This window comes from Drosophila rhopaloa, unplaced genomic scaffold, assembly GCF_018152115.1.
Source record: "Drosophila rhopaloa isolate 14029-0021.01 unplaced genomic scaffold, ASM1815211v1 contig_170, whole genome shotgun sequence".
Classification (NCBI taxonomy): Eukaryota; Metazoa; Arthropoda; class Insecta; order Diptera; family Drosophilidae; genus Drosophila; species Drosophila rhopaloa.
In genome coordinates this window covers 1-540,686 of record NW_025335051.1, presented here as the reverse complement: position 1 = coordinate 540,686, position 540,686 = coordinate 1, and the positions used below count along the sequence as shown (strand labels likewise).

The window sequence follows — 540,686 nt, the reverse complement described above, 5'->3', positions numbered from 1 at the left end:
ATATAAAATGTCAATAAAAATGTAATAAAATTTGATAAAATTATAAAATTGTAGTTAAAAAGTAAAATTAGGAAATATAAATTGGAAATATAATTGGAAAATGTTGTTGTAATGTTCCTTCTTCTTCTTTTTTTTTTTTTTTTGGGTACCCGTATGGTTGATCAGGCCATACAGAGATAATAAAGTATTTATACGAAAAAAAATAAAAAATCTTAAGCCTATCTTTATGAACAACTTGTTTTTTATTTTTATCGCTCATTAATACTATGTTTTCATTTTCTTTTATTTCTACCACTTTGTAAGGGCCTAAATATTTGTTATCTAATTTATGACCGGTTTCATTTCTTAATAAAACCTGGTCTCCTATCTCTAACTTAAAATCAATAGTGTTTTGTCGTAATTAGATTTTTCTTTTTGTTTATTTTTATCTAGCATAATTCTTGCTCTTTTGTAAGCATTTTCTAGTCTAAATTTTGCTTCTTTAGTATAGTCATCTATGTTATATAAAGGGTCTATTCTATCTGTTGAATTAAAAGATGTACTTAAATTTGGATGTTTGCTAAAAACCAATTCATAGGGGCAATAGTTGTGTGTCATAGAAGGTGTTGTATTGAAACAATAGACGAAGTATTGTAGCCATATGTCCCAATCTGTTTTATCAACGGATATATAGGATCGAATGTATTCGTTAAGTGTTCGGTGACTACGTTCTATTGTTCCTAATGTCTGGTGGTGGTGCGCTGTAGATGTTATGTTTTTTATACCAAGGTATTTACATAAATCTTCAATAATTGAATTTTTATATTCAGTTCCCATGTCCGATATGAACGTCTTCATTGGACCGTACTTTAGAATACAATTTTCAAAAATAGCTTTAGCTACTGATTTTGCGCTTTTGTTTGGTATTGGTATGGCAATTAAATATTTCGTTAAGTCGCATATCAAAGTTACCGCGTATTCATTGCCCTGATCCGATTTTGGTAATGGACCTATCGTATCAACAATTACTCTGTCAAATGCCATAGTTGGAGTCTCTGTTAAAGTTAATGGGGTTTTTGTGTGTTTAGTTATTTTAGATTTCTGGCATTTTGGACATGTCTTTACGTAGTTCGTTATGTCCCTAGACATGTTTTTCAATAGAAATGTTGTCTTATTTTTGACAAGGTTTTGGCTATTCCGGTATGGCCGCCTTGTAGTGGATCGTCATGGTTTTCAGACAGTATAGCTTCTTTTTCTTTCTTATCTTTTATTATGGTCACTGGTTTGAGTAGCGCTACTCTTAATTTTTTTTAATATTTTATTGCCCATTTTTAAACGAATCAACTGAAATATTTTCTAAGATTTTTCACACAGTGCCATTTTAAGTTGGCTGATCTTGTATATACCGGCTTCTTTTTCAAGCCTTTGGAAAAATTGACCTAAATCAAATGTACCATTGGTATATAGATCGCTAACATTTATTCTTGCAATAACTTTTTTACCATGCTTAAAATAGCATTTGAAATTATTTAAATGCAAGGTCACTACTTTCTTTACTTCGTCGTTGTTAAGGACGTCGTATATTTTGGGCATAGAAGCTTTTTCAACACACTGCCTAGGCAGCTGTGCTTGATTTTTCCTGCGCAGGGTTTATTCTGTCTGTACTGATTTCTTGTAGTGACTTGTAAAATTTGCTTTTGTATGTTTTTAGTTCTTTGATGGTTATTCTAGATAACGCATCAGCAACGTAATTGTCCTTTCCCTTAAGATACTCAACTGTAAATTCGTATTCTTCCAAATCTAGTCTTATTCTTGTTAATTTAGAGTTTGGATTAACCATGGAAAAGAGGAATGTTAATGGTCTATGGTCTGTTTTAACTAGGAAATGTCGCCCATAAACGTAAGGTCTAAAATGGTTAATTGCCCAATGTATTGCTAGTAGTTCTTGTTCCGTTGTGCTTTTATTGGATTCTCCTTTAGTAAATGATCTCGATGCATAAGATACAGGAAGCTGTATGCCATTATGTTCTTGTGTAAGGACTGCTCCGCAAGCTTGCTTACTTGCGTCCGTGATTATGCAAAATTCTTTAGAAAAATCGGGGTATTGAAGTAGTGTTGGACTCATTAATTTTTCTTTAAGTAATCAAAAGCACTTTGACACTCTGGTGTCCATTCGAATTTAACACCTTTTTTGCATAATTTAGTTATGTGACGGGAATAATCTGCAAAGTTTTTAATGAATCGACGATAATAATTGCAAAATGCAACAAATCTGCGGGCGCTATCAGCGTCCGTGGGGACTGGGTATTTTCAATGACCTCATATTTTTTGTCATCTGGCATTATACCTTGATCTGTACATTTGTGACCAAGAAAGGTCACTTCATGCATGAAAAATGAGCATTTCTCTGGATGTAGTTTAAGATTGTTTTTTCTGCAAAGTTCAAAGACGTTTGTTAAGTTTTTCAACATATGATTTTCGGAACATCCTACAACTATTAGGTCGTCCATGTAGAGGAATGCCTGGGATGGCTCCAAGCCGGAAAATGCAATTGTCATCATACGCTGGAAAGAATTTGGGGCTATTTTTAAACCATAAGGTAATCGTGTAAAACGATAAGAGCCATAGCTCGTTGAAAATGAAGTTATATTTCTGGACGATTCCTCCAATTCAATTTGGTGGAATCCGGACATAAGATCTAAACAAGAGAAATACTTTGCTCGGCCCAATTGATCAAGTATATCATCGATTCTAGGTAGTGGAAATTTGTCTGCTAAAAGTTTTTTATTAATTTGGCGATAATCAATTACTAAACGCCATCTTTTCTCTTTTGAGTCAGGTAATGGTTTTTTTGGAACAAGTAACAGAGGGCTATTATATTCTGATACTGAGGGCTCTACTATTTTATTTTTTATAAGTTTGTCCACTTCCTTAGTTATTTCCTCTTTATGACATTGTGGACTTCTATAGTTTTTTATATACACGGGTTCATCATCTTTTACTCTTAATTTTTGCTTGTAGAAATTGTTAGTAGATATCGGTTCGGTTTCAAGACCGAATATGTCACTATATTTTGAACAAAGATTTGTTAAGACATTTTTAAATTGAGTCGGAAAATTTTGTTTTAGTTTATTGATGACTTTTTCGTTTCTATTTGTGCCATTTAAATGGACAATATTATAGTTGTCGATAGATTCGTGTTTAATGTTCTTAAGGTTAACTATTTTGTTCTCATTTGTAGTGTTTAAAATTCGGACGAATGTGGTTTGGGGATCGGAAATTGTATTTCCTATGAATATACCATCTTCAATTTCTTGATTTGGTATTAGGAGGGTTTTATTACTTTCGGTTAAATTTATTTTTCTGATTACTTCGGAGCGGGCTGGTATAATTATTTCGTTAGTTTCTATGTTATGAAGAATTGGAATTTTTATTGGAAATTTTAAATTATCAGGTCTTAAAATGAAAAGGTCATTATCTTGATTGAAGTCCAATATACAATTAAATTTCTTTATGAAGTCTATTCCAATTATTCCGTCTACCGGTATTGAAAAGTTATGGGGAACTATATGAAAGTTATGTGGTATTATATAATTGCTTGTTCTTAATTCAATAAATGATAGTCCTATTGTAGTTATTGAGCCTTTGCCTATTCCCGATATTTGTATAGTGTTATTGAAGTCCGTATCAATGAAGTTGTCGGAATTTTCTTTAATGAGAGAAATATCCGCTCCGGTGTCTATCAAAAAGGTGAGTGATTTTTGTGTAAGTTCATGTTTTACTTTTACAAATATATTTAAATTAAGAGTAATAGAGTGAACTGTGTTGTTTTTTATTGTTGACTTCTTAAGGGAGCTTCCTCGTTTTCCGAGTTAGTTTGAGCCATTCTCACAGTGTTATTTCTGCCATTTTGATTGGTGTAGTTTGTGTTGTTGCCTCCATTACCGCGGTTTTGACCCCCGATAGTTTCCTCGGCCTCGGTTATTGTAATTATTATCATAATGATTATAGTTATTATAATTATTTTGGTGATATCCTCGGCCATAGCCTCTTCCTCTATAGTTTCCTCTATAGTTTCCTCTATAGTTATTACCACGGAAGTAATTATTTTTATTTGTATAAAATATGTTGTTTGCATTTCCTGTCATTTCCGTGCTGCAATGAATATATTTTGTAACAGCTTCATTCATTGTTTTGAATGTGCCTGCTTCCAGAATGGTTTTTAATTTGACATTTTCACAATTTTTTATCATTGTAGAAATGGCTTCTTTTGTGCTGAACGTATCTGCATGTTCGGCACTTAATCCTTCGTCAATGTAAGAAGCTTCTAATAGTTTCCGTAGATTGTCTACTTCAGTTGTAAATTGCGTAGCCGTTTTTCCCTTTTGGTATATGTTTAATAATTTCGCTTTTACAACGTCAGAAGAATCGCCCACTATAGTGACCTGGAGTTTACTGATTATGTTATTAATAGTTGTTTCGTTTTGTACTTTGTACAATGTTGTTCCAACTATTTTGGATTTGATTACCTCAACAGCTATGTTTTCGTATGGTCCCTTGGTAAGGCTGACCAATTTCAATGCTGTTAAGAATCTTTGCAGGTGGATTTTTTTTCCATCGAACTCTGGAATTGCCGAGCTGATTTCCTTCATGTAAGCTCTATTGGCAATCGAGTCGTCCGTCATATTGATTATATTATTTTCCAAATTTTCGTATGATATATTTTCTTCGGAATCCGACAGTTCGGTCAGCGTTAATACCGCTGGAATAGTCAGGTTGTGTATGTCCTCGGTTTTTGGGAATTCTGTTTCTTTGTTTGTTTCGACTAAATTTTCCGTATCGGAATCTTTATCTTCTATTTCTTCTAATTTCAATTCCTCCTCAAATGTTAATGGTGTATTAAGGATAGATGGAATTGAAATGTCTAACTTATATTTTTGTTTCATATTTTTAAGATTGTTTTTAAATTTATATAATAATTTTGAGATATCTGTCCAGTGTTTACTGGATAATTTATCTGTTTTTTCGTAAATTATAAGGTGTTCTTTATTAAAGCTGTCTACTAGAACTTTAGCGGGTTTCTGTATGGTTGTTCCCTGAACATTCCGGTTTGGCGAAAGACATTTGTATGACTTGTCGAAATTTTTTCTTATTTCTTTTAATTTATCAGAAATAGTTTTCCAATCCATTAGGCTTTATTTCATAATAATTTTAAAGATTATTATATTGCCAAGCAATGCATTTTTGTCAATGACGGAAAAAACCTTACAGTTTTGTATTGTTGATAATACTATAGCTTTTTGTGTATTATTACAATGTATTAATGGGGAATTACTTAGATTGAATTTTTCCATATATTCAATTTCTAGTTCATACACTGAGATGGGGTTCCAAAGTGTTTCGAGGATAGATCTTACTCTATAATCGAACATGGGTTCCCTTTCCCGTGTTTTTTCTATACATCTGTTTGTGTCCATAATAAAGAATAGATTTGTTAATGTATAGATTTTTTTTATTAGTCTTTTTTGGGCTTTGTGTGTTTGCATGTGCATTCACAGTCTGGTGAGACTAAAGGGACTGGGCAGTCTTCTGGGCATTCCTTCTTAAGTACTGGAAACAATTTCTCTTTCGGAGGAGATTTTTTGTCAACAGTTTCCCCGATGATTCCAATATTTTTGTAACATTGTTCGGGTTCTTGATTTTTGTTTAGCTTAGTGCTTACAAATTTTTTAGCTAGTCTAGCTCTGCGTGAAGTTCACATGCTTGTTCCCATGATGGATTATCAATAGCTATTAATTCTTGTCGAATGGGGGATATTCTTTTAAATGTTTTTTCTTAATCCTCCTTTCCTTTTATTATTTTTAACTTTTTGCTCCATCCTTGTTAGATAGATAATGAATTTAAATGTATATTTTTTTATAGAAAGATGCAAAAAAATGAGTGTTTCCCCAATTGGGAAACAAAAAAAGGATAAATGATTTTAAACCTTGTCCAAGTCGTTAGCCCTTATATAACGTCTTTAATTATTTTATTATGTTTAACGTATAATGCGAGCACGAATTGAGCAACGCTACTAATTGTCAGGATCAAAAGTAGTATCTACATTGACTTAATAGCATCCTTATGGTCATCTACTTCAACATTATTGACAACATTTGCTTTATTTCCCGTAGACTAGGTGTCTTCAGAGCCGAACCAACCCATTGTAATTTTTAATTTTGCATGGGGAGTTAAAAGAATAATAGGAGACAATCTAATATTGTAATTTAAAAAATGTTGTTAAAGTTTATAGGCTTTTTTTTTTTTAATTCTTATATTCTGTTTACTTATTTTACATTTTTATTTTTTTTTTTTATAAAAAAAATTTTTTTTTTTTTCTGAAAAAAAAAATTAATTTTCAAACATATATTCGCATTTGTTTTAATTATTTAATATATTTTACTACTTTTTTTTTACAAAATTCCCTGCCTATTTATAATCTTTTTGGGCCATCTTCTTTTAAAGTTCAAAATAACACAAATATTTTAAAAAAAAAATTGGTTGTACGTTATTATATTATTTTCCATTCTTTTTACAAATTATTTTTCCTGCCTTTCAAAAAAATGTTCTAATTCGGCCGTCTTCTTGTACAGCTCAAACTTACAATTTTATAATATATTTATATATACAAAAAAAAATTGTTCTTCTGCATCCTTGTCCTTAGTATCTTCTCGTCTTCAAGGTCCTGGGCCTTTTTGACTCGGGCGGTGCCGGTGCTGGTCCTTGCACAGGCTATTATTTTTTGATGTTCCGGGCCCTTTGGACTCGGGCGGTACCGGTGCTGGTCCTCGCACAGGCTGTTATTTTTTGATGTTCCGGGCCCTTTGGACTCGGGCGGTACCGGTGCTGGTCCTCGCACAGGTTATTTCCTTTTTATTTTGATGATTTGAATTGTTTTATAATTATTATTTTTTTAGATATTCCTGGCCCTTTGGACTCGGGCGGTGCCGGTGCTGGTCATCGCACAAGCTATTTTATTTGATGTGTCGCAGGATAAAAAGAAGGGTTCCAGGCCGTTTTCCTTTAATCAGGGTGTTTTCTTTTCTCAACGTTAAAGTTTTTCGATATATTTTATCATAATCGTTTCAACTCAGTTTTCATAGCTTTTTGTGTACCATATATTATTCCATTTCATAATCTTGTAGTAACACAACCATAACCATTTTCTTCAATTTTTGTTGATGATTTTTTTCTCCCTTCTTCTCCTTCTTTTTTTTTTTTTAACAATAGTGTTTTTTATTTGTAATAAAATTTTTTTTTTGTTGTTTATTTTTATCACTTTTTAACAGTGTTTTTAATTGCTTGACATAAATCCATGTCACGGTCGCCATGTTAAGATATAATTTATGGTTCCCAGCACTTTAGTTAGAAATATAAACGCACTGGTTTTATTTTAATTTATAATTTATTTTTTATTGATACTTCGTTGTCTTGCCGTCATTTCTAGACTGACTCGCCTATATTCTATTTGGGCTTAGCTCTATGTTGCGCGGTCGGCGCTGTCGGTCAAGCCGGCAGCGACGCAACCGCCTTATATAGCTTACCTTATGTTTATCTCTGAGAACGGTGAGAGGGGGAAAAAGGGTTTTTTGTGCATTATTGGATTTTTTTTTTTGCAGTCGCCAAGCTGTGGGAATAAACTGGCGCGACTTATCACTCGCTGATGGCGTGTGTGGTCAAATTACGTTTGCACTTGAAGAGTGCTGATCCTGCAGACTTGGCTAACATTGTTGCCGATGGTACAGTGTGTACTCTGTATGTATGCACACTACAATACCCTTTTACTCTACGAGGAACGAGTATTAAAATTCAATCCTAGCGATGTTGCCCTTACCTTTGTTTTTCCATTTGTAATTTGCGTTTAGCTCTTAGCTATCCTAAAGTAAGCACAAACTTGCATTCGTAACCCAAAAAATTGCCATCCCAGCCCAAGCTATTGCGTTCCTAGTACCAAACAGTTGCATTGGTAAGCATTTATTATTTAAATTTACTTCATTTTAAAAATTCGGCCAAACACGTCACTGAAATGTCGAAAAACATCTGAAATTCGGTTTTCACTGCAATGCATTTCGACGGTGGACAATCTGTGGCTGCCAAGGATTCAAAATGACATGTTGCACACACTCAAGCGCACTAGAAACCACCGCACAGTGCACTATGGGGTAAATGGCCACTTTATCTGGCATTTAAAATTGCGGGTAAGCCAAACGAGATTTATCACTGTAGTTTTTTTGACCACCCAACCCCCCACAATAATCGATAAAAAATTATTAAAGTATTATTAAATTTGGACACCAATTTTTTGCATAGAAATTAGAATCTTAGAATTTTTCCACTCCCCTTCTGCCCCCAAAATTATGAAAAATAGAATATTGTGAGCAATTTTTATGTTGATAGGAAAAAATTATTATTATGTTTATTATTCGTAATTTTCGTTTTGTACTTCAATGTTCTCCAAAAAAATAGGAGTCTTCAAATTCATTTACTTCGTCATTATCATTTTTGTATTCACCTGAAACAACTGTTTTACTTAAATTGGAAGTGAAACCCTTTTGTTTTTTTTTAGGGGTCTCGACAAGTAAAGGACGAAATTATTGGATCTGATGTATCCATAGCACGGTTGAACACATCAAATTAAAGTTTCTGGTTCTGAAATCAATCCGCCAAATAACTAAAGTATGCTGTGTTTTCTGAGAGTGCTGAATTTTTTTTTTTCCCCTTTTTTTTTTTTTTTTTTTTAAAAAAATAAAGTGAAACATCATTTTTTATTTAACATGTTTGTCATTTATTTGAATCATACTTCTCAATTCTTTGTTGCGGCGAATGTCAGGAGTGCTTCTTCATTTGCCAAAACATCCGTCGGTGGACTGCACTTTTTTTTTTAAAATTTTTTTTTGAGTTGGTTCTGGTGGTGTTGGTGGACAAGAACACGTATGTTTTGAACACGATGAAATCGATCTGCCCAGAGGGCACGATTATTTTGTGGACTGTTGGTGTAATCGGCAACCACGGATATTTATACACAATCAATTCACCAGTTTGATGACAATACATTTTAAACTTATATAAATTGAGTGGCATCTGACAAGACAAACATATTAAAATATCCTTAAATTAAAGATAATTTGTTGATCAAACCCATTAATTTCGGAAAAAGTTTTAAAATTTGAAAATGCGTGACGTGCGGTGTTACCCGTATTTGTATTTCCCTGTTTAGGCTTATCCACTTTTAAAAGGAAATTCTTCCAAAAGATTTGCTGTATATTTGCCTTACGTTCCAACGTCGCATTCTTTTCGCATGGATTAGCAATTCGCCATTTTTTGATGCCCATTTTATATCCAGCATGTAAGACAAACTCAAAAAATAGTAGCCAGCAATGCAAGGGACTCACGCCATATTTTAAATTACACATGATTGGCAAAAACGTAAAGCTTTTTAAATTTTTGTATCCCAGGAAATCTTTTTGGTTTGTCTGGCACATTGGGCATTGTTGAAATGATTTCGTATCAGTCAAAGCTTTCAGTACTTTACCATCAACGGCTGTAATATATGGACTGAATTTCACATCTTGCTTGACAGTAGCTCTTTAATTTCACTTTCTATATCCCTGCTTTCTTTTAATATCACTTCCTTGATTTCTTTAAGAAACTCCAACTTAAGTGGGCGACAGAACCTTATAGACTGTGGGTGAGATTGTTCCACAACAAATTTCCGGCTGAGTCGACCAGTCGAAGAAGCATTACTGTAGTGGCAAAAAGACATGAATCTATTTCAGACGATCTTTTATTATAATTCCCCTGCCCTGGACTCCCTTCGAATCCATGGCTTACGATGAGCTCAGCAGATATGAAGTCGGTGTTTTGATTGACCAACACATTCTGGATTACAACCTCTTGTTGAGCCAAAATGCGAAAAGCCGTCTGAAAAACATAACACAATTTTAACTTCAACACAATATTTTATTGGGAAAGGCACATGTTTTCATATTCAGTCTCTTACAATAAGTTTTTTTTTTATTCTTCAATGGAATTAACAAAATAGGTAAGCAAAATATTAACAATAATGTAACAATCTTCTTACAAAAATAAAAAATAACAGAAACTTTTTGGTAAATATTAATTCCTTCCAAAATCCAAACATTACATTTATTTTTAAAAGGCTATATACATATATCGTACAACGAGATAGAATTGGCTAATATTTATTATACCCGCCAAGAGCCGTTATCTGGTCTTATGACGGAGTAATTTAATATCACTCGCCAATTCTCGAAGAATTTTTTGCCGCTTATTTTCAATTGTTTTTAACAATTTTGCACAGTTTCGTCGAGAAACATTTTCAGGTCTGACCTTTGAACTATATATGTATGTATGTAATCCCGGTCTGTTTTCTTTTACTGGACGGTTTCAGCTGTTTCGCTGTTTTTCCTTTCGAAAAATTAAAGTAAATTAACTGTATCAAGTTATCGTCAGTGCGTTTTCCAGCCATAGTAAAAAATGAAGTTAAACAAATACTTGTCTTGATTCGAAGAAAATTTGAGCAAGAATTAGGTCAAGAAACACTAGAAAAGAGCAATCGGATTTTATTATGCTTTCGGTCCCGTTAGATTTACTTTAGTGCTTTTCAAAACAGTGTTTGCCTTTTGTAAAGAATTTATTGACAGCGTCAAAAGCGAGACATTTCGCATTTTTATTTTATTCATCACTATAGCTAATACTTATATAATATTTCATAAGCAAAATTTAAAAAATTAAACGCCGTTATTTATTTGTATGTGTGTTACACTGACTTGATTGGCCACAAACCACTCTTTGGCGAGCTTACTCGTATGTTTGGGATCGCTGTGCTGTTGGAATGTCCAAACAATTTGGTTGGCCCTCGTAATTATGTGGAAGCATCACGTCGTTTAAAATTTTTATGTATAGATAACGGTCCATGATGGTTTTGATCCAATATACTGGACCAACTCCATAGTATGAATAGCTTGCCCAAATCATAATTGATGAACCACCGTGCTTTACCGTATTTAAGGTAAAAGACATCGCTGAAATGTTGAAAGATCTTCGTAGAATTACAGAAGCTGACTGCTTTTCCTACAAAGCAACAGGCGGAGGTAACATTCGACTTTTACCGAAAGACAGCACCACGTACAGGAAAATTGTTGCCCATTTAGATAGCAATAATATAACATTCAGAACCTATCAGCTAAAGGAGGAGAGAGCGTTCCGTGTAGTTTTAAAAGGAATACACTACTCAACGCCGACAACAGAGATTGTGAAAGCCATCGAGAAGCTAGGGCACAAAGTGCGTGACATCAAAAATGCACTATCAAAATTTAACAAGGCACCGATGTCTATGTTTTTCATCAACCTCGAGCCAGCTACCAATAACAAAGAAGTATATAAAACAAGAGAGAACGCTATAGTCGAGTGCCTCGACTATTAGATACCCGTTACTCAGCTAAACAACTTAATATAAATATGCCTTCTTGTGTTTTTTTTGTTTTTTTTTTTTAACATAATGTGAATTATAGTGACCACAGGAAAAAAAGACAAAAAGTTCAAATTATCAATTTGAATTCGGCGATCTCTTAGTGCTGGCAGCTTTACAGCACGAGCATCAGCACCAGCGCTGCTTTAGCGCAGGCAACTTTTGTCCTGCACCAGCAGCTGTGTTTATGTTTATGTTTTTGAGTGCAATAAATTGACTATAAATATTATGTATATTATATGTATGTATATGTATTACATACATACACACATACGCCATTGTTTGACTCAGACCTCCAATTTGGCTAACTAGAGTTGATTTGCATAGTTCTTGGGATATAGTTCGGTATTGACAAATGAAAACCATCGCAATTTCCTTTAATAGAAAACCTTATCGAGAAATAACGTTGACTCTGTTGAGCACCTTGGCCAGCTGTTCCAAAGTCATCCGTTAGATGGCGCCATGAAAGGCGGAAATGTAGGCGTGGGCGTGGCAAACTTTTATTAGGCCAATCGATAGGTATTGACGAAACAAATATATATCAATTAAAATTTTCATAATATCATCAAAACTGTGGCCACAGCTTGTGGCTTGTGGGCGTCAGAGGGGGCGTGGCACCATTTTGAAACAAACTTGCGCTGCGTAGGAACTCCTAAAATCTACATGCAAAATGCCAATCTTCTAGCTTTTATAGTTTCCGAGATCTCAGCGTTCATACGGACAGACAGACAGAAGGACAGACAGACAGACGGACAGACGGACATGGCTAGATCGACTCGGCTAGTGATCCTGAACAAGAATATATATACCTTTGTAGGGTCGGAAACGCTTCCTTCTAACTGTTACATACTTTTGCACGAATACAATATACCCTTTTACTCTACGAGTAACGGGTATAATTACAAGACTGTGTCATGCTGTAATCACAGTGGAAAAACCAAAAAAGTTTAACGACACTGTGCAATGTTTCCGCTGTCAGGCCCTTGGTCACACAAAAAAATACTGCCGGATGCAATTTACTTGTGTCAAATGTGGTCGAGTTTCGTTGTGAATGGCAATCAGCTTGGTAGAAATCCACGTGTAGCTCCTAAATTATATTTTGTGTTTTTTAAACATCTTCTTGGCTTGTGGGCTTTTCTTGCACACGAAGTTTATCTGCAGTCACTGCTGAGCGGTGACGGTTTTTTATCGCGATTCTTATAACAATAAGCAAGTTTTAAGCTGTTTTGTGCTTTGCCCCTAGCCCTGCGCGTCTGCGCGAGCGAGAGGTTGTCATCGACCTATCTCTCAGACTTACATCGTCCGATATAATGGAGAATTTATCTGCTCAATTGCGCCCCAGTAATGGATGTGATAAGTTTGAGGAGATGAGGAAAGTAGCTGATGCAGACCCTGAAGAAATACGCTGCCAGCTCCGCGCTAAGCGTACAGATGTAACTGCTTTACTCGCAGGTATGCCAACACAAGCAACGACCTCCTCGTTGGTGGCAATCAGCAGCAACGCCACTACAAGTGTAACCTGCACCATCTCCAACGTCCAGGCAAGCTTGGTCTGTACTCCAACATACACTGGGTCTGCAATCGTGGCACCTAGCATTTACCCAACTATGTCTGACAATAATTTAACAAAATGCATCTTTCAAGCAGACAATCGGAGTATTAATAGGAAACGCAAAGGAGTGACTAACTCCCCTTTACCTGTCCTGTCTCCTCCTCCGATTCGCAAAACTAAACGGCAGGCCACTGCGAGTCCCAACGAGGCGGCCTCTACATCCGCTGCACCGACATTCGGAAACAATCGCTTTGCGATTCTGGCTGCTGAAGCGGAAAGTATGGAGCAATACATGTTGGATGACAATGATGAGTCTGATGCCCCCAATGGAGATAGACAGCTTACAAAATCTAACAAGATCCCTGCTATTTGTGTACCGAACGTAAGCGATCCGGTCTTATTGGAACAATCTCTTGACCTTAGCATTGGCTCCAAAAACTACAACATCCGCACTTCCAAATTTGGTGTATCCAGAATATATACAGCCAACTCAGACGCTTTTCGGCTAGCTGTAAAAACACTGACAACTCTTAAGTGGAAATTTTTGCACCATCAGTTAAAAGAAGACAAGGCCTACAGAGTAGTTCTGAAAGGACTCCATACAAACGTTCCGAAATCTCAAATAACACAGGGATTTACTGAATTCGGCTTTGAGGTCCTTAACATATACTGCCCCAAAAAGACTGATTGGAAGAACATCCAGGTGAACGAAGATGATAATGAAGCTACAGTAAATTATAAAACTAGGCAGAATATGTTTTATATCAACCTTAAGCAGGGTGCAAACGTCGCAGAGTCCCTAAAAATTACGCAACTCGGGAGATACAGAGTCACTGTCGAGCGTGCACCCCGTAGAAAAGAATTACTTCAATGTCAAAGATGCCAAATTTTTGGGCATTCTAAAAACTACTGTGTTCAGGACCCTGTTTGTGGTAAATGTAGTGGCTCTCATGTTACTGGTTCCACATTCTGTGTAAGCGATACATGCTTGTGCGTAAACTGTGGCGGTAACCACGTCTCGGCAGATAAAGATTGCCCGGTTAGAATAGAAAAAAATAAAAAACAAAAGCCGAGGCCTAGACTCCCGGTAACAAATGATCCAGGACGCGTATCGCGTGGATTCATACCAGCTCAGGCATTAAGAACGAATATATCGTATGCTGATATAGCTCGACCCAAGGATATGCAAGCAAGGACAGGCTCAACCTCGCAGAGTGACGCAAGCTCTCCTTCAGACCCTAGGCTCACCCTTAAATTCACAGCGTTAGATAATGCCATCCGCGACATTAATAGCAAACTGGACACTCTATTTAAGCTGATGCAGGAAAATGCTGAGTCCAACAAGGCTTTCAGAGAGCTGGTTCACGTTCTCATTGCGCGATTGCCGAAATGATTCAACCAGAATTAAATATCGGATTGTGGAACGCTCGTGGATTAGTCAGAGTATCTGAAGAGCTTCGAATATTCCTCAGCGCTCATAGCATAGATGTAATGCTTGCCACAGAAACTCACATGCGCGATGGTCAGCGCATCTACTTGCCAGGCTATCTTATATACCATGCTTATCACCCTAGTGGCAACAGCAAAGGTGGCTCTGCAGTCATTATAAAGGATTCCCTAAGCCATAATCCCTTGCCCGCCGCCTCTAGCAATGACAGGCAGATAGCGAGCATTCAATTACAGACTGCAGACGGAAATGTGACATTAGCAGCTATATATGGATATATATATTATATCCAGCAAAAAAGATGGATCCAATCAGAATTTGAGTCCTTGCTGGCCGGATTTGGAAGCAAATTTATTGCTGGCGGTGACTATAATGCCAAACATGCATGGTGGGGAAACTCAAGAGCCTGTAGAAGGGGTAAGCAGTTGCAAGATGTCATTGCAAATGGGCATTACCAAGTACTTGCCACGGGTGAACCCACTTTTTACTCATACAACCCCTGATAACACCGACAGCGCTTGATTTTTTCATAATCAACGGATACGCTATAGACAGGCTAGAAGTAAAAACACTCCATGAACTCTCCTCGGACCACACTCCAATCCTGGCCAGATTGCATGCCACACCACTGAAAAAACCACAGCGCACGCAACTCCTTCCCAGAGGTGCTAATACAAATGCATTCAAAGCCTACCTAGAGCAGCTGAGCGAGGTTAACATAGAAGCCCAGGAACCTTCTGACATTGACAATGCCATCAGCCTTTTCATGCGCATGATAAACCAGGCTGCTGAGATAGCTGCACCCGGGAATCGCCAAAATACAGAGACCTCTAGACATCTCCAGCTACCACACAGAATTGCGGCACTTCTCAACCTAAAGCGAAGAGTAAGAAGAGAATATGCAAGAACGGGAGACGCTCGAATGCATCAGATACATAAACGGCTAGCTAACTGTCTAAGCAAGGCGCTCGCCCGAAGAAAACGAGAATCTATTGACAGCTTTTTGGAGAATCTGGGCATAGACGCTAGTTCCAACTACTCGTTGTCGCGTATCACAAAACGGTACAAGGCTCAGCCCACCCCAAAGTCAGCAATTAAAAACCCCTCAGGTGGCTGGTGTCGTACGAGCCTAGAGAAAGCTGAAGCGTTCGCTAACAACCTCGAGCAACGTTTCAAGCCTTACGACTATTCACCTGAAAGCATACGTCGACAAGTTGAAGACTTTCTAGAATCTCCATTTCAAATGAGCCTGCCTGCTAGCCCTGTCACACTGACAGAGGTTAAAGACCTTGTAGCTAAACTTTCACCGAAGAAAACTCCCGGTGAAGACCTGCTCGACAACAGAACGATTCGACTTTTACCGGATCAAGCCTTGCAATTCCTGGTGTCATTATTCAACAGCGTACTAACTCTTGGATACTTCCCGAAAGTTTGGAAATCGGCGAGTATAATCATGATCCCAAAACCAGGTAAATCGCCGACTGACGTGGACTCATACAGGCCCATTAGTCTTCTACCAGGCCTGGGAAAAATCATGGAAAGGCTGATACTGAATAGGCTACTCAGTTACGAGAATGTCACCAGTGCGATCCCGGAATTTCAGTTCGGCTTTCGTCTTCAACATGGAACTCCTGAGCAATTGCACAGAGTTGTCAATTTTGCTTTAGAAGCCCTAGAGAAGCAGGAGTATGCAGTTGCTGCCTTCCTTGACATCCAGCAGGCCTTTGACAGAGTGTGGCACCCTGGGCTCCTGTACAAAGCCAAAAGTCTTTTTACGCCACAGTTGTTCCAGCTCGTGAAAAGCTTCCTGGAAGAACGCACTTTCCACGTATCTGCTGATGGGTACAAGTCGTCAACCAAACCGATCTCTGCCGGAGTTCCCCAAGGTAGCGTCCTCGGCCCTACTCTCTACAGTATTTATGCTTCAGATATGCCTACACCATCTCCAATCACTGAAGTTGCTGAAAAAAACGTGCTAATTGCCACCTACGCTGATGACACTGCTGTCCTGACAAAAAGCAAAAGTATCTTGGCTGCCACATTTGCATTGCAACAGTATCTGGACGCATTTCACCAATGGGCCATGAACTGGAACATTCGAGTAAACGCAGACAAATGTGCCAATGTAACGTTCACCAATTGTCGAAGTAGCTGCCCTGGAGTCAGCCTCAACGGAAGTCCAATCAGAGCCCTTCCTGCATACAAGTACCTTGGTGTCACTTTGGACAAAAAGCTAACATTTGGCAGGCACATTACTTGTATCCAACACTCTTACAGGACCAAAGTTTCTCGGATGGCTTGGCTTCTCGCACCACGCAACAAGCTCGCACTTGGCTGTAAGGTCCAAATTTATAAGTCCATATTAGCGCCAACTCTTTTCTATGGACTCCAGGTTTATGGCATCGCTGCAAAAAGCAACCTCAACAAAATCCGGGTTCTGCAAGCGAAAACACTTCGAAGGATCTCTGGTTTATGCGAACCAGTGACATCGAACGTGATCTCAATGTGCCCAAACTTGGAGACAAGCTGCAGGAACTTGCTCGGAAGTACATGGAAAGGTTAAATGAGCACCCCAACAGCCTAGCCAGGAAACTTGGAACTGCTGCCATTAATAACGCTGACCCTCGAACAAGAGTCAAAAAAAGACTAAAGCGACACCACCCTCCAAACCCCTCCTCGCGCGTTTTTTTTTAAAAACATCACCAAAACACCCACAGCAATATTTCTCCCTAAAATGTCTAGGTTAAATTATTAGTCTTAAGCAACACTGAAGCCCCAATAAAACCGATTATATTAAAGACTGATTAGATTAAGTTGCCAATTGAGTAGCAGTGCGCTAATCAAATAATAAATAAATAATAATAAGCAAATGTGGTCAAGAACATGACACACCCATGTGTGGCAATTGTGGTGAGGAACATACTGCCTCTTATCGTGGATGCAGAATCTACATGGAAGCCAAAAAACGATTTAATCCTAAGACAAAGACAGCGACAACGACTTCACTTTATCGCGCTCCACAGCAAAATGTTACCCCCAACAATTCTACAAACCACAATGAGAATTTCAAACTCAGTTATGCCAATATCGCTAAGAGGGGAGCTTCGCAACCCTGCACCAATACCCTACTCACGGACCAGGGACCTCTACATCAAGAAAATAATCTAGAACAAAGAATAATGAAAAAAATGGAAAGCATGATGAACACAATGTTTAACCAGCTAAAAAACATGATGATGGCCATGTTATCAAACCAATTTAACACACAATGTCCATAAACACACAGATAATTATATGGAATGCGAACGGCTTGATGAAAAGCAAGCCTGAAGTAGAACATTACATTAAAACTAATCAAGTTGACATAATGCTCATTTCTGAAACCCATTTCACCACCAGATCTTACTTCTCCATCCCTGGCTATGACATAATCAATGCGAATCACCCGGGAGACAGAATGCGTGGTGGAGCCTCAATTGTTGTAAAGCGCGGCATACTATATGAAGAACTGGAACCTGTCCAACTTGAATGGATACAATGTGCAAAAATCCACCTTCTAACACCGACAGGTAAAATTGCTATTGCAGCAGCATACTTGCCACCAAGATACACAATAAGTCATGATCAATTAGCTCAACAACTGTCCAATTTAGGACAAAGATGTATTATTGGTGGGGATTTCAATGCTAAGCATACCTGGTGGGGTTCCCGTGTCACCAACCCGAAAGGTAGAATACTCCTTAAATGTATCCAAGAATTGGGCTGCAACGTACATGCAACTGGAGAACCCACTTATTGGCCCACTGACCCCACCAAAATACCAGACATTTTGGACTTCGCTATCAGCAAAGGTATTGACCCTAATATGATACATACTACTGCGTGCTACAGCCTATGTTCAGACCATAGCATGGTAAAAATACTATATAACAACACACATCTAAGGAACCCAGCAGCAATAAGACTCTTAAGAAATAATACGAACATCCACACTTACAAAAGTTGGCTAGAAATACATGTGAACCCCCACCCTGAACTACAATCACCTGATGACATTGATGAAGAAGTAGAAAATCTTACCAGACAAATACACCTTGCAGCAAATATCGCCACTCCGATAGTAGAAGCAAATCAGTCGACAAACCAAAGAACCAGAAGAGACCAATATCTCTGGTCAACAGAGCTGGCAACATTGGTAAGGGAAAAACGCAGATTAAGAAGGGTCTGGCAAACCAGTAGACGTAGAAGCGACAAAACACTATACAACAGGGCATGTAAGGATCTTAATAAAATGCTACTAGACTTAAAAAGCAAATCACTAGAAGCTTACCTTGAAGATCTTGAACCTTGCAGCGCGGAACATAACCTCTGGAACGCCACAAAGTACCTCAAAAGACCCATAAAGAGAATAGCGCCAGTAAAATCGGCATCAGGTGTGTGGTGTCGTTCAAATCAAGAAAAGGCCAATGCATTCGCGGAACATCTAAGCAACAGCTTTAAACCATTCGAATTGTGTGATTCAGAAGATTCAGTTGAGACAATACAATTCCTGGATGTAGCGTGTCAAATGGACTTACCCATATCTAGTATTGACATTGATGAAATTCAAGAGGAAATTAAAAACCTTAAACCATCAAAGTCCCCTGGGTATGACAAAATAGATGCTGCGGCGCTAAAACAACTTCCAATCAACTGCATTATGAACTTAAGAACTATAATGAACAAATGCCTAATACTTGGCCACTTCCCAACCCAATGGAAATGTGCAGAAATCATAGTCATTCCGAAGCCTGGCAAGCCAGATACCGAACTAGCCTCGTACAGACCTATTAGTCTTTTAGCTTTACTCTCAAAAATACTTGAAAAACTATTCCTTAAAAGACTGATGCCAATTTTAGAAGATAAACACATCATACCAGACCACCAGTTTGGTTTTCGCCGAGGACATGGTACAATACAACAATGTCACAGAGTTGTGAATCATATCTTAGACTCATTCGAAAACCGAAAATATTGCGCTGCAGCGTTTTTAGACGTAAAGCAAGCATTTGACAGAGTCTGGCATCAAGGGTTACTTTATAAAATCAAGAAGATCCTGCCTACGCCTTTCTACCTCGTTCTTAAGGCATATCTACAAAACAGACGATTTTACGTAAGATGCAATCATGAAGAGTCGTCGATTCAAGAAATCTGCGCCGGAGTACCCCAAGGCAGTGTTTTGAGCCCAATTTTATACTCAATTTACACAGCCGACATGCCCATGTCTATGGGAAACCAATCAATGACATGCACATACGCAGACGACACGGCATTCCTAGTCTCAGCGGACTCTCTTATAATAGCAGCTCAAGGACTACAACAAGCGATCAACAACCTAGAACCTTGGCTAAAGAGATGGAACATTGTAATAAACGCAGACAAATCCATACATACCACCTTTAGTCTCAGACAAGGTATTTCTCCACCAGTCCTCATAAATAATGCAATCATCCCACAAAGGTCATCTGCTAAATACCTAGGAATGACCCTTGATACAAAATTAACTTGGAGGGAACACATCACAGGAAAAATTAAACTAATAAATAACAAAAAAAGGCAAATGTACTGGCTGCTAAACAGAAAAAGCAAACTATCCATAAAAAACAAACTCCTTATTTATAAATCTATCATCAAACCTGCGTGGACATACGGCATTGAACTGTGGGGCACAGCTGCATACACAAACATTAAAAGACTAGAAAGAGCAGAAAACAAAATTTTAAGACAGATAATTAATGCGCCGTTTTACGTGCGCAACACCACAATAAAAAGAGACCTGGATTTCCCTTCAGTAGTGGAAGAAATCTCAAAGAATAGCAGGAAACATATAGATAAAATGCAAGACCATGAAAATCCTTTAGCTTCCAGCGTTATAATTATCAATGATCAACCTAGACGACTACGCAGATGCCACCCGCTGGACTTACCATTCCGGGTCCCATAATTTCCCGCTCCTCACCAAACCCACAATTCAAACATCACAAATACTCAACTTCATTTCACAACAAATCATTTTCACACTATTAACATAACTTAATTGTTTACACCAAAATCAATGTAATCAACACATTTAATTAAATGCCCTATGGGCAGATGTAAATAAAGAAATATATATACTTTATAGGGTCGGAGATGTCTCCTTCACTGCGTTGCACACTTTTGACCAAAATTATAATACCCTCTGCAAGGGTATAAAAAACTAAACTTTAAATAAGCAAATAACTATCAGTAAATTAAAAACAAGAGAGAACGCTATAGTCGGGTGCCCCGACTATCAGATACCCGTTACTCAGGTAAAGGGAGTGCGAGGGCATAGAGTAATAATGTATAGAGCCGTCATTTGCTCTGCCTGCGCTCTCGAGTGACATTTCCTGTGATGCCACCTAGGCGAAAAACGGAAAAAAAGAGAGTTTTGCAAATGTTCGAATCGAGCCTGAATCCATGCCCATGGTGAATTCTTATTGCTGCACTGGTCGCTCTTATTCCTAAGGATAGGTGCGAGAATTCCCCATACTATTGCTTGTGCTTCGCACATGTTAGAAGTGGTGAGAAACCGAAGTTTGAAGAAGTTAGCTTCGAACATGGCTCTCAGCAGAGCTTTGGCAGAGGCCCGGGCAGAGCAAATGAAACCTCTATATAGTTTCTTACTCTATGGCGAGGGAGATGGAGATAGAAACATTGATCACGCATAACTTTTTAACGAATGGTCCGATTTGAAAAATTTTTTCTACATTTCGATAGGTATTGATAAACACAATAAAACTGCATTTTTACTTTTCCGAAATATTTACATTTTTAAAATCGTATATAAGCGATTGTGGGCGTTAAAGGGGGCGTGGCACCAGTTTGAAACAAACTTGCGCTGCGTAGGAACTCCTAAAATCTACATGCAAAATGCCAATCTTCTAGCTTTTATAGTTTCCGAGATCTCAGCGTTCATACGGAAGGACAGACAGACAGACGAACATGGCTAAATCGACTCGGCTAGTGATCCTGATCAAGAATATATATACTTTATAGGGTCGGAAACGCTTCCTTCTAGCTGTTACATACTTACTCTACGAGTAACGGGTATAAAAAACAACTGTTAAATTTAAAGTTTATTGTTTTTTAATTTCTTTGTATAGCGGCAGACTTGTCTTGCCAAGGTAGTTGATAATATCTTTTAAAGGATAACGATATTTTAATTTTAACTGCTTGTCAACAAACCCAGCTGATTGACAGTACGACCATAGCATGATTAATTCTGATGAGTACTAGGCTTAAGAACATACAGATGGTGTGCATAAAGAAACGTATAATTCTTATTACTTAAGTGATTAGCGCGCACGTACAGTGGCTCACAGCTAATTGGACCCACACATAATTTTCAATATTAAAGAGGTATAAGATCTGAACCATAAGAGATACCGATAAAAATAAAACGCAGAAAGGTTAACTGTTGTTTTAACTTAAAACATATGTTTTCATTTATTTATTATAGCAAGGAACTTCTTTCTTAAACAATAAAAACTAAAAAATACTGCCTTTTTCAACGCCACAGCTTTTTTGACCCTTTTCATCAAATTTATTATAAAATATTGCAAAAAAATATTTTTTTAACTTTTAGTATTTGGTATGTCCGCCCTTTTGGCATAGAGTAAGAAACTATATACATAGAGTAAGAAACATATGGTTTCTTACTCTATGCTATATAGAGGTTTCATTTGCTCTGCCCGGGCCTCTGCCAAAGCTCTGCTGAGAGCCATGTTCGAAGCTAACTTCTTCTAACTTCGGTTTCTCACCACTTCTAACATGTGCGAAGCAATAGTATGGGGAGTTTTCGCACCAATCCTTAGGAATAAGAGCGACCAGTGCAGCAATAAGAATTCACCATGGGCATGGAATGAAGCTCGATTCGAACAAATGAAAAACTCTCTTTTTTTCCGTTTTTCCCCTACGTGGCATCACTGGCAAAGTCACTCGAGAGCGCGGGCAGAGCAAATGTAACCTCTATATGGTTTCTTACTCTATGCTATATAGAGGTTTCATTTGCTCTGCCCGGGCCTCTCCAAAGCTCTGCTGAGAGCCATGTTCGAAGCTAACTTCTTCTAACTTCGGTTTCTCACCACTTCTAACATGTGCGAAGCACAAGCAATAGTATGGGGAGTTTTCGCACCAATCCTTAGGAATAAGAGCGACCAGTGCAGCAATAAGAATTCACCATGGGCATGGAATGAAGCTCAATTCGAACAAATGAAAAACTCTCTTTTTTTCCGTTTTTCCCCTACGTGGCATCACTGGCAAAGTCACTCGAAAGCGCGGGCAGAGCAAATGAAACCTCTATATGGTTTCTTACTCTATGCTATATAGAGGTTTCATTTGCTCTGCCCGGGCCTCTGCCAAAGCTCTGCTGAGAGCCATGTTCGAAGCTAACTTCTTCTAACTTCGGTTTCTCACCACTTCTAACATGTGCGAAGCACAAGCAATAGTATGGGGAGTTTTCGCACCAATCCTTAGGAATAAGAGCGACCAGTGCAGCAATAAGAATTCACCATGGGCATGGAATGAAGCTCGATTCGAACAAATGAAAAACTCTCTTTTTTCTTTTCCCCTACTTGGCATCACTGGCAAAGTCACTCGAGACGCGGGCAGAGCAAATGACGCCTCTATACATTATTACTCTATGCTGAAGTCGGTTGTGGACCAAAAGCATAGAGTAATAATGTATAGAGGCGTCATTTGCTCTGCCCGCGCTCTCGAGTGACTTTGCCAGTGATGCCGCCATAGAGTAATAATGTAATGTAATGTAAGGATTGATGCGAAAACTCCCCATACTATTGCTTGTGCTTCGCACATGTTAGAAGTGGTGAGAAACCGAAGTTAGAAGAAGTTAGCTTCGAACATGGCTCTCAGCAGAGCTTTGGCAGAGGCCCGGGCAGAGCAAATGAAACCTCTATATAGTTTCTTACTCTATGACTTCAGTTGATTGGGAATAGATTCGACCAATTTCTTTGTGGATGCAGAAGCACGAGTGAAACATCGATAACATCGATGTTTTCAAAACATCGAAACCATCGATGGATCGTGACCACCATCGATGTCCACCAACACCACCAGAATCAACGTCAAACGAGCCAAAATGCACATTTTCATTTTTGCAAAACAAACAAAGTGAAGTGCACCCGAGCCGATGCCATTATTGCCACAAGGCAATTTATGGAAAAGGAAAACACTCCTGACACTTGCGACCCCTTAAAGTATTGGGAGGTATGATTTTAAAATAATTACAGTGGCTCACAGCTTATTTGACCCACACCTAATTTTCAACATTAAACAGGTATAACTCCTGAACCATAAGAGATACGCATAAAAATAAAACGCAGAAAGGTTAACTGTTGTTTTAACTTCAAAAATATGTTTTCATTTATTTATTCTAGCAAGGAACTTCTTAATTAAACAATAAAAACTAAAAATACTGCCTTTTTCAATGTCACAGCTTATTTGACCCAGTTCATCAAATTAATTATAAAAAATTGCATAAAAATATTTTTTTAACTTTTAGTATTTGGTATGTCCGCCCTTTTGGTCCACAACCGACTTCAGTCGATTGGGAATAGATTCGACCAATTTTTTTGAGGTTCCTGGGGTGATTTTAGCCCATTCTTCAAGTCATTTTTATTGGAAATATTTTTTTTGAGTCCCGCAAAGCCCACAAATTCTCAATAACATTTAAATCGGGTGACTGACTGGCGGTTTCATTATATGGCGACAATTATAAACCAGCCAATATTAAACAATACCCGACTTATGCTTTGGGTCATTGTCTTGGTTCTCAGCACTTTGGAGTAATTATCCTTATCTGTTATTCGATTCTTGTTTTTGGAAGGGAAATCAAAGAGCGCTTGGATGCTGTGTATGGTGACTATTCTCCTTCGATGGCGACCGTCAAAAATTGGTTTAACGAGTTTCAACGTGGTCGCACGTCGGTTTTTGATGAGCCACGCCCAGGTGCCCCGAAAACGGCTACCACGCAGGATAACGTGACAAAAATCCACGATCTCGTATTGGCAGACCGCCGATTGAAGATACGCGAGATAGCTGAGACAAACAACGTTGACATTGGGGACATTTTTTATGTATATCGATCATTTAAAGGACTTTTGCTGATTTTAGGGACAGTCCTCAAAATTTTCTGGCATATAGCGTCTATTTCGGGGACATTTTAATATACGCAGTGAAGTACGAATTATTTTGGTCCATTTATTTACTGTTATAAAAAGAGGTCTTTTTGCTGCAAAGATTCAATAACCTGTTCTTATATATACTCATTTTAAATAATAGTTTTTAATACTTTTATTTTTTTAATATATATTTATCATTGATTATGGGGACTTCTGATAAAAGTGCGTGTAATGCAATGACTATAAATGTGGAAAGTTTAAATTTATGTTAATATGATATTCTAACCCCATTTCGATGAAAACATGTTGAAAATTCTTAAGTTAAAGCTATATTTAAAAAATTGTACATAATTTTTTTCTGAAAGGTGGCATCTCTGTGCTGTATATATGCATACCGTATCAATGTCTTGTTTGGGGACTTCACAAATAATTAAATTATTTGAAGTAATCTTTAATGGCAACCAAGAGAAACAGATAGTTGGCAAAGTTTTGCTCCACTTTCATAAAAAAAAATTATTTTATTTAATTTTTTGGGTTTGGTTATATACTACCAATTTCCAACAAAGGGTTTTTTTTTATTTTAATTGGCAATACAACAATAATATTCAATAAAAAAAAGTTATTTTTATGTTAATTCCTGATTAATGAGTTTACTTATGTATCGAATAGTATACAAAACATAGCAATTACAAAATTTCAAATTTTTTTTTTTAAATGCAAAGGTTAAAAACCTATAATTTAAATTTTTATCATTTAGAAATTGTTGAAAGTTTGTTAACGATGCGGAAACAAGAACTCCATTAGTATCCATTAAAAAGAGCAAGACCTACTTGCTGCCCTGCGTTTTAATAGAAGAAGGAGGGCTATTATGATACTTTTTCACCATGTCGATGAAAATGTGGAAAATACTTAACATAAGCTATATTTAAGCTAAATTATATGTAATAATAATCTCGGTATCCCACATTCCTCCCATTCATACATACATATACATAATGCAAGAACTGCAAGGGTAGGGGGACGGCAGTTCAGAAAAATCAAAAGTGTTTTTAACAAACAAATACCATAAATAAATTTATGAAATAAATGTATCGATAATATATTATTGTACAATTAAAACGCAGTCATATTGTTTGTTGGTAATGCTTACAGACATACATACATAGGTATGTATGAATTATATTAGGGTGGCCTTCTTTAAGGTCATATGAGCTCAGAATCTTAAATTATAGCTTTCTGTGTTCAATAAATTTGTGCAAAAACAAAAACAAATTATTTAAACACTTAGGAGGTGCGCAACGGACACAAAGTTTGACTACAAATTATTTATACGACACGTAGAATTTTCCTTCATGCTTTAATTAAAGGCAAAAAAGTCCGCCCTAATGTACATATGTATGTACGTAACTTCAAACTAACACATTGTTCAGACAGACGGCGTTTCTGCAACATCCAAATACGCAACTGTGTTTCTAGCAAACAATAACAATATATGTATAAATTAAAATAATAATAAATGTATCGATGATCTAGTAGTTTATAATAAAAACGTAGTCACATTACATGTTCGTAATGCTTTCATACATTTCCGATCCTCGATATAAAAAATTTCTTCTAGGTTTCGGCAGTTATTAATAACCAAACAAAATGGCATTTACACTTTAACAAAAACTGAAAAGATGTGGGCGCCAGGATTTTGTTAATATGCTTTAAGGGAATTTTGGCTGTTAGAGTGTGCGTGTCAAATTGTTTTTAGGTATCGAAGCAAGAAATACATTTCAGTCTAAGTTTTCAGTACAGCTTGGGCGCCACAGTTTTTCGCGGTTTGTGGGCGTTAGAGTAGGCATGGCACACATACGTAGAATTTTTCTTCATTTCCTAATTAAGGGTACCAAAAAGGCAAACAAGTCCGCCCTAATGTACAAAAGTAAACAAAAACTAATACATTGTTCAGACAGACGGCGTTTCTACAACATCCATTTAAATACGCAACTGAGTTTTTAGCAAACAATTACAAAATATATAAATTAAAATAATAATAAATGTATGAATGATCTAGTATTGTATAATGAAAACGTAGTCACATTACATGTTGGTAATGCTTACATACATATGTATATACAGTGGCTCACAGCTTATTTCAACCAGTGCTCAAGTAAAACTTTAAATCGCTGTATTTGCCAAATTTAGAGGGATATTGGAACATTTTAAACCCAGATTTATAGATCTGTATTTTAACTTTTATTTCATCAATTCTTACATTTTTAAATATTTTTTTAATATTTATTTTGATTTTAAGACTCAAATAGCAGGTAAAATGAATGCCACATTTTATTTCAACCAGCCATGAAAAGAATATATTTTTTAAAGATTAAGAACTAAAAATGATAAAATAATATTTTGTATGACCAGCCTCCGTGTAAACAATAATTTAAAGTCTTTTTGGGATTGAGTCGACCAATTTTTAAGTCACTTGGGGACTAATTTTGGCCCATTCTTCGAGTAATGCGTTTTTTAGGTCCGTCTTATTGAAAATTCGAAGCTTTCGAATTTTTCTGTCCAATATAGCCCACCAATTATCAATAACATTATTATCTGGAGACCAGGCTGATGGTTTCATGATATGGGGGCAATTTTAAATGAGCCATGTCGGCAGAGTTCCCGATATGTGCTTGGGATAATTGTCCTGATAAAATCGGAATTTTATCAAACTGCGGAAATGAACTTTGGGTCAACCCTAGCGAAAAGATTAAAAAATTTAATCTTTTGGCGTGCGCTTCTCACTGAACATTATAAGAAATGGAGGGAAAAACTCAAAAAACTCACAAAAGTCGATTCATGTGAGGACAAAATAATATTAATACCATCTGGGGTGCCTCTTGTCAGAGCAAAATGTTTTTTAGGTCCAGAATGTACAAAAAAACACAATAAAAGTGCAGCTATGAACTTTAAATTAGCAAATAATTATCAGTAAATTAAAAAAAACAGCTGTTAAATTTAAATTGTATTGTTTTTTAATTTCTTTGTACATCGGCAGACTTGTCTTGCCAAGGTATTTGATAATATCTTTTAAAGGCTCTTTCCTGCAAATACGATATTTGAATTTTAACTGCTTGTCAACAAACCCAGCTGATTGACAGTACGACCGTAGCACGCTTAAATCTGATGAACTCTCAAAAGTTTGGTCACACTGGAAAGATTAAAGTTTTTTACGCTAGCGTAATTGTTTGTCGATCTGGATACTAGGCTTAACAAATAAATACTATTATTGTACTAACCGGCGTACTAAACGTTAACACGGTGCAACAACTTTTTCGATGTTGCAAATTTTAGCGGCAGTGTGCAATCATTAATTAACAAAAAACGCGCTGCGTTATTGAAAGTAGTATTAGTGTGAATGGGATATTATTGTATATACAAACAAATTATCGAAAGTTTCTCGGACCGGAAAGTACAATGTACATACTCATATATGCACATATCGGATCTGCATTCTCTTGTTAACCGCCTAAGCTTCAAAATGAGTCCCAAAAAGTTATTGCGTGTGCGCGTGAAGAATATTAAGAAAAAAGTTAAAGTGGCTGCAGGTAAGTAATATAAAGTCCAGTCTATATTTATTTTATGTGTCATAAACAAGGTTCTCAAAATAATTATCCAGTTAAATGGAAATAAGTGATCGGAATTAAGACAGTATTTAAATAACATGGCTAAAAAATAATCTATGCGTCAATTCTAAGATGTTCGAAGGGCTAATTAGAAAAAGTAGGACATATAAAATTTCCCTGGAACTGTCGCGCCAAAATGCATCCAAAGCCTTAATATTGTTTTTCACATAGCCAAAGGTTATTATATTTGACATTTTAACGGTCCGATCTGTATGATTTTTTTTTTGTAAGTGTTCATAAAACCGAATACTGCAAAAATTGAGAAGAAATGCGGGATAAACTATTTTATTTTGACTGTGTTTAAGATTCTTAAATTTAAACTAAGAATATCTAAGCACCAAGAAAATTTCAATAAGTTAAAACTAATATTTTAAATTTCGCATCTAAATCTAGAATCCACTGCTAAGAACGCAAAAGGCCCAGGCCCATACTCCGAGCTCTGTAAAAGTAAGTATTTTATACATTATTTGTTTAAATACCAACATTACCTACTAATAGCTGATTAGCTCATTGCCGAAGTTAGCTCTCTATATAACATATTTTCGGTTAATCTATTTTTAAACATAATATAACTCTACTAATTTATAGCACTTCCTTTTTACAGGTCAAAATTCAAACTCTACCGTTAAATATGAACCAAAAGCTACAGTTGGGAATATAGAACTCAGTGGAAGTAAGTATTAAACATACATTATTTTATTATTACCTCTCCTTTGCAAATATATTACGAGTTTGAGGTTTTATTGCCAATACAATAAGTAACTGTTCTGATATCTTAATTTTTGTTTTTGCAGATCCAATTTTAAATTCAACCGCTTTTGATGCAGATCCAGATTCAAACTCGAACGTTTTTGATGAACCAGAACCAGAACTAGTTGGAAATATCGAACACTGTGAAAGTAAGTATTTTATATATGCCTTACACAGAGAGTTTTTGTTTGAGTTTAGAATTTAACAAGGCACCGAATCAAAAACAAAAAATAGCTATTACCAAAACCGAAACCAAATTGAAATTTTGGTAACTTTAATCCCATTTAATTTTGATCCGATCAAATGTAATCGGAAATTTATATTTTATTTATTGTTTTTTTGCTATTTATTTAGTTACTGTTTTAATATATCAATTTTCTTTTTTGCAGATCCAGATTTAAGTTTAACCGTTTTTGATGAACCAGAAGCCACAGATGGGAATGTCGAACACTGTGATAGTAAGTATATAAGCCTTATAACAAAACTATTAATATATTTCTTTTAAAATATATTACACAAAGTTATTCAAAAACCAGAGTGTTTACCGAATTCAACTTAGTTGAAAAAAATATTTTTTTGTTGTAAAAGATTTTTTAAATTGTTAATTTAAAAACGGTACTTATATTAAATTTATTCTTTTTGCAGAACCAGATTTTGAATCCACACTTCCTGAAAACCCAGAATCTTCAAGTATAGAAAATTCTGCTAGTACGTAAAGCTATATTTGTCAATTATATTTTTATGTATATATGTTATATAACTAGTCTACATTTTTCTAATAGTACATGTCCTTAATAGATTGTAGAAAATGTCACGCTAATAATTCATACTAATTTATATTAATATTCTCCAAATCTTAAAAACAGCTTTGCTTTTGTTTTAGATCTTTTGAAATCCTGTTTGTCCCCTTCGAACGGGGATGTCAAAAAAACTTTTTTTCCACCTAATAAAATACACTAATATAAGTAAAACCCATATTTGGCTGGAACAAATTTATGTGACAACCCCGATACAGAGAAGCCACATAAATCTTTGTTTGAGTTATGTGGCACCTTTCAAATTAATAAAATTAAATTTTTAATTAGATTTCACAGATCCAACCTATATACTAAGTTCCACAAATCTCTCTTTAAATAATACCGCGGTATCTCAAAATTTTTCTTATAAGCCTGATGTTCCTTTATATGACGTAAGAGACTTGATTATTCCAACCAAAAAATTGATAGAAAAATCGAAAAAACATTTTTGTATGTTCTGTCAAAAACTGCAAACAAAATTTGCACGCCATTTGCAACTCGTTCATAAGAATGAGAGCTCAGTGAGGAAATTTAATTGTCTTCCAAAAAATGACAAAATAAGGAAACAATTAATTGATGAAATCAGAAAGAAAGGCGACTTCATGTTTAACACAGATAAACAGTTCAACAAAGGCATTTTGATTGTTCCTCGACAGAAACAAAAAAACTCAAAAAACCAAGCTGCTGATTTTGTTTGCTGCAAATTTTGTTGTGGGTTCTTTCCAAAGAACACTTTGCGCAGCCATGTAAAAAACTGCCCTGGTAGTAGTCACAAAAAAGGAACTCGTGATTTACTTAAGAATGGTCGTGCCAAAACAGGATTTGTCCATCACTCTGCTGTCGATGTTCTACGGGAAAAAGTATTGCCGGTGTTAAATGATGACGAAATTTCACGAAACCTACTTTACGATGAGCTTATAATATTATATGCAAATGAACAATGCTTCCGCCACAATGAACTTCAATATGACATGATTAGAGCGAATATAAGGTTGCTTAGCAGATTGGTTATGGAATTAAAGAAAAATTCTGAAGACATTCGAGAGCTCAAAGACGCCATTGCACCGAAACATTTAGACGTTCTTGTATGCTGCATTCGTTCTGTTGCGAAATGGGATTCAACCACTCAATTTTTTAAAACGCCTTCGGTAGCGACTAACCTCACCGCGTTAATAAAAAAATGCGCCTACAGACTACTGGCACAAAGCATAAAAACACAGAATGACGATCAAAAAAAATCAGTAAAAGATTTTTTAGTTTTATGGGAAACTGAAATTCCGATTTTTATAAACAAAAAAGCTTGTGAGGATCAGTCGAAAATCAAACGTTCAGCACGAACCATTCTTCCATGTAAGGAAGATATTAAAAAGCTTTTTGATTATGTCAGAAACAACTCAGAAAAAGCTCTTCACGTATTAAAAAATAAATTTGATTTAAATGCCTGGAACTCTTTGATTCAAAGTACACTTATCGCCCTGCAAATTTTTAATCGACGACGAGCTGGTGAAATTGAACGACTCACTATTGAGAATTATAACACTGGCCACGCCATTGAGGAAAATATGGACCTTGAAAATTTCGCATCCCTATCAAAGGAATCACAAGAGATTGCCAATAAATATACAAGACTAACAATTCGCGGAAAGCTGAATAGAACGGTTCCAGTGCTTCTTACGCCTTTTGATAAATTTTGTATAGAGACTATTTTAAAGTATAGAAAAAAGGCTGGCGTAAAAGAAACAAACATCTATATATTCAGCGTTGCCCATTGTAAGCCCTTAGCAAAACCTTATGTAAGGGCGTGTCCCATTTTAAAAATGTTTGCGGAAAGGTGTGGAGCTAGATGTCCAATGGCTTTAAGAGGTACTATGCTCAGAAAACATTTAGCTACGTATACCTCTCTGTTAAATGTAGAAGATATGCAAATAGACAGACTTGCAAACTTTATGGGACACCACAAGGATATACACAAGAGCATATACCGCATACCTGTATCAGTAGCAGAAATTACAGAGGTGTCAAAAATGCTAATGGCAGCTTTGGGAAACGACGATCCAGAGGATGAATCTATTCCTGTTCCGTTAACAAATAGTGAGTAATGTTAATGGGTGCCAGTGGCTTACATATTTATTAACATTTATGATCATAACTTCTTTTTAACGGTGATAATTGTTTGTGGTTGATCTGGCTCTAATCAAGAACAATATCTTGCAATACAATTTTTTGTGCAACAAAAAAAATGTGATTTATGTTAAGACTAAAATTAATTAATTATTTACAAGAATAAAGCACATATTTTTTGACCAGTATGTTCGAGTATAAAGAATGAAATTAATTATTTACTTTAAATATAATCTATGTAAAAATTAATTTATTAAAATAAGAATTATTTTGTATTATGTTTTTTGTAAGCACTATAAATATAGTTGTTTATATTTTGTAGATGATTTCGAACGGTTGAATCAATTATACAAAAAAAATAAAAAAAATAAATGGGGATGATGTTTTTTTTTTTTTAAAAAATTAAAAAAAAAAAAAAATTTTTTTTATTTTTATTTTAATTTTTTTTAATATTTATTTTAATTAATTATTTTTTATATTTTTTATTTTTTTTTAAAAATTTATAAAAATTTTTTAATATTTTTTTTTTATTTTTTTTTTTTTTTTATTATTCAAAAAAAAGGGGGAATTGTTAAAATTAAAGACTTGTCCATCGTTTTTGGGTCCAGCTAACAATTTTAAATTTAATTCTTTTAAAAAAATTTTGTTGTTTTTTTTTGTAATAACCCCCTTTTTAAGAAAAGAACCCCCCAAAAGATAATTTTTTTTTTACAAACAAAGAAAAGGGAAGGGGGGAAAAAGGGGGTTTCTTTTAAAAAAAAAAATATAAACTTTAAGTTACATTATAAAGAATGTTATTCATGAATGTTATTTTTATTTTTATGATTTAAAAACTTAATAAATTGTGCGGCGGTGATCTTGATTTCATTTTTCAAAATAAAAACTTAACGAGGACGGAAGCTAACTTCGGCAAGCCGAAGTTTTAATACCCTTGCAGACTTTGACGAAATTGCTAAAAGTGAAAAAGTAGCGAAAGGAATAAGGTATACATAAGTAAACTAGATTTGCATCGTTTCAAGTCAATTGCTTTTATACTGCAAAAATGTCATATACAAAAGGGATACTTTCGCAGCCTTTAACAATTTTTCCTATCTCCTTTAAGATATAGACTTCCGAGCGGCAAGCGCTTTTACCCTAATCAAGATATGCGTAAATAAATAAGAATTGGAAAATTTTATGTTAGTAGCTTACACACTGCGCGAAATATTCTGATAATCATCAAATTTGGACCGATTTCACCCTATTGTTCCTATGGGAGCTATAGGATATAGACGTCCGATCGGCACGCGCTTTCACCTTGATCAATGTATGCATAAAAAAATAGGATTTGGAAAGATTCATGTCAATAGCTTGTATACTGCGTGAAATATCCTAAAAATCATTAAATTTTAACCGATTTTACCCTTTTGTTCCTATGGGAGCTATAGGATATAGACGTCCGATCGTCACGCGCTTTTACTCTGATCAAGGTACGCATAAAAAAATAAGATTTGGAAAGATTTATGTCAATAGCTTTTACACTGCGCGAAATATCTTCCATTCTTGCAAGTTATATCCGATTGTTCCTATGGGAGCTATAGGATATAGACATCCGATCGGGTTTTCAAACTTGATCTGCGTACACTTGTTTTAGGACGACTGTGAAAGTTTCAGATCGCTAGCTTTTAAACTGAGCTCGCAAACGGTATTGAAACAGACGGACAGACGGCCAGACGGACGGACGGACAGACGGACAGACGGACATGGCTATATCGACTCCCCTATTGATCCTGATCAAGAATATATATACTTTATAGGGTCGGAAACGTCTCCTTCACTGCGTTACAAACTTCTGACCAAAATTATAATACCCCCTGCAAGGGTATAAAAATTAAAAACTTAAAACTAAATTTAACTTAACAATAAATTAACAATAAATTAAAATTAAATTATACCAGCAACACACACGAATAAACCCCGTCAAAGCGTTCAAGCCGTTGAGCTTTGTGAAAAGGGCAGGGGGGCAGTCATCATCTCTATATATAAAACTGTTCATTGAAAACCAAGAATCAACGCACAGCCTAAACCAATTTCTATAAAAAAAAATCTGAACGCTAAACGCGTTAATCAATCGATGCGATTTTTGGCCAAAATTTAGTCCTCTACATAATAAAGATTCCATTTAATTTAATATTCGATATTTTAATGTTTACTATTTTTTATCGATCTTTGAAAATCTAAGAATCTTCCTCATTTTTTCCAAACGGCAAAAAAACACTGATCTAAGTCAATTAGCAATATGAAAATTAATCGAGGGAATCCTGATGCATTAAGGATTCATATGGTGGTTTTACTGAAGCTCTAGATCAATTCTAAAAAAAGTTACATTAGCCTAAAGTAGGAATAATAATTCCAACAAATTATACACAAGCATTGAACACCGAATGCATTCTCTCGCACTGTCTCACTCTCTCTCTCTCTCTCTCTGATTCTGTGTAGTACAATAATTGTGCGGCGGCTGATCTTGATTTCTTTTTAAAACTTAAAATTAAAAACTTAACTGAATTAAACTTAACAATAAATTAACAATAAATTAAAATTAAATTATACCAGCAACACACACGAATAAACCCCGTCAAAGCGTTCAAGCCGCTGGGCTTTGTGAAAAGGGCAGGGGGCAGTCGTCATCTCTATATATAAAGCTATCAGTAAAAAAACTGGGAATCAACGCACTGCCAAAACCACTGGTTAACAATATTAATATGCATTTTTATTACATTCTAATAACTTTAAACTGATTTGCTAAGATTTATTGGGGCTCCCCAAGTGGCCCCAATCGATTCCAATTGGAAAAAAGGTCAATTTTCCTTTCAAAAATTCTGGACGCTAAACCGTTTTAGCAATCGAATCCGTGTTTTCGCCTAAAAAAGGTTAAGACATTATAAATGTTTAAAAAATTTGACCGCTTAGATTTAAGGCTTTTTACTATTTTTAACACCCGTTCTGAAATTACAATTTAGCCAAAAATATCTTCAAACTTCGAAAAATGGCACTTCTAAACTGAGTATCAAAAATTCCTTCGGTGAAGTTTTTCCTTAAGCTTTAACGATTCATTTGATGGTTTCACCAAAGCTCTAGCTATCTTCTAAACAAAGAAACTAAGCAAAAAGTCGATCTTTTATCGAATTTAAGTGTCTCCATAAGCATCATACGTTTTCTGCCTGTATATTGCTATCTCTCTCTGCATTTTCATACAAATTGTCAACAAATGATTCCATCTCCCTCCCTCTCTCTCTGCCTTGCATTTCCGTACGCTTCCTTAAAAATATAAAATGAGCTTTAATACGGTTTTAATATCTGTAGACATTAGTTTATAGTTATTGGTGACCCAAAAGATTGCAAAGACTTCAAAATGGTCATTAACGCTGATAAAAAGCCAGCAAATGCTCATAGAGGTCGTTATAATGCACCTCAAACAAATGAAGTGGGTTTGGTATTAGTTGATCAACAATTTCCAAGTCGGGACATTTTTATTGAGAGTCATAATAGCAAAGTGAACTTTACCGATCTTATGACTGTCTACAATATCCATTAATTTTTTGCCACGGATATGATGGATATTCCATAAATATTCCCCAACGGGATCCGTTAACAAAAAATTATCTAAAGAAGACTGTATCTGCATTAAGCTTTTACAGTTATCGAATAATTCTTAGGGAGACTGAAGTCAATCACTTGCATTATTATAGAGCTCTGTTTAATCAATTTTTGGTTGATATGAGTGCAAAAATGGAAACAGAACGGTTTAATTATATTCGAGCAAATCAAAAAAGTTGGGAGCAGAAAGTTACATATGTATGTACATCTTCAAGACGCTATAGGTAGGGGAGATGCAGATATGACTCAACTTGGTCAGATGGTGATTTTACCTTCCACTTTTACAGGCTCTCCTCGATATATGCATGAAAAGACCCAGGATGCTATGACTTATGTTCGACATAATGGCCGACCTGATATTTTAATAACATTTACCTGTAACCCTAAATGGGAGGAAATAACGAATGAGTTGTTTCCAGGCCAAAAACCTCAGAATCGTCATGACCTGATATCTCGAGTCTTTCATTTAAAAGTTAAAACATAAAGTAGGAATAATAATTCCAACAAATTATACACAAGCATTGAACACCGAATGCATTCTCTCGCACTGTCTCGCTCTCTCTCTCTCTCTGACTCTGTGTAGTACAATAATTGTGCGGCGGCTGATCTTGATTTCTTTTTAAAACTTAAAATTAAAAACTTAAAACTGAATTAAAATTAACAATAAATTAAAATTAAATTATACCAGCAACACACACGAATAAACCCCGTCAAAGCGTTCAAGCCGTTGGGCTTTGTGAAAAGGGCAGGGGGGCAGTCATCCCTAAAGATTATAAAATGAAAGACCGATTTTTAAGGGGATACGGCCACAGCCCAAACCGTAAGAGCAAGAGCAGCCAAATTTTTTCACAGTATTCCATTGGGGGCGTGGGCGCCCACTAAGATGCTATATGTCCCCCCAGTGGCCCCAAACAGCTCCAACATCCATTATTCTGAGCAAAAAAAAGTTGATGTATTTAAGCTTAACTTCTAAACTGGTTGGAATTTCGATATTTGGTTTTTTCCGAATTTTAGGTTTTGAAAAGGCCTAATTAGAAATCTAAAAGAAATTTTGATATCCCCCATAATTTGGGGGCTACATTTAAAATTAACTTTTCGATTTAAAAAATCTAAACCGCTGCTCCGATCAAGATGATTTTTCGCTCAATAGTTATTCTATGGCCCAAATGCTTAAGTTTAATTTTTCAAGTTTTTAACATTTTTTTAAGTATTTTTAACGAAATTATTTAGATTTTCTAAGTCATTGCGTTGTATTTTGCGGGAGCCTGTCGAGAGAACGAAACCCAGAAGCCAAGAGAGCGACGGCCGAGAGAGCAACAGCCAAGAAAACTGATGAGGGGGAGGGGTAGTGCAGCAGGGAAAGGGGAGGGGAAAGAGGCAATTTAAGTTAAATTTGTTTAGGAATTTAAAAACTTAAACTGCTGCTCCGATCAATATGATTTTCGATCAATAGTCAGTCCTGTGGATCAAATGCTTAGGTTTTATTTTTCATTTTGTAGCAGAAGTAAGAGCCTTATTTAATTTCCACCATGGAAGAAAATAGAAAATTATTACAAATTCTGTAAGCAAAGCCAAAATGTTTCCAAGTTAATCTTAAGATTCGAACTTTTGACCAAATACGTATGTACATATGTATATTTGGATATGTTTTGATTTGCTTATATGTACAATACATGTACATACATACAATGTGTGTGTATGTTTCTATTCGAAATAATAATGTGCTTAAATACAAATAAAATATTTATTATACCCGTTTAAAAAACCCAGAGCCAAGAGAGCGACGGCCGAGAGCAACAGCCAAGAAAACTGATGAGGGGAGGGTAGTGCTGCAAAGAAAGGGGAGGGGAAAGAGGCAATTTAAGTTAAATTTGTTTAGGAATTTAAAAACTTAAACTGCTGCTCCGATCAATATGATTTTCGATCAATAGTCAGTCCTGTGGATCAAATGCTTAGGTTTTATTTTTCATTTTGTAGCAGAAGTAAGAGCCTTATTTAATTTCCACCATGGAAGAAAATAGAAAATTACTACAAATTCTGTAAGCAAAGCCAAAATGTTTCCAAGTTAATCTTAAGATTCGAACTTTTGACCAAATACGTATGTACATATGTATATTTGGATATGTTTTGATTTGCTTATATGTACAATACATGTACATACATACAATGTGTGTATGTTTCTATTCGAAAGTAGATAATGTGCTTAAATACAAATAAAATGATTTATTATACCCGTTTATCGATCAAATGTGGAATCTGAAAATAATACGTTACTTTGCTGTTTTTGTATTGGATGCCAATCTTTTACTGTGTGTACAAAGGTTTTCGTTTCATTCAAAACAAGAAATTTGAAAACAACAAATTCCAATTTACAAACAAGTATACATATTTGTGCGCAAATTAAAATTGCATTGATAACATTGTAACTGATAAAAAGTATACAAGCTCACGACTTTTACTTGGATCACTTTCATCCCTAAAGATTATAAAATGAAAGACCGATTTTTAAGGGGATACGGCCACAGCCCAAACCGTAAGAGCAAGAGCAGCCAAATTTTTCACAGTATTCCATTGGGGGCGTGGGCGCCCACTAAGATCCGATATGTCCCCCCAGTGGCCCCAAACAGCTCCAACATCCATTATTCTGAGCAAAAAAAGTTGATGTATTTAAGCTTAACTTCTAAACTGGTTGGAATTTCGATATTTGGTTTTTTCCGAATTTTAGGTTTTTAAAAGGCCTAATTAGAAATCTAAAAGAAATTTTGATATCCCCCATAATTTGGGGGCTACATTTAAAATTAACTTTTCGATTTAAAAAATCTAAACCGCTGCTCCGATCAAGATGATTTTTCGCTCAATAGTTATTCTATGGCCCAAATGCTTAAGTTTAATTTTTCAAGTTTTTAACATTTTTTTAAGTATTTTTAACGAATTTATTTAGATTTTCTAAGTCATTGCGTTGTATTTTGCGGGAGCCTGTCGAGAGAACGAAACCCAGAAGCCAAGAGAGCGACGGCCGAGAGAGCAACAGCCAAGAAAACTGATGAGGGGAGGGGTAGTGCTGCAGGGAAAGGGGAGGGGAAAGAAGCAATTTAAGTTAAATTTGTTTAGGATTTTAAAAACTTAAACTGCTGCTCCGATCAATATGATTTTCGATCAATAGTCAGTCCTGTGGATCAAATGCTTAGGTTTTATTTTTCATTTTGTAGCAGAAGTAAGAGCCTTATTTAATTTCCACCATGGAAGAAAATAGAAAATTACTACAAATTCTGTAAGCAAAGCCAAAATGTTTCCAAGTTAAATATTAATCTTAAGATTCGAACTTTTGACCAAATACGTATGTACATATGTATATTTGGATATGTTTTGATTTGCTTATATGTACAATACATGTACATACATACAATGTGTGTATGTTTCTATTCGAAAGTAGATAATGTGCTTAAATACAAATAAAATGATTTATTATACCCGTTTATCGATCAAATGTGGAATCTGAAAATAATACGTTACTTTGCTGTTTTTGTATTGGATGCCAATCTTTTACTGTGTGTACAAAGGTTTTCGTTTCATTCAAAACAAGAAATTTGAAAACAACAAATTCCAATTTACAAACAAGTATACATATTTGTGCGCAAATTAAAATTGCATTGATAACATTGTAACTGATAAAAAGTATACAAGCTCACGACTTTTACTTGGATCACTTTCATCCCTAAAGATTATAAAATGAAAGACCGATTTTTAAGGGGATACGGCCACAGCCCAAACCGTAAGAGCAAGAGCAGCCAAATTTTTTCACAGTATTCCATTGGGGGCGTGGGCGCCCACTAAGATCCGATATGTCCCCCCAGTGGCCCCAAACAGCTCCAACATCCATTATTCTGAGCAAAAAAAGTTGATGTATTTAAGCTTAACTTCTAAACTGGTTGGAATTTCGATATTTGGTTTTTTCCGAATTTTAGGTTTTGAAAAGGCCTAATTAGAAATCTAAAAGAAATTTTGATATCCCCCATAATTTGGGGGCTACATTTAAAATTAACTTTTCGATTTAAAAAATCTAAACCGCTGCTCCGATCAAGATGATTTTTCGCTCAATAGTTATTCTATGGCCCAAATGCTTAAGTTTAATTTTTCAAGTTTTTAACATTTTTTTAAGTATTTTTAACGAATTTATTTAGATTTTCTAAGTCATTGCGTTGTATTTTGCGGGAGCCTGTCGAGAGAACGAAACCCAGAAGCCAAGAGAGCGACGGCCGAGAGAGCAACAGCCAAGAAAACTGATGAGGGGGAGGGGTAGTGCTGCAGGGAAAGGGGGAGGGGAAAGAGGCAATTTAAGTTAAATTTGTTTAGGATTTTAAAAACTTAAACTGCTGCTCCGATCAATATGATTTTCGATCAATAGTCAGTCCTGTGGATCAAATGCTTAGGTTTTATTTTTCATTTTGTAGCAGAAGTAAGAGCCTTATTTAATTTCCACCATGGAAGAAAATAGAAAATTACTACAAATTCTGTAAGCAAAGCCAAAATGTTTCCAAGTTAAATATTAATCTTAAGATTCGAACTTTTGACCAAATACGTATGTACATATGTATATTTGGATATGTTTTGATTTGCTTATATGTACAATACATGTACATACATACAATGTGTGTATGTTTCTATTCGAAAGTAGATAATGTGCTTAAATACAAATAAAATGATTTATTATACCCGTTTATCGATCAAATGTGGAATCTGAAAATAATACGTTACTTTGCTGTTTTTGTATTGGATGCCAATCTTTTACTGTGTGTACAAAGGTTTTCGTTTCATTCAAAACAAGAAATTTGAAAACAACAAATTCCAATTTACAAACAAGTATACATATTTGTGCGCAAATTAAAATTGCATTGATAACATTGTAACTGATAAAAAGTATACAAGCTCACGACTTTTACTTGGATCACTTTCATCCCTAAAGATTATAAAATGAAAGACCGATTTTTAAGGGGATACGGCCACAGCCCAAACCGTAAGAGCAAGAGCAGCCAAATTTTTTCACAGTATTCCATTGGGGGCGTGGGCGCCCACTAAGATCCGATATGTCCCCCCAGTGGCCCCAAACAGCTCCAACATCCATTATTCTGAGCAAAAAAAGTTGATGTATTTAAGCTTAACTTCTAAACTGGTTGGAATTTCGATATTTGGTTTTTTCCGAATTTTAGGTTTTGAAAAGGCCTAATTAGAAATCTAAAAGAAATTTTGATATCCCCCATAATTTGGGGGCTACATTTAAAATTAACTTTTCGATTTAAAAAATCTAAACCGCTGCTCCGATCAAGATGATTTTTCGCTCAATAGTTATTCTATGGCCCAAATGCTTAAGTTTAATTTTTCAAGTTTTTAACATTTTTTTAAGTATTTTTAACGAATTTATTTAGATTTTCTAAGTCATTGCGTTGTATTTTGCGGGAGCCTGTCGAGAGAACGAAACCCAGAAGCCAAGAGAGCGACGGCCGAGAGAGCAACAGCCAAGAAAACTGATGAGGGGGAGGGGTAGTGCTGCAGGGAAAGGGGAGGGGAAAGAGGCAATTTAAGTTAAATTTGTTTAGGATTTTAAAAACTTAAACTGCTGCTCCGATCAATATGATTTTCGATCAATAGTCAGTCCTGTGGATCAAATGCTTAGGTTTTATTTTTCATTTTGTAGCAGAAGTAAGAGCCTTATTTAATTTCCACCATGGAAGAAAATAGAAAATTACTACAAATTCTGTAAGCAAAGCCAAAATGTTTCCAAGTTAAATATTAATCTTAAGATTCGAACTTTTGACCAAATACGTATGTACATATGTATATTTGGATATGTTTTGATTTGCTTATATGTACAATACATGTACATACATACAATGTGTGTGTATGTTTCTATTCGAAAGTAGATAATGTGCTTAAATACAAATAAAATGATTTATTATACCCGTTTATCGATCAAATGTGGAATCTGAAAATAATACGTTACTTTGCTGTTTTTGTATTGGATGCCAATCTTTTACTGTGTGTACCAAAGGTTTTCGTTTCATTCAAAACAAGAAATTTGAAAATAACAAATTCCCATTTACAAACAAGTATACATATTTGTGCGCAAATTAAAATTGCATTGATAACATTGTAACTGATAAAAAGTATACAAGCTCACGACTTTTACTTGGATCACTTTCATCCCTAAAGATTATAAAATGAAAGACCGATTTTTAAGGGGATACGGCCACAGCCCAAACCGTAAGAGCAAGAGCAGCCAAATTTTTCACAGTATTCCATTGGGGGCGTGGGCGCCCACTAAGATCCGATATGTCCCCCCAGTGGCCCCAAACAGCTCCAACATCCATTATTCTGAGCAAAAAAAAGTTGATGTATTTAAGCTTAACTTCTAAACTGGTTGGAATTTCGATATTTGGTTTTTTCCGAATTTTAGGTTTTGAAAAGGCCTAATTAGAAATCTAAAAGAAATTTTGATATCCCCCATAATTTGGGGGCTACATTTAAAATTAACTTTTCGATTTAAAAAATCTAAACCGCTGCTCCGATCAAGATGATTTTTCGCTCAATAGTTATTCTATGGCCCAAATGCTTAAGTTTAATTTTTCAAGTTTTTAACATTTTTTTAAGTATTTTTAACGAATTTATTTAGATTTTCTAAGTCATTGCGTTGTATTTTGCGGGAGCCTGTCGAGAGAACGAAACCCAGAAGCCAAGAGAGCGACGGCCGAGAGAGCAACAGCCAAGAAAACTGATGAGGGGGAGGGGTAGTGCTGCAGGGAAAGGGGAGGGGAAAGAGGCAATTTAAGTTAAATTTGTTTAGGATTTTAAAAACTTAAACTGCTGCTCCGATCAATATGATTTTCGATCAATAGTCAGTCCTGTGGATCAGGAGTAAGTGCCTTATTTAATTTCCACCATGGAAGAAAATAGAAAATTACTACAAATTCTGTAAGCAAAGCCAAAATGTTTCCAAGTTAAATATTAATCTTAAGATTCGAACTTTTGACCAAATACGTATGTACATATGTATATTTGGATATGTTTGGATTTGCTTATATGTACAATACATGTACATACATACAATGTGTGTATGTTTCTATTCGAAAGTAGATAATGTGCTTAAATACAAATAAAATGATTTATTATACCCGTTTATCGATCAAATGTGGAATCTGAAAACAATACGTTACTTTGCTGTTTTTGTATTGGATGCCAATCTTTTACTGTGTGTACAAAGGTTTTCGTTTCATTCAAAACAAGAAATTTGAAAACAACAAATTCCAATTTACAAACAAGTATACATATTTGTGCGCAAATTAAAATTGCATTGATAACATTGTAACTGATAAAAAGTATACAAGCTCACGACTTTTACTTGGATCACTTTCATCCCTAAAGATTATAAAATGAAAGACCGATTTTTAAGGGGATACGGCCACAGCCCAAACCGTAAGAGCAAGAGCAGCCAAATTTTTTCACAGTATTCCATTGGGGGCGTGGGCGCCCACTAAGATCCGATATGTCCCCCCAGTGGCCCCAAACAGCTCCAACATCCATTATTCTGAGCAAAAAAAAGTTGATGTATTTAAGCTTAACTTCTAAACTGGTTGGAATTTCGATATTTGGTTTTTTCCGAATTTTAGGTTTTGAAAAGGCCTAATTAGAAATCTAAAAGAAATTTTGATATCCCCCATAATTTGGGGGCTACATTTAAAATTAACTTTTCGATTTAAAAAATCTAAACCGCTGCTCCGATCAAGATGATTTTTCGCTCAATAGTTATTCTATGGCCCAAATGCTTAAGTTTAATTTTTCAAGTTTTTAACATTTTTTTAAGTATTTTTAACGAATTTATTTAGATTTTCTAAGTCATTGCGTTGTATTTTGCGGGAGCCTGTCGAGAGAACGAAACCCAGAAGCCAAGAGAGCGACGGCCGAGAGAGCAACAGCCAAGAAAACTGATGAGGGGGAGGGGTAGTGCTGCAGGGAAAGGGGGAGGGGAAAGAGGCAATTTAAGTTAAATTTGTTTAGGATTTTAAAAACTTAAACTGCTGCTCCGATCAATATGATTTTCGATCAATAGTCAGTCCTGTGGATCAAATGCTTAGGTTTTATTTTTCATTTTGTAGCAGAAGTAAGAGCCTTATTTAATTTCCACCATGGAAGAAAATAGAAAATTACTACAAATTCTGTAAGCAAAGCCAAAATGTTTCCAAGTTAAATATTAATCTTAAGATTCGAACTTTTGACCAAATACGTATGTACATATGTATATTTGGATATGTTTTGATTTGCTTATATGTACAATACATGTACATACATACAATGTGTGTATGTTTCTATTCGAAAGTAGATAATGTGCTTAAATACAAATAAAATGATTTATTATACCCGTTTATCGATCAAATGTGGAATCTGAAAATAATACGTTACTTTGCTGTTTTTGTATTGGATGCCAATCTTTTACTGTGTGTACCAAAGGTTTTCGTTTCATTCAAAACAAGAAATTTGAAAATAACAAATTCCAATTTACAAACAAGTATACATATTTGTGCGCAAATTAAAATTGCATTGATAGCATTGTAACTGATAAAAAGTATACAAGCTCACGACTTTTACTTGGATCACTTTCATCCCTAAAGATTATAAAATGAAAGACCGATTTTTAAGGGGATACGGCCACAGCCCAAACCGTAAGAGCAAGAGCAGCCAAATTTTTTCACAGTATTCCATTGGGGGCGTGGGCGCCCACTAAGATCCGATATGTCCCCCCAGTGGCCCCAAACAGCTCCAACATCCATTATTCTGAGCAAAAAAAGTTGATGTATTTAAGCTTAACTTCTAAACTGGTTGGAATTTCGATATTTGGTTTTTTCCGAATTTTAGGTTTTTAAAAGGCCTAATTAGAAATCTAAAAGAAATTTTGATATCCCCCATAATTTGGGGGCTACATTTAAAATTAACTTTTCGATTTAAAAAATCTAAACCGCTGCTCCGATCAAGATGATTTTTCGCTCAATAGTTATTCTATGGCCCAAATGCTTAAGTTTAATTTTTCAAGTTTTTAACATTTTTTTAAGTATTTTTAACGAATTTATTTAGATTTTCTAAGTCATTGCGTTGTATTTTGCGGGAGCCTGTCGAGAGAACGAAACCCAGAAGCCAAGAGAGCGACGGCCGAGAGAGCAACAGCCAAGAAAACTGATGAGGGGGAGGGGTAGTGCTGCAGGGAAAGGGGAGGGGAAAGAAGCAATTTAAGTTAAATTTGTTTAGGATTTTAAAAACTTAAACTGCTGCTCCGATCAATATGATTTTCGATCAATAGTCAGTCCTGTGGATCAAATGCTTAGGTTTTATTTTTCATTTTGTAGCAGAAGTAAGAGCCTTATTTAATTTCCACCATGGAAGAAAATAGAAAATTACTACAAATTCTGTAAGCAAAGCCAAAATGTTTCCAAGTTAAATATTAATCTTAAGATTCGAACTTTTGACCAAATACGTATGTACATATGTATATTTGGATATGTTTTGATTTGCTGATATGTACAATACATGTACATACATACAATGTGTGTGTATGTTTCTATTCGAAAGTAGATAATGTGCTTAAATACAAATAAAATGATTTATTATACCCGTTTATCGATCAAATGTGGAATCTGAAAATAATACGTTACTTTGCTGTTTTTGTATTGGATGCCAATCTTTTACTGTGTGTACCAAAGGTTTTCGTTTCATTCAAAACAAGAAATTTGAAAATAACAAATTCCCATTTACAAACATATTTGTGCGCAAATTAAAATTGCATTGATAGCATTGTAACTGATAAAAAGTATACAAGCTCACGACTTTTACTTGGATCACTTTCATTTATTATATAGCTCTGCCAGTATCCTTCTGATTCTCTCTCTTGAAGGATCTTCTACAAAGGTTGTTAACACAAAGGTTTTCAAAAAACGCGCAAATAAGAAATAAGAAAGTCCTGACAACCCAATTTCCTAACTCCAAACTAATATTAAGCGAACGAGCAAAAAGTCGTATACAATACAATTTTACAAAGCGTTGGGGCTGAGATGGGTGAAATATTTTTTTGGATGCACCTGGAGGGACAGGTAAAACCTTCTTGACAAACTTATTGTTGGCAAAAGTTAGAAGTTAAAAAAAAATAGCCCTAGCTGTAGTATCTTCCGGTATAGCTGCTACCCTGCTCAATGGAGGTCGAACTGCTCATTCTACATTTAAACTTCCTTTGGATTTAGTTAATTTAGAAACACCTCATTGCTCTATTTCAAAGCAATGTAATATGGCTGCGGTGTTTAAAGATTGTAAGTTAATTGTTTGGGATGAGTGCACAATGTCACATAAAGGTTGGCTTGAAGCCATAAATAGAACCCTGCAAGATAATAATGAGAATACTATGTTGGTGGGTGGTATTACAGTCCTGCTAGCTGGAGACTTTCGCCAAACCCTTCCTGTTGTTCCAAGAGGTACAAGAGCTGACGAAATAAAGGCCTGTTTAAAATCTTCATTTTTATGGCCACAGATAAACAAACTAGCGCTCATGAAAAATATGCGAGTGCACTTAAAAGGAGACAGTTCTGCAGGTATTTTTGCCGAAACTCTTTTAAAAATTGGGAATGGCGTCCATCCAACAGTTGATGGAAAAATAGTTATAACATCACGCTTAGGAAATGTAGTCAAAAACGTTCAAGACCTTACATCCAAAATATTTCCTGACATTTCCAACATATCATGTAAAAGCTTAGATTGGCTATCTGAGCGCGCCATTTTGACAACGAAAAATTAAAGAGCAACCACTATTAATAATTTATTGCTAAACTCATTTGATGGTTTAGAAGTCTCCTATAAATCGGTCGACTCTGTTCCTGATGCTGATAATGCTGTTCATTACCCTGTTGAATTTTTAAATTCTTTGAATCCTCCAGGAATTCCTCAGCATAATCTGTCTCTTAGGATTGGAGCACCCGTAATGTTATTGCGAAATTTAAGTCCCCCAAAGTTATGCAATGGGACACGATTGCAGATAAAAGGTCTTCATAAGAATGTAATCGAAGCAACAGTATTTACGGGGTGCGCGAAGGGGGTTTATACCCAGAAGGGGTTTATACCCAGTGTTTATACCCAGGATCCCATTAATACCATCCAGTCTGCCGTTTAAGTTTAAAAGGCTACAATTCCCTCTAAAAGTTTGCTTTGCAATAACTATAAATAAATCGCAGGGGCAGACTTTGAAGCTGGCTGGACTAGATCTTAGAGAAGATTGCTTCTCTCATGGACAATTTTATGTCGCATGCTCTAGAGTTAGCTCTGCCAGTAGCCTTATTATTCTCGCTCCTGAAGGATCTTCTAAAAATGTTGTTTACACAGAGGTTTTAAAGTAATCATATTAATTAACATTATTAAACCTAGAAAGTTTCAGTGGAATAGGTCTAATTGGAGATACCACATTAAAAAAAACGCGCCAATTTCTCTACCTCAGGGGGGTGTGGAAATAGGAAAGTCTTGACAACCGTACTCAAAAATAATTTTAAGCGAACGAAGTCGCGCCGGGTACAAAATTTTTAAAACCAAGAATCAACGCACAGCCTAAACTAATTAAATGACCCTATTAAAATTTTTTACCATTCAATTCTTATAACACTAAACTGATTTGCTAAGATTTATTTTGGCCACAAACATGCCCCCATTTTCTTTCAGTAAAAAAAAAAACCCTTTTTTAAAAAAAATATAACAATAAAAGGTTTAAATATTTAAGGTGTTTTTTGTAAAAATTTTATTTTCTATATAAAAAAGATTCTATTTAATTTAATATTCGATATTTTAATGTTTACTATTTTTTATCGATCTTTGAAAATCTAAGAATCTTCCTCATTTTTTCCAAACGGCAAAAAAACACTGATCTAAGTCAATTAGCAATATGAAAATTAATCGAGGGAATCCTGATACATTAAGGATTCATATGGTGGTTTTACTGAAGCTCTAGGTCAATTCTAAAAAAAGTTACATTAGCCTAAAGTAGGAATAATAATTCCAACAAATTATACACAAGCATTGAACACCGAATGCATTCTCTCGCACTGTCTCACTCTCTCTCTCTCTCTCTGATTCTGTGTAGTACAATAATTGTGCGGCGGCTGATCTTGATTTCTTTTTAAAACTTAAAATTAAAAACTTAAAACTGAATTAAACTTAACAATAAATTAACAATAAATTAAAATTAAATTATACCAGCAACACACACGAATAAACCCCGTCAAAGCGTTCAAGCCGCTGGGCTTTGTGAAAAGGGCAGGGGGCAGTCATCATCTCTATATATAAAACTGTTCATTGAAAACTAAGAATCAACGCACAGCCTAAACTAATTAAATGACCCTATTAAAACTTTTTACCATTCAATTCTTATAACACTAAACTGATTTGCTAAGATTTATTTTGGCCACAAACATGCCCCCATTTTCTTCCAGTGGCAAAAAACCCCCAATTTCTATAAAAAAAATCTGGACGCTAAACGCGTTAATCAATCGATGCGATTTTTCTCATTTTTTCCTAACGGCAAAAACACACTGATCTAAGTCAATTAGCAATTCGAAAATTTTTCGAGGGAATCCTGATACTTTAAGGATTCATATGGTGGTTTTACTGAAGCTCTAGGTCAATTCTAAAAAAAGTTACATTAGCCTAAAGTAGGAATAATAATTCCAACAAATTATACACAAGCATTGAACACCGAATGCATTCTCTCGCACTGTCTCTCTCGCTCTCTCTCTCTCTGACTCTGTGTAGTACAATATTTGTGCGGCGGCTGATCTTGATTTCTTTTTAAAACTTAAAATTAAAAACTTAAAACTGAATTAAACTTAACAATAAATTAACAATAAATTAAAATTAAATTATGCCAGCAACACACACGAATAAACCCCGTCAAAGCGTTCAAGCCGTTGGGCTTTGTGAAAAGGGCAGGGGGCAGTCATCTATATATATAAAACTGTTCATTGAAAACCAAGAATCAACGCACAGCCTAAACTAATTAAATGACCCTATTAAAATTTTTTACCATTCAATTCTTATAGCACTAAACTGATTTGCTAAGATTTATTTTGGCCACAAACATGCCCCCATTTTCTTCCAGTGGCAAAAAACCCCCAATTTCTATAAAAAAAATCTGAACGCTGAACGCGTTAATCAATCGATGCGATTTTTGGCCAAAATTTAGTCCTCTACATAATAAAGATTCCATTTAATTTAATATTCGATATTTTAATGTTTACTATTTTTTATCGATCTTTGAAAATCTAAGAATCTTCCTCATTTTTTCCAAACGGCAAAAAAACACTGATCTAAGTCAATTAGCAATATGAAAATTAATCGAGGGAATCCTGATACATTAAGGATTCATATAGTGGTTTTACTGAAGCTCTAGGTCAATTCTAAAAAAAGTTAGATTAGCCTAAAGTAGGAATAATAATTCCAACAAATTATACACAAGCATTGAACACCGAATGCATTCTTTTGCACTGTCTCACTCTCTCTCTCTCTGATTCTGTTTAGTACAATAATTGTGCGGCGGCTGATCTTGATTTCTTTTTAAAACTTAAAATTAAAAACTTAACTGAATTAAACTTAACAATAAATTAACAATAAATTAAAATTATACCAGCAACACACACGAATAAACCCCGTCAAAGCGTTCAAGCCGCTGGGCTTTGTGAAAAGGGCAGGGGGCAGTCATCATCTCTATATATAAAGCTATCAGTAAAAAAACTGGGAATCAACGCACAGCCAAAACCACTGGTTAACAATATTAATATGCATTTTTATTACATTCTAATAACTTTAAACTGATTTGCTAAGATTTATTGGGGCTCCGCAAGTGGCCCCAATCGATTCCAATTGGAAAAAAGGTCAATTTTCCTTTCAAAAATTCTGGACGCTAAACCGTTTTAGCAATCGAATCCGTGTTTTCGCCTAAAAAAAGGTTAACCCTTATAAATGTTTAAAAAATTTGACCGCTTAGATTTAAGGCTTTTTACTATTTTTAACACCCGTTCTGAAATTACAATTTAGCCAAAAATATCTTCAAACTTCGAAAAATGGCACTGAGTATCAAAAATTCCTTCGGTAAAGTTTTTCCTTAAGCTTTAACGATTCATTTGATGGTTTCACCAAAGCTCTAGCTATCTTCTAAACAAAGAAACTAGCAAAAAGTCGATCTTTTATCGAATTTAAGTGTCTCCATAAGCATCATACGTTTTCTGCCTGCATATTGCTATCTCTCTCTGCATTTTCATACAAATTGTCAACAAATGATTCCATCTCCCTCCCTCTCTCTCCCTTGCATTTCCGTACGCTTCCTTAAAAATATAAAATGAGCTTTAATACGGTTTTAATATCTGTAGACATTAGTTTATAGTTATTGGTGACCCAAAAGATTGCAAAGACTTCAAAATGGTCATTAACGCTGATAAAAAGCCAGCAAATGCTCATAGAGGTCGTTATAATGCACCTCAAACAAATGAAGTGGGTTTGGTATTAGTTGATCAACAATTTCCAAGTCGGGACATTTTTATTGAGAGTCATAATAGCAAAGTGAACTTTACCGATCTTATGACTGTCTACAATATCCATTAATTTTTTGCCACGGATATGATGGATATTCCATAAAAATTCCCCAACGGGATCCGTTAACAAAAAATTATCTAAAGAAGACTGTATCTGCATTAAGCTTTTACAGTTATCGAATAATTCTTAGGGAGACTGAAGTCAATCACTTGCATTATTATAGAGCTCTGTTTAATCAATTTTTGGTTGATATGAGTGCAAAAATGGAAACAGAACGGTTTAATTACATTCGAGCAAATCAAAAAAAGTTGGGAGCAGAAAGTTACATATGTATGTACATCTTCAAGACGCTATAGGTAGGGGAGATGCAGATATGACTCAACTTGGTCAGATGGTGATTTTACCTTCCACTTTTACAGGCTCTCCTCGATATATGCATGAAAAGACCCAGGATGCTATGACTTATGTTCGACATCATGGCCGACCTGATATTTTAATAACATTTACCTGTAACCCTAAATGGGAGGAAATAACGAATGAGTTGTTTCCAGGCCAAAAACCTCAGAATCGTCATGACCTGATATCTCGAGTCTTTCATTCAAAAGTTAAAACATAAAGTAGGAATAATAATTCCAACAAATTATACACAAGCATTGAACACCGAATGCATTCTCTCGCACTGTCTCACTCTCTCTCTCTCTCTGACTCTGTGTAGTACAATAATTGTGCGGCGGCTGATCTTGATTTCTTTTTAAAACTTAAAATTAAAAACTTAAAACTGAATTAAAATTAACAATAAATTAAAATTAAATTATACCAGCAACACACACGAATAAACCCCGTCAAAGCGTTCAAGCCGTTGGGCTTTGTGAAAAGGGCAGGGGGGCAGTCATCTATATATATAAAACTGTTCATTGAAAACTAAGAATCAACGCACAGCCTAAACTAATTAAATGACCCTATTAAAATTTTTTACCATTCAATTCTTATAACACTAAACTGATTTGCTAAGATTTATTTTGGCCACAAACATGCCCCCATTTTCTTCCAGTGGCAAAAAACCCCCAATTTCTATAAAAACAAGAAAGGAAAGCTAACTTCGGGCGGAGCCGAAGTTGATATACCCTTGCAGAATTCTCTATAATAATATTCTCCAAAATTGTTCCTATGATGCATTCTTAATACTCATAAAAAATCCAAACTTCCTAACTTTAAAAACACCAAAGTTATGGAATTTCGAATCGTTCAGTTATATGGCAGCTATAGGATATAGTCGGCCGATCCTTATGAAATTTGGTAGGTCGGATTGATTGGCCAAATATAAAACCCATAGAAAATCCCAACTTTCTAACTTTACAAACACCAAAGTTATGGCATTTCCGATCAATCAGTTATATGGCAGCTATAGGATATAGTCGGCCGATCCTTATGAAATTTGGTACGTCGGATTGATTGGCCAAATATAAAACCCGTAGAAAATCCCAACTTTCTAACTTTACAAACACCAAAGTTATGGCATTTCCGATCAATCAGTTATATGGCAGCTATAGGATATAGTCGGCCGATCCTTATGAAATTTGGTACGTCGGATTGATTGGCCAAATATAATACCCATAGAGAGTCCCAACTTCCTAACTTAACAAACAGCAGAGTTATGGCATTTCCGATCAATCAGTTATATGGCAGCTATAGGATATAGTCGGCCGATCCCGGCCGTTCCGACTTATATACTGATGGTGTGTGCAAAGTTTCAATTCGATAGCTTTAAAACTGAGAGACTAGTTTGCGTAGAAACAGACAGACGGACAGACGGACAGACGGACATGGCTATATCAACTCAGGAGGTGATCCTGATATATATACTTTATAGGGTCGGAGATGCCTCCTTCACTGCGTTGCACACTTTTGACCAAAATTATAATACCCTCTGCAAGGGTATAAAAATCTGAACGCTAAACGCGTTAATCAATCGATGCGATTTTTGCCCAAAATTTAGTTCTCTACATAATAAAGATTCCATTTAATTTAATATTCGATATTTTAATGTTTACTATTTTTTATCGATCTTTGAAAATCTAAGAATCTTCCTCATTTTTTCCAAACGGCAAAAAAACACTGATCTAAGTCAATTAGCAATATGAAAATTAATCGAGGGAATCCTGATACATTAAGGATTCATATGGTGGTTTTACTGAAGCTCTAGGTCAATTCTAAAAAAAGTTACATTAGCCTAAAGTAGGAATAATAATTCCAACAAATTATACACAAGCATTGAACACCGAATGCATTCTCTCGCACTGTCTCACTCTCTCTCTCTCTCTCTGATTCTGTGTAGTACAATAATTGTGCGGCGGCTGATCTTGATTTCTTTTTATACCCTTGCAGAGGGTATTATAATTTTGGTCAGAAGTTTGTAACGCAGTGAAGGAGACGTTTCCGACCCTATAAAGTATATATATTCTTGATCAGGATCAATAGGGGAGTCGATATAGCCATGTCCGTCTGTCCGTCTGTCCGTCCGTCCGTCTGTCCGTCTGTCCGTCTGTTTCAATACCGTTTGCGAGCTCAGTTTAAAAGCTAGCGATCTGAAACTTTCACAGTCGTCCTAAAACAAGTGTACGCAGATCAAGTTTGAAAACCGCCCCGATCGGATGTCTATATCCTATAGCTCCCATAGGAACAATCGGATATAACTTGCAAGAATGGAAGATATTTCGCGCAGTGTAAAAGCTATTGACATAAATCTTTCCAAATCTTATTTTTTTATGCGTACCTTGATCAGAGTAAAAGCGCGTGACGATCGGACGTCTATATCCTATAGCTCCCATAGGAACAAAAGGGTAAAATCGGTTAAAATTTAATGATTTTTAGGATATTTCACGCAGTATACAAGCTATTGACATGAATCTTTCCAAATCCTATTTTTTATGCATACATTGATCAAGGTGAAAGCGCGTGCCGATCGGACGTCTATATCCTATAGCTCCCATAGGAACAATAGGGTGAAATCGGTCCATATTTGATGATTATCAGAATATTTCGCGCAGTGTGTAAGCTACTAACATAAAATTTTCCAATTCTTATTTATTTACGCATATCTTGATTAGGGTAAAAGCGCTTGCCGCACGGAAGTCTATATCTTAAAGGAGATAGGAAAAATTGTTAAAGGCTGCGAAAGTATCCCTTTTGTATATGACATTTTTGCAGTATAAAAGCAATTGACTTGAAACGATGCAAATCTAGTTTACTTATGTATACCTTATTCCTTTCGCTACTTTTTCACTTTTAGCAATTTCGTCAAAGTCTGCAAGGGTATTAAAACTTCGGCTTGCCGAAGTTAGCTTCCGTCCTCGTTAAAACTTAAAATTAAAAACTTAAAACTGAATTAAACTTAACAATAAATTAACAATAAATTAAAATTAAATTATACCAGCAACACACACGAATAAACCCCGTCAAAGCGTTCAAGCCGCTGGGCTTTGTGAAAAGGGCAGGGGGCAGTCATCATCTCTATATATAAAACTGTTCATTGAAAACTAAGAAACAACGCACAGCCTAAACTAATTAAATGACCCTATTAAAATTTTTTACCATTCAATTCTTATAACACTAAACTGATTTGCTAAGATTTATTTTGGCCACAAACATGCCCCCATTTTCTTCCAGTGGCAAAAAACCCCCAATTTCTATAAAAAAAATATGGACGCTAAACGCGTTAATCAATCGATGCGATTTTTCTCATTTTTTCCTAACGGCAAAAAAACACTGATCTAAGTCAATTAGCAATATGAAAATTTTTCGAGGGAATCCTGATACTTTAAGGATTCATATGGTGGTTTTACTGAAGCTCTAGGTCAATTCTAAAAAAAGTTACATTAGCCTAAAGTAGGAATAATAATTCCAACAAATTTTACACAAGCATTGAACACCGAATGCATTCTCTCGCACTGTCTCACTCTCTCTCTCTCTCTCTGATTCTGTGTAGTACAATAATTGTGCGGCGGCTGATCTTGATTTCTTTTTAAAACTTAAAATTAAAAACTTAACTGAATTAAACTTAACAATAAATTAACAATAAATTAAAATTAAATTATACCAGCAACACACACGAATAAACCCCGTCAAAGCGTTCAAGCCGCTGGGCTTTGTGAAAAGGGCAGGGGGCAGTCATCATCTCTATATATAAAACTGTTCATTGAAAACTAAGAAACAACGCACAGCCTAAACTAATTAAATGACCCTATTAATATTTTTTACCATTCAATTCTTATAACACTAAACTGATTTGCTAAGATTTATTTTGGCCACAAACATGCCCCCCATTTTCTTCCAGTGGCAAAAAACCCCCAATTTCTATAAAAAAAAATATGGACGCTAAACGCGTTAATCAATCGATGCGATTTTTCTCATTTTTTCCTAACGGCAAAAAAACACTGATCTAAGTCAATTAGCAATATGAAAATTTTTCGAGGGAATCCTGATACTTTAAGGATTCATATGGTGGTTTTACTGAAGCTCTAGGTCAATTCTAAAAAAAGTTACATTAGCCTAAAGTAGGAATAATAATTCCAACAAATTATACACAAGCATTGAACACCGAATGCATTCTCTCGCACTGTCTCTCTCTCTCTCTCTCTCTCTCTCTCTCTGACTCTGTGTAGTACAATATTTGTACGGCGGCTGATCTTGATTTCTTTTTAAAACTTAAAATTAAAAACTTAAAACTGAATTAAACTTAATAATAAATTAACAATAAATTAAAATTAAATTATGCCAGCAACACACACGAATAAACCCCGTCAAAGCGTTCAAGCCGTTGGGCTTTGTGAAAAGGGCAGGGGGGCAGTCATCTATATACAGTGGCTCACAGCTTAAAGTATGCACTTCAAACCCCTAACTTCAAACTTCCATAGTGTTAAAACTATTAGGCGTACTGCAACAAATGTGGTGTCAAATTAAAGATGATATTGTTTAGATTAAATTAGTGACTTCATTTATTGCCTAATTTTTCATTTTATAACCAAAACATAACAAAATAATAAAATACTGCTTATTTCTACCTCACAGCTTATTTTATGCAGCACCGAAAATATAAAAATATTTGGAAAGTATTTATTTTTTTTGTTTTTTTAGTATTAAGTGTGGTAGCCTTAAGTGTCTATTACCGCCTGAAGCCTTTTTGGCATCGAATCCACTAATTTTTTCGTCAGATCGGCTGATATAATGCTCCTCTCTTTGAAAAGAGCATCCTTCAGCTGGTTTTTGTTCGAAATGGAGTATTTTCGAATATTATTCTCCAAAATTGCTCACAAATTTTCGATCACGTTTAGATGTGGAGATTGATACGGCGGAATCGTCACATGGGGACAGTTGTAGCTCAGCCAAGACTGCACAATACCCGCCTTGTGCTTTGGATCATTGTAATGATAAAAACGGAAATTTGACCTTATTCCCAGATCCTCCGCACTTTGCAACAAATTGTCCTTGAGAATATTGAGATATTTCATTTTGTCCATTGTAGACTCAAACGAGGACGGAAGCTAACTTCGGCAAGCCGAAGTTTTAATACCCTTGCAGACTTTGACGAAATTGCTAAAAGTGAAAAAGTAGCGAAAGGAATAAGGTATACATAAGTAAACTAGATTTGCATCGTTTCAAGTCAATTGCTTTTATACTGCAAAAATGTCATATACAAAAGGGATACTTTCGCAGCCTTTAACAATTTTTCCTATCTCCTTTAAGATATAGACTTCCGAGCGGCAAGCGCTTTTACCCTAATCAAGATATGCGTAAATAAATAAGAATTGGAAAATTTTATGTTAGTAGCTTACACACTGCGCGAAATATTCTGATAATCATCAAATTTGGACCGATTTCACCCTATTGTTCCTATGGGAGCTATAGGATATAGACGTCCGATCGGCACGCGCTTTCACCTTGATCAATGTATGCATAAAAAAATAGGATTTGGAAAGATTCATGTCAATAGCTTGTATACTGCGTGAAATATCCTAAAAATCATTAAATTTTAACCGATTTTTTGACGTCCGATCGTCACGCGCTTTTACTCTGATCAAGGTACGCATAAAACAATAAGATTTGGAAAGATTTATGTCAATAGCTTTTACACTGCGCGAAATATCTTCCATTCTTGCAAGTTATATCCGATTGTTCCTATGGGAGCTATAGGATATAGACATCCGATCGGGGCGGTTTTCAAACTTGATCTGCGTACACTTGTTTTAGGACGACTGTGAAAGTTTCAGATCGCTAGCTTTTAAACTGAGCTCGCAAACGGTATTGAAACAGACGGACAGACGGACAGACGGACGGACGGACAGACGGACAGACGGACAGACGGACATGGCTATATCGACTCCCCTATTGATCCTGATCAAGAATATATATACTTTATAGGGTCGGAAACGTCTCCTTCACTGCGTTACAAACTTCTGACCAAAATTATAATACCCTCTGCAAGGGTATAAAAATCTGAACGCTGAACGCGTTAATCAATCGATGCGATTTTTGGCCAAAATGTAGTCCTCTACATAATAAAGATTCCATTTAATTTAATATTCGATATTTTAATGTTTACTATTTTTTATCGATCTTTGAAAATCTAAGAATCTTCCTCATTTTTTCCAAACGGCAAAAAAACACTGATCTAAGTCAATTAGCAATATGAAAATTAATCGAGGGAATCCTGATACATTAAGGATTCATATGGTGGTTTTACTGAAGCTCTAGGTCAATTCTAAAAAAAGTTACATTAGCCTAAAGTAGGAATAATAATTCCAACAAATTATACACAAGCATTGAACACCGAATGCATTCTCTCGCACTGTCTCACTCTCTCTCTCTCTCTCTGATTCTGTGTAGTACAATAATTGTTCGGCGGCTGATCTTGATTTCTTTTTAAAACTTAAAATTAAAAACTTAAAACTGAATTAAACTTAACAATAAATTAACAATAAATTAAAATTAAATTATACCAGCAACACACACGAATAAACCCCGTCAAAGCGTTCAAGCCGCTGGGCTTTGTGAAAAGGGCAGGGGGCAGTCATCATCTCTATATATAAAACTGTTCATTGAAAACTAAGAAACAACGCACAGCCTAAACTAATTAAATGACCCTATTAAAATTTTTTACCATTCAATTCTTATAACACTAAACTGATTTGCTAAGATTTATTTTGGCCACAAACATGCCCCCATTTTCTTCCAGTGGCAAAAAACCCCCAATTTCTATAAAAACGAGGACGGAAGCTAACTTCGGCAAGCCGAAGTTTTAATATCTTGCAGACTTTGACGAAATTGCTAAAAGTGAAAAAGTAGCGAAAGGAATAAGGTATACATAAGTAAACTAGATTTGCATCGTTTCAAGTCAATTGCTTTTATACTGCAAAAATGTCATATACAAAAGGGATACTTTCGCAGCGTTTAACAATTTTTCCTATCTCCTTTAAGATATAGACTTCCGAGCGGCAAGCGCTTTTACCCTAATCAAGATATGCGTAAATAAATAAGAATTGGAAAATTTTATGTTAGTAGCTTACACACTGCGCGAAATATTCTGATAATCATCAAATTTGGACCGATTTCACCCTATTGTTCCTATGGGAGCTATAGGATATAGACGTCCGATCGGCACGCGCTTTCACCTTGATCAATGTATGCATAAAAAAAATAGGATTTGGAAAGATTCATGTCAATAGCTTGTATACTGCGTGAAATATCCTAAAAATCATTAAATTTTAACCGATTTTACCCTTTTGTTCCTATGGGAGCTATAGGATATAGACGTCCGATCGTCACGCGCTTTTACTCTGATCAAGGTACGCATAAAAAAATAAGATTAGGAAAGATTTATGTCAATAGCTTTTACACTGCGCGAAATATCTTCCATTCTTGCAAGTTATATCCGATTGTTCCTATGGGAGCTATAGGATATAGACATCCGATCGGGGCGGTTTTCAAACTTGATCTGCGTACACTTGTTTTAGGACGACTGTGAAAGTTTCAGATCGCTAGCTTTTAAACTGAGCTCGCAAACGGTATTGAAACAGACGGACAGACGGACAGACGGACAGACGGACAGACGGACAGACGGACGGACGGACAGACGGACAGACGGACAGACGGACAGACGGACATGGCTATATCGACTCCCCTATTGATCCTGATCAAGAATATATATACTTTATAGGGTCGGAAACGTCTCCTTCACTGCGTTACAAACTTCTGACCAAAATTATAATACCCTCTGCAAGGGTATAAAAAGTCCAGTTTTCCCGGACCAGCAGCGGACATACAGGCCCAACAGCCATTTATATGCCCCAAAAAATAAGTTGTCCAGGCTAACGTATGCCAAAGCTCACCTATTGATGACACCAGACTTTTGGAACACTGTAATTTTTGCAGATGAATCAAAACTTAACATTTTTGGATCGGACGGAAATGCTTATGTTTGGCGAAAAGCTAATACGGAGCAACAGAAGCAGAACTTAAAGGCCACAGTAAAGCACGGTGGTGGGCACGTGATGGTTTGGGCCTGTATGTCCGCTGCTGGTCCGGGAAAACTGGACTTTTTTGAGTCTACAATGGACAAAATGAAATATCTCAATATTCTCAAGGACAATTTGTTGCAAAGTGCGGAGGATCTGGGAATAAGGTCAAATTTCCGTTTTTATCATTACAATGATCCAAAGCACAAGGCGGGTATTGTGCAGTCTTGGCTGAGCTACAACTGTCCCCATGTGACGATTCCGCCGTCTCAATCTCCACATCTAAACGTGATCGAAAATTTGTGAGCAATTTTGGAGAATAATATTCGAAAATACTCCATTTCGAACAAAAACCAGCTGAAGGATGCTCTTTTCAAAGAGAGGAGCATTATATCAGCCGATCTGACGAAAAAATTAGTGGATTCGATGCCAAAAAGGCTTCAGGCGGTAATAGACACTTAAGGCTACCACACTTAATACTAAAAAAACAAAAAAAATAAATACTTTCCAAATATTTTTATATTTTCGGTGCTGCATAAAATAAGCTGTGAGGTAGAAATAAGCAGTATTTTATTATTTTGTTATGTTTTGGTTATAAAATGAAAAATTAGACAATAAATGAAGTCACTAATTTAATCTAAACAATATCATCTTTAATTTGACACCACATTTGTTGCAGTGCGCCTAATAGTTTTAACACTATGGAAGTTTGAAGTGCATACTTTAAGCTGTGAGCCACTGTATATAAAACTGTTCATTGAAAACTAAGAATCAACGCACAGCCTAAACTAATTAAATGACCCTATTAAAATTTTTTACCATTCAATTCTTATAGCACTAAACTGATTTGCTAAGATTTATTTTGGCCACAAACATGCCCCCATTTTCTTCCAGTGGCAAAAAACCCCCAATTTCTATAAAAACGAGGACGGAAGCTAACTTCGGCAAGCCGAAGTTTTAATACCCTTGCAGACTTTGACGAAATTGCTAAAAGTGAAAAAGTAGCGAAAGGAATAAGGTATACATAAGTAAACTAGATTTGCATCGTTTCAAGTCAATTGCTTTTATACTGCAAAAATGTCATATACAAAAGGGATACTTTCGCAGCCTTTAACAATTTTTCCTATCTCCTTTAAGATATAGACTTCCGAGCGGCAAGCGCTTTTACCCTAATCAAGATATGCGTAAATAAATAAGAATTGGAAAATTTTATGTTAGTAGCTTACACACTGCGCGAAATATTCTGATAATCATCAAATTTGGACCGATTTCACCCTATTGTTCCTATGGGAGCTATAGGATATAGACGTCCGATCGGCACGCGCTTTCACCTTGATCAATGTATGCATAAAAAATAGGATTTGGAAAGATTCATGTCAATAGCTTGTATACTGCGTGAAATATCCTAAAAATCATTAAATTTTAACCGATTTTACCCTTTTGTTCCTATGGGAGCTATAGGATATAGACGTCCGATCGTCACGCGCTTTTACTCTGATCAAGGTACGCATAAAAAAATAAGATTTGGAAAGATTTATGTCAATAGCTTTTACACTGCGCGAAATATCTTCCATTCTTGCAAGTTATATCCGATTGTTCCTATGGGAGCTATAGGATATAGACATCCGATCGGGGCGGTTTTCAAACTTGATCTGCATACACTTGTTTTAGGACGACTGTGAAAGTTTCAGATCGCTAGCTTTTAAACTGAGCTCGCAAACGGTATTGAAACAGACGGACAGACGGACAGACGGACAGACGGACGGACGGACAGGCGGACAGACGGACATGGCTATATCGACTCCCCTATTGATCCTGATCAAGAATATATATACTTTATAGGGTCGGAAACGTCTCCTTCACTGCGTTACAAACTTCTGACCAAAATTATAATACCCTCTGCAAGGGTATAAAAATCTGAACGCTGAACGCGTTAATCAATCGATGCGATTTTTGGCCAAAATGTAGTCCTCTACATAATAAAGATTCCATTTAATTTAATATTCGATATTTTAATGTTTACTATTTTTTATCGATCTTTGAAAATCTAAGAATCTTCCTCATTTTTTCCAAACGGCAAAAAAACACTGATCTAAGTCAATTAGCAATATGAAAATTAATCGAGGGAATCCTGATACATTAAGGATTCATATAGTGGTTTTACTGAAGCTCTAGGTCAATTCTAAAAAAAGTTACATTAGCCTAAAGTAGGAATAATAATTCCAACAAATTATACACAAGCATTGAACACCGAATGCATTCTCTCGCACTGTTTCACTCTCTCTCTCTCTCTCTCTCTGATTCTGTGTAGTACAATAATTGTGCGGCGGCTGATCTTGATTTCTTTTTAAAACTTAAAATTAAAAACTTAACTGAATTAAACTTAACAATAAATTAACAATAAATTAAAATTAAATTATACCAGCAACACACACGAATAAACCCCGTCAAAGCGTTCAAGCCGCTGGGCTTTGTGAAAAGGGCAGGGGGCAGTCATCATCTCTATATATAAAGCTATCAGTAAAAAAACTGGGAATCAACGCACAGCCAAAACCACTGGTTAACAATATTAATATGCATTTTTATTACATTCTAATAACTTTAAACTGATTTGCTAAGATTTATTGGGGCTCCCCAATGGCCCCAATCGATTCCAATTGGAAAAAAGGTCAATTTTCCTTTCAAAAATTCTGGACGCTAAACCGTTTTAGCAATCGAATCCGTGTTTTCGCCTAAAAAAGGTTAAGACATTGTAAATGTTTAAAAAATTTGACCGCTTAGATTTAAGGCTTTTTACTATTTTTAACACCCGTTCTGAAATTACAATTTAGCCAAAAATATCTTCAAACTTCGAAAAATGGCACTTCTAAACTGAGTATCAAAAAATCCTTCGGTAAAGTTTTTCCTTAAGCTTTAACGATTCATTTGATGGTTTCACCAAAGCTCTAGCTATCTTCTAAACAAAGAAACTAAGCAAAAAGTCGATCTTTTATCGAATTTAAGTGTCTCCATAAGCATCATACGTTTTCTGCCTGCATATTGCTATCTCTCTCTGCATTTTCATACAAATTGTCAACAAATGATTCCATCTCCCTCCCTCTCTCTCTGCCTTGCATTTCCGTACGCTTCCTTAAAAATATAAAATGAGCTTTAATACGGTTTTAATATCTGTAGACATTAGTTTATAGTTATTGGTGACCCAAAAGATTGCAAAGACTTCAAAATGGTCATTAACGCTGATAAAAAGCCAGCAAATGCTCATAGAGGTCGTTATAATGCACCTCAAACAAATGAAGTGGGTTTGGTATTAGTGGATCAACAATTTCCAAGTCGGGACATTTTTATTGAGAGTCATAATAGCAAAGTGAACTTTACCGATCTTATGACTGTCTACAATATCCATTAATTTTTTGCCACGGATATGATGGATATTCCATAAATATTCCCCAACGGGATCCGTTAACAAAAAATTATCTAAAGAAGACTGTATCTGCATTAAGCTTTTACAGTTATCGAATAATTCTTAGGGAGACTGAAGTCAATCACTTGCATTATTATAGAGATCTGTTTAATCAATTTTTGGTTGATATGAGTGCAAAAATGGAAACAGAACGGTTTAATTATATTCGAGCAAATCAAAAAAAGTTGGGAGCAGAAAGTTACATATGTATGTACATCTTCAAGACGCTATAGGTAGGGGAGATGCAGATATGACTCAACTTGGTCAGATGGTGATTTTACCTTCCACTTTTACAGGCTCTCCTCGATATATGCATGAAAAGACCCAGGATGCTATGACTTATGTTCGACATCATGGCCGACCTGATATTTTAATAACATTTACCTGTAACCCTAAATGGGAGGAAATAACGAATGAGTTGTTTCCAGGCCAAAAACCTCAGAATCGTCATGACCTGATATCTCGAGTCTTTCATTTAAAAGTTAAAACATAAAGTAGGAATAATAATTCCAACAAATTATACACAAGCATTGAACACCGAATGCATTCTCTCGCACTGTCTCACTCTCTCTCTCTCTCTCTCTGACTCTGTGTAGTACAATAATTGTGCGGCGGCTGATCTTGATTTCTTTTTAAAACTTAAAATTAAAAACTTAAAACTGAATTAAAATTAACAATAAATTAAAATTAAATTATACCAGCAACACACACGAATAAACCCCGTCAAAGCGTTCAAGCCGTTGGGCTTTGTGAAAAGGGCAGGGGGCAGTCATCTATATATATAAAACTGTTCATTGAAAACCAAGAATCAACGCTCAGCCTAAACTAATTAAATGACCCTATTAAAATTTTTTACCATTCAATTCTTATAACACTAAACTGATTTGCTAAGATTTATTTTGGCCACAAACATGCCCCCATTTTCTTCCAGTGGCAAAAAACCCCCAATTTCTATAAAAAAAATCTGAACGCTAAACGCGTTAATCAATCGATGCGATTTTTGGCCAAAATTTAGTCCTCTACATAATAAAGATTCCATTTAATTTAATATTCGATATTTTAATGTTTACTATTTTTTATCGATCTTTGAAAATCTAAGAATCTTCCTCATTTTGTCCAAACGGCAAAAAAACACTGATCTAAGTCAATTAGCAATATGAAAATTAATCGAGGGAATCCTGATACATTAAGGATTCATATGGTGGTTTTACTGAAGCTCTAGGTCAATTCTAAAAAAAGTTACATTAGCCTAAAGTAGGAATAATAATTCCAACAAATTATACACAAGCATTGAACACCGAATGCATTCTCTCGCACTGTCTCACTCTCTCTCTCTCTCTGATTCTGTGTAGTACAATAATTGTTCGGCGGCTGATCTTGATTTCTTTTTAAAACTTAAAATTAAAAACTTAAAACTGAATTAAACTTAACAATAAATTAACAATAAATTAAAATTAAATTATACCAGCAACACACAAGAATAAACCCCGTCAAAGCGTTCAAGCCGCTGGGCTTTGTGAAAAGGGCAGGGGCGTCATCATCTCTATATATAAAACTGTTCATTGAAAACTAAGAAACAACGCACAGCCTAAACTAATTAAATGACCCTATTAAAATTTTTTTACCATTCAATTCTTATAACACTAAACTGATTTGCTAAGATTTATTTTGGCCACAAACATGCCCCCATTTTCTTCCAGTGTCAAAAAACCCCCAATTTCTATAAAAACGAGGACGGAAGCTAACTTCGGCAAACAAGTTTTAATACCCTTGCAGACTTTGACGAAATTGCTAAAAGTGGAAAAAGTAGCGAAAGGAATAAGGTATACATAAGTAAACTAGATTTGCATCGTTTCAAGTCAATTGCTTTTATACTGCAAAAATGTCATATACAAAAGGGATACTTTCGCAGCCTTTAACAATTTTTCCTATCTCCTTTAAGATATAGACTTCCGAGCGGCAAGCGCTTTTACCCTAATCAAGATATGCGTAAATAAATAAGAATTGGAAAATTTTATGTTAGTAACTTAAACACTGCGCGCGAAATATTCTGATAATCATCAAATTTGGACCGATTTCACCCTATTGTTCCTATGGGAGCTATAGGATATAGACGTCCGATCGGCACGCGCTTTCACCTTGATCAATGTATGCATAAAAAATAGGATTTGGAAAGATTCATGTCAATAGCTTGTATACTGCGTGAAATATCCTAAAAACATTAAATTTTAACCGATTTTACCCTTTTGTTCCTATGGGAGCTATAGGATATAGACGTCCGATCGTCACGCGCTTTTACTCTGATCAAGGTACGCATAAAAAAATAAGATTTGGAAAGATTTATGTCAATAGCTTTTACACTGCGCGAAATATCTTCCATTCTTGCAAGTTATATCCGATTGTTCCTATGGGAGCTATAGGATATAGACATCCGATCGGGGCGGTTTTCAAACTTGATCTGCATACACTTGTTTTAGGACGACTGTGAAAGTGTTCATGAAAACCAAGAATCAAACTGCAGCCTGCAAACGGTAATGAAATAGACGGACCGATGGAAAGTGTTACGGACATACGGACATGCTTATATCGACTACACTGATTCTGCTGAAGATTATATAACTTTATAGGGTCGGAAACGTCCCCTTCACTGCGTTACAAACTTCGACAAAATTATAAAACCCCCAATTTGCTAGGGTAAAAAAATCTGAACGCTGAACGCGTTAATCAATCGATGCGATTTTTGGCCAAAATGTAGTCCTCTACATAATAAAGATTCCATTTAATTTAATATTCGATATTTTAATGTTTACTATTTTTTATCGATCTTTGAAAATCTAAGAATCTTCCTCATTTTTTCCAAACGGCAAAAAAACACTGATCTAAGTCAATTAGCAATATGAAAATTAATCGAGGGAATCCTGATACATTAAGGATTCATATAGTGGTTTTACTGAAGCTCTAGGTCAATTCTAAAAAAAGTTACATTAGCCTAAAGTAGGAATAATAATTCCAACAAATTATACACAAGCATTGAACACCGAATGCATTCTCTCGCACTGTCTCACTCTCTCTCTCTCTCTCTCTGATTCTGTGTAGTACAATAATTGTGCGGCGGCTGATCTTGATTTCTTTTTAAAACTTAAAATTAAAAACTTAACTGAATTAAACTTAACAATAAATTAACAATAAATTAAAATTAAATTATACCAGCAACACACACGAATAAACCCCGTCAAAGCGTTCAAGCCGCTGGGCTTTGTGAAAAGGGCAGGGGGCAGTCATCATCTCTATATATAAAGCTATCAGTAAAAAAACTGGGAATCAACGCACAGCCAAAACCACTGGTTAACAATATTAATATGCATTTTTATTACATTCTAATAACTTTAAACTGATTTGCTAAGATTTATTGGGGCTCCCCAAGTGGCCCCAATCGATTCCAATTGGAAAAAGGTCAATTTTCCTTTCAAAAATTCTGGACGCTAAACCGTTTTAGCAATCGAATCCGTGTTTTCGCCTAAAAAAAGGTTAAGACATTATAAATGTTTAAAAAATTTGACCGCTTAGATTTAAGGCTTTTTACTATTTTTAACACCCGTTCTGAAATTACAATTTAGCCAAAAATATCTTCAAACTTCGAAAAATGGCACTTCTAAACTGAGTATCAAAAATTCCTTCGGTAAAGTTTTTCCTTAAGCTTTAACGATTCATTTGATGGTTTCACCAAAGCTCTAGCTATCTTCTAAACAAAGAAACTAAGCAAAAAGTCGATCTTTTATCGAATTTAAGTGTCTCCATAAGCATCATACGTTTTCTGCCTGCATATTGCTATCTCTCTCTGCATTTTCATACAAATTGTCAACAAATGATTCCATCTCCCTCCCTCTCTCTCTGCCTTGCATTTCCGTACGCTTCCTTAAAAATATAAAATGAGCTTTAATACGGTTTTAATATCTGTAGACATTAGTTTATAGTTATTGGTGACCCAAAAGATTGCAAAGACTTCAAAATGGTCATTAACGCTGATAAAAAGCCAGCAAATGCTCATAGAGGTCGTTATAATGCACCTCAAACAAATGAAGTGGGTTTGGTATTAGTTGATCAACAATTTCCAAGTCGGGACATTTTTATTGAGAGTCATAATAGCAAAGTGAACTTTACCGATCTTATGACTGTCTACAATATCCATTAATTTTTTGCCACGGATATGATGGATATTCCATAAATATTCCCCAACGGGATCCGTTAACAAAAAATTATCTAAAGAAGACTGTATCTGCATTAAGCTTTTACAGTTATCGAATAATTCTTAGGGAGACTGAAGTCAATCACTTGCATTATTATAGAGCTCTGTTTAATCAATTTTTGGTTGATATGAGTGCAAAAATGGAAACAGAACGGTTTAATTATATTCGAGCAAATCAAAAAAAGTTGGGAGCAGAAAGTTACATATGTATGTACATCTTCAAGACGCTATAGGTAGGGGAGATGCAGATATGACTCAACTTGGTCAGATGGTGATTTTACCTTCCACTTTTACAGGCTCTCCTCGATATATGCATGAAAAGACCCAGGATGCTATGACTTATGTTCGACATCATGGCCGACCTGATATTTTAATAACATTTACCTGTAACCCTAAATGGGAGGAAATAACGAATGAGTTGTTTCCAGGCCAAAAACCTCAGAATCGTCATGACCTGATATCTCGAGTCTTTCATTTAAAAGTTAAAACATAAAGTAGGAATAATAATTCCAACAAATTATACACAAGCATTGAACACCGAATGCATTCTTTGGTCAAGTATCACTGTCTTCTCTCTCTTCTCTCTCTCTGACTCTGAATAGACAATAATTGTGGCGGCGGCTGATCTTGATTTCTTTTTATTATTAAAACTTAAAATTAAAAACTTAAAACTGAATTAAAATTAACAATAAATTAAAATTAAATTATACCAGAACACACAGAATAAACCCCGTCAAAGCGTTCAAGCCGTTGGGCTTTGTGAAAAGGGCAGGGGGGCAGTCATCTATATATATAAAACTGTTCATTGAAAACCAAGAATCAACGCACAGCCTAAACTAATTAAATGACCCTATTAAAATTTTTTACCATTCAATTCTTATAACACTAAACTGATTTGCTAAGATTTATTTTGGCCACAAACATGCCCCCATTTTCTTCCAGTGGCAAAAAACCCCCAATTTCTATAAAAAAAATCTGAACGCTAAAAGCGTTAATCAATCGATGCGATTTTTGGCCAAAATTTAGTCCTCTACATAATAAAGATTCCATTTAATTTAATATTCGATATTTTAATGTTTACTATTTTTTATCGATCTTTGAAAATCTAAGAATCTTCCTCATTTTTTCCAAACGGCAAAAAAACACTGATCTAAGTCAATTAGCAATATGAAAATTAATCGAGGGAATCCTGATACATTAAGGATTCATATGGTGGTTTTACTGAAGCTCTAGGTCAATTCTAAAAAAAGTTACATTAGCCTAAAGTAGGAATAATAATTCCAACAAATTATACTTGACACCGAATGCATTCTCTCTCTCTCTCTCTCTCTCTCTGACTCTGTGTAGTACAATAATTGTGCGGCGGCTGATCTTGATTTCTTTTTAAAACTTAAAATTAAAAACTTAAAACTGAATTAAACTTAACAATAAATTAACAATAAATTAAAATTAAATTATACCAGCAACACACACGAATAAACCCCGTCAAAGCGTTCAAGCCGCTGGGCTTTGTGAAAAGGGCAGGGGGCAGTCATCATCTCTATATATAAAGCTATCAGTAAGAAAACTGGGAATCAACGCACAGCCAAAACCACTGGTTAACAATATTAATATGCATTTTTATTACATTCTAATAACTTTAAACTGATTTGCTAAGATTTATTGGGGCTCCCCAAGTGGCCCCAATCGATTCCAATTGGAAAAAAGGTCAATTTTCCTTTCAAAAATTCTGGACGCTAAACCGTTTTAGCAATCGAATCCGTGTTTTCGCCTAAAAAAGGTTAAGACATTATAAATGTTTAAAAAATTTGACCGCTTAGATTTAAGGCTTTTTACTATTTTTAACACCCGTTCTGAAATTACAATTTAGCCAAAAATATCTTCAAACTTCGAAAAATGGCACTTCTAAACTGAGTATCAAAAATTCCTTCGGTAAAGTTTTTCCTTAAGCTTTAACGATTCATTTGATGGTTTCACCAAAGCTCTAGCTATCTTCTAAACAAAGAAACTAAGCAAAAAGTCGATCTTTTATCGAATTTAAGTGTCTCCATAAGCATCATACGTTTTCTGCCTGCATATTGCTATCTCTCTCTGCATTTTCATACAAATTGTCAACAAATGATTCCATCTCCCTCCCTCTCTCTCTGCCTTGCATTTCCGTACGCTTCCTTAAAAATATAAAATGAGCTTTAATACGGTTTTAATATCTGTAGACATTAGTTTATAGTTATTGGTGACCCAAAAGATTGCAAAGACTTCAAAATGGTCATTAACGCTGATAAAAAGCCAGCAAATGCTCATAGAGGTCGTTATAATGCACCACAAACAAATGAAGTGGGTTTGGTATTAGTTGATCAACAATTTCCAAGTCGGGACATTTTTATTGAGAGTCATAATAGCAAAGTGAACTTTACCGATCTTATGACTGTCTACAATATCCATTAATTTTTTGCCACGGATATGATGGATATTCCATAAATATTCCCCAACGGGATCCGTTAACAAAAAATTATCTAAAGAAGACTGTATCTGCATTAAGCTTTTACAGTTATCGAATAATTCTTAGGGAGACTGAAGTCAATCACTTGCATTATTATAGAGCTCTGTTTAATCAATTTTTGGTTGATATGAGTGCAAAAATGGAAACAGAACGGTTTAATTATATTCGAGCAAATCAAAAAAAGTTGGGAGCAGAAAGTTACATATGTATGTACATCTTCAAGACGCTATAGGTAGGGGAGATGCAGATATGACTCAACTTGGTCAGATGGTGATTTTACCTTCCACTTTTACAGGCTCTCCTCGATATATGCATGAAAAGACCCAGGATGCTATGACTTATGTTCGACATCATGGCCGACCTGATATTTTAATAACATTTACCTGTAACCCTAAATGGGAGGAAATAACGAATGAGTTGTTTCCAGGCCAAAAACCTCAGAATCGTCATGACCTGATATCTCGAGTCTTTCATTTAAAAGTTAAAACATAAATGGCGCTGTTGGTTAAAGGCCAATTGTTTGGTGAAGTACAGTGTTTTATGTATTCTATTGAATGGCAAAAACGTGGTCTGCCCCATGTCCACATACTTATTACATAAGAAAAGTAGGATATTGGGGTTATCCATCGCAAGCGAAGCTGCGGGCTCCCTGCTAGTCCTACAATATAATTAAAACAGACCCCGAAAAAATTTCAACAATACTTAAATATCCGCAACCCAAAAATATTAAAGAACTCAGAAGCTTCCTTGGATTAACAGGTTATTATAGAAAGTTTGTAAAGAACTACGCACTAATAGCGAAACCTATTACCAAATATTTAGGAGGGGACAATGGTAAAATATCCAAAACAATGTCTAAAAAAACTTTCATACAGCTGAATGAACCTGCTGTAAAAGCTTTTAACGAGCTAAAACAAAATCTAGTAGCTCAAATAGAATTAACTCAACCAGATTATAACAAGAAATTCACATTGACTACAGACGCTTCAGATTTTGCTATTGGCGCAGTCCTTTCACAGGAAGGCAAACCAATAACTTTTATTTCAAAAACGTTATCGAAAACGGAGCAAGTTTACGCAACAAACAAGAAGGAATTATTAGCCATAGTCTGGGCATTAAAAAACCTTCGAAATTATCTCTACGGGGTAGTTGGAATAGAAATCCATACTGACCACCAGTCATTATCCTTCACGGTCTCAGACAAAAACCCTAACATAGAAATGAAGCGATGGTACTCATTTATTGAAAGTTACTGTCCTAAAATTATTTACAAACCAGGAACTACTAATGTAGTCGCTGATGCATTGTCAAGAATCCAAATTAACCACCTCTCAGATGAAAATCCAAGTTTAGACAATTCAGAATCAACATATTCAGAACAAAATACCATCCACTCGGCAGAAAGCAGTTTCGAGAATATTATTGAGGAAACAAACAAACCTTTGAATCAGTTCAAAATTCAACTACTAAGTACAACGGGCAGGGTCACCATTCATGAGTCATTGAAAATATTCGACAATACCAGACACAGATTCCAGTACGATACACCCGAGAATTTAGTATCAATTCTTAGAGAATATATTCAACCAAACATAACCGTTGGACTTCACTGTACCCTTGAAGACCTTTACGTAATTCAAAAACCTCTTAGGGAAAATTTTATAAATAAGTTTTTATTTACAAGAACATTCGTTCTAGACATAGAAAAAGATGAAGATAAAGCAATCATTATTGAGGAAATTCATTGCCGTGCCCATAGAGGACTGGACGAAAACTATAAACAAATAACGAGACTTTACTACTGGCCGAAATTATTTTTAAAACTTAAAGAATATATTAAGAACTGTACAATTTGCAACGAAAACAAATACTGTAGACACCCTGCAGAAATTCCGATTGGGGAAGCCCCTATACCATCAAAGGAGGGAGAAAATCTACACATAGACATTTTTTACGCTGATAAAAAAATATTTTTAACTTGCATTGACGCATACTCCAAATTTTTAGTAGTAAAACAAATTTAGAATAAATTAAATATTGAAAACAAGGTCTTAGAAATTTTACAACAATACCCACTGGCCAAAACACTTATGACGGACAACGAGCCAAGTTTCACTTCGGCACAATTTAGAGCATTTATAAATAGATGCGGACTTACAATACATTACGCTGACCCTAGACATAGTTCTTCGAACGGACAAATCGAAAGAGCACATTCCACACTGACAGAAATTGCTAGATGTATTAAAGACGAATTTAATCTTACTGACCACTCAGAAATAATTATTAGATCTGCCCAAAGGTATAACCAAAGCATTCATTCTGTAACAAATGAAAAACCAATAGACATTCTATACAATAAAATAAAACATGTAAAAGTCCCTGAAATACTTAAGGTAGCGCAATTAAAAATGCTTAAATCACATAACCAAAACAAAAAAGCAAAAGAATATCATGTAGGACAAGTAATATATGAAAAAAAGTACGGGGAACGAAATAAATTAAAACCAAGATAATAAAGTAATAATAAATAATAGAAATAGAATTATCCATAAAGATAATATTAAATATTAAAATATTTTTAACTTACAGATAATGAATACCATAATATATATAGTTTTGATACTCGCAACAACTAATTCTGAGATAATCGACTATTCAAACCACGACTTTTTCATCTACAAAGACAACAAGGACATCCTGACTTATGATTCATAAGCAGAACTTTTTCATATCACTAATATAAGCTTTTACAAAGAAATTATTAAGGAAGAATCAGAAAGCTTAGAAGAATTCAGAAATGATCAGTTCCATTGGGAGTTGACTTACAACCTAAAAACCATCGACTTAACTTTATCACAATTAACTCCATCAAGAAATAAAAGAAGCATTAACGAATTAGGCACCATTTTAAAATGGATAACTGGAATACCGGATCATGATGATTTTACAACAATTCAAGAAAAAATTAACGATTTAATTGAAAATAATAATAAACAACAGATAATAAATTCCAAATTGTTTGACGAAGTTAAGAAATTATCTAGCGAAAATCGATGTTTTTAACACAAAAATACTAAACCATGACGATCTTCAAGAAATTTATAAACATGAAGAAAAACCTGTCATGATCACAGATCTAATGGATATTTCCGAATTTAAAATTGCACTACACAAAGAAATATTTGTAATTTATATTCGGTATCCAGTCATTAAAAATCGATGCGATACATATTTCGCCAGGGCTATCTCTCAAAATGATGGCAAATTAATTTTAAGCAACCAAGTTGCAAAATGCAACAACACATTTTACGAAATTTATAATTTTAAGAAGGAATTATTCAACAACTATTGTACTCTAAATAAAACCCAATCATGTTTTATTCGTTTATTGAATGGAGAAAAATCCTACTGCATTAAAATAAAAGAAAAAAATAAACAAATAGATGTTATACAAGACGGTGCAGTGCTGATAAGCGGAAATAATATTGTAAACGATACCTATTTAAAAGGAACATATTTAATTGTATTTAATGGCACTACCGTAATAAACAATATATCCTACACAAACATAGATAATAAGATGCTCGAATTTATTACAGCCCACAATTACATTAATTTGGAAATATCCGAATATATATTATCTAATAATTCGGAACTATCCTTTGACAATATCAAAATTCTAAACCCATTTGTTCAAATCAGAAAAACAAAAATACCCCTAACACTTATTGTAATATCAATAGTTTTAGTATATATAATTTTATTGTCAATCTTTAAAATCAAAAAATATGTGTTAATCATCAAACCACGGCTAAAAAATATTATAACAAGAAAGGAAAGCTAACTTCGGGCGGAGCCGAAGTTGATATACCCTTGCAGAATATTATGTACATTATATTCTTCAAAATTATTCATATGATGCATTCTTAATACTCATAAAGAATCCCAACTTCCTAACTTTAAAAACACCAAAGTTATGGCATTTCCAATCGTTCAGTTAAATGGCAGCTATAGGATATAGTCGGCCGATCCTTATGAAATTTGGTAGGTCGGATTGATTAACCAAATATAAAACCCATAGAAAATCCCAGCTTCCTAACTTTACAAACACCAAAGTTATGGTATTTCCAATCGTTCAGTTAAATGGCAGCTATAGGATATAGTCGGCCGATCCTTATGAAATTTGGTAGGTCGGATTGATTAACCAAATATAAAACCCATAGAAAATCCCAGCTTCCTAACTTTACAAACACCAAAGTTATGGCATTTCCGATCAATCAGTTATATGGCAGCTATAGGATATAGTCGGCCGATCCTTCTGAAATTTGGTAGGTCGGATTGATTGGCCAAATATAACACGCATAGAAAATCCCAACTTCCTAACTTTACAAACAGCAAAGTTATGGCATTTCCGATCAATCAGTTATATGGCAGCTATAGGATATAGTCGGCCGATCTCGGCCGTTCCGACTTATATACTGCGTGCAAAGGAAAGAAGGGTGTGTGCAAAGTTTCAATTCGATAGCTTTAAAACTGAGAGACTAGTTTGCGTAGAAACAGACAGACGGACAGACAGACGGACAGACGGACAGACGGACAGACGGACATGGCTATATCAACTCAGGAGGTGATCCTGATCAAGAATATATATACTTTATAGGGTCGGAGAAGTCTCCTTCACTGCGTTGCACACTTTTGACCAAAATTATAATACCCTCTGCAAGGGTATAAAAAATAACAATATTCAAAATAATTCCCAAGAAGAAAATGTTGTAGCAGATTTAGCAGCTCAACTAAACGCCATCTCACCAACGTCATTTGAATCGGGACGCTTCAATTTAGAAGGGGGAGTGTTATCCAACCCATGAATATTCATAGCTTATGAGTTTCATAAACAAATTTCCAATCGTAGCAACCGCTGTAAAATCTAAGCTTCGCTAGCAAAATCTCCCCTCACTCAAACCGGCCACATTCGGGCTATTATAAACAAATGACCCTTTCCAATCTTAGCAACCGCTGGAAATTCTAGCTTCTTTAACAGAATCTCCCCTCACTCAAACCGAGCCCTGTGAGAACCACATCCGGCCTACTGTAAACAAATGACCCCAGTCATAAACAAAGCTTCCAAATTTTCCAGTTAGGGTCCGATCTAGTCCGAGCCAGTTGCTAACCAAATTTTTGTCAAATAATCAATTTATTGAGTTTCAATTACTTCTCAATTATTTCATCAGCCAATTGTCCTACTCTCTTAACTTTGCCTAATCTCTTTTAATCTCTTCTGAGCAAGATTCTCTTAAGCCGAGGTTTCATGATTAATATTTTATCAAACGAAGGGCAGTTCTTTTTTGGAGACGACTCGATCGGTCGGCAAAATCAAATTGTAAATCTAATTATATGTTAAGTGACTTGTGAAAGTGAATTTAATAAAATAAAAGGTGAACATCAAAAAAAAAATAAAAAATAAATTTTTTTATAAAAAACAAGAGAGAACGCTATAGTCGGGTGCCCCGACTATCAGATACCCGTTACCAGGTAAAGGGAGTGCGAGGGAGATGGAGATATAAACTTTGATCACGCATAACTTTTTAACGAATGGTCCGATTTGAAAAATTTCTTCTACATTTCGATAGGTATTGATAAACACAATAAAACTGCATTTTTACTTTTCCGAAATATTTAAATTTTTAAAATCGTATATAAGCGATTGTGGGCGTTAAAGGGGGCGTGGCACCAGTTTGAAACAAACTTGCGCTGCGTAGGAACTCCTAAAATCTACATGCAAAATGCCAATCTTCTAGCTTTTATAGTTTCCGAGATCTCAGCGTTCATACGGACGGACAGACAGACGGACAGACAGACGGACAGACAGACGGACAGACGGACATGGCTATATCGACTCGGCTAGTGACCCTGATCAAGAATATATATGCTTTATAGGGTCGGAAACGCTTCCTTCTAGCTGTTACATACTTTTGCACGAATACAATATACCCTTTTACTCTACGAGTAACGGGTATAAATATCAACTAATAAATTTAATTTGCATGTGATGCAGGAGATAAGTTATACTTGTTATGAGCAAGTGAAGTGGATTGCTTTGGCTGAGAAGGGGTTACGGAGATAGGGCACGGGGGAATCGGGGAATGGGACGGTGTACGGGATTTTTATACCCTTGCAGAGGGTATTATAATTTTGGTCAAAAGTGTGCAACGCAGTGAGGGAGACATCTCTGACCCTATAAAGTATATATATTCTTGATCAGGATCACCTCCTGAGTTGATATAGCCATGTCCGTCTGTCCGTCTTTCTGTTTCTACGCAAACTAGTCTCTCAGTTATATAGCTATCGAATTGAAACTTTGAACACAACCTTCTTTCCTTCGCACGCAGTATATATGTCGGAACGGCCGGGATCGGCCGAATATATCCTATAGCTGCCATATAACTGATTGATCGGAAATGCCATAACTTTGGTGTTTGTAAAGTTAGGAAGTTGGAATTTTCTATGAGTTTTATATTTGGCCAATCAATCCGACTATATCCTATAGCTGCCATATAACTGATTGATCGGAAATGCCATAACTTTGGTGCTTGTAAAGTTTGGCCAATCAATCCGACCTACCAAATTACATAAGGATCGGCCGACTATATCCTATAGCTTCCATATAACTGAACGATTAGAGATGCATTAAAGTTAGGAAGTTGGGTTTTTTTATGAGTATTAAGAATGCATCATATGAATCATTTTGGAGAATATAATTTACAGAATATTCAGCAAAGGTTTGCAAAATGACTTTGCGGTGATATGGATTGGCGAACTGAACCGATTCTCTTCAATTTTTTTTTAAACGTTTACTATGAATTTTGTGTGTACTTGAACGATAGATTTTTCAGGCACGAATTTTTATTTCGCCGAAATGGATTTCTTGGTAAAAAGCGACATTTTTTCACAAATTTTGTACAAAAATTGTCAACAAACTGAACTTTTAGAAAATAGAATCATTCATGTAATAAAAAAAATTGGTAAATTTGGAAAACAAGGTATATAGCCGCTTAAATTTTGGTAAGATGTTTTAAGAAATATTTGTTCTTTTTAAAAGGTTTTCCTTATTTTTAGGTCTTTTGCCCTAGATTTTAGATAGGAAACTCCTTTGATTCGAAATTCCGATGTTTCACAGTTTACCTGCTCGATGGTACCATGTTTTCGCGAAAGCCGAAAGTGCTGGCATTATGTTGTGGTTTCTTAGATACGGTACAATACGGGTCAACAGGCACTTTTCAAAGAGCTTTGATAGGCATGAAAGTAGACTTATAGTGTCTATAAGATGAGGCGGTCTGTGTGGTCTTTTCCAGGCTTAGGTATCATTATGATTATCGACTTCTTCCACTTCTCAGGAAAGTAGCCGACTCTCATCATTGCATTGAAGAGCTGGCATATGGTGTAAATAGCACATTGTGGAAGCTCAATAATCATCTTCGGAGTTATAAGATCGCATCCTGAAGATTTTTGTGGTTGCAGGTGCTCCTTTATGATCTTGGCTAAAATTCACACATTCTGAAGATGGATTGCGAATGTGTCGGTTCTATCTTTGTCACTACGGGCCCAATTACCAGATGTAGTCCTTATTGGGGTAATGGTTTTAACTGGTGTGCTTAGTGTGGAATGAGCCCGCCCCCGGGGGTACTTTGAGCTGGTTGGAGATAGTAGCTCTACAAAGCGCCGTTGGAATCTGTCCTCTTCTTGTCGCAATGCCTCGGTGAGCCGTCATGTGGCTTCTTTTAACATTATCTTTGCGAATGGCGATCTAAGTAACTGACACTCTCTTTGTGATAAGCGCATTTCCTGGACCACCCTTTCGATGAGTGCGTTTATGTATCTTTGGTTGTACGTTGAGTTTCTTCTTTGGAGTCGAAGCCGCTGAGACCAAAACGGACTCGAGTGTGTTAGTGAATCTGTTTATGTCTTCTACGTTGTTCTGCCGTGGGCTTAGCTCAATGTGCGAGATTACGAACTTGTTGAATTTGAGCCAGTTCGTTCTGTTTGATGTTATTTTGGAAGGATTGTCTTTGGTGGTGTAGACTAGAAGCACAGGCGAGGTCCGATGATAGGTCTGACAATGAAATGGCGCGGATGAGTGCGTGGGATATTTTTCGTAACGGCGAAACTCAATCAAATCTGAGCGTTCTCTGGGATCTGTTGGCCAGTATGTGGGTGAAGTAGGTGAAACACAGTCCAGCCTATTGCCCACCTTTATAATGACGTGGTAAACTTGCCTTCCTTTTGGAGTCACAAGGCGAGTTCCCCAGTGCGTGTGCTTGGCGTTAGAGTCTCCTGCTGCTATATAGTATTCGCATAGTGTGTTGAAGTAGTCCATAAACTGTGCTTCGGTTATTGTGGGGGGACAGTAAGCGGGGGGACAGTGATACAGCAGCTAGAGTTGTATTTTGACCATCCGTTTGTAGATTTTGTTGGAGGTAATGCTGATGCGGTTTCAGATTAAAATTCCGGTACCTCCATGTGCTTTTCCGTCAGGATGACTTGTACCGTAGAACAAGTATCTACGGATTTGGAAATTGTATTTGTTTGTAAGGTGTGTTTCAGAAATGAGTATCACGGCGATTTCGTTATCAGTAATGAATTGAGCTACCTCAAGTTTGTGCCGTGGATCGCCGTTAGCATTCCACATTGCTATACTCTGGGAAGCCATTGATTATTTTGTTAGAGTGTTTTGGAGCAACTGAAAAAAGATATCTTGATTTCTCATCAGACTTTGCATGGTTGTCTCCATAAATTTCATGAGCTCTTGCATACTTTTTTGCAGGTTACATATCAATATTTTCATTTTGGTACTTGTCTGCTCAATAGGTTGGTAGGAGCACTAACCATACAACATATAGACTGGTTATTTCATACAACGAAAATGGTCACAAAGTTTCAAAGCGGGAGGCCCCACAGCTGGTAGCGGCAGACCCCGGTCACTTCGTGTGCCTTCGGGTTTTTTTCGCTCTCATTCTTATTCTCATTTTGACGCTTGCGCACATTTTCTGCTATCACTGATTTGAATTTGTAAACCAAGATGAAATATATGCGGAAATATTAAAAAATATACTATAAAATATATATATAACCCAATAGTGAATACGCTCATATTGTTAGGGTACCAAGTCTGAAAAGTATCAAATGACAAAATATTCTTGCTGCATCGAAATGAAATGATCGCACACATGCACCCCTGTATGAGAATGCATGAACACTCATACATACAAAGCCCAATTTAAGCGCAGGGCAACCTTCTTCAAAATGCGTGTCTCTGCGACTGAACAACCGAACTCGAGTAATGAGCGCGCGAGCGTCAAAATGAGAATACGAATGAGAGCGAAAAAAAACCCGAAGGCACACGAAGTGCCCGGGCCTGCCGCTACCAGCTGTGGGGCCTCCCGCTTTGAAACTTTTTGTGACCATTTTCGTTGTATGAATTGACCAGTCTATATGTTGTACGGTTAGTGGTAGGAGGCAGCTGGTTATATTTTATCATTGAAGGTAGTGACGGCAAGGTTTGATTTTAGTACGCTCGCAAAGCTTACGTTCTTCGAAACGTTTGAGCTATCTAATGAATATCTCCCTGCAGTTGAAAAGAAGACGTCAGCGTAAGATTTTGAAGGTATCAATGGTGCTGTCTGGAACCGAGATGCATACACTTCGTGTTGGATCCGGCTTTTCAGCTTCTTGTAAACAGGACAACATCTATAATTTGCAGTGTGGTTACCTCCACAGTTTTCATATTTTTTGTTGTCGGGGTTCTTTTTCTTTAATTTGCTTTCAGCAGTGCCATGGAGCTCGCCACAAGCTACACATACGGTGCGAAGCGTGTAGTATGATTTCGTGTGTTCAAATTCTTGGAAATTTGTGCATGGTACAGGGTCATTGCGCTTATGCGACTCCTCAACAGAGACTTTGCGGTGAAGTAAGTACTTAGGCTTGTATATGGGATGCAATTCATATTTTGGAATAAGAATTGAGGGCGTCGATTTTTATACCCTTGCAGAGGGTATTATAATTTTGGTCAAAAGTGTGCAACGCAATGAAGGAGACATCTCCGACCCTATAAAATATATATATTCTTGATCAGGATCACCTCCTGAGTTGATATAGCCATGTCCGTCTGTCCGTATGTCTGTTTCTACGCAAACTAGTCTCTCAGTTTTAAAGCTATCGAGTTGAAACTTTGCACACAGCCTTCTTTCCTTTGCACGCAGTATATAAGTCGGAACGGCCGGGATCGGCCGACTATATCCTATAGCTGCCATATGACTGATTGATCGGAAATGCCATAACTCTGCTGTTTGTTAAGTTAGGAAGTTGGGATTTTCTATGGGTTTTATATTTGGCCAATTAATTCGACCTACCAAATTTCATAAGGATCGGCCGACTATGTCTTATAGCTGCCATATAACTGATTGATCTGTAATACCATAACTTTGGTGTTTGTTAAGTTAGGAAGTTGGGATTTTCTATGGGTTTTATTTTTGGCCAATCAATCCGACCTACCAAAGTTCATTAGGATCGGCCGACTTTATCTTATAGCTGCCATATAACTGAGCGATTGGAAATGCTATAACTTTGGTGTTTTTAAAGTTAGGAAGCTGGGATTTTTTATGAGTATTAAGAATGCATCATATGAATAATTTTGGAGAATATAATTTACAGAGTATTCTGCAAGGGTATATCAACTTCGGCTCCGCCCGAAGTTAGCTTTCCTTTCTTGTTTAATTTTTGTTTTGGTTTGCGTTTTCGCTACGTTGATGTGATGTTTTGGCTACTGAAGAATATGAAGCGGTATTAACCGAGTTATGTGAAGTTGCTTTGAATATTGTTTTGTCCTCACGCATAGTGTATTTTCTGACTGTTTTTATTTTGAGTATTTCTCTTTGTTCTTGGTACTTAGAGCAATGTCAGGAAGAGGCCGAATGCTCGCCAGAGCAATTGGCCCAGCAGATTTTTGTGCATTTTTTTTGGGAATGGGGTGTAGGGCACATTCGGAGCAGAGTGGGGTGTTTACAAAATTTTTGGATGTGTGAGTTAGCAAGACTTGCATCTCATGGGGTTTGGTATGTACTCGCGAACTTTAACTGAATTCCAAGAAATTTCGATTTTAGCTAGGAGGTTATAGAGTTCGGAGGTTATAAGGATAACTCCGCTGGGCTTGGATACACCATCGTAGGATTTCATAAATTTATAAACTTCCGAAACCTTTTGTATTTTAAGTTCATCAACGATTTCTTTCTCGGGAATGCCGCAGAGGTACGGGGCGTAAACTGTCCCTTTTACAAAATTGAGGGCCCCGTGGAGCTCTCACTGTATTTTGCATAACCGGTGAGCTTTTTTTTAATTTTTTTATTTTTTTTTTTTATAATTTTTTTTTCTTTTATGTTTAAAATTTAAATATATTTTCCCCGACGGCGAAGCATGAGAATTAAGAAATTGTCTTTCCAGTATTGATGGAGGCGATTGTTATATATCTTGGATTATCAACTAAGGTAGGTGAAAGTTCAGGGAATGCAATATTCATCGCTCGCGATGAGAGATAGTCGAAGACTGCCAATTTTATAGTTCACAAATTGCGGTTTAATAGTTTATTTGTCTTGAATACATCCACATTCCGCACCTTATTCCCGGAGCTTGCGAGAAACATGTCCGCTCGATAGGGTAAACATATGGTTAATATCTAAGCACGCAACCTGGAATTCCGTCGGGACCTGGTGAGTAGGTTTAACTTTTTGGATATCCCAGAGAAGAGAGCTTTCACTTAAACTCTGACAAAATTTAAATTAGTCTTGTACATGGAATATAGGAAAGCTGTTGTCTGGACAAACTGGGCAAATAGAACGACGATTGTCTGATCAGTGTTTGCCATAGGATTTTTCAAATGATGGAAATTGACGGATACTATAACAGAACACACATATAAATGAAGGAATTCAATGCTTTATTAAAGATATTAACAGCCTCAGCCATGTCAGTGCATGCCTCAGCCATGTCAGTGGATAAATAAGGTTCGGAAAAGTATTTAAGCGATTTATGTTTGCCTTCCAAAAACAAATTCGTTTACCAGACTTTTCCGATTTTTCATCTAACTCTATTCCTGCTTCTACAGTCAGCTCTAGAGTTTGGTGATAGGGATCTTCCGGTTGCGAAAGTTCTTAATAAAATAACACCTTCTGGACATAAAACAAAGGACAAGTCCAGTAATCATCCTAAAGAGTTTTAACGTGGATTAGTTAGGAACCAAGTCGCACTAGGTAATCGGGATCAGATTGCATGCGACTAGTGACCTGCTATACAAGCGCCACAAGCAGATCCGTGTTTTTACGGCAGGTGCGGATTATTTCCGTAACACTGCTTTTCTTATATACTTATCATACACTCATCGCAGTAGTAGCGTAGGCCACTCCTCTTATCGATGGCATCGCGAACCAGGCACGAATAGCCTGGAATATAATATGTATGGCAAGGAATACTCTGTCTTTAGGAGCGGAGAGAACTAAAAATTTTAATGGTCAATAACTTTGAAAAAGAAAGTGGGAAGAGCGGGAGAGCGAGAAAGTAACAGCGATTAACTTTGATATTTGGCATCTCGAAGCGAAATAGATCGGAAAGAAAGAGAGCGGTTGCATTTTTGCAAACAAGCATTTAATTTTAAACTCTTTTGGCCATAGTTAATTAATTATTATTAATTTTTGGCCATAAACGTTTTTTCAACACATTGCCTGGGCATCTGTTATTCACTTTTCCCTGGGCAGAAGGTTTTCTTTCTGTACTGATTACTCGTAGTCCTTGTTGCTGTTTAGTGGTATGTTTGTAAAATCTTCAATGGTTTCATTAGATAATGCATTGGCAACGTTTATTTATATAACGTATCCTTTTTCTTTCTTCTAAATATTGTCGCATTATTGAAATAATAATAGCATAAGAATGAATATGGTGTATGTTTGGTTTTAACTAAGAAATGGCGCCCATAAATGTTTTTTTTTTTTTTTGGTTTAACAAATAGATTTAATTAACGTCGATCAACCAATGGTTATAATACGTTGGGAATAATAAACAACAAATAACGTGAAAACATAACAGAAGTGATTAACAAATTTTATAACAAATTAACAGTAAATGGTTAATGCTTAAGGACTTGAGTCATCCTCTTGTCCAGAGATCGGCGGGGTGTCTTCGCTTCAGTCTTCTTCAGTCCCTGAACGAAGGAATGTGGAGGTCATTTCCTAGGGCATCGTGTACCAGGGCGCATTTGCCATCCTGCGCAGCGCCCGGTTTTGGACTCATGCCATGCCCCATAATTGGATGCAGTAGGTCATTGAGGGCACCACAATTGATTTATAGAGCAACACTTTGTTTCCAAGGCTGAGCTTGCTCTTAGGCTTAAGCATCCAATTCAGCTTCCTGAGTTTAGTGCGACAGGTGGCTGCAATTTTTTGGATGTGCCCTTTCCAGGTGAGCCGCTTGTCCAGGATCAGACCCAAGTACTGCGCCTGGGGTGATTGCTGGATGGTGATATGGTGGAGTTCAACTCTAGGAAGCACCTTTCCTCTAAGAGTAAAATTGCAATGTTGCGACTTTCTTCCATTAATAGCAATATTTTACCTGTTTGTACACTTGCCGTACAGATCCAGGAAGTCCTGGGTGATCCTTGATGCCTCGACTCAGCAGGAGGAGTTCACAAGAAAGGCAGTGTCGTCAGCGTAGGTGGCCAGAAGTGTGCCCGGTTGTGTAGGACATGGCAGATCCGAAGTGAACAGAGTGTACATAATGGGACCCAGGACGCTTCCCAGTGGAACGCCAGCTCGATCAGTTCTAATGCTTGACTTTTCCCCTCTTACCTCGAACGTAAACTTCGATCAAGCAAGTATGATTTTAATAAGAGGAATTAGCCGGTTGGGAGCAGGGACTTCAAGTTATGGAGTAATCCACCATGCCAAACGCGGTCAAAGGCTTCCTTGACGTCGAGGAAGATAGCAAATATTTTCAAAAGCATTTAAGATGTGTTGAACGACTCTATGTGATTGTTCTGGTGTCCCATGATGATGCCTAAGACTAAACTGGTGGTAGGGAATAACGTCCTGCTTCTTACGCCCATAATTCTACTAAGAAATATCCTCTCGAATATTTTAAAAAAAGGTGGGCAGTAAGCTTATCGGTCGGTATGACTCGACAAGGTTCTCCAGTTTTCCTGGCTTTGGTATCGCCGTTATCACAGCTCACTTCCATTGGGATGGAAAGTGGTGGATACGTAGCATTGAATTATAGAGAAAGGAACAGGATTCCCTTTTTAGGCAAAGCCTTGGCAATTCTGCTATCAATGCCATCGAATCCAGGCGCCTTACTGGATGTAACTTTCGAATATGAAGGCAGACTTCTTCTGGGCTAACATGTTGGATCGGTAGTGCATCCGGAAATGGAGCATTAAGAAAGGCCAGTGTTTCTTCAACATGAAGCCGTACGATTTGGTGGGATCCGAGTTGAGGAGCATTTCATCAAAATATTCCCGCTTGGTTTGGTACAGAAGTTTTTTAAGATCATCTTCGGCTATGAACTTTTGTCGACTGGATCTTGAGATCTCATATATCTGCGACGTATGTATCTTTTCAACCTTAACAGTTCCATTACCTCAGGTTTTAAAAGAGCCTGAGGTGGGTTGGAAGTGTTTGGGACTTGTCCACAGGTTGAGGACTCGGCAGCGATATGAATATTCCGGACAAACATCTCCACAGCGTCGTTGATGTCCTCAGCAGAGCTTAACACCATATTGAGGTTAACAAGCCGGTTGACTGCTGCTTGAAAGCGAGGAAGGCTCACATTTCGAGGAAAGATGCGAGGCCTGGAGCAAATTTTTTGCGCAGCGACTCTGAATTTGATGATCAATGGGATGTGATCAGAGCTAAGCTCAAGACTTTCTGTAATGGAAAGACACTCAGACCGTATTCCGCCGTATATAGCAAAGTCAATGGCTGTTTGTGGGTTTTTTCGGCTATATGGATAATGCGTAGGCCCTCCGGTTGCAAGAACCTGGACATTGGATCTTTGAACAAGGTCTGCGAGAGCTCTTCCGCGGGTGGTTGAGTTTCGAGACCCCCACAAACGGTGGTGAGCATTCCAGTCCCCTGCGATTTTGAAATTTGATCCCAGATCGCAGAACATTGAAAGTTTGGTGGACAATATATAGACGCAATAGCTGTCTCGCCAAGGTCGGTTTTGACTTTGACTGAGACACATTGAACATTTTGACTTTGTAGACCATAGAACTGGTAACATTGTGTACAGGATTTTATTATAATGAGGATGAGTTGCTTGATAAATATCATACCCGTGCAATTTGTAGTATAACCTTGAGCAAAAGTTTGTTTCACTAAGCAGCATAATATCAATATTATGACTATGCACACACCAATGTTAAGGCCGATTTGACTCATGGTTGTGTTAAATTAACTGGGATCCAGCTAATGATTGAGCTGTTCCTAGAGTATTTTGGTCGTATATCAATTGCTGCGGGTTGCGTCGGTGTTGTTGACGGAGAGACTGCTGCTGGTGATCTGGCTATTGTTGTTGCTGAGGCGCCAGTTGTTGCTGTAATGGCAGCTGCTGCTGACGAGGCGGTGCTCTTTGATGCATCCTGTTGTTGCTGCTCAGTGGGGGAAACTGTTGACTATGTGGAAGAGTCATAGGAACTTGTTGGAGCTGGGAACTGCTTACTTGACCAGCATAGGAGATTGGATTAGCAGAGTTTGACCGACCATTTTTAGGAGTTAGCTGTTTGGGAACGGTGCTGCGATGGGATGTGACATTTTTCCGTCGATTAGCAATCTGCTGATATATGACACAGCCTTTATAGCTATGGTTTCCGCCACAGTTAACGCATTTGACAGGGTGAATATCTTTTAAACAAGGGAGTATTTGGACGGGTCAACGATCTTGTCTGTGGATCTAATAAGTCCGTTCAGGTTCTCGCAATGATCAACCACAATTGGGGGTGGTTTGTGGGAGGGAATTTGTTCTCTTCCTGTTGGAAGAGCTGTTGCCGTTGCTGATGTTGCTGCTGACCTGTCTTAAGCCGGTGGAAGTACTGGCTTTTTCTGAATCGTTGAGGAACTTGGACGTGTCCCATGTCTGAGTCCATGTCCGACATTTTTGAGAATCGGTTGGCCGAAACATTCGTTTTTGGGGAATTGGAATTTCTCCGAATTTTGATGATTGGTGATGCTGAATTCGATGATCTTGAGTCAAGACGGCGTTTGTTGTTAGCCGATCTTGGGGTCCACCAGTCCTCATCGTCGCCATTTATGGCTGCTAGTTCCGGTTACGGATCATTGTCTGACGATGGTGTAATGTTGTACGAGGGGAAAGTATATGGAAGTCTAGCTTGCCTTAGTACCTCTTTCGCTTTTTGTTGATTTCGCGCCACAATCTTACTGATGTTTAAGTCATCATCGGAGTTCGATAGACCAGACATTATTGGTATTATTCACTGCTTTGTACTGCTTTACCGACTTCTTGAATATTGAGGCCCTTTGCCTGGATTCCGAAAAGTGTGATCGTAGCCTAGTGGGCAAGGCGTAGGCCCCGCAGTTGGGCGGAACCCAGCTCAAACCCTCCAAGAGGAGAATGAAATTAAAATTTTCGTTTATTGGGAGAAAGTTATTAAGATCAAAATAAAAATAAGGTCTAAAATGGTTAATTGTCCAATGTATTGCTATTAGTTATTTCTAAGTCGTGGTTTTATTAGATTCTCCTTTAGTATATGATCTGGATGCTTGAGCTACTTAGAGTTGCTTACTTTCTGTGGCTTTTCAAAATTCTTAATAAAAATCTGGATATCGAAGTAATCTAGTACTCATTATTTAATAATAAAAAATGAATAAATAATTACCAAATGAAATAAATCTTCTAGCGCTATTAGAGTCCGTAGGAACTAGGTATTTCTTAATGAACATATTTGTTGTCATCTACTAGGCTACCCTGATCAGTACATATGACCTAAGAAATTCACTTCGTATACGAATAATAAACATTTCGCACACCTTAAATCTTGAAGAAAATTAAGTATTATATCCCGATGATTCCTTTAATTCATTATGTTGAAAACCCAACATGAGATCTAAACAAGAAATATAATTTGCTCTGCCTAATTGATCGAGTATATCGTCGAATCCTGATATACACAGGCCAACAAAAATTTATGAAATCCCGGACCCAAAAATTGGACCCACTTTTTCTGCAATTTTAGCGCTGAATCCAAATCCGGTGCCAAAATTGCTCCAGCACCTACAGTAAAAGTGTGAAAATGGACGTTTTTGGCATATTTCGACAAGCTATATATTTGATAATAAAGAAACTGTAAAGTTTCTGTAAATAACTATTCTTATTTTGGTTTGGGCGTAAGGGGTTCAATAAAAATATTAAAGTGACATTCTATAAATGGTCATATCTCAATAACGAATAATCGTATTTAAAAAACTAAAAAAGAATTTTAAAGGTTAGGATGTGAATTTTGAGGTAAAATTGGTGCTAATGTTCAAAAAATGTATTATCGAATATATAGCTTGTTGAAATTTGCCAAAAACGTCAATTCTCACACTTTTATGTGATAGTATCTCAGAAACTGTAGGTGCTGGAGCAATTTTGGCAACGGATTTGGATTCAGCGAAAAATTGCATAAGAAAAAGTGTGTCCAGTTTTTGGGTCTGAAAACTTTTTTTTAAGCTATTTCTACTTCATATCTATGAAGGCTTCTTCATTTTAGTATACACTTCGGATAACTTCTTTATTTCTGCTTATAGAAATTATTTTTTTGAAATACGTTTTCAAGACCGAATGTGTTGCTATATGTTATTCTGATCCAAGATTTGTATAAACATTTTGAAATTGTTGCTGAAAATTTTGTTTTAGCTTGGTAATGATTTCTTTCTATTTGCACTATCTTTGTCGACTATTTCATAATTGTCTTACAGTTAGTGCTTATATATACAGGATGGCTCCAATTTTAATGGTGACTTCAATATCGTGCTTTAAGGTCGACAATCGTCTCTGGGTGGTCGGCGTAACACTTGTCCTTGACGGCACCCCACAAAAAATAGTCGAACGGGGTCAAATCTCAGCTGCGAGGCGGCCAGTTGACATCGCCGTTTCGGCTGATTATGCGATTTTCGAACGAACCGCGTAAAAGATCGATTGTGACGTTGGCTGTGTGGATGCATTGGCTTCTCCAAGACGACGTGTGGATTTTTTGAACCCCAAATGCGATAGTTTTGCTTATTAACATAACCACCGAGGTGGAAATGGGCCTCATCAGAAAACACGAACAAATTGGGTCGACCGAATGGGCTACTGTGAAGCCAGCCGAGGCATCCATATGAACGAAGTGATGTTTCATACATAAACTGCAATGTTAAGGCTATACAATAAAAAAAGAATTTTGAAAAATATATACTCGTTGTTTTTTATAGCCATTTTAAAACGGAAATCTTTTGTGGGCCACCCTATATATGTAACAGGGAGCAATCAAGCCGGCCTATTGTATTGGTATCGGGAGTAACAGTGGATAGGAAATGTAAATCAACAGCAGATAATCAGCAGACCAAAGGAAGCAGAGAAGAGGTTGAGTAGAAGCGCATAGAACGAAGAGAAGCAGCGAGAACCCAGTCAGACACCGAATCCGAAAATCATCAGCTGCAGCAGAGATCGAATTTTTAAACAACCATATTGTTCTTGCTACTACCTGTGCACCGCGATTTAATATTAATAAACCATAACAATATAAAATCTTACATATATATAATTTCTCATTATTTTAAAGCAGGCTGAGACAATTATTTCGTTACTTACCATGTTTCTATGATTTTTTATTGGAAAATTAAAATTAACAGGTCTTTTAATAAGGAAGTCATATGTTGATCACAACTATTTCGTCTAATGGTTTTGTGTTTTTAATTCGATAAATTGTTATTCTAATGCGCTGTCTTTACCCATTACTGATATTTGAATAGTCTTATTGTTTTAGTAAAATAGACGGAATTTTCTTTAGCTAGAGAAATATCCGCTTTGGTGTCTATTAAGACTTAAGTTTTTATTTGTAGGATCTATCAAGAAGTAAATGTGCTCCATTTGGTTTTATGGGATCGCTTTATCACATTTTATTTGGAATAACGAATGAGGACGACAGGATACAAATGGAAGATTATATGAAAATCACATTAAGCAATCAGCATAGTCTTAATGAGTTAATGCTTCCTTAGTCGATTTCACGACTAACATTTTAATGATTGTACTGCTCGAACTGATGATAAAATATTGGATGCTCAAAAAAAATTCAGCTAGGAGATCAGGGAACATTTGCTTTGTCTTATATTGGAGAAGTTAACACAAATTTTAAAGAAATTAACGAAAGAATCAAGAATATAACGGCGGTATTGCAAGAATCTTATTATGTGTAAAACGAGTCTATCAACTTTTTTATGATAACCAAACAGCTAAGTAACATTATAGATGAATGCGAGAAAACTCATAAACCTATTAATAGACATAAATCATGGCCGACTTAATACAAACATATTAAGACATAGTCAGCTAAAAAGTAAGATTTCCAAAATAAAAGATGGTTTGTCTGAAAATTAAATCTTGCCAGGGAAAAGAACATGCACAGAAATAAAAAAGGTTTTCACGATATTGATGGCTAGAGGTTTATTTGTGGAAAAAAAATTAATGCCATGCTTAATTTGGTAGACATGCTTCAGTGCTTTATAAGATTATCCCAGTTCCTGTTAAATTGGACGACCGCATGATCACAGTGCATGTAGGTTCTCAGTACTTAATTTATAATTTCGAGATCAATGCATATCACCTTATGGCAGAATCAAAAGTGGCACTCGAATAAAAGAGTTTGTGAGGGAAATTGACCTTGGAGTAGTGCTAACGACAATAGTTGTGAGATTAAATCCCTCAATACAAATAAGGCAAGGCAAATCGGACGAAATCATTCGTGTATCAAAGCAGATTCAATATTTAAAAACTTACAAGCTAAGATTGAGGCGAAGGCAGTTACAAGCCATGGCATTACCCATCAGGATGCTTAATATTTAAATTTGTAGATACAATAAATCAATAATAAAAAAATGTTTTATGTTAGAAAATAAATAAACTCACAAAAATGTTAAATCACAATAATATCAAAAAATTGGAAGGTGTCAAATTTGTTAGGCAAAATAAAATATATCGAATAAATACAGTCCACTAGTTTTGTATGGCAATGAGTTATTGAAAATAAATATAAATATCTTGCCGGCCCTTGCCAGAATGCTCAGACGAACTCTACTAAAAATAAAATATAATACTTTATGAGCTCTGTGTATGTCATGTGACACTTGTACATCGATCTAGAGCCATAAACTACGATCTGTAATTTTAAACCCTACAAGGGAGCGGTGTTAGCATTTGTAATTGGTAAGTGCAGGCCATTTGAGCCTAACCGAAAATAATCACATGAGATGTTTTTCACACTGCACCAAGGGTTCCTGTGCGGTGGTCAAATGATAACTCTCCGGTTCAGACAGACGCGGCCTCTGCGTAGGCCACAGATAAGTTCAGAATACGAATTTCATGTTAGTTTCCTAAACAGGGACTGGGACCTTATGTTATTATAATATGACCGTTTCTTTTTTCATGAACTCGCATTTACCTAACTGGGGTATTCAGTTTGCGTCCCTTAATCATCCAAATACTTTATTTAGAGGCTAAATGTGTTCTTCCAATGAAGTGGAAAACATGATAATGCCGTCCAAATAAACTAAACAATCCTTGTAGATTAAATCTTTCAAAAGGTTATTCATGCACCTTTGGAATGTTGCAGGTGCATTCTTAAGACCAAATGGCATTAAAGTATACTCGTAATGACCATGTTTTGTAGAAAATGCTGTTTTCGATAAATTCTGTTTCATAATATAAATGGAAGAACCTGTGTCAATTATACCTTTATACATTTTATTGTGAAATGCGATTTTTATATAGGTGTTAGATTTTCGGTCTCCGAGGCAATTCGATGAAAATTTACATCCATTCTACTTTGGCCACACTGACTTGGTGTCTTTCTTTTCACTGTGTCCTTTGGATAGTTGTTGGATGTTGATGCCTGATAATTAAGCTGATTTTGGCCCTACCTTAATTTAATGAATCCTTGGGATCCTTGATTTTGATTATGATATTTATTTTGCTTTTGATTTTGATTTGGCCAATTTTAAGAAGTTGCTGAATAATAGGAATTCAATTTCGTCCAGAATAAATCTGGTTGTTGTTATAATATCGATAATTACTATTCTGATTTTGATATCCCCTATTCCTATTATTATTATTTCTGTTTTGGTTATACTATTGTTTCAATTGTGATTTTCTCTAACATTCTGGTATAATTAATTTTGTCAAAACATTTTTTTCTAATTCCAACTTATCCACTATAGTTCGGGACCTTTTTTTATTTCATAGATTAACTTACTTATGCATCCAGGGTACTCAGTCTCTCCTATGAGTTTGATGAGGGTCTTGTACGGCCGATGATCTTTGTAACACATCGTCAGAGCCGCTTTCATTGAAGGCCAATTATTTGCTCGGGTCGCGCAACAGTTTCCTGCGCTCCATTTATTACTACACATCCGATTGCTCCGTAAATTAAATAAGTTTGCCTGTCATATTGAGTTGGGTAAAGTTGTATCAGGTACTCTATCTGGTTTATGAAGCCAGACAATTTTAAAGGAGTTCCGTAAAAATATTGAAATTCCTTGAATTGTCCCATCAGCTGGTTTAGATGGTTCTCTGAGAGTTGTGTCACTGCTATTATTTAATTAGTGCTTTTTGTTTTGGTTTAAATTTAATTCAATTTTTTTAGATTTTTCAGAATGTTTTTTAGTCTTTTTTCGTCATTGGGCTTACGCGGTAACATGCAGTCCTTTCACTTACTTTAATAGCTGATCAGGACTGCTAGTGCATAGTTGTATCCTTTAGTTGACCAGTACCGAATACTTTTAAAAGCACTAGTTTGTTTTTCAGATCCTACCGACTGCGCCAATGTCACGTTTACACAAAGGGTTTACTAAAAAAAAATTATTTATTTTAACTTTAAAACTATTACAAACTTTTGTATTTTTAGTAAAGCTCCCCGACCTATTGTTTTGAAGTCTCGAAACTGGACTTAACTTATTGATCTGACTTCTGTGACGATAAAACCTCGGTCTCCAGCTTATCAAATATTGAGTGAGCTTAAGAAATGTTCTGAGAGAACTTCCAGTGCTTGATTCCAGTACTTGATTCCAGTGCGTTCGCTCTTGGATACAAGTGCTTTTTTATACCCTTGCAGAGGGTATTATAATTTTGGTCAAAAGTGTGCAACGCAGTAAAGGAGACATCTCCGACCCTATAAAGTATATATATTCTTGATCAGGATCCCCTCCCCAGCAGCCCCACATATTGGCCAGCTGACCCCAGAAAACTCCCGGACTTAATTGACTTCGCTGTGACCAAGAACATCCCAAGAAATTTAGTCAGCGCCAAATCGCTATCGGACTTATCATCGGACCACTCGCCTGTTTTAATAACTCTCCTTCAAAGCCCGAAAGTAATCGAGCACCCCTTCAGGCTGACCTCGACTAGAACTAACTGGCTAAAGTACAAAAAGTACGTAAGTTCCCACATTGAACTAACACCACAGTTAAACATAAAGAACGACATCGACTTCTGTGCTGATGCCCTGGAGTCAGTACTCGTGGAAGCAGCCAAAATCTCAACACCAGAAGAGACAATCGTGCGTAGCAACCAATACAAAACTAATCTGCAAATCGAACAACTGGTTCGGGAAAAACGACGTCTACGACGCGTTTGGCAATCCTGCAGATCGCCCCATTCGAAGCAACTCTATAATGATGCCACCCGCAGACTCACCAAAACCCTCAAGCAAGAAGAGGAGCTTGCGCAGCGCCGGTACATCGAGAAACTGTCGCTGACCAGTACAAAGCATCCTTTGTGGAGAGCTCACCCAAATTTAAGCTCTCCGATAGAATCAGTCACTCCGATTAGAAACTCCTCGGGTACTTGGGCCCGCAGTGACGAAAAGGCTCCAGGGGGCGACCTAATAACCCCAAAAATGATAATTGAACTTCCAAACTGCGCAGTGGATGTTATATGCAAGCTATTTAACGGGATCACAAAACTTGGCTACTACCCCAAAAAATGGAAAAAGTCCGTGGTTATAATGATACCGAAGCCTGACAAAGACCACACAATTCCCTCATCGTACAGGCCAATAAGCTGACTATCGTGCCTGTCCAAATTACTGGAAAATGCCTGCTCACGCGCATTACACCATATTTAAGAGAACAAAACTTAATCCCGGCACATCAATTAGGGTTTCGTGATAGCCACGGAACCATCGAGCAAGTCAACCGGATAACTTCCGAAATTCGTACAGCCTTCGAACATCGGGAATATTGTAGTGCGATATTCTTCGACGTCTCTCAGGCATTCGGCCGAGTGTGGCTTGAAGGCCTTATGCATAAAATCATAACATTACTGCCAGAAAACACTCATAAGTTACTTAAGTCGTACCTCTACCACAGAGTCTTTGAGGTTAGATGCAATACAACGACATCCAACGAGTATAACATTGAAGCCGGAGTCCCACAAGGTAGCGCCCTGGGCCCTACCCTGTTTGTCCTATACACAGCAGACATCCCTACGAACGAGATGCTGACTACGTCCACATTTGCTGACGACACCGCAATCTTGAGCCGCTCGAGATGCCCAACTAGAGCAACAGCTCAACTGGCTGATCATTTGGTGGTAGTTGAAAAGTGGCTATCAGACTGGCGAATCAAAATTAATGAACAAAAGTGTAAACATATAACGTTTACCCTTAACAGACAATCGTGCCCGCCGCTAACTTTGAATAGTACGCAGATTCCCCAAGCCAGCGATGTAACATATCTCGGCGTCCACCTCGACAGACGCCTAACCTGGCGGAGGCACATTGAATGCAAGAAAGTACATCTCAGACTTAAAGCTAGCAGCCTACACTGGATTATAAATTCTCGATCACCCCTGTGTCTGGACCTTAAAGTTCTTCTCTACAACTCCACCCTCAAGCCCATTTGGACCTACGGCTCCCAGCTCTGGGGGAACGCGAGCAACAGCAACGTTGACATCATACAGCGCTCACAATCAAAAATCCTGCGAACAATCACTGGGGCACCATGGTATGTTCGGAACAAAAACATCCACAGGGACCTGGGCATACCACCGGTCAAAGATGAAATAGCAAAGCAGAAAGCGGCCTACCATAACAAGCTTACATTGCACCCAAATAATCTCGCAAGGAATCTAAGACGGGTTTCGAACAGAACTCGTCTGCATCGTAACGATCTACCAGCCCAGCAATAAATATTAGGGCCCGTTAGTCTAAATTCAGTCTACATGACTGTAAGTTAAGTTATATTCTTAAGATTTGATATACTTATTGTTAGTCTCATATAGAGAAGATTCAATAAATAAAGCATATATTTACAAAAAAAAAGGGTCACCTCCTGAGTTGATACAGCCATGTTCGTCAGTGTCTGTTTCTATGCAAACAAGTCTCTCACTTTTAAAGCTATCGAATTGAAACTTTGCACACACCCTTCTTTCTGTGCACGCATTATATATGTCGGAACGGTCTCGGAATCGGCCGACTATATCCTATAGCTGCCATATAACTGATTGATCGGAAATGCCATAACTTTGGTGTTTGTAAAGTTAGGAAGTTGGAATTTTCTATGAGTTTCATATTTGGCCAATCAATCACGTTTACACAAAGGGTTTACTAAAAAAAATTTATTTATTTATTTTAACTTTAAAACTATTACAAACTTTTGTATTTTTAGTAAAGCTCACCTATTGTTTTGAGGTCTCGAAACTGGACTTAACTTATTGATCTAACTTCTGTGACGATAAAACCTCGGTCTCCAGCTTATCAAATATTGAGTGAGCTTAAGAAATGTTCTGAGAGAACTTTCAGTTTCCATTGAGTGGAATTTAATTACTCTTGGATTCCAGTGCGTTCGCTCTTGGATACAAGTGCTCTTTTTATACCCTTGCAGAGGGTATTATAATTTTGGTCAAAAGTGTGCAACGCAGAAAAGGAGACATCTCCGACCCTATAAAGTATATATATTCTTGATCAGGATCCCCTCCCCAGCAGCCCCACATATTGGCCAGCTGACCCCAGAAAACTCCCGGACTTAATTGACTTCGCTGTGACCAAGAACATCCCAAGAAATTTAGTCAGCGCCAAATCGCTATCGGACTTATCATCGGACCACTCGCCTGTTTTAATAACTCTCCTTCAAAGCCCGAAAGTAATCGAGCACCCCTTCAGGCTGACCTCGACTAGAACTTACTGGCTAAAGTACAAAAAGTACGTAAGTTCCCACATTGAACTAACACCACAGTTAAACATAAAGAACGACATCGACTTCTGTGCTGATGCCCTGGAGTCAGTACTCGTGGAAGCAGCCAAAATCTCAACACCAGAAGAGACAATCGTGCGTAGCAACCAATACAAAACTAATCTGCAAATCGAACAACTGGTTCGGGAAAAACGACGTCTACGACGCGTTTGGCAATCCTGCAGATCGCCCCATTCGAAGCAACTCTATAATGATGCCACCCGCAGACTCACCAAAACCCTCAAGCAAGAAGAGGAGCTTGCGCAGCGCTGGTACATCGAGAAACTGTCGCTGACCAGTACAAAGCATCCTTTGTGGAGAGCTCACCCAAATTTAAGCTCTCCGATAGAATCAGTCACTCCGATTAGAAACTCCTCGGGTACTTGGGCCCGCAGTGACGAAAAGGCTCCAGGGGGCGACCTAATAACCCCAAAAATGATAATTGAACTTCCAAACTGCGCAGTGGATGTTATATGCAAGCTATTTAACGGGATCACAAAACTTGGCTACTACCCCAAAAAATGGAAAAAGTCCGTGGTTATAATGATACCGAAGCCTGACAAAGACCACACAATTCCCTCATCGTACAGGCCAATAAGCTGACTATCGTGCCTGTCCAAATTACTGGAAAATGCCTGCTCACGCGCATTACACCATATTTAAGAGAACAAAACTTAATCCCGGCACATCAATTCGGGTTTCGTGATAGCCACGGAACCATCGAGCAAGTCAACCGGATAACTTCCGAAATTCGTACAGCCTTCGAACATCGGGAATATTGTAGTGCGATATTCTTCGACGTCTCTCAGGCATTCGGCCGAGTGTGGCTTGAAGGCCTTATGCATAAAATCATAACATTACTGCCAGAAAACACTCATAAGTTACTTAAGTCGTACCTCTACCACAGAGTCTTTGAGGTTAGATGCAATACAACGACATCCAACGAGTATAACATTGAAGCCGGAGTCCCACAAGGTAGCGCCTTGGGCCCTACCCTGTTTGTCCTATACACAGCAGACATCCCTACGAACGAGATGCTGACTACGTCCACATTTGCTGACGACACCGCAATCTTGAGCCGCTCGAGATGCCCAACTAGAGCAACAGCTCAACTGGCTGATCATTTGGTGGTAGTTGAAAAGTGGCTATCAGACTGGCGAATCAAAATTAATGAACAAAAGTGTAAACATATAACGTTTACCCTTAACAGACAATCGTGCCCGCCGCTAACTTTGAATAGTACGCAGATTCCCCAAGCCAGCGATGTAACATATCTCGGCGTCCACCTCGACAGACGCCTAACCTGGCGGAGGCACATTGAATGCAAGAAAGTACATCTCAGACTTAAAGCTAGCAGCCTACACTGGATTATAAATTCTCGATCACCCCTGTGTCTGGACTTTAAAGTTCTTCTCTACAACTCCACCCTCAAGCCCATTTGGACCTACGGCTCCCAGCTCTGGGGGAACGCGAGCAACAGCAACGTTGACATCATACAGCGCTCACAATCAAAAATCCTGCGAACAATCACTGGGGCACCATGGTATGTTCGGAACAAAAAACATCCACAGGGACCTGGGCATACCACCGGTCAAAGAAGAAATAGCAAGCTTACACTGCACCCAAATAATCTCGCAAGGAACCTAAGACAGAACTCGTCTGCATCGTAACGATCTACCAGCCCAGCAATAAATATTAGGGCCCGTTAGTCTAAATTCAGTCTACATGACTGTAAGTTAAGTTATATTCTTAAGATTTGATATACTTATTGTTAGTCTCATATAGAGAAGATTCAATAAATAAAGCATATATTTACAAAAAAAAAAAGATCACCTCCTGAGTTGATACAGCCATGTTCGTCTGTCTGTTTCTATGCAAACAAGTCTCTCACTTTTAAAGCTATCGAATTGAAACTTTGCACACACCCTTCTTTCTTTGCACGCAGTATATATGTCGGAACGGTCTCGGAATCGGCCGACTATATCCTATAGCTGCCATATAACTGATTGATCAGAAATGCCATAACTTTGGTGTTTGTAAAGTTAGGAATAATTTTGGAGAATATAATTTACAGAGTATTCTGCAAGGGTATATCAACTTCGGCTCCGCTCGAAGTTAGTTTTCCTTCCTTGTTTATTTACGACTTTGTGAAATTGGAGTTAATGTGTCTAATCTTAGAACGTGAAATCGTGAAAATTTGATAGAGGCATGCTCACAATTGTTTAGTGCAATTGTCTGCCGGTTTTGTGTCGACTAGGGGTTCTGGTTGAAAGAGTGCCTTTGGGTACTGTGGATATGTCACTGTTCGAGCTGTTCGCTGATGCCCCTGGCAACAGTTTTTGGCTGTGTCATGCATTGACAGAAACTGAAACTGGACAGTTGAAGACTGGAAACGTGTTATCTGGTCGGACGAATCCAAGTTTAACCGTTTTCAATCGGATGGAAAACAGTACTGATGGCGTAGACCCGGTGACAAGCTTCAAAGGCATCACGTGAATCAAACAGTAAAACATGGAGGAGGCAACATAATGGCTTGGGGGTGCTTCACGTTTTGGAACGTTGGACCGTTGCACAAAATTGACGGGATTATGCTTAAGAAAGATTATTTATTTTTCAAAAAATCGAAAAAAATTTTTTTCATGGAGATTTAAGAAGAAGAAAGAAAGTTACAGCGCTCCTAGCCACGCGCCTCGTCCCCGCTCAAACCCAAACTTGAAACTTTAAACGCGCGAATATCTCGAAATGGTGTTTTTTGAAAAATGACTTGGCGGTGATATGGATTGTCGAAAAATACTGAACCGATTTTCTTCAATTTTCTTTTTAAATGTTCGTAATGAATTTTATGAGTACTTGAACGATCGATTTTTCATGTAAAAATTTGTATTTCGCCGAAATATACACTTTTGTAAGAATTCTAGCATCCAAAAACTTAATTTTTTGCATAAAACGTTCCCGTATGCACAAAAAAAATTTTTAAACGTTCGTTCAAGTACAGAATATTACACTAAACTAGTGAAATATTTTTATTTTTACGGTTTCAGTTGACCCGTTCGTCCTGGGGAATTATCACCGCAAGGCTCTTCCAAAAAAAGGCGCTTAAGGGAAACAGCCACCCCTTAAAAACTATTAAATATTTTTTCACAACTTTTTCAATAAACATTGTCATTTCATTTAATAAAAAAAATTGTTACATACATAAAAAAGTCAAACCTTTCCTATTTTTTTTGACAAAAGAATTTATAAATAAGTAGCAAACCCAGCTTCCCAATTTTCTTGACCAGGGTGCGTATCTAGAGCATGAAATCACTTTTCAGCAAGATGGGGATCCCAAGCACACTCCTAAAATTGTAAAAGAATGGCTGGGAAAACTCGTAGGTAAGTTAGCTCGTTTTGTGTTCAATTATTGGGTGTTCAAAACTTTAAAACTCTCACGCACGATCCTGCAAAATCTACTAGACAAATCGTTCTGAAATTTTGCACACTATTTCTGTACCTAAATCCGCAGGTACTGACGTCGAGTTTTTTTTACTTTTTATACCCTTGCAGAGGGTATTATAATTTTGGTCAAAAGTGTGCAACGCAGTGAGGGAGACATCTCTGACCCTATAAAGTATATATATTCTTGATCAGGATCACCTCCTGAGTTGATATAGCCATGTCCGTCTGTCCGTCTTTCTGTTTCTACGCAAACTAGTCTCTCAGTTATATAGCTATCGAATTGAAACTTTGAACACAACCTTCTTTCCTTCGCACGCAGTATATATGTCGGAACGGCCGGGATCGGCCGAATATATCCTATAGCTGCCATATAACTGATTGATCGGAAATGCCATAACTTTGGTGTTTGTAAAGTTAGGAAGTTGGAATTTTCTATGAGTTTTATATTTGGCCAATCAATCCGACTATATCCTATAGCTGCCATATAACTGATTGATCGGAAATGCCATAACTTTGGTGCTTGTAAAGTTTGGCCAATCAATCCGACCTACCAAATTACATAAGGATCGGCCGACTATATCCTATAGCTTCCATATAACTGAACGATTAGAGATGCATTAAAGTTAGGAAGTTGGGTTTTTTTATGAGTATTAAGAATGCATCATATGAATCATTTTGGAGAATATAATTTACAGAATATTCAGCAAAGGTTTGCAAAATGACTTTGCGGTGATATGGATTGGCGAACTGAACCGATTCTCTTCAATTTTTTTTTAAACGTTTACTATGAATTTTGTGTGTACTTGAACGATAGATTTTTCAGGCACGAATTTTTATTTCGCCGAAATGGATTTCTTGGTAAAAAGCGACATTTTTTCACAAATTTTTGTACAAAAATTGTCAACAAACTGAACTTTTAGAAAATAGAATCATTCATGTAATAAAAAAAAATTGGTAAATTTGGAAAACAAGGTATATAGCCGCTTAAATTTTGGTAAGATGTTTTAAGAAATATTTGTTCTTTTTAAAAGGTTTTCCTTATTTTTAGGTCTTTTGCCCTAGATTTTAGATAGGAAACTCCTTTGATTCGAAATTCCGATGTTATACGGCTTACCTGCTCGATGGTACCATGTTTTTCGCGAAAGCCGAACTGACGTGCTGGGATTATGTTGTGGTTTCTTAGATACGGTACAATACGGGTCAACAGGCACTTTTCAAAAAGCTTTGATAGGCATGATAATTGACTTATAGGTTTATAAGATGAGACGGCTGTGTGGTCTTTTCCAGGCTTAGGTATCATTATGATGATCGATGGCACTTTGTGGAAGACCAATAATCTTCTTATTATATCGCATCCTGGAGAATTTTGTGGTTGCAGGTGCTCCTTTATGACATTGGCTATATTACTCGGCCTAAATTTAATGTGAAGGGAATTGTAGTGTACGTGTACGTTGTCGTCTACTCGTGGTTGTATAGGTAGCACGTTTGATGCTAGGTTTGGCTGGAAGACATTTTGAGGATGGACCTCGAATGTGTCGGGTCTATCTTTGTCACTACGGCCCAATTACCAGATGTAGTCCTTATTGGGGTAACATTTTCAACTGGTGTGCTTAGTGTGGAATAAGCCCTCCACAGAGGGAACTTTGAGCTGGTTGGAGATAGTTGCCCAACATAGCGCCGTTGAAATCTGTCCTCTTCTTGTAGCAATTCCTCGGTGAGCCGTCATGTGGCTTCTTTTAACATTATCTTTGCGAATGGCGATCTAAGTAACTGACACTCTCTTTGTGATAAGCGCATTTCCTGGACCACCCTTTCGATGAGTGCGTTTATGTATCTTTGGTTGTACGTTGAGTTTCTTCTTTGGAGTGTTGATACTCGAGCCGCTGAGACCAAAACGGACTCGAGTGTGTTAGTGAATCTGTTTATGTCTTCTACGTTGTTCAGCCGTGGGCTTAGCTCAATGTGCGAGATTACGAACTTTTTAAATTTGAGCCAGTTCGTTCTGTTTGATGTTATTTTGGAAGGGTGGTCTTTGGTGGTGTAGACTAAGAAGCACAGGCGAGGTCCGATGATAGGTCTGACAATGAAATGGCGCGGATGCGTGGGATATTTTTCGTAACGGCGAAACTATCAAATCTGACCGTTCTCTGGGATCTGTTGGCCAGTATGTGGGTGAAGTAGGTGAAACACAGTACAGCCTATTGCCCACATTTATAATGACGTGGTAAACTTGCCTTCCTTTTGGAGTCACAAGGCGAGTTCCCCAGTGCGTGTGCTTGGCGTTAGAGTCTCCTGCTGCTATATAGTATTCGCATAGTGTGTTGAAGTAGTCCATAAACTGTGCTTCGGTTATTGTGAAGCGGGGGGGACAGTATACAGCAGCTAGAGTTGTATTTTGACCATCCGTTTGTAGATTTTGTGGAAGTGATGCTGATGCGGTTTCAGATTAAAATTCCGGTACCTCCATGTGCTTTTCCGTCAGGATGACTTGTACCGTAGAACAAGTATCTACGGATTTGGAAATTGTATTTGTTTGTAAGGTGTGTTTCAGAAATGAGTATCACGGCGATTTCGTTATCAGTAATGAATTGAGCTACCTCAAGTTTGTGCCGTGGATCGCCGTTAGCATTCCACATTGCTATACTCTGGGAAGCCATTGATTATTTTGTTAGAGTGTTTTGGAGCAACTGAAAAAAGATATCTTGATTTCTCATCAGACTTTGCATGGTTGTCTCCATAAATTTCATGAGCTCTTGCATACTTTTTTGCAGGTTACATATCAATATTTTCATTTTGGTACTTGTCTGCTCAATAGGTTGGTAGGAGCACTAACCATACAACATATAGACTGGTTATTTCATACAACGAAAATGGTCACAAAAGTTTCAAAGCGGGAGGCCCCACAGCTGGTAGCGGCAGACCCCGGTCACTTCGTGTGCCTTCGGGTTTTTTTCGCTCTCATTCTTATTCTCATTTTGACGCTTGCGCACATTTTTCTGCTATCACTGATTTGAATTTGTAAACCAAGATGAAATATATGCGGAAATATTAAAAAATATACTATAAAATATATATATAACCCAATAGTGAATACGCTCATATTGTTAGGGTACCAAGTCTGAAAAGTATCAAATGACAAAATATTCTTGCTGCATCGAAATGAAATGATCGCACACATGCACCCCTGTATGAGAATGCATGAACACGCATACATACAAAGCCCAATTTAAGCGCAGGGCAACCTTCTTCAAAATGCGTGTCTCTGCGACTGAACAACCGAACTCGAGTAATGAGCGCGCGAGCGTCAAAATGAGAATACGAATGAGAGCGAAAAAAAACCCGAAGGCACACGAAGTGCCCGGGCCTGCCGCTACCAGCTGTGGGGCCTCCCGCTTTGAAACTTTTGTGACCATTTTCGTTGTATGAATTGACCAGTCTATATGTTGTACGGTTAGTGGTAGGAGGCAGCTGGTTATATTTTATCATTGAAGGTAGTGACGGCAAGGTTTGATTTTAGTACGCTCGCAAAGCTTACGTTCTTCGAAACGTTTGAGCTATCTAATGAATATCTCCCTGCAGTTGAAAAGAAGACGTCAGCGTAAGATTTTGAAGGTATCAATGGTGCTGTCTGGAACCGAGATGCATACACTTCGTGTTGGATCCGGCTTTTCAGCTTCTTGTAAACAGGACAACATCTATAATTTGCAGTGTGGTTACCTCCACAGTTTTCATATTTTTTGTTGTCGGGGTTCTTTTTCTTTAATTTGCTTTCAGCAGTGCCATGGAGCTCGCCACAAGCTACACATACGGTGCGAAGCGTGTAGTATGATTTCGTGTGTTCAAATTCTTGGAAATTTGTGCATGGTACAGGGTCATTGCGCTTATGCGACTCCTCAACAGAGACTTTGCGGTGAAGTAAGTACTTAGGCTTGTATATGGGATGCAATTCATATTTTGGAATAAGAATTGAGGGCGTCGATTTTTATACCCTTGCAGAGGGTATTATAATTTTGGTCAAAAGTGTGCAACGCAATGAAGGAGACATCTCCGACCCTATAAAATATATATATTCTTGATCAGGATCACCTCCTGAGTTGATATAGCCATGTCCGTCTGTCCGTATGTCTGTTTCTACGCAAACTAGTCTCTCAGTTTTAAAGCTATCGAGTTGAAACTTTGCACACAGCCTTCTTTCCTTTGCACGCAGTATATAAGTCGGAACGGCCGGGATCGGCCGACTATATCCTATAGCTGCCATATGACTGATTGATCGGAAATGCCATAACTCTGCTGTTTGTTAAGTTAGGAAGTTGGGATTTTCTATGGGTTTTATATTTGGCCAATTAATTCGACCTACCAAATTTCATAAGGATCGGCCGACTATGTCTTATAGCTGCCATATAACTGATTGATCTGTAATACCATAACTTTGGTGTTTGTTAAGTTAGGAAGTTGGGATTTTCTATGGGTTTTATTTTTGGCCAATCAATCCGACCTACCAAAGTTCATTAGGATCGGCCGACTTTATCTTATAGCTGCCATATAACTGAGCGATTGGAAATGCTATAACTTTGGTGTTTTTAAAGTTAGGAAGCTGGGATTTTTTATGAGTATTAAGAATGCATCATATGAATAATTTTGGAGAATATAATTTACAGAGTATTCTGCAAGGGTATATCAACTTCGGCTCCGCCCGAAGTTAGCTTTCCTTTCTTGTTATTAATTATGTTGGTAACAGTTTTTACTTCAAATCCGTTCTCTCTAAGTCCATGAGCTACTTCTGTTGGTTGTACGTCTCCTTCAATGCCCTTAATTACTACTTGTTGGCCTTTGCTGCTTTTAAGCTGATAAGTGTAGTAGTTCTAGGTAGTAAGAATTAGAAAGAAAAATTAGAATTCATTTGCTTCTCCCTCCATTTCTCTTTCAGTCCAAGATTTTTCCAAATAGTCGTTTTGTGTTCTTAGTATCTCCTTCTCTGGCAGAAATTCCAGGGATATTATCATTCCCTATAAGTTCCAATATAGAATTCACGAGGGAGAAAACTTTTCGATAGCTCGACTCGTTTTTGGCAAGTAAATCAACAAAGTAGTCAGTTTCATAAGCAACGCTAACAATAGTCAGGGACTGACAAATAAAATAGCAAGTAATAGTAGTGCAAGGTACAAAAGATAAAAACAACCATTTGGAGTTGGCCAATGACCAACCTAACAAAGGAGCCGAGGAGTATGTGGATGACGGACACGATAATTTTTAGGCATAACTCCCTATTAACTCATTGAATGGGACTTCGCAGGGAAAAAATCACAGTTTTGATAGTCACGGGGGCTTCAAAAAATTATATCAAACCTATAAAAGAATTAAAAACCAATATTTCCGTTAATAACCCATTTTCTGAAAAACCAATCCATTGTTACAATTCCATAAATAAAGGTAAATGATGCCGAACTTAACGACGTTTGAATTACTAAAAAACTGCATTTTTGGCAGCTATATGATATAGTTGACTGATTTTGACACAACTAAAAGCGTAATTCTGATATAGTAAATACTTACTATATATCAAATAAATATTTTAATAAATAGAAAAAACAGCAAAATAAATCGGTTTTTAATTTTTTTAAATTTTTCTATGGAAGCAATTGCGATCTCAATTTAATTAAAACCACAATTCCATAATATTGAAATAATACCAAATCCCAAAAAAAAAAAACATATCTTCTCTTGACGAGACTAACAAATAGGATTAAAATCTTAATAAAATGCCTCAATCCACCCTCATCTGATGATCAATCTTTTAACTTCGCTGTAGAAAATAAAATTCGTGAATCCAACGAATTCAGACTAGAACATTTAAACGAATAGGAAAAGAATGCTTGAACAAAGTTTTTTTTTGAATACAAAGATATTCAGTACAAAGAATACGAAAATTTGACTTTCACAAGTACTATCAAGCATTCTATCCAAACTAAACATGAGGACCCCATTTATAAGAAACCTTATAAGTATCCTCAATCATTTGATGAGGAAGTCAACAAACAAATGAACGAAATGATAGAACAGGGAATAATTCGTAAATCGAAATCTCCTTACTGTTCACCTATCTGGATGGTTCAAAAAAAACTGACGCTTCGGGAAAACCAAAGTTCAGGGTAGTAATAGACTACAAAAGTCTGAATTAAATAACCATCAATGACAAATTCCCAATACCCAGAATGAATGAAATATTAGGCAAACTGGGAAGATGTCAATATTTCACGACAATTGATTTAGCTAAAGGATTCCATCAAATTCAAATGGACCCTAAATCAATTGCCAAAACAGCATTTTCTACAAAGAATGGTCATTACGAACGTATGCCACTCGACACACGTATGCCATTCGGACTTAAAAACGACCCTGCTACTTTCCAAAGATGTATAAAGAATCTACTAGAAGAATTAATTTATAAAGATTGTTTAGTTTACTTAGATAATATAATAATTTTTTCTACTTCATTGGAAGAACATATTTTATCATTGAGAAAAGTATTCGGAAAGTTACGCGACGCGAATTTAAAGTTACAACTAGATAAATGTGAATTTATTAAAAAGGAAACAGCATTTCTAGGTCATGTAGTTACTACAACAGGTATAGAACCAAATCCCAAAAAGATTAGTGCCCTTATTAATTTTCCTATACCAAAAACCCCAAAAGAAATGAAGTCATTTTTAGGACTATGTGGATTCTATAGGAAATTTATATCAAACTTTGCAAATGTAGTTAAACTTAAGACCACGAATTTGAAAAAAGGTGCCACGATAAACATTAAAGAAAGATCATACATTGATCATTTGAAAAAATGAAAGTCTTAATTACTTCCGACCCCATATTAGTTTATCCTGACTTTGATAAAACATTTTCTTTAACCACAGATGCTAGCAACATTGCTATAGGAGCAATCCTATTACAAAACCATAAACCAATATGCTATGCTAGCCGGACATTAAATGAACATGAAATTAATTATTCAACAATTGAAAAAGAACTTTTAGCAATTGTATGGACTACGAAATATTTCAGATCATATCTTTACGGCAGACCTTTTGAGATCTTAAGTGATCATAAACCTTTAGTTTGGCTAAATAATATCAAATAACCAAATATGAAACTACAAAGATGGAAAATTAAATTAAATGAATTTGACTATCAAATAAAATATTTGCCAGGAAAGGAAAACTATGTTGCCGACGAACTATCGCGGGTTAAAATAGAAGAAAACTTGTTTGAAGAGATCCCTGAAGAAAATCTATTAGGAGAAGATGCCAATAGTATAGATGCAACGGTGCATAGCGCAAATAAATATATTAGGAACTACATTTCAATAACAGAACGACCAATCAATTATTATTCCCGACAAATCGAATTTATCAAAGACAATGAGAAAATCAGAGACGTACAACACTATTTTCATAAATTAAAAATCAAAATTACCTATACAGATATGAGAAATACTTTTGCGAAAGATATCACCAAAGAATATTTGTGTACAAAAAAGAGCGAGGTATACTTTTTAAAATGACTCAGATTTTCTTATATTCCAACAAGCCTATTTTGAAATAATATGTCCGAATCATTTAACAAAAGTAGTGAGATATACTAAAAGACTAGAAGACATCCTCACGTATGCAGACTTCAAAGAAAAAGTACTAAAGAAACACAAAGAATTGCTACATCCAGGAATCGAGAAAACTGTTAATTGGTTTAGAGAAGAATAAATACAAAATATAAGAGAAAAATTTGTCATAGATTTCTACATGGTAGGACCCCAGAAATTCTTGTCCTGTATCGATATATACTCCAAGTTCGCCACTCTCGTCGAAGTCACAAGTAAAGATTGGTTAGAAGCTAAAAGGGCCATAATAAAAGTATTCAATGAAATGGGAAAACCACAAGAAATTAAAGCAGACAAAGATTCAGCATTTATGTGTGTAGCTCTCCATAATTGGTTAAATTCGGAAGGTGTCCAAATTCAAATTACTACAAGTAAAAACGGTATATCAGATATAGAAAGGTTTCATAAAACAGTAAACGAAAAACTAAGAATAATAGGAAGCGACACAGACATCGAAAATAGGTATACTAAATTTGAATTAATTCATTATACTTATAATCATAAAACTAAACATAATGCAACAAATAGAATACCAGCCGATATATTTATGTATGCAGGAAGTCCCGAGTATAACACACAAGAAAGAAAAGCGAAGAAGATCGACAGACTAAATGAGAAACGACATGATTTTGAAATAGACACACGATTTTAACAGTCACCATTAGTAAAATCAAAAACTACAAATCCATTTAAGAAAACAGGAAATTTGAGGCAGATAGATGAAAAACATTTTCAGGAAACAAATAGAGGCAGGAAAATAACTCATTATAAATCTAAATTTAAGAAGAAGAAGAAAAATAATAAAAGCAAATATGACAATTCTAGGGAAGCTGAACGGAATCAACAATCTGTTTAAGATCATCATTTTCGCAATTTTACTTTTAACCATAACTAAAATGGCAGTGGGACAAAGCATCGAAATAAACCCAATTAAAGCTCAAAAACCTTGTATTCAAAACCGGATCTATTGATATTCCAACAAATTTCGAATATCATTATTTAAGCATAAACGTAACAAAAACGCAACAAATATTTAAAAGTCTTATAAAGGAAGCCAACGAATTTAATCTATATATATAAAACTGTTCATTGAAAACTAAGAATCAACGCTCAGCCTATACTAATTAAATGACCCTTTTAAATTTTTTTACCATTCAATTCTTATAACAGTAAACTGATTTAAATTATACCAGCAACACACACGAATAAACCCCATCAAAGCGTTCAAGACGCTGGGCTTTGGGAAAAGGGCAATATACAAATATAAAACTGTACATTGAAAACTAAACTAAACTTTTTTATCGATTTTTGAAAATGGAAGAATTTTTCTCATTTTTTCCTAACGGCAAAAAAACACTGATCTAAGTCAATTAGCAATATGAAAATGTATCGAGGGAATCCTCATACTTTAAGGATTCATATGGTGGTTTTACTGAAGCTCTAGGTCAATTCTAAAAAAAAGTTACATTAGCCTAAAGTAGGAATAATAATTCCAACAAATTATACACAAGCATTGAACACCGAATGCATTCTCTCGCACTGTCTCTCTCTCACTCTGATTCTGTTTACTACAATAATTGAGCGGCGGCTGATCTTGATTTCTTTTTATACCCTTGCAGAGGGTATTATAATTTCAGTCAAAATTTGCAACACAGAGAAGGAGACATTTCCGACCCTATAAAGTATATATATTCTTAATCAGCATCACCAGGAGAGTCGATCTAGCCATGTCCGTCTGTCCGTCCGTCTGTCCGTCTTTCTGTCCGTCTGTCCGTTTCTACGCAAACTAGTCCCTCAGTTTTAAAGCTATCTGCTTGGAACTTTTCCAAAACTTGTATTTCTATTGCAGGTAGTATATAAGTCGGAACGAGCCGGATCGGGCGACTATATCTTATAGCTCCCATAGGAACAATCGGAAAAATTTGTTTTTTAAAAATATAACTTTGTTGTTTTAATGTTTTTCTTTGTTCTTCAGGATTTGTTAATATTTAAATACTATGGAATTACGGTTTTAACTTTATTAAAATCGGATGACAGTATAAGAGCTATATGAGCTCCCATAGGAACAATCGAAACAAGTATATAAAATAAATGACAAAAAAATTATTACTTCGATGTTTAATAATTTAAATAAATTACTTCAAGATATAGTAATTCTCGAATATTTTAGATTTACGCTTTAATTTTTATTGAAATCGGACAATAATATCATATAGCTTTCATAGAAATGACCGAAAACTTGAGAGTAAAATCGAACTAGCTTCATTGTTATATCAAGCGATTCGAATTAGCCCTTCCATCAGTTCATAACTATAACTTTGTCGTTTCCTAAAATATTTCCATATACTCCACGATATAGTAAATTTTAGCAATCTCAGAATAATAGTTTTAATTTTATTAAAATTTTAAGACTATATCATATAGATGCCTTAGAATGATCATTAAATAACAGGCAAATCAACACAACTTAAGCGTTTTGAAACATTTACTGACATTTTTTTTTTTTTAAATGGATTTTTGTGTGTTGGTTTATTTATTTTTATATATATTTTAATTTATGTGTTTTTATTACTTATGTTTTTCCCTTTTTTGAGTTCTTTATTTTATTTATTGTGTTCTTGCTTTTTAGTGAATTTAAATTTTGGTACACCTTTTTATCAACTTTTATTTTTCTTTAAATGGATTATTTCTTATTTATTATTTTCCACTTAAGGCAGGCTTGCACCTTGTTGGCGCCCAAAACCTGATTTTTTTCTGAAATTTATTTCTTGGAAAGTATGTTAGGTGTGGGAATAAAATTTTAGCCAGTTGTAGGGTACAGTTTATTGAAGCTACACAATTTTTTTGAGTGCGATCCCAGCGAGGGGGAGGAGGGGGAGTATCCAACAATGGCGGCATGTCCGCGAAAAACTTCGTCCTCATGGCGGATTTTGTGGAATTTTAAGAAATAATCTGAAACGCAAAAAACGAATATATTCTTAATCTGTACATATAGCATGGCTTGAACTAGGATAATTGAAAAAACAGAAAAAATGCAAAAAATTATGAGCTTTTGAAAAAAAACGGTTTTTTCCTTTTACGATTTTTTCGTGTACTCGTTTATTTTTTTTAATATACAATTTTTAATATTTTTCAAAAGATCCTAGTCTATGCCATGCCATACTTCTGAGGAACTTGTATAAAATTTTCATGACGATATTTTCAATTTTTGCGTTTTGTACGACTTATGCTTTCTCGGAAAACTGGTTTCGAGAAAAACGCGTTTGAAAATTTGGACTATAATGGGAACGTGCTTTGACACCGTGAATTTAAATTTTGGTAACAACTTTTTATCAACTTTTATTTTTTAGGAAATAAAATTAAAACATGTAATCAAACTGGAAAAAAAAAATTTATTTTTTGATTTATTATTTTCCACTTAAATGTTTTAACGATCATAATCACTTTGGGTTTGTGTCGGTTGCGGACGGTTTGACTTTTCCACAAAATATTCGAGTTGTTTGACCGCGCAGTTCCGTTTTTTTGTATTTTTAATTTGTTTTCATTAAAAAAAAATTAAGGAACTTTTGAAGACGCGGCCCCACGTTGGGCGCCAATTAAATTTATTAGTTGATAATTTTTTATAAAAAAATTAATTTTTTATTTTTATTTTGATGTTCACCTTTTATTTTATTAAATTCACTTTCACAAGTCACTTAACATATAATTAGATTTACAATTTGATTTTGCCGACCGATCGAGTCGTCTCCAAAAAAGAACTGCCCTTCGTTTGATAAAATATTAATCATGAAGATTAGGCAAAGTTAAGAGAGTAGGACAATTGGCTGATGAAATAATTGAGAAGTAATTGAAACTCAATAAATTGATTATTTGACAAAAATTTGGTTAGCAACTGGCTCGGACTAGATCGGACCCTAAGTGGAAAATTTGGAAGCTTTGTTTATGACTGGGGTCATTTGTTTACAGTAGGCCGGATGTGGTTCTCACAGGGCTCGGTTTGAGTGAGGGGAGATTCTGTTAACGAAGCTACAATTTCCAGCGGTTGCTAAGATTGGAAAGGGTCATTTGTTTATAATAGCCCGAATGTGGCCGGTTTGAGTGAGGGGAGATTTTGCTAACGAAGCTTAGATTTTTCAGCGGTTGCTACGATTGGAAATTTGTTTATGAAACTCATAAGCTATGAATATTCATGGGTTGGATAACATGCATACTTACAAGAAATCCATGCTGAATATGTAAATAAATAAATCAACCTCACACAATATTAATTTAAATGCCCACGAATCTGACGATGCTATGAGTGATTCATAGTTTCGTCAATCCAAAACCAAGCCAAATCATCTTCACATAACTCTAGAGGGTTCCAAATAGAAGAAGTCAAAATCCGCTACCCATCAATCCTTTCACAACTCTTTCACGGCTATTGATCTAACATTAGCCTCCGCATCGCTGTTCCCTTCCTGTAAGTGGTCCGTAAAAGACTCTCTAGCGATCACTATCCTTTAAAAACAAAGATTCAGTTTCAAACTAATCCCATAAACATACCGCCATCTCCTAAATTTAAAATAGATAAAGCCAAATGCAAAGATTACTTTAACAGAAACTTATCAGCCCCCACCAAAAAGCTTTTAAGCAACAGCATAGCACTCTTGATTCCCTTCTGCATCTCCACCATTAAGCATCGGATGCACTACCAAAAATTATGTTACCATATTGGCAACTGATTTTGAAAGGGCTTTCAATCAACTTTTCCGGTGGGGGGAAAGTCAAAAGACCTTCAACTTACCAAAGGCTTTCATGATCAACCGTTCTATCCGAGCAAGAGTTAACAACACTCGATCTAAATTATATATTCTCCACAATTGCATCCCACTGTGGTATTGTTCATGATCGCCGTCCACTCCTTAAATAACATAATATTAAGACATAAGCAAATTAAACTGTCAATTTATGCAGACGATGCCATAGTTCTTAGCAAATGTATGAACACTACCACACTAAATAATAAGTTTAAAGAAGTCCTTAATGAAATCCAAATCTGGGGTAACACTTCCGGTGCGACCCTTGCTGTAAATAAATGTAAGGTTTTTCATATTTGTAAAAAACAGCGCTGTACATACCCACCATTATCGTACATTGAAATAGATATAGAACGCGTTTACGGCTGGTGCGCGCCATAGATCTTATGAAAAATGTTACATCCTTACCATGCGGCCGGCAGGCCCCAACTAAATGCATCCTAGCCGAATCAGGATTACCGGACATTAAAACCAGAGTCGCGCAAACTAACTTTAAATTAATACCAAAACTCATGTGCTCAACCAACTCTATTCTGCTAAAGGACTATGAAGTTGCCTCGAAGCACCGTAGGAAATTCAAAGTCCAATACACGATACGAAGATGTATAACTTTTATCAAAAGACACAACATAGGATCGCCTTATCGTTGGAACAAAGTCATTCCATCCCCTCCGTGGAAATTACACTACACCGCCAACCGGACACTACACTTCATAATTTCCAAAAATCAAGGACTCCAATCACAACGTTTAAGCAGCTATTCGAAGAAGTTACCCACAAATACTCCCATAAAAAATGGATTTACACCAATGGTTCAATGTCCGACGCCACAACCACCTTTTAAACACCCCTATTAATTATCTAATATCCCCTCTCATCTAATGTTAAATCACAAATAATGTTAAATCACAAATTTTTTTTCAATTGTCGAGTCGATGGCCACAGTAGATAGTTACTCCTTTCGCAAAATTAGTTATTAAATTGTAAATGCGATTTATGTATATTAGCTAACACTGAAATAAAAAAAAAATATTTAAAATAGGCAAAAAGACGCTAAAACAAAAAAAAAATTGCCATGTTATTAAAACAAGTGAAAGTTATTTTATCATAGTGCCATGCTCAAAATTTAATGTCTGACGAACCAAATAAAGATAGCAATAGCGAAGTGCAAAAGACGTCTACAAAGAGTAACCCGGCCCTACTGACAGTCGATACCCAAAGAGCACAATCTTACTCACATTCTCTACTCACTCTTACTCCTACGGTGTGGAGTTCGCTACATCCAAATTAAGCGTAAGCGTAGCCCGCAGAACACCGCTGTGGGTAAATAGCTAAAAATAAACCGTCTCCAATGAGACAACGAATTACCCGGGAGATCCAACAAAATCAGATTTGTCTCCTAGCTGAAATTCAACCACAACCAATTTACATTAGGGAAAACGAGTTTGGCCTCATGCATAAGATCAAAACAACTTGCCTACATAAGCTCCTTGAGTCGTATTTGTTCAACAGAGTCTTCGCAATAAGGTGCATCACAATAACATCTGACAACTACATCAACGAACCTGGAGTCCAGCAAGGAAGTGCACTTGGGCCTACTCTGTTCGTTTCATATTCAGCGGATATTCTTACGAACGAGCAGCTAACAACATCTACGTTCGCAGACAATACTGCAAATCTAAGTCGCTCGAGTTGCCCTCCCCGACCAACAATAAAGCTAGCCAATCATCTCAGCGTAGTTAACAGCTAGCTATCTGATTGGCGTAATAAAATAAATGAACAACAAGAAAGGAAAGCTAACTTCGGGCGGAGCCGAAGTTGATATGCCCTTGCAGAATACTCTGTAAATTATATTCTCCAAAATTATTCATATGATGCACTCTTAATACTCATCAAAAATCCCAACTTCCTAACTTTACTAACACCAAAGTTATGGCATTTCCAATCGTTCAGTTATATGGCAGCTATAGGATATAGGCGGCCGATCCTTATGAAATTTGATAGGTCGGATTGATTGGCTAAAAATAAAACCCATAGAATCCCAACTTCCTAAGTTAACAAACACCAAAGTTATGGCATTTCCGATCGATCAGTTATATGGCAGCTATAAGATATAGTCGGCCGATTCTCATGAAATTCGGTAGGTCAGATTGATTGGCCAAAAATGAAACCTATAGAAAATCTCAACTTCCTAACTTTACAAACACCAAAGTTATGGCATTTCCGATCGTTCAGTTACATGACAGCTATAGGATATAGTCGTCCGATCCCGGCCGTTCCGACTTATATACTGCGTGCAAACAAAAGAAGGGTGTGTGCAAAGTTTCAATTCGATATCTTTAAAACTGAGAGACTAGTTCGCGTAGAAACAGACAGACGGACAGACGGACAGACAGACGGACAGACGGACATGGCTATATCAACTCAGGAGGTGATCCTGATCAAGAATATATATACTTTTTAGGGTCGGAGATGTCTCCTTCACTGCGTTGCACACTTTTGACCAAAATTATAATACGCTCTGCAAGGGTATAAAAATGTAAACAAATTGCGTTTACTCAAAACGGGCAAATATGCCCTCAACTAACATTGAAAAGTTCGCCGATTCCCCAAGTCAAAGAAGAAACGTTCTTTGGCGTCCACCTGGACAGATGAATAACCTGAAGAAGACACATCGAATGCAAGAAACTACATCTAAAACAAAAATAAATATTAAAATGGCTCCCAGCTATGGGGGAACGCGAGCAGCAATAACATCGAAAATCCTGAGGACTATTATTGGGCACCATGGTATATTCGCAATCAAAACATCCACAGAGACCTCGGCATTATTGCAGTAAAAGATGAAATAGACAAACAAAAAACGACCCACAAAGAAAAACTTTTGTGCAGCCAAATCATCTCGCAAGAGACTTGACTCGGGTATCCAGCAGAACCAGACTACACTTATTGTTTTGATACACTTATTGTTAGTATCCGAAAGGAGAAGATTCAATAAATAAATAGCAAAGCATACAAAAAAAAAAGAAAGGGATTACATTTTGATCTTCTAACACAAGGGAGCCACCTTGGCCCACTTCTCATTACATTATTTATAAAGGATCTCCCTCTACTCCTGACAGAGCCGAGTGTCCTCATGTACGTAGATGTACATGACGTGTACTTACAGTGCACATTCAATCGGATCTAAATGCCTTTCAAAGTGTAAAAACATGACATTTTTGACCCGAGGTCAGCGTATACGCTGGGTGGTTGTGCGTTACCGATGTATATCTGGTTTAGTGTCTGAAGAGTTGGGGCGTCGGGGATGTCGTCGCTTGGGGGCAGCTTCGTCGGTGGTTGCGGCTGTCGCACGTAGCCGGGTCGCAAGCTGGAAAATACGTGGTGAAGAGACACTCGATCGCGGTGCGCAAAGTAATGAAACAAAAAAAACCTCGGTGAACTTTTCGGGTTATAGCGCGGACCGGCCGGGCGATGTATTTCACTAGTGGTACAATGAAAGACTAACTTAAACCTAATTGAACGCTGCGTTTCAAAGCGCAGTGGAGAGATTCCGGGAGCGGGAAGGCGGGAGAGCCTGGAATCGCAAGCGTCCAGTGCGGGAGAGCGGGAGAGCGGGAGAGCCTGGCCAGTGCGGGCGAGTGGGCATTCGCTACGAGGGAAGCGCGGGCAGTTTAAACGAGGGGAGAGCGGCGTAAACATTCCGCCCCCCTTGCAATCGCTAGCGTTGCGAAAGAAAAAAACAACAAGCCCACTCCTGTCGCCTAGGCTTGACTGCAGGCGCCGGACAGGATCCACCCGAATGCCGTCTTCTGGGCCACTGGGAGTCCCTCGTCGACCAGATGGAAGCCCGGTCGGATGACCTTGGCGTAGACATCCGCACCCAGGACTACCGAGATGGTTGCCGGCAAGTAGAAACGTTTGTCGGCCAACGGGAGGTCTCCGTATCTGCCGACCACGGTGTCCGAGAGCTCTCGGATGGGGGTGCGGATGCGGACGTTCGGCTCCACTTTCAAGACGACCTCTAGCTTGAAGCCGTTGTCGCACTTTGACCGAATTGTCGCCGTGCAGATGCTCTCGTCGCCGACGGTCGTAGTCGGCAAGCGGAACGCGGATGCCAATGATGCGTCGATGCAGCTCGTCGGTGTACACGGGTCGATGAGGGCGGCCGTGTCGAAGGTCTTCAGCCCGGTCTCCAAAGTGATCATGGCCGTCGGCAGGACATTGACGCTGTGCCGTTGGAGAATGGACGCCAGTGACGGAGCCGGTGCCGAGGAGGCTGAGCGCGGCGGAGAGGCAAGCGCTCTGCGAGTTGGCGGATCTTGCCGGCGCGAGCGCTGCTGAGAAGCGGCGGATGCCGAGCGCCTTGCCGGGGCTAGCGCTTGGCGAGTTGGCGGATTCTGCCGGCGCGAACGCTGTTGATTAGCCGACGGCAGGGGACGCTCGTGCATATGGAGGAGCGTGTGGTGCTTGCCGTTGCACGTTTTGCACTTGTCGCCACTGCGACAACTCCCGTCGGAGTGCTCGTGGGCGAGACAATTTGAGCAGTACTTATTAATCAGCACTGCCCGAAGCCGCTTCTCTGCGCTCAGCTTTAGGAACCTCTGGCACTTTCGAAGCGGATGGATTCCACGGCAGACTCGGCATCGGTAGGAATGTATACCTCGAGTACGTCTGCTTTCTAATGCCTGAGCGCTGCGTGGACGAGGAACCATGATGTGATCTGGTGGGGAGTAATGGATAAAAAAGATGATTTGAGATGCTTCGATGGCGAGGATTGTTGGGGAATTATGTGGAGGATGTTGGTTGAGGAAGACGGTTGGAGGGTTCTCCTGGCAGAAGAACCACCTTGGTCACGGGACGCTTGATAATCCTACGTGCCGTGAGAATGCTGACGACACGGACATTGCCGTCAGCCCCCGGAAAGACAGAGTCGATTCTGCCAAGGCGCCACTCATTCGAGGGCAGATTGTCCTCCTTGACGACTACCATGTCGCCAACGCGGAGATTTGCGGTCGGGGACTGCCACTTGTTACGCTTGTGGAGCTCTTTGAGATACTCCTCTTTCCATCGAGCTTGGAATTGTTGATGGAGCGCCTTTAAGTGTTGCCACCGATTTACAATGGACTTGGATTCCCCTTTTAATTCGGGTTCCACTATGGACAGAAGAGGTCCGCCGACTAGAAAATGCCCTGGTGTCAATGCTAAGAGATCAGTGGGATCTTCAGACATAGGAGATAGCGGTCTGGAATTTAGACAAGCTTCAATTTTCGCTAGGAGGGTTGAAAGTTCTTCAAAAGTGTACTTTCGAGTAGCGGTGGACTTGTAAAACAAGGTTTTGAAGCTTTTGACACCCGCTTCCCACAGGCCTCCCATATGGGGTGCCCCCGGAGGAATGAATTGCCAGTTGAGCTGCTGATGACTATACGCATCAGTCACAGACTCTTTTACGGCTTGTAGAAAATCTCGGGAGAGCAGGGTGGCAGCGCCGACAAAGGTTTTCCCATTGTCGGACTGCACTTGACGGGGACAACCTCTTCTGGATACGAACCGAGCGAAAGCGGCGAGAAATTTCTCGGTCGTCAGATCGGATGTAGGCTCTAGATGGATGGCCTTCGTAGAGAAACACACGAAAACCAACACATACCCTTTTGTAATTAGGCAAGCTCTGCCTGTGTAATTTTTTATGTCGAAAGGGCCGGCGTAGTCCATCCCTGTGTACGTGAATGGCCGGGAAAAAGAGACTCGCTCTTTCGGAAAACTTCCCATCATCTGAACTTGCAATCGCTTCTTATGGATAACGCAGACCTTGCAGGAGTTAATAACGGCCTTTACCAAGTTCTTTATTTTCGGAACCCAATATCTGGACCGGGTGAGACGTACGACTAACTGGTTACCTCCATGCAACGTTATGAGATGCGTAAAGTTTACCAGTAGTCGAGAGAGTGCACATTCGTACGGGAGGATTATAGGATGTCGTTCATCATATCGCAAATTCTCGGAGGCCGTTATTCGGCCGCACGCCCTTATAAGCCCTTTCTCATCTAGAAAAGGGTTCAAGGAGAGGATGGAACTTGCCGCGGACACAGGACGCTTTTGACTCAAGCAGCGATATTCGTTAGCAAAATATCTGCGCTGAGTGCTAATGACCATGAGCCGTTCAGCGGCGACAAGTTCTTGGGCTTCTAGATGGACTTCCGGAATCGGCGACTGTTTCCTACATCGCTGGACAAAACGGTGGACATACGCAAGGACCCGTAAAGCTCTATTTAACTTGGAAAAGCGATCAAGGATGTCCTCTGTCGGACTGGACGCAACGTGGGCCTTGACAGGACGCCTTTCCACTTCGGTCACCTGTAAATCGGTGCTTTGGGCAGGCCACTGATCTCGTGGCTTTTGCAACCAAGTGGGCCCATGCCACCACAGGGAGTTGTCGACCAGTTCTTGTAATGGCACGCCCCGACTGGCCAAGTCAGCTGGATTGTGTTCGGATTGAACATGCGACCAATTGGCTGCCTCTGTGGACTGGGTGATCTTTGTTACCCGATTGGCAACGAACGTTGTCCACTGGCATGCTGGTTTGGCTAGCCATGCAAGCACAATCGTGGAATCGGTCCAACAATGGAGTTTCGAGGACAGCATCGGCATATGGGGGAGGATGGATTCGGCCATCTCGGATAGCAATAGAGCTCCACACAGCTCTAGTCTGGGAAGCGACACAGTTTTTACTGGCGCCACGCGCGTCTTGGCCGTGAGAAGATGCACTAGCGTCGTGTGCCCCATCTCGACGCGCACATAGATCGCAGCACCGTACGCCTTTTGAGAGGCATCACAGAATCCGTGATGTTCCACTCGGAATTCTGGGCGGAAGGAAACCCATCTGGGAATTCGGACTTGATCTAGGACTGAGTAGCTTTTAAGGAAATCACGCCACTTTTGGCACAGTTCAATGGGAAGTTCATCATCCCACCCTAGATCACGCAGCCAGATCTCCTGCATGAAAATCTTGGCACAGACCACGAAAGGGGCGAGCCAGCCTGCTGGATCAAACAGCTTCGCAATTTGGGAGAGAACATGCCGTTTTGTGAGTGTAGCTTCGGTGGATAGGTCGGGGAGGGCGAAGAAAAACTCATCGGATGTTGCTTTCCAACGGACTCCGAGAGTTTTCGCCGTGCTTTCCGTATCTATTTCGAGGAAATCGGCATTTAGAAGATGATCGGTTCCGATATGAGCCAGAACTTCTTTGTGGTTGGAGGTCCATTTCCTTAATGGAAAACCAGCCGAATCGAGGGCACTCTGCAACTCGCGAATGGTGAGGTGAGCCTCTTCTGCAGAGTCAGCTCCCGAAAGGACATCATCGACATACATGCAACCACGAATAACTTTACTCGCCCTCGGATGGGTTAGTTGCACGTCGGTCGCCAGCTGTTGCAGTACCCGAATTGCCAGGAACGGTGCACAATTGACCCCAAACGTAACAGTTTTTAGCTCAAAATCTCGAATGTACCCTTCCCTATCGCGGAATAAGATACGTTGGAACGCTGTCTGCTTCGGATCTACCCAGATCTGCCGGTACATTTTTTCGATGTCAGCACTATACACAAATCGGAAATATCGCCACTTCAGGATCTGGATGGTTAGATCGGACTGTAGGACCGGGCCAGCATGAAGGATATCATTTAAGCTGACCCCATTGTCTGAAGGGCTGGAGGCGTTGAATACCACTCGAAGTTTGGTGGTCGTACTCTCCGGTTTTAACACTGCGTGGTGTGGCAGGTAGTAACATGCTGAATCGTGGGTAGGAAGGACTTCTCTCATGTGATTGAGGTCGAGATATTCTTGAATAACTGAGTCGTACTTGGATTTTAACGTACTGTCCCTTTTTAGCCGCTGCTCGTTTCTTAAGAATTGAGCCAGCGCCTGGGATCTGGAATGTCCCAGGGAGCAATTAATGTTCTCAGGATCTCGAAAAGGGAGACTCACGACATACCTGCCGGTTTCGTCTTTTGTGGTGGTCCGAAGAAAATTGTCCTCACAAATCACGTCGGATTCTTTTGCCACTTTTACTGGCAGATCCTCCACCTCCCAGAATTTGGTGAGGAGTTTATCGAGAGACGCTTCATACGTGTGTGCAACTTGCGTGGAAAAGGATGATATTTGATCATGCCTCGGAGCTGGTACTGGTCCTGTTAGAATCCAGCCGAAAATAGTCTCTTGACCGAGAAGCGAGCCACAGATGTTCGCTCGGGTACCGCTTAGTAGAATGGATGGAAGTATATCGGCCCCGATTAGAATATCTATTTGTGCGCTCTCATAGAACTTTGGATCCGCTAGCGGAAGTTCGGGAAGGTCTCGCAGGAAATGTTGCGGAAGCGGACATGAAGGAAGATTTCCGGCTATTTGTGGAAGCACGTAGGCAGTGGTGTTTAACTGCAAGCTAGGCCGGGTTGGAGAACGGATCGTGAATTGACAGATCTTTTTGGTCTCAGCGGAGACCGTTTGATTAAGTCCTGAGACCTGTGCTCGGATAACCTGGAACGGCAGTTTAATCAGGTTGAAAAGGCGCTCAGTGATGAAGGTCGCCTCAGATCCGGAGTCTATTAAGGCTCGCGCTTGGAAATTGGAACCTCGATGGCATATATTAATTATAGCGGTGCCTAGGAGGACTGACCGAGTGCCTGCCGCAAAATAATTCTGAAGCGTTGACTGCGTGCCACTGGCAGCCGAGGGACCGAGAGTATTTGGTCTGGATCTGGGCGTTGGCGTTGGATTTGCGCGCGCTGGGGATGGGCTGCCTCGGTGTAGGAGCGTGTGATGGCGGCCGCGGCACGTGAAGCAGTTATGTGCGCTTTCGCAGTCGCGCAACTGATGTGTCCGCGCAAAGCAGTTTAAACACAGCTGTTTTCTTTTTATATATGCGATGCGTTGGTCGACCGTCATCTGGAGAAATTTGGCGCATGTGCGTACAGGATGGTTCTCTCTATTACAGAGATCGCACCCTCTAAGTTGCCTAGGTGCTACCCTTGTCTCGTATGAATTTATTCTTCGAGACGCCGAGTTGGAAGTGGATGCCCTGGGCTGAGTCTGACTAGAACCTGATGGTCGTACATCATCTATGGCTTCTAGTGTCCTGTGACGCTCCGTTAGGAAAACGTTCAGCTCGTGCCACGTAGGGATCTCGGCTTTGTTATGGAGGGACTGCTCCCATAGGGAAAGCGTAAGCTTTGGGAGTTTGGACGAGCACATATATACCAAGAGGCAATCCCAAGTTTCGACCTGAATACCGGACATTTCTAGTGCAGTAAGGCAACCCTGGATGGTACTTTGAAGTTCTTTCAAGGCTGACCCAGACTCCTGTGTGACGGACGGTACATTGAAAAGTATCTTTAATTGACTGTTTACTAACAATCGCTTGTTTTCGAAACGCTCAGTGAGGTTATCCCACGCTGATCGAAAGCCATCATTAGTAAGGGGTGAATTTGAAACTATATTGTGAGCGTCGCCACTCGTTTTGGCATTAAGGTGAAATAATTTTTCGACAGGAGTGAGTCTGGGATTGTTGATATAAATTGCCGTGAATAGATCCCTAAAGGTTGGCCAACGAAGATAGTCGCCGGTAAAAACTTCGGTATCGCACGGCGGAAGCCGGCAGCCTGACGGAATGTATGTCTGAGAAGGATCAGCTGGCGTTGGGGAAGGTTGCGGAAGTTGCGGAGTTTGCGCTATCATGTCTGCTATCTGGGCACCGCACCTTTCGTACGCGCTGTAGCAATACCCGTACTTAGCCTTGAGGACTGGCAAGCTGTCAGCTGCACCTTCTCCGGCTGCTACAAGGCATGCGGTACAGGCATCGTATTCTTTTTGATGCGGATCCATACCTCTCGGATTTCGTCTCGGCGAATATTGAGGACGGATAACGTAGGAGGGACCGCCGAGGGAATATTTATCCGCGATTCCAATTCGGACAGTCGATCCGAGACTTCAATAAATTGGCTCATAGCGAGGTCGGCAGCCGTTGCAACCATTTTTGTGCTGGCTCGCGTGGTTCTTTCGATGGAAGAAGGAGCCTTTTTGGGAGGTGACGTCTTGACCTTTTTAGGTGTGGGCGTCCTTACCGTGATTTTTGGTATTTTCGGTGATGGAACAGGGGATAGTTTGTTGGAACTTTCCCCGGACATACCAAACTAGGATGCTGTTAGGATGGAATGTGCGCGCTGATGTTTCGGACAAAAATCAGAGAAACAATTACGGACCCACTTATGGACCGGTGGAAATAGGATATCGACTAGCTCAAAAATAGTCGATATGCGTGGCTGAATTATTGTTGAAATATTCGCCAGGCTTTTGGTGGAACGATGGAGCAAGAATGGAAAAAAAATACCAAAAAAAATACCACAAAATAAAAATACTGAAAAAATACTGGATTGGATGAGGTATTTGTCGTTTAGTATTTTATAGTGGGTGGTTGGCCGAATTAGGATGGGATTGGATGTCCCCGGCAGTGTTTGGAGTTTATTGGTTTTGTTTTTCTTTATTTTAAAAAAATATTCGGAGACAAAAAAAACAAAAATAATACCTTTCAGTGGTATGCGGGTGGTATTTTTTTCGAATTTTTCTTTTTTATCCCCAAAAGAAAAAATTGAGTATCGATGTATCTGCAGATTTACCAAGCTCAATAAATAAGAAGACAAAATACTGGAAAGGGCGTTTTTTTTTTTTGAAAAAAAAATGTGAAACCGAAGAAACAAATTAATAAATCAATAAATTAATAAATTGATTCCACTAGTTCCGCGATGGCGACAGTATTTTATATTTTTTCCCCTTTTTTTTTTTTTCTTTTTTGGAACTGGCAGTAATTCTCAGTATTTGTTTAATTTTATTGGAGTTGAACTTGGTGTTTATTAATTTTGTTGGAATTTATTAATTAATTTATTAATTGGATGATTGAAAAACAACTGCCCGAACTTTTGCGGGCTGTGTATTGGTGACGCTGGAATGCGCGGGATTATCGAGCTTTTTGCGGTACTGCAATTCGCGTGTATGTGTAGATGTATGGATGGATAGTGCCCAAAATATGTAAATAAGTAAAACACACTGAGACACAAAAGTTATTTCACGTCAGCTTTAGGAATTCGTTTTATATATATTTATTGGATGGCCGACGGAAATACTTGAGCTTTCGGAATTGGGGTGTAGTTGTGTAGAAAAAATATGTATAAATGTATGTATATATATATGGAATATGTAATATATGTAATATGGATGTAATATATGTAATATGGATGTAATATATGTAATATGGATGTAATATATGTAATCAATATGGCGGAAAATTTTATTGTAAATTTTGCCGGCGGGTATGTGTTGTAAATTTTCGATTTATTGTGGACTGTATTTGGATTTGTAATAATGTAAGCAAATATTGTCACAGCGGATGTACAATAAAAAATTAATATCAAAAAAATATTTGTGGGCCGAAATTGGCGGAACACTTAATTTTTTGTTTCACTTTTTTGTGGAAAATTAATTTGAACTCAATTTTTAAATTGATTTATTTTTTTCACTGTTCACTGAATTTTTTGAAATTAATTTTTTTCACTGTACGCTTGACTTTTTATTTGCACACTTTAATTTGGATTTCTACTTTTTATTTTTCTTCGATTTGATGTTGGATGTATATTTAGTGGATGTACGGCCAAATGCGAATATGAAACTTGTACATCAATATGCACACGAAAAGGAATTAGAAAATAGGCAATATGGCCGCACGTTAAAAGAGAACGAAGAAATAAAAGACGGAATTGGAATTGTAATTTACTAACTGCCGTCGTCGGATTAAATCGGACTTGGATTTTAGACAAATCGTACAGAAAGTCAAACGAATTATGTTCTTCGAATGGCTGACTGTCGATCGGCAGTTAATACAAAAATTAATTAATTGGCACTTATCTGGCTCGAATGGACCAAAAAATGAAGAGTTGGGGCGTCGGGGATGTCGTCGCTTGGGGGCAGCTTCGTCGGTGGTTGCGGCTGTCGCACGTAGCCGGGTCGCAAGCTGGAAAATACGTGGTGAAGAGACACTCGATCGCGGTGCGCAAAGTAATGAAACAAAAAAACCTCGGTGAACTTTTCGGGTTATAGCGCGGACCGGCCGGGCGATGTATTTCACTAGTGGTACAATGAAAGACTAACTTAAACCTAATTGAACGCTGCGTTTCAAAGCGCAGTGGAGAGATTCCGGGAGCGGGAAGGCGGGAGAGCCTGGAATCGCAAGCGTCCAGTGCGGGAGAGCGGGAGAGCGGGAGAGCCTGGCCAGTGCGGGCGAGTGGGCATTCGCTACGAGGGAAGCGCGGGCAGTTTAAACGAGGGGAGAGCGGCGTAAACAGTGTCGGAATTGAGCATTCTAAAAGAGCACTAAGAGATTGCTTCAATGTTACTGGGAAGCGGAGTTTGGGCAGGTAAGAATGGCCTACACATAGGCTGTGTTTATACAAAGTTGTTCAAAAGTAAATATTGATTTCATCAACATTCTGTAGAGCTTTGGGTGGAATGTAGCGAAATATTAATAGAGTAGCCATTCATATGGATTTGCAAACAAACAGACCGAAAGAAACGACTTTGTAGGACACATTCCTCTAATCTGTTAATATGTGTAGATAAAATCAATGCCACACTTCTTAAATGGTTGTTGGGGAGTTGTTTCTTCAGTTTGGGGCTTCACTAGAGATAAAAATAAATCCCTGGCATTCACAATCCAGTGCTCCGACGATAATGAGGACTATTGGACCAATGCCTCACCATGTCGGCAGCTTGAGAATTATGTAGATGCGAATGGGGAAAGTAAGTCCCAACGAAGTGTCCAACTCTGATAAGTGAATATATTGTGGAGTTAACGATAAAGGGATGTGGGAACCTCAAATTACTTGTAACTGGGTTGCCCTGAACATGGTTGTACAAAGCTGTACTCTCTTCTTTGCTTTTTTGAGGTGAGAGCGGCAGATAATTGCGACAAGAAAGGCGGAACAAGATGTAGGGGCAACCTGTAATATAACTTGGCTTAGCGACTGGGACTCAGACTTTATATTTAATATTTTTTTATACATTATGCAACAATGTATAAAATACAGTGTGCATATTATATATCCCTCTTTTTAATAAATGTATGTATAAATGTATATAGTTATTAAAGTAAAAACTTTAAATGTGAGTTTTGTTAGAGTAACCTAATTCAAATAAATAAGAACAAAATGGGCTTATTAACTTTAAAGCGTTGACCAAGCTGTGCCAACTTAAGTTGTGACGATTAAATCGGCAAATAACCTCGGTCTATTCATCAAACGTGCAAAGTTCAAGCAAAAATTTACAATTTTCAATACTGATAATAACTCAGTATTAATAAAAATTTTAAATTCCAATACATAAAAAACAATGGTGTGACTCCTGACTACACTAAAATTGTTAAATCATTCTTATTTTTTTGTTTTTTGTATATATATACTTATATATGAATCTATTCTATGTGCAAAACTTAATACTTTACTTTTTACTTTATTAATAAATACGCGACTTGGTGGATCTTTGACGATTTAAATAACGACGAAGCGACGAAAGGGAGTGCAGTTTGGATCGGGTTCGATTTAACACTGACTTTTAATTTCAATATATAAACGCTTAAGCTTAACTTAACGAAGGGGCGAGAGACGGGGCGAATTCGCGAGAGCGATTAGATCTTTATTGCGCTCACGCTCCCGCCTTACACTATTCAACAAATTAAAAAAAAAACGCAAAGTGCGCGAACACCGCTCCCTCTGAAGGACCGCCGTCTTCAGCATGCCACAGGATGTATGTATGTAATTATAATCGTTAGTACATGCAAGTTTTATTTATTTCTTGGTTAGAATGCCAGCTATCTACCGAATACCAAAATATCTACCAAAACACAATTAAAAAACGCCACAGATTCGCTTTCAACTTTTCGCACTCTATACCTGCTTGGCCAATTTTGGGCTTGAGACTTCCTTTTTTCCATTTCAACAGCAGCCAGAGGGAGGGGTCAGCAGACTTCCAACGCAGTTCCAAAAAAACGAAAAATTAGTTGCCGTACCGCGAGTTTTTGATTTTATTTTTGGTGAAAATTAAAATCTCTAAAATCCAAATTATCACGTCGGGGTCACCATGAAAAACTTAAAACTTTATTGGATTAATAAATACGCGACTTGGTGGATCTTTGACGATTTTAATAACGACGGAGCGACGAAAGGGAGTGCGGTTTGGATCCGGTTCGATTTAACACTGACTTTTAATTTCAATATATAAACGCTTAAGCCTGACTTAACGAAGGGGGCGAGAGACGGGGCGAATTCGCGAGAGCGATTAGATCTTTATTGCGCTCCCGCTCCCGCCTTAAACTATTCAACAAATAAAAAAAAAAAAGCAAAGTGCGCGAACACTATGTATGGATCTAATTCTATGAATGGATCTTATTCTACGTATGGCCATATTTGAAGTGTTAATAAGAAAATTATACTTATTATGAAATAACAATTTTGAACCTTTCTTTATGAACTCCTTTTTTTATGTTTACTGCTCAAGATTGTTATACTGTCTCTTGCTTCAATTTCCCTTACTGTAATTTTTCGGACGTTGATACACTAGTGTTTGTTACGCGCGGAGCCCTATTCCCCAACAGGAGTAAAAAAAAACGAGATCGCGAGATGTGAAAAAGGACAATATAGAAACGGACAGACTAAGTTAGTATCTGATTTTTTGATTTATTTTATTATTCTCTAGCATTAGTCTAGCTCTTTTATGTGCTAGGTTTAGTCTACACTTAGATTCTTTAGCATAATCTTCTAATTTATATAGCGGGTCTATATAGTATCAACGCTATTAAATTGTGCTTGCTGTTCTACCAAATACCAGCTCATATGAACAATAATCATGTGCCATTGGGGGTGTAGTGCTAAAACTGTAAGTATGAGGAGCCAAACGTAACAATCAGATTTGTTGAGTGATATGTAGGACCGGATGTGTTCATTGAATGCTCATGACTTCGCTCTAAGGTTCCTACTGTCTGATAGTGGTGCGCGGTGGATGTTACGTTTTTAATTTTTTAGTTTTTATAAATCTTTTATTATCGAATTTTTATATTCTTCTCCCATGTTCGTGATGAACGTCTTTATTCGACCGTAATAATAAATAAAATAAAATAAAATCTTCTTATATAGCTTTGGCTACAGTTTTCGCACTTTTGTCTGGTATAGGTATTGTGACAAGGTATTTTGTTAAGTCGCAGATTAATGTAACTGCATATTCGTTTCCTTTTTCTGATCTGGGTAGTGGACCAATTGTATCTACAATTACCCTATCGAAAGCCCTTTGTGGGGTTTTAATTATAGTTATTAGAGTCTGGGTATGTTTAGTCGTTTTAGACTTTTGGCATTTGGGTTATTTGAGTTTGCAGATTTGGTTAAGACCGGCCTGTCTTTCAAGCCTTTGACCTAAGTCAAGGGTTCCATTAATATACAAATCGGGGGCCAGAAATAAATAGGAAACTAAATTAACAGGAATTCGGTCAAAAGTATGTCCGACATACAAATTCGGGTATGCCTCGAAGCTAAACTGAGAGTATATGGCAGGCATGTCGCAAACATGTGTATTGCCGAGTATAAACCAGCTAACAACCTGTAGAATGCGCTGACTCCAAGCCGTAAAGCCACGTGCTGTACCCTACACACTACGCTGATACCACGACTTAGAGCACACCATGTGCGGCCATGATGATTTAGGATCATCCAATCTTTTGGAAGGTTACCAGGCAACTGACTGCAACCTCATAACCTAACCAGCTCGCGCCACGCGCAGAATGAAGAAATATCCACACTAAATCGACAAGAGTAAAGAGGCGGTGTGATCACTCGAGGCGATCATGCCTCAGCGCCGCTAAAAGCCGGCGAAAGCCAGGACACTGTGGATGTAGCGAGCTATCTAAGGAAAATCTTCACTATGAACAGTCTCCGAATTAAAGTTGTAGAATAAGGGAGTGGAATTTAGAAACGTGATGTGACAGATTCGATTCTTTAATTATTTTTTTGTGTATATCAGGAACTGGATTAGATGGTTTTAATTTGAGTTCGTTACTATTATTAAAATCATGTTGTAAGTCCCAGTCGTGCAAATCAAATACGCTAAGCGCGTCAGTAAATCTCTTTAAATACCTTTACATAAAGTAATTTGCTACAGCCTCTTCGATGGGCCCAACGAACCTGCTTCGACATAATTGTACGTAAGTCAACAAAAACTTTATTTTGTATTTTCTGACTTATATTTTTTAGCAAGAAGGACGACCTTCGCTATGGTCGCTTAATGAGTCCCCGCGCAGTGCGGCTTTCGACTACACGAACATGGCCATCGAATCCTGGAAACACCTCGTCAATTCTGCCTAATCACCACTTATTGGATGGAAGGTTGTCTGCCTTGACAACCACCATCTCCCCGGCACGAAGAATTCTTGTATTCCGCTTATGGAGTTTCTTGAGATATTCCTCCTTCCATCGCAGACGAAATTGCTGATGAAGAGCCTTCAGGTGTTGCCAGCGGTTTATAATGGATGTGGTGTCCCCCTTTATCTCGGATTCAACCATGGCGAGAAGAGGCCATCCAACAAGAAAGTGCCCAGGCGTAAATGCCAACAGGTCAGCGGTTCTTCGGACATCGGCGTGAGCGGATGGGAATTCAGGCTTGCTTCGATGCTAGCCAGATGGTCAGCTCTTCGAACGTGTATTTTCGCGTGGCGGTAGATAAAACAGGGCCTTGAAGCTATTAACGCCTGCCTCCCACAAGCTTCCCATGTGGGTGGCTCCCGGAGGAATGAACTGCCAGAGCAGCTGCTGATGCAAAAAAATTGAGGAGAGTAGGGCTTCCTTTTCGGGGGCAACCTCGAAACGAGTGAAAGCGGCGAGAAATTTCTCAGTCGTAAGGTCGGACGTAGGCTCTAAATGGATGGCTTTGGTGGCGAAGCACACGAACACCAACACATACCTCTTTGTAATGAGACAGGCTCGTCCCGTGTAGTTTTTGATGTCGAAGGGACCGGCATAGTCCAAACCAGTATATGTGAACGGACTTCTTCGCAACTTCTTTTTGTATATGAGGCATACCTTGCACGAATATATGACGGACTTAACCCAATTCCTCAACCTCGGGATCCAGAATTTAGAACGGATCAGAAGGATCATCAGCTGATTACCGTAGTGCAGCGTTATGCGATGCGTAAAATGGAAGAGGAGTCAAGACAAATGGCAGTCGACAGGATGACAGGATGGCATTTATCATACTGGAGAAACTCGGAGGCAGTGACCCTGCCGCATGCTCTCATGAGCCCTTGGGAATCAAGGAACGGGTTCAGGTTTAGAACAAGTCTCAAGGACGAAGTACCTGCGTTGCGTGACGAAAATCAGGAGACGCTCGGCCGACGCAATTTCGGGAGCTGTCAAGAGATCCTCAAACGGAGACAAGAGCTTTCGCGAGCGCTGGATGACTCGATGAGCGTAAGCGAGGACTCGCAACGCCTTTTCGAGTGTGGAAAATCGCTCAAGAATGTCTTCAGGGGGAGCCTTCGCAACATGGACTTTGACTGCTCGCTTCTTGAGTTCAGTCACAGCGGAGTCAAAGCCTTGGATGGGCCACTAGCAGCGAGACCTCTGCAGCCAGGCAGGACCATGCCACCACAGCTGGCTGTCCGTGAGGTCTTAAAGCGCTACCCCCCCGCTAGCGAGATCTGCCGGGTTATGCTCGTTGCGGACATGTGCCCATTTTTACACCTCGGTGAACAACTGGGTGATCTTGGTTACCCGATTTGCCACGAAGGTTGCCCAGTGATACGCCGGCTTATGCAACCAGGTGAGAGCAATCGTCGAGTCAGTCCAATAGCGGAGGGAGGACGCCGGCCCGGGCATTTTCGGAGGAACGGCGTTTACCATCTCGGACAATAACAAGGCTCCGCACAACTCGAGCCGCGGGAGAGACACCGTTTTTACTGGGGCCACTCACCTCTTTGCCTTTAGCAAGTTCACCAGGTGCTACCGCGGACCCATGGCTGCACCGTACGCCTTCTGCGAGGCTTCGCAGAACCCAGGATATTCGATTTTCAAATGTTGTTGGAAAGCGACCCATCGGGGAATGCGGATTTGATCGAGAGCGGGGTCATTTTTCAGGAAGTCAGCCCATCTTTGTCAAAAATCTCGAGGGAGGGCATCGTCCTATCCTAGATTCTGGAGCCCAAAGACTTGCATGAACATCTTTGCCCGGACAATAAAGGGGGCGAGCCAGCTTGGCAATTTGGGGTAGGAATTGAACCCAAGGTAAATTCGGGCGGAATGAAGAAAAACTCATCAGACGTCGCCTTCCACCGCACGCCTAGAGTTTTAGCCGTGCGTCGATTTCAAGGAATTCAGCGATGATCAGATGGTCACTCTGGATGTTGGCCAAAATCGAATTACTATTGGATGTCCATTTTCTAAGGGGAAATCCGGCCGAACACAGGGCCCCCTGGAGCTCGCGGATAGCAACTTGCGCTTCGGTTTTGGAGTCTGCCCCCGCGAGTACAGTACATGTACCACTATGCTCGTTATCGCGCAAGGGGAGCGTCACAACGTATTCGCCCCAATAGTCCCTTCTTGTAGTTTGGACAAAATTGTGTTTACAGATAGAAACAGACTCGGGAACTATCTGTGAGGGCACTTTCTCCACATCCCAGAATTTGGTAAGGAGGTGATCCTACGAGTCGTCGAGGCCGCAGATAACTCACGTGGAGAAGGCGGACACATTGCGGGGGGCCGCTGGAGATATGATGCCTGTCAGCACCCATCCAAAAATGGTTTCCTGGCCGAGAAGTGAACCGCAAATGTTAGCCCTAAAGTTGTCGAGGAGGATAGACGGAAGAATGTCGCCTCCTATCAATACCTCGATTTGGGAGCTCTCGAAGAACTTGGGGTCCGCACGGGGGATGTCAGGAATGCCCTTAAGAAGATCTCGAGGGACTGGATACGAAGGCAGATTCCCGCGGGTCGAGACATGGCTGGCGCAGACGGAATGGATTACCGCTGTGGAGGAGGGTGTGATGACGGCTGTGGCATGTGAAGCAGCTATGGGCGCTAGTGCAATCCCGTTGCAGGTGCCCTCGTGCAATCAGGCAAAGCTGTTTTTTCTTAATGTAGTCGGAGAGACTATTTACATCCATTTCAAGGAAGTGGGGACATAAGCGAACAATATGATTCTCCCTGGAGCAGAGATCACACCCTCTTGGGGCTGGAGCCACCATGGCCTGGGGCGATGGGGCGCTTGCAGGTCTTAAGCTTGGCGGAAGCTGCCCCGAATTCCTAGACCTGATGTCGTCGATAGCCTCTAGAGTACGATGACGCTCTGTCAAGAACGAGTCTAGCTCATTCCATGTTTGAATATCAGCCTTGTGTTGAATGGATTGCTCCCAAATCGAAAGCGTGATTTTGGGAAGCTTTAAAGAAACCATATACACCAGAAGACAATCCCAAATCTCGACTTGAATAGAGGACATCTCTAAGGCTGTCAGGCAACTTTGGATTGTGCCTTGCAGCTCTTTCAGAGCGGCTCCGGACTCTTGGGGTACTGGCTATTGACTAATAACCGCCATTCTCGAAGCGGTTTGTGAGGCTTCGCCACGCGAAAGCGGGGCTTTGGAAACAATAGCGTGCGCATCGGAACAATTTCTCCACCGGTGTGAGAAGCGAGTTGTAGATGTATATCGCGGTGAAAAGATCTCTAAACTTCGGTGCCCACTGGTGGCAAACGACAACACGTAGACGGGGGTCTTGGAACACTGGCTGAAGCCTGAGTGGGCTGGGACGCGGAAAGAAGATCGGAGAAACTTTCATAGCTCTTCTCCACCTTTTCCCACAGTGCCCGGATTTGGTCCCGATGGGCTTGGCACATTCCAGGGGAAAGTCGTTCAGGTTCAGGTGCGCTCGGAGTATGAATATGCGCTTGAAATTGGCTAACCCGGTCTGTTGTGGCAATAAACTTTTTGAAGGCGCAGTTTCAGCCATCTTGGACACCGACCGAGAAGGCCTTGACGAGGGACCGGGGATAGTCTCGACGGCCTCGGATTTTGCCCTTCGGACCTGTCAAACGGATTTATAAGATCGATCGCGGTTTCTTGTCGTCTTCTGTGAGCATTCTCGAACTCGAATTCTGCGAATCAGCGTTTGTCGACTGACCTGAGCAAGGGGAGTCTCGTTCGAAACGTGAGAATGTTCACAGTTAAGCTCTCGGTGCGATCTGGGTCGCCAACGAGTTGGTCGTCGCTGCAAATGAACGAACGAGAAAAAAACCCAAATCGAATGCCGCCACAGAAGGAGCTATTCGTCGAGTATTTGACGCCGGTTGAATTTTTTCTTTAATACGAAAACAGAACGTAACCAAAAGATGGACAACCAGAGATGGACAAAAAACCCAAAGAGAACGGTCACACTGCTAATTTATGCGGAGTGGAAGGCACAGTGCCGTGAAAACAAGAAGAATCGGAACGAATATTTGGAACTCATTGAAAATGTATTTATTTAATTTTGTTATTTAATTTATTATTGTTTGCCAAATTATTTAATTGTATTTATTTATTTTTTGGGGGTTGGCAAATATTTTCGCTCTCAAAAAAACAAGGAAGACCCGCAATAAAAATAAATTAATTAATTACTAATCACTGGCCGTAAATAATTAAATAATATTTATATTTAATTAATAATTATAATTATAAATAAATATTTTCGAACGGAGCCGAAACGGTGGAATTAAAACATTGGGAGAAAAGAACTTTATTGATAAATTGAGAGTGTCCAAAATGAGAGCACTGAGCATGAGAGCGATCTAGGTTTGAGCTGCGTCTGCAATTTTACAGTATTGGGGGATAAAAGCTTTTTGGAGTTTGGGGGCATTTGTTTATAACGCAAGAGGATGTTTATAACTCAAGAGGATGTTTATATTAATTGGCGACTATTGGGAGCCGATGATTTTGGGTGTGACAAATGCGTAATGTAAATATGTTTATGTGGTAGATATGTGGGTGTGGGTATGTTACTTCCCCATCCATTGGAAAACAGCCTGTCCTCAGGCGGATATATTGTGTAGTATTTTCGTTTAATTGTAGGGTATTTTCATTTGGTGAAATATTGTTTAATTCTGTTAGATTTTCTGGGTTCTTAGTATTGTTTTTGTTTTGATTTTTATATTTAATTACAATGTTTCTCGGAATTAAAATTATAATTATTACAATTAAAATAGTAAGATTTATAATTTGAAATGTGTTATTTTTTCTTGTATGTATTCTTATTATATCTTTTGCTTCAATTATTGACAGTGGTTCTATCATTGTTACATTATTGTTTACATAAATAGTTTGTGTGTAATCCATTATAGTATTTGTTATTAAGATTTCTTCGATTTGTACAGAACAATTAAATGCTTTTACGATTTTATTTCTGTTTACGCCGCTCTCCCCTCTTTTAAACTGCCCGCGCTTCCCTCGTAGCGAATGCTCACTCGCCCGCACTGGATGCTCGCGACTCCAGGCTCTCCCGCTCTCCCGCACTGGACGCTTGCGATTCCAGGTTCTCCCGCCTTCCCGCTCCCGGAATCTCTCCACTGCGCTTTGAAACGCAGCGCTCAATTAGGTTTAAGTTAGTCTTTCATTGTCTCATTATTGAAATACATCGCCCGGCCGGTCCGCGCTATAACACGAAAAAAGTTCACCGAGTCTTTTTGTTCCTTTCTCGCGATCGTCGAGTGTTTTACCAATCTATTCCACAGCTTGCCACCCGGCTACGTTCAACAGCCGCAACGCCCGACGAAGCTGCCTTCCATCGACAAACACCCGCGACGCCCCAACTCTTCATTTTTTGTTCCTTCGAGCCGGATAAGTGCCAATTTATTAATTTTTTTTATTAACTGCCGGTCGACAGTCAGCCATTCGAAGAACATAATTCGTTTGACTTTCTGTACGATTTGTCTAAAATCCAAGTCCGATTTAATCCGACGACGGCAGTTAGTAAATTACAATCCAATTCCGTCTTTCATTTCTTCGTTCACTTTTAACGTGCGGCCATATTGCTTATTTTCTAATTCCTTTTCGTGTGCATATTGATGTATAAGTTTCATATTCGCATTTGGCCGTACATCCACTAAATATACATCCACCATCAAATCGAAGAAAATAAAAAAAATAAATCAAAATTAAAGTGTGCAAATAAAAAGTCAAGCGTACAGTGAAAAATAAATTAATTTCAAAAAATTCAGTGAACAGTGAAAAATAAATTAATTTCAAAATTGAGTTCCAATTAATTTTCCACAAAAAAGTGAAACAAAAATTAAGTGTTCCGCCAATTTCGGCCCACAAATATTTTTTGATATTAATTTTTTATTGTACATCCGCTGTGACAATATTTGCTTACATTATTAAAAATCCAAATACAGTCCACAATAAATCGAAAATTTACAACACATACCCGCCGGCAAAATTTACAATAAAATTTTCCGCCATATTGATTACATATATTACATCCATATTACATATATTACATCCATATTACATATATTACATATTCCATATATATATACATAATACATTTATACATATTTTTCTACATAACTACACCCCAATTCCGAAAGCTCAAGTATTTCCGTCGGCCATCCAATAAATATATATTAAATAAATTCCTAAGGCCGACGTAAAATAACTTTTGTGTCTCAGTGTGTTTTTCTTAGTTACATATTTTGGGCACTATCCATCCATACATCTACACATACACGCGATAATCCCGCGCATTCCAGCGTCACCAATACACAGCCCGCAAAAGTTCGGGCAGTTGTTTTTCAATCATCCCATAAATAAATTACAACAAAATTAATAAACACCAAGTTCAACTCCAATAAAATTAAACAAATACTGAGAATTACTGCCAGTTCCAAAAAAGAAAAAAAAAGGGAGAAATATAAAATACTGTCGCCATCGCGGAACTAGTGGAATCAATTTATTAATTTATTGATTTATTAATTTGTTTCTTCGGTTTCACATTTTTTCCAAAAAAAAAAAAAACGCCCTTTCCAGTATTTTTTTCTTATTTATTGAGCTTGGTAAATCTGCATATATATCGTGTAAGGACTTTTCTTAGGCTGGGATAGACTTCAGTCCGGCCAGAGTCCTCTACAGTTAAATTTGTAGAAACACAGGAGACGAAACGAGACTGGGAGTTGCCGCCGGGATTTTGTTTACGGGATCACCTGCTCTGGGTCTCCACCTCTACGTGGCGTAGATCGCTCGGAGGCGTAATGTCAACTGGCCGACACCAATCAGCACCCGGGGTTAGCTGTTCCGGTCCGGCAAGCGTCCGTATTGCACAGAGAAAACCTCGGAAGCGCAATACGGGGACTTGTCCGACGCGAAGGAGCACGCGTACAGCCTCGTCGTCCGTGTTGCGTAGAGAAAAGAACCTCGGAAACGCAACACGAAAAACAGGGCCGTCACAAATTAACTCGAGAGGGATGTTCGACTGGGCCTGAGCGTGGGCGATCGGCGATAGCTTTTCCGGTCCGGCAAGCGTCCGTATTGCACAGAGAAAACCTCGGAAGCGCAATACGGGGACTTGTCCGACGCGAAGGAGCACGCGTACAGCCTCGTCGTCAGTGTTGCGTAGAGAAAAGAACCTCGGAAACGCAACACGAAAGACAGGGCCGTCACAAATTAACTCGAGAGTGATGTTCGACTGGGCCTGAGCGTGGGCGATCGGCGATAGCTTTTCCGGTCCGGCAAGCGTCCGTATTGCACAGAGAAAGCCTCGGAAGCGCAATACGGTAACTTGTCCGACGTGAATAGGCCCGCGGGCAGCTTTGGCGTCCGCGTTGCGCGGAGAAAATAAACCTCAGAAAACGCAACTCAGAAGCCTCACTGACCCGAAAGCCCCTCCGCGAGGTGCACTAAATCTTATTAGCCTCGCCCTAACCTGAGCGTGTGCAGAAAAGGCCGGCGATAGTTTCCCGCGTTTTTCTCTAGTCTGGTAAACGTTCGTATTGCGCAGAGAAAATAAACCTCTGAAACGCAATACGAGAACTTGCCCGACCTGGAGTAGCACGTGGGTAGCTTTGGTATCCGCGTTGCGAAGAGATAATAAACCTCGCAAACGGAATACGGTAAGCTAGCCGACCCGGAAAAACACTCAGCGAAATTCACTAAATTTTAGTAGCCAGGCTTGGGGTTTGAGTTTCACAACTTTATGTTTATTTTATTCACTTGGTCTTTCTCCCTAACCTTCGCACTCAGTATGTGGGTTTCTAACCTCTGCCTTTTGTCTTACTCTATGCCTTTGATATGGCGTTGCCGTCCGCGGGAGTCTCTGCTGCTGGTGTGGTCCTTGTGGTCTGAGCTGCTTGGCTGCCGGAAAAGAATGAGGCCGATCTCCGTCGATCGCGGTTCCACGTCGACACGCTTTTTCCCTTTACAGCACGCGTTTTATTATTAACAGGACGAAGCTTGTCCTTAGTCGCACGCTTTGCGCTTAACAGCCCGCGTTTTATTATTAACAGCACTAAGCTTGCCCTTAGTCGCACGCTTTGCGCTTAACAGCCCGCGCGCTTATTCACGGGTGATTTGCGATAACTCATCGATACTGTTGGCCATTCGCCCCGACTGGCCAGCGGACTGATCCTACTGATCAATACTGGTGCCCTCGCGCGCGCTTATTTGAAAACTAGGATTACTTAGGTCCTTCAGTGGCTGTGACTTAAGTTTTTGGCCTCCAATGGCTGAGATTATATAAGTTTTTTGCCTCCAAGGGCTGAGATTATATAAGTTTTGGCCTCCAAGGGCTGAGATTATATAAGTTTTGAGAGGCGCCTTTAAGCGTCCTCACAATCGATACTCAATTTTTTCTTTTGGGGATAAAAAAAGAAAAATTCGAAAAAATACCACCCGCATACCACTGCAAGGTATTTTTTTTTGTTTTTTTTGTCTCCGAATATTTTTAAAATAAAGAAAAACAAAACCAATAAACTCCAAACACTGCCGGGGACATCCAATCCCATCCTAATTCGGCCAACTACCCCCTATAAAATACTAAACGACAAATACCTCATCAAATACAGTATTTTTTCAGTATTTTTATTTTGTGGTATTTTTTTTGGTATTTTTTTCCATTCTTGCTCCATCGTTCCACCAAAAGCCTGGGGAATATTTTAACAATAAGTCAGCCACGCATATCGACTATTGTCGATACCCTATTTCCACCGGTCCATAAGTGGGTCCGTAATTGTTTCTCTGATTTTTGTCCGAAATATCAGCGCGCACATTCCATCCTAACAGCATCCTAGTTTGGTATGTCCAGGGAAAGTTCCAACAAACTATCCCCTGTTCCATCACCGAAAATACCAAAAATCACGGTGAGGACGCCCACACCTAAAAAGGTCAAGACGCCACCTCCCAAAAAGGCTCCTTCTTCCATCGAAAGAACCACGCGAGCCAGCACAAAAATGGTTGCAACGGCTGCCGACCTCGCTATGAGCCAGTTTATTAAAGTCTCGGATCGACTGTCCGAATTGGAATCGCGAATACATATTCCCTCGGCGGTCCCTCCTACGTTATCCGCGTACGAAAGGTGCGGCGCCCAGATAGCAGATATGATAGCGCAAACTCCGCAACTTAACCTCCCCAACAACGCCAGCTGATCCTTCTCAGACATACATTCCGTCAGGCTGCCGGCTTCCGCCGTGCGATACCGAAGTTTTTACCGGCGACTATCTTCGTTGGCCAACCTTTAGGGATCTATTCACGGCAATTTATATCAACAATCCCAGACTCACTCCTGTCGAAAAATTATTTCACCTTAATGCTAAAACGAGTTGCGACGCTCACAATATAGTTTCAAATTCACCCCTTACTAATGATGGCTTTCGATCAGCGTGGGATAACTTCACTGAGCGTTTCGAAAACAAGCGATTGTTAGTAAACAGTCAATTAAAGATACTTTTCAATGAACCGTCCGTCACACAGGAGTCTAGGTCAGCTTTGAAAGAACTTCAAAGTACCATCCAGGGTTGCCTTACTGCACTAGAAATGCCCGGTATTCAGGTCAAAACTTGGGATTGCCTCTTGGTGTATATGTGCTCGTCCAAACTCCCAAAGCTTACGCTTTCCCTATGGGAGCAGTCCCTCCATAACAAAGCCGAGATCCCTACGTGGCACGAGCTGAACGTTTTCCTAACGGAGCGTCACAGGACACTAGAAGCCATAGATGATGTTCGACCATCAGGTTCTAGTCAGACTCTGCCCAGGGCATCCACTTCCAACTCGGTGTCTCGAAGAATAAATTCATACGAGACAAGGGTAGCACCTAGGCAACCTAGAGGGTGCGATCTCTGTAATAGAGAGAACCATCCTGTACGCACATGCGCCAAATTTCTCCAGATGACGGTCGACCAACGCATCGCATATGTAAATGGAAAACAGCTGTGTTTAAACTGCTTTGCGCGGACACATCAGTTGCGCGACTGCGAAAGCGCACATAACTGCTTCACGTGCCGCGGCCGCCATCACACCCTCCTACACCGAGGCAGCCCATCCCCAGCGCACGCAAATCCAATGCCAACGCCCAGATCCAGACCAAATACTCTCGGTCCCTCGGCTGTCAGTGGCACGCAGTCAACGCTTCAGAATTATTTTGCGGCAGGCACTAGGTCAGTCCTCCTAGGCACCGCTATAATTAATATATGCCATCGAGGTTCCAATTTCCAAGCGCGAGCCTTAATAGACTCCGGATCTGAGGCGACCTTCATCACTGAGCGCCTTTTCAACCTGATTAAACTGCCGTTCCAGGTTATCCGAACACAGGTCTCAGGACTTAATCAAACGGTCTCCGCTGAGACCAAAAAGATCTGTCAATTCACGATCCGTTCTCCGACCCGGCCTAGCTTGCAGTTAAACACCACTGCCTACGTGCTTCCACAAATAGCCAGAAATCTTCCTTCATGTCCTCTTCCGCAACATTTCCAGCGAGACCTTCCCGAACTTCCGCTAGCGGATCCAAAGTTTTATGAGAGCGCACAAATAGATATTCTAATCGGGGCCGATATACTTCCATCCATTCTACTAAGCGGTACCCGAGCGAACATCTGTGGATCGCTTCTCGGTCAAGAGACCATTTTCGGCTGGATTCTAACAGGACCAGTACCCGCTCCGAGGCATGATCAAATATCATCCTTTTCCACGCAAGTTGCGCACACGTATGAAGCGTCTCTCGATAAACTCCTCACCAAATTCTGGGAGGTGGAGGATCTGCCAGTAAAAGTGGCAAAAGAATCCGACGTGATTTGTGAGGACAATTTCCTTCGGACCACCACAAAAGACGAGACCGGCAGGTATGTCGTGAGTCTTCCTTTTCGAGATCCTGAGAACATTAATTGCTCCCTAGGACATTCCAGATCCCAGGCGCTGGCTCAATTCTTAAGAAACGAGCAGCGGCTAAAAAGGGACAGTACGTTAAAATCCAAGTACGACTCAGTTATTCAAGAATATCTCGACCTCAATCACATGAGAGAAGTCCTTCCTACCCACGATTCAGCATGTTACTACCTGCCACACCATGCAGTGTTAAAACCGGAGAGTACGACCACCAAGCTTCGAGTGCTATTCAACGCCTCCAGCCCTTCAGACAATGGGGTCAGCTTAAATGATATCCTTCATGCTGGCCCGGTCCTACAGTCCGATCTAACCATCTAGATCCTGAAGTGGCGATATTTCCGATTTGTGTATAGTGCTGACATCGAGAAAATGTACCGGCAGATCTGGGTAGATCCGAAGCAGACAGCGTTCCAACGTATCTTATTCCGCGATAGGGAAGGATTCATTCGAGATTTTGAGCTAAAAACTGTTACGTTTGGGGTCAATTGTGCGCCATTCCTGGCAATTCGGGTTCTGCAACAGCTGGCGACCGACGTGCAACTAACCCATCCAAGGGCGAGTAAAGTTATTCGTGGTTGCATGTATGTCGATGATGTCCTTTCGGGAGCTGACTCTGCAGAAGAGGCTCACCTCACCATTCGCGAGTTGCAGAGTGCCCTCGATTCGGCTGGTTTTCCATTGAGGAAATGGACCTCCAACCACAAAGAAGTTCTGGCTCATATCGGAACTGATCATCTTTTAACTGCCGATTTCCTCGAAATAGACACGGAAAGCACGGCGAAAACTCTCGGAGTCCGTTGGAAAGCAACATCCGATGAGTTTTTCTTCGCCCTCCCCGACCTATCCACCGAAGCTACACTCACAAAACGGCATGTTCTCTCCCAAATTGCGAAGCTGTTTGATCCAGCAGGCTGGCTCGCTCCTTTCGTGGTCTGTGCCAAGATTTTCATGCAGGAGATCTGGCTGCGTGATCTAGGGTGGGATGATGAACTTCCAATTGAACTGTGCCAAAATTGGCGTGATTTCCTTAAAAGCTACTCAGTCCTAGATCAAGTCCGAATTCCCAGATGGGTTTCCTTCCGCCCAGAATTCCGAGTGGAACATCACGGACTCTGTGATGCCTCTCAAAAGGCGTACGGTGCTGCCATCTATGTGCGCGTCGAGATGGGGCACACGGCGCTAGTGCATCTTCTCACGGCCAAGACGCGCGTGGCGCCAGTAAAAACTGTGTCGCTTCCCAGACTAGAGCTGTGTGGAGCTCTATTGCTATCCGAGATGGCCGAATCCATCCTCCCCCATATGCCGATGCTGTCCTCGAAACTCCATTGTTGGACCGATTCCACGATTGTGCTTGCATGGCTAGCCAAACCAGCATGCCAGTGGACAACGTTCGTTGCCAATCGGGTATCAAAGATCACCCAGTCCACAGAGGCAGCCAATTGGTCGCATGTTCAATCCGAACATAATCCAGCTGACTTGGCCAGTCGGGGCGTGCCATTACAAGAACTGGTCGACAACTCCCTTTGGTGGCATGGGCCCACTTGGTTGCAAAAGCCACGAGATCAGTGGCCTGCCCAGAGCACCGACTTACAGGTGACCGAAGTGGAAAGGCGTCCTGTCAAGGCCCATGTTGCGTCCATTCCGACAGAAGACATCCTTGATCGCTTTTCCAAGTTAAATAGAGCTTTACGGGTCTTTGCGTATGTCCACCGTTTTGTCCAGCGATGTAGGAAACAGTCGCCGATTCCGGAAGTCCATCTAGAAGCCCAAGAACTTGTCGCCACTGAACGGCTCATGGTCATTAGTCATGGTCATTCCTGTGTCCGCGACAAGTTCCATCCTCTCATTGAACCCCTTTCTAGATGAGAAAGGGCTTATAAGGGCGTGCGGCCGAATAACGGCCTCCGAAAATTTGCGATATGATGAACGACATCCTATAATCCTCCCGTACGAATGTGCACTCTCGCGACTACTGGTAAACTTTACGCATCTCATAACGTTGCACGGAGGTAACCAGTTAGTCGTACGTCTCACCCGGTCAAGATATTGGGTTCCGAAAATAAAGAACTTGGTAAAGGCCGTTATTAACTCCTGCAAGGTCTGCGTTATCCATAAGAAGCGATTGCAAGTTCAGATGATGGACTACGCTGGCCCTTTCGACATAAAAAATTACACAGGCAGAGCTTGATTAATTACAAAAGGGTATGTTGGTTTTCGTGTGTTTCTCTACAAAGGCCATCCATCTAGAGCCTACACCGATCTGACGACCGAGAAATTTCTCGCCGCTTTCGCTCGGTTCGTATCCAGAAGAGGTTGTCCCCGTCAAGTGCAGTCCGACAATGGGAAAACCTTTGTCGGTGCTGCCACCCTGCTCTCCCGAGATTTTCTACAAGCCGTAAAGAGTCTGTGACTGATGCGTATAGTCATCAGCAGCTCAACTGGCAATTCATTCCTCCGGGGGCACCCCATATGGGAGGCCTGTGGGAAGCGGGTGTCAAAAGCTTCAAAACCTTGTTTTACAAGTCCACCGCTACTCGAAAGTACACTTTTGAAGAACTTTCAACCCTCCTAGCGAAAATTGAAGCTTGTCTAAATTCCAGACCGCTATCTCCTATGTCTGAAGATGTCACTGATCTCTTAGCATTGACACCAGGGCATTTTCTAGTCGGCGGACCTCTTCTGTCCATAGTGGAACCCGAATTAAAAGGGGAATCCAAGTCCATTGTGAATCGGTGGCAACACTTAAAGGCGCTCCATCAACAATTCCAAACTCGATGGAAAGAGGAGTATCTCAAAGAGCTCCACAAGCGTAACAAGTGGCAGTCCCCGACCGCAAATCTCCGCGTTGGCGACATGGTAGTCGTCAAGGAGGACAATCTGCCCTCGAATGAGTGGCGCCTTGGCAGAATCGACTCTGTCTTTCCGGGGGCTGACGGCAATGTCCGTGTCGTCAGCATTCTCACGGCACGCAGGATTATCAAGCGTCCCGTGACCAAGGTGGTTCTTCTGCCAGGAGAACACTCCAACCGTCTTCCTCAACCAACATCCTCCACATAATTCCCCAACAATCCTCACCACATCTAAGCAGTTTCAAATCATCTTTTTTTTATCCATTACTCCCTACCAGATCACATCATGGTTCCTCGTCCACGCAGCGCTCAGGCATTGGAAAGCAGACGTACTCGAGGTATACATTCCTACCGATGCCGAGTCTGCCGTGGAATCCATCCGCTTCGAAAGTGCCAGAGGTTCCTAAAGCTGAGCGCAGAGAAGCGGCTTCGGGCAGTGCTTAATAATAAGTACTGCTCAAATTGTCTCGCCCACGAGCACTCCGACGGGAGTTGTCGCAGTGGCGACAAATGCAAAACGTGCAACGGGAAGCACCACACGCTCCTCCATATGCACGAGCGTCCCCTGCCGTCGGCTACTCAACAGCGTTCGCGCCGGCAGAATCCGCCAACTCGCCAAGCGCTGGCCCCGGCAAGGCGCTCGGCATCCGCCGCTTCTCAGCAGCGCTCGCGCCGGCAAGATCCGCCAACTCGCAGAGCGCTTGCCTTTCCGCCGCGCTCAGCCTCCTCGGCACCGGCTCCGTCACTTGCGTCCATCCTTCAACGGCACAGCGTGAATGTCCTCCCGACGGCCATGGTCACTTTGGAGACCGGGCTGAAGACCTTTGACACGGCCGCCCTCATCGACCCGTGTACGCCGACGAGCTGCATCGACGCATCATTGGCGTCCGCATTCCGCTTGCCGACTACGACCGTCGGCGACGAGAGCATCTGCACGGCGACAATTCGGTCGAAGTACGACAACGGTCTTGAAAGTGGAGCCGAACGTCCGCATCCGCACCCCCATCCGAGAGCTCTCGGACACCGTGGTCGACAGATACGGAGACCTCCCGTTGGCCGACAAACGCTTTTACTTGCCGGCAACCATCTCTGTAGTCCTGGGTGCGGATGTCTACGCCAAGGTCATCCGACCGGGCTTCCATCTGGTCGACGAGGGACTCCCAGTGGCCCAGAAGACGGCATTCGGGTGGATCCTGTCCGGGGCCTGCAGTCAAGCCTAGACGACAGGAGTGGGCTTGTTTTTCTTTTGCAACGCTAGCGATTGCAAGGGGGGCGGAATGTTTACGCCGCTCTCCCCTCTTTTAAACTGCCCGCGCTTCCCTCGTAGCGAATGCCCACTCGCCCGCACTGGATGCTCGCGACTCCAGGCTCTCCCGCTCTCCCGCACTGGACGCTTGCGATTCCAGGCTCTCCCGCCTTCCCGCTCCCGGAATCTCTCCACTGCGCTTTGAAACGCAGCGCTCAATTAGGTTTAAGTTAGTCTTTCATTGTCTCATTATTGAAATACATCGCCCGGCCGGTCCGCGCTATAACACGAAAAAAGTTCACCGAGTCTTTTTGTTCCTTTCTCGCGATCGTCGAGTGTTTTACCAATCTATTCCACAGCTTGCCACCCGGCTACGTTCAACAGCCGCAACGCCCGACGAAGCTGCCTTCCATCGACAAACACCCGCGACGCCCCAACTCTTCAATTTCCTTCAACATTTGATATATATGTATATTATATCTCCCTCTTTTTGATAAATGTATGTATAAATGTATATAGTTATTAAGCTAAACATTTTAAATATGAGTTTTGTTAAAATAACCTAATTCAAATAAATAAGAACAAAATGGGCTTATTAACTTTAAAGCGTTGACCAAGCTGTGCCAACTTAAGTTGTGACGATTAAATCGGCAAATAACCTCGGTCTATTCATCAAACGTGCAAAAGTTATGAAACACTCAAAGTTCAAGCAAAAATGTACAATTTTCAATACTGATTATAACTAATTATTAATAAAAATTTTAAATTCCAATACATAAAAAAACATTTGATTTATTTTATTATTCTCTAGCATTAGTCTAGCTCTTTTATGTGCTAGTTCTAGTCTATACCTAGATTCTTTAGCATAATCTTCTAATTTATATAGCGGATCTATAGTATCAACGCTATTAAATTGTGCTTGCTGTTCTACCAAAAACCAGCTCATATGAACAATAATCATGTGCCATTGGGGGTGTAGTGTTAAAACTGTAAGTATGAGGAGCCAAACGTAACAATCAGATTTGTTGAGTGATATGTAGGACCGGATGAGTTCATTGAATGCTTATGACTTCGCTCTAAGGTTCCTACTATCTGATAGTGGTGCGCAGTGGATGTTACGTTTTTAATTTTTTAGTTTTTATAAATCCTTTATTATCGAATTTTTATATTCTTTTCCCATGTTCGTGATGAACGTCTTTATTCGACCGTACTTCAAAATAAAATCTTCTTATATAGCTTTGGCTACAGTTTTCGCACTTTTGTCTGGTATAGGTATTGTGACAAGGTATTTTGTTAAGTCGCAGATTAATGTAACTGCATATTCGTTTCGTTTTTCTGATCTGGGTAGTGGACCAATTGTATCCACAATTACCCTATCGAAAGCCCTTTGTGGGGTTTTAATTATAGTTATTAGAGTCTTGGTATGTTTAGTCGTTTTAAACATTTGGCATTTGGGTTATTTGAGTTTGCAGATTTTGTTAAGACCGGCCTGTCTTTCAAGCTTTTGGAAGAATTGTCCTAAGTCAAGGGTTCCATTAGTATACAAATCGGGGGCCAGAAATAATAGGAAACTAAATTAACAGGAATTCGGTTAAAAGTATGTCCGACATACAAATTCGGGTATGCCTCGAAGTTAAACTGAGAGTATATGGCAGGTATGTCGCAAACATGTGTATTGCCGAGTATAAACCAGCTAACAACCTGTAGAATGCGCTGACTTCAAGCCGTAATGCCACGTGCTGTACTACGCTTATACCACGACTTACAGCACGCCATGTGCGGCCATGATGATTTAGGATCATCCAATCTTTTGGAAGGTTACCAGGCGGCTGACTGCAACCTCATAACCTAACCAGCACGAGCCACGCGCGGAATGAAGAAATAACCACACTAAATCGACAAGAGTAAAGAGGCGGTGTGATCACTCGAGGCGATCATGCCTCAGCGTCGCTAAAAGCCGGCGAAAGCCAGGACACTGTGGATGTAGCGAGCTATCTAAGGAAAATCCTTACTATGAACAGTCTCCGAATTAAAGTTGTAGAAAAAGGAACTGGAATTTAGAAACGTGATGTGACAGATTCGATTCTTTAATTATTTTTTGTGTATATCAGGAACTGGATTACATGGTCTTAATTTGAGTTCGTTACTATTATTAGAATCATGTTGTACAACCCAGTCGTGCAAATCACACACGCTTAGCGCGTCAGAAAATCTCTTTAAATACCTTTACATAAAATAATCTGCTACATCCTCTTCGATGGGCCCAACGAACCTGCTTCGACAGAATTGTACGTAAGTCAACAAAAACTTATTTTTGGCAGGAAGGACGACCTTCGCTATGGTCGCTTAATGAGTCCCCGCGCAGTGCGGCTTTCGACCACACGAACATGGCCTTCGAATCCTGGAAACACCTCGTCAATTCTGCCTAATCACCACTTAATGGATGGAAGGTTGTCTTCCTTGACAACCACCATGTCCCCGGCACGAAGAATTCTTGTATTCCGCTTATGGAGTTCCTTGAGGTATTCCTCCTTCCATCGCAGACAAAATTGCTGATGAAGAGCCTTCAGGTGCTGCCAGCGGTTTATAATGGATGTGGTGTCCCCGCTTATCTCGGTTTCAATCATGGCGAGAAGAGGCCATCCAACAAGAAAGCGCCCAGGCGTAAATGCCAACAGGTCAGCGGGTTCTTCGGACAAGGGCGCGAGCAGATGGGAATTCAGGCTTGCTTCGATGCTAGCCAGATAGTCAGCTCTTCGAACGTGTATTTTCGCGTGGCGGTAGACAAAACAGGGCCTTGAAGCTATTAACGCCTTCCTCCCACAAGCTTCCCATGTGGGTGGCTCCCCGAGGAATGAACTGCCAGAGCAGCTGCTGATGACTATAGGCACCCGTCGCAGCTTCTTTGAGAGCTTGGAAAAAATAGAGGAGAGTAGGCCTTCCTTTTCGGGGGCATCCTCGAAACGAGCGAAAGCGGCGAGAAACTTCTCAGTCGTAAGGTCGGACGTAGGCTCTAAATGGATGGCTTTGGTGGCGATGCACACGAACACCAACACATACCTCTTTGTAATGAGACAGACTCGTCCCGTGTAGTTTTTGATGTCGAAAGGACCGGCATAGTCCACACCAGTATATGTGAAAGGCCTTCTTCGCAACTTCTTGCACGAATATATGACGGACTTAACCCAATTCCTCAACCTCGGGATCCAGAATTTAGAACGGATCAGACGGATCATCAGCTGATTACAGCCGTGCAGCGTTATGCGATGCGTAAAATGGAAGAGGAGTCGAGACAAATGGCAGTCGTATGGAAGGATGACAGGATGCCATTCAGAAACTGGGAGGCAGTGACCCGGCCGCATGCTCTCATGAGCCCTTGGGAATCAAGGAACGGGTTCAGGTTTAGAAAAAGACTGGCTGCTGGCACCGGGCGTTTTTGGCTTAGTCTCAAGGACGAAGTACCTGCGTTGCGTGACGGAAATCAAGAGACGCTCGGCCGACGCAATTTCGGGAGCTGTCAAGAGATCCTCAAACGGAGACAAGAGCTTTCGCGAGCGCTGGATGAATCGATGAGCGTTTTTTTTTTTTTTTTTATTTAACTTTGCTTTTATTTATTGAATCTTCTTTTAATTTTGAGACTAACAATAAGTTTACGAATCTTAACATTAAAATGTAACTAACAGTATAATAAGACTGCATTCTGGTTGCGCGTGCCTCAAGTCGGTCGCTGGGTGGGTAAGTCATTGCGACGAAGGCGTGATTGGTTGATCAACCTTGTAAGACCTCTCGCCAGGTGGTTAGGGTGCAACGATAGCTTGGTAAAGTACTTTTCCTTCTGTTCTGCGATCACTTCTTTGACTGGTAGAATGTTTAAGTCGCGATGTATGGTTTCGTTGCGAACGTACCACGGTGCCCCGGTGATTGTTCTCAAGATCTTCGACTGAGCTCGCTGGACTATGTCAATATTGCTATTGCTGGCATTCCCCCATAACTGAGAGCCGTACATCCATGTAGGTTTTAGTACCGAGTTATACAGCAGGACTTTATATTCAAGACTAAGGGGAGACCGAGCGTTGGTAAGCCAATGAAGGCTACTGGCTTTTAGCTTTAGGTGTGTTCTTTTGGCTTCAATGTGCCGGCGCCATGTGAGTCTTCTGTCGAGGTGTACTCCTAGATATGTCACTTCGTTTGCTTGCGGGAGTAGAGTATGGTTTAACATGAGCGGCGGGCAGTTTTGCCTGTTCAGGGTGAACGTAACGTGCTTGCATTTTTGTTCGTTCACTTTAATTCGCCAATCTGATAGCCACTTTTCTACATCGACCAGATGAAGAGCGAGCTGCGCAGTTGCTTGCATCGGGCATTTTGAGCGGCTGAGAATGGCTGTATCATCAGCAAACGTAGATGTTGTTAGTCGTGTGCTTGTTGGGATGTCTGCTGTGTAGAGGACATATAATGTTGGCCCAAGCACGCTTCCTTGAGGAACTCCAGCTCCAATAGTGAAATCGTCAGTTATAGCAGTGTTGCATCGAACAGCAAATTTTCTGTCGTAGAGGTAAGACTCTAGAAGCTTATGGGTGTTGTAGGGGAGCATTGTCTTGATCTTGAACATTAGACCTTCTAGCCAAACTCTATCAAATGCTTGAGAGACGTCTAAAAATATGGCAGTACAGTACTCTCGTTTTTCGAACGCGTTCCGAATTTCTGATGTTATCCGGTTGACCTGCTCAATCGTTCCGTGCTTTTCACGAAACCCAAATTGATGTGACGGAATTCCTTTCTGGATTCTTAGGTATGTGTTTATCCGATTCAATACGCATTTTTCAAAGAGTTTAGATAAGCATGAGAGTAGGCTTATAGGTCTATACGACGTGGGAATTGTGTGGTCTTTTCCTGGCTTTGCTATCATTATTATAATCGACTTACTTTCGGTGAGCTTAGAGTAGGGTGAGCTCTCCAGAGTGAGTGTTTTGTACTAGATGTTGACAATTGCTCTATGTAGCGTCGGTGGACATGTGCTTCTTCTTGCTGTAAAGCTTTTGTGAGTTGACGTGAGGCATATTTTAAGCTTTGCCTAGCAGATGGTGATCTGTGGAGTTGCCACTCTCGACGTAAGCGTCGCTTTTCGAGGACGAGCTGTTCTATTTGTAGATTTGTCTTCTTTTGGTTGCTTTGTGTACTTGTAGTTTGGGCTGTTGAAACTCGAGCTGCAGAGACGAGTACAGACTCCAGTGTATTAACAAATCTGTCTACGTTGGCTTCATCGTTGAGATGAGGACTTAGCTCAATGTGTGAGCTAATGTATTTCTTGTACTTAACCCAATTGGTTTTCTGAGATGTCAATTTAAACGATTGCTCCAATGCGCCTGGATGTCGGAGTAGAATAAATAGGACAGGCGAGTGATCCGATGAAAGATCCGAGAGGGATTCGGCACTTATCAGATTTTTAGGAATGTTTTTGGTAATTGCAAAGTCTATTAAATCGGGTAGTTTCCTTGGGTCTGCCGGCCAGTATGTTGGTCTGCCAGGAGAAACATAGTCCAGCTTGTTCTTGGCTTTTATAACTGCATTATAGAGCTGTTTTCCTTTTGGAGTCACGAGACGTGATCCCCAGTGTGTGTGCTTGGCGTTGTAGTCCCCTGCTGCTATGAAGTGGTCTCCTAGTGAGTTGAAAAACTGCATAAACTCATCTTCAGCTATGGTGAAGCGAGGGGGGCAGTATACGGCGGCTAGTGTAAGTTGGTTGCCAGTATTTGTTTGTATATTTATAGATGTGGCCTGTAGATAATTTTTAGCAAATTTGTTATGATAGTGGTGCTTAATACGGCTTCTGATTCGATGAGGTCGAGGACCGCAACGCCTTGTCGAGTGTGGAAAATCGCTCAAGAATGTCTTCAGGGGGAGCCTTCGCAACATGGACTTTGACTGCTCGCTTCTTGAGTTCAGTCACAGCGGAGTCAAAGCCTTGTATGGGCCACTAGCAGCGAGACCTCTGCAGCCAGGCAGGACCATGCCACCACAGCTGGCTGTCCGTGAGGTCTTAAAGCGCTGCCCCCCGCTAGCGAGATCTGCCGGGTTATGCTCGTTGCGGACATGTGCCCATTTTTACACCTCGGTGAACTGGGTGATCTTGGTTACTCGATTTGCCACGAAAGTTGCCCAGTGATACGCCGGCTAATGCAACCAGGCGAGAGCAATCGTCGAGTCAGTCCAATAGCGGAGGGAGGACGCCGGCCCGGGCATTTTCGGACGAACGGCGTTGACCATCTCGGACAATAACAAGGCTCCGCACAACTCGAGCCGCGGGAGAGACACCGTTTTTACTGGGGCCACTTGCGTCTTTGCCTTTAGCAAACTTGCGCTTCGGTTTTGGAGTCTGTTACCGCGGGTCGAGACATGGCTGGCGCAGACGGAATGGATTACCGCTGTGGAGGAGGGTGTGATGGCGGATGTGGCATGTGAAGCAGCTATGGGCGCCAGTGCAATCCCGTTGCAGGTGCCCTCGTGCAAAACAGTTCAGGCAAAGCGGTTTTTTCTTAATGTAGTCGGAGAGACTATTTACATCCATTTCAAGGAAGTGGGGACATAAGCGAACAATATGATTCTCCCTGGAGCAGAGATCACACCCTCTTGGGGCTGGAGCCACACTGGCCTGGGGCGCTGGGGCGCTCGCAGGTCTCAAGCTTGGCGGAAGCTGCCCCGAATTGCCAGACCTGATGTCGTCGATAGCCTCCAGAGTTCGATGACGCTCTGTCAAGAACGAGTCTAGCTCATTCCATGTTTTTATTTCAGCCTTGTGTTGAATGGATTGCTCCCAAATCGAAAGCGTGATTTTGGGAAGCTTTAAAGAAACCATATACACCAGAAGACAATCCCAAATCTCGACTTGAATAGAGGACATCTCTAAGGCTGTCAGGCAACTTTGGATTGTGCCTTGCAGCTCTTTCAGAGCGGCTCCGGACTCTTGGGGTACTGGCTATTGACTAATAATAACCTTCTGACTAATAACCTTCTCTAATAACATTCTCGAAGCGGTTTGTGAGGCTTCGCCACGCGAACTCATTGAAAATGTATTTATTTAATTTTGTTATTTCCTTTATTATTGTTTGCAAATTATTTAATTGTATTTATTTATTTTTTGGGGTGTTGGCAAATATTTTCGCTCTCAAAAAAACAAGGAAGATCCGCAATAAAAATAAATAAATTAATTACTAATCACTGGCCGTAAATAATTAAATAATATTTATAATTAATTAATAATTATAATTATAAATAAATATTTTCGAACGGAGCCGAAACGGTGGAATTAAAACATTGGGAGAAAAGAACTTTATTGATAAATTGAGAGTGTCCAAAATGAGAGCACTGAGCATGAGAGCGATCTAGGTTTGAGCTGCGTCTGCAATTTTACAGTATTGGGGGATAAAAGCTTTTTGGAGTTTGGGGACATTTGTTTATAACGCAAGAGGATGTTTATAACTCAAGAGGATGTTTATATTAATTGGCGACTCTTGGGAGCCGATGATTTTGGGTGTGACAAATGCGTAATGTAAATATGTTTATGTGGTAGATATGTGGGTGTGGGTATGTTACTTCCCCATCCATTAGAAAAGAGCCTGTCCTCAGGCGTATATATTGTGTAGTATTTTCGTTTAATTGTAGGGTATTTTCATTTGGTGAAATATTGTTTAATTCTGTTAGATTTTCTGGGTTCTTAGTATTGTTTTTGTTTTGATTTTTATATTTAATTAAAATGTTTCTCGGAATTAAAATTATAATTATTACAATTAAAATAGTAAGATTTATAATTTGAAATGTGTTATTTTTTCTTGTATGTATTCTTATTATATCTTTTGCTTCAATTATTGACAGTGGTTCTATCATTGTTACATTATTTTTTACATAAATAGTTTGTGTGTAATCCATTATAGTATTTGTTATTAAGATTTCTTCGATTTGTACAGAACAATTAAATGCTTTTACGATTTTATTTCCTTCAACATTTGATATATATACATATTATATCTCCCTCTTTTTGATAAATGTATGTATAAATGTATATAGTTATTAAACTAAACATTTTAAATATGAGTTTTGTTAGAGTAACCTAATTCAAATAAATAAGAACAAAATGGGCTTATTAACTTTTAAGTTAAGCTGTGCCAACTTAAGTTGTGACGATTAAATCGGCAAATAACCTCGGTCTATTCATCAAACGTGCAAAAGTTATGAAACACTCAAAGTTCAAGCAAAAATGTACAATTTTCAATACTGATAATAACTAATTATTAATAAAAATGTTAAATTCCAATACATAAAAAAACATTGGTGTGACTCCTGACTACACTAAAATTGTTAAATCATTATTATTTTTTTGTTTTTTGTGTACATATATACTTATGTATGAATCTATTCTATGTATGGATCTAATTCTATGAATGGATCTTATTCTACGTATGGCCATACTTGAAGTGTTAATAAGAAAATTATACTGATTATGAAATAACAATTTTAAGCCTTTCTTTATGAACTCCTTTTTTTATGTTTACTGCTCCAGATTGTTATACTGTCTCTGGCTTCTATTTCCGTTACTGTAATTTTTCGGACGTTGATACACTAGTGTTTGTTACGCGCGGAGCCTTATTCCCCAATAGGAGTAAAAAAACGAGATCGCGAGAATTGAAAAAGGACAATATAGAAACGGATAGACTAAGTTAGTATCTGATTTTTTGATTTATTTTATTATTCTCTAGCATTAGTCTAGCTCTTTTATGTGCTAGTTCTAGTCTATACCTAGATTCTTTAGCATAATCTTCTAATTTATAAAGCGGATCTATAGTATCAACGCTATTAAATTGTGCTTGCTGTTCTACCAAATACCAGCTCATATGAAAAATAATCATGTGCCATTGGGGGTGTAGTGTTAAAACTGTAAGTATGAGGAGCCAAACGTAACAATCAGATTTGTGGAGTGATATGTAGGACCGGATGAGTTCATTGAATGCTTATGACTTCGCTCTAAGGTTCCTACTATCTGATAGTGGAGCGCGGTGGATGTTACGTTTTTAATTTTTTAGTTTTTATAAATCCTTTATTATCGATTTTTTATATTCTTTTCCCATGTTCGTGATGAACGTCTTTATTCGACCGTACTTCAAAATAAAATCTTCTTATATAGCTTTGGCTACAGTTTTCGCACTTTTGTCTGGTATAGGTATTGTGACAAGGTATTTTGTTAAGTCGCAGATTAATGTAACTGCATATTCGTTTCCTTTTTCTGATCTGGGTAGTGGACCAATTGTATCCACAATTACCCTATCGAAAGCCCTTTGTGGGGTTTTAATTATAGTTATTAGAGTCTTGGTATGTTTAGTCGTTTTAAACATTTGGCATTTGGGTTATTTGAGTTTGCAGATTTTGTTAAGACCGGCCTGTCTTTCAAGCTTTTGGAAGAATTGTCCTACGTCAAGGGTTCCATTAGTATACAAATCGGGGACCAGAAATAAATAGGAAACTAAATTAACAGGAATTCGGTTAAAAGTATGTCCGACATACAAATTCGGGTATGCCTCGAAGCTAAACTGAGAGTATATGGCAGGCATGTCGCAAACATGTGTATTGCCGAGTATAAACCAGCTAACAACCTGTAGAATGCGCTGACTCCAAGCCGTAATGCCACGTGCTGTACTACGCTTATACCACGACTTACAGCACGCCATGTGCGGCCATGATGATTTAGGATCATCCAATCTTTTGGAAGGTTACCAGGCGGCTGACTGCAACCTCATAACCTAACCAGCACGAGCCACGCGTGGAATGAAGAAATAACCACTCTAAATCGACAAGAGTAAAGAGGCGGTGTGATCACTCGAGGCGATCATGCCTCAGCGTCGCTAAAAGCGAGCTATCTAAGGAAAATCTTTACTATGAACAGTCTCCGAATTAAAGTTGTAGAATAAGGAACTGGAATTTAGAAACGTGACGTGACAGATTCGATTCTTTAATTATTTTTTTGTGTATATGAGGAACTGGATTACATGGTCTTAATTTGAGTTTGTTACTATTATTAGAATCATGTTGTACGACCCAGTCGTGCAAATCACACACGCTTAGCGCGTCAGAAAATCTCTTTAAATACCTTTACATAAAATAATCTGCTACATCCTCTTCGATGGGCCCAACGAACCTGCTTCGACAGAATTGTACGTAAGTCAACAAAAACTTTTTTTTTGGCAGGAAGGACGACCTTCGCTATGGTCGCTTAATGAGTCCCCGCGCAGTGCGGCTTTCGACCACACGAACATGGCCATCGAATCCTGGAAACACCTCGTCAATTCTGCCTAATCACCACTTAATGGATGGAAGGTTGTCTTCCTTGACAACCACCATGTCCACGGCACGAAGAATTCTTGTATTCCGCTTATGGAGTTCCTTCCATCGCAGACAAAATTGCTGATGAAGAGCCTTCAGGTGCTGCCAGCGGTTTATAATGGATGTGGTGTCCCCGTTTATCTCGGTTTCAATCATGGCGAGAAGAGGCCATCCAACAAGAAAGCGCCCAGGCGTAAATGCCAACAGGTCAGCGGGTTCTTCGGACATGGGCGCGAGCGGATGGGAATTCAGGCTTGCTTCGATGCTAGCCAGAAAGTCAGCTCTTCGAACGTGTATTTTCGCGTGGCGGTAGACAAAACAGGGCCTTGAAGCTATTAACGCCTTCCTCCCACAAGCTTCCCATGTGGGTGGCTCCCGGAGGAATGAACTGCCAGAGCAGCTGCTGATGACTATAGGCACCCGTCGCAGCTTCTTTGAGAGCTTGGAGAAAATCGAGGAGAGTAGGCCTTCCTTTTCGGGGGCATCCTCGAAACGAGCGAAAGCGGCGAGAAACTTCTCAGTCGTAAGGTCGGACGTAGGCTCTAAATGGATGGCTTTGGTGGCGAAGCACACGAACACCAACACATACCTCTTTGTAATGAGACAGACTCGTCCCGTGTAGTTTTTGATGTCGAAAGGACCGGCATAGTCCACACCAGTAAGGACTTCTTCGCAACTTCTTTTTGTGGATGAGGCATACCTTGCACGAATATATGACGGACTTAACCCAATTCCTCAACCTCGGGATCCAGAATTTAGAACGGATCAGACGGATCATCAGCTGATTACCGCCGTGCAGCGTTATGCGATGCGTAAAATGGAAGAGGAGTCGAGACAAATGGCAGTCGTATGGAAGGATGACAGGATGCCATTCATCATACTGGAGAAACTGGGAGGCAGTGACCCGGCCGCATGCTCTCATGAGCCCTTGGGAATCAAGGAACGGGTTCAGGTTTAGAACAAGACTGGCTGCTGGCACTGGGCGTTTTTGGCTTAGTCTCAAGGACGAAGTACCTGCGTTGCGTGACGGAAATCAAGAGACGCTCGGCCGACGCAATTTCGGGAGCTGTCAAGAGATCCCCAAACGGAGACAAGAGCTTTCGCGAGCGCTGGATGAATCGATGAGCGTAAGCGAGGACTCGCAACGCCTTGTCGAGTGTGGAAAATCGCTCAAGAATGTCTTCAGGGGGAGCCTTCGCAACATGGACTTTGACTGCTCGCTTCTTGAGTTCAGTCACAGCGGAGTCAAAGCCTTGGATGGGCCACTAGCAGCGAGACCTCTGCAGCCAGGCAGGACCATGCCACCACAGCTGGCTGTCCGGGAGGTCTTAAAGCGCTACTCCCCGCTAGCGAGATCTGCCGGGTTATGCTCGTTGCGGACATGTGCCCATTTTTACACCTCGGTGAACTGGGTGATCTTGGTTACTCGATTTGCCACGAAAGTTGCCCAGTGATACGCCGGCTAATGCAACCAGGCGAGAGCAATCGTCGAGTCAGTCCAATAGCGGAGGGAGGACGCCGGCCCGGGTATTTTCGGACGAACGGCGTTGACCATCTCGGACAATAACAAGGCTCCGCACAACTCGAGCCGCGGGAGAGACACCGTTTTTACTGGGGCCACTTGCGTCTTTGCCTTTAGCAAACTTGCGCTTCGGTTTTGGAGTCTGCCCCGCGGGTCGAGACATGGCTGGCGCAGACGGAATGGATTACCGCTGTGGAGGAGGGTGTGATGACGGCTGTGGCATGTGAAGCAGCTATGGGCGCCAGTGCAATCCCGTTGCAGGTGCCCTCGTGCAAAACAGTTCAGGCAAAGCGGTTTTTTCTTAATGTAGTCGGAGAGACTATTTACATCCATTTCAAGGAAGTGGGGACATAAGCGAACAATATGATTCTCCCTGGAGCAGAGATCACACCCTCTTGGGGCTGGAGCCACCCTGGCCTGGGGCGCTGGGTCGCTCCAGGTCTCAAGCTTGGCGGAAGCTGCCCCGAATTGCTAGACCTGATGTCGTCGATAGCCTCCAGAGTACGAGGACGCTCTGTCAAGAACGAGTCTAGCTCATTCCATGTTTTTATTTCAGCCTTGTGTTGAATGGATTGCTCCCAAATCGAAAGCGTGATTTTGGGAAGCTTTAAAGAAACCATATACACCAGAAGATAATCCCAAATCTCGACTTGAATAGAGGACATCTCTAAGGCTGTCAGGCAACTTTGGATTGTGCCTTGCAGCTCTTTCAGAGCGGCTCCGGACTCTTGGGGTACTGGCTATTGACTAATAATAACCTTCTGACTAATAACCTTCTCTAATAACATTCTCGAAGCGGTTTGTGAGGCTTCGCCACGCGAACTCATTGAAAATGTATTTATTTAATTTTGTTATTTCCTTTATTATTGTTTGCAAATTATTTAATTGTATTTATTTATTTTTTGGGTGTTGGCAAATATTTTCGCTCTCAAAAAAACAAGGAAGATCCGCAATAAAAATAAATTAATTAATTACTAATCACTGGCCGTAAATAATTAAATAATATTTATAATTAATTAATAATTATAATTATAAATAAATATTTTCGAACGGAGCCGAAACGGTGGAATTAAAACATTGGGAGAAAATAACTTTATTGATAAATTGAGAGTGTCCAAAATGAGAGCACTGAGCATGAGAGCGATCTAGGTTTGAGCTGCGTCTTCAATTTTACAGTATTGGGGGATAAAAGCTTTTTGGAGTTTGGGGAAATTTGTTTATAACGCAAGAGGATGTTTATATTAATTGGCGACTCTTGGGAGCCGATGATTTTGGGTGTGACAATTGCGTAATGTAAATATGTTTATGTGGTAGATATGTGGGTGTGGGTATGTTACTTCCCCATCCATTAGAAAAGAGTCTGTCCTCAGGCGGTTATATTGTGTAGTATTTGCGTTTAATTGTAGGGTATTTTCATTTGGGGAAATATTGTTTAATTCTGTTAGATTTTCTGGGTTCTTAGTATTGTTTTTGTTTTAATTTTTATATTTAATTACAATGTTTCTCGGAATTAAAATTATAATTATTACAATTAAAATAGTAAGATTTATAATTTGAAATTTGTTATTTTTTCTTGTATGTATTCTTATTATATCTTTTGCTTCAATTATTGACAGTGGTTCTATCATTGTTACATTATTGTTTACATAAATAGTTTGTATTAAGATTTCTTCGATTTGTACAGAACAATTAAATGCTTTTACGATTTTATTTCCTTCAACATTTGATATATATACATATTATATCTCCCTCTTTTTGATAAATGTATGTATAAATGTATATAGTTATTAAGCTACACATTTTAAATATGAGTTTTGTTAGAGTAACCTAATTCAAATAAATAAGAACAAAATGGGCCTATTAACTTTAAAGCGTTGACCAAGCTGTGCCAACTTAAGTTGTGACGATTAAATCGACAAATAACCTCGGTCTATTCATCAAACGTGCAAAAGTTATGAAACACTCAAAGTTCAAGCAAAAATGTACAATTTTCAATACTGATAATAACTAATTATTGGTGTGACTCCTGACTACACTAAAATTGTTAAATCATTATTATTTTTTTGTTTTTTGTGTACATATATACTTATGTATGAATCTATTCTATGTATGGATCTAATTCTATGAATGGATCTTATTCTACGTATGGCCATACTTGAAGTGTTAATAAGAAAATTATACTGATTATGAAATAACAATTTTAAGCCTTTCTTTATGAACTCCTTTTTTATGTTTACTGCTCCAGATTGTTATACTGTCTCTGGCTTCTATTTCCGTTACTGTAATTTTTCGGACGTTGATACACTAGTGTTTGTTACGCGCGGAGCCTTATTCCCCAATAGGAGTAAAAAAACGAGATCGCGAGAATTGAAAAAGGACAATATAGAAACGGATAGACTAAGTTAGTATCTGATTTTTTGATTTATTTTATTATTCTCTAGCATTAGTCTAGCTCTTTTATGTGCTAGTTCTAGTCTATACCTAGATTCTTTAGCATAATCTTCTAATTTATAAAGCGGATCTATAGTATCAACGCTATTAAATACTGCTTGCTGTTCTACCAAATACCAGCTCATATGAACAATAATCATGTGCCATTGGGGGTGTAGTGTTAAAACTGTAAGTATGAGGAGCCAAACGTAACAATCAGATTTGTTCAGTGATATGTAGGACCGGATGATGTAACGAACATTCATAATTCTCAGGCCAAGATGTTGAGTAAGAGAAGCGCTCACGCGAAATTATTCTCCGGCTTGGCTCGTCGACAATTGGTGTAGGTTTTGGCTACTTCTCTCGGATGGCCTATCTTCATTATTAATTCTAAAAAATATTCGCGTGACAGGACAAGCTATAACAAAGGGACGAGACACTACATATTTTAACCAGACATTTACGGACATCTAAAACTAGGGGTTCTATTGCACTTTACCTACTCTGTGAACACTTTAAAATCTCAGATGTTGTGGAGATCTATATTGCCCTCCCTTCCTTCGACCGTTTCTTTACCTACAAAAACCCATATTCCTTGAAACGGTCCCTTGGTGTTCAGGGGTGCCAGGGGGTCATTTATGCCGAGTCAAAAAATTGGGGATTTAAAACATTATAAAATATTTATTTAACAACTAAAAGAAGAGTACGAATAATTCCTGGAGACAGCTATACATCATAATAAAGCAGAGAACAGTAGAAATATAATAAATGGGACAATATAAAAATATATATAAATAAAATTAGGATAAAAATATGGAATAAAAATATAGTTTATATAAAAAAGTTAGGCATTCATGCGATGAGATTGGATTTAAATATATAAAGATGAAATTAAAAAAGACAAAATTTAGAAAGGCGAATCAGATTTCTTTGGCAAACAAAGCCATAAATTTGAGCAGCAAATGGGCAAACAAAACTCCTTAAATTTTTAGAAGTGTATAATTGATTTTCCGCCACTCACTTTGGATTTACTTTAGGTTTTCATTCTTTTGTGGGATCTTTTTTTTTTTTTTATTGATTTTACTTTAACGAAAAGTTTATATATCGCATTTTCTTTTTAATTGGGGATTTCTTCGGTTATGTCATCATTTATGTGAATAAAAATATCAGGAACTTTTGTTCGCTCACCAAAATTTCAGCTGGAGTCCTCCTCGACGAAAGCGCTTTCTCGGATAGACCTGGAACTTTAGAAAATATGCTTTTTCTGGCACACACGTACCACATTTATGATAAAAAACGACACAAAAAAATGCGATCGAGTCCCCGGACGGAAATCACTCAATATTTTTTTAAAAGAAAACCACTCAAATTGGCCTCTGCCCTTTCATCATCATTTTCGCTCGACTTTTTTTTCACCCAAGGCCGTTATGCAATTACATTAACTTAAATAAAAAAGAATTAATCTCTTATGCTAAAACTTAACTACAAGAATTTCGGCTGCTTGACTTCTGCTCTTTTCTTTTACATAATATTTTTTTCACTTTTGGGTATTCGACCTTTTGGAGAACTTGCTGAGGGATTTTCTGTGGGCTTTGGGGACTTTAACAGAATTTTTTAAAACTTTTCACGCCACTAAAATCGGGCACACATGATAAGAAAAATTTCCCTCTTTTCCCGGGACTGCAATTTTTCTGATTCCGGCGACGTTTAACGATTCCGAGTCATACTTTCCCCGGCGTAAAATAACACGCCCTCGAAGGCGGCTGCGCGACAACTGCGCGAATCCAAAAAAACTCAATCTGGGCGGCATTTTGGAGACTCTTTGTTGCTGCAAGACTTCGGTGTTCTTCGTTTTTAGGCTCGCCAATATGCACTCAATTTCGGTCTGTTTGCTTCCCAATTGATTTTGTTAAGCGCCAAGCCTAATTAAATAAATTCCAAGCTAAGTTTAAACTCACCCAGACCCTACGCTTTAGAAACTTACCAGCTAGGACTCAGCGCTGCGCTGGATATTTAAGCTGTGGTTTTTCGGTTCGCTGATATGCCGGGGATAACTTTCGCACTAAAAATGTAACTTTGGAATATATACTTTCACCCGGCACAACTTGCACCTTTGACGCCACGATTGGAATAGACCGATCTAGACGCCACAATCATGGCGGTAACCCCTAGCCGAGTAGATGAGATGGAGAAAGGGAAAGTTGACAGAAAGGTCTGTTGCTCTCCTTGCCGCTTTTCTTTAGCCACATCCCGTACCGCAGAGCGACTCCTAGATGGCGCTTACCACATTTTACATCCAGCTAACTACAAGCGCTACAAAAAAAGCCCCCTCCTAAGAGCAGACTTGGGGTTTACAAACCCGAAGGATGATCACCACCAAGCTTGTAGTTCATTCAGACTACTGTTTCAGGTCCTTGGCGTGGAAACGACCTACCAAATTCCCCTGTAAATCTTCCAGCTCATAACACGAATTCCCTAACTTCTTCCGGACTCTGGCTTTAACATATGTTGGTCCTAATTTTGAACTGTATCCGCCTGGAAAACTACTCTGCTTAAAGTTCTTTCGGTACACTTCTTGCCCTTCGCTGTATGCAACCTCTCTTGTCCGCAAATTGTATTGACGCTCATTTTTGGCGTTTTGCCTACTCATAACTTCCTGAGCCTTTTTCCTGACCAACTCCAGAGAGTCTTCTCACGTAAACACCGCAGACCTATCCTCCAAAATTCCCAGAGCTCTCAACAGTTTATAGGAAGATCCGGACTGCTGCCCAAATACCATGTAGTACGGTGTGGTCCCTATAGCTGAATGGACTGCAGAACGAAGAGCGCAGCATATACTACTAAGCTGCTCATCCCAATCCTTTTGGTCAGCTCTCACGTACGACGTACACCCGTTCGGAAGCATTCGCCTGAGGCGAATAAGCCGCTGTAAGGGTATGCGATATCTCATATTCCCTTAGAACCATTGTCAGATACTATGGTCTCTGGGAATCCGAACGTATGGAATAATTCCTGTTGCATATATTTTATCACCACGTCTGCTGTGAGCTTCTTGACCGCTTTCAGAAACACGAACTTTGAATAATGGTCCAAAACAATGAAAATTCCCACATTGCCAGAGCGAGATCTGGGATATGGGCCTAAAAAGTCAACATACAATCGCTGAAAGAACCGCTGTGACTCTGGTGCCACGCCCATCGGTGGCCGCTGTATTCTGTTCGGATACTTGGTGGTCTTGCATGTTTCACAGGATTGAATATATGACTTGACATCATTAATCAGACCAGGCCAATAATAATACCTACGAATCCTTTCTAACGTTTTATGTACGCCTCCATGTGAAGCAAGTGGGTCATCGTGGGATTTCTTTAACACCTCTGAGACTAACTCGTCGGGAATCCAAAGCTTCCAAATAAAGGTATCATGCAATGGGTCGCCCGTGGCATGATCTGATCTCCTGTACACCAGTCCATCTACTACCTTCAGGTCTGGCAACTTATCTTGATTTGCTTCTACTCTTTTTGCACGCTTCACATATTCATCCGATTTGAACTGTGGCGACTGAATATCGATTAACAATCCATGACTTGAATCAATAGATGCTAATTCGGCCTCGTTTACCCTTGATAGGGCATCTGGTACAACGTTTAGCCTGCCACTACGATGCTCTATTTTAAAATTGAAGCCTTGCAGCTTTAAAGCCCACCGAGCTAGACGAGAATGCAAATCAGTCTGGGACATGAGCCATTTAAGAGATGCATGGTCTGTTATGACCGTAAATTCATGTCCTTCAATGTATGGCCTGAACCGTTTTATGCACACTATAGCAGCTAGACATTCCTGCTCAGTGACTGAATAGTCGCGTTGTGCCTTGTTAAGTTTTTTAGACACGAATGCGATTGGATATTCGTCACCTTCCTCGGTTTTTTGTACCAAGACTCCACCTACTCCAGTCTTACTCGCGTCACACTGCACGAAAAAGGGCTTATTGAAATCTGCGCTGCGTAATACAGGAGCAGAACAAAGCATATTTTTCAGCTGATTAAATGCTGTTTCGCCTTCTGGAGTCATCTGGAATTTTTTCTTGGGCTTAAGCAAGTCAGTTAGTGGGGCTGCTACCGAAGCAAAATTGCTAATAAACTTGCGATACCAGCCTACCATCCCTAGGAAACTTCTGAGAGATTTCAAGTTTTTCGGAAGAGGGAATTCAGACATTGCCGATATTTTTTCTGGATCAGTCCGTATAACTCCTTCCCCCACTATATGACCTAAATATTTTACTGATCGCATACAAAAATGGCTTTTCTCCACGTTGAGAGTTAGACCAGCTATCTTTACCTGCTCAGCTACTAAGCCTAGCACTTTTATATGGGTTTCAAAGCTATCCGACACCACCAACAGATCATCCAAATAAACGAAAACCTCATTGCGTAGATTGGCTGGTATGACCTTGTCCATTAGACGCGTCATAGTTTGCGAAGCGTTTGTAAGCCCGAACGGCATCACTTTATACTGATAAAGAGGCTTTCCCGGAATGGTAAAAGCCGTCTTATCCCGCGATTTTGGATCTAGAGGGATCTGCCAATAGGCATCTTTCAGATCCAAACTGGAGATAAACATTGCCTTGGGTAGTCGTGACAAAATACCATCGATTTGCGGCAAAGGATATGCATCCTTTTTCGTCACAGCATTGACTTTGCGACTATCTAAACACAGACGGACTTTTCCTGGCTTTTGAACAAGAACAACTGGTGACGACCAAGCGCTCTGGGACTCCTCTATCACTCCCATTTCCAACATTCTATCGACTTCAGCATATAGAAGTTTTTCTACAGCGGGAGATACGGGAAAATGGCGCTGTTTGACCGGTTTAGCATCGCCGATATCAATTTCATGAGAAATCAATGTAGTTTTTCCTAACCCAGACACTGCAAAAGAGGGAAATTTGGCCACAACCTGACTGAGAGTATTTTGTTGTATATCGGACAGTATATGATTGCCTGACACTATTTCAGAGACTTGCATGGATGGTGGTAATAAGTCAAAAGTATTCCAAAAATGTATCCCTAGATATAGATCCTGACCCAAGGACGGCACGATGTGAAACTCAAGCTCCTTGGATACGTCCTTAAAAGTCACTTCGGTTTTCAATTTACCTATGACATCCTGTTTCGCTCCATCGGCTGTGTGTGCTACCATTGAAACACTTTTGAATTTAACCCTACTAAGTATGATTTGCTCTGCTAATTTACCGCCGATGACATTTATAGCTGCTCCGGTATCCAACAATCCTGTTACTACCCTATTCAATAACTTGACTTCGGCGTACGGACGACTATCATGTTTTTTAAAACGTATACAATTGATGGTTTTAATCGAATTCCAAAACGATCTTAATCTTTTTGTATTTCTCGACATTTTTCTGTGTAATTTCAGACTGTCTAAACTAACATTATTACTAATTATATTGGACCAACCAATTGAAAGTTTTGGACCTTCATTGGACTCAGATTCCCAAACAATTGGACTTTTTATGGGGGATTCGCTTTTTCGTTGGTCGCCTTGTTTGGTGGAACACAGGTCGATTGGCGATAGCTGCCTGTGTTCGTCCTTCCGTTTTTTTGGCACCGAACACAAGTATGACTGTAGGCATTCATTAGGCCACACTTATAACAGAAAACTTTTCTCTTAGCCTTACAATCTTGGTATCGGTGGCCTTCTTTATGGCAGTTAAAGCAGATAAGCGCCACTGCCCCGACTTCCCAGCTGAGATCGGCGTTTGAGAATTCCTCTGCATCTTCCCACTTGACCTCTTCGACCAATTCTGAGACTTGTTTCCTGAAGGGAACGACCTTTTGGTAGCCCTGAGTCTTTCGCACATCTTTCAAAAAATCCTCCCTACGACGACAAATTTCTCGCAATTTTTCCACAGTTTGTACCTGCAGATTTAAAATCTCATGCCTAATCTCTGGCCTTAAATTCCGCTTCAAGATTTCTACAATCTCCATCTCCGACAACGGCACTTCCAAACTGTCCATCATTTCAACCACAGCATCGTAAAAGGAGTCAAATCCTTCTTTTTCGCGCTGTTTCCTATCGCGTATGGCCTCTCTTACGTCCATGTCCGTTCGAGCATCTCTAAATTGTTTTCTCAAAGCATTGCAAAGGAATTCCCATTGTAGATCGCTTGTTCTCCTATGGCATCTCCAATAAAATTCCCTAGCCTTTCCTTCAAACAGGAGATTCGCATTGCTACTAAGGATCAGGTAGTTCCCCTCCAGAGTCTGTTCTGTGAGAGCCTGAACCCTATAAATGAAGTTATCTACGCTAATGCCCTCAGAACTACCATTAAAACGCAATTTCCAGCTGTTTATAATGTGGCCTACCTTATCCGGCCTCTGGCTTAGATCGGATGTGAAGCTCCTAGGAGTTCCTCGTCCCGAGCCTGCTTGAACACCCGTGTGATCTACTGAAATTTGTTGCTCCACATTTCTCTTCCTCATGCTCAGAGATATTTATACCCGTTGGCTGAAAGCGAGCCGCAAGGTTGGTATCTATAAGCTGGGCCATTTTATCTGACAACAGGGTTAGTAATTCATTCTGCATGCCTTGTATAGCGCTTTTGACTGTGTTCTCAATTAATGCTGTTTGAGAAGTTCCCAACCCTGCTGAACCTCGATCTCCTATTGGCGTATTGCCACTCGCAGTTAGCACCTGAGTCTTCTGCTGACGGGTATTTTGAGAAGGAGTTCCTGGTTTCTCAAAACATACGGTTTGGCAAATGGGACATGTAGTGTGGGTCTTGGAATAATTTGCGATACAAGATTGATGAAACTCATGCTTGCATTTAGTTTTATATGTCTTGGCGGAGTCTAAATAACACTCGCACAGCGAACACTGGCGGGTTTCGGCACCTTCACCATCAGCCATATTGAATAGATAAACAAAATCCTAGTCTAATAACTAAAAAAAATATAGGCTAATATATAAAAGAAATTATAATGTGAAAACTAAACTCAAAGTAACATATAAATACGAGATATATAAAACGAGAAAATTGCATAAAACGAGTGCGAAATTACAACACGTTACATAAACCAGAAATATTGGTCTTCTTATCTCCTTTTGTTTGCGAGGCCGATGACCTCCGCTGAACAATCAGCTGTCCAGCTCTCTATGCAAAACTACTCAAGATTCGAACTCAAACAAAAATGCAATCGAACTGCTCGAATACACCGAGAAGAATCAAATATCGATTGACAGCAAAAATATGAACATGTAATGATAATATCAATAAAAAAATAAAATATAAATTTGTATAAATAAAATAAAATAAATTTGTAATCAAAAGCAAAAGAAATAAATATCATAAATTAATTTGACGTCGGACATAAATATTCCCCCTCTGACAAACCTAACAAAGATAAGAAAAGTGCATAGAAAAAAAACATAAAATGCAATTGCATGTGCATTGAGCTTATCGCTTTGCCAAAAACTACAACCACAACAATAAGCTCCACTCGCAGACAGCGGCTAGCCGATCGTACGACCTTCGCGACAATGCCTAGAATCCGAGCCGTCTGCTTCGCACTTTACAATTGCGGAGCATGTTAGCTATGCCTTTCATCGTGGTCAGCGAATCTTTATGTAAATAAAATCCACTGCATCTCCAATGCGAATTTTGGCAAGCTGATCTGTCTGATGAGTAATTAGGTTACTCCTGTAATGTTTAAACTTTGAATTTTTGGTTCATTAACCGTGGTCAGGTAGCGAAATTATAGCTACAAATCTCAAAACCTGCAGTTCCTAAGCGTTTAATAACCAAACCTATTGACTTTAAAAATGTAAGGGTATACTAGAGGGCATTCTTCCTCTTCCTAAAATTTTTGGTCAAGCGTGGATGAATGACTCATCTCTCTGGACTCTGTCTCTTCGTTTCCGAAGCGTTTGAGTGGAATTCTAAGCGAGGTTCGAAGCTGAATTGAGTGAAAATATCTGAAAGTCTCCAATAGCAATACGAGAATTATTTGCTCGATTTTTGCACAAGTAAAATCAAATATTTATAATCTGGCTAACACATAAAATTGTATCTCGTGAGCAACGTAAAAACGTGTCCATGAAGTTGGGCGCCATAAAATAATAATGATAATTAGAATATAATTATAAATGTAACGAACATTCATAATTCTCAGGCCAAGATGTTGACTAAGAGAAGCGCTCACGCGAAATTATTCTCCGGCTTGGCTCGTCGACAATTGGTGTAGGTTTTGGCTACTTCTCTCGGATGGCCTATCTTCATTATTAATTCTAAAAAATATTCGCGTGACAGGACAAGCTATAACAAAGGGACGAGACACTACATATTTTAACCAGACATTTACGGACATCTAAAACTAGGGGTTCTATTGCACTTTACCTACTCTGTGAACACTTTAAAATCTCAGATGTTGTGGAGATCTATATTGCCCTCCCTTCCTTCGACCGTTTCTTTACCTACAAAAACCCATATTCCTTGAAACGGTCCCTTGGTGTTCAGGGGTGCCAGGGGGTCATTTATGCCGAGTCAAAAAATTGGGGATTTAAAACATTATAAAATATTTATTTAACAACTAAAAGAAGAGTACGAATAATTCCTGGAGACAGCTATACATCATAATAAAGCAGAGAACAGTAGAAATATAATAATAAATGGGACAATATAAAAATATATATAAATAAAATTAGGATAAAAATATGGAATAAAAATATAGTTTATATAAAAAAGTTAGGCATTCATGCGATGAGATTGGATTTAAATATATAAAGATGAAATTAACAAAAGACAAAATTTAGAAAGGCGAATCAGATTTCTTTGGCAAACAAAGCCATAAATTTGAGCAGCAAATGGGCAAACAAAACTCCTTAAATTTTTAGAAGTGTATAATTGATTTTCCGCCACTCACTTTGGATTTACTTTAGGTTTTCATTCTTTTGTGGGATCTTTTTTTTTTTTTTTATTGATTTTACTTTAACGAAAAGTTTGTATATCGCATTTTCTTTTTAATTGGGGATTTCTTCGGTTATGTCATCATTTATGTGAATAAAAATATCAGGAACTTTTGTTCGCTCACTAAAATTTCAGCTGGAGTCCTCCTCGACGAAAGCGCTTTCTCGGGATAGACCTGGAACTTTAGAAAATATGCTTTTTCTGGCACACACGTACCACATTTATGATAAAAAAACGACACAAAAAAAAATGCGATCGAGTCCCCGGACGGAAATCACTCAATATTTTTTTTTAAAAGAAAACCACTCAAATTGGCCTCTGCCCTTTCATCATCATTTTCGCTCGACTTTTTTTTTCACCGCAAGGCCGTTATGCAATTACATTAACTTAAATAAAAAAAGAATTAATCTCTTATGCTAAAACTTAACTACAAGAATTTCGGCTGCTTGACTTCTGCTCTTTTCTTTTACATAATATTTTTTTTCACTTTTGGGTATTCGACCCTTTGGAGAACTTGCTGAGGGATTTTCTGTGGGCTTTGGGGACTTTGATAGAATTTTTTTAAAACTTTTCACGCCACTAAAATCGGGCACACAAGATAAGAAAAATTTCCCTCTTTTCCCGGGACTGCAATTTTTCTGATTCCGGCGACGTTTAACGATTCCGAGTCCTACTTTCCCCGGCGTAAAATAACACGCCCTCGAAGGCGGCTGCGCGACAACTGCGCGAATCCAAAAAAAAAACTCAATCTGGGCGGCGTTTTGGAGACTCTTTGTTGCTGCAAGACTTCGGTGTTCTTCGTTTTTTAGGCTCGCCAATATGCACTCAATTTCGGTCTGTTTGCTTCCCAATTGATTTTGTTAAGCGCCAAGCCTAATTAAATAAATTCCAAGCTAAGTTTAAACTCACCCAGACCCTACGCTTTAGAAACTTACCAGCTAGGACTCAGCGCTGCGCTGGATATTTAAGCTGCGGTTTTTCGGTTCGCTGATATGCCGGGGATAACTTTCGCACTAAAAATGTAACTTTGGAATATATACTTTCACCCGGCACAACTTGCACCTTTGACGCCACGATTGGAATAGACCGATCTAGACGCCACAATCATGGCGGTAACCCCTAGCCGAGTAGATGAGATGGAGAAAGGGAAAGTTGACAGAAAGGTCTGTTGCTCTCCTTGCCGCTTTTCTTTAGCCACATCCCGTACCGCAGAGCGACTCCTAGATGGCGCTTACCACATTTTACATCCAGCTAACTACAAGCGCTACAATGAGTTCATTGAATGCTTATGACTTCGCTCTAAGGTTCCTACTATCTGATAGTGGTGCGCGGTGGATGTTACGTTTTTAATTTTTTAGTTTTTATAAATCCTTTATTATCGAATGAACGTCTTTATTCGACCGTACTTCAAAATAAAATCTTCTTATATAGCTTTGGCTACAGTTTTCGCACTTTTGTCTGGTATAGGTATTGTGACAAGGTATTTTGTTAAGTCGCAGATTAATGTAACTGCATATTCGTTTCCTTTTTTGTGATCTGGGTAGTGGAACAATTGTATCCACAATTATATTTCGATAAAGCCCTTTGTGGGGTTTTAATTATAGTTATTAGAGTCTTGGTATGTTTAGTCGTTTTAAACATTTGGCATTTGGGTTATTTGAGTTTGCAGATTTTGTTAAGACCGGCCTGTCTTTCAAGCTTTTGGAAGAATTGTCCTAAGTCAAGGGTTCCATTAGTATACAAATCGGGGGCCAGAAATAAATAGGAAACTAAATTAACAGGAATTCGGTGAAAAGTATTTCCGACATACAAATTCGGGTATGCCTCGAAGCTAAACTGAGAGTATATGGCAGGCATGTCGCAAACATGTGTATTGCCGAGTATAAACCAGCTAACAACCTGTAGAATGCGCTGACTCCAAGCCGTAATGCCACGTGCTGTACTACGCTTATACCACGACTTACAGCACGCCTTGTGCGGCCATGATGATTTAGGAAGGTTACCAGGCGGCTGACTGCAACCTCATAACCTAACCAGCACGAGCCACGCGCGGAATGAAGAAATAACCACACTAAATCGACAAGAGTAAAGAGGCGGTGTGATCACTCGAGGCGATCATGCCTCAGCGTCGCTAAAAGCCGGCGAAAGCCAGGACACTGTGGATGTAGCGAGCTATCTAAGGAAAATCTTTACTATGAACAGTCTCCGAATTAAAGTTGTAGAATAAGGAACTGGAATTTAGAAACGTGATGTGACAGATTCGATTCTTTAATTATTTTTTTGTGTATATCAGGAACTGGATTAGGTGGTCTTAATTTGAGTTCGTTACTATTATTAGAATCATGTTGTACGACCCAGTCGTTCAAATCACACACGCTTAGCGCGTCAGAAAATCTCTTTAAATACCTTTACATCAAATAATCTGCTACAGCCTCTTCGATGGGCCCAACGAACCTGCTTCGACAGAATTGTACGTAAGTCAACAAAAACTTATTTTTGGCAGGAAGGACGACCTTTGCTATGGTCGCTTAATGAGTCCCCGCGCAGTGCGGCTTTCGACCACACGAACATGGCCATCGAATCCTGGAAACACCTCGTCAATTCTGCCTAATCACCACTTAATGGATGGCACGGCACGAAGAATTCTTGTATTCCGCTTATGGAGTTCCTTGAGGTATTCCTCCTTCCATCGCAGACAAAATTGCTGATGAAGAGCCTTCAGGTGCTGCCAGCGGTTTATAATGGATGTGGTGTCCCCGTTTATCTCGGTTTCAATCATGGCGAGAAGAGGCCATCCAACAAGAAAGCGCCCAGGCGTAAATGCCAACAGGTCAGCGGGTTCTTCGGACATGGGCGCGAGCGGATGGGAATTCAGGCTTGCTTCGATGCTAGCCAGATAGTAAGCTCTTCGAACGTGTATTTTCGCGTGGCGGTAGACAAAACAGGGCCTCGAAGCTATTAACGCCTTCCTCCCACAAGCTTCCCATGTGGGTGGCTCCCGGAGGAATGAACTGCCAGAGCAGCTGCTGATGACTATAGGCACCCGTCGCAGCTTCTTTGAGAGCTTGGAGAAAATCGAGGAGAGTAGGCCTTCCTTTTCGGGGGCATCCTCGAAACGAGCGAAAGTGGCGAGAAACTTCTCAGTCGTAAGGTCGGACGTAGGCTCTAAATGGATGGCTTTGGTGACGAAGCACACGAGCACCAACACATACCTCTTTGTAATGAGACAGACTCGTCCCGTGTAGTTTTTGATGTCGAAAGGACCGGCATAGTCCACACCAGTAAGGACTTCTTCGCAACTTATTTTTGTGGATGAGGCATACCTTGCACGAATATATGACGGACTTAACCCAATTCCTCAACCTCGGGATCCAGAATTTAGAACGGATCAGACGGATCATCAGCTGATTACCGCCGTGCAGCGTTATGCGATGCGTAAAATGGAAGAGGAGTCGAGACAAATGGCAGTCGTATGGAAGGATGACAGGATGCCATTCATCATACTGGAGAAACTGGGAGGCAGTGACCCGGCCGCATGCTCTCATGAGCCCTTGGGAATCAAGGAACGGGTTCAGGTTTAGAACAAGACTGGCTGCTGGCACTGGGCGTTTTTGGCTTAGTCTCAAGGACGAAGTACCTGCGTTGCGTGACGGAAATCAAGAGACGCTCGGCCGACGCAATTTCGGGAGCTGTCAAGAGATCCTCAAACGGAGACAAGAGCTTTCGCGAGCGCTGGATGAATCGATGAACGTAAGCGAGGACTCGCAACGCCTTGCCGGGTGTGGAAAATCGCTCAAGAATGTCTTCAGGGGGAGCCTTCGCAACATGGCCTTTGACTGCTCGCTTCTTGAGTTCAGTCCCAGCGGAGTCAAAGCCTTGGATGGGCCACTAGCAGCGAGACCTCTGCAGCCAGGCAGGACCATGCCACCACAGCTGGCTGTCCGGGAGGTCTTAAAGCGCTACTCCCCCGCTAGCGAGATCTGCCGGGTTATGCTCGTTGCGGACATGTGCCCATTTTTACACCTCGGTGAACTGGGTGATCTTGGTTACTCGATTTGCCACGAAAGTTGCCCAGTGATACGCCGGCTAATGCAACCAGGCGAGAGCAATCGTCGAGTCAGTCCAATAGCGGAGGGAGGACGCCGGCCCGGGCATTTTCGGACGAACGGCGTTGACCATCTCGGACAATAACAAGGCTCCGCACAACTCGAGCCGCGGGAGAGACACCGTTTTTACTGGGGCCACTTGCGTCTTTGCCTTTAGCAAACTTGCGCTTCGGTTTTGGAGTCTGTTACCGCGGGTCGAGACATGGCTGGCGCAGACGGAATGGATTACCGCTGTGGAGGAGGGTGTGATGGCGGATGTGGCATGTGAAGCAGCTATGGGCGCCAGTGCAATCCCGTTGCAGGTGCCCTCGTGCAAAACAGTTCAGGCAAAGCGGTTTTTTCTTAATGTAGTCGGAGAGACTATTTACATCCATTTCAAGGAAGTGGGGACATAAGCGAACAATATGATTCTCCCTGGAGCAGAGATCACACCCTCTTGGGGCTGGAGCCACACTGGCCTGGGGCGCTGGGGCGCTCGCAGGTCTCAAGCTTGGCGGAAGCTGCCCCGAATTGCCAGACCTGATGTCGTCGATAGCCTCCAGAGTTCGATGACGCTCTGTCAAGAACGAGTCTAGCTCATTCCATGTTTTTATTTCAGCCTTGTGTTGAATGGATTGCTCCCAAATCGAAAGCGTGATTTTGGGAAGCTTTAAAGAAACCATATACACCAGAAGACAATCCCAAATCTCGACTTGAATAGAGGACATCTCTAAGGCTGTCAGGCAACTTTGGATTGTGCCTTGCAGCTCTTTCAGAGCGGCTCCGGACTCTTGGGGTACTGGCTATTGACTAATAATAACCTTCTGACTAATAACCTTCTCTAATAACATTCTCGAAGCGGTTTGTGAGGCTTCGCCACGCGAACTCATTGAAAATGTATTTATTTAATTTTGTTATTTCCTTTATTATTGTTTGCAAATTATTTAATTGTATTTATTTATTTTTTTGGGTGTTGGCAAATATTTTCGCTCTCAAAAAAAACAAGGAAGATCCGCAATAAAAATAAATTAATTAATTACTAATCACTGGCCGTAAATAATTAAATAATATTTATAATTAATTAATAATTATAATTATAAATAAATATTTTCGAACGGAGCCGAAACGGTGGAATTAAAACATTGGGAGAAAAGAACTTTATTGATAAATTGAGAGTGTCCAAAATGAGAGCACTGAGCATGAGAGCGATCTAGGATAAAAGCTTTTGGAGTTTGGGGACATTTGTTTATAATGCAAGAGGATGTTTATATTAATTGGCGACTCTTGGGAGCCGATGATTTTGGGTGTGACAAATGCGTAATGTAAATATGTTTATGTGGTAGATATGTGGGTGTGGGTATGTTACTTCCCCATCCATTAGAAAAGAGCCTGTCCTCAGGCGTATATATTATGTAGAATTTTCGTTTAATTGTAGGGTATTTTCATTTGGTGAAATATTGTTTAATTCTGTTAGATTTTCTGGGTTCTTAGTATTGTTTTTGTTTTGATTTTTATATTTAATTAAAATGTTTCTCGGAATTAAAATTATAATTATTACAATTAAAATAGTAAGATTTATAATTTGAAATGTGTTATTTTTTCTTGTATGTATTCTTATTATATCTTTTGCTTCAATTATTGACAGTGGTTCTATCATTGTTACATTATTGTTTACATAAATAGTTTGTGTATAATCCATTATAGTATTTGTTATTAAGATTTCTTCGATTTGTACAGAACAATTAAATGCTTTTACGATTTTATTTCCTTCAACATTTTATATATATTCATATTATATCTCCCTCTTTTTGATAAATGTATGTATAAATGTATATAGTTATTAAGCTAAACATTTTAAATATGAGTTTTGTTAGAGTAACCTAATTCAAATAAATAAGAACAAAATGGGCTTATAAACTTTAAAGCGTTGACCAAGCTGTGCCAACTTAAATTGTGACGATTAAATCGGCAAATAACCTCGGTCTATTCATCAAACGTGCAAAAGTTATGAAACACTCAAAGTTCAAGCAAAAATGTACAATTTTCAATACTGATAATAACTAGTTATTAATAAAAATTTTAAATTCCAATACATAAAAAAACATTAGTGTGACTCCTGACTACACTAAAATTGTTAAATCATTATTATTTTTTTGTTTTTTGTGTACATATATACTTATGTATGAATGTATTCTATGTATGGATCTAATTCTATGAATGGATCTAATGGATCTTCTAATTTATAAAGCGGATCTATAGTATCAACGCTATTAAATTGTGCTTGCTGTTCTACCAAATACCAGCTCATATGAACAATAATCATGTGCCATTGGGGGTGTAGTGTTAAAACTGTAAGTATGAGGAGCCAAACGTAACAATCAGATTTGTTGAGTGATATGTAGGACCGGATGAGTTCATTGAATGCTTATGACTTCGCTCTAAGGTTCCTACTATCTGATAGTGGTGCGCGGTGGATGTTACGTTTTTAATTTTTTAGTTTTTATAAATCCTTTATTATCGATTTTTTATATTCTTTTCCCATGTTCGTGATGAACGTCTTTATTCGACCGTACTTCAAAATAAAATCTTCTTATATAGCTTTGGCTACAGTTTTCGCACTTTTGTCTGGTATAGGTATTGTGACAAGGTATTTTGTTAAGTCGCAGATTAATGTAACTGCATATTCGTTTCCTTTTTCTGATCTGGGTAGTGGACCAATTGTATCCACAATTACCCTATCGAAAGCCCTTTGTGGGGTTTTAATTATAGTTATTAGAGTCTTGGTATGTTTCGTTTTAAACATTTGGCATTTGGGTTATTTGAGTTTGCAGATTTTGTTAGACCGGCCTGTCTTTCAAGCTTTTGGAAGAATTGTCCTAAGTCAAGGGTTCCATTAGTATACAAATCCGGGGGCCAGAAATAAATAGGAAACTAAATTAACAGGAATTCGGTTAAAAGTATGTCCGACATACAAATTCGGGTATGCCTCGAAGCTAAACTGAGAGTATATGGCAGGCATGTCGCAAACATGTGTATTGCCGAGTATAAACCAGCTAACAACCTGTAGAATGCGCTGACTCCAAGCCGTAATGCCACGTGCTGTACTACGCTTATACCACGACTTACAGCACGCCATGTGCGGCCATGATGATTTAGGATCATCCAATCTTTTGGAAGGTTACCAGGCGGCTGACTGCAACCTCATAACCGAACCAGCACGAGCCACGCGTGGAATGAAGAAATACCCACACTAAATCGACAAGAGTAAAGAGGCGGTGTGATCACTCGAGGCGATCATGCCTCAGCGTCGCTAAAAGCCGGCCAAAGCCAGGACACTGTGGATGTAGCGAGCTATCTAAGGAAAATCTTTACTATGAACAGTCTCCGAATTAAAGTTGTAGAATAAAGAACTGGAATTTAGAAACGTGATGTGACAGATTCGATTCTTTAATTATTTTTTTGTGTATATCAGGAACTGGATTAGATGGTCTTAATTTGAGCTCGTTACTATTATTAGAATCATGTTGTACGACCCAGTCGTTCAAATCACACACGCTTAGCGCGTCAGAAAATCTCTTTAAATACCTTTACATCAAATAATCTGCTACAGCCTCTTCGATGGGCCCAACGAACCTGCTTCGACAGAATTGTACGTAAGTCAACAAAAACTTATTTTTGGCAGGAAGGACGACCTTCGCTATGGTCGCTTAATGAGTCCCCGCGCAGTGCGGCTTTCGACCACACGAACATGGCCATCGAATCCTGGAAACACCTCGTCAATTCTGCCACTTAATGGATGGAAGGTTGTCTTCCTTGACAACCACCATGTCCCCGGCACGAAGAATTCTTGTATTCCGCTTATGGAGTTCCTTGAGGTATTCCTCCTTCCATCGCAGACAAAATTGCTGATGAAGAGCCTTCAGGTGCTGCCAGCGGTTTATAATGGATGTGGTGTCCCCGTTTATCTCGGTTTCAATCATGGCGAGAAGAGGCCATCCAACAAGAAAGTGCCCAGGCGTAAATGCCAACAGGTCAGCGGGTTCTTCGGACATCGGCGCGAGTGGATGGGAATTCAGGCTTGCTTCGATGCTAGCCAGATAGTCAGCTCTTCGAACGTGTATTTTCGCGTGGCGGTAGACAAAACAGGGCCTTGAAGCTATTAACGCCTTCCTCCCACAAGCTTCCCATGTGGGTGGCTCCCGGAGGAATGAACTGCCAGAGCAGCTGCTGATGACTATAGGCACCCGTCGCAGCTTCTTTGAGAGCTTGGAGAAAATCGAGGAGAGTAGGCCTTCCTTTTCGGGGGCATCCTCGAAACGAGCGAAAGTGGCGAGAAACTTCTCAGTCGTAAGGTCGGACGTAGGCTCTAAATGGATGGCTTTGGTGACGAAGCACACGAGCACCAACACATACCTCTTTGTAATGAGACAGACTCGTCCCGTGTAGTTTTTGATGTCGAAAGGACCGGCATAGTCCACACCAGTAAGGACTTCTTCGCAACTTCTTTTTGTGGATGAGGCATACCTTGCACGAATATATGACGGACTTAACCCAATTCCTCAACCTCGGGATCCAGAATTTAGAACGGATCAGACGGATCATCAGCTGATTACCGCCGTGCAGCGTTATGCGATGCGTAAAATGGAAGAGGAGTCGAGACAAATGGCAGTCGTATGGAAGGATGACAGGATGCCATGCATCATACTGGAGAAACTGGGAGGCAGTGACCCGGCCGCATGCTCTCATGAGCCCTTGGGAATCAAGGAACGGGTTCAGGTTTAGAACAAGACTGGCTGCTGGCACTGGGCGTTTTTGGCTTAGTCTCAAGGACGAAGTACCTGCGTTGCGTGACGGAAATCAAGAGACGCTCGGCCGACGCAATTTCGGGAGCTGTCAAGAGATCCTCAAACGGAGACAAGAGCTTTCGCGAGCGCTGGATGAATCGATGAACGTAAGCGAGGACTCGCAACGCCTTGCCGGGTGTGGAAAATCGCTCAAGAATGTCTTCAGGGGGAGCCTTCGCAACATGGACTTTGACTGCTCGCTTCTTGAGTTCAGTCCCAGCGGAGTCAAAGCCTTGGATGGGCCACTAGCAGCGAGACCTCTGCAGCCAGGCAGGACCATGCCACCACAGCTGGCTGTCCGGGAGGTCTTAAAGCGCTACTCCCCGCTAGCGAGATCTGCCGGGTTATGCTCGTTGCGGACATGTGCCCATTTTTACACCTCGGTGAACTGGGTGATCTTGGTTACTCGATTTGCCACGAAAGTTGCCCAGTGATACGCCGGCTAATGCAACCAGGCGAGAGCAATCGTCGAGTCAGTCCAATAGCGGAGGGAGGACGCCGGCCCGGGCATTTTCGGACGAACGGCGTTGACCATCTCGGACAATAACAAGGCTCCGCACAACTCGAGCCGCGGGAGAGACACCGTTTTTACTGGGGCCACTTGCGTCTTTGCCTTTAGCAAACTTGCGCTTCGGTTTTGGAGTCTGTTACCGCGGGTCGAGACATGGCTGGCGCAGACGGAATGGATTACCGCTGTGGAGGAGGGTGTGATGGCGGATGTGGCATGTGAAGCAGCTATGGGCGCCAGTGCAATCCCGTTGCAGGTGCCCTCGTGCAAAACAGTTCAGGCAAAGCGGTTTTTTCTTAATGTAGTCGGAGAGACTATTTACATCCATTTCAAGGAAGTGGGGACATAAGCGAACATAAGCCACACTGGCCTGGGGCGCTGGGGCGCTCGCAGGTCTCAAGCTTGGCGGAAGCTGCCCCGAATTGCTAGACCTGATGTCGTCGATAGCCTCCAGAGTACGATGACTCTCTGTCAAGAACGAGTCTAGCTCATTCCATGTTTGAATTTCAGCCTTGTGTTGAATGGATTGCTCCCAAATCGAAAGCGTGATTTTGGGAAGCTTTAAAGAAACCATATACACCAGAAGACAATCCCAAATCTCGACTTGAATAGAGGACATCTCTAAGGCTGTCAGGCAACTTTGGATTGTGCCTTGCAGCTCTTTCAGAGCGGCTCCGGACTCTTGGGGTACTGGCTATTGACTAATAATAACCTTCTGACTAATAACCTTCTCTAATAACATTCTCGAAGCGGTTTGTGAGGCTTCGCCACGCGAACTCATTGAAAATGTATTTATTTAATTTTGTTATTTCCTTTATTATTGTTTGCAAATTATTTAATTGTATTTATTTATTTATTGGGGGTTGGCAAATATTTTCGCTCTCAAAAAAACAAGGAAGACCCGCAATAAAAATAAATTAATTAATTACTTATCATTGGCCGTAAATAATTAAATAATATTTATAATTAATTACTAACTATAATTATAAATAAAAATTTTCGAACGGATCCGGAACGGTGGAATTAAAACCTTGGCTTGTGTTGGGGAGAAATGCTCACCGTCGGCAGCGCAGTGCATGCGTGAGGGAGAGAGAGAGAAGGAAAATAACAATAACAACACAGATCTTTTCATCGCGGTCGCACTCGTGTGGATTTGAATCTACGTTTATTTTATTTTTAGTGTTTGCTATTTTGCACTCGTGTGGATTTGAATCGACGTTTATTTTATTTTTAGTGTTTGCTATTTTGTCTCGCTTTAATCTCTTTTGGCTTGGTATAACTGTGCGTAGGTTCCTGTATGTGAAGGCAGAAAATATATACAATAACAAATTCGGGATTTAACACTTTGAAAAAAAATATAATTTTTATTTATCAAAATAGTGTAAACGGGAACTGGGAGAGATAGGTCTGCTCCTTACAAGATTCAACTTAAAACTCAAACTTATAAACTAAGCTGGCGCTTATCAAACCTTCGATTGGGAGAAAGAATGTTCAAATTAAGCGGATATTGTCTACTTATTAACACGGATACTCATGCACCTGCGTTAGGGAGAAAATCCCAACAGGTTATGGGCCTAGGACGTGTAGTATCAAAGAGACAAAATTAAATAAGTGCGAAGCTGATTAAAAGAGAATCGAAAATAGAAGCTGTGAAAAATGGCGGGTATATATATGCGGATCTGGATAAGCCCAGATAACTACGATACATGGAAGTTGCAAATGTGTGCTATACTTGTCAAAAACGATTTATGGCCATACGTGAATGGTACGAAAAAGTGCCCCAGTGATGAAGAAGATCTGGCAGAATGGACCATAAAAGACGAAAAAGCTCGTGCAGATATACTTCTGTCGATAAGTACATCTGAGTAAGGACTAATCGAGGATTGGTTGAAATTACAAAGAACATTTCAATCAAAGGGACCGGTGCGAAAGGCCAGCTTGGTAAAACGGGTAGCATTGTCGCGAATGGGTGAAGGAGACGACGCACGGCTCCATATCAACGGTTTTTTCGATGCGGTAAAGAAGTTGAAAGAGATCGGAGTAGCCATGAGTAGCGATGATTTGCTCGCGATTCTCTTATTGTACAGTTTACCCGATTCATATGAAACATTTAGATGCGCGATCGAGACCCAAGACGACTTACCAAGTCCAGATGTGCTTCGTGTTAAAATATTGGAAGAATCGAAAGTGGGAAAAACGAAGAGTAATCGTGAGAAACAGAGTGCACTGTACGCAAACCGAAAGGGAATCGGCAAAGAGAACAAAGCTCATAAGGAGACCAGAAAATGTTTTGTGAGTAACAAAGTCGGACATCTTGCACGAAATTGCCGAGTGAAACCGAAAGAGAACGCTAGTGCGAAAATCGAGGAACGCGAAAACAACGGAAATCGGTTCAAAAATGAACACGCATACATATCCGAAGGGCATAATGATATGTGGTGCCTGGACAGCGGTTGTTCGGCACACATGAGTTCCAATAAGAAAATGTTCAAGGAAATAATATGTGTTGAAAAAACATTGCATTTGGCCGATAGTAATACAACAAAGGTTAACGGTGTCGGTGATGTGAAATTTGACATACAAGGAAAGAGAAATGAAGAGATTACTTTTAAAGACGTTTTGTTTGTGTCGGACCTTCGCCAGAATTTACTTTCCGTTTCCAAAATAACCACACGAACATGGCCATCGAATCCTGGAAACACCTCGTCAATTCTGCCACTTAATGGATGGAAGGTTGTCTTCCTTGACAACCACCATGTCCCCGGCACGAAGAATTCTTGTATTCCGCTTATGGAGTTCCTTGAGGTATTCCTCCTTCCATCGCAGACAAAATTGCTGATGAAGAGCCTTCAGGTGCTGCCAGCGGTTTATAATGGATGTGGTGTCCCCGTTTATCTCGGTTTCAATCATGGCGAGAAGAGGCCATCCAACAAGAAAGTGCCCAGGCGTAAATGCCAACAGGTCAGCGGGTTCTTCGGACATCGGCGCGAGTGGATGGGAATTCAGGCTTGCTTCGATGCTAGCCAGATAGTCAGCTCTTCGAACGTGTATTTTCGCGTGGCGGTAGACAAAACAGGGCCTTGAAGCTATTAACGCCTTCCTCCCACAAGCTTCCCATGTGGGTGGCTCCCGGAGGAATGAACTGCCAGAGCAGCTGCTGATGACTATAGGCACCCGTCGCAGCTTCTTTGAGAGCTTGGAGAAAATCGAGGAGAGTAGGCCTTCCTTTTCGGGGGCATCCTCGAAACGAGCGAAAGTGGCGATAAACTTCTCAGTCGTAAGGTCGGACGTAGGCTCTAAATGGATGGCTTTGGTGACGAAGCACACGAGCACCAACACATACCTCTTTGTAATGAGACAGACTCGGGATTTAACACTTTGAAAAAAAATATAATTTTTATTTATCAAAATAGTGTAAACGGGAACTGGGAGAGATAGGTCTGCTCCTTACAAGATTCAACTTAAAACTCAAACTTATAAACTAAGCTGGCGCTTATCAAACCTTCGATTGGGAGAAAGAATGTTCAAATTAAGCGGATATTGTCTACTTATTAACACGGATACTCATGCACCTGCGTTAGGCAGAAAATCCCAACAGGTTATGGGCCTAGGACGTGTAGTATCAAAGAGACAAAATTAAATAAGTGCGAAGCTGATTAAAAGAGAATCGAAAATAGAAGCTGTGAAAAATGGCGGGTATATATATGCGGATCTGGATAAGCCCAGATAACTACGATACATGGAAGTTGCAAATGTGTGCTATACTTGTCAAAAACGATTTATGGCCATACGTGAATGGTACGAAAAAGTGCCCCAGTGATGAAGAAGATCTGGCAGAATGGACCATAAAAGACGAAAAAGCTCGTGCAGATATACTTCTGTCGATAAGTACATCTGAGTAAGGACTAATCGAGGATGGGTTGAAATTACAAAGAACATTTCAATCAAAGGGACCGGTGCGAAAGGCCAGCTTGGTAAAACGGGTAGCATTGTCGCGAATGGGGGAAGGAGACGACGCACGGCTCCATATCAACGGTTTTTTCGATGCGGTAAAGAAGTTGAAAGAGATCGGAGTAGCCATGAGTAGCGATGATTTGCTCGCGATTCTCTTATTGTACAGTTTACCCGATTCATATGAAACATTTAGATGCGCGATCGAGACCCAAGACGACTTACCAAATCCAGATGTGCTTCGTGTTAAAATATTGGAAGAATCGAAAGTGGGAAAAACGAAGAGTAATCGTGAGAAACAGAGTGCACTGTACGCAAACCGAAAGGGAATCGGCAAAGAGAACAAAGCTCATAAGGAGACCAGAAAATGTTTTGTGAGTAACAAAGTCGGACATCTTGCACGAAATTGCCGAGTGAAACCGAAAGAGAACGCTAGTGCGAAAATCGAGGAACGCGAAAACAACGGAAATCGGTTCAAAAATGAACACGCATACATATCCGAAGGGCATAATGATATGTGGTGCCTGGACAGCGGTTGTTCGGCACACATGAGTTCCAATAAGAAAATGTTCAAGGAAATAATATGTGTTGAAAAAACATTGCATTTGGCCGATAGTAATACAACAAAGGTTAACGGTGTCGGTGATGTGAAATTTGACATACAAGGAAAGAGAAATGAAGAGATTACTTTTAAAGACGTTTTGTTTGTGTCGGACCTTCGCCAGAATTTACTTTCCGTTTCCAAAATAACCACACGAACATGGCCATCGAATCCTGGAAACACCTCGTCAATTCTGCCACTTAATGGATGGAAGGTTGTCTTCCTTGACAACCACCATGTCCCCGGCACGAAGAATTCTTGTATTCCGCTTATGGAGTTCCTTGAGGTATTCCTCCTTCCATCGCAGACAAAATTGCTGATGAAGAGCCTTCAGGTGCTGCCAGCGGTTTATAATGGATGTGGTGTCCCCGTTTATCTCGGTTTCAATCATGGCGAGAAGAGGCCATCCAACAAGAAAGTGCCCAGGCGTAAATGCCAACAGGTCAGCGGGTTCTTCGGACATCGGCGCGAGTGGATGGGAATTCAGGCTTGCTTCGATGCTAGCCAGATAGTCAGCTCTTCGAACGTGTATTTTCGCGTGGCGGTAGACAAAACAGGGCCTTGAAGCTATTAACGCCTTCCTCCCACAAGCTTCCCATGTGGGTGGCTCCCGGAGGAATGAACTGCCAGAGCAGCTGCTGATGACTATAGGCACCCGTCGCAGCTTCTTTGAGAGCTTGGAGAAAATCGAGGAGAGTAGGCCTTCCTTTTCGGGGGCATCCTCGAAACGAGCGAAAGTGGCGATAAACTTCTCAGTCGTAAGGTCGGACGTAGGCTCTAAATGGATGGCTTTGGTGACGAAGCACACGAGCACCAACACATACCTCTTTGTAATGAGACAGACTCGTCCCGTGTAGTTTTTGATGTCGAAAGGACCGGCATAGTCCACACCAGTAAGGACTTCTTCGCAACTTCTTTTTGTGGATGAGGCATACCTTGCACGAATATATGACGGACTTAACCCAATTCCTCAACCTCGGGATCCAGAATTTAGAACGGATCAGACGGATCATCAGCTGATTACCGCCGTGCAGCGTTATGCGATGCGTAAAATGGAAGAGGAGTCGAGACAAATGGCAGTCGAATGGAAGGATGACAGGATGCCATTCATCATACTGGAGAAACTGGGAGGCAGTGACGCGGCCGCATGCTCTCATGAGCCCTTGGGAATCAAGGAACGGGTTCAGGTTTAGAACAAGACTGGCTGCTGGCACTGGGCGTTTTTGGCTTAGTCTCAAGGACGAAGTACCTGCGTTGCGTGACGGAAATCAAGAGACGCTCGGCCGACGCAATTTCGGGAGCTGTCAAGAGATCCTCAAACGGAGACAAGAGCTTTCGCGAGCGCTGGATGAATCGATGAGCGTAAGCGAGGACTCGCAACGCCTTGCCGAGTGTGGAAAATCGCTCAAGAATGTCTTCAGGGGGAGCCTTCGCAACATGGACTTTGACTGCTCGCTTCTTGAGTTCAGTCCCAGCGGAGTCAAAGCCTTGGATGGGCCACTAGCAGCGAGACCTCTGCAGCCAGGCAGGACCATGCCACCACAGCTGGCTGTCCGGGAGGTCTTAAAGCGCTACTCCCCCGCTAGCGAGATCTGCCGGGTTATGCTCGTTGCGGACATGTGCCCATTTTTACACCTCGGTGAACTGGGTGATCTTGGTTACTCGATTTGCCACGAAAGTTGCCCAGTGATACGCCGGCTAATGCAACCAGGCGAGAGCAATCGTCGAGTCAGTCCAATAGCGGAGGGAGGACGCCGGCCCGGGCATTTTCGGACGAACGGCGTTGACCATCTCGGACAATAACAAGGCTCCGCACAACTCGAGCCGCGGGAGAGACACCGTTTTTACTGGGGCCACTTGCGTCTTTGCCTTTAGCAAACTTGCGCTTCGGTTTTGGAGTCTGTTACCGCGGGTCGAGACATGGCTGGCGCAGACGGAATGGATTACCGCTGTGGAGGAGGGTGATGGCGGATGGCTGAAGCAGCTATGGGCGCCAGTGCAATCCCGTTGCAGGTGCCCTCGTGCAAAACAGTTCAGGTAAAGCGGTTTTTTCTTAATGTAGTCGGAGAGACTATTTACATCCATTTCAAGGAAGTGGGGACATAAGCGAACATAAGCCACACTGGCCTGGGGCGCTGGGGCGCTCGCAGGTCTCAAGCTTGGCGGAAGCTGCCCCGAATTGCTAGACCTGATGTCGTCGATAGCCTCCAGAGTACGATGACTCTCTGTCAAGAACGAGTCTAGCTCATTCCATGTTTGAATTTCAGCCTTGTGTTGAATGGATTGCTCCCAAATCGAAAGCGTGATTTTGGGAAGCTTTAAAGAAACCATATACACCAGAAGACAATCCCAAATCTCGACTTGAATAGAGGACATCTCTAAGGCTGTCAGGCAACTTTGGATTGTGCCTTGCAGCTCTTTCAGAGCGGCTCCGGACTCTTGGGGTACTGGCTATTGACTAATAATAACCTTCTGACTAATAACCTTCTCAAATAACATTCTCGAAGCGGTTTGTGAGGCTTCGCCACGCGAACTCATTGAAAATGTATTTATTTAATTTTGTTATTTCCTTTATTATTGTTTGCAAATTATTTAATTGTATTTATTTATTTATTGGGGGTTGGCAAATATTTTCGCTCTCAAAAAAACAAGGAAGACCCGCAATAAAAATAAATTAATTAATTACTTATCATTGGCCGTAAATAATTAAATAATATTTATAATTAATTACTAACTATAATTATAAATAAATATTTTCGAACGGATCCGGAACGGTGGAATTAAAACCTTGGCTTGTGTTGGGGAGAAATGCTCACCGTCGGCAGCGCAGTGCATGCGTGAGGGAGAGAGAGAGAAGGAAAATAACAATAACAACACAGATCTTTTCATCGCGGTCGCACTCGTGTGGATTTGAATCTACGTTTATTTTATTTTTAGTGTTTGCTATTTTGCACTCGTGTGGATTTGAATCGATACTTATTTTTAGTGTTTCTGCTCTTTAATCTCTTTTGGCTTCGTATAACTGTGCGTAGGTTCCTGTATGTGAAGGCAGAAAATATATACAATAACAAATTCGGGATTTAACACTTTGAAAAAAAATATAATTTTTATTTATCAAAATAGTGTAAACGGGAACTGGGAGAGATAGGTCTGCTCCTTACAAGATTCAACTTAAAACTCAAACTTATAAACTAAGCTGGCGCTTATCAAACCTTCGATTGGGAGAAAGAATGTTCAAATTAAGCGGATATTGTCTACTTATTAACACGGATACTCATGCACCTGCGTTAGGGAGAAAATCCCAACAGGTTATGGGCCTAGGACGTGTAGTATCAAAGAGACAAAATTAAATAAGTGCGAAGCTGATTAAAAGAGAATCGAAAATAGAAGCTGTGAAAAATGGCGGGTATATATATGCGGATCTGGATACATGGAAGTTGCAAATGTGTGCTATACTTGTCAAAAACGATTTATGGCCATACGTGAATGGTACGAAAAAGTGCCCCAGTGATGAAGAAGATCTGGCAGAATGGACCATAAAAGACGAAAAAGCTCGTGCAGATATACTTCTGTCGATAAGTACATCTGAGTAAGGACTAATCGAGGATTGGTTGAAATTACAAAGAACATTTCAATCAAAGGGACCGGTGCGAAAGGCCAGCTTGGTAAAACGGGTAGCATTGTCGCGAATGGGTGAAGGAGACGACGCACGGCTCCATATCAACGGTTTTTTTCGATGCGGTAAAGAAGTTGAAAGAGATCGGAGTAGCCATGAGTAGCGATGATTTGCTCGCGATTCTCTTATTGTACAGTTTACCCGATTCATATGAAACATTTAGATGCGCGATCGAGACCCAAGACGACTTACCAAGTCCAGATGTGCTTCGTGTTAAAATATTGGAAGAATCGAAAGTGGGAAAAACGAAGAGTAATCGTGAGAAACAGAGTGCACTGTACGCAAACCGAAAGGGAATCGGCAAAGAGAACAAAGCTCATAAGGAGACCAGAAAATGTTTTGTGAGTAACAAAGTCGGACATCTTGCACGAAATTGCCGAGTGAAACCGAAAGAGAACGCTAGTGCGAAAATCGAGGAACGCGAAAACAACGGAAATCGGTTCAAAAATGAACACGCATACATATCCGAAGGGCATAATGATATGTGGTGCCTGGACAGCGGTTGTTCGGCACACATGAGTTCCAATAAGAAAATGTTCAAGGAAATAATATGTGTTGAAAAAACATTGCATTTGGCCGATAGTAATACAACAAAGGTTAACGGTGTCGGTGATGTGAAATTTGACATACAAGGAAAGAGAAATGAAGAGATTACTTTTAAAGACGTTTTGTTTGTGTCGGACCTTCGCCAGAATTTACTTTCCGTTTCCAAAATAACCACACGAACATGGCCATCGAATCCTGGAAACACCTCGTCAATTCTGCCACTTAATGGATGGAAGGTTGTCTTCCTTGACAACCACCATGTCCCCGGCACGAAGAATTCTTGTATTCCGCTTATGGAGTTCCTTGAGGTATTCCTCCTTCCATCGCAGACAAAATTGCTGATGAAGAGCCTTCAGGTGCTGCCAGCGGTTTATAATGGATGTGGTGTCCCCGTTTATCTCGGTTTCAATCATGGCGAGAAGAGGCCATCCAACAAGAAAGTGCCCAGGCGTAAATGCCAACAGGTCAGCGGGTTCTTCGGACATCGGCGCGAGTGGATGGGAATTCAGGCTTGCTTCGATGCTAGCCAGATAGTCAGCTCTTCGAACGTGTATTTTCGCGTGGCGGTAGACAAAACAGGGCCTTGAAGCTATTAACGCCTTCCTCCCACAAGCTTCCCATGTGGGTGGCTCCCGGAGGAATGAACTGCCAGAGCAGCTGCTGATGACTATAGGCACCCGTCGCAGCTTCTTTGAGAGCTTGGAGAAAATCGAGGAGAGTAGGCCTTCCTTTTCGGGGGCATCCTCGAAACGAGCGAAAGTGGCGATAAACTTCTCAGTCGTAAGGTCGGACGTAGGCTCTAAATGGATGGCTTTGGTGACGAAGCACACGAGCACCAACACATACCTCTTTGTAATGAGACAGACTCGGGATTTAACACTTTGAAAAAAAATATAATTTTTATTTATCAAAATAGTGTAAACGGGAACTGGGAGAGATAGGTCTGCTCCTTACAAGATTCAACTTAAAACTCAAACTTATAAACTAAGCTGGCGCTTATCAAACCTTCGATTGGGAGAAAGAATGTTCAAATTAAGCGGATATTGTCTACTTATTAACACGGATACTCATGCACCTGCGTTAGGCAGAAAATCCCAACAGGTTATGGGCCTAGGACGTGTAGTATCAAAGAGACAAAATTAAATAAGTGCGAAGCTGATTAAAAGAGAATCGAAAATAGAAGCTGTGAAAAATGGCGGGTATATATATGCGGATCTGGATAAGCCCAGATAACTACGATACATGGAAGTTGCAAATGTGTGCTATACTTGTCAAAAACGATTTATGGCCATACGTGAATGGTACGAAAAAGTGCCCCAGTGATGAAGAAGATCTGGCAGAATGGACCATAAAAGACGAAAAAGCTCGTGCAGATATACTTCTGTCGATAAGTACATCTGAGTAAGGACTAATCGAGGATGGGTTGAAATTACAAAGAACATTTCAATCAAAGGGACCGGTGCGAAAGGCCAGCTTGGTAAAACGGGTAGCATTGTCGCGAATGGGGGAAGGAGACGACGCACGGCTCCATATCAACGGTTTTTTCGATGCGGTAAAGAAGTTGAAAGAGATCGGAGTAGCCATGAGTAGCGATGATTTGCTTGCGATTCTCTTATTGTACAGTTTACCCGATTCATATGAAACATTTAGATGCGCGATCGAGACCCAAGACGACTTACCAAATCCAGATGTGCTTCGTGTTAAAATATTGGAAGAATCGAAAGTGGGAAAAACGAAGAGTAATCGTGAGAAACAGAGTGCACTGTACGCAAACCGAAAGGGAATCGGCAAAGAGAACAAAGCTCATAAGGAGACCAGAAAATGTTTTGTGAGTAACAAAGTCGGACATCTTGCACGAAATTGCCGAGTGAAACCGAAAGAGAACGCTAGTGCGAAAATCGAGGAACGCGAAAACAACGGAAATCGGTTCAAAAATGAACACGCATACATATCCGAAGGGCATAATGATATGTGGTGCCTGGACAGCGGTTGTTCGGCACACATGAGTTCCAATAAGAAAATGTTCAAGGAAATAATATGTGTTGAAAAAACATTGCATTTGGCCGATAGTAATACAACAAAGGTTAACGGTGTCGGTGATGTGAAATTTGACATACAAGGAAAGAGAAATGAAGAGATTACTTTTAAAGACGTTTTGTTTGTGTCGGACCTTCGCCAGAATTTACTTTCCGTTTCCAAAATAACCACACGAACATGGCCATCGAATCCTGGAAACACCTCGTCAATTCTGCCACTTAATGGATGGAAGGTTGTCTTCCTTGACAACCACCATGTCCCCGGCACGAAGAATTCTTGTATTCCGCTTATGGAGTTCCTTGAGGTATTCCTCCTTCCATCGCAGACAAAATTGCTGATGAAGAGCCTTCAGGTGCTGCCAGCGGTTTATAATGGATGTGGTGTCCCCGTTTATCTCGGTTTCAATCATGGCGAGAAGAGGCCATCCAACAAGAAAGTGCCCAGGCGTAAATGCCAACAGGTCAGCGGGTTCTTCGGACATCGGCGCGAGTGGATGGGAATTCAGGCTTGCTTCGATGCTAGCCAGATAGTCAGCTCTTCGAACGTGTATTTTCGCGTGGCGGTAGACAAAACAGGGCCTTGAAGCTATTAACGCCTTCCTCCCACAAGCTTCCCATGTGGGTGGCTCCCGGAGGAATGAACTGCCAGAGCAGCTGCTGATGACTATAGGCACCCGTCGCAGCTTCTTTGAGAGCTTGGAGAAAATCGAGGAGAGTAGGCCTTCCTTTTCGGGGGCATCCTCGAAACGAGCGAAAGTGGCGATAAACTTCTCAGTCGTAAGGTCGGACGTAGGCTCTAAGTGGATGGCTTTGGTGACGAAGCACACGAGCACCAACACATACCTCTTTGTAATGAGACAGACTCGTCCCGTGTAGTTTTTGATGTCGAAAGGACCGGCATAGTCCACACCAGTAAGGACTTCTTCGCAACTTCTTTTTGTGGATGAGGCATACCTTGCACGAATATATGACGGACTTAACCCAATTCCTCAACCTCGGGATCCAGAATTTAGAACGGATCAGACGGATCATCAGCTGATTACCGCCGTGCAGCGTTATGCGATGCGTAAAATGGAAGAGGAGTCGAGACAAATGGCAGTCGAATGGAAGGATGACAGGATGCCATTCATCATACTGGAGAAACTGGGAGGCAGTGACGCGGCCGCATGCTCTCATGAGCCCTTGGGAATCAAGGAACGGGTTCAGGTTTAGAACAAGACTGGCTGCTGGCACTGGGCGTTTTTGGCTTAGTCTCAAGGACGAAGTACCTGCGTTGCGTGACGGAAATCAAGAGACGCTCGGCCGACGCAATTTCGGGAGCTGTCAAGAGATCCTCAAACGGAGACAAGAGCTTTCGCGAGCGCTGGATGAATCGATGAGCGTAAGCGAGGACTCGCAACGCCTTGCCGAGTGTGGAAAATCGCTCAAGAATGTCTTCAGGGGGAGCCTTCGCAACATGGACTTTGACTGCTCGCTTCTTGAGTTCAGTCACAGCGGAGTCAAAGCCTTGGATGGGCCACTAGCAGCGAGACCTCTGCAGCCAGGCAGGACCATGCCACCACAGCTGGCTGTCCGGGAGGTCTTAAAGCGCTACTCCCCCGCTAGCGAGATCTGCCGGGTTATGCTCGTTGCGGACATGTGCCCATTTTTACACCTCGGTGAACTGGGTGATCTTGGTTACTTGATTTGCCACGAAAGTTGCCCAGTGATACGCCGGCTAATGCAACCAGGCGAGAGCAATCGTCGAGTCAGTCCAATAGCGGAGGGAGGACGCCGGCCCGGGCATTTTCGGACGAACGGCGTTGACCATCTCGGACAATAACAAGGCTCCGCACAACTCGAGCCGCGGGAGAGACACCGTTTTTACTGGGGCCACTTGCGTCTTTGCCTTTAGCAAACTTGCGCTTCGGTTTTGGAGTCTGTTACCGCGGGTCGAGACATGGCTGGCGCAGACGGAATGGATTACCGCTGTGGAGGAGGGTGTGATGGCGGCAGCTATGGGCGCCAGTGCAATCCCGTTGCAGGTGCCCTCGTGCAAAACAGTTCAGGCAAAGCGGTTTTTTCTTAATGTAGTCGGAGAGACTATTTACATCCATTTCAAGGAAGTGGGGACATAAGCGAACATAAGCCACACTGGCCTGGGGCGCTGGGGCGCTCGCAGGTCTCAAGCTTGGGCGGAAGCTGCCCCGAATTGCTAGACCTGATGTCGTCGATAGCCTCCAGAGTACGATGACTCTCTGTCAAGAACGAGTCTAGCTCATTCCATGTTTGAATTTCAGCCTTGTGTTGAATGGATTGCTCCCAAATCGAAAGCGTGATTTTGGGAAGCTTTAAAGAAACCATATACACCAGAAGACAATCCCAAATCTCGACTTGAATAGAGGACATCTCTAAGGCTGTCAGGCAACTTTGGATTGTGCCTTGCAGCTCTTTCAGAGCGGCTCCGGACTCTTGGGGTACTGGCTATTGACTAATAATAACCTTCTGACTAATAACCTTCTCAAATAACATTCTCGAAGCGGTTTGTGAGGCTTCGCCACGCGAACTCATTGAAAATGTATTTATTTAATTTTGTTATTTCCTTTATTATTGTTTGCAAATTATTTAATTGTATTTATTTATTTATTGGGGGTTGGCAAATATTTTCGCTCTCAAAAAAACAAGGAAGACCCGCAATAAAAATAAATTAATTAATTACTTATCATTGGCCGTAAATAATTAAATAATATTTATAATTAATTACTAACTATAATTATAAATAAATATTTTCGAACGGATCCGGAACGGTGGAATTAAAACCTTGGCTTGTGTTGGGGAGAAATGCTCACCGTCGGCAGCGCAGTGCATGCGTGAGGGAGAGAGAGAGAAGGAAAATAACAATAACAACACAGATCTTTTCATCGCGGTCGCACTCGTGTGGATTTGAATCTACGTTTATTTTATTTTTAGTGTTTGCTATTTTGCACTCGTGTGGATTTGAATCGACGTTCGCTTTAATCTCTTTTGGCTTGGTATAACTGTGCGTAGGTTCCTGTATGTGAAGGCAGAAAATATATACAATAACAAATTCGGGATTTAACACTTTGAAAAAAAATATAATTTTTATTTATCAAAATAGTGTAAACGGGAACTGGGAGAGATAGGTCTGCTCCTTACAAGATTCAACTTAAAACTCAAACTTATAAACTAAGCTGGCGCTTATCAAACCTTCGATTGGGAGAAAGAATGTTCAAATTAAGCGGATATTGTCTACTTATTAACACGGATACTCATGCACCTGCGTTAGGGAGAAAATCCCAACAGGTTATGGGCCTAGGACGTGTAGTATCAAAGAGACAAAATTAAATAAGTGCGAAGCTGATTAAAAGAGAATCGAAAATAGAAGCTGTGAAAAATGGCGGGTATATATATGCGGATCTGGATAAGCCCAGATAACTACGATACATGGAAGTTGCAAATGTGTGCTATACTTGTCAAAAACGATTTATGGCCATACGTGAATGGTACGAAAAAGTGCCCCAGTGATGAAGAAGATCTGGCAGAATGGACCATAAAAGACGAAAAAGCTCGTGCAGATATACTTCTGTCGATAAGTACATCTGAGTAAGGACTAATCGAGGATTGGTTGAAATTACAAAGAACATTTCAATCAAAGGGACCGGTGCGAAAGGCCAGCTTGGTAAAACGGGTAGCATTGTCGCGAATGGGTGAAGGAGACGACGCACGGCTCCATATCAACGGTTTTTTCGATGCGGTAAAGAAGTTGAAAGAGATCGGAGTAGCCATGAGTAGCGATGATTTGCTCGCGATTCTCTTATTGTACAGTTTACCCGATTCATATGAAACATTTAGATGCGCGATCGAGACCCAAGACGACTTACCAAGTCCAGATGTGCTTCGTGTTAAAATATTGGAAGAATCGAAAGTGGGAAAAACGAAGAGTAATCGTGAGAAACAGAGTGCACTGTACGCAAACCGAAAGGGAATCGGCAAAGAGAACAAAGCTCATAAGGAGACCAGAAAATGTTTTGTGAGTAACAAAGTCGGACATCTTGCACGAAATTGCCGAGTGAAACCGAAAGAGAACGCTAGTGCGAAAATCGAGGAACGCGAAAACAACGGAAATCGGTTCAAAAATGAACACGCATACATATCCGAAGGGCATAATGATATGTGGTGCCTGGACAGCGGTTGTTCGGCACACATGAGTTCCAATAAGAAAATGTTCAAGGAAATAATATGTGTTGAAAAAACATTGCATTTGGCCGATAGTAATACAACAAAGGTTAACGGTGTCGGTGATGTGAAATTTGACATACAAGGAAAGAGAAATGAAGAGATTACTTTTAAAGACGTTTTGTTTGTGTCGGACCTTCGCCAGAATTTACTTTCCGTTTCCAAAGTAAAGGAAAAGGACTACAAAGTGCGTTTTCGTAAAGATGACGCTTTAATTATGAAGAAAAATAATGAAGTTTGGCTTCGAGCGAAGAAATATGGAAATTTGTATTACTTGAGTACCGAAAGGAACCAAGCAAACAAAGTAAACCAAGAACAAGCCGAAATAGAAACATGGCATCGTCGATTTGGCCATCTAAATGAAAAAGATTTAAAGAAGATGTCGATATGCGGAAAAGTTCACGGAATGAACATAAAAGAAAATGAAAAACTATCGCAGTGTGAAATTTGCATCAGCGAAAAGCAAACGGCAAATACTTATAAACGTTCTACGGAAAAGAGATCGCAGAAAACTCTAGAAATTGTGCACAGTGACGTGTGTGGACCAATGCGCACACAGTCCATAAGTGGCTGCAAGTACTTTGTTACATTTATAGATGACTATTCGCGATATAGTTCGGTCTATTTTTTAAAGCAAAAATCAGAAGTGTTAGAAGCGTTCAAATCGTTTAAAGCATTAGCTGAAAATGTAACCGGAAATATAATCAAACAGTCGAGAGACGACGACAAACGAAATGAGTACTTAATTAAACGTATTGATAAATTAAAATAAAACCAGTGCGTTGGATTCAAATAATAAAAACTGTGAACTATAAATACTAACATAACATGGCGACCGTGTCATGGATTTATGTTAAAAAGTACAAAGTAAAAGGCAAAAAGTGATGCAAAATAAACACAAAAAAAAACAACACAACTAAAAACACTGTTACAAAGTGATGCAAAATAAACAAAACAAAAATTACTATAAATAAAAACACTGTTACTGAAAAAAGTCATAAAATAAGAAAAAGCCAGTGCGAGGACTAGCACCGGAATAATACAGGAATAGCCAAAACCTTGTCAAAAATAAGACAACATTTATATTGGAAAAACATGTCTAGGGACATAACGAACTACGTAAAGACATGTTCAAAATGCCAGAAATCTAAAATAACCAAACATACGAAAACTCCATTAACTTTAACAGAGACTCCTACTATGGCATTTGACAGAGTAATTGTTGATAACGCAGTAACTTTGATATGCGATTTAACAAAATATTTAATTGCCATACCAATACCAAACAAAAGCGCAAAATCAGTAGCTAAAGCTATTTTTAAAAACTGTATTCTAAAGTACGGTCCCATTAAGACTTTCATATCGGATATGGGAACTGAATATAAAAATTCAATTATTGAAGATTAAATACCTAGGTATAAAAAACATAACATCTACAGACATTAGGAACAATAGAACGTAGTCACCGAACACTTAACGAATACATTCGATCCTATATATCCGTTGATAAAACAGATTGGGACATATGGCTACAATACTACGTCTATTGTTTCAATACAACACAATACAATATGACACACAACTATTGCCCCTATGAATTACTTTTTAGCAAACATCCAAATTTAAGTACATCTTTTAATTCAACAGATAGAATAGATCCATTATATAACATAGATGATTATACTAAGGAAGCAAAATGTAGACTAGAAAATGCTTACAAAAGAGCAAGAATTATGCTACATAAAACTAAGCAAAAAGAAAAATCTAATTACGACAAAAACAATATTGATTTTAAGTAAGAGATAGGAGATCAGGTTTTATAGAGAAATAAAACCGGTCATAAATTAGATAACAAATATTTAGGCCCTTACAAAGTGGTAGAAATAAAAGAAAACAAGAAAGGAAAGCTAACTTCGGGCGGAGCCGAAATTGATATTCCCTTGGAACACTCTGTAAATTATATTCTCCAAAATTATTCAAATGATGCATTCTTAATACTCATAAAAAATCCCAACTTCCTAACTTTAAAAACACAAAATTTATGGCATTTCCAATCGTTCAGTTATATGGCAGCTATAGGATATAGTCGGCCGATCCTTATGAAGTTTGGTAGCTCGGATTGATTGGCCAACAATAAAACCCATAAAAAATTCCAACTTCCTTACTTAACAAACACCAAATTTATGGCATTTCAAATCGTTCAGTTATATGGCAGCTATAGGATATAGTCGGCCGATCCTTATGAAGTTTGGTAGGTCGGATTGATTGGCCAAAAATAAAACCCATAGAAAATCCCAACTTCCTAACTTAACAAACACCAAAGTTATGGCATTTCCGATCAATCAGTTGTATGGCGGCTATAGGATATAGTCGGCCGATCCTTATGACTTTTGGTAGGTCGGATTGATTGGCCAAATATAAAACCCAAAGAAAATCCCAACTTCCTAACTTAACAACCACCAAAGATGATGTTCGTCATAACTCACAACACTGAGTGTGTTTTTGAAGGTGAGGAGGAATTGAAAAGGAACCGATAGGAGTTGAAAAAGTCATACTGATTGTGAAATTCAAGAGCATGCCACGCGCCAGAAAACGTTTCGCCGAAAGTCCAGTTGAGGACTCAGAATCTGGATCCTCGTCATCAGAAGTGGGATTACCCCCGCCTCCAGCCAATGATGCAAATCTTCTAGCAATCTATGAGTTGCAAAATCGTAATTTCGCCGAACTAATAAAACAAGTGCGGTGCTCCCAAAATGAGCCAAAAGATGCCAAAAGCATTGTACTCAGTATGGTCAGTTCACTTATGGCCCGCTGGAAGTCGCTCAGCGTCGTGCAGATTGCAGTATCTGTTACGTTGGCACATGCAGCTGGAATAGATAAACGATTGCGCCGTTTGGTTTTTACCACGGATATCCAAAACCGAAACGAGCTGCATCAGGAACTCAAAGCCTTTTCGTTTGACGTCAGACAGAGCCAGCATTGTCAGGAATCAGAAGCCAGGAGCGTCCACCAATCAAAAGCAACACCATCAAAGATGTGAACATATGCACCGTACTTGAGCCCTTAGGAACGTTGCTACAGTTTGGTGAGCCGAATGCTCACTCATCAAGGAGACTGCATCGCTGAGAACTAGAATAAACAACGTAGTGACACTAAGGGGTATAGGTGGTAACTCCGTTTGTAGTACTTTACAGATTATGGCAAATGTTTTGATTTGTGAGCGTTCTTTTGAAATCTTATTTCACGTAGTTTTAGATACTCATGTCAAATACGACGCTTTGATTGGTCGCGAAATTTTGAGCCAGGGCATCACCGTGACAATTACATCAAGCGCGCTCACTATGTTTAATGAAAAGTCTTTATTACCTGTCGTAGTCTCCGAATGTACTCCTGACCTAGCTGATCCTGATACCGATTTGCATGGACCAGATAAAGATAAACTGCTATCAATATTACAGAAATTCTCAAACTAATTCATAAACGGTATCCCACAGAGCCGCGTGTCTACGGGACACTAAAAAACTCGTTTGATTGATCAAAATAAGACAGTTCAGAGGCGCCCTTATCGTTTGAGTGTGGAGGAAAAAGAAAAGGTTACACATTCTATTCAAGAGCTGTTGGATGCGAACATAATAAGACCCAGTTCCTCTCCTTTCGCGAGTCCGATGTTACTTGTCCGGAAAAAAAATGGTACAGACCGTCTCTGTGTTGATTATCGGGAGCTTAATGCCAATACTTTTTCCGACAAGTACCCGTTGCCACTTATATCTGACTAGATAGCTAGGTTGAGTGGGGCTAGGTTTTTCACGTGTATTGATATGGCCAGTGGCTTCCATCAGATCCCAATACATACCAATTCCATTGAACGAACAGCTTTTGTAACCCCAGAAGGGCAGTACAAAAACTTGGCTATGCCGTTTGGGCTTAAAAATGCGCCTTCTGTATTCCAAAGGGCTATTCATCATGCCTTAGGTGATCTGACTTATAAATATGCCATTGTTTATATGGACGATGTAATGATAGTAGCACGTACAACGGAGGAAGCTTTTGAGAGATTACAAATAACCTTTCAAACACTAGACGAAGCAGGATTTTTTTCAACATAAAGAAATGTTCCTTTCTCAAATCTTGTGTCGAATACTTTTTGAAGTTAGAGCAGGTGAAATTCGACCGAATCCTCGGAAAATACAAGCTCTAGTAGACTTACCGTCCCCGCAGTCCGATACTCAACTGAGACAATTTATTGGACTGGTCACATATTTTCGTCAGTTTGTTCCCAAGTTTTCACAGTTGCTAAAACCCCTCTATGCTCTAACTTCAAAGTGTATGTCATTTTTATGGGAATTAGAGTACGACCAAATACGATAGAAAGTAATTTCTATCCTGACTAGTGAACCTGATCTGACTATCTTTGATCCACAATTTCTTATTGAGCTCCATTCAGATGCGAGTGCTGATGGCTATGGCGCAATTTTATTGCATAAAATCGAACACAAGCCACGAGTTATCGAATAATTTAGTAAACGCACCTCGCAAGCGGAATCGCGTTACCATTCGTACGAACTGGAAACACTTGCAGTTTACAATTCTATTAAGCATTTTCGCCATTACCTACATGGTCGACATTTCGTCGTGTTTACTGACTGTAATTCGCTCAAAGCCTCTCGCACAAAAGTAGAACTAACTCCGAGAGTCCATAGGTGGTGGTCGTACATGCAATCTTTTGGGTTTGAGATACAGTATAGGCCAGGTGAAACAATGACCCACGTAGATTTTCTGTCTCGAAATCGCATATCATTAGATCGCATCAAGTCAAAGGTACAGTGTTTCCACTGGACATATAAATTTTAAAGAGATCACTGACAATTGGTTGTTAGCTGAGCAGCAACGAGGCGAGGAAACGTCGTCTATTGTTTCTAAATTGCGTAGCGATGATCTTTCTGAGGATTTGGCCAAAACGTACGAATTAAGGGCAGGAACACTATATAGAAAAATTCAAAGAAGTGGGAAAACTCGTCTCCCTATCATCTCAAAGCCGTTTAGGTGTTCGGCCGTAAATAATGTGCACGAGTCTATTATGCACCTTGGTTGGGAGAAAACCCTTGAGAAAATGTACGAGTATTATTGGTTCGCCAAGATATCTAAGTACGTTCGCAAATTTGTCGACAACTGTATTACATGCAGACTGTCAAAGCCCCCATTTGGTACAAGGTACACTTTGAAAAAAATATAATTTTTATTTATCAAAATAGGGTAAACGCGAACTGGGAGAGAAAGGTCTGCTCCTTACAAGATTCAACTTAAAACTAAAACTTATAAACTAAGCTGGCGCTTATCAAACCTTCGATTGGAAGAAAGAACTCGATTGATAAATTGAGAGGGTCTAACATGAGAGCCCTGAGCATGAGAGCGATCTAGTTTTGAGCTGCGTCTGCAATTTTACAGAAACAAACTTGCGCTGCATAGGAACTCCTAAAATCTACATCTACGTGCAACATGCCAATCCTCTAGCTTTTATAGTTTCCGAGATCTCAGCGTTCATACGGACAGACAGACAGACGGACAGACAGACGGACAAACGGACATGGCTAGATCGACTCGGGTAGTGATCCTGAACAAGAATATTGTAACGATTTTTGCCGCCGTGGAAGGGCGGATCTCGTCACGGAAAGCCGAGCGGAACTTCTTTTTAGATCGGTGTGCGGTCACGATCCCGTCAATGCCCACTTCCTAGCCTAAGCTCAACCAAAAACACACGCGTAGTTCTTAATTATTTCGCAGCTTTATTGGGTCTTCTACTCACAGAGCGCTCGAGGCGCCATGTGCTTTTCTCTAATCTCGTTTTTTAGAAGAAGGAATCCAGGAATAAGGGAACAGAGAGAAAATAAAGAAACCAGGCAGCCGGTCTGTCAAAGTCTCATTTTGGCGCTGCTTGAAGCGTTGCCACCTAGCCGACTATCGAAGGCCCAAGGTTTTCGGCGGCTTTCGTTACATTACCCCCCTCTCAGACTCGAGTCTCCTGGCCGAGTACGGTTGGACTTAGGCCTCGGTAAGGGGCCAATCGGTTGACATGGACGGTCCTGGTGGCACGCTTCCCCGGTAGTCGTATCTCGTATACCAGGTCTGAGTGACGGCGGGTGACGACGGCGGGTCCAATCCAATCAGACTGCAGTTTCGGGCATCGGCTCACTCTTCGTGTAGGGAAGTAGAGCCAAACCTCTTTTCCAACGGCGAATTCAACTGGATGCAATCGAAGGTCGTAGTGTAACTTGTTAACGTTAGCGGCTGCCATCAAGTTTCGTCGTCCAATCTGTCGTGTGAGTCGGAGGCGATTCTGCAATTGTTCCACGTAGGCGGGATAACTATCCGGATCCATCCCCTCATCCGACGTCCATACAGCAGTTCGCTCGGTAGCCGGAGTCCCAGCATCAGTAACGACGGTGAAAACCCAGTTGCCTCATGCGGAGCCGAGCGATAGGCCCAGAGAGCTAGCGGCAGCAGTTGGTCCCAGTCGCGTTGATCGGTCGCAACAAATTTGGCCAGGTAATCCAGGAGGGTCCGATTAAATCTCTCGACCATTCCGTCCGACTGAGGGTGTAGCGGTGTGGTGCGAGTCTTCTCCACGTCGAGGAGGCGTAGGCAAGCTTGGAATACCTCTGATTCGAAGTGGCGGCCTTGGTCCGAGTGAAGGATAAATGGGGCACCAAAACGGCAAAAACCTTCTTGAATGAGTGCTCGAGCTACCGTTTCGGCGGTTTAGTAGGGAAGAGCTATGCACTCCGGCCATTTGGTGAAGTAGCACATCACCACAGCGATGTAGCGATTTCCGTGAGTGGTAGTTGGCAGAGGGCCGAGTATGTCGATCGCAAGTCGTTCAAATGGAGCACCTAGTACGCGGGGTTGTAGTTGGCCCACTGTACGGCGAGTAGGTCCTTTTCTGGCATTGCATTCGGTACAGCGTGCGCACCAAAGGGCTACGTCAGCAGTCTGTCCGATCCAAAAGTAACGTTGCTTGAGCTTGGCGACTGTTTTCTTAATTCCGAAGTTTTTTCCTGAAGAGCTTTTTCCTGAAGAGAGCGAGGCACTACCAAGGCTTCGTCTGCTGTTTTGGTTTTAATCATTAGAAGACCCCTTTCCACTAAAGGGCTCTCAGTCCATGTTGTGGATTTAGTTGGTCGTTCTCCTGTTTTTAACCACTGCCGGATCAACGACAAAGTGGGATCTTTTTCCTGGCTGATAGCAATGTCGACTGGTTGGCCTGTAAGAACAAAATCCCTTGACCATCGTTTTGTTCTGCCTTAGTGCATATGCGGCATTCACCAGAGGGGCGGCGAGACAGGGCGTTACCGTGCAGCTTGCCCCTGCGGTGCTGGATATCCATGTCGTATTGCTGGAGGCGTTCAATCCAGCGAGCGAGTTGTCCTTCGGGTTCCCGAAAGTTGAACAGCCATCGGAGAGACGAGTGGTCCGTGCGCAGCAAGAATTTCCGGCCATATAAGTAGTGATGGAAATGTTTGGTAGATAGAACCACGGCTAGCAGCTCTCTCCTAGTTACGCAATAATTGCGTTCAGCAGCATAAAATTTTTTTTTTATTTTTGAACATTTGCATTTTATTTATTGGATCTTCTCTGAATTGAGACTAACAATAAGTATATAGAATCTTAAATTAAAAACTATCTGACAGTCAACGTGACTGGCGCGAAAATTTAGGGGTTCTAATAACTATTGCTGAGCTTGAAGGTCATTGCGTTGCAATCGGGTCCGGATGGAAGCCCTGGCTACGCCCCTGGCGAGCTTTTTTGGATGAGAAGTTAGCTTGGTGTGGTAGGACGCTTTTTGTTTTGATATTTCATCTTTTACGGGTAGAATGCCAAGATCTCTGTGGATGTTGTCGTTCCGAACATACCAAGGTGCCCCAGTGATAGTTCTCAGGATTTTTGATTGTGCTCGCTGAATAATGTCGATGTTGCTGCTGCTCGCGTTTCCCCACAATTGGGAGCCGTAGGTCCAGACTGGCCTTAGCGTTGAACTGTAGAGCAGGACCTTGAAGTCCAGGCAAAGGGGGGAGCGCGCGTTTATAAGCCAATGGAGACTGTTTGATTTTAGTTTTAGGTGAATTTTCTTAGCTTCGATATGTCTCCGCCATGTAAGTCTCCTGTCTAGGTGGATGCCAAGGTACGTTACATCGTCAGCTTGTGGAAGTGGCGTGTTATTCAGGGTTAGCGGGGGACACGTTTGTCTGTTAAGAGTAAACGTTATGTGTTTACACTTTTGCGCATTTATTTTTATACGCCAGTCTGATAACCACCTCTCCACTACAACGAGATGATCAGCTAGTAGTGCTGTTGCCTGAGTTGGGCATTTGGACCGACTTATGATCGCGGTATCGTCTGCAAATGTAGAAGTAGTTAGACGCTCGTTCGTGGGAATATCTGCGGTGTAGAGGAGAAATAGCGTAGTCATCGGATGTTATGGTGTTGCATCTCACGGCGAAGGCTCTGTTGAAAAGGTACGATTCAAGTATCCTGTGAGTGTTTCCCGGCAGGATCGTTCTGATTTTATGGGTAAGGCCATCAAGCCAGACTCGGTCGAAAGCCTGTGCAACGTCAAGGAATACCGCACTGCAGTATTCCCGAAGCTCGAATGCAGTCCTTATTTCTGTTGTTAATCTGTTGACTTGCTCTATTGTTCCATGGCTTTCTCGAAAGCCAAATTGATGTGCTGGAATAACGTTGTGCTTTTTCAGATATGGAATGATGCGCGTCAAAAGGCATTTTTCGAGCAGTTTTGACAGACACGAGAGTAAACTTATCGGTCTATACGAAGCTGGTATTGTGTGATCTTTCCCTGGCTTTGGGATCATTATGATTACCGATTTTTTCCATTTTTTTGGGAAATAGCCAAGTCGTGTAATCCCGTTGAAGACTTTACAAATAACCTCAACTGCACAGTTTGGAAGTTCGATTAACATTTTGGGGGTTATTTGATCACCGCCTGGGGCCTTTTTTGGTTTCAATTGCTCGCTGATTACTTTTGCAATTTCATTTGGTTGAAACAGAATTGGCTCCGTCTCAGATTCAATTCGAATTGACGGCGACGGTAGTGCGAATGAATTAGTTGCAGGGTTTGGCTGAAAAACATTTCGAAGGAGTAAAGCAAATGTACAAGCTCTGTCTTTGTCGCTTCTGGCCCAGCTGCCTGAAGAGTCTGTTATGGGGATTACTGTTTCGGCCGGCGCACTTAGATTTGGGTGGGCCCTCCACAAGGGATGCTTAGTGCTGGTGGGTGAAAGTTTCTCAATGTACTGGCGTTGTGCTTTTTCTTCTTCTTGCCTTAGAGCCCTGATAAGTCTGCGACCAGCTTCTTTAAGACTTTGTTTTGAGAATGGCGATCTGCTGGTTTGCCAAGTACGTCTCAAACGTCTTTTCTCCAGAACAAGCTGTTCGATTTCATGGTTAGTTTTGTGTTGGTGTGTGTGCCCATCTTTCCCTTGCGGTGTTGAGACTTTGGCTGCTGCGACGAGTACAGACTCCAGTGCATCGGCGTAGCAGTCGATGTTCTCCTTGATGTTGAGCTGTGGAGTTAGTTCAATGTGGGAACTTACGTACTTTTTGAACTTCAGCCAGTTGGTTCGATGCGACGTCAGCCTGCGAGGGTGTTCGATTTTTTCCGGGTTTTGAAGAAGAGTTATTAGCACTGGTGAGTGGTCCGATGATAGATCCAAAAGCGATTTTGCAGATATTAGATTGCGAGAAATTTTTTTTGTCGCATCAAAATCAATTAAGTCAGGTAGTTTTCTAGGATCTGTAGGCCAGTATGTAGGGCTGCCTGGTGAAACGTAGTTTGTTGCATGTGTGCATTATATAGTTGCTTGCCTTTGGGCGTTGCTTTCCTTTGCTTGGCGTTGTAATCTCCTGCTGCTATGAATCGCTCACCAAGTGAATTGTAGTAGTATTCGGGACTGTAAAGCGGGGTGGGCAGTAGACAGCGGCAATGGCAAGGTTGCAGTTGCCCGTCTGTAATTTTATCGATGTAGCAGATGATTTTTTTCAAACCGTTGGTGAAAGTGGTGTTTGACGCGGTCTCTTATTAAGATTCCAGTTCCGCCATGCGCTTTACCATCTGGATGATCGGTGCCATAGAACGTGTATCCCCGTTTCTGCCAGCAACATAACGTCGATGTGGTTTTCGTTCAGAAATTATTTCAGGTTTATGCCGTTATTTCAGGTTTATGCCGTGAAACACCGTTGGCGTTCCACAGAGTTATTCGAAGGCTAGGCATGGTTTATTTGGACTGCTGAGCTGCAAGCATTTGTAGTAAGATATTTTGGTTTTGCATAAGGGTTTGCATGGTGGTTTTCATGAAGGTCATAAATTCCATCATATTTTGTTGCAAAGTAATCATCATAGATTCCATGTTACTTTGTGGCTGTCCCATGGCCTGCTGGATGTTATCAATTTTCGGCTCTATGTGAGCTGTGCCTGATCTTAGAGCACTGGCGTAAGAAATTCCGTTGGTGGTAATTGAAGGGCCAAATGACGATCTGGCTGCTTTTGCGAAGAAAACTTCCGGTGTCGTTTGTGATCTCATGTAAGTGTTTTGTGTGTTCAGGGAGCGTGCCGTTGTTGCTCGTTGCATCCTACTTTTCATCGCCTTGTAGACTGGACAGCCTTTGTAGTTAGCTGTGTGGTTTCCTTGGCAGTTTACACACTTTTTAGTGAGAGAGTCTTCCTTGTTGGCAGGGCAGGGTTCGGAGCCGTGGCAGTTTCCACCAGCTACACATACTGACCTGAGGGTGCAGTAAGCCCTGGTATGACCGTATTCCTGGCAGTTTGTGCATGGCACTGGCCCGGTCCGTTTGTGCGGCTCTTCCACTGTGATCCTACGGTGCAGAAGGTACTGCAACTTGTAGATCGGGTGCACTGTGTTTTTTTTTCAAAGTTCTGCTGTCTGGCTCCAGCTCGACCTTGAAGAGTGGTTGCGGCTTCTTGTTTTTGTTCATAATGCGCATTTTTTGCGCAAAAACTGTTTTCTGTAATTTCGCAGGGGGTCACATCGGGTTCTATTCCCTTAAGCACAACTTGCAAACCTTTGCAACTTTTCAGCTGGTACGTGTAGTAATTCTTTTTGGCATCGTTTAGGTACTTCGACACTGCTCGGAAATCGTCTTCGGTTTTGGTTTGGAGTTTAGTTTCGCTTATATTCCCTTTCAAGCTCAACTATTTTGTTGACTAGGGCATTCGAGATCTTCTCCCGAATAAAAATAGGTGGGGGCTTTAATTTCCTTGGGCTAATTGTTCAGACTCTGTTTTAGGCTCCGCCAGAATGGAAAATCTATTTTAATCTAATGGCCCGGGACTTACAGGGCCTTTGTTGGAACAATTTATTTTGGGCTTATTGCCGTCCGAGTTTTTTGGGGGTGTTAGCTTGCGCTTGGAGATATTAATGTAGCGATCCATGCCTGTCTGCATGGTCGAACCCACTTGCAGAATTGTCATTTCTTCTACCGTAGCTTTGTTTTTGCCGTTTGCACCGATTTTTGCACTTGGTTGTGTTGTTGCTTTACCCGCAGCACAAGAAGAGGGTGGAGTCGTTATTGCATTGTTGGCGACAGAGACCGTTGTAGTAGTCGTAGTAGTTTCTGTTGTTGTTGCGCTAGGCGGCAGAAGCTCTGTTGGAGTCTTGCAATGCTCACTCCATGGCGTTCGAGCGGTGAAGAGCAGGGCGGGAGAGCAAGAGTTAGCTCTCTGGTTTTCGGCGGTCAGTAAACTTACACCTTCAAGCACTTTCGGTTCTAGAGTATTACTCGTCACCGTAAAATAGGCGTTGTTACGGGCCAAAGAGAGACGACGTTTGTCTTGTTCTCTCTGAATTTTTTCACGGCTTCGTCTTGTTGTTTTTGTCGTTGAGTGCGCTGATCCACGTTCTTACTCATTTGTTTATAGTTAGTGCGTAAAGATTAAATATTTAATTAATTAAAACTTTAGTTTACAATATGGGATTTGCATCGCGAAACGCAAAACCTCGCGCTTATTAATTTTTTTCGAACGTTTTCGACTGATTGGCTACATCATTAGAAGCGGGAAACGTTAGAATGGGCGGTGTGGTGAGCTTAATTTTAAGCGTTTCAAAGGCATCGTGAGCCAATGAGGTCCATGTGAAGGCATGCTTAGTTTCCGTTAGTTCATGTAGCGGGCGAGCGATGCTGGCGAAGTCCGGGATGAATTTGCGGTAGTAAGAACAGAGGCCCACGAAGGATCGTACCTCTTTCTTGTTACGAGGGGGTGACCAATCGATGACTTTTCGAATCTTTTCCGTAAGCCTTTGTGGCTAACTATGTGGCCCTGGTAACTAACCTCGGTTCGGAAGAAATGGCATTTGCGGGGACTCAGCTTTAGTCCTGCGCTTTGCAATTTATCCAAGACTTGTTGCAAGTGGTCCAGATGGTCTTCCGCTGTCCGAGAGTACACAATGATGTCGTCGAGGTAAACTAGTGTGGATTTCCAGGCAGGTCCGGAGAATAGGCCGTCCATTAAACGCTCGAAGGTCTCTGGCGCGTTGGTCAGGCCAAACGGCATCACGTTAAATTCAAAAAGACCGGCATCACACGTAAAAGCGGTCTTGGCTCTTGATGCATCATCCATTTCCACCTGCCAGTAACCGCTCTGAAGGTCCATTGTGGAGAACCAACAGGCGCCGTGCATCGTGGTTAAGATGTCATCCATCCTTGGTAGGGGATAAGAATCCTTGATGGTGATATCGTTTAGACGTCGATAATCCACAGAGAACCGGATGGAACCGTCCTTTTTCCTTACTAGAACGACCGGTGAGGTCCACGGGCTTGTGGACGGGCGAATTATGCCTCTTAGCTTCATGTCGGCAACCAGTTCATCCACCTCAGCTTTCCTTGCCAGCGCAAGACGACGCACTGGTTGCTTGATAGGCCTAGGTAGACCCGTATCGATCACATGGCGGGTTAGGTTGGTATGCCCGGAGTCGTCATCGCTTCGGGCAAACACTCGCTGGAAGCGGTTCATCAAGGCCGTCCTCTTAGAGCGAAGAGGAGGTGGCAACTCGGGGGGTACTTCCCCATTGTGGGAAGTTGCTTCATCGTTTCCGTCTTGATCCTGAGGGGTTTCCAGAACCTCTACTGCTTCCACTTGTCCAACAATTGTTTGCGCTGGAGAAAATACGTGTGCGCGCTGAGATTCACTAGATGCAGTGTGCTGATGTTGGTCGTGGTGTCCAGCAGGGTGCTTTCTAGTAGAATTTTGGGAGTGAGCTCCACGTTCCAACAGAGCTGCGGGCAGCTGCTCCTCCGACATGCATCGAACCGTTAAGCGGGTGTCGCTATAAGGCAGAATGTTACTTGGCGCGGTCGAATAAAGTAGATTTCGCTGTTCCGTAGTCGGGGCATATAGCGGCAAGGATCCCCACAGGAACCTTAACTGAAGATCTTTCAAGTCTACGGTTGCCTTATATTGCAGCAGAAAGTCCATGCCTAAGAGGCTTGGGGTGCTGCCTTTCACTAGCAAGAATTCGTGATCAACTGGCCTTCCGGCAACAACAAGTTTGGCGGCGACTCGTGCGGTTGCCACGAATTTCTCGGCAGATGGTCCCTGCAGAGTCACGCGGCAAGGTGCACTGGGTAGTCGCTTTGGCGTATCCCGCTCGTTTAGGAGGGAGACGGTGGCACCAGTGTCGACGATCAGCCGTGTAGAATGTTTCAATGTAAATTTTGGCCTCCAACGGCACTACAGGTATACGTAGCTTCGGCGGGCATAGACTGGCTCCCGCGATGGTCATATTGTATAGGGTTTGTAGTTGTTCGTTTCGCCGCGATTGACGGCATTAGTGGCATCTTTCCGGATGGGTGTTCAGCGAACAATCGGCCCAAAACGGTGTCCACGGGAAGTGAGTTCAGCAAGCGGCGGCGGTAGTTTCCCATGGGACTCGGCGGCGGCGGCATATCGGATGGAACCGTTTTCTGGTGGAGCGGGCGGCGGTACGTTGGCGATCTCGCCGGACGACGGATCCGGGGTAAGCTGTAAACTCGTTGGTCTACGTAGGGTGGGGGCGCACCGGAGTGCGGCAAACTCTATTTCCTGAGATTGAGCGGCACTTTCTTTGGGCGGCGGCAGTAAGGGAAAGGGGGCCACGATGGCTTCCACTCCAATTGGAGGAGCATTTAGTCGGGCGCCGGGTTGAGCGGTAGGCGGTGGCATCGAGTGGAGGTGCGGCGGGGCGTTACAGGTGTTGGAACCGGATTCAGTAACCAGGGCAGGTGCGGTGAGCGATTGAGGGTGAGCCGGAGACGTACGGTGGTTGCGGAACCGCCGTTGGGGAATGGGGGGGTGAGCGGCTGCTCACTGGGGCCTACGGTGTTGACTGTCAACCTCCGCCCCGAGAGGTTGACTGTAGCTGGTTTCCCGATAGCGGCACGGAGTTAGTTGAAAACCCTGAGAGACTAGGGGAACTTCTGGTTTCGGCAGCAAAGTTCATTACTGCGGCGGCTGGACGTCGTCCCGTCGATAAAACGCTGCACGATGATGCTGTTGTAGGTGGCGGTTGGTAACTCCCCAAATACAGCTCTGCCCAGGCGTTCCAGCTCTAGTGCAAAGTCCTCGAAAGACTCTCGTGGTCCCTGCATACGATTGTGGAAGGTGTGATAGCCGGTGTGCTTACTGATTGTAAAGTATTCGCGCATGGCGGCTGTCAGGGAGTTGTATGAGCTGAGAGTGGCTTTTGGTAGGGTAGCGTGAAAACGCTGAGCACGCCCACGCAGACTCGTATACAACTTTCTGCACTTCTTCCTCTCTGACCAGTGGTATTCTTCGGATATGTTGTCAAGTAGGCGTTGAAATTCGGGCCAGGGACGTGTTCCATTGAAGGTAGGAGGCGGCTCTGTATCCGACACCTCCAGAATTCCCCATTGTGAGGTTATGTCTCCGACTGGACGATGAGCAGCGATCGACGCGGTCCCTGGAATGCCGTCCATTCTCAGCACACTTGCTGCGGCTGTCTTGAAATGGCCAATTCAGCTAAGCACGGGATGCTGGCGGAGTGTCACTCACCCCCTGCTTTGTTCACGCCTTCGCTGTTGCCCAGCATGGTCCTCTCGAACGTCGCCCACATTTGTTCGAACTTCTGCTCGAACTTGAGGTTGAGCGACTGATCCAACGCCTCCACTTTTTGTTCGATCAGGCGGAACGAGCGGTTGATGGCGCGGCCCACTGCATCCAGCGTGGCAGCTCCATCCTGCGGATCTTCTAAACTACACCCTGCTGGCGATGCTTGACGGCGGTGGCGGGTCGAATTCTTAGGCATTTTGACGCAGGTCAGGGTTCTCGCAAACCCTAGTGACCACACACCTGGCACTAAAGTAACGATTTTTGCCGCCGTGGAAGGGCGGATCTCGTCACGGAAAGCCGAGCGGAACTTCTTTTTAGATCGGTGTGCGGTCACGAATGCCCACTTCCTCGCCTAAGCTCAACCAAAAACACACGCGTAGTTCTTAATTATTTCGCAGTAAACCTTTATGTTGTACACTCACGAGGACGCGAGATAGGTCATTATAACGATTATTTGTTGGTACACGCTTGTTTTATTTCTTATTGCCTGATACGGGTACAAAAAAAAAAGCTTTACAACAACATTTTCCAATTATATTTCCAATTTATATTTCGTAATTTTACTTTTAACTACAATTTTAAAATTTTTTTCAAATTTTATTGCATTTTTTTATTGACATTTTATATTCTTATATTTTCAAATAAACCATTTTTAATACATAGTATGACCATTGTAATGTCATACATAAATACAAATATATTATATATTCGCACTAAACAAAAAAAAAAAACAAATCAAAACAAATCCAAAAAAAAAAGACAGTCGAGAGACGACGGCAAACGAAATGAGTTCTTAAATAAGCGTATTGATAAATTCAAATTAAACCATTGCGTTTGATTCAAATAATAAAAACTGTGAACTATAAATACTAACATAACAACCTAGGCGTAGCTTCACGATACCGACGATTTGTGCCAGATTTTGCGCGTATAGTATAACCACTTAACGATCTACTACGCAAAGGCAAAAGATGCAAATGGACGGGCATACGCCCGATTCATCCGTCTATTCGCAGCGTAGAAAGAGACCTAAGGAAAAGAAAGGTTGCATAAGAACCCCGACGAGGCAGTCGGATTCAGCGTTCATACGCCGCGTGTAATAGGTTTATACAACACGAGCAGCAACTCCAAACTCGTAGCGTCGGTAGACTCTTTACGGAGTAGATGGCACAGCAGAGCTCCACCGTAGGTGCATAGAAAACCCTGGCACAAGGAACACTGAAAACACGGGCACAGGAAACATAACAAACGCGCAAATTACAAGCAAATAAATGACACAAAAACAAAAAAAACAAGAAAGGAATGCTTACTTCGGGCGGAGCCGAATAATAATTTACAGAATATTCTGTATTATTTACAGAATACTCTGTACTCTACAGAATATTCTGTATTATTTACAGAATATTCTGTAAATTATTATCTCCAAAATTATTCATATGATGCATTCTAAATACTCATAAAAAGAACCCAACTTCCTAACTTTAAAAACACCAAAGTTATGGCATTTCCGATTGTTCAGTTATATGACAGCTATATGATATAGTAGCCCGATCCGGCTCGTTCCAACTTATATACACCTGCAATAGAAAGACAACTTTTGCGAAAGTTTCAAGCAGATAGCTTTAAAACTGAGGGACTAGTTTGCGTAGAAACGGACGGACGGACAGACGGACATGGCTAGATCGACTCTCACGGTCTTATTGATCTTTCATTAGGACAACTGAACTCAATCTTGAACTGCTCCAGAAAAGTTTTACACCTTATTTTCGTCTCGGAGTTCGCAAGTGCATTTGTAACTCGAATTAGCCCTCTCTCCAATCCTGAAGACGCTTACCATCCTACACTGAATGAATAATTTTGATGAATAATTTTGGAGATAATAATTTACAGAATATTCTGTAAATTATTATCTCCAAAATTATTCATATGATGCATTCTTAATACTCATAAAAAGAACCCAACTTCCTAACTTTAAAAACATCAAAGTAATGGCATTTCCGATGGTTCAGTTATATGACAGCTATATGATATAGTCGCCCGGTCCGGCTCGTTCGACTTATATACTACCTGCAATAGAAAGACAACTTTTGGGAAAGTTTCAAGCGGATAGCTTTAAAACTGAGGGACTAGTTTGCGTAGAAACGGATGGACGGACAGACGGACATGGCTAGATCGACTCTCGTGGTGATGCTGATCAAGAATACATATAGGGTCGGAAATATCTCCTTCAATGCGTTGCAAACTTTTGGCTGAAATTATAATACCCTCGCAAGGCTATCGCAAGGGTATAAAAAGGGTACAAGCGCCATCAATTTTCCAGTTCGCGACATCGAGGACCTACGGCCAAGGGCGACTGGAAAGCGAAAGGCTAAAAGAGAGAGTAAAAAGTGAGAAAGGTGAAAGTGGAGAAAGAAATTGAAAACTTACCATAGAAAATTTCTTGTCACGCCGCACATCTAAAGGGATGGGGGCGCTTCGATCAATAAGCGGTCGATTGGCACTGGATGGGCACTGAACATTGAAAATGTCGGCACAGGAAGGGTCACACTACAAAGCATCGCTACCAACATCGAAAGGGATGGGGGCGCTTCGATCAATAAGCTGTCGATTGGCACTGGACGACAGTGTCGATCGATGGGCACAGAACATTGGAAATGTCGGCACAGGAAGGGTCACACTACAAAGCATCGCTACCAACGGGCAACGCTGGGCTTGTTCTAATTATCGAGATCGACTGGAAAACCTATCGGGAAAGCCGTAGAGTTACCAAACAACGGAGGGAATAAGATACCTAGAACGCGAAACATCATGTAAAGAAATGGAGGGTCGGCGCTGTTGAACTCAGGAACGAGCTGTGAGCGTTGAGGGAACCATTCGGAGGATCAACAGAACTTGAAGGCTTCAAAGATTTACAAGGATGACAGCTGGAGAGAATAAAATCAATTGTATGGGGGCGGGAACTATTTCGAAGGAGAAGAAGCGACGTTGAGGGAAGGAGGACCATCGTCAGCGAAGCGGAACAGGATCGAGAAGAACTCATTTCGTTCCCGAAGAAAGGGGAGAATGTGAGGAGTTAAATAACTCCTCTTCGAATACGGAAGTCGGTCAGTTCCTGGTTACGCAGCAATTGCGAGTAGTAACGGCACTGCGGGAAAAGAGAGTTTGTATAATACAGCTGGAGATAGTTTGGAGAGTACGAGAACAGAGAGTTTGGAGAGTACGAGGAGAGAGAGAGTTTGGAGAGAAGGGATAACTTTGGACCCTAGTAAAGGGCCGTGCGCAAAGATGAAAAAGGAGAGGCCGAGGATTAACGGTACCAAGAGTCCTATATAAGCGGGTCCAGCGCTGGAATCTGGATCAGTCGATCACAAGGAGTGAATCCGTCAAGATCGGTAAACAAGCAGCAGATCAGTGAACAACACAAGTCAAGTCAACATCAGGAGCAAACAGAGCCGCGCCGAGTCAACAAGGAGCAAGATCGCTACATCAAGACGTTCGGGACATAGAGTTGAAGTCTCCGAGCTGAGAAACAGGTAGCTGAAGTCCTTAAGGCATCACGCGGCTAAGTTTAGGCGCTTTGTTCCAATTCTCGTCGCGATTTGAGCTTGGCGTATTGCTCGGCGAGTCCGGCAGAATTGAACGAAAAAAGTCCTTCGACAAAGAACCGGCTTACGCCTGAATCGTCAGGCGAGAATTGTGCAGGCCCTGGTGGGACTAGCCAAGAAGAATACGCGTCCGAACCACGGGTGTCTCGAGAAGCGTATGCGTCGAGAGTACAGCCGTTCACCGCCAGAGTCCTAGAAAGGCAGCTGAGCGAATCCTAAGAGCCGAAGACCCGCTGCACCTAGTCCTGCAAGGACACACAGAGAGCAGAGCCAGGATATCGCGCCGTGAGCAAGGATATGGAGGACACAAAGAACGACGACCCTAGACCCTCACAGCCCCAAAGCCAAAGACAACGGAGGCAGCGGAGAGCCACGGTGGAGCAACCACAACTCATCGGAGAAGGCGTTGAGACACCAATTTGTCACCATTAGTCCCGGGCCGAGGGCCAAGTCGGTGAATAAAGATCATAGTAAACACATCCTAATATTCTGTGCGTTCTCACTAGATAATCGGGAGGTCACGTTTATATAAATTTGGTGGGACGTGTTGTTCGTCTACATCTTCATCTTCTGAGCTAGCCGCACGATACTCGTAGCGAGCAGACTAAACAAAATAATGATAAAAGATTCCTTCCAAACTTCAGGGAAATACGAATGTAGGCGGAATATCTGAAAAAGTTTAGATAAATGTTTGCACAAAGCATCGGCACATTTTTTTAAAACACAGCTCGGTACAAGATCACGGCCCGAAGAAAAAGACATTTTGATTGTTTTCAGATTTTGTAAAAAACCATCCTCACTAATTAGGGGCGTGAAAATACAGTTGTAGTAAAGAAGAGGGTATGGGTAGGATGAAGTGTTATCGTAACTAAAAATAAGTTCGCTATATCGACGTCACTAGAGGCAGATGTCGTATCAAGGTGAAGGCAAGATAGAAATTGTTCCGATTTTCGTTTCGAATTAACAAATGCGTAGAGCTGCTTGGGGTTGTCTTGGAATTCTATTCTGCAAAGGCTTATGTAACTATTTTAACATACGGAATTGTGGTCAACTTGCAGACCAGTTCTCTTAAATTTCTTAAAAAGTCTAGACATAGAGTTTTTCAGAAAAGAGAGTCTACGAGAGAACCACGGGCGCTTATGAGGCGCGTTTGCAGAGGGAAATGATGGAACGAACGTATCGAAAACTGAATGTTCTACAATATGTAAGGGATCATCGTTTGAATCCATAAAAGACCAATCGAGTTCCGATAAATGCCTATTCATTTCTGCGAATTTAGATCTTCGAAAACAGCGAAAAGATGCTGGTTCGATTTCGGGACATGACAGTAATGGAGCTGATGCTTCTAAAGTAACCTCAAGTGTATGATGGTAAGCGTCTTCAGGATTGGAGAGAGGGCTAATTTGAGTTACGAATGCATTTGCGAACTCCGAGACGAAAATAAGGTGTAAAACTTTTCTGGAGCAGTTCAAAATTGAGTTCAGTTGTCCTAATGAAAGATCAATAAGACCGTGAACAAAGTCATGGGCCGCGGTGGAAACGAGAGCTATTGAATCAGTTGATGTCATCCAGGAAATGTCAGGGAGGTTAACCTCCCATTCCCAGTCGCCCATTACAATAAGATGATCGTTTTAGCCGAGGGTTGAATGAATACTCTGTATTTGAGCCAAATGCTGAAGATAGAGGCTAATATTAGAACGAGGAGGAATATACGAGCATGATATAAAAACGAAATAATCATGAAGCTTTATCCGAACTGCAAAAAACTCTAATATGCTGTCCGAACAAATTTTCGGAATACGTTGAGAGACAAGATCGGACTTCACGGCTATAAAAACACCACCGCCAAGACGCATTGAGCGGTCACATCTACATATAACATATCTTCCAGCAAATATTTCGCAGTCAGACACAGAGGAATTAAGCCACGTGTCGGTAAAAGCAATCACATTGGCATCGAAGGATACACTGTTGACGTGCAGTGTCTAAGTTTGCCCAATAAGCTGCGATCATTCTGGTAGTGTAGGAAAAAATAATTATTTAGTTTTTTGGAACGTTGGTTAAAGGAATCTAAGGCCCGTGGACCCGAAGATTAAGCATGTCTACGTACTCGTGAACAATAACATGTTTAGGCCATATAGAAACATCGAGAGCTATAAGATGTTCCTCAGGAAGTCCAATTTTAAACGAAGATATTTCACGTCTCTGATTAAACTTAAACATCAAGACGGTTAAATCGGCTCGAGAATCATTCAGTTTGCTGCTCCAGTATTTTTTGACGTCATCTTCAGAAGCACCATGATTAGGGCGAGAGACAAAAATGAGTTTTTTTGTATCCAAACGGCCTTTAAAGTTGGATTCAGCCTTTTCAAAACGAGTTAATAAGTCCAACTCGGTTTTCCTAATGAAAGCCATAATATTGACTTTAATAGGATGGCAACTGGGGCAGCTCCAATCCAGGTTAGAATTAGATTTAGTCCGGTCTGCAATTAGGCCAGCACTGTGCCCAAGATCGGCACATTTAAGGTGAGCAATGTGGTCAAACAGCCAGCAACGAATTGTGGGATGTCGAGAGGTGATTTTATCATTTAAAAGGCAAGGCTTGATGCAGCACACAGACATACTAAATTGTTATGTTGTTGTCTGATATATACGCGTAGAAAAACCACGTAGATGTAGAAAGCGCAGCTTGCAGTTGGGTCGGTGATAAGATTTACGCGCATGTGAGTGTTCGCGACGAAACACAAGTGTAGACGTTTGCGGTAAACTCAAGAATAGTGTAGAGCAAAGCAAACACGCAAAACGATTTCAGATAATATAATAATGCGAATTACGTATAAGCACTAACCATACAACATATAAACTGGTAATTTCATACAACGAAAATGGTCGCAAAAGTTTCAAATCGGGAGGCCCCACAGCTGGTAGCGGCAGGCCCCGGACACTTCGTGTGCCTTCGGGTTTTTTTCACTCTCATTCTTATTCTCATTTTGACGCTCGCGCGCTCATTACTCGAGTTCGGTCGTTCTGTCGCAGAGACGCGCATTTTGAAGAAGGTTGCCCTGCGCTTGAATTGGGCTTTGTATGTATGCGTGTTCATGCATTGTCATACAGGGGTGCATCATTTCATTTCGATGCAGCAAGAATATTATGTCTTTTGCTACTTTTCAGACTTGGTATCCTAACAATATGGACGTATTCACTATTGGGTTAATGATAAAAATTAGAATATTATATGTTATAGTATATTTTTTAATATTTCCGCATATATTTAATTTTGGTTTACAAATTCAAATCAATGGTAGCAGAATAATGTTTTGCATATATGTATGTATTCCAAATTGATATAAATCAATCTAATGAGATAGGAACAGGGCACATCGCAGTCGGTGTCTGCGCTTAGTAGATGAGAAAACTTCAAACCAAATCAGCTTTGGTTGTTGTTCTGCGGGCGGATGGTGCCTGCATACCCTACTAACCAGCTGTTTCAAAGTTATCCGTTAGATGGCGCTATTGTATTGCGCCATCTACCCCAAGACATTGGTACCACGGGCCATGAAAGGCGGGAATGTAGGCGCTAGCCAGGCTTAAGCGTTTAATGGGTTTTTGGGCGTTAGAGTGGGCGTGGCAAACTTTTATTAGGCAAATCGATATATATATATTGACGACACAAATACATATCAATTAAAATTTTCATAATAGCATCAAAACTGTTGCCACAGATTGTGGCTTGTGGGCGTCAGAGGGGGCGTGGCACCATTTTGAAACAAACCTGCGCTGCGTAGGAACTCCTAAAATGTACATGCAAAATGCCAATCTTCTAGCTTTTATAGTTTCCGAGATCTCAGCGTTCATACGGACAGACAGACGGACAGACGGACATGGCTAGATCGACTCGGCTAGTGATCCTGAACAAGAATATATATACTTTATAGGGTCGGAAACGCTTCCTTCTATCTGTTACATACTTTTGCACGAATACAATATACCCTTTTACTCTACGAGTAACGGGTATAATGACCAAGATCGGCTTTAATCGGTGTAGTTAGCACGGGTAAAATATGATCAGGAGGGGCGATAAAATACACGTCCGACAACGACTATGTGGGGCGAGTTTGAATGTATATTCATGCTTTAATAATAATCGTTTTAAATCTTCTCTAAGTCGCTTGCCGACTTATGTATCTCTTTCTCAGACCCTTGTTGTGTAGTTTATATAGTATAAAAATAAGACTATAACGATTATTATTATTAATTGTTTTAATTATTTGAGAAAAATATGTTTATTACATTTGCCTGCCTATATTTCCGTTTAGCTTTACGGGCTATACTTCTAATCAGGCAGAGAAGATTCCGCTCAATTTTACAAAAAATTGGTTATATACATATAATTATATTATATTTGTTTAAATGTGATTAAACTATCATCTCACCTACTTCGACTCTTTGCATCAGCTAGGCGTGGCACGCTGGTCCTAACTAGAAGGCGCTGGTGGTGGGGGCGCTCCTACGCTTGGTATCTGCTGCTCCTGTCCTATTGGCTCAGGCGATGCGGGTGCGGTTAAAAAAGGCCGCTCTCATGTAGGCCTAGTTTCCGGGCAAGCAGTGTCTGCATGTGAAATTGCAGATAACGTTGCCCATTGGTCCAGGGCATTCAGCTGGGCACTTCAGGTTTCTTTATTTGATTTTTATTTAGTGATTTTATTCCAGATGACTTTTGGGATTGCTTTTTTGAGTCTTGAAGTTCACTTGAAATTTCTGAAATATTGCCTATTACACCTTCGCGTCCCATCACAATCTACTCACTCAGATTTTTCCTCCTTTTTGTTGTTGTTTTCGTTCCATCCATCGATTTAGCTCAAGTCCCTTGTTGCCATGTAAATTCGAGTTCCTTGTGACTGCCTGGGCTTAGACCTTTGTCACGGTCGCCATGTAAATCCGAGTTCCCATCACAATATAAGCCTTTGGTTTGTATTTTGATTTTATATATTTTTATTAAAGCAGCGAAAGTGCCGCATCAACCTCTCAAGAGTTTCTGGCTTTACAAATATATCTTAAGAGCTTAAAAGGGCTAAGTCTCGTAGCTGCGCTGCCAACAGCGGCAGCGGAGAGACGGTTTTATATTGTTAGGGAGCACGAGGGAGTATGCACATATACTTGAGTTCATATCAATGTGAGGACCGCGTATGACAATTGTGCTGACACTTGCACTTTCCTTTAGCCGACCAAAGTATACAGACCGGCTCGGATTTCGGCCACTTGGTTTAGCGACTGGGACTCAGAATTTATATTTTATATTTTATTTTTGAGTTTTTCCGGCTCGAGGTCAACAATTAAAAAAATTTTTAAACAAAATTTTTAAATTTTTTTTTTTATTTTTTCCAATATATTTCGGCAACCGTCTTCAGGGAAAATAATTTTACAGTTCTGCACCGTCGGACGCGTAGATTAATACTTATTTTATATTTGTTTATACATATGCAACAATGTATGAAGTACAGTGTGCATTCGATATATGTGCAAAATACAATAGCTTTAAATTCCTGAACTTTTGGTGCTTACTTCGGAATAAATTGTTAATTTGCGCGTATACTGCTGTAATTATTATATAAGAAGTAATAATTTTATAATAAAAGATTAAAGTATTTCATATGACTAATCTGTTTCTTTATTATAGAACAACTGGACCGCATTGAAGAAGGAATGGATCAAATTAATGCTGACATGAGAGAAGCGGAAAAAAATTTAAGCGGAATGGAAAAATGTTGCGGCATTTGCGTCCTTCCATGCAATAAGTTTGTATATTTTATTTTCGTAATTATAATTATATATGTTGGCTTAACAAAAACCTTAAGGTATTTTTGGCCAACAGTTTCTTTAAACTATTTAGGAAAGTGTTCGAAGGCTTACTTTTAAGATAACTTTTTTTCATAATAGTTGGGTCTTTTAACAAAGATGATTCTATTCTATTTATGAGAATATTTCTTTGAAGTTCTAATATTTACATTTTGTATAACATCTTCTTCTATATTCCTCAAAGTTCTTCAAAGATCATGGCAATGTAAAGTATAAATGTAAAAACTGATTTTATCAAGGTTTTAGAAGCTATTGCAATATATTTCTTAAAATTCTATAAGGTCATGCCTGTCTAAAGTATATGTAAAAACGTATTTTACAAGTTTTTAAGGTTATTGTAATTTAAGGATATGTGTTAGCATATACTATAAATAATATTATAATTTTATTGCAAATCAATTAAACATAGAGCAGTTATCCCCAATGAGCTCCAAGTTCCCACTTTGGAGAGCACACTCATCACTCTGCGCACCATTAGAACCTGCAATGCCAATAAGGACAGGCAATTGGGGCGCAGCGACGGAGAAAGAGCTGACAGATTTGCATCAAACGGGATCTCACACCAGCAACATCAGATATCGACACATCTACGTATGAACTAATTGTTTTTAGGCCACATGAGTTACTCAAAACCATAAATGAACAACTCAACCCAAAAAAATCTCATGGATGCGACCTAATATCTCCAAAAATGATTATTCAACTTCCTTTTTGAGCAGTTTGAGCTATTTGCCAACTCTTCAATGCAATAACGAGACATGGACACTTCCCAGAGAGATGGAAAAAGTCGATCATCATAATGATACCAAAACCTGGCAAAGACCGCACAATTGCTCATATAGACCAATTAGTTTACTAACGTGTCTAACTCTTCGAAAAATGCTTCTTGGCACATATTACCCCATATCTCAGAACACACAACAAAATCCCGACTCATCAAATCGGCTTTCGAGAAATCATGGAACCATCGAGCAAGTCAACCGCATAAATCCGAAATGCATTCGAACAAAGGGAGTACTGCACTGCGATATTTCTGGACGTATCACAAGCTTTCGACAGAGTATGGTTAGAAGGTTTAATGCAAAAAATAACATAAATGCTCCCAACTAACACTCACAAACTTCTGAAGTCATACCTTTACAACAGGAAATTCTCAGTAAGATGTAATGTTGCCATGTCCGATGACTACATCATCAGAGCCGGAGTTCCTCAAGGCAGCGTGTTCGGGCCAACACATTACCTTATCTACACTGCGGACATCCTAACGAGCAGGCAACTAACCATATCCACTTTTACTGATGACACAGCGATCCTAAGCCGATCGAGATGCCCCAAGCAAGCAACGGCGCAACTTGCTAAGCACCTGGAGGCAGTGGAGAAATGGTTATCCGACTGGCGAATCAAAGTTAACGAACAAAAATACAAACACGTAACGTTCACACTCAACAGGCAAGACTGCCCTCCACTTACTCTAAACAAAACCGTGGTTCCGATAGCAAATGAAGTAACATTTCTTGGCGTACACCTCGATAGACGTCTTACTTGAAGCCAAAAGAACACAATTAAAGCTCTAAGCCAACAGCCTTCAGCAGTTTTCGTCTTCGCCACAGCGACCTTCCAATCCAGCTCTAATTATTAGGACGATGAAGTCTCTATTCAGTTAAAATTAAACTGTTTGATAATATATTATTTTAAGATTTGCAACCTTATTGTTAGACTCATAAAGAGAAGATCCAATAAATAAAAACCAAGCTTTAACACAAAAAAAAAAATTAAGCTGAAGTCGAAAATACAAATTAAAATATAAAATTCAAGACTTATTGTACACAAAACGAAACAAACGTGATTACGCCCTTCTTGACCGGGTCCTTAAGAAGATTGATATGTTAGCTTTTTAAGAGAAGCAAAAGCCCAATTTTGTTTGTCTATAACTAAGTGTACACTTGTTTCAGATTAAAAAAAAGAAAGGAAAGCTAACTTTGGGCGGAGCCGAAGTTGATATACCCTTGCAGAATATTCTGTAAGTTATATTCTACAAAATTATTCATATGATGCATTCTTAATACTCATAAAAAATCCCAACTTCCTAACTTTAAAAACACCAAAGTTATGACATTTCCAGTCGTTCAGTTATATGGCAGCTAAAAGATATAGTCGGCCGATCCTTATGAAATTGGGTGTGTCGGATTGATTGGCCAAAAATAGAAAATCCCAACTTCCTAACCTTAAAAACACCAACGTTATGGCTTTTCTGATCGTTCAGTTATATGGCAGCTATATGATATAGTCACCCGATCCGGCTCGTTCCGACTTATATACTACATGCAATAGAAAGACAACTTTTGGGAAAGTTTCAAGCAGATAGCTTTAAAACTGAGGGACTAGTTTGCGTAGAAACGGACGGACGGACAGACATACAGACAGACGGACATGGCTAGATCGACTCTCCTGGTGATGCTGATCAAGAATATATATGCAAATGTCTTCTTCACTGCGTTGGAAACTTTTGACTGAAATTATAATACCCACTGCAAGGGTATAATAATATGTATATTTTCATTAACTGGCTTAGGGTTGTAACTGTCGATTTCTCGGTAAGCATATCTTATGTGTGTCATCTTCGTCTTTGTCAACTGATACAACCTCGATTGAGTTGAGAGGCTCAATCAAAAGAGCGATCAGATATTTGAGGGCTAACGACGCTTTGCACTGCTTGTAGCGATGTGGACGCTTGAAGACTAGCACATCGTAGAAGAATAAATGCTTAGAGAAATACTGTTACACAAATTTTTGCTAAATTCTTAATAAACTATTTATCAACTACACTATTACATATAGTGGCTTTATCCCATTTAAGGCATATGATTCATCTTGTAAGAATGCTTTCTCGGCCGGGGTACAGATCTCAGTAGGATCCAAGAGTCCTTTACAGGAAAATTGTAAATCACCGAAACACCGGCATAGAGAGCCCGGTGATGGGGAGTCTTCACCGAAGGTTCTTATTTGTGTCGAAGAAAACGCAGACGACGCTGATCGTGTAGCCTTGTATTTCGCGTCAGAGTCGAAAAATTCGGGAGGGTATTTTGCGGGCGTTTGAATCCTGTATTTCACGTCAGGGGCGAAAAATTCACCGGGCTGAACCTTCGGGCGAGGCCGAGCCGGGATACTTTGCGGGTGTCGGGTAGTAAGAGGACGGAAAGGTTAGACTCGGTCGACCGGCCGGGACGGGTGTCCAAAACTACGACAGAGGCGAAGATACTAGGATGATGGAAACTTGTGAAAACTAAGATAACGGATCCGGCGGTACTGGTGGTGAACGGGAAGGATGTCCACGTTCAGGCCCAAAGCAGCTGTGGGAATGAGGTTAGGTTAGATTTTCTTATCCGACTAAGAAATGAAAAACACATGATCGGAAGGTGCGATCATATATTCATAACAATTTATTCAAGTTATCCTACACCGTTTTGAGCGCATGAAAACGTCGTACTAACCTCTTTAAAATCACCCGCGAACAACAGCGTAATACTCGCGATCAGAAGGCCGAGAGTGGTCGCGTCAGGCGTCACTGTTGGCCTATCCTGCAATCCTCAACACACGGAAAAACTCGAGGAGCACACGCGGTTTTTCGAAGCCTCGGTAAGCCGTCTCCCGATCACACGTCTTATTCGTTCCGCGATCCCGAGAGAAGCGCTGCTCCACTATTGCTGAACGACCGCCTTCCCTTTTTCTGCCTTTTCCCGCATTTGGTATTTCTAGTATTTTGCTACTAATGGTATCTTAGCTCCTGTGCTTTTCTAGAATTTAACGTGTCTTGGCTTGGTGGCGTTGCCACCCCGGGTTTTGAACTTAGATATAACTTATTTATTCTTAATATGACTTAATATTTATTGTGCTTCACGATATCTCTCTTAAAACTATTATAATGGTAGTAACAATAATTGTGACGTACACGCCTTCTAGGCGGGTTCGTCACACCCCCCTTTTCTTCCCGCTGCGCAATGGAGAGGCACCCGTCGTTCTTGATGGTGACGGTAATCAGTCCACGACTGATCCGGGTTGCTACCTTCCGGTCTACCTGCCCTACGACACGCCGAGGCAGACAGCGTAGGTTGTTACCTCCGATCCAATCTTCCGGTAGTGGGCAAAGGTCGTCTACGCTTTTTCCGACTGGTCAACCTCCATCGCACTAGCTTCAGTCTTGCTCTAGTTCATGATTCTCCTATTCAGTGAGCGGTTCGCCAGGAAGAGCGCAACTGGGGAATCGTTGGGGGTCCCCACCTTCCCGCGACCTGGTCCAGAGGTCACTCGTAACCCAACGGTGAGAACGTTCAGCGCAGACTCCAGAGGGTATGGTCTTGACTATCTGGTCTTGCTGAGACGACGTCGAGAAGGAACGGCGAAACAGAGGCCTTTCTTCTTCGTCATTTTCGCTGTCTGTGACCAACTCAAAGCCCCAGATTCTCGAAACAAGAAACGACCGGTGTTGGCATTCCCATTTCGGGTGTCTGGGTCAAGCGACGTGAGTCCAGCCGGTTGGGTGGCGAGGTTTGGGTTCTCCGGTTTGACACCTTCTGTGGATGGTCCTTTCCGCCTACTGGGGACGTTTGGACCCCTTGAGAGAACGTTGCTGGGGCCGTCGAAACTCGTTGCGGTGGAGTTGTTGGACATTCAGATCCTTTAGCAGCTTCCCCTTCTGCTACGTCGAACGGCGAACGATCGGCCTCGAGGTCAACTCCTACGCCGGCTTCCAGCGCCGGGCATGGAGGTGGGAGTGGGGGCTCTTCCAGGCACTTTAATGAGCACCGAACGGACGTCAAAGCGCATGAGCGACACATATCCGTCGTCCTTGGGGATAGCCGTTCGGTGAGCTGTCTCCAGAGCGTGGTGGTCGGCTGAATCGGTCGGAGTCGTGGTCGGTAGCGTTATCCTCGTCGTCGTCGTGACGGTACGAGGGTGGGCGGGGGTGACGTGCTGGCTGACTCCACAGGCCTCCGCGGAGTCCAGCAAAACGTGAGTCACCGGGATCCTGGATCGTTGTCCAATCGCATTGAGCTACCCCCGGCTTCGTCATCGGAGGTGGGGAACTCCTCCTCCTCTATTACTCCATACTATTACATCGTCCATTTGAAACAGTAATCTAGACTTATTGGTATAACCCTACCTTTGAGCTCCCTACCTAACGGTGTAGCTTACAAAGGACTCGTAAATCTTAACCTATTATAAGCATGGATCTTAAAGTTATTCCGCGGTTCCAAGCCTCTTACCGTGCCGGGTGTCAAGGGTGTCCACTGCATAGTAGGGTTTAGTAGGGTTCGGTCTCCTGGACGCTGCAGCCATACCAAGTTCGGAGATGTGAACTTCGCGACGGTATAGGGACCGTCATATTTAGGAGCGAGTTTGGAGGCGAAATCCTCAGTCGCTTTTGGTCGCACGATGTTTGTGCCCATCGATGTTTTCGATGTTTTCAAAAAAAACATCGAGTGAAACATCGATGTTTTAAAAAAAAAAAAACGCAAAACAGTACAAACGATAACAATGAGGTTTATTTGAGATCAATTAAAGTGTCTATTTTTGTTGAGGAAAAGAAGTTTATCAACAACTTCAGGTTTAAGCCTTGTTCTGCGATCAGATACAGTTTGTTCAGCTTTGATGAACACCCTTTCAGACTCATAGGACGAGGCTCGTACACAGAAATATTTTTTTGCAACCAATTTTAATTCGTTGTCATCAGTCATCTGTAAAAAGTATTTCTTATTTTTGTTTGTCATAATTATTTAAAAATCATACCTCCAAATACTTTAAGGGGTCGCAAGTGTCAGAAGCGTTTTCCTTTTCCATAAATTGACTTGTGGCAATAATGGCATCGTCTCGGGTGGACACACCACCAACACCACCAACTAGCAATCCCAAATATTATCAACAATTTTGTTAGTTGTTAGAAAAAAATTAAGAAATTAATTTACTTACAATTTGTTCGCACCGAGCGCAGAGTTGTTAGTGGTTCGTGACCATCATCGATGGTTTCGATGTTTTGAAAACATCGATGTTATCGATGTTCCACTCGATGTTTCTGCACCTCTACTTCCACGCCGAGCTTAGTAAAGTAGTCTTTTAGGGCCCGACTTGTGAATTGGGTTCCATTGTCGCATACGAACTTACGGGCGAATGGGCGCACGAGTATACCCTCCCGAAACGCTTTCTGTACTACAGCAGCGGTGGCTTTCCGGAGTGGGAAAGCGGTGGCATTCCATTTGGAGAACAAGAAACATCGAGTTCCCTTGTTTAGATCGGGGCGGTGGACCTACAAATTCAGCACAAAGAATGTCGAAGGGTTCGCTTACGACGTGGGTTGGCATTTTCCCTGCTGCTTTGGTCTAAATTTCTGGCAAGACTCACAGTGCAGAACGTGGTATTTTGCGTCGCGGTTCATAACAGGCCAGAACAGGCCGGTAACCCATGTTCCTATAGAGCTGGCTGTTATTTAGCATATAGTCAGCGAACTTCTCAGGCTCGTCGTGTATCTTGTCTTTTATCTGCCCGATCCATTCGCAGTGGTCCTCAAGCTTGAAGTACTTCACAGGGCTGTCGCGAAAGCGTATCGGACACGACGATCAGCTTCCCTCGTCGGTAGCGCACGTCGAATTGGAACTGTTGTAATTCTCAATAGAATTTAACTATTTGAGAGCCAAGTGGTTGGTAACGACTTTGAATCGGTAGCCCTCCAGGTAGCACCACATCTTCCTAATGGCCCAGATGATGGCCAGACACTCTTTCTCTGTCGTCGTGTAGTTATGTTCCGCAGGAGTTAGTCGGCGATGACCTTCTCTTGGCCCTCGATGTCCTGGGATAACACCGCTCCCAAGCCGACGTCATTCGCGTCAGTCTGCAAAACAAACTTCTGGTCGAAATCCGGACAACCCAACACGGGGCGCTGGCCAGGCATCTTCTAATCTGTTCCAAGGTGGTTCGCTGTACCGGTCCCTAGGTCCTCTTCCGACCTTTCTTCAGTCACTGGTTGTACGATGGTCGCGAAGCTAGGGACGTATCTCCGATACTATGATGCCATCCCGATCCATTGACGGAGTTTCTTTAGGTTGGTGGGGGTGTTCAACCCATTGATCGCAGACACCTTCTCTGGAAGGTACACTTCCTTGGGTTTATCCTCAAATTTGCCGCCCGCAATCTGCGGAACACTTCGGCGATGTTAACGAAGTGTTGTTTCTCCGTAGCGCTAATGACAATAATGTCATCTAAGTAAGCAAAGGCGACCGGGTCCATCTCCGCCCCAGTTACGCTGTCCAGAGCACGTTGGATGATGACATGTCGCCTTGAAGCCTTGTTGCCGCAGGCTCAATAGTGCAATCTGTTGCTCTTCGTCGTGAACTTCCGCCTCCATCCTAGCGGGTACACCAGTGTCGTTTGTCCATTGGAACCTAACCTCGACGGAGTGTGCCGCTTCTTCCCGATCGTCCCTCGTTGGTATGGGTACTGGGAGTAACAAAGGGTCTCCTACTGCTTAGGATTCATACTGCAAGTCGAGGGTGGTTTGCCCACATCGCATGCGCGTTCCTGCTGCTTTGAGGAATTTCTTCCCAAGTATTACTCGATCCAACATGGTGGGCATCACCGACATGGGTAAAAGTACTGTGGTGCCCGCTAACGTGACCGGGGTTCGCCATAATTTCGTGACGTCCAGACATGACCAACGCTATTTTAGTGACAAAACTTGTAAAACTTTCACTGGCGAAACTCCTCGATGCCCCGGTATCAACGGTGGCGTCTACCCACCGACTTCTATCGCTACTGTCATGAGCCCACCGTGTATTCTTAACGGGGGGTTTGTTGGGGTCGGGTCGCTGCTTCGCTCGTCTCCGCCGCACGTCCTCCGTTTCCCGAGGCATTTCGACGGCAGCACTTTATGGTTAACACTCCTACTCTGCCACAATCCCAACAGAAGTCGCGACGTGGGTTGGGGCAGTCTCGGCGGAAGTGTCCGTTCTCAACGAAGCGGGCGCTTGCCCGCTCCACGTCCACCCTCGAGGTTCCTTGCCCGATCACCCGGTGAGTCCCGGTAAGGAATTTCTTCCTGCCTGTGTAGTACTCTCCGAGTTCCGGAAGGGGTTCGGCGACCGTCGAAGTTGCGATCCCTCGTGGTTCCTGTTTGTTACTCCTGTGGTTCCACATTGAGTCGACTCGAGTTGTTTGACACTCTCGTTATCGTTAGCCATGTGGGCAAGCAGCTGATGCTCCAGCGTCGCGAATTCACTGCGGTTGATATACAGCCGGCACTCTGGAGCCATGTTTTCATGTGCTCGGTATAACTCTTCCTCGATCAGGTATGTTGTATGTATGAGGAAAGGAGAGCCTTTCAATCCTTTCCTCTGCACGTGAGTCCGATTCTCGTCCTCTAATCGTTCGAAGTATCGAGGAGGTAGAAAGAAATCCAGGAATTTCCTCCGGCAAGTTCCCCAAGAGGCGGACTGCATATGACTACTACGGAACCACTGTGGCGCCGGGCCGTCGGACATAGCCTGGATTTATCCTATACGTCGTCATCTTCTCCTCGAGTGCGGCGATGTGAGTCAACGGATCTGAGCTACTATCGAGCCGCAGGTTCCACTTATTCCACTTCTTGGGGAGCAAATGCTGAGTGGAACTCGTACTACTCCGTGCATCCTGCCCCTGTAGGCCAGTAGCCAAACGAGCACCTACTGGCGGCACCCAGACGCTGTGTGTCGTTCCTGGATGCATCCCTCGATAACGGGCTGGAACCTCGATCGGCACAGCGTCGGAATAGACGGGGATCCGGAGTGACTCCGCAAATTACCCCATCTCGTCATTCTTTCCTGCGGGGTTCATACTCACCGTCGGATTCCTTAGCAGTACTCATCGTCTGTTATTGTCTTATTTTCTTGGGCGGGCTTAATTCTTAAACTCTTCTATTTCTTCCTGACGCTGGTCGTTTCGTCTCGACTCTCCGGGCGGTTCTTCACTTTTCACGGTGGGTCTTTAGACCACTTGGATAAATCCCTAGCTAGTCTCGGTGTCCCTGTTCGGTCCAAGAGTCCTTTACAAGAAATTTGTAAATCACAGAAACACCGGACTAGAGAGTTCTGCTCCACAGGCGAACGGATAATTTTGATGGAGAGTCTTCATCGAAGGTTCTTATTTATGTCGAGGAAAACGCAGGCGACTCTTGTCGTGTAGAGTCCTAGTCTTGTATTTCGCGTCAGAGGCGAAAAAATACACCGGGCTGGACTTTCGGGCGAGGCCGAGCCGGGAGGGTACATTGCGGGCGTCGGGTAGTAAGAGGACGGAAAGGTTAGACTCGGTGGACCGGCCGGGACGGCAGAGGCGAAGATACTAGTATAATAGATCCGGCGGGCCGGAAGATAGTGAAAACTAAGATAACGGATCCGGCGGGACGGGTGTCCACGCGTAAACCCCAAAACTACGTAAAAAATAGGGAAAACTAAGATAACGGATCCGGCGGGACGGGTGTCCACGCGCAAACCCCAAAACTACGTTAGGGGGGATAGGGAACTAGAATAACGGATCCAGCGGGACGGGTGCCCACGCGCAAACCCTAAAACTACGATGGAAATGAGGAAACTACTGGATAACAGATCCGGCTGGACGGGTGTCCACGCGCAAACCCCAAAACTACGTAGGAGACGATTGTCTGGACCGAACAGGAAGGGGTCCACATACTACGGTAATATTGGCCTGTCTGCAATCCTCAACAGGCGGAAAAACTCGAGGAGCACACGTGGTTTTTCGAAGCCCCTCTAAGCCGTGTCCCGATCACATAGTATTAATAGTAATAATAGTAACAATAATTGTGGCGTACACGCTTTTTAGGCGGGTAATTATCTATATATATAAAAATGGTGCAAAAAATGTACGCCATCGCAAAACAAGAGAACGGCTGGGCCGATTTGGCTCAAATTTTTTTTCAGTTGTTTGTAATTGCCAGAAGAAGGTTAATACATAAGAAAATTTTGGGAAAACCTGCCGGAAAAGTCGCTATCGGCTCAAGAGATGTATTCATTGTTGTCCATAAAACTGTTAAAACAGCAGTCTTATGCCTTCATTGTTGTACATAAAACTGTAAAAAATCGAGTTAACGAAACATTGCCAATGTTTTAGTTGGAAATAATGCCTGCTTTTAGATCAAGACTTGGACGGCGTTCACGCAATGCGATACATTCTCAGAATGTCCGTCATAATCGAACGCAAGAAGTACGTGCAGAAATAAATGCATCGGCACGTGCCCGAATAGCACAGCTTCGCACTGTACAGAGACCACCTCAAGCCCGACAAAATGTAAGTAGAAGAAGACCAGCCGCAAATGAAAACTTAAATCGCGCTGCATTCGCATACAATTCCGAAACACCCTACAAAGATCATAGCTGCGTTGTTATTGGTTCATTGTCTGTTGTATGTCAGCATTCCAATGCACTGAAGTTTCGATTGCAAGGCCCCGGCTTATTGAAATTCAGCCCAATCAAACAGTTTTCTAAAGCTTGCACAAAAATATAACGGATGCTTTCAAATGACGTCATTTGGAGCCGAGGTTGTTCATCAACCAGGCTACAATCCGAGTTATAAGGTAATAGCGTCTCTTTATAATCAAAATGAACAACTCTCATTTTTTTAAAATTGCATCCCAACATTCAGATTCAAGGGCAATTCACCATCGAGCTGGCGCTTTGTTACCACCACCGAACAAAGATCATAAATTCCTTCAGATCTACTTCATTGGTGATTCGGAAGATGAACTAAATCAGCGTTGTGCAATTTTCACTGCAACTAAACGTGAAATTATACATCAATATCAAAATCTTCTGCATGAGCGTAATGGATTGGTCAGATTGCATTACAATGCATTCTGACGACCACAAAATCATTATCAGCGCTGACAAAAGGCCCACTGGAAGCCATGCAAGACAATTTAATGCTCCCACTATTAATGAAGTCGCAGTGGTGATTGTTGGCGAGAATGTGGAATCAAGCGGTATTGTTCTCAAGCGTCGGGATGATGGCCTATTGCAGCCTAAAATCGTCCTCTTTGTGGCGATATGTCAAGAAGTTTAAATTGTCCACGAATATGAGAGTCGCATTGCAGAATGACCCCTCCGCTGCTGAGTTCTCAAGACAACTGCTGGCGCTTGGCAATGTCGAAATTCCTGTTGATGTTTAGACTGGACTAATATCGTTCCCAGCAAATTTTTGCGAGTTCACATCGTCGAAAGAGGAACTCATCACAAAAGTGTTTCCCGACATTGCAAAAAATTATAAAAATCTCGATTGGATTAGTAAACGGGCAATAGTAGCAGCGAAGAATAAGGACGTAGATAGTTTGAATTTCGTTATTCAAAGTCAAATCGCTGGAGAACTGCATTCATACAGATCCGTTGACAGCGTGACCGACGAGGATGAAGCGACCAACTATCCGACAGAATTTTTGAACTCACTGGATGTGCCAGGAACTCCACCGCATAATTTGCAACTGAAAGTGGAATCAATTATTATAATGCGGAATCTAAATCATCCGAGATTATGCAACGGTACGCGGTTGTCCGTTAAAAAACTGATGAACAACGTGATTCATGCGACGATTATTAAGGGCAAATTTAAAGGAGAGGAAGTTCTTATCCCACGAATTCCGATTATTCCAACAGATCTTCCATTCCAATTCAAGAGGATTCAGTTCCCAGTTCGATTGGCATTTGCGATGACAATCAATAAATCGCAAGGCCAATTGTTGGATGTCTGCGGGATTAATCTGGAATATCAATGTTTTTCACATGGGCAGTGGTAGCCAGTTCGCGTGTGGGAAAGCCGTCATCATTATTTAATAAAAAAAACAAAAAATATAGTTTATCTGATCGCTCTTCACTGATTTCGAGTCAAATACGTTTTTATGAAATTTTAATTACCAGTGTTTTATTATTACTCTGGGGTTACATGAAGTCGTGAAATTGGGGCGAGACAAAGTTGGCCGGGTGCTCTAGTATTTATATATTTTACTAATTTCATGTGAACTTTATCGATTACGGTTACTTTTTTTTAAAGGCCAATTATAGGGTAAATACTACTTGGCATCGTGAAAAAAAAATTAAGAATTTTTTCCAAACCAAAATTGATAACCCCAATTATTTGCTTCCTTTTATACCTTCAAAAAAATAAAAATTAAATAATTTTATTATATCTCATATAAAATAATAAATGAAGTGAACAATAATTCGAAATGTTAGAATACTAATTAAAAAATACTATAGTCTTGTCCGCTGTTTCATCGTCTTAATCGAACGCCCATCTCAACGTTATCGTTGATCTGATGTCCGAAGAGCATATACAGGAGGCAAAACAGAATCTTTATCAGATCAAGAACTTAAGAGAAGAACGCACAAAGTGGGTGGCGAAGACGAAAACTTCAGCCCATACTGTTGTAGCATCGTGCAAAATGATATAATAGCATAGAGCGCGCTGAGTTTACTGTCGATTCGTGCACAACACAGTCGGCAAAAGCCTCAGCTGTAGTGTTGTCCATGAGAATTCGAAGAATTTATTTTCCGAAATTTTCACGCAAATCTTTCCTCAGTGGTGAGCGTTTAATTTACATCTAATGTTTTTTTTCTATTTGTAATTTCTAAATTATTTTGCAGGGGGTGATTTAGTAATTGTCTATGTCTATGTCTTATTATAAAAAAAACATCGGCGACGTGATTGAATATTTCTTTAAAATTAGACCGTTCTAATCATTTCAAAATTGTTTTTACCACAGGGTTTGGGAATGTAAAATGTTTGCGGTCAGTTTCTACTAAGAAATATTGCCCAAATTTTTAGTTAAGTCGGTCGTTTTTATTCAGTCGTGCTCTACGTAAATGATCTAGACGCATTGGCTACAGGGAGATCAAACCATCATGTTCCTACGATTCCTTAAATCATTAATGTAATAAGTTCAATCAATTCTGTATTTAATATTTATTTTGTTGAATTTAATACGGTTATAATATGCACTAATAAATGTGCATTCGGTTCGGGGCTCATTTCATGAATGTTGCCGCTTGACTTAAGAATAAGTTGGCTTGGCTTAAAATTCACATAGCTGCGCGAGCAGCGCCGCGGCCAACGCTTATGTATCTAAATTATGCATAAGTGTATATAAGCGGCGCAAGTCGCGGCCGCGCATGAGAGAGAGGGTGTTATGCTCACATGGTAACCGAATGATCGGCCGCGCATGCAGACATGCCGGCTCAGCATTTAGGATGCTCATAACATTGTTGTGTGGGTCGAATTACTCCGCACTTGAAGTGCTGGGAATATTAGGACATAAACAAATGTCACAATGTTGCAGTGATATAAGTGGTACAGTGTGTACCCGATATGTGAGCATAATAATAATTAACAAAATAACTCCATAGATTACTTAATTTTTCAAAGAGAGGGAGATGTAGTATCGGATGGCGGCATACCAAGTTCGGAGATGTGAACTTCGCGACGGTATAGGGACCGTCATATTTAGGAGCGAGTTTGGCGGCGAATTCCTCAGTCGCTTTTGGTTAGGACTGTTGTTGCAGCCATACTTGACTCCCGAGCGTTGGTCTCCATTCACGCCTTCGAAGGTTATAGTGCCTCGACTGCTCTATAGATGCGCGTTGAAGATTCGATCGTACGATGTCGAAGATTCCTTTGAGGTGTGACGCCTTGCTTCAGGACCTGTATGAAGGACCGGCGATCCAGGGGTGAGTTCGTCGTACAGCATCGCAGGCAAGCGCAGCTCCCGTCCCGGAGTGAGAGATGCGGGAGTATACCCCGTCGAGTCCGATACGCTACTATTGATAGCGAGGGAAATCTTCGGAACTTTGGTCGTCCCAATAACTCGGTGGGATTCTCCTGCGGACAATACGGAGCCGTGTACTGTACTTCCACGCCGAGCTTAGTAAAGTAGTCTTTTAGGGCCCGACTTGTGAATTGGATTCCATTGTCGCATACGAACTTACGGGCGAATGGGCGCACGAGTATACCCTCCCGAAACGCTTTCTGTACTACAGCAGCGGTGGCTTTCCGGAGTGGGAAAGCGGTGGCATTCCATTTGGAGAACAAGAAACATCGAGTTCCCTTGTTTAGGTCGGGGCGGTGGACCTACAAATTCAGCACAAAGAATGTCGAAGGGTTCGCTTACGACGTGGGTTGGCATTTTCCCTGCTGCTTTGGTCTAAATTTCTGGCAAGACTTACAGTGCAGAACGTGGTATTTTGCGTCGCGGTTCATAACAGGCCAGAACAGGCCGGTAACCCATGTTCCTATAGAGCTGGCTGTTATTTAGCATATAGTCAGCGAACTTCTCAGGCTCGTCGTGTATCTTGTCTTTTATCTGCCCGATCCATTCGCAGTGGTCCTCAAGCTTGAAGTACTTCACAGGGCTGTCGCGAAAGTGTATCGGACACGACGATCAGCTTCCCTCGTCGGTAGCGCACGTCGAATTGGAACTGTTGTAATTCTCAATAGAATTTAACTATTTGAGAGCCAAGTGGTTGGTAACGACTTTGAATCGGTAGCCCTCCAGGTAGCACCACATCTTCCTAATGGCCCAGATGATGGCCAGACACTCTTTCTCTGTCGTCGTGTAGTTATGTTCCGCAGGAGTTAGTCGGCGATGACCTTCTCTTGGCCCTCGATGTCCTGGGATAACACCGCTCCCAAGCCGACGTCATTCGCGTCAGTCTGCAAAATAAACTTCTGGTCGAAATCCGGACAACCCAACACGGGGCGCTGGCCAGGCATCTTCTAATCTGTTCCAAGGTGGTTCGCTGTACCGGTCCCTAGGTCCTCTTCCGACCTTTCTTCAGTCACTGGTTGTACGATGGTCGCGAAGCTAGGGACGTATCTCCGATACTATGATGCCATCCCGATCCATTGACGGAGTTTCTTTAGGTTGGTGGGGGTGTTCAACCCATTGATCGCAGACACCTTCTCTGGATCGGTCTGAATTCCAGTTTCTGCATGAAGAAGGTACACTTCCTTGGGTTTATCCTCAAATTTGCCGCCCGCAATCTGCGGAACACTTCGGCGATGTTAACGAAGTGTTGTTTCTCCGTAGCGCTAATGACAATAATATCATCTAAGTAAGCAAAGGCGACCGGGTCCATCTCCGCCCCAGTTACGCTGTCCAGAGCACGTTGGATGATGACATGTCGCCTTGAAGCCTTGTTGCCGCAGGCTCAATAGTGCAATCTGTTGCTCTTCGTCGTGGTCTTCCGCCTCCATCCTAGCGGGTACACCAGTGTCGTTTGTCCATTGGAACCTAACCTCGACGGAGTGTGCCGCTTCTTCCCGATCGTCCCTCGTTGGTATGGGTACTGGGAGTAACAAAGGGTCCCCTACTGCTTAGGATTCATACTGCAAGTCGAGGGTGGTTTGCCCACATCGCATGCGCGTTCCTGCTGCTTTGAGGAATTTCATCCCAAGTATTACTCGATCCAACATGGTGGGCATCACCGACATGGGTAAAAGTACTGTGGTGCCCGCTAACGTGACCGGGGTTCGCCATAATTTCGTCACGTCCAGACATGACCAACGCTATTTTAGTGACAACCTCGCGAACCTCGCCTGCGCGGGCAACCAGGCTTGTATGCCCCGGTATCAACGGTGGCGTCTACCCACCTTCCTCCGACTTCTATCGCTTCTGTCATGAGCCCACCGTGTATCCTTAACGGGGGGTTTGTTGGGGTCGGGTCGCTGCTTCGCTCGTCTCCGCCGCACGTCCTCCGTTTCCTGAGGCATTTCGACGGCAGCACTTTATGGTTAACACTCCTACTCTGCCACAATCCCAACAGAAGTCGCGACGTGGGTTGGGGCAGTCTCGGCGGAAGTGTCCGCTCTCAACGAAGCGGGCGCTTGCCCGCTCCACGTCCACCCTCGAGGTTTCTTGCCCGATCATCCGGTGAGTCCCGGTGAGGAGTTTCGTCCTGCCTGTGTAGTACTCTCCGAGTTCCGGAAGGGGTTCGGCGACCGTCGAAGTTGCGATCCCTCGTGGTTCCTGTTCGTTACTCCTGTGGTTCCACATTGAGTCGACTCGAGTTGTTTGACACTCTCGTTATCGTTAGCCATGTGGGCAAGCAGCTGATGCTCCAGCGTCGCGAATTCACTGCGGTTGATATACAGCCGGGACTCTGGAGCCATGTTTTCATGTGCTCGGTATAACTCTTCCTCTTCTCGGTACCCGGACTGCTGCATCTTTGTTCTGAGCTCGATCAGGTATGTTGTATGTATGAGGAAAGGAGAGCCTTTCAATCCTTTCCTCTGCACGTGAGTCCGATTCTCGTCCTCTAATCGTTCGAAGTATCGAGGAGGTAGAAAGAAATCCAGGAATTTCCTCCGGCAAGTTCCCCAAGAGGCGGACTGCATATGACTACGGACTGCATATGACGCCGGGCCGTCGGACATAGCCTGGAGAATCTCTTCTGGATTTATCCTATACGTCGTCATCTTCTCCTCGAGTGCGGCGATGTGATTCAACGGATCTGAGCTACTATCGAGCCGCAGGTTCCACTTATTCCACTTCTCGAGGAGCAAATGCTGAGTGGAACTCGTACTACTCCGTGCATCCTGCCCCTGTAGGCCAGTAGCCAAACGAGCACCTACTGGCGGCACCCAGTCGCTGTGTGTCGTTCCTGGATGCATCCCTCGATAACGGGCTGGAACCTCGATCGGCACAGCCTCGGAATAGACGGGGATCCGGAGTGACTCCGCAAATTACCCCATCTCGTCATTCTTTCCTGCGGGGTTCATACTCACCGTCGGATTCCTTAGCAGTACTCATCGTCTGTTATTGTCTTATTTTCTTGGGCGGGCTTAATTCTTAAACTCTTCTATTTCTTCCTGACGCTGGTCGTTTCGTCTCGACTCTCCGGGCGGTTCTTCACTTTTCACCGTGGGTCTTTAGACCACTTGGATAAATCCCTAGCTAGTCTCGGTGTCCCTGTTCGGTCCAAGAGTCCTTTACAAGAAATTTGTAAATCACAGAAACACCGGACTAGAGAGTTCTGCTCCACAGGCGAACGGATAATTTTGATGGAGAGTCTTCATCGAAGGTTCTTATTTATGTCGAGGAAAACGCAGACGACTCTTGTCGTGTAGAGTCCTGGTCTTGTATTTCGCGTCAGAGGGGAAAAAATACACCGGGCTGGACTTTCGGGTGAGGCCGAGCTGGGAGGGTACATTGCGGGCGTCGGGTAGTAAGAGGACGGAAAGGTTAGACTCGGTGGACCGGCCGGGACGGCAGAGGCGAAGATACTAGGATAATAGATCCGGCGGGACGGGTGTCCACGCGCAAACCTCAAGAGCCACTGAAAAACACTCAGCAAAATAAAATCAACAAAAAAAAAATTTTGCATTTATAACAGGAATTTAGGAATTCAAATTTGATTAATTAAATAAATGTAATAAAATGTCTGCTGGCATAATCGCATAAATTTTTCTTTCAATAATCAGAGTGAAAAAAATTTTTTTTTTGTGTTAGTTTTCATATAACTGATTTACAATATTTTGCTCTATATAAACCAATATCAGTTATACATATGTTGTTAGTATATAGCCTAACAGAGGTTAGTATTTTTCGAGCAGCGCTTTCGCGCATCGACTCGGGTTGGAAGTTTAAAATTAAAGGCAACTTAGGCATTGGCATAAATGCAGCCCTTGTTTCGTTACTTTGCTCGTTTGCAAAGTATTTTGTCCAATTCTTTAATATTCCGTTCATGTACTTCCTTCTCCTGCGAGGTCGTTGCAATATTCCTGTAGTCCTTTAGTAGTCTTCTTTGTTGCAGGAGTTTTACCCTTTTTCCACTTCTTTTCCGTTTGTAGATGTGTTTGCTGGACTCCTGTCGTGCCCTGTACTCAGCTATTATGAGGGGACGAGGTCAATCGTTGGGACACAACTCTAGGGCCTCTTGTAGGCTTGGTGCGTCCCTTTGCTCCACAGGAGCAGGAGCCTCCCACGATGGTGCAAAGGGCGGATTACCTTCCGCAATCATATGCCTCCTGCGTTGGTGTAGTCGGCAGTTTGCCTACCACACTTTATTTTCCTGCGTTGGCGTAGAAGGATTTGCCATTCCTTCCACACTTTTCTGGTTCTGCTGCTGGTTTGCTTTTTTTAGCCTTTTTGATTCAGGCGGTGCCGGTGCTGGTCATCCCATAGGCTGATGATTTTTATTTTTGTATTATTTTTCTGTGTTTTTTTTTGTTGTTGTCCGGGCCTTTTGGACTCAGACGGCGCCGGTGCTGGTCATCGCACGGGCTAATGATTTTTATTTTTGTTTTGTGTGTTTTTTTTTTTTTTTGTCCGGGCCTTTTGGACTCAGGTGGCGCCGGCGCTGGTCATGGCACAGGCTGCCAACGCTTATGTATCTAAATATCTATATTAATGTATTTGTGACGCTGCAGAGCAGCGGTCAATGCTTATGCATAAGTGTATATAAGCGGCGCAAGTAGCGGCCGCGCATGAGAAAGAGGGTGTTATGCTCACATGGTAACCGAATGATCGGCCGCGCATGCAGACATGCCGGCTCAACATTTAGGATGCTCATAACATTGTTGTGTGGGTCGAATTACTCCGCACTTGAAGTGCTGTAGTGATATAAGTGGTACAGTGTGTACCCGATATATGAGCATACTACATTAATTTGGTTTTAAAGACCTTTCCAAATGACCTTTCCAAATTGCAGTATTTCTATAAACTGGCAGACAAAATTTGTGCATGCATAGAAATGAGCATTTCTCTGGTGAAATTTTAACACTCTTTTGTATTAATCGTAAAACGCGAACTTGTGTTGCAGCAGCTACGAATTTATTTGAGGGCGAAAATGTACAATTGAGCGACGATGAAAAGGTGTTGCTTGAATCAAATTCGATTTTACACTGACTTTTTAATTTTCACATAACTTCTCTTACACCTATGCTAACCTAAGGGGGCCAGAGACGGAAGAGCGAAGGTAAGGTATATTGGCTCACGCTCTCGCCATACAACTAGTTATATTTAGTCCTACTTAAATATTGAATTTGCTTTGATAAACGATTGATTTCGTCCGTATGATTAATTAATGTTAGGTCGAGCGGGTTCCAAATAATCTTTGGTATTTCGATGACTTCTCCAATGTAGGACAAAGCTAATGTTCCCTTATCTTCTAGCTGAATACTGTTCTGAGCAACCAATTCTCTATCATCAGTTCTCTATTTTTGAGTTGCTACATTGAACTCCAGCCTTAGAATTGCTCTGAACCTTAAAAAGCCAACTACTTTTCTTTTCCAACTCAACCCAATAAGACTTACTCTCTACAATCGATTTATACTTGCAGTTCAATGGCTTATTTGGTTTGAAAGGCTTAATCTCACAACTGTTGTCGTTAGCACTACTCCAAGGCCAACTTCCATCACAAACTCTTTTATTGGACTGCCACTTTTGACATTTATTAATAGTAGATTCTGCCATAAGGTGATATGCATCGATCTCGAAATTATAAATCAAGTACTGAAAATCTACATGCACTGTGATTATGCGGTGGTCTAATTTAACCGGATCCTTCCTCTATATTTGGACTATCCCTCTTTCACTTGTTCCTCTGTTGTAGAGTATGCAAATACTCCTCTATTAAACATACTCCTCTATTTAACAGTAATTTTTTGGAATAATTTCCACTATCTAAATTACCAATTTTCTCATTTTCAATTGGTGCAACAATCTCTAACGGTGGTCTACCAATAAAGAAGTGACCTGGACTTAACACTTCATGTTGATCCATTTCATTCTCAGAAGTATACAATGGTCTTGAATTCAAGCATGTTTCTATTTGACATAAAATTGTGGACATATCTTCGTATGTCAGACTATTTTCTCCTATTACCCTTTTGAAATGGTGCTTCATGGATTTAACTCTAGATTCCCAAATACCTCCGAAGTGAGGTCCTGCCGGAGGGATAAAATGCCAATCAATTCTATCTTTTAATTAGATGGCAGTTGCTACAATCGCCTTTTTACCTTTGGATTTTTTGCATCCAGAGACAACCCACCCGAAATCGGGTTTTTGACCGAGGAAGCCACTAACTTTGACCACTCCATTTTGCAGAATGTGAGAGTATAGATCTGCCCCAATTATCAGATCTACATTGTACTTCTAACACTTTGATTTGTCAACATTAACTCTGTTGATTGGGAGAGCCCTCATTAGTTTTGGAGTCCAAGCTACCGACATCATCGAAGTTATTGATTTACAAGACGATCATCAGACCTATCTGGACATATGGCATGCAATTGTGGGGCACAGCCTGCAAGTCAAACATTAACTGCATCCAGGTGCTGGAAAACAAAATCCTGCGCATTGCTACAAACGCCCATCTGTTTCATGACAACGCCACAATCCATCAGGTCCTCGACTTCCCGTGGGTGAAGGAAGAAATTCAGCGAAACAGCAAGAGATACGTAAACAGGCTTGAAGAACATTGCAACAATTTGGCAATAAACCTGCTAGATAACAGCACACAAACCAGGAGGTTACAAAGGACCCACCCTTTAGATCTACACTGAGACTAAGGTCCGATCCGAAATACACTCTGGGGCCGATGTTTCACCCGCAACACTCTTTGAATGATGTCTGACCTGATTTCACAACTCCCACTACATCTGTAAAAACCATAAGCGAAGTACCTCACCACCACATTTATTGATTGTCCACAAAGGACAGTATTAAATACTAAGCCACACGTTAATAGAAAAAAAAAATTAGTTTTGGAAGTATTAATGCTTCCACTTGAATCGTTTTTTGTGAATTATTTCTTTTAATTGAAAGATTTTTCTTGTGCTTTTCTGTTTGAGACCGAAGTTTAGGCAATTTCAGAATCTGGTTAACGATTCCCATGCGGCCTCATAAATTCCTGGCTTCTCACTTAAGTGAGAATTTAAGGTAATTGAATTTTAAGGTGGGACTGAGATCCTCCCTTAAATGTATGAGTTCATTAAATAACTCATAAAATAGGTCCCAATTTTTGGTAACTCCATAAAATGTGTTGTCAGCGTTGTCAAATCATCTAATCAGTGACATCTGTAGTGTTTCCCTGCTTTAAAGCAACTAGCTTATCCCAATAAAAATTAAGTTTCCCGATCCTAGTTTCAAATATTTGTACTTTATCATTTTCAAGTTCCTCAAAAGTATCTTTTAAATATTCATCGAACTGCTCTATCGCTAGATCTAACTGGCTTTCGCAGCTTACATTTTTTTCCATCTGCTCTTTTGCCATTAATTTTCCATCGGACTTGTCAGTTTCAGAAAATACTGTGTCTATTCTTACTCGTATTGATTCTTAATGAAGTATTCATGTTCGACTACTCCATAAGGAATCAGAGCCTTGTGTTTTTTGGATGCACTCTATCAGGCAGGCAGGTGTGCTAGCTTAAGGAAGTCTTTTAGTCTAGAAATTTGAGAAAATCGACAATTTTTTTTTTCATAATTTGATAGTTTTTATATTCACAAATATCTCCCTAAAAGGATTTTTCAAAACTCAAATTATTTTCAAAGTTATAGTCGTTTTAGTGACGTGGCAACTAGACCGGTTGAGCGAACGACTGGAACAACAGGTGGCTGGAAGCCCGGGCTACCTTAGTATGAATAACTTTCTCTCCTTCTTTCTATAACAATACCCTTATTTTCAGTATACTACACTAATCGTTTGAAGATCATTGTATGGAGCTGGGATAGCTGATTAAGGGAATGTAATTTATACGTAATATTCTATCAGTTACGCTGCCCGAAACTTAACGTAAAACTTTAAACGCGTGTTTCTCGAAACTACTTTTTTGATGCGGTCGCCACTATATCTCAAGATCTAATCAGTCGATTTACTTGAAATTTGGCATGAATATTCTTTAAATATATCTCTATCTATCTATTTTAAATTTATAATATTTTTAAAAATTAGACAAAATGGAAAAATTAGTGAAAAAATCGACTTTTTTCTTTGAGTAGCCTCCATTTCAGAACAATTTTTTTTTTTTTTTTGGTGCTTGATGCCATCGTGACATCTGTACTCCTTAAGAATCTATCAGTGTTTTATTTTTGAGATAACGACAACCGTAGAAATCATGGCGACGCGGACACGTCCTCTTTTTTTCCTCTCTTCTTCAAGAAGGAATGAAAACTAATTTTTTTTTTTTTTTGTATTTAACTTTGCTTTCATTTATTGAATCTTCTCTTAATTTTGAGACTAACAATAAGTTTACGAATCTTAACATTAAAATTTAACTAACAGTATAATAAGACTGCATTCTGGTTGCGCGTGCCTCAAGTCGGTCGCTGGGTGGGTAAGTCATTGCGACGAAGGCGTGATTGGTTGATCAACCTTGTAAGACCCCTCCCCAGGTGGTTAGGGTGCAACGATAGCTTGGTAAAGTACTTTTCCTTCTGTTCTGCGATCATTTCTTTGACTGGTAGAATGTTTTCGTCGCGATGTATGTTTTCGTTGCGAACGTACCACGGTGCCCCGGTGATTGTTCTCAAGATCTTCGACTGAGCTCGCTGGACTATGTCAATATTGCTATTGCTGGCATTCCCCCATAACTGAGAGCCGTACATCCATATAGGTTTTAGTACCGAGTTATACAGCAGGACTTTATATTCAAGACTAAGGGGAGACCGAGCGTTGATAAGCCAATGAAGGCTACTGGCTTTTAGCTTTAGGTGTGTTCTTTTGGCTTCAATGTGCCGGCGCCATGTGAGTCTTCTGTCGAGGTGTACTCCTAGATATGTCACTTCGTTTGCTTGCGGGAGTAGAGTATGGTTTAACATGAGCGGCGGGCAGTTTTGCCTGTTCAGGGTAAACGTAACGTGCTTGCATTTTTGTTCGTTCACTTTAATTCGCCAATCTGATAGCCACTTTTCTACATCAACCAGATGAAAAGCGAGCTGCGCAGTTGCTTGCATCGAGCATTTTGAGCGGCTGAGAATGGCTGTATCATCAGCAAACGTAGATGTTGTTAGTCGTGTGCTTGTTGGGATGTCTGCTATATACAGAGGACATATAATGTTGGCCCAAGCACGCTTCCTTGAGGAACTCCAGCGTCAGTGGAATCGTCAGTTATAGCAGTGTTGCATCGAACAGCAAATTTTCTGTCGTAGAGGTAAGACTCTAAAAGCTTATGGGTGTTGTAGGGGAGCATTGTCTTGATCTTGTACATTAGACCTTCTAGCCAAACTCTATCAAATGCTTGAGAGACGTCTAAAAATATGGCACTCTCGTTTTTCGAACGTTCCGAATTTCTGATGTTATCCGGTTGACCTGCTCAATTGTTCCGTGCTTTTCACGAAACCCAAATTGATGTGACGGAATTCCTTCCTGGATTCTTAGGTATGTGTTTATCCGAGTCAATACGCATTTTTCAAAGAGTTTAGATAAGCATGAGAGTAGGCTTATAGGTCTATACGACGTGGGAATTGTGTGGTCTTTTCCTGGCTTTGCTATCATTATTATAATCGACCTTTTCCATTTTACTGGAAAGTGGCCAAGTTTTGCGATGGCGTTAAAAAGCTGGGTGATAGTGCAAACGGCGCAATATGGGAGCTCAATGATCGTTTTGGGAGTTATGAGGTCGCAGCCCGGGGATTTTTTCGGATTCAGCTGATTTTTGATGATGTTAACGATTTCGTTTGGGCGAAACTCAATTGGTTCATGTTGAAGCTGAGGCTCATGTGGTAAAGTCGGCAAGGTGAACGCACTAGTGGCAGGATTTGGTTGGAAGACATTTTTAAGGTGGTTGGCAAACGTGCTGGCTCTGTCTGCATCGCTGCGCGCCCAGCCGCCTGTGGGATTTCTAATAGGCATCACGGTTACTTTCGGTGAGCTTAGAGTAGGGTGAGCTCTCCATAGTGAGTGTTTTGTACTAGATGTTGACAATTGCTCTATGTAGCGTCGGTGGACATGTGCTTCTTCTTGCTGTAAAGCTTTTGTGAGTTGACGTGAGGCATATTTTAAGCTTTGCCTAGCAGATGGTGATCTGTGGAGTTGCCATTCTCGACGTAAGCGTCGCTTTTGGAGGACGAGCTGTTCTATTTGTAGATTTGTCTTCTTTTGGTTGCTTTGCGTACTTGTAGTTTGGGGTGTTGAAACTCGAGCTGCAGAGACGAGTACAGACTCCAGTGTATTAACAAATCTGTCTACGTTGGCTTCATCGTTCAGATGAGGACTTAGTTCAATGTGTGAGCTAATGTATTTCTTGTACTTAACCCAATTGGTTTTCTGAGATGTCAATTTAAACGATTGCTCCAATGCACCTGGATGTCGGGGTAGAATAAACAGGACAGGCGAGTGATCCTATGAAAGATCCGAGAGGCATTCGGCGCTTATCAGATTTTTAGGAATGTTTTTGCAAAGTCCATTAAATCGGGTAGTTTCCTTGGGTCTGCCGGCCAGTATGTTGGTCTGCCAGGAGAAACATAGTCCAGCTTGTTCTTGGCTTTTATAACTGCATTATAGAGCTGTTTTCCTTTTGGAGTCACGAGACGTGATCCCCAGTGTGTGTGCTTGGCGTTGTAGTCCCCTGCTGCTATGAAGTGGTCTCCTAGTGAGTTAAAAAACTGCATAAACTCATCTTCAGCTATGGTGAAGCGAGGGGGGCAGTATATGGCGGCTAGTGTAAGTTGGTTGCCAGTATTTGTTTGTATATTTATAGATGTGGCCTGTAGGTAATTTTTAGCAAATTTGTTATGATAGTGGTGCTTAATACGGCTTCTGATTAGAATTCCAGTCCCACCATGTGCTTTACCATCTAGATGTAGTTACCATCTCGTAGTTGAAAATTGTATTTGTTTGTAAGGTGTGTTTCTGAAAGCTGTGAGACGCCGTTAGCGTTCCACGTAGATATCCTTAGGGAAGTCATTATTTGGATTGTTGTGAAACCAGCATTTGAATCAATAGATTTTGGTTTCGCATTAAATCTTGCATAGTTGTCCGCATAAACGACATAAACTCCGTAAGGCTTTGCTGCAGGCTTTATATCATATCTTCGAAGTTGTTTTTTGACTGCTCCGGTAATTGTTGCTGCTGAGCCGTGTTCGGTTCTTGGTCTGCTGATTGCAGAAATGAACTTTTTGAGACAGGGTTAGCCAGACCTGATTTTAAGGCGCTTGCGTAAGTCACATTTTTATCAGAGTTTAAGGATCCTAGTGAGGATCGGGCTGCAGTCGAGAAGAAGATCTGTTTTTGGGAAGCTGCTCTCTGTTTATTTTAGTAACCCCCCCCCCCGACAACACACCCTCGATGGCCCACCCGAACAACAAGAAGCGCCAGTTATCTGACACCAAATTTTTTTTTTTTTATTTTTTTTTTTTTTTATTTTTTTGAACCTTTGTTTCCTGGATGTTGCCCTTTACTAGAGGTATTATGTGGAAGTTATCCTTTCCAATAAGCTCAATAATTTTGTTGACAAGAACATTGGAACTTTTTTCTCGAATATAAATGGGCGGAGGTTTTGCCCTCCTTTACTCGACTTCAGTGGATTCGGCCGCCTCAACGTCATAGGCGTCTTCCAAGATTTTAAATCGGTTTGAGTTCGTGGGCGTTTCTATTCCAGCTAGGTTAGCATTGTTACGGGTTATTTTGTGTTGAGAATTTAGAGGGCTCAGCTTCCTTTTGATTTGGATGTAGCGATCCATACCAGTCTCCACAGCCGGCTTAGCACATTCATTGGTTTTGTTCTGTTTTTTGGGCAGCGCAGCGGCAGACGTATTAATATTTGCGCTGCTAGCTGATGATGTCATTAAACGCGCAGTCGATACGGTTGCAGTTGTTGTTGTAGTTACAGTTGACGTTGTTAAAAAAATTGCGGTGCTAGTTACTGCTGATGAGCTTAGGTTATTGCATACCTGCATTGGAGCACTTTCAGCGCTCTTTGGCCGCAGAGACGTCGATGGTAGTGAGGGGGAGCAAGAACGCGCTCTCTCGCTCGCTACGTTTAAGAACTCGGTCAAGTTGGGGGTAATTGCCCGCGCTTGATCAGAGCTTGCATTATTTTCGGTTGCTTTAAAAGAGAAGTACGCGTTATTTCTTTGCACTGAGAGCCGTCTCTCGTCTTGCTCACGTTGACGTTATGTGCTAACGTAGTTCAGACTCATTGTATTCGTGGTAAAGTTAATTAGAGTTTTAAGTGTTAAGTTTTATATTAATTAAATGACCAATCAATATAAACATTCGCGATTTCATCGCAGAAAGCGTCTTTCCGCGTTATAGTAGATTTATTAAAACGGTCACTGCACTTTTGTGATTTTATTGAAGACTTTTTCCCGGAGCACAATAAATACACGTCTGCATGCGACGACGGTTTGCCAAAAATTTTTTTTTTTTTGAAATTGATTTTATGTACTCTTTTAAGTTTAATAAACAAAGGAAGTTCTTGGGCTGGGATATTGTGCTCACGGCTCCCAGGGTCACTTACAATAATTTATTTAAGTTCAAGGACTTAATGGAGGGGCGAGATAAAAATGGCCCTAATCAGACTCCGTGGCCGGAACTCACAGCGGGTTTGGATCCGACAATCGAGCAGAGCTCCGTCGTAAACCTACCCGCCACGCGCATCGGAACCCGCAATGATTCTTGGATCCGACAAACTAGGATAGCTCCGTCGTAATCTTTGGCCACCACGCGGTCCGACCACGATAGGCAGGGTACTGTCACCCAGAGATGCCGACCATGGGCCGAAACCTGCAGCGGATTTAGATCCGAAAATCGAGTACAAGACTCCGTCGAAATCTCTATCAGCCGCACGCTCCGGAACCCGCACTGACCCTGGACCAGACAAACGAGCCTAGCTCCGTCGTAATCCACGGCCACTAAGCGCTCTGGGACCGGCAATAGCTTCGGATCCGACAAGCGAGTGCAAGACTCCGTCGTAATCCTTGGCCACCACGCGGTCTGACCACGATCGGCAGAGAAGGGGGGTTTTCCTAGACGGAGGAAAGAGAAAATAATTTAATTCCCCTCCTACGTTCACTCACACACAAAACACGGTAGGCGAATAGATTTTGGTTTTCTAACACTTTTGTTTCTTTAGGTTTTCTTTGCTTAGGTTTGTTCGAGGGGCGTACAAAGTCTCCTTGCCACGCCACTCCAGTCTAGTCGTTTCAAAATAATATCTCGAGAAAATATATAGCGGACGCTTACGTTTCCGTCCTCAGCAAATCCAGCCAGTTGATTTCCCATGCCTCCGCAGCGGGAACAGGGTCGTACACTCCATCAACTTCGCCACTGTCGGTTGACATCGTATCACACGTTTTTCACACACTTGTCGAATTTTCACGGCGGGGCGGTTTCTCGGGTTTTTGCAAAGTCTCACGATTTAAATCTTGCACGCGCGAAGCCTCAAGAGTAATTTATTTTGCTTCTCTTTGATATCGGCGCACGCACCCCATATTTTGCATTGCGTCGCTGCCGCTGCGCTGGCGTTTCGGCATTTTCCAGGCAAAATTATTTCCCCTTGCTCGAAAACATCGGTCGGGTTGGTTGCAATTTGGTTCGATCGTGCGACGAAAAGCTTGTGTGTGTGTGTTAGCTTTGTGCAGGTGTTCAAACTGTTCGATGGTTTAGGTGTGTTCAGATGAAGTATGTGTTGAAGAGGGCGAGATCGTGTTGGAACTGTTCGAAGAGAGCGAGAGCGTGGTGGGTAGCTGCTGATGTTCGAAGTGTGTGTTGAAGAGAGCGGGAGCGTATTGGAACTGTTCGAAGAAGAGAGCGAGAGCGTGTTGGTTGTGCTCAGGCGTTCCATGGTTCCAATGCGTGCAGCTACTGATGTTCGAAGTGTGTGTAGAAGACAGCGAGAGCGTGTTGGTTGCGCTCAGGCGTTCGATGGTTTAGATGTTGCGGACGTTGATGTTCGCAGTGTGCGTTGAGATGAGTGTGTTTGGCGAGAATGTGTTGGTGTTTGAAGTGTGTTGCTGGTTCAATGGTTTGGCGGTGTTGGGTGCGTTGGCTATGGAAAAGCTAAACTAATAATAATATTACGTAGCTACAAGGTCGGTGTTGAGCTAACAAGCCTTTTTGTCAGCTATTTTAAAAACAAATCACAAGGCGAGAAAAATTTAATATTTCAGTTTATTAACGTTATAAATGTATGCAAGGGCTACGGGCTTTGCGAACACCGCAGCTTGCTATCAACAACAACAAATTTATGCGCTGGCGACGGACCGTAGGCGTTGAGAGGCGGGCTCAGACTGACAAGTCCAATTATAGAGAGATAAGAGGAGCCGCTTAGAAATGAGTGATTCTGACTCTCTATTTAGTTGGAGTGGTTTGCCGCTGCGCTCAACATACTCCCCCCGTTGGAAGCCTGTCTTTCAACTTCATCATTGGTGGGCAGCAGGCACAACTTATTGACAGCTCTCCTGATGTCACACGTGGACGTTTTCAGATCAGCAACTCGGCAAACACCATCTCGTCCAGGAATAAGTGCGGTCACCCTAGCTAAGGGCCACCGCATGGGAGGTAGATTTTCATCCTTTATCAAAACTACGTCGTTGACCTTCAGCATTCGTTCAGGAGACCGCCATTTGGTGCGTTGTTGCAGAAGGGTAAGATACTCCTTCTGCCATCGGGACCAGAATAGTTGCTGCAGATATGTTACACGCTGCCAACCATCCAAGCGGTTATAGTTAAGCTTGGTTAGATCGGGCTCAATGATAGTAGTGGAAGGGCCACCAAAAAGTAGGTGGGCAGGAGTCAAAACATCAAGATCATCTGGATTCTCTGAAATGGATAGCAAGGGGCGAGAATTAATGATTGACGCAATCTGACAAACCAAAGTGCGAAGCTCATCAAAACTAAGCGTTTGGCGGCCAACAGAGCGGTAGAAATGGTGTTTGGCCGTCTTGACTGCTGCCTCCCACAATCCGCCAAAGTGTGGTGAGCGAGGCGGAATAAATTGCCAGTCGATTCCCTCAGCCAAGCAAGCTTGATGAACAGACTGCATATGAGAATCGCTAAGCAGCAGCCGCTTCAAATCCGCCAACTCATTTTTTGCTCCTACAAAGTTGGTAGCATTGTCCGACCAAATTTGACTAGGCTTTCCACGTGTAGAAATTAATTTTTTCAAAGCACTTAAAAACGACGTTGTTGGTAGATCCTTGACAAGCTCTAAGTGCACAGCCTTGCTTGTAAAGCAGATGAACACGCATACGTAGCACTTGATGGGAGACCTGGTGCGAACTTCTGATTTGTAAAGGAAAGGTCCACAATAGTCGACGCCAGAAACAGCAAAGGCCCGTACGCACTCCAAACGTTCCTTCGGAAGATTAGCCATGATTGGTTCCAGAAATTTGGGCCTGGCCCGGAAGCACTCCACACAGCCTTTCAGTACATTTGAGACCGTTCGCAGTCCTCCAATAGGCCAGTATTGTAGTCGGATGCTTGCCAACAGAGCGCGCGGTCCTGCATGCAGGTTCATCTTATGGAAGTGCATGATGAGCGCTAAGGTGAGCGGGTGACGACGTGGCACTATTATGGGATGGCGAACCTCATACGCAAGTGTTGAATTTTCGAGGCGTCCACCAACTCGAAGAAGGCCACATTGATTTTTTAACAATGCTATTTGAACGAAGCTCCTTTATATCCTCCCATAAATGAGCCAATTGGACGTCTCGCCAGAGCATATATGTCCCACGTTGCACATCAGATATTTCGAGACCACGATGCCACAAGCGGTGAGAAAATTTGTAAATGTATGCGAACACGCGCTGCATGGAAGGGAACGAGTTGCCATACTTGGATCTAAGGGTAACATCAACGTGAGGTGACTTGACCATCAGCACCTGTTTACGTAACTCAAGGCTCGGATCGCCATAATGCAGACGCGTAGGCCAATCCTTGCGACCACCAAGTAAAAATGGTGGGCCATGAAACCAGATCTCAGAAAGCGCCAGTAAATCCGGAGTAGACCCCCTGGACAAAATGTCGGCAGGATTCAGTGTAGTCGGAATATGATGCCATTCCATATTAGTAGTCAATTCCTGTATAGAAGCCACTCGGTTTGCCACGAAGACGTTGAATTTGAAAGGCTCATTACCGATCCAGGATAGCGCCACAGAGGAATCACACCAGCAGTGAAAAGGACCATTGAACATATCCATTTTCATAACTTCATTCATCAGCTTGGCTAGTAGCAGGGCGCCACATAACTCCAGCTTAGGTACAGATATCGTTTTGAGAGGCGCTACTCGGGATTTGGAACATAAGAGATGGCTGCTGGCTGGAGAAGTGCCCCTAGACAGCACATATATGCAAGCTCCGTAAGCTTCCTCGCTGGCATCGCAGAAACCATGAATTTCAACATCAGTTTCTGAAAGAAGCAAAAATCTTGGGAATGATTGCGTTGAACGCTCTGAAAACTGATGCACATTTCAATCCAGCAGGTGTTACGATCTAAGGGCAAACTTTCATCCCAATCCAATTTGTCCTTGCAGAGATTGTTGAAGAAACACCTTGGCCTTTGTGATTACTGGACCAAGAAGGCCTAGCGGGTCATAGAAACGAGCAACGGTGGCCAGAACAGATCGTCGGCAGGCCTTGGAGCCGGGATCTAGAGACGATAAAGAGAACAGCAGCTCATCTGTTGCCGGATCCCATGCAAGACCAAGAGTTTTGGTTATATCGCTGCCATCGTCGAACTTCAAATACTTCTCCTTGTCATCATCTGACACATCCTTTAAGACCTCGTGGTGGCTGGTGCACCACTTTCGTAACTTGAAGTCACCTCGAGCAAATATCTCAGTGGTCTGTCGCATTTTCTCAATAGCCTCAGCAACAGAGCTTCCACCGGAGATGAAATCATCGACATAGAAATCTTGTTGCAGAGCAACTGAGCCAGCAGGGAAGGAATCCCTCTCATCAATGGCCAGCTGGTGCATTGCACGAACAGAAAGGAATGAGGCAGGCTTGGTTCCGTAGGTCACTGTATCCAGTTTGTAAACTTCGAGCTCTTTGTCCGGTTCGTCTCGCCATAAAATGCATTGCAAGTAGTTATCGGGTTCACTCACCCTTACGCACCGATACATCTTGCAAATGTCTCCAGTCAGGGCCACCTGATAAGTACGAAATTTTATCAAAATGTTAAACAGCCTTGGCTGTATAACGGGCCCAGCCATAAGGACATCATTAAGAGACGACCCGGATGAGCTTTAGCATGGTGCTTCAACGGCAGGCGAACAGAGTAAGCGCCAGAGGGAAGACGATGGAAGTTTTTGATAAAATGATCCTCACACTCCAGCTCTTCCTTGCTGGCCATTATGACTCCACTGTCCAAATTTTCGACTTCCCAAAATCGCCTAACCAGATCCTCCAAGCGGACATTATGTAGTGTAGCTCCATTTTCCAAGCCATGAGATGCTAAAAGAGATGTATTGCCGCGAAGTCAATCTCCACCACCAGTCACGATCCAGCCAAGGCGAGTCTTCTGCAGTAGAGGCAATCCATGAACCAGCTTAATTTGGCCCACGCATAACAGGTCATAAAATAGGCCGGCACCAAGGAGCAGGTCAACGCGCTGGGGACAGTTGAATGCAGGGTCAGCCAACTGTATGTTAGATGGCATATTCCAATCAGCGATATCAATGATGTAACTAGGCTGACTGTCTGTAATCGTTGGCACGACCAGTGCCGTTAGAGACACAGAGTATTCAGAAGAACGCGACTGGAGGGAGATGCTGACTGTAGATCCTTCTGAAGAAACAGCTGTATCACCAAGAACCAGCTCTGTTCTTTACAAGAACTATAGCGGTGGCCAAGAGCACAACATCAGAATGAAATCCTTGGGCCGCAAGCGAGGCAGATGGCTGCGAGGGTGTTGAATCATCAGGGCGTAGATGGAGCAGCGTGTGGTGTTTTCCACCGCATGTGCGGCAATGGCCGGAGTTGCACGTTCGAGTGTGGTGCCCCTTCTTTAGGCAATTGAAGCACAAGGAAAGTCTTTTTATTTCCCTTTGCCGTAGACTAGGAGACAGACCGGCGAAGGAGCTACAGGAGTATATTCCATGACCAGGAGTATCACAAAAAACGCAGCTACTCTGGCTGACCTGGGCACCAAGTAACGTCCTTCTGGCAGGCCTTGGAGCTGAATGGTCATGGGCCATGTTGGAAGCCAAGGCATGCTGAACGCTCTCCAGTTTCTGGCATCGCCCTTCAAGGTACGAAAGCAAATCCTCCTCGCTTGGAATCATATCCGTTGACAAACTTTCCTCCCAGTTGGCTTGGGTTGCTGCATCCAATTTTTGCACTATCATGTATACAACCATGCAGCCTGAGATTTGTTTTAAATCTCCCAAGGCCTGAAGCGCTCGCATATGCCCAATAATTTTGTCCGAAAAATCCCGCAATGCCACAGCAGACGCAGACTCGAGCCTCTTGAGCCCAAGAATTTCATTGATGTGTGCCTGGAAAACAAGACGTTTATTATTAAAACGTTTATTTAGGATTTCTAGTGCCACACGATAATTGGCACCAGATATTTCTAATGATCGAACCGACTCCAGCGCAGCTCCAGCTAAGCATGACCGCAAATGTTGAAGCTTTTCTATGTCAGCCAAGTAGGGGTCCTCATCTATCACCGAGATAAACATGGAGAGGAAATCTGAGTATTCGGTGTATCCACTAGAGAATGTAGGCAGTTTTACTTCGGGCAGGCGAGTCCTATGCCCTCGATCAACCATGACAGTTGACTGATCCAGGTTGGGATCAAGGTGCATAGTGGAAGATGTTGGCATTCGAAGCTGACAGTTGTCAAGTTGCCGTCTTAGCCGTGACTTGACCGATACCATGAGCATTTCAAAATTGTCGCTAAGCTCACTGCCGATTTCCGAATAGTCTAGCTCCTCCAGCGCATTGTGGGCAAGCCTGAATGAGGCTTGAGTATGCTCAAGAAGTTCTAGCCGAACTGTCAACTCCGCGGACCCAAACAGGCAAATCGCGTCTTTAGCTAGCGAAATATCCATGCGCTTTAAGCTATTGTACACCGATTCGGCTTTGCACTTCAAGAACCGCACTTTAGTTTCAGCCGTCATAATATTATGGTTTGCCACTGTGCTGCCTTCGTCTGAACTCATCTGTGCGTATGTATTTGTATAAAGCAAACCGAAACGCACTGCACAACTCGGGAGTTTACAGTTACAATTGTCAGAAGTCTTTGTTTTTGTAACGGCAAGAAAGTACAGTCACCAGTTGGCGAGGCAGAAAATTTATTAGGGCCAGCTTAAAGCGGAACCAGCCTAATGTAACAGTTGTTTTTTGTCTGCTTTGTGCACTGTTTCTTTTGCACAAACGAATTTCCACAGACTTGAATTTACGAATCTCGCCGGGGCCTCCAAATGTTGAGCTAATGTAGCCTTTTTGTCAGCTATTTTAAAAACAAATCGGGCTTCGGGCACGTCGAAGCTGCTGAGGACGGTTCTGTTGTAGCGGTGTATTTTGCATCGCTGGCACTGAAGTCAGGACGATAACCATGAGGCGATGTCTTTGTTGATGCTGGGCCACACGAAGTTTTCAGTAACCAATTTGACGGTGGCACGTTTGCCAGAGTGGGCCATACCATGCAGTACGTTGAATATGGTTCTTCGCATTGGCGGAGGAATGAATGGACGAATACGGGATGTCGATATATCACAATACATGCTGATGTTGGAGTTAGGCAGCTGAAGTTTGCGCAATTGCAACGATGATTTGCCCGTTTCGATGTCTCTCAACAGCCGGTTTAGCTCGTCGTCCGCTTCTTGTAAGCGTGCGCATTTGTCCATGTCGATCTGCTCGATTCCCGCGATGCGGGATAGGGCGTCTGATTCTCGATTTTCGTGCATAATTCGGCTATAAATGACAATTGTCTCGCCTGTCGTGGCGATGGTTTTTTAGGGATCCTGTCGAAGTGCATATACTAGTGGTTTGTGATCGGTGTAAATGGTGCAGTCGCGTCCTTCGATCATGATGCGATTAAATTTGACAGCTTGGAAAATTGCTAAGATCTCCCGGTCGTACGTACAGTAGCACTTTTTTGTGTCCGTCATGCGCTTAGAGTAGAAGCTCAGTGGCTGCAGGTGCCCTTCACTAACTTGGTGAAGCGCTGCACCGATTGCATAATTGCTGGCGTCGACCTGAAGTGCAAGGGATGCGTTGGCTACCGGGTGCGCCAACCGGATTTGCAGCGCGCAAATGCTTTACTGGCATCCTGGCGTCCACTCCAACAGCGATTGGTCGTTCTTTTTGTTGCCAGGGATGAGCGCTTGGAGAAAGCCTTGGACGACGGCTGCTTGCGGCAAGAATCGGCGGTAGTAGTTCAGCATGGCAATGAACGGCGCATTTCGCATATCTTTGTCAGCTTCGGGAACTCATTTATCGCGTTCACACGTTTGACCGTTGGGGATACGCCGGATGCCGTGATAGAGGGTCCCAGAAAAGTCTTGACCACGTTGATACGTAGGTTGGTTTGCCGCAGGAGATCAAAAACAATCTTAAGGTGTTGACGGGCTGGGCTTTATTTGTCGAAGCCACACTAATTTCGTCGATATACACTGCCACAAAGTCGAGATCGCCGAAAATGTTGTTCATGTGCCGTTGAAACGTTTGCGATGCATTGCGGAGTCAAAATGTCACCACATTGAACTCGAAAGCCCAAACGGTGTGATGATGGCTGTCTTCTCTCGGTCTTCCGGGGCGAGCGGGATCTGGTGATAGGCGCTGACCAGATCGATGGTAGAGTATATGGACTTGCCGGCGAAGACCTGGTTGATATCGAGGATGTGTGGGAGTGGGTATCGGTCGGCAACAGTGATCGCGTTCAACCGTCGATAGTCGACACATGGCCGCCATTCGCCATTCTTTTTCTTTACCATATGAAATGGCGATGGGTTGAAGATGGTTTGAGGTGTGGGAACGCGTTGGCGGGAAGAACTGATATGTCCGTACCTGTGTCTATTAGATATTCGGTGTTTGTATTTCTGTCGAATATGAATAGACGGCTGGATTGGATCGCGTCCACTTCACATGCTGCCTCGTGCGAAGTGGCGGTTAGTTTTCCGCCGGCCACTTGAAAGGCGATCTGCATCTGTTCGCCTTCTCACCAAATCGATTGTGGTAGTAACAAAAGCGGTCGTCTCGGGACTTTGATAGATTGCGGCTAAGTTGACTTTGGTTAGGACTGTTGAATCGATCGCGGCTCTGGCGGTGTAGATGTTTTCCGAGCCCGGCACCATTGTCCTCAACTGAGATGTCATGAAATGGGTTGTAAACGAGGCGGTTGCGGAAACTGCGTTGAGCGTGGGGTGCGAATACTCCCAAGTGCGGTCAGCCATTAGCGCGAGATTATCGAGCTCGCTTTGTGCCATCGCCACTACGAGTCGCAAGCCCTCAGACAAGCGCTCCAACCACATGGCTTTCAGGGCGTCTTCTCCCTGGCCAATTCGCGCATGCGGCGCAGCAGTACAGATGGCTTGCTTTCGCCGAGCTCCAACGCCCGGAACAACTGCGCGAACTGGGCCTGGTGTTCGTCAATAATTTTTGCCTTGATCGCTTCGTATTTTCCAGTGGGCGGCGGATTTCGCAAGATGTACATGATCGTTTCCAGGTATTCTGCAGGCAGTTATGTGAAATTTTGTGTCGACCACCGTAATGCGGAGACTTGGAAATTGAGACTCCAGCAGGGTGAAGAATACGTCCGGGTGCCCTTTCAAGTGCGGGGCAGCCTTTAACGACACTCGGCTGATCTCAACTGATGTCTGCTCGTCGACTCCCGGCTTGGGTGTGCTCAATTGAACTCGGGCTAAATGCAACGGGCTACTGGAGAGCAGTCGGCTCAAAAATTGCCGGTTGGAGCGGAGATTGCGGTTGAAGTGGCACCTGTGGTTGGTCCGCCTGCTGATGTATTTGAAGGGGCGCCTGTTGCGGCGACGCTTGCTGCCTCGAAACGGCTGTCCTCATCATCGCTGTGGTTAACCATTTCGAGGTTATGTAAGAACAACGTGTTCGCTTCCCAATCAGAGTTAATAAATTTGCGCGGATTACTGCGAACGATTTTCGCTCAGAGATCACGTCGGGGTCACCAATGTGGGAGTTCGGTATCACAGTAATCTTTTATTCACTGATGGTGCTTGATTATAATGAGTGGTAATATTAGCAAGTTGCGTTACTCGTCGAGGCCCGGTGAAGCCTGCGCAGATCAGCTGTTATGGTATTCACCGAGAGACCCTGACATGTGGTTGGAACTCGTAAAGTAGTCCCCCACAATAGTCTTAAAATTAAATTTTTTTTTTATTTTTAATTTGATTGATACCTGATCCTATGAATTTTGTTGCCGCTGTTGTCGTCGCTCCTGAACCCTGATGCTTGCGGATTTTTGCCGATGCAGGTCTCGATCTTGTAGTTTTAGTATTCGTAGTAGTGCTGAAGTCCTTGAAGTCCTGAAGTCCTGAAGTCCTTCATGCGGTTTTGATGTTTTACAGATGATTTAAGATTTTTTTGATTTTTTGTTGAGAGTCACTTTATGATTCTTTATTATTTGTATTTATTTTTTTTATTGGGAGTCACTTTGTTATTATTTATTTTTTTTGTTGTTAAATTCGGGAGTCACTTTAATTTAATTCACCGTAAAATCTTTAAAATTTTTTCGATGTCGGCCTCGATCTTTTTCGATGTTTGAAAAGGTCTCGAAAAGGAAAGAAAGGTCTCGATGGAAAGAATTATTTTTATACCTTTGCAGAATTTCATGTTGATATTCACATACGAAAGGCTGCGAAAATATCCCTTTTTTATACCCTTGCACAGGGTATTATTATTTTGGTCAGAAGTTTGTAACGCAGTGAAGGAGACGTTTCCGACCCCATAAAGTATATACATTCTTGATCAGGATCAATAGGGGAGTCGATATAGCCATGTCCGTCTGTCCGTCCGTCAGTCTGGCCGTCTGTTTCAATACCATTTGCGAGCTCAGTTTAAAAGCTAGCGTTCTGAAACTTTCACAGTCGTCCTAAAACATGTGTACGCAGATCAAGTTTAAAAACCGCCCCGATCGGATGTCTATATCCTATAGCTCCCATAGGAACAATCGGATGTAACTTGCAAGAATGGAAGATATTTCGCGCAGTGTAAAAGCTATTAACATAAATCTTTCCGAATCTTAGTTTTTTATGGATACCTTGATCAGGGTAAAAGCGCGTGGCGATCGGACGTCTATATCCTATAGCTGCTATAGGAACATAAGGGTGAAATCGGTTAAAATTTAATGATTTTTAGGATACACAGTATATAAGCAATTGACATGAATCTTTCCAAATCGTATTTTTTAACTAACCTTGATTAGAGTAAAAGCTCGTGACGATCGGACGTCTATATCCTATAGCTCCCATAGGAACAATATACCTTATTCCTTTCTTTACTTTTTCATTTTTAGCAATTTCGGCAAAGTCTGCAAGGCTTGCCGATGTTAGCTTCCGTCCTCGTTTTTTTTTTAATTTGTCGATTTTTTGACCACTTTTACAACAAATTTTGATTTTTTTGTTGAAATTCTATAATTGATTACATTTTTATTATAACATAAAAGATTCTTTTATATCTTTTTGCTTTTTTAAATTTTGTTCTCTGTTTCTTACCACTGGTGGGGGAAAACATGAGTCAATTATTTATTAACACCTTTAACAAAAAACTGCAAGTGTTACAGATTTTATTTTTAAAGGTGCTGGCCTAAGTTCCGTGTCTCTTATTACTGGTGGGTGAAAACTGCAGAGTTGTCGAAGGACCAAAATTAAAGGGTTGAGTTACTGAGTTAAATAAAACAACCTTTTCAGTTGAGTTCTTTTTTAAAACTGGATTTTATTTTCTAAGTCCCTGCTTAGGAAACTAACATGAACTTCATATTCTGTGGCCTACGCAGAGGCCGCGTCTGCCTGAGCGTGTTATCATTTGAACCCCGCACAGGAACTCTTGGTGCAGTGTGAGAAACATCTCAAGTGATTATTTTCGGTTAGGCTCAAGTGGCCTGCACTTACAGATTACAAATGCTAACACTGCTCCCTTGTAGGGTTTAAAACAAGAGAGAACGCTATAGTCGGGTGCCCCGACTGTCAGATACCCGTTAAAGGTAAAGGGATAACTTTTTAACGAATGGTCCGATTTAAAAAATTTCTTCTACATTTCGATAGGTATTGATAAACACAATAAAACTGCACTTTTACTTTTCCGAAATATTTAAATTTTTAAAATCGTATATCAGCAATTGTGGGCGTTAAAGGGGGCGTGGCACCTTTTTGAAACAAACTTGCGCTGCGTAGGAACTCCTAGAATCTGCATGCAAAATGCCAATCTTCTAGCTTTTATAGTTTCCGAGATCTCAGCGTTCATACGGACGGACAGACAGACAGACGGACAGACGGACATGGCTATAACGACTCGGCTAGTGACCCTGATCAAGAATATATATACTTTATAGGGTCGGAAACGCTTCCTTCTAGCTGTTACATACTTTTGCACGAATACAATATACCCTTTTACTCTACGAGTAACGGGTATAATTACAAATCATAGTTTATGGCTGAACTGTTTGTTTTTATTAGTGTTCGTCGGAACAGCTTTATTGGCTCTCGCTATCACCTAACATCTAGCTATTTTTTAATCAAAGCGACAAGTGCTCAAACATCGGGGTACATAGGCCAAAAAAATAGCTTTAGTGTTTTTCGAACAACCGACAACTGCAGTGTTAATACTTGGTTAAAGCGTCATTCCTTATTGAAAATAAGGCCACTTCTATACGATATATATGAGAGCACGCACGGGAAACTAATTCGTATTCAGAGAAAAACAAGGAACTAGCGAGCAAGTCAAACGCATAACTAGCAGTCGTAGCAGTGCATTGCTCGCTGATTGCGCTGACTGAAGCCTGGGCTTCTGGTACCGTCTTCGTGCAATTTCCGCACTGCTAGGGGCTCAAGGTGGCTGGGGCAAGGGGTACACAGTGCGTTGCCTACTGAGTGGTGTTGTTGCGTAGGGTATTTCTCTGCAGAATGTTGTTGTCCGGGGGAGCGCTGGAGTTTCCAAACGGTAAAATCTTGTTAAAGTCACCTATATTATTGTTTTCGGAGAAAATTAGAATAGTTCCGTTGTGTTCAACAGGGTGCAAGATTATTTTCTTACATGTACGGCTCAGGAAAATTTAATATAAAGTGTAAAAAATTAGAGTTTAACAAAACTTTAAGGTTTAGGTCAGTAATTGTAATGATTTTAAAGTGTTCATTTATTAGCTTTTGTAAATTATTTGAAACTCAAATCGTGGGGTTGATTATTCCAATTTTCGCAAGTGTAACCGACAACATGAAGTTGGAAATTATCTGTATTGTTTTTGCATTTTTTACTATAGTTTTTATGTCTTAAGGTCTTTGTGTCAATATTTATTATTTATACATTAAATGGTCAAAATCTAAAGTACAACCCAATGAATTAATGCTTTTAGAGTGTTGATAATGAAAATTTACTGTAGCTATGAGAGCCCGATGTGTCGCAAATCTGAGTCTGTCACCAAACAACTTAAGCCACCACACGCTCGAAACAACAAATTTGCCTACTTTAAAACTCTGAGTTCTGCGAAAATATATGTACACTCATGACAGTCACTATTTGAGAATTAAGGATGAGCGCTTTAAGAGTATGTCCTAAGCTGTAATCATTTACACCTAGGCAGAGAGATCACGAAGTTAAAAGACATGGATTGTGTTCAGTATGTTTTAGCAAAACGCACAAAACAAAGGAGTGTATTGTTTAGCTCTTCCGCAGATGATCAGTTGATCAGACCAATTTAAGTTTAGTACACAGTGCGTTGATATCAAGTCAATTCATACGTTTTTTGGCAATATCAGTTGTGTTGGTGCGAAAATAAAATGGCAGGTTTTACCTTACCAAACACCGTGTGTATGCTGCGGAATTTTATTTGCGACTGACGCTGGATAAGTGAAGAAGAAACAAATTGATATACATATTTGGCTTACACCTAATTCGTTAGAGCGTGAGGAATAAAGGAGCCCCGCGATCTGTACTTATACATATACTGGCGTGCATTGCCCTAAAAGGAAATTATACAGGAACTTTATTTTCTACATGTGCCAACTTCCGCTCATTGTTGCGGGTTAAACTAAGACAGGGATAAATAAGCCAATGCTTCCCTTTTGGGTTGGATAGTTGTGTTTTTTTTCCTTCAATATTACTGTCGCAAGCAAGCTTTTTAAAGCCATATACTCTGCCGACTTTTAGACAGAAATGTAATAGTAAAAGAGTGGGAGGTTTCTGCTCCCTCTTAAAAAAATAACTTCTAACCTCCTTCTATACCATCAGAAGACAAGAGTTTTTCGTAGCATTCTAACTAAACAGTATTCTGATGCGCTTTCCCTTACAGCCCTTGCTACCGTGTTAAAAGTCTTAAGTTTGTCCAAATAGTACACAACATTTTGGCTTGACCGTCCATCAAGACGGTTGGATTTACACGCTAAGTATATCTTTGTATAAACTTATCTTTTAAACGATATTCGTCCGTTATTTATTTTGCTAGTCTGTCCTATTTTCATCATGTCATCTTTTCATGTGAACGTTCACATATGTTCATAGGTCGACCAATTATGTGTAAAACCCAAAACTAACTGTCAAAAATGATATTTCCTTCGAAATTTCATAAAAATGGCTATCAACTACGAATCAAATTAACCAATTTACCGCCTTCATTTTGTATTTTTTAATAAAAAGTGTGTGATGAAAGTTAAGTGGAATAAATCGTTGCGTTATAGAAGAAATTAAAATATAACCAACGTATGACCTCGAGTAATTCAATAACACTACAATTATTGTTTACAAGGTCGATACAAAACCAACATAAACAAAAGGGATCCACTCGCCCTAAATTCAGCAATTAAAAACAATCTTCAACTATTTGTTGTATTTACCAGTCTGCATATCGAAAAAACCGAGGGGTTTTTCAACAGACAAAACACTGAAAACCTTCACACACTGATAGAAGCTTTAACGACAGAACTCCACCTATGTTAATACCAATAAACTTTGGCAACTCACAATTGCCAAAAAGCTTATCTGATCGTAACATTGGGGAGTTTCTGACGCTCTGCTTCCATCCCCGTAGATAGCTGATGAGTCTGAGGTGACGTGCAGACGAAACTAGCTAGTCCTATCATAGTCGGGTTCACTCCCCAGGGAGTGTAAGTGTGATAAAAGTTAAGTGGAATAAATCGTTGCGTTATAGAAGAAATTAAAATATAACCAACGTATGACCTCGAGTAATTCAATAACACTACAAAAAATCACATATATATCTAAATATTCCTACCATAATTACCAAAAAGATGTTTTACAGATGATTTAAGATTTTTTTGATTTTTTGTTGAGAGTCACTTTATGATTCTTTATTATTTGTATTTATTTTTTTTATTGGGAGTCACTTTGTTATTTTTTATTTTTTTTGTTGTTAAATTCGGGAGTCACTTTAATTTAATTCACCGTAAAATCTTTAAAATTTTTTCGATGTCGGCCTCGATCTTTTTCGATGTTTGAAAAGGTCTCGAAAAGGAAAGAAAGGTCTCGATGGAAAGAATTATTTTTATACCTTTGCAGAATTTCATGTTGATATTCACATACATTTTTCCAAGTCTTATTTATTTACGCATACCTTGATCAGGGTAAAAGCGCTTTACGATCGGACGTCTATATCTTATAGCTTCCGTAGGAAAAATTGTTAAAGGCTGCGAAAATATCCCTTTTTTATACCCTTGCACAGGGTATTATTATTTTGGTCAGAAGTTTGTAACGCAGTGAAGGAGACGTTTCCGACCCCATAAAGTATATACATTCTTGATCAGGATCAATAGGGGAGTCGATATAGCCATGTCCGTCTGTCCGTCCGTCAGTCTGTCCGTCTGTTTCAATACCATTTGCGAGCTCAGTTTAAAAGCTAGCGTTCTGAAACTTTCACAGTCGTCCTAAAACATGTGTACGCAGATCAAGTTTAAAAACCGCCCCGATCGATGTCTATATCCTATAGCTCCCATAGGAACAATCGGATGTAACTTGCAAGAATGGAAGATATTTCGCGCAGTGTAAAAGCTATTAACATAAATCTTTCCGAATCTTAGTTTTTTATGGATACCTTGATCAGGGTAAAAGCGCGTGGCGATCGGACGTCTATATCCTATAGCTGCTATAGGAACAAAAGGGTGAAATCGGTTAAAATTTAATGATTTTTAGGATACACAATTGACATGAATCTTTCCAAATCGTATTTTTTTTACATACCTTGATTAGGGTAAAAGCTCGTGACGATCGGACGTCTATATCCTATAGCTCCCATAGGAACAATATACCTTATTCCTTTCGTTACTTTTTCATTTTTAGCAATTTCGGCAAAGTCTGCAAGGGTATTAAAGCTTCGGCTTGCCGAAATTAGCTTCCGTCCTCGTTTTTTTTTAATATGTCGATTTTTTGACCACTTTTACAACAAATTTTGATTTTTTTTTGAAATTCTATAATTGATTACATTTTTATTATAACATAAAAGATTCTTTTATATCTTTTTGCTTTTTTAAATTTTGTTCTCTGTTTCTTACCACTGGTGGGGGAAAACATGAGTCAATTATTTATTAACACCTTTAACAAAAAACTGCAAGTGTTACAGATTTTATTTTTAAGGTGCTGGCCTAAAGTTCCGTGTCCTTATTACTGGTGGGTGAAAATCAGAGTTGTCGAAGGACCAAAATTAAAGGGTTGAGTTACTGAGTTAAATAAAACAACCTTTTCAGTTGAGTTCTTTTTTAAAACTGGATTTTATTTTCTAAGTCCCTGCTTAGGAAACTAACATGAACTTCATATTCTGTGGCCTACGCAGAGGCCGCGTCTGCCTGAGCGTGTTATCATTTGAACCCCGCACAGGAACTCTTGGTGCAGTGTGAGAAACATCTCAAGTGATTATTTTCGGTTAGGCTCAAGTGGCCTGCACTTACAGATTACAAATGCTAACACTGCTCCCTTGTAGGGTTTAAAACAAGAGAGAACGCTATAGTCGGGTGCCCCGACTATCAGATACCCGTTACTCAGGTAAAGGGAGTGCGAGGGAGATGGAGATTAAAACTTTGATCACGCATAACTTTTTAACGAATGGTCCGATTTGAAAAATTTCTTCTACATTTCGATAGGTATTGATAAACACAATAAAACTGCACTTTTACTTTTTCGAAATATTTGAATTTTTAAAATCGTATATCAGCAATTGTGGGCGTTAAAGGGGGCGTGGCACCTTTTTGAAACAAACTTGCGCTGCGTAGGAACTCCTAGAATCTGCATGCAAAATGCCAATCTTCTAGCTTTTATAGTTTCCGAGATCTCAGCGTTCATACGGACGGACAGACAGACAGACGGACAGACGGACATGGCTATATCGACTCGGCTAGTGACCCTGATCAAGAATATATATACTTTATAGGGTCGGAAACGCTTCCTTCTAGCTGTTACATACTTTTGCACGAATACAATATACCCTTTTACTCTACGAGTAACGGGTATAATTACAAATCATAGTTTATGGCTGAACTGTCACATGACATGCACAGAGCTCCTAAACTATTGTACTTTGTTTTTATTAGTGTTCGTCGGAACAGCTTTATTGGCTCTCGCTATCACCTAAATCAAAGCGACAAGTGCTCAAACATCGGGGTACATAGGCCAAAAAAATAGCTTTAGTGTTTTTCGAACAACCGACAACTGCAGTGTTAATACTTGGTTAAAGCGTCATTCCTTATTGAAAATAAGGCCACTTCTATACGATATATATGAGAGCACGCACGGGAAACTAATTCGTATTCAGAGAAAAACAAGGAACTAGCGAGCAAGTCAAACGCATAACTAGCAGTCGTAGCAGTGCATTGCTCGCTGATTGCGCTGACTGAAGCCTGGGCTTCTGGTACCGTCTTCGTGCAATTTCCGCACTGCTAGGGGCTCAAGGTGGCTGGGGCAAGGGGTACACAGTGCGTTGCCTACTGAGTGGTGTTGTTGCGTAGGGTATTTCTCTGCAGAATGTTGTTGTCCGGGGAGCGCTGGAGTTTCCAATCGGTAAAATCTTGTTAAAGTCACCTATATTATTGTTTTCGGAGAAAATTAGAATAGTTCCGTTGTGTTCAACAGGGTGCAAGATTATTTTCTTACATGTACGGCTCAGGAAAATTTAATATAAAGTGTAAAAAATTAGAGTTTAACAAAACTTTAAGGTTTAGGTCAGTAATTGTAATGATTTTAAAGTGTTCATTTATTAGCTTTTGTAAATTATTTGAAACTCAAATCGTGGGGTTGATTATTCCAATTTTCGCAAGTGTAACCGACAACATGAAGTTGGAAATTATCTGTATTGTTTTTGCATTTTTTACTATAGTTTTTATGTCTTAAGGTCTTTGTGTCAATATTTATTATTTATACATTAAATGGTCAAAATCTAAAGTACAACCCAATGAATTAATGCTTTTAGAGTGTTGATAATGAAAATTTACTGTAGCTATGAGAGCCCGATGTGTCGCAAATCTGAGTCTGTCACCAAACAACTTAAGCCACCACACGCTCGAAACAACAAATTTGCCTACTTTAAAACTCTGAGTTCTGCGAAAAATATATGTACACTCATGACAGTCACTATTTGAGAATTAAGGATGAGCGTTTAAGAGTATGTCCTAAGCTGTAATCATTTACACCTAGGCAGAGAGATCACGAAGTTAAAAGACATGGATTGTGTTCAGTATGTTTTAGCAAAACGCACAAAACAAAGGAGTGTATTGTTTAGCTCTTCCGCAGATGATCAGTTGATCAGACCAATTTAAGTTTAGTACACAGTGCGTTGATATCAAGTCAATTCATACGTTTTTTGGCAACATCAGTTGTGTTGGTGCGAAAATAAAATGGCAGGTTTTACCTTACCAAACACCGTGTGTATGCTGCGGAATTTTATTTGCGACTGACGCAGGATAAGTGAAGAAGAAACAAATTGATATACATATTTGGCTTACACCTAATTCGTTAGAGCGTGAGGAATAAAGGAGCCCCGCGATCTGTACTTATACATATACTGGCGTGCATTGCCCTAAAAGGAAATTATACAGGAACTTTATTTTCTACATGTGCCAACTTCCGCTCATTGTTGCGGGTTAAACTAAGACAGGGATAAATAAGCCAATACTTCCCTTTTGGGTTGGATAGTTGTGTTTTTTTTCCTTCAATATTACTGTCACAAGCAAGCTTTTTAAAGCCATATGCTCTGCCGACTTTTAGACAGAAAATGTAATAGTAAAAGAGTGGGAGGTTTCTGCTCCCTCTTAAAAAAATAACTTCTAACCTCCTTCTATACCATCAGAAGACAAGAGTTTTTCGTAGCATTCTAACTAAACAGTATTCTGATGCGCTTTCCCTTACAGCCCTTGCTACCGTGTTAAAAGTCTTAAGTTTGTCCAAATAGTACACAACATTTTGGCTTGACCGTCCATCAAGACGGTTGGAATTACACGCTAAGTATATCTTTGTATAAACTTATCTTTTAAACGATATTCGTCCGTTATTTATTTTGCTAGTCTGTCCTATTTTCATCATGTCATCTTTTCATGTGAACGTTCACATATGTTCATAGGTCGACCAATTATGTGTAAAACCCAAAACTAACTGCCAAAAATTATATTTCCTTCGAAATTTCATAAAAATGGCTATTAACTACGCCTCAAATTAACCAATTTACCGCCTTCATTTTGTATTTTTTAATAAAAAAAATCACATATATATCTAAATATTCCTACCATAATTACCAAAAAGAATTTCTTCATAATTTATTAAAAATGTGCAAAAAACAAAACAATTATATAAATAAATATGACTTGACGATACTTTACATAATATGCGTATTAGAACATCAAATCGAGATCTGCAACTAGGAAAGCATATTTACAACGAAGTGTTTATACTCATTCAGGACATCTGCTTGATGATATCGAACCAGATTAGGCATAACAGCACATAAACGTCCAATGCATGTAGCGCTGAATCAACCTATGAACAGTGAAAAACAATATGATTGTCACGCAAAGATAGAATCAGTTCGCGCAAATGTTCCGTTCTTAAATCATCAACAAAAATATGCTTACAACACTCTCATGGAAGCTGTTATCGATGGCGTGGAGGAATTTACATTTTGGACGCACCCGGTGAAACAGGTAAAATAATTTTGGTTTCATTAATTTTAGCAACCATCGCTTGCAAAATGACATGCTCTAGCAGTTGCTTTATAGGGAACTGCAGCTACATTGTTGGAAGGCGATCAAACAGCTCATTCTACATTTAAGTTACCGCTTAATATGCAAATTAATGAAACTCCAGTATGAAATATCTCAAAGAATTACTCAATGCCCAAAGTTCTGCAGCACTGAAAAATAATTGTCTGGGATGAGTGTACGATAAGAAATATCTGGGACCCTAGTCCGGCCTCTTCGAGAACTGCGGAATAATGATGCAATAAAAATGAAATTATTATCTTAGCAGGCGGTTTTCGCCAAACATTCCGAAGTTAAGATCAGCTTACGACCTTAATGCATGTTTCAAATCGTCTGTTTTGTGGAAACATGTGAAGACTCTCAAATCGAATATGAACATGCGTGTTGAATGGCAGAATTCCGATCGATAATATAACTGAATGTATTACATTCCCCGCAAAATTTTTGTCAGAACACTGACTCAAAGGACGCACCTAACGAAAAAGTATTCCTGGGCATTGCTCAAAATTATAAAAATCATGATTGGTTGAGCGAACCTGCTATGTTTTCCAAAATCCAAAATCAGATTATTGGTGAAACAATGACATATAATTCAGTGTATTCTCTTACCAGCGAGGATTATATCCTCCATTACCGCCCGACTTCTAAACTCGATTGACGTAGCAGGATTACCGCCCCATAATCTTCAATTAAAAGTCGGATCAGTAATTTAATATAATGTTAAGAAATATTTATATTGCAGTGAAGAGATTGATGAACAACATCAATGAAGCTACAGTTCTTTAATGAAAGTATAAGGGGGAAAGTGATTTAAGGGGGTTTCTAGTCTAGAAATTTGAAAAAATCGAAAAAATTTTTTTTCATTATTCGATAATTTTGATTTTTAAAAATATATCTATTCAAAAGGATTTTTCAAAACTCAAATTATTTTCAAAGTTATAGCCGTTTTAGTGACGTGGCAACTAGACCGGTTGAGCGAACGACTGGAACAATAAGTGGCTGAATAATAACTTTGTGAATAACTTTTATGAATAAATTTCTCTCCTTCTTTCTATAACAATACGCTTATTTCCAGTATACTACACTAATCGTTTGAAGGTTATTGTATGGAGCTGGGATAGGTGATTAAGGGAGTGTAATTTATACGTAATATTCTTTCAGTTACGCTGCCCGAAACTTAATATAAAACTTTAAACGCGTTTTTCTCGAAACTACTTTTTTTGATGGGGTCGCCACTATATCTCAAGTTCTAATCAGTCGATTTACTTGAAATTCGGCATGAATATTCTTTAAATATATCTCTATCGCCGGAACCAAAAAAAAAAAATTGTAAGTATTATATTTTTAAAAACTCGACAAAATTGAAAATTTGTACTCAATAAGAATCTATCTTTGTTTTATATTTCAAATAACGACAAGCATAGAAATCTTGGCCACGAGGACACTGCCTCTTTTTCCCCTCCTCTTCCTCAAAAACGAATAACTTAATGAAAACAAATTTTTTTATTTTTAAATTTATTTTATGTACTCCGTTAAGTTTAATAAACAAATGATAAAAAAACGGATAGTAAAAATATCTATTGCTTTTTTTTATTAATTGCTAAAAAAGCTCGAAATTAAAGCCTCTACACTAGAAGACCCCCTTAATACCACGCATCCCCATGATTTACAACGATATTCTATTCAACTTCAAACGCTTGCAGTTTCCTGTACGACTTGCATTTGACATGACAATACATAAGTTCTATTAGATACCCGTTACTCAGCTAAACAACTTAATATAAATATGCCTTCTTGTATGTTTTTCGCCGCTAGAATTAGCTCCTTGGCCAGCTGTTCCAAAATCATCCGTTAGATACAATAGGGCGCAATACAATAGCGCCATCTACCCCAACACATTGGTACCACGGGCAATTAAAGGCTTAAGCCAGGCTTAAGCGTTTAATGGGTTTTTGGGCGTTAGAGTGGGCGTGGCAAACTTTTATTAGGCCAATCGATATTTATTGACGAAACAGTCATATCAATTAAAATTTTCATAATATCATCAAAACTGTGGCCACAGCTTGTGGCTTGTGTCAGAGGGGGCGTGGCACCATTTTGAAACAAACTTGCGCTGCTTAGGAACTCCTAAAATCTACATGCAAAATGCCAATCTTCTAGCTTTTATAGTTTCCGAGATCTCAGCATTCATACGGACAGACAGACGGACAGACAGACGGACATGGCTAGATCGACTCGACTAGATCCTGAACAAGAATATATATACTTTATAATACAATATACCCTTTTACTCTACGAGTAACGGGTATAAAGAGTCATTGAGAGTTTCCGGCATTAATCTTGAAAACATATGTTTTTACATGGTCTTTATTGTGTGCCTGCTCCCGCGTTGAAAAACTGTCAGCTTTATTCATTTATTTATCAGAGAAATGTAGCTGCCCTAAGCAACCCTATTTGTATTTATACACACATTATACACCTATAGTAGCTTTAAGCACCACTGTAAATACACTTACACATATACATAGTTAGATGGAAGGTATAATAACGCCTTCCAAGCCCAGACTTCTGCGTCCGGATGGTTGATCGCAGCTTTTCCAGTTGAGACTTCTGTGTCCCAAATGCGTATGTGTTGATCGCTGTCCTCAGTCACTACTTCTTTGTCGTCTGAAGGATGAATATAGAAGTCCTCGAGAAAACGATTCAATCGACTTCTTTGTCGTATGAAATAAATTTAATGAAAACGACCAAGGTTTCGATTTAAAGAGTGTTGCGTGCGTATCGTTGTATGTAAGTCATCTTATCAACTGACTCGCTTAAGCTTGGAGTCAAAAGCTTCAAGTTTAAGCTTATGTATGTAATGAACTTATACTAATAAGTGAGTGTATGTATGGTATACATGACTCCCCCAGCGTATGTTTCGACAATGTGGTTAAATTATTTAATAGAATAAATGTATACAAAAGGTTCTTAATTTTCACAATTTTCGTTTTGGAATTGATATTTTCTTTTCACCTGATCCTTATAGATTTTTTTGTTGGGTCTTTATCAGATATCAAGTAGTTACTAACCTGCCTGTGGTTACTAATATCTTTGTATTTTGGGTTTGATTTACCTACTTGATTATTTTTAACAAATATATTCGCAAAGTTTGACTCGTCTATGCAATTTTTTTTTGCATTTGTGGTTTCTTTATTCCTAGCTAGTTTTTCTGACAACTTAGAAATATCTTCGTGTCAAAATACGTTGTTAAATAAGTCTATTGGTCTAGTATTTGTTGTTGAATGTATTGTGTTATTATAACAAACAATTGCTTTGTAAACATTTTCTTGAACAGTAGCAATGTTGTTTGGATCCGCGTTAAACAATTGAATATGTTCATTTAGTGTTAAATGTAATCTTTCGACGTCCGAGTTTCCGGTTTTCTTATAAGGAGTTGTAAAGTGCACGTCTACGTTGTTTTCCAAGAGAAATTGCTTTATTACAACTATGTTAAATTCATTGTCAGTTACAATTTTCCTTGGCTTTCCTTAGTACTGAAACCTTAATTTTATGGCGTTGAGCAGAGAGATCCATGATCTATCTTTGATATGTTGAGCGGTTGCATATTTAGACATTTTGTCAATAGATGTGACGTACATGATATTTCTTTTAGGGAACCAAAAAAAAATTGTCTATATATTTCTTGAAATTTTATAAGCGAACTTAAATTTTCGCAGAATATTACGATTAGGCCTTTTTCCGGCAATTTTTCTTACATGAACTTTAGCATTTTCTCTTTATCGCCGCTTGTTTTAAATATATGTCTTATTTTCTTGTTATGCAAAATTTTGAAGGTACTAGAATCTCTTTCCGCCTCTATAATTTGTAGTTGGATTTAAAAGACATTAAGACAGTTTTCGGTAAGACTAATAAAATTAAGGTCGTCGGAATCCGCACTGTGAACTGTTGCTAAGTCATCAATTTCGGTAGCAAACATATGAATTAAATCTTCCGAGAAGTCTTCATCGTCAGTTTTTGTTCTAGGTGTAATATTTGGTAAATTGTTTTCTAGTATAAATATATCTAAATTATTTTTTTAATTTTGTTTGTAGGCGACCTTTGATGTATGTTTAAATTTTTTGAGTTTTTCCGGCTCGAGGTCAACAATTGAAAAATGTTTTAAATAAAATTTTTAAATTTTATTTTTTATTTTTTCCAATATATTTCGGTTGCACTTCGGCAACCGTCTTCAGGGCAAATAATTTTACACGTCTGCACCGTCGGACGTGGAGATTAATTATTTGCAGACGTGTAAAATTATTTGCCCTGAAGACGGTTGCCGAAGTGCAACTGAAATATATTGGAAAAAATAAAAAATAAAATGTAAAAACTTTTATTTAAAACATTTTTCAATTGTTGACCTCGAGCCGGTAAAACTAAAAAATTTAAATATATCTAAGTTATTTAGTTCTAATTTTGTTTGGACAATTGTGTGATACTCATCAGTTGATGCCTCTACAATTCTGCTAAGTCAGTCTGCCAAAACGTTTTCCTTGCCTTTTATAAAATTGATGTCGAAATCAAACTCGTTAAGTTGTACCAAAGACCAATATAAACACCAAGATGCGTAACGCCATACGATTTTTTTGCACACGAATTTTTTGTGCTGGCTTTTCAACTGGCTTTTCGCTCTCTGCCCAAAAGCCAGCGAGAGAGCGCTCAAAAGCCAGCCGCTCTTTGCACGCATACTGTGACAGCCGACGAATGTATGTGTGCACATGTATTCATAAGCGAAGAAATTCGCTGCAGCGCGCTGTCGAAATATACTCTTTATTTTAAAATTATAACATTATTAAAAATACTTATTTTGTATTGCCTTTATATTTACTTTATTTACTAATTATTCGAATGTATAATATTTTTTAGTAATGACCAAATATATCTAAGTATAAAAAAATAACAAAATTTATTTCATATATGACTTCACATTGGAATAATTGTCATTAGGGTATTCAGCATGCGACGTGTGAACGATTTTTAGGAGCCTCAGAAATTTTGCGATTGAACAGGATGAATATTTTTATATTTATTGTATTTTAAATATATGGATTAAAAAATATGTGGTATTTTTATATTATATGTATTAAATAACATTATATAAAATTATTATCATAATATAAATTACATTTATATAAATATTTGTATATTAACTATTTTAATTATTTAGCAAAGGGGAAACAAAAAACTTATAAAAAACTTATTATTAAACACCAATAAATAAATAATATTTTACTGAAAAATTAAAAAAAAATGGCATCGAAAAAACATTCTAAAAAATATAACAAAACGCTTTCGACAACTTGGAAAAAAGTTATATATGTATATGTATGTACGTAATATTAAATATAAATAGGATATTCTGTAGCTTAGTTTTATAATTAAGCATTCAATTCGTGTTGTTATAAATAGTTTAACTTTTTATAAAATAATAATATTAGCTTTAAATATTTATTAGGTAAACAAAAAAAACGATGGATAAATAAAAATGAATATCTGCGTATCAAATTAAATGTTCCGTTTTATATATTTAAATTAATTAAAAACATACCTTTTAACACAAAACTTATAAAACTGCTTGAGTAAATATGAATAGACTTAAGTGCAGGTTGATAATATTAGATATGATGTTATTCGTATTTACTTTAAATATTTTAAGTCATTAGATCAAAATTTAATATATTTGAATAAAAATTAAATTTAATATTTCCATTTTAAAGTTAATAAAAACAGCCATGGATAAAAAATAAAGCGACATATGTACATATATTTAATTAAATATCCTTTAAATATATTCAATTTAAATAAACTTCGCTTTGTTTTTGTTTAACAATCATAGTATATTCAAATATATTAAACTTAATTGAAATATTTTTAAATTTAATCAAGCAGTTTTATATGTTTTGTATTAAAAGTTATGTTTTTAGCTTTAATTTAAATATGTAAAACGAAACTATGAATTAAATATGCAGATATTAATATTTAAGGTATATAAAAAAGTTTTACATCAAGCTTCATTGTCATCTATACATAAATGCAATTTAAATAATCATCCTGTTCAATCATAGAAGTTCTTTTCACACACAATTAGTTTCTTAGTCCAGAAATGATTTCTGGACGAAAATCGTCTTCTCGAACAAATACGCACACATACGCACTTCCTTATTCGTGCAATTCTATTTTTAGATTTTTACGCTCTCAACTTTGTGCGAGCGGAGAGAGCGGAATTTTCGTCGCCACCAAAAAACGAGCTGCATATTGCAAAACCAATGTATGGGCGTTACGCATCTTAGTGATTATATTGGTCTTTGGTTGTACTTTCCAACGCTGTAGCTTTAGGTTAGGTTCTTTTAGATTATTAAGCCAAACTAGGGGCCTGTGGTCGGTTTTAATTATGAACTTTCTTCCGTAAATATAATATTTAAAGTATTTTGTTGACCAATAAATGGCAAGAAGTTCTTTCTCTATTGTACTATAATTAAGTTCGTGATTTTTAAGCGAACGGCTAGCGTAGGAAATTACTTTATTGTCTTGCATGAGCACAGCGCCTAATGCATAGATACTCGCATCTGTAAAAATCGTAAATTGCCTATTAAAGTCGGGATATACGACTATTGGATCGCTTGTTATAAGGATTTTTAGTTTTTGAAAAGCTTCTATGTAATCTTGATCATGTGTGTTTATTTTAGCATTTTTCTTTAAGTATTTTATCAAGGGCTGTGTAATCTTAGAATAGTCTTTTATGTAGCGCCTCAAATACCCTGTGATTCCTAAGAAACTTTTAATTTCTTTCTGGTTCATTGGTAATTTTATCTTTAAAATTGCGTCAACTTTCTTCTGGCTTGGCCTAAGACCCTTTGAATTAATCGTATGGCCAAGAAAAAAGAAATTCGATCTCCTCTCTGGAAAACTCGCATTTGTCTGATTGGAGTTTTAGATTTGCCTTAGATAGGCAGCTGAATATACAGCTTAGATGATTGACGTGTTCTTCTATATTTTTTGAAAATATAAGGATGTCATCCATGTAAACGATGCAAAATTGTCCCGTATAAGGGCTAAGGATGTCATTCATTAGCCTCTGAAACGTTGAGGGTGCGTTACGTAGTCCAAAAGGCATACGAAGAAAGGCTGTTTTGTGAACATCTTTAATGTCCATTTCTATCTGGTAGAAACCTTTAGCAAGGTCTAGGGTGGAGAATATTTTACAGCCTCCTAGCTTGTCAAATATCTCGTCTATATTTGGGATCGGGAATCGATCTTCGATTGCTTCTTGGTTTAGCTTACGGTAGTCTACAACAAGCCTCCACTTTTGCTTATTATATTGGTCCATTTTCTTCTGAACGACCCACAAAGGACTATTATATGGGCTTTTTGAATGTCTTATAATACCTTGATGTAACATTTCACCAATTTGCTTGTTAACTTCGTCTTTGTGCATTTCGGGGTATTCGTATGTTTTTGAATAAATTGGAAGATCATTCTTTGTAATAATACTATGCTTAATTTTGCTTGTGAGACTTAGGGGTTGGCCTTCTTTATAAAAATTGTTTTAAATTTCTGTATTAGATTATTTACTAAGAATCTGGCCTGTGGGTTTATAAAGTTTATTGGAATTAAGTTATTAATGTCTAGATCTAATTGGTTTTCCTGTATAAAGAGATCTAAGCACATGTCATTGACTTTTAGTTTTTTGTTTTTGTAATCAATGACTGCATTCATGTCATTAAGGATATTACAATCAATTAGCCCGTCGAAGGCGCTGTAAACATTATACTCTATAAATTCGTCTGCTTAATTACGTCTGCTCTGCTCAGAGGCTTGCAATTTCTATTATTTGTTGACACTCTATTCAAATTATTCGACTGATTTTGATACCCCTGCCTTCTATTGTTCATCCTAAATGTATATTCTGATGCTCGATTCTCGTTTGGAACGGCATTGTTCTGTTGGTCCCTGTTTGCTTCCTCAAAACTATTTTGTGTAACAATTGGCTCGTTTACATTTCTATTATCGTTACTAAAACTTGTTTTGAAATTGGATTTATTATATTTATTATTCTTTCGAATAGGCCCGTACAATGTGTAGCCTCTTCAATGATTTTATAGGCATCGTCTACGGATTCTGGATTTCTAGCGAAAATCAAGGTTTTTGTAGGTTCGGGCAGGTTATCTTTAAAAACGCGAAGTGCGATTTGGTTCACTTCTGATGAAGTGTATGTATTATCGTTATGGATTAGTATCCGATTGTGTACTCTATTAGAAATTTCATTAATTTTATTATAATATTCTTCTATGGTTGATTCGACTCGACATAATATTAGCATATCCATTAATAAATCGCTTGATTCTTTTTCACCAAAGTTTTTCAAAATAATCTGTTTAACCTTTCCCAATCAGTTACATTGCCATGTCTATGAAGCACTTGCTTGTACAATCCCACGAATTTGTTTTTTATAAGGCCAAACAAAATGTTTTTGGTAGTTCCGTCGAAAACTTGAAGAGTCGGAAGGACAAGTTCTATTTGTGTTAATAAATCTGGCAGCTGATTGGTATCAGTACCGACAAAATTTGGTATTAATTTTATGCAATTCATGGTTGAATTAAACTCGGCTAAGCTGTTTTCATTCATTTTAGTTTTGTTCAAGTTTTACAAATATTATCAGTTTGTACCTTTTGTTTTTCTTATATTAACTTAATTAGCCGTGAAAGCTTTATAAAAAAACAAGAAAGGAAAGCTAACTTCGGGCGGAGCCGAAGTTGATATACCCTTGCAGAATACTCTGTAAATTATATTCTCCAAAATTATTCATATGATGCATTCTTAATACTCATAAAAAATCCGAACTTCCTAACTTTAACAACAACAAAGTTATGGCATTTCCAATCGTTCAGTTATATGGCAGCTATAGGATATAGTCGGCCGATCCTTATGAAATTTGATAGGTCGGATTGATTGGCCAAAAATAAAATCCATAGAAAATCCCAACTTCCTAACTTTACAAACACCAAAGTTATGGCATTTCCGATCAATCAGTTATATGGCAGCTATAGTATATAGTCGGCCGATCCTTATGAAATTTGGTAGGTCGGATTGATTGGCCAAAAATAAAATCCATAGGAAGTCCCAACTTCCTAACTTAACAAACACCAAAGTTATGGCATTTCCGATCAACCAGTTATATGGCAGCTATAGGATATAGTCGGCCGATCCTTATGAAATTTGGTAGGTCGGATTGATTGGCCAAATATAAAACCCATAGAAAATCCCAACTTTCTAACTTTACAAACACCAAAGTTATGGCATTTCCGATCAATCAGTTATATGGCAGCTATAGGATATAGTCGGCCGATCCTTATGAAATTTGGTAGGTCGGATTGATTGGCCAAATATAAAACCCATAGAAAATCCCAACTTCCTAACTTTACAAACACGAAAGTTATGGCATTTCCGATCAATCAGTTATATGGCAGCTATAGGATATAGTCGGCCGATCCCGGCCGTTCCGACTTATATACTGCGTGCAAAGGAAAGAAGGGTGTGTGCAAAGTTTCAAGCCGATAGCTTTAAAACTGAGAGACTAGTTTGCGTAGAAACAGACAGACGGACAGACGGACAGACGGACAGACGGACATGGCTATATCAACTCAGGAGGTGATCCTGATCAAGAATATATATACTTTATAGGGTCGGAGATGTCTCCTTCACTGCGTTGCACACTTTTGACCAAAATTATAATACCCTCTGCAAGGGTATAAATATGTATGTAATGACCTAAAATCTTCTTTTCGTTGTATTAAGAGTTTTCCAGATTTGCTTTGGGTTTCTCCGATTGTTCCAGGCGGTAATTACATAAAAAGTGCTTACTGTGGTTTTTACTGTTGTCCGCTTTTAACGAATGGCTGGTTTTAATTTTTGTTGATCCTTGTCGCCAGTTAGATGGAAGGTATAATAACGCCTTCCAAGCCCAGACTTCTGCGTCCGGATGGTTGATCGCAGCTTTTCCAGTTGAGACTTCTGTGTCCCAAATGCGTATGTGTTGATCGCTGTCCTCAGTCACTACTTCTTTGTCGTCTGAAGGATGAATATAGAAGTCCTCGAGAAAACGCTTCAATCGACCCCTTTGTCGTATGAAATAAGTTTAATGAAAACGACCAAGGTTTCGATTTAAAGAGTTTTAATTGATGCGTGCGTATCGTTGTATGTAAGTCATCTTATCAACTGACTCGCTTAAGCTTGGAGTCAAAAGCTTCAAGTTTAAGCTTATGTATGTAATGAACTTATGCTAATAAGTGAGGGTGTGTATGGGTATACATGACTATATATACACCGCCTGATATTTATATGTATACACTCTGTTAAAGTTCCTAGCTGTTAAGATAATGTTAGGAAAGGAGAGAATAAAGGAGACATGTCCGACCTTATAAAGTATTAATATTCTTGATCAGCATCACCAGAGGAGTCGATCTAGCCAAAGTCCGTCCGTCTGTTTCTACGCAAACTAGTCCCTCAGTTTTAAAGCTATATGCTTGAAACTTTCCCAACAGTTGTCTTTTTATTGCAGGTAGTATATACGTATATAACGAGCCGGATCGGCTGACTATATCCTTTGGCTGCTATTTAACTGAACGATTGGAAATGCCATAACTTTGGTGTTCTTAAAGTTAGGAAGTTGGTATTTTTTATTGGTTTTAGTTTTGGCCAACCAATATAATTTACAGAATATTCTGCAAGGGTATATCAACTTCGGTCCGTCCGAAGTTAGCTTTCCTTTCTTGTTTCCTTTCCCATTACATGCGCGTCTGCAAAGCCTATTCCGTAATTTGTACAACAATAACAAGGAAATGGAATAGATGACTGAAAAAAGTCTGTCGGGTCAGCACGAAATAATATTGAATAAACTTTGCCTTACTTGGGATGCAAATCTTATCTAACCTTCTTTATTTATAAACTTATTCGTGGGGAGATTGATGGTAGGTCCGCTTAGTAGTTGCCACCGCAGCATTATATATTGGAAAGTGTTAACTTATGGTTGAAACGAAAAATTGCACCCCTAAATCTTCAATCTTTGTTCGCTCTCAAGTCACTGGAAGAGGTTTACGGGCAAAGAAGGGCAAGCTCCGTTTATTGACAGAGTCAACGGTATAGAAATTATTAGAGTGGCTGACTATCACTGTCCAATGTACCATTTGACACAAAACTTCAAATAATATGGACCAATGAACAATAATATGGACCATTGGACTTTGCTGTAAGCTCATTAATAATATAAAATATAAGAATCAAGCGCAACGTGCATTAGTCTGCCCACTTTTTATATCGGTGAACTAAAACTTTCCAAGGGTTACAGAATGTTTTGTGCCCATCTAATTCCTGGCAACCGCCATGGCTAGAGAATTAGCATTTATTAATAATACTTATTTTAAATTTGATTTGTAAAACTGAATTTCTATCATGCTCTCACGCTATACACAAAAAAAAAAAATAAAATTGGAATCCGAATCTTATTTATTTTTGGTAAACTTTTATCTTAAAATGGCCTAAGTGGTACTAACCTAGACAGGAACACTCCATCGGACTTAAAATAAATCCAATAGTCAGTAAGCAATAACAAGGTTTACCTAAGACACCTTTATGTCGAGCAAGTCGAATATAAACTAATTTTGTGTAATTGGTACTACGACATATTGAATATATATTGAAATCTCCTAGAATTAGCAATTGATTTAATTAATTAGGAATGTCAGACAATGGCGAAACATATGATCAAGTTAGGTACTGGTAAATATAAGCTACTTTAAGAAAATAAATTAAATAATTTTGAATTCCTCAAAACGAACCTGACCAGGTTTCTGTACACAATATAACATAAGATAGAAAATAAAAGCAATCAGAATACATTTTAGTTAGACTTCCAAAACTTAATGAATTTGTGAAGAACACAGTGAAGTAGACTGGGTGCATGTTATGCCCATATTGGCCCCCACCTGATAAGACATTCTACAGTTAGATGAGATTGAGAGCCAATCGATCTCTCACCATGGGTAGGCTCGTATGCAGAGATGTTATTGTTTTTTATACCCTTGCAGAGGGTATTATAATTTTGGTCAAAAGTGTGCAACGCAGTGAAGAAGACATCTCCGACCCTATAAAGTATATATATTCTTGCTCAGGATCGCGTCCTGAGTTGATATATGCATGTCCGTCTGTCCGTCCGTCTGTCCGTCCGTCCGTCCGTCTGTCCGTCCGTCCGTCTGTCCGTCCGTCCTCGTCCGTCTGTCCGTCCGTCTGTCCGTCCGTCTGTCTGTCGTCTGTCTGTATCTACGCGAACTAGTCAAAAATTTTTTATTTTTGGCCAATCAACTCGACCTATAAAATTTCATAAGGATCGGCCGGCTATATCCAATAGCTGCCATTTAACTGAACGATCAGAAATGCCATAACTTTGGTGTTTTTAAAGTTAGGAAGTTGGAATTTTTATGGGTTTTATATTTGACCAATCAATCAGAGCTACCAAATTTCATAGGCGGCCGCCTATATCCTATATCCGCCATATAACTGATTGATCGGAAATGCCATAACTTTGGTGTTTGTTAAGTTAGGAAGTTGGGATTTTTTATGAGTATTAAGTATGCATCATATAATTTACAGAATATTCTGCAAGGGTATATCAACTTCCGCCCGAAGTTAGCTTTCCTTTCTGTTATATGACATTTTTGCAGTATAAAAGCAATGGACATGAAAGTTTACTATCATTTCCCAAAGAAGGAGATTAAATACAATGGCAGTATCAGCCGATTAAATTGTGACTGCTGCACAACCAAAATATATTTTAAAGGAAATAGAAGAGCGAAATAAAAAGTTAATTTCGAAAAAAAAACCCAATCGTTTTCAAAGAATAAAAGTTATATAAAGATCAAATAAAATGAAATCGACCATTTGGATTTTAAGACTATATTTGTTTTGTTTGTAGCGTGTAATCATTATAGCATTTGTGTTCTGGATGGGACGAATCTACACTCGCGGGGCACGCAATATAGTCCGGCTCTAGCTCGTCGGCTTTGGGGGATGATGTCTTGCTTGTGAAGATCCACATACTTGCTGCAAATTATTGTTGATAATTGAGCTAGTTACAAAACCGGAAGAATCATATAAATAAATGCATTAAGATGAGCAAAAGAAAATAATTCGAGAATTTAATAAAAGAGTTTCGCAAAAGTTTTGTGGTACGCCCACCCTACCTACGATGACCTGCCGGTGGAGCATGGCTCTGAAACATCGGCTGAGTTCAGTTAATTAAATTTGTAAGCTTTCATTTTAATTATATTTTCAAAGGTAAATAACGTTCTTAAATTTTCTTAGTGAAACTACAAAAAAAATATGCCAGAATATTTGGCGAGAAGATATACATTATAAAAAGAACGGAACCGCTTAGATGTTTATAGATAAAATGAAGATAAATAAGTAAACATGTGTGTAAAGAATGATTGTAAATAATAATATACTAAAACAAGAGAGAGCGCTATAGTCGAGTGCCTCGACTATTAGATACCCGTTACTCAGCTAAACAACTTAATATAAATATACCTTCTTGTGTTTTTTTTTTTTTTACCATAATGTGAATTATAGTAATCACAGGAAAAAAGTTCAAATTATCAATTTGAATTCGGCGATTTCTTAGTGCTGGCAGCTTTACAGCACGAGCATCAGCACCAGCGCTGCTTTAGCGCAGGCAGTTTTTGTCCTGCACCAGCAGCTTTGTTTATGTTTTTGAGTTTATTGCACTCATTGACTAGAAATATTAAACATGCAAATTAACTTTCTCCTTTGTGGTTTGGTTAAAAAAATTTATTTTTTATTTAATTAACTTCACTTATTACTAACATTTCATAGGTTGCACTTAGAATATTTCACTGCTACGATCTTATCATTTATTCACTTCTATTGTTCTTATTTTTTTAATCTCACAAACGGACTGCCGCACTTGGGCTGAAAGATTAATAATCAAACCTCGGCTTAAGAGATTTTATCTTCAAAAAATTGATTAAGAGATTGACTCAAGAGAGTCGGAAAAATAGGATGATGAAATTTGGCAATTAAATCTGAAATCGAGATTCTGCCGGAAATCGGTGTTTACATTATAGAGCTTCGAGGGTCGCTTTGGGTTTTCGATGTTTAGAATATCGGCTGAGGATGTTTACAGAATCCGTTCAATGCGGAGTGTGAAATGATATGGGTGGGAACCAGTCGAAGGCGTAGTTGAATGAAATAGCTGACTACGGGTTTATCTCGGAGTCAATTCTGAATTATTTGGAAATTGTGCTGGGCTCAAAGTTGTTTATAAATCGGGTAAGTGGCCCTAAGTAATGTGCTATATAACTCCCCCCATCCTAAATTGAATCGTCCCGATTCATTGGAACTGAAGGGTATATTGACTGTAATTGATTAGTCAGTTCGACAATGATATTTTCTTCTAGGGTGTTTTCATTGTCGGGAATATTGGTATTTTCATTTTCGGGTATATTATTTTCTTCATTAATTTCTACATGGGTTTGCCGTGGTTTGAATATTAAAAATTTTCTGTATTTAATTATAAGCATAATCATTAAATATATAAATGTAAGTATTACCAATATTAACGAAATTGGTATTTGGGTTTGTTTGATTTGAATAAAAGGATTTAGTATGTTAATATTATCGAATGAAAGTTCCGAATTATTTGACATTATATATTCGGTTACTAAAAAATTGGTATGTTTACGAGCAGTGATGTATTCCAATATCTTATTTTCTACATTAGTGTAGGTTACATTATTAATTATAGAAGTGCCATTAAAAGTTACTAAATACGACCCTTCTAAATGGGTGTCATTGATTCCGTTTACAAAAATGGCTCCTTCTTGGATTACATCTACATTTTTATTTTTTTCTCTGATTTTTTTACATTTTGTTTTTTCTCCATTTAATAAATTTGTAAAACACGATCCTTCTGGATTTATTGTGCAGTAATTATTAAACAATTCTTTCTTAAAATTAGACATTACATAAAACTTGTTTTTACATTTTGCGACGTGATTGTCGATTAATAATTTTCCATCTTTATGTGAAATTGATCTTGAATTGTATACTTCGCAACGATCGGTAATAATTGGATATTTTATGTATATAATAAAAAGTTCTTGGTGCAAAGCAATTTTAAATTCAGATATATTGGAATCCGAATCTTATTTATTTTTGGTAAACTTTTATCTTAAAATGGCCTAAGTGGTACTAACCTAGACAGGAACACTCCATCGGACTTAAAATAAATCCAATAGTCAGTAAGCAATAACAAGGTTTACCTAAGACACCTTTATGTCGAGCAAGTCGAATATAAACTAATTTTGTGTAATTGGTACTACGACATATTGAATATATATTGAAATCTCCTAGAATTAGCAATTGATTTAATTAATTAGGAATGTCAGACAATGGCGAAACATATGATCAAGTTAGGTACTGGTAAATATAAGCTACTTTAAGAAAATAAATTAAATAATTTTGAATTCCTCAAAACGAACCTGACCAGGTTTCTGTACACAATATAACATAAGATAGAAAATAAAAGCAATCAGAATACATTTTAGTTAGACTTCCAAAACTTAATGAATTTGTGAAGAACACAGTGAAGTAGACTGGGTGCATGTTATGCCCATATTGGCCCCCACCTGATAAGACATTCTACAGTTAGATGAGATTGAGAGCCAATCGATCTCTCACCATGGGTAGGCTCGTATGCAGAGATGTTATTGTTTTTTATACCCTTGCAGAGGGTATTATAATTTTGGTCAAAAGTGTGCAACGCAGTGAAGAAGACATCTCCGACCCTATAAAGTATATATATTCTTGCTCAGGATCGCGTCCTGAGTTGATATATGCATGTCCGTCTGTCCGTCCGTCTGTCCGTCCGTCTGTCCGTCCGTCTGTCTGTCGTCTGTCTGTATCTACGCGAACTAGTCAAAAATTTTTTATTTTTGGCCAATCAACTCGACCTATAAAATTTCATAAGGATCGGCCGGCTATATCCAATAGCTGCCATTTAACTGAACGATCAGAAATGCCATAACTTTGGTGTTTTTAAAGTTAGGAAGTTGGAATTTTTATGGGTTTTATATTTGACCAATCAATCAGAGCTACCAAATTTCATAGGCGGCCGCCTATATCCTATATCCGCCATATAACTGATTGATCGGAAATGCCATAACTTTGGTGTTTGTTAAGTTAGGAAGTTGGGATTTTTTATGAGTATTAAGTATGCATCATATAATTTACAGAATATTCTGCAAGGGTATATCAACTTCCGCCCGAAGTTAGCTTTCCTTTCTGTTATATGACATTTTTGCAGTATAAAAGCAATGGACATGAAAGTTTACTATCATTTCCCAAAGAAGGAGATTAAATACAATGGCAGTATCAGCCGATTAAATTGTGACTGCTGCACAACCAAAATATATTTTAAAGGAAATAGAAGAGCGAAATAAAAAGTTAATTTCGAAAAAAAAAACCCAATCGTTTTCAAAGAATAAAAGTTATATAAAGATCAAATAAAATGAAATCGACCATTTGGATTTTAAGACTATATTTGTTTTGTTTGTAGCGTGTAATCATTATAGCATTTGTGTTCTGGATGGGACGAATCTACACTCGCGGGGCACGCAATATAGTCCGGCTCTAGCTCGTCGGCTTTGGGGGATGATGTCTTGCTTGTGAAGATCCACATACTTGCTGCAAATTATTGTTGATAATTGAGCTAGTTACAAAACCGGAAGAATCATATAAATAAATGCATTAAGATGAGCAAAAAGAAAATAATTCGAGAATTTAATAAAAGAGTTTCGCAAAAGTTTTGTGGTACGCCCACCCTACCTACGATGACCTGCCGGTGGAGCATGGCTCTGAAACATCGGCTGAGTTCAGTTAATTAAATTTGTAAGCTTTCATTTTAATTATATTTTCAAAGGTAAATAACGTTCTTAAATTTTCTTAGTGAAACTACAAAAAAAATATGCCAGAATATTTGGCGAGAAGATATACATTATAAAAAGAACGGAACCGCTTAGATGTTTATAGATAAAATGAAGATAAATAAGTAAACATGTGTGTAAAGAATGATTGTAAATAATAATATACTAAAACAAGAGAGAGCGCTATAGTCGAGTGCCTCGACTATTAGATACCCGTTACTCAGCTAAACAACTTAATATAAATATACCTTCTTGTGTTTTTTTTTTTTTACCATAATGTGAATTATAGTAATCACAGGAAAAAAGGACAAAAAGTTCAAATTATCAATTTGAATTCGGCGATTTCTTAGTGCTGGCAGCTTTACAGCACGAGCATCAGCACCAGCGCTGCTTTAGCGCAGGCAGTTTTTGTCCTGCACCAGCAGCTTTGTTTATGTTTTTGAGTTTATTGCACTCATTGACTAGAAATATTAAACATGCAAATTAACTTTCTCCTTTGTGGTTTGGTTAAAAAAATTTATTTTTTATTTAATTAACTTCACTTATTACTAACATTTCATAGGTTGCACTTAGAATATTTCACTGCTACGATCTTATCATTTATTCACTTCTATTGTTCTTATTTTTTTTAATCTCACAAACGGACTGCCGCACTTGGGCTGAAAGATTAATAATCAAACCTCGGCTTAAGAGATTTTATCTTCAAAAAATTGATTAAGATATTGACTCAAGAGAGTCGGAAAAATAGGATGATGAAATTTGGCAATTAAATCTGAAATCGAGATTCTGCCGGAAATCGGTGTTTACATTATAGAGCTTCGAGGGTCGCTTTGGGTTTTCGATGTTTAGAATATCGGCTGAGGATGTTTACAGAATCCGTTCAATGCGGAGTGTGAAATGATATGGGTGGGAACCAGTCGAAGGCGTAGTTGAATGAAATAGCTGACTACGGGTTTATCTCGGAGTCAATTCTGAATTATTTGGAAATTGTGCTGGGCTCAAAGTTGTTTATAAATCGGGTAAGTGGCCCTAAGTAATGTGCTATATAACTCCCCCCATCCTAAATTGAATCGTCCCGATTCATTGGAACTGAAGGGTATATTGACTGTAATTGATTAGTCAGTTCGACAATGATATTTTCTTCTAGGGTGTTTTCATTGTCGGGAATATTGGTATTTTCATTTTCGGGTATATTATTTTCTTCATTAATTTCTACATGGGTTTGCCGTGGTTTGAATATTAAAAATTTTCTGTATTTAATTATAAGCATAATCATTAAATATATAAATGTAAGTATTACCAATATTAACGAAATTGGTATTTGGGTTTGTTTGATTTGAATAAAAGGATTTAGTATGTTAATATTATCGAATGAAAGTTCCGAATTATTTGACATTATATATTCGGTTACTAAAAAATTGGTATGTTTACGAGCAGTGATGTATTCCAATATCTTATTTTCTACATTAGTGTAGGTTACATTATTAATTATAGAAGTGCCATTAAAAGTTACTAAATACGACCCTTCTAAATGGGTGTCATTGATTCCGTTTACAAAAATGGCTCCTTCTTGGATTACATCTACATTTTTATTTTTTTCTCTGATTTTTTTACATTTTGTTTTTTCTCCATTTAATAAATTTGTAAAACACGATCCTTCTGGATTTATTGTGCAGTAATTATTAAACAATTCTTTCTTAAAATTAGACATTACATAAAACTTGTTTTTACATTTTGCGACGTGATTGTCGATTAATAATTTTCCATCTTTATGTGAAATTGATCTTGAATTGTATACTTCGCAACGATCGGTAATAATTGGATATTTTATGTATATAATAAAAAGTTCTTGGTGCAAAGCAATTTTAAATTCAGATATATCCAATAGGTCAGTTATAATTACAGGCTTTTGTTCATGTTTATAAATTTCTTGTAGGTCCTCATTGTTTAAAGTTTTGGTGTTAAAAACATCAATTTTTGGCAAGTGTAATTGTATCCATTAAATTTGTAAGATCGTAAGTAAGCAAACGTAAACGATATTTTCTAAGTGGATTTTCTTGATTTTTAAATGCAGATTTGAAATCATCAGATAACGTTTTTATTTCTTTAAATATTTTAGAGTTAATAACGAATTGATCGTTATTATTTTGTATTAAATCATCAATTTTATTCTGAACAGCTATGAAATCATCATGATCTGGAGTGCCAGCTAACCATTTCCAAATAGTGCCTAATTCATTAATTCCTCGCTTTGATCTATTGGGTATAATTTGTGCGATAAGTATTTTAATTATTTTTAAATCCTGTGCTATTTCCCAATGTAAATTCTGGTCAGTATTTATAAATTCATATTCAAGATTAATTATTTCTTTATAAAAACTTATATTAGTAATATGAAATAAAAAGATTAATTATTTCTTTATAAAAACTTATATTAGTAATATGAAATAAATCCGCATATGATTCATAAATAAGAGCATCTTTGGTATCCTTGTAAAGGAAGAAATCATGGTTTGTATAATCCATAATTTCGGCTTTGGATATAGCCACCATCAATAATAAGAAAGTTAATGATATCATTATCTGGAATTTGAAATTAAACATTTTTTATTTAGCATTTAATATTGTCTTTATGAATCGTACGGTTTCGATTATTAATAATAACCTTTGTCGGGAGCAGCCGCAGAAATCAATTTAAAATCATTTCAAAACCATTTATTGTTTTCTATTTTGGTCAGCATCACTGACAACAACAATGTAAACAAAGCTTCTCATTTATCTATCTGCATGCGTGGGTGAGATAAGCCGAGATAAGCGACTGCGCTCGCTGATCTCTCGGACCTGCGCACTCTCATTTTTGCATTCGCTTATGATCGCTGGTACGAAGCAGTTCGTTCGCTCTCGCTTCCAGCAATAAAACATACATATTTGAAATCGAACCATACTCTCAGCTTTTTCTTTTAACACCGTTCACACACCGCATAGTTTAAAATTCGTTAAACATTCGCAAAAAAGGTGGCATAAATTAATGCCTCCTCTAAACATTGGTGACCCCGACGTGATCGTGAACTTGTGTTAAAGTGAAGCAATTATTAAATATCGTTTTAATAATTCTAAGCGCCCCTTGCACGTGCCGCGGCAGGGCCACACACACACACAAACCTTTTCGCATCGCTTCGCACGGTATTCGCACATACCGACATACATACATACAGTGTACAGTTAGAATCGGCTGCTGTACAGTCTGAACCTTTTGCATAACGGCAAGTGTTATACAACTTCGCGCGCCAGGCAGAGGTCGTTCCCTTTGTTTTCGATTCCGTCATTACCCTCAAATTCGGTCTTTGGTTTTCGCTGGCCCAAGTGCAGGTGCAGTGCAAATTTCGTGCGGTGACTTTCGAATACCCTACAGACTTTAAATAAAAACTCAAAATGTCAACCAAACATACGAAAAAACCTGAGCTCGCGCCTCAAGCTCCAGACGGCGAGGAGTTTTATCGGGCAAAGGCAAATTCTATGGTACGCCAGCTGGCTGCCCTAAATTTATTTCTAACAGAGGAGCAGTTGGCCAAATTCGACGAAAATGAGTTGCAGGTGCGGTTGGATTTAATCGAGCGCATATACTCTGATTTCGATAGCTCTCGACTTAACCTCGAACGGCTTGTGATCGAGGAGCTGGAGTCGGATGCGCACTTAACCTTTACCACGGCATATTGTGAGACAAAAGGAAGGATCTGCCGCCATCTCAATAGTGAAAAGAGAAAGTCGTTGGCAAATTCAACTGAGCTGCATGGCATCCTCGGTGGCCACACTGCCGCCTTCAAGTGCAACTCGCGGCCCACCAGGCTACCGGAATTTCAGCTTCCGCGATTTGGCGGAGCATACATCGATTGGCCGGATTTCTTCGCCATGTTCAACACGGTAGTGGGAAAAACGAAGACCTAACAAAGGTGGAAAAATTCCAGCATCTTCGTGCATGTTTGGACGGCATAGCGCTGGATGCAATTCGCTCTCTAGAGCCCACGGAAAATAATTACGACAGGGCTTTGGAATTATTAACCTCGAGATTTGATAATAAATTATTGCACTTTCAGGCTCATGTTCGGTCTTTATTCAAGCTACCAGGGGTGGAGAAGGGATCCGCAAGTAGCCTGCGGCAGTTGAGCGACAAGGCAAATTCTCATTTGCGCGCCCTTTCTACTATGGCGTCTACGAAGGAAATCTATGACGGCCTTTTAATCCATCTCATCGTTTCAAAACTGGACATTCAGACCCAGGAGAGGTGGGAAGAAGGGTTGCCTTTCAAGGAGCTGCCAAATTGGGATAAATTCTCATCGTTTTTGGATCTTAGATGCCGCATGATGGAAAATTTGGAATACGCTATGGTAAACCAAGCACCTAGCAAACAGGTTGGAAAAGTAGCTAGCAAATTTTGTCGTAGCACCCTCATTGCTTCATCATCAACTATGCCAGCATGTACCCTGTGCGAGTCTAGGGAACATTATTTGACAAAATGTCCACAATTCTTAGGATTGAACCCCAATCAGCGGTATAGAGAGTCAAAAAGGCTACATCTTTGCCTTAACTGCCTACGAAAGGGACACAGCCTACAGCAATGCAAGTCTGGCAACTGTAGACACTGCCGCCAGAGGCATCATAGTCTTCTTCACTTGCAACCCTGCCCCAGCCTGCTCCAGAAATACTTCCGCAAGGATCATCTCACGTCTCTCTAGCCTTGTCCAAAATACAGCCTTTAGCTTCATCGCCGACTAGATCCGAATACGTGCTGCTTGCTACCGCCATAGTCTACGTAAAAAATCGCTCTGGCGTGTTCGTGCCATGCAGAGCCCTGCTCGATTCGGCTTCTCAAATCAATTTCGTCACCTCTCGTTTCGCCAATCAGCTTCAGCTCAAGGTCCATCGGTCAGTCATCTCCATATCAGGAATCGGTGAATCCTCGCTCGCTTCGGATAAATCGGTTTATATTTTCGCGCAGTCGAGTAACGCAAAGTATAGCACTTCGCTCTCAGCTGCTGTCACCCAGTCAATAACCGATTATCACCCGCATTTCGATCTTAACGCGTCTGAATGGAAAATACCGGAAAATCTCGAGCTCGCCGACCCGCTCTTCTACAAAAGTCAACGCATCGACTTGCTTATTGGAGCAAGCATATTCTTCGAGCTGCTTTGTATTGGACAAATTCGATTAGGCAGCAATTTACCCACTCTGCAGAAAACCAGACTTGGCTGGATCGTCTCAGGGTGTCTGACAGTAGGATCTTCCGTTCGCTCATCTTTAGTTTCCATATCTCAAGAGCCCAGCACTCATTCAGAGTCGGAGTCGATCTCTGAGATACTAAAGAAATTTTGGGAAATCGACAATTGCGCAGATTCTACAAAAACCATTTCGAAAGAGGAAGCTCTATGCGAGCAGCTATTTCAGCAGGAATACACTCGGCTTGAATCTGGCCAATATTCGGTACTACTTCCTGCCAAAACTAGTTTCGATGTTCTAGGAGATTCATTCGATCGTGCGCTTCTTCGTTTTAAAGCACTCGAGGCCAAATTAGCTAGAAATTTAGAGCTGAAGTCGCAATATAAAGCCTTTATAGACGAGTATCTAAACCTTGGCCACATGTCTCTAGCAACTAAAAATGCTGCAGCTCATCAATATTACCTACCCCACCACTGCGTCCAAAAGTTGGAAAGTACAACGACAAAACTGCGAGTTCTTTTCGACGGCTCCGCGAAGTCCACTTCGGGATATTCGTTAAACGATTTGTTGTACGCTGGCCCTTCCATTCAACCAAAAATCTTCACTACCCTGCTTCGTTTTCGATTTTTCAAGGTTGCTTTGTGTGGAGATATTTGCAAAATGTATCGCTGCGTTCGGGTTACACATCCCCATCAGTTTCTACAATGTATTTTGTGGCGCGATCGGCCAGAAGACGAGGTACAAGTTTACTCGCTCGACACCGTAACCTATGGCACGAAGCCTGCTGCTTTTTTGGCAATTCGTGCAATGCAGCAGCTGTCTTACGATGAAGAAGCGGAGTTTCCAGTAGCAGCTAAAATCATACGCACAAATTTCTACGTCGATGATTTAATCGCAGGAGGAGACACCATTGAGGAGGTCGTTGAAATTCGTCAACAAATCAAGGCGCTCTTGGAAAGAGGACATTTCCCAATTCGCAAATGGTGTTCCAACGAACCTGCGGCGCTAGAAGGAGTGGATGACTCGGATCGGGAGAAAACTTTAAAGTTCCACGACGGAACTGACGTTACAAAGGCGTTAGGTTTATCTTGGGACACGCTATCGGATAGCTTGATTTTCAGCTTCTCAAACGAATGGACTGAAAAACCCGCAACTAAGCGCAGCATTCTGTCGGCTATCGCTAGGTTTTACGATCCCCTTGGATTAATAGCACCGATCATAACCAAACTTAAAATTTTCATGCAGGTCTTATGGAAGGATAAACTCGACTGGGATGAGTCTCTGCCGCAATCTTTACATTCCGCTTGGTTGGAGCACATGTCGCAGATCGCCGCAGTTGCTTACTTGAAATTTCCACGCTTTGTTCTACAGCATAACTCATCGTGAGAAATACATGGATTTTGCGATGCAAGCATGGCAGCTTACGGAGCTTGCATTTACGTCCGATCAGAGAACCAAGGCATAGTTTCTTCGAACCTACTTTGCTCAAAGTCAAGAGTCGCACCCTTGAAGACCCTCACGATTCCGAAGTTGGAGTTATCTGCCGCTCTTTTACTGTCCGAACTTGTCTCTCAAGTGGCACAAATTGCACCTCGATCTTGCTCTTTTCATTGTTGGTCAGATTCGACAATAGTTTTGGCTTGGATCCGTCAACCTCCTTCGGACTTTAACATTTTCGTTTCGAACAGGATTTCGCAGATACAGGAGAGAACTAAGGGAATGACTTGGAGGCACGTACCGTCACGACAGAATCCGGCAGATATCTTATCTCGTGGATGTACCCCTATTGAGCTGGTGGGATCAAAGCTTTGGAGTGAAGGACCGCAGTTCTTACTCACTGATTCTTCTACATGGCCCGATGACGCACCCCTGTCAAGGAACTTCCTGAGCGTCGACGCAGCGCATTGGTGCTGTCGCAGGAAATAGACATCTCGCAAAGTTGCAAGTTTGGAAACTCGTTTGGGAGAATGCAGAGAGTCTTCGGATATATATATCGGTTCCTTCAAAGGGTCAGCAAGGATCGAGTACGGCATAAAGGAGAGCTTACAGTCGAGGAAATCAAAGGTGGTACTCATCTACTCATTAAAGGGATTCAGCGCGTGCATTTCGCCGAAGATCGCAAGGCACTAACCATGAAGATGAAGCTGTCGCCGAGGAGTAAACTTCTATCCTTAAACCCATTTATAGATGCAGGAGGTCTAATGCGCGTCGGCGGACGCCTTCATAATTCGCAGCTGGATTTCGATGCAAAGCACCCTATAATTCTTCCCAAGTCTCATCACATAACATCAGCTATCATTGATCATTTTCATCGCAAGTTCCTTCATGCAGGAGCACAGAGCTTGTTAGCAGCTTTACGACAGAGATTCTGGCCCATTGGAGGGCGAAAAACGGTTTCTGCTGTCATCAACAAGTGCATTCAATGTTTCAGATTAAAGCCCAAGCTAGTCGAACACATCATGGCGCCGCTTCCGGAGGACCGAGTGCAACCGAATCGCCCATTCGTCATCTCTGGAGTGGACTTTTGTGGCCCCTTTTATTCGAAGTCAGAGGTCAGAAACAGGCCCCCTACGAAATGCTACATAGCCATATTCGTTTGCTTCGTCAGCAAGGCTACACACTTGGAAGTTGTCGAAGACCTTTCAACGCAATCTTTCATAGCAGCCCTGAAGCGTTTTATAAGCCTGAGGGGAAAGCCTCTAACGATTTGGTCAGACAACGCAACGAACTTCGTGGGAGCCAAAAACGAGCTTGTTGAGCTTCGGCAGCTGTTTCTGAGCGATCCTCAAAACATTGAACTATGGAATTCCCTTACGTCGATGGAGATCCGGTGGAATTTCATCCCACCTCGTTCCCCGCACTTTGGTGGCCTGTGGGAGGCCGCGGTCAAATCCGCAAAATATCATTTCATCCGTGTTGTTGGAAAATCGATTCTCACATTTCATGAACTGCGTACTTTAGTTTGTGAAATTTCCGCAATTAGTGATCTTACGCCTGCACACTTTCTCATTGGATCTACATTCACCGCAATGGATGAGCCTGATGTCACCCATCTGAACATCGACCGCTTGAGCCGGTGGCAGCGTGTATGCCAAATGCAGCAAACCTTCTGGCGCAAATGGAGCGCCGACTACCTTTCGCTGCTGCAGGATCGGACCAAATGGCGCCTTCCTGTGAGCAACATACAGGCAGGAAGCATGGTCCTCATCAAGGAGGACAACATACCCCCTTTGCGGTGGCGCCTCGGCAGGATCGAGAGCACCATCTCCGGAGAGGATGGCGTCGAACGAGTTGCAGTCATCCGAACCGACTCTGGACTATGCAAGCGGGCAATGAGGAAGCTGGCGGTACTGCCCCTTGAAACCACTTCACTTGGAAGCATGACTCTTCCAACGGGGGGAGCATGTCGGGAGCAGCCGCAGAAATCAATTTAAAATCATTTCAAAACCATTTATTGTTTTCTATTTTGGTCAGCATCACTGACAACAACAATGTAAACAAAGCTTCTCATTTATCTATCTGCATGCGTGGGTGAGATAAGCCGAGATAAGCGACTGCGCTCGCTGATCTCTCGGACCTGCGCACTCTCATTTTTGCATTCGCTTATGATCGCTGGTACGAAGCAGTTCGTTCGCTCTCGCTTCCAGCAATAAAACATACATATTTGAAATCGAACCATACTCTCGGCTTTTTCTTTTAACACCGTTCACACACCGCATAGTTTAAAATTCGTTAAACATTCGCAAAAAAGGTGGCATAAATTAATGCCTCCTCTAAACAACCTTATTAGGATGATTCTCCTTTACTACTTGTTTTTTGTATCTTGAATTAAGTTTGTTTCTTTCCCCGTGTTTTTTTTCAAAAATTATCTCACCTACGTGATAGTTTTTCCGTCGTTTATTTTTATTGTGAAAATCTAACATTTTTTCCTGAGCTTGTTTAAGCAGTTGGGGAGTTGTATCCATGCTTAATTTTATTAAATAATATGTCATATGGTCGTTGATTAGTAATTGAGTGTATGGTTAAATTATATTTTTGTGCTGCTCTAATAATAATTTCTGAATATTCGACTAAATTAAGCTCGTCTTTAATGCAACGGGCAATTTCTGTCAGTGTCGACTGTGCCCTTTCAATTTGTCCATTGGGGGTACTGTGCCGTGGGTCAGCGAAATATAATGATAACCCATTTCTTTGTGCAAATATTTAAATTGGGAAGATGAAAAACTTGGCTCGTTATCTAACATTATTGTTTTGGCTAGTGGAAATTGTTGTAAAATTTCCGAAACTTTATTTTCTATATTTAATTTATTTTGGATTTCTTTAACTATTAAATATTTTGAATAGGAATCTATACAAGTAATGAATATTAAATTTTGAGCATAATATATATCAATATGTAAATTTTCACCCTCTCTTTCTGGAATAGGTGCCTCTCCGATAGGAATTTGCACTGGGTGTCTATCGTATTTATTCTGATTACAGATTTGACAATTTTTAATATATTCTTTAAGTTTCTTGTATAAATTCGGCCAATAATATAATCTACATATTTGCTTATAATTTTCATCAAGCCCTCTATGAGCTCTACAATGAGTTTCAGTGATAATAAGAGCCTGTTCTTCCGCATTTTCGACATCTTGTACAAATATTTCCGTATATAAAAATGTATTAATAAAATTATCTTTAAGTGGTTTTTGTATTCTATATAAATCTTCTGAAGTACAATGAATTCCTATAGTTATATTTGGTGGAATATATTCCCTTAGAATTGATACCAAATTTTCTGGAGTATCATATTCTATTATATGCCTTGTATTTCCAAATGAGTTTATCGACTCATGTATTGTATACCTCCCCGTTGCTCTTAGCAGTTGTTGCTTAAACTGGCTTAAGGGCTTTCGGATTTCTTGTATAACATTCTCAAAACTACTCTCTGCTGAATGCTGAGTGTTTTGATCTGAGACCGATTCATTACTTTCTGTTATTTATTTGGATTCTTGATAAGGCATCTGCGACAACATTTGTTACTCCTGGCTTATAAATAATTTTTGGTGAATAACTTTCAATAAAAGAATACCATATCTTCATTTCAATATTTGGGTTTTTTTGAGAAATGGAAAATGATAAAGGTTGATGATCTGTATGGATCTCAATGTTATTAATTTCATATAAATAATTCCGTAAATTTTTAAATGCCCAAACTATGGCTAAAAGTTCCTTTTTGGATAGTGTTTGGATAATGTTTTAGAAATAAAAGTAATTGGTTTTCCTTCTTGAGAGAGAACAGCTCCAATTGCTAAATCAGATGCGTCAGTGGTTAAAGTAAATTTTTTATTATAATCGGGTTGTACTAACTCTATTTGTGCGATTAAATTATCTTTGAGGTCGTTAAAAGCTCTTACAGCTGAATCATCCAACTGTATAAAAGTTCTACGTGAAGCTTTTTTAGATACTTTGCCAGTTTCGCCTTCCAAATATTTGGTTAATGGTTTTGCAACTTTGGCGTAATTTTGCACGAATTTTCTGTAATATCCTGTTAGGCCTAGGAAGCTTCTAAGCTCTCGAATATTTTTTGGAATGGGGTATTTTAAAATGGTAGAAATTTTTTCGGGATCGGTTTTGATCACATTGTGAGATACAACGTAACCAAGAAAATTGTTTTCTAATTTAAAGAACTTTGATTTTTCAATAGAAATTTTCATGTTTGCGTTTAGCAAAATTTTAATTATGACAATTAAATCTTTGTAATGTTGTTCAACAGTATTTGAAAAAATAATAATGTCATCCATATAGACATGACAAATTTTACCAACTTCATCTCTTACTATATCATCCATTGCTCTTTGGAAAATTCTGGGAGCGTTAGTTAACCCGAATGGCAATCGAAGGAATTCGTATTTACCATTATTTATTGAAAAAGAGGTTTTTTTAATGTCTGTTTCTTTCATTAGAATCTGATGAAATCCAGATTCTAAATCCATTGTTGAAAATTTTTTTGCCTTTCCAAGGTTTGACAAAATTACTGAAGGATCCTGCATTGGGTATCTGTCAGGTATTGTATTTTCGTTTAATTTTTTAAAGTCAATTACGAGACGGAGTTTTGCAGTTCCATCTTCGTTGAAGCCCTTTTTTGGTACTACTAATACAGGGGAATTATAAGGACTCCTACTTGGCCTTATAATTTCTTCGTTTAACATTCGGTTTTTTTCCGAATTTACAAAATCTGATGCAGACAAAGCATAAGGATATTGTTTACTATATATGGGTCTATCATTTTCTGTATTTATTTCACCTCGAATATCAGTTCTAAATGGAATCTGCATATTTATTTTCGAGTGTTCTTTGTTGATAATGTTTTGAATCTCATTCTCCAAATCATTTAATTGATTGGAAGATGATATTTTTATATTGTTAATTAAATCTTTGTCGGATACTTCTACGACGGCGTGTTCAGGATTTTTATTTCCCAAACTTTTAATTTTTTCGGATATTTCTACGACGGCGTGTTCAGGATTTTTGTATCCCAAACTATTTTCACTTTGATTGCCCACTTCAGAATCGGATCTGACTTGAGTCTCTTTATCAAAATATTTTTTATGATAAATTCTCTTAACGGAAGAATGGTATTTTCTTCAGATAAAGAATGTTGATTTAAAAAGTTCCCATTATCGTAATTCAATTTTTCTTCTTTTCCATTATATTTTAGTATTCCCTTAGCTGTATCGATTACAGCTCCAATTTTCTTTAATAGATTATATCCTATTAATAAATCTGATTCTAGTCCATCTATTTCATAAAACGTGTATCGCATATTAAATATAGTTATCATATGATAATATTTAATTATTGAATATCCATTCACTGTGGATACCCTTTTATAAATTGGAAGTTCATTCTTATTTTGATATATTCCTGTCTTTATATAACAAGAAGTTGCCCCCGTGTCAATTAATATTTTTATTAATTGTTTTATCTGTACGAATTAAGTAGGGTCAGCCTACTCCTGAGCTTCGCCTAAAAAATGATCTTCCTCCATATTGTTGAGCCTCATTGTTTTGTTAACCGGTTGATTAACAGTTCCTGCGGGCATTCTTTTATTTTGTACTTGTTCCTGCTGATTGTATGGTTTCCTATTTTGATTCCATTTATTATAATTATTATTCTGATAATAATTTCCCTGAATAAAGTTATTATTGGGCCTATTCTGAATCTGCAAGGATTCGTCTATTTCCATAGGCTCTGGCTTATTCTGAGGTTGTCTGTATGAATTCCATTTATTTTGTTGATTATAAAAAGGTCTTCCCTGATTGAAATTATTATTTCGGTTCTGATTAAAATTGTTTTGATTTTGCCAATTTTTATTAAAGTTATTATTTTCCTGATTAAATCTAAAGTTGTTATTGTTCCTTTGATTATTGTTGTAATTGTTTAGTTGTCTTGGTTTGTTGTTTAAAAATATTATACCGTTACCACTTTGGTTGGGCTCGGTGATTTTTTTCTGTATAGTTGTAAACGAATTTGCAAAATGTGCTCTCATCCTATTACTTTGAAGTTCCTGTACTATAGCCATAGCATTAGGTAAATCTTGGGGATTCATAGAAAAGATTGTGTCGGAAATTTGACCGTTAAGGCCAGTTATAAAAACTCGAAGGGCGGTTTTTCTATGTTTTTCATTCATTTCTTGAGTAATCGGTTTGTTTCGTCCGTAAGTCATAATTGTTTTGTTAATTAATAAAGTCAATTTACTATTGACTGTTCCATAATAGTCCATTATGGATAATTTACCCTGGCTGAGAGCACTTAACTCCTGTTTAATAATATGGATAGGACGTTTGTCACTGTAGACAAAGTCTAGTCTGGCCATTATGGCATTGGCCATCCCTGTTATTTTGTTTCTTAATATTGATAATGCTGAATAAAATTTTTCGCTACCTCTGGTATATTGACCCATAGCTATTTCAGCTGATTCCCTCCAGCTAACATATTTGTCTTCTTCACCCAGATTTGATGATCTCATAAGATGTTTCGCAATTAATATTTGGATCAACAATTTCTACTTGATAATCTTCAACTTCCTTTATTTTATTAGCAAGCTGTAATTATACCCGTTACTCGTAGAGTAAAAGAGTATATTGTATTCGTGCAAAAGTATGTAACAGCTAGAAGGAAGCGTTTCCGACCCTATAAAGTATATATATTCTTGTTCAGGATCACTAGCCGAGTCGATCTAGCCATGTCCGTCTGTCCGTCTGTCCGTCTGTCTGTCCGTCTGTCTGTCCGTCTGTCTGTCCGTATGAACGCTGAGATCTCGGAAACTATAAAAGCTAGAAGATTGGCATTTTGCATGTAGATTTTAGGAGTTCCTACGCAGCGCAAGTTTGTTTCAAAAAGGTGCCACGCCCCCTTTAACGCCCACAATCGCTTATATACGATTTTAAAAATTTAAATATTTCGGAAAAGTAGTGCAGTTTTATTGTGTTTATAAATACCTATCGAAATGTAGAAGAAATTTTTCAAATCGGACCATTCGTTAAAAAGTTATGCGTGATCAAAGTTTCTATCTCCATCTCCCTCGCACTCCCTTTACCTGAGTAACGGGTATCTGATAGTCGGGGCACCCGACTATAGCGTTCTCTCTTGTTTTAAACTTGCTATCTCTTCTTTTAATGGATTCAATTCACAATTAACAATGTGTTTAATTAATTCTCCTATATTTATCATTGTGTTATTTGCATTTGTAGGCTCTTGAGGGGTAGATACGTTGTGAGGCCTTTTATTATTTGGACCAGCTTGTTCTGGATTCATTTTTAAAATATTTTCAAAATCTTTAATTAACTCTTCCACTTTTGTATTCTTATATTTCTTATAATTTTTCTTAATTTATATAAAAAAAAAATATTCTCGCTCACGACTTGTCCTTCTTCTAGCCGATGATCCTTGTTGGGGTCTTCTATTAGTCTTCCTTCTAAATTAATTTGTCTTCCTTTTATTTTGGTTTGTCTTCCTTCTTTATTTGGCGAGGGATTGCCCTACAGCCTGGTATTTTTTTTGTTTTTTCTTTTTGATGATTTCTTGTAGATTTTTGTATTCAACTTATTAGTTGAATTTTTTATTTTGTAGATTTTCCTTTTGTATAATTAATTGTTAACTTTTTTGAATTTTTTGTTGGTAATTTTATTTTTATTAATTTTATAAATTTATGTGTCCGGAGCAGTAAAAAGTTTTTGACAAGCACTACTTTTATTAGGGAGGTTTTTATATTTTTTTTAAAAATAGATTATAGCATTTATTGATTTCTACTTTTAAAGATTTGTTTAGATCAACAAACACTTTTTTGGTTTTCGTTGGTTATTTTGATTTAAGGAGGATTATTACATTTATTGATTTCCTGCCCTATTTTTTATAACACAACTTTTTTATTTTCAGCGTGTTGTATCTGGGTTTTTTTTGGCCGCACTAAATTCCTTTTTCACATAAAAAGTTTTTTGAACTTTTTTTAATTTTTATGCCTTGCTTTAGAATATGTTTTAACTATGCGGCCCCACGTTGGGCGCCAATTAACTTTCTCCTTTGTGATTTGGTTAAAAAAATTTATTTTTTATTTAATTAACTTCACTTATTACTAACATTTCATAGGTTGCACTTAGAATATTTCACTGCTACGATCTTATCATTTATTCACTTCTATTGTTCTTATTTTTTTTAATCTCACAAACGGACTGCCGCACTTGGGCTGAAAGATTAATAATCAAACCTCGGCTTAAGAGATTTTATCTTCAAAAAATTGATTAAGAGATTGACTCAAGAGAGTCGGAAAAATAGGATGATGAAATTTGGCAATTAAATCTGAAATCGAGATTCTGACGGAAATCGGTGTTTACATTATAGAGCTTCGAGGGTCGCTTTGGGTTTTCGATGTTTAGAATATCGGCTGAGGATGTTTACAGAATCCGTTCAATGCGGAGTGTGAAATGATATGGGTGGGAACCATTCGAAGGCGTAGTTGAATGAAATAGCTGACTACGGGTTTATCTCGGAGTCAATTCTGAATTATTTGGAAATTGGGCTGGGCTCAAAGTTGTTTATAAATCGGGTAAGTGGCCCTAAGTAATGTGCTATATAACTTGCATACTTATGTTGGCTAAACACATACATTCTTAAATAGTATTATGTATATTAAAGTCTAAATGTTTGCACAACACGAGTAACGGGTATAGCGAATAGCTTTCTTTGAAAGGAGTTATCTTTGCCGGGCAATTGCAACTGTGTACAATGTAAATACATACTACATATGTATATGCTTACATACATACACACATACGCCATTGTTTGACTCAGACCTCCAATTTGGCTAACTAGATTTGATTTGCATAGTTCTTGGGATATAGTTCGGTATTGACAAATGAAAACCATCGCAATTTCGTTTAATAGAAATCCTTATCGAGAATTAACGTTGACTCTGTTGAGCACCTTGACCAGCTGTTCCAAAGTCATCCGTTAGATGGCGCCATGAAAGTCGAAAATGTAGGCGCTAGCCAGGCTTAAGCGTTTAATGGGTTTTTGGGCGTTAGAGTGGGCGTGGCAAACTTTTATTAGGCCAATCGATATTTATTGACGAAACAAATACACATCAATTAAAATTTTCATAATATCATCAAAACTGTGGCCACAGCTTGTGGCTTGTGGGCGTCAGAGGGGGCGTGGCACCATTTTGAAACAAACTTGCGCTGCGTAAGAACTCCTTAAATCTACATGCAAAATGTCAATCTTCTAGCATTTATAGTTTCCGAGATCTCAGCGTTCATACAGACAGACAGACGGACATGGCTAGATCGACTCGGCTAGTGATCCTGAACAAGTCCGTCTGTCCGTCTGTCCGTCTGTCTGCTTCTACGAAAACTAGTCTCTCAGTTTTAAAGCTATCGAATTGAAACTTTGCACACACCCTTCTTTCCTTTGCACGCAGTATATATGTAGGAACGGCCGGGATCGGCGACTTTCTGCCATATAACTGATTGATCGGAAATGCTATAACTTTGGTGTTTGTTAAGTTAGGAAGCTGGAATTTCCTATGGGTTTTATATTTGGGCAATAAATCCGACCTACCCAATTTCATAAGGATCGGCCGACTATATCCTATAGCTGCCATATAACTGATTGATCGGAAATGCCATAACTTTGGTGTTTGTAAAGTTAGGAAGCTGGGATTTCCTATGGGTTTTATATTTGGCCAATCAATCCGACCTACCAAATTTCATAAGGATCGGCCGACTATATCCTATAGCTGCCATATAACTGATTGATCGGTAATGCCATAACTTTGGTGTTTGTTAAGTTAGGAAGTTGGGATTTTCTATGGGTTTTATTTTTGGCCAATCAATCCGACCTATCAAATTTTATAAGGATCGGCCGACTATATCCTATAGCTGTCATATAACTGAACGATTGGAAATGCCATAACTTTGGAGTTTTAAAGTTAGGAAGTTGGGATTTTTTAAGAGTATTAAGAATGCATCATATGAATAATATTGGGGAATATAATTTACAGAGTATTCTGCAAGGGTATATCAACTTCGGCTCCGCCCGAAGTTAGCTTTCCTTTCTTGTTTTTCTTTAAATGTTAATTACATGTGGCTCAAGCTAGCTATTTACTCTTACGTTATAAGATGTGAAAACTCAAACAGAAAAAAATATATTAATTCCTTTTTTTTTTGGTTTGTAAATTAGATATAGAAAGTATAGAAAACTATAACTCACACAGCTGATTCCTTGGCGGATGATCGATCTCCCGACGCAGGTAGGCTGGAAAGAAATCAAGTCGTTATTTGCGCTTTGACATTCTGGTAATATATACACTTAGACTTTTAAACATAAAATCGAAATCAACCGAATTTAAGAAAACTTTTTGCCAAGGTGGAGATAACCGAAAAATGAATAGTGCCCTTAATAATAATTACATTATTTTTAAATTTATTAATTAATTGCTCAATATTTTCTTATGCTTTTAAAAAAATTATTTTGGTATTTCATTTTTTCTCATTCTTTCACTTTTTTTAACTCTTTGGTAATTTTAACTTTTCACATTCCCCCATAATTTTTCTCAGTGAGTTCATATTTTTCATTTTTACCTACACAAGTTGCTGCATACCATTTTGATTGTTGCGGAGGTTAATTGCAGGTTAACATTGATAAAAATCCTGCGAAAGAAATTTAGCAAAATTGGGCGGGATAATTTATTTATTATCTTGATAAATTGATGTAACAATTTGGCCTAACTGCTTTTTAATTTGTCATCCTGCGAAATTTAAGTAATAATTGGACCCAGTGGCTTTTTAATTTGTCATCCTGGAAAATTTAAGTAAAAATTGGGCCTAGTGGCTTTTTAAATTGTCATCCTTTGAAATTTACGTATTAATTGGGCCTAGTGGCTGGGTTCTCCCAAGATGGACAAACCTAGCATCTCTCCAGTCGTAATTGCTTTCAATGGCGATGGTGACATTCGAGTATGTCTAGATATTTTTTTTTTTTTTTTTTTTTCGCGCGGAGTCCCACGGCCCACTTACCCGCCCAACCGACCGAGGGGCGCAGCCGTGTATCGTACGGCACGATTCGCGATAGGATAGACGCGAGATAGGAAAATAAAGGTAAAGGTCCGGGGAAAAAAGTAATAGTTAGATCAATCTTGTGCCAATGAAGCAAGTATTAATCGTTTTAGGAGCGGCAGAGAGTCAAGATTTGATATTACAGGAAAAAGTCTATTATAGTCAGAACATAATACTCTGAAAGGCTCATGCAAGGCATAGTTAGATCTACAATGATTTAAAATTAGGGGAATATAATTTCTAGTTAATCTACTTGGCACAGAAAAGTTTAGCCGACTTAACAAGTCGGGGCAGTCAATATCACCATGTATAAGGTTATAAATAAAGATAGTACCAAGCATCGTTCTACGGTTGGCTAGGGATGGTAAATTAATCAAAAGAAGTCTACTAGAATAAGAAGGTAAGATAAGATTTGCATCCCAGTTTAGGCGCCGTAAAGCAAAAAGAAGGAAGTTTTTTGTACAGATTCAATACGACCAATATGTATTCCGTATTGTGGACTCCAGACGGGAGACCCATACTCCAGAATCGGACGGACTAGCGAAATAAATAAAGTTTTAGTCAAATAAGGATCATCGAATTCTTTTGACCACCTTTTAATAAATCCAAGCACTCCTCTGGCTTTATTAACCATGGACGAAATGTGATTAGAAAATTTTAGTTTAGGGTCCAAGAGAACGCCAAGATCGTTTACAAGAGTTATTCTATCCAAAGAGCTGCCACTTAACGTGTAAGTCGCGTATATCGGATTGGCCCGATAAAAAGTCATCAGCTTGCACTTGGAGCCGTTTAAATTTAGTAAATTATCTCGGCACCAGTTTTAAAAATTATCTAGATCGGATTGCAAGTCTAAATGGCAGGAAATGTCCTTATACTGCAGGCACAACTTAACATCATCTGCGTACATAAGTACGCGAGAATGACTTATAATTGAGGGAAGATCGTTAATAAATAATGTAAAAAGTAACGGACCCAGATGGCTCCCTTGTGGGACACCGGAGGTAACACGGAGAATTTCAGAAATTGAATTTTTAAAAAGGACCCTTTGTGACCTGCCATTTAGATAACTTGAAATCCATTTAAGCAGATCAACTGGAAAACCTAAAAGGTCAAGTTTATGAAAAATAAGTAAGTGATTTACAGAATCAAATGCTTTACTAAAGTCAGTGTAAATGACATCTGTTTGAAAACTACTATTGAAGCCTTTTATCACAAATGTAGTGAGCTCTAGAAGGTTTGTAATTGTGGATCTACGTTTAATAAATCCGTGTTGACACGGAGAAATAATTGATCTGCAAAAGTGCTGCAAATGAGGAGTAATAATTTTTTCAAAAAGCTTAGGAATAGCTGACAACTTAGAAATACCTCTGTATTTACTGGCTTCTAACTTGTTACCTTTTTTGAAAAGAGGAATAACAAATGATTCCTTCCAAATATTTGGGAATTGGGACGTTTCTAGAGATAAGGTAAACAACTTGTGAAGAGGTTTGCACAGGGCCTTAGCGCAATACCTAAGCACGCACCCAGGAATACCATCGGGCCCTGGCGAATAAACAGGCTTAATACGAAGAAGATCCAAAAGAAGAGAGCTTTCTGTTAAAGTGGGACGACGGGCAAAAAAAGCCATACGGCACGAAAACTATCCGTTACCAACTTCCGATACGTTCATGATTAAACTCAGGGGGCCAAATATTTCACACGGCTCAAGGCTGTTAAAAGCATATTTCGAGCCATTCTAAATATTGAAGTCTAAAATTGCCAAAGTGCCCATGTTGTCATACTTTAACTTACAAGACAAGACATCCCTAATTGCATTGCTAGCCCGGTAACATTAGGGGCCTATTGTTACAGTTTGACGAGGCGAAAGTCCCACGTAAAATATCTTTTGCAAGTAAGAGTTTTTCACCGGTGGAAAAAAGATACTCACAGACTGGTGTGGAGCGTGAAAAAATTCTACTACTATTATTTAGCTGGCCTGAAGTTTGAATAACGGACTACAAGCCCCCTGAAGCCATATTTAAGCCAACCTCACGACCTCCAGCCAGAATCGAAAGATGGTTGCTACGATTATAATCATATCAGTTCCGGTTAGTATATAAAGCTGGAAAAGAGAATATTGCCGACACACTATCGAGACTGTGCCAGAACACTGACATCGAACCTTTTGACTGGGCTGGTGAGGAGCATATATTTCGCGTGGTATCGTCCTCAAAACCTAAGTCGCTTACCATATCACAAGTACTAGAGATAAGGAAATACTCAATGCGATGAAGTGCCTTAATAGGAATTAATGGAACCTGAACATGTCTGGCCAGTACCATCCATTTCGTTTGTGGCTTTCAATTGTCCGAGATATTCTATTACGGGGTACTATATTGATAATACAACAAAGGTTTCGGGAGACGGTCCTTAAACTCGCACACAAAGGACACCCAGGCATAAGTGTGATGAAACGAAGACTTCGTTCAAAAGTTTGGTGGCCATGCCTAGATAAAGATATAGAACAACACGTAAAAGAATGCAGAGATTACCTTCAGGTTTCGATCCCACTAAATCCAGCCCCGATGGAAGGACGTCCGTTTCCAAAGGGCCCATAGAAATCTGTTGCGACAGACCTGTTGGGCCTCCTGCCAAATGGCGATAATATACTTGTGGTGATTGATTACTGCTAAAGATATATGGAATTTAAGTTAAGTTAAGTAAAAATAATATATAAACCCCGAAGAGAGCGGACGTCCTTCGCGCGAGCTCCGGGAAAATTTGAAGACGGAAGTGGATGTATTTAAGACAAATTAAATTGTGATTCAATTAAAGAGCAAATTATTTTATAATAGTGCCACGCTAAAAGTTGAATGACCGACGTACCAAATACAGAGCGCATAGGGTCGGTGAGCCGAAGAGACGGGTACATCTCGTATATCTCTAAGCTCTATAGCGAAGTGCAAAAAACGTCTACAAAGAGCAACCCGGCTCTACTGTCTACCCACTGTTACTCCCACTCCAACGGCGTGGAGTTCTCAATGTAAAACCCGCCAACATCAGAATCGACCCTTGGCACATCAGCAACATGCAGCGGTAAAACTTCTGCAATCACACCAAAAGCAACAGCAACATCTACAGCAAAACCAACAACTTATACAGCAACGGCTCTTATCGCGGAATCGACTGCTCTGTCCTCGACTGCAGCGCCAAATGTCAACTAAAATTATGGCAAAACAAAATAAAACGAAAATATTCAACAAGCGGGCCCGGCCATACAGACCGGCATGGATCGCTACATCCAAATTTATCGTAAGCTTATTCCGCAGAACACCGCGTGGCATATTAGCCAAAAATAAACCGTGTCCAAAGAGACAACGAATTACCCAGGAGATCCAATAACAACAGATTTGTCCTCCTAGCTGAAACTAACCAGAACTGCGTCAAGAGACCCAACCGAAACCATAGCCCCCACCAATTTACATTAGGGAGAAAAGCGAACGCCTGGTCAACAAAATTGTTGCGTTGTTCGGGGACGAAAATTTTCATGTTGTTCCGATCACTAAAGAGAATATTCACGAAATCAAACTTCAGACCAAATTCGAAGAACATTTCCGAGCTGTGTCTAAATACCCGGAGGTAGCCAAGAAAAACTACTACACATATCAACTAAAAAGCAGCAAGGGCTTGCAATTTGTACTAAAAAGGGTTCGAGCGCGACGTAACCCCCAATGAAGTTATCTTTGCCATCAAAGAAAATGGGTCATTAACAGGAACAAAAAACCGCAAAGTCTTCAAGGTAGAGCTGAATCCAGACAGCCGAGTCTTGAAGAAAAAGTGAGTGCACCCCATCTATTACCTGCAATACATATTGCACCGAAGAATTAAGGTGGAAGAGCCACATAAAAGGAATGTCCCAGTGCAATGTACAATCTGTCATGAGCATGGACAAACCAGGAAATACTGCACACTGCGATCTGTCTGTGTAGTTTGTGGAGCCTTACACAATTCCGTATTGCCCTGCCAACAAGAAAGACCCCCAAAAGAAGAAATGTGGTCTACAAGGAGTTGAAAGACCGCATGCGACGAGTGACAAAAACGCGCTACCAAAACACTCAAAACGAGTACACTTACTCAAAAACGACGCCGGAAGAATTTGGTCAGTTAAATGCCCAGAAGGGATTCTTATATGCCGATGCCCTTAGAACAGGAACGGAAAACCCACTCCAGTCTTATCTAAAAAAAGTTCAGCAGTTCCCACGACAGTCACAAACCCCACTGCATGCTATGATGGTTACGATGCAACAAAGTATGATAGAATTTATGTCCTTCATGAAAACGACAATGCAAACACTGGTTCTAAACCAGAACATGGTGTTACAGTTGCTTGCAGCTAAGCAGTCCAAATAATTGATGGCAAATCTTCGAATAACCATGTGGAACGCCAATGTCGTTTCCCTCCACAAACTTTTTTTTTTTTTTATTGAATCTTCTCTATATGAGACTAACAATAAGTATATCAAATCTTAAAAATATAACTTAACTTACAGTCATGTAGACTGAATTTAGACTAACGGGCCCTAATATTTATTGCTGGGCTGGTAGATCGTTACGATGCAGACGAGTTCTGTTCGAAACCCGTCTTAGGTTCCTTGCGAGATTATTTGGGTGCAGTGTAAGCTTGTTATGGTAGGCCGCTTTCTGCTTTGCTATTTCATCTTTGACCGGTGGTATGCCCAGATCCCTGTGGATGTTTTCGTTCCGAACATACCATGGTGCCCCAGTGATTGTTCGCAGTATTTTTGATTGTAAGCGCTGTATGATGTCAACGTTGCTGTTGCTCGCGTTCCCCCAGAGCTGGGAGCCGTAGGTCCAAATGGGCTTGAGGGTGGAGTTGTAGAGAAGAACTTTAAAGTCCAGACACAGGGGTGATCGAGAATTTATAATCCAGTGTAGGCTGCTAGCTTTAAGTCTGAGATGTACTTTCTTGCATTCAATGTGCCTCCGCCAGGTTAGGCGTCTGTCGAGGTGGACGCCGAGATATGTTACATCGCTGGCTTGGGGAATCTGCGTACCATTCAAAGTTAGCGGCGGGCACGATTGTCTGTTAAGGGTAAACGTTATATGTTTACACTTTTGTTCATTAATTTTGATTCGCCAGTCTGATAGCCACTTTTCAAATACCACCAAATGATCAGCCAGTTGAGCTGTTGCTCTAGTTGGGCATCTCGAGCGGCTCAGGATTGCGGTGTCGTCAGCAAATGTGGACGTAGTCAGCCTCTCGTTCGTAGGGATGTCTGCTGTGTATAGGATAAACAGGGTAGGGCCCAGGGCGCTACCTTGTGGGACTCCGGCTTCAATGTTATACTCGTTGCATGTCGTTGTATTGCATCTAACCTCAAAGACTCTGTGATAGAGGTACGACTTAAGTAACTTATGAGTGTTTTCTGGCAGTAATGTTATGATTTTATGCATAAGGACTTCGTCACTGCGGGCCCAAGTACCCGAGGAGTTTCTAATCGGAGTGACTGATTCTATCGGAGAGCTTAAATTTGGGTGAGCTCTCCACAAAGGATGCTTTGTACTGGTCGGCGACAGTTTCTCGATGTACCGGCGCTGCGCAAGCTCCTCTTCTTGCTTGAGGGTTTTGGTGAGTCTGCGGGTGGCATCATTATAGAGTTGCTTCGAATGGGGCGATCTGCAGGATTGCCAAATGCGTCGTAGACGTCGTTTTTCCCGAACCAGTTGTTCGATTTGCAGATTAGTTTTGTATTGGTTGCTACGCACGATTGTCTCTTCTGGTGTTGAGATTTTGGGTGCTGCCACGAGTACCTGCTCCAGGGCATCAGCACAGAAGTCGATGTCGTTCTCTATGTTTAACTGTGGTGTTAGTTCAATTTGGGAACTTACGTACTTTTTGTACTTTAGCCAGTTAGTTCTAGTCGAGGTCAGCCTGAAGGGGTGCTCGATTACTTTCGGGCTTTGAAGAAGAGTTATTAAAACAGGCGAGTGGTTCGATGATAAGTCCGAAAGCGATTTGGCGCTGACTAAATTTCTTGGGATGTTCTTGGTCACAGCGAAGTCAATTAAGTCCGGGAGTTTTCTGGGGTCAGCTGGCCAATATGTGGGGCTGCCAGGGGAGACATAGTCGAGTTTGTTGCTCAAATTTATGATTGCTTTATACAGTTGTCTTCCTTTGGGCGTCACTAGTCTTGATCCCCAGTGCGTGTGCTTGGCGTTGTAGTCTCCTCCTGCTGTAAAGCGATCTCCGAGTGAATTGTAGAAGTCCAAGAATTGCTCTTCAGTTATTGTAAAACGCGGTGGGCAATAGACAGCGGCTATAGTGATACTGCCGTTGCCTGCTTGTAGTTTTATAGATGTAGCCTGCAAATAATTTGTTGCAAACCTCTGGTGAAAGTGGTGCTTAATGCGTTCCCTGATTAGGATTCCAGTTCCTCCGTAAGCCTTACCGTCCGGATGATCTGTGCAGTATGAAGTATAACCTCTTATTTGGAAGTTGTATTTACTTGTGAGATGCGTTTCTGCCAGCAGCATTACATCTATTTGGTTTTCATTGAGGAATTGAGTTATTTCAAGTTTGTGCCGTGAAACGCCATTGGCATTCCACATGGATATTCGAAGACAAGACATCGATTATTTAGATTGTTGGGATGTGAGCAAATTTATTAAAATGTTTTGATTTTGCATAAGGTTTGTCATTGTTGTTTTCATGAAGGACATAAATTCCATCATGCCCTGTTGTAAAGTCAGCATCATGGTTTCCATGCTGTTTAGTATTTGTCCTATTGCTTGCTGAGGTGTTATTATATTTTGCTCAGAGCATTGAGCTTGTGGGAACCCCGTTTGATTGGCAAGTCCTGATTTTAGGGCACTGGCGTATGAAACTCCCCCATCTTTGCTTTCGCAAAGAAAACATTAGGTGTGGTTTGGGATTGCACGTACGCATTTCGTGCATTCTGGGAGCGTGCTTGTTTTGCTTGTTGAAACTGACTCTTCAGCTCTTTATAGACCGGGCAGCCTCTGTAGTTTGCGGTATGGTTATCTCCACAGTTAGCGCATTTTTTTGTCTTTGGGTCTTCTGCGGTTCTTCAACAGTAATCCTTCTGTGCAACAGGTATTGCAGTTTATAGATCGGGTGCACTTCATTTTTCTTCAAAGCTCTGCTTTCAGGCTCCAGTTCGACCTTAAAGAGTGGTTGCGGCTTTTTATTTTTGTTGATAATATTAATAATATTTTTGGAGAAGAATCCTTTTTCTTTCAGTGCCTCTTTTACCTCATTGGTGGATACGTCGGGCTCTATGCCCTTTAGCACTATTTGCAAGCCCTTGCTACTCTTGAGCTGGTACGTGTAGTAGGGTTTCCTAGCCTCGTCTAGGTAATTTGTTACAGCTCTAAATTGATCTTCTGTTTTAGCTTGAAGCTTTGTTTCATGAATATTCCCTTTAATCGAATCGTCTTTGACTTTCAAAGTGAACGGTCGTGTTTTTTTTCTGCGCTTCGAATTTTGTATTTTGTTTTCGTTTATTCCCATCGGTGGGTTTTATAAAAACAACATTAAATTTTCTTTCGGTTATTTAAACATAAATTTAAACTCCGTTCGCTTCGCGAGTGCACTTTGTATTGATACTAATAAATTGTTTTAGTTTTTCGTAATTCTTATCTGTGTTTTCTATCCTATTTATATCCACGCTGTTTCTCTTTTGTGCATGCACTTTAACTTTTTTACGCTCCCGCTCTCTTGCTCTCTTTGCTTTTGAAAGTTCTAAGCGTGCAGTTTCTGCGCTCTTGCGGTACTTATAACTGCTCGCTTACAAATTTCAATTTCGCTTTCTTGGTACAGTGGTAAATAAATAAAATGAATAATAAAAATTTAGTCTGCTTCTGCAAAAAATGCAGCCTCGTAATCAGGGCTGACCAGTCGAATATGACTTGCTGGCTGTGTGAAAATATGGTGCACACCAAGTGCGCCGGTTTTACTGGCCGGACAAGTGATGACCTTTCAAAGGGGCCCAATTTGCAGTTTTGTTGTGACGCTTGTGTCGAGGTTGCGAACGAGATGAAATCGTTCATGCGCCAAACTAAAGGCGGCCTGATGGGACTGATTAGCTGTTTCGGAGTGGCTAGAGATAGTTTTCGCCGAGCTGATGATCTCCTATCTGCGCTGGACTCGCAGTTTAATAGTCGTAAGCTATTAGAAGAGTCCCCTAAGCGCAAAAAGGCCGCTGGTGGTAAGGGAGCAAAAGGGGAACACCCCACAACCGAAATCAAAAGAACAACAGAGCATTCCGGCGGATCAGCAGCTGATTTCAGCAAACCCTCAAATGTTGCTAAGATCAGCAGCTAAAAAAGATTCGGTATCCGAACAATCCGTTACAGAATGCATGCAACCAGGGACTTCTAAGAATTCCGATTTGTCCGTAGTGGTTTCACAATTAGTGGATCCACCTATCTCTCAGAATGTAGTATCACCACCACAAGGGACTACTGAGTCCGGACCACCGGCTCAAGTTGGTTTTGCAGAAACAATGTCTGCTCCACCAAAATCCCTTTTAGTGGTTCCACTAAAGAAACAAATTTTCGTTTCTCGGCTTTCCCCTGATCAAACATCTTCTGATGTATTGTCTTATATACAAGACAAAACTAAAGCCGATTGTAATAGTGTAAAGGTGGAAAAGTTTAAGTTTTCTTATGCTAGAGACATTTCATCTTTCAAGATAACTGTCCCTAACGAGCTTTTTGAAGCCATATGCTCGGGCGACTTTTGGCCGGATAATATGGTTGTAAAAGAGTTCGAGGCTAAGATAAAGAAGAAGGGGCCCGTAGGAGTAAAACTTCCTAGTCGAGGCCAAACCAGTGTACCAATTTCAAAAAACTAACTTCTAACCTCCTTCTTTCCTATCAGAATGCAAGAGGTTTGCGTAGCAAACTCACTAAATTGTATTCTGATAGCCTTTCCTTTGCATCTCATATTATTGTGTTCACAGAAACCTGGTTAAAGCCGGAGATCTTTAGCTCCGAAGTTTTTCCAGGTAAGTACACAATATATAGGTATGACCGTCCCTCTAGACGGGGAGGTGGAGTCTTAATTGGAGTTGATTCAAACTTCCCGTCTGAGGAGTTATTTTTTGATGAATTCAATACCATTGAATTTATTTGTGTAAAGTTATCGCTTCCTGGTAACTTTATATACATAACTTGCTCTTATATTCCGCCGTTGTCTGAACTTCCTGATTATTTAAATCACCTATCCGTTATTAAGTCCGTTGCAAATAAGCTTTCCGATAGGGATCAGTTGATAGTTCTAGGTGATTTTAATATACCCGGAGTTACTTGGTCCACTGAGGATGGATCGAATGTCTTACTACCTATAGCACAACATGATTTTATTGATGGCCTGCTTGACATATCTCTATCTCAAGTAAACCATGTTCGAAATTCATTAGGTCGCCTACTTGATTTGTGTTTTGTATCGAATCCTGAAGGTGTGTTTCTGTCCAGAGTAGCACCACTCACGCAACCTGAAGATCCATATCACCCAACAATCGAACTTTCATTTGATACGGGTAGAGTTATAGAAGAAAAATCAGAAAAATCCAAACGAATACATTGTTTTCGCAAGGCAGACTTTCTGAGGCTTAATAATTTTATTTCTGGCTTTAATTGGTCTGATCTTTACTTATGCAATAATATGTCCGATGCAGTTAATGTTTTTTATACTGCAATAAACTCATTTTTTAATTCCTGTGTTCCGTGGTACTATCCGTCAACTTCCAATAAATCACCTTGGTTTAGCAATGAGTTGACACACTTAAGAAATGTAAAGTCCAGACTTTTTAGGAAATATAAAAATACCGGTTCTCAATCTGTTTTTACTAGATATCTAAGTGCTCGGTCAAGATTTACCGTGCTTAATGCTCAGTGTTATAATAGTTACTTAAACCGTTGTAAGGTCCAGTTCTCTCAGGACCCGAAACAGTTCTATAATTTTGTTAACACCAAGCGTAAATCTAATTCTTTTCCTTCCTCGCTGTCGTTCGAAAACATGACGGGAACCACAGATCAGGCAATAGCCGATATATTTGCCCAATTTTTTCAAACGACTTACTCTACTTTAGATTACTCATCTCAGCCTTATTCTTACACCATGCCCAAGTCAAACCTCATATTCTGTCCCACTTTAACAGAAAGCTCTCTTCTTTTGGATCTTCTTCGTATTAAGCCTGTTTATTCGCCAGGGCCCGATGGTATTCCTGGGTGCGTGCTTAGGTATTGCTCTAAGGCCCTGTGCAAACCTCTTCACAAGTTGTTTACCTTATCTCTAGAAACGTCCCAATTCCCAAATATTTGGAAGGAATCATTTGTTATTCCTCTTTTCAAAAAAGGTAACAAGTTAGAAGCCAGTAACTACAGAGGTATTTCTAAGTTGTCAGCTATTCCTAAGCTTTTTGAAAAAATTATTACTCCTCATTTGCAGCACTTTTGCAGATCAATTATTTCTCCGTGTCAACACGGATTTATTAAACGTAGATCCACAATTACAAACCTTCTAGAGCTCACTACATTTGTGATAAAAGGCTTCAATAGTAGTTTTCAAACAGATGTCATTTACACTGACTTTAGTAAAGCATTTGACTCTGTAAATCACTTACTTCTTATTCATAAACTTGACCTTTTAGGTTTTCCAGTTGATCTGCTTAAATGGATTTCAAGTTATCTAAATGGCAGGTCACAAAGGGTCCTTTTAAAAATTCAATTTCTGAAATTTTCCGTGTTACCTCCGGTGTCCCACAAGGGAGCCATCTGGGTCCGTTACTTTTTACATTATTTATTAACGATCTTCCCTCAATTATAAGTCATTCTCGCGTACTTATGTACGCAGATGATGTTAAGTTGTGCCTGCAGTATAAGGACATTTCCTGCCATTTAGACTTGCAATCCGATCTAGATAATTTTCAAAACTGGTGCCGAGATAATTTACTAAATTTAAACGGCTCCAAGTGCAAGCTGATGACTTTTTATCGGGCCAATCCGATATACGCGACTTACACGTTAAGTGGCAGCTCTTTGGATAGAATAACTCTTGTAAACGATCTTGGCGTTCTCTTGGACCCTAAACTAACATTTTCTAATCACATTTCGTCCATGGTTAATAAAGCCAGAGGAGTGCTTGGATTTATTAAAAGGTGGTCAAAAGAATTCGATGATCCTTATTTGACTAAAACTTTATTTATTTCGCTAGTCCGTCCGATTCTGGAGTATGGGTCTCCCGTCTGGAGTCCACAATACGGAATACATATTGGTCGTATTGAATCTGTACAAAAAAACTTCCTTCTTTTTGCTTTACGGCGCCTAAACTGGGATGCAAATCTTATCTTACCTTCTTATTCTAGTAGACTTCTTTTGATTAATTTACCATCCCTAGCCAACCGTAGAACGATGCTTGGTACTATCTTCATTTATAACCTTATACATGGTGATATTGACTGCCCCGACTTGTTAAGTCGGCTAAACTTTTCTGTGCCAAGTAGATTAACTAGAAATTATATTCCCCTAATTTTAAATCATTGTAGATCTAACTATGCCTTGCATGAGCCTTTCAGAGTATTATGTTCTGACTATAATAGACTTTTTCCTGTAATATCAAATCTTGACTCTCTGCCGCTCCTAAAACGATTAATACTTGCTTCATTGGCACAAGATTGATCTAACTATTACTTTTTTCCCCGGACCTTTACCTTTATTTTCCTATCTCGCGTCTATCATATCGCGAATCGTGCCGTACGATACACGGCTGCGCCCCTCGGTCGGTTGGGCGGGTAAGTGGGCCGTGGGACTCCGCGCGAAAAAAAAAAAAAAAAAAAAAAAAACAAGGGGAGTAACATAAAAGTTGTCATTCCCGACCAGCGCAACAATTTTCTTTACTAGGGTATTTGAGTTAGAGGTGCAGAAACATCGAGTGAAACATCGATAACATCGATGTTTTCAAAACATCGAAACCATCGATGGTTCGTGACCACCATCGATGTTTTCACTAACAACTCTGCGCTCGGTGCGAACAAATTGTAAGTAAATTAATTTCTTAATTTTTTTCTAATAACTAACAAAATTGTTGATAATATTTAGGATTTCTAGTTGGTGGTGTTGGTGGTGTGTCCACCCGAGACGATGCCATTATTGCCACAAGGCAATTTATGGAAAAGGAAAACACTCCCTTAAAGTATTGGGAGTCCGACGTAACGCCTGCAGAGATAACAAAGGCGCTTCAAGAGAAGGGATTTAACGCTAAGACAGTCTTCAACATCCTTAACAGGCATAGAAAGCCGCAGCCACTCTTTAAGGTTGAGCTCGAACCAGAAAATAAGCCCCTAAAGAAATACGAAGTGCACCCCATTTACAATCTTCAGTTCCTGCTGCACCGCAGAATTACAGTTGAGGAACCGCACAAACGCAATGGCCCGGTACAATGTGCGAACTGCCAAGAATATGGCCATACAAGGTCATACTGTAAACTGCGCCCGGTGTGTGTAGTTTGTGGAGATCTTCATGACTCCGCACACTGCCCAACGAGCAAAGATGACTGCAACTCGAAAAAGTGCGGCAACTGCGGTGGCAATCACACTGCTAACTACAGAGGCTGCCCTGTTTATAAGGAGCTGAAAAGTCGCATCCACCAGAGAGGAACTGCCGCCCGCACCCAAAATAAACAGATGACAGCTTCCAGATCAAACCCTGAAGTCTTCTTCTCGACTGCAGCGAGATCCTCACTAGGACCCTTAAACTCTGATAAAAATGTGACTTACGCAAGCGCTTTAAAATCAGGACTGGCTATCCCTGTCTCAAAAAGTTCATTTCTGCAATCAGCATACCAAGAACCGAACACGGCTTAGCAGCAACAATTCCCGGAGCAGTCAAAAAGCAACTTTGAAGATATGATATACAGCCTGCAGCAAAGCCTTACGGAGTTTATGTCGTTTATGCGCACAACTATGCAAGATTTAATGCGAAACCAAAATCTACAGATTCAAATGCTGGTTTCACAACAATCCAAATAATGACTTCCCTAAGGATATCTACGTGGAACGCTAACGGCGTCTCACAGCATAAACTTGAGTTAGCTCAATTCCTACTCGACAACCATATCGACGTAATGCTGCTTTCAGAAACACACCTTACAAATAAATACAATTTTCAACTACGAGGTTACTCATTTTACGGAACAAATCATTCAGATGGTAAAGCACATGGTGGGACTGGAATTCTAATCAGAAGCCGTATTAAGCACCACTATCATAACCAATTTGCTAAAAATTATCTACAGGCCACATCTATAAATATACAAACAAATACTGGCAACCAACTTACACTAGCCGCCGTATACTGCCCCCTCGCTTCACCATAGCTGAAGATGAGTTTATGCAGTTTTTCAACTCACTAGACCACTTCATAGCAGCAGGGGACTACAACGCCAAGCACACACACTGGGGATCACGTCTCCTGACTCCAAAAGGAAAACAGCTCTATAATGCAGTTATAAAAGCCAAGAACAAGCTGGACTATGTTTCTCCTGGCAGACCAACATACTGGCCGGCAGACCCAAGGAAACTACCCGATTTAATAGACTTTGCAATTACAAAAACATTTCTAAAAATCTGATAAGCGCCGAATGCCTCTCGGATCTTTCATCGGATCACTCGCCTGTCCTGTTTATTCTTCTCCGACATCCAGGCGCATTGGAGCAATCGTTTAAATTGACATCTCAGAAAACCAATTGGGTTAAGTACAAGAAATACATTAGCTCACACATTGAGCTAAGTCCTCATCTCAACGATGAAGCCAACGTAGACAGATTTGTTAATACACTGGAGTCTGTACTCGTCTCTGCAGCTCGAGTTTCAACACCCCAAACTACAAGTACACAAAGCAACCAAAAGAAGACAAATCTACAAATAGAACAGCTCGTCCTCGAAAAGCGACGCTTACGTCGAGAGTGACAACTCCACAGATCACCATCTGCTAGGCAAAGCTTCAAATATGCCTCACGTCAACTCACAAAAGCTTTACAGCAAGAAGAAGCACATGTCCACCGACGCTACATAGAGCAATTGTCAACATCTAGCACAAAACACTCACTATGGAGAGCTCACCCTACTCTAAGCTCACCGAAAGTAACCGTGATGCCTATTAGAAACCCCACAGGCGGCTGGGCGCGCAGCGATGCAGACAGAGCCAGCACGTTTGCCAACCACCTTAAAAATGTCTTCCAACCAAATCCTGCCACTAGTGCGTTCACCTTGCCGACTTTACCACATGAGCCTCAGCTTCAACATGAACCAATTGAGTTTCGCCCAAACGAAATCGTTAACATCATCAAAAATCAGCTGAATCCGAAAAAATCCCCGGGCTGCGACCTCATAACTCCCAAAATGATCATTGAGCTCCCATATTGCGCCGTTTGCACTATCACCCAGCTTTTTAATGCCATCGCAAAACTTGGTCACTTTCCAGTGAGATGGAAAAAGTCGATTATAATAATGATAGCAAAGCCAGGAAAAGACCACACAATTCCTACGTCGTATAGACCTATAAGCCTACTCTCATGCTTATCTAAACTCTTTGAAAAATGATTGATTCGGATAAACACATACCGTCACATCAATTTGGGTTTCGTGAAAAGCACGGAACAATTGAGCAGGTCAACCGGATAACATCAGAAATTCGGAACGCGTTCGAAAAACGAGAGTACTGTACTGCCATATTTTTAGACGTCTCTCAAGCATTTGATAGAGTTTGGCTAGAAGGTCTAATGTACAAGATCAAGACAACACCCATAAGCTTCTAGAGTCTTACCTCTACGACAGAAAATTTGCTGTTCGATGCAACACTGCTATAACTGACGATTTCACTATTGGAGCTGGAGTTCCTCAAGGAAGCGTGCTTGGGTCAACATTATATGTCCTCTACACAGCAGACATCCCAACAAGCACACGACTAACAACATCTACGTTTGCTGATGATACAGCCATTCTCAGCCGCTCAAAATGCCCGATGCAAGCAACTGCGCAGCTCGCTCTTCATCTGGTCGATGTAGAAAAGTGGCTATCAGATTGGCGAATTAAAGTGAACGAACAAAAATGCAAGCACGTTACGTTCACCCTGAACAGGCAAAACTGCCCGCCGCTCATGTTAAACCATACTCTACTCCCGCAAGCAAACGAAGTGACATATCTAGGAGTACACCTCGACAGAAGACTCACATGGCGCCGGCACATTGAAGCCAAAAGAACACACCTAAAGCTAAAAGCCAGTAGCCTTCATTGGCTTATCAACGCTCGGTCTCCCCTTAGTCTTGAATATAAAGTCCTGCTGTATAACTCGGTACTAAAACCTATATGGATGTACGGCTCTCAGTTATGGGGGAATGCCAGCAATAGCAATATTGACAATCACCGGGGCACCGTGGTACGTTCGCAACGAAACCATACATCGCGACTTAAACATTCTACCAGTCAAAGAAGTGATCGCAGAACAGAAGGAAAAGTACTTTACCAAGCTATCGTTGCACCCTAACCACCTGGCGAGAGGTCTTACAAGGTTGATCAACCAATCACGCCTTCGTCGCAATGACTTACCCACCCAGCGACCGACTTGAGGCACGCGCAACCAGAATGCAGTCTTATTATACTGTTAGTTAAATTTTAATGTTAAGATTCGTAAACTTATTGTTAGTCTCAAAATTAAGAGAAGATTCAATAAATAAAAGCAAAGTTAAATAAAAAAAAAAAATGATTTTCAAATAATTATGACAAACATGTTAAATAAGAAATACTTTTTACAGATGACTGATGACAACGAATTAAAATTGGTTGCAAAAAAATATTTCTGTGTACGAGCCTCGTCCTATGAGTCTGAAAGGGTGTTCAGCAAAGCTGAACAAACCTTTATCTGATCGCAGAACAAGGCTTAAACCTGAAGTTGTTGATAAACTTCTTTTCCTCAACAAAAATAGACACTTTAATTGATCTCCAAATAAACCTCATTGTTATCGTTTGTACTGTTTTGCCTTTTCTTTTTTTTTTTTTTTAAAACATCGATGTTTCACTCGATGTTTTTTTTGAAAACATCGATGGGCACGAACATCGATGTTTCTGCAACTCTAATTTGAGTTCTGTTCCCTTATGTAAATTGGTGGGGGCTTTGGTTTCTTTTGAACAGCCTGTCCAGATTCGGATTGATTATTATCAATTTCCGACAATAGGGCGAATCTGTTGTTACTAGATGCCCCTGGTTGTTCGCTGCCTTTATTAGGGCAATTTTGTTTTGGTTTATTTCCAACCATTTTATTTTGCGGGCTTAGCTTCCGTTTGATTTGGATGTAACGGTCCATGCCAGTCTGTATAGCCGGACCCACTTGTTGTTGTTTGATATTGCCGATATTGGCACTCGTACTTACACTTGGCTTTGTAGTTTTATTCGGTGCTGCAGAAGTTGCAAACGCATTCGAAATCGCGTTGTTGTTAACGGCGACCGTTGATGTTGTTGTTGCAGTGGCTGCGGTTGCAGAAATTAACGAGGTCGCAGTGCTCGTGGCTGGTGAGCTGTTAGTCGAAGCTGGGGGTGGGGTTCTACACTGCAAGCTCCATGAAGTGGGAGTTGGTGTGAGTAGGGCGGGAGAACAAGACCGTGCTCTCGCACTGTCAATAGTCAGTAGGGCTGAGTTGCTCTTTGAAGAAGTTCTTTCTACTTCTGTATCACGGGTTGAGAAATAAGAAATATAACTGTTTCTCTGGTCTACGGAGCTTCTATGCTCATTTTTTGAATCGCCGCTCATTGAGCTATCACTCGTTGCACTTCTTAGTTTTTATAATAACTTTGCACTAGTTTTTTACATAGCACTAATTATTATTTACTGTTTTTAGCAATAAGATTGCCTTTATTACACCACTCTAGTATTTTTAGTTATTGTTTTTCACTTTTGAGCGGTTCTTTTCCGGAGCTCGCGCAAAACACGTCTGCACTCTCCGGCTGTTGTTTGTTATGATGACACAAACTTGAAATAACACAGTTCAAGATAATATCGACATTATGCTACTGATAGAGACGCACCTCACAAACAATTACAATTTCCAAATAAGAGGCTACACCTTCTACCACACAGATCATCCAGACGGTAAAGCCCACGGCGGAACCGGCATCCAAATCAGGGAACTCATCAAAAACCACTTTCTCCAAAGGTTTGTCCCAGACTTAATAGATTTTGCGGTGACAAAAAACATTCCAGGCAATAAAATAAGCCCCAAAGCACTTTCGGACCTTTCATCTGACTATTCGCCAGTGCTAATAACTCTTCTTCAAAGCCCAGAACCTACAGATCACCTCAGAGACAGACATCGCACAGAAAAAACTGGTTAAAATATAAAATGTATGTAAGCTCCCACATCGAACTAACCCCGCAGCTCAACATCGAAGCGGGCATCGACTGCTCTTGACTGCCCACATTTTTCAGATTCGATATCATTTTTGTCTTCTTCCTCGACTTCCCAATACCGATCCATATCTTTTAATTCGATTGAAGTTGCTACAATTGTCTATTTACCTTTTGATTTTTTGCATCCAGGGACAATCCACCCGAAATCGGTTTTTTGACCGAGGGGGCCATTTATTTTGATCACTCCATTTTGCAGAATGTGAGTGTATAGAGTGTATAGATTATTATCAGATCTACACGACCCGGCTTATTAAAGTCTGGGTCAGCCAAATTGTACTTCTCCCACTTTGATTTGTCAACATTAACTGTGTTAACTGTGTTTCATCGAAAAAAAAATAAATGAGCCGTTCTCAGCCAAGCTCCGTAGGCGCCTCCTAGAAAAAAGTTTTTGCGGTGAACAGCATAACTCGATTAAGAACAGCATAACTCAAATTAAAAAAAATTGTTTATTAGTTAAGATGTTTCTAGAGGTAACTACGTTTTTTTATTCAATTTTTGGATTTTTGTTAACATTTTGAAGGCAAAAACGTGATTTTAGCCTAAAAATTATTTATTATTTATTAGTTATTATAAAATGAACAAGAGAGAACGCTATAGTCGGGTGCCCCGACTATCAGATACCCGTTACTCAGGTAAAGGGAGTGCGAGGGAGATGGAGATAGAAACTTTGATCACGCATAACTTTTTAACGAATGGTCCGATTTGAAAAATTTCTTCTACATTTCGATAGGTATTGATAAACACAATAAAACTGCATTTTTTACTTTTCCGAAATATTTAAATTTTTTAAATCGTATATAAGCGATTGTGGGCGTTAAAGGGGGCGTGGCACCTTTTTGAAATAAACTGGCGCTGAGTAGGAACTCCTAGAATCTGCATGCAAAATGCCAATCTTCTAGCTTTTATAGTTTCCGAGATCTCAGCGTTCATACGGACAGACAGACAGACAGACGGACAGACGGACATGGCTATATCGACTCGGCTAGTGACCCTGATCAAGAATATATATACTTTATAGGGTCGGAAACGCTTCCTTCTAGCTGTTACATACTTTTGCACGAATACAATATACCCTTTTACTCTACGAGTAACGGGTATAAAAATAATTAGTAAAAAAAACTCGACATCAGTACCTGAGGATTTAGGTAAAGAAATAGTGTGCCTGAGGATTTAGGTAAAGAAATAGTGTGCAAAACGATTCGTTCAGTAGATTTTGCAGGATCGTGTACTCCGACTTTGAAATTGCAACTTTTCAGGAGAGCGTTTTAAAGTTTTGGACACCTAAAAATCGCAAACAAAACGAGCTGACTCACCTACGTTAAACTGTCAATAACTTCGGAAGCTTTAGTCGGATCAATCTTAACTTTTAACGCAATATTCTTTAAATGTTGTGTATTCGGAATTTTTTTTTTTTATTAAGCAAACAAAATTTAAGACCATACCCCCTTAATTTTGGAAGTTAATAATGCTTCAACTTGAATCGTTTTTTGTGAATTATTACTTTTAATTGAAATATTTATTTTGTGTTTTGATATGCATTTTCCCGTAGACGATACTCCACTGATAGCTGTTTGAGACCGAAATTGTTCCCCGAGAACCTCCCTCAGAGGTTTGAATTTGAACGCGTGTCGTAGCTAGCAACGCTTGTTCTGACGTCATACACGTATTCACTTTTTCATTAGACTTTACATAAATGTGTAGCATATTGTGATGATTTTTCTTACAAATTGAACATGGAATGTCACTTTGACACTTCTTATTAAATGAATGTTTAAGGCATTTAAAACACAAATGTGCCCTTTTCAGTTTTTCCATCTTTTCAGATGGATTTTGAGCCTTAAATTTTTGATACTGAAGTATCAAATGTCCCGTACTTTTGCTCATGGGACAACTGGTAGTAGGCAATTATTTTCTATTGTTACTAAACACTTTTTTTTACAGGTTTTTCATCCTGAACAGAGCTAATCGAACTGAGTCGTTGCTCTAGAAATTCAATGTCGTGGTAATATTTAAATTTCTTTAGTTTTATTAACATGGCTCTCATACAGTTGCAGAGCTTCTTTGTTAAATTTTCTTATTATTATATGTGCAAAAACTATATCAACCTCGTCAGAAATTGACTCATTATTAGTGTCAATAAATATTCTTAATTACCGAACTGATTCCACCTTCAGATTTTGGAGGTCAAGAAGGCGATTAGCTGATCGGAAAAATTTTCCTTTTATTTCCATACCGCCTGGTTAACAATTCCCAAGCGGCCCTATACTTTTTCCTGATCCTAACAATAAGGGAGAAACCACATTCCTGGCCTCTCCCTTAAGTGGGATTTTAAGGTAATTGAATTTTAAGGTAGGGCTGAGATCCTCTTTTAAATGTATGAGTTCATTGAATAACTCATAAGTCTCCATAAAATGTGGGTACCTGAATTTTAGGCAGTGTTGGCAAATCATTGTAACAAACTGATTTTTATTTTTATTTTTTTATTAACAAGGGTAAGGGCATTCAACATGAAAGTGTCCTTACAGGTAGCCGAAGAACATTACCATCTCAGTTCTTTAACAACCGGGTTAAATTATCGATATCTATTCCTACATTCATTCGGATTGACTGTCTCCTTCCATTAGCCTTCCCTAACTCTGTCTACAAGTTTTATTGTGTGGCGGTGATGCTGTTTAGGAAATAACCGACCTCCTTGTCTCTTCCCTGAGCTAGGCCGATCCCGTAGGTAGAGTATGCAACCAAATAGCATCCACTTCGCTTCGTCACAGAATAAATGTATCATAAGTGTTCGTCTGAACAACATCTGTCGACTACATTATCGAAGCTGGAGTCCCGCAATCGATAGGCGCACTTGGGCCTACTCTGTTCGTCCTATATAAAGCGGATGTTTATCCGCTTGTAAGATTTACAAACGAGCAGCTAACAACATCTACGTTCGCTGACGACACTGCAATCCGAAGTCGCTCGTGGAGCCCAAGCCGAGCAACAACACAACTAGCCCATCACCCCATCGTCGTTAAGAGGTGGCTATCTGATTGGCGTACTAAAATAAATAAACGTAACGTATCTTGGAGTCCACCTCGACAGATGACTAACCTGGAGAAGACACATCGAATGCTAGAAACTACATCTAAAACTAAAAAACAGCAGCTTTCACTGAATATTAAACATTCGGTCATCCTTGCGTCTGCACTACAAGGTCCTGCTCTACAACTCTACTCTGGACATATAGCTCCCAGCTATGCGGGTACGAGAGCAGCAGAAACATTGACATCATACAGCGCGCACAATCGAAAATTCTGAGGACTATCACTGGTGCACCGTGGTATATTGCCAACCATAACATACACAGAGACCTCGGCATTCTTGCAGTAAATGATGAAATAGACAAACAAAAGACGACCTACAAATAAAAACTCTTGTGCACCCAAATCAACGACCTTCCACCCAGCAACAATTCTCAGGGCCGTATTACTTAGTACCAGTCATATGATTATTAGTTAGATTACTATAAGATTTTATACACTTATTGTTAGTATCCGAAAGGAAAATTTTCATTAAATAAATAGCAAAGCATAAAAAAAAAGTTAATCAAATCGATCTACCCAAAACCATTATCGAAGAAATTTTTGCAAGACGCACACATGCACCGCTGAATGAGAATGTATGAATACGCATACATATAAGGATCAATTCAAGTGCAGGGCAACTTTAAAATGCGCCTCTCTGCTACTGAACGAACGAACTCGTGCAATGAGTGCGCGAGCATTAAAATGAGAATAAGAATGAGAAAGTAATAAACCCGAACTCACACGAAGCGTCCCGGGCGTGCTGCTAAGAGCCCTGGGTCCTGTCGCAAAGAAATTGTTGTGTCCTTTTTCGTTGTATGAAATGAGTAGTCTATAAGTTGTATGGTAAGTGGTTGGATCAAGCGATCATTAGCATGCGTTTCCTCATTGTGTCGGTCTGATCGTGATAGTATTTGGGGCTAGCGAAAGCTTCTAATTGTCAGTGTGTTACCGCATGTTACAAACTAGTTGTTTGTAACATGTGGTCTATTTAATTTTAGTAACTATTGCGTATGATGAGATTTTTAAGAGGTTGGCTGATGGTATTTAAACTTACAATAATTTACTACGTTTCGCTTCTTTAATTAAATGAGTGCTAACCACCTTTTTACACTCTATGTTACGGTTATCAACTCCCTAAATCTCCAAAAATGTATCCTCGACTAGTATTTTTTAGAATTCACATTTAGAAAAACGTGCCGTTCATATAAAGTTATCTTGTAAGCAAAATTGAAAATGGTCGCTATTGCTACAAAAATGCTGCAATATTAATAGGTTTCTATCTTTGTCAAAATAATAAACATTATAAATTTAGAGAAAACTAGGTAATTGTCTAGTATACACGGTCACACGTCGAAAAATATGACTTTTTCATGAAAGTCTTAGAATTCGCGGTCAATCGTGAACCATTTTATTTGAAAACTCCAATATGTCCAGTAAAGAAAAAATTTTATATCGGTATAGTTGTTTAAAAAAAATAAAATGTATAATAATTTCCCTGCGCTCTCATTAAAAATGCATCAGTTTTTCAAAAAACTTTTTCCGTTTACCATTACCTAATTATGGACAAATAAAGTGTTAATAATGACGCCACCGCGTCTTCAAAAACGTGGTTTATATTCGAGAGAGCGGAAGAGAGCGATAAAACTTTTAGCTTTGGTTGGTGGTATAGATAGATAGATAGCGCTTCCTAAACAATTTCGAAATGAGCCATCAGCTGGCAGCATTTTTATGTGTAAAGGGTATCCTATAGTCGAGGCCCTCGACTAAAGATATTAACTAGAACCATGTAAGTTTATTGGTGTCCTACTGGAATAAAAATTATGCTTTTATTATATTTTACTAGCTTAAAAAAATAAAAGTCTTGCTTATAATATGTGAATATACTTGCAGAAGCCAATCATTCAAAGAAGATGATGGGACCTGGAAAGGTAATGATGATGGAAAAGTGGTAAACAATCAACCGCAAAGAGTGATGGATGATAGGAATGGAATGATGGCGCAAGCGGGGTATATCGGCAGGTAATTTTTATATACTTTTGTAAAACTTTAACATTATATCTTTTTATTTAGAACAAAAAAATTGTTTTCATTGAAAACAAAAAACCTTTAAGTGTGAAAAAATTGGTTATCAAACAATTTTTTGTCGCGATGGTTTCACCAAAAAGATCGAGTTTTGTATTTAGAGCAGCATTTGGAGCTTGCCTATAAAACCAAGCTTGTTTTTACTTATTGAATCTTCTCCTTACGAGACTAATCATTTTTGTATCAAATCTTATCATATCAACTTAACTATTAACTGGTACAGGGGAAAAAAGTAAGATCAATTTTGTGCTAATAAAGTCAGTATTAATCGTTTTAGGAGCGGCAGAAAGTCAAGATTTGAGATTATAGGAAAGAGGGTATTATAGTCAGAACATAATACTCTGAAAGGCTCATGCAAGGCAGATCTGCAATGAATATTAAATCATTATAATATAAGGGTAATATAATTTCTAGTCAATCTACTTGGCAAAGAAAAGTTTAGCAGACTTACCATGTCGGGGCTGTCAATCTCACCTTGAATAAGGTAATAAATAAAAACACACCAAGCACCGTTCTATGGTTGGCGAGGGAGGGTATATTAATCAACAGTAGTCTACTAAAATAAGAATGTTGGGCCAGTTACCTGGGTAAAGGTTTTATTTTAGTATAAATGGGGCTCGAATTACCGATTTAAGCCATCAAACCCGTGTCGATGTGATTTGTTCCTTGTGGCGTCAGTTCAATAAATCACCAATTATGTCAATTTTAAGAGCTTTATTAATATATAACTTATTAAAAAACGGGAGCTTGTCGACTGTGCTCTAAGTCGCTTGGTCAAAAAAGATGATGTACAGTTGAAAAGAATGGCAACCTCTTAGATATGTTGCTATAATTTAAGGGGGTTGCACTTTTCGATACATTTTAAATTTTAGAAAATACGTTAGCTTTTAAATTAAATAAACAATTATCAACATTCTCCTCCCAAGTATTGTAATCGTTACTTATTTCAATATAGACGACGGCAATGCTTTTACAATATCTTGGGCTTAACATCTAGTTTAATTAATTTATCAGAGGGTCTCTTATAAATAATGTTCTTAATCTTTACATCGACAATTGGTACTCAACCATCGTTTAATGGATATGTCTTGACAATTAGGCCAACTGTTTATCATAAATTCGATCTAACAAAACAGAGTTTTCAAAACAAAAGTAAAACTGCCAAATATTTTTTTACTGATTTTATAAGCTTTTCCCAGGCTCCTCCCATGTGAGGGGATAAAGGCGGATTAAAATACCATGTACCACCTTTTGTTGTTAAAAACTGCGTAAGTTCATCATCAGGCCAATTTCTATGATTTCTCGTATGTCTGTAGGAAATCCGCGCCTTCAGCCGAATTGCGGTTTGTCCTTTTTGTTTTAAACAATGCTGGCGACTGAGAATGACTTTTTTGACGGTGTTGGGACATTTTGTAATCCAGAACCTTTGACGAATATTAGCAATTACCGTTTCAGTTCCAATGTGACAATTTTGGACGTGAAAAAAATTAATGAATAAGTTTGTGGTAGGATGATCTTTGCTCAGGATTATTGGAGTTTCAGCGTCACTACTCATTTCGTCGTCACTTAAATTATTATGTCTCCCCCTGAGTCTTAACAAATTATCACTGCATTAAAGTAAGGATAGATTATATAAACTGCTTTATGTAGTTACAAGTTCACTTCGTTTTAGTTTGTTTATTTAATGTTGGTAACTATCCTATTGCATACTCCCAAAAATTAATGTTTCTGCTTTAAAAAGTTCTTCGGCGGTCAGCTTATTTTTTAAGGTGTCTTCAGATTTGTCCTCAGTTTGGTTAGGTATCGCAGAATGCATGCTGTTGTTCTTAACAATCTCATCCGACTAGAGAATCTTGTGACGTCAGGTAAATAACTCCTTTTGATCGATAGTGAGATTTACAAATTTAGTGTCACTGTCACTAACACAGTTTGGCTCAAGAGAGACTCTTCCTAGTGGCCACTGATTCTTACTTTTCCTCAAAAATTCTGGACCTATTAGCCAAAAATCATTTGATGAAAAGTCGAAAGACGATATCTTTGTGGCCTTATCTGCAGGATAAAGTTTTGAGGGTACATGTCGCCATGTACCCATGTCGACAATTAGTAGGCTCTTGGATTTCCCCTATACGTTGAGCTACAAATGTTTTTTTTGCTGCTAGTTTTGAGCCAATATAAAACAATTACTAAAACCGTCCACATAAAAGTGGAGTCCAATCTGATGTTGAGTGTTTCTTTAATAGCTTTACTAAGTCTGGCTCCCAGTAAAATTCCTTGCAGTTTTAGCATTGGAATTGTCATCGGTTTAATGTGGCAGATAGTAGATCAAGGGCGATATTTTGTTTTTGTCTGTGGAGTTTAACTTCTTTAAATACCCCTTTTATATGTATGACTACTAACCATACAACATATAGACTGGTCATTTCATATATCGAAAATGGTCACAAAATTTTTGAATCGGCAGGCCCCAGAGCTGGTAGCGGCAGGTCCCGGACACTTCGTGTGCCTTTGGGTTTTTTTGGCTCTCGTTCTAATTCTTATTTTGAATATTATATGTTACAGTATATTTTTTAATATTTCAGCATAAATTTCATTTTGGTTTGCAAATTCATATCAGTAATAGCAGTAAAATGTTTTGCATATATGTATGTATTCCAATTAATAGAAATCAATCTACTGAGATACGAACAGGGCATATCGCAGTCGGTGTCACAAAAACACCGACTGCTTTTATGTGGTTCAGAAAACTTCAAACCAAATCAGCTTTGGTTGTTGTTCTGCGAGCGGATGGTGCCTGCATACCCTACCGACGATTGAATTTTAGGGGTGGGGACAGAAACAAGAACGGCTGTTTGGCTTTTGTTTTGTTTACATTTTTTAGGACACTTGTTTTGAATGTTATGTTTAATGACCTTTGGTTGATTTATTTTTTTAAGCTTCGCAGTGTAATTTTAATTGTCTTTTTCCTTTGGTATTTCTATGAGAGATGTTGTTTTTGGCAATGCACGTAATAGGATGACTTATAACGTGCGCGCCAATTCTATTGTTTTTGTTTGGTTTGTTTCGATTATGAACTTGGCACGCGTTTTTTGTTGTTTTTTGATTTTTGGTTGTCACTTGGTTTACATATGGGTGCATTAGTAAATAGCTTCCTTTGCGCGCGTAAAATGTTGCCATTTGATAGAAAAAGTCAAGCATCTTTCGATTGGCTTCTGATTGTGCTTCTGTGTGGTGATTTTCACAGTAAAAACAGATATAAATTAAAAAAGTTAAAAAATTTAATTTACAATACAGCGTGTTTTTTTCAAAACGCCTGTGTTGCTGTTTTGAGTGTGGTTACGGTGCAAAAAGTTAAAGTTTTTATTTACAATACAGCGTGTTTTTTTCAAAACGCTTGTCTTGCTGTTCCGAGTAACCGTGGTTGTATAATCTTCAATTCGCAAGTATAAAAATATTTTAACTTATCTAAATATTTTTTTTTAAGAATTTTTGCAATGAATCAGCATAGTGTTAGGAAAAATGGTCGGAGGTGTATTATAGAGTGCTGCAGGGGGAGTTATAGGGATTCATCAGACTCCTTCCCAGTTAAGTTGTTTTCATTTCCATCAGATGATTGGAGACTTAAAAAATGGGTTGAGTTATGCAATTTGGATGACAATTTTAATAGACGAACTTCGCGTATTTGTAATAGACATTTCGAAAGTAAATATATTGGGATAAATAGGCTTAAAAGCAATGCCGTGACCAATTTGAATTTAACTGACAACTTCCTTTTGCGTCCGGACAGTTCTGTTCCTTGAGAACAATTTGAATTTAATGATGATGGGGCAGAAGAACCAATTGGCATTTATGTAAACCCAATAAGGTCACAAAATTTGTCCGATAGTTTAGATGTTAGCCCTTTAAATTTTGAGGCACCGAATTCAGATGCTAATTTAGTAACTCCTAGTGCAGTGCAGTTATATGTTAGCCCTTCTGATTTAGTAACTCCTAGTGTACTGCAGTTAGGAAATTGTTGTTATTGCCAAAAAAGGGAAGAAAATGAGATGTTTTATAGAAATAAAAACAAGAGAGAACGCTATAGCCGAGTGCCTTGACTATTAGATACCCGTTACTCAGCTAAACAACTTAATATCTACCCCAAAACATTGGTACCACGGGCCATGAAAGGCGGAAATGTAGACGCTAGCCAGGCTTAAGCGTTTACTGGGTTTTCGGGCGTTAGAGTGGGCGTGGCAAACTTTTATTAGGCCAATCGATAGGTATTGACGAAACAAATACATATCAATTAAAATTTTCATAAAAGCCACTGCTTGTGGCTTGTGGGCGTCAGAGGGGGCGTGGCACCATTTTGAAACAAACTTGTGCTGCGTAGGAACGTATAAACAAAAAATAGAGAAATTGAGAAGAGCTAATGTTTTAATGAAAAAAGCTATGAAGCACAAAAATAAGATAATTAGCAAGAAAAAAAGCATAAATATATTTAACATTATAAATAAATTGCCTGATGTTTCTGAAGAGGCAAAAACTATATGCAAAATTCTGATAAAAAAATCAAATTCTTACAACAGCGCAGAAAAAGTAATAGCTCAAAACATAAACTTTTATTCATCCCGAACATATGAATATATGCGGGATGTTTTAAATTTAAAACTTCCGTCAAAACGGACGTTGTCTCGATGGGCTCTTTTTAAAAATATGACGCCATTATTTCAACATTATTTATTAGAAAACCTTCAGAAAATTGTTGGTGAAATGAGTAAGAAATGTAAATAAGCAGTTATCCTTTGTGATGAAATAAAAATAAAAAAAGGACTGCAATATTATACCGCACTCGATGAAATTCAAGGATTTGAAAACGATGGCGAGAAAAGAACACGGTTTTTGGGGCAGCAAGTATGCGCTTTTATGGCTAGAGGCTTATTTGAAAATTGGAAGTACGTTATAAGTTATAACATACTGTTTCGGCTAACGGTATTAAACATGATGCCCTCATGAGCAAAGTTGAAGCGAACATTGGAGTTTCGCAAACTTTGGGGCTTAACGTACGCGCTATAATATGCTATCAAGGCTCAAATAATAGAGCAGCATACAAAAATGGGGAGTTAACATAAACAAGCCGAGTTTTAATGTTAACGGAAAAGAAATATTTACAATATTTGATGCCCCACATCTTATTAAATCATTGAGAAACATAATAATGAAGAACAATTTAATTACGCCTGATGGCGAAGTATCTTGGGATATATTAAAAAAATTATACCAACTTGAGTCCACAAACTCAACGAGGCTTTGTCCCAAATTAACTGCCAAGCATATTAATCCGAATTCATTTGAAAAAAATGAAAGTTAAATATGCAACACAAATATTTAGCTACACTGTTGCGGCCGCAATCCGAACAGTGATTGATTCTGGCGGATTTGTGGAAAAATAAATAGGCTCTTTGATTGCCTCAATAGCCATGTTCTATATGAAAGAAACCCATACAGATGTGGAATGCAGAAAAATATTAACGTACAAAAATACCTCGTTGAAATTAGGAAGTATTTTGGAAAATTTAAATATCCACAATTAGTGCATTGCATTGACGAAAGGATTTTGAGCATTTCATCTGTACTTGCACTAGCTGAAAGTGTGTGGAGCTCGGAAATATTTTATATATCAACCGCGAAATTGAATCAAAACCCCTTAGAAAACCTAATTTATTTAATAAGGGCTCGCGGAGCAACAAATAATAATCCAACGATGTATGAATTTAACATCATAATGTCAAAAATGCTATCGATGAAAATATTAACATCCACATCAGTGTCTGGTAATTGCGGCCCAGATGAAGATACAATGTTAATAAATGTTATCCAGGACTGCAGCTTAAACAAAACTTGTAATGACATAAAAACCGAAGAAAGTACCGATTTCGATATGTTCTCAGATGAAGAGACGGAAATTGAGCAAATTTTTGATATTGCAACTGGAAACGAATTTGATAGCAATGCCTTGCGATATTTTGCATGCTATATATTGTTCAAATTTCTGCAAAAAAAAGAGTGCGGAGTGTGTTCTGATCTATTAAAAACAAATATAGAAACACAATGCTCCACAGAACATTTTATTATAAATAAAAATTATGACTGCGCCGATAAAGGTTTAAAACTTAAAGCTCCTTCAGATTACTATTTCTCTTTAATTGAAATTCACTACAATATTTTTAAAAAAATATTTGACAAAAATCCTTAAATAGAAAGAATAAAACAACAAATTATACGTTCCTGTATACACGCCACTGAAAAGTCCAGCATTTATTCCAATCGGTTTTCGGTTACCCATTCCTGTTATGAACACAGGATAAAAATGCTAGATGGATTTATTTTAATTTTACTGCGGGAAAACAGTAAATGGCTTACAGAAAAAATGTATACAAAAGGAAAAGCTGTATCAACAGCTGGTGCAAGAAAACTAAAAATACTCAAACAGTAATTAGTTTCTTATAAAATGTTTAATTTTTTTTGTAGGTATAGGAGGTATTGTTAGGTGGGGAACAAGGAGATGTTCAAAGCATTTTGATATCTCAAGTCGACTCGTAAGTCTTCATTGAAGACTCCATCGCAATTGCAATGGCCTCCTCGTGGTGTTCCCTGGATACCGATTTAAATACATATATTACTTACATACACCTTGTTTCTGTCCCCACCCCTAAAATTCAATCGTCGGTAGGGTATGCAGGCACCATCCGCTCGCAGAACAACAACCAAAGCTGATTAGGTTTGAAGTTTTCTGAACCACTTAAAACCAGTCGGTGTTTTTTGTGACACCGACTGCAATATGCCCTGTTCGTATCTCAGTAGATTGATTTCTATTAATTGGAATACATACATATATGAAAAACATTTTACTGCTACTACTGATATGAATTTGCAACCAAAATGAAATTTATGCTGAAATATTAAAAAATATACTGTAACATATAATATTCTTATTTTTATCATTAACCCAATAGTGAATACGCCCATATTGTTAGGGTACCAAGTCTGAAAAGTAGCAAAAGACAAAATATTCTTGCTGCATCGAAATGAAATGATCGCACACATGCACCCCTGTATGAGAATGGATGAACACGCATACATACAAAGCCCAATTCAAGCGCAAGGCAACCTTCTTCAAAATGCGCGTCTCTGCAACTGAACGACCGAACTCGAGTAATGAGAAAATAAGTATTAGAACGAGAGCGAAAAAAACCCGAAGGCAATGAAGTGTCCGGGGCCTCCCGCTTTGAAACTTTTGTGACCATTTTCGTTGTATGAAATGACCAGTCTATATGTTGTATGGTTAGTGGTATGACTCAATAACATCATTATACTTTTTTCCGTATTCTGGGTTTTTGTCTATTTTTAATTTGCATAATAGCATCCGAGCATATGCCCTATTATAACATTCCGGTAGTTGTGTGTCGTCGCTTTTCCAAAAAAGTCCACATTGAAATCTGTCATTCACTCGTTTTAGCGGCTTATCAACAATTTCCTGCATTCCTCTGATTCCCAAACTAACTACTTTTAAATACACTTGTTCATACACTTAGTCATTAGTCCATTGCATCTTCAAGGGACATGTCGGTCCCTGTAGTCCTATATCACTTGCAACCTGCTCATCTATTAACGAAATTGTCGAAGCTTCGTCAAGTAGGGCGTATGTGCCAATTTGTTTTTGAGGGCCTATCAGTATAACTGGAATAACTTTAAGTAGAACATTGTTACCACCAAAATTAACATTACAATTAGTATCTGGTTTAGTTTCGTGTTTATTAAGATTTCTTGGCATCTCAAGAGAAGAGCTTGGTGCGACGCTTTTGTCCTTATGCAATAAAAAATTGCGGTTGTAGTTGCAACAGTTTTTTTTTTCTTTTGTTTTTCGCCCACGGCCCACTTACCCGCCCAACCGACCGAGGGGCGCAGCCGTATATCGTACGGCACGATTCGCGAAAAGATAGACGCGAGATAAGGAAATATAGGTAAAAGTCCGGGAAAAAAAGTTATAGTAAGATAAATTTTGTGCCAATGATGAGGGGTTCTCCGGGTCTTGACACTTCAAAAAATTAATTTTTTTCAAACTTTTTATATAATAGTACAAAGTGTCAGGAATGTTGTCCGAAAATTTCAAGTCGATCGAAGCAAAACCAGGAATGTTAGAAATTTAAAGCCCAGCGCGTCGAATGAGTCACAACAGGCAATTTGGGCTGAAATAGGCTTTTTTCGTGCTTCAAGACCCGGATAACCTCTTAAGGCCAATAATAAAGTCTAGTTATTTGTTTATAATGAGTTCTGCAATGAGTTTCTGTGATTATGAGAGATCTGTCTTCAACGTTTTCGACATCTTGGACAAATGTTTTTGTGTATACAAATTTATTTATAAAATTATCTTTGAGTGGTTTCTGAATTCTAGAAAGTCTTCTAAAGTACAGTGAACTCCTATTATGTTATATCTCTATATCTAAAAAAAAACCAAACGATGATATTCTTTTTATATATATACTGGCAGGGTGCCCGCAGCTTCGCTTGCGATGTCTTATGTTTGCATTATACCTGTCTCCATACAGGAAACTCTTAAATATTAAGACAATATTTTTTAAATAATGCAATTTTTGCAATGTTTGTATCGAATAACAAGTATGCTTATTGGTATATCACAACTGCGCATAATTAATAAATAACAAAATATTCATTTAAATGTAAATCATTTATGACTTTACTAATTAAGACTAGTAAAAAACGAAACTAACTGGCATAACTCACTAAATTTTTAAGTTAACATCAAAAATATCAACAAATTTGCACATTCTATAGAAAAAATTAAAAGGCGAACTAATATAATAATATTATTGCTCACATACGGTTATACACCAAAATACACGGTTATGCAAAGAAATTTTCTTGATACGACTCTGACCAAATTGAATGTCTCCCCGTTAACTTCTTCTTTGGCGCACTTGCTACACTCTTTCCTCTCTCTCTATCTACTGAGATCTCCCGCTCTTATGTTTCCTAACAGCCCGTGGCAAAACACTGTAAAAATAAACACCGCAAAAAACAATTCGAATGGTATATTTTTACTACACTATCAAAAACCGGGCCAAATAGATTTTCGCCAAAAAAACGTCTTTTGCGTATTCTGGCAGCAATAACTGTAAATAGCACTTAAATTTGATAATAGATCGACTTTTTGCTTAGTTTCTTTGTTTAGAAGATAGATAGAGCTTTGGTGAAACCATCAAATGAATCGTAAAGCTTAAGGAAAAACTTTACCGAAGGAATTTTTGATATTCAGTTTAGAAGTGCCATTTTTCGACGTTTAAAGATATTTTTGGCTAAATTGTAATTTTAGAACGGGTGTTAAAAATTATAAAAAGGCTTAAATCTAAGCGGTCAAATTTTTTAACCATTTATAATGTCTTAAACTATTTTTGGGCGAAAACATGGATTCGATTGGTTAAACGGTTTAGCGTCCAGAATTTTTGAAAGGATAGCTTTGTTCGCTCAAAGTGGATAGCGAAGCTAGGAGCCAGATGTGCCGCAAAGAAAAATGACTACAACTCTTGAGCACTGCGATAATTTGATTTGCGGGAGACGGAATAGAAGTGGTCAAGGTTTAAACAGATCAATAAACGTTTGTACTGAGCTAAAAAGTATCACACCAAAATTATTCAGAACGGTTAGTGGATATTTAAAGACAACATGGAAATGGAAATCCGTTAAAACATCTGTAAAACCAGAGCTAGCTATTTAAGTTCTGAAAGATTTTGATTTGATTTTGTTGTTGATTAATTTAAATTTGGATTATTTTTTAATTTAACTTGAAGATAAAGGAATACCACAAAGGCACATAATATTTATTTTCACGGTATTTTTGCTTGCTTTTTGATAGGTAGACTCAATACTTTATCAAAGCTTATAGATTTTAAGGAAGTTGTAGTGCATTCCTATCGGTAATGGAAAGTAATTTGTAAACACTTTAAATGGTTTCCTCAAATTCCTGAAAGCAATGGCATCATGCGGCAACTGCGCAACTGCTAACATTTTTTAATTTAGTCATTTCAATTTCAAATTTTCCGGTGTTTGGGCCCTACAAAAAATGTAATGTCTTGTCTGTTATTATGTTTCTCGTACAAAGGTTGCCCGGTTCTGCTATTACACAGCGATAATAACTATTTACAATTAGTTGGTTTAACATTCGATGGATGAGAAGATGAAATTTTGAATTGTTTTGTTCCCAAAATCGCTAAAACAATTCTTATTTCTTAATACGCAAGAACCAATGGTTTTAATAATATTGTGCTTTGTAAAATTCAATTCACCTTCATGCTTTGATGTGTAGCTTATAAAAAAAAGGCCACTTACAATATTGGTCAATGTTTCCGACTATGAATCAGGAATGAGTCTCCCAATAGTCAGATCCAATTGTCAGATGGGTGTAGTTTAGTCTTCTTCTGTCCATAGGTCTGTATAGTGTCAGGATTAATTTTGAGATCTTGTGCATAGTGGGGGGCGACTATCATGTCTTAAAATTTTGGCTTGGCCTAGTTCAATTAGTTTTATGGAGGGGTTACAGGCAGTGTCCAAAAACTGGATTCCCCAAAAAAGGAAGGCGTGAAAAGCCTTAAAAAGCATCGATTTCGCAGTGAGCCATCTCATCTTCCGAGCTTTTTGCCGAGTGAAAGCACAGGCAGGCCCAATATGCTGTTACCAGGTAAGTAGCCTGTCTAGGGTAAGCCCAAGACTCCTAGCCGTGGCAGAGGGCTTGATGGGAACCCCGTCCAGTATGAGGCGATATGTGATAAGCCTGTTCAGCGAAAAAGTGGCATGCTGAGACTACGCAGGATTAACAGAGATATTCCACATCGAAGCCCAAGCTTTAAACTTATTTAATATGTACAGCACCATGGCCGTGGAATCCCTTCGCAGTGCACTCGGCGCCAGAAGTGCAGTATAGCTGTTAAAGAATGTCTGATTCTAGGCGAAGAAAGGTCTGACTTGTATATCGGATACAGAGTCGTTGTAGACTTTAAACCATGAAAATCCACTTGGAAGGATCTGCCAACAGGAACTGTGCGAAGGAAGAAGAGAGCCGCAGGCCTAGACTAGATCACAGGCTTGTTTACATCCAAAAATATGATTGACCACACGATGCATCTGTTCAGCAGCACTATCTACTCTTGACAAAGTCGCGTTTCCTCATGTAAGTTAGGTTAGGCCTGCAATATAACGAAATTTCCAGCAGTTCAGGCTTTACAATCGGACCTAAATATGGTGTTGTGAAAATCTTTTGGATTTAAATAGCGCAAAGTGTAAAGTAATGACATTTTTTAGGGTGAACCCACAATGTGCCACGTATAGAATCACGCATGTTGATGATCTTGGCGCCCACCTTGACCCAACACTTAAGTTTTGTGAGTATATTACTTCCGTGGTGAATATAGCCAGGGGAGTACTTGTATTCATTTAAAGGTGTTCAAAGGAATTCGATGATCCCTATGTTACAAAGACTCTATTCATTTCACTAGTCCGTCCAATCCTGGAGTACTGTTCAGCTGTTTGGAGTCCTCAGTATGGTGTACATATAGGCCGGATAGAGTCTGTGCAAAATAACTTTTTATTATTTGCTCCACGTGGCCTTAACTGGAATGCAAGCCTTATTTTACTATCCTACTCTAGTAGACTTCTTCTAATTAATCTACCATCCTTTTTCAATGCTTTGGCTCTATTTATTCAAAAACTTATTCACGGGGATGTAGAGAGTCTCGAGCTACTTCTCTGTGCCTTATAGAATTACCAGGAACTACAAAATTAGTATTAGTATTAATTTCGTATGTATTCTAACTTAGCCTGTCCGCTTTTATATTGTCCTTTTTCATTTCTCGCGATCTCGTTTTTTACGCCCATTGGGAAATAGGGCTCCGCGCGTAACAAGCGCTGCTTAGTGTCGTAAGGGCAACTTGCTTGCGCTGATCATAGCGCATCAATGTCCGAAAAAAACACCTTTCTTTGAGATCATAGCCACATTTGCATGCTTCAACTCCGGATAATATGATAGAACTATCATTTCATATAAAACATAACTCTTATATGTTAGTAACTTAAGACCAGAATTACTGTATCTTTTTACTTTTTTGTTACGTTCCGGGAAAAACCATATATTTTTTACAACTAATCTCTTTCTAGGATAACAAATGATGCTAGAGAGGATGAAATGGAAGAAAATATGGGTCAGGTAAACACAATGATTGGCAACCTCCGTAACATGGCATTGGATATGGGTTCTGAACTGGAAAACCAAAACCGTCAAATTGATAGAATTAATCGGAAGGTACGTTTACATATTAAAAAAATTACCAAGAATGTTGTTTTATTCCATTTTCAGCCAGGATCTTTTATAATTTGGTTTAGGATTTTCCAGCATTGTTGTGTTAATTTAGCTGTCGTATTCTTTTACAGCTGGGAGTTCGGAAATAAAATTGTGTGATAACTGGTTATAACAGAATTTTTGATTATCTTGTTTAGTACACCTACTAAACTAATTAAAATACGAAGGTAGTACATTTCTTAAGACTCTTACGCCGTCTTACGACTCGGGGGGCTTATGCTGCACTCAAGATTTTTAATTTTAATATTCAAACACAACTCAATTACATGGAGTTAGCAAGTTTTATTGATCTGCTTTTTATATTAACCGGCAAAACATTTGTGATTTTAAAGCATGCATTTTAAACACCATATTTAAGCATTAAAAGCTTCCAACGTTAGATTCAATGTTTACTCCTTTATGAATTTAATGATGGACGCTTTTAGTGCTTAACTTTAAAATGACTTTAACGTTTGAAGGCAACAGTGACCTTAACCTTTTTATTAATAACATTGTAAAAATACCAATATACAGTTGTCTTTTGAGCTCCGGGAAATAATGAAGTCATCACTGTAGTGTAATCATTCCGGGTCAAACATGGCTATTCGATAGGCAAGTTATGTCTCATAGTTTCCATTCTTTTTGCTTAAAAGAAAGCTTTCGTGTGCACTCACATCGGTTATTAGACTGGCATCTTAAAATATTGATGATGCGAACTTTGGATGGATTGGGCTGGTTCTTGTATGACCTGCGTAACTGAAATTACCGTGCATTCGTAGTTTTTCCTTATTTTCCTGAAACAGCTATTCAGTTTGCTTCTGTACAAAAGCTATTGGCCTAAAAATAACAGCCCATAGCGCACTGATATCAATTCTTTATTTTGCGTTCCTTTTTGAGATTCTTACGCTTTTATTAACTGTCCAGCATTTTTAAAACTGACTATTTGTTTTAGTTATAAATAAATTTTTTTATTTTATTCAATGTAGTCCCCTTTTAGCTCGATACACTTATTTCAGCGACTTTCCAACTTCTTGATCCCATCAGAAAAGTAATTTTTCGGAAGGTCTGCAAAATACTCCTCCGCGGCGTCGATGAGCTGAATTTTTTATTAATGAAATATCTTTTCAGGTTCGGGAAAAGGTAATAGTCCGAGGGGCCAAATCGGGTGAATAAGGTGGATGCCGTGGCAATTGGAGCCCTAAGTCACTTATTTTATCCGTAGTTGCTACGCTTTTGTGCACCGGTGCATTGTGCAAAAACAAAATTAAAAACAAGAAAGGAAAGCTAACTTCGGACGGAGCCGAAGTTGATATACCCTTGCAGAATATTCTGTAAATTATATTCTTCAAAATTATTCATATGATGTATTCTTAATACTCATAAAATGTCCCAACTTCCTAACTTTAAAAACACCAAAGTTATGTCATTTCCAATCGTTCAGTAATATGGAAGCTATAGGATATAGTCGGCCGATCCTTATGAAATTTGGTAGGTCGGATTGATTGGCCAAAAATAAAACCCATAGAAAATCCCAACTTCCTAACTTTACAAACACCCAAGTTATGGCATTTCCGATCAATCAGTTATATGGCGGCTATAGGATATAGTCGTCCGATCCTTATGAAATTCGGTAGGTCGGATTAATTGGCCAAACATAAAACTTATAGAAAATCCCAACTTCCTAACTTTAAAAACACAAACGTTATGGCTTTTCCGATCGTTCAGTTATATGGCAGCTATATGATATAGTCGCCCGATCCGGCTCGTTCCGACTTATATACTACCTGCAAAAGAAAGACAACTTTTGGGAAAGTTTCAAGCAGATAGCTTTAAAACTGAGGGACTAGTTTGCGTAGAAACGGTCGGACGGACGGACAGACGGAAGGACAGACGGACAGACGGACATGGCTATATCAACTCAGGAGGTGATCCGAACTTTATTTTCAATTTTATGTCATTTTGGGGTCAGCAGGCTACTTTTAAGTAATTTCTAGGAAAATTTGTCAACACAATACTAATAAATATCAATTATTTTAAAAAGAATACCTCCGGAGAGTATGGGGTAATGCTCTCCACCCTTGAGCATTACCCCATACTCTCTAATTTAACGTGAAGAATATTTTGTTTTAAAATAATTTGGTGATATCAACATCTTTGCTAGTCTATCTAATTGTATTTTTTTTTTTGTTTCGCGAGGTGTCCCATGGCCTACTTACCCGCACGATTCGCGAGAAGATAGACGCGAGATAAGAAAATATTTGTAAAAGTCCGGGGAAAAAGTAACAGTAAGATAAATTTTGTGCCAATAAAGCTAGTATTAAATGTTTTAGGAGCCGCATAAGCCTATTATAGTTAGAACATAATACTCTGAAAGGCTAATGCAAGGCATAGTTAGATCTATGTACAATGATTTAATATTAGGGGAATATAATTTCTAGTTAATTCTCTTTGGCACAGACTTACCAAGTCGGTGCAGTCAAATCAACATGTATAAGGTTATAAATGAAGACTGCACCAAGCATCGTTCTACGGTAAAACCAATTTTGTTAGCTTTTTTTCTATTTATCAAAACATTTCTATGAGATATAGTAATTATTCACTATATCAGAATTACGCTTTTAGTTGTGTCAAAATCAGACAACAATATCATAAAGCTGCCATAGCAGGCATAGCATGGCAGAATGGAGCGCAAAATCGACATAGATTCTTTGTTTTTAGTAATATAGACATAGAAATCGAAAAGTAGTCGTTTTGTAATAAATGCAAGTGTATGTAAACGGCGTTCTTGTTATTTATTACGATAAATTGAGAACACAATTGGTCTACATTGCCCCGGTCATGGCGAGATTAGAATTAAAGTTTTCAACAACATCCAGTTGGTAGGGCATGATGTCTAAAAAAAAAAAAGTCGGGGCAGTCAAATCTCCATGTATGAGGTTGTAAATGAAGACTGCACCAAGCATCGTTCTACGGTTGGCTAGGGAGGGTAAATTAATCAACTACTAAAATAAGACGGTAAGTCAAGATTTGCATCCCTGTTTAGGCGCCATAAAACAAAAAGAAGAAAGTTTTTTTGTCCTGATTCAATACGACCAATATGTATTCCGTGTTGTGGACTAAAGACGGGAGACTCATACTCCAGAATCGGACGGACTAGCGAAATAAATAAAGTTTTAGTTAAATAAGGATCATCGAATTCTTTTGACCACCTTTTAATAAATCCAAGCACTCCTCTAACTTTATTAACCATGGACGAAATGTGATTATAAAATTTTAGTTTAGGGTCCAAGAGAACGCCAAGATCGTTTACAAAAGTTATTCTATGCAAGGAGCTGTCATCAGCTTGCACTTGGAACCGTCTAAATTTAGTAAATTATCTCGGCACCAGTTTTAAAAATTATCTAGATCGAATTGTAAGTCTAAATGGCAGGAAATGTCCTTATACTGCAAGCACAACTTAACATCATCTGCGTACATAAGTACGCGAGAATGACTTATAATTGATGGAAGAAAGTTAATAAATAATCTAACGGACCCAGATGGCTCCCTTGTGGGACACCGCAGGTAACACGAAGAATTTTAGAAATTTAATTTTGAATAAGGACCCTTTGTGACCTGCCATTCAGATAACTTGAGATCCATTGTAGTGAGATGTAGTGAGATCTACGTTTAATAAATCCGTGTTGACACGGAGAAATGATTGATCACATAGGTGTTGCAGATGATTTTTTCAGAAAGCTTAGGAATATCTGGCAACTTAGAAATACCTCTATAGTTACTGGCTTCTAACTTGTTACCTTTTTTGGAAAGAGGAATAACAAATGATTCCTTCCAAATATTTGGGAATTGGGAAGTTTCTAGAGATAAGGTAAACAACTTGTGAAGAGGCTTGCACAGGGCCTTAGCGCAATACCTAAGCACGCACCCAGGAATACCATCGGTCCCTGGCGAACAAACAGGCTTAATAAGGAGAAGAACGAAAAGAAGAGAACTTTCTGTTAAAGTGGGACAGAATATGAAGTTTGACTTGGATATGCTGTAAGAATAAGGCTGTGATCAATAATCTAAAGTAGATTATGTCGTTTGAAAAAATTGGGCAAATAAATCGGCTATTGCCTGATCTGTGGTTGCCGTCATTTTCGAACGACAGCGAGGAAGGATATGAATTCGATTTACGCTTGGTGTTAACGAAGTTATACAACTATTTCGGGTCGTGAGAGAACTGCACCTTAAAACGGTTTAAGTAACTATTATAACACTGAGCATTAAGCGCGGTCTTGACCGAGCACTTAAATATCTAGTTAAAACAGATTGAGAACCGGTATTTTTATATGTCCTAAAAAAGTCTTGACTTTACATTTCTTAAGTGTGTCAACTTTTTCCCAAACCAAGGTGATTTATTGGAAACACGGAACACAGAAATTAAAAAATGAGTTTATTGCAGTGTAAAAAATATTAACTGCGTCGGACATATTCTTGCATAAGTAAAGATCAGACCAATTAAAGCCAGAAATAAAATTATTTAGCATCAGAAAGTCTTCCTTGCGAAAACAATGTATTCGTTTGGTTAATTTTTCGGATTTTTCTTCTATAACTCTACCCGTGTCAAATGTAAGTTCGATTGTAGGGTGATATGGATCTTCAGGTAGTGGTGCTACTCTGGACAAAAACACACCTTCAGGATTTGATACAAAAAATACAAATCAAGTAGGCGACCTAGTGAATTTCGAACATGGTTTACTTGAGATAAGGATATGTCAAGCAGGCCATCAATAAAATCATGCTGTGCTAGTAGTAGTAGTAAGACATTCAATCCATCCTCAGTGGGCTAGGTATATTAAAATAACATAGAACTACTAACTGATCCCTATCGGAAAGCTTATTTGCAACAGACTTAAAAACGGAAAGGTGATTTAAATAATCAGGAAGTTCAGACGACGGCGGAATATATGAGCAAGTTATGTATATAGAGCTACCAGGAATCGATAACTTTACACAAATGAATTCAATGGTATTGAATTCCTCAAAAAATAACTCCTCTGAGGGGAGTTTTGAATCAACTCCAATTAAAACTCCACCTCCCCGTCTAGAGACTTCGGAGCTACAGATCACAATAATATGTGATGCAAAGGAAAGGCTATCAGAATACAATTTAGTGAGCTTGCTACGCAAGCCTCTTGCATTTTGATAGGAAAGAAGGAGGTTAGAAGTTAGTTTTTCGAAATTGGTACAGTGGTTTGGCCTCGACTAAGAAGTTTGACTCCCACGGGCCCCTTCTTCTTTATCTTAGCTTCGAACTCTTTTACAACCATATTATCCGGCCAAAAGTCGCCCGAGCATATGGCTTCAAAGAGCTCGTTAGGGACAGTTATCTTTAAAGATGAAATGTCTCTTGCATAAGAAAACTTAAACTTTTCCGCCTTTACACTATTACAATCGGCTTTAGTTTTGTCTTGTATTTAAGACAATACATCAGAGGATGTTTGATCAGGGGAAAGCCGAGGAACGAAAATTTGTTTCTGTAGTGGAACCACTGAAAGGGATTTTGGTGAATCAGAAATTGTTTCTGCAAAACCAACTTGAGCCGGTTGTCCGGACTCAGTAGTCCCTTGTGGTGGTGAAGCTACATTTTGAGAGATAGGTGATTCCACCGTCTTGGACCGTCGTCGCCTGCAGACGTGTATTTATTGTGCTCCGGGAAAAAGTATTCAATAAAATCATAAAAGTGCAGTGACTGGTTTAATAAATCTACTATAACGAGAAAAGACGCTTTCTGCGGTAAAATCGCGAATGTTTATATTGATTGGTCAATTAATTAATATACAACTTATCACTTAAAACTCTAATTAACTTTACCTCGAATACAATGCTCTCAGTACAAAGAAATAACGCGTACTTCTCTTTTAAAGCAACCGAAAATAATGAAAGCGGGCAAATACCCCCAATTTGACCAAATTTTTAAACAAAGCGAGCGAGAGAGCGCGTTCTTGCGCCCTCTCGCTACGATCGTCGTATCTGCTGCCAAAGAGCGCTGAATGTGCTCCAATGCAGGTATGCAATAACCTAAGCTCATCAGCAGTAACCAGCGCCGCAATTTCTTTAACAACGTCAACTTTAACTACAACAACAACCGCAACTGTATCGACTGCACGTTTAATGACATCATTAGCAGCGTTGCCCGAAAAACAGAACAAAAACAATGAATGTGTTAAGCAGGCTGTGCAGACTGGTATGGATCGCTACATCCAAATCAAAAGGAATCTGAGCCCTCAAAATTCTCAACGCAAAATAACCCGTAGCAATGCTAGCCTAGCTGGAATAGAAACGCCCGTGAACTCAAACCGATTTAAAATCTTGGCAGACGGCTATGACGTTGAGGCGTCCGAATCTACTGTGTTCGAGAAAAGGAAGCCAAAGCCTCCGCCTATTTATATTCGAGAAAAAAGTTCCAATGCTCTTGTCAACAAAATTGTCGAGTTTATTGGAAAGGATAATTTCCACATAATACCTCTAGTAAGGGCATCATCCAAGAAACAAAGGTTCAAATTAATTCCGAAGATAATTACAGAGTATTATCGAAATATCTTACCGTGAATAAAAATAACTTTTACACGTATCAGCTAAAAAGTAGCAAGGGCCTGCAAGTCGTATTTATTGGCATAGAGTCCGAAGTAACGCCTGCAGAGATAACAAAGGCGCTACAAGAGAAGGGATTTAGCGCTAAGACAGTCTTCAATATCCTTAACAGGGATAGAAAGCCGCAGCCACTCTTTAAGGTTGAGCTCGAACCAGAAAATAAGCCCATAAAAAAATCCGAAGTGCACCCTATTTACAATCTTCAATTCCAGCTGCACCACAGAATTACAGTTGAGGAACCGCACAAACGCAATGGCCCGGTACAATGTGCGAACTGTCAAAAATATACTGTAATCTGCGCCCGGTGTGTGTAGTATGTGGAGAGCTTCATGACTCCGCATACTGCCCAGCGAGCAAAGATGACTGCAACTCGAAAAAGAGCGGCATCTGCGGTGGCAATCACACTGCTAGCTACAGAGGCTGTCAAGTTATAAGGAGCTGAAAAGTCGAAATCATCAGAGAGGAACTACTGCCCGCACCCAAAATAAACAGATTACAGCTTCCAGATCAAACCCTGAAGTCTTATTCTCAAATCCAAATAATGTCTTCCCTAAGGATATCTACGTGGAACGCTAACGGCGTTTCACAGCATTAACTTGAGTTAGCTCAATTCCTAATCCTAATTAGAAACACACCTTACAAACAAATACAATTTTCAACTCCGAGGTTATTCATTCTACGGAACAAATCATCCAGATGGTAAAGCACATTGTGGGACTGGAATTCTAATCAGAAGCCGTATTAAGCACCACTATCATAACAAATTTGCTAAAAATTACCTACAGGCCACATCTATAAATTTACAAATAAATACACTAGCCGCCGTATACTGCCCCCCTCGCTTCACTATAGCTGAAAATGAGTTTATGCAGTTTTTCAACTCACTAGGAGACCAGGGGACTACAATGCCAAGCACACACACTGGGGATCACGTCTCGTGACTCCAAAAGGAAAACAGCTCTATAATGCAGTTATAAAAGCCAAGAACAAGCTGGACTATGTTTCTCCTGGCAGACCAACATACTGGCCGGCAGACCCAAAGAAACTACCCGATTTAATAGACTTTGCAATTACCAAAAACATTCCTAAGAATCTGATAAGCGCCGAATGCCTCTCGGATCTTTCATCTGACCACTCGCCTGTCCGGTTTATTCTACTCCGACATCCAGGCGTATTGAAGTAATCTTTTAAATTTGCTAAGTCCTCATCTCAACGATGAAGCCAACGTAGACAGATTTGTTAACACACTGGAGTCTGCACTCGTCTCTGCAGCTCGAGTTTCAACACCCCAACTACAAGTACACAAAGCAACCAAATAAAGAAAAATCTACAAATAGAACAGCTTGTCCTCGAAAAGCGACGCTTACGTCGAGAGTGACAACTCCACAGATCGCCATTTGCAGGCAACACTTAAAATATGCCTCACGTCAACTCACAAAAGCACATGTCCACCGACGCTACATAGAGCTATTGTCAATATCTAGTACAAAACACTCACTATGGAGAGCTCACCCAACTCTAAGCTCACCGAAAGTAACCGTGATGCCTATTAGAAATCTCACAGGCGGCTGTGCGCGCAGCGATGCAGACAGAGCCAGCACGTTTGCCAACCACCTTAAAAATGTCTTCCAACCAAATCATAAGCCACTAGTTTGTGCACTTTGCCGACTTTACCATATGAGCCTCAGCTTCAACATGAGCCAATTGAGTTTCGCTCAAACGAAATCGTTAACATCATCAAAAATCAGCTGAATCCGAAAAAATCCCGGTCTGCGACCTCATAACTCCCAAAATGATCATTGAGCTCCCATATTGCGCCGTTTGCACTATCACCCAGATTGTTAATGCCATCGCAAAACTTGGCCACTTTCCAGTGAGATGGAAAAAGTCGATTATAATAATGATAGCAAAGCCTGGAAAAGACCACACAATTCCCACGTCGTATAGACCCATAAGACTACTTTCATGCTTATCTAAACTCTTTGAAAAATGCGAATTGACTCGGATAAACACATACCTAAGAATCCAGGAAGGAATTCCGTCACATCTATTTGGGTTTCGTGAAAAGCACGGAACAACTGAGCAAGTCAACCGGATAACATCAGAAATTCGGAACGCGTTCGAAAAACGAGAGTACTGCACTGCCATATTTTTAGATGTCTCTCAAGCATTTGATAGAGTTTGGCTAGAAGGTCTAATGTACATGATCAAGACAATGCTCCCCTACAACACCCATAAGCTTTTAGAGTCTTACCTCTACGACAGAAAATTTGCTGTTCAATGCAACACTACTATAACTGACGATTTCACTATTGGAGCTGGAGTTCCTCAAGGAAGCGTGCTCGGGACAACATTATATGTCCTCTATACAGCAGACATCCCAAGAAGCACACGACTAACAACATCTACGTTTGCTGATGATACAGCCATTCTCAGCCGCTCAAAATGCCCGATGCAAGCAACTGCGCAGCTAGCTTCATCTGGTCGATGTTGAAAAGTGGCTATCAGATTGACGAATTAAAGTGAACGAAAAAAAATGCAAGCACGTTACGTTCACCCTGAATAGGCAAAACTGCCCGCCGCTCTTGTTAAACCATACCTCTCCCGCAAGCAAACGAAGTGACATATCTAGGAGTACACCTCGACAGAAGACTCACATGGCGCCGGCACATTGAAGCCAAAAGAACACACCTAAAGCTAAAAGCCTGTAGCCTTCATTGGCTTATCAAATATATATTATTTGAATATAAAGTGCTGCTGTATAACTCGGTACTAAAACCTACATGAATGTACGGCTCTCAGTTATGGGGGAATGCCAGCAACAGCAATATTGACATACTCCAGCGAGCTCAGTCGAAGATCTTGAGAACAATCATCGCGACTTAAACATTCTACCAGTCAAAGAAGTGATCGCAGAACAGAAGGAAAAGTACTTTACCAAGCTATCGTTGCACCCTAACCACCTGGCGAGAGGTCTTACAAGGTTGATCAACCAATCACGCCTTCGTCGCAATGACTTACCCACCCAGCGACCGACTTGAGGCACGCGCAACCAGAATGCAGTCTTATTATACTGTTAGTTAATTTTTAATGTTAAGATTCGTAAACTTATTGTTAGACTCAAAATTAAGAGAAGATTCAATAAATAAAAACAAAGTTAAATAAACAAAAAAAAAAAAAAAGAATTTGTCTTGGCTCGAGCGTTGCTCGACTCAGGATCACAAATAAACTTTGTGACCGATGAGCTCGCTCAGAGACTTAAAATTTCAAGAGAGGTGTGCTTGAGCTTACGAGGCATTGGTGGGACTAATGCCCAAGCTACAAAAAAAGGTTGTGAAGTCGCGATTAGGGAATGGCCAGTTGCCGTCCGATTTTTGGATCCTAAAAAATATTTCTGGTTATCATCCGGATCAAGCGGTGAACACCATCGGGTAGAGAGTGCCTGAAAATATTCAGTTGGCAGATCCATTCTTCTTCAAGCCCCAAAAAATAGATATGCTTATCGGTGCAGATACGTTCTTTGAACTTTTATCTGTTGGCCAGATCAAGCAGGGGCCTGAACTTCCCATCCTACAAAAAACAGTTCTCGGCTGGATAGTGTCTGGGAGATGTGCCTCTGAAGATAAAAGAAAGGCTAACAAAATGGTACATCTCAGCTGCCAGGAGGAAGCATTGGAGTCAATTGACACAACCCTGCAGAAATTTTGGTCTGTGGAGGACATGCCGCCCAAGGCTAAAGTCCATACTCCTGAGCAGCAACTTTGTGAAGAACACTTTGAGAAAAATACTCAAAGATTTTCGTCCGGTAGATTTTCGGTTCGTTTGACGTTCAAATCTGACCCAGATTGTCTTGGCTCATCATACGAAGTTGCGAAGCGTAGATTTTTTTTCGCTAGAAAGGAAATGGTCAAATGAAAATGTACATTGAATTCATGGAGGAATATGTTTCCATGGGTCACATGTCTTCCACCAATGACAAAATTCCAAACACTCCGCACTATTTGATTCCGCACCAGCGCGTTCTACGGCCACAAAGTACTTCATCAAAGTTGAGAGTAGTTTTTGATGCATCGTGCCGTACATCGACGCAGGTATCGTTTAATCATCTTGATGGTAGGCCCAACCATTCAAGTGGAGCTGTACTCGACACTGCTTCGGTTTAGATTGCATAAGTTTGCCCTTGCGGCAGACATAAAAAAATGTATCGCCAAGTAATGGTGGTCGAATCTGACCGAAACTTGCAGCTCATAGTATGGAGATCCTTCTGAGTCTCTGAAAATCTTTAAGTTAAATACCGTTACATATGGAACTTCGCCGGCACCCTTTTTGGCGATCAGGTGTTTTATGCGGCTAGGAGAGATGGCGCAAGCAACTTATCCAAAAGCCGCATAGATTATTCAGAAAGATTTTTATGTTGACGATTTGTTGACTGGCGCCGGATGCGTTGAGGACCTGCAAGGCCTTCGAGACGAAGTTTCTCAGGTTTTTCAAGAGGCAAAATTTGAACTGGCAAAGTGGTTTTCAAACTGCCCAGAGTTATCCGCATCTGATAGCGCTTTAATGCCACTTACGGCAGGCTCAGACGTAACTAAGACCCTTGGCGTGGTTTGGTTACCGGTTAAAGATTACTTCCAATTTCGGTTGAATGCCTCTTTCCTGGATCTTCGCGCGAGTAAACGAAATATTTTGTCGGTGACTCGATTCTCGACTTTTCGATCCACTTGGTCTCTGGTGTCCTTTAGTCACAAGGGCAAAAGGCTTCGAAAGCTAGATTGGGACGAGTCGCTACCAATGCAGTTGCATACTTCATGGGATATCTTTAAAGCAACGCTTCTGCAGCTGCCGAAAATTAAAGTATCGCGATTCGTCCACACAGATCCGCAAGTCCCGATTCAAATAAACTCCAATTCGGGTAAAGTAAGTTTATTTCAGCCAAAAACGACGACGACGACGCTTAAAAATTCTGCACATTTTAAGTTTACATTTGATCTTAAATTTACGTAGATTTTCTTACCCTAGCCCTTCACTTTTGTATTCACAACTGAACTTAAATTAGAATCGACAATCTCACCAAATTGTTGATGTACGCTCTGCTAGCGTGGTGAATAAGAGCTAAACGAGCCGTATGCGAAAGGGAATAGGATAAAAGGGAATAGAAGTAGCAACTTAGCAAACATGATCTGACTGCTGCGCTTCAGCTGTTGTCGATTTCGGCAACATTCCACCTACCTTTTAGCCAAGTATTCCTGCGCTGAGTCTCGTCGACAATTATAACGAGGTCTTCGACGTCAATAGGTTTCGCCTTCTCGTGCCACTTGCTTCTCCTGGTGATCGAGGGCAGAATTTCCTTGATCCACCGAGTCCAGAACTGGTTAGCGAACTGTTCGCTTTGTAGCAGGCACCATCGGTAATTCATACTTTCTGGATCGCAAAATGGCTTAATTCCGTTCGAGAATCCCAGCAGAAAGTGATTTGGGGTTAGAGCCTCCTGATCGTCATGGTCGAGGGAAACAAAAGTAAGCGGTCTGGAATTAGCCGTCAACTCTATCTCCAGCATCGCTGTCCTTAGGCTCTCGTCCGAGAACTTTTTGTGAGGAGAAATTTTGTAGAGAACTGTTTTTATTGAGCGGACCATGCGCTCCCAGGCACCGCCCATGTGTGGCGCCGCTGGCGGGTTGAATTTCCATTCGATTCCTAGCTGGGCTAGGTGGTGGTGCATTTTGGATTCCTGGAGAAATGAATCCGCTACCCGGAAGTTAGTTCCATTATCGCTGTAGATTTCGTGTGGGAGGCCTCGCCGTGCCCTTAAGGCAAGAGTCTGTGCTCAAGCTGCTTACGATTTCTATATGTATTGCCCTCATCGTAAGGCACGTGATGATCATGCCCCAGCGTTTCAGGGCCTTTCTTCCGTCGATGACTGTGACCGGACCGAAGTAGTCTATGGCCACGAACGTAAAGGGTCATAGAAATCCTCCTAAAGGAGCTGTCCAATTTGCACTGTTGGCAATCTCGGCGAACTAGTTTAAATAAAGGTCTTAGTTTCGGAATATAAAACCTTTGCCTCACCTCGTTGAGCGATGATGACGAACGATGAGTTTGGTAACCTAGTGACTGGTGGGCAATATCACGAGGTCGTCTAAAGTTCTCTTGAATTTTCCTGACCGATTCTGTACTCGCATTATGTCGTCCACGTCCACACATATTTGCAGCCTCCAAAGCACACTGCTGCGTGCCACCGGTCTGGATCTTAAGACACTCGCGTATTCATCAGGAAAGCCTTATATTGGTTCGCAGCGAAATATGTATGTTTGAGCATTTCTAATATGAAATACAGAAAAGCGAGTGGGCTTTGACTGCTTTCGGCTTTGGCTGGTCAGCTGTTCCTTATATAGGAACCAATAGGCAACGGCTCTTGACAGCGTAGTCCATTTTAAAAAGGCCTCGTAGTTAGGTCTTATTGTGGCCTTTCGTATATGTAGCAATCGCGGCCGCAGTTCTTCTGTTGTTGAATGAGTTGATTCTGTGATGGGCCAAGTTGCCGCTGGTAGCCTCAGAAATCCCGGTCCTGCAAACCAACGCTCATACGCCTCGGGTCCACTTTGGCGTTTTCTAGCAACGTCCGCTACGTTGTGCTTGCTAGGAACCCATCTCCAGTGATTAACGTCCGTAAGCTCCGAAATTTCTGCGACACGAAGCATCACGAACTGTACACTGGCTTGGCCTCGACTAGGAAGTTCGACTCCCACGGGCCCCTTCTTCTTTATCTTAGCCTAGAACTCTTTTACAACCATATTTATCCGGCCAAAAGTCGCCCGAGCATATGGCTTCAAAGAGCTCGTTAGGGACAGTTATCTTGAAAGATGAAATGTCTCTTGCATTAGAAAACTTAAACTTTTCCGCCTTTTCACTATTACAATCGGCTTTAATTTTGTCTTGTATTTAAGACAATACATCAGAGGATGTTTGATCAGGGGAAAGCCGAGAAACGAAAATTTGTTTCTGTAGTGGAACCACTGAAAAGGCTTTTGGTGAATCAGAAATTATTTCTGCAAAACCAACTTGAGCCGGTTGTCCGGACTCAGTAGTCCCTTGTGGTGGTGAAGCTACATTTTGAGAGATAGGTGATTCCACCGTCTTGGACCGTCGTCGCCTGCAGACGTGTATTTATTGTGCTCCGGGAAAAAGTATTCAATAAAATCATAAAAGTGCAGTGACTGGCTTAATAAATCTACTATAACGAGAAAAGACGCTTTCTGCGGTAAAATCGCGAATGTTTATATTGATTGGTCAATTAATTAATATACAACTTATCACTTAAAACTCTAATTAACTTTACCTCGAATACAATGCTCTCAGTACAAAGAAATAACGCGTACTTCTCTTTTAAAGCAACCGAAAATAATGAAAGCGGGCAAATACCCCCAATTTGACCGAATTTTTAAACAAAGCGAGCGAGAGAGCGCGTTCTTGCGCCCTCTCGCTACGATCGTCGTATCTGCTGCCAGGTATGCAATAACCTAAGCTCATCAGCAGTAACTAGCGCCGCAATTTCTTTAACAACGTCAACTTTAACTACAACAACAACCGCAACTGTATCGACTGCACGTTTAATGACATCATTAGCTGCGTTGCCCGAAAAACAGAACAAAAACAATGAATGTGTTAAGCCGGCTGTGCAGACTGGTATGGATCGCTACATCCAAATCAAAAGGAATCTGAGCCCTCAAAATTCTCAACGCAAAAAAACCCGTAGCAATGCTAGCCTAGCTGGAATAGAAACGCCCATGAACTCAAACCGATTTAAAATCTTGGCAGACGGCTATGACGTTGAGGCGTCCGAATCTACTGTGTTCGAGAAAAGGAAGCCAAAGCCTCCGCCTATTTATATTCGAGAAAAAAGTTCCAATGCTCTTGTCAACAAAATTGTCGAGTTTATTGGAAAGGATAATTTCCACATAATACCGCTAGTAAAGAGCATCATCCAAGAAACAAAGGTTCAAATTAATTCCGAAGATAATTACAGAGTATTATCGAAATATCTTACCGTGAATAAAAATAACTTTTACACGTATCAGCTAAAAAGTAGCAAAGGCCTGCAAGTCGTATTTATGGGCATAGAGTCCGACGTAACGCCTGCAGAGATAACAAAGGCGCTACAAGAGAAGGGATTTAGCGCAAAGACAGTCTTCAATATCCTTAACAGGGATAGAAAGCCGCAGCCACTCTTTAAGGTTGAGCTCGAACCAGAAAATAAGCCCATAAAGAAATACGAAGTGCACCCTATTTACAATCTTCAATTCCAGCTGCACCACAGAATTACAGTTGAGGAACCGCACAAACGCAATGGCCCGGTACAATGTGCGAACTGTCAAAAATATGGCCATACAAAGTCAGACTGTAATCTGCGCCCGGTGTGCGTAGTATGTGGAGAGCTTCATGACTCCGCATACTGCCCAGCGAGCAAAGATGACTGCAACTCGAAAAAGAGCGGCATCTGCGGTGGCAATCACACTGCTAGATACAGAGGCTGTCAAGTTTATAAGAAGCTGAAAAGTCGAATTCACCAGAGAGGAACTACTGCCCGCACCCAAAATAAACAGATGACAGCTTCCAGATCAAACGTCTTATTCTCGCAGCCAGATCCTCACTAGGACCCATAAACTCTGATAAAAATCTGACATACGCAAGAGCTTTAAAATCAGGACTGTCTCAAAAAGTTAATTTCTGCAATCAGCATACCAAGATCCTAACCCGACTCAGCAGCCACAGTCCACGGAGCAGCCAAAAAGCAACTTTGAAGATATGATATGCAGCCTGCAACAAAGCCTTACGGAGTTTATGTCGCTTATGCGCACAACTCTGCAAGATTTAAAGCGAAACCAAAACCTTTGATTCCAATGCTGGTTTCACAACAATCCAAGTAATGACTTCCCTAAGGATATATACGTGGAACGCTAACGGCGTTTCACAGCATAAACTTGAGTTAGCTCAATTCCTACTCGACAATCATATCGAAGTAATGCTGCTTTTAGAAACACACCTTACAAACAATTACAATTTTCAACTACGAGGTTATTCATTCTACGGAACAAATCATCCAGATGGTAAAGCACATGGTGGGACTGGAATTCTAATCAGAAGCCGTATTAAGCACCACTATCATAACACATCTATAAATATAAAAATAAATACACTAGCCGCCGTATACTGCCCCCCTCGCTTCACTATAGCTGAAAATGAGTTTATGCAGTTTTTCAACTCACTAGGAGACCACTTCATAGCAGCAGGGGACTACAATGCCAAGCACACACACTGGGGATCACGTCTCGTGACTCCAAAAGGAAAACAGCTCTATAATGCAGTTATAAAAGCCAAGAACAAGCTGGACTATGTTTCTCCTGGCAGACCAACAAACTGGCCGGCAGACCCAAAGAAACTATTCGATTTAATAGACTTTGCATTTACCAAAAACATTCCTAAGAATCTGAAAGGCGCCGAATGCCTCTCGGATCTTTCATCTGATCACTCGCCTGTCCTGTTTATTCTACTCCGACATCCAGGCGCATTGAAGTAATCTTTTAAATTTGCTAAGTCCTCATCTCAACGATGAAGCCAACGTAGACAGATTTGTTAACACACTGGAGTCTGCACTCGTCTCTGCAGCTCGAGTTTCAACACCCCAACTACAAGTAAACAAAGCAACCAAATAAAGAAAAATCTACAAATAGAACAGCTTGTCCTCGAAAAGCGACGTCGAGAGTGACAACTCCACAGATCGCCATTTGCAGGCAACACTTAAAATATGCCTCACGTCAACTCACAAAAGCTTTACAGCAAGAAGAAGCACATGTCCACCGACGCTACATAGAGCTATTGTCAACATCTAGTACAAAACACTCACTATGGAGAGCTCACCCAACTCTAAGCTCACCGAAAGTAACCGTGATGCCTATTAGAAATCTCACAGGCGGCTGGGCGCGCAGCGATGAAGACAGAGCCAGCACGTTTGCCAACCACCTTAAAAATGTCTTCCAACCAAATCCTGCCACTAGTGCGTTCACTTTGCCGACTTTACCATATGAGCCTCAGCTTCAACATGAGCCAATTGAGTTTCGCTCAAACAAAATCGTTAACATCATCAAAAATCAGCTGAATCTGAAAAAATCCCGGGCTGCGACCTCATAACTCCCAAAATTATCATTGAGCTCCCATATTGCGCCGTTTGCACTATCACCCAGATTTTAAATGCCATCGCAAAACTTGTCCACTTTCCAGTGAAATGGAAAAAGTCGATTATAATAATGATAGTTAAGCCTGAAAAAGACCACACAATTCCAGCGTCTTTTAGACCCATAAGCCTACTTTCATGCTAATCTAAACTCTTTGAAAAATGCGTATTGACTCGGATAAACACATATTTAAGAATCCAAGAAGGTTTCGTGAAAAGCACAGAACAATTGAGCAGGTCGACCGGATAACATCAGAAATTCGGAACGCCATCGAAAAACAAGAATACTGTACTGCCATATTTTTAGATGTATCTCAAGCATTTTATAGAGTTTGGCTAGAAGGTACAAGATCAAGACAATTCTCCCCGACAACACCCATAAACTTTTAGAGTCTTACCTCTTCGACAGAAAATTTGCTATAACTGATGATTTCACTATTGGAGCTGGAGTTCCTTAAGCGTGCTTGGGCCAACATTATATGTCCTATACACAGCAGACATCCCAACAAGCACACGACTAACAACATCTACGTTTGCTGATGATACAGCCATTCTCAGCCGCTCAAAATGCCCAAAGCAAGCAACTGCGCAGCTAGCTCTTCATCTGATCGATGTTGAAAAGTGGCTATCAGATTGGCAAATTAAAGTGAACGAAAAAAATGCAAGCACCATACTCTACTCCCGCAAGCAAACGAAGTGATATATCTAGGAGTACACCTCGACAGAAGACTCACATGGCGCCGGCACATTGAAGCCAAAAGAACACATCTAAAGCTAAAAGCCAGTAGCCTTCATTGGCTTATCAACGCTAGGTCTTCCCTTAGCCTTGAATATAAAGTCCTGCTGTATAGCTCGGTATTAAATATATGGATTTTTGGCTGCCAATTATGGGGGAATGCCAGCAATAGCAATATTGACATAGTCCAGCGACCTCAGTCGAAGATCTAGAGAACAATCACCGGGGCACCGTGGTACGTTCGCAACGAAAACATACATCTCGACTTAAACATTCTACCAGTCAAAGAAGTGATCGCAGAATAGAAGGAAAAGTACTTTACCAAGCTATCGTTGCACCCTAACCACCGAGAGGTCTTACAAGGTTGATCAACCAATCACGCCTCCGTCGCAATGACTAACCGCGCGTTTATTCAAATTGTAAATTATGTCTAGTTCTAAGGCGAGAACGGGAGTCAATAAAGCTTTCGTTCGCTCTCGCGAATTCGCCCCCCCTTAGCTAAGCATAGCTATAAGAGATCATAATTGAAATTAAAACCAGTGTTGAATCAAACCCGATCAAAATCGCACTCCCTTTTGTCGCTATCGTCGTCTCAAATATAAAATCGTCAAATATCCAATCAAAGTCGCGTTTTTTATTAATACAAATTAGTATTATAACAAGAGAGAACGCTATAGTCGAGTGCCTCGACTATTAGATACCCGTTACTCAGCTAAACAGATTTTGCATTAACATAATGTGAATTAGAGTCACCACAAGAAAAGAGGACAAAAAGTTCAAATTATCAATTTGAATTAGGCGATCTCTTATAGCTGGCAGCTTTACAGCACGAGCATCAGCACCAGCGCTGCTTTAACGCAGGCAGCTTTTGTCATGCACCATCATACACACATACGCCATTGTTTGACTCAGACCTCCAATTTGGCTAACTTGATTTGATTTGCATAGTTCTTGGAATATAGTTCGGTATTGACAAATGAAAACCATCGCAATTTCCTTTAATAGAAATCCTTATCAAGAATTAACGTTGGCCAGCTGTTCCAAAGTCATCCGATAGATGGCGCTATTGTATTGCGCCATCTACCCCAAGACATTGGTACCACGAGCCGTGAAAGGCGGAAATGTAGGCGCTAGCCAGGCTTAAGCGTTTAATGAGTTTTTGGGCGTTAGAGTGGGCGTGGCAAACTTTTATAAGGCCAATCGATAGGTATTAACGAAACAAATTCATATCAATTAAAATTTGCATAATAGCATCAAAACTGTGGCCACAGTTGATCCTGAACAAGAATATAATTATAATATAATTATAATTACTTGGTGACTCCGATGTGATTTATGGATTTTCGCGATTGAGAAAAGTAATTTTCACCAAAAACAATTTTGCATGTACTAACAATTTTAATTTTGGCAAATATATATGTATACACACATAAATATTTTAAACTATACAAAAGTATAGTTTAAAACACAAACAAAACAAGAAAGGAAAGCTAACTTCGGACGGAGCCGAAGTTGATATACCCTTGCAGAATATTCTGTAAATTATATTCTTCAAAATTATTCATATGATGTATTATGTACTCATAAAAAGTCCCAACTTCTTAACTTTAAAAACACCAAAGTTATGGCATTTCCAATCGTTCAGTTATATGGCAGCTATAGGATATAGTCGGCCGATCCTTATGAAATTTGGTAGGTAGGATTAATTGGCCAAAAATAAAACTCATAGAAAATCCCAACTTCCTTACTTTAAAAACACCAACGTTATGGCTTTTCCGATCGTTCAGTTATATGGCAGCTATATGATGTAGTGGCCCGATCCGGCTCGTTCCGACTTATAGAAAGACAACTTTTGGGAAAGTTTCAAGCAGATAGCTTTAAAACTGAGGGACTAGTTTGCGTAGAAACGGACGGACAGACGGACAGACGGACGGACAGACGGACATGGCTAGATCGACTTTCCTGGTGATGCTGATCAAGAATATATATACTTTATAGGGTCGGAAATGTCTCCTTCACTGCGTTGCAAACTTTTGACTGAAATTATAATACCCTCTGCAAGGGTATAAAAATCTAAACCTAAATTAGTGCAAACTTAATTCCCCCATTTTCGTCGTAGTGAGCTCCAATTTAGGGTATTGCTAAAAAAGCTGAAAAAATGTAAAATTTTTAATAATTGAGAAAATTGCAGCCAAAACCCGGGCTTTTCATAATTTTTCCAGCGCTTTTCATTATTTTCCCGCTCTTTTCAGCATCAGGCTTATTCGTTAGCCTTAGTTATCGGTCAGTGCATCATTCTCCGTTTGCATTTGCATTTGCTTAGGAGTTGAGCCGCTGGCCGCGTTCACATACACACGCACACCGACACCACTGCCGCGATTTCGAGTTATCTTTCTTGTTTTCGTTCTCGATCTCGGCAGCAGTGCAATTGTTGGTTGCTTTAACGCTTGTTCGTTGGTTTTCAGTACGCTTGAGCGTTGGGGCGTGCTCCCCCACAGTGCGTGCGATCGGCATAGTACTGTCGTAGGTTTTTCATAAAAACTCTTATTAAGATTTTTTGAACTTCTCTCGGCACTTAGCTCCCCTACACTGCGTGCGTTCGGCATATTTCTCGTTAGTCGTTTTAAATTTAAATTAAACAATTACACAGCATAAATAAATAATAAAATATATTTATATTAAAAACCTCTTCGATTCCAAAAAAATAAATAAATTAAAAATAAAGGCAATGGCTACCAAGGATATCGAAGAGCTTAAACACAAACAAGAGAGAACGCTATAGTCGAGTGCCTCGACTATTAGATACCCGTTACTCAGCTAAACAACTTAATATAAATATGCCTTCTTGTGTGTTTTTCGCCGCTCGAATTAGCACCTTGGCCTGCTGTTCCAAAGTCATCCGTTAGATGGCGCTATTGTACCACGGGCCATGAAAGGCGGAAATGTAGGCGCTAGCCAGGCTTAAGCGTTTAATGGGTTTTTGGGCGTTAGAGTGGGCGTGGCAAACTTTTATTAGGCCAATCGATAGATATTGACGAAACAAATACATATCAATTAACAGCTTGTGGCTTGTGGACATCAGAGGGGGCGTGGCACCATTTTGAAACAAACTTGCGCTGCGTAGGAACTCCTAAAAACTACATGCAAAATGCCAATCTTCTAGCTTTTATAGTTTCCGAGATTTCAGCGTTCATACGGACGGACAGACAGACGGACAGTCGGACATGGCTAGATCGACTCGGCTAGTGATCCTGAACAAGAATATATATGCTTTATAGGGTCGGTAACGCTTCCTTCTACCTGTTACATACTTTTGCACGAATACAATATACTCTTTTACTCTACGAGTAACGGGTATAACGAGATATTTGCATGAAAGGTATAAACCGAACGTATCCCAACTTAAATGACGGTAAAATTTCTGTAAATCCGGTTGAGCTAGAGTGTCGATTAGAAATCCTAAATTCGCACATTGAAAATGCTTCACTTCTTCAAAACCAAATGGAAGTGAGAGATCCCAAAGATGTCTTTTGCGAAGAGTTGGAAGAGAGTGCAGTTTTAACAAAATCATCACTGATTTCAATGTTAAATAACGCTAAACGAAATTCTGTAGAAAAATCCGCTCCGCAGACAAGTCGCCCGCCTCAATGCCGCCTGCCGAGCGTCGCTCTTCCAACATTTCCGAATTTAAAAATTTTATAAGCCTTTTTGAACCTTTTGTTCATAAAGATGATGCCCTTTTGTTCATCCCAAAGCCCTTGCTAGCCCGATGCGGGTGTACGATAATGATTGCCTTACTTTTTATACACTGGCAGAGGGTATTATAATTTTGGTCAGAAGTTTGTAACGCAGTGAAGGAGACGTTTCCGACCCTATAAAGTATATATATTCTTGATCAGGATCAATAGGGGAGTCGATATAGCCATGTCCGTCTGTCCGTCTGTCCGTCCGTCCGTCTGTCCGTCTGTCCGTCTGTTTCAATACCGTTTGCCAGCTCAGTTTAAAAGCTAGCGATCTGAAACTTTCACAGTCGTCCTAAAACAAGTGTACGCAGATCAAGTTTGAAAACCGCCCCGATCGGATGTCTATATCCTATAGCTCCCATAGGAACAATCGGATATAACTTGCAAGAACTTGTAAAAGCTATTGACATAAATCTTTCCAAATCTTATTTTTTTATGCTTACCTTGATCAGAGTAAAAGCGCGTGACGATCGGACGTCTATATCCTATAGCTCCCATAGGAACAAAAGGGTAAAATCGGTTAAAATTTTATGATTTTTAGGATATTTCACGCAGTATACAAGCTATTGACATGAATCTTTCCAAATCCTATTTTTTTATGCATACATTGATCAAGGTGAAAGCGCGTGCCGATCGGACGTCTATATCCTATAGCTCCCATAGGAACAATAGGGTGAAATCGGTCCAAATTTTATGATTATCAGAATATTTCGCGCAGTACGTAAGCTACTAACATACAATTTTCCAATTCTTATTTATTTACGCATATCTTGATTAGGGTAAAAGCGCTTGCCGCTCGGAAGTCTATATCTTAAAGGAGATAGGAAAAATTGTTAAAGGCTGCGAAAGTATCCCTTTTGTATATGACATTTTTGCAGTATAAAAGCAATTGACTTGAAACGATGCAAATCTAGTTTACTTATGTATACCTTATTCCTTTCGCTACTTTTTCACTTTTAGCAATTTCGTCAAAGTCTGCAAGGGTATTAAAACTTCGGCTTGCCGAAAAAAATTACCCAGCCCGTCAGCTGCAGCATTGAGAACCCTCATCGACACAGTCACAGCCCTTTATAACTCTTTGCTGTCTATTGGGGATGACAGACGCATTACTAATGCTATTTCAATATATTTGGTAATGAGCAAGGTCGATGCAGGAACTAAATGAAAATGGGAATAACAATTAGACTATACTTCGCTTCCTCTCGCGTTCTCACCCCCTTCTCAGCCCACGGTGAGACTCCATCCGCTTCGCATGTTTTGCATGCGACTGCATCGGATAGAGTCGTTCTTGCAACTGCTATTGTGAGCGTTCAAACGAAAAGTGGCGAATTTGTCTTGGCTCGAGCGTTGCTCGACTCAGGATCACAAATAAACTTTGTGACCGATGAGCTCGCTCAGAGACTTAAAATTTCAAGAGAGGATGTGTGCTTGAGCTTACGAGGCATTGGTGGGACTAATGCCCAAGCTACAAAAAAAATACACACGGTTGTGAAGTCGCGAGTAGGGAATGGCCAGTTGCCGTCCGATTTTTGGATCCTAAAAAATATTTCTGGTTATCATCCGGATCAAGCGGTGAACACCATCGGGTAGAGAGTGCCTGAAAATATTCAGTTGGCAGATCCATTCTTCTTCAAGCCCCAAAAAATAGATATGCTTATCGGTGCAGATACGTTCTTTGAACTTTTATCTGTTGGCCAGATCAAGCAGGGGCCTGAACTTCCCATCCTACAAAAAACAGTTCTCGGCTGGATAGTGTCTGGGAGATGTGCCTCTGAAGAGCTAACAAAATGGTACATCTCAGCTGCCAGGAGGAAGCATTGGAGTTAATTGACACAACCCTGCAGAAATTTTGGTCTGTGGAGGACATGCCGCCCAAGGCTAAAGTCCATACTCCTGAGCAGCAGCTTTGTGAACAACACTTTGAGAAAAATACTCAAAGATTTTCGTCCGGTAGATTTTCGGTTCGTTTGACGTTCAATTGTCTTGGCTCATCATACGAAGTTGCGAAGCGTAGATTTTTGTCGCTAGAAAGGAAATTGTCAAAGGAAGATGTACATTGAATTCATGGAGGAATATGTTTCCATGGGTCACATGTCTTCCACCAATGACAAAATTCCAAACACTCCGCACTATTTGATTCCGCACCAGCGCGTTCTACGGCCACAAAGTACTTCATCAAAGTTGAGAGTAGTTTTTGATGCATCGTGCCGTACATCGACGCAGGTATCATTTAATCATCTTGATGGTAGGCCCAACAATTCAAGTGGAGCTGTACTCGACACTGCTTCGGTTTAGATTGCATAAGTTTGCCCTTGCGGCAGACATAAAAAAATGTATCGCCAAGTAATGGTGGACGAATCTGACCGAAACTTGCAGCTCATAGTATGGAGATCCTTCTGAGTCTCTGAAAATCTTTAAGTTAAATACCGTTACATATGGAACTTCGCCGGCACCCTTTTTGGCGATCAGGTGTTTTATGCGGCTAGGAGAGATGGCGCAAGCAACTTATCCAAAAGCCGCATAGATTATTCAGAAAGATTTTTATGTTGACGATTTGTTGACTGGCGCCGGATGCGTTGAGGACCTGCAAGGCCTTCGAGACGAAGTTTCTCAGGTTTTTCAAGAGGCAGGATTTGAACTGGCAAAGTGGTTTTCAAACTGCCCAGAGTTATCCGCATCTGATAGCGCTTTAATGCCATTTACGGCAGGCTCAGACGTAACTAAGACCCTTGGCGTGGTTTGGTTACCGGTTAAAGATTACTTCCAATTTCGGTTGAATGCCTCTTTCCTGGATCTTCGCGCGAGTAAACAAAATATTTTGTCGGTGACTCGATTCTCGACTTTTCGATCCACTTGGTCTCTTGTGTCCTTTAGTCACAAGGGCAAAAGGCTTCGAAAGCTAGATTGGGACGAGTCGCTACCAATGCAGTTGCATACTTCATGGGATATCTTTAAAGCAACGCTTCTGCAGCTGCCGAAAATTAAAGTATCGCGATTCGTCCACACAGATCCGCAAGTCCCGATTCAAATACATGTGTTGCGAAATAAAGCTGGTTTTTACAGCGCCGTACATTAAATTAAACTCCAATTCGGGTAAAGTAAGTTTATTTCAGCCAAAAACGACGACGACGACGCTTAAAAATTCTGCACATGTTAAGTTTACATTTGATCTTAAATTTACGTAGATTTTTAATCTAGGCTAGGGTAAGCCCTTCGCTTTTGTATTCACAACTGAACTTAAATTAGAATCGACAATCTCACCAAATTGTTGATGTACGCTCTGCTAGCGTGGTGAATAAGAGCTAAACGAGCCGTATGCGAAAGGGAATAGGATAAAAGGGAATAGAAGTAGCAACTTAGCAAACATGATCTGACTGCTGCGCTTCAGCTGTTGTCGATTTCGGCAACATTCCACCTACCTTTTAGCCAAGTATTCCTGCGCTGAGTCTCGTCGACAATTATAACGAGGTCTTCGACGTCAATAGGTTTCGCCTTCTCGTGCCACTTGCTTCTCCTGGTGATCGAGGGCAGAATTTCCTTGATCCACCGAGTCCAGAACTGGTTAGCGAAACTGTTCGCTTTGTAGCAGGCACCATCGGTAATTCATACTTTCTGGATCGCAAAATGGCTTAATTCCGTTCGAGAATCCCAGCAGAAAGTGATTTGGGGTTAGAGCCTCCTGATCGTCATGGTCGAGGGAAACAAAAGTAAGCGGTCTGGAATTAGCCGTCAACTCTATCTCCAGCATCGCTGTCCTTAGGCTCTCGTCCGAGAACTTTTTGTGAGGAGAAATTTTGTAGAGAACTGTTTTTATTGAGCGGACCATGCGCTCCCAGGCACCGCCCATGTGTGGCGCCGCTGGCGGGTTGAATTTCCATTCGATTCCTAGCTGGGCTAGGTGGTGGTGCATTTTGGATTCCTGGAGAAATGAATCCGCTACCCGGAAGTTAGTTCCATTATCGCTGTAGATTTCGTGTGGGAGGCCTCGCCGTGCCCTTAAGGCAAGAGTCTGTGCTCAAGCTGCTTACGATTTCTATATGTATTGCCCTCATCGTAAGGCACGTGATGATCATGCCCCAGCGTTTCAGGGCCTTTCTTCCGTCGATGACTGTGACCGGACCGAAGTAGTCTATGGCCACAAACGTAAAGGGTCATAGAAATCCTCCTAAAGGAGCTGTCCAATTTGCACTGTTGGCAATCTCGGCGAACTAGTTTAAATAAAGGTCTTAGTTTCGGAATATAAAACCTTTGCCTCACCTCGTTGAGCGCAGTCCCATGGTTGATGTGGTAGGATTTCTCGTGATGATGACGAACGATGAGTTTGGTAACCTAGTGACTGGTGGGCAATATCACGAGGTCGTCTAAAGTTTTCTTGAATTTTCCTGCCCGATTCCGATTCACATATCGAATGCACACCGTACTCAGTGTTACGCATCGATTTAAGTACAGACACCTTATTTGGCATTTTGCATTTGACCACAATAACAAAACACAAATATATAAATCTAGCAGTTCCCGAGTGCCCGGTTATATGATCGCCCTCGAATGCGTGGAAACTGCAGTGTAAGCATATTTGATATGTGCGACCGCTCCGACGGCCAAGTGAACATAGTATCTCTCTCTCTCTCATATATATAGACAATTATACATAAGCGTCGTCCGCTGCTCTGCCGGCGTCTCTGCCGACATAGCCGGCCGATCTTAGCTTTATGCAAACATGTAATAGAATTAAGAAATCAGAATTGAAAATAAAAAGCTTGGGAGCGTACCTTTGAGTCGCTCCCAATTCAACAACAATTTTTTAACAAAGCCTCATAAAGGAAACGTAACACATGGCGACCGTGACTAAGGTTGTAATCGATAAAAACAGAAAACATATATGTAATTTAATGTGAAAAATGTGCGTGTGAGTGCGAGTGACATAAATAAAACGCACAAAAAGAATTTGAAAAATGCGAAAACAGTGCAAATATAATAAAGACAGCACAAAACGAGGACGGAAGCTAACTTCGGCAAGCCGAAGTTTTAATACCCTTGCAGACTTTGACGAAATTGCTAAAAGTGAAAAAGTAGCGAAAGGAATAAGGTATACATAAGTAAACTAGATTTGCATCGTTTCAAGTCAATTGCTTTTATACTGCAAAAATGTCATATACAAAAGGGATACTTTCGCAGCCTTTAACAATTTTTCCTATCTCCTTTAAGATATAGACTTCCGAGCGGCAAGCGCTTTTACCCTAATCAAGATATGCGTAAATAAATAAGAATTGGAAAATTTTATGTTAGTAGCTTACGTACTGCGCGAAATATTCTGATAATCATAAAATTTGGACCGATTTCACCCTATTGTTCCTATGGGAGCTATAGGATATAGACGTCCGATCGGCACGCGCTTTCACCTTGATCAATGTATGCATAAAAAAATAGGATTTGGAAAGATTCATGTCAATAGCTTGTATACTGCGTGAAATATCCTAAAAATCATTAAATTTTATCCTTTTGTTCCTATGGGAGCTATAGGATATAGACGTCCGATCGTCACGCGCTTTTACTCTGATCAAGGTACGCATAAAAAAATAAGATTTGGAAAGATTTATGTCAATAGCTTTTACACTGCGCGAAATATCTTCCATTCTTGCAAGTTATATCCGATTGTTCCTATGGGAGCTATAGGATATAGACATCCGATCGGGGCGGTTTTCAAACTTGATCTGCGTACACTTGTTTTAGGACGACTGTGAAAGTTTCAGATCGCTAGCTTTTAAACTGAGCTCGCAAACGGTATTGAAACAGACGGACAGACGGACGGACGGACAGACGGACAGACGGACAGACGGACATGGCTATATCGACTCCCCTATTGATCCTGATCAAGAATATATATACTTTATAGGGTCGGAAACGTCTCCTTCACTGCGTTACAAACTTCTGACCAAAATTATAATACCCTCTGCAAGGGTATAAAAATTATAACAAGAAACAACCAAATTTACGAGAAACATAAACTTTTGAAGCAACCAACAACTAAAACAACCAACGACACCTGTGCGATGACCGGCACCGGTACCGACTGAGCCCAGAGGCCCCGGACAACGAAAATTCGACAAGTGTGGAAGGAATGGCAAATCCTTCTACACCAACGCTGAAGGCAATCCGCCTTCTTCATCTTCGTGGGCGGCACCTGCTCCTATTGAGCAAAGGGATGCACAGAGACTAGAAGTGTATCCCAACGATAGATGAAATAGCCTGTGCAGCCAGCACCGGTCCCGTTCGGCGCGCCAAACCGGACCACGGAAAAGTGAACCGACAGCGCTTCCATGAGCGCCCAACATTGATCAGGGTCACTAGCCGAGTCGATATAGCCATGTCCGTCTGTCCGTCCGTATGAACGCTGAGATCTCGGAAACTATAAAAAGAAGATTGGCATTTTGCATGCAGATTCTAGGAGTTCCTACGCAGCGCAAGTTTGTTTCAAAAAGGTGCCACGCCCCCTTTAACGCCCACAATCGCTTATATACGATTTTAAAAATTTAAATATTTCGGAAAAGTAAAAATGCAGTTTTATTGTGTTTATCAATACCTATCGAAATGTAGAAGAAATTAAATCGGACCATTCGTTAAAAAGTTATGCGTGATCAAAGTTTCTATCTCCATCTCCCTCGCACTCCCTTTACCTGAGTAACGGGTATCTGATAGTCGGGGCACCCGACTATAGCGTTCTCTCTTGTTTTGATATAAATTTAAGCATCTGCGATGCAAAAAAAAATTATAAATAATATTGTAAAGACCAGGCAATTACTAGCTGCGGGTCTTCATTTTTTTTACCTAGGTAGGGATACCTGTAAAATAAATAAATATTATAAATGCCTAAATCAAGAAAAATAAGTAAAAAAAAAAGAGGAGGACAGAAAAATTTCCTAAATCTCAAGATAAAGGAATTAAATAGGCAACTTTATGATACAAAATCAACCCCAGTACCATGGGAAGAGAACTTAAAAATTAAAGAAGAATTAGAAAACACATATAGGGAATTACAAGCTTTTAAAAAAAAGGTGCCACGCCCCCTTTAACGCCCACAATCGCTTATATACGATTTTAAATATTTAAATATTTCGGAAAAGTAAAAATGCAGTTTTATTGTGTTTATCAATACCTATCGAAATGTAGAAGAAATTAAATCGGACCATTCGTTAAAAAGTTATGCGTGATCAAAGTTTCTATCTCCATCTCCCTCGCACTCCCTTTACCTGAGTAACGGGTATCTGATAGTCGGGGCACCCGACTATAGCGTTCTCTCTTGTTTTTATATAAATTTAAGCATCTGCGATGCAAAAAAAATTATAAATAATATTGTAAAGACCAGGCAGTTACTAGCTGCGGGTCTTCATTTTTTTTACCTAGGTAGGGATACCTGTAAAATAAATAAATATTATAAATGCCTAAATCAAGAAAAATAAGTAAAAAAAAAAAGAGGAGGACAGAAAAATTTCCTAAATCTCAAGATAAAGGAATTAAATGGGCAACTTTATGATACAAAATCAACCCCAGTACCATGGGAAGAGAACTTAAAAATTAAAGAAGAATTAGAAAACACATATAGGGAATTACAAGCTTATAAAAATAAGCAGGACATGAAAGAAGCGAGGAAGCCTAAGTGCGCTCCTGATTGTAAAGGTCCTTTCGAAAACCCTAATTGTGAATATACATGTTTAAAAAAATGATATACAAATTTAATGTACTGTAAAATTTTATATACATGAAAGTCTCATTTAAAAGCAACTCAATATCCAAAACAGACCCCACAAACGAGACAAAAAAATACCCAATATGGGATTAGTAGACGTTAAGTCAGTGGATTCCACTGCTAACGTAATAAATAAAATTGAATCACAAAATATTGATTTCAAATTAACGAATATTCTACTATCAATAATTGTTTTCTTTATGAGCGCATTTATTTTATATAAGGCCTATATGTTCCACAACAAATGTGTATCAAAGAGAGCCATTAACAGAAGCCAGGCTAATGATCTGGATAAAATCTAATTTAACAAGCGCCAAACAATTATTAATAATAAAATACAAAAAAAAAAAGAAATTAAAACAGAAAATTAAATTTAAATTAAATTGTATATGTAAGAGAATTAAAATACCCGTTAAAAAAAAAATAAATAAAAATCATTAAAAAAAAAGAAAATTATTAAAATGAATACAACAGAGTGCCTTAGAGTTATATTGGCTAACGAGCCAAATTTTGAGAATAGGGTATTAGCCTTAATTAGGAACAGAGCAGAGACTCTATTAATTGCAGATTTTGAGTACGAATATATGAATAGGTACGATCTTGAATTCTCTCCAATTATTCATTGCAGCAGAACGCAAAAGGCCATCGTACTGTCTACCGTGAGAAACCGTAAAGTATTCTCCGAAATCGACATACACCCAGTCTTAGGACATATTAACGTGTTAAAAATAATGCACAAGTAAAGATAAAAAAAAATGATGACTAAAAATTAAATATGGAATGGGAGCAATTATACTCCATATCCGAGAATTAAAAGAAACATTTGAAAAGTCTTACAAATGTGTAAGCCAAAAAAAGCAAACACAAAAAGAAACAGTAGATAAACATGCAAAAATTCTTGTAGACTCTTACAATCAGGCAAGAACGCTAGTGCATGAAAATAGGGAAATAATTAACAAGACAAACTTATCAAAATTATCCAAAATATTGATAAGGTTGCGGGCAAACCTTATAACTGTCAAGGATAAGTATGATTTAAAAATATATATCCCGACAATTTTGAATACGCCTTAAACATTAGACCAACAAAAAGCCCTAGCAGAAGAAGAAGATTCAGATACAAGCAAAGATATCGAAATAAATGAAAAATATCTACACGATCTCTCAATCCCTGCATTTATTACAGCAGAAGAGTCAGAAACAGAAGAAGACGAAAATATAGATTCAGATACAAATATAGTAGAAACAAAAGAAAACATAATGACAGATCCAGCTGCCCAACGGGCATATATTAACGGACAAAAAATACACTTGCAAAGATTTGTAACAGCTTTGAAGCTGGTTGACCTGACAAAGGGAACGTTTGAAGATTTGGCTGTAGAAGTCGTCAAATCAAAAATTGTAGGATCTACACTATATAAGGTTCAAAATGAACTAACGATAAAATCAATAATCCAAAAACTGCAAGACACTATTGTCGGTGAAACATCTGACGTTGTCAAAGCCAAAATGGCTAAAACAAGCCAAAAAGGCAAAACAGCAGACAAATTTACAAATGAAATAGACAACCTACGAAAGCTCCTTGAAGCTTCATACATTGACGAAGGACTACCGGCTGAACATGCCGACAAGTTCAGCACAAAGGAAGCTATAACCACAATGATCAAAAATTGTGAGCATGGCCGACTTAACACTATCCTAGAAGCTGGCAACTTTTCAACAATGAATGAAGCCGTCACGAAGTACATACGGTCGATCCTATACACACAAAAAGGAAACAACTATCGTGGTAATAACTTCAGAAATAATTATCGCGGTAGGGGTAACAACAGAGGCAATTATCAAAATAATGGATATTTCCAAAACAATGGTTATAACCAAAATAACGGTTATAACCGAAACTATAATAACCAGACCAACAATAACTACAGAGGTCGTGGTAATTATAGAGGAAACAACCGTGGTGGAAACAATAATGGATATAACTCCAATAACAACGCCAATGGTAATAACAATACAACAATAATGTCCGACAAGTACAAAAAACTTCGGAAAACCAATAAAGACCCTTAAGATAAAAAACCCAGTAAAGAATATGGTTCACACTATCAATCTTAACTTCAATCTTTTTATTTCACTTAAAAATGAAAACACAAATAAATTATATACATTACTAGTTGATACAGGTGCAGACATCTCTTTAATCAAAGAATCCTCAGACTCATTTAACAATGTTGACTATAAAAACATTACGCAAATATCAGGCGTTGGTGAAGGAACAACAAATTCAAAAGGTTTAGCAGCAATAGAACTTCTATCAGGCAACTATTCCATACCACATAATTTCCATATAGTAACGTCCAACTTTCCTATTCCATGTGATGGAATTATAGGAATAGATTTTATGAAAAAATACAATTGTCAAATAGATTTAAAACCAGAAAACGATTGGCTCATACTGAGACCAGATAACCTCTATAATCCGATTAATATTCCGATAAATCATACACTCGAAAATAATTCGAGAATTTTACCAGCTAGATCTGAAGTCGTCCGAAAAATAAGTATAAATTCAGCAACCAGGTATATATTAATACCAAACCAAGAAATCCAAGAAAATGGTGTATTCATTGGAAATACCATTGCAGATTCTAAAAACACCTTTGTCCGAATTCTAAATACAACAAATAAAACAGCAATTCTTCAATTAAATACACTTAAAGTCGAACCATTGGATAATTACGATATAATTAAATCCAATAAAAATACAAATAAAGAAGAAATCTTAGAAAAACTTAACAAAAATTTCCCGCCTCAATTTAAAGAAATACTTAAAGAATTATGCACCAAATACACAGATATATTCGGAATAGAAACCGAACCGATATCAACTAATAATTTCTATAAACAAAAAATAAGAATGAAAGATGATGAACCAGTATACATAAAAAAAATTACAGAATCCCCCACAGTCAAAAAGAAGAAGTAGAAAAACAAGTAGAACAAGAGAGAACGCTATAGTCGGGTGCCCCGACTATCAGATACCCATTACTCAGGTAAAGGGAGTGCGAGGGAGATGGAGATAGAAACTTTGATCACGCATAACTTTTTAACGAATGGTCCGATTTGAAAAATTTCTTTTACATTTCGGTAGGTATTGATAAACACAATAAAACTGCATTTTTACTTTTCCGAAATATTTAAATTTTTAAAATCGTATATAAGCGATTGTGGGCGTTAAAGGGGGCGTGGCACCTTTTTGAAACAAACTTGCACTGCGTAGGAACTCCTAGAATCTGCATGCAAAATGCCAATCTTCTAGCTTTTATAGTTTCCGAGATCTGGACATGGCTAGATCGACTCGGCTAGTGATCCTGAACAAGAATATATATACTTTATAGGGTCGGAAACGCTTCCTTCTAGCTGTTACATACTTTTGCACGAATACAATATACCCTTTTACTCTACGAGTAACGGGTATAAAAACTAATTGAAGATAAAATAATAGAACAGTTTCAGAATACAACAGTCCATTATTAATAGTCCCGAAAAAATCATTACCAAATTGCGATACAAAAAGATGGCGTTTAGTAATTGATTATCAGATAAATTTCCACTACCAAGAATAGACGATATTCTTGACCAATTAGGTAGAGCTAAATACTTTTCATGTCTAGATCTAATATCAGGATTTCATCAAATAGAACTCGAAGATACGTCTAGAAATATAACGTCCTTTTCCACGAGCAATGGCTCCTATCGTTTTACACGATTACCTTATGGTTTAAAAATAGCGCCAAATTCTTTCCAAAGAATGATGACAATTGCATTTTCAGGTATCGAACCTTCTCAGGCATTCTTGTATATGGATGACCTAATTGTCATCGGTTGTTCAGAAAAACACATGATTAAAAATCTTACAGACGTTTTTGATCTATGTAGAAAAAACAATCTTAAACTGTGTGACGATCCCGCCTGACGGCTAGGCCGCCACAATATATATTTAAGCAATAGTTATCTAAGTTTCACATTATTACCATTAGTATGTAAGCGATTTAAAATGAAGTATTATAATTTAGTAATGGTTAAGCGGTCTTATGGATTTTTGGGTATAAAACCAAAATAGGTCAAGTTTGGTTCCGCACCACCCGCCCGAGGTGGCAACCATAGAGAAAAATACTGGAAAATAGGGAAAATAACAAACCTTCCTTGGTGAGAAAGGTCCAAAAGGATGAGAGGGTCACACGGCGGTTTCCGGGACGCACTCGGCTCTTGGACTTCGAAGCATGGTCGCGCACGCGACAAAGTAAATAAAGAAAACACGTGTGCAAGAGAACGCGGACGGTAGGAAATAAGGTAAATAAAGAAATCGTGAAACACGTGACGATTTAAAAGAAAGAATTAAACTGAGTCCAAAAAAACTTCAAGCATTGTTATGCCCTTTATTTTACTCTTTTCCCTCCCCCTAACCTTAGCGGCGAGACGGAAGATCCTCTCACGCATCCTCTCCTCATATCCTACCCCGAAGTGGCAGATCCCTTCGTGTCCTACTCCCAAACGCGGCGAGACGGAAGATCCTCTCACGCATCCTCTCCTCATATCCTCCGCGAAGTGGCAGATCCCTTCGTGTCCTACTAACCCCCGCGGCGAGACGGAAGATCCTCTCACGCATCCTCTCCTCGTATCCTACCGCGAAGTGGCAGATCCCTTCGTATCCTATTAACTCCGACGGTGAAGCGGAAGATCCTCTCACCGGCCCTATTAATGCAGTGTCCTCTTTTCGATAAAGTTGTAACACTGGCTTTAAATTATTAATATTGTTTATTCCATTCAACTTGTAACTTAAATTTAACAAAACTTCTTTAATTATGCAAAAGCGTCCGATCGAGTCGAGATTCTGGCGGCGATTGGTTTAGCGAGGAGTTGCCAGACATTATTGTCTGCAGTTGATTACTTCCCTTTTAGTATATTTCCAAAGAAGGGAGACAAAGACTAGTAGGTGAGACCGCTCCTGGTAGCTCTGGTCTCATCACCAACACTACCGGATCCCACATTCGGCCTTCCTGACGCTTGATTCGACCCGAATGGTTTCATAAATTCTGCAACTGTCTTAGTCCTATATGGCCCTTCTCCTTGTCCTACTCTTTGAACTTCATAACGCCCATGATTATTGATCTTGACTACTTTATAAGGCCCTAAGTACTTTCCTTTCAACTTCAAGCCTGTTCCGTATTGGGTACGTTTAATAGCTACTAAATCGCCAACCTCAAACTTATTTTCTACCTTTCTTTTAGAGTCAAATGCTTTTTTATTTTCTGTTTGAATATCCTGAATATTTTGCCTTGCTTTCCCTCGTAACTTTTCTCTCTTCCTCGTCTAGCTCGGAAATCAAACACTCTTCAATTAATTCTTTTAACTCTGCATTGCTCGAAACACGCATATCAAGGCCTGTTAGCAACTTGAACGGAGAAACCTTTGTACTCCTTGGCTCAGTGTTATTAATCGTCTGTTGTACCCTGCCAACTTGCTTATACCAGCACCCTGGATTTTCCTGGCTCAGTTTTGATAACATTGGGACCACTATCTTGTGCATTCGTTCTACCTGTCCGTTACCCCTGGGAACTCCTGTCGCAATTAGCAAATGCTGTATATTTCCCTTTTCGCAATACTCTTTAAACAAGTGTGACGTAAAAGCGGCTCCTCGATCCGATACGATTCTGTATGGGTTACCGAAAAGAACTGATTGACGCTCCAAGCAACTCAGTACTTCTTCAACTCCTGTGCTTCGTGTGGGATACAACCATACGTACTTAGAAAAAGCATCAACTATAACGAGAATGTGATTATAGCGTTTTTTGGTTAAGTCCATCGGGCCAACATGGTCTATATGGTATGTCACCAAAGGTCTGTCACCTTTGTCAATCGGTTTCAGAAACCCTTCCTGCTTCCCAGCTTTCGCATTCACCAAAATACACTCTACACAGCTCTCAACAATCCTCGCTATCTTTTCCTTCACTTTCGGGATGTAATATGACTTTTCGATCAATTCTTGAGTCTTTTTGGATGAAAAATGACCTTGCTTGTGTGAATTTCGAATTATCTCATCTTCCATCAGCGATGGAACTACAAGCAACTCCTTATTTGGGTCCTTAAATAAAATTCCATTCGATATGTAGAAATCGTCATACTCTTTGGTTTCAACAACACTCTTCACTGCCTTCGTCCAATCATCTTTTTGCTGTGCCTCTCGCAAGCGATGTATTAAGCTATCGGTCACAACAAAACAATATACCCTGCTCAACGCGTCTACATGTCTCATCTTGTTACCTGACCTATGTTCGATTTCATAATCAAAGTCTTGCAAGTACATTGCCCAACGTGAAACTCTAAGCGGAATCTCCTTCTTCTTCATAGTCATGGCAAATGCATTGCAGTCTGTGACTATTTTAAATCTTTTCCCAAGAACGTAAACTCGCCATTTCACCAAAGCTCCAATAACTGCTAGCACTTCCAGTTCATAAGAATGGTACTTCTCCTCGCATGGTTTGGTCTTCCGACTCATATAGAAAATTGGGTGCCACAAACCATCCTCCCTGTCTCGCTGAAGCAACACGGCTCCGAATCCGAATTTCGAGGCGTCGGTATGAATTTCTGTTTCAAGTGAGTGGTCATAAAGCTTTAGAACGGGCCCACTGATTAGCGCTGCTTTTAATTGATCAAACGCTTCTACCTGCTTTTCCTTGAACTCAAACTTCGATTCCTTGCGTAACAAATCAGACAACGGCTTAGCAATCAGCCCTAGCAGAAGAAGAAGATTCAGATACAAGCAAAGATATCGAAATAAATGAAAAATATCTACACGATCTCTCAATCCCTGCATTTATTACAGCAGAAGAGTCAGAAACAGAAGAAGACGAAAATATAGATTCAGATACAAATATAGTAGAAACAAAAGAAAACATAATGACAGATCCAGCTGCCCAACGGGCATATATTAACGGACAAAAAATACACTTGCAAAGATTTGTAACAGCTTTGAAGCTGGTTGACCTGACAAAGGGAACGTTTGAAGATTTGGCTGTAGAAGTCGTCAAATCAAAAATTGTAGGATCTACACTATATAAGGTTCAAAATGAACTAACGATAAAATCAATAATCCAAAAACTGCAAGACACTATTGTCGGTGAAACATCTGACGTTGTCAAAGCCAAAATGGCTAAAACAAGCCAAAAAGGCAAAACAGCAGACAAATTTACAAATGAAATAGACAACCTACGAAAGCTCCTTGAAGCTTCATACATTGACGAAGGACTACCGGCTGAACATGCCGACAAGTTCAGCACAAAGAAAGCTATAACCACAATGATCGAAAATTGTGAGCATGGCCGTCTTAACACTATCCTAGAAGCTGGCAACTTTTCAACAATGAATGAAGCCGTCACGAAGTACATACGGAGATGACAGGCAACGCCAACTCGATCCTATACACACAAAAAGGAAACAACTATCGTGGTAATAACTTCAGAAATAATTATCGCGGTAGGGGTAACAACAGAGGCAATTATCAAAATAATGGATATTTCCAAAACAATGGTTATAACCAAAATAACGGTTATAACCGAAACTATAATAACCAGACCAACAATAACTACAGAGGTCGTGGTAATTATAGAGGAAACAACCGTGGTGGAAACAATAATGGATATAACTCCAATAACAACGCCAATGGTAATAACAATACCAATACAAACGCAAACAGACAAAATAACAACAATAATGTCCGACAAGTACAAAAAACTTCGGAAAACCAATAAAGACCCTTAAGATAAAAAACCCAGTAAAGAATATGGTTCACACTATCAATCTTAACTTCAATCTTTTTATTTCACTTAAAAATGAAAACACAAATAAATTATATACATTACTAGTTGATACAGGTGCAGACATCTCTTTAATCAAAGAATCCTCAGACTCATTTAACAATGTTGACTATAAAAACATTACGCAAATATCAGGCGTTGGTGAAGGAACAACAAATTCAAAAGGTTTAGCAGCAATAGAACTTCTATCAGGCAACTATTCCATACCACATAATTTCCATATAGTAACGTCCAACTTTCCTATTCCATGTGATGGAATTATAGGAATAGATTTTATGAAAAAATACAATTGTCAAATAGATTTAAAACCAGAAAACGATTGGCTCATACTGAGACCAGATAACCTCTATAATCCGATTAATATTCCGATAAATCATACACTCGAAAATAATTCGACAATTTTACCAGCTAGATCTGAAGTCGTCCGAAAAATAAGTATAAATTCAGCAACCAGGTATATATTAATACCAAACCAAGAAATCCAAAATGGTGTATTCATTGGAAATACCATTGCAGATTCTAAAAACACCTTTGTCCGAATTCTAAATACAACAAATAAAACAGCAATTCTTCAATTAAATACACTTAAAGTCGAACCATTGGATAATTACGATATAATTAAATCCAATAAAAATACAAATAAAGAAGAAATCTTAGAAAAACTTAACAAAAATTTCCCGCCTCAATTTAAAGAAATACTTAAAGAATTATGCACCAAATACACAGATATATTCGGAATAGAAACCGAACCGATATCAACTAATAATTTCTATAAACAAAAAATAAGAATGAAAGATGATGAACCAGTATACATAAAAAAAAATTACAGAATCCCCCACAGTCAAAAAGAAGAAGTAGAAAAACAAGTAGAACAAGAGAGAACGCTATAGTCGGGTGCCCCGACTATCAGATACCCATTACTCAGGTAAAGGGAGTGCGAGGGAGATGGAGATAGAAACTTTGATCACGCATAACTTTTTAACGAATGGTCCGATTTGAAAAATTTCTTTTACATTTCGGTAGGTATTGATAAACACAATAAAACTGCATTTTTACTTTTCCGAAATATTTAAATTTTTAAAATCGTATATAAGCGATTGTGGGCGTTAAAGGGGGCGTGGCACCTTTTTGAAACAAACTTGCACTGCGTAGGAACTCCTAGAATCTGCATGCAAAATGCCAATCTTCTAGCTTTTATAGTTTCCGAGATCTCAGCGTTCATACGGACGAACAGACAGACGGACATGGCTAGATCGACTCGGCTAGTGATCCTGAACAAGAATATATATACTTTATAGGGTCGGAAACGCTTCCTTCTAGCTGTTACATACTTTTGCACGAATACAATATACCCTTTTACTCTACGAGTAACGGGTATAAAAACTAATTGAAGATAAAATAATAGAACAGTTTCAGAATACAACAGTCCATTATTAATAGTCCCGAAAAAATCATTACCAAATTGCGATACAAAAAGATGGCGTTTAGTAATTGATTATCAGATAAATTTCCACTACCAAGAATAGACGATATTCTTGACCAATTAGGTAGAGCTAAATACTTTTCATGTCTAGATCTAATATCAGGATTTCATCAAATAGAACTCGAAGATACGTCTAGAAATATAACGTCCTTTTCCACGAGCAATGGCTCCTATCGTTTTACACGATTACCTTATGGTTTAAAAATAGCGCCAAATTCTTTCCAAAGAATGATGACAATTGCATTTTCAGGTATCGAACCTTCTCAGGCATTCTTGTATATGGATGACCTAATTGTCATCGGTTGTTCAGAAAAACACATGATTAAAAATCTTACAGACGTTTTTGATCTATGTAGAAAAAACAATCTTAAACTGTGTGACGATCCCGCCTGACGGCTAGGCCGCCACAATATATATTTAAGCAATAGTTATCTAAGTTTCACATTATTACCATTAGTATGTAAGCGATTTAAAATGAAGTATTATAATTTAGTAATGGTTAAGCGGTCTTATGGATTTTTGGGTATAAAACCAAAATAGGTCAAGTTTGGTTCCGCACCACCCGCCCGAGGTGGCAACCATAGAGAAAAATACTGGAAAATAGGGAAAATAACAAACCTTCCTTGGTGAGAAAGGTCCAAAAGGATGAGAGGGTCACACGGCGGTTTCCGGGACGCACTCGGCTCTTGGACTTCGAAGCAATCGGTCGCGCACGCGGACAAAGTAAATAAAGAAAACACGTGTGAAAGAGAACGCGGTCGATAGGAAATAAGGTTAGTGAATCAGTGTAATCGGCGCAGTGAAACACAGGGACGATTTAAAAGCAAAGAATTAAACTGAGTGAACTCGTACGAAAAGAAACGTCAAGCCGGATTGTTATGCATTTTATTTTTACCCCGTACCCCTTTGTTCCCCGAGTGATTCAGGCCGTTAGCGACTGATGACCCAATTGGAAGCGGTAAATTATTTGCACCATATACATACACGTTATCCCGATCTACTGAATTTCACCCACTAACCTGCCCGCGTAGTGAGGCGGAAGATCCCCTCATTCTCCTACTTAATTCCCCGCGAAGTGGCTGATCCCTTCGTGCCCTACTAACCTTAGCGGCGAGACGGAAGATCCTCTCACGCATCCTCTCCTCATATCCTACCCCGAAGTGGCAGATCCCTTCGTGTCCTACTAACCCCCGCGGCGAGACGGAAGATCCTCTCACGCATCCTCTCCTCGTATCCTACCGCGAAGTGGCAGATCCCTTCGTATCCTATTAACTCCGACGGTGAAGCGGAAGATCCTCTCACCGGCCCTATTAATGCAGTGTCCTCTTTTCGATAAAGTTGTAACACTGGCTTTAAATTATTAATATTGTTTATTCCATTCAACTTGTAACTTAAATTTAACAAAACTTCTTTAATTATGCAAAAGCGTCCGATCGAGTCGAGATTCTGGCGGCGATTGGTTTAGCGAGGAGTTGCCAGACATTATTGTCTGCAGTTGATTACTTCCCTTTTAGTATATTTCCAAAGAAGGGAGACAAAGACTAGTAGGTGAGACCGCTCCTGGTAACTCTGGTCTCATCACCAACACTACCGGATCCCACATTCGGCCTTCCTGACGCTTGATTCGACCCGAATGGTTTCATAAATTCTGCAACTGTCTTAGTCCTATATGGCCCTTCTCCTTGTCCTACTCTTTGAACTTCATAACGCCCATGATTATTGATCTTGACTACTTTATAAGGCCCTAAGTACTTTCCTTTCAACTTCAAGCCTGTTCCGTATTGGGTACGTTTAATAGCTACTAAATCGCCAACCTCAAACTTATTTTCTACCTTTCTTTTAGAGTCAAATGCTTTTTTATTTTCTGTTTGAATATCCTGAATATTTTGCCTTGCTTTCCCTCGTAACTTTTCTCTTTCCTCGTCTAGCTCGGAAATCAAACACTCTTCAATTAATTCTTTTAACTCTGCATTGCTCGAAACACGCATATCAAGGCCTGTTAGCAACTTGAACGGAGAAACCTTTGTACTCCTTGGCTCAGTGTTATTAATCGTCTGTTGTACCCTGCCAACTTGCTTATACCAGCACCCTGGATTTTCCTGGCTCAGTTTTGATAACATTGGGACCACTATCTTGTGCATTCGTTCTACCTGTCCGTTACCCCTGGGAACTCCTGTCGCAATTAGCAAATGCTGTATATTTCCCTTTTCGCAATACTCTTTAAACAAGTGTGACGTAAAAGCGGCTCCTCGATCCGATACGATTCTGTATGGGTTACCGAAAAGAACTGATTGACGCTCCAAGCAACTCAGTACTTCTTCAACTCCTGTGCTTCGTGTGGGATACAACCATACGTACTTAGAAAAAGCATCAACTATAACGAGAATGTGATTATAGCGTTTTTTGGTTAAGTCCATCGGGCCAACATGGTCTATATGGTATGTCACCAAAGGTCTGTCACCTTTGTCAATCGGTTTCAGAAACCCTTCCTGCTTCCCAGCTTTCGCATTCACCAAAATACACTCTACACAGCTCTCAACAATCCTCGCTATCTTTTCCTTCACTTTCGGGATGTAATATGACTTTTCGATCAATTCTTGAGTCTTTTTGGATGAAAAATGACCTTGCTTGTGTGAATTTCGAATTATCTCATCTTCCATCAGCGATGGAACTACAAGCAACTCCTTATTTGGGTCCTTAAATAAAATTCCATTCGATATGTAGAAATCGTCATACTCTTTGGTTTCAACAACACTCTTCACTGCCTTCGTCCAATCATCTTTTTGCTGTGCCTCTCGCAAGCGATGTATTAAGCTATCGGTCACAACAAAACAATATACCCTGCTCAACGCGTCTACATGTCTCATCTTGTTACCTGACCTATGTTCGATTTCATAATCAAAGTCTTGCAAGTACATTGCCCAACGTGAAACTCTAAGCGGAATCTCCTTCTTCTTCATAGTCATGGCAAATGCATTGCAGTCTGTGACTATTTTAAATCTTTTCCCAAGAACGTAAACTCGCCACTTCACCAAAGCTCCAATAACTGCTAGCACTTCCAGTTCATAAGAATGGTACTTCTCCTCGCATGGTTTGGTCTTCCGACTCATATAGAAAATTGGGTGCCACAAACCATCCTCCCTGTCTCGCTGAAGCAACACGGCTCCGAATCCGAATTTCGAGGCGTCGTTATGAATTTCTGTTTCAAGTGAGTCTTCATAAAGCTTTAGAACGGGCCCACTGATTAGCGCTGCTTTTAATTGATCAAACGCTTCTACCTGCTTTTCCTTGAACTCAAACTTCGATTCCTTGCGTAACAAATCAGACAACGGCTTAGCAATCACTGCGTAATTTTCTACGAATCTTCGGAAATACGACGTCAAACCAAAAAACCTTTGGATTCCCTTTTTATCACGAGGAATCGGAAAATCAGCCACCGCTCTTGTTTTCTCCTCACCTGGTTTGATTGTGCCCTTTTCTATGATATACCCAAGGAATTCAACTCTCTTCTTGAGTATCTGACATTTGCTCCAATTTATGCGCAAACCGCTTTCTTCTGCCAACTTCAAGACTCGCTTTAATTTCTGCATACCTTGTTCTACACTCCTGCTAGCAATGATCACATCATCCATATACACTACTGCATCATCGTCTTTTATCACCTCTCGTAGGACTGCCATTATAAACCTGGTAAACACCGCTGGGGAGTTCGTGATGCCGAAAGGTACAAACATAAACTCGTACTGTCCACTCATGGTTACAAACGATGTGTACTTTTGAGATTCTGCTGACACAGGAACGTGAAAGAATCCATTTGTCAAGTCCAGAGTTGTAAAAATCTCTCCACCTTGAAGCTTTTCAATAACACAGTCCATGTGTGCTGTTGGGAAATTATCTCTGACTATCTTTTCATTCAGCTTGCGGTAATCGCAGCACAAACGCTTCTTCCCATTCTTCTTATCCACCAAAACAACTGGCGAAGCAAACTCGGACGTACTTGGCTTGATTATTTTATCCCTAAGCCATTCCTGTACCTGGTCATCGACTATCTTTTGGTCACAATAGGCCAAACGCCTTGGATGTTGAAATACCGGTAACTCGTCTGTCAACAAAATCTTCATCTCCACTGGCGAACTGAGATTTCTTATCGGCTTATAATTCTCCACCAAGAATTCTACTTCTGCAGCGACACCCTTACTTAAATGATCTAATTCTAAGCCTGGCTTACTGTCTTCGGTGCTTAGCATACAAAGGTTATCAAATTCTTGCATTAGTTGCACACAGGAACTTTCTGTAATCTGTTCCTCCTGTGGCTGCGTACATTGAACCCTTTTCGAAAACACGGTTCCTCTCTTCGTAACCATCATGTCGACGTTTTCTAAAATAGTTGTTCCTAAGATTGCATCAAACTTCATGTCCTCGTCTGGAATCACGTGGAACTCGATATTCACTGGCGCTTTGAAGCTGCCAGCTTCCTGTCAAAACTCATTGCCTGCCCATCAAACTGCCAACGCCTACGCCTAGTTTTAAGAATACACGCCTACGCATTAGGCATAGTTCTGCACCTGTATCTACAAGGCCTTTGAATTCAACATTCGAACAGAAAACGGATTTTACCTCCAAACCACAAACAACTGGTGCATGAGATTGTTTTGGGATTACTTTTTCTGCCTGGACTACATTGGTTCTTTCTTCTGTTTTGACTTGAACCTCCGCCTTACACTGCGCTGCTCGGTGTCCTGGCCGATTACATTTAAAACATTTCTCTTGCACTGGACAATCTCTCTTCATATGAGATGGATCTCCACATCTGAAACACTTTCTAACCGACTCTGTTGTCTTTTCCTTGGCTGACTCATTGGCTACCTTACTGCCCTGAAAAGTATGCTTGCTTTCTGGCTTATATGTGCTTCTTGCCTTTTGGTATGCCTCTATCTGCCACTTCAAGTCTTTCAGATTTCTAGCCTGATACAGCATGGACTTATTCGATCTTGAGTCTGGGATACCTTCTACAAAGTACTCAATTAGACTTTCATCTTCCAAACGTATCGGCTTAGCTATCTCCATTAATGCATATAAAAACTCCTGCAATGATTCACCCTTACTTTGACGACGCTTTCCCAACCTGCGATGAATCTCTGCTGTAGATACCTGCACTCCGAACTCCAATGACAAGGCTAACTTCAAACTTTCCCAGTCCTTAATGTCTCTCTGGCTACGCACAAACATTTTAGCTGCTCCACTAAGTAGTTGCTTTCCATAAACAAACTGCTGCAGCGGGCTCCACTCCACAGTAACCGCACAATCTTCTAACTCCTCAATCCACAGATCTATATTTGGGACTCCTGAGCCTGAAAACTGAGAAACACTTCCTTCGACGTCTTTCAAAGTAAACCACGATCTAGACTGTCCCTGCGCTACTTGGCCATGTTGTCTTTCTTCTCTCCTATGGGGAACTGCCGGTGTGGACGATGTAGACCTAAAATCTGCGGGCTCACCCTCAGTCTCTGACTCACCCTCATCCATTAACCCAAAATGGTTTAGCAGACGTTGTTGTAATTGAGCCTTTAGTCCGGTTGTACTCATCTGCAGTTCTGACAACTTCCGTCGCAACTCTTCCACTCGCAATGCCAAGATCTCGCCTCTCTCCATTTTACAAAAGTAACCTGCTAAAAATTACAGTTAATATGATGACAAAATTGTGTTTTAACTCTAATTCCTTTTGATACAATTGTAATCAAACTGACAACTCTTCAAACCAAATAAAACCGGCGACGACCCTGCTTCGTCTCTTGCTGTCTCGCTGCTTTCCGCGTTCACTGCTTTCTGTAGCGTCCTTCCTCTTTTCTCTCTTCTTCGCACTCACTGATACTGCTTTGCCTCCAATTGGAATCAGCTTTGCCTCGTTCCTCAGCTCTGGCCAACAAGGTTTTTCTCACACGCAACGACGATGCTCTGCTGCTTCCGCTCTTGCTCCTCTCGTCTGCTTCTCTGCTTGTCTGCCTTTTGACTTCTCCAGCCGGATTCGCTGCTTCTTAACTTCCCAGCCTTCTTCGCTGCTGTTCAGCAACTGTACCGCTGCCTCTACGAGTCTGTACTCAATTGGCATCAACTGGCCGTCTACGTCTGCCTCCAATTCCGTGTTCCAATCCTGGCCAACACGTTCTTGCCCGCACGCTCCGTTAACGCCACCAGCTCCAATGTCTTGTCTGTCCTCGTCTGTCTCCAGCCTGCTCCGCTGCTGTCTAATCTTTGCTTTTTACCAGCTTGATCAGATACGTCAACTTCTTGAGTCACCGCCACTCGATCTCGTCCTTTTCACTCGCTGCTTCCGTCTCACTCGCCCATGTTTCTGTATTTTTGCTTCTGATGAAATTCTTTTGCGCTTCTGACGAAATTCGTTTCGCCTTCTGATGAAATTCTTTTGCGCTTCTGACGAAATTCGCTTTGCCTTCTGAAGAACTTCTTTTCGGCTTCTATCGCTGTCTCTGTCACTTTTGCTTATTTGCCTTTTCTTTTAAAACTCTTAACCAGTTTTAAATTGTTCTTATTTCATCTTTCTCCGCACTGCACAATACTTTGTTTGTTATATTTCTCGTGTGTGAAATATTCAATTTAAGGTCCAAGCTGTCGAATGGTGGGCAATATTCCTGGCTGAGCCCCCAAAAATGCAGTGTCCTCTTTTCGATAAAGTTGTAACACTGGCTTTAAATTATTAATATTGTTTATTCCATTCAACTTGTAACTTAAATTTAACAAAACTTCTTTAATTATGCAAAAGCGTCCGATCGAGTCGAGATTCTGGCGGCGATTGGTTTAGCGAGGAGTTGCCAGACATTATTGTCTGCAGTTGATTACTTCCCTTTTAGTATATTTCCAAAGAAGGGAGACAAAGACTAGTAGGTGAGACCGCTCCTGGTAACTCTGGTCTCATCACCAACACTACCGGATCCCACATTAATCCCACATCTTAACGGAAAGGCAGATCCTTCCGACTAATCAAACTGCTTCCAGCCGGTCAACCACGATAGAATCCGGCTGCGGCCTCGCCCGAAGGTCCAGCCCGTGGGATTCTTGACCCCTCGAACCACGCGTCTCGGCCAACCACAATAGAATCCGGCTGCGGCCTCGCCTGAAGGTCCAGCCGGTGGGATTCTTGACCCCTAGCACCACACATCTCGGCCAACCACGATAGAATCCGGCTGCGGCCTCGCCCGAAGGTCCAGCCCGTGGAATTTTCCGTCCCGGAAGGACTTGGTGTTCTGATGTTACGTACCCTCGAAGGTCCTGGAACTCTTCGGGATAATTGATCAAAAATCGTCGTTCGCCGCGCGAACATTACTCTCTAGCCCTATGTCTCAGTGACTTTACAAATTTCTTGTAAAAGGACCTCTGGATCCGACTGAGAGTTGTATCCTGGCCAGAGAGCATCCTTACAAGTGGCGCCCGAGCAGGGACATTGAGGCTAACTAGAGCAACACCAAAGTGGCCTAAAGACCCACTAAGATAAAGATCTTTATCCCGAAGGATCGCGCCCCTGCCGAGTGTTACAACTGTGAGAGCAAAAGGAAAGGCAAAGGAAAAGCAAAGGAAAAGGTAGAAGTTTCACGTATTACAATAAACCATGGCTAATACGAAGGAGTCCGACGGCGAATACGAGGAAGCCGATTCGATAGAAAATCCAGGCGTAGGAGTACGATGGATTTATGCCCGGCGTAAAGATGAGTTAGCCGCTCTAGCACTCGAGTTCGGATTTAACGCCGACGGCACCGTAGCAGAAACGCAGAAGGCGTTCGCTACACTCGTAAGCACAGGATCGTTTCCAGAATCGGTGTGGAAACGACTCGCTCAACTACAGGAGCAGTACAGTTCGCGAGCCATCACTCCGAACCGTCTAGGAGGCGACAAAGGGTTCATGCCGGGAGCCAAGACAACCCAAGTTGACCAGAATCAGGCTCCATATTTCGCCGGTCATAGTTTTCCCGGAAGGCTGACAAGCTATCGAGGTGTCCATCCCCGAGATTTTATCGCCTCATCCCTCGGTAATCATGGCGTGTCGAAGCCGCCAGAGTCAGAAGTTCCACTCATTATCACTCTTCCTCGTCATTTACTAGCCGAGCGGATGCATAAATGGAATCTACGATTCGACGGGACGTCGGACCCGCTGACCTCGGTCGCTGAACTTGAAGAGAAGATAGCAACCTACGGAATCAACCAGGAGGAAGTAGCAGCGCGATGGTTCCGCACGAGCCGCTTACAGGCAGCTACGTGGGCAGAGTTTCGCGCCGAGTTCTTAAGTTTCTTCCTGCCCCCACGTTACTTCGAGCGACTAGAGGACGAAATCCGAGCCCACATCCAGGGAGCGGATGAGACATTTAAGGAATATTTGGTCGAGTTGAGGACCAAGATGCAGCAAGCCGGATACCAAAAGGAAGAAGAACTCTATCGGATCTACGAAAATATGGCACCAGAATATCGTCTGTATATAAGACGCCACGAGTTCGCGACGCTGGAGCAATTAACCCAAATGGCAACGGAATACGAAAGTGTGAGGCAGCTGACGTCGAGTCGCGCAGGTATTCCTAGGACGGTGACTGCAGACCGGGATAGGGCCAACGCACGTCTGACGCCGAACCCCTTTCGAGGCCACGGGGTACCCGTTCAAGGATGGAATGCAACTCACCGAATGATCAGACAGCCCCTCTCGAACGTCGACGTACAGCGAACTTGTAGTAGATGTGGAGAAGTCGGTCACTTTAGGCGGGGTTGTACTAACCCACGTCTGAACTTTTGAACACATTGACCGTCGACTGTTGTCGCCGGGATACCCCGGAAACGAACAACGTCTTCGCCGAGATGCGGGCGCAGCGGAGACGAACGCAGTAACAGCCCGGCACCAAGAAACCCACCATTAAGGATAAGCAACGGCCTGATCACCGCTTCCGTGCAGATCGGAGGCCGATGGGTGGACGCCACGGTGGATACGGGAGCGTCGAGGAGCTTTGCGAGTGAAGGGTACGCTCGTATGGTAGCAAGACCTGAGGAGATGCAGGAGATCATCACTACGATAGCGTTAGCTGATCGGTCAAGCCTGGCAGTGAAGAAGCTATGGCGTACACGCGTGGAGTTAGCTGGCACGCGAGTGTGGATGCCATTCTTGGTGATGCCAACCATGTTGGATCGCGTGATATTAGGTATGGTTTTCTTGGCGGCAACGGGAACACGGATACAGTGCGGAGAAGCTACCTTAAAGGTAAAATTGCGCCCGTCGGTGGAAGACCCCCGACTGCGGCCGAGCAAAGTCGATCGGAGGTCATCAGAGGATACGAACTCGGAAATACTCGAAGGAAGGAGTATGACGGTTCTAGGGGGTCAGGAACCCGACGATAAGGACACCGGGTATGCAGAGCAGAGTGAGGTCCCCGCACACAACCGTATCATGCGTCAGATGGCCCCATTAGGAGAATTAAAGAACGACGGAGGAGACGGGACCGGGAGGCACGACGGACCGGGAAGGGCCTTGGAGGACTTTCCGGATGAAATCGACGAAGCAGAGGGCGAAGAACCAACGGCGGAAGAGGATGATCTGAGACCCGACCAGCGGGAATTCATCACTCGCGAGTTGGCGCTTTTCAAGGAGCTTCAAGGCGTATCACACGTGGCGGAGCATCGGATTATAATGCGAGACGATAAACCCTTGAAACAAAGGTACTACCCAAGGAATCCGGCAATGCAGAGTGTGATCGACACCCAAGTGGACGAACTACTCCGCGAAGACGCCATCGAACCGTCACGGAGTCCACATAGCGCACCCATAGTGTTGGTCAAAAAGAAGACGGGTGAATGGCGCAAGAGTGTTGATTATAGGCAATTGAACGCTCACTCAGTACCCGACGCATACCCCGTCCCCAGGATCAACCACATTCTGGAGAAGCTACGACAAGCCCGATACATTTCGACGCTGGACTTAAAGCACGGTTATTGGCAAATACCCATGGCCAAGGACAGCCGCCAATTCACCGTTCCGGGCAGAGGCTTATACCAGTGGAAGGTTATGCCCTTCGGGCTTCATTCGGCCAGCGCAACCTTCCAACGCGCTTTGGATGGCGTGATCGGTGTGGACATGGAGCCGTTCGCCTTCGCCTATTTGGACGATATCATCGTTATAGGCGCCACGGAAGAACAACATTTGTCAAACCTGGCCGAAGTCTTCCGTAGGCTGCGGAGGGCGAACCTGAAGGTGAATCCAAAGAAGTGCGCGTTCTTCAGGAGGTTAGTTTACCTAGGCCACGTGATTAGCGCCGAAGGAGTACAAACCGACCCGGAAAAAGTGACGGCCGTTACCAACCTTAAGTCCACTACCTGTCTCAAGGAGCTCCGGCAGTGGCTAGGCATGGCATCTTGGTACCGCCGGTTCGTCCCTAACTTCGCAACCGTAGTCCAACCGATGACGGCCCTGTTAAAGAAAGGCCGGAAATGGTCGTGGGGTCCCGAACAACAGAGTGCTCTGGAGGAGGTGAAAAGGAGGTTAACCACCGCCCCCGTGTTAGGATGTCCCGACTTCGACAAGACGTTTGTGTTGCAAACTGACGCTAGCGACGTGGGACTAGGAGCAGTCTTGTCGCAAGATATCGAAGGCCAGCCGTCGACTCACAGCCGCGGAGGGCAATTATACGACGACGGAAAAAGAGTGTCTGGCCATTATATGGGCCATTAGGAAAATGAGGTGCTACTTGGAAGGGTATCGGTTCGAAGTGGTTACCGACACCCTAGCCCTCAAATGGTTGAACTCCATCGAAAGCCCCTCCGGTCGGGTAGCCAGATGGGCGCTGGAGTTGCAACAATTCCAGTTCGACGTGCGGTACCGACGAGGCAAATTGAACGTGGTGGCGGACGCGATATCCCGGCAACCCTGTGAAGTCTTGCAACAGATGGCCGAGGTGGAGACACCCTGTAAATGGATCCAAGGTATGCAAGTTGAGATAAGAGAGTACCCCGAGAAGTTCTCAGACTACATGACGAAAATGGACAACTATACCGGAATTTGGGACATAGAGCGGATGACGAGGACTACTTCCCGTGGAAACTGTGCGTCCCTAGTTCAAACAGGGTCCGAGTACTCCGAGAATGCCACGACGCGCCCACGGCTGGACATTTGGGCGTCCGGAAAACCGTTTCTCGACTATCTCAGAGGTATTTCTGGCCCGGCATGTTCAGAGACGCGAAGCGTTACGTCCAGCGCTGCGAGTCATGCCAGAAGTTTAAAACCGCCCAGACGAAGGCGGCAGGCAAAATGTTAACCCGCGTAACAAGCGAACCGTTTGACGTGCTATGCGCGGACTTTGTCGGCCCGCTACCTCGGTCAAAGCACGGAAACACCATGCTCCTCGTGTTTCATGACATCTTTTCCAAATGGGTGGAGTGGCCGCCCAGGTTCAGAAGGGATTCCGGGAACGGATACTGGGTCGGGTCGGCATCCCTCGGAAGTTCGTCTGCGATAATGGTACTCAATTCACCAGTCGCACTTTGAAGGAGTACTTCAGCACGATAGGGGTAGAGGTCCAATATACTGCCCCATACTGTCCACAAGAGAACCCTACCGAGAGGACGAATCGGACTGTCAAGACGATGATAGCCCAACTCACCGAGGGACACCAAAGTTCCTGGGACGAGCTGTTACCGGAAATAGCGCTCGCCATCAACGCACGTGTATCGGACTCGACGGGATACAGTCCCGCCTTTCTGACGCAAGGACGCGAACCCAGACTCCCTACTATGTTATACGACGAGGTCGCCCCTGGACCGGCGGTGATATCTAAGGACCCCGCAGGAAAAGCGCTCCAACTCAGAGGAATCTTCGACATCGTCAGATCCAACCTCCAACGTGCTTCCCAAGAGCAAGCACGTCATTACAACCTTCGACGCCGTGAGTGGAGACCGAAGCTCGGTGACAAAGTGTGGGTACGCCAACATCCCCTCTCGAAGGCAGCCGAAGGTTTCGCCGCCAAATTGGCCCCCAAATATGACGGTCCCTACACCGTAATGAGGTTCACATCCCCTAACCTTGTTCTGTTACGACGCCCCGGAGAAAGACGTTCACTCTCCGCCAACATCAGCCAACTGAAACCCTATTACTCAGAGGACTTCGAGAATGCGGCCGCAGAAGAAGATGACCAGGGAGCCGACACGAGAGGTTAAGTAGGATACAAGGTCATACGATGGAAGAAGTCATCGAGTTGTCGGATGGTTCCGACGATACCGAATCTTTCCATCACGACCTTTCCGATCGCGACGAGTGGGTCGCGGAAGGATACAGCGGAGGAGATTCGGACACATCGGGAGACGAAGAGGGAGAGATCGCAGAGAACCAGGTTACTGACGATGGCCAAGGTGAAGAAGACCCACACGGCGGCGCTGAGTTTTCCGACGACCAGGAGCCTGGGGGTACAGGTGGGTCGCGGTTTGCGGGCATGTGGAGCCCTAAACCCGGCGAAACACGACGACCCGATCGACCATCGGCAGCGTTCAACGTCGAGGACGACTCCAGCAACGCGAGCGACAGCGACGAACGTGACGAGCCTCAGGATTACACGAGAGGTCGTCGCTCACAGGGGCCAGGGTATATACTCGGACCCTGTTTGAACTAGGGACGCACAGTTTCCACGGGAAGTAGTCCTCGTCATCCGCTCTATGTCCCAAATTCCGGTATAGTTGTCCATTTTCGTCATGTAGTCTGAGAACTTCCCGGGGTACTCTCTTATCTTAACTTGCATACCTTGGATCCATTTACAGGGTGTCTCCACCTCGGCCATCTGTTGCAAGACTTCACAGGGTTGCCGGGATAACGCGTCCGCCACCACATTCAATTTGCCTCGTCGGTACCGCACGTCGAACTGGAATTGTTGCAACTCCAGCGCCCATCTGGCTACCCGACCGGAGGGGCTTTCGATGGAGTTCAACCATTTGAGGGCTAGGGTGTCGGTAACCACTTCGAACCGATACCCTTCCAAGTAGCACCTCATTTTCCTAATGGCCCATATAATGGCCAGACACTCTTTTTCCGTCGTCGTATAATTGCCCTCCGCGGCTGTGAGTCGACGGCTGGCCTTCGATATCTTGCGACAAGACTGCTCCTAGTCCCACGTCGCTAGCGTCAGTTTGCAACACAAACGTCTTGTCGAAGTCGGGACATCCTAACACGGGGGCGGTGGTTAACCTCCTTTTCACCTCCTCCAGAGCACTCTGTTGTTCGGGACCCCACGACCATTTCCGGCCTTTCTTTAACAGGGCCGTCATCGGTTGGACTACGGTTGCGAAGTTAGGGACGAACCGGCGGTACCAAGATGCCATGCCTAGCCACTGCCGGAGCTCCTTGAGACAGGTAGTGGACTTAAGGTTGGTAACGGCCGTCACTTTTTCCGGGTCGGTTTGTACTCCTTCGGCGCTAATCACGTGGCCTAGGTAAACTAACCTCCTCCTGAAGAACGCGCACTTCTTTGGATTCACCTTCAGGTTCGCCCTCCGCAGCCTACGGAAGACTTCGGCCAGGTTTGACAAATGTTGTTCTTCCGTGGCGCCTATAACGATGATATCGTCCAAATAGGCGAAGGCGAACGGCTCCATGTCCACACCGATCACGCCATCCAAAGCGCGTTGGAAGGTTGCGCTGGCCGAATGAAGCCCGAAGGGCATAACCTTCCACTGGTATAAGCCTCTGCCCGGAACGGTGAATTGGCGGCTGTCCTTGGCCATGGGTATTTGCCAATAACCGTGCTTTAAGTCCAGCGTCGAAATGTATCGGGCTTGTCGTAGCTTCTCCAGAATGTGGTTGATCCTGGGGACGGGGTATGCGTCGGGTACTGAGTGAGCGTTCAATTGCCTATAATCAACACTCTTGCGCCATTCACCCGTCTTCTTTTTGACCAACACTATGGGTGCGCTATGTGGACTCCGTGACGGTTCGATGGCGTCTTCGCGGAGTAGTTCGTCCACTTGGGTGTCGATCACACTCTGCATTGCCGGATTCCTTGGGTAGTACCTTTGTTTCAAGGGTTTATCGTCTCGCATTATAATCCGATGCTCCGCCACGTGTGATACGCCTTGAAGCTCCTTGAAAAGCGCCAACTCGCGAGTGATGAATTCCCGCTGGTCTTCCGCCGTTGGTTCTTCGCCCTCTGCTTCGTCGATTTCATCCGGAAAGTCCTCCAAGGCCCTTCCCGGTCCGTCGTGCCTCCCGGTCCCGTCTCCTCCGTCGTTCTTTAATTCTCCTGATGGGGCCATCTGACGCATGATACGGTTGTGTGCGGGGACCTCACTCTGCTCTGCATACCCGGTGTCCTTATCGTCGGGTTCCTGACCCCCTAGAACCGTCATACTCCTTCCTTCGAGTATTTCCGAGTTCGTATCCTCTGATGACATCCGATCGACTTTGCTCGGCCGCAGTCGGGGGTCTTCCACCGACGGGCGCAATTTTACCTTTAAGGTAGCTTCTCCGCACTGTATCCGTGTTCCCGTTGCCGCCAAGAAAACCATACCTAATATCACGCGATCCAACATGGTTGGCATCACCAAGAATGGCATCCACACTCGCGTACCAGCTAACTCCACGCGTGTACGCCATAGCTTCTTCACTGCCAGGCTTGACCGATCAGCTAACGCTATCGTAGTGATGATCTCCTGCATCTCCTCAGGTCTTGCTACCATACGAGCGTACCCTTCACTCGCAAAGCTCCTCGACGCTCCCGTATTCACAGTGGCGTCCACCCATCGGCCTCCGATCTGCACGGAAGCGGTGATCAGGCCGTTGCTTATCCTTAATGGTGGGTTTCTTGGTGCCGGGCTGTTACTGCATTCGTCTCCGCTGCGCCCGCATCTCGGCGAAGACGTTGTTCGTTTCCCGGGGTATCCCGGCGACAACAGTCGACGGTCAATGTGTTCAAAAGTTCAGACGTGGGTTAGTACAACCCCGCCTAAAGTGACCGACTTCTCCACATCTACTACAAGCTCGCTGTACGTCGACGTTCGAGAGGGGCTGTCTGATCATTCGGTGAGTTGCATTCCCTCCTTGAACGGGTACCCCGTGGCCTCGAAAGGGGTTCGGCGTCAGACGTGCGTTGGCCCTATCCCGGTCTGCAGTCACCGTCCTAGGAATACCTGCGCGACTCGACGTCAGCTGCCTCACACTTTCGTATTCCGTTGCCATTTGGGTTAATTGCTCCAGCGTCGCGAACTCGTGGCGTCTTATATACAGACGATATTCTGGTGCCATATTTTCGTAGATCCGATAGAGTTCTTCTTCCTTTTGGTATCCGGCTTGCTGCATCTTGGTCCTCAACTCGACCAAATATTCCTTAAGCGAACCGTTTGACGTGCTATGCGCGGACTTTGTCGGCCCGCTACCTCGGTCAAAGCACGGAAACACCATGCTCCTCGTGTTTCATGACATCTTTTCCAAATGGGTGGAGTGGATCCCGTTACGAAAAGCTACCGCCGCCCAGGTTCAGAAGGCATTCCGGGAACGGATACTGGGTCGGGTCGGCATCCCTCGGAAGTTCGTCTGCGATAATGGTACTCAATTCACCAGTCGCACTTTGAAAGAGTACTTCAGCACGATAGGGGTAGAGGTCCAATATACTGCCCCATACTGTCCACAAGAGAACCCTACCGAGAGGACGAATCGGACTGTCAAGACGATGATAGCCCAACTCACCGAGGGACACCAAAGTTCCTAAGACGAGCTGTTACCGGAAATAGCGCTCGCCATCAACGCACGTGTATCGGACTCGACGGGATACAGTCCCGCCTTTCTGACGCAAGGACGCGAACCCAGACTCCCCTACTATGTTATACGACGAGGTCGCCCCTGGATCGGCGGTGATATCTAAGGACCCCGCAGGAAAAGCGCTCCAACTCAGAGGAATCTTCGACATCGTCAGATCCAACCTCCAACGTGCTTCCCAAGAGCAAGCACGTCATTACAACCTTCGACGCCGTGAGTGGAGACCGAAGCTCGGTGACAAAGTGTGGGTACGCCAACATCCCCTCTCGAAGGCAGCCGAAGGTTTCGCCGCCAAATTGGCCCCCAAATATGACGGTCCCTACACCGTAATGAGGTTCACATCCCCTAACCTTGTTCTGTTACGACGTCCCGGAGAAAGACGTTCACGCTCCGCCAACATCAGCCAACTGAAACCCTATTACTCAGAGGACTTCGAGAATGCGGCCGCAGAAGAAGATGACGAGGCTACCCAGGGAGCCGACACGAGAGGTTAAGTAGGACACAAGGTCATACGATGGAAGAAGTCATCGAGTTGTCGGATGGTTCCGACGATACCGAATCTTTCCATCACGACCTTTCCGATCGCGACGAGTGGGTCGCGGAAGGATACAGCGGAGGAGATTCGGACACATCGGGAGACGAAGAGGGAGAGATCGCAGAGAACCAGGTTACTGACGATGGCCAAGGTGAAGAAGACCCACACGGCGGCGCTGAGTTTTCCGACGACCAGGAGCCTGGGGGTACAGGTGGGTCGCGGTTTGCGGGCATGTGGAGCCCTAAACCCGGCGAAACACGACGACCCGATCGACCATCGGCAGCGTTCAACGTCGAGGACGACTCCAGCAACGCGAGCGACAGCGACGAACGTGACGAGCCTCAGGATTACACGAGAGGTCGTCGCTCACAGGGGCCAGGGTATATACTCGGACCCTGTTTGAACTAGGGACGCACAGTTTCCACGGGAAGTAGTCCTCGTCATCCGCTCTATGTCCCAAATTCCGGTATAGTTGTCCATTTTCGTCATGTAGTCTGAGAACTTCCCGGGGTACTCTCTTATCTTAACTTGCATACCTTGGATCCATTTACAGGGTGTCTCCACCTCGGCCATCTGTTGCAAGACTTCACAGGGTTGCCGGGATAACGCGTCCGCCACCACATTCAATTTGCCTCGTCGGTACCGCACGTCGAACTGGAATTGTTGCAACTCCAGCGCCCATCTGGCTACCCGACCGGAGGGGCTTTCGATGGAGTTCAACCATTTGAGGGCTAGGGTGTCGGTAACCACTTCGAACCGATACCCTTCCAAGTAGCACCTCATTTTCCTAATGGCCCATATAATGGCCAGACACTCTTTTCCGTCGTCGTATAATTGCCCTCCGCGGCTGTGAGTCGACGGCTGGCCTTCGATATCTTGCGACAAGACTGCTCCTAGTCCCACGTCGCTAGCGTCAGTTTGCAACACAAACGTCTTGTCGAAGTCGGGACATCCTAACACGGGGGCGGTGGTTAACCTCCCTTTTCACCTCCTCCAGAGCACTCTGTTGTTCGGGACCCCACGACCATTTCCGGCCTTTCTTTAACAGGGCCGTCATCGGTTGGACTACGGTTGCGAAGTTAGGGACGAACCGGCGGTACCAAGATGCCATGCCTAGCCACTGCCGGAGCTCCTTGAGACAGGTAGTGGACTTAAGGTTGGTAACGGCCGTCACTTTTTCCGGGTCGGTTTGTACTCCTTCGGCGCTAATCACGTGGCCTAGGTAAACTAACCTCCTCCTGAAGAACGCGCACTTCTTTGGATTCACCTTCAGGTTCGCCCTCCGCAGCCTACGGAAGACTTCGGCCAGGTTTGACAAATGTTGTTCTTCCGTGGCGCCTATAACGATGATATCGTCCAAATAGGCGAAGGCGAACGGCTCCATGTCCACACCGATCACGCCATCCAAAGCGCGTTGGAAGGTTGCGCTGGCCGAATGAAGCCCGAAGGGCATAACCTTCCACTGGTATAGGCCTCTGCCCGGAACGGTGAAGTGAATTGGCGGCTGTCCTTGGCCATGGGTATTTGCCAATAACCGTGCTTTAAGTCCAGCGTCGAAATGTATCGGGCTTGTCGTAGCTTCTCCAGAATGTGGTTGATCCTGGGGACGGGGTATGCGTCGGGTACTGAGTGAGCGTTCAATTGCCTATAATCAACACTCTTGCGCCATTCACCCGTCTTCTTTTTGACCAACACTATGGGTGCGCTATGTGGACTCCGTGACGGTTCGATGGCGTCTTCGCGGAGTAGTTCGTCCACTTGGGTGTCGATCACACTCTGCATTGCCGGATTCCTTGGGTAGTACCTTTGTTTCAAGGGTTTATCGTCTCGCATTATAATCCGATGCTCCGCCACGTGTGATACGCCTTGAAGCTCCTTGAAAAGCGCCAACTCGCGAGTGATGAATTCCCGCTGGTCTTCCGCCGTTGGTTCTTCGCCCTCTGCTTCGTCGATTTCATCCGGAAAGTCCTCCAAGGCCCTTCCCGGTCCGTCGTGCCTCCCGGTCCCGTCTCCTCCGTCGTTCTTTAATTCTCCTGATGGGGCCATCTGACGCATGATACGGTTGTGTGCGGGGACCTCACTCTGCTCTGCATACCCGGTGTCCTTATCGTCGGGTTCCTGACCCCCTAGAACCGTCATACTCCTTCCTTCGAGTATTTCCGAGTTCGTATCCTCTGATGACATCCGATCGACTTTGCTCGGCCGCAGTCGGGGGTCTTCCACCGACGGGCGCAATTTTACCTTTAAGGTAGCTTCTCCGCACTGTATCCGTGTTCCCGTTGCCGCCAAGAAAACCATACCTAATATCACGCGATCCAACATGGTTGGCATCACCAAGAATGGCATCCACACTCGCGTACCAGCTAACTCCACGCGTGTACGCCATAGCTTCTTCACTGCCAGGCTTGACCGATCAGCTAACGCTATCGTAGTGATGATCTCCTGCATCTCCTCAGGTCTTGCTACCATACGAGCGTACCCTTCACTCGCAAAGCTCCTCGACGCTCCCGTATTCACAGTGGCGTCCACCCATCGGCCTCCGATCTGCACGGAAGCGGTGATCAGGCCGTTGCTTATCCTTAATGGTGGGTTTCTTGGTGCCGGGCTGTTACTGCATTCGTCTCCGCTGCGCCCGCATCTCGGCGAAGACGTTGTTCGTTTCCCGGGGTATCCCGGCGACAACAGTCGACGGTCAATGTGTTCAAAAGTTCAGACGTGGGTTAGTACAACCCCGCCTAAAGTGACCGACTTCTCCACATCTACTACAAGCTCGCTGTACGTCGACGTTCGAGAGGGGCTGTCTGATCATTCGGTGAGTTGCATTCCCTCCTTGAACGGGTACCCCGTGGCCTCGAAAGGGGTTCGGCGTCAGACGTGCGTTGGCCCTATCCCGGTCTGCAGTCACCGTCCTAGGAATACCTGCGCGACTCGACGTCAGCTGCCTCACACTTTCGTATTCCGTTGCCATTTGGGTTAATTGCTCCAGCGTCGCGAACTCGTGGCGTCTTATATACAGACGATATTCTGGTGCCATATTTTCGTAGATCCGATAGAGTTCTTCTTCCTTTTGGTATCCGGCTTGCTGCATCTTGGTCCTCAACTCGACCAAATATTCCTTAAGCGAACCGTTTGACGTGCTATGCGCGGACTTTGTCGGCCCGCTACCTCGGTCAAAGCACGGAAACACCATGCTCCTCGTGTTTCATGACATCTTTTCCAAATGGGTGGAGTGGATCCCGTTACGAAAAGCTACCGCCGCCCAGGTTCAGAAGGCATTCCGGGAACGGATACTGGGTCGGGTCGGCATCCCTCGGAAGTTCGTCTGCGATAATGGTACTCAATTCACCAGTCGCACTTTGAAAGAGTACTTCAGCACGATAGGGGTAGAGGTCCAATATACTGCCCCATACTGTCCACAAGAGAACCCTACCGAGAGGACGAATCGGACTGTCAAGACGATGATAGCCCAACTCACCGAGGGAGACCAAAGTTCCTAGGACGAGCTGTTACCGGAAATAGCGCTCGCCATCAACGCACGTGTATCGGACTCGACGGGATACAGTCCCGCCTTTCTGACGCAAGGACGCGAACCCAGACTCCCTACTATGTTATACGACGAGGTCGCCCCTGGATCGGCGGTGATATCTAAGGACCCCGCAGGAAAAGCGCTCCAACTCAGAGGAATCTTCGACATCGTCAGATCCAACCTCCAACGTGCTTCCCAAGAGCAAGCACGTCATTACAACCTTCGACGCCGTGAGTGGAGACCGAAGCTCGGTGACAAAGTGTGGGTACGCCAACATCCCCTCTCGAAGGCAGCCGAAGGTTTCGCCGCCAAATTGGCCCCCAAATATGACGGTCCCTACACCGTAATGAGGTTCACATCCCCTAACCTTGTTCTGTTACGACGCCCCGGAGAAAGACGTTCACGCTCCGCCAACATCAGCCAACTGAAACCCTATTACTCAGAGGACTTCGAGAATGCGGCCGCAGAAGAAGATGACGAGGCTACCCAGGGAGCCGACACGAGAGGTTAAGTAGGACACAAGGTCATACGATGGAAGAAGTCATCGAGTTGTCGGATGGTTCCGACGATACCGAATCTTTCCATCACGACCTTTCCGATCGCGACGAGTGGGTCGCGGAAGGATACAGCGGAGGAGATTCGGACACATCGGGAGACGAAGAGGGAGAGATCGCAGAGGACCAGGTTACCGACGATGGCCAAGGTGAAGAAGACCCACACGGCGGCGCTGAGTCTTCCGACGACCAGGAGCCTGGGGGTACAGGTGGGTCGCGGTTTGCGGGCATGTGGAGCCCTAAACCCGGCGAAACACGACGACCCGATCGACCATCGGCAGCGTTCAACGTCGAGGACGACTCCAGCAACGAGAGCGACAGCGACGAACGTGACGAGCCTCAGGATTACACGAGAGGTCGTCGCTCACAGGGGCCAGGGTATATACTCGGACCCTGTTTGAACTAGGGACGCACAGTTTCCACGGGAAGTAGTCCTCGTCATCCGCTCTATGTCCCAAATTCCGGTATAGTTGTCCATTTTCGTCATGTAGTCTGAGAACTTCTCGGGGTACTCTCTTATCTCAACTTGCATACCTTGGATCCATTTACAGGGTGTCTCCACCTCGGCCATCTGTTGCAAGACTTCACAGGGTTGCCGGGATATCGCGTCCGCCACCACGTTCAATTTGCCTCGTCGGTACCGCACGTCGTTGCAACTCCAGCGCCCATCTGGCTACCCGACCGGAGGGGCTTTCGATGGAGTTCAACCATTTGAGGGCTAGGGTGTCGGTAACCACTTCGAACCGATACCCTTCCAAGTAGCACCTCATTTTCCTAATGGCCCATATAATGGCCAGACACTCTTTTTCCGTCGTCGTATAATTGCCCTCCGCGGCTGTGAGTCGACGGCTGGCCTTCGATATCTTGCGACAAGACTGCTCCTAGTCCCACGTCGCTAGCGTCAGTTTGCAACACAAACGTCTTGTCGAAGTCGGGACATCCTAACACGGGGGCGGTGGTTAACCTCCTTTTCACCTCCTCCAGAGCACTCTGTTGTTCGGGACCCCACGACCATTTCCGGCCTTTCTTTAACAGGGCCGTCATCGGTTGGACTACGGTTGCGAAGTTAGGGACGAACCGGCGGTACCAAGATGCCATGCCTAGCCACTGCCGGAGCTCCTTGAGACAGGTAGTGGACTTAAGGTTGGTAACGGCCGTCACTTTTTCCGGGTCGGTTTGTACTCCTTCGGCGCTAATCACGTGGCCTAGGTAAACTAACCTCCTCCTGAAGAACGCGCACTTCTTTGGATTCACCTTCAGGTTCGCCCTCCGCAGCCTACGGAAGACTTCGGCCAGGTTTGACAAATGTTGTTCTTCCGTGGCGCCTATAACGATGATATCGTCCAAATAGGCGAAGGCGAACGGCTCCATGTCCACACCGATCACGCCATCCAAAGTGCGTTGGAAGGTTGCGCTGGCCGAATGAAGCCCGAAGGGCATAACCTTCCACTGGTATAGGCCTCTGCCCGGAACGGTGAAGGCTGTGAATTGGCGGCTGTCCTTGGCCATGGGTATTTGCCAATAACCGTGCTTTAAGTCCAGCGTCGAAATGTATCGGGCTTGTCGTAGCTTCTCCAGAATGTGGTTGATCCTGGGGACGGGGTATGCGTCGGGTACTGAGTGAGCGTTCAATTGCCTATAATCAACACTCTTGCGCCATTCACCCGTCTTCTTTTTGACCAACATTATGGGTGCGCTATGTGGACTCCGTGACGGTTCGATGGCGTCTTCGCGGAGTAGTTCGTCCACTTGGGTGTCGATCGCACTCTGCATTGCCGGATTCCTTGGGTAGTACCTTTGTTTCAAGGGTTTATCGTCTCGCATTATAATCCGATGCTCCGCCACGTGTGATACGCCTTGAAGCTCCTTGAAAAGCGCCAACTCACGAGTGATGAATTCCCGCTGGTCGGGTCTCAGATCATCCTCTTCCGCCGTTGGTTCTTCGCCCTCTGCTTCGTCGATTTCATCCGGAAAGTCCTCCAAGGCCCTTCCCGGTCCGTCGTGCCTCCCGGTCCCGTCTCCTCCGTCGTTCTTTAATTCTCCTGATGGGGCCATCTGACGCATGATACGGTTGTGTGCGGGGACCTCACTCTGCTCTGCATACCCGGTGTCCTTATCGTCGGGTTCCTGACCCCCTAGAACCGTCATACTCCTTCCTTCGAGTATTTCCGAGTTCGTATCCTCTGATGACCTCCGATCGACTTTGCTCGGCCGCAGTCGGGGGTCTTCCACCGACGGGCGCAATTTTACCTTTAAGGTAGCTTCTCCGCACTGTATCCGTGTTCCCGTTGCCGCCAAGAAAACCATACCTAATATCACGCGATCCAACATGGTTGGCATCACCAAGAATGGCATCCAAATTCGCGTGCCAGCTAACTCCACGCGTGTACGCCATAGCTTCTTCACTGCCAGGCTTGACCGATCAGCTAACGCTATCGTAGTGATGATCTCCTGCATCTCCTCAGGTCTTGCTACCATACGAGCGTACCCTTCACTCGCAAAGCTCCTCGACGCTCCCGTATCCACAGTGGCGTCCACCCATCGGCCTCCGATCTGCACGGAAGCGGTGATCAGGCCGTTGCTTATCCTTAATGGTGGGTTTCTTGGTGCCGGGCTGTTACTGCATTCGTCTCCGCTGCGCCCGCATCTCGGCGAAGACGTTGTTCGTTTCCCGGGGTATCCCGGCGACAACAGTCGACGGTCAATGTGTTCAAAAGTTCAGACGTGGGTTAGTACAACCCCGCCTAAAGTGACCGACTTCTCCACATCTACTACAAGCTCGCTGTACGTCGACGTTCGAGAGGGGCTGTCTGATCATTCGGTGAGTTGCATTCCCTCCTTGAACGGGTACCCCGTGGCCTCGAAAGGGGTTCGGCGTCAGACGTGCGTTGGCCCTATACCGGTCTGCAGTCACCGTCCTAGGAATACCTGCGCGACTCGACGTCAGCTGCCTCACACTTTCGTATTCCGTTGCCATTTGGGTTAATTGCTCCAGCGTCGCGAACTCGTGGCGTCTTATATACAGACGATATTCTGGTGCCATATTTTCGTAGATCCGATAGAGTTCTTCTTCCTTTTGGTATCCGGCTTGCTGCATCTTGGTCCTCAACTCGACCAAATATTCCTTAAGCGAACCGTTTGACGTGCTATGCGCGGACTTTGTCGGCCCGCTACCTCGGTCAAAGCACGGAAACACCATGCTCCTCGTGTTTCATGACATCTTTTCAAATGGGTGGAGTGGATCCGTTAAAATAGCCGCCCAGGTTCAGAAGGGATTCCGGGAACGGATACTGGGTCGGGTCGGCATCCCTCGGAAGTTCGTCTGCGATAATGGTACTCAATTCACCAGTCGCACTTTGAAAGAGTACTTCAGCACGATAGGGGTAGAGGTCCAATATACTGCCCCATACTGTCCACAAGAGAACCCTACCGAGAGGACGAATCGGACTGTCAAGACGATGATAGCCCAACTCACCGAGGGAGACCAAAGTTCCTGGGACGAGCTGTTACCGGAAATAGCGCTCGCCATCAACGCACGTGTATCGGACTCGACGGGATACAGTCCCGCCTTTCTGACGCAAGGACGCGAACCCAGACTCCCTACTATGTTATACGACGAGGTCGCCCCTGGATCGGCGGTGATATCTAAGGACCCCGCAGGAAAAGCGCTCCAACTCAGAGGAATCTTCGACATCGTCAGATCCAACCTCCAACGTGCTTCCCAAGAGCAAGCACGTCATTACAACCTTCGACGCCGTGAGTGGAGACCGAAGCTCGGTGACAAAGTGTGGGTACGCCAACATCCCCTCTCGAAGGCAGCCGAAGGTTTCGCCGCCAAATTGGCCCCCAAATATGACGGTCCCTACACCGTAATGAGGTTCACATCCCCTAACCTTGTTCTGTTACGACGCCCCGGAGAAAGACGTTCACGCTCCGCCAACATCAGCCAACTGAAACCCTATTACTCAGAGGACTTCGAGAATGCGGCCGCAGAAGAAGATGACGAGGCTACCCAGGGAGCCGACACGAGAGGTTAAGTAGGATACAAAGTCATACGATGGAAGAAGTCATCGAGTTGTCGGATGGTTCCGACGATACCGAATCTTTCCATCACGACCTTTCCGATCGCGACGAGTGGGTCGCGGAAGGATACAGCGGAGGAGATTCGGACACATCGGGAGACGAAGAGGGAGAGATCGCAGAGGACCAGGTTACCGACGATGGCCAAGGTGAAGAAGACCCACACGGCGGCGCTGAGTCTTCCGACGACCAGGAGCCTGGGGGTACAGGTGGGTCGCGGTTTGCGGGCATGTGGAGCCCTAAACCCGGCGAAACACGACGACCCGATCCACCATCGGCAGCGTTCAACGTCGAGGAAGACTCCAGCAACGCGAGCGACAGCGACGAACGTGACGAGCCTCAGGATTACACGAGAGGTCGTCGCTCACAGGGGCCAGGGTATTACGCACCGCGAGGAGACGACGAACAGCCGTGGACCAGGCGAGATCCTCGAGGCGGTCACCCGCGATACACCGAGTCCCACCAACATCCCTCCATTGAACACTCGTGTCATCGTACGGTCGAAGACCAAGTCAGCCGCTGGGAAGGGCATGTCGCGATCGAGGTCAAGTCGGTCGTGTTTAAGACACGCTCTGGATTGGGACGCAACGTTCCGTCCCCAGGCAGAGGGCCCGACGTCCCCCCGTCGGCCGTAGTGCTCGCCGAAGAAGACCCGCACGCAGGAAACGCAGACATCCCCGACTTGCTGGCTGCGTTCGCCGAAGCAGACCCGTGCCCAGTCTGTCCAGACGTCGCCCACTTGCGGTCCAGACATCCCCGGTCGGACTACGGCGCTCACCACGGGAGACCGGAGGGCAGGGGACGAAGCGTTGCCGCGAGAGTTCACACCCCGGGACTCACCACGTGAAATATTTTATGGAGTGCGAGTTGGCGACCGACAGCGAGGACGGGGTAGAAGATCGCCCCCTGTTCCGTCGGGTATTCCAGAACTCGGAGGCAGCAGAGACCAGTGCGGCAGACCCGGACCCGACGGACGAGGCCAAGGAGGACGACGTTGCGGTCCAATCGACGTCACACCAATCCCCGATCTGCGCACCGCCAGGAGCACCACTGACCGAATGGGAGGACGGATTTTCTCGATCAGGTCTCGCTTCGCCGTTAAGGGGCTGGATTGGCACTACGTCGTCACCGTGAAGAGCGACGGGCGGTTCATCATCAGCCCCCGGTAGGAAAGGGGGGGGGGGTGTGCGGATCCCGCCTGACGGCTAGGCCGCCACAATATATATTTAAGCAATAGTTATCTAAGTTTCACATTATTACCATTAGTATGTAAGAGATTTAAAATGAAGTATTATAATTTAGTAATGGTTAAGCGGTCTTATGGATTTTTGGGTATAAAACCAAAATAGGTCAAGTTTGGTTCCGCACCACCCGCCAACCATAGAGAAAAATACTGGAAAATAGGGAAAATACCAAACCTTCCTTGGTGAGAAAGGTCCAAAAGGATGAGAGGGTTACACGGCGGTTTCCGGGACGCTCTCGGCTTTTGGACTTCGAAGCAATCGGTCGCGCACGCGGACAGAGTAAATAAAGAAAAACGTGTGAAAGAGAACGCGGTCGGTAGGAAATAAGGTTAGTGAATCAGTGTAATCGGCGCAGTGAAACACAGGGACGATTTAAAAACAAAGAATTAAACTGAGTGAACTCGTACGAAAAGAAACGTCAAGCCGGATTGTTATGCATTTTATTTTTACCCCGTACCCCTTTGCTCCCCGAGTGATTCAGGCCGTTAGCGACTGATGACCCAATTGGAAGCGGTAAATTATTTGCACCATATACATACACGTTATCCCGATCTACTGAATTTCACCCATTAACCTGCCCGCGTAGTGAGGCGGAAGATCCCCTCATTCTCCTACTTAATCCCGCTCCCCCGCGAAGTGGCAGATCCCTTCGTGCCCTACTAACCCCAGCGGCGAGACGGAAGATCCTCTCACGCATCCTCTCCTCATATCCTACCGCGAAGTGGCAGATCCCTTTGTGTCCTACTAACCCCCGCGGCGAGACGGAAGATCCTCTCACGCATCCTCTCCTCATATCCTACCGCGAAGTGGCAGATCCCTTCGTGTCCTACTAACCCCCGCGGCGAGAAGAAAGATCCTCTCACGCATCCTCTCCTCGTATCCTACCGCGAAATGGCAGATCCCTTCGTATCCTATTAACTCCGACGGTGAGGCGGAAGATCCTCTCACCGGCCCTATTAATCCCACATCTTAACGGAAAGGCAGATCCTTCCGACTAATCAAACTTGCTTCCAGCCGGTCAACCACGATAGAATCCGGCTGCGGCCTCGCCCGAAGGTCCAGCCCGTGGGATTCTTGACCCCTCGAACCACGCGTCTCGGCCAACCACAATAGAATCCGGCTGCGGACTCGCCTGAAGGTCCAGCCTGTGGGATTCTTGACCCCTAGCACCACACATCTCGGCCAACCACGATAGAATCCGGCTGCGGCCTCGCCCGAAGGTCCAGCCCGTGGGATTCTTGACCCCTAGGACCACACATCTCGGCCAACCACGATAGAATCCGGCTGCGGCCTCGCCCGAAGGTCCAGCCCGTGGAATTTTCCGTCCCGGAAGGACTTGGAGTTCTGATGTTATCGTACCCTCGAAGGTCCTGGAACACTTCGGGATAATTGATCAAAAATCGTCGTTCGCCGCGCGAACATTACTCTCTAGCCCTATGTCTCAGTGACTTTACAAATTTCTTGTAAAAGGACCTCTGGATCCGCCTGAGAGTTGTATCCTGGCCAGAGAGCATCCTTACAACTGCACCCAGAGAAGTGCACATTTTTCAGACACGAAGTGACCTTTCTTGGACACAAGTGTACTGACAAAGGTATTTTACCAGATAGTAAAAAATACGAAGTAATAGAAAAATACCCAGTCCCAACGGACGCAGACAGCGCTAGAAGATTCGTTTCATTTTGCAATTACTACAGACGTTTTATTAAAAATTTTTCCGATTACTCACGTCACATAACTAGATTATGTAAAAAGAATGTTAAATTTGAATGGACAGATAAATGTCAAAACGCATTCGAATACCTAAAAACCCAATTGATGAAACCCACATTATTGCAATATCCCGATTTTAATAAAGAATTTTGCATAACAACAGATGCAAGCAAACAAGCATGTGGAGCTGTTCTTGCTCAAGATTACAATAACATTCAGATCCTTTACGAAAGGAGAAAGTAATAAAAATACAACAGAACAAGAGCTAGCAGCTATCCACTGGGCAATTAACCATTTTCGACCATATATTTATGGAAAACATTTCAAAGTCCAAACAGACAATAGGCCATTAACCTATCTATTTTCAATGACAAATCCAAGTTCAAAATTAACACGAATGAGATTAGACTTGGAAGAATATGATTTTACTGTGGAATATCTTAAGGGAAAAGACAACCATATAGCCGACGCGCTATCAAGAATAACAATAACGGATTTAAAAAATATCCAGACAAATAATAAAATTCTGAAAGTCTCTACCAGAAATCAAAGTAAACAGAAAAATTCCTGCGCAGGAACAGAAAAAGAAAAATAGATTTGCCTAGGCATATTCTAAATAAAGCTTCTCAGCCCAACGTATACGAAGTCATTGTTAATGACGAGGTACGAAAAGTAGTGACCTTGCGAATAACTGATTCACTTTGCATGAAAAAAAGGTTATAGCAAGAATTGATGTTAGCGATTTGTACACCAATGAAATTCTCGACTTAGGTCAGTTCTTTCAAAGGCTTGAAAAAGAAGCCGGTATACTTAATATCAGCCAACTCAAAGTGGCACCGAGCGAAAAGATCTTTGAAACCATTTCAATGGAATCTTTTAAAATTATGGGCAATAAAAAATTACAATCATTAAGAGTAGCGCTACTCAAGCCGGTGACCCAATTATCAAATAATGATAAAGAGAAAGAAGCATTACTGTTTACATTCCATAATGATCCAATACAAGGAGGTCATACAGGCATAGCTAGAACATTAGCAAAAATAAAAAGGCATTATTATTGGAAAAACACGACCAAAGATATAACAAAATATATAAGAAAATGTTCTAAATGCCAAAAATCAAAGACAACAAAACATACAAAGACCCCATACTATCACCGAAACGCCACAAACGGCTTTCGACAGGGTAATTGTGGATACGATCGGTCCACTACCTAAATCTGAACAAGGAAATGAATACATAGTAACGCTAATTTGCGATTTAACTAAGTACCTTGTAGCAATACCAATCAGGAACAAAAGTGCAAAAACAGTAGAAAAAGCTATATTCAAAGATTTTATTCTGAAGTACGGTCGAATGAAGACGTTCATTACGGACATGGGAACAGAATACAAAAATTCGATAATTGAAGATTTATGTAAAAACTTAAATATCAAAAACATAACTTCAACAGCACATCATCACCAGACTGTAGGAACCGTGGAGCGAAGCCACAGAACATTTAATGAGTTCATCCGCTCATACATCTCAGTTGATAAAACAGATTGGGATGTATGGTTGCAAAACTTCATATACTGTTTCAACACAACACCCTCTATGGCACATGACTATTGTCCATACGAGTTAGTTTTATATATAAAGACAATTATACATAAGCGTCGTCCACTGCTCTGCCGGCGTCTCTGCCGACATAGCCGGCCGATCTTAGCTTTATGCAAACATGTAATAGAATTAAGAAATCAGAATTGAAAATAAAAAGCTTGGGAGCGTACCTCTGAGTCGCTCCCAATTCAACAACAATTTTTTAACAAAGCCTCATAAAGGAAACATAACACACCACACATATTTGCAGCCTCCAAAGCACACTGCTGCGTGCCACCGGTCTGGATCTTAAGACACTCGCGTATTCATCGGGAAAGCCTTATATTTGTACGCAGCGAAATATATATGTTTGAGCATTTCTAATATGAAATACAGAAAAGCGAGTGTGCTTTGACTGCTTGCGGCTTTGGCTGGTCAGCTGTTCCTTATATAGGAACCAATAGGCAACGGCTCTCGACAGCGTAGTCCATTTTGAAAAGGCCTCGTAGTTAGGTCTTATTGTGGCCTTTCGTATATGTAGCAATCGCGGCCGCAGTTCTCCGCGGCGAGACGGAAGATCCTCTCACGCATCCTCTCCTCGTATCCTATTAACTCCGACGGTGAGGCGGAAGATCCTCTATTAATCCCACATCTTAACGGAAAGGCAGATCCTTCCGACTAATCAAACTTGCTTCCAGCCGGTCAACCACGATAGAATCCGGCTGCGGCCTCGCCCGAAGGTCCAGCCCGTGGGATTCTTGACCCCTCGAACCACGCGTCTCGGCCAACCACAATAGAATCCGGCTGCGGCCTCGCCTGAAGGTCCAGCCCGTGGGATTCTTGACCCCTAGCACCACACATCTCGGCCAACCACGATAGAATCCGGCTGCGGCCTCGCCCGAAGGTCCAGCCCGTGGGATTCTTGACCCCTAGCACCACACATCTCGGCCAACCACGATAGAATCCGGCTGCGGCCTCGCCCGAAGGTCCAGCCCGTGCAATTTTCCGTCCCGGAAGGACTTGGAGTTCTGATGTTATCGTACCCTCGAAGGTCCTGGAACACTTCGGGATAATTGATCAAAAATCGTCGTTCGCCGCGCGAAAATTTCTTGTAAAAGGACCTCTGGATCCGACTGAGAGTTGTATCCTGGCCAGAGAGCATCCTTACAACTGCACCCAGAGAAGTGCACATTTTTCAGACACGAAGTGACCTTTCTTGGACACAAGTGTACTGACAAAGGTATTTTACCAGATAGTAAAAAATACGAAGTAATAGAAAAATACCCAGTCCCAACGGACGCAGACAGCGCTAGAAGATTCGTTTCATTTTGCAATTACTACAGACGTTTTATTAAAAATTTTTCCGATTACTCACGTCACATAACTAGATTATGTAAAAAGAATGTTAAATTTGAATGGACAGATAAATGTCAAAACGCATTCGAATACCTAAAAAACCCAATTGATGAAACCCACATTATTGCAATATCCCGATTTTAATAAAGAATTTTGCATAACAACAGATGCAAGCAAACAAGCATGTGGAGCTGTTCTTGCTCAAGATTACAATAACATTCAGCTACCAGTAGCCTATGCATCAAGATCCTTTACGAAAGGAGAAAGTAATAAAAATACAACAGAACAAGAGCTAGCAGCTATCCACTGGGCAATTAACCATTTTCGACCATATATTTATGGAAAACATTTCAAAGTCAAAACAGACAATAGGCCATTAACCTATCTATTTTCAATGACAAATCCAAGTTCAAAATTAACACGAATGAGATTAGACTTGGAAGAATATGATTTTACTGTGGAATATCTTAAGGGAAAAGACAACCATATAGCCGACGCGCTATCAAGAATAACAATAACGGATTTAAAAAATATCCAGACAAATAATAAAATTCTGAAAGTCTCTACCAGAAATCAAAGTAAACAGAAAAATTCCTGCGCAGGAACAGAAAAAGAAAAATAGATTTGCCTAGGCATATTCTAAATAAAGCTTCTCAGCCCAACGTATACAAAGTCATTGTTAATGACGAGGTACAAAAAGTAGTGACCTTGCGAATAACTGATTCACTTTGCATGAAAAAAAGGTTATAGCAAGAATTGATGTTAGCGATTTGTACACCAATGAAATTCTCGACTTAGGTCAGTTCTTTCAAAGGCTTGAAAAAGAAGCCGGTATACTTAATATCAGCCAACTCAAAGTGGCACCGAGCGAAAAGATCTTTGAAACCATTTCAATGGAATCTTTTAAAATTATGGGCAATAAAAAATTACAATCATTAAGAGTAGCGCTACTCAAGCCGGTGACCCAATTATCAAATAATGATAAAGAGAAAGAAGCATTACTGTTTACATTCCATAATGATCCAATACAAGGAGGTCATACAGGCATAGCTAGAACATTAGCAAAAATAAAAAGGCATTATTATTGGAAAAACACGACCAAAGATATAACAAAATATATAAGAAAATGTCCTAAATGCCAAAAATCAAAGACAAAAAAACATACAAAGACCCCATACTATCACCGAAACGCCACAAACGGCTTTCGACAGGGTAATTGTGGATACGATCGGTCCACTACCTAAATCTGAACAAGGAAATGAATACATAGTAACGCTAATTTGCGATTTAACTAAGTACCTTGTAGCAATACCAATCAGGAACAAAAGTGCAAAAACAGTAGAAAAAGCTATATTCGAAGATTTTATTCTGAAGTACGGTCGAATGAAGACGTTCATTACGGACATGGGAACAGAATACAAAAATTCGATAATTGAAGATTTATGTAAAAACTTAAATATCAAAAACATAACTTCAACAGCACATCATCACCAGACTGTAGGAACCGTGGAGCGAAGCCACAGAACATTTAATGAGTTCATCCGCTCATACATCTCAGTTGATAAAACAGATTGGGATGTATGGTTGCAATACTTCGTATACTGTTTCAACACAACACCCTCTATGGCACATGACTATTGTCCATACGAGTTAGTTTTTGGTAAAACATCTAATTTAGCTAAACACTTCAATTGTATAGATAATATAAAACCATTATATAACACAGATGATTACGCTAAAGAATCTAAGTTTAGACTAGAACAAGCATTTAAGAGAGCTAGATTAATGCTAGAAAGCCATAAACACAATCAAAAACTTAACTATGACAGAAATATTTTGAACTTTGATTTAAAAATCGGAGACCAAGTTTTACTAAAAAATGAAACAGGGCACAAGCTAGACTATAAATACACTGGACCATATAAGTTAGAAAGTATAGAAGAAAGAGAAAACATAGTAATTTCAAATAACAAAAATAAGAAGCAAACAGTTCATAAGGATAGGTTAAAAATTTTTATTTCATAATCACTTTAATTCTCTTCTATATATATCACGTAGTACCATACACAATAAGAACCATACACAAAAAAACCATAATTAGGTTGAAAAAATAAAAAATAAAATAAATAAATTATTTATATATATCACTTTTGATTCAAAACAATACTTTCTGATTCAAAACAATTTATAATAAATTAAACTACATATAAAAAAAAAAAAAACAAAAATATTTTCATTTATATTAAATATACGCCTAGAAAATAACTCCATATAATGACGTTATTTTTCAAAAGGAGTGAGATGTAGTATGTTCACATATCGAATTCACACTGTACTCAGTGTTACGCATCGATTTAAGTACAGACACCTTATTTGGCATTTTGCATTTGGCCACAATAACAAAACACAAATATATAAATCTAGCAGTTCCCGAGTACCCGGTTATATGATCGCCCTCGAATGCGTGGGAACTGCAGTGTAAGCATATTTGATATGTGCGACCGCTCCGACGGCCAAGTGAACATAGTATCTCTCTCTCTCATATATAAAGACAATTATACATAAGCGTCGTCCGCTGCTCTGCCGGCGTCTCTGCCGACATAGCCGGCCGATCTTAGCTTTATGCAAACATGTAATAGAATTAAGAAATCAGAATTGAAAATAAAAAGCTTGGGAGCGTACCTCTGAGTCGCTCCCAATTCAACAACAATTTTTTAACAAAGCCTCATAAAGGAAACATAACACACCACACATATTTGCAGCCTCCAAAGCACACTGCTGCGTGCCACCGGTCTGGATCTTAAGACACTCGCGTATTCATCGGGAAAGCCTTATATTTGTACGCAGCGAAATATATATGTTTGAGCATTTCTAATATGAAATACAGAAAAGCGAGTGTGCTTTGACTGCTTGCGGCTTTGGCTGATCAGCTGTTCCTTATATAGGAACCAATAGGCAACGGCTCTCGACAGCGTAGTCCATTTTGAAAAGGCCTCGTAGTTAGGTCTTATTGTGGCCTTTCGTATATGTAGCATGAATGAGTTGATTCTGTGATGGGCCAAGTTGCGGCTGGTAGCCTCAGAAATGCAGTTCCTGCAAACCATGAGCTTGATGTCATGCTGGGCCTTTATATCCCGAAATAAACGTGCACCTGTCAGTGCAGATTGTAGCTCCATTCTTGGTATGGAAAGTGGCCGTACCGGGGCTACCTTGGATTTGGCTGAAACGAGACGAACAGTTATAATTCCTTGGAATTGGATACGGAAGTAAGCTTCTTCCCCTGCATCAACAAATACATGCAGCAAAGTAGCATCTTGGTATGGCAACCTGTGAAATCAATGGCAGATATGCCAGCCATAAGTTCCACTGTTCGTATATCTCCGGTGGTAGTTCGTCGTCCCAGTCCATTTTCGTGCGCCAAATATTCTGCAGCAGGATCTTGAGATATATAATGCACGATACAAATCCCATGGGATCAAATGCAAACATCAGGACTTGTAGGACTTCTCTCTTGGTAGGTACTATGTTCTCTTTGATGATATTTCGCCTTAAACGAACGAAGCGAAGAGCATATGTAAACGCATTTTGACTTGGGCTCCATTGCATGCCTAAAATCTTTTCGAAGGAATGGATTGCTTCGTTATTGTAGAACTCCTTCTCTTCCTGTTCTGTAGACCCGTTTAGCTCGGCAACGACTTCTTTGTAGTTCGAGCACCACTTATGCATGTGAAAGTCACCTCTGGGATATACCTACTTCCTTTGCTAATATGATAGCTTGTTGTGGAGTGCCGCACGAATCAATATAGTCATCAACATAGTGAAATTGGGTGATAGCTCGTACCGCCGACTCGAAGTCTTCTGCGTGTCTTAGGGCATATTTGTCAGGCACATAATGTGCTATGCAGGGCGAGCAGGCTGACTCGTTGCTCCAAAGGAAACGTTGGGCACAAGCATCCTTTTGTCTTACAGCTATGCGGTGGAACATCTCTTTTATATCTCCGCTAATTGCGACGGCTCGCATTCGGAAGTTGTACATTATTCTTAAAAGTGGGACCAAAAGGTCATATGTTGTCTCTTCCTTGGGAATTTTGGAAGCTCTGCTTTCCTCTGGCGTGTTTTTCTGCTGCTTAGAAACTTTGTCCTCGGCGGTTACTTACACCTTCACCATCTCATGTAGATCGCTGTCGCATTCGCATTTATGGAAATTTAGATTATTTCCATATTGTCGCGAACCTATGGAGGTTTCCGACTTTCCGACCTAGTCTGGTCTTTGCAGCTACTTGTTGGTTCCATTTACCTTCACGTACCTTTAATGAAGCAATTAAATTCGGATTATTGACTCCAGATTTTGGGTACCACTTGTTTATAACTTTTTAGCGGAATCCCTTTTAAATGTCGATACTTCCTTTTGACTTCTTCCGCTACCATAGTCTCCGCCGACATGCCCAAACTAGCCACTGTGTGTACGTTATTTATATTGAACACCTTCGAATTTTTGGAAGTTCCTGAGACTCGCAGGTTGAGTCGTCTAGATGATGGCTCTTGTCGTTGTACACTGCCTGTCCAGCTTATGTAGAGAGGACTGGGAATGCCATCCTTCTCCAGCTCGTTGGCCACTGATTCCTCTAGCAGAGTCAGCGTCGAACCGTCGTCCATAAACGCGTATATTTCGATCAGCTTAGATTTTTCTCGTTAAGTGACGGGGATGATTCGGAAGTAGCTTTCATAGCCCTCATTTTCGGGCTGCCGGTGATTATTGAGCGCGCCGGGAATGGGCATTTGATCCTGGTGCAGTAACGAATGATGTTTCGCTAGGCAATTGTTGATCCCTTTTGCTCCAGCAAGATTTGTTATGTCTTTTTAAACATATTTTGCACAAGTGACTGTTCTCACCACATCCTATCTAGCCGCATAAGGCAGACCGGCAAAGCTGTCGCATTGTGAGATGCTCCATCGGCTGTCTGGCCGACCGCTTTAGTTGTCACCCGACAAGCTGCGTCAGCTAACTCGATCATCATATTCGCTAAATGTTGTAGATTGGGGCTGTTGAATTGCTTTGAGTACAAAGCCCAATTTAGCATCATCATAGGGCCTAGCTTCTCAACTATTTCCTGTAAAAGAGTTGGATTGTTAAGGTGGGCCAGCATATTACTGGCTTTCATAGTAGCGCAAATGATTTTTACGGCGAAAGCCAGCTCGATGAGCGGTTCAAGCTGTCCTTTGGGTGCCGGCATCCTTCGCATATTTTCTATTACGACTTTCAGGATATGCTCTGGGCGACCGAAGTGCATATGCAAGGTTCTCATGACGTCTGGTAACGCCTCAGGAAATAGAAGGCAGTCTCTGACTGCATCCAAAGCTTTCCCTTTTAGAGCCTTCTGCAGCCTGATTATATTTTCCTCGTTGCTGTAGCCTGCCATTTTTGTGCCGCTTTTGAATGAACTGAAGAAAATTGGCCATTCCTTTGGATCGCCACTAAAGGACGGTAACTCTCGGGGCACCATTTGTCTAGGCATATTCTAAATAAAGCTTCTCAGCCCAACGTATACGAAGTCATTGTTAATGACGAGGTACGAAAAGTAGTGACCTTGCGAATAACTGATTCACTTTGCATGAAAAAAAGGTTATAGCAAGAATTGATGTTAGCGATTTGTACACCAATGAAATTCTCGACTTAGGTCAGTTCTTTCAAAGGCTTGAAAAAGAAGCCGGTATACTTAATATCAGCCAACTCAAAGTGGCACCGAGCGAAAAGATCTTTGAAACCATTTCAATGGAATCTTTTAAAATTATGGGCAATAAAAAATTACAATCATTAAGAGTAGCGCTACTCAAGCCGGTGACCCAATTATCAAATAATGATAAAGAGAAAGAAGCATTACTGTTTACATTCCATAATGATCCAATACAAGGAGGTCATACAGGCATAGCTAGAACATTAGCAAAAATAAAAAGGCATTATTATTGGAAAAACATGACCAAAGATATAACAAAATATATAAGAAAATGTCCTAAATGCCAAAAATCAAAGACAACAAAACATACAAAGACCCCATACTATCACCGAAACGCCACAAACGGCTTTCGACAGGGTAATTGTGGATACGATCGGTCCACTACCTAAATCTGAACAAGGAATACATAGTAACGCTAATTTGCGATTTAACTAAGTACCTTGTAGCAATACCAATCAGGAACAAAAGTGCAAAAACAGTAGAAAAAGCTATATTCGAAGATTTTATTCTGAAGTACGGTCGAATGAAGACGTTCATTACGGACATGGGAACAGAATACAAAAATTCGATAATTGAAGATTTATGTAAAAACTTAAATATCAAAAACATAACTTCAACAGCACATCATCACCAGACTGTAGGAACCGTGGAGCGAAGCCACAGAACATTTAATGAGTTCATCCGCTCATACATCTCAGTTGATAAAACAGATTGGGATGTATGGTTGCAATACTTCGTATACTGTTTCAACACAACACCCTCTATGGCACATGACTATTGTCCATACGAGTTAGTTTTTGGTAAAACATCTAATTTAGCTAAACACTTCAATTGTATAGATAATATAAAACCATTATATAACACAGATGATTACGCTAAAGAATCTAAGTTTAGACAAGCATTTAAGAACAAGCTTAATGCTAAAAAGCCATAAACACAATCAAAAACTTAACTATGACAGAAATATTTTGAACTTTGATTTAAAAATCGGAGACCAAGTTTTACTAAAAAATGAAACAGGGCACAAGCTAGACTATAAATACACTGGACCATATAAGTTAGAAAGTATAGAAGAAAGAGAAAACATAGTAATTTCAATTAACAAAAATAAGAAGCAAACAGTTCATAAGGATAGGTTAAAAATTTTTATTTCATAATCACTTTAATTCTCTTATTTATATATCACGTATGACCATACACAATAAGAACCATACACAAAAAAACCATAATTAGATTGAAAAAATAAAAAATAAAATAAATAAATTATATATAAATATCACTTTTGATTCAAAACAATACTTTCTGATTCAAAACAATTTATAATAAATTAAACTACATATAAAAAAAAAAATATTTTCATTTATTTTTTTTATTCGCGCGGAGTCCCACGGCCCACTTACCCGCCCAACCGACCGGGGGGCGCAGCCGTGTATCGTACGGCACGATTCGCGATAGGATAGACGCGAGATAGGAAAATAAAGGTAAAGGTCCGGGGAAAAAAGTAATAGTTAGATCAATCTTGTGCCAATGAAGCAAGTATTAATCGTTTTAGGAGCGGCAGAGAGTCAAGATTTGATATTACAGGAAAAAGTCTATTATAGTCAGAACATAATACTCTGAAAGGCTCATGCAAGGCATAGTTAGATCTACAATGATTTAAAATTAGGGGAATATAATTTCTAGTTAATCTACTTGGCACAGAAAAGTTTAGCCGACTTAACAAGTCGGGGCAGTCAATATCACCATGTATCGTTCTACGGTTGGCTAGGGATGGTAAATTAATCAAAAGAAGTCTACTAGAATAAGAAGGTAAGATAAGATTTGCATCCCAGTTTAGGCGCCGTAAAGCAAAAAGAAGGAAGTTTTTTTGTACAGATTCAATACGACCAATATGTATTCCGTATTGTGGACTCCAGACGGGAGACCCATACTCCAGAATCGGACGGACTAGCGAAATAAATAAAGTTTTAGTCAAATAAGGATCATCGAATTCTTTTGACCACCTTTTAATAAATCCAAGCACTCCTCTGGCTTTATTAACCATGGACGAAATGTGATTAGAAAATTTTAGTTTAAGGTCCAAGAGAACGCCAAGATCGTTTACAAGAGTTATTCTATCCAAAGAGCTGCCACTTAACGTGTAAGTCGCGTATATCGGATTGGCCCGATAAAAAGTCATCAGCTTGCACTTGGAGCCGTTTAAATTTAGTAAATTATCTCGGCACCAGTTTTGAAAATTATCTAGATCGGATTGCAAGTCTAAATGGCAGGAAATGTCCTTATACTGCAGGCACAACTTAACATCATCTGCGTACATAAGTACGCGAGAATGACTTATAATTGAGGGAAGATCGTTAATAAATAATGTAAAAAATAACGGACCCAGATGGCTCCCTTGTGGGACACCGGAGGTAACACGGAGAATTTCAGAAATTGAATTTTTAAAAAGGACCCTTTGTGACCTGCCATTTAGATAACTTGAAATCCATTTAAGCAGATCAACTGGAAAACCTAAAAGGTCAAGTTTATGAATAAGAAGTAAGTGATTTGAAAACTACTATTGAAGCCTTTTATCACAAATGTAGTGAGCTCTAGAAGGTTTGTAATTGTGGATCTACGTTTAATAAATCCGCGTTGACACGGAGAAATAATTGATCTGCAAAAGTGCTGCAAATGAGGAGTAATAATTTTTTCAAAAAGCTTAGGAATAGCTGACAACTTAGAAATACCTCTGTAGTTACTGGCTTCTAACTTGTTACCTTTTTTGAAAAGAGGAATAACAAATGATTCCTTCCAAATATTTGGGAATTGGGACGTTTCTAGAGATAAGGTAAACAACTTGTGAAGAGGTTTGCACAGGGCCTTAGCGCAATACCTAAGCACGCACCCAGGAATACCATCGGGCCCTGGCGAATAAACAGGCTTAATACGAAGAAGATCCAAAAGAAGAGAGCTTTCTGTTAAAGTGGGACAGAATATGAGGTTTGACTTGGGCATGGTGTAACAATAAGGCTGAGATTAATAATCTAAGGTAGAGTAAGTCGTTTGAAAAAATTGGCCAAATAAATCGGCTATTGCCTGATCTGTGGTTCCCGTCATGTTGTCGAACGACAGCGAGGAAGGAAAAGAATTAGATTTACGCTTGGTGTTAACAAAATTATAAAACTGTTTCGGGTCCTGAGAGAACTGGACCTTACAACGGTTTAAGTAACTATTATAACACTGAGCATTAAGCACGGTAAATCTTGACCGAGCACTTAGATATCTAGTAAAAACAGATTGAGAACCGGTATTTTTATATTTCCTAAAAAGTCTGGACTTTACATTTCTTAAGTGTGTCAACTCTTTGCTAAACCAAGGTGATTTATTGGAAATTGACGGATAGTACCACGGAACACAGGAATTAAAAAATTAGTTTATTGCAGTGCAAAAAACATTAACTGCATCGGACATATTATTGCATAAGTAAATTTCAGACCAAAGATCAGACCAAAGCCAGAAATAAAATTATTTGGCCTCAGAAAGTCTGCCTTCCGAAAACAATGTATCCGTTTGGATTTTTCTGATTTTTCTTCTATAACTCTACCCGTATCAAAGGAAAGTTCGATTGGAGGGTGATATGGATCGTCAGGTTGCATGAGTGGTGCTACTCTAGACAGAAACACACCTTCAGGATTTGATACAAAACACAAATCAAGTAGGCGACCTAATGAATTTCGAACATGGTTTACTTGAGATAGAGATATGTCAAGCAGGCCATCAATAAAATCATGTTGTGCTATAGGTAGTAAGATATTCGATCCATCCTCAGTGGACCAAGTAACTCCAGGTATATTAAAATCACCTAGAACTATCAACTGATCCCTATCGGAAAGCTTATTTGCAACGGACTTAATAACGGATAGGTGATTTAAATAATCAGGAAGTTCAGACAACGGCGGAATATAAGAGCAAGTTATGTATATAAAGTTACCAGGAAGCGATAACTTTACACAAATAAATTCAATGGTATTGAATTCATCAAAAAATAACTCCTCAGACGGGAAGTTTGAATCAACTCCAATTAAGACTCCACCTCCCCGTCTAGAGGGACGGTCATACCTATATATTGTGTACTTACCTGGAAAAACTTCGGAGCTCAAGATCTCCGGCTTTAACCAGGTTTCTGTGAACACAATAATATGAGATGCAAAGGAAAGGCTATCAGAATACAATTTAGTGAGTTTGCTACGCAAACCTCTTGCATTCTGATAGGAAAGAAGGAGGTTAGAAGTTAGTTTTTTGAAATTGGTACACTGGTTTGGCCTCGACTAGGAAGTTTTACTCCTACGGGCCCCTTCTTCTTTATCTTAGCCTCGAACTCTTTTACAACCATATTATCCGGCCAAAAGTCGCCCGAGCATATGGCTTCAAAAAGCTCGTTAGGGACAGTTATCTTGAAAGATGAAATGTCTCTAGCATAAGAAAACTTAAACTTTTCCACCTTTACACTATTACAATCGGCTTTAGTTTTGTCTTGTATATAAGACAATACATCAGAAGATGTTTGATCAGGGGAAAGCCGAGAAACGAAAATTTGTTTCTTTAGTGGAACCACTAAAAGGGATTTTGGTGGAGCAGACATTGTTTCTGCAAAACCAACTTGAGCCGGTTGTCCGGACTCAGTAGTCCCTTGTGGTGGTGATACTACATTCTGAGAGATAGGTGGATCCACTAATTGTGAAACCACTACGGACAAATCGGAATTCTTAGAAGTCCCTGGTTGCATGCATTCTGTAACGGATTGTTCGGATACCGAATCTTTTTTAGCTGCTGATCTTAGCAACATTTGAGGGTTTGCTGAAATCAGCTGCTGATCCGCCGGAATGCTCTGTTGTTCTTTTAATTTCGGTTGCGGGGTGTTCCCCTTTTGCTCCTTACCACCAGCGGCCTTTTTGCGCTTAGGGGACTCTTCTAATAGCTTACGACTATTAAACTGCGAGTCCAGCGCAGATAGGAGATCATCAGCTCGGCGAAAACTATCTCTAGCCACTCCGAAACAGCTAATCAGTCCCATCAGGCCGCCTTTAGTTTGGCGCATGAACGATTTCATCTCGTTCGCAACCTCGACACAAGCGTCACAACAAAACTGCAAATTGGGCCCCTTTGAAAGGTCATCACTTGTCCGGCCAGTAAAACCGGCGCACTTGGTGTGCACCATATTTTCACACAGCCAGCAAGTCATATTAGACTGGTCAGCCCTGATTACGAGGCTGCATTTTTGCAGAAGCAGACTAAATTTTTATTATTCATTTTATATATTTATCACTGTTCCAAGAAGGCGAAATTGAAATTTAGAAGCGAGCAGTTATAAGTACCGCAAGAGCGCAGAAACTGCACGCCTAGAACTTTCAAAAGCAAAGAGAGCAAGAGAGCGGGAGCGTAAATAAGTTAAAGTGCATGCACAAAAGAGAAACGGCGGGGATATAAGAAAAGAAAACACAGATAAGAATTACGAAAAACTAAAACACTTAATTAGTATTAAATACAAAGTGCACTCGCGAAGCGAACGGAGTTTAAATTTATGTTTAAATAACCGAAAGAAAATTTAATGATGTTTTTATAAAACCCACCGATGGGAATAAACGAAAACAAAATACAAAATTCGAAGCGCAGAAAAAAAACACGACCGTTCACTTTGAAAGTCAAAGACGATTGATAATTAAATATACACCTAGAAAATAACTCCATATAATTACGTTATTTTTCAAAAGGAGGGAGATGTAGTATGTTCACATATCGAATGCACACTGTACTCAGTGTTGCGCATCGATTTAAGTACAGACACCTTATTTGGCATTTTGCATTTGGCCACAATAACAAAACACAAATATATAAATCTAGCAGTTCCCGAGTACCCGGTTATATGATCGCCCTCGAATGCGTGGGAACTGCAGTGTAAGCATATTTGCTATGTGCGACCGCTCCGACGGCCAAGTGAACATAGTATCTCTCTCTCTCTCATATATAAAGACAATTATACATAAGCGTCGTCCGCTGCTCTGCCGGCGTCTCTGCCGACATAGCCGGCCGATCTTAGCTTTATGCAAACATGTAATAGAATTAAGAAATCAGAATTGAAAATAAAAAGCTTGGGAGCGTACCTCTGAGTCGCTCCCAATTCAACAACAATTTTTTAACAAAGCCTCATAATGGAAACATAACACACCACACATATTTGCAGCCTCCAAAGCACACTGCTGCGTGCCACCGGTCTGGATCTTAAGACACTCGCGTATTCATCGGGAAATCCTTATATTTGTACGCAGCGAAATATATATGTTTGAGCATTTCTAATATGAAATACAGAAAAGCGAGTGTGCTTTGACTGCTTGCGGCTTTGGCTGGTCAGCTGTTCCTTATATAGGAACCAATAGGCAACGGCTCTCGACAGCGTAGTCCATTTTGAAAAGGCCTCGTAGTTAGGTCTTATTGTGGCCTTTCGTATATGTAGCAATCGCGGCCGCAGTTCTTCTGTTGTTGAATGAGTTGATTCTGTGATGGGCCAAGTTGCGGCTGGTAGCCTCAGAAATGCCGGTCCTGCAAACCAACGCTCATACGCCTCGGGACCACTTTGGCGTTTTGTAGCAACGTCCGCTACGTTGTGCTTGCTAGGAACCCATCTCCAGTGATTAACGTCCGTAAGCTCCGAAATTTCTGCGACACGAAGCATCACCAACTGCTGGAACTTGCGTGGATCGCCATTTAACCAGGCCAGAACGGTTTTCGAATCAGTCCACAAATGTGTCTCCGTGAGCTTGATGTCATGCTGGGCCTTTATATCCCGAAATAAACGTGCACCTGTCAGTGCAGATTGTAGCTCCATTCTTGGTATGGAAAGTGGCCGTACCGGGGCTACCTTGGATTTGGCTGAAACGAGACGAACAGTTATAATTCCTTGGAATTGGATACGGAAGTAAGCTTCTTCCCCTGCATCAACAAATACATGCAGCCCCGTAAAGTAGCATCTTGGTATGGCAACCTGTGAAATCAATGGCAGATATGCCAGCCATAAGTTCCACTGTTCGTATATCTCCGGTGGTAGTTCGTCGTCCCAGTCCATTTTCGTGCGCCAAATATTCTGCAGCAGGATCTTGAGATATATAATGCACGATACAAATCCCATGGGATCAAACAGAGACATCAGGACTTGTAGAACTTCTCTCTTGGTGGGTACTATGTTCTCTTTGATAATATTTCGCCTTAAACGAACGAAGAGAAGAGCATATGTAAACGCATCTTGACTTGGGCTTCATTGCATGCCTAAAATATTTTCGAAGGAATGGATTTCTTCGTTATTTTAGAACTCCTTCTCTTCCTGTTCTGTAGACCCGTTTAGCTCGGCAACGACTTCTTTGTAGTTCGAGCACCACTTATGCATGTGAAAGCCGCCTCTGGAATGTACCTCCCTAACTTCCTTTGCTAATATGATAGCTTGTTGTGGAGTGTCGCACGAATCAATATAGTCATCAACATAGTGAAATTGGGTGATAGCTAGTGCCGCCGACTCGAATTCTTCTGCGTGTTTTAGGGCATTCTTGTCACGCACATAATGTGCTATGCAGGGCGAGCAGGCTGACTCGTTGCTCCAAAGGAAACGTTGGGCACAAGCATCCTTTTGTCTTACAGCTATGCGGTGGAACATCTCTTTTATATCTCCGCTAATTGCGACGGCTCGCATTCGGAAGTTGTACATTATCCTTAAAAGTGGGACCAAAAGGTCATTAATGTTGTCTCTTCCTTGAAGGAATTTTGGAAGCTCTGCTTTCCTCTGGCGTGTTTTTCTGCTGCTTAGAAACTTTGTCCTCGGCGGTTATTTACACCTTCACCATCTCATGTAGATCGCTGTCGCATTCGCATTTATGGAAATTAAGATGATTTCTATATTGTCGCGAACCTCCATAGACTGTCCAACCTAGTCTGGTCTTTGCAGCTACTGGTTGGTTCCATTCACCTTCATGTATTTTTAATGAAGATATTAAATTCGGATTATTGACTCCAATGATCATTTTGGGTACCACTTGTTTATATCTTTTTAGCGGAATCCCTTTTAAATGTCGATACTTCCTTTTGACTTCTTCCGCTACCATAGTCTCCGCCGACATGCCCAAACTAGCCACTGTGTGTACGTTATTTATATTGAACACCTTCGAATTTCCTGAGTTCCTGAGACTCGCAGGTTGAGTCGTCTAGATGATGGCTCTTGTCGTTGTACACTGCCTGTCCAGCTTATGTAGAGAGGACTGGGAATGCCATCCTTCTCCAGCTCGTTTGCCACTGATTCCTCTAGCAGAGTCAGCGTCGAACCGTCGTCCATAAACGCGTATATTTCGATCAGCTTAGATTTTCTGCGTAAAGTGACGGGGATGATTCCGAAATAGCTTTCATCGCCCTCATTTTCGGGCTGCCGGTGATTATTGAGCGCGCCGCGAATGGGCATCTGATCCTGGTGCAGTAACGGATGATGTTTCGCTAGGCAATTGTTGCTCCAGCAAGATTTGTTATGTCTTTTTAACCAAATTTTGCACAAGTGACTTGTTCTCACCACATCCTATCTAGCCGCATAAGGCAGACCGGCAAAGCTGTCGCATTGTGAGATGCTGTGGGACCCGTCGCAGACTATGCAGCTCTCCATCGGCTGTCTGGCCGACCGCTTTAGTTGTCACCCGACAAGCTGCGTCAGCTAACTCGAACATCATATCCGCTAAATGTTGTAGATTGGGGCTGTTGAATTGCTTTGAGTACAAAGCCCAATTTAGCATCATCATAGGGCCTAGCTTCTCAACTATTTCCTGTAAAAGAGTTGGATTGTTAAGGTGGGCCAGCATATTACTGGCTTTCAAACTAGCGCACATGTTTTTTACGGTGAAAGCCAGCCTGATGAGCGGTTCGAGCTGTTCTTTGGGTGCCGGCATCCTTCGCATATTTTCTATTACGACTTTTAGCATATGCTTTGGGCGACCGAAGTACATCTTCAAGGTTCTCATGACGTCTGGCAACGCCTCAGGAAATAGAAGGCAGTCTCTGACTGCATCCAAAACTTTCCTTCTTAGAGCCTTCTGCAGCCTGATCATATTTTCCTCGTTGCTGTAGTCTGCCATTTTTGTGCTGCTTTCGAATGAATTGAAGAAAATTGGCCATTCCTTTAGATCGCCACTAAAGGACGGTAACTCTCGTGGCACCATTTGCCAAGAGGCTGCTTGCTGAGCAGTAATGAGTTGGGACTAAACAGACTGGTGCCGAGTACTGCATCTGTTGTTTCCCGAAAACTGAATACCGGTAGCTGTAAGTGGAGAGTTTGCACATCCTTTGTCTTGCTGATTTATTTGCGTATCGGTTTCGTTTGGAGTAACTCTGGACGACTGGGCGAATTTGCGACGAAGAAATTCCTTTTCAACGTCCAACTCCTCCTGTAGGTGCTGCAACATAAGTTGCCGCTGGTCTTCTGATAACTCCCAGCCACTCTGGTGGTTTGGCTTGCTGTTTTCAGTTGGCGTTTTGTTGGTTGCCTGTTCCAGCTGAATGTTTGTGAGGTTAGGGTCGCCATGTTGACCGACGCACTGCGCCGCCCTCGTGGTGCAAAATGCGCACGTCCAATTGCTGGTGGTACTACAGTTGTCCAGTCCACAGCATGTAGGGTGATATTGGCTGGAACACTTGATGCATGTTAGCATCTCCTCGTTCTCGTTGTTGGAACATAAATGACAACTATTAGTTGGTGCCATATCGCCAGGCTATTATGTAACGCCCCACGTGGTCCAGTCAGAGTAGGAATTTTTAAGAAATGTTGCGAAAATAAGCTGATTTTTACAGCGCCGTACATTAAATTAAACTCCAATTCGGGTAAAGTAAGTTCAGCCGACAACTTTGACGACGACGCTTAAAAATTCTGCAAATGTTAAGTTTACATTTGATCTTAAATTTACGTAGATTTTCTTACCCTAGCTCTTCGCTTTTCTATTCACAACTGAACTTAAAATAGAATCGACAATCTCACCAAATTCTTGATGTACGCTCTGCTAGCGTGGTGAATAAGAGCGACTCAGAGAATTTAAAGCTAGCTGAGCCGAATGCAAAAGGGAATAGGATAAAAGGGAAGAGAAGTAGCAACTTCGCCAACATGATCTCACTGCTGCGCTTCAGGTGTTGTCGATTTCGGCAACAACGTGGTTTCGCTGACGCTTCCCCTCAAGACGAAAACTTTGCCTCGCCTTGAGCTGTGTGCAGCTCACCTTTTAGCAGATCTGTTTAATCGTGTCAGGACATTGCTAAATTGTCCCATTGAGAATGTTTTCCTATGGACAGACTCCGAGATCACATTACACTGGATCAAAACCCATCTTTCGTCGTTGTCGGTTTTTGTATCAAACCGGGTCGCAGAGATTCACGAGTGGTCGGAAAACGCAACTTGAAGACACGTTCCCACGAAAGTTATCCCAGCAGACATAGTATGCCGTGGATGTGACGTTGAGGTGCTTGCAACGTCCATCTGGTTCGGCGGGCCTCTGTTCTTGCTGGACTCAGAAATTAGTTGGCCTGTAAATCGACATTTCGAACTGCCGGTCGCAGTAGTGTCGATGGAATTACGCAAATCGGCATTAGCTTTTGTAGTCAGCCCAGAGCCAAATTATCTTCTTCAGAAAATAGAAAACTTTTCGTCGCACCTAAAGCTTCTGACAGTTTTCGTATGGGTTCTCCGCTATATTTAAAGGTGCAGAAGAGGGACGAAGACCTTTAAAAAAAGTATTTTCGCAAGAGAACTGAATTTTGCTTTTGAGAAAATTGTTGAAGTTATCCCATTTTACGAATTCAGTGACTATATTAGTAAAATTCAGAAAAATAAACCGGTAGCAACGAATATTCAAAAGTTAAGCCCCTTTTTTTAAGGCCAGCAGCCTTCACTGGCTCATGAACTACCGCTCCCCCCTTCCACTCGAATATAAAGTACTACTGTATAACTCGTGCTTAAAGCCGATCTGGACCTACGGTTCCGAGCTCTGGGGAAACGCAAGCAGCAGCAATATAGAAATTATTCAAAGAGTACAATCAAAGACCCTACGAACAATAACTGGAGCCCCCTGGTACATCCGCAATGCTAACATCCAGAGAGACCTGGATATAAATCCCGTAAAAGAAGAAATTGTTTCCAGAAAAATTAAATATGAAGCCAGATTATCAAATCACCCAAACCTGCTTGCCAGACAACTCAACCGGCTAAGCTATCATTCCCGTCTACAGCGGAATGATTTCCCATCCCTTTTTCAATAACATAAGTTAACGTAACATAGATTAAGATTTGAAAACTTATTGTTAGTCTCTTAAGTAATAGAGAAGATCCAATAAATAAGAATAAAGTATAAAAAAAAAAAAAAAGCCCCTTTATTCAGGAAAAATGAAATTGGTGTTCCTCGACATTGCTACGAGTTGGGGGTCGGTTATTGAATGCTCCTATCCCGTACGAAGCCAAATTCCCGTTGTCGCTGTCTAAAAGCTCTCAATTCATCAGATAATACGTGTCATACATGCACGTTACGAATTGTCACGCTGGCCCTCGAGCTCTTGTAAGTCTTCTGCGCGAGAAAGTATGGCTAGTCAATACGCAAGAAGTCTGCCGACGAACAGTTCGATCGTGCATTCACTGCTTTCGCTGTAAGCCGCAACTCTTGCGCAAATCATGGGGAACTTGCCCGCAGATAGACTTCGAGCTCTCCGCCCGTTTAACATCTGTGTCGTTGATTTTTGTGGCCCCTTTAGCACAACGTATCGTATCCGTGGTGAGCCACCGTACAAGTCGTACGTGGCCTTGTTTGTCTGTTTTGCGTCCATAGCGGTCCAATTGGAGCTTGTGTCTGACCTAATCACTTTTCTGTTGGGTTTTCAAAGGTTCGTGAGTCGTCGCGAGATACCGGAGAAGGTATGGTGGGACAACGCCACCAACTTCATCGGAGCCGAACGGCACATGAGGGAGTTCCGAGCCCGTCTGGAGGAGCAGGGGGGCGGTATAGAAACATACGCACCAAAAAAAGGATGCGAGTTTGCGTTCATACCGCACAGAGCACCACCCTTCAGCGCTCTTTGGGTGGCAGGTGTGAAGTCTGCAAAGCACCTTTACCTTCGGACGGTCGGCCAAAACCTCTTGACCGCGGAGGAGCTCGGAACTCTCTTCACCAGAGTGGAGGCCGTGCTGAACTACAGACCTCTGGGAACCCTCAGCAACGACCCAAACGACGGCGAAGCCCTGACCCCCGGACATCTGCTCATCGGCGGCCCCTGCTGGCCCCACCGTCGGAAACACTCCCGGACCAAATCAATCTGACCTGCTTGCGTCGACAGAGCCAATACCGGCAGAGCCTCACAGTGGCAGAGCCAACCTCGGCAGAGCCACACAGCGGCAGAGCAGCAGACCCAATAGAAGAACCAATACCGGCAGAGCCACACCGCAGCAGAGCCAATACCGGCAGGGCCACACAGCGGCAGCGCCATCATCGGCAGAGACGCCGGGCAGAAGAGACCGGCCGAGCAGAACAGACGAGTATCAACCAAGCCGAACAGCATTGGCGATCGACACCCGGCCGAGCGACGGGCAGAAAAGACGAGTACCAACCGAGCCGAACAGCATCGGCGATCCACACCCGAAGGGCGCCCTTAGCAACAGCGCCGACGTGCAGACAACGGGCCGAAGCCAGAAGCCGACACGAGCTCTCGTGCCGGCCGAAGGCAGTAGTGCCGAAGAGCAGAAAAGGGATCGGCAGCCGAGGACGGCTCACGAACGCCCCTCTGCTCGCCGATCAGGGAGTTGGTTTTTGGTATCAGTGGCGATCGGACGTGCGTCTCGGAGTGAAAGGTGATAACGAGGACACCACGTGTCCGGGACTTGGCGGAGCCCAGCCGAGCGGTACCACTACCGGCTGCCCAGGACAAGGAGACCCATGGGGCCCCGCCCTCGTGGATAGACAGGACTCCATGACGATGGATGAACAGGAGGAGCAGATGAGACAGGCCTCGGGCCGAACTCTACGGGAGCAACTCTCGTGGCGGTGAGACAGATAAGAGCTAGAGCTAGGAACCTTTTATATTAAAGGGCAAATAAAATAATTAACGCAACATTTTATTTCGGCGCTTTTCTGGCAAGGTTTCCTCCCTCCCCAAGTTCCTCACGTGGCTCGGCAGCAAAGGCGCGAGCGGCACCAGGGTTTTCGGGGTCGCAAACGCCGCAGCCGTGGAGATCACTTCCCCTTCCTCACGTGGGTCGACAGCCAAGGCGCGAGCGGCTCCCGGGTTTTCGGGGTCGCAAACGCCGCGGCCGTGAAGATCACCTCCCCTTCCTCACGTGGCTCGGCAGCCAAGGCAGGAGTGGCACCCGGGTTTTCGGGGTCGCAAATGCCGCGGCCGTGAAGACCATTTCCTCGAGATCCTCACCTGGCTCAGTGACCAAGGCGCGAGCGGCACCCGGGTTTTCGGGGTCGTGAACGCTACGGCCATGGGGCCACCCCCACATCTCCCCGATCTGCATACGGCTCCCGGTTAACGGGACCTCTATCCACCTCGGGATCCCCACGGAGCCAGGCCTGCGGCTCACGGGTGACGTAGCCGTCGAACCTGGGCCCCAAAACACCTTCGTTTGGTCAAACGAGCCCGACACCCGGCGCACGGATCGGGCCCGTTCCGACAACATCCCGGTAGGGCTGCGGAACGGTCGGCATCCGGGCTTACGGGGCCGGCTAAATTCACCCCTCCTCCACCTCCTAATCTCCCCATGCCCAACAATTCCGGCCATTTTGGCCACCCGTCCTGTCTGTCCCCGCAAATATATAAATATTTCTGTGTAGGACCCTGGTACGACTTTGTATGTATCCTGGCCCGTGATTAGCATCCTTACAGAATGGCGCCCGAGCAGGGACTAGACAGGACATGCAGGACGTCAAGGACACCGACATCCACCGTGGATTAAAGCCTCACAGTTTGGACAGCATAGGAGGAAGTTTAGTGAGGTTAGGGGAATTTTGTGTCAGGGAGCACACGGGTGCAATGACCATATTTTTTGGGATGCAGACGTACATACATACATACATACATACATACATACATACATACACACATATATACGTACACACGTACACGCAAACGCAACAACAACAAAAAAATCATAGTTCGGGGCATCAGATCCCCGAACACTAAGTCGGCGCACACGACGCGAAATATAGGCACGAACAAACGTGAAGCAGTCTACCTGAATCAGACAACGTGAATTAGCCAATTTGAATCTGTCAACGTGAGACAGAAAACTAGAACCCGTCAACCTGAGTCATTTAACCTGACTTGAACAAACCGGAGTCAGTCAATCGCTCTGTGATCTACCAAAAGGACAACCATCTCCAAGGATCCTCAAAGGATCACAAAGGACTACACACAGTCAACAACCAACGAAGGACTACCCACAGAGTCAACCACCACCACCCAGCTAGGATATCAAATTTTACCCTGCTCTTTTGACCATGGGAGTCACATGGATCTCGTACCGAAGGAAGCATGAGCTCGAAGTCATTCTTCTGGAGCTAGGACTGGAACACAGCGGTACAGTCGAGGAGCAACAAGCTCGGCTGTACGCATTCGCACGACAGCCAGAGCACACTGACGCAGTACTAGCACAACTGGGAGACATGGAATTACGATCCGAAAGCACCCCTTCCGGGGACACGAAGCCACTGTCGCCACTAGCACACGATGTGGAGAAACCCAGTGGTAGCCACACACTCACAATTCCACGCAGCATCTCACCTTCAACTCGGAAGTCGGAAAATACGACACGTACAGCCAACGCACCACTCGATTCAAACACCTGTTCCCTCCTGATAGACAAGGTAACTAAGTGGGGACTCAATTTTAACGGCACCTCAGATCCGCTCGGCTTCATCGAGCATCTGGAGGAACGGGCGGCTACGTACCGGATCGACCGGTACGGCCGCCGTGCAGGCGCACACACAGACGGAACAAGCCGCCGTGCAGCCGCACAAATCGACGTAGGAAGAAGCCGCCGTCAAGGCGCACACCACACCAAAAGCCGTCCTACGGGCGCATCCAAAAGACGCCACGCTGGCGCACGAGTTAGGTTCCAGGATCCGGAACCAGCAATGACCACGAACATTCCCGCGTGTGGAATTGCAGACGCCGAGTGCGACAGTCATTAAGATTTTCAGTCGTCGCATGCAGAGTTGTATTTTTTGTGCTCCGGGAAAAAAGTATTCAATAAAATCACAAAAGTGCAGTGACCGATTTAATAAATCTACTATAACGCGAAAAGACGCTTTCTGCGATGAAATCGCCAATGTTTATATTGATTTGTCATTTAATTAATATAAAACTTAACACTTAAAACTCTAATAAACTTTACCACGAATACAATGAGTCTGAACGACGTTCGCACACAACGTCAACGTGAGCAAGACGAGAGACGGCTCTCAGTGCAAAGAAATAACGCGTACTTCTCTTTTAAAGCAACCGAAAATAATGCAAGCTCTGATCAAGCGCGGGCAATTACCCCCAACTTGACCGAGTTCTTAAACGTAGCGAGCGAGAGAGCGCGTTCTTGCTCCCCCTCGCTACCATCGACGTCTCTGCGGCCAAAGAGCGCTGAAAGTGCTAAAATGCAGGTATGCAATAACCTAAGCTCATCAGCAGTAACTAGCACCGCAATTTCTTTAACAACGTCAACTGTAACTACAACAACAACTGCAACCATATCGACTGCGCGTTTAATGACATCATCAGCTAGTAGCGCAGATATTAATACGTCTGCCGCTGCGCTGCCCGAAAAACAGAACAAAACCAATGAATGTGCTAAGCCGGCTGAGCAGACTGGCATGGATCGCTACATCCAAATCAAAAGGAAGCTGAGCCCTCTAAATTCTCAACGCAAAATAACCCGTAACAATGCTAGCCTAGCTGGAATAGAAACGCCCACGAACTCAAACCGATTTAAAATCTTGGAAGACGCCTATGACGTTGAGGCGGCCGAATCCACTGAAGTCGAGAAAAGGAAGCCAAAACCTCCGCCTATTTATATTCGAGAAAAAAGTTCCAATGTTCTTGTCAACAAAATTATCGAGCTTATTGGAAAGGATAACTTCCACATAATACCTCTAGTAAAGGGCAACATCCAGGAAACAAAGGTTCAAATGAAGTCTGAAGATAATTACAGAGTATTATCGAAATATCTTTCCGAAAATAAAAAGAACTTTTACACGTATCAGCTAAAAAGTAGCAAGGGCCTGCAAGTCGTACTTAAGGGCATAGAGTCCGACGTAACGCCTGCAGAGATAACAAAGGCGCTTCAAGAGAAGGGATTTAACGCTAAGACAGTCTTCAACATCCTTAACAGGGATAGAAAGCCGCAGCCACTCTTTAAGGTTGAGCTCGAACCAGAAAGTAAGCCACTAAAGAAATACGAAGTGCACCCCATTTACAATCTTCAGTTCCTGCTGCACCGCAGAATTACAGTTGAGGAACCGCACAAACGCAATGGACCGGAACAATGTGCGAACTGCCAAGAATATGGCCATACAAGGTCATACTGTAAACTGCGCCCGGTGTGTGTAGTTTTGTGGAGATCTTCATGACTCCGCACACTGCCCAGCGAGCAAAGATGACTGCAACTCGAAAAAGTGCGGCAACTGCGGTGGCAATCACACTGCTAACTACAGAGGCTGCACTGTTTATAAGGAGCTGAAAAGTCGCATCCACCAGAGAGGAACTGCCGCCCGCACCCAAAATAAACAGATGACAGCTTCCAGATCAAACCCTGAAGTCTTCTTCTCGACTGACAAATAAGTGACTTACGCAAGCGCTTTAAAATCAGGACTGGCTAACCCTGCCTCAAAAAGTTTATTTCTGCAATCAGCATACCAAGAACCGAACACGGCTTAGGTGCAACAATTCCCGGAGCAGTCAAAAAGCAACTTTGAAGATATGATATACAGCCTGCAAGAAAGCCTTACGGAGTTTATATCGTTTATGCGCACAACTATGCCAGATTTAATGCGAAACCAAAATCTATTGATTCAAATGCTGGTTTCACAACAATCCAAATAATGACTTCCCTAAGGATATCTACGTGGAACACTAACGGCGTCTCACAGCATAAACTTGAGTTAGCTCAATTCCTACTCGACAACCATATCGACGTAATGCTGCTTTCAGAAACACACCTTACAAACAAATACAATGTTCAACTACGAGGTTATTCATTCTACGGAACAAATCATCCAGATGGTAAAGCACATGGTGGGTCTGGAATTTTAATCAGAAGCCGTATTAAGCACCACTATCATAACAAATTTGCTAAAAATTACCTACAGGCCACATCTATAAATATACAAACAAATACTGGCAACCAACTTACACTAGCCGCTGTATACTGCCCCCCTCGCTTCACCATAGCTGAAGATGAGTTTATGCAGTTTTTCAACTCGCTAGGAGACCACTTCATAGCAGCAGGGGACTACAACGCCAAGCACACACACTGGGGATCACGTCTCGTGACTCCAAAAGGAAAACAGCTCTATAATGCTGTTATAAAAGCCAAGAACAAGCTGGACCATGTTTCTCCTGGCAGACCAACATACTGGCCGGCAGACCCAAGGAAACTACCCGATTTAATAGACTTTGCAATTACCAAAAACATTCCTAAAAATCTGATAAGCGCCGAATGCCTCTCGGATCTTTCATCGGATCACTCGCCTGTCCTGTTTATTCTACTCCGACATCCAGGAGCATTGGAGCAATCGTTTAAATTGACATCTCAGAAAACCAATTGGGTTAAGTACAAGAAATACATTAGCTCACACATTGAGCTAAGTCCTCATCTCAACGATGAAGCCAACGTAGACAGATTTGTTAATACACTGGAGTCTGTACTCGTCTCTGCAGCTCGAGTTTCAACACCACAAACTACAAGTACACAAAGCAGCCAAAAGAAGACAAATCTACAAATAGAACAGCTCGTCCTCGAAAAGCGACGCTTACGTCGAGAGTGGCAACTCCACAGATCACCATCTGCTAGGCAAAGCTTAAAATATGCCTCACGTCAACTCACAAAAGCTTTACAGCAAGAAGAAGCACAGGTCCACCGACGCTACATAGAGCAATTGTCAACATCTAGTACAAAACACTCACTATGGATAGCTCACCCTACTCTAAGCTCACCGAAAGTAACCGTGATGCCTATTAGAAATCCCACAGGCGGCTGGGCGCGCAGCGATGCAGACAGAGCCAGCACGTTTGCCAACCACCTTAAAAATGTCTTCCAACCAAATCCTGCCACTAGTGCGTTCACCTTGCCGACTTTACCACATGAGCCTAGCTTCAACATGAACCAATTGAGTTTCGCCCAAACGAAATCGTTAACATCATCAAAAATCAGCTGAATCCGAAAAAATCCCCGGGCTGCGACCTCATAACTCCCAAAATGATTATTGAGCTCCCATATTGCGCCGTTTGCACTATCACCCAGCTTTTTAATGCCATCGCAAAACTTGGCCACTTTCCAGTGAGATGGAAAAAGTCGATTATAATAATAATAGCAAAGCCAGGAAAAGACCACACAATTCCCACGTCGTATAGACCTATAAGCCTACTCTCATGCTTATCTAAACTCTTTGAAAAATGCGTATTGACTCGGATAAACACATACCTAAGAATCCAGGAAGGAATTCCGTCACATCAATTTGGGTTTCGTGAAAAGCACGGAACAATTGAGCAGGTAAACCGGATAACATCAGAAATTCGGAACGCGTTCGAAAAACGAGAGTACTGTACTGCCATATTTTTAGACGTCTCTCAAGCATTTGATAGAGTTTGGCTAGAAGGTCTAATGTACAAGATCAAGACAATGCTCCCCTACAACACCCATAAGCTTTTAGAGTCTTACCTCTACGACAGAAAATTTGCTGTTCGATGCAACACTGCTATAACTGACGATTTCACTATTGGAGCTGGAGTTCCTCAAGGAAGCGTGCTCGGGCTAACATTATATGTCCTCTACACAGCAGACATCCCAACAAGCACACGACTAACAACATCTACGTTTGCTGATGATACAGCCATTCTCAGCCGCTCAAAATGCCCGATGCAAGCAACTGCGCAGCTCGCTCTTCATCTGGTCGATGTAGAAAAGTGGCTTTCAGATTGGCGAATTAAAGTGAACGAACAAAAATGCAAGCACGTTACGTTCACCCTGAACAGGCAAAACTGCCCGCCGCTCATGTTAAACCATACTCTACTCCCGCAAGCAAACGAAGTGACATATCTAGGAGTACACCTCGACAGAAGACTCACATGGCGCCGGCACATTGAAGCCAAAAGAACACACCTAAAGCTAAAAGCCAGTAGCCTTCATTGGCTTATCAACGCTCGGTCTCCCCTTAGTCTTGAATATAAAGTCCTGCTGTATAACTCGGTACTAAAACCTATATGGATGTACGGCTCTCAGTTATGGGGGAATGCCAGCAATAGCAATATTGACATAGTCCAGCGAGCTCAGTCGAAGATCTTGAGAACAATCACCGGGGCACCGTGGTACGTTCGCAACGAAAACATACATCGCGACTTAAACATTCTACCAGTCAAAGAAGTGATCGCAGAACAGAAGGAAAAGTACTTTACCAAGCTATCGTTGCACCCTAACCACCTGGCGAGAGGTCTTACAAGGTTGATCAACCAATCACGCCTTCGTCGCAATGACTTACCCACCCAGCGACCGACTTGAGGCACGCGCAACCAGAGTGCAGTCTTATTATACTGTTAGTTAAATTTTAATGTTAAGATTCGTAAACTTATTGTTAGTCTCAAAATTAAGAGAAGATTCAATAAATAAAAGCAAAGTTAAATAAAAAAAAAAAAAAAAAAAGAGTGCGACTCAGAGGATGTGCCGCGCCCCAGCGACAACGTCGACTCTTACCCAGAGCCCTGGATAGGAGCATTTCTCGAACGAGAACTCTTTCGGTTTGACACCCTAGCCGGCGTCTCCCACATCGCCGAGCATAGTATCATCATGCGGAATGACAAACCGATCAAGCAGAGGTACCACCCAAGGAATCCTGCGATGAGGGCCGTCATCGACAAACAGGTCGAGCCATCCAAAAGTCCACATAGCGCGCCGATCGTCATCGCCTCTAAGAAAAACGGAGACGTCCGGATGTGCGTCGACTACAGGCAACTGAAAGACAACTCGATCCCCGATGCATATCCGCTGCTGAGGATCCACACCATAGAGCGGCTACGCCACGCCCGTTTCATATCAACGCTGGATCTCAAAAATGGTTACTGGCAGATACCAGTAGCGCCTGATAGCCGTGAATGCACGGCGTTCACTGTCCCCGTCCGTGGATTATTCCACTGGAAGGTGATGCCTTTCGGCCTACACTCGGCCTCGGCGACCTTAGAACGTGCCCTCGACACAGTGATCGGCCCGGACATGGAGCCACACGCCTTCGCATACCTCGACGATATCATCGTAATCGGTTCCACGCTCAAGGAACAAGCCCAGAACTTGCGAGAGGTATTCAGAATCGGGACAAGTGTCATTTTTTCTAACGGAGCATCAAGTACCTTGGCCACGTGATAAGTGAAGCCGGGATACACACCGACCCGGATAAAATTTCCGCCATACGGGAGCTGACAGCGCCGACGAATCTCAAGGAGCTTCGCCGATGCCTCGGCATAGCGTCCTGGTACAGACGCTTTGTACCGAATTACGCAGACGTAGTGGAACCAATGACTTCCCTCTTCAAGAAAGACTGAAAGTGGGAATGGTCAGCTAAACAGGAGCAGGCTTTCCAGGGACTGAAGGAGCTGTTGACGGAAGCCCCGATCCTTGCCTGCCCGGATTTCGCGGAGAAATAGAGCAGCAAGTACGGGTAATCGCTTATGCCAGTCGCCGGCTCAACAACGCCGAGCAAAATTACTCCGTAATGGAGAAAGAGTGCCTCGCGATAGTGTGGGCAATCCGCAAGATGCGATGCTACCTCGAGGGATACAGATTCGAGGTACTCACCGACCATCACTCACTAAAGTGGTTAAACTCCATCGACAACCCCACGGGCCGGATAGCTCGGTGGGCGTTGGAACTACAGCAGTTCCAGTACGATATCAACTATCGACGTTGGACAAAAAACTTGGTCGCCGACGCCTTGTCGCGTCAACCGCTCGCAATCATCCAGCAAACGCAGGTGTAGGACAACACCTGCAAATGGATCAACAAGATGTTTCTCCGGATCCAGCGGGAGCCCGCAAAGTATCCCGACTGCAACGAGGAGAACGGACAGCTGTACCGACGTAGAGTTAAATAACTCCTCACAAATAAATGAGAGTTTGGAGAGTACAGCTGGTGAGAGTTTGGAGAATACAGCTGGTGAGAGTTTGGAGAATACAGCTGGTGAGAGTTTGGAGAATACAGCTGGTGAGAGTTTGGAGAATACGGCTGGAGAGAGTGTAACGGTAGAAGGCGGCGGACTTTGGACCGAGTATGGTGCCGTGCGCAAAACCGAAAAAGGAGAAGCCGAGAATTAACGGGATACGCCGGCCTATATAAGCGGGCCAAGCGCAGAAAGCGGGATTAGTCGATCACAAGGAGTCAATCCAGCAAGATCAGTAGACAAGCAGAAAACCAGTGAATAAAACAAGTCAAGTCAACATCAGGAAGAAGCAGAGCCGCGCCGAGTCAACAGGAGCAAGATCGCTACATCAAGAGGTTCGGGACTTAGAGTTGAAGTCTCCGAGCTGAGAAACAGGTAGCAGAGGTCCTTAAGGCATCACGCGGCTAAGTCCAGGCGTTTCGTTCTAATTCTTGTCGCGATTGGAGCTTGGCGTATTGCTCTGCGAATCCGACAGAAGTGAATAAAAAGAGTCCTTCGACAAAGAACCGTGGGCTCGGAAGGGAAGTTGTCCAGAACCAGCTGCCGTGCGAAAACAATTGCCTAGTCGAATTCCGGAGTACGCCTGAACCGGCAGGCGAGAATTGTGCAGGCCCTGGTGCGACTAGCCAAGAAGGACGCGCGTCTGAACGACGGGGGTCTCGAGAGGCGTATGCGTCGAGAGCACAGTAGTTCGCCGCCAGAGTCCTAGACAGGCAGCTGACCGAATCCCGAGAGCCAAACCCCTCTACACCTAGTCTCACGAAAGCACGCAGACTACGCAGCCAGGATCCGCGCCGTGAGCAAAGCAAGGACATCGAGGACACAAGAAACGACGAGCAGTCATCGCAGGCCCCGCAGCAACCGAGCCATACTACAACGTATCCAGTGTTCGTCTTGAACCTAGCGTCCTGCCACAGAGACTGCATTGGCGGCCTTCCGGCGTATGCCTGAACCGCCAGGTAGAAACTGTGTAGGCGTCTGCTGTAACCGGCCGGGACAGATCCAGGGACAGGAGGCTGTGGCTGCGAAAGGCGTACGCTTTGAGAGCCCAGTGCCTGTTCACCCTAGTCTGGGAACGGTGACGCATCCCTAGACCCTCATAGCCCCGAGGAAAAAAACAGCGGAGGCGTTCCGGAGCAGCGAGCAGCGAGGCAACGGAGAGCGATGGTGGAGCGACTACAATTCTTCAAGGAAGGCGTTAGGACAACCATCTATCACCATTAGTCCCAGGCCGAGGGATAAGTCGGCGAATAAAGATCTTTGTATAAATATCCTAACCTTCTGTGCGTTCTCACTAGACAATCGGGCGGTCACGTTTATATAAATTTGGTGGGACGAACAACACATATCTTCTGAGCTAGCCGCACGATACTCGTAGCGAGCAGACATACAAAATAGTTCGTTACATCTGGCGCCCAAAATAAACAGAAAATGGGGAAAGGATGGATATATCTCCTCAAGAAAGAGGATTTCGCCAAAATAGGAGCCAAGTTAGGCATCACTTTGGAGGGAAGAACGGATGACATGAGGAAAGTCCTCTCAGAGTACCTAACGAGGAAACAGGATGACCCAGGAGTAGCATAGATCTGGGCTGAGCTGGAAGAGAAATACGACGATAAGCCAGGCCCAACAGTCAAATTGCTGAACCCTGACGCCGAGGAGCTCATAGCAAGTCTTGGAGTGGACAGCATGAAGGAAGCTTGCAGGAGTCGAAACGTAAGCCAAGAAAGAAAATCAGGGCAGCAAAGACCTAACACACCAGATTACGCCTAAGTCGCAAAGCAAGTGAGAGAATGGTCGTTCAAATTCGATGGCACAGAGAAGCCACTGGAATTCCTAGAACAGGTGGAGTGGTCCGCGAACACGTACGGTCTGAACCTAAACATGATCCCACGTGCAATGCCAGAGCTGTTGCAAGGCAAAGCTCTGAAATGGTTTATTTCAAACAATAAACATTGGAGGACATGGGGAGATTTCAGCGAAAGTTTCCAGACGTACTTTCTGCCGAGAGGGTTCTTCTCGAAGTTGGCAGACAAGGTGAAACAGCGGAAACAAGGGTTCAGGGAACCGTTCAAAGATTACATGGTGGACATGCAGACTTTGATGAGGCCACTCGGGTACTCGCCAAAGGAGACCCTAGAAATAATCAAGGACAACTGCACCCCAGACCTGAGAATTTCACTAAGAACGTACAAAGTGGATGATCTGGAACATTAATGATCCTGGCTGACGAGTACGAAGAACTGGACAAAGAGCGAGAAGAATTCGATCACGAACACAAGTTCTCTCGGAACAAAATCGCAGCACCACCACAAACTACATGCAGGAGATGTGAAGACAGCACGGTAAACCAAACACCGTCCTACGATCAGTGGACACCGGCCAATGTAACACAACAAAGGCAGCCAACGAACACATTATGGAGGCCACCAAACACCACTCAGGTGGCAGGCAACCCAATGCCAAGAGCCACCAATGCACAGACCCACATAATGAACCCACAGGAGGCATGTCGCCGTTGTGGAGGACACGACCACTGGGCACGAGGATGCCGAAACCAAAGAGTACTGTTCTGCTGGGTGTGCGGCAAAGTTGGCATCAGGAGCGTAGAGTGCTGCCAAAGGGCGGGAAATGGGCAGCGATCCCAGTCGCAGAGAGGCGCACAGGGGTCGCAAAGTGCCTCCTCTCCAAACTAACTGGCAACTCGATCGAGGAAGAGCAGCAGTTATCCGCGTACGTTGAAATTGGAGGCGTCGCATACAAGGCCACAATTGACACGAAAGCAACGTCAAGTTTCATCAACGAGGAGCTAGCGGACAAGGGAAGGATCACAAGGACAAAACGGCAAGTTAGGTTGGCGGAAGGCAGATGCAACAGAATAAGCTAACAGCTCGAGATCACGGTGGAATTTGGAAACAAACAATTGGAGATGAATCTGCTAATACTTCCAGGAGTAGTGGATGAACTAGTGCTGGGATAGAATCTCCTCACGGGAGTCGGGGCGGAAATAATATGTGCCGGGCATGAATTGCGAATACCGGCAAGAAAACGGTACAATGGATGTCTGGAAGAAAGGCTGTCGGTGGCTGTTGATTCACACTTAAGTGATGAAGAGGACATTGATAAATTCCTCGAGAAACAGTTAGCAGATTTCAGCACCATGTCAGGAACATCTACAGTGGCCGAGCACCAAATCACCATGAAAAACGACAAGCCAATCAAACAGAGGTATTATCCTAAGAACCCAAGAGTCCAAGGAGAGATCAACGCAAAAGTGGACGAGTTGTTACAAATGGGCTTCATAGAACATTCAAGAAGTCCGTACAGCTCGCCCATCGTAATGGTGAAAAAGAAGACGGGCAAGTGGAGGCTATGCGTTGATTTCAGACAAATAATCGCGAAGTCCATAAAAGATGCCTACCCGATGCCGCGTATTAATTATATCCTCGACCAACTCAGATTTGCCAAATACATAAGCAGTCTAGACTTGAAAGACGGATATTAGCAAATCCCTTTGGAGGTAAATAGTCGGCAATATACGGCGTTTACAGTACCCGGCAAAGGCTTATTCCAATGAAAAGTAATTCCTTTCGGACTACATTCAGCATCGGCCACGTTGCAAAGGGCTCTGGATCAGGTAATCGGCCCGGAGATGTCACCATACGCGTTTGCATACCAAGATGACATCATTGTGATCGGACGCACGCTGAAAGAACACGTGGAGAACCTAAAGAAAGTGTTTAGGCGCCTCAAGGCAGCAAACTTAAGAATAAACGCCGATAAATGCAAATTCTTTAAGAAAGAGTTGCTTTACCTAGGACTCCGCTTTACTAGCGAAGGGATAGGCACAGATCCCGAGAAGGTAGCGGCCATAGCCGAACTAAAGCCACCGTCGACAGTACGCGTAGTTCGCGTACTAGCTAGGCGCAGCTTCATGGTATCGACGATTTGTGCCAGATTTTGCGCGTATAGTGAAACCACTGAATGATCTTCTACGGAAAGGCACAAAGTGGATATGGACGCCGGAACACCAACAGGCCTTCGAAGAGGTAAAGGCACGACTAGTAGCCGATCCAGTGCTGGCGTGCCCAGATTTCGAGAAAAAGTTCATCCTTCAGACGGACGCCAGCGACTATGGATTAGGTGCAATCCTGACGCAAGAGACAGAGGACGGCGAAAGGGTAATTTCATACTCAAGCCGGACACTAAACGGCGCGGAGAAAAATTACTCCACAACAGAAAAAGAGTGCTTGGCAATTGTGTGGGCAAGCAGGAAGCTGAAGCCGTACTTTGAGGGCTACCATTTTGGTTACAGACCACATGGCTTTAAAGTGGTTAAACAGCATAGAAAGCCCTTCTGGAAGGATAGCAAGATGGGCCCTGGAGTTACAGCAGTACGACTTCGAGATAGCGTACAGGAAAGGACAGCTGAACGTGGTGGCAGACGCCCTATACCGACAACCGTTGCCGGAGACTCTTAGGGCCATGAAAGACGCATCGAAAAAACCAACCAATAGCTGCAGCTGGATCAGGAGTATGTGCGAGAAGATAAACCCCCAACCACAAAAATATCCAGGTTATGTAATGGAAGGCGAGTCTCTCTATGGGCACATTCCTCACAGAGCGGGCAATGAAGATGTCGTGGCTTGGAAACTGTGCGTTCCGCAGGGTCTAAGACAAGCCGTACTAGAAGAAAACCATGACTCCCCATCCGCTGGTCATGTTGGGAGTAGAAGAACAATAGCAAGCCTGGCAGCCCGGTACTACTGGCCAGGAATGCGCAGAGACGCCAGAACCCACGTACGCAAGTGCGAAGTTTGCCTGAAATACAAACCCAATCAGCTGAAGGCTGCAGGGAAAATGCTCACTCAGGTACCAGAGGAACCATGGGCAACAGTATGTGCGGATTTCGTCGGGCCATTGCCAAGATCAAAGCACGGAAACCAGATGATACTGGTGTTAATCGATCGGTTTTCCAAATGGACGGAAATTGTACCGCTACAAACAGCGACAGCGGAGACCCTACAGAGGGCGTTCAGAGAACGCGTAATATCAAGGTTCGGGGCTCCAAAGGTAGTGATAACCGACAACGGAGTACAGTTCACCAGTCGATCTTTTAAAAAATTTCTTAGCGAAATGGGAATAAAGCAGCAAGGGTTTGCTGCGAAACTAGACCCCAGGACCGATGGTCCTTACCAGGTTGTAGATTTCGTCTCACCGGTAATCTGCAAAATACGCCACACACATTCGAAGAAAGAGCGGACTATTCACATTGGCGAGCTTAAGCAGCAACAAACAGAAACGGCACAAGAGCAGATGGCGGACACATCGGAGGACTAGGATAAGGATTTCACATTGATACAGACTGCGAAACAACAGGATTAGGCGTCAGGGCGAAGCAAGAGTCATCCATACGCCACGCAGAAAGGATCATCACAAGGATAAGACACAGAATATAAATGAAAAACGATTCTAGGGACCCCGACTACGAGGGATTCAGCGTCAGGCATACGCCCGAGTCATCCATCGATACGCCGCGTAGATAAGGTGTAAAAAAAAAAAAATAAGGGGACCCATACAACGAGGCAGTCGGATTCAGCGTCGAGCATACGCCCTAGTCATCCACCTATACGCCGCGTAAATAGGGTACCTGAGGAAAAGAAAGAGTTCATAAAAAACAAGAGAGAACGCTATAGTCGAGTGCCTCGACTATTAGATACCCGTTACTCAGCTAAACAGATTTTGCATTAACATAATGTGAATTACAGTGACCACAGGAAAAAAGGACAAAAAGTTCAAATTATCAATTTGAAAAAAAACCCAACGAGGCAGTCGGGTTCAACGTCGAGCATACGCCCGAGTCATACGCCTATACGTCGCGTAAATAGGGTACATAAGTACGCGTAGTTCGCGTACTAGCTAGGCGCAGCTTCATGGTATCGACGATTTGTGCCAGATTTTGCGCGTATAGTGAAACCACTGAATGATCTTCTACGGAAAGGCACAAAGTGGATATGGACGCCGGAACACCAACAGGCCTTCGAAGAGGTAAAGGCACGACTAGTAGCCGATCCAGTGCTGGCGTGCCCAGATTTCGAGAAAAAGTTCATCCTTCAGACGGACGCCAGCGACTATGGATTAGGTGCAATCCTGACGCAAGAGACAGAGGACGGCGAAAGGGTAATTTCATACTCAAGCCGGACACTAAACGGCGCGGAGAAAAATTACTCCACAACAGAAAAAGAGTGCTTGGCAATTGTGTGGGCAAGCAGGAAGCTGAAGCCGTACTTTGAGGGCTACCATTTTGGTTACAGACCACATGGCTTTAAAGTGGTTAAACAGCATAGAAAGCCCTTCTGGAAGGATAGCAAGATGGGCCCTGGAGTTAAACAGCAGTACGACTTCGAGATAGCGTACAGGAAAGGACAGCTGAACGTGGTGGCAGACGCCCTATACCGACAACCGTTGCCGGAGACTCTTAGGGCCATGAAAGACGCATCGAAAAAACCAACCAATAGCTGCAGCTGGATCAGGAGTATGTGCGAGAAGATAAACCCCCAACCACAAAAATATCCAGGTTATGTAATGGAAGGCGAGTCTCTCTATGGGCACATTCCTCACAGAGCGGGCAATGAAGATGTCGTGGCTTGGAAACTGTGCGTTCCGCAGGGTCTAAGACAAGCCGTACTAGAAGAAAACCATGACTCCCCATCCGCTGGTCATGTTGGGAGTAGAAGAACAATAGCAAGCCTGGCAGCCCGGTACTACTGGCCAGGAATGCGCAGAGACGCCAGAACCCACGTACGCAAGTGCGAAGTTTGCCTGAAATACAAGCCCAATCAGCTGAAGGCTGCAGGGAAAATGCTCACTCAGGTACCAGAGGAACCATGGGCAACAGTATGTGCGGATTTCGTCGGGCCATTGCCAAGATCAAAGCACGGAAACCAGATGATACTGGTGTTAATCGATCGGTTTTCCAAATGGACGGAAATTGTACCGCTACAAACAGCGACAGCGGAGACCCTACAGAGGGCGTTCAGAGAACGCGTAATATCAAGGTTCGGGGCTCCAAAGGTAGTGATAACCGACAACGGAGTACAGTTCACCAGTCGATCTTTTAAAAAATTTCTTAGCGAAATGGGAATAAAGCAGCAAGGGTTTGCTGCGAAACTAGACCCGAGGTACGATGGTCCTTACCAGGTTGTAGATTTCGTCTCACCGGTAATCTGCAAAATACGCCACACACATTCGAAGAAAGAGCGGACTATTCACATTGGCGAGCTTAAGCAGCAACAAACAGAAACGGCACAAGAGCAGATGGCGGACACATCGGAGGACTAGGATAAGGATTTCACATTGATACAGACTGCGAAACAACAGGATTAGGCGTCAGGGCGAAGCAAGAGTCATCCATACGCCACGCAGAAAGGATCATCACAAGGATAAGACACAGAATATAAATGAAAAACGATTCTAGGGACCCCGACTACGAGGGATTCAGCGTCAGGCATACGCCCGAGTCATCCATCGATACGCCGCGTAGATAAGGTGTAACAAAAAAAAAATAAGGGGACCCATACAACGAGGCAGTCGGATTCAGCGTCGAGCATACGCCCTAGTCATCCACCTATACGCCGCGTAAATAGGGTACCTGAGGAAAAGAAAGAGTTCATAAAAAACAAGAGAGAACGCTATAGTCGAGTGCCTCGACTATTAGATACCCGTTACTCAGCTAAACAGATTTTGCATTAACATAATGTGAATTACAGTGACCACAGGAAAAAGGACAAAAAGTTCAAATTATCAATTTGAAAAAAAACCCAACGAAGCAGTCGGGTTCAACGTCGAGCATACGCCCGAGTCATACGCCTATACGTCGCGTAAATAGGGTACATAAGTACGCGTAGTTCGCGTACTAGCTAGGCGCAGCTTCATGGTATCGACGATTTGTGCCAGATTTTGCGCGTATAGTGAAACCACTGAATGATCTTCTACGGAAAGGCACAAAGTGGATATGGACGCCGGAACACCAACAGGCCTTCGAAGAGGTAAAGGCACGACTAGTAGCCGATCCAGTGCTGGCGTGCCCAGATTTCGAGAAAAAGTTCATCCTTCAGACGGACGCCAGCGACTATGGATTAGGTGCAATCCTGACGCAAGAGACAGAGGACGGCGAAAGGGTAATTTCATACTCAAGCCGGACACTAAACGGCGCGGAGAAAAATTACTCCACAACAGAAAAAGAGTGCTTGGCAATTGTGTGGGCAAGCAGGAAGCTGAAGCCGTACTTTGAGGGCTACCATTTTGGTTACAGACCACATGGCTTTAAAGTGGTTAAACAGCATAGAAAGCCCTTCTGGAAGGATAGCAAGATGGGCCCTGGAGTTACAGCAGTACGACTTCGAGATAGCGTACAGGAAAGGACAGCTGAACGTGGTGGCAGACGCCCTATACCGACAACCGTTGCCGGAGACTCTTAGGGCCATGAAAGACGCATCGAAAAAAACCAACCAATAGCTGCAGCTGGATCAGGAGTATGTGCGAGAAGATAAACCCCCAACCACAAAAATATCCAGGTTATGTAATGGAAGGCGAGTCTCTCTATGGGCACATTCCTCACAGAGCGGGCAATGAAGATGTCGTGGCTTGGAAACTGTGCGTTCCGCAGGGTCTAAGACAAGCCGTACTAGAAGAAAACCATGACTCCCCATCCGCTGGTCATGTTGGGAGTAGAAGAACAATAGCAAGCCTGGCAGCCCGGTACTACTGGCCAGGAATGCGCAGAGACGCCAGAACCCACGTACGCAAGTGCGAAGTTTGCCTGAAATACAAGCCCAATCAGCTGAAGGCTGCAGGGAAAATGCTCACTCAGGTACCAGAGGAACCATGGGCAACAGTATGTGCGGATTTCGTCGGGCCATTGCCAAGATCAAAGCACGGAAACCAGATGATACTGGTGTTAATCGATCGGTTTTCCAAATGGACGGAAATTGTACCGCTACAAACAGCGACAGCGGAGACCCTACAGAGGGCGTTCAGAGAACGCGTAAAATCAAGGTTCGGGGCTCCAAAGGTAGTGATAACCGACAACGGAGTACAGTTCACCAGTCGATCTTTTAAAAAATTTCTTAGCGAAATGGGAATAAAGCAGCAAGGGTTTGCTGCGAAACTAGACCCGAGGTACGATGGTCCTTACCAGGTTGTAGATTTCGTCTCACCGGTAATCTGCAAAATACGCCACACACATTCGAAGAAAGAGCGGACTATTCACATTGGCGAGCTTAAGCAGCAACAAACAGAAACGGCACAAGAGCAGATGGCGGACACATCGGAGGACTAGGATAAGGATTTCACATTGATACAGACTGCGAAACAACAGGATTAGGCGTCAGGGAGAAGCAAGAGTCATCCATACGCCACGCAGAAAGGATCATCACAAGGATAAGACACAGAATATAAATGAAAAACGATGCTAGGGACCCCGACTACGAGGGATTCAGCGTCAGGCATACGCCCGAGTCATCCATCGATACGCCGCGTAGATAAGGTGTAACAAAAAAAAAATAAGGGGACCCATACAACGAGGCAGTCGGATTCAGCGTCGAGCATACGCCCTAGTCATCCACCTATACGCCGCGTAAATAGGGTACCTGAGGAAAAGAAAGAGTTCATAAAAAACAAGAGAGAACGCTATAGTCGAGTGCCTCGACTATTAGATACCCGTTACTCAGCTAAACAGATTTTGCATTAACATAATGTGAATTACAGTGACCACAGGAAAAAAGGACAAAAAGTTCAAATTATCAATTTGAAAAAAAAAAAAAACGAGGCAGTCGGGTTCAACGTCGAGCATACGCCCGAGTCATACGCCTATACGTCGCGTAAATAGGGTACATAAGTAAAGGAAAGATAGCATAAAAACCCCAACAAGGCAAACGGAAATGGAATAGGTTTACAATACGAGCAGCAACTGCAAATCCGTAGCGTCGTTAGACTCTATACGGATTAGAGCAGAGCTGCCGAAGAAAGGGGAGAAACGGCGCAGCAGAGCTGCACCGTAGGTCCATAATAATAATATAGAGAATAAAAACATAAAATATATAACATAAAAAAAAACACAGGGAACACAGAAAACACGGGCGCATCAAACATAACAAACGCGCACAATACAAACAAATAAATAACACAAAACACAAAAAAAGGGTACAGGCGGCATCGGTCTTCTCGTATACGACATCGAGGACCTTCGGCCAAGGGCGACTGCAGGGCGAAAGGCTAAAAGAGAGAGTAAAAAGAGAGGTGAAAGTGGAGAAAGAAAGAAAAAAACTTACCATTGAAACTTTCTTGTCATGTCGCTCATAAAAAGGGATGGGTGTGCTTCGATTGATAAGCGGTCGATTGGCACTGGACGATAGTGTCGATCGATGGGCACAGAAAACTGGAGATGACGGCACTAAAAAATATCGCCACTACCGGATGGCAACGCTGCACTAATTCGAATCATCGAGATCGGCTGGAAAACCGATCGGGAAAGCGGTAGTGTGACCAGACAACGAAAGAAAGGTGATGCTTAGAACGCGAAGTATATGAGGGAAACATCTTGGGCGGGACATTCAAAGGAGATACGAAGGAGAACACGAGACGTCTATGGGGAAACATCTTGAGCGGGAAAAGGAATGGAGCATCGGCGTTGTGGAACTCAAGTACGAGCTGTGAGCGTCGAGGGAACCATTTGGAGGAGCAAGAAGACTCGAAGGCTACAAGGATTTGCAAGAAAGACAGCCGGAGAGAAGAAAGTCAAGTCTATGGGGGAAACATCTTGGGCGGGAAAAGGAATGGAGCATCGGCACCGTGGAACTCAGGTACGACCTGTGAGCGTTGAGGGAACCATTTGAAGGAGCAAGAGGACTCGAAGGCTACAAGAATTTACAAGGAAGACAGCCGGAGAGGAAAATCAAGTCTATGGGGGAAACATCTTGGGGCGGTAACTACATAGAACGAGAAGAGCGACGTCGAGGGAAGGAGGACCAACATCAGCGATCCAGAACAGCGGATCCAAGGAGAACTCCAAGATAGCAGCCGGAGAAGAGGTGCAATTCTCATTTTGTTTCCGAAGAAAGGGGAGAATGTGAGGAGTTAAATAACTCCTCACAAATAAATGAGAGTTTGGAGAGTACAGCTGGTGAGAGTTTGGAGAATACAGCTGGTGAGAGTTTGGAGAATACATCTGGTGAGAGTTTGGAGAATACGGCTGGAGAGAGTGTAACGGTAGAAGGCGGCGGACTTTGGACCGAGTATGGTGCCGTGCGCAAAACCGAAAAAGGAGAAGCCGAGAATTAACGGGATACGTTGGCCTATATAAGCGGGCCGAGCGCAGAAAGCGGGATTAGTCGATCACAAGGAGTCAATCCAGCAAGATCAGTAGACAAGCAGAAAACCAGTGAATAAAACAAGTCAAGTCAACATCAGGAAGAAGCAGAGCCGCGCCGAGTCAACAGGAGCAAGATCGCTACATCAAGACGTTCGGGACTTAGAGTTGAAGTCTCCGAGCTGAGAAACATGTAGCTGAGGTCCTTAAGGCATCACGCGGCTAAGTCCAGGCGTTTCGTTCTAATTCTTGTCGCGATTGGAGCTTGGCGTATTGCTCGGCGAATCCGACAGAAGTGAATAAAAAGAGTCCTTCGACAAAGAACCGTGGGCTCGGAAGGGAAGTTGTCCAGAACCAGCTGCCGTGCGAAAACAATTGCCTAGTCGAATTCCGGAGTACGCCTGAACCGGCAGGCGAGAATTGTGCAGGCCCTGGTGCGACTAGCCAAGAAGGACGCGCGTCTGAACGACGGGTGTCTCGAGAGGCGTATGCGTCGAGAGCACAGTAGTTCGCCGCCAGAGTCCTAGACAGGCAGCTGACCGAATCCCGAGAGCCAAACCCCTCTACACCTAGTCTCACGAAAGCACGCAGACTACGCAACCAGGATCCGCGCCGTGAGCAAAGCAAGGACATCGAGGACACAAGAAACGACGAGCAGTCATCGCAGGCCCCGCAGCAACCGAGCCATACTACAACGTATCCAGTGTTCGTCTTGAACCTAGCGTCCTGCCACAGAGACTGCATTGGCGGCCTTCCGGCGTATGCCTGAACCGCCAGGTAGAAACTGTGTAGGCGTCTGCTGTAACCGGCCGGGACAGATCCAGGGACAGGAGGCTGTGGCTGCGAAAGGCGTACGCTTTGAGAGCCCAGTGCCTGTTCACCCTAGTCTGGGAACGGTGACGCATCCCTAGACCCTCATAGCCCCGAGGAAAAAGACAGCGGAGGCGTTCCGGAGCAGCGAGCAGCGAGGCAACGGAGAGCGATGGTGGAGCGACCACAATTCTTCTTCACCATTAGTCCCAGGCCGAGGGATAAGTCGGCGAATAAAGTTCTTTGTATAAATATCCTAACCTTCTGTGCGTTCTCACTAGACAATCGGGCGGTCACGTTTATATAAATTTAGTGGGACGAACAACACACATCTTCTGAGCTAGCCGCACGATACTCGTAGCGAGCAGACATACAAAATAGTTCGTTACACTACGTGCGACGATGCCTGAGCTGCCACCGCTTCAAGGTTAGCCAGGAGAAGGCAGCTGGAAAAATGTTCAGGCAGGTCGACAAACCTTTCCAGATCCTCTGCGCCGACTTCGTGGGCCCACTCCCGCGCTCAAAACAAGGGAATACGGTTCTCCTTGTATTCTTGGATTCCTTCAGCAAGTGGGTCGAACTAATCCCCTTGCGACGTGCCACAGTGCCTTACTCGGAGCGAGCCTTCCGAGAACGGATCCTCAGCCGATTCGGAATCCCAAATACTCTGGTTTGTGACAACGGGACTCAGTTCACCAGCAGAGCATTCCAGGCTTTCTGTAAATCCCTGGGAATGGAATTGCAGCATACCGCCCCATACACGCCGCGACAGAACCCTACCGAGAGGGCTAACCGCACCGTAAAGACCATGATAGCGCAATATCTTGGCGACGAGCCGCAGAATACCTGGGATCAGCTACTCCCGGAGATATCTCTCGCGGTCAACAGCAGCGTATCGGATACCACTGGTTTCAGCCCCGCCTTTCTTGTCCAAGGCCGGGAACCACGCCTTCCCAACGCACTCTACGACGAGGTGACGCCAGGACGGGGAACAGCATTAGTCCCGCCTGAAGAACGAAGCCAACAGCTGCACGGCATCTTCAAAGTTGCCCGTGATAATGCGGAGCGTGCCACCGCCGAGCAGGGTCGGCACTATAATTTGCGACGACGAGAATGGAGGCCAGCTTTGGGCGCTCTCGTCCTCGTGCGCCGGCATGTGCTATCCAACGCCGCAGAGGGATTTGCCGCTAAGCTATCTGCAAAGTTCGACGGGCCTTACAAGGTCATAAAGTTTTTGTCCCCAAACATAGTGCGGCTGCAGGAGCCTACGACTCGCCGTCGCCGTACCGCTAGTATCAACAATTTAAAACCATACCACCAAGACGGCGACAAAGACAGCGGCAACGATCTGGAGCAGACAGGTCAGGCAGATATCACCAGGCTCAACGACGACCATGTTGTCGACGACGCCACAGCCCAGCAGTAACGACCCTATCAAGTTTTTAAAGACTTAACGGCCGTACCAGATTTACCAAGCCACGTAAAATCGATCGGATTAATCGATATCCATCGTCATCGATCGAACGCGATTAATCGATCCCCATCGTCATCGATTGGCCACTCGATCCCGCCATCGATAAGGCACGTTTCAAAGGGCAGGACACACAAACCTCTGAGACTTCGGCGAGTACTGACCATGGGAAAACCGAAGAAGAAGATCGATTCACCACCACCGTTGGTCGCGATACGCGCCCCGCCCCGGCGGAACCCGCGTACGCTCGCCACAAACGGAACCTTCTCCGCCTGTTAGCCCCTCATGGTGCGAAGGGCTATCCTTGGAGGACATGGTGTCGGCCATAATGGTCGAGGAGGAGCCCAGGGGTCTGCCACTCGGGCATCCCCACCTCACGGCGCCACCCCTACACCGCTCAGCGTGTATATAGAGATCTCGGAGGGATGCGGTGAGAGCGACACCACGGAGGAGCTCATTGAGCGGCATCACCATCAGCCGCTCTACCACGACCCTCTGCGACAACCAAAAAAGGATGGAGCAGGTCCTGGCTTCCCCTGACAGCCCAACAACTTCGGCAGCCGCGCCGCTGCCAGGGCTGCCATTGCGGCCGCAGTCACCTGGTGACCCGCCAAGGAACATACGTCCGCATCCACCTCCGAAGAAGGGATGGAGTGTGAGGAGCTGAAACCCAGCCCTCACCAATGTACACTTATATATATTTTTATAGGTTAAGAGAAGGATTAAAACTAGAGTAATAAGTTTGTAGACAATAAGTTAGTATAGGAGCCGAAGGGCTCTGTAAATAGTAGCATAAGAGCTACACCACCAGATCGACATGTACACGGCCAGGCTAGCTAGCCCGCCGTCAGCGACAACACCTCCAACAGCGCCCACACCGCCGTCAGCGACAACACAGCCAATACCGGCAGAGCCTCACAGCGGCAGGGCCATCACCGGCAGAGCCAACCTCGGCAGAGCCACATAGCGGCAGAGAAGCAGATCCAATACCGACAGAACCAATACCGGCAGAGCCACACCGCAGCAGAGCCAATACCGGCAGAGCCACACAGCGGCAGCGCCATCATCGGCAGAGACGCACACCCGGCCGAGCGACGGGCAGAACAGACGAGTATCAAAAGAGCCGAACAGCATCGGCGATCGTCACCCGGCCGAGCGACGGGCAGACCAGACGAGTACCAACCGAGCCGAACAGCATCGGCGATCCACACCCGAAGGGCGCCGTTAGCAACAGCGCCGACGTGCGTCTCGGAGTGAAAGGTGATAACGAGGACACCACGTGTCCGACACTGCGGAGCCCAGCCGAGCGGTATAACTACCGGCTGCCCAGGACAAGGAGACCCATGGGACCCCGCCCTCGTGGATAGGCGGGACTCCATGACGATGGAGGAACAGAAGGAGCTGGTGAGACAGGCCTCGGGCAAACGCCACGGCCGTGAAGACCATTTCCTCGAGATCCTCACCTGGCTCAGTGACTAAGGCGCGAGCGGCACCCGGGTTTTCGGGGTCCTGAACGCTGCGGCCATGGGGCCACTCCCACATCTTCCCGATCTGCATACGGCTCCCTGTTTAAGGGACCGCTATCCACCTCGGGATCCCCACGGAGCCAGGCCGGCGGTTGTGGGTAGACTAAAATTTTGATGACCTTGAACTTAAGCTTACAGACCATATTACTTCCATTGTGAATACAGTAAGGGGAGAGCTCGGTTTTATCATAAATCCCTAGTTTCAAAAATTTTATTCGTATCTTTAGAACGTCCAATCCTGGAGTATTTCTCACCAGTTGGGAGTTTCCAATATGGTGTACATATACAGCGTATATTGTCTGTGTAAGAGAGCTTTTTGCAACTTCCTCTACGGGGACAAATAGTAGACAAGATTCTAAAAAGATAAAAATTCATTACAATTCATGTAAGATAATTGGTTATTATATATGCTTTATTTAAATTTTGTTATCGCGCGGAGTCCCACGGCCCATTTACCCGCCCAACCGACCAAGGTATTTGGAGCCGTAATGCAAAAAGAATAAAGTTTTTTGTACTGATTCAATACGACCAAAATGTATTCCGTATTGTGGACTCCAGACGGGAGACCCATACTGCAGAATCGGACGGACTAGCAAAGGATCATCGAATTCTTTTGAACATCTTTTAATAAAACCAAGCACTCAAAGTGGGTCGACCCCTTTAAAGGTCATCACATAGCTCTTTCTCTTTCTACGGTAGAAAAGCCCCGGTGATATTTCTTGTCTTAATAGACCGATATTTCTTGTCTCAGTAGACTAAATGACGCGTAACATTACGCCGACTTTGTTCCTGTCGCAGGATAAACCCTTCCTTTATAGGCGTTTTCCGTTAATCAGGGTGTTTGTTTGTTTTGTTTTCTCAACGTTATAGCTTTTTCGATTTCTCTTATCGTTTCAACTCAGTTTTCATAGCTTTTTGTGTACCATATATATTATTTCCTTTCATAATCTTGTAGTAACACATATACATAACCATTTTCTTCAATTTTTGTTCAGGCTTTATTAACCATTGACGAAATGTACTTAGAAAATTTTAGTTTATGGTCCAAAAGAACGCCAAGATCGTTTACAAAAGTTATTCTATCCAAAGAGCTGCCTATTAACGTGTAAGTCGCGTATATCGGATTGACCCGATACAAAGTTATCCGCTTGCACTTAAAACAGTTTAAATTTAGTAAAATATCTCGGCACCAGTTTTGCAAATTATCTAGATCGAATTGTAAGTCTAAATGGCAGGAAATGTCCTTATACTGCAAGCACAACTTAACATCATCTGCGTACATAAGTACGCGAGAATGACTTATAATTGATGGAAGAAAGTTAATAAATAATGTAAAAAGAAGCGGACCCAGATCGATCCCTTGTGGGACACCGGAGGTAACACGGAAAATTTTAGAAAAATAATTTTTAAAACTTTGTGACCTGCCATTCAGATAACTATCACGCACTCAGGAATACCATTGGGCCTGGCCTCTGTTAAAGTGGAACAGAATATAAGGTTCGACTTGGATATGGTGTAAGAATAAAGCTGTGATAAATGATCTGAAATAAAAAAAAAGTTGTAACGACCCTGTTTTGGGAGACGGTATAGCGCTTCGGAAGGGCCGAGTGATGAACTGCTTGCTATCGTGATCCGGTGTGCGAGCTTCGGCGCTGCGGAAGGGCCGAGTGATTAATTGCTTGCTGCGGAAGGGCCGAGAAGTCGCGTCGGCGCTGCGGAAGGGCCGAGAAGTCGCTTCGGCGCTGCGGAAGGGCCGAGAAGTCGCGTCGGCGCTGCGGAAGGGCCGAGTGATTAACTGCTTCGTCGTCCGTACGTCGGATCTACTTGGATTTCTAGTGGGATTCGGGAATGTAGGGCATCGTTAGTTTCGGTCTGCCGGGCATCGTTAGGTTCGAACTGCCGTTTCTACATCCGTTTCGTTTCCAGGTCAGGAGCCGGAAACGTGACGTCTGGGGGAACTCACTGAGGTGGGCCTGTATTACGAAAACCGGGCTGCCTCTCAGTGATCACGACTGGGCTGATTTCTAGGAAACCACACCGGGACGCCAGTGATCGTCACCAGGTCGCAGAACCGATTTAAAAACCGAGTTCTTACGGATCCACTACTAATACCAAGACACTTACCCGGATATTTCTCCTTGTTGCTGATGTTTCCTCGAAGATCTTCGGAACGCAAGTGACTCATCTGGGGTCTTGCCTCTGCTTATATAGGCCCCGTTGAGTGTGCCCAGAGTGGTCGATGTCGGGATTCTGATCTCTATAACTCGTTATCGGGTCACGCATTTAGCGATGGTAGTCGACTATCGATATATTAGTGTGACCAGTTTATCGTTTTGGGCGTTTTAAAAGTGCGCGATTTTGGCGCGTGTTTTAAATTTGGTGTAGCGTAGGGAGAGTAAAAGATCATTGTGTGTTGTTTTTGAAATGTTCTTTTATTATTTGTGACGCTGGGTTGTAACACCCCCCCACGCTTAAGACGTTGGTGTTTTTTTTGACGTATCCACCTCTCCCGATCCGGATCCGGGTCATGAGGTGGTCGAGACCACCAGTGTTGTCCTTCTATTTCCTCTGCGCCAGGTTGCCTTTAGACGTACGACCATTTCTTCTACCCTATTCATGTGGTCGTTGTATCCCCGCGGTTTTGGCTCCCACTCCTCTTCACTTTCCTCCGATAGTTTGATCGGTTTTACTCTGGGATAGTTGAGTGAAGAGAGCCGCTGCGGGGTTACCCATCTCGTCTAAGGCCGTTGAAAATCCGCTGACTCGTGCCTTTTTGTGCCGGTTGTTGTCCTGGGCGTGAGGGGTCGTGCTTCGTTGTCCGTTGTTTGCCGTGTCGTTTCCTTGGTTGTTGTTGTTGCCATCGTTTGCCGTGTTGTTGTTGTGGTCGTTTCCTTGGATGTTGGTGTCGCCTTCGTTGGCCTTGTTGTTGCTGTGGTCGGTGTCAAAATTGGATGCCTGGCTGGCGCTTGTCTGCATACCGGGGCGGCCTTGGTTGGCTTCCTGCAACCAGCTGGACCTGCCACGTCCAAGGCTCCGAGTATAATCACCCTTCGCCGCTGCTGGTTGAGCCTTTGGAGGTTCTCCCGGTACTTGGAGAGCGAGTTTTTTAGTTTTTTGTTCATTCTGAAAAATGGGCGGATGGTTTTAGCTTGTTGTTTTTGGAGTTGCGCGTGCTTGTTAGTCGAGGGTTTCTACATGGGGTTTTAGTTCGTTTATGTAGGCTCTGTGCGTCTTGCCGGTCACCGTGTGTTTTATTGTTGCAATCACCGCTGATATGAAACCTGTTACTTTGAATGGACCTTCGGATTTTGGGGCTAGCTTGGCCGCGAATCCAGTTGCTGCTTTTGACAAGGGGTGTTGTCTTTCCCATACTTGCCCTCCTATTTTGGGTCTCCAGTCCCTTTTCCGGAGGTTGTACGATCTAGCTTCATCCTGTGCCGCCTTTCCCATGTTTAGGTGTGCTAGTTTCCTTGTTTCCATTATCCGTTCCCATCTTGCCTCCAAAGTCTCCTCTACGATTCCGGATCCTTGAGTGTTTTCGGCAAACAGGCTTCCTGGTAGTCTAATATTCCGTCCGTATAGCAGATATGCCGGGCTATATCCTGTTGATTCCGATCTGCTACTGTTGATCGCTAGCGATATTTCAGGTAGCCAGTCGTCCCATCTTGTGTGCTCTGTTCCTGAGAATTGGGCTATCATTGTTTTCATCGTACGTTTTGCCCTTTCTGCTGGGTTTTCCTGAGGGTTGTATGGGGCTGTTAGTTGGTGAGCAATCCCCCATAGCTGTGCCTTGAACTTGTTGCTTGTGAATTGTACTCCATTGTCTGAGATCAGGTTTTTTGGAGTTCCTAACCGTGATATGATTTGTTCACTAATGATCTTTAATACGATTTCCGTGGTCGCTTTCCGGACGGCTGCTATCTCCACCCACTTCGTAAATTTGTCGAACATCACTAATAACATGTTATTACAGTGGCTAGACCTTGGTAGTGGCCCCACAAAGTCTAAGCACAAGGTTTCAAAAGGTGCTCTTTGGCTTTTCGCCACGCATGGCTGTGGGCTGTGGGTCCTCGTCTGCGGCCCATGACGATATATGTCTGTATAGTTTTCCGTTGATTATCGCGTAATCTGGCCATGTTTCGGGATTTCTTTCCAAGTCTAGGAGTTTCTGTTTAATCCAGATGTCTTCTTCGACCTCGGCTCCGTGAGTTTCTTCTTCTAGCATTCTAGATAGATCGCCTGTCGCTAGTGATCCTATGCCGTGGCTCTTCTGTTTCTTGTTTCTGTTTTTGTTTCTTCTGTTCATGTTCATTCTTGCTGTGATGCCTCCGCATCGTAGTGTCGCGTTACATTGTTCCAAGAAGTCTGTCCCCAGTAGAAGGTCGCCGATTACCTCTTCGAGGATTAGCAGCGTCGTCATGCTTGTTTGGTTCCCGAGATGTATTGGTACTTCCAATGCCTCTGTGACCGTTCTGTTTCTCCCGTCTGCTAGTCTAATGGCTTCGGTTACTTGCTTCCTTATCCCATGCCTGGCTATGTTGTTGGCTAGTTTCCTGGCGATGAAACTTCTTGTGGCTCCCGTGTCTATGGCCCCGCGAACTCCTGTGTTGCGGCCATTGAAGTTTATTGCTGTTACGGGTGTGGTGTTTGCCCTGGGTGCCCGCTCTGATCCCATGGGCCTCTGGCGTTTCCAGCCGTTTCGCTCCGGCAACAGCAATGGATCGTGCGTATTCCATCATGCCCGCATATCCAGCAATTCTTGGTGTGTTATTGCACTGCTGACCTATGTGTCCCTCTCCTTTGGGCCATGAGCATCTATTTTGCATGCTGAATGATCTTGTGATTCCTCGTGTGTTATGTTTTCCATCGCTCTCTCTTCGTGGTCCGCTGGTCTGTAATATTCCAGGAATTCTTTTTTGAAGTTTTCCCACGATGGCATTGGGGTAGGATGGGTGTGCCACCAGTCCAGGGCATAGTCTCTGAGCAAAATTACCATAGTTCCTGCTGCGTGGTCGAGATCTATCCCATGGGCTCTTGCCAGTTCTTCCGTTCTACAAATGAATTCTGTCGGGTGGCCCGTGCCGTCATAAAATTCTCCCCAGCTTCGTATTACTCCCATTGTGGCCACTATGTCGGTCTTTCTGGGCTCGGGTACTGGTTTTCCGCTGCTTGTTTCTTGCCTGTTTGGTAAATGTAGCAAGTTCTGGCTTTTCTCCATTCCGTCGGGTGCTGGTGATGGGGTTCTCGCGTGCTTCTGTGCTAGGTCTTGGAGACGTTTGGTGGTTTCTTCGCTATGGGCACAACTCTTGATTAACTCCGACATTTGTTTCCGCATGTCCTTGCACCGCGTTTCTGGCTTGATGTCGAATTCCCTCAGATAGATTTCCAGTTGGGCCTTGTTGCAATTGCTGATCCAGCTTCGAGTCAGCTTGTCTTCCATTTTTAATCCGTGCTGTGTTGAGGAAGAGGGTAAACGATCTTTGTTGGTATTTTGAGGTTTCTATCTGTTTGTTTTTAATCTGCTCGGGCGCCACTGTAAGGACCCTGTTTTTGGAGACGGTATAGCTCGCCGTGGTCAGGGTTCGTGACAGATATTTATATTTTTCTCTATAGATCGATTTACCTCCCTTTCCCCAATAATGACACAGAGGGATAGAACTATAAAGGAGATGTGTATTTCGAAGTACTCGTATAATATATGTTGATCGTGTAGTTGTGTATAGATGAGTCGGGACTGCTTGCTTTGTCGATTCGACGCTTCGTAAGGGCCGAGTGATGAACTGCTTGCTATCGTGATCCGGTGTGCGAGCTTCGGCGCTGCGGAAGGCCCGAGTGATTAACTGCTTGCTGCGAGCGTCGGCGCTGCGGAAGGGCCGAAAAGTCTCGTCGGCACTACGGAAGGGCTGAGCGATGAACAGCTTCGTCCTGCGTACGTCGGGTTCGTAGTGTTCTGGGTCGTTGGGAAAGATCTACTTGGATTTTTTTTTTTTTTTCGCAGAGTTTCTCGGCCCACTTACCCGCCCAACCGACCGAGGGGCGCAGCCGTGTATCGTACGGCACGATTCGCGATAAGATAGACGCGAGATAGGAAAATAAAGGTAAAGGTCCGGGGAAAAGAGTAATAGTTAGATCAATCTTGTGCCAATGAAGCAAGTATCAATCGTTTTAGGAGCGGCAGAGAGTCAAGATTTGATATTACAGGAAAAAGTCTATTATAGTCAGAACATAATACTCTGAAAGGCTCATGCAAGGCATAGTTAGATCTACAATGATTTAAAATTAGGGGAAAATAATTTCTAGTTAATCTACTTGGCACAGAAAAGTTTAGCCGACTTAACAAGTCGGGGGGATTCGGGAATGTAGGGCATCGTTAGTTTCGGTCTGCCGTGCATCGTTAGGTTCGAACTGCCGTTTCTACATCCGTTTCGTTTCCGGGTCGGGAGCCGGAAACGTGACGTCTGGGGGAACTCACTGAGGTGGGCCTGTATTACGAAAACCGAGCCGCCTCAGTGATCACGACTGGGTCTGGGCTGATTTCTAGGAAACCACACCGGGACGGCAGTGATCCCCACCAGGTCGCAGAACCGATTTAAATACCGAGTTCTTACGGATCCACTATTAATACCAAGACTATCTACCAGAACACTTACCCGGATATTTCTCCTTGTTGCTGATGTTTCCTCGAAGATCGTCGGAACGCAAGTGACTCATCTGGGGTCTTGCCTCTGCTTATATAGGCACCGTTAAATGTGCCCAGAGTGGTCGATGTCGAGAATCCCGATCTCGATAGCTCGTTATCGGGTCACGAATATTGCGATGGTAGTCGACTATCGATATATTAATGTGACCAGTTTATCGTTTTGGGCGCGCGTTTTGAAAGTGCGCGATTTTGGCGCGTGTTTTGAATATGGTGTAGCGTAGGGAGAATAAAAGTTTATTGTGTGTTGTTTTTGGAATGTTCTTTTATTATTTCTGACGCTGGGTCATCACAAAGTAGTTTGAAAAAATTGGGCAAGTAAATCGGCTATTGCCTGATTTGTGGTTTCCGTCATGTTTTCAAACGACAGCGAGGAAGGATAAGAACTAGATTTACGCTTGGTGTTAACTAAATTATAAAACTGTTTCGGGTGGTGAGAGAACTGGACCTTACAACGGTTTAAGTAAATATTTTAAAACTGAGCATTAAGCATTGTAAATCTTGACCGATCACTTAGATATCTAGCAAAAACAGATTGAGAACCGGTAAACAATGTATTCGTTTGGTTGATTTTTAATTGTAAGTACGATTGTAGGATGATATGGATCTTCAGATTGCGTGGACTTTGTGAGGACGCTTAAAGGCGCCTCTCATCTCAAACACTTACCCAGTATCTCAGCCATTGAAGGCAATATTAAGTTCCAGCCACTGAAGGTCTGATTAGACGTTAAGTTTCCAAATATATATTGAAGCCTAAAACCTAAGTTATCCTAGTTTCAAATGGGCGCGCGCGAGGTTACCAGTATTGATCAGCAAGATCGGTCAGCTGGCCAGTCGTGGCGAATGCCGACAGTATCGATAAGTTATCACAATCACCCGTGAACAAGCGCACGTGCTCTTAAGCGCAAAGCGTGCGATTAAGGGCAAGCTTAGTGCTGTTAATAGCGCGAGCGTGGGTAAAAGCGTGTCGACGTGGAACCGCGATCGACTGAGATCGGTCTCATTCTTTTACGGCAGCCGAGCAGACCAGGAAGACAAAACCAGCAGCAGGAAAACCGCGGACGGTAACGCCATACCAAGCTCTAGAGTAAGATAAGAAGCAGAGACCAGAAACCGACATACTGAGTGCGAAGGTTAGGGAGAAATAATAAGTGAATAAAAGGAACATAAAGCTGTGAAATTAAACCCCCCAGTCTGGCCTTTAAAATTTAGTGAACTTTGCGGAGTGTTTTCGGGTCGGCTAGGTTACCGTATTGCGTTTCTGAGATTTGTTTTCTCTACGCAACGCGCACACCAAAGCTACCCACGTGCTACTCCAGGTCGGGCAAGTTCTCGTGTTGCGTCTCCGAGGTTTATTTTCTGTACGCAATACGAACGCTTACCAGACTGGAGAAAAGCGCGGGAAAACTATCGCCGGCCTTTTCTGCTCTCGCTCAGGTTAGGGAGAAAATTCGGAATTAGAATAAAGGGAAGCAAACTTCGTCAAAATCTAAAACCCCAAGCCTGGCTAATAAGATTTAGTGAATTTCGCGGGGGGGCTTTTCGGGTCAGTGAAGCTTTGAGTTGCGTTCCGGTTTGTTTTCTCTACGCAACGCCAAAGCTGCCCCGTGCCTATTCACGTCGGACAAGTTACCGTATTGCGTTTCCGAGGCATACTCTGCGCAAAACGAACGCTTGCCGGACGGGAAAATTTCCGTCGATTACCCCGCGTTCCTCCATACCACCACCCCCCTCCCCCCCATCACCCACGCTTAGGCCCAGTCGAAATCCCCGCGAGTTAAATTTGCGGCGACCCCGTTTTCGTGTTGCGTTTCCGAGGTTCGTTTCCTCTACGCAACAAGGACGACAAGGCTGTACGCGTGCTCGTCCGCGTCGTAGAAGTTTCCGTATTGCGCTTCCGAGGCTTACTCTGTGCAATACGAACGCTTGCCGGACCGGAAAAGCTATCGCCGTCGCCCACGCTTGGGCGAAATCCCCGCGAGTTAAATTTGCGGCGGCCCCGTTTTCGTGTTGTGTTTCCGAGGCTCGTTTTCTCTATGCAATACGAACGCTTGCCAGACCGGAAAAGCTACGGGTGCTAATTGGTGTCGGCCCAGTTGACATTACGCCTCCGAGCTATCTACTCTAAGTAGAGGTGGAGACCCAGGCCACGTGATCCCGAAAACAAAATCCAGGCGGCAACTCCCAGTCCCGTTTCGTCTCCTGTGTTTCTACAAATTTAACTGTAAAGGAAATTGGCCGGACTGAAGGCTATCCCAGCCAATGAAAAAGTCCTTACAACTTTGAACAAGGGAGCAAGGAGACGCCGAGAATTAACGGGATAAGTCGGCCTATATAAGCAGGCCGAGCGTAGCTGGATCAGTGATCAAGCAACCGAACGCGAGTGACCAACACAAGTCAAGTCAACATCAGGAAGCAAGCAACAGAACACGAGTAAACACCACAAACATCAAGGCAACATCAGGAGCAAGCAGATCTGTGCCGAGTCAACAAGGAGCATGATCGCTAGAGTTGAAATCTCAGATACGGGTGGCTAAGGTCCTTAAGGCATCACGCGGCTAAGTCCACGCTCTTGGTTCCAACTCTTGTCGCGATTTGAGCTTGGCGTATTGCTCGGCAAGTCCGGCAAAGTTGAGCAAAGAGAGTTGTTGAGGCCAGCGCCACCCTGTCCCCGACTTTACTTAGCACGTCCCGTTCCTAATAAAACTCGCAGGTTAACATATGTCCAATTTATTATTCAGTATATAACTGCTGGCTGTATGGCGTTACATATAGCCGTGAGACAAAGAAATAAGGGAACCGCTCTAAAAATAATCGTAGCAGACGGTGGCTAATGCTGTACTGAACCAGCGTGGGCGAAGCAAGTGCTCGCGTACCCGACAAGTGCGCTTTAAGCTTATGTTGAACGGAACAATTCAAAACACTCATCTGCTGATTGGAACATTAACCCACTAAAGTATAGCGGGCTTAATGGATCTGTCTATTGTAACCGATTTCGGCGGCGACATTCTCCCCCCGGTAAACTTGGCTCTTCTGGGTCTGGGTTACCCTCAATCTTGCCGACGTTCAATACAGCCAGCTTCGCTACGGGTCGTCGTAAGATGCCGTGGGCAGTCTCTATTCCTTTCGGCCACGTGTTCCGTGGTAAGTTATCGTCCACTATGAGGACGACGATGCCAATCGTTAGGGGTGGCTCCTCGGCGATCTAAGTCGGGAACGTACTCCCTGACCCATCTGTTCGCGCACTTTGCGGTGTGAAATTTGTTAAATAGTGTAAGACGGAAGCGGGAGCACAATAAAGATTTAATCGCTCTCGCGAATTCGCCCCGTCTTTCGCCCCTTCGTTAAGTTAGGTTTAAGCGTCTATATATTGAAATTAAATGTTAGTTGTTAAATGAACATCGTTCTGAGCATACTCCTTTTCGTCGCCATCGCCAATAAATCAATTTTCCCTGCGTTCACAAGTTTCGCGTTTTATTAGTACAAAACCGTATTAGTTTTTCATGGTGATCCCGACGTGATCTGCAGTGGGAATCTAGTGTTATTTTTGGTGAAAATACAAAATTAAAACTAAATAAATCGCGCCGGCTTTAAACATTGAAGTTGTTGTTGCCGCTGCTTTAATTTACATATTAATTCGTCGTTGCTGCCGCTGGACAATTTGACCGCTGCAGTTCGTTAACTGGACCAGAAGTTGTTGTTGCCGCTGCTTGTCGCCAGTTGCTGCCCACGAAGGAAGGGATATGGATTTAAAGAGGGAAGTTGCCGACGGATGTGTATCGTCCCACCAGGTATAGAGTGTTTAAAGTTGAAAGTTAATCTGTGGCGTGTCCTTAATTGTGTTTTGGCCCATCTTTCAACTTTTTGCATTCGTGTGAAAAATTCGGTAGATAGCGAGCACTCTAACCAAGAAATAAATAAAACTTGCATGTACTAACGATTATAATTCTGATATATACATCCATACATATTTACATATTTCGAATTATACATACATACATAAGTGAATCGCTTTGGACCAAAATCAAATAAAAATTTGTCGGCATTTAAAAAATAAAAATTCCCCCAATTCTCGTCGTAGTGAACACCAATTATAGCTTTGCAAAAAATTAAAAAGGTTGAGAATTGTGAAAAGTTATAATTCCAGAATTAAATTCCCGGCAAATTTTCTGCCGCGCATTTTCTTCAAATTTCCCTCGCTTTTCGCCATTTCCCGCGCTTTAAAGCGTTCAGCTTATTCCTCTCGTTGGTTATTATTATTTAAATTTAATAAATTTGCAAAACAAAATTTTTTTTGTACTCACTTACATACATTAAAAAAAAAAAACTAAAAAAACTAAAATAAATTAAATTTAAAAATCTTCGATACAAAAAAAAAAAAAATGCCAAAATCAGAAAGTAACAGCCAGGAAATCGAAGAGTGTAAATACCAACGAGATGGATATATGAGGAGTATAGAGCGAACGCAAAGATACTTAAATGAGGGTCGATTCTCTTGAAATACGGTTGAATTAGAATGTGGATTAGAAATTCTAAATACGCACATCGAAAATGCTTCGCTTATACAAAATAAAATTGAAGCGAAAGTTGGAGATGATGAGTACCGCGAAGAGTTCGAAGAGACTGCAATAATAGCAAAATCGTTGCTAATTTCCCTAATTGCGGAAACAAAGCGTAGGAGCGTTGACAATTCCGCTCCGCCGGTAACGCGCACACCCCAATGCCCAATAATTATCCAAAAGCTCTGGCTAGCCTAAGGCGGGTGTACGATAATGATTGTTTGATTTTCTTTGACAATATATCGACACTGTCAAAGATTTCCCAGCCATCAGCTACCGCCTTGAGAAAGCTGATCGACACAGTCACAGCGCTGTACGATTCTCTTTTGTCCATTGGGGATGACAAACGTATTACGAATGCCATCCTCATCCATCTAGTAATGGGCAAAGTCGATGCAGGAACTAAAAGAAAATGGGAAGAACAATTAGATTATACCTCGCTTCCTCTTTGGAGCGAGTGTGAGTCGGCCCTGAACAAGCGCTATCAACATATGGTTGCCGAAGAAGCGTGTAAGCCAAAAATTGTTCAGCAGAGCCAGGCTTATCCAAAGAAGAATGGAAACAGGAGTTTTTCGTTTGTTGTTGCCATGGACGACCGCGAAGTATGTGTGTTTTGCAACTCAGCAGAACATCAAGTAGGAAATTGCACTGCTTTTGCTGCCCTAACAGTTCAGCAAAGATTCGATTTCGCAAAAAGGCTCCCTTGTGCATTAACTGCCTCCGTAAGGGCCACACGGTAAAAAAATGCAAATCGAAGAGATGCAGGGTGTGTAAGTCCTCACACCACACATTGCTGCACATTTATTCGCCATCAAATCTCGCGTTGCCACCTGCTCCTCAGCCCACGCTCTTGCAGAATACTCCATCCACTTTTCATGTTTTGCATGCGACTGCATCGGATAGAGTTATTCTTGCCACAGCCATCGTGAGCGTCCAAACAAAAAGTGGCGAATTAGTTTTGGCTCGAGCGTTGCTCGATTCTGGTTCACAAGTAAATTTTGTGACCGACGAGCTCGCTCAGAGACTTCAGATTAAGAGAGAGGACGTGTGTTTGAGCTTGCGGGGCATTGGGTGAACTAATGCTCAAGCAACCAAGAAAATACACACGATAGTCAAGTCGCGAGTGGGTAGCAGTCAGTTGTCGTCCGAATTTTACATATTAAAAAATATTTCTGGTTATCATCCGGATCAAACGGTGAACACCAGCGGCTGGAGGGTGCCCGAAAATATTCAATTGGCAAATCCATTCTTCTTCAAGCCCCAAAAAATAGACATGCTTATAGGCGCAGACTCGTTCTTTGAACTATTGTCAGTCGGCCAGATAAAGCAAGGGCCTGAGTTTCCCATTTTGCAGAAAACAGTTCTCGGCTGGATAGAGTCATGGAGATGTGCTTCAGAAAAAATAAGAAATGCTGAAAAGTTGGTACATCTCAGCTGCCAGGAGGAAGTGTTGGAGTCAATAGACACAACCCTGCAGAAATTTTGGTCTGTGGAGGACTTGCCGCCCAAGGCCAAGGACCATACTCCTGAGCAGCAACTTTGTGAGCAACACTTTGAGAAAAATACTCAAAGATTGTCGTCCGGAAGATTTTCGGTTCGTTTGCCGTTCAAATCTGACCCAAACACTCTTGGTTCATCATATGAAGTTGCGAAACGTAGATTTTTGTCGCTTGAAAGGAGATTATCCAAAGATCCTTCTTTAAAAAAGATGTATCTGGAATTCATGGAAGAATATGAAGCCATGGGCCACATGTCTTCACTAACAATAAAATTCCAGACAGTTCGCACTATTTCATTCCGCACCAATGCGTGCTGCGACCTCAAAGCACCTCGACAAAGTTGAGAGTGGTATTCGACGCCTCGAGCCGTACATCGACGCAGGTCGCGTTGAATGACATCTTGATGGTTGGCCCCACCATTCAAGAGGAGCTGTATTCGACCCTTCTTCGGTTCAGACTGCACAAGTAATGGTTGACGAAGCTGACCGAAACTTTCAGCTCATAGTGTGGAGACGAGATCCATCTGAGTCTCTAAAAATCTTCAAGCTGAACACCGTGACTTATGGAACTTCGCCAGCACCCTATCTGGCGATTCGGTGTTTAATGCGGCTTGGAGAGATCGCGCAGGATTCGTGTCCAAAAGCCGCTAAGGTCATTCAGAATGACTTTTATGTTGACGATTTGTTGACTGGCGCCAGATGCGTTGAGGACCTGCTAAGCCTTCGAGGCGAAGTTTCTCAGGTATTGCAAGAGGCAGGATTTGAATTGGCAAAGTGGTTTTCTAACTGCCCAGAGTTGTCCGCATCTGAAAGCGCTGTCATGCCGCTAACGGCAGACTCAGACGTAACTAAAACCCTTGGCGTGGTTTGGTTGCCGGGTAAAGATTACTTTCAATTTCGGTTGGATGACTCTTTCCTGGATCTTCATGCGACAAAACGAAACATACTGTCGGTGACTGCCCGACTTTTCAATCCGCTTGGCCTATTGTGTCCTCTAGTGACTAGGGCAAAAATGTTGTTGCAGGAACTGTGGCTTCGAAAGTTAGACTGGGACGAGTCGCTGCCGATGCAACTGCAGACATCTTGGGAAGCCTTTAAGGGAACGCTGTTGCAGCTGCCCAAGATCAAGGTATTGCGATTCGTTCATACAGACGCCAAAGTCCCAGCAGAAATACATGGTTTCGCTGACGCTTCCATGCGAGCATATGGAGCGTGCATCTACGTTCGCACTAGTACCGCTGAAGGTTTAAAAGTATCTTTATTGACAGCAAAATCCAAAGTAGCTCCCCTCAAGACGAAAACTTTGCCTCGCCTTGAGTTGTGCGCAGCTCACCTTCTTGCGGATCTCTATAATCGTGTAAGACCATTGCTTAATTTTCCGATTACAAAAGTGCTCCTCTGGACGGATTCGGAGATCACTTTGCATTGGATCAAAACGCATCCTTCGTCGTTGTCAGTTTTTGTCTCAAACCGAGTTGCGGAGATTCAAGAGTGGTCGGAAAAAGCAATCTGGAGACATGTCCCCACGAAAGTAAACCCAGCGGACATCGTGTCACGGGGATGTAACGTTGGGGAACTTACAGCTTCCATTTGGTTCGCTGGGCCGTCGTTTTTGCTCGATGCAGAAAAAGATTGGCCTGTAAATCGACACTTCGAAGTACCTGCTGATGTCGTGTCGATGGAATTACGCAAATCAGCATTGGCGCTTGTGGTAATCCCAGAGCCCAATTATGTGCTTCAGAAAATAGAATCCTTTTCGTCGCACATAAGGCTTCTAAGGGTTTTCGTGTGGGTCTTACGGTTTATTCAAAGGTGTAAAAAAGTGTCGCAGCCTTTTGAAAAAAGTATAACACCAAGAGAACTGAATTTTGCGTTCGAGAAAATAGTGGAAGTGATCCAATCTCACGAGTTCAGTGACGACATAGGTAAAATTCGGAAAAATAAACCGGTAGCAACGAATATACAAAAACTAAGCCCTTTTCTCTAGGAGAAAAAATTAGATTGGTGTTCCTCGACATTGTTGCGAGTTGGGGGTCGGTTATTGAATGCTCCTATCCCGTACGAAGCCAAATTCCCGTTGTTGTTGTCGAAAGGCTCACAGTTTGTTAAAACGTACGTGTCATACCTGCACGTTACAAATTGTCATGCTGGCCCTCGAGCTCTTGTAAGTCTGTTGCGAGAAAAGATATGGTTGGTTAATGCGCAGGAAGTTTGCCGCAAAACAGTTCGTTCTTACGTTCGTTGCTTTCGGTGCAAGCCGCAACTCTTGACGCAAATCATGGGGAACTTGTCATCAGACAGACTTCGAGCTCTCCGCCCTTTTAATATCTGTGGTGTTGATTTTTGTGGCCCATTTAACACAACGTATCGTATCCGTGGTAAGCCACCGTACAAATCATACGTGGCATTGTTTGTATGTTTTGCGTCCAAAGCGGTCCACTTAGAATTAGTGTCTGACCTCACCACTGATGCGTTCTTGTTGGCATTCCAAAGGTTCGTGAGTCGACGCGGGATTCCGGAGAAGGTGTGGTGCGACAACGCGACGAACTTCGTCGGAGCCGATCGCCACATGAGAGAGTTCCGGGCCCGTCTGGAGGAGCAGGGGGCGGTATCGCAACATTCGCATTAAGAAAAGGATGCGAGTTTGCGTTCATACCGCCCAGGTATGAAGTCTGCAGGTGTGAAGTCTGCAAAGCACCTGTTCCTTCGGACGGTCGGCGAAGACATCCTGACCGCGGAGGAGCTCGGAACTCTCCTCACCAGCGTGGAGGCCGTGCTCAACTCCAGGCCCCTCGGAGCGATCAGCACGGATCCCAACGACGGCGAAGCCCTAAGCCCAGGTCATCTCCTAATCGGCGGGCCCCTCTAGCTCCACCCTCAGCGCGCTCCCGGACCAAGTCAGCCCAACCTGCTTACGACGATGGCGCAGTGTCTCGTGTCTCAGGCACAGGTTTTAGCAGCGTTGGTCCCGGGAGTACGTCTCGAGCCTCCAGGAGAAAAACAAGTGGCACCAGGAGGTTCAAAACGTCGACGTGGGAGCTCTCGTCGTCGTCGCCGAGGACAACCTTCCGCCGCAGCAGTGGATGACCGGGCGGATCGTGGCGGTGCACGTCGGCGCTGACGGCAAGGAAATTATTGAATTGAAATTAAATGTTAGTTGTTATATGAACATCGTTCTGAGCATACTCCTTTTCGTCGCCATCGCCAATAAATCAATTTTCCCTGCGTTCACAAGTTTCGCGTTTTATTAATACAAAACCGCATTAGTTTTTCACCATCGTTTCCAGAAATGGTCGGCGAATAGTTGAGCCGATTGCCACATGCATCTTCGACAACAACGTCGAAGACGGGCTTATATCCGGTTGCTGACCCCAGTACGAATATCAGCGGCCTTGAGTTTATTATAAATTCGATGCTCTGGCAGTGAGACAGGTGAAGATTACTCCCCATCGTTTCTCCTTCCTCCTGCCAACGGTCACGGGAATTGGTCCAAAGTAATCGATTCCAACGTAGATAAATGGGCGTTGATAAGCGGCGACTCTAGCCTCATGCGTGTGTGGTGCATCTGACGGTGATACCAGTTGACAATTAGGCGTGTTACGTAATGTACGTAAGGGAGTATTATTTGGTGTTGGGGGCACAAGTTTTCAGCTCTCCATCGGATCCGTAGCAGCTGGTCATCGTCTAGAAACACATTAAGACAAATTAGTTTTAAATTTGCGTTTTGAGCTTTAGCTTTGGAGAGTAAACATATTTATTTTCGGAACTCTGATATTTCCGCGTAGCGTATCAGTGTTGTTTGAGCGCGTCGTATCATCTCGGCGTTAATGCTCGTAATCGGAGGCGTTTTCAGCGCTGTTGCTTTCAGCTTTTCGATGTATAATATAAACGTTGCTTCCGATCGATATAGCCTCCGCCAGTCGGAAAAGTGTTCTACGTTCATAATGGGGTCCAGTGGCGTAGTAGCGATGAAAAACACCTGCTTCATTTCGATGTTGGTTGGGGCTCCTAGGTCGGTACAGGTGGGCCAACGAGAGCGTTCCTGGCGAACGTACTGCGGACCATCAAACCATTTATGCATGGAAGTGAAACTCAAAGTCTTAGTGGCGATGTCAGCAGGGTTTAAGTCCGATGGCACCCAGTGCCATTGGTCGACATTGGTAAGCTCCAACACTTCTCGTACTCGATGCATTTCGTACTGCTGGAACTTGCGCGGGTCCATTCGCAGCCATTTGAGGACTGTTTTGGAGTCCGTCCAGTAGTAATGGGAGTTAACTGATAGCCGAGAATTTCTTTGAATTAGCTGGCTAAGTTTGGCTGCTGCCTGTAATTACATACGGGGAATGGACAGCGGGCTTAGCGGGTCAACTTTAGTTTTGGCTGCTAGTAGGCTAAGATAAACGGAGTTGCCTTGGTGGATGCGAAGATACGAGACTGCTGCATATGCGAGTTCACTCGCGTCTACGAAGGTGTGGAGCTGCACGTCATGGATGTCCTCGTTGGTTCTGAAGAAGCATCGCGGAATCTTAACCGTGGCGATTAGGGTTAATGCCTGCTTCCATCGCTTCCATCTTGGGAGCAGGCTTTCTGGTATGCAGTCGTCCCAGTCGGTGGGGGTCCGCCACACTTCTTGTAATAGTATTTTCAGCTCTATAGTGTAGCAGGCGATGAGGCCGAGGGGGTCGTACATCGTTTTCTGCCCGTATGTCGCGTTTCAGACGTGAGAATTTGATTTCGTTAGTTTCCGGGATCCAGTATAGGCCGAGGACTTTCTCGGCGGTGATGATTTCGAGCTCCGTTGACGATGGTTCTCCGCCTAGTTCGCTAAGCACAGTCTTCGAGTTCGATGTCCAGTTGCGAATATAAAACCCCCCGCGGCGTGAATATGGCGAACTTCTGTGGCGATTTCTATCACCTCCTTATTGTCATTGCCGCTGTAGATAAAGTCATCGACGTAATGGTAATTTTTCACGGCTTGTGTGGCGGTCCCGTATGAAGTGTGTGATACATGGTGCGCAGTTTATGCCAAATGTCAGCGCTTCCATCGTGCAGACGCTTGGATGGTGAGCTCGTCATCTTGGTCGTACCAAAGGAAACGCTGAACATGGGCATCTTCCGGCTTGACTCTAATTTGATGATGTCGCGATGTCACCGATGATCGCCATCGTTCCGGCGCGAAATGAGATCAGCAGATCCACCAATGGTTAAGAGATCGGGACCGGCGTGTATGAAATCGTTCAGGGATTGTCCCCCTGACTGCGCCGCTGCATTAGGTTTGTTCGGGTTTGTAATTATAAAGGTTGGTAGATACCATACCCTCGCGTGTTCTTCCAGTATCTAGGTTGCATTTAGCTTACGGGCATATTTCTTTTGCACGAGATTATCGATCACTTTTTGGGTTTGAATCTTTAGTGCTGGTTCCTTGATGAATTTCCGTTGTATGCAGATCCGTCGTCTAAGGGCGTTTGGGTAACTATCTGGTAGAGCTGCGTTCTCGCTTTTCCACTGCAGTCCAATCTCAAATCTGCCGTCCTTAAATTTCGAGTTCATGATGGCTAGGGCATAGGAGTCAGCTTCAGAATATAGGTGGGCACGTCGGGGAGTCGTAGAAGGTTTGCTCAATGGCCTCGTGTAAGGCAGTGTCGGCTTCGTAGCATCTGCACTAATGGATGTTAACGTATCTTATTAATTTTTTGAGTCTTATAATTAATTTTGATTGGTACGATGCGGAAATAAGTTTGATCCGCATGTCTATGGGCGAGAATGTAGACGCTATCCAGCTCGGGTGCTGTTGGCTGGCGCGGATGTTCGGCGCGGTAGAGTTGTTGCGTGTGTAGTAGGGGATGGTGACGTTCGCGACAGGTGTTTATGTTGCATGTCTTCCTTGAAAGGCACTGGCTTCGGTGCTTGTTGAGGCAATTAGGGCACAAGTGATGGGTGCGGGACACGTCCCATCTCTCTGCCGTGTTCATAGCGGAGAAGTTAGGGCAGGTTTGGATCTTGTGGTCTCCCGGATCGCATATCACGCTTTTCCCTCTAACACGAAGTGGTTCCTCATCCATTCGCTGAATACTTTCACCACAGCGTTTACAGCGTTTTTTTTGGGTGCATGGCCCATTGCAATTTTAGATTTTAAGCTTTTCCACTAGTTTCTGCACAAGGAGTGGGTTGCTCATGTGGGCGACTAGCTCGCAAGCTTCCATCGTTGAATATATGTTTCTTACGCAGAGTGCGTACTCGATCAGAGGTTCTAGTTTGTCCATTGGAGGCGGCATTTTACGTGCTTTATCAAGCAGTGTTTGAAGTATATGCTCTAGCCGACCATCGCTGGTAATAGTAATTTACTTTGTACTAGTTCTCGGCCCCTACCTCTTAGGCTTAACTGTAGGCGCGTAAGGTTCTCCGCGGTGTAGCCGGCGATCTCTGTGCTAGTTTGAAAACTGCTATAAAATAATGGCCAAGCTTGGGGGTTGCCATCGAATGCTGGCAGCTCCCTTGGGATCGCTTGACGAGCGGCAATCTGCGAAGGTGTTGGAATGCCAGAGGTCAGCATTATTTTGTTGGCTACGTCTGGTCCTACTAATAAGCGCCCTGCGGCTTCGGCATCCTTAGGCCTGATCAGCTGTTGCGTAACCGGGGCCGGACCACGTGAGGTTAGGTTCGATAATCCATATGGCGTTTGAGCGGGCTTTTCACCTACCGCTGAGATGACATCCACTGCCATGCTAGTGGTCGTGACCGTCGTCGAAGCGTATTGTGTATTTTTGTTAATGTGTTCCAGAGGAGAAGCTTGAAATGACGGGTTGTATGGAAGTTTCGCCAATCCGTTTCCTTGTGTCGGTGATAAGGAGGCCTGGCGTTTGTGGAATGGTATCGGCATCGTTGGCGTATAATATTCTCGCAGTCACATAGCCAGCTGTGATCATCATCAACCCACGCACTAGCTGTGGTACAAGGAGAGGCATTTGCCATTTGATCACAATCCTCCTGTGCACATAGCTTGCAATGGTACACTCCACTTGATAAGTTGTTGTTATCCCTGTAAGAAATTGATGTATGTATGTCGGGCAGTACCCCGAATATTGTTATTTTCACTTAAACGGGGCTACTGGACTATTAAGTCGGGCACCACGTGATCCGCGTGTTTAGTTACGTAATTTATTACGATTATTTTTGAAGAATGTTGAGGCCAGCGCTACCCTGTCCTCGACTTTACTTAGCTCGTCCCGTTCCTAATAAAACTCGCAGGTTATCATATATCCAATTTATTATTCAGTATATAACTGCTGACTGAATGGCTATATGTAAATATAGCCGTGAGTCAAAAAGAAGGAAACCGCTCTAAAAATAATCGTAGCAGACGGTGGCTAATCCTGTACTGAATAAGCGTGGGCGAAGCAAGTGCTCGCTTACCCGACAAGTGCGCTTAAAGCTTATGTTGAACGGAACAATTCCAGCCACTCATCTGATTGGAACATTAACTCATCTGATTGGAACATTAACCCATTAAAGTAAAGCGGGATTATTGGATCTGTCTATTGTAACAGATTTCGGCGGCCACAAGAGTCCTTGGACAAAGAACCGTGGGCTCGGATGGGAAGTTGTTTACCAGATGCCGTGCGAAAAGGATTGCCTTAACAAATTCCGGCGTACGCCTGAACCGTCAGGTAAGAATTGTGCAGGCCGTGGTGCGACTAGCCAAGAAGGACGCGTGTCCGAACCACGGGTGACTCGAGAGGCGTATGCTTCAAGAGCACAGTCGTTCACCGCTGACCGAATCCCGAGAGCCAAAGACCCCGCTGCACCTGGTCCTGTAAGAGCACGGAGACAGCAGAGCCAGGACATCGCGCCGTGAGCAAAGCAAGGACATCGGGGACACGAAGAACGACGAGCGGTCGACGCAGGCCAAGCAGCAAGCGAGCCACACTCCCACGTAGGCCAGTGCCTGTTCACCCTAGACTGGGAACGGTAACGCATCCCTAAACCCCTAACGGCCCCGAAGCCAAAGACAACAGAGGCGTTCCGGAGCAGCGAGCACCGAGAGCAACGGGGGAACACCCACAACTCAACGGAGAAGGCGTTAAGGCTCTAATTTGTCACCATTAGTCCCGGGCCAAGGCCAAGTCGGCAAATAATGATCAAACATTCTAACATTCTGTGAGTTCTCACTAGAAAGTCCGGCGGTCACGTTTATATAAATTTGGTGGGACGAACAACACACATCTTCTGAGCCAGCCGCACGACAGTTAGTTACAAAGTATTGTTTATAATAGGTATTTAGAAATCGCTTCAAAATGTACTTGGCGCGACTTTACAACTTCTTGACAACTTTTCGGCCGATTATTAAAATGACTCTGCAACTTTTCTCAGTCGGCTTCTACTTTTTAGTGAAGTACCTTCTCCGAAGACTCCTCAAGATTAGACTCTATTCGATATTAGTAGGGCTGGCAACTGATGCCCATAACGACACCTTACATTTGGCCATCCTCCGAAACATCTGTCCCAGGTGCATCATTTTACTCTGCACTTAGTTCGTCACCTTCTTCGTAGTAAGAATAGAGCCCCAGCTTCAAAAAATCACCGCTTGCTGATGTTTGTAGTGGACCCTCAAACTCTGCTGCTTTTTAGACGACGTATCGGCTGCTTCATTTAACTTATGTAACTTCATATGGGCCGATATATTTACTGGCCAACTTTTTTCCGGTGATGAACTGCGTTGCTTTGATTGCTACTAGATCACCCAACTGGTAACCATAATGTCCCTTTCATTTCTTGTCATAGTGTTTCTTATAGGTATCTTGAGCTTTTTCGATTCGCAGCCTTATTCCCTATCAAATTCGATTGCGTTCATCTTCTAGTGTAGTATGCATATATCGTTTTAGCTAGTATGCACTGTACCAATGCCAACATTCTGTTACAGTCAACTTACGTAAACACAAAGTCTCGGACGTTAAACCCAAGCGGCTGACAGAAATAAGATCACCCGAAACGCGCTTAAGAGCCCAACACATAATAAGTGCAAGCTAGCATATTTCTATGGGTTGACCGCTGAAACATCCGATACATACATGTATCAAACAACTTCTCTCGCGCTCCCGCTTCAACCAGCTATATGTATGAGCATAATTATTCCCAAGTACGAGGGCAGTCCGATAAGTACTTAGCCTCACCGCCGGATGGCGTCACTATCGCAAGAGAAATTTACAATCGTGTAGTACATTCTCGTAGACGGCTACTATCGAAATTTCAGCCGAATCGGGCGTGTCCGCGGATTTTAGAAAAATGGAGAAAGAGCAATATCGGTCTGTGATTAGATTCTTGTTTTTGGATGGAATATCGCACAGCGAAATCAAAGAGCGCTTGAATGCTGTGTACGATGACTCTTCTCCTTCGATGGCGACCGTCAAAAATTGGTTTAACGTGGTCGCACGTCGGTTTTTGATGAGCCACGCCCAAGTGCTCCGAAAACGGCTACCACGGAGGATAACGTGACAAAAATCCACGATCTCGTATTGGCAGACCCCCGATTGAAAATACGCGAGATAGCTGAGACAGTAGGCATGTCAAAAGACCGCGTGGGTCATATCCTGCATGAAATTTAGGTCATGAGAAAGCTGTCAGCGCAATGGGTGCCGCTTTTGCTCAATCCGGACAACAAACGCAACCGTGAGACCACTTCAGAGCAGTGTTTGACGATGTTTGAGCGCAATCCGAAGGAGTTTCTGCGTCGTTTCGTGACCGTCGACGAGACATCGAGATCTGGTACACACCAGAGACCAAGGAACACTCGAAACAGTGGACTGACAACGCACCGGCTTACACTTTCGCAATCGCTAAGGCCAAATCGAATTGGGCTACGAACTGCTACCCCATCCACCATATTCTCCAGATTTGGCCCCGCGAGACTTCTTTTTGTTTCCAAACTTGAAAAAGTCACTCGCTGGACAGAGGAGGTCGTCGCCGCCACAGAGGCCTATTTTGCAGACCTCGATAAAACGTATTTTTCAGACGGGTTAAAGAAGTTGGAGCATCGCTGGGTCAAGTGTATCGAGCCAAAAGGAGATTATGTTGAGAAATAAATCGCCACTTTTCCAAAATTTTCGTTTTTATTTTGGAGGCTAAGTACTTATCGGACCACCCTCGTACATGGCGCGGTCAAGCCGTTGCCTGGCCGCTGCCGGCGTAGCGAGCAATGCAGCCGCGAGCCACTAGCTTTTAAATTCACTCTCTATTATAATTGCAAAGAATAAAGGCAAAATCTGGCCTGCTGGTCGACAACAAATAGACTTTCATTATTTTTTGGAGAAGCTATCGAAGGGCGTCGATAAGCTAAGGAGTCTCTACTATAGGTTTAAAAGCATGTCATCTTGTAGGACGTTCAAAGCTCAGGAGTGGAGTTAACTAGTCGATGCATGGACACGTGCGATTATAGCCTGCTGCACTTAGGATGTATACTTACACCATTTTGATAGTTCCGTTGCTGAATCTTTGAGATTACTGAAATAATAACTCTGTTGAACGTTCTACTTGGCCATTGCCCCTTAGTACACCTGTTGTAGTCTCGATATGATCAATCTTGTTGTTACTGCAAAACTCTTTAAATGCATGTGATGTAAATGCAGATGATTCTTTGAGGTCTGGCAAATAACAAAACCCAGGATTCCAAATGCCTTATAGCTTCTTCTGCGTTTATCGACTTCGTACGGAATATACAGGTGTATTTGGAAAAACCATCTTCTATAGAGAAAATATACTTGTAGGTCCAATGAACCTAAATGGATTATTATCTCCTTCATGCATTTTGGTACTGCCAAAAGATCTTGTCCTACCTTTCTGGAGAAGCAGAAAGGTTAGTCAGGCATTTAGAATTAACAGAAGTTAATTATGACACTCAGGCAGACCATGCTTAAAGAACGTTTCAATAATAAGCGGGTCCTTTCGACTGCAATGTTTGAAAAATTATTTGAGCACCCTAATGTGACGAATGATTCTCAGTCAATAAAAAATCAGCATGACAATGTTAATGAATCCCTGCAAGCCTTGAAAAATATTGGAATAAAAATAGATACATGGGATCCAGTCCTCCTGTTCCATATGACAAGAAAACTAGATCGGCTTACACACACACTGTATGAGCAAACTATTTTAGATACCAGGTAAATTCAAACAATAAAGGAATTCCTTGGGTTTCTTGAACAACGTTTTCTCGCACTCGAAGCCATCGGCGGAAAAATGCATAAAGAAAAACCAAAAACAAGTGCTTCAGCAACAAAAAGTTCATTGTCAAAAAAGGGCATAGCATATACAAATGCGAGAAATTTAGGGAGTCAACTCCTGCTGAAAGGGTGACCTGGGTTCAGCGAAAAAGGTTGTGCGCCAATTGTCTTAAGACAGACCACATGACCAACCAATGCATGTCTACATATACATGATAAAAGGTAACAAAAAACACATTGCTACATTTAGGTAACGGAAAACAGTTGTGAGAACAAATACTAACTGTTAGCAACGGCTAGAGACATAGTGCAAGGACTAAATAATCACGAAGGAGATTTTCGCGCACTGCTCACAAATTAATCTGATATCAGAAAGACTTGTTAAGCGGTTATCGTTGCAACTACCACCAACAAACCTTCGCATTGAGGGAGTTGGAGGTCAGTCGCGAATAAGTAAAGGACGCGTTAGTGTATTAATTAAATCAAAACAAAGCGATTTTGTAACAAGAGTTGAAGCCTTTGTTCTTCCTCATATTGTGGCAGATCAGCCTACGGAACAAATAAAAGTTTTCCGTTATAAATACTGAACAAATTTGGTCTTATTCAGACCAACCTATTTTCCAGAACACCGAATTTAGTTGGATAAGTAAACATGAGTTCAAAAATGCCACAAAATTGCATGGTAGTTTCCTCAGCCGAGGAAACCAAATCATTGTTGTAAAAATTCTGGAAACTGGACAACATGGAACCGAGAAGGAAATACCGGACGCCAGAGGAAAGACATTGCGAGAAGCATTTTTTGGAAAATCTTCAGCACCCACAAGATGGAAAGTTAATTGTCAGATTACCTTTTTCTGAAGATCCCTCAGCCCTGGGGAAGTGTTGCGATATTGCGACAAGGCGTTTTCTTTCGTTGGAACGAAGAACCAGCCCAGACATTAAAATAATATAGAAGGATTTTATGGCCGATTACAAAAAACTAGGTCATAAGAAGCAAGTATTACCTAGTCAAATACCAAAGGAACATTATTTTAATCCTCACCACTGTGTTCCGAAACGAGAAAGCACTACAACAAAATTAAGAGTAGACTTTGATGCTTCCTGTAAAACATCTACATGAAAATCATTAAATAATTTACTTTATCTAGGACCAGTTGTTCAAAGTGATCTGTTTTCGATTCTATTGAGATTCAGAGTTCACAGATATGATTTTACGGCGGATATAGAAAAAATGTATCGGTAAGTTTGGATGAATCCAAAGGATCAATTCAACCAAATGATTGTTTGGCGCTACAATCTGTCCGAGGAAATAAAATATTAGCGGCTGAAAACTGTGTCTTATGGCACAACGTCAGCTCCATTTCTTGCCACAAAATGCTTGGAGCATTTGGCCAATAAAAATTTGGAAATATGGCCATTAGGATCAATTGCACTGAGAAACGATTTCTATGTTGATGACTGCCTAACTGGAGTAGATACAATTATAGATGCTGCAAGGATTCGAGAAGAACTAAACAAAATCTTGCTACCTGATGAAGCATACATAGCAGTATTTGTTTGTTTCTCCACAAAGACTTTCCATCTGGAACTTGTCGGAGATTTAACGACTGCAGCATTCCTTGGAGCATTATAGCGATTTATAAGTCGTCGCGGGAAGTGTCAGACCCTATACTGCGATACATACAGGTCATTTATTGATTGGAGAAGCACTAGTCGCTTAGCCAGACCCAGCGACTCAAACACACATTCTGGACGCAGTGGTCCAGAGAATATTTAATAAGCCTGCAACAACACTCAAAATGGAAACAGGCCCATAAAAATGTAAGAGAAGGCATGATGGTTATTGTCAAGGAAGACAATGTGCCTATGCTTCACTGGCCTAAAGGACGAATAATAAAAATTTATTTAGATCAAGATGGATATGTGCGAGTTGCAGACTGCAACAGGAGTCTTTGAAAGAGCAATTCATAATAAGGAGAAAAACGCAAGGAAATTAATGAAGAAGATGCTGAAGAAGAAACAAAGGAAGATCAAGAGCCAAAAAGACGGAAAAGTCCATCCTTACCAATGATATCGATGCCATTATTAATCTTGCTGCTTCTATTACCATTAGCTACCGCCGGTCCGATTAACATAACCAGGTTTGGTTCGAGGCCAGGAATTTATTACGAGAAAATTGGATCTACTCGACTAGCAACAGCAGACTGGACAATCATAGCTTATTATGATTCAAAGCCGTATCTCGAAGATGTAAAGACATTTTAGACGGGGACACTTAAGGTTGGTCAAATGTATTCACATATACAACCAGTCCAAGCATGTGTTGCTGCATATAATCATTTTCAACACGTTTACGAAGTAATAAAACTGAAAATGATTTACTCCACATGTCAAGAATACGTCATTCTCCATTGGACATAGTGAGAAATGCCATCAGCTTATTTGGCTTATTAGACACAGAGTATGCCAAGAGGATGTCTTCAACTATTAAAAAGTGAAATCGAATGAAGATTACATTTTAGAATTAGTTAAGAATCAAACTTCAATAATTGATTCTAATATAATTGATTCTAATGAAACGAGATGAAGCTACCATCGATATAAGGATTTTGCCAATGCTCGTCTGGATTCTCTCAAGGCCTTTCAATGGTATATGCATTGACAAATCAATTATCTATATTGGCGGCAAATCTTCAAAGAGTTCAGACAGAGATTTCACATGTTCTAAAAAACATTCATCACAATGAAATTAGCCTACTGCTCGTTTCTCCCAAGCAACTTCGACAACATTTTTTTTTTTTTTTTTTTTCGCGGAGTCCCACGGCCCACTTACCCGCCCAACCGACCGAGGGGCGCAGCCGTGTATCGTACGGCACGATTCGCGATAGGATAGACGCGAGATAGGAAAATAAAGGTAAAGGTCCGGGGAAAAAAGTAATAGTTAGATCAATCTAGTGCCAATGAAGCAAGTATTAATCGTTTTAGGAGCGGCAGAGAGTCAAGATTTGATATTACAGGAAAAAGTCTATTATAGTCAGAACATAATACTCTGAAAGGCTCATGCAAGGCATAGTTAGATCTACAATGATTTAAAATTAGGGGAATATAATTTCTAGTAGGCACAGAAAAGTTTAGCCGACTTAATAAGTCGGGGCAGTCAATATCACCATGTATAAGGTTATAAATAAAGATAGTACCAAGCATCGTTCTACGGTTGGCTAGGGATGGTAAATTAATCAAAAGAAGTCTACTAGAATAAGAAGGTAAGATAAGATTTGCATCCCAGTTTAGGCGCCGTAAAGCAAAAAGAAGGAAGTTATTTTGTACAGATTCAATACGACCAATATGTATTCCGTATTGTGGACTCCAGACGGGAGACCCATACTCCAGAATCGGACGGACTAGCGAAATAAATAAAGTTTTAGTCAAATAAGGATCATCGAATTCTTTTGACCACCTTTTAATAAATCCAAGCACTCCTCTGGCTTTATTAACCATGGACGAAATGTGATTAGAAAATTTTAGTTTAGGGTCCAAGAGAACGCCAAGATCGTTTACAAGAGTTATTCTATCCAAAGAGCTGCCACTTAACGTGTAAGTCGCGTATATCGGATTGGCCCGATAAAAAGTCATCAGCTTGCACTTGGAGCCGTTTAAATTTAGTAAATTATCTCGGCACCAGTTTTGAAAATTATCTAGATCGGATTGCAAGTCTAAATGGCAGGAAATGTCCTTATACTGCAGGCACAACTTAACATCATCTGCGTACATAAGTACGCGAGAATGACTTATAATTGAGGGAAGATCGTTAATAAATAATGTAAAAAGTAACGGACCCAGATGGCTCCCTTGTGGGATACCGGAGGTAACACGGAGAATTTCAGAAATTGAATTTTTAAAAAGGACCCTTTGTGACCTGCCATTTAGATAACTTGAAATCCATTTAAGCAGATCAACTGGAAAACCTAAAAGGTCAAGTTTATGAATAAGAAGTAAGTGATTTACAGAGTCAAATGCTTTACTAAAGTCAGTGTAAATGACATCTGTTTGAAAACTACTATTGAAGCCTTTTATCACAAATGTAGTGAGCTCTAGAAGGTTTGTAATTGTGGATCTACGTTTAATAAATCCGTGTTGACACGGAGAAATAATTGATCTGCAAAAGTGCTACAAATGAGGAGTAATAATTTTTCAAAAAGCTTAGGAATAGCTGACAACTTAGAAATACCTCTGTAGTTACTGGCTTCTAACTTGTTACCTTTTTTGAAAAGAGGAATAACAAATGATTCCTTCCAAATATTTGGGAATTGGGACGTTTCTAGAGATAAGGTAAACAACTTGTGAAGAGGTTTGCACAGGGCCTTAGCACAATACCTAAGCACGCACCCAGGAATATCCTCGGGCCCTGGCGAATAAACAGGCTTAATACGAAGAAGATCCAAAAGAAGAGAGCTTTCTGTTAAAGTGGGACAGAATATGAGGTTTGACTCGGACATGGTGTAAGAATAAGGCTGTGATTAATAATCTAAGGTAGAGTAAGTCGTTTGAAAAAATTGGCCAAATAAATCGGCTATTGCCTGTTCTGTGGTTGCCGTCATGTTTTCGAACGACAGCGAGGAAGGAAAAGAATTAGATTTACGCTTGGTGTTAACGAAATTATAGAACTGTTTCGGGTCCTGAGAGAACTGGACCTTACAACGGTTTAAGTAACTATTATAACACTGAGCATTAAGCACGGTAAATCTTGACCGAGCACTTAAATATCTAGTAAAAACAGATTAAGAACCAGTATTTTTATATTTCCTAAAAAGTCTGGACTTTACATTTCTTAAGTGTGTCAACTCTTTGCTAAATCAAGGTGATTTATTGGAAATTGACGGATAGTACCACGGAACACAGGAATTAAAAAATGAGTTTATTGCAGTGTAAAAAAATTAACTGCATCGGACATATTATTGCATAAGTAAAGATCACCCAATTAAAGCCAGAAATAAAATTATTTAGCCTCAGAAAGTCTGCCTTCCGAAAACAATGTATTCGTTTGCATTTTTCTGATTTTTCTTCTATAACTCTACCCGTATCAAATGAAAGTTCGATTGTTGGGTGATATGGATCTTCAGGTTGCGTGAGTGGTGCTACTCTGGACAGAAACACACCTTCAGGATTCGATACAAAACACAAATCAAGTAGGCGACCTAATGAATTTCGAACATGGTTTACTTGAGATAGAGATGTGTCAAGCAGGCCATCAATAAAATCTTGTTGTGCTATAGGTAGTAAGACATTCGATCCATCCTCAGTGGACCAAGTAACTCCAGGTATATTAAAATCACCTAGAACTATCAACTGATCCCTATCGGAAAGCTTATTTGCAACGGACTTAATAACGGATAGGTGATTTAAATAATCAGGAAGTTCAGACAACGGCGGAATATAAGAGCAAGTTATGTATATAAAGTTACCAGGAAGCGATAACTTTACACAACTAAATTCAATGGTATTGAATTCATCAAAAAATAACTCCTCAGACGGGAAGTTTGAATCAACTCCAATTAAGACTCCACCTCCCCGTCTAGAGGGACGGTCATACCTATATATTGTGTACTTACCTGGAAAAACTTCGGAGCTAAAGATCTCCGGATTAACCAGGTTTCTGTGAACACAATAATATGAGATGCAAAGGAAAGGCTATCAGAATACAATTTAGTGAGTTTGCTACGCAAACCTCTTGCATTCTGATAGGAAAGATGGAGGTTAGAAGTTAGTTTTTTGAAATTGGTACACTGGTTTGGCCTCGACTAGGAAGTTTTACTCCTACGGGCCCCTTCTTCTTTATCTTAGCCTCGAACTCTTTTACAACCATATTATCCGGCCGAAAGTCGCCCGAGCATATGGCTTCAAAAAGCTCGTTAGGGACAGTTATCTTGAAAGATGAAATGTCTCTAGCATAAGAAAACTTAAACTTTTCCACCTTTACACTATTACAATCGGCTTTAGTTTTGTCTTGTATATAAGACAATACATCAGAAGATGTTTGATCAGGGGAAAGCCGAGAAACGAAAATTTGTTTCTTTAGTGGAACCACTAAAAGGGATTTTGGTGGAGCAGACATTGTTTCTGCAAAACCAACTTGAGCCGTTGTCCGGACCAGTAGTCCCTTGTGGTGGTGATACTACATTCTGAGAGATAGGTGAATCCACTAATTGTGAAACCACTACGGACAAATCGGAATTCTTAGAAGTCCCTGGTTGCATGCATTCTGTAACGGATTGTTCGGATACCGAATCTTTTTTAGCTGCTGATCTTAGCAACATTTGAGGGTTTGCTGAAATCAGCTGCTGATCCGCCGGAATGCTCTGTTGATCTTTTGATTTCGGTTGCGGGGTGTTCCCCTTTTGCTCCTTACCACCAGCGGCCTTTTTGCGCTTAGGGGACTCTTCTAATAGCTTACGACTATTAAACTGCGAGTCCAGCGCAGAGAGGAGATCATCAGCTCGGCGAAAACTATCTCTAGCCACTCCGAAACAGCTAATCAGCCCCATCAGGCCGCCTTTAGTTTGGCGCATGAACGATTTCATCTCGTTCGCAACCTCGACACAAGCGTCACAACAAAACTGCAAATTGGGCCCCTTTGAAAGGTCATCACTTGTCCGGCCAGTAAAACCGGCGCACTTGGTATGCACCATATTAGACTGGTCAGCCCTGATTACGAGGCTGCATTTTTTGCAGAAGCAGACTAAATTTTTATTATTCATTTTATTTATTTACCACTGTACCAAGAAAGCGAAATTGAAATTTATAAGCGAGCAGTTATAAGTACCGCAAGAGCGCAGAAACTGCACGCTTAGAACTTTCAAAAGCAAAGAGAGCAAGAGAGCGGGAGCGTAAATAAGTTAAAGTGCATGCACAAAAGAGAAACAGCGTGGATATAAATAGGATAGAAAACACAGATAAGAATTACGAAAAACTAAAACAATTTATTATTATCAATACAAAGTGCACTCGCGAAGCGAACGGAGTTTAAATTTATGTTTAAATAACCGAAAGAAAATTTAATGTTGTTTTTATAAAACCCACCGATGGGAATAAACGAAAACAAAATACAAAATTCGAAGCGCAGAAAAAAAACACGACCGTTCACTTTGAAAGTCAAAGACGATCTGACTGAATTCACATGAGGGCAGATGCAAAGGTAGTAAAGGATTAGGTAATCTTTAAATTAACACTGCCATTATTATCAACACAGTTATTTAAAATATATAACTTGATTCCAATACCGGTAATCATCAACAATAAAATGATTTCCCTTGATATTGAATTTTCAATCATGGCTGTGAATCAACATCGAGATCAATTCATTACTATGTAATCAAGTGAATTTGATCTTTGTAATTCAATTAATGACGAAGAGTATATTTGCTCAGATAAGCAATCCATGTTTTCTATTGAAAATCATTGCGAGTTTCAAATATTTATTAACAAATCATCGTCATTGTGCCAAACAAAAAGTTCGACGAAATCATTCTCATGGCAAAGATTAAGAACAAAAAATCAATGGATATTTTCAATTAAATTACCAATGGAGTTATCAGCAGTATGTGATGATCAATTATCAACAATTACAATTGATAATATCGGACTTTTATCACTAAATCTAAGAAATCCTTTTCTGAGCGTAATCGGCCATCAGATAACCTCTATTGGAACATTGAAATTATCGTATGCTCGATTTGGCAGTCTGAATGAATCTTTAACACCGCTTCCTAAAGTAAACCCGAATAATTCATTGAAGCTAGGTTATAACAAGAGAGAACGCTATAGTCGAGTGCTTCGACCATTAGATACCCGTTACTCAGCTAAACAACTTAATATAAATATGCAATTGCAACTGTGTACAATGTAAATACATACATATGTATATGCTTACATACATACACACATACGCCATTGTTTGCCTCAGACCTCCAATTTGGCTAACTTGATTTGATTTGCATAGTTCTTGGGATATAGTTCGGTATTGACAAATGAAAACCATCGCAATTTCCTTTAATAGAAATCCTTATCGAGAATTAACGTTGACTCTGTTGAGCACCTTGGCCAGCTGTTCCAAAGTCATCCGTTAGATGGCGCCATGAAAGGCGGAAATGTAGGCGCTAGCCAGGCTTAAGCGTTTAATAGGTTTTTGGGCGTTAGAGTGGGCGTAGCAAACTTTTATTTGGCCAATCGATAGGTAGTGACATAACAAATACATATCAATTAAAATTTTCCTAATAGCATCAAAACTTTGGCCACAGTTTGTGGCTTGTGGGCGTCAGAGGGGCGTGGCTCCATTTTGAAATAAACTTGCGCTGCGTAGGAACTCCTAAAATCTACATGCAAAATGCCAATCTTCTAGCTTTTATAGTTTCCGAGATCTCAGCGTTCATACGGACAGACAGACGGACAGACAGACGGACAGACAGACGGACAGACAGACGGACAGACAGACGGACAGACAGACACGGACAGACAGACGGACAGACAGACGGACAGACAGACGGACAGACTGACGGACAGACAGACGGACAGACAGACGGACGGACGGACATGGCTAGATCGACTCGGCTAGTGATCCTGAACAAGAATATATATACTTTATAGGGTCGGAAACGCTTCCTTCTACCTGTTACATACTTTTGCACGAATACAATATACCCTTTTACTCTACGAGTAACGGGTATAATGAATTAAATGAGCTCAGTAAAGAATTGATTCCGAGACTAAAAATAACAAGAAAGGAAAGCTAGCTTCGGGCGGAGCCGAAGTTGATATACACTTGCAGAATATTCTGTAAATTATATTCTCCAAAATTATTCATATGATGCATTCTTAATACTCATAAAAAATCCCAACTTCCTAAGTTTAAAAACACCAAAGTTATGGCATTTTAAATAGTTCAGTTATATGGCAGCTATAGGATATAGTCGTCCGATCCTTATGAAAATTGGTATCCGGGCTGGCCAAATATAAAACCCCAAAAAATCCCAACTTCCCAACTTTAAAAACACCAAAGTTATAGCCGACCCGGCCGTTCCGACTTATATACTGGGTGCAAAGAACAAAGGGTGTGTGCAAAGTTTCAATTCGATACCTTTAAAACTGAGAGACTAGTTCGCGTAGAAACAGACAGACGGACAGACAGTCAGACAGACATGCTTATATAGGGTCGGAATTATAATACCCTCTGCAAGGGTGTAATAAAATCGGACAACAATATCATATAGCTGCCATAGAAACGATGGCAAAAAGCAGCGCAAAATCGACATAGCTTCATTGTTTTTAGTAAAATAGACATAGAAATCGAAATGTAGTCGATTTGTAATAACTGCACGGGTATATAAACTTCGGCTTGCCGAAGCTTGCTCCCTTTCTTGTTAGCTAGCGATCGTAGCAACATTTGAGGGTTTTGCTCTTTGTTCTTTTGATTGAGGTTGCGGTGTGTTCCCCTTTTGCTTCTTACCATAAGCGGATTTTTGCGCTTAGGGGACTCTTCTAAAAGCGTACGGCTATAAAACTGCGAATTTAGCGCAGAGAAGAAATTATTAGCTCGGAGAAAACTATCTCTAGCAACGCCGAAACAGCTAATCAGTCCTATCAAGCCGCCTTTAGTTTGGAGCATGAACGATTTCATCTCGTTCGCAACCTCGACACAAGCGTCACAACAGAACTGCAAATAGGGCGCCTTTGAAAGGTCATCACTTGTCCGGCCAGTAATTCCGACGCACTTGGTGTTAGATTGGTTAGCCCTTATTACGAGGCTGCATTTTTTGCAGAAGCAGACTAAATTATGGTTATTCATTTTACTTACTGGAACCACTGTACCAAGAAAACGATATTGAAATTTATAATCGAGCAGTTATAAGTACCGCAAGTGTACCGCAGAAACTCCAACAGTCGGAAAAAAAACAAAAAAAACTTTGTTGTACTTAATTTTTATTCGTGTTCTTTGGGATTTGTTAATATTAAAATACTATGGAAGTAAGGTTTTAATTAAATTAATATCGGACATCTATATCATATGGCTCCCATAGGAAAATCAAAAAATTAAAATAAATAAAAATGAAAATAAAAAAAAAATGTCTTTTGCTGATTTCTATTTTAAAATATTCTTCTATTATAATTATTCTATTCTATTATAATTATTTCCTATATCAAAATTACGGTTTTAGCTGACATAAAAACGATGGCGAAATGCAGCATAAAATCGATATAGCTTCACTTTTTTTAGTAATATAGGCACAGAAATCGAAATGTAGTCGTTTTGTAATAACTGCAAGAGTATAAAAATTTCGGCTTACCAAAACTAGCTTCCTTTCTTGTTATGTTTGTGATAAACAATAATTGATTTCCTAAAAATATGTACATTTTATGGTTTTCAAATTGTATACCCAATGAATAATTCAATTTTTTATTTTATTATTGCATTTGCATTTCTTTCCAGGGTGAATCCAATGAAGCGCGAATAGCTGTTGCTAATCAAAGGGCCCATCAACTATTAAAATAATGAGATTATAAGACGGAGAACAAAACATCAACATTTCAGCAAAAAGAATTCTGATTTGAACGAGTGCTACGGGAAATTTATTTAATTTATTTTTCAACGTTACCAACCTTACTTTTTGTGCTCTAATAGTTATTAAAAATTATCTTATATATTATGTGATGTATGTATTATTTTTTGTATTTTATGTATTTTTTTTTTGAATTGGATTCCACAAAAATAGATAAGTTTTCCTTATACGTCGATTTAAAAAAGTCATCAATATCTAGAGGATATTTTTGTCTCTAAGTTTACTTTTGGAAAACCTTATGTAATTTTTTTTTGTTTGGACAGCCATCAAGTCCTTGTCTCAGGTTACGAATTCCATAACAGTAATTAAAAACTCATAAAAAAAACTTGTTTGGAATTCGCTAAGTATAAAATATTTATAATCCATTTTGGTTTTTTTATTGTCATTACTAGAACCAACTTATATGTAAATAATTAATTAAGAATAAATGTTACTTGTTATAAATAGTAAAATTGAAATTCGCTAAGTACTTAATATTTGTAATCCATTTTTGTTTTTTTATGGTCATTACTAGAACCAACTTATATGTAAATAATTAATTAAGAATAAATGTTACTTGTTATAAATAGTAAAATTTTAATTCGCTAAGTATTTAATATTTGTAATCCGTTTTGGGTTTTTTATTGTCATTACTAGAACAAACATATATGTAAATAATTAATTAAGAATAAATGTTACTTCTTATAAATAGTAAAATTGTGCATATAAAAAACTATATAAGATTTAGTTGGTGTCGTCGGCTACATAGTTGCATTAATATAATTAAAATAATTTTAATAATGATAAAAATGCACAAAAATATAAAATGTATTCGAAGTAAAACTGAGACTTCAAAGTAACAAATAAACACTATGCGTATAATTATGTTGGTTGCAGTAACATTTTTTGCTCACACTAAAATGTTATTAAGCCCTTCTGATTAGTGTTACAAAATGTTTTTAAGGGAAACAATAGCGTAAAATATATAAAAAATCGGCTTAAAAAATTTTGAAAACGTTACCGTTATGTCAATCAGCAGGTTAAATGTCTGCAATTAGTATTTAGCCCTTATCAAATTGTTAAGAAAATAAAATAAAATTCTGACCAATTATTAACTTTTTATCTTATATAGCGGGTGTTTAGTAGAAGACGAAGTCGGGTGGAATGCTATGCCTGTCAACGTGTTTGGAAGCAATTCTCATTTTTCTTTCGCTGCTGCACCTGTTGCTCGTCTATATTTTATGTATTATAAGACTGGATATCCAACTCCGCTCATTGTGATTACTACTTCTCTATGTGCTTCATGTTGCTCTGCTTTATCTACGCAGCGAGGTATACGGTTTTCGGGTCATGGTCATTTCGTGCTTTGACTTATGGGGCCAACTGCTATTCTTAAAGTAAACACTTAAGGGGGTATATACCTTTTTCATTTTCAAAAAATCCAAATTTTTTTTTTTCTTTATCTTAAAGAACAACTTCTTTCCCAAAATTTTCATAGAGATTTGAGCAGTAGAAAAAAAGTTACAGCGCTCCTAGCCACGCGCCTCGTCCCCGCCCAAACCCAAACTTGAAACTTTAAACGCGAATATCTTGAAATGGTTTTTTTTAAAAATGACTTTGCCAATTTTCTTCGAATTTTTCTTTAAATGTTCGTAATGAATTTTATTAGTACTCGAACGATCGTTTTTTCATGTAAAAATTTTTATTTCGCCGAAATAGATAGTTCTGTAAGAATTTTTGCGTCCAAAAACGTCATTTTTTGCATTAAACGTTCCCGTAAGCCGAAAAAAAAAATTTTTAAAACGATCGTTCAAGTACAGGATACTACTTTAAACTAATGAAATATTTTTATTTTTTCGGTATCAGTTTACCCATTTGTCCTGGGGAATTATCACCGCAAGGCTCTTAAAAAAAGGCGTTTAAGGGAAACAGCCACACCTTAAAAACTATTCAATATTTATTCAAAAATTTTTGCATAAACATTGTCAACAATCTCAACTTTCAGAAAATATAATCATTCATTTAATAAAAACAATAGTTACATACATAAAAAATCCAAACTTTCCTATTTTTTTCGACAAAAAAAGGTATATACCCCCTTAATGAAGCACCAGCCTGTCGTGTACGCGTCCTTCCTGTCACAACGGCCAGACAAATGTTTACCTTTCCGTTCGATTATTTAGTCTCTTTTTGGCTCGCAAGACGACATGCGTAAAATCAAAGTATCTTTATTTTCATCTTAGCTAATAGTGTCTTAATTCGGACACTGGCAAACTTTAAATCGCAATCTTGTTCTTGTAGTCACTTGATAGTTCTTAAATTCATTCATTCTCTTCTCTCTCTAATACACTTCTTTCTCTTTCTTTCTCAAAGGGCCAATCAACTATTTCAATTATAAGTTTACAAAACTACGAATTAACACATCAACCATAAAGTAATCTGTTTTATTTATCTGTATATATATATGATTTTTAAATACATTTTTTCTGTAAGTTAAAATTTTGGTTAACCTTCTTAAATACTATTGTCTATTGCTCTTATATTAGTTAGTCTTAGCCTACAAATTCCAATACAGTTAAAGAATTTCTAATATAACTTTGCTCAAATTTCCTTGCATAACATAATATAATATTTTCAATTTATTTTTTGGTTTTTATGATCATTTCTAATTCTTAGCTACATATATTTACTAGATATGTCATAATGTTCTACAGTTCCCTTTTGGCATATTCTGACTATGTGTTCAACATCGTGGGTGTTTTTCCATTACCTCTCTAAAGTTGATTGAATGCTTTGAAGATCTAAAAGATTACGGATACGAGGTTGACTTTAAGAAAAACAAGGATCAATTGTGCATGGCTTCTTTCAGAGGCATGGAAGTCTGTATTTTTTGAACAGTGAAGAGCATCATGTGAACAAGATTTTAAAAAAATTACGTGAATTTTCACGTGGCATTACCGCCTGGGACATTAAAGGGAACGAGAGGGTTTTAGGGTGAGAAATTCGTAAAACAGCACCAACTTAGGGTGATCATTTGATCTATTAGAAATCGTTTGAGGTATTGTGAAGTCCAATTTCTTAAGAAAAAATCAGATATGTTCCATTTATTGACTACAAGGCGGCTGCTGAAATTTTTTTTTATTTTTTTTATTTTAACATTGCTTTTATTTATTGAATCTTCTCTTAATTTTGAGACTAACAATAAGTTTACGAATTTTAACATTAAAAATTAACTAACAGTATAATAAGACTGAATTCTTGTTGCGCGTCCCTCATGTCGGTCGATGGGAGGGTAAGTCATTGCGACGAAGGCGTGATTGGTTGATCAACCTTGTAAGACCCCTCGCCAGGTGGTTAGGGTGCAACGATAGCGATCACTTCTTTGACTGGTAGGATGTTTGAGTCGCGATGAGCCTTCTGTCGAGGTGTACTCCTAGATTGACATATCTTCGTTTGCTTGCGGGAGTAGAGTATGGTTTAACATGAGCGGCGGGCCGTTTTGCATGTTCAGGGTGAACGTAACGTGCTTGCATTTTTGTTCGTTTACTTTAATTCGCCAATCTGATAGCCACTTTTCAGCATTGACCAGATGAAGAGCTAGCTGCGCAGTTATTTTCATCGGACATTTTGAGCGGCTGAGAATGGCTGTATCATAGTCGTGTGCTTGATGAAGACATATAATGTTGGCCCAAGCACGCTTCCTTGATGAACTCCAGCTCCAATAGTCAATCATCTGTTATAGCAGTGTTGCATCTCACAGCAAATTTTCTGTCGTAGAGGTAAGACTCTAAAAGTTTATGGGTGTTGTAGGGGAGAATTGTCTTGATCTTGTACCTTCTAGCCAAACTGGGTGATAGTGCAAACGGCGCAATATGGGAGCTCAATGATCATTTTGGGAGTTTTTGATGATGTTAACGATTTCGTTTGAGCGAAACTCAATTGGCTCATGTTGAAGCTGAGGCTCATATGGTAAAGTCGGCAAAGTGAATGCACTATTTGCAGGATTTGGTTGGAAGACATTTTTAAGGTGGTTGGCAAACGTGCTGGCTCTGTCTGCATCGCTGCGCGCCCAGCCGCCTGTGAGATTTCTAATAGGCATCACGGTTACTTTCGGTGAGCTTAGAGTTGGGTGAGCTCTCCATAGTGAGTGTTTTGTACTAGATGTTGACAATAGCTCTATGTAGCGTCGGTGGACATGTGCTTCTTCTTGCTGTAAAGCTTTTGTGAGTTGACGTGAGGCATATTTTAAGTGTTGCCTGGCAAATGGCGATCTGTGGAGTTGCCACTCTCGACGTAAGCGTCGATTTTCGAGGACGAGCTGTTCTATTTGTAGCTTTGTCTTTATTTGGTTGCTTTGAGTACTTGTAGTTTGGGGTGTTGAAACTCGAGCTGCAGAGACGAGTACAGACTCTAGGGTGTTAATAAATCTGTCTACGTTGGCTTCATCGTTGAGATGAGGACTTAGCTCAATGTGTGAGCTAATGTATTTCTTGTACTTAACCCAAGTGGTTTTCTCTGATGTCAATTTAAACGATTGCTCCAATGAGTCTGGATGTCGGAGTAGAATAAACAGGACAGGCGAGTGATCAAATGAAAGATCCGAGAGGCATTCGGCGCTTATCAGATTTTTAGGAATAGTTTTGGTAATTGCAAAGTCTTTTAAATCGGGTAGTTTCTTTGGGTCTGCCGGCCAGTATGTTGGTCGGCCAGGAGAAACATAGTCCAGCTTGTTCTTGGCTTTTATAACTGCATTATAGAGCTGTTTTCCTTTTGGAGTCACGAGACGTGATCCCCAGTGTGTGTGCTTGGCATCGTAGTCCCCTGCTGCTATGAAGTGATCTCCTAGTGAGTTGAAAAACTGCATAAACTCATTTTCAGTTATAGTGAAGCGAGGGGGGCAGAATACGGCGGCTAGTGTATTTATTTGTATATCTATAGATGTGACCTGTAGGTAATTTTTAGCAAATTTGTTATGATAGCGGTGCTTAATACGGCTTCTGATTAGAATTCCACTCCCACCATGTGCTTTACCATCAGGATGATTTGTTCCGTAGAATGAATAACCTCGTAGTTGAAAATTGTATTTGTTTGTAAGGTGTGTTTCTGAAAGCAGCATTACGTCAATATGATTGCCGAGTAGGAATTGAGCTAACTCACGCTTATGCTGTGAAACGCCGATAGCGTTCCACGTAGATATCCTTAGGGAAGTCATTATTTGGATTGTTGTGAAACCAGCATTTGAATCAATAGATTTTGGTTTCGCATTAAATCTTGCATAGTTGTGCGCATAAACGACATAAACTCCGTAAGGCTTTCTTGCAGGCTGTATATCATATCTTCAAAGTTGCTTTTTGACTGCTCCGGGAATTGTTGCTCCTAAGCCGTGTTCGGTTCTTAGTATGCTGATTGCAGAAATAAACTTTTTGAGGCAGGGTTAGCCAGTCCACATTTTTGTCAGTCGAGAAGAAGACTTCAGGGTTTGATCTGGAAGCTGTCATCTGTTTATTTTGGGTGCGGGCGGCAGTTCCTCTCTGGTGGATGCGACTTTTCAGCTCCTTATAAACAGGGCAGCCTGTGATTGCCACCGCAGTTGCCGCACTTTTTCGACTTGCAGTCATCTTTGCTCGCTGGGCAGTGTGTGGAGTCATGAAGATTTCCACAAACTACACACACCGGGCGCAGTTTACAGTATGACCTTGTATGGCCATATTCTTGTCAGTTCGCACATTGTACCGGGCGTTTGTGCGGAATAATCACACTTCGTATTTCTTTAGGGCTAATTTTCTGGTTCGGGCTCAACCTCTTTTTATCCCTGTTAAGGATGTTGAAGACTGTTATCCTTTCCAATAAGCTCGATAATTTTGTTGACAAGAACATTGGAACTTTTTTCTCGAATATAAATCGGCGAAGACTTTGGATTCCTTTTCTCGATTTCAGTAGTTTCGCCGCCTCAACGTCAGAGGCGTCTTCCAAGATTTTAAATCGGTTTCTATTCCAGTTAGGCTAGCATTGTTACGGGTTATTTTGCGTTGAGAATTTAGAGGGCTCAGCTTCCTTTTGATTTGGATGTAGCCAGTCTGCACAGACGACTTAGCACATTCATTGTTTTTGTTCTGTTTTTGGGCAGCGCAGCGGCAGACGTATTAATATTTGCGCTGCTTGCTGATGATGTCATTGAACGCGCACTCGATACAGTTGCAGTTGTTGTTGACGTTGTTAAAGAAATTGCGGTGCTAGTTACTGCTGATGAGCTTAAGTTATTGCATACCTGCATTGGAGCACATTCAGCACTCTTTGGCAGCAGAGACGTCGATTCTATTACCATTAGCTACCGCCGGTCCGATTAACATAACCAGGTTTGGTTCGAGGCCAGGAATTTATTACGAGAAAATTGGATCTACTCGACTAGCAACTGCAGACTGGACAATCATAGCTTATTATGATTCAAAGCCGTATCTCGAAGATGTAAAGACATTTTAGACGGGGACACTTAAGGTTGGTCAAATGTATTCACATATACAACCAGTCCAAGCATGTGTTGCTGCATATAATCATTTTCAACACGTTTACGAAGTAATAAAAACTGAAAATGATTTACTCCACATGTCAAGAATACGTCATTCTCCATTGGACATAGTGAGAAATGCCATCAGCTTATTTGGCTTATTAGACACAGAGTATGCCAAGAGGATGTCTTCAACTATTAAAAAAGTGAAATCGAATGAAGATTACATTTTAGAATTAGTTAAGAATCAAACTTCAATAATTGATTCTAATATAATTGATTCTAATGAAACGAGATGAAGCTACCATCGATATAAGGATTTTGCCAATGCTCGTCTGGATTCTCTCAAGGCCTTTCAATGGTATATTGCATTGACAAATCAATTATCTATATTGGCGGCAAATCTTCAAAGAGTTCAGACAGAGATTTCACATGTTCTAAAAAACATTCATCACAATGAAATTAGCCTACTGCTCGTTTCTCCCAAGCAACTTCGACAACATTTAAATAAACTAAAAATTCACATGAGGGCAGATGCAAAGGTAGTCAAGGATTAGGTAATCTTTAAATTAACACTGCCATTATTATCAACACAGTTATTTAAAATATACAACTTGATTCCAATACCGGTAATCATCAACAATAAAATGATTTCCCTTGATATTGAATTTTCAATCATGGCTGTGAATTAACATCGAGATCAATTCATTACTATGTAATCAAGTGAATTTGATCTTTGTAATTCAATTAATGACGAAGAGTATATTTGCTCAGATAAGCAATCCATGTTTTCTATTGAAAATCATTGCGAGTTTCAAATATTTAATAACAAATCATCGTCATTGTGCCAAACAAAAAGTTCGACGAAATCATTCTCATGGCAAAGATTAAGAACAAAAAATCAATGGATATTTTCAATTAAATTACCAATGAGTTATCAGCAGTATGTGATGATCAATTATCAACAATTACAATTGATAATATCGGACTTTTATCATTGGATCTAAGAAATTCTTTTCTGAGCGTAATCGGCCATCAGATAACCTCTATTGGAACATTAAAATTATTTTATTTTTTATTTGGCCAATCGATAGGTATTGACATAACAAATACATATCAATTAAAATTTTCATAATAGCGTGGCTATATTTTGAAATAAACTTGCGCTGCGTAGGAACTCCTAAAATCTACATGCAAAATGCCAATCTTCTAGCTTTTATAGTTTCCGAGATCTCAGCGTTCATACGGACAGACAGACAGACGGACAGACAGACGGACAGACAGACGGACAGACAGACGGACAGACAGACGGACAGACAGACGGACAGACAGACGGACAGACAGACGGACAGACTGACGGACAGACAGACGGACAGACAGACGGACGGACGGACATGGCTAGATCGACTCGGCTAGTGATCCTGAACAAGAATATATATACTTTATAGGGTCGGAAACGCTTCCTTCTACCTGTTACATACTTTTGCACGAATACAATATACCCTTTTACTCTACGAGTAACGGGTATAATGAATTAAATGAGCTCAGTAAAAAATTGATTCCGAGACTAAAAATAACAAGAAAGGAAAGCTAGCTTCGGGCGGAGCCGAAGTTGATATACACTTGCAGAATATTCTGTAAATTATATTCTCCAAAATTATTCATATGATGCATTCTTAATACTCATAAAAAATCCCAACTTCCTAAGTTTAAAAACACCAAAGTTATGGCATTTTAAATAGTTCAGTTATATGGCAGCTATAGGATATAGTCGTCCGATCCTTATGAAAATTGCTATCCGGGCTGGCCAAATATAAAACCCCAAAAAATCCCAACTTCCCAACTTTAAAAACACTAAAGTTATGGCCGACCCGGCCGTTCCGACTTATATACTGGGTGCAAAGAACAAAGAGTGTGTGCAATGTATCAATTCGATATCTTTAAAACTGAGAGCGCAAAATCGACATAGCTTCATTGTTTTTAGTAAAATAGACATAGAAATCGAAATGTAGTCGATTTGTAATAACTGCACGGGTATATAAACTTCGGCTTGCCGAAGCTTGCTCCCTTTCTTGTTAGCTAGCGATCTTAGCAACATTTGAGGGTTTTGCTCTTTGTTCTTTTGATTAAGGTTGCGGTGTGTTCCCCTTTTGCTGCTTACCATCAGCGGCTTTTTGCGCTTAGGGGACTCTTCTAAAAGCTTACGGCTATAAAACTGCGAATTTAGCGCAGAGAAGAAATTATTAGCTCGGAGAAAACTATCTCTAGCAACGCCGAAACAGCTAATCAGTCCTATCAAGTCGCCTTTAGTTTGGAGCATGAACGATTTCATCTCGTTCGCAACCTCGACACAAGCGTCACAACAGAACTGCAAATAGGGCGCCTTTGAAAGGTCATCACTTGTCCGGCCAGTAATTCCGACGCACTTGGTGTTAGATTGGTTAGCCCTTATTACGAGGCTGCATTTTTTGCAGAAGCAGACTAAATTATGGTTATTCATTTTACTTACTGGAACCACTGTACCAAGAAAACGATTTTGAAATTTATAATCGAGCAGTTATAAGTACCGCAAGTGTACCGCAAAAACTCCAACAGTCGGAAAAAAAACAAAAAAAACTTTGTTGTACTTAATTTTATATTCGTGTTCTTTGGGATTTGTTAATATTAAAATACTATGGAAGTAAGGTTTTAATTAAATTAATATCGGACATCTATATCATATGGCAAAAATCAAAAAATTAAAATAATTAAAAATGAAAATAAAAAAAAAATTCTTTTGCTGTTTTTCTATTTTAAAATATTCTTCTATTATAATTATTCTATTCTATTATAATTATTTCCTATATCAAAATTACGGTTTTAGCTGACATAAAAACGATGACGAAATGCAGCATAAAATCGATATAGCTTCACTTTTTTTAGTAATATAGGCACAGAAATCGAAATGTAGTCGTTTTGTAATAACTGCAAGAGTATAAAAATTTCGGATTACCAAAATTAGCTTCCTTTCTTGTTATGTTTGTGATAAACAATAATTGATTTCCTAAAAATATGTACATTTTATGGTTTTCAAATTGTATACCCAATGAATAATTCCATTTTTTATTTTATTATTGCATTTGCATTTCTTTCCAGGGTGAATCCAATGAAGCGCGAATAGCTGTTGCTAATCAAAGGGCCCATCAACTATTAAAATAATGAGATTATAAGACGGAGAACAAAACATCAACATTTCAGCAAAAAGAATTCTGATTTGAACGAGTGCTACGGGAAATTTATTTAATTTATTTTTCAACGTTACCAACCTTACTTTTTGTGCTCTAATAGTTATTAAAAATGTTCTTATATATTATGTGATGTATGTATTATTTTTTGTATTTTATGTATTTTTTTTTTGAATTGGATTCCACAAAAATAGATAAGTTTTCCTTATACGTCGATTTAAAAAAGTTATCAACATCTAGAGGATATTTTTGTCTCTAAGGTTACTTTTGGAAAACCTTATGTAACTTTTTTTTGTTTGGACAGCCATCAAGTCCTTGTCTCAGGTTACGAATTCCATAACAGTAATTAAAAACTCATAAAAAAAACTTGTTTGGAATTCGCTAAGTATAAAATATTTATAATCCATTTTGGTTTTTTTATTGTCATTACTAGAACCAACTTATATGTAAATAATTAATTAAGAATAAATGTTACTTGTTATAAATAGTAAAATTGAAATTCACTAAGTACTTAATATTTGTAATCCATTTTTGTTTTTTTATGGTCATTATAAGAACCAACTTATATGTAAATAATTTATTAAGAATAAATGTTACTTGTTATAAATAGTAAAATTGTAATTCGCTAAGTATTTAATATTTGTAATCCATTTTTGGTTTTTTATTGTCATTACTAGAACAAACATATATGTAAATAATTAATTAAAAATAAATGTTACTTCTTATAAATAGTAAAATTGTGCAGATAAAAAACTATATAAGATTTAGTTGGTGTCGTCGGCTACATAGTTTCACAAATATAAATAAAATAATTTTGATAATGATAAAAATGCACAAAAATATAAAATGTATTCAAAGTAAAACTGAGACTTCAAAGTAACAAATAAACACTATGCGTATAATTATGTTGGTTGCAGTAACATTTTTTGCTCACACTAAAATGTTATTAAGCCCTTCTGATTAGTGTTACAAAATGTTTTTAAGGGAAACAATAGCGTAAAATATATAAAAAATCGGCTTAAAAAAATTTGAAAACGTTACCGTTATGTGATCAGCAGGTTAAATGTCTGCAATTAGTATTTAGCCCTTATCAAATTGTTAAGAAAATAAAATAAAATTCTGACCAATTATTAACTTGTTATCTTAAATAGTGGATGTTTAGTAGAAGACGAAGTCGGGTGGAATGCTATGCCTGTCAACGTGTTTGGTCTCGTCTATATTTTATGTATTATAAGACTGGATATCCAACTCCGCTCATTGTGATTACTACTTTTCTATGTGCTTCATGTTGCTCTGCTTTATCTACGCAGCGAGGTATACGGTTTTCGGGTCATGGTCATTTGTCGTGCTTTGACTTATGGGGCGAACTGCTGTTTTCAACGTAAACACTTAAGGGGGTATATACCTTTTTCATTTTCAAAAAATTCAAATTTTTTTTTCTTTATCTTAAAGAACAACTTTTTGAGAATATTTCCCAAAATTTTCATAGAGATTTGAGCAGTAGAAAAAAAATTACAGCGCTCCTAGCCGCGCGCCTCGTCCCCGCCCAAACCCAAACCCAAACTTGAAACTTTAAACGCGAATATCTCGAAATGGTTTTTTTTAAAAATGACTTTGCCGATTTTCTTCGAATTTTTCTTTAAATGTTCGTAATGAATTTTATTAGTACTCGAACGATCGTTTTTTCATGTAAAAATTTCTATTTCGCCGAAATATATAGTTCTGTAAGAATTTTTGCGTCCAAAAACGTCATTTTTTGCATTAAACGTTCCCGTAAGCCCAAAAATAAAAAATTTAAAACGTTCGTTCAAGTATAGGATACTACTTTAAACTAATGAAATATTTGTATTTTTTCGGTATCAGTTGACCCATTTGTCCTGGGGAATTATCACCGCAAGGCTCTTAAAAAAAAGGAGTTTAAGAGAAACAGCCACACCTTAAAAACTATTAAATATTTATTCAAAAATTTTTGCATTAACATTGTCAACAATCTAAACTTTCAGAAAATATAATCATTCATTTAATAGTTACATACATAATAAATTCAAACTTTCCTATTTTTTTCGACAAAAAAAGGTATATACCCCCTTAATGAAGCACCAGCCTGCCGTGTACGCGTCCTTCCTGTCACAACGGCCAGGCAAATGTTTACCTTTCCGTTCGATTATTTAGTCTCTTTTTGGCACGCAAGAGTATCAAAGTATCTTTATTTTCATCTTAGCTAATAGTGTCTTAATTCGGACACTGGAAAACTTTAAATCGCAATCTTGTTCTTGTAGTCACTTGATAGTTCTTAAATTCATTCATTCTCTCCTCTCTCTAATACACTTCTTTCTCTTTCTTTCTCAAAGGGCCAATCAACTATTTCAATTATAAGTTTACAAAACTACGAATTAACACATCAACCATAAAGTAATTATTCGTTTTTATTTATCTGTATATATATATGATTTTTAAATACATTTTTTCTGTAAGTTAAAATTTTGGTTAACCTTCTTAAATACTATTGTCTATTGCTCTTATATTAGTTAGTCTTAGCCTACAAATTCCAATACAGTTAAAGAATTTCTAATATAACTTTGCTCAAATTTGTTGCATAACATAATATAATATTTTCAATTTATTTTTTGGTTTTCATGATCATTTCTAGTTCTTAGCTACATATATTTACTAGATATGTCATAATGTTCTACAGTTCCCTTTTGGCATATTCTGACTATGTGTTCAACATCGTGGGTGTTTTTCCATTACTTCTCTAAAGTTGATTGAATGCTTTGAAGATCTAAAAGATTACGGATACGAGGTTGACTTTAAGAAAAACAAGGATCAATTGTGCATGGCTTCTTTCAGAGGCATGGAAGTCTGTATTTTTGAACAGTGAAGAGCATCATGTGAACAAGATTTTAAAAAAATTACGTGAATTTTCACGTGGCATTACCGCCTGGGACATTAAAGGGAACGAGAGGGTTTTAGGGTGAGAAATTCGTAAAACAGCACCAACTTGAGGTGATCATTTGATCTATTGGAAATCGTTTGAGGTATTGTGAAGTCCAATGTTCCATTTATTGACTACAAGGCGGCTGCTGAAATTTTTTTTTATTTTTTTTATTTTAACATTGCTTTTATTTATTGAATCTTCTCTTAATTTTGAGACTAACAATAAGTTTACGAATTTTAACATTAAAAATTAACTAACAGTATAATAAGACTGAATTCTTGTTGCGCGTCCCTCAAGTCGGTCGCTGGGAGGGTAAGTCATTGCGACGAAGGCGTGATTGGTTGATCAACCAAAGACCCCTCGCCAGGTGGTTAGGGTGCAACGATAGCGATCACTTCTTTGACTGGTAGGATGTTTGAGTCGCGATGAGCCTTCTGTCGAGGTGTACTCCTAGATATGTCACTTCGTTTGCTTGCGGGAGTAGAGTATGGTTTAACATGAGCGGCGGGCCGTTTTGCATGTTCAGGGTGAACGTAACGTGCTTGCATTTTTGTTCGTTTACTTTAATTCGCCAATCTGATAGCCACTTTTCAGCATTGACCAGATGAAGAGCTAGCTGCGCAGTTATTTTCATCGGACATTTTGAGCGGCTGAGAATGGCTGTATCATAGTCGTGTGCTTGATGAAGACATATAATGTTGGCCCAAGCACGCTTCCTTGATGAACTCCAGCTCCAATAGTCAATCATCTGTTATAGCAGTGTTGCATCTCACAGCAAATTTTCTGTCGTATAGGTAAGACTCTAAAAGTTTATGGGTGTTGTAGGGGAGAATTGTCTTGATCTTGTACCTTCTAGCCAAACTGGGTGATAGTGCAAACGGCGCAATATGGGAGCTCAATGATCATTTTGGGAGTTTTTGATGATGTTAACGATTTCGTTTGAGCGAAACTCAATTGGCTCATGTTGAAGCTGAGGCTCATATGGTAAAGTCGGCAAAGTGAATGCACTATTTGCAGGATTTGGTTGGAAGACATTTTTAAGGTGGTTGGCAAACGTGCTGGCTCTGTTTGCATCGCTGCGCGCCCAGCCGCCTGTGAGAATTCTAATAGGCATCACGGTTACTTTCGGTGAGCTTAGAGTTGGGTGAGCTCTCCATAGTGAGTGTTTTGTACTAGATGTTGACAATAGCTCTATGTAGCGTCGGTGGACATGTGCTTCTTCTTGCTGTAAAGCTTTTGTGAGTTGACGTGAGGCATATTTTAAGTGTTGCCTGGCAAATGGCGATCTGTGGAGTTGCCACTCTCGACGTAAGCGTCGATTTTCGAGGACGAGCTGTTCTATTTGTAGCTTTGTCTTTATTTGGTTGCTTTGAGTACTTGTAGTTTGGGGTGTTGAAACTCGAGCTGCAGAGACGAGTACAGACTCTAGGGTGTTAATAAATCTGTCTACGTTGGCTTCATCGTTGAGATGAGGACTTAGCTCAATGTGTGAGCTAATGTATTTCTTGTACTTAACCCAAGTGGTTTTCTCTGATGTCAATTTAAACGATTGCTCCAATGAGTCTGGATGTCGGAGTAGAATAAACAGGACAGGCGAGTGATCAAATGAAAGATCCGAGAGGCATTCGGCGCTTATCAGATTTTTAGGAATAGTTTTGGTAATTGCAAAGTCTTTTAAATCGGGTAGTTTCTTTGGATCTGCCGGCCAGTATGTTGGTCGGCCAGGAGAAACATAGTCCAGCTTGTTCTTGGCTTTTATAACTGCATTATAGAGCTGTTTTCCTTTTGGAGTCACGAGACGTGATCCCCAGTGTGTGTGCTTGGCATCGTAGTCCCCTGCTGCTATGAAGTGATCTCCTAGTGAGTTGAAAAACTGCATAAACTCATTTTCAGCTATAGTGAAGCGAGGGGGGCAGAATACGGCGGCTAGTGTATTTATTTGTATATCTATAGATGTGACCTGTAGGTAATTTTTAGCAAATTTGTTATGATAGCGGTGCTTAATACGGCTTCTGATTAGAATTCCACTCCCACCATGTGCTTTACCATCAGGATGATTTGTTCCGTAGAATGAATAACCTCGTAGTTGAAAATTGTATTTGTTTGTAAGGTGTGTTTCTGAAAGCAGCATTACGTCAATATGATTGCCGAGTAGGAATTGAGCTAACTCACGCTTATGCTGTGAAACGCCGATAGCGTTCCACGTAGATATCCTTAGGGAAGTCATTATTTGGATTGTTGTGAAACCAGCATTTGAATCAATAGATTTTGGTTTCGCATTAAATCTTGCATAGTTGTGCGCATAAACGACATAAACTCCGTAAGGCTTTCTTGCAGGCTGTATATCATATCTTCAAAGTTGCTTTTTGACTGCTCCGGGAATTGTTGCTCCTAAGCCGTGTGCGGTTCTTGGTATGCTGATTGCAGAAATAAACTTTTTGAGGCAGGGTTAGCCAGTCCACATTTTTGGGAAAGAAGATGGGGTTGGAAGCTGTCATCTGTTTATTTTGGGTGCGGGCGGCAGTTCCTCTCTGGTGGATGCGACTTTTCAGCTCCTTATAAACAGTGCAGCCTCTGTAGTTAGCAGTGTGATTGCCACCGCAGTTGCCGCACTTTTTCGAGTTGCAGTCATCTTTGCTCGCTGGGCAGTGTGTGGAGTCATGAATATTTCCACAAACTACACACACCGGGCGCAGTTTACAGTATGACCTTGTATGGCCATATTCTTGGCAGTTCGCACATTGTACCGGGCGTTTGTGCGGTTCCTCAACTGTAATTCTGCGGTGCAGCAGGAACAATCACACTTCGTAGTTCTCTAGGGGCTTATTTTCTGGTTCGGGCTCAACCTCTTTCTATCCCTGTTAAGGATGTTGAAGACTGTCTTAGCGCTAAATCCCTTCTCTTGTAGCGCCTTTGTTATCTCTGCAGGCGTTACGTCGGACTCTATGCCCTTAAGTACGACTTGCAGGCCCTTGATACTTTTTAGCTGATACGTATAAAAGTTATTTTTATTCTCGATGAGATATTTCGATAATACTCTGTAATTATCTTCAGACTTCATTTCAACCTTTGTCTCTTGGATGTTGCCCTTTACTAGAGGTGTTATGTGGAAGTTATCCTTTCCAATAAGCTCGATAATTTTGTTGACAAGAACATTGGCTTTTTTCTCGAATATAAATAGGCGGAGACTTTGGCTTCCTTTTCTCGATTTCAGTAGATTCGCCGCCTCAACGTCAGAGGCGTCTTCCAAGATTTTAAATCGGTTTGAGTTCATGGGCGTTTCTATTCCAGCTAGGCTAGCATTGTTACGGGTTATTTTGCGTTGAGAATTTAGAGGGCTCAGCTTCCTTTTGATTTGGATGTAGCCAGTCTGCACAGACGGCTTAGCACATTCATTGTTTTTGTTCTGTTTTTGGGCAGCGCAGCGGCAGACGTATTAATATTTGCGCTGCTAGCTGATGATGTCATTGAACGCGCACTCGATACAGTTGCAGTTGTTGTTGACGTTGTTAAAGAAATTGCGGTGCTAGTTACTGCTGATGAGCTTAGGTTATTGCATACCCGCATTGGAGCACATTCAGCACTCTTTTGCAGCAGAGACGTCGATGGTAGCGAGGGGGAGCAAGAACGCGCTCTCTCGCTCGCTACGTTTAAGAATTCGGTCAATTTGGGGGTAATTGCCCTCGCTTGATCAGAGAAGTACGCGTTATTTCTTTGTACTGAGAGCCGTCTCTCGTCTTGCTTACGTTGACGTTGTATGCGAACGTCGTTCAGACTCATTGTATTCGTAGTAAAGTTAATTAGAGTTTTAAGTGTTAAGTTTTATATTAATTAAATGACCAATCAATATAAACATTCGCGATTTCATCGCAGAAAGCGTCTTTTCGCGTTATAGTAGATTTATTAAAACGGTCAGTGCACTTTTCTGATTTTATTGAATACTTTTTCCCGGAGCACAATTAATACACGTCTGCATGCGACGACGGCTTAATGACTGCTGAAAATTAAAGCGGAAGAAAAATTAGAAAGGCTATAATCGGAACAAGATATCCAGGAACAGGATTAAGCACACGGTAAGCGCACCACATACACCATAACAAAACGCCTTCCGCTCCTCTAAAGTTTTTGAACGAAGTCTTGAACACCTCCTGTTCCATCCGTAACTGATGTGAAAGTGCGGGTTTGTCGAAAGACATTACAACGGTAGCCTACTTGATGACTTTTAGCACAAAAATAAAAATTGGTTTTAAAACTGAGGGACTAGTTTGCGTAGAAACGAACGGACGGACAGACGGACATGGCTAGATCGGCTCTCCTGGTGATGCTGATTGTTTTTAATTCTTTAGCCCTATAAAGTTATAGGGTCGAAAATGTTTCCTTCACTGCGCTGCAAGCTTTTGACTGAATTTTACTACCCTCTGCAAGGGTATAAAAAAGATTCGGTATCTGAACAATCCGTAGCATGCAACCAGGGTCTTCTAATGCTGATTTGTCCGCAGTGGTTTCACATTTAGTGGATCCACCTATCTCTCAAAATGTATCTACACCGCCACAAGGGACTACTGAGTCCGTACAACCGGCTCAAGTTGGTTTTGCGGAAACAATGTCTGCTCTACCAAAATACCTTTCAGTGCTGCCACTAAAGAAACAAATTTTTGTTTTTCAGCTTTTCCCTGATCAGCATCTTCTGATGTATTGTCTTATATACAAGACAAAACTAAAGCCGATAGTAATAGTGTAAAGGTGGAAAAGTTTAAGTTTTCTTATGCTAGAGACATTTCATCTTTCAAGATAACTGTCCCAAACGAGCTTTTTTAAGACATATGCTTTGGCGACTTTTGGCCTGATAATATGGTTGTAAAAGAGTTTGAAATAAAACGAGAAAGGGAAGATTACTTCGGGCGCAGCCGAAGTTAATATACCCTTGCAGAATATTCTCTAATTATATTCTCCAATATTATCTACCATCTACGCTTTTCAGCCTCATTTATAATGTAAGAGAGTGACAGTAACGGGCAGTACGGTCCTAATAATTACGATTAAATTACGATTACTTTTTAGACAAGAAAAACATTTTATTTAAAGAAATCCACGGATTATCCCATTATAACCGGGTAAACAGGTAAAATTGGACAACCCGTCAAGTGGTTCAATGAACATGTGCAACGGGCAAGAATTGTGCAAAGGACCTAAATTGAGCAACCGGTAACACAGGTATGAGTACAATTTATTGAGTGGCTTTGTAACTGTACAATATCAGGTAATACCTTATTTTGATCGGAAAAAATAGCACCACAAATTAGGACCACAATTATTCGTAACACCTAAATTGCACAACATGTAGCTCAGGTACATAAAATAAATAGGACTATTTATTGCCCTTTTTAAAAGGGTCAAACTAGGGAACCTTTAAAGGGTCAAGGGATAATTCTTTTTATTTGGGATATTACCTATATATATATTCATATATCAGTCAATGAAAACTGTCAGTGCAAAATTTTTTTAATATTTGAAACACAAACTTTGGTAAGTATATTTCGCTATAACCCCTTAACATTCAAATTCTCCTAAAATCCTATTATACCCGTGGACGGTATTCCATGTAGGTGATTTTATATGTTATCATTCCGTAATTTTCATTTTTTTTCATACAGCACTATACAAAAATGACTCGTGTATCACGCTTGTCCCAGGAGCAACGCCGCCAAGCTGCTTTAAGCCGCAGTAGAGCCCGCTGTGAACGGAATGCGTCCCAAATAAGAGCAATAACCCTAACTTTCGGGAGGAAAGTCGTGCTCAGGATTTCGATGCACGCGCGAGCTAACTAAATTAAAGGTATTCCAATTTAGTTCGAGGAGCTTTTCCAATAATTAACAATACCAAGTTGTGGTTTCTTTGACAATATATTTCAAACTGAATTCTTATTAATTATTCGTCTTTCAATGCTTAAGTGTTCGCCTCTAATTATGCTGACCTAGCGGAATGGAATTGAAATTGGAGCGGATGAATATAAGGGGTTTGGATCTGAAGTGGTCTCGATGTGTGTGTTTGGTTGGTAACTTTATTGCCAACGGGGTATTTGGTTACTAGATGTTTAGCTGCCGTGGGAATTCGGTGGGGTACCGCCGAGGGTATTTGCTGAGGCGGTAATTTTGCTGCTAGATGTTGAGCTGCCGTGGGGTTTTGGTGGTCAACCGCCGAGGGTAACTGCTGAGGCGGTAACTCCTCCCCCCTCAGCCTGAACTACCGACCGTGACGGAGCGATGGTAGGTGTGAAAGTGGTAGGTGGAGCAATAGTTGGCGTGAATTTCGTGAGTGGTGCCGCTGGTGTAAAGGTAGTCGTTCTTTTTGAAAAGCAAGCCTCCGCTGCCACCACTATCAATAGTACGGTTTGGATTCTGGATTCTATTGATCTGTAATTTCGTCTCGATGTCCTCCATCTTCAGCTATTGTATTCCCAATTCTTGGGTAGTTCTGTTTTTTCTTGATAGCTCCGATCTGAGGTATCTCCAAGTTTAATCTCTCTGTGCCAAGTTTTTCCCTTGTTTCGTATTGGATGTTATAATGTGATCAGTGCTGATCCATTCATGGTTCTTTCGTGTCCACAGTCTGTTTGTATTTTTACGTTCTCCCCATTGAAGATTGCGATGTAACCCTCTTCCGGTTCGAAAATCCTGCTACGTGTCCTACCTCGTTTGTTTCACAATTCGCTTCCTCTCCGCTGATCAGCTTCTTAATACAATTCTCGCTAACCTGGTTCACAATTTTATCATTCTTACTTGTATACAAATTTCTTATTTTCTGACAATTATTCTTATAGTAATATATTTCTTACTTGTTGCTTACTACATATTCCGGTGTCATTACAAATTCTGTTTTATTCATGGGTAACGCTATAATTCTTTGCAAAGAATACGTTCTCTTTTTAAAAACCGGTGTGTTCTTTTGGCTTCAATGTGCCGGCGCCATGTGAGTCTTCTGTCGAGGTGTACTCCTAGATATGTCACTTCGTTTGCTTGCGGGAGTAGAGTATGGTTTAACATGAGCGGCGGGCAGTTTTGCCTGTTCAGGGTGAACGTAACGTGCTTGCATTTTTGTTCGTTCACTTTAATTTCTGATAGCCACTTTTCAGCATTGACCAGATGATAAGCTAGCTGCGCAGTTATTTTCATCGGGCATTTTGAGCGGCTGAGAATGGCTGTATCATCAGCAAACGTAAATGTTGTTAGACGTGTGCTTGTTGGGATGTCTGCTGTATACAGGGGACATATAATGTTGGCCCAAGCACGCTTCCTTGAGGAACTCCAGCTCCAATAGTGAAATCGTCAGTTATAGCACTGTTGCATCGAACAGCTAATTTTCTGTCTTTAAAAGTTTATGGGTGTTGTAGGGGAGAATTGTCTTGATCTTGTACCTTCTTGCCAAACTCTATCAAATGCTTGAGATACATCTAAAAATATGGCAGTACAGTATTCTCGTTTTTCGAAGGCGTTCCGAATTTCTGATGTTATCCGTTGTTGAGCTGCTCAATTGTTCCGTGCTTTTCACGAAACCCAAATTGATGTGACGGAATTCCTTCCTGGAGTCTTAGGTATGTGTTTATCCGATTCAATACGCATTTTTCAAAGAGTTCAGATAAGCATAAAAGTAGGCTTATGGGTCTATACGACGTGGGAATTGTGAGGTCTCTTCCCGGCTTTGCTATCATTGTTATAATCGACTTTTTCCATTTCACTGGAAAGTGGCCAAGTTTTGCGATGGCATTAAAAAGCTGGGTGATAGTGCAAACGGCGCAATATGGGAGCTCAATGATCATTTTGGGAGTTTTTGATGATTTTAACGATTTCGTTTGAGCGAAACTCAATTGACTCATGTTGAAGCTGAGGCTGGTAAAGTCGACAAAGTGAACGCACTAGTTTCAGGATTTGGTTGAAAGACATTTTTAAAGTGGTTGGCAAACGTGCTGGCTCTGTCTGCATCTCTGCGCGCCCAGCCGCCTGTGAGATTTCTAATAGGCATCACGGTTACTTCGGTGAGCTTAGAGTTGGGTGAGCTCTCCATAGTGAGTGTTTTGTGCTAGATGTTGACAATAGCTCTATGTAGCGTCGGTGGACATGTGCTTCTTCTTGCTGTAAAGCTTTTGTGAGTTGACGTGAGGCATATTTTAAGTGTTGCCTGGCAAATGGCGATCTGTGGTTCTGACTCATTGTATTCGTAGGCGCCTTTGAAAGGTCATCACTTGTCCGGCCAGTAAATCCGACGCACTTGGTGTTAGATTGGTTAGCCCTTATTACGAGGCTGCATTTTTTGCAGAAGCAGACCAAATTATGGTTATTCATTTTACTTACTGGAACCACTGTACCAAGAAAACGATATTGAAATTTATAATCGAGCAGTTATAAGTACCGCAAGTGTACCGCATAAACTCCAACAGTCGAAAAAAAAACAAAAAAAAACTTTGTTGTACTTAATTTTTTATTCGTGTTTTTTGGGATTTGTTAATATTAAAATACTATGGAAGTAAGGTTTTAATTAAATTAAAATCGGACATCTATATCATATGGCTCCCAAAGGAAAATCAAAAAAATAAAATAAATAAAAATAAAAATGAAAAAAAAATTCTTTTGCTGTTTTTCTATTTCAAAATATTCTTTTGATATATAGTAATTGTTTCCTATATCAAAATTACGGTTTTAGCTGACATAAAAACGATGGCGAAATGCAGCATAAAATCGATATAGCTTCACTTTTTTTAGTAATATAGGCACAGAAATCGAAATGTAGTCGTTTTGTAATAACTGCAAGAGTATAAAAATTTCGGATTACCAAAATTAGCTTCCTTTCTTGTTATGTTTGTGATAAACAATAATTGATTTCCTAAAAATATGTCCATTTTATGGTTTTCAAATTGTATACCCAATGAATAATTCAATTTTTTTATTTTATTATTGCATTTGCATTTCTTTCCAGGGTGAATCCAATGAAGCGCGAATAGCTGTTGCTAATCAAAGGGCCCATCAACTATTAAAATAATGAGATTATAAGACCGAGAACAAAACATCAACATTTCAGCAAAAAGAATTCTGATTTGAACGAGTGCTACGGGAAATTTATTTAATTTATTTTTCAACGTTACCAACCTTACTTTTTGTGCTCTGATAGTTATTACAAATTTTCTTATATATTATGTGATGTATGTATTATTTTTTGTATTTTATGTATTTTTTTTTGAATTGGATTCCACAAAAATAGATAAGTTTTCCTTATACGTCGATTTAAAAAGTTATCAACATCTAGAGGATATTTTTGTCTCTAAGGTTACTTTTGGAAAACCTTATGAAATTTTTTTTTTGTTTGGACAGCCATCAAGTCCTTGTCTCAGGTTACGAATTAGCCGTACAACCGGCTCAAGTTGGTTTTGCGGAAACAATGTCTGCTCTACCAAAATACCTTTCAGTGCTGCCACTAAAGAAACAAATTTTTGTTTTTCAGCTTTTCCCTGATCAGCATCTTCTGATGTATTGTCTTATATACAAGACAAAACTAAAGCCGATAGTAATAGTGTAAAGGTGGAAAAGTTTAAGTTTTCTTATGCTAGAGACATTTCATCTTTCAAGATAACTGTCCCAAACGAGCTTTTTAAGACATATGCTTTGGCGACTTTTGGCCTGATAATATGGTTGTAAAAGAGTTTGAAATAAAACGAGAAAGGGAAGATTACTTCGGGCGCAGCCGAAGTTAATATACCCTTGCAGAATATTCTCTAATTATATTCTCCAATATTATCTACCATCTACGCTTTTCAGCCTCATTTATAATGTAAGAGAGTGACAGTAACGGGCAGTACGGTCCTAATAATTACGATTAAATTACGATTACTTTTTAGACAAGAAAAACATTTTATTTAAAGAAATCCACGGATTATCCCATTATAACCGGGTAAACAGGTAAAATTGGACAACCCGTCAAGTGGTTCAATGAACATGTGCAACGGGCAAGAATTGTGCAAAGGACCTAAATTGAGCAACCGGTAACACAGGTATGAGTACAATTTATTGAGTGGCTTTGTAACTGTACAATATCAGGTAATACCTTATTTTGATCGGAAAAAATAGCACCACAAATTAGGACCACAATTATTCGTAACACCTAAATTGCACAACATGTAGCTCAGGTACATAAAATAAATAGGACTATTTATTGCCCTTTTTAAAAGGGTCAAACTAGGGAACCTTTAAAGGGTCAAGGGATAATTCTTTTTTATTTGGGATATTACCTATATATATATTCATATATCAGTCAATGAAAACTGTCAGTGCAAAATTTTTTTTAATATTTGAAACACAAACTTTGGTAAGTATATTTCGCTATAACCCCTTAACATTCAAATTCTCCTAAAATCCTATTATACCCGTGGACGGTATTCCATGTAGGTGATTTTATATGTTATCATTCCGTAATTTTCATTTTTTTCATACAGCACTATACAAAAATGACTCGTGTATCACGCTTGTCCCAGGAGCAACGCCGCCAAGCTGCTTTAAGCCGCAGTAGAGCCCGCTGTGAACGGAATGCGTCCCAAATAAGAGCAATAACCCTAACTTTCGGGAGGAAAGTCGTGCTCAGGATTTCGATGCACGCGCGAGCTAACTAAATTAAAGGTATTCCAATTTAGTTCGAGGAGCTTTTCCAATAATTAACAATACCAAGTTGTGGTTTCTTTGACAATATATTTCAAACTGAATTCTTATTAATTATTCGTCTTTCAATGCTTAAGTGTTCGCCTCTAATTATGCTGACCTAGCGGAATGGAATTGAAATTGGAGCGGATGAATATAAGGGGTTTGGATCTGAAGTGGTCTCGATGTGTGTGTTTGGTTGGTAACTTTATTGCCAACGGGGTATTTGGTTACTAGATGTTTAGCTGCCGTGGGAATTCGGTGGGGTACCGCCGAGGGTATTTGCTGAGGCGGTAATTTTGCTGCTAGATGTTGAGCTGCCGTGGGGTTTTGGTGGTCAACCGCCGAGGGTAACTGCTGAGGCGGTAACTCCTCCCCCTCAGCCTGAACTACCGACCGTGACGGAGCGATGGTAGGTGTGAAAGTGGTAGGTGGAGCAATAGTTGGCGTGAATTTCGTGAGTGGTGCCGCTGGTGTAAAGGTAGTCGTTCTTTTTGAAAAGCAAGCCTCCGCTGCCACCACTATCAATAGTACGGTTTGGATTCTGGATTCTATTGATCTGTAATTTCGTCTCGATGTCCTCCATCTTCAGCTATTGTATTCCCAATTCTTGGGTAGTTCTGTTTTTCTTGATAGCTCCGATCTGAGGTATCTCCAAGTTTAATCTCTCTGTGCCAAGTTTTTCCCTTGTTTCGTATTGGATGTTATAATGTGATCAGTGCTGATCCATTCATGGTTCTTTCGTGTCCACAGTCTGTTTGTATTTTTACGTTCTCCCCATTGAAGATTGCGATGTAACCCTCTTCCGGTTCGAAAATCCTGCTACGTGTCCTACCTCGTTTGTTTCACAATTCGCTTCCTCTCCGCTGATCAGCTTCTTAATACAATTCTCGCTAACCTGGTTCACAATTTTATCATTCTTACTTGAATACAAATTTCTTATTTTCTGACAATTATTCTTATAGTAATATATTTCTTACTTGTTGCTTACTACATATTCCGGTGTTATTAAAAATTCTGTTTTATTCATGGGTAACGCTATAATTCTTTGCAAAGAATACGTTCTCTTTTAAAAACCGGTGTGTTCTTTTGGCTTCAATGTGCCGGCGCCATGTGAGTCTTCTGTCGAGGTGTACTCCTAGATATGTCACTTCGTTTGCTTGCGGGAGTAGAGTATGGTTTAACATGAGCGGCGGGCAGTTTTGCCTGTTCAGGGTGAACGTAACGTGCTTGCATTTTTGTTCGTTCACTTTAATTCGCCAATCTGATAGCCACTTTTCAGCATTGACCAGATGAAAAGCTAGCTGCGCAGTTATTTTCATCGGGCATTTTGAGCGGCTGAGAATGGCTGTATCATCAGCAAACGTAAATGTTGTTAGACGTGTGCTTGTTGGGATGTCTGCTGTATACAGGGGACATATAATGTTGGCCCAAGCACGCTTCCTTGAGGAACTCCAGCTCCAATAGTGAAATCGTCAGTTATAGCACTGTTGCATCGAACAGCTAATTTTCTGTCTTTAAAAGTTTATGGGTGTTGTAGGGGAGAATTGTCTTGATCTTGTACCTTCTTGCCAAACTCTATCAAATGCTTGAGATACATCTAAAAATATGGCAGTACAGTATTCTCGTTTTTCGAAGGCGTTCCGAATTTCTGATGTTATCCGTTGTTGAGCTGCTCAATTGTTCCGTGCTTTTCACGAAACCCAAATTGATGTGACGGAATTCCTTCCTGGAGTCTTAGGTATGTGTTTATCCGATTCAATACGCATTTTTCAAAGAGTTCAGATAAGCATAAAAGTAGGCTTATGGGTCTATACGACGTGGGAATTGTGAGGTCTCTTCCCGGCTTTGCTATCATTGTTATAATCGACTTTTTCCATTTCACTGGAAAGTGGCCAAGTTTTGCGATGGCATTAAAAAGCTGGGTGATAGTGCAAACGGCGCAATATGGGAGCTCAATGATCATTTTGGGAGTTTTTGATGATTTTAACGATTTCGTTTGAGCGAAACTCAATTGACTCATGTTGAAGCTGAGGCTGGTAAAGTCGACAAAGTGAACGCACTAGTTTCAGGATTTGGTTGAAAGACATTTTTAAAGTGGTTGGCAAACGTGCTGGCTCTGTCTGCATCTCTGCGCGCCCAGCCGCCTGTGAGATTTCTAATAGGCATCACGGTTACTTCGGTGAGCTTAGAGTTGGGTGAGCTCTCCATAGTGAGTGTTTTGTGCTAGATGTTGACAATAGCTCTATGTAGCGTCGGTGGACATGTGCTTCTTCTTGCTGTAAAGCTTTTGTGAGTTGACGTGAGGCATATTTTAAGTGTTGCCTGGCAAATGGCGATCTGTGGTTCTGACTCATTGTATTCGTAGGCGCCTTTGAAAGGTCATCACTTGTCCGGCCAGTAAATCCGACGCACTTGGTGTTAGATTGGTTAGCCCTTATTACGAGGCTGCATTTTTTGCAGAAGCAGACCAAATTATGGTTATTCATTTTACTTACTGGAACCACTGTACCAAGAAAACGATATTGAAATTTATAATCGAGCAGTTATAAGTACCGCAAGTGTACCGCATAAACTCCAACAGTCGAAAAAAAAACAAAAAAAAACTTTGTTGTACTTAATTTTTTATTCGTGTTTTTGGGATTTGTTAATATTAAAATACTATGGAAGTAAGGTTTTAATTAAATTAAAATCGGACATCTATATCATATGGCTCCCAAAGGAAAATCAAAAAAATAAAATAAATAAAAATAAAAATGAAAAAAAAATCTTTTGCTGTTTTTCTATTTCAAAATATTCTTTTGATATATAGTAATTGTTTCCTATATCAAAATTACGGTTTTAGCTGACATAAAAACGATGGCGAAATGCAGCATAAAATCGATATAGCTTCACTTTTTTTAGTAATATAGGCACAGAAATCGAAATGTAGTCGTTTTGTAATAACTGCAAGAGTATAAAAATTTCGGATTACCAAAATTAGCTTCCTTTCTTGTTATGTTTGTGATAAACAATAATTGATTTCCTAAAAATATGTCCATTTTATGGTTTTCAAATTGTATACCCAATGAATAATTCAATTTTTTTATTTTATTATTGCATTTGCATTTCTTTCCAGGGTGAATCCAATGAAGCGCGAATAGCTGTTGCTAATCAAAGGGCCCATCAACTATTAAAATAATGAGATTATAAGACCGAGAACAAAACATCAACATTTCAGCAAAAAGAATTCTGATTTGAACGAGTGCTACGGGAAATTTATTTAATTTATTTTTCAACGTTACCAACCTTACTTTTTGTGCTCTGATAGTTAATACAAATTTTCTTATATATTATGTGATGTATGTATTATTTTTTGTATTTTATGTATTTTTTTTTTGAATTGGATTCCACAAAAATAGATAAGTTTTCCTTATACGTCGATTTAAAAAAGTTATCAACATCTAGAGGATATTTTTGTCTCTAAGGTTACTTTTGGAAAACCTTATGAAATTTTTTTTTTGTTTGGACAGCCATCAAGTCCTTGTCTCAGGTTACGAATTCCATAACAGTAATTAAAAACTGTTAAAAAAAACTTGTTTGGAATTCGCTAAGTATAAAATATTTATAATCCATTTTGGTTTTTTTATTGTCATTACTAGAACCAACTTATATGTAAATAATTAATTAAGAATAAATGTTACTTGTTATAAATAGTAAAATTGTAATTCGCTAAGTATTTAATATTTGTAATCCATTTTGGGTTTTTTATTGTCATTACTAGAACAAACATATATGTAAATAATTAATTAAGAATAAATGTTACTTCTTATAAATCGTAAAATTGTGCAGATAAAAAACTATATAAGATTTAGTTGGTGTCGTCGGCTACATAGTTGCACAAATATAAATAAAATAATTTTGATAATGATAAAAATGCACAAAAATATAAAATAAAAAAATTCAAAGTAAAACTGAGACTTCAAAGTAACAAATAAACACTATGCGTATAAATTTGTTGGTTGCAGTAACATTTTTTGCTCACACTAAAATGTTATTAAGCCCTTCTGATTAGTGTTACAAAATGTTTTTAAGGGAAACAATAGCGTAAAATATATAAAAAATCGGCTTAAAAAAATTTGAAAACGTTACCGTTATGTGATCAGCAGGTTAAATGTCTGCAATTAGTATTTAGCCCTTATCAAATTGTTAAGAAAATAAAATAAAATTCTGACCAATTATTAACTTGTTATCTTATATAGTGGATGTTTAGTAGAAGACGAAGTCGGGTGGAATGCTATGCCTGTCAACGTGTTTGGTCTCGTCTATATTTTATGTATTATAAGACTGGATATCCAACTCTGCTCATTGTGATTACTACTTCTCTATGTGCTTCATGTTGCTCTGCTTTATCTACGCAGCGAGGTATACGGTTTTCGGGTCATGGTCATTTGTCGTGCTTTGACTTATGGGGCGAACTGCTGTTCTCAACGTAAACACTTAAGGGGGTATATACCTTTTTCATTTTCAAAAAATTCAAATTTTTTTTTCTTTATCTTAAAGAACAACTTTTCGAGAATATTTCCCAAAATTTTCATAGAGATTTGAGCAGTAGAAAAAAAATTACAGCGCTCCTAGCCGCGCGCCTCGTCCCCGCCCAAACCCAAACTTGAAACTTTAAACGCGAATATCTCGAAATGGTTTTTTTTTAAAATGACTTTGCCGATTTTCTTCGAATTTTTCTTTAAATGTTCGTAATGAATTTTATTAGTACTCGAACGATCGTTTTTTTCATGTAAAAATTTCTATTTCGCCGAAATATATAGTTCTGTAAGAATTTTTGCGTCCAAAAACGTCATTTTTTGCATTAAACGTTCCCGTAAGCCCAAAAATAAAAAATTTAAAACGTTCGTTCAAGTATAGGATACTACTTTAAACTAATGAAATATTTGTATTTTTTCGGTATCAGTTGACCCATTTGTCCTGGGGAATTATCACCGCAAGGCTCTTATAAAAAAGGCGAAAAGAGAAACAGCCACACCTTAAAAACTATTAAATATTTATTCAAAATTTTTTGCATTAACATTGTCAACAATCTAAACTTTCAGAAAATATAATCATTCATTTAATAGTTACATACATAAAAAATTCAAACTTTCCTATTTTTTTCGACAAAAAAGGTATATACCCCCTTAATGAAGCACCAGCCTGCCGTGTACGCGTCTTTCCTGTCACAACGGCCAGGCAAATGTTTACCTTTCCGTTCGATTATTTAGTCTCTTTTTGGCACGCAAGAGGACATGCGTAAAATCAAAGTATCTTTATTTTCATCTTAGCTAATAGTGTCTTAATTCGGACACTGGAAAACTTTATATCGCAATCTTGTTCTTGTAGTCACTTGATAGTTCTTAAATTCATTCATTCTCTCCTCTCTCTAATACACTTCTTTCTCTTTCTTTCTGAAAGGGCCAATCAACTATTTCAATTATAAGTTTACAAAACTACGAATTAACACATCAACCATAAAGTAATCTGTTTTATTTATCTGTATATATATATGATTTTTAAATACATTTTTTCTGTAAGTTACAATTTTGGTTAACCTTCAATACTATTGTCTATTGCTCTTATATTAGTTAGTCTTAGCCTACAAATTCCAATACAGTTAAAGAATTTCTAATATAACTTTGCTCAAATTTCCTTGCATAACATAATATAATATTTTCAATTTATTTTTTGGTTTTTATGATCATTTCTAGTTCTCAGCTCATATATTTACTGAATTAATTACTATATATGTATTCTGACTATGTGTTCAACATTGTGGGTGTTTTTCCATTACCTCTCCAAAGTTGATTGAATGCTTTGAAGATCTAAAAGATTACGGATACGAGGTTGACTTTAAGAAAAACAAGAGAGAACGCTATAGTCGGGTGCCCCGACTATCAGATACCCGTTACTCAGGTAAAGGGAGTGCGAGGGAGATGGAGATAGAAACTTTGATCACGCATAACTTTTTAACGAATGGTCCGATTTGAAAAATTTCTTCTACATTTCGATGGGTATTGATAAACACAATAAAACTGCATTTTTACTTTTCCGAAATATTTAAATTTTTAAAATCGTATATAAGCGATTGTGGGCGTTAAAGGGGGCGTGGCACCATTTTGAAACAAACTTGCGCTGCGTAGGAACTCCTAGAATCTGCTTGCAAAATGCCAATCTTCTAGCTTTTATAGTTTCCGAGATCTCAGCGTTCATACGGACGGACAGACGGACAGACGGACATGGCTATATCGACTCGGCTAGTGACCCTGATCAAGAATATATATACTTTATAGGGTCGGAAACGCTTCCTTCTAGCTGTTACATACTTTTGCACGAATACAATATACCCTTTTACTCTACGAGTAATGGGTATAACAAGAGAGAACGCTATAGTCGGGTGCCCCGACTATCAGATACCCGTTACTCAGGTAAAGGGAGTGCGAGGGAGATGGAGATAGAAACTTTGATCACGCATAACTTTTTAACGAATGGTCCGATTTAAAAATTTCTTCTACATTTCGATAGGTATTGATAAACACAATAAAACTGCATTTTTACTTTTCCGAAATATTTAAATTTTTAAAGTCGTATTTAAGCGATTATGGGCGTTAAAGGGGGCGTGGCACCTTTTTGAAACAAACTTGCGCTGCGTAGGAACTTCTAAAATCTACATGCAAAATGCCAATCTTCTAGCTTTTATAGTTTCCGAGATCTCAGCGTTCATACGGACAGACAGACAGACAGACACACAGACGGACAGACAGACGGACAGACGGACATGGCTAGATCGACTCGGCTAGTGATCCTGATCAAGAATATATATACTTTATAGGGTCGGAAACGCTTCCTTCTAGCTGTTACATACTTTTCCACGAATACAATATACCCTTTTACTCTACGAGAAACGGGTATAACAAGGATCAATTGTGCATGGCTTCTTTCAGAGACACGGAAGTCTGTATTTTTTGAACAGTGAAGAGCATCATGTGAACAAGATTTTTTTAAAAATTACGTGAATTGTCACTTGGCATTACCGCCTGGGACATTAAAGGGAACGAGAGGGTTTTAGGGTGAGAAATTCGTAAAACAGCACCAACTTTAAGGTGATCATTTGATCTATTAGAAATCGTTTGAGGTATTGTGAAGTCCAATTTCTTAAGAAAAAATCAGATATGTTCCATTTATTGACTACAAGGCGGCTGCTGAAATTTTTTTTTTTTTATTTTAACATTGCTTTTATTTATTGAATCTTCTCTTAATTTTGAGACTAACAATAAGTTTTCGAATTTTAACATTAAAATTTAACTAACAGTATAATAAGACTGCATTCTGGTTGCGCGTCCCTCAAGTCGGTCGCTGGGAGGGTAAGTCATTGCGACTAAGGCGTGATTGGTTGATCAACCTTGTAAGACCTCTCGCCAGGTGGTTAGGGTGCAACGATAGCGATCATTTCTTTGACTGGTAGGATGTTTGAGTCGCGATGAGCCTTCTGTCGAGGTGTAGAGTATGGTCTAACATGAGCGGCGGGCAGTTTTGCCTGTTCAGGGTGAACGTAACGTGCTTGCATTTTTGTTCGTTCACTTTAATTCGTTCAAAATCAAAATCAATTCGGCTGCGTGCAGACGTGTTTTATTAACGCTCCGGAAAAACAATTAGCCAATCAGTCGAAAACGTTCGAAAAAAATTAATAAGCGCAAGGTTTTGCGTTTCGCGATGCAAATCGCATATCGTAAACTAAAGTTTTTATTAATTAAATAATTAATCTTTACGCACTAACTATAAACAAATGAGTAAGAACGTGGATTAGCGCACTCAACGACAAAAACAACAAGACGAAGCCCGTGAAAAAATTCAGAGAGAACAAGACAAACGTCGTCTCTCTGTGGCCCGTAACAACGCCTATTTTACGGTGACGAGTAATACTCTAGAACCGAAAGTGCTTGAAGGTGCAAGTTTACTGACCGCCGAAAACCAGAGAGCTAACTCTTGCTCTCCCGCCCTGCTCTTCACCGCTCGAACGCCATGGAGTGAGCAATGCAAGACTCCAACAGAGCTTCTGCCGCCTAGCGCAACAACAACAGAAACTACTACGACTACTACAGCGGTCTCTGTCGCCAACAATGCAATAACGACTCCACCCTCTTCTTGTGCTGCGGGTAAAGCAACAACACAACCAAGTGCAAAAATCGGTGCAAACGGCAAAAACAAAGCTACGGTAGAAGAAATGACAATTCTGCAAGCGGGTTCGACCATGCAGACAGGCATGGATCGCTACATTAATATCTCCAAGCGCAAGCTAACACCCCCAAAAAACTCGGACGGCAATAAGCCCAAAATAAATCGTTCCAACAAAGGCCCTGTAAATCCCGGGTCATTAGATGAAAATAGATTTTCCATTCTGGCGGAGCCTGAAACAGAGTCTGAACAATTAGCCCCAAGGAAACTAAAGCCCCCACCTATTTATACCCGTTACTCGTAGAGTAAAAGGGTATATTGTATTCGTGCAAAAGTATGTAACAGCTAGAAGGAAGCGTTTCCGACCCTATAAAGTATATATATTCTTGATCAGGGTCACTAGCCGAGTCGATATAGCCATGTCCGTCTGTCTGTCCGTCCGTATGAACGCTGAGATCTCAGAAACTATAAAAGCTAGAAGATTGGCATTTTGCATGCAGATTCTAGGAGTTCCTACGCAGCGCAAGTTTGTTTCAAAAAGGTGCCACGCCCCCTTTAACGCCCACAATCGCTTAAATACGATTTTAAAAATTTAAATATTTCAAGATAGTAAAAATGCAGTTTTATTGAGTTTATCAATACCTATCAAAATGTAGAAGAAAATTTTCAAATCGGACCATTCGTTAAAAAGTTATGCGTGATCAAAGTTTCTATCTCCATCTCCCTCGCACTCCCTTTACCTGAGTAACGGGTATCTGATAGTCGGGACACCCGACTATAGCGTTCTCTCTTGTTTTATTCGGGAGAAGATCTCGAATGCCCTAGGCAACAAAATAGTTGTGCTTGTCGGAAAAGATAACTTTCATGTTATTCCGCTTATGAAAGGGAATATAAGCGAAACCAAACTCCAAACCAAAACCGAAGAAGATTTCCGAGCAGTGTCGAAGTACTTAAGCGATGCCAAAAAGAATTACTACACGTACCAGCTGAAAAGTTGCAAGGGTTTGCAAGTTGTGCTTAAGGGAATAGAACCCGATGTGACCCCCTGCGAAATTACAGAGGCCTTAAAAGAAAACGGTTTTTGCGCAAAAAATGTTATAAACATTATGAACAAAAACAAGAAGTCGCAACCACTCTTACGCCAGTGCTCTAAGATCAGGCACAGCTCACATAGAGCCGAAAATTGATAACATCCAGCAACATGGAATCTATGATGATTACTTTGCAACAAAATATGATGGAATTTTTGACCTTCATGAAAACCACCATGCAAACCCTTATGCAAAACCAAAATATCTTACTACAAATGCTTGCAGCTCAGCAGTCCAAATAAACCATGCCTAGCCTTCGAATAACTCTGTGGAACGCCAACGGTGTTTCACGGCATAAACCTGAAATAACTCAATTTCTGAACGAAAACCACATCGACGTTATGTCGCTGGCAGAAACGCATCTCACCAGCAAATATAACTTTCAAATACGGGGATACACGTTCTATGGCACCGATCTTCCAGATGGTAAAGCGCATGTCGGAACTGGAATCTTAATAAGAGACCGCGTCAAACACCACTTTCACCAACGGTTTGCTAAAAATCATCTGCAAGCTAAATCGATAAAATTACAGTTGGGCAACTGCAACCTTGCCATTGCCGCTGTCTACTGCCCACCCCGCTTTACAGTCTCCGAAGACCAATTCATGGACTTCTACAATTCGCTTGGAGAGCGATTCATAGCAGCAGGAGATTACAACGCCAAGCACACGCACTGGGGATCCCGCCTTGTGACCCCCAAAGGAAGGCACCTATATAATGCACTCATTAAAACATGCAACAAACTGGACTACGTTTCACCAGGCAGCCCTACATACTGGCCTACAGATCCTAGAAAACTACCTGATTTAATTGATTTTGCTGTGACAAAAAAAATCTCTCGCAATCTAATATCTGCAAAATCGCTTTTGATCTATCATCGGACCACTCACTAGTGCTAATAACTCTTCTTCAAAGACCGGAATTAATCGAGCACCATCGCAGGCTGACGTCGCATCGAACCGACTGGCTGAAGTTCAAAAAGTACGTAAGTTCCCACATTGAACTAACTCCACAGCTCAACATCAAGGAGGACATCGACTGCTACGCCGATGCACTGGAGTCTGTACTCGTCGCAGCAGCCAAAGTCTCAACACCGCAAGGGAAAGATGGGCACACACACCAACACAAAACTAACCATGAAATCGAACAGCTTGTTCTGGAGAAAAGACGTTTGAGACGTACTTGGCAAACCAGCAGATCGCCATCCTCAAAACAAAGTCTTAAAGAAGCTGGTCGCAGACTTACCAGGGCTCTAAGGCAAGAAGAAGAAAAAGCACAACGCCAGTACATTGAGAAACTTTCACCCACCAGCACTAAGCATCCCTTGTGGAGGGCCCACCCAAATCTAAGTGCGCCGGCCGAAACAGTAATCCCCTTAAGAGACTCTTCAGGCAGCTGGGCCAGAAGCGACAAAGACAGAGCTTGTACATTTGCTTTACACCTTCGAAATGTTTTTCAGCCAAACCCTGCAACTAATTCATTCGCACTACCGTCGCCGTCAATTCGAATTGAATCTGAGACGGAGCCAATTCTGTTTCAACCAAATGAAATTGCAAAAGTAATCAGCGAGCAATTGAAACCAAAAAAGGCCCCAGGCGGTGATCAAATAACCCCCAAAATGTTAATCGAACTTCCAAACTGTGCAGTCGAGGTTATTTGTAAACTCTTCAACGGGATTACACGACTTGGCTATTTCCCAAAAAAATGGAAAAAATCGGTAATCATAATGATCATAATGATCCCAAAGCCAGGGAAAGATCACACAATACCAGCTTCGTATAGACCGATAAGTTTACTCTCGTGTCTGTCAAAACTGCTCGAAAAATGCCTTTTGACGCGCACATCACCTTTTATTCCAGCACATCAATTTGGCTTTCGAGAAGGCCATGGAACAATAGAGCAAGTCAACAGATTAACAACAGAAATAAGGACTGCATTCGAGCTTCGGGAATACTGCAGTGCGGTATTCCTTGACGTTGCACAGGCTTTCGACCGAGTCTGGCTTGATGGCCTTATCCATAAAATCAGAACGATCCTGCCGGGAAACACTCACAGGATACTTGAATCGTACCTTTACAACAGAGCCTTCGCCGTGAGATGCAACACCACTACATCCGATGACTACGCTTTAGAGGCTGGAGTTCCCCAAGTAGCGCCCTTGGTCCAACTCTATTTCTCCTCTACACCGCAGATATTCCAACGAACGAGCGGCTAACTACTTCTACATTCGCAGACGATACCGCGATCATAAGTCGGTCCAAATGCCCAACTCAGGCAACAGCACTACTAGCTGATCATCTCGTTGTAGTGGAGAGGTGGTTATCAGACTGGCGTATAAAAATAAATTCGCAAAAGTGTAAACACATAACGTTTACTCTTAACAGACAAACGTGTCACCCGGTAACCCTGAATAACACGCCACTTCCACAAGCTGACGATGTAACGTACCTTGGCATCCACCTAGACAGGAGACTTACATGGCGGAGACATATCGAAGCTAAGAAAATTCACCTAAAACTAAAATCAAACAGTCTCCATTGCCTTATAAACGCGCGCTCCCCCCTCTGCCTGGACTTCAAGGTCCTGCTCTACAATTCAACGCTTAAGCCAGTCTGGACCTACGGCTCCCAATTGTGGGGAAACGCGAGCAGCAGCAACATCGACATTATTCAGCGAGCACAATCAAAAATCCTGAGAGCTATCACTGGGGCACCTTGGTATGTTCGGAACGACAACATCCACAGAGATCTTGGCATTCTACCCGTAAAAGATGAAATATCAAAACAAAAAGCGTCCTACCACACCAAGCTAACTTCTCATCCAAAAAAGCTCGCCAGGGGCGTAGCCAGGGCTTCCATCCGGACCCGATTGCAACGCAATGATCTTCAAGCTCAGCAATAGTTATTAGAGCCCCTAAATTTTCGCGCCAGTCACCTTGACTGTCAGATAGTTTTTTAATTTAAGATTCTATATACTTATTGTTAGTCTCAATTCAGAGAAGATCCAATAAATAAAATGCAAATGTTCAAAAAAAAAAAAAAAAAACTTTAATTCGCCAATCTGATAGCCACTTTTTAGCATTGACCAGATGAAGAGCTAGCTGCGCAGTTATTTTCATCAGGCATTTTGAGCGGCTGAGAATGGCTGTATCATCAGCAAACGTAGATGTTGTTAGTCGTGTGCTTGTTGAGGACATATAATGTTGGCCCAAGCACGCTTCCTTGATGAACTCCAGCTCCAATAGTGAAATCATCTGTTATAGCAGTGTTGCATCTCACAGCAAATTTTCTGTCGTAGAGGTAAGACTCTAAAAGTTTATGGGTGTTGTAGGGGAGAATTGTCTTGATCTTGTACCTTCTAGCCAAACTCTATCAAATGCTTGAGATACATCTAAAAATATGGCAGTACAGTATTCTCGTTCTTCGAAGGCGTTCCGAATTTCTGATGTTATCCGTTGTTGAGCTGCTCAATTGTTCCGTGCTTTTCACGAAACCCAAATTGATGTGACGGAATTCCTTCCTGGATTCTTAGGTATGTGTTTATCCGATTCAATACGCATTTTTCAAAGAGTTCAGATAAGCATGAAAGTAGGCTTATGGGTCTATACGACGTGGGAATTGTGAGGTCTCTTCCCGGCTTTGCTATCATTGTTATAATCGACTTTTTCCATTTCACTGGAAAGTGGCCAAGTTTTGCGATGGCATTAAAAAGCTGGGTGATAGTGCAAACGGCGCAATATGGGAGCTCAATGATCATTTTGGGAGTTTTTGATGATTTTAACGATTTCGTTTGAGCGAAACTCAATTGACTCATGTTGAAGCTGAGGCTGGTAAAGTCGACAAAGTGAACGCACTAGTTTCAGGATTTGGTTGAAAGACATTTTTAAAGTGGTTGGCAAACGTGCTGGCTCTGTCTGCATCTCTGCGCGCCCAGCCGCCTGTGAGATTTCTAATAGGCATCACGGTTACTTCGGTGAGCTTAGAGTTGGGTGAGCTCTCCATAGTGAGTGTTTTGTGCTAGATGTTGACAATAGCTCTATGTAGCGTCGGTGGACATGTGCTGTAAAGCTTTTGTGAGTTGACGTGAGGCATATTTTAAGTGTTGCCTGGCAAATGGCGATCTGTGGAGTTCCCACTCTCGACGTAAGCGTCGATTTTCGAGGACGAGCTTTTCTATTTGTAGCTTTGTCTTTATTTGGTTGCTTTGAGTACTTGTAGTTTGGGGTGTTGAAACTCGAGCTGCAGAGACGAGTACAGACTCCAGGGTGTTAACAAATCTCTCTACGTTGACTTCATCGTTGAGATGAGGACTTAGCTCAATGTGTGAGCTAATGTATTTCTTGTACTTAACCCAAGTGGTTTTCTCTGATGTCAATTTAAACGATTGCTCCAATGCGCCTGGATGTCGGAGTAGAATAAACAGGACAGGCGAGTGATCAAATGAAAGATCCGAGAGGCATTCGGCTCTTATCAGATTTTTAGGAATATTTTTGGTAATTGCAAAATCTATTAAATCGGGTAGTTTCTTTGGGTCTGCCGGCCAGTATGTTGGTCGGCCAGGAGAAACATAGTCCAGCTTGTTCTTGGCTTTTATAACTGCATTATAGAGCTGTTTTCCTTTTGGAGTCACGAGACGTGATCCCCAGTGTGTGTGCTTGCCATTGTAGTCCCCTGCTGCTATGAAGTGATCTCCTATTGAGTTGAAAAACTGCATAAACTCATTTTCAGCTATAGTGAAGCGAGGGGGGCAGAATACGGCGGCTAGTGTATTTATTTGTATATTTATAGATGTGACCTGCCGGTAATTTTTAGCAAATTTGTTATGATGCTTAATACGGCTTCTGATTAGAATTCCACTCCCACCATGTGCTTTACCATCTGGATGATTTGTTGAAAATTGTATTTGTTTGTAAGGTGTGTTTCTGAAAGCAGCATTACGTCAATATGATTGTCGAGTAGCTAACTCACGTTTATGCTGTGAAACGCCGTTAGCGTTACACGTAGATATCCTTAGGGAAGTCATTATTTGGATTGTTGTGAAACCAGCATTTGAATCAATAGATTTTGGTTTCGCATTAAATCTTGCATAGTTGTGCGCATAAACGATATAAACTCCGTAAGGCGTTCTTGCAGGCTGTATATCATATCTTCAAAGTTGTTTTTTGACTGCTCCGGGAATTGTTGCACCTAAGCCGTGTTCGGTTCGTGGTATGCTGATTGCAGAAATAAACTTTTTGAGGCAGGGTTAGCCAGTCCTGATTTTAAAGCGCTTGCGTAAGTCACTTATTTGTCAGTCGAGAAGAAGACTTCAGGGTTTGATCTGGAAGCTGTCATCTGTTTATTTTGGGTGCGGGCGGCAGTTCCTCTCTGGTGGATGCGACTTTTCAGCTCCTTATAAACAGGGCAGCCTCTGTAGTTAGCAGTGTGATTGCCACCGCAGTTGCCGCACTTTTTCGAGTTGCAGTCATCTTTGCTCGCTGGGCAGTGTGTGGAGTCATGAAGATTTCCACAAACTACACACACCGGGCGCAGTTTACAGTATGACCTTGTATGGCCATATTCTTGGCAGTTCGCACATTGTACCGGGCGTTTGTGCGGTTCCTCAACTGTAATTCTGCGGTGCAGCAGGAACAATCACACTTCGTATTTCTTTAGGGGCTTATTTTCTGGTTCGAGCTCAACCTCTTTCTATCCCTGTTAAGGATGTTGAAGACTGTCTTAGGGCTAAATCCCTTCTCTTGTAGCGCCTTTGTTATCTCTGCAGGCGTTACGTCGGACTCTATGCCCTTAACTACGACTTGCAGGCCCTTGATACTTTTTAGCTGATACGTATAAAAGTTCTTTTTATTCTCGATGAGATATTTTGATAATACTCTGTAATTATCTTCAGACTTCATTTGAACCTTTGTCTCTTGGATGTTGCCCTTTACTAGAGGTATTATGTGGAAGTTATCCTTTTCAATAAGCCCGATAATTTTGTTGACAAGAACATTTGCATTTTTTCTCGAATATAAATAGGCGGAGACTTTGGCTTCCTTTTCTCGATTTCAGTAGATTCGCCGCCTCAACGTCAGAGGCGTCTTCCAACATTTTAAATCGGTTTGAGTTCATGGGCGTTTCTATTCCAGCTAGACTAGCATTGTTACGCGTTATTTTGCGTTGAGAATTTAGAGGGCTTAGCTTCCTTTTAACTTGGATTTAGCCAGACTGCGCAGCCGGCTTAGCACATTCATTGTTTTTGTTCTGTTTTTGGGCAGCGCAGCGGCAGACGTATTAATATTTGCGCTGCTAGCTGATGATGTCATTGAACGCGCACTCGATACAGTTGCAGTTGTTGTTGACGTTGTTAAAGAAATTGCGGTGCTAGTTACTGCTGATGAGCTTAGGTTATTGCACACCTGCATTGGAGCACATTCAGCACTCTTTGGCAGCAGAGACGTCGATGGTAGCGAGGGGGAGCAAGAACGCGCTCTCTCGCACGCTACGTTTAAGAATTCGGTCAATTTGGGGGTAATTGCCCTCGCTTGGTCACCTTGCATTATTTTCGGTTGCTTTAAAAGAGAAGTACGGGTTATTTCTTTGTACTGAGAGCCGTCTCTCGTCTTGCTTACGTTGACGTTGTATGCGAACGTCGTTCAGACTCATTGTATTCGTAGTAAAGTTAATTGGAGTTTTAAGTGTTAAGTTTTATATTAATTAAATGACCAATCAATATAAACATTCGCGATTTCATCGCAGAAAGCGTCTTTTCGCGTTAAAGTAGATTTATTAAAACGGTCAGTGCACTTTTCTGATTTTATTGAATACTTTTTCCCGGAGCACAATAAATACACGTCTGCATGCGACGACGGTTTAATGACTGCTGAAAATTAAAGCGGAAGAAAAATTAGAAAGGCTATAATCGGAACAAGATATCCAGGAACAGGATTAAGCACACGGTAAGCGCACCACATACACCATAACAAAACGCCTTCCGCTCCTCTAAAGTTTTTGAACGAAGTCTTGAACACCTCCTGTTCCATCCGTAACTGATGTGAAAGTGCGGGTTTGTCGAAAGACATTACAACGGTAGCCTACTTGATGACTTTTAGCACAAAAATAAAAATTGGTTTTAAAACTGAGGGACTAGTTTGCGTAGAAACGAACGGACGGACAGACGGACATGGCTAGATCGGCTCTCCTGGTGATGCTGATTGTTTTTAATTCTTTAGCCCTATAAAGTTATAGGGTCGAAAATGTTTCATTCACTGCGCTGCAAGCTTTTGACTGAATTTTATTTCCCTCTGTAAGGGTATAAAAAAGATTCGGTATCTGAACAATCCGTAGCATGCAACCAGGGTCTTCTAAGAATGCCGATTTGTCCGCAGTGGTTTCACATTTAGTGGATCCACCTATCTCTCAAAATGTATCTACACCGCCACAAGGGACTACTGAGTCCGTACAACCGGCTCAAGTTGGTTTTGGTTTTTTTTTCCCGCTGCAATTTTTGTGCAAATAAATACGTACCAAGTGTCCTAAAATTTATATTTTTATACCCTTGTAGAGGGTATTATAATTTTGGTCAGAAGTTTGTAACGCAGTGAAGGAGACGTTTCCGACCCTATAAAGTATATATATTCTTGATCAGGATCAATAGGGGAGTCGATATAGCCATGTCCGTCTGTCCGTCCGTCCGTCTGTCCGTCTGTCCGTCTGTTTCAATACCGTTTGCGAGCTCAGTTTAAAAGCTAGCGATCTGAAACTTTCCCAGTCGTCCTAAAACAAGTGTACGCAGATCAAGTTTGAAAACCGCCCCGATCGGATGTCTATATCCTATATCTCCCATAGGAACAATCGGATATAACTTGCAAGAATGGAAGATATTTCGCGCAGTGTAGAAGCTATTGACATAAATCTTTCCAAATCTTATTTTTTTATGCGTACCTTGATCAGAGTAAAAGCGCGTGACGATCGGACGTCTATATCCTATAGCTCCCATAGGAACAAAAGTGTAAAATCGGTTAAAATTTAATGATTTTTAGGATATTTCACGCAGTATACAAGCTATTGACATGAATCTTTCCAAATCCTATTTTTTTATGCATACATTGATCAAGGTGAAAGCGCGTGCCGATCGGACGTCTATATCCTATAGCTCCCATAGGAACAATAGGGTGAAATCGGTCCAAATTTGATGATTATCAGAATATTTCGCGCAGTGTGTAAGCTACTAACATAAAATTTTCCAATTCTTATTTATTTACGCATATCTTGATTAGGGTAAAAGCGCTTGCCGCTCGGAAGTCTATATCTTAAAGGAGATAGGAAAAATTGTTAAAGGCTGCGAAAGTATCCCTTTTGTATATGACATTTTTGCAGTATAAAAGCAATTGACTTGAAACGATGCAAATCTAGTTTACTTATGTATACCTTATTCCTTTCGCTACTTTTTCACTTTTAGCAATTTCGTCAAAGTCTGCAAGGGTATTAAAACTTCGGCTTGCCGAAGTTAGCTTCCGTCCTCGTTTTAAATACTGAAGTCACTCGTGTTTAACTGGCGCCCAACGTTTAAGGGTCCTGTCCGCGGAAATATCCTTGGTATCAAATCAAAGGAACACTCGTAAGAGCACCCCATAGGCTGCCCGGGTTCCACCGATCCGAAAAATAAGTCGCGACTCCAAAAATCACCTGCAAGTGCACCCCATAGGCTGCCCTGGTAACACCGGAAAAAAGGCGCACCAAAGGAAAGGCAACACTGCTGGACGACCCGCCAAGAAAAGGACTCACTTACATCAGACTGCAGGCGATCGCCCTAGACAACTGGACGGGAGTGTCAGGAAAAGGTACCCCAGTAGCAAGGAGCAAAAAGGACTACTACCAACTGACCGGTTCATTTTATTTTACTGTAAGCTAACTTTTAATTACAAACCACAAACCAAATAAGAAATCACAAAAGTGAAACATACCTAAAAAAAATCTTTTTAAGCAAAAGCTAAAAAGCTAAAACAAAGGCAAAAAAGCCACAACAAAAGCAAAAACAAAGCAAAGAAACACACAAAACAAATCATATCTAAAATCTAAAAAATTATTAATTTAAGAATTTATATTTTACATACAACTTTACACAACCCTACACATACAAAAAATACTTTATTACAATGGCTAATCCTAATAATCTGATCAGGCCCGCGATGCTACCCAATAGTGGGGTACAAGCCCCTGAAATAAATCAAGTCCCAGCAAACTTAGTTAATATGCAAGCCCAAATACAAGAAATAGTAGAGAGAATTCTAAATCAAAAATTAAATCCAGATTCAGTGCCGCTACTCGATCAAACCTATACTGCTAATGCAAATAATATGAATGAATTTGACAGAGTCCCAGACATAGTAAAAAGCCTCAGGGAATTTTCTGGCCAACAGGAGAATTCAGCTCTTGGAGAAAAGCGTAGAGAGAATAATAAAAATATATTCATTAACAGAAGGATCCCCAGGTACTATTCTATTTTAAATGTTATTAGAAACAAAATAGTAGGTAATGCAGACTCAGTTCTAGAATCATATAACACACCACTAAACTGGACAGCAATCTCCAAATGTTTTAAAAGCCCACTACGCTGATAAACGAGACGTTACGACATTAGAATATCAGATGACTTCGTTAGTACAGGGTAATCAAACCACAGCAGATTTATACCAACAGGTCTATACTCACTTATCACTCATCTTGAACAAAATTTCATGCATGGAAATGGGAAGAGAATCAATCGATCTCTTTGCCAAATCTTACAGAGACAAGGCGCTTGATACTTTTATTAGAGGTCTTAACGGCGACTTGCCTAGACTGCTAGATACCAAAGAGCCGGCAGATCTTCCATCTGCACTTCAACTTTTCAAAAGACTAGAAAATCAAAATTTCAGAACCAATTACGCCAATAATAATCAAAACAATTCAAGAAAATTTGAAGGCCCTACTAGAGGACCTGCCTTACCAAAAAAATTCGCACAGCCACCATGCAACGCAGCTAGACAACCATTTATCTCACATTTAGTTCACGTTCCACACACCCCGAAAACGACACCCTATTTTCCACAGCAGCAAATGCAATTCAGTGGACATCAACAACAATATTCTGCTTACCCAGCAATACAACCACCATGTCCATTGGCTCCAAAACCTCAGCCTAAGCCAGAACCTATGGATATAGATAAAAGTTTACAGACAAGACAAATAAATTATATGAACAGACCAAATAATGGAATGCAGAAAAAAACGACCACCACCTCAAATGACAAGCAGACTGGTAGATAAAAGACAGAGAAATTTTCACATAAACACTGAACAAGAACAGACATTAGAAAATACCGACCAATTAACGGAAACTGACGAGACAGCAGCCGAATACTACGCGGAAATTCCAGATTTCGAACAAGAAACAGAGGAAACCGAATATACTGGCCTTTATTTTTTAGAGTGAAATCCTCTTTATTACCTTTCTTTCAATGTAAAACCGGTGATGGAGAGATGATCAAAATTTTAATAGACACCGGCTCTAATAAAAATTATATCCAACCGCGATTGGTAAAAAAACCAATCGAAAATAATAAATCTTTTCATGTAAGCTCCGTAGCCGGAGATATCCATATCACCCAGCACACAATTGCCAACCCATTTGACTTAAAAGATACATTTGTTAAATTCTTTTTACTACCCTCATTAAAATCTTTCGATGCTATTATAGGAAATGATACACTTCGCCCCCTTTAACGCCCACAATCGCTTAAATACGATTTTAAAAATTTAAATATTTCAAGATAGTAAAAATGCAGTTTTATTGAGTTTATCAATACCTATCAAAATGTAGAAGAAAATTTTCAAATCGGACCATTCGTTAAAAAGTTATGCGTGATCAAAGTTTCTATCTCCATCTCCCTCGCACTCCCTTTACCTGAGTAACGGGTATCTGATAGTCGGGGCACCCGACTATAGCGTTCTCTCTTGTTTTATTCGGGAGAAGATCTCGAATGCCCTAGGCAACAAAATAGTTGTGCTTGTCGGAAAAGATAACTTTCATGTTATTCCGCTTATGAAAGGGAATATAAGCGAAACCAAACTCCAAACCAAAACCGAAGAAGATTTCCGAGCAGTGTCGAAGTACTTAAGCGATGCCAAAAAGAATTACTACAAGTACCAGCTGAAAAGTTGCAAGGGTTTGCAAGTTGTGCTTAAGGGAATAGAACCCGATGTGACCCCCTGCGAAATTACAGAGGCCTTAAAAGAAAACGGTTTTTGCGCAAAAAATGTTATAAACATTATGAACAAAAACAAGAAGCCGCAACCACTCTTCAAGGTCGAGCTGGAGCCAGACAGCAGAACTTTAAAAAAAAACGCAGTGCACCCGATCTACAAGTTGCAGTACCTTCTGCACCGTAGGATCACAGTGGAAGAGCCGCACAAACGGACCGGGCCAGTGCAATGCACAAACTGCCAGGAATACGGTCATACCAGGGCTTACTGCACCCTCAGGTCAGTATGTGTAGCTTGTGGAAACTGCCACGGCTCCGAACCCTGCCCTGCCAACAAGGAAGACTCTTTCACTAAAAAATGTGTAAACTGCCAAGGAAACCACACAGCTAACTACAGAGGCTGTCCAGTCTCCCTGAACACAAAAAACACTTACATGAGATCACAAACGACACCGGAAGTTTTCTTCGCAAAAGCAGCCAGATCATCATTTGGCCCTTCAATTACCACCAACGGAATTTCTTACGCCAGTGCTCTAAGATCAGGCACAGCTCACATAGAGCCGAAAATTGATAACATCCAGCAACATGGAATCTATGATGATTACTTTGCAACAAAATATGATGGAATTTTTGACCTTCATGAAAACCACCATGCAAACCCTTATGCAAAACCAAAATATCTTACTACAAATGCTTGCAGCTCAGCAGTCCAAATAAACCATGCCTAGCCTTCGAATAACTCTGTGGAACGCCAACGGTGTTTCACGGCATAAACCTGAAATAACTCAATTTCTGAACGAAAACCACATCGACGTTATGTCGCTGGCAGAAACGCATCTCACCAGCAAATATAACTTTCAAATACGGGGATACACGTTCTATGGCACCGATCTTCCAGATGGTAAAGCGCATGTCGGAACTGGAATCTTAATAAGAGACCGCGTCAAACACCACTTTCACCAACGGTTTGCTAAAAATCATCTGCAAGCTAAATCGATAAAATTACAGTTGGGCAACTGCAACCTTGCCATTGCCGCTGTCTACTGCCCACCCCGCTTTACAGTCTCCGAAGACCAATTCATGGACTTCTACAATTCGCTTGGAGAGCGATTCATAGCAGCAGGAGATTACAACGCCAAGCACACGCACTGGGGATCCCGCCTTGTGACCCCCAAAGGAAGGCACCTATATAATGCACTCATTAAAACATGCAACAAACTGGACTACGTTTCACCAGGCAGCCCTACATACTGGCCTACAGATCCTAGAAAACTACCTGATTTAATTGATTTTGCTGTGACAAAAAAAATCTCTCGCAATCTAATATCTGCAAAATCGCTTTTGATCTATCATCGGACCACTCACTAGTGCTAATAACTCTTCTTCAAAGACCGGAATTAATCGAGCACCATCGCAGGCTGACGTCGCATCGAACCGACTGGCTGAAGTTCAAAAAGTACGTAAGTTCCCACATTGAACTAACTCCACAGCTCAACATCAAGGAGGACATCGACTGCTACGCCGATGCACTGGAGTCTGTACTCGTCGCAGCAGCCAAAGTCTCAACACCGCAAGGGAAAGATGGGCACACACACCAACACAAAACTAACCATGAAATCGAACAGCTTTTTTTGGAGAAACCACAGATCCCATCCTCAAAACAAAGTCTTAAAGAGCTGGTCGCAACTGCCAAGCAAGAAGAAGAAAAAGCACAACGCCAGTACATTGAGAAACTTTCACCCACCAGCACTAAGCATCCCTTGTGGAGGGCCCACCCAAATCTAAGTGCGCCGGCCGAAACAGTAATCCCCTTAAGAGACTCTTCAGGCAGCTGGGCCAGAAGCGACAAAGACAGAGCTTGTACATTTGCTTTACACCTTCGAAATGTTTTTCAGCCAAACCCTGCAACTAATTCATTCGCACTACCGTCGCCGTCAATTCGAATTGAATCTGAGACGGAGCCAATTCTGTTTCAACCAAATGAAATTGCAAAAGTAATCAGCGAGCAATTGAAACCAAAAAAGGCCCCAGGCGGTGATCAAATAACCCCCAAAATGTTAATCGAACTTCCAAACTGTGCAGTCGAGGTTATTTGTAAACTCTTCAACGGGATTACACGACTTGGCTATTTCCCAAAAAAATGGAAAAAATCGGTAATCATAATGATCATAATGATCCCAAAGCCAGGGAAAGATCACACAATACCAGCTTCGTATAGACCGATAAGTTTACTCTCGTGTCTGTCAAAACTGCTCGAAAAATGCCTTTTGACGCGCACATCACCTTTTATTCCAGCACATCAATTTGGCTTTCGAGAAGGCCATGGAACAATAGAGCAAGTCAACAGATTAACAACAGAAATAAGGACTGCATTCGAGCTTCGGGAATACTGCAGTGCGGTATTCCTTGACGTTGCACAGGCTTTCGACCGAGTCTGGCTTGATGGCCTTATCCATAAAATCAGAACGATCCTGCCGGGAAACACTCACAGGATACTTGAATCGTACCTTTACAACAGAGCCTTCGCCGTGAGATGCAACACCACTACATCCGATGACTACGCTTTAGAGGCTGGAGTTCCCCAAGGTAGCGCCCTTGGTCCAACTCTATTTCTCCTCTACACCGCAGATATTCCAACGAACGAGCGGCTAACTACTTCTACATTCGCAGACGATACCGCGATCATAAGTCGGTCCAAATGCCCAACTCAGGCAACAGCACTACTAGCTGATCATCTCGTTGTAGTGGAGAGGTGGTTATCAGACTGGCGTATAAAAATAAATTCGCAAAAGTGTAAACACATAACGTTTACTCTTAACAGACAAACGTGTCACCCGGTAACCCTGAATAACACGCCACTTCCACAAGCTGACGATGTAACGTACCTTGGCATCCACCTAGACAGGAGACTTACATGGCGGAGACATATCGAAGCTAAGAAAATTCACCTAAAACTAAAATCAAACAGTCTCCATTGCCTTATAAACGCGCGCTCCCCCTCTGCCTGGACTTCAAGGTCCTGCTCTACAATTCAACGCTTAAGCCAGTCTGGACCTACGGCTCCCAATTGTGGGGAAACGCGAGCAGCAGCAACATCGACATTATTCAGCGAGCACAATCAAAAATCCTGAGAGCTATCACTGGGGCACCTTGGTATGTTCGGAACGACAACATCCACAGAGATCTTGGCATTCTACCCGTAAAAGATGAAATATCAAAACAAAAAGCGTCCTACCACACCAAGCTAACTTCTCATCCAAAAAGCTCGCCAGGGGCGTAGCCAGGGCTTCCATCCGGACCCGATTGCAACGCAATGATCTTCAAGCTCAGCAATAGTTATTAGAGCCCCTAAATTTTCGCGCCAGTCACCTTGACTGTCAGATAGTTTTTTAATTTAAGATTCTATATACTTATTGTTAGTCTCAATTCAGAGAAGATCCAATAAATAAAATGCAAATGTTCAAAAAAAAAAAAAAAAACTTTAATTCGCCAATCTGATAGCCACTTTTTAGCATTGACCAGATGAAGAGCTAGCTGCGCAGTTATTTTCATCAGGCATTTTGAGCGGCTGAGAATGGCTGTATCATCAGCAAACGTAGATGTTGTTAGTCGTGTGCTTGTTGAGGACATATAATGTTGGCCCAAGCACGCTTCCTTGATGAACTCCAGCTCCAATAGTGAAATCATCTGTTATAGCAGTGTTGCATCTCACAGCAAATTTTCTGTCGTAGAGGTAAGACTCTAAAAGTTTATGGGTGTTGTAGGGGAGAATTGTCTTGATCTTGTACCTTCTAGCCAAACTCTATCAAATGCTTGAGATACATCTAAAAATATGGCAGTACAGTATTCTCGTTCTTCGAAGGCGTTCCGAATTTCTGATGTTATCCGTTGTTGAGCTGCTCAATTGTTCCGTGCTTTTCACGAAACCCAAATTGATGTGACGGAATTCCTTCCTGGATTCTTAGGTATGTGTTTATCCGATTCAATACGCATTTTTCAAAGAGTTCAGATAAGCATGAAAGTAGGCTTATGGGTCTATACGACGTGGGAATTGTGAGGTCTCTTCCCGGCTTTGCTATCATTGTTATAATCGACTTTTTCCATTTCACTGGAAAGTGGCCAAGTTTTGCGATGGCATTAAAAAGCTGGGTGATAGTGCAAACGGCGCAATATGGGAGCTCAATGATCATTTTGGGAGTTTTTGATGATTTTAACGATTTCGTTTGAGCGAAACTCAATTGACTCATGTTGAAGCTGAGGCTGGTAAAGTCGACAAAGTGAACGCACTAGTTTCAGGATTTGGTTGAAAGACATTTTTAAAGTGGTTGGCAAACGTGCTGGCTCTGTCTGCATCTCTGCGCGCCCAGCCGCCTGTGAGATTTCTAATAGGCATCACGGTTACTTCGGTGAGCTTAGAGTTGGGTGAGCTCTCCATAGTGAGTGTTTTGTGCTAGATGTTGACAATAGCTCTATGTAGCGTCGGTGGACATGTGCTGTAAAGCTTTTGTGAGTTGACGTGAGGCATATTTTAAGTGTTGCCTGGCAAATGGCGATCTGTGGAGTTCCCACTCTCGACGTAAGCGTCGATTTTCGAGGACGAGCTTTTCTATTTGTAGCTTTGTCTTTATTTGGTTGCTTTGAGTACTTGTAGTTTGGGGTGTTGAAACTCGAGCTGCAGAGACGAGTACAGACTCCAGGGTGTTAACAAATCTCTCTACGTTGACTTCATCGTTGAGATGAGGACTTAGCTCAATGTGTGAGCTAATGTATTTCTTGTACTTAACCCAAGTGGTTTTCTCTGATGTCAATTTAAACGATTGCTCCAATGCGCCTGGATGTCGGAGTAGAATAAACAGGACAGGCGAGTGATCAAATGAAAGATCCGAGAGGCATTCGGCTCTTATCAGATTTTTAGGAATATTTTTGGTAATTGCAAAATCTATTAAATCGGGTAGTTTCTTTGGGTCTGCCGGCCAGTATGTTGGTCGGCCAGGAGAAACATAGTCCAGCTTGTTCTTGGCTTTTATAACTGCATTATAGAGCTGTTTTCCTTTTGGAGTCACGAGACGTGATCCCCAGTGTGTGTGCTTGCCATTGTAGTCCCCTGCTGCTATGAAGTGATCTCCTATTGAGTTGAAAAACTGCATAAACTCATTTTCAGCTATAGTGAAGCGAGGGGGCAGAATACGGCGGCTAGTGTATTTATTTGTATATTTATAGATGTGACCTGCCGGTAATTTTTAGCAAATTTGTTATGATGCTTAATACGGCTTCTAATTAGAATTCCACTCCCACCATGTGCTTTACCATCTGGATGATTTGTTGAAAATTGTATTTGTTTGTAAGGTGTGTTTCTGAAAGCAGCATTACGTCAATATGATTGTCGAGTAGCTAACTCACGTTTATGCTGTGAAACGCCGTTAGCGTTACACGTAGATATCCTTAGGGAAGTCATTATTTGGATTGTTGTGAAACCAGCATTTGAATCAATAGATTTTGGTTTCGCATTAAATCTTGCATAGTTGTGCGCATAAACGATATAAACTCCGTAAGGCGTTCTTGCAGGCTGTATATCATATCTTCAAAGTTGTTTTTTGACTGCTCCGGGAATTGTTGCACCTAAGCCGTGTTCGGTTCGTGGTATGCTGATTGCAGAAATAAACTTTTTGAGGCAGGGTTAGCCAGTCCTGATTTTAAAGCGCTTGCGTAAGTCACTTATTTGTCAGTCGAGAAGAAGACTTCAGGGTTTGATCTGGAAGCTGTCATCTGTTTATTTTGGGTGCGGGCGGCAGTTCCTCTCTGGTGGATGCGACTTTTCAGCTCCTTATAAACAGGGCAGCCTCTGTAGTTAGCAGTGTGATTGCCACCGCAGTTGCCGCACTTTTTCGAGTTGCAGTCATCTTTGCTCGCTGGGCAGTGTGTGGAGTCATGAAGATTTCCACAAACTACACACACCGGGCGCAGTTTACAGTATGACCTTGTATGGCCATATTCTTGGCAGTTCGCACATTGTACCGGGCGTTTGTGCGGTTCCTCAACTGTAATTCTGCGGTGCAGCAGGAACAATCACACTTCGTATTTCTTTAGGGGCTTATTTTCTGGTTCGAGCTCAACCTCTTTCTATCCCTGTTAAGGATGTTGAAGACTGTCTTAGGGCTAAATCCCTTCTCTTGTAGCGCCTTTGTTATCTCTGCAGGCGTTACGTCGGACTCTATGCCCTTAACTACGACTTGCAGGCCCTTGATACTTTTTATCTGATACGTATAAAAGTTCTTTTTATTCTCGATGAGATATTTCGATAATACTCTGTAATTATCTTCAGACTTCATTTCAACCTTTGTCTCTTGGATGTTGCCCTTTACTAGAGGTATTATGTAGAAGTTATCCTTTCCAATAAGCTCGATAATTTTGTTGACAAGAACATTTGCATTTTTTTCTCGAATATAAATAGGCGGAGACTTTGGCTTCCTTTTCTCGATTTCAGTAGATTCGCCGCCTCAACGTCAGAGGCGTCTTCCAACATTTTAAATCGGTTTGAGTTCATGGGCGTTTCTATTCCAGCTAGACTAGCATTGTTACGCGTTATTTTGCGTTGAGAATTTAGAGGGCTTAGCTTCCTTTTAACTTGGATTTAGCCAGACTGCGCAGCCGGCTTAGCACATTCATTGTTTTTGTTCTGTTTTTGGGCAGCGCAGCGGCAGACGTATTAATATTTGCGCTGCTAGCTGATGATGTCATTGAACGCGCACTCGATACAGTTGCAGTTGTTGTTGACGTTGTTAAAGAAATTGCGGTGCTAGTTACTGCTGATGAGCTTAGGTTATTGCACACCTGCATTGGAGCACATTCAGCACTCTTTGGCAGCAGAGACGTCGATGGTAGCGAGGGGGAGCAAGAACGCGCTCTCTCGCACGCTACGTTTAAGAATTCGGTCAATTTGGGGTTAATTGCCCTCGCTTGGTCACCTTGCATTATTTTCGGTTGCTTTAAAAGAGAAGTACGGGTTATTTCTTTGTACTGAGAGCCGTCTCTCGTCTTGCTTACGTTGACGTTGTATGCGAACGTCGTTCAGACTCATTGTATTCGTAGTAAAGTTAATTGGAGTTTTAAGTGTTAAGTTTTATATTAATTAAATGACCAATCAATATAAACATTCGCGATTTCATCGCAGAAAGCGTCTTTTCGCGTTAAAGTAAATTTATTAAAACGGTCAGTGCACTTTTCTGATTTTATTGAATACTTTTTCCCGGAGCACAATAAATACACGTCTGCATGCGACGACGGTTTAATGACTGCTGAAAATTAAAGCGGAAGAAAAATTAGAAAGGCTATAATCGGAACAAGATATCCAGGAACAGGATTAAGCACACGGTAAGCGCACCACATACACCATAACAAAACGCCTTCCGCTCCTCTAAAGTTTTTGAACGAAGCCTTGAACACCTCCTGTTCCATCCGTAACTGATGTGAAAGTGCGGGTTTGTCGAAAGACATTACAACGGTAGCCTACTTGATGACTTTTAGCACAAAAATAAAAATTGGTTTTAAAACTGAGGGACTAGTTTGCGTAGAAACGAACGGACGGACAGACGGACATGGCTAGATCGGCTCTCCTGGTGATGCTGATTGTTTTTAATTCTTTAGCCCTATAAAGTTATAGGGTCGAAAATGTTTCATTCACTGCGCTGCAAGCTTTTGACTGAATTTTATTTCCCTCTGTAAGGGTATAAAAAAGATTCGGTATCTGAACAATCCGTAGCATGCAACCAGGGTCTTCTAAGAATGCCGATTTGTCCGCAGTGGTTTCACATTTAGTGGATCCACCTATCTCTCAAAATGTATCTACACCGCCACAAGGGACTACTGAGTCCGTACAACCGGCTCAAGTTGGTTTTGGTTTTTTTTTCCCGCTGCAATTTTTGTGCAAATAAATACGTACCAAGTGTCCTAAAATTTATATTTTTATACCCTTGTAGAGGGTATTATAATTTTGGTCAGAAGTTTGTAACGCAGTGAAGGAGACGTTTCCGACCCTATAAAGTATATATATTCTTGATCAGGATCAATAGGGGAGTCGATATAGCCATGTCCGTCTGTCCGTCTGTCCGTCCGTCCGTCTGTCCGTCTGTCCGTCTGTTTCAATACCGTTTGCGAGCTCAGTTTAAAAGCTAGCGATCTGAAACTTTCCCAGTCGTCCTAAAACAAGTGTACGCAGATCAAGTTTGAAAACCGCCCCGATCGGATGTCTATATCCTATATCTCCCATAGGAACAATCGGATATAACTTGCAAGAATGGAAGATATTTCGCGCAGTGTAGAAGCTATTGACATAAATCTTTCCAAATCTTATTTTTTATGCGTACCTTGATCAGAGTAAAAGCGCGTGACGATCGGACGTCTATATCCTATAGCTCCCATAGGAACAAAAGTGTAAAATCGGTTAAAATTTAATGATTTTTAGGATATTTCACGCAGTATACAAGCTATTGACATGAATCTTTCCAAATCCTATTTTTTTATGCATACATTGATCAAGGTGAAAGCGCGTGCCGATCGGACGTCTATATCCTATAGCTCCCATAGGAACAATAGGGTGAAATCGGTCCAAATTTGATGATTATCAGAATATTTCGCGCAGTGTGTAAGCTACTAACATAAAATTTTCCAATTCTTATTTATTTACGCATATCTTGATTAGGGTAAAAGCGCTTGCCGCTCGGAAGTCTATATCTTAAAGGAGATAGGAAAAATTGTTAAAGTCTGCGAAAGTATCCCTTTTGTATATGACATTTTTGCAGTATAAAAGCAATTGACTTGAAACGATGCAAATCTAGTTTACTTATGTATACCTTATTCCTTTCGCTACTTTTTCACTTTTAGCAATTTCGTCAAAGTCTGCAAGGGTATTAAAACTTCGGCTTGCCGAAGTTAGCTTCCGTCCTCGTTTTAAATACTGAAGTCACTCGTGTTTAACTGGCGCCCAACGTTTAAGGGTCCTGTCCGCGGAAATATCCTTGGTATCGAATCAAAGGAACACTCGTAAGAGCACCCCATAGGCTGCCCGGGTTCCACCGATCCGAAAAATAAGTCGCGACTCCAAAAATCACCTGCAAGTGCACCCCATAGGCTGCCCTGGTAACACCGGAAAAAAGGCGCACCAAAGGAAAGGCAACACTGCTGGACGACCCGCCAAGAAAAGGACTCACTTACATCAGACTGCAGGCGATCGCCCTAGACAACTGGACGGGAGTGTCAGGAAAAGGTACCCCAGTAGCAAGGAGCAAAAAGGACTACTACCAACTGACCGGTTCATTTTATTTTACTGTAAGCTAACTTTTAATTACAAACCACAAACCAAATAAGAAATCACAAAAGTGAAACATACCTAAAAAAAAATCTTTTTAAGCAAAAGCTAAAAAGCTAAAACAAAGGCAAAAAGCCACAACAAAAGCAAAAACAAAGCAGAGAAACACACAAAACAAATCATATCTAAAATCTAAAAAATTATTAATTTAAGAATTTATATTTTACATACAACTTTACACAACCCTACACATACAAAAAATACTTTATTACAATGGCTAATCCTAATAATCTGATCAGGCCCGCGATGCTACCCAATAGTGGGGTACAAGCCCCTGAAATAAATCAAGTCCCAGCAAACTTAGTTAATATGCAAGCCCAAATACAAGAAATAGTAGAGAGAATTCTAAATCAAAAATTAAATCCAGATTCAGTGCCGCTACTCGATCAAACCTATACTGCTAATGCAAATAATATGAATGAATTTGACAGAGTCCCAGACATAGTAAAAAGCCTCAGGGAATTTTCTGGCCAAGCAGGAGAATTCAGCTCTTGGAGAAAGAGCGTAGAGAGAATAATAAAAATATATTCATTAAAAGAAGGATCCCCCAGGTACTATTCTATTTTAAATGTTATTAGAAACAAAATAGTAGGTAATGCAGACTCAGTTCTAGAATCATATAACACACCACTAAACTGGACAGCAATCTCCAAATGTTTAACAGCCCACTACGCTGATAAACGAGACGTTACGACATTAGAATATCAGATGACTTCGTTAGTACAGGGTAATCAAACCACAGCAGATTTCTTCCAACAGGTCTATACTCACTTATCACTCATCTTGAACAAAATTTCATGCATGGAAATGGGAAGAGAATCAATCGATCTCTTTGCCAAATCTTACAGAGACAAGGCGCTTGATACTTTTATTAGAGGTCTTAACGGCGACTTGCCTAGACTGCTAGGTACCAAAGAGCCGGCAGATCTTCCATCTGCACTTCAACTTTGCAAAAGACTAGAAAATCAAAATTTCAGAACCAATAAATAAAATGCAAATGTTCAAAAAAAAAAAAAAAAACTTTAATTCGCCAATCTGATAGCCACTTTTTAGCATTGACCAGATGAAGAGCTAGCTGCGCAGTTATTTTCATCAGGCATTTTGAGCGGCTGAGAATGGCTGTATCATCAGCAAACGTAGATGTTGTTAGTCGTGTGCTTGTTGAGGACATATAATGTTGGCCCAAGCACGCTTCCTTGATGAACTCCAGCTCCAATAGTGAAATCATCTGTTATAGCAGTGTTGCATCTCACAGCAAATTTTCTGTCGTAGAGGTAAGACTCTAAAAGTTTATGGGTGTTGTAGGGGAGAATTGTCTTGATCTTGAGATACATCTAAAAATATGGCAGTACAGTATTCTCGTTCTTCGAAGGCGTTCCGAATTTCTGATGTTATCCGTTGTTGAGCTGCTCAATTGTTCCGTGCTTTTCACGAAACCCAAATTGATGTGACGGAATTCCTTCCTGGATTCTTAGGTATGTGTTTATCCGATTCAATACGCATTTTTCAAAGAGTTCAGATAAGCATGAAAGTAGGCTTATGGGTCTATACGACGTGGGAATTGTGAGGTCTCTTCCCGGCTTTGCTATCATTGTTATAATCGACTTTTTCCATTTCACTGGAAAGTGGCCAAGTTTTGCGATGGCATTAAAAAGCTGGGTGATAGTGCAAACGGCGCAATATGGGAGCTCAATGATCATTTTGGGAGTTTTTGATGATTTTAACGATTTCGTTTGAGCGAAACTCAATTGACTCATGTTGAAGCTGAGGCTGGTAAAGTCGACAAAGTGAACGCACTAGTTTCAGGATTTGGTTGAAAGACATTTTTAAAGTGGTTGGCAAACGTGCTGGCTCTGTCTGCATCTCTGCGCGCCCAGCCGCCTGTGAGATTTCTAATAGGCATCACGGTTACTTCGGTGAGCTTAGAGTTGGGTGAGCTCTCCATAGTGAGTGTTTTGTGCTAGATGTTGACAATAGCTCTATGTAGCGTCGGTGGACATGTGCTGTAAAGCTTTTGTGAGTTGACGTGAGGCATATTTTAAGTGTTGCCTGGCAAATGGCGATCTGTGGAGTTCCCACTCTCGACGTAAGCGTCGATTTTCGAGGACGAGCTTTTCTATTTGTAGCTTTGTCTTTATTTGGTTGCTTTGAGTACTTGTAGTTTGGGGTGTTGAAACTCGAGCTGCAGAGACGAGTACAGACTCCAGGGTGTTAACAAATCTCTCTACGTTGACTTCATCGTTGAGATGAGGACTTAGCTCAATGTGTGAGCTAATGTATTTCTTGTACTTAACCCAAGTGGTTTTCTCTGATGTCAATTTAAACGATTGCTCCAATGCGCCTGGATGTCGGAGTAGAATAAACAGGACAGGCGAGTGATCAAATGAAAGATCCGAGAGGCATTCGGCTCTTATCAGATTTTTAGGAATATTTTTGGTAATTGCAAAATCTATTAAATCGGGTAGTTTCTTTGGGTCTGCCGGCCAGTATGTTGGTCGGCCAGGAAGAAACATAGTCCAGCTTGTTCTTGGCTTTTATAACTGCATTATAGAGCTGTTTTCCTTTTGGAGTCACGAGACGTGATCCCCAGTGTGTGTGCTTGCCATTGTAGTCCCCTGCTGCTATGAAGTGATCTCCTATTGAGTTGAAAAACTGCATAAACTCATTTTCAGCTATAGTGAAGCGAGGGGGGCAGAATACGGCGGCTAGTGTATTTATTTGTATATTTATAGATGTGACCTGCCGGTAATTTTTAGCAAATTTGTTATGATGCTTAATACGGCTTCTGATTAGAATTCCACTCCCACCATGTGCTTTACCATCTGGATGATTTGTTGAAAATTGTATTTGTTTGTAAGGTGTGTTTCTGAAAGCAGCATTACGTCAATATGATTGTCGAGTAGCTAACTCACGTTTATGCTGTGAAACGCCGTTAGCGTTACACGTAGATATCCTTAGGGAAGTCATTATTTGGATTGTTGTGAAACCAGCATTTGAATCAATAGATTTTGGTTTCGCATTAAATCTTGCATAGTTGTGCGCATAAACGATATAAACTCCGTAAGGCGTTCTTGCAGGCTGTATATCATATCTTCAAAGTTGTTTTTTGACTGCTCCGGGAATTGTTGCACCTAAGCCGTGTTCGGTTCGTGGTATGCTGATTGCAGAAATAAACTTTTTGAGGCAGGGTTAGCCAGTCCTGATTTTAAAGCGCTTGCGTAAGTCACTTATTTGTCAGTCGAGAAGAAGACTTCAGGGTTTGATCTGGAAGCTGTCATCTGTTTATTTTGGGTGCGGGCGGCAGTTCCTCTCTGGTGGATGCGACTTTTCAGCTCCTTATAAACAGGGCAGCCTCTGTAGTTAGCAGTGTGATTGCCACCGCAGTTGCCGCACTTTTTCGAGTTGCAGTCATCTTTGCTCGCTGGGCAGTGTGTGGAGTCATGAAGATTTCCACAAACTACACACACCGGGCGCAGTTTACAGTATGACCTTGTATGGCCATATTCTTGGCAGTTCGCACATTGTACCGGGCGTTTGTGCGGTTCCTCAACTGTAATTCTGCGGTGCAGCAGGAACAATCACACTTCGTATTTCTTTAGGGGCTTATTTTCTGGTTCGAGCTCAACCTCTTTCTATCCCTGTTAAGGATGTTGAAGACTGTCTTAGGGCTAAATCCCTTCTCTTGTAGCGCCTTTGTTATCTCTGCAGGCGTTACGTCGGACTCTATGCCCTTAACTACGACTTGCAGGCCCTTGATACTTTTTAGCTGATACGTATAAAAGTTCTTTTTATTCTCGATGAGATATTTCGATAATACTCTGTAATTATCTTCAGACTTCATTTCAACCTTTGTCTCTTGGATGTTGCCCTTTACTAGAGGTATTATGTAGAAGTTATCCTTTCCAATAAGCTCGATAATTTTGTTGACAAGAACATTTGCATTTTTTTCTCGAATATAAATAGGCGGAGACTTTGGCTTCCTTTTCTCGATTTCAGTAGATTCGCCGCCTCAACGTCAGAGGCGTCTTCCAACATTTTAAATCGGTTTGAGTTCATGGGCGTTTCTATTCCAGCTAGACTAGCATTGTTACGCGTTATTTTGCGTTGAGAATTTAGAGGGCTTAGCTTCCTTTTAACTTGGATTTAGCCAGACTGCGCAGCCGGCTTAGCACATTCATTGTTTTTGTTCTGTTTTTGGGCAGCGCAGCGGCAGACGTATTAATATTTGCGCTGCTAGCTGATGATGTCATTGAACGCGCACTCGATACAGTTGCAGTTGTTGTTGACGTTGTTAAAGAAATTGCGGTGCTAGTTACTGCTGATGAGCTTAGGTTATTGCACACCTGCATTGGAGCACATTCAGCACTCTTTGGCAGCAGAGACGTCGATGGTAGCGAGGGGGAGCAAGAACGCGCTCTCTCGCACGCTACGTTTAAGAATTCGGTCAATTTGGGGGTAATTGCCCTCGCTTGGTCACCTTGCATTATTTTCGGTTGCTTTAAAAGAGAAGTACGGGTTATTTCTTTGTACTGAGAGCCGTCTCTCGTCTTGCTTACGTTGACGTTGTATGCGAACGTCGTTCAGACTCATTGTATTCGTAGTAAAGTTAATTGGAGTTTTAAGTGTTAAGTTTTATATTAATTAAATGACCAATCAATATAAACATTCGCGATTTCATCGCAGAAAGCGTCTTTTCGCGTTAAAGTAAATTTATTAAAACGGTCAGTGCACTTTTCTGATTTTATTGAATACTTTTTCCCGGAGCACAATAAATACACGTCTGCATGCGACGACGGTTTAATGACTGCTGAAAATTAAAGCGGAAGAAAAATTAGAAAGGCTATAATCGGAACAAGATATCCAGGAACAGGATTAAGCACACGGTAAGCGCACCACATACACCATAACAAAACGCCTTCCGCTCCTCTAAAGTTTTTGAACGAAGCCTTGAACACCTCCTGTTCCATCCGTAACTGATGTGAAAGTGCGGGTTTGTCGAAAGACATTACAACGGTAGCCTACTTGATGACTTTTAGCACAAAAATAAAAATTGGTTTTAAAACTGAGGGACTAGTTTGCGTAGAAACGAACGGACGGACAGACGGACATGGCTAGATCGGCTCTCCTGGTGATGCTGATTGTTTTTAATTCTTTAGCCCTATAAAGTTATAGGGTCGAAAATGTTTCATTCACTGCGCTGCAAGCTTTTGACTGAATTTTATTTCCCTCTGTAAGGGTATAAAAAGATTCGGTATCTGAACAATCCGTAGCATGCAACCAGGGTCTTCTAAGAATGCCGATTTGTCCGCAGTGGTTTCACATTTAGTGGATCCACCTATCTCTCAAAATGTTCTACACCGCCACAAGGCACTGAGTCCGTACAACCGGCTCAAGTTGGTTTTGGTTTTTTTTCCCGCTGCAATTTTTGTGCAAATAAATACGTACCAAGTGTCCTAAAATTTATATTTTTATACCCTTGTAGAGGGTATTATAATTTTGGTCAGAAGTTTGTAACGCAGTGAAGGAGACGTTTCCGACCCTATAAAGTATATATATTCTTGATCAGGATCAATAGGGGAGTCGATATAGCCATGTCCGTCTGTCCGTCTGTCCGTCCGTCCGTCTGTCCGTCTGTCCGTCTGTTTCAATACCGTTTGCGAGCTCAGTTTAAAAGCTAGCGATCTGAAACTTTCCCAGTCGTCCTAAAACAAGTGTACGCAGATCAAGTTTGAAAACCGCCCCGATCGGATGTCTATATCCTATATCTCCCATAGGAACAATCGGATATAACTTGCAAGAATGGAAGATATTTCGCGCAGTGTAGAAGCTATTGACATAAATCTTTCCAAATCTTATTTTTTTATGCGTACCTTGATCAGAGTAAAAGCGCGTGACGATCGGACGTCTATATCCTATAGCTCCCATAGGAACAAAAGTGTAAAATCGGTTAAAATTTAATGATTTTTAGGATATTTCACGCAGTATACAAGCTATTGACATGAATCTTTCCAAATCCTATTTTTTATGCATACATTGATCAAGGTGAAAGCGCGTGCCGATCGGACGTCTATATCCTATAGCTCCCATAGGAACAATAGGGTGAAATCGGTCCAAATTTGATGATTATCAGAATATTTCGCGCAGTGTGTAAGCTACTAACATAAAATTTTCCAATTCTTATTTATTTACGCATATCTTGATTAGGGTAAAAGCGCTTGCCGCTCGGAAGTCTATATCTTAAAGGAGATAGGAAAAATTGTTAAAGGCTGCGAAAGTATCCCTTTTGTATATGACATTTTTGCAGTATAAAAGCAATTGACTTGAAACGATGCAAATCTAGTTTACTTATGTATACCTTATTCCTTTCGCTACTTTTTCACTTTTAGCAATTTCGTCAAAGTCTGCAAGGGTATTAAAACTTCGGCTTGCCGAAGTTAGCTTCCGTCCTCGTTTTAAATACTGAAGTCACTCGTGTTTAACTGGCGCCCAACGTTTAAGGGTCCTGTCCGCGGAAATATCCTTGGTATCGAATCAAAGGAACACTCGTAAGAGCACCCCATAGGCTGCCCGGGTTCCACCGATCCGAAAAATAAGTCGCGACTCCAAAAATCACCTGCAAGTGCACCCCATAGGCTGCCCTGGTAACACCGGAAAAAAGGCGCACCAAAGGAAAGGCAACACTGCTGGACGACCCGCCAAGAAAAGGACTCACTTACATCAGACTGCAGGCGATCGCCCTAGACAACTGGACGGGAGTGTCAGGAAAAGGTACCCCAGTAGCAAGGAGCAAAAAGGACTACTACCAACTGACCGGTTCATTTTATTTTACTGTAAGCTAACTTTTAATTACAAACCACAAACCAAATAAGAAATCACAAAAGTGAAACATACCTAAAAAAAAATCTTTTTAAGCAAAAGCTAAAAAGCTAAAACAAAGGCAAAAAAGCCACAACAAAAGCAAAAACAAAGCAGAGAAACACACAAAACAAATCATATCTAAAATCTAAAAAATTATTAATTTAAGAATTTATATTTTACATACAACTTTACACAACCCTACACATACAAAAAATACTTTATTACAATGGCTAATCCTAATAATCTGATCAGGCCCGCGATGCTACCCAATAGTGGGGTACAAGCCCCTGAAATAAATCAAGTCCCAGCAAACTTAGTTAATATGCAAGCCCAAATACAAGAAATAGTAGAGAGAATTCTAAATCAAAAATTAAATCCAGATTCAGTGCCGCTACTCGATCAAACCTATACTGCTAATGCAAATAATATGAATGAATTTGACAGAGTCCCAGACATAGTAAAAAGCCTCAGGGAATTTTCTGGCCAAGCAGGAGAATTCAGCTCTTGGAGAAAGAGCGTAGAGAGAATAATAAAAATATATTCATTAACAGAAGGATCCCCCAGGTACTATTCTATTTTAAATGTTATTAGAAACAAAATAGTAGGTAATGCAGACTCAGTTCTAGAATCATATAACACACCACTAAACTGGACAGCAATCTCCAAATGTTTAACAGCCCACTACGCTGATAAACGAGACGTTACGACATTAGAATATCAGATGACTTCGTTAGTACAGGGTAATCAAACCACAGCAGATTTCTACCAACAGGTCTATACTCACTTATCACTCATCTTGAACAAAATTTCATGCATGGAAATGGGAAGAGAATCAATCGATCTCTTTGCCAAATCTTACAGAGACAAGGCGCTTGATACTTTTATTAGAGGTCTTAACGGCGACTTGCCTAGACTGCTAGGTACCAAAGAGCCGGCAGATCTTCCATCTGCACTTCAACTTTGCAAAAGACTAGAAAATCAAAATTTCAGAACCAATTACGCCAATAATAATCAAAACAATTCAAGAAAATTTGAAGGCCCTACTAGAGGACCTGCCTTACCAAAAAAATTCGCACAGCAACCATGCAACGCAGCTAGACAACCATTTATCTCACATTTAGTTCACGTTCCACACACCCCGAAAACGACACCCTATTTTCCACAGCAGCAAATGCAATTCAGTGGACATCAACAACAATATTCTGCTTACCCAGCAATACAACCACCATGTCCATTGGCTCCAAAACCTCAGCCTAAGCCAGAACCTATGGATATAGATAAAAGTTTACAGACAAGACAAATAAATTATATGAACAGACCAAATAATGGAATGCAGAAAAAAAACGACCACCACCTCAAATGACAAGCAGACTGGTAGATAAAAGACAGAGAAATTTTCACATAAACACTGAACAAGAACAGACATTAGAAAATACCGACCAATTAACGGAAACTGACGAGACAGCAGCCGAATACTACGCGGAAATTCCAGATTTCGAACAAGAAACAGAGGAAACCGAATATACTGGCCTTTATTTTTTAGAGTGAAATCCTCTTCATTACCTTTCTTTCAATGTAAAACCGGTGATGGAGAGATGATCAAAATTTTAATAGACACCGGCTCTAATAAAAATTATATCCAACCGCGATTGGTAAAAAAACCAATCGAAAATAATAAATCTTTTCATGTAAGCTCCGTAGCCGGAGATATCCATATCACCCAGCACACAATTGCCAACCCATTTGACTTAAAAGATACATTTGTTAAATTCTTTTTACTACCCTCATTAAAATCTTTCGATGCTATTATAGGAAATGATACACTTCGCGAAATCAACGCTCAAATAAATATGCAGGAAGGTTACATTTCAATTAAAAACAAACGTAAAATTAAAATAAAACAGAAAGCTTCTCCCGAAGTCAACAAGTTAGATATTCGAATAGACCATACAACAAAAACGCAAAAAAAAATTTAAAAATTATTTGCTTAAAATTTCCAAACTTATTTGACGACCCGGACGAAAAACTGACATACACTACCAAAGTAGAAGCCACTATAAGAAGTACAAACGAAAGTCCAATATACTCGAGGCACTACCCATACCCAGAAGCTCTTAGGCCCGAAGTCGAAAAACAAATACAAGAGCTACTCGAAAACGGCGTAATTAGACCTTCAAGGTCTAATTGTACCCAAAAAAATGGATGCCTCCGGACAGAAAAAACATAGAATGGTGATTGACTATAGGAAGCTTAACTTGGTCACTATTCCAGACAGATACCCTATACCACACATAAACAATGTACTGGCACAACTAGGACAAAATAAATTATTTTCTGTTTTAGACCTTAAAAGTGGATTTCACCAAATCCCACTCAGACAATCAGACATAGAAAAAGCTGCATTTTCAGTAAATCAAGGCAAATATGAGTTTACCAGACTCCCGTTTGGATTTAAAAATGCCCCTTCCATTTTTCAAAGAGCGCTAGATGACATTCTTAGAGAACATATAGGAATTAGGTGTTTCGTCTACATTGACGACATTATTATCTTCAGTAAAAACGAAGAAAATCATCTAAAAGACATAGAAATTGTATTCAAAATTCTTGAAGGCGCAAACATGAGAATTCAGTTAGATAAATGCGAATTTTTTAAGAAAGAAGTTGAATTTTTAGGATTTTTAGTAGCAGATACCGGTATTAAGAAAAATCCGGAAAAAGTGAGAGCAATCGTCGAATTACCCGAACCAAAGACACTTAAAGATCTTCGTTCCTTTTTAGGACTGTCAGGGTTCTACCGTCGCTTCATTAAAGATTATGCAAAGCCTGCAAAGCCCCTAACAGCCCTTTTAAGAGGGAAAGAGGGCCGAGGCCGTATCTCAAAAAATGCCTCAAGCAAAACTCTGATTGATCTTGACAAAGAGGCAAGGGAAGCATTTAGAAAATTAAAACAAACTCTCGCCTCCGAGGAGGTAATGTTATCATATCCAGACTACAATAAAGAATTTCAATTAACTACCGATGCTTCAGATTATGCTATTGGTGCCGTATTGGCCCAAGAAGACAAACCTATAATGTTTATTTCTAGGACTCTAAGTAAGGCAGAAGAAAGTTATGCCCCTAACAAAAAGGAAATGCCAGCTATAATTTGGTCTATACAGACTCTTAGAAATTTTCTGTACGGTCCGACTAAAGTGCCTAACAGGCACTATTCACAGCAGTTCTAGTTCTCCTGAGAGACTAATACCAATGGCAGAAGAACCAGTAAATGTTTTTAAAAATCAAATACTATTATATTTAGGAAATACACCCTCCTATAAATTCGAACTTGTTTTTCCCACGTATCATAGACACATTATTACAGAACCAATTTTTAATTCAGAAATCTTATCAAAAATTTTAAGAGATAGACTCAACCCGTCCGTCATTAACGGAATTCATACAGACGAAAAAACCTTAGGTCAACTTCAGGAAATCTATCCACTTTTCAATAAATATAAAACCAGATTCTCAAGCAGACTAGTTAAAGATTTAAAAGACGAAACTGATCAAGAGAATGCAATTATAACAGAGCATAGAAAAGCACATAGAAATAGCAATGAAAACAAACAACAATTGTTAAACAAAGTTTACTTTCCACACATGAGGGACAAAATAATACAACTTGTAAAAGAATGCCATATTTGTAAGGAACATAAATACGAAAGACACCCCAACAAACCAGAGTTACAAAAAACACCAATACCACAATACCCAGGTCAAATTATTCACGTTGATTTTTATCTCACATGCAAACAAGTCGTTTTGACTGCAATAGATAAATTTTCAAAATTTGCTAGGATAGTCAAATCTCGAGCAACTCAAGACATAAAAGAACCTTTAAAAGATTTGTTAATCAATTTTGGTATCCCAGAAATAGTAGTAATGGATAATGAGAAATCACTTGGTTCGGCTCCCGTAATGCGGATGCTACAAGATCAATTTAATATCGAAGTTTACAAAACACCTCCATATAACAGTTCAGCAAACGGCCAAATCGAACGTTTCTATTCAACACTGTCAGAAATTATTCGGTGCCAAAAGGCCGACAAAGTACACGCTTCGTTAAAAGATCTTATAGACAGATCAGTTGTCAAATATAATTAAAAACCAGTTGACTTATTTTTTGGAAAAAAGGTAGCACTTAACCCTATACTACAACAAACAGAGAGACAAAAAATTACAGAGAGAATTACAACCAATCAGGAAAAAGACCTAACATACCATAACAAAAGTAGAGATCAAAT

General features: G+C 41.1%; 3 protein-coding genes and 1 pseudogene across 3 annotated transcripts; 2 read left to right on the top strand and 2 right to left on the bottom strand.

Moving 5' to 3' along the window:
• The first annotated feature begins 28,214 nt into the window (after positions 1-28,214).
• LOC123037547 lies at positions 28,215-29,857 on the top strand. The gene is made up of 6 exons (XM_044458789.1): positions 28,215-28,297; positions 28,769-28,822; positions 28,980-29,048; positions 29,170-29,274; positions 29,515-29,583; positions 29,771-29,857. The coding sequence occupies exons 1-6, from the start codon at positions 28,231-28,233 to the stop codon at positions 29,839-29,841; spliced, it is 435 nt and encodes a 144-aa protein (XP_044314724.1). The 5' UTR covers positions 28,215-28,230; the 3' UTR covers positions 29,842-29,857.
• Positions 29,858-115,692: 85,835 nt separating this feature from the next.
• LOC123037546 lies at positions 115,693-127,047 on the bottom strand (annotated as a pseudogene).
• A 50,376-nt stretch (positions 127,048-177,423) lies between these two features.
• Positions 177,424-179,660, bottom strand: LOC123037545. Its single transcript, XM_044458788.1, has 2 exons — positions 179,470-179,660; positions 177,424-178,093 (listed from the first exon to the last, which is right to left on the bottom strand). Exons 1-2 carry the CDS (start codon positions 179,658-179,660, stop codon positions 177,424-177,426), a joined length of 861 nt encoding a protein of 286 aa, XP_044314723.1.
• Positions 179,661-214,182: 34,522 nt separating this feature from the next.
• Positions 214,183-477,429, top strand: LOC123037548 (synaptosomal-associated protein 25). Its single transcript, XM_044458790.1, has 4 exons — positions 214,183-214,296; positions 318,006-318,134; positions 330,405-330,549; positions 476,210-477,429. The coding sequence occupies exons 1-4, from the start codon at positions 214,205-214,207 to the stop codon at positions 476,270-476,272; spliced, it is 429 nt and encodes a 142-aa protein (XP_044314725.1). The 5' UTR covers positions 214,183-214,204; the 3' UTR covers positions 476,273-477,429.
• Positions 477,430-540,686: the final 63,257 nt, after the last annotated feature.

What these genes read in the sequence shown, in the direction of transcription:
- LOC123037547 (XM_044458789.1), top strand. Translation starts at nt 28,231, where the DNA reads ATGAGTCCCAAAAAGTTATTGCGTGTGCGCGTGAAGAATATTAAGAAA. An exon ending in GAATATAGAACTCAGTGGAA is followed by an intron (nt 29,049 to 29,169) that starts GTAAGTATTAAA and finishes TTGTTTTTGCAG; the next exon opens with ATCCAATTTTAAATTCAACC. An exon ending in AAATATCGAACACTGTGAAA is followed by an intron (nt 29,275 to 29,514) that starts GTAAGTATTTTA and finishes TCTTTTTTGCAG; the next exon opens with ATCCAGATTTAAGTTTAACC.
- LOC123037545 (XM_044458788.1), bottom strand. Translation starts at nt 179,660, where the DNA reads ATGATTGAAACCGAGATAAACGGGGACACCACATCCATTATAAACCGC. An exon ending in GACAACCTTCCATCCATTAA is followed by an intron (nt 178,094 to 179,469) that starts GTGGCAGAATTG and finishes TTTTTTTCAAAG; the next exon opens with TGTTAAATCCCGAGTCTGTC.
- LOC123037548 (XM_044458790.1), top strand. Translation starts at nt 214,205, where the DNA reads ATGGATCAAATTAATGCTGACATGAGAGAAGCGGAAAAAAATTTAAGC. An exon ending in TGCGTCCTTCCATGCAATAA is followed by an intron (nt 214,297 to 318,005) that starts GTTTGTATATTT and finishes ATATACTTGCAG; the next exon opens with AAGCCAATCATTCAAAGAAG. An exon ending in TTGATAGAATTAATCGGAAG is followed by an intron (nt 330,550 to 476,209) that starts GTACGTTTACAT and finishes ATTTCTTTCCAG; the next exon opens with GGTGAATCCAATGAAGCGCG.